Source organism: Pomacea canaliculata, linkage group LG1, assembly GCF_003073045.1.
Source record: "Pomacea canaliculata isolate SZHN2017 linkage group LG1, ASM307304v1, whole genome shotgun sequence".
Lineage (NCBI taxonomy): Eukaryota > Metazoa > Mollusca > Gastropoda > Architaenioglossa > Ampullariidae > Pomacea > Pomacea canaliculata.
This window is the reverse complement of record NC_037590.1, coordinates 1-540,915: the sequence shown is the minus strand read 5'-3', so window position 1 is coordinate 540,915 and position 540,915 is coordinate 1. Positions and strand designations below refer to the sequence as shown.

General features: G+C 40.5%; 11 protein-coding genes and 1 long non-coding RNA gene across 26 annotated transcripts; 7 read left to right on the top strand and 5 right to left on the bottom strand.

Annotated features, from left to right (window-relative positions):
• Nucleotides 1-24,643: 24,643 nt before the first annotated feature.
• On the top strand, nucleotides 24,644-45,075 carry LOC112558047 (cadherin-99C-like). The gene is made up of 14 exons (XM_025228235.1): nucleotides 24,644-24,882; nucleotides 26,700-26,813; nucleotides 30,065-30,142; nucleotides 30,336-30,529; nucleotides 33,224-33,301; nucleotides 34,545-34,637; nucleotides 37,408-37,515; nucleotides 37,815-37,955; nucleotides 38,363-38,533; nucleotides 39,365-39,485; nucleotides 42,429-42,564; nucleotides 43,813-44,019; nucleotides 44,329-44,463; nucleotides 44,917-45,075. Exons 2-12 carry the CDS (start codon nucleotides 26,732-26,734, stop codon nucleotides 43,856-43,858), a joined length of 1,248 nt encoding a protein of 415 aa, XP_025084020.1. The 5' UTR covers nucleotides 24,644-24,882; nucleotides 26,700-26,731; the 3' UTR covers nucleotides 43,859-44,019; nucleotides 44,329-44,463; nucleotides 44,917-45,075.
• An 8,751-nt stretch (nucleotides 45,076-53,826) lies between these two features.
• Nucleotides 53,827-85,748, top strand: LOC112558036 (protocadherin Fat 4-like). Its single transcript, XM_025228225.1, has 35 exons — nucleotides 53,827-54,003; nucleotides 54,518-54,653; nucleotides 55,616-55,795; nucleotides 56,135-56,275; nucleotides 56,813-57,007; nucleotides 57,380-57,514; nucleotides 58,010-58,195; nucleotides 60,063-60,221; nucleotides 60,904-61,095; nucleotides 61,970-62,098; nucleotides 63,055-63,255; nucleotides 63,650-63,790; nucleotides 65,416-65,610; nucleotides 67,575-67,703; nucleotides 67,908-68,111; nucleotides 69,190-69,324; nucleotides 70,028-70,222; nucleotides 70,597-70,722; nucleotides 71,071-71,256; nucleotides 72,732-72,869; nucleotides 73,146-73,337; nucleotides 73,534-73,662; nucleotides 74,731-74,916; nucleotides 75,478-75,609; nucleotides 76,053-76,232; nucleotides 76,830-76,958; nucleotides 77,414-77,599; nucleotides 80,598-80,720; nucleotides 81,195-81,404; nucleotides 82,491-82,625; nucleotides 83,158-83,343; nucleotides 83,577-83,705; nucleotides 84,026-84,218; nucleotides 85,084-85,217; nucleotides 85,566-85,748. The coding sequence occupies exons 1-33, from the start codon at nucleotides 53,954-53,956 to the stop codon at nucleotides 84,200-84,202; spliced, it is 5,247 nt and encodes a 1,748-aa protein (XP_025084010.1). The 5' UTR covers nucleotides 53,827-53,953; the 3' UTR covers nucleotides 84,203-84,218; nucleotides 85,084-85,217; nucleotides 85,566-85,748.
• Nucleotides 84,736-228,718, top strand: LOC112576226 (protocadherin Fat 4-like). Its single transcript, XM_025258526.1, has 127 exons — nucleotides 84,736-84,774; nucleotides 85,098-85,217; nucleotides 85,566-85,754; nucleotides 86,711-86,827; nucleotides 88,199-88,372; nucleotides 89,137-89,265; nucleotides 89,882-90,067; nucleotides 91,272-91,394; nucleotides 92,207-92,395; nucleotides 92,846-92,968; nucleotides 93,691-93,876; nucleotides 95,893-96,021; nucleotides 96,342-96,533; nucleotides 99,548-99,691; nucleotides 100,056-100,136; nucleotides 100,865-101,017; nucleotides 101,582-101,767; nucleotides 102,012-102,146; nucleotides 102,870-103,052; nucleotides 103,443-103,577; nucleotides 106,991-107,179; nucleotides 108,179-108,313; nucleotides 108,996-109,175; nucleotides 110,440-110,583; nucleotides 110,954-111,142; nucleotides 111,520-111,660; nucleotides 112,184-112,372; nucleotides 112,571-112,705; nucleotides 113,052-113,237; nucleotides 113,654-113,782; nucleotides 114,004-114,192; nucleotides 115,402-115,533; nucleotides 116,495-116,677; nucleotides 118,354-118,485; nucleotides 119,230-119,418; nucleotides 120,590-120,727; nucleotides 121,255-121,440; nucleotides 121,888-122,034; nucleotides 122,680-122,865; nucleotides 123,739-123,876; nucleotides 125,651-125,830; nucleotides 126,587-126,709; nucleotides 127,483-127,677; nucleotides 128,103-128,225; nucleotides 136,695-136,886; nucleotides 138,211-138,360; nucleotides 138,887-139,072; nucleotides 139,859-139,978; nucleotides 140,585-140,770; nucleotides 141,182-141,310; nucleotides 141,954-142,136; nucleotides 142,352-142,480; nucleotides 142,967-143,155; nucleotides 144,462-144,584; nucleotides 145,493-145,669; nucleotides 146,372-146,500; nucleotides 146,983-147,168; nucleotides 148,205-148,327; nucleotides 148,788-148,973; nucleotides 150,027-150,146; nucleotides 150,839-151,027; nucleotides 151,260-151,388; nucleotides 153,024-153,212; nucleotides 153,329-153,472; nucleotides 154,435-154,623; nucleotides 155,413-155,529; nucleotides 158,531-158,713; nucleotides 159,538-159,666; nucleotides 160,245-160,430; nucleotides 160,868-160,996; nucleotides 161,436-161,621; nucleotides 162,282-162,413; nucleotides 162,884-163,075; nucleotides 163,982-164,116; nucleotides 164,315-164,497; nucleotides 165,833-165,964; nucleotides 166,438-166,623; nucleotides 166,902-167,021; nucleotides 167,533-167,715; nucleotides 168,031-168,153; nucleotides 171,995-172,180; nucleotides 172,923-173,042; nucleotides 173,460-173,642; nucleotides 173,892-174,008; nucleotides 174,197-174,391; nucleotides 177,156-177,284; nucleotides 177,403-177,582; nucleotides 179,668-179,802; nucleotides 182,006-182,188; nucleotides 182,896-183,018; nucleotides 183,395-183,577; nucleotides 184,664-184,786; nucleotides 185,513-185,695; nucleotides 185,893-186,021; nucleotides 187,592-187,768; nucleotides 188,065-188,193; nucleotides 188,694-188,879; nucleotides 195,243-195,380; nucleotides 195,900-196,082; nucleotides 196,518-196,829; nucleotides 197,293-197,418; nucleotides 197,974-198,159; nucleotides 199,069-199,206; nucleotides 202,079-202,264; nucleotides 202,596-202,724; nucleotides 203,141-203,329; nucleotides 204,966-205,094; nucleotides 205,337-205,516; nucleotides 206,000-206,146; nucleotides 206,679-206,861; nucleotides 207,385-207,504; nucleotides 208,017-208,205; nucleotides 208,803-208,958; nucleotides 209,228-209,431; nucleotides 210,842-210,979; nucleotides 211,836-211,957; nucleotides 212,282-212,391; nucleotides 212,988-213,158; nucleotides 214,303-214,481; nucleotides 215,609-215,812; nucleotides 217,038-217,129; nucleotides 217,399-217,497; nucleotides 219,486-219,563; nucleotides 225,245-225,478; nucleotides 225,764-225,863; nucleotides 227,474-227,619; nucleotides 228,050-228,718. The coding sequence occupies exons 1-127, from the start codon at nucleotides 84,736-84,738 to the stop codon at nucleotides 228,120-228,122; spliced, it is 19,737 nt and encodes a 6,578-aa protein (XP_025114311.1). The 3' UTR covers nucleotides 228,123-228,718.
• A 3,949-nt stretch (nucleotides 228,719-232,667) lies between these two features.
• On the bottom strand, nucleotides 232,668-254,879 carry LOC112566358. Of its 6 annotated transcripts, none has more exons than XM_025242517.1 (13): nucleotides 254,722-254,879; nucleotides 254,410-254,544; nucleotides 253,611-253,695; nucleotides 250,413-250,524; nucleotides 248,346-248,557; nucleotides 247,988-248,027; nucleotides 243,505-244,805; nucleotides 242,243-242,339; nucleotides 241,373-241,433; nucleotides 239,363-239,444; nucleotides 238,022-238,069; nucleotides 234,919-234,980; nucleotides 232,668-233,384 (listed from the first exon to the last, which is right to left on the bottom strand). In XM_025242517.1, exons 2-13 carry the CDS (start codon nucleotides 254,463-254,465, stop codon nucleotides 233,264-233,266), a joined length of 2,277 nt encoding a protein of 758 aa, XP_025098302.1. In that variant the 5' UTR covers nucleotides 254,466-254,544; nucleotides 254,722-254,879; the 3' UTR covers nucleotides 232,668-233,263. The 6 variants fall into 6 exon arrangements, 4 of the variants coding, with proteins under 4 accessions (XP_025098302.1, XP_025098324.1, XP_025098309.1 ...); XM_025242539.1 differs by having other exon boundaries at nucleotides 253,611-253,692; XM_025242524.1 differs by having other exon boundaries at nucleotides 254,410-254,507.
• A 20,268-nt stretch (nucleotides 254,880-275,147) lies between these two features.
• Nucleotides 275,148-329,340, top strand: LOC112560186 (protein bicaudal C homolog 1-like). Of its 2 annotated transcripts, XM_025231830.1 has the most exons (21): nucleotides 275,148-275,376; nucleotides 276,252-276,298; nucleotides 281,236-281,305; nucleotides 287,899-287,978; nucleotides 294,274-294,435; nucleotides 295,071-295,124; nucleotides 295,643-295,876; nucleotides 301,717-301,929; nucleotides 303,508-303,565; nucleotides 304,906-304,979; nucleotides 306,091-306,256; nucleotides 309,685-309,819; nucleotides 312,381-312,521; nucleotides 313,341-313,430; nucleotides 321,240-321,405; nucleotides 321,669-321,826; nucleotides 323,350-323,513; nucleotides 323,896-324,013; nucleotides 324,281-324,399; nucleotides 325,279-325,378; nucleotides 325,825-329,340. In XM_025231830.1, the coding sequence occupies exons 1-21, from the start codon at nucleotides 275,190-275,192 to the stop codon at nucleotides 325,980-325,982; spliced, it is 2,694 nt and encodes an 897-aa protein (XP_025087615.1). In that variant the 5' UTR covers nucleotides 275,148-275,189; the 3' UTR covers nucleotides 325,983-329,340. The 2 variants fall into 2 exon arrangements, with proteins under 2 accessions (XP_025087615.1, XP_025087624.1); XM_025231839.1 differs by lacking the exons at nucleotides 275,148-275,376; nucleotides 276,252-276,298; nucleotides 281,236-281,305 and adding an exon at nucleotides 284,680-285,023.
• A 1,872-nt stretch (nucleotides 329,341-331,212) lies between these two features.
• LOC112560179 (mitotic checkpoint serine/threonine-protein kinase BUB1-like) lies at nucleotides 331,213-372,261 on the bottom strand. The gene is made up of 23 exons (XM_025231817.1): nucleotides 371,972-372,261; nucleotides 370,725-370,784; nucleotides 366,833-366,977; nucleotides 362,732-362,928; nucleotides 359,447-359,601; nucleotides 358,115-358,308; nucleotides 357,225-357,313; nucleotides 356,383-356,591; nucleotides 355,356-355,464; nucleotides 354,866-355,193; nucleotides 352,265-352,382; nucleotides 349,531-349,633; nucleotides 349,057-349,171; nucleotides 348,145-348,341; nucleotides 346,181-346,318; nucleotides 345,088-345,491; nucleotides 344,282-344,415; nucleotides 343,542-343,628; nucleotides 339,294-339,383; nucleotides 338,478-338,638; nucleotides 335,409-335,598; nucleotides 334,594-334,700; nucleotides 331,213-332,721 (listed from the first exon to the last, which is right to left on the bottom strand). Exons 1-23 carry the CDS (start codon nucleotides 372,103-372,105, stop codon nucleotides 332,535-332,537), a joined length of 3,651 nt encoding a protein of 1,216 aa, XP_025087602.1. The 5' UTR covers nucleotides 372,106-372,261; the 3' UTR covers nucleotides 331,213-332,534.
• On the top strand, nucleotides 339,419-340,741 carry LOC112560200. Its single transcript, XR_003098492.1, has 2 exons — nucleotides 339,419-340,631; nucleotides 340,702-340,741. It is a non-coding gene; the product is annotated as an uncharacterized LOC112560200 (long non-coding RNA).
• A 4,583-nt stretch (nucleotides 372,262-376,844) lies between the features above and the next one.
• On the bottom strand, nucleotides 376,845-388,816 carry LOC112562711 (glucose-induced degradation protein 4 homolog). Of its 2 annotated transcripts, none has more exons than XM_025236140.1 (5): nucleotides 388,559-388,816; nucleotides 384,071-384,238; nucleotides 380,778-380,879; nucleotides 380,060-380,190; nucleotides 376,845-378,120 (listed from the first exon to the last, which is right to left on the bottom strand). In XM_025236140.1, exons 1-5 carry the CDS (start codon nucleotides 388,709-388,711, stop codon nucleotides 378,057-378,059), a joined length of 618 nt encoding a protein of 205 aa, XP_025091925.1. In that variant the 5' UTR covers nucleotides 388,712-388,816; the 3' UTR covers nucleotides 376,845-378,056. The 2 variants fall into 2 exon arrangements, with proteins under 2 accessions (XP_025091925.1, XP_025091934.1); XM_025236149.1 differs by having other exon boundaries at nucleotides 388,565-388,815.
• An 18-nt stretch (nucleotides 388,817-388,834) lies between these two features.
• LOC112562702 (ATP synthase mitochondrial F1 complex assembly factor 2-like) lies at nucleotides 388,835-405,710 on the top strand. Its single transcript, XM_025236128.1, has 8 exons — nucleotides 388,835-388,992; nucleotides 389,579-389,623; nucleotides 390,670-390,815; nucleotides 391,643-391,740; nucleotides 395,135-395,215; nucleotides 396,119-396,231; nucleotides 398,710-398,825; nucleotides 405,514-405,710. Exons 1-8 carry the CDS (start codon nucleotides 388,863-388,865, stop codon nucleotides 405,655-405,657), a joined length of 873 nt encoding a protein of 290 aa, XP_025091913.1. The 5' UTR covers nucleotides 388,835-388,862; the 3' UTR covers nucleotides 405,658-405,710.
• Nucleotides 405,711-407,117: 1,407 nt separating this feature from the next.
• LOC112562673 (dynein regulatory complex subunit 3-like) lies at nucleotides 407,118-431,321 on the bottom strand. 7 transcript variants are annotated; one of them, XM_025236083.1, is made up of 12 exons: nucleotides 431,216-431,307; nucleotides 431,012-431,104; nucleotides 428,574-428,760; nucleotides 423,808-423,924; nucleotides 422,380-422,546; nucleotides 416,838-416,984; nucleotides 415,480-415,599; nucleotides 413,493-413,605; nucleotides 412,431-412,605; nucleotides 411,371-411,502; nucleotides 408,956-409,150; nucleotides 407,118-408,016 (listed from the first exon to the last, which is right to left on the bottom strand). In XM_025236083.1, exons 3-12 carry the CDS (start codon nucleotides 428,731-428,733, stop codon nucleotides 407,765-407,767), a joined length of 1,578 nt encoding a protein of 525 aa, XP_025091868.1. In that variant the 5' UTR covers nucleotides 428,734-428,760; nucleotides 431,012-431,104; nucleotides 431,216-431,307; the 3' UTR covers nucleotides 407,118-407,764. The 7 variants fall into 7 exon arrangements, with proteins under 7 accessions (XP_025091868.1, XP_025091861.1, XP_025091884.1 ...); XM_025236076.1 differs by lacking the exon at nucleotides 431,012-431,104 and having other exon boundaries at nucleotides 431,216-431,321; XM_025236099.1 differs by lacking the exons at nucleotides 428,574-428,760; nucleotides 431,012-431,104; nucleotides 431,216-431,307 and adding exons at nucleotides 424,922-424,955; nucleotides 425,243-425,793.
• Nucleotides 431,322-431,462: 141 nt separating this feature from the next.
• Nucleotides 431,463-479,441, top strand: LOC112558085 (TOM1-like protein 2). Of its 2 annotated transcripts, XM_025228283.1 has the most exons (16): nucleotides 431,463-431,538; nucleotides 433,397-433,481; nucleotides 434,263-434,347; nucleotides 438,344-438,490; nucleotides 440,508-440,642; nucleotides 445,834-445,878; nucleotides 449,176-449,412; nucleotides 450,993-451,071; nucleotides 451,887-452,029; nucleotides 457,742-457,771; nucleotides 467,087-467,177; nucleotides 468,069-468,186; nucleotides 468,629-468,719; nucleotides 469,123-469,185; nucleotides 471,893-471,942; nucleotides 473,759-479,441. In XM_025228283.1, exons 1-15 carry the CDS (start codon nucleotides 431,481-431,483, stop codon nucleotides 471,923-471,925), a joined length of 1,440 nt encoding a protein of 479 aa, XP_025084068.1. In that variant the 5' UTR covers nucleotides 431,463-431,480; the 3' UTR covers nucleotides 471,926-471,942; nucleotides 473,759-479,441. The 2 variants fall into 2 exon arrangements, with proteins under 2 accessions (XP_025084068.1, XP_025084075.1); XM_025228290.1 differs by lacking the exon at nucleotides 457,742-457,771.
• Nucleotides 479,442-484,419: 4,978 nt separating this feature from the next.
• Nucleotides 484,420-524,763, bottom strand: LOC112565332. The gene is made up of 30 exons (XM_025240740.1): nucleotides 524,614-524,763; nucleotides 523,848-523,944; nucleotides 521,999-522,077; nucleotides 521,050-521,183; nucleotides 520,428-520,511; nucleotides 519,918-519,982; nucleotides 519,534-519,668; nucleotides 519,063-519,250; nucleotides 518,096-518,275; nucleotides 516,894-517,100; nucleotides 515,398-515,595; nucleotides 514,991-515,106; nucleotides 513,510-513,648; nucleotides 513,049-513,103; nucleotides 506,834-506,904; nucleotides 506,433-506,524; nucleotides 504,335-504,494; nucleotides 501,662-501,769; nucleotides 500,988-501,141; nucleotides 500,465-500,643; nucleotides 498,205-498,289; nucleotides 495,170-495,310; nucleotides 494,448-494,677; nucleotides 493,581-493,719; nucleotides 493,059-493,309; nucleotides 490,974-491,247; nucleotides 489,230-489,345; nucleotides 487,272-487,436; nucleotides 486,594-486,764; nucleotides 484,420-485,565 (listed from the first exon to the last, which is right to left on the bottom strand). The coding sequence occupies exons 2-30, from the start codon at nucleotides 523,914-523,916 to the stop codon at nucleotides 485,438-485,440; spliced, it is 4,113 nt and encodes a 1,370-aa protein (XP_025096525.1). The 5' UTR covers nucleotides 523,917-523,944; nucleotides 524,614-524,763; the 3' UTR covers nucleotides 484,420-485,437.
• Between the last annotated feature and the right edge of the window lie 16,152 nt (nucleotides 524,764-540,915).

Below are 540,915 nucleotides of genomic sequence, written 5' to 3'. Positions count from 1 at the left end.
GTGGTCCGCGCACTATTTTTAACATAAAGGTAACAGGTCCGATGTTCGATAATACGTTGAGAACACTATGTTTAAGACGGGATGGGGTTGAAGTGGGGTTGGGCAGCCTCTCAGCGGCATGTGACGTGAGTTGAGGTGTCACTTGCAAACTTGGAGCGCAGCATGTGTAGTGGTTTCCTCTGATGAGATCAGTGACATACTTCTTGTTCTTTGTCTACTTAGTAAGATTGAATTCTGTCACATCGTAACGGATTTATTGATGTATAATCACAAGACTGCGAATGACGAATCCTCTACATTGACTGACCCGTGGAGTCACGAAATGTGTTTGCGACATCTTTTCTCCCTTTGTGTTTTGTGTGATTTTGAGATGTGTTAGTTTTATTGAATTACTGGTTTGTCTTTTTACGTCGTTTTGATGAAGTCCAGAAGATGTCAGATGAAGCACAGCAGTGTAGACAGTCGCATGTCGCCATTCACTGAGATGCTGTTCACAGGTAGTAAGCTCTCAACTGGCGGGGACGTCTAATCCATCACAAACATAACAACACAAGCAAAAGCAGTGCCAGCAAATGCCTGGTTAGAGACAAACACAGGTTGGATAGTAGTAGGCCAAGTGTTGTAGGGACAAAAAGGAGAGGTGGGTAGGAGTGAGCCATCACAGAGCTGTGATTTTCCTGAATGGGGAAGCCAGGAACTCGATCCTCAAACTAAGGCGATGTAATTCGTGCCACTGGCGTCATTCGCGGTACTGTGTTAGTAAGCTGATAGGTGTGGTGGACTGTATGCAGGTGAGCATAGAGCTCCGGCTGTAAGAGTATGAGAAACTAGTCTTGCAAGCGGTAACACCCAGGGTGGAGGGAGACCACTTGGGCTAGTCGGATGTGTTACGGAAAGAACGAGGGTAGCCGTGTCATGGGGGACAAAAGAAGAAAGAATCGATTGATTACTGGCGACAAGGCGATGGATAATTGTGTGCTTGTGTCCACAAGCACTGCATCTGGAGATCGATGGTGTAGAAGATCCGCAGCTGCCAGGTATGATGGTCCAGATGACAGATGCTGACCGGCCACAGTCCGCTGGCTGAGCGCCAACGGTCCACTGGCTGATGACACAGTCAGCTGGCGTGACGGCCAAAGTCACTGGCATACGGCTCAGTGACATCGGCTGACGCGGCTGTTGTGTGAACGGCGCCACTGTTCAGTGCTAACACAGTGTTTGTTTTGCAAGATATGCAGTTGGTAGGATTCTGCATAATAATAATTATTATTATTTATTGAATAATAGGTATTCTTTTTATTATGTGACAATCAGGGGGAAGGGAGTTGTAGACATTAGAAGGGCGAGCAAATATACAATCGCATATCAGTTGCATCACCAATTAAAATATCTGAGGCAACACGGCTGTCCTGAGAAGAGGGAGAGCTTGGTAGCCAGTGGAGACCAATTAGCACGCTGACGATGCTTCAGTAGTTAGATTGAAACTGTAGCCAAGTGGAACCACACCTGACTGTCTATGAGAATAGGGTACCGGAGGTCGTCGAATGCCATGTTTGCTTTCGTTCAGTTGGACTATCTGGTGACAGAACTCAAGATGTGGAGATCATTTCAGCGTGTTTGTATGGTTACCTCGGCGTGTCGATCAGCTGTGCAAGGGTAAAGTCATCTACAGCCAGTTGACGTGCAGTGTATGGTCACTAATATTGGGGAAAGTCGTCACATCTCCTGTCCACCATCCCGATGGCGAGCGTCTGTCTTGGTCGTGCGAGCGCGAGAGCATTTGTAGCATATCGTCCTACAGACAGGCTGAGTCGTCACTGGAGGAGGTTGCAAGAGGTCAGATTGTGTTAGCGCGATCTACACTAGCACTGTTAGGCAAGTGGTCATTATTCGTGTAGCTGTTTGCGCCATGACACCTATGCGAACTGGTGAGAGACATGTCAGAGTAGTTGTTGTCAATGATGGTAGTGGTCGTCATCAACGACCAGAGCGCTTTGTGAGACATGTTAAGGATGGTCCGTAGTCCATGCCTCATACACAGGACTTCGTGTGTCAACTTGTAGTATGGGCGTCGTGACGTTTATGCTGTGAATTCTACACAGGGTCGTGGTGCAAGCTGGTCAGATTTGGCGGTTAGGTTAGGCGGTATCGAACATTCAGAGGTGCTTTGTGGCAAATGATGGTAATTCGACTGTATATACATTCGCGATGACACGAGGAGTTCGATGACCGGTGCGACATTAGGGATGTTGTGTTCCTGTGGTTGCTCGCCATCAAACAACGGAAGAGGCTACTTGTGCCGTCAGATGTGGATTGGTCATGTTAGCCGCGTATACCAGGCACTTAGTTCGGACATGTAGATTGTCTACGTGAGGCATCAAGAAGGTGTGTCCACATGTAGATGTGTCTCACTGTTGCCGAGATTCAACACAGAGGCTCGTGTCGCAACATGAGATGGTCGTGTACTGTAGGCGCCGATAACATCAGGCACTTGTGAACAGTGTCAGTGTTGTGTCACTGTTATCGGACTATCAACACTAGCGTTGTAGCACAGATTAGATGTCGTGTACTAGTAGCCATCTTCAAACGAGTATTGTGCAACATGTAGATGTGTCTCGACTGTTTGCCACCTCAACATCAGGCAGCTTGTCGAACATTTCAGTGTGAGGGAAACTCTTGGGACATGTACTGTCATTGTATTGTCGGGACTGTCGTACCAATTCAACTTTGTGTGGTGTGTCAGTGGCGATGAGAACGTTGCGACACTTTGGAGAAGAAAATCAACAATAAAGAAGCAGTGGTTGAGTTCTTCACACAATGAGATAAGTCCGATTTAAAATAATGAAGAGAATTTCAGTGAAGATTGTTCACGAATAGGGGTGTATGTGCATGAGAAGGACTGCAAAATGTGTTGTCAGAGGTTGTGAGTGTGTTGTGCTCGCCTGGCCATTGTCATTTGGTTAATAAGCATTTTTGTCGTTTGATGACAAACGATGAAGTTGTGAACGACAAAAGTTAAAGACACTGAGTGGGTACCTGAATCGAGAGTCGTCAGCGGAGATGAATTGATCTCGTCCTCCGTAAAGATGTATCAAGATTGTGTGAGCAAAGAATTACTACCACATCACAATCTCACGCAGCACCGACACATACGACCGACTGTGGCGCTCATTCTACAGCGAGGGCTTCAAGAGCGCGCCGACTAGGTGTAGAGGACCATCTCCGAACGGCACAACCACGACAACAGCGCTGGGTAGGAGAGGGGAGAGGAGGGTGGCGAGACGACGCACAACGCCAGGCACGCGGCTTATAACGGTGTCGACAGAGGTGTACCGATCGCAGCGCCCTCCGGCCCATATTCCCTGCACGACAGCGCCTCTGATCGCCTACATTTTTGCAGCGTAGGCCTCTGCGCGTACCGCCTCCTGCAGGTCTGTGAGACTGGGCAAGGCCGCCGCGCGGCGGATCCGCCCGCCTCCTGCTCTGACCGCCGCCCTTGCAGCGAGTATTTATAACTAAGCATACAGTATGTGGTAAAACGAGTTAATTATAATTAAGTCCGGCCCTCTAAAAAACGACCATTGACTTCATGCGGCCCTTGGCAAATATGCCACCATGGTCTAGCGCCCTCGTACAGGCATCCCTCTACAGCGCTCAACGTCGTCTACGAGCCAGCCGAAAAGAGGGAGGTGTCCGAACCATGTCCGACAGTCACCTACACAAGGAAGGAGCATACGGAACAGGGACTACTCTGAGTGGATTCAATGTTGTCTTATGGCCAATAGGCGGGATATTCTGTTGACGAAGGTGTGGATCGCGTTCAATTATGGATGGAACACTTTAATTATGACACTGAATGACAAACTCAACGGTGATAGACAAATGTGCCACTTCATGCGTCCGTATACACAAAGACAAAAGACAACAATAATCTTGCCGATGACAGTGGCGGCTGGCTGCACTGCTTCAGCGCGCGTCTTAACGGGCTGACGAAGCATGGAGTACGGGTTGGGAAGGAAGTGTATTAACAATGGTATTCGCGGAGCATATACGAGGGAAAGGTCAGATAGTCGGGTATAAGTTATGCATGTTTCGGAAGATGTTAAGAGTTGATGTAGTCAACAATATGGTTGCTCATTGGTGAAGGTGGTCGGCAAAATAGATCGTTGATCGCACTCGGTTGTAGGGTGGCGTGAGATGTAGGTGATTCATAGTGTGACGAATAGAAAATGGTTGATACGTTTGAAAATTCTGCTGGAGTCATTGGCTGCTGAGGTGAATGTGTAAGGTGGACATCGTTCATTAGACTACTCAAAAAGGGACTGGACTTTCACTCGAGGTCAGAAATGTACCTTCACTTCTTGACATGCAGCTGATGTACTTTCACTCTGATGATCAGGGTGTACGCTGTCATTTCATCGACCTTCAGGAGCCTTCCGTATTTCTTCTGAGTCAGTACTTGTCACTCACTCTGAACAGAGTGTACTTCATTGACTCAACGTGTACTTCCCTGTACTCAGAGCGTCATTTCAACTGACCTAGCAGCTGTATTCTCTGACTCAGACAGGCTGTATTCACTCGACATCAGCAGCTGGTCATTTCACTCTGACCTAAACTGCTGTCACTTCACTCTTGATCAGAATCTGTCACTGTTCATCGAACTCAGCGATTATGTCAACTTCACTCGACCTCGAGCATCTTACTTTCATCGACTATCCAGAGGCGCGTTACTGTCAATCTGATCAAACGCTGTGCTTTAATCCTCTTGACCGATTAGCTGTCACTTCATTCTGAAAAGCAGAGAGGCGTGTAATTCACTCTGATTCAGCGTCGTGCGATGTCACTCTGCTCAACGTGTTCGACTTTTACTCTGACGTCAGGCAGTTGTGCACGGTCAAAGCTCTTGACTCAGAGCTGTCTTTCACTCGTGACGGTCAAGCTGATCAATTTAACTCTGAGGCGTACAACGGGCGCTCTGTTCACTCTGATCAGCAGCTGTCATTATCTGATTACTACCGTTCAGGTCACGTTGACCTAGTCGGCTGCCTTTCACTCTGATCTCGAGAGCTGTCACTTCACTCGAAGTAACGCTGTAATATAGACTCTGATCAACGCGTGTACTTTCACCTTACCTCAGCAGTGCATTTCACTCTGATTTACATCTTCACTGTCACTTAGTTCAGAGTCGATCTTCCAGCTGATCTGTCAAGTTCACTCGAACTGGTTGTACCAGCAGAGTGTTTTCAACCCTCTTATTGTTTGATCCTAGCTAAACGTTGGTAGGAGACAAACAAGTGTTTTTGAGCAACGACAAGTTGTAGTGTAGGAAGTCCGAACACATCAGCTGTTTCTCCTGAGTGGGAAACAAGGACAATCGATCTCATACTAAGGCGAGTGTAATTGTGCGCACTGCGGTTCTTGCGTACATGAGTTAGGCAAGCTGAAGGTGTGAGACTGTATGCAAGTGAACGAGCCTGGCTGTAAGGTTGATAAATGTCTTGGCCCGGTCCACCTCTAAGTGAGGCGAGGACGCGCAACATGCTGGCCTCGCACGGGTAAAATTGTTGTCATCATACATCAAACATACAACACGGGTGCTATGTTGTCATCATGGCAGACACATAACACAGGACGATGGGTTGTTACATACTCAACATACAAACGATGTCGGTTGTTATCATATAATCAACGACTACCAACATGGGGTCGTTATCATACTTATCACTATAGTATAATTCACTATAAGTATGGTGCAATATTGTAAATCAAAGGTGTGGTGGAGAATTTATTATACAATTAAATGTGGACCTTGGTATTATCTCAATCAGTATTGGATGTGTTTGTTGTCATAGTGAATATGTTTATTTACAACACCTCTGTGGGTCATGTTTACAATAAAATGTCTGTGGGGTTTTTACTATACAAACACTCCGCTGTGGTGTATGTTAGTACAAACGCTGTTGGTCATGTTTACTGTAAATACCTCTGGGTCATTTATATATAACAAAGCTGTGGTATGTTTACTATACAACACTCTGTGGGTATGTGTACTGTACAACACTCTGGGTCATGTTTTACGTTACAAACGATCTGTGGGTCATTGTTAACTATAGCTAAATCTGTGGTGAGTTAACTATAGCAACACTCTGTGGGTATGTATTTTTATTTTTTTTTTTTTTTTTTTTTTTTTTTTTTTTTTTTTTTTTTTTTATTTTACAAAACTACGTGGGTCATGTATTTTACAACACTGCTGTGGTCATGTTAGTTTACAAAACACGGCTGTGGGTCGATTGTTTATGTAGCAAACACTTCTGTGGGTCATGTTATTTACAAACTCTGTGGGTATCTTATATACAACAATCTGTTGGGTATGTTTACTAAACCTCTGTGTCATGTTATGCTGTACAAACATCTGGTGTGGGTCTTTTATTACAAACACTTGTGGTCATGTTTTATGTAGAAACACTGTCTGTGGTCAGGTTTTGATTTACGCAATAAAAAATAAAGATAAAATATAAATAAAATTGTGGGTAATTTAATGTAAAAGAAGGCGTGGATATGTTATTACAACATCTGTAGGTCCATGGTCTTAACTATGCAATAACACGCTGTGGTCTTTAGATAAAGAACACTGTGGGCATTTTTTACACCTCTGTGTCTGTTTATTTCACACATAACTGTGAAAATATCTCCAATAACAAAACTCTTGTGGGTCAAGTTATTTACAAACACATGTGGGCTCATGTTTACTATACAACATAATGTGGTCATGTTTTACTGACAAACAAATGTGGGATTTTTATTATAGCAAACACTCCGGGTCATGTTTACTCGTACAAACAATCTGTGGGTATGTTTTTACTATATTAAATCCTGTAGAAAAGATCATCAAACAGTGTCTGCATTCTTATACGAAAGATGTGGAGCAATAGTTTACTAATAAAATAAATGATAGAATAAGTAATAAAAAACTGGTGGTCATGTTACTGTAAACATCTGTTTTTTTTTTGGGTCATGTTTATGCTACTAAATATGTCTGTGGTCTTTTAATTTACAATTCTGTGTTCATCAGTTATTCTAAACACTTCGTGGTCATGTTATATTACAAACTCTGATGGTCATGTTATTTAAAAAACATAGTTGGGTCGAGTTTACTAAAAATACCTATGATGGGTCAACCGTTTAATTACAAAAATGACTTCTGATGGTGAAACTGTTTACTATAAGACATATGTGGTAATGTTTAGTAAAATCGTGGGTATGTTATACAACAGTCATGTGGGATCATGTTATAGAAATATAGAGAGATTACTCCTACAATAATGTGGGATGTTTACTGTACAAACATCTGTGGGTCAATGTTTACTTTACCAACACATCTGCTTGGGTATGTTTACTCTGTGGGTTTCATATATACAAACTAGGGTATGTTATGTGGTCATGTATAAAACATACTGTGATCATGTTTAAACACTCTTTCATGAAAAACGTGGTAATGTATTACTAGAAAACTCGTGGTCATCGTTAATTTACACAGGACACTGTGGGTCATGTTATATTACAAACACTAATGTGGTCATATTGTTTACTATAACAAACACTCTGTGGTCATGTTTATTTACAAACATCGTGGGTCATGTTAATTTAAATACAACTATTGTGGTCATGTCTGTACACAAACACTCTGAGGGGGGGGGGGGTGGGTCATGTTTTGATTTATCAAACACCTGTGGTCATGATTACTATACAAACCACTCTGAGTGTGGTCTTTTTTTACATAAAACATCTCTAGTGGGTCATGAGTTTACTATACAAACATTGTGGGCCATGTTTAATGTCAAAATATGTGGGTCATGTTTATTTACAAACACTCTGTGTCATGTTACTATGAACAAAACACTCTGTGCCGGTCATGTCTTATTTACAAATACACATAGTGGGTCATGTTTACTTATACAAACACTCTGGGGTCATGTTTATCGTACAAACACTATGTGGGTCCCATGTTTATTTACAAACACTCTGTGGGTCATGTTTACTATACAAAACACTCTGTGGGTCAATGTTTATTTTAGCTCTGTGGTCATGTTTACTAATAAACACCAAATAATAAATATATTACATGTTTTTTACAAAACACTGTGGGTCATGTTTATCTATATACCACCTGTGGACCGATTTATTTAAAACACCTGTGGGCATGTTTACAAAAAAACATCTGTGGTTGTTTAATGTACACACCATGCGTTATTTAACAAATCTGTGGGTCAATGTTTAAACAAAACTCTGTGGGAGGATTTACAACAATCGGTTGTATGTTATTACAAACTCTGGCATGTTTGTTAAAAAACTGTGGGTCATGTTTACTATACAAACACTCTGTGGGTATTTTAGGTACACATCTGTGTCATTTACTGTACAAACACTCTGTGGTATGTACGTATAACAAATCATTGTTGTGTTAATTGTACAAACACTCTGTGGTCATGTTATGGTGCTAACCTCTTTATTTTCTGTACAAACACTCTGTGGGTCATGTTTATTGTACAGTTCAATGCCGCAGCCTGCAATGAAGGTGTTGTGGACCGACGATTAGTGTAGTTTTAGTTTACGATGTGTTTTGTATATTTTGTTGGACTGCAGTTTATATTAAAGTAAGTGCCACGACTTCTGTATAGTAAGTGGTGTATTTATAGGGACCCTAACCCACCCACACACCTGGCACACTGTTACATGTGTCATTCTAACCCTTGGCACACTGTACATGTGTCACATTCTACTAACATTCGGCACACTGTACAGGTGTCACATTCTACCCTGCAACACGTTACAGTATCTCATTCTACCTGGCCCACTGTACAGGTATCACATTCTACGCTGGCCACTGTACAGGTATCACATTCTAACCTGGCACACTGTACAGTGTCACATTCTACCTGGCACACTGTACAAGGTGTCATATCTATCCTGGCACACTGCTACACTTATCACATCTACCCTGCACACTGTACAGGTATCACATTCTCCCTGGCACTCTGTACACTTATCACATTCTCCCTGGCACACTGTACAGGTGTCACATTCTACCTTGGCACACTGTACAGGTGTCATATTCTACCCTGGCACACCTGTACAGTATCACATTCAAAACTACTGGCAACACTGTCAGGTTCACATTCTACCCTGGCACACTGTACAGGTATCACATTCTACCTGGCACACTGTACAAGGTGTCAATATACATAAGTCTACCCTGCCACACACTGTACAGTGTCATATTCTTCAGAACTGGCACATGAGCGCGTCTGTACAGGTATCACATTCTACCTGCACATCACACTGTACGTGACTTATCACATTCTAACCTGGCGCACTGTACAAGTGTCATTCAGCCTTATACCTGGCACACTGTACAGGTGTCATATTCTACCCTGGCAACTGTACAGGTTATCAATGAGTCTATAGTCCCTGGCACACTGTACAGGTGTGTCACAGCTTCTATTCTGGCAACACTGTGGTCACCCTGTACGAGGTATCACATTCTCAACCCTGGCAACACTGTACAGGTTACATTACGGATCACACTGTTCAGGTTGACAACCCTGGCACACTAGTACAGAAAGCATATCACTCACATCTACCCTGGCACATGCTGTACACGTGTCACATTCTCCCTGGCACACTGTACAGGTGTCACATTTCTACCCTGGCACACTGTACAGGTATCACATTCTACTGCACACTGTACAGGTATCACATATCTATTACAAGTTACAAAGGTTGAGAACTGGCTGAGGTCCACCGAGGATAAGATTGAGAGAGAACCAATGGTGTGTGAAGACCGTTGACTGTGTAGGCAGGAGAGGTCAGAGAGGTAATATAGAGGGGCTGCACTTCTGGTAGCATCCGGTTCCAAGGGACGCAACGCCTCCATACTTTCCTTAACGTAAGGACAGAAGATGGAGTGCAGCCTGTCATATTACCCTCGCTGATGCTACCGTACAGTGCAGCCTGTCTATATCTACCTCGCTGATGCTACCAACTTCAGTGCAGCCTGTCTATATACTCTCACTGATGCTGAGTGGCAGCCTGTCTATATACCTACCCTCGCTGATGCTACAGCAGTGCGCCTGTCTATATCTACCCTCGCTGATGCTACCACAGTGCAGCTGTCTATATCTACCTCTCTCTGATGCTACCCACAGTGCAGCCTGTCTATATCTACTCTCACTGAATGCTACCACAGTGCAGCCTGTCTATCTTCCGTCTCTCACTGATGCTACCACAGTGCAGCCTTTCTATATCTACTCTCACTGATGCTACCACAGTGCAGCCTGTCTATATTACTCTCATGATGCTACCACAGTGCAGCCATGTCTATATTTACCTCTCTGGCAGGCTATGCGACATGCATGACTTTTTCGAAGAAGTGAGTCTTGTTCAACCTGTTGAGCAACTAATCACACTGACACTCAGTCCGGAACAGAAAGGAGGAAAACAAAAACAAAGAAACCCTAGCGCGACACCTTTAGTGGACATGGGCCAGCGTGTGCTTCCCTCTAACCCCGGGCTGGCGGTGGTGCAGCTGCACGCGCTGTCGGTTGGCTCTGTCGCGAGCAGACTGCTCCCCTTCCCCCCACCCCCACTCGTCTGCGCCTACGTGGCGGTGTGGGGCGAGTTACTCCCCTTTCCCCATCCCCCAACAAAAAGTAACTCGACTGGATCCTCATGGGTAAGAAAGATAAGGTGGTGAAGGAGGAATTAGTGCTTTACACAGAGCCAGCAAATAAGGCTATATCGTGGCAACTAAGACTATGTAGCTATGTCACGGCAACCAGTAACTAAGGCTATATCATGGCAAATAAGGCTATGTAGGCTATGTCACGGCAACCAGTAAGTAAGGCTAGATCGTGGCAACTAAGGCTATGTCACGGCAACCAGTAGCTAAGGCTATATCGTGCTAATTGCTCAGCAAGCCAGCCTGTAAATAACGTGCAGAGAAAGAACAGCGTACCCGAGAGGAGAGCTGAACCCAGGCCAGCCAACCTCACTTTAGTGGTGACAGGCGCCGACCGTTGCACACGGACTTCACTGACACAGACATAAGCCCTGTCATTGCACAGACAGAAGGCCTTCTTCACTGACACCAGACAGTGACTTTCCATCGTCCTCCAACCAGGTGCAACTGTCGGAAGCCGTTGTGACATCTTTGTCCGCATCAACAGTCTCGAGAGTCCTACTTGGAGCTCGCCATCGTCCAGGTCGCCTCTTTGGTCAAAATGTGTTTCCTCCATCATCAACACACACATTTCCACTGTCCGCTGATGCAGTGATGAAGCTGGCGTTACTCCTTCTGTCATCTTGCCTGACTGTAACTATTGTGAACTATTGTAACGTACAGTAACTATTGTGAATGACTGTACTATTGCTAACTACTTGTAACGACTGTAATATTGTAACTATTGTGATGCTGTTTACCTAAACTATACTCTTTGCTGGCCTTCGTCAGGCTAACCTCTTACGAAAGCATTTGACATCTTTGCAGCTATGGAAACTTGTGTTTGAGAACAACAGCGACTTCAACACTGCTTCAACATATCTACTGACATTCTAAACCCCTCAATATTATTTTATGTTCAGATCTGCTCATGTTTCCTTTTGTTTATTTTATTTTTTTTATTTATTTTTTTTTTGTCTTAAGCGTAGACAGGGACCAACAACACCTTCTTCTCAACAGTCACTTACAGTCTGCAGGAGCATCTTCTTCAGTAAGATTTATTTTCTGTCACACAACCTTCTACAGGTACAGAATGGTTTTCTTCTTTGCAATGTACAGAGGAAATCATCTGTGCGTGTTATGGGGGAGTTGTGTGAGTGAGATATTGATATGTGGGGGGAGTTGTTGAGTTGCGAGTATGGGGCAGTTGTGTGAGTGAGGATGTGATGGTGGTAGTGGGGGCAGTTTGTGTGAGTGAGGATATGTGGTGAGTATGTGGTCGGCAGATGTGTGAGTATGGTGATGGTGAGTATTGTGGGGGCAGTTTGTGAGTGAGGATATGATATGTAGTGGGGGCAGTTGTGTGAGTGACAGGATATGATTGGTGATGGGGCGGTGCGGGCAGTTGTTGTGTGATGTGAGGGGAGTATATGGGTGTAGTGGGCAAGGTGCAGTTGTGTGAAGTGAGGATATATGGTGAGTAGTGGGTGGCAAGTTGTGTGAGTGAGGATGTGATGGTGGAGTAGTGCGGTGGTAGTGAAGGTGGGAGGTAGCTGGAGCCGTAGGATGATGGTGAGGTAAGTGGGTGGTAGTTGATGTGAGTGAGGAGTAGATTTAAACATGGTGTACAGAGTAGAATAGAGTGCGCGTGAGCAGTTTGTGTGAGTGAGGATAGTTGTGTAGTGGGGGAACGACAAGTGAGTGAGGATGTGATGGTGAAGGAGTAGGGGGCTGGTAATTTTGTTGTGTGAGGCAGTAGGGACGCTGAAATGAGGTAGTAAGGGGTTGGAGTTGTGTGAGTGAGGATATGATGGTAGTATGGGTGGCAGTTGTGTGAGGAGGATGTGATGACAGGGTGAGTAGTGGGGATATCTATACTGACAACGATTTGTGAGTGAGGATAGATGGTGAAGTAGTGGGGGAGTTGTGTGAGTGAGGATTATTGAAGGGTGAGTAGTGGGGGCAGTTGTGTGAGTGAGGATATGTGTGAGTTAGTCATTGGGAGGCAGTTGTGTGAGTGAGGATAGATGGTGAGTAGTGGGCTAGTTGTGTGCAGTGAGGTTGTTGGGGCAGAGGATAATACTGGTGAGTCCGTCACCTGGGGTGGCAGTTGTGTGAGTGAGGATATGATGGTGAGTAGTGGAAAGCAGTTGTGTGAGTGAGGATGGAATGGTGAGGCCAGTTGTGTAGGAGGGATATATGGTGAGTATGGGGCAGTTGAATTCGTGAGTGATGGATCCAGAGGATCAGCGTTCCATAGAGGGATGCAGTTGTGTGTGAGTCACTGATGGCGTAGAGGGGTAGTTTATGTGAGTGAGGACTGTGATGGTGAGTAGTGGGGTAGACAGTTGAGCCTCAGTTGTATGTACGTGTATGTGGCTGACTGATCAGCAACATACGGTGTAATTTCAAAGAAGTAAACCTGTCACCCGCACACAGAGCACAGAGCATGTGTGTAATATTGTACATATTATTTGACACTTTTGTCAGGTTTTCAGATTTTTCAAGCATGGGGGAGATAACCAGCAATGTCAGTAGCTCATTATGAAGGACTCGTCCATGTTTCAATGGTGTTGGCAAGAGATGGAGGGGCTGTTGCTAACGTGGCTGTTCGTCAGGTCACATAATTGAAGTCTCTGACAGTCCGCCACCTTCAGAAACTCCTACACCTTGCTCAGTGTCGTGAGCGATGCAGGGCAGCTGGTGCGGCGTTGTGTGGGCTGGCAGTAGTATGGGAATGTAGATTAAACATGTTACCACGATGACCATTATTTCTGTTGGAGTAATTTGGGCACAACACAACAGAGCTATGAGACTACGAGGTGTAGCTACAATGTGCAGCAACGTGCTTTCATATGTTCAGCTCAGCTTCACCTGGTGTGAACTCTGCCAGCAGCGACTGGTTGCTACATGTCAGTTCAGTAGTGTAGTGCCTTATATTATTTGTAGTCTGTTTTTCATAACAACCTTTTAAAAATACTGATAGGACCACAACAAGCAGGCAGGGACTCCTTGCATATCATAATAGTAATTATTATTGTATTTCAGTAAATAATTATTGGTGACAGGCGTACACCTGGCACGATCTACATTTCATTAGTAACATACACAACAAACGGTAACCAGTGCATTTGAGCCTTTGAAGTCTTTGTTTCTGTTTTTTTCTATGCTTTCCTATTCTTTTCACTTTGTCTTCAAGGCTTGTATGGTGTATGAGCATCAAGGTGTTCTAAGAATTAGAAAGTGGAATGACAAAAATAAACAAATATATTTACAGCTCTGTATTGTTTTGACTATTACATAACTTAAATCATAATATTATGTTAAATCAACAGTGACATTGTGTGCCATAGGGTGGGTGAGGAATGCACATGTGGGTAGGCATTTACATCATCAACACATCGTGTCCAGCTGTGATTCCACACATCGTGTCTAGCTGTGATCACACATCGTGTCCAGCTGTGTCCACATCGTGTCCAGCTGTGATCACACATCGTGTCAGCTGTAATCCTCAATTGTGTCCAGCTGTGATCCACCTCGTGTTCCAGCTGTAATCCTAACATTGTGTCCAGCTGTGATCCACACATGTGTCCAGCTGTGATCCTCACATTGTGTCTAGTCTGTGAGGTCAATCGTGTCCAGCTGTGATCCACACATCGGTCTAGCTGTAATCCTCACATGTGTCAGCTGTGATCAACACATCGTGTCCAGCTGTAATCCTCACATTGTGTCGAGTTGTAACCAAACTTGGAGGGAGGACTGTCGGTAACAAAACATTATCAAGAAAGTCAGTACCATGCCGCCAAAAATCAAAAGAAAAAAATGCAGGAGACTAACTGAAACTTGTTTTTTCAAAACCCCCCCACAGTTGACGCGTTATGCAGGTCAGCAGCAGCGCTTTTCCCCGCAAAGTTGGAAACTCCATAATAAGATTGTTCCTGCAGGATCTCGCACTCTAAGCTTGTTTAGTAGGCAGCCCCATAGTACACCACAGTATACACCAATATCACACACTCAGAACCATAGTCGACTATAGTATCACACAAACATATAGTACACTAACTCACACCCTAGTATCACAACCATAGTATCACAAACATCACAAAAGAGAAGAAGAGTATACACTACACTAATATCACACTACAGTACACCATCAGTATGCAACAAGTGTCGTTCATGCACCACACATAGTATCACACACCACAAAATCCACCATAGTATCAACTACAGTATCAACCACAGTATTGCACCACAGTGTCGTATCATGAACACCAATCACACATAGTTCACACAAATCAACACCATAGTATCAACTAATATACAGCCATCGACCAGTACAATTAATATATCATAGTATCACAATAAGTATCAACCACAGTATTGCACCACATGGTTTCATCAGGCATCACATCATAGTATCACACACCTTCGGACGCGACTCACGTCGTTTTTCAATGCTTCTAGCATTGATTGTCTTCGTTTCTCACCATCTCTCCCTCCCACACACCCTCTTTTGATTTTGTAGTTTGCAGCCCCGTTTACTGTTTGTGTTGTGGCGCTTATGTTCAGCTCACTGTTAAACAGGCAAGGTTGCTCTATAAGTGATTATGTTGTTGTGTTTTTTGTTGTTGTTGTTGTTGTTGTTTATATTATATTATTATACCCGCGCCCTTCATACACGTAGCCGCTCACGCACTCATTGCTGACAGACAAACGAGACAAGGTTACAGAGAACAAAATGAAAATGTCTAAACAAGTGTATAGCACCTTGTGATAACAACCGCCTTTCAAAGAGACACCACCACACTACAGTTACAACTCACTGCATCCCCCGACCTGTGCTACTTTTTAAAGTTTGCTGCTATGGACAATAGAGCACATTATACACATAGGTTATCTTTTAAATTAGTTTACATAACAATGAGTGAAACGCGCGCGAAGTCGGGTTTGGAACTCGATATGCGCTACACAATAGATTTTTTTCTGAGGTTTAAGACAGGGACTAGACAAACAAATATAAAAAATAATTCGTATCAGGTGAATCACAATGATAAGGCAAATTTGAAAGAAGTGAACCCAGGCCTGACGAGAGGGGAGGGGGGACAGGGGGGTCTGGTGTACCCGGGCCCGCGGCTGTCAAGGGGGCCCGGCCTTGGTCAGTGGATTTTTGTTTTCTTCTTTTCCTTTTCTTTTTCTTTTAAAGAAAGGTCTAAGGACAGAACACCCAATTAAGCATTACACATGCAGAAGTTGAGTTTCAGGTCTGTAGAATACAATTTCGGGGAAAATAATTTACGATTACAAGTACAAGGGGCCCGGAGAGGTCGTCTGTCCCGGGGCCCGGGCTGGCTCTCGGTGGCCCTGAGTGAACCTCCATTAGGACGTCTGCTTCTCGTCGGCTGCCCCCGAGCCTCGATGTCTGGGACGACAGACCGTCTAGGGAGGATGTGCACATGCGGACAAGGACAAATGTAATGATCACTCTGTAGATTACCTGAACAATCAAACATAAGGATAATGTATATTATTTCTCGCTGCATCATCTGCACAATAAAACATAAGCAAGGGGTTCATTATCGCTCTGTACATCATCTGCACAATAAAACATAAGAACAATTAGGTTCATTATCGCTCTGTACATCATCTGCACAATAAAACATAAGAACAATTAGGTTCATTATCGCTCTGTACATCATCTGCACAATAAAACATAAGCAAGGGGTTCATTATCGCTCTGTACATCATGTGCACAATCACACAAGCTGCGGACGACAATTTAAGTGGGTGTGATGACCAGGCTAAACTGGCGGTCAAGTGTAGCCTGGTAAGACCTGACGAAGACTAAACGAGTGTTAACGAGACGAGATGCAAACAGTTTATAAAAGTCTGTCACCTACACAATAACACAAGCTGTGGACGACAGTCACACCCGTGGCGATCACGTTTTACTGAGTGTAGAGACTTGACGATGAAATGAGTTTTGTCTGTCTGGTCTCTACAGCACCAGCAAAAGCTGATCACCACAGGCAGGACACCTGTCGTCCACAGCTTGTGTTATGGTGTCGGTGACATCCACAGCGGTCATCATCTTTGTCATTGTGCACATCACCACACCCTGCTGAAACAGTCAGGCCCTCCCAGAAACGGGTACACATTTCACACCATCTGCCCCATTCTCACATCTAGCAGTTGACACAGGTACACATTTCACACCAAGTAAAGTGAATACAACTCACGGTGCTTGACACACACTCGCACACACAACCATGCACGTGAACAAACACACAGGGTAAAGGTTTTCCAGACAGAACACTTACAGAGCAACGTTGAACATGAGTGTCAAATATACTGGACAGTGTGAGGTGAGGAATCCAAGTCCAGTCAATGGGAGATCAAACGTTCATTAAGCCTGATCTTTGTGAGTTCAAACGTTCATACAGCCCGGTGTCGGTACATCAAACGTTCATACAGCCCGGTGTCGGTACATCAAACGTTCATACAGCCCGGTGTCGGTACATCAAACGCTCATAAAGCTCGGTGTCGGTACATCAAACGTTCATCGGTACATCAAGCGTTCATTTCTACATCAAACGCTCATTAGCAGATCAAGTGTTGAGTATAATATTACCCTAAGATCAAGCGTTCAGAAGTCAGCCACAGTTAGGTCAGCCATTTGCTAGGCGAGTTCACGTAGATGAGAGGTCAAGTGATCGTGGTCTATGTGTGCTGACGTCAGGCCTGACGAGAGGGGGGGACAGGGGTCTGGTGTACCCGGGCCCGCTGCTGTCAAGGGGGCCCAGCCTTGGTCAGTGGAATTTTTTTTCTTCTTCTCCTTTTCTTTTTCTTTTAAAGAAAGGTCTAAGGACAGAACACCCAAGCAGTGAAGTGTAGATACTGAGATTCGAATTGTAAACATACATTATATACTGGGAAAATAATTTACGATTACAAGTACAAGGGGCCCGGAGAGGTCGTCTGTCCCGGGGCCCGGGCTGGCTCTCGGCGGCCCTGGCTGACGTCACCTGACACTAGCAGCAGTGAGCCGCCTACTCCGCCGAGGACTTCTGTCAGGTCCTTCTACCCTCCATCTAGCCACTCATAGACTTCAAAGAGTTTCGTAAGCAAAAATTAAACGCCCTACCCAGGTCGGCCAGGTGTGTCCAGCATTCCAAGACCCCCTACCTCACCCCAACGTGTGCACGCCAGGTGAGAACGAGGTACAGACGAAACAGGTAGGACCGGTTGGTCGTGTTGCTTGGGTCACGTGACCTCCCCGCCGTATTCTGAGTGGGTTTGACAACGCACCCCGCACTCTTTGCATGTTATTTCTCCTCGCACACCAGCCTCAGTTGGGTGTTGGTGTACCTTACGTGGACACACGGTCCACCCGGTGTGCACGTCACCAGGGTGTGGAGACAAACCGTCGTGCACTTTGATGTCAGCTGAGGTCACAAGAGGTCACGGGCTCTGTGGGACGGAAGCCAAGAGCGTGTTAGCCTACCACTGAGTCTAGTTGCGGGTGGAATGCAGTTTCTACATGTCCGCCTACACACCCCAAGCTGCCTCTACAGGTGTTTGATCAACGATCGCTAACGTCACGCCGCTCGTCTTATGACTTCATCTATATCTTCATCTTCGTCTTCATCTTCATCTGATTCATCATTTATATTGAAAGCTACACGGCTTCACGAGCAGCGATTCCTCTACAGTCCTATAGTTATATCACTTTATCATATCACTTCATTGTTCTCTACAGTCCTGTAGAGTGTAGAGTCATATTACTTCACTGTTCTCTACAGTCCTGTATAGTAATATCACTTTATATCACTTTATCATGTCACTTCACTGTTCTCTACAGTCCTGTAGAGTCATAGCACTTTACTCTACAGTCTTGTACAGTGAGGTCACTTAATTTACTGTTCTCTACAGTCCTGTAGAGTCACATCGCTTTACTCTACAGTCTTGTACAGTTATGTTACTTTCCTTACCAGCGATCTTCTCCCCTGGTGTAGACGGCGTGAGTGCTGCTAACCCTGACCTACCTGAGGGTCAAGCTTCTATCACCTTTCTAACTAAAGTCCGTCAAGTTGAAAGGTTGAGGCTGCTGAGCCTACGTACATGTTCTGTATAGGGATAAGCTCGCGAGCCCTGCTATTTCTATTTCTGTGTAGTTCACACACGATCACTAGGTGACGTTTATAGATCATAGGTGACGTTTATAGATCACTAGGTGACGTTTATAGGTGACGTTTTTAACGGTCAGCTTCCTGTATTCGGTCATCGCACCTTTTGTAGTGGAGGCGCCTCTTGGCTTGACAGAACATTGGGTAGACAGGCGCTGTATCCTCCATCACACACACACAGAGACACACACAGGCGGCTATATCCTCCATCACAGGCACACACACAGGCACACACTCAGGCGACCGTATCCTCCATCCTACACACAGACATACTCACAGAGACAAACAGACACACAGACACACACACACACACACACACACACACACACACACACACACACACACACACACACACACATACACACACATACACAGACATACACAGGCACACATACACACACATTGCCGCTGTTGTTGTCGCGATCCTGATGTGGACATCTGGTGTGGAGCTGCCGTCCTTAGAGAGGGTGGCTCCCAAGTACTGGAAGCTGCTGACATCTTGGAGTCTGTACCCCGGTCACAGAGATCTGTGCTGTGTCACTGCCATTGACCTCACTTTGCTCTTGTCAGTGCTGCTCTCCATTCCACATGCGTGGGACTGTCTGTCGTCTGTTGGTGAGATTGTATAGTTGTTTGTTGTCAGTACTAGTCTCCATTCCACATGTGTGGGACTGTCTGTCAGTCTGTTGGTGAGATTGTATAGTTGTTTGTTGTCAGTGCTGGTCTCCATTCCACATGCGTGGGACTGTCTGTCAGTCTGTTGGTGAGATTGTATAGTTGTTTGTTGTCAGTGCTGGTCTCCATTCCACATGCGTGGGACTGTCTGTCGTCTGCAAACTGGTTTTCCACCGATGGAAATGAAAGTGTGATGGTCACCGAGCGTTTCACACATCATGTTTTTCAAGATGTTAAACAGCACCGGGGATAGGTGCGCCCTTGGCGGAGCCTGCTGTAGTCCAGTGGTAAGGTCCTAGATGGTCATCCACCACTACTGTGTTCCTTGAACTGTTACGAAGTAAGGTCTTTGAAAAATTTAGTTCATCGGTTGAGGACAGCAGTCCTTTCTGGGGCCATTGCTGTCTTCGATGACTGAAGCCTTGAGTTGACCTGTCTTGGTGAGGGTCCTTGGTGGTTTGTATGCTGTCTTACTGGACCTCTCCCCACCAATTCTCTAGGTCCCGGCATTGGCTCTCGATCCAATTCTCCCTAGGTGTCTTCATTCCTTTCTTAATGGCACAGTTCACTTCTTTGTATGGGATAGCTGCTTCAGGTTTGCTTTTTCTTTCTCGCAAGGCTCTCATGAGGTCTCTGGGGTCTAGAATGTCCTTCGTAACCCAGGGCTTCTTTTTTCTTCTTTTGACACTCTGGAACTTCCTGTGTTGTTGACAGTGACACCACTTTGATGATTCCAGCGAGGGTTTCTACATCACAGTCCACCAAGTTGACTCCACAATAACATCAGTTGCGGCCCTGACAAGTTTATTAACTCAAAAATTAGTTGACTGTTTGGAAAACCGTAGTTTCGCCACAGCTTATGAACAGTTGTACATCATGTACACTTCCAGGCTGTCTGGCATGGTTTAGTCACCGCAATACATCCAGACGACCCACAGGTCCGCGTGGCCAGTGTCCATGACAAAGTTCATTACTGCTCTGTGTATCGTCTGCACAATAAAACAAGCTGTTGACAACAATTCACATGTATGTGGCGAGCAGATTGCGCCGGCAGTGAAGAGACTGGACAAATGCTTGTTATTGAGACGAGAGGCAAGCAGATCAAAGAAATAGAATAATAAACAATGTCTTTATGCGCATGCGCAGACCCTGCCAGGACGGTCAGTCCCTGCCAGACACAGGCAAGGGACAAGAAGTACAACTGTCTGTCCTTCATGTACTCGTCCTGTGTCCTGTCTATCCCGCCATGGACCTTCCTTGCGTACGTGTTCCTCAAATGTGCCTTATGATGATGAATACTTCATATAAATGCATGTCGCTATGAGAAAACATCTAGATTTACTGAATTTTGAGTTCCACTTGCGGGTGCATGCCTTGGCTGGACCACACCCAATGACTCCGTGGGTAGAACGTTGCCCACCCTTGCTCTGTGGAATCAGGTACCCTGCAGTCCCGACAGCTGAGTCGCCTGGCAATGACAAGGACAGTTCTTTATTAACGAGAAGTTAAATAAGCAACAAAATGCCTTTTTTCCATTTAGTCCTCGCCATTCACGGGGGAAAAATAAACTAAGTAATTGAAGTAATTAAGTACTATAGAATAATTATTAGTAAACATAAGGTAAGATAACAAAGGAGAGAGAAAGGTTGATATGTACAAAAGTGGTGGTTAAGAAAATCAAACATTTACAAGGGTCCTGGAGTTGGGAGGTATCTCTAGGGGCCTCATTTAATGTGCCTAAAAGTATTTTTGTAAATGGCATTAAAAGCAGTTCAGGGAGTTCAGCTGCTTAAGATGGAGAGGGAGGCTGTTCCGTAGCACGCTCCCTGAGTATTTCAAACGATTTAATAAGGTCTAGTCTAGGGTCTAGTCTAGGGATGGCAATATTCAGTTTTGGAGAGGTTCTAGAGATATTGGAGAAAAATAGTAGAGAGAGAGAGTCTGGGCGATAGTTTGCCCGTCAGTATTTTGAACATGAAAATGCATTTGTTCAATTTATTCTGTCTTTTAGAGAAAGGACGCCCAGAGAAGGGAAGTCACGTGGGTCTGGTGGTGGTGGTGGTGGTGGTGGTGTGTATATATATATTGTGGTGTCGTCTGCAAACATTTCACATGATTGGGATATGTGGAGAGGAAGATCATTTACGTAAAAGGAGAAAAGAATAGGTCCTAATACTGAGCCTTGAGGGACACCAAATTTAACTTCAAGAAGATCAGACAGTTGGTTGTTTACAGCGACTCTCTGAGTTCAATTATCGAGGAAGGAAGTAAGGAGTTTAGTGCTGCCGGTACTTAGTTCATATAATTGTAGTTTTCTGATAAGCAGATTGTGATCTATAACATCAAAGGCTTTGGCAAAGTCAACAAATAAGGCGGCATAGAAAAGATTGTCATTAGTACTATTTAGCCATTGTTCCACCATAGATGTAAGTGCGGTACACGGACTTTTCGCTGACGGACGTTTCGCCGCCGGACGTTTCGGAGCCGGACGTTTTGCCGACCGGACGTTTCGCCGCCGGACGTTTCGGAGTCGGACCTTTTGCCGACCGGCGTTTCGCCGCCGGACGTTTCGGCGCGGGGCACTTCATTTCGGCATTTCACGCGGGACCTTTAGCCGAAGTCAAGTGTGTGACGCCCCTTAGCTCACACATTTCTCTCGCCATTGTATCAATGTATCAGTGAACTCTCTCTCACTATCCTTCCTCATGTGAACCGTTAGCTCACACATTTCTCTCGCCATTGTATCAATGTTTTTTCTCAAAGCTCTGTTGCGCATAATCTGTGACAATCAAAGTGAACTGTCTGTGAAGTCTGTGTAAAATTTGTTTGAAATAAAGAATTATTGTGTAATCTAGTACAGTGGAACCTCGGTTAACGAACTTAATCCGTTCTGGAAAGCTGTTCGTTATCCGAAATGTTCGTTATCCGAAACAATTTTTTCCATAAGAAATAAAGGAAATAGATTTAATTGGTTCCCAGCCCCTGTTGACTCGCTAATATTTGAAAGTTACAGGCTATATAGGTATTTGTTTTAATGAGAACAGTTAGAATGCAATATAAATGGAGTTAAATAAACATAAAAACATTAACGATAGCATTTAAACATCAGAAAACTCGCCGTTTTGACGGCGTGGGTGGATTGAGGTGTGGGGAGGAAGGGATGGAATTACTGCTTGGATTCCCCCTCCATGAGCACAGTTGACATTGTAAAATCTGGGGAGACTTCCCTTTTCTGTAGCTTTGAGGTTAAAGGACAAATCTTGTCCAGTGTCTGTTGCTTCTGCCTTTTTGTAAAACACTTCGGTAATACGACATCACATTTCCGACAGACGCATGCCGCCTTCATACTTTGAAATCATTTCCTTTTTCAATTCATTTGTTGGCCGCTTCCTTGTCATTACCTCACTACTATTAATTGCTCTTAATCTTCTTTGGAGCCATTATTGAGGATTGTCTTATTAAAATAAAGCACAAAAATCACTAAATAAGAAGGATGCGCACAGACAAGGAACGACCGATCGTAACTGTGTCTCGAGCGCGAATGATGACATGCTGGTCGGTCACGTGTGGTTCACGTGGCTGTTCGTTATCCGAAATTTTATTCGCTATCCGAGACACATTTTTTACGAAATGTTTGTTCGTTAACCGAAATATTCGCTATCCGAGGCGTTCGCTAACCGAGGTTCCACTGTAGTTACTTTCATTCTTTGAGAAGTAAGTAAGCTCTCTCTCTCTCTCTGACATAATGCGGCGAAACATCCGGCGGCGAAACGCCGGTCGGCAAAACGTCCGACTCCGAAACGTCCAGCGGCGAAACGTCTGGTCGGCAAAACGTCCGGCTCCGAAACGTCCGGCGGTGAAACGTCCGTCGGCAAAACGTCCGCACACGGTAAGTGCAGTGTGACAAGAGTGACGAGGCCTAAAGCCGGATTAGTTTGTATGGAGGAGTTCATACCTTGCTCTTGTAGATGCTTGTGGATGTGTTTTTCTAACAGTTTTGATGTAGGTGATAGATTGGGTGATACTTTGTAGGGTCACTTGGGTCACCTGATTTATGTATTGGATTACTTTTGTTTAATGTGCATTGGAAGGTAAGATTTATCAATACAGAGGTTATACAGGTAGGTCAGGCTTTCAGTAATGGCCGGTGCTGATAGCTTTAGGATTTTACTGTCAATACTGTCTGGTCCTTTGGTGTTAGTATCTTTAAGTTTGGTAAGTGCTTGATATACTTCCAATATACTCACTGTGGGACTGGAGAGAGCGGTATCAACTTGTTTTGACTTACAGAAGCTTTGTAGTTTTTCTAGCTTGTTTTTTTATGACTTGTCGTTCGAGACTGTTTTAGTAACAATACCTGTAAAATGTGCGTTCAGTGTGTTAGGTGGTATTGTAATTACGGGACCGGTTTGTCTCCAGTTGTTGGTTAATTGGTTGATGACTTTCCAGATCAGTTTAGTGTTTGGTTTTTTTTTTTTAATTCAGCTTCTTGGCCCCTCTTTTTAAGTGTGTCTCTTACATTAATCGTGGTCTGGAGCTGAGGGTCAAACCAAGCGGGTTTAATGTTGTGTTTAACATGTTTGGTCCGCGGCGGTACATATGCTTTATGCTTATTGTATGTTATTAGAAATTGGTCGTGCCAGTGACTGCGTCCTCTGGGTCTGTAATGTCGTACATTTTATTTAGGGGAGAGTTGTATACACCAGCTAGAAATTTACATTCAATAACATTTTTAAAGGAATTTTTAGGTGACTGGTTTGTGTGAGCTTCTGGGACTGCCTTTAGTTTGACTTGTGACAGAAACGAGCACACACACACACTGCTGTAAGATACAGAATCCATATGCATCTCAACATACAGCGCGTGCTGCACAGCACCTACCCTATACCCGCATCCAGCACGTGAAGAGGGTACATGTCAAGTGGAGGGGAGAGTTATAAATAGTACCACACGACTGGCAATGGCAGCGGAAATTCCCGATGTACGCTGTCGACCTTTGCTCCACAGACGACGACGTCTCATTGGCTGCTATATTTAGTCCTGTAAGGCGTTCTTTTCGAAGATGGCGAGTGCTGGTAAACCGGTTCGACGACTAGAGTCCCTGTTAGGACAGTGGCACACAGTCCAAAATAGAAACGAGGAATGGTATTCTATTGTAAAACGAGGCGAGATATACCAGAAGGAATATCAAGAGCAGGCACATGCAAGGTGTGGTGGCAAGGGAACGGGTAGCGTAGTGGCTGCTCCACGGGATCACATCAGTCTACCAAGTCTCACAACAAAATTAGTCTTGCTGTCCAAACTAAGGTGAGTGGTGTGTTTTACACGATTACCTGCGGTCACTCAGTCTGCATTTTCACTGCTGCATGCGAAGAATTGCACACGGGAAATCACGATGACAACGCCCGAAACAGTGCGCGCGGCTAGAAATTCCGTAGAAAGTCTAGAAATTACTGAGTTAAGTACACAGAAATTTTGAGACAAATGTATTACACAGGCCATTTTGATATATTGTAATGTCTGCAAAGACCCCTTAGCAGCGAAACTAATTTTTAAATCGGGTTATGAATGTGATTAATGTCACATGGTAATTATTCAATTAGGACAGAAGACAAAAACCCAACCCATATTAAAACTGCAAGTTTTTTTTTTCACTTTGGAGGTGGGTAGATGAGTTGCTTGAACATAAAGCAAGAGCAGGTGCTAAAAACTTATCATCAGGGTAGGGTCAGTGTAGTGATTAGTCAGGACATCATACCAATCAAAATTTTTTGCCATGTCACTTTTAAAATGTTAACCATTTAACAAAAATAAATGAAATGTAAATAAGATGATTTTGTATAATAACTGGAGGAAGGTAATTCACAACAGTAATCTTGCAGTAGCAGGCTATATTGTGCCATCACTGATTAAGCATTACATACATGCATGCATTTCTTGACTGCGGCGAAAACAGCTGGATAGATACAGTAGCTGACTAATCTTACTCTTGAATGGTGATGAGCTAGTTCTGCATGGATTGGCCAGACCATTATTTCACACTGGGTAACCTGTTCTTCTTCTGTCCACTTCAGTTTTGGCACATCCCCACTCCCTACCCTCCTTGAGGATAGTTTAAGACAGAATAATGTTCTACATCACATGACCAAATGACACACATTTGCATATGGCTTCACTGTTGCAAGAAGGGATTCCTGGTGTATTAAGACTGTGTGCTCCCAACAAAGTCATTGTTTCACACTCCCAGCATAATATTCACAAGATTGAGAGAAGACCCCACATGCACCTGGTCTCAAATGCCTATCAGCAAGAAGAGTCCTTGTCTGGTATCCTTACAGCTGGATGGGAAATACAAAGTACTTATACCAGCGGTTCTCAACCTTTTACTTGTCATGCCCCACTGATGAACAAAGGTACCTTCACGCGCCTCCCTTAGCCAGCAATGTAAGCTAATTTCACTAAAACCGGTATAAGAAACTTTTAAAATATGACCACCTTCGCGCCCCCCTTGTAAGCACATCGCGCCCCCTCAGGTGGGAGGGGGGGGGCGCACTCCACCGTTTGAGAACCGCGGACTTATACCATCTGCAGCTGGTAGCAATCCTGATGGTATTTGCCAAAACCTGGAGATTGCTGCTGTTGTTTTAGCAATTCTGATCATGTCTGTCCTGCAGCTGCCTTTTTAGGAAAGTTTTAGCTCCAAGTACTTAATCTATTCCCCACTTTGTATTCCGTTTATGAAAATCTTTGCTTTAGGTGCTATATCGTTCCCATGGGTGTTAACTATCACTTTGCTCTTGTCAGTGTTGGTCTCCATTCATTATGCATTCTCACCATTGTCAGTTTATTTTTTTCAATTTGTTGAATTGTGCAGATATGAAAAGAGGAAAGTATGGAAAATGTTTGTATTTTTTTTTATTAATATTATCTCACACATATGTGCATTTCTGTCGCTTCCCTGGGCAGCCAGAACCATTGGTGTGCTGCTATTGTACTACTAAAGATTTAAGGGATAAATATGTATGTGGCATGTCTTATATATTTTAACTCTATGTTGTAAGTAGAAGTGTGTCATTGTGTGTGTTTTGGGATCAGAAGATTCAGACATTCTCTTGGATTTGCAGGAGTAAGAAGCTACTAACTGACAGCCATTAGGATGGGCTGGTCCCCACCACACCAGGGGCCATTGATCGCACTGTTGCTGCTAGCAGCAGTTCTTCCCCTTGTTCTGGCAGCAGGTAACTGATGTTCTGTATGTCATGTTTGTGCTTGCTGAGAGCGTGGTGAGTTCTGTACATCAGGTTTGTCTTCACTCAGTCTCACCATTTGTATTGTGCGTCATGTTTGTACTTGCAATAAATAGCACATAAACTGCGTATGCGATCTTTATACTTGCTTAGTAGCATAAGTAGGATATGAGATGTGTAGGTAATTATTGGCATGCACATAAGTCACTGAGCACAGCTTTGGCACGATGGTTGGACTAATTCAATTGTCATCAGAAACAATGCTATGCAACAAAAAAGTTTCTGGAACTCATTTTTTTTATATTTCAAGTTGGATTACATTGTTATTTCTGTTCTTTTCAGAACAAGGTTTATTTCCACTTTATATTCTGGTAAAATCGATTTCAATTATTTTGTTGCACAAAAATGTCTTAATCATCATGCTTTTTTACTTTAGGCAGAGAGCACATCTCTTAGCAAGGCCACATTTGAAACTTTTAAATTTATAGCATAATATCATCATGGTTCTTGATATTTCTAGACATCAGTCATTTTCTCAGATGGCCGAATAGTTCTTACCCATCCTTTGGTGTTTAGCATCTCGTATCTGTATCATCTGTATCTGACCAGACTGGCTGCAGCATTTGCCATGCTGTTATAGTCAGTCATGGTCACCTATAGCTGTGGGGTATTATCAATGCTATAGAAGTAGCTGTGGACCTGACTCATGTTTTTTTTTTTTTTTGAGCTCCTACCAAGGAACTAATCACTTGGAATGCGTAGTGTCTGCCATTTAATAGTTTGAAAGAATCGGTCATCCAGAAACGTCCAGTGCTCGTTAATGGTAAAGTAGTCGTGTTCCGAGACATCTCACGTTTGATCACTCGTCAAAAGTTATTGCAGCTTGGATAGGATGTGTTGCCACCATACTTACCTGGCCTTGCACCGTCTGAGTCCTACTTGTTTTTCTCTCTTCTTGTGAGGTATAACGATCAATTCAGATGAGATTCTAAATCAACTCCATGTTCAGTTTTTCGCCAACAAAAGGCAGGTCCTCCTATAGACAAGGAATTATATGAAGCCTACTGAAAGATGGCAAAAATTATTGAACAAAATATGTCATTGATTGATCTTTGTTCTTTATATAAATAAGTGCCTTTAGTAAAACAGAAAAATACACCATGACTTTTCTGACAATGCAACAGCGTCAAGTCGGTGATGAATGATTCATAATATTGTGTTGGTCATTGCCAAAAAATATTCTGCATGTAGTGACTGCAAACAATATTGTGTTTATTGTAACTCCCATGGTAATATCTGTATTAATAGCTAACAGTACTGTCTTTGTGGTAATTGCCTATCACCCCTGCTTTAACTGAAAAAGACTACTTGAGTTTTTGATAGATTTAGTTTATTAGAAATTTTCTAATAAAAAAATACTATGCTAAAACATGCAAGAAAGTTCAACTTATATGACTATTTCTCATGTCAGTGTCATGTGGTAACTTTAAAAAGGACGCTCAGATTTAAGGTCATGTGTAGCTTGTCAAGCCAGAGACTACTTATGTAACGAAATGGGGTATATGTACCACCTTAGAGAGTTGTTATGTGGGTAAGACAACTTTAACTACAACAAGCCAAGTGCCACCAGCTGGCCAGCAGAGGTTTTAATGACAACCAGTCTCCATGGGTATGACTGACGGGTAGACCGAGGGTAACACCCGAGAATTTTCTCACACTTGACTGGCAGGACCAACTAGTATGACGCAATGGAGGATTAGTCACCTGTCCAGCTACCACCTGTAGGTGGAGGCAAAGGGTTGATGGGGCTGGGGGTAGTCTTCCTCTTGTCCGTGCTGGCTACTTCTTGATTAGATGAAAGATGCTAGGTGAGAGGTTGACCAATGGCATCCCTTGTTGCATCTGTGCAAATGTACAGCGTTAAGTAGGGAAAGGAGAACATTGCAGTCACTTCTCGGCGATGTCAATGTAGACGGAGCACCTGGTCAACAGTGGAAAGGTCTTCAGTTTTCTCCAACGCCACCTTCAACTTTTCTTTGAGACCGAGAGGGCAAAACTTGGGAGAAAGGATGCATAAGTCAGAAAACCCTGAGCAAGGGAGCGAGTCAGTGACAACGGACTGTCAGGACTGCCTGCTGTTACCAGGGAATCAAAGGACAGCATGACCAGCGCTTGCACTACCTGTGAGAGGTAGACGTTCGTCACCAAGGTTGGCAGAAGGAGTCGTCGTTCTCAAAAGAGAAGATCGCTGCACTCCAAAGCACCAAGCTCGGAAGTTATGCAACATCAGGTTCGTTCAGTGGCTGTATGTGGCATTGCTCATTCCGATGCATATCACAGTGTTCTGTATAACAGTGTGGTTGGGTGAGCAAACAGTTGCCAAACAAGCCACACGTATTTCCCAGGACCTGGACAGTTCTTGAATCTGTATCAATTGGAGTGCAGTCGTCACTCTTTGATGTGGTTGGCAGACCAAGAGTGGAAGTGACGATGGACACTCGGACAGGCACTTGGAGGAGAGTCATCAGTGTATCATGACTGTCGACTGGAGACATGCTTCTTACCTTACTACAAGCGTGGACTCGCAGTGTGTAGGGAGGCAGAAGAGTTTGGCAGTATGAGAACAACAGTAGCAACTGTCAGAGCTAAGTTGGTGTGCATAAAGTGACTTTAAAGGAAATTGAAGCACTGTAACATCGGAAGAATTAATGCCACGTATAGTACTTGGGGCACCTCTAGGATGAGTCAAGTTGTTGCATGTATGTATTTGCATAATTTTTGTGTTAAATAAATCGTTATTATTACATTTTAAGTCATACATCGTTAAGTCCTTTGTTCGGTGAAGAGCAGTGGTGGGGGCTCATGAGCTGCCTAGAGAAAACTGCAAGCGACACGTGTGAGTATTGAACATATTGTTCACCCCAAGATTATGTTGATGTGGTAGTAAGAGTTAAATCCAAACCATCACCCACGGGCCCAATTCCTCGAGACAAGTGTTCGCGTTTGACGTAAAATGAAGGAACATCGCAACAGTAAGTCTTAATGTCATGTTCATCATGTCATTTAATTTGGAATATAATTCCTGGCAGGCAAGGTATAGCTATTGCAATGATGATTCAAGCAATTGAACTTCTTTATTAGCACATATATTACTACTAAGCCATCTATAGAAAATTCTAAGACTTATCTACGGGCAGAGGTCTGTTTGCTTAACTTTGGATAATTGTGATATCTGTGAACAGGTCTATGTGGTGAAACAAACCTGCCAGTAAGCATTCCTGAGTACCCCTTCATCAGCTACACTGATCGTCCCAAAATCTGTGAGTGACTCTGTATAAGACATCTTTTACTTTGCATGTTTATAAGATAAAAAAAATTGTGCTTGCATACTTAACCCAAATTAAGTAGTCATTAACACAGTCATAACTTGAAAACGCCACAGGAATAGTTTGATTCTCAAAAAGCAATGTTTTCCGATGTGATTTATACTTGCTTTAATGTGCTGTGTTTCAGCTAACACTGAGCAGTCCAATTACAGAGCTCTCCTTGTCCCAACTGACAGAAGTGACCTCATACTGACTGTTGGCTATGACACAAATAACCCTGGAGACATCCCCCCAAATGTGACCGATGTGACCTACTATCCAGCATTTGGCAGCAACCCAGCTGGCTGGTACCTGTCCATGCTTGTTGGTCTTGATCGTGATGTAAGTCTCTTTGACAGAATATTTATTATATAGGTATAGTTGATTCTCTATATTTGCAGTTTTGATTGTTTGTGGGTTTGCCGTTAATAAATAGATGAACTTTAGGGATGTTTCATGGTCTACTGTGGAAAATTGCAGGTGACATGCATAGAACATACATGACAAGAACCCTTCATGCATTCATTCATCATTTAATTGTTGCTGGTCATTGCGGGGAGTACATGGATAGACAAAGCAGCTGAAAAAATATTTCTTCACGTTTGTAGCCAGTTTTTTCTCTGGTGACCACATTGTCAACCACCCTTCAAGGACAGTCTTCGACAAAGTGTCATACTGGGTCACATGGAGAAACCAAGTCAGTCAGTCCTCGGACGTGTATAGGTGGATTACTGTCTTTCTGCCGAGACTAACTGTTAGCCTCTGTGAAGTTCTCTGCTGTTAGTCTCGGCGACCTTAAAGCATGAATGTGATTAAACTGGAAGCTTTGTATACACCAGCCTTGTTCTAGTAGTTAAGTGGAAAAACTCGTCTGCAAGCAGTCCAGTAATACAAGTTCGTGGTCAGTCAGTCTCTTGACCGGCACCTGTGGTTGTGGGGGATGACATGGATAGATGTGGCAGCTGACAGGCCACCATCTTGTCTATTGTGGGCGATAGTCAGCAGGTCCTGTACACGACAACCAGTCTGGTCTTTGACCTTTGTAAGTCAGTTCTTCCTCTGACCACCGCAGGGTCCACTAACCTCCAAGGTGCTTAAAGCAGTGGTTCTCAAACTGTGGTCAGTGGACCACTTGTGGGGCGCACCCAGGTCAGGTGGTCCACGTCTGACAGTCATCATATGTCAGCAAAGTGGTGTTTAAATTGCCAGATACGCTAATTAGTCCAGTGTTGATTTCACACGAGTTTTAAATTCATTGAAGCCCGACTAAGCTGTTTATACTAAATACTCTGTACAAATATCTGGAGAAACTCAGAGCTCATACCAGGCTTCTCTTCACTGATTTTTCTTCTGCTTTTAACACCGTGCAACCTCACTTGTTGGCGGAAAATCTAGTTTCAGACTTCCATCTGTCTCACCAACTAACTCTTTGGATCCTGGACTTTTTAACGAACAGGCAACAGAGAGTTTCTGTTAACGGTCTTCTCTCAGATCCTGTTGTCACCTGTACATGTTACCCTCAAGGCTGCTGCTTGTCTCCACTACTGTTCATACTGTATACTAACAGTTGTAGAAGCACTACGGATAGGAGCTTTCTTGTAAAATTTGCTGATGACACTGCTTTGCTGTCTCTTTTGTATGATAGTGAACATGTTCACAGTGGCGCTCTTCCTGACTTTGTTTGCTGATGTGACGAACGCTTTCTTGTTTTGAATGCCTCAAAGACTAAGAAAATGATTTTCGAATTTCAGATGAATAGGCCTGAGGCAGTCATCAGTATTATCTATAATGATTCCATCAAGGTAGTCGACTCTTATAAATATCTAGGTACTATCTTTGATAACAAGCTTAAATGGGACCTCAACACTGACATGATCCTCTGTTAGAGCCAACAACATCTGTACCTCCTACGGAAACTCAGATCTTTCTCTGTCAGCTCTGTCATCCTCACTCGGTTCTATCAGTCTTTCATTGAAAGTCTCGTCGCTTTTTCTTTCATCTCTTGTTTCCACAGCCTTTCCCTAGGGAACAAGAACAGTCTTGTCTCCCTTGTTAATGTCTGTTCCAAGATCACGGGAACCAGGCAGAGGGACTTGGCAGCCTTTTGTCATCAGCAAATCCTCAGGAAGGCATCGCTCATCCTCTCTGTTTCTGACCATGTGTTTTCATATGAGTTTTCACTCTTGCAGTCTGGCTGTAGGTAAGCGATGCATGAATGCAGAACCAGTCGTCACCGCAGCTCATTCATTCCACGTGCCATTCACTTGATAAACTCTAGTGGCTGTGATCTTGTATTATCCTGAAGTGGCCTGGGGTTACCAACTGTATCTGCTGTTGTTGGGAATATATGTGTGTGTGGGAGAGAGAATGTGCATGTGAGAGAGACTATTTCAACATGTATATCTATATTATCTCTTATATGTCATGTATATGTATATGCTATTGCTAGTAGGAGCACTATCTTGAATTGCCCCTGGGGATTATTAAGGTTGTATTGTATTGTACAATGCTCAACCTTTGAAGGTGCACAGTAAGCTCAAGTGTTTTAGTCATCCACAAGGGTTTCATGTATTTGTGCTGTAAAGTTCATTTTCACATGATGCAACACACATTACCATACAGGCATACATATCTGCATACATCTATTGATACATATACTGGTTGATGTAAGTTACCTCATCTGAATTTGTCAGTGGATGCAATGGATGTAATTTATACATTCTACTAGATAATGCTATTATAAGGTATGTAGAGCTACAATAGATGTAATTTATACACCCTTTGACATAATTCTGTTATTATTATACAATCTATTAGATAATGCTGCTAGAAGATATATGTAGAGCTACCATGGAAGCATTTCTTAAAGTATATTACCGATCTAATTTTAATCTAGGTAAAATGTTTGCTTATTGGATAACTTATCTGTTACTGTTACTCTTGGGTGTTTTAGTACCTTATTTTGTCTCTAGTACACAGGAGTTGGACCCGGTTTTGTATATTGTGGAGTAATAAGCCAATATATTATCTTTGAAGGGAACCCCTTCACCTGATGATGATCGCAACACACTGCAGTTTCAGCTGAAATGTGAGGATCCAAATGATGATAAAGCGGTCTGTATATCACTAGCATCATTTTGTGTTGTTTACTGTTGCTAGCAAGTGATGGCAAAAGAAGAGAAACAGATAATGCAGAAAGTTTCTAATGTATATGGAACCAAACTAAAGGTTAAGTGTTGTGCTAGAGCTATTGCATTTTGGATTTTTCATTATTAAAAACATAGGACACCATAAGAACTGTAGGAAACTAATAAACATTCTTTGGCACATCCAGCCAGCACTAACGGAGTACAACTACACCGTCAAGTTAAAAAGAAAAAAATTAAGTCCTAAATTGTTTCACATAGCCTTCAAGCTTCTATCCTGCATCTTTAGGCCTGGCCAACATGTCTCCAGTCGAAGTGACGTTTACTATATTCCTCCTACGTTCATTGTATGTAGGAGGAATATTAGGATTTTTAATTTAAGAAAATTTCTAACACTCTTGTAATCTTTTATTTTCACTCATTAAAGTCCTTAGAAGATAATTCACTTGGCTTGTGAATGGGAATTGAGTCTGACCCCTATGTGACTTTCTGTGCACTGAAATTTTTTTTTTTTTCCTCCTTTTTTTTTCCTGGGATAGGCTGTGATTTTAATGAATCTGTCAATTTCACAGAAAGACATGGTCTACAGAAAGCCAGAAAAGTGAAACTACATTGTGGCTAAGATGATATGAATTTGAAGTAACATTTAGATTCTGAATGATCTTGAACAAAGGATTTTGTTAAGAAAAGAAATCAGCGATCCATAAGTAGTGTGAAATAACTAAATGTGCTGCTGACGAAAACAAAGCATTTTGTACTACCAAAGTATGATGAGGACTAATTAAGTAGAGGCAACATAAAAGAAAACCTTAAAATGAGTAGGTAATGTGTACAGCATCTTAGGATTGTGGAAAATAAAAAACATCTATAGGAACTACACAAAATGCATAGAACTTGACACGTATGCAGTAATGTAGAGATTAGTTTGTTGTACATTATTTGCAGTGTTCCGAAGTGCACTTTCTCATATAAACAAATGTGCCATGAACTTTGAACATTATAAATTATAAATAAAATGTAAATGTTAATCAATTTTCTATTATAAATATGAAAAATCATATATTTGACATAAACTAATCATAATATTCTCTTATATGGTTTCTTGAAGACATAATGTTGTTGACTGTTTATTTGTAGACCATAAGAATAAAATGGAAGAAGACTGTAAATTTATGACTGATAACATGTATTGTTCTTTTATTTCTTTACAGTTAAGCTACCATGTTCTCCAGATTCAGCTTGAAGATAGAAATGACAACCCCCCGACTTTCCAGAATATTCCCTATTCCATTACCATCAGTGAGGTTTGTAGCATGTTCTGTTTGACTCTAGTGTAAAGTCAAGGGCTGGTTCATGGTGTCAAAAAGAGATAATGTAGCAGATCTGGTCGCATACTGATTCAAATTCATGAGTCCAGATCACATTTTATTTAAGCAGCAGGTTCACAAAACAGCGTGCAAGGATGTGGGTCTGAATCCAGGCAGTCTCCAAGATCGCTGAAAGATTATATAGTTTAAGTTGTTGACAGAACATTGTAATCATTCATTCATTCCTTGACTGGTATCTTTCATTTGGGAAGAGGACAAGGATAGACGTAGATGCTCACACGTCTTGCCACTTATGCCTGATTGGGACATTAGTCTTTGAAGTTTGTAGCTAGTTCTTCTTGCCACTGCAGCGTTGTGATGACAATACAACTGGTGGGAAGATGTGGGACTACACAGTCCAAGGGGGAAGCAGATACTCTCTGATGATGGCTCACCTTATACCAGCTTCCTTCCTTCACACACCCACTCATCTGCCTCGTACATTGGCAGGCTCTTGCGCAGGTGCTTGCCCCCACTTGTGTGTGCAAACCAACAACTGACAACACAGTTACAGAGTGATGCCAGTGACCATTGTCCATGTACTTTACTGTTTCTTTGCTTATTGACCGAGAGGAACAGCAGTACACTTTGTTTCTTGTACAAACCAGACTGCAAGTGCCAGCAAGTAGTGGTCTAGCATTCTGAAAGAATGGGCTACCTTCCTTCTGACCTGCTACTTACAGCTGTTAAACCACTAACGGACCATTGCCTAAACCACTCGGGAACTATTGTCTCTTCTGGAGTATCAGAGAAGGTGCTAATGCTAACCTACTCTAAGCTATATATCTGCCTGGCCTAGGTAATCATGGGACTCCCACAAACAATGGTACCACCAAACCTGGTACCAATTGTCACTACAAAGATGCTATCAAGATTTTACTTGGTTAAATTTGTGCATTGTGCAATACTTCTAAATCTAACAGGGCGGCCAGTGGTAAGAGCACACAGGTGGCCACAGTGTATTAGAAACAAAACCTAAGATCTGACGATCTCCTCATCATAAAACACCCCAACCCCTTGCACCAAGGAGATCAAGATCAAGATAACGGTGGAAACACTCATAGCACCCAATCTCTCACCATCTGGAGTGATGTCTTTATGCATAGTCAAGCACTCACTTTCCTTTTCCCCTCTCTCCTTCTCTCTTGATTAACCTACCATCACCTGTCTGCAAGCTTGGTTCTGACCACCTAGGCTTGTTACAGGCACCAACCACCTTTCACAGTACCTTGAAGGATCATCTTTGACAAGAGTATCATGCCGGGTCATATAGCCAAACCAGACCAGGTTACGTCGCTTGATTGTTGAAAATAGAGGTTTCTGGTGTCCTACAAGTGTGGCAACCATGCTTCATACAAAGTCAGTGATTTTATGTTCTCTGTATGAGATCTGAAGCAGCCTAGTGAACGAGAACAATGAGGAAGAAAAAAAGGATTCCCATTCGTATGTACATTCAACCCTGCTGTACATTCATTTATCCCCAGCTGTAGGGCATTCCGGTGGTGCAACTGTTAGCACCTGTCACCAATACACTGAGGGTTGGCTGTCCTGGATTCAGCTCTCATCTGGGGCATGCTGTTCTTTCTCTGCATGTGGCATCTGTTTATAGGGCTGACTGCCTTGCTGTGATATAGTCTTAGTTGCTGGCTTGGCATAAAACATCAATTCCCCTCCTCCACAGCTGTATTTATAGATTAAACTCAACTGAACATAATGTACCCCACAGCTGTAGCTGTCACACAGAGTTTTTGGGGTGTGAGAGGAAATCCTTTTCTACATCAATCATTCGTCAACCTCCATGATAATGACAACCTGCACCAGGAAGTAGCTGAACAAACGGAATGGACACGGAAAGGAGATGATGGCTGTGCAGGATAGCAAGATTGGAGATTGTTCCAACAAAATATTCACAACATTTGTGGCAACACAAAGATGAGGACAATAGTTGAGAACTACAAAGAACACTTGATAGCCTAAGGGGTGCATCATTATAGGCCTCTGTAACAATAGATAATATCAGTACCACCTGACCAGAGTCCCATAACATCATTATGACAAGGTCCTGATGTTCCCAACAGACTAGAAAAGTTGTCCGACAAAAGCTGCTCTTCCAAATACACTGTTTAACATCTTCCAGAAAAAAGAGTCAAGGTAGACACGCCAGAAGGCATACATCTCCATAAAGTATTGGACGCAGGGTAATCACAATGGCAGCATGATAATCACCATACTTTCAGTTTGTGAATGACTTTGTCATGAGATTGAACAGGATACACAAAGATTATTACTTCAATGGGTTCACAAATGGTCCTGCTGTATTGATCACTTATGTGTGAGTCACATAAGAGTTCTAATCTACACTTTCGTAAATCAGCATATCACTGGCTGCCCATTGCTGTGTACAGGGCTGGCTGCCTTGCTGTGGTATTGCCTTAGTTGCTTGCTGGCTTGGTGTAAAACATCGATTTCCCCTTGCCCATTACTGTAAACCTTTACAAGCAACAGGCAAAGATAAAATGTCGAATTTGTTTTGTATATAGTATGAATTTGTTACACTGACTCCATGGATACCTGGAACAGTTGATTTCATTCAATATATTTTGTTAATTTACATCGATGTGGGATATGTTTCTCTTACAAAGAAGTCTGAATTTGTTTAAAAAATATTTCTGTTCACTGACCTCTGACCCATTATTATATTTTCTAGCTGACTCCAGTGGGTGTGACTGTGTTCAGCACCATCTCAACTGTTGATTCAGACAAGGGAAACAATCGCCTTGTTCGGTATCAGATTAATACAGCTGCCAACTCTCTGGTGAGTTCCCTTGCATGTGAGACCTCATTCATGATAGTATTCATCCTGCTCATCTTTATCATCATACTCTCAGTCTTGTTATTTGGTTCCTTTCTGTTTTCTGTACTGTTTTATTCATCCTTATTACTGTTGTTTATTCATTCTTAGATCATGTGTTATTTGTTTGTTTTCCTGTTCCTTGTATGCTGTCCATGTCTCGTTCTTGTTTTTACTTGCTAAGAGCATGCTCCTTAGGAGTGTGAGTATGCACTTTACAAATTTGGCATTTTTATTATTATTTTCTGGTATCTTTTTAATAGTTCAGTGGTACAGAGATATTCACACTAGCATCAGCAGACAGTCCCTTTGTAGTTCTCAAAAATCCCCTGGACTATGAGGCCATGGTTGCCAGGGTGACAAATCCTGCAGACGCTGTCTACAGACTGAACATAACAGCTACAGTAAGTTATTTACAGAGCAAATTTTATCATCTATGGAATAGAAGAGGTTTTTTTAAATTAAAGTTAAAAAGTTTCAAACCTTACTAGCTTGTTGCTTGATTACATGATGTGGAAAAAAAACCCAACATAATTATAATTAGCTGCCTTCAAAATGCATTCATCATACTTTTGAACAAGTAAAACCAATACTTTTATAATGGAGCAATTTGATTCCAGGTACAAGCTGTACTTATCTTCAAGGAGAAAAACAGTGTCTCCTTTAGGTGTTATCAGCAAAGTATTTTCTTAAAAAATAAAAGTAAAGAAAACGAGGATATGGACAGCAATGTCTTCCTTTTTCAACAAAATTCCACAATTTATAAGAAATCCCAGAAAATATAGGTTTGAAAAGCTTTACTTTGCACTAGGACAAGCCAAACAACCCAGTTGAAGCCCTATCATCTTGGACACTGCTGACACTCAACATTACAGATGGGGATGACCTAGGGCCACAGTTTGTGTACCCATCTTGCTTCACCTTCTCCAACAAGTCTTGCATCCGCGCCAAGTATGATGCTACTATCCAGTCAGGACTAACTGTAAGTTTTGGCTTATGCACCAAATCAGTTCCTTTTCATTTGTGTGTGTATGCACGTGAACATGCACTTGAATAGGAAGAAACTGGCCTGGTACAGGTGTGAATGTATATAAATAGGAGTTGTTCAGAGTTTTGAGAGAAATGAAATAACATCTCAAATGCAGCAGGCTTAATACCTGAAACGTTAAAGATATGAACATCAGTGTAGGGTGGTAGAACAGACTGAGTATCTTTCACAGTATATTATTTAGATCAAAGAGATCAAGCAGGAAAGAACCACAACATTTGAATAATTCCAATAAAAACATTCCAATAAAAGATGCCTGCCATTTCAAGATTCTGACTTCCTGGCTCACAGCTGTTGGATAAAGATAAAAATGTGCAATTCCTTTTTTGGCCATCATAGACTAGCTGTTGAACCATGGACGTGTAGAAGTGGATTGCTGTCATGTCTGCCAAAACCAGCGCTTAGCCTCTTGCAAAGTTCTCCGCTGTTAGTCTCGGCGAGCCTAATACAAAGAATGTGACTAAACCGGAAACTTTGTAGTCTCATGCCTCGTTTTAGTAGTTAACTGGAAAAAATTGTCTGCCAGCAGTCCAGTAATACAAGTTTGTGGTTGAACATTTAAGGTGTTATCTGTCTGATGGCCTTGTACCCACGTTGTACCCACAAAATATTCTATTGTTCCTTAACCATAACACTCTCATCTGTGCTTTTGAAAACTTTGTAACAATCATTTTGATTTTTTTTTTTAAATCTGAAGGACTGCAATTAGTCTATGGCACTGGTGGAGAAACTTTGATAAAGTCACAGAACTTTTCTTATTTGTAGGGTCTCATCCAGAATATCCTTCCTGTACCAAGATATATCAACAATCCCACACAGAATGTAGTCATCAAGGCACGTGATGGTGATGCTCTTAACGCAGCCATCCAGTGTTACATCACTGACAGTAAGTGTTATCTTTTTTAATGTACATATTTGGAGTAAATGACATTACTGGTATCAAATGTGATGTTACGTAGTGCTTAAGGGTCTAACGCATGAAGCAAGGCAAAGGCTGTGCAAAAAGTGCCATGTCGCTTGTAACCAACATGTCAGTCCCTGATGGCTATGTAGGGGTGGGCTAGTTGTACAAGAACACAAGATCAAACACAGTAGATTTTATTCAGAGTTTCACTCGGCAGCTGGCCTGCCGTCTCTCCACTCTCACTTCCAAATCAGCTCAAGGCCGGCTATTACGCACACAGCCGTTGTGAGAAAGGGACAGTCCTGGGAGCCCTTTGATGCCTACCCTTGACAAAGAAAGACATAACTCAATACACTGCTTGAGTGCTACACACTAATGAAAAACTATTGCAATAGGAAGTGGGTATCACGGTATTTTCTCTGTTCGTAAACTTCATCAACAGAGAAAATTTAGAAGTACCCAGTGGTACTGCTGCTGGGTATTAGGGGTATTTCTGATATTTGGGACTGTCACAGCCACACAGTCTGACATGCTAGCTCTTTCACAACAAAAACACAACAGATTCTGTCAAGGCTTTCCTACCCAGGACAATAAACTAATATTCAACAAATAATATGGCTTTTCAAATTCTTAAAATCACTGTGGCATAGTAACGCATTCATAAATATGGTCACAAACATCAGTCTCAACACTGGCCACAATCTTAATAACTTGTTAACTGTTCATGAATTAAAGAGTAAAGCCTCAGGATAATTTCAGTCCGTCAACACAGATTACCTCACCTCCTTTGTATTCTATGCTTCTGCTCTTTTGTTATGAAAAGTTTATGGTTTGGGACTTCATAAAAAGTTTTAAACTCTGTTTTATTCAACTTTTTATTCAACTTTTATTTTCTTTTGTAGACCAGAAGTTTTGATCAGGTTACAGGTACTCTTTTGTCAAGTCTGTCAGTAGCCCAGACTGAAAAACTAACCTGTGCTAGAAGTACATTGCTGTCCCCAAAGCAACTCTCAGCTCACACCAGACTCATTATGATGGCAATGGTAGATTACCCACAAAATGTACATTATACTAGTTCTATTTGGTGCTAGGGTTGGCTCATTAGACAAAATCAATGATTATAACTATCTGTCTATCTAACTCCTCTTCGTGCATCAGGTTGCACATAAGGCCTCAACCAGAGTCCGCCACTGATGTCGATCGGCTGAAACCCGCTCCAGGTGACCCCATGTCCAGCCCTTTCCTTTCATCTCCCTTTCCACTGTTCTTCTCCAAGTTTCCTTTGGGCGGCCTCGTTTTCTTTGGCCGTCTGGAGTCCATGGCAGGGTGACTGTGGAGAGGTCTGCTGTCTGCTGGCGGAGCACATGTCCAATCCATCGCCAACGCCTTTGTTGAACCTGCGTGGTGATGGACTCGGTTTCAGGTCTTCGGTGGAGTTCTTCGTTGGTGATGGTGTTCGGCCAAAAGATGTTAAGTGTGCGCCTGAAGCATCTGTTTAGCTTGTTACTGATGGTTTTGGTCATCTTCCATGATTCTGCTCCGTAAAGGAGGGTGCTGATCACAGTTGACTGGAAGATTCTCAGCTTGATCTTCTGGCTGATGTGTTTTGCCTTCCATGTGCTCCTGAGTGAGGCGAAGGCCTGGCTGGCTTTCGCAAGTTGGGCTCGAATCTCCACCTCCGCATCCCCGGTGTTTGACATTTTGGACCCAAGATAGGTGAAACTGTCAACTTCCTCAATCTCTTCTCCATTTAGTTTGATGCTGTCTTGGACTCTGGCGTTCACTTTCATACTTTTCGTTTTCTTTGTGCTGACCTTCAAGCCAAGGTTTCCAGCTGATTCTGAGAAGGCATTTGTTTTTTCCTGCATGTCTTGGTGGCGGTGCGACAACAGGGCAATGTCGTCAGCAAAGTCCAAGTCTTCCAGCGTTGTTGTTGCTGTCATAGTCATGGTCCATATGATCCCTCTCCTCTCATTGTCGGTGGAAGTCTTCATGATCCAGTCCATGGCCAGGATGAAGTGGAGCGGTGACAGAAGCAGCCCGGCTTCACCCCAGTTCTGACGTTGAAGGGATCTGTGAGCTCCGTGTCACAGACAACCTGGGATTTTAAATCGCTGTACAGCATTGCAACGACCTGAACAAGTTTTGCAGGGACTCCATAATGCCTCAGGATCTTCCATAAGGACTCTCGGTGAATGCTGTCAAAAGCCTTCTCCAGGTCGATGAAATTGATGTACAGTGATGTGTTCCATTCGTTGCTCTGCTCCAGAATCAGTCGCAGAATGAAGATGTGTTCGGAGCAGGATCGCCCAGGGCGAAATCCTGCTTGCTGTGGTCGGAGGTCTTTCTCAAGAGTTGCCGTCAGTCTTGACAAAACAATCTTGCTGAAGACCTTGCTGGTGAGGGAGAGTAGTGTTATGCCCCTCCAATTATTGCAGTCTCCAAGATCTCCTTTCTTTGGTAACTTGAAGATGAGCCCTGTCTTCCATGCATCAGGGAGCTGTCCTGATTCCCAATCTTGCCTGAAGATTTCAGTCAGCATGGGAGCTGTCACATTCACATCTGCTTTCAGCATCTCTGCTGTTATTCCATCTGCCCCTGGTGCTTTGCCGCTCTTCATTGCCTTGCTTGCTGCTGTCACTTCTTCCAGATTATAACTATTAAGTGACTGATATTCTGATCAGTCGCTTACCTAGAGTACATTATATATCCTTGCAAATGCAGCATCCTGTCATGTGAGATAGTGTGCTGTGGTGAACAACTGACTTGGCTGAAACTGCCTGTTGATAGTAATTGTTTGCTGGGAAGATTGGGAACTTTCTATCTTGTTAATTACTAGTGTTCTGTTTGTAACATTTTTCTGCACACCTTGTATGACAGTAACTTTAAGGTAGCTATAGCATTATTTTCTCTTTTTTGTGACAGCAAATCCCCCTGGGTATCAGAACAATTTTAGGGTTACTACTTCTCAGCTGGGCTCCACCAATGAGTATCAATGTAACATTGAGGTGATATCACCCTTCCAGCATTCTGTTGTTCCCTCCTGGAAGTTTTATTGGTGGTAAGTGTTTTAGCAAGATATTTTAAAGGTGTGCAAGATTCTTTTTAAGCAATCATTTAGGTTCGTTACAAGATTATGATTCTCTAAATTTGAATAAATGATGTAAATTGCATTAATTATTTAAGAATTATGCATCTATTGATTGTTAATAGAGTCTGAAGAATGTTTCTTTAATTTTGTATCTAATTTTGCCCAGTCACTGCCTGCATTTTGTCAGTCTGCTTAGTGAAGCTGATTCTTGGATTTCTTACAAGTAAATGAGAAAGATACATTATGCAAATAGATTTAGTCTACTTTAAAGGGAAAAAGTCATCCTAAAATTTGCATGAATCATGTTTGCATCATTTGAAGTAATCAGGATATCCACATTAATTTTCATTTTAAGTTTAAATGGCACAATTACACAAAATTCTTAGCAGTGCCAAAACAGGGCAAAATTTGCTGTCGAGGATGAGTAAAGACAGTGTTTGACAAAATCTGGCACAAAGGTCTGTGGCATGCTGCTAGAATTTCCAGCACCAAAGAGGGTGTGATTTGCGATACTGTGAAAGAGCTCAACCATTGCAGTGCTGCTCAACATCATAAAAGAACAAGCATATATCAGATGGAGACCAAGAAAGTCATGGTCAATACCAATGATGGCAAAACAGTGGCTGAGAAAATTGCACCAAATTTCCTACCTGGAACATGAAACCAACTAATATTTTGGGAGATCCTTTAGGGAGGTCAGCTCATCAGTGGACATAAGGAAAACTTGCTGGTTAACATTTAGGAATGGACTGATCCTCACGGACTGGACCTGCATGTCTTCACTCAGCAAAGGTCTGTAGTGACCTTGTCAGTTGCTGCACCCATCCAGCTGTCAGCCCTAGTAATCAGCATGAGCAGACCAGCACAGGCCAACAACCAAGGGACCAAATCAGAAAACTAGTATTTTGCACTCTAGTAAGCCTATAAAGATTTCTAGCTATGAGGCAGTTATTCCACCAGTAGAAGCTGAAATGGAAGAGATAGTATTATGAGATATGTCTTGAGGTAGAAGCATTGATCGAGATTTGTGCTACTGCCAGAACATTCAGCTTTAAAGGTGTAGGGACTTCTCCAAACAATTTTTTTTATGTTTTAAGCATCGTAAGTAATATAACACTGAATGTTTGCCTGAGGGAGGATATTAGTTTGCTTGTTGAAAAGTTATGTGCTATTATTTAAGGCAAGGAATTTTTTATACTGCATTTTGGTGTATCTCAGGCAGAGGAACAGACATACAATCGTTACATCAATGTGGCTTACATAACCCTGACAGTGGCACCAAGCAACCTGTACAGCCCAGAGCTGTCAACAAACTCCGGTGCCTTTGTAGGGTATATCTTGGAGAATTCAGTCAACATGACACAGGTGAAAACAACTCCAACCCTAGGAATTCCACTGCGTTTTGTTGTCAGTGACCGTGATTTGGTGAGTTGATTTATGGATCTGTCATTTATGTTTTTCATTAAAACATTCTTGTTGCTGGATTCTATGAAGTTTCCTGTAACCCTTAAATTTTTGTAACTGTGCTGTGATCTACAGTACCTTACAGCTGACTTGCCAGTCTTTGACTTTATTATCTTTGTAGTTTATACTGTGATCTTGAGCATCTTGCTATTGCCAGTCTGAAACACTCTCTTCTTTACAATATCACCCTGGACCTTAAATAAAGTACCTTGCAGATATATAGCCAGTGCAGAACTAATGACGGGACGGCAAATTTCCAACTCTTTTCAGCTTTCCAGTGATCCAGTTACACGTTATGACATTGTGTTCAGCCCAGCCCAGCAGTTTGGGGTTGATGATAACTATAATGTGGTGCTTCAGGAGCCCCCTTTAGACTATGAGTCCAGAAATGTGTACAACTATATTGTAAGTATGTTTGTGTGTGCTTGTACAACTATACTGTAAGTATGCTGTGTGTGCATTTGTACAACTATATTGTATAGTGCTTGTGTCTCTGCATATGTACAACTATACTGTAAGTATGCTTTTTTATTATGTAAAGGTCCACAGACTGATCTTAGCTAACCCGTTGAACAACACTCAGTAAGCATAACAATGTTCGATGTATGTCGCTTCATAAAAACTATTAAGAAATCAGTTTCTGTCAAATGCATATGTGCTATAAATATAAAGTATCAGATTACTATGTGCTAACAGTGGATGTTCATTTAAAAAGCAGAACTTCATTACTTTTATAACCATGATGCTGATTAAATGGAATTGAATTCCAGTCTGAGGGATCAGTCTGTATTTTTAGGGTGTACGGCTTGTGGTGCCCTTATCTCATGCATAGTTATAATGTGTCACAACTTCTTGCAGGTAACAGTGCGTGAAACAGACACAACTGAGCGAAGATCAAGCACTGTTACCTTGACAGTCAGTGTTCTGGATGTGAATGACAATGACCCCACTGTTCCCTCCAGTTTACTAAATGTGACAGTACGAGAGGGCGACTACAGCAGTGGAGGCCAAGTTCTGACACAAGTGAGTTTTGTATCAACCACATTACACAGGAAGTATTCTTACTGCTGAAGACTTGGTCTGTTTCACATTCCACCAACTTAAGGCTGTTCCGTCATGTTTTGTGTTAGCTAGGTACCTGATGTGGGCATGTTTTGTGTTAGTTTGTATCTGATGTGGCCATATCATTGGCTACATAGATGGCTTGTGTTACCATCATTAGGAAAAAGCTGTTTATATTGCATCATGCTGGTATTTGTCATTTGTCACAGGCGTTTGTCTGTTGTACCAAGGCATTACTTGAAAACTGCACTGCACTTACATCAGTCCGAAATAGTAGCATAATATTATCAATAGTGAGGGGATGAAACAGATACAAGCAGCAGTTACCTTCTTCAGGAGCATTTGACCTCATGCTGTTCTGTCATTGTAAGCACATTCAGTTAGTTAATTGGAGTTTTATACCATGTCAGAAACTAAGGTTATCTCACCACGAGTAAACAAGTTCAGATTTTATATGATAGTAATAAAGTACATAGATCAAGTCATCTGTAAATTGCTATAGGATCTATATAGTAATGAAGCAGAGAGAATAGACCACACTATATTGACTGTGTGCAAAAAACATGGAGAGACAGTGGAGGCTAGCCATTGACTGGACAATAGAATGCTATAGATGAAACCCAAACGGCTGCAGACAAGCAAATAGCACAGAGCAACGATGATGACTCGTGTTAAATAACTGATATGAAACTTGCAGTCAGTCATTTTCTCTTGAAGTCAAAAATGTTGTAATTGAAGTCCCACTGAAACTGAGGATGCAGGTCCCAACAGGTCAAAGTAGAAAATGGCAGATACTGAGAGCTAGCGCCCCCGCAAGCTGGTACTGCAGAGACATCACTCTTTCTAGATAATGTAGACTCAATAGTTGATGCAGTGGGTAAGATGGTTAAGGTTCTTGACTAAAGTTATAACTGAATTTGCCAGAGTGTGGTGTATGGGAAAAATGGAACAGCTCCCAAAAGAGACAACTCTAAGGCAATCTATCCACATTTGGCTGGTTTATTTTAGTTCTAGGACTTGTGGGGGCACAGTTTGTTTCTAATGATTAGGTAAAGTTCTTAAGGTGAGCATCTACAAACATTACCATGCACAGAAAGAGGTGTAGTTAAGGCCTCAGTCAATGAGATAGCTGGAAATATTTATTAAGTACACCTACAAGCACAATCCCCATGTGCAGAAAGAAGTGTGATAGAGGCCTCAGACAAGGGAAGAACTGGGAATATTTGTAAAGACAGCATATCACAAAATCACAATATAACCTATCTCTGTGAATGGTTATGTTTGTATGTGTACATCTCAAAAACAGAATAGGGATGAATCATTCAAATTTGGGGAAATATCTTGCACGAGTTTTACAAATATTAATTGTGAGTGTGTGTGTTTCACTCTGTGTGTGTTTTTCGTAATTGTATAGGTGTGGGATGTGACTGTTTTAAACAGAAGTAGACAATAAAGATGTATTAGAAAAGTAAATTGCCTCTCTCTGGCTCCCACAGTTCTCGTCACTGGTTAGTTAATGATATTTGTATTTTCAGCTTCAAGGCAACGACCTGGAAGATGGGACCAATCTGGTGTATACCATACTTACTGCACAGAACCTAACAGCAGTATAACTAAGTTCCGCTTTCAAGCGGACGCTCTCATCCTGCAGGCTAGAGTGGTGATGGGTGAAATGTACAGTCTTGTCACCCGTGTCAGTGATCGTGGCAACCCTTCACGCAGGTAATTGTTTCAGACAAATTTCTTGGTACACAGTGTTTTCTTGTCTTCATAGATGCTGATGCTATATGTTTGTATCTCATCTTATCATTTTCATAGTTCTCTGGTAATAAAATAATCTGGTATTAATTTTTTTTTCACTTTCTCCATTTTGTGTTGGGCTAACTTTGCTGAGCTTAGAAACTGTATAATACTGTAGGTATACCAGTCTGTGGCTTGTTATGACAGCCACTGACCTAGACTTTGTGCAAATGCTGCTGGTAATCTTTTGCACAAAATGGCACTCTTCAATGACTGGTGCATTTTTGGTGGCATTCTTTGATACTGGGTAACAGGTGATAGAGGTCTTCAGTTCTGTGTAATAAGTGACATCAATCTTTGCAGCACACTGGTCACAGTGCTGGTGAGTGTCACTCCCAGTGGTAACCAGCCCCCACAGTTCTCCTCTACCAACTATACTATCTATGTCAGTGAAGGAGTACCCATGTTCAGCAGTCTGTGGTCCATTCCAGTGAGTAGCTGCTAGAATGATAAATACATTCCAGTGAGTAGATGCTAGAAGGGTTATGACATTCCAGTGAATAGCTGCTAGAAGGATAATTTCAATTATTATTCACTATTGGGTAATGATATTCCAGTGAGTAGCCACTGTAATAGCAGCTACATTCCGGCAAGTAGCTATTATAAGTGTAACTGCATTCCAATGTGTAACTATTTTGAGGGTAATGACCACAGTGGCTGCTATAAGGGTAATGACATTTAAGTCAGCAGCCTCTAGGAGGATAAGCTAGCATCAGAAGTAGATAAAAGTTTACATATAGCCATGTTGAACCAGATGGTGTATATGTAGATTATGCTGTGTATTCCTGTATGTGCATCCACGCAAATGTGTGCATGGTAAGAATGGGTGAGTGGGTGGTTGGGTGAGTGTGTGAGCAGGAAGTTTATTTTATGGTTTCCCTAAATGTTATGTAAAGTATTTTGAGCCTGCCCTTGCTTTAGGAAAAACGTGCTCCATAGATGAATAAAATTTCTTTATTTTCCGTATTATATAAACTGTTTATTGGATAAACTGTTCACTTTGAGTTTATTTGTTGAAATATAGGACTATAATGAAGACTATAATGCCCTGTAAGTGGAATACACAATGGATGTTGAGCCTGTACATAATCTGTAATATTCTGTAATATTACAGATCAGAGATCCAGAAAATGATCCACTGACCATAAATATCACAACTTTTTCAAATGTTTTTGACACCCAAAGGTGAGTAGCTGTGCTGTGTCATGGTGTATTTATACAAAAATGAGCACGAAGCTGTCAGCACTAACTGCTTTGCTGTGTCATGGTGTATTTATGTTAATAGCCACACATGATTTCTGGCGATATCTTGGCGCTGGTGTCAAGCTGATAGGAAAAAAAGGTTGTAGTTGGTATCTGCTTATTTTCGGTCAGTCTGCTTTTATCCTCTCGACTTTGAGTCTTACAATTCACTTGGCCATTTACCTAGGCTAAAGTATCAAAAGACTGCATAATCATCCAAGTAAAGATGCAAGGGGTTTAATAGCAGGCTTGGAAGGTTATATTTTCAAAACAAAAGTTGGAAGTGTTGTTCAGTATGACAACGGTAAACAGCTAGCACAAAGAAAAACTGGTTACGAGTAATAGCACTGTACAAACTAAATTAAGTACAGAAGCTGCCAAAATTTTACTTTTATTACTCATAAAAATAACTATTAGTTCTGATAATTTTCAACTTAAAGTTGTTACTGCAATAACCTTTCCCAACAGCTAATGCCTCACATTATCAGTCCCCCAGACATTACATGTTATTTTAATACACTATCCTAAACAGTCTACAGAATAAACATTGGATATGACTAAGGTTTCAGTTAAATAAGTTTAATTATTACAAGTTAAATGACCCTCTTATTTAAATAAAAACTCAAAATAATTTAGTTCTTGTATTTTATATTACCCACCAGCTATGTATAAACAGTTCTAATTACAGAAGTTGTCCTGTCTCCTTGAAAATTAACTGATGCTGTCATGTTTTACAAAAGTTATATTCCATTTCTTGAAAGCAGCTTTTGTATTTAGTATTTACTACTCATTGTTAATAACCATAATGTAACAACTATTCTTGCCACAGGGATGCTTTCAACTCACCATACTTGAGGAATTTGGTACAGCTAGACCGTGAGACTACACCTCAGTATGTGCTCATGATGCAGGCTATTGACAGTTCGGTAAGGATCACTCTAGTACATGCAGTGTATGTATTTATAGATGTGCATTTATGCATTTATGCATTTATAGATGTGCAATTCAGTCATCATTTATTGGGTATGGAGAACACTAAAAGAGGGTGTCCCTTACCCAGAACTATTCTGACGTTTAGATTCTGATGTAGCCTAAAGTGACTAAACTTGTGTTTGAGGCTCATTGCACTCTGTCATGAGCATTGCTGTGACAACTTGGTCAGTCATCGACATGTAAATAACAATAAAATTAGATATTTAGATACAACACAGCATCTTTGTAATTTTTAGATAATGTATGTGAAATCCCCAGATAAATGTCCAGCAAAAATAGCAGGTGTTATTTTAAGCATATGTAGCAGAAGAGAGAGAAATATTCCTTTGTTGGGAACTCCTGTGAGTAATCAAGTACAGCAAAAATACGGTCCCCCTCAGTGACCTACATAGTTATACTTGTACTCACATGAATATAAGAAGTCATTTAGAACACAGAAAGCCCTGTTTCAGTTTATGCACAGCAGTAGATTAAAATAAGCCTTAGAAAGTAAAGCTAGCAAAAGATCTTTCCTTGTCGAACAGGCCATGTGTGAAATAATTTCCCCCAAAAGCCCTGTGGGAGATACAAAGTCTTATAAGTCAAGATGTTGACTGTTTCAGCGCAACACCGCCACAGCATTAGTGACTGTCTACATCACTGATATCAATGATCAGGCGCCCATGTTTAGCAGCCCATCCTACAATTTTAGCATTGTGGAAAACTCTCCTCAAGGCACAGCAGTCGGCAGAGTGACGGTAAGTTTGTAAAACAGCGAGACATTCTTGGATTGAAGGGATAATGGCTCTTTCTAAATGGTACTGAAAGATATTGTACATGAAATGCTTTTTTACTTATATGTGCCTCTTCTATATTTTACACTTTGTACTTAATTTACAGTTTATTGTATTCAGGATTTATTTAATATAACACAGATTGTGTTAGGGCATCTGTCAAGCGTTTTGATGGTTAGCACAATAAAGACATGCCGCTCATTTATAATGAAACTGGACTGATCTGCTTGACATGGCTAAACTGGTGGCTGGAGAGTCGGTTAGTCAGAACCAATCTTTCCTTTCCTTTGTTTGAGGGAAGAGGGCAGAAGTTCCCATTAAATTCTAGCTCTTAGTTATCTGGTTCCTTTATATTGTGGTTTTGTTTTTTTTTACCTCTACAACACTCCTGACCAGTCATACCTATTTTCTCAGGCTGTAGACAGGAACCAGCCAAACGTTACCTTGAGTGTTGAGCATTCATATGTATTTGTTAACATATTTTCTCAGGCTGTTGACGGAGACCAGCCAAATACTCCCTTTTCAACAGTCACCTACAGCCTGCAGGACCCAACCTTCTCAGAGTAAGAGCTGGTATTTTTGGCAAGACTATGAAAAATATAAAACAGAAATGCTTGTGTGGATAGGTGGAAGATTGACTGGGCAAGTTGATGTTTCCATGTACAAATGCATGTCCACACACATGCACAATATATGTGCGTATGTGTGCATGCATGTGAATGTATGGTGTGTGTGTGTGCATGCATATGTGTGTGTGCACACATGCATGCAGGCACTTATTTCCTTTTAGAAATCAAGCTTAGATATGACCTGGCATATCAAGCACAAACTTCTGAGTGTGTGAAGAATGTATAGAGTAATGTATAAAAAAAAATGAAGCTCATGTACTCCTTTAACCAAACACTTCCTTTTTTTCAGCTTTCAGATTTCTTCAAGTACGGGGGAGATAACCAGCCGTGGCAATATGGACTATGAAAGGACTCCGTCCTATGTTTTCAATGTGTGGGCAAGAGATGGTGGTGTTAATCCCCATCTGGCTGTGGTACAGGTCACCATTAATGTTATCGATGTCAACGACAATGCACCCATCTTTCAACCCAACTCTTACACTTTCAGTGTTGAAGAGCAGCGAAGTCCACGGGATGTGGGCACAGTGAAGGTGGGCATTCTGGTCACTTTTGCTTTGTGAAGGCAAACATCCATGGATACTCACTGCAAGACATATAACATGCTTTAGGGATGCATGCACATCACAAAAGACATAATGTGCTGATGCATTCATATACACAAACACCTCAAATCTTGTATGCATTCCCTTATTCCTGCACATTTACATCAATAAACATGCACTTTTTGTGCATAATGCATGCTCACTTGTACACATACATAAACATCCATTTTCATGCATGGCTTTCTAAACCAAAAACAGATTATAAAACATGTTACTATGTTGGGCAAATAGGCACATATCATTAACCATAAAGACTACCATAACTATTCAAATGTGACATAAAACGTTTACCATGAAGACCATCATTCATGCTGGAATATTTTTCATACGTTGCAGGCTACAGATCTAGATGCTGGCAGCGTGCAATATCAGTTTGTTCAACCAAGCGACACCAAGTTTACAATTGACAGTACTTCTGGGCTTATTCGCACAACTCAACCACTCGACTATAATGTTCAGCAGCAGTATATTTTATATGTCACAACTTCAGATGGTGTAATTACCACCAATCCAGTGGCCACTTGCACAGTCACAGTCATTGTCCAAGTACGTAAACTGTTTAACTTAATTACATTTTAGTTATTTTAGCTGACTGTAATTGTGAGTGTATTTGAGATCTATATATGTTATATCAATATATAGCATTATATGCTGCTTCTCTATTGCAGAAAACATTTGAGTTATGTTCTCTAGAGTATCAATGATGAACAGGATCCATTGTTCTGAGGCATGCAACAGTCACACATATTTATGCATGTCTTTATGTGTGTGTGAGCATTATCATTAATTTTGACAAAATATCTCCGAGATTCTACTTTGCTTGATATGAATAGAATTAGTTTATATTTAGGATGTTTATGGTTGGTACAAATTGTGTTGGTACAGATCCTTATGCTTAGATTTTACTTTGCATGATATGAATAGAATTAATTTATATTTAGGATGTTTGTGGTTGCTACATATTGTGTTGGTGGTTCTTACACTGCCCAGTATACTGCAACTTTCAGTTCAACCTGATGTTTAATGATATATGATTATATGAATTGTCACTCTGGTTCTTTTTAATTCCTCATGTTTTTCACTCTGTCTGAATCCATGCAGTGCGTTGTGGTTGACTTGGGCTCGTACAGTAGAGGATAGGATAATTGTAGTTTTTGAGTTTAGATCTACATACTGTCTTGGGTGTTACTCTGTTTACTTTGAATCCTGTATGATATTGTCAGTTTTGACTTATTTTTGCTCTGAACAGAACATTGTTTTGACTTATCTGTGCAGGATATTAACAACTATTCCCCTGAAATCAGGGACATGACCAAAACATATATAATTTTGGAGAATGCAGGGCCAGGGACAAACATCCTTACGATCAATGCCACTGATGCAGATCCACCGGTTTGTACTAATTTATGAGGTTGATGAACCCTATTTGTCGAAATGTCATACTAGAGTTGTATTTATATCTTTGGTTAGAGTTATCCATCTACTATATGACTGTGTACATACATTCTTAACTTGGGTTAATGTTTTGGCTTTTGTGAGGTCTTAGTTGTTGAAACAAATCTTTTCACTGAGCCCAACTTTCTAGAGTTCAGAAACAGAATCGCTGAATATGTTACCTCAGGTGAATCTATAACTTTTTCTCCATTAACACTTACTAGATTTTACAATAATAGTAAAAGGTATATAACTTTTACATAATTCAGTTTGATTACTTGGACTGAAGACAGCTTGGCTTATTAGGTGGACAGGCAGCTCGTTGTAATTATGTTTGTAAGTAGGCATCTAAATAGTCTGTATGCACTTTGTTTAAAAGGGATTAAAACAGTTCTATTAACTGGGTGTAAAGGTAATGTTAAATGCAAAGGCCATAATCAAATTGTATAATTATTTTTCATTGTCTGGTGTAATGCAGAACACTCGCAACAGCCACATTACCTACTCCATTTCAACTGCAGCGCCTTCTACTTGCCTACCGTTTTACTTTGTTAATGGTAACACTGGTGCCCTCCTAGTAGCAGGAGCACTGAAGCAGGCCCCTGATGTTTGCTCTGTGAGTGTCATCATTGCTCTCTCCCACTTTCTTTGGAAGTTGTTATTGCTGCTTGTGTGTGTATATATATATACGTATTTCATAGATAGCAGTAAACACACACAGAAAATGTATGCATTTCATAATAGAAGTACACAGGTATCTCATAAAGCAGTACACATCTCTCAATTATCTGCCATTTATACATACATGCATGCATTTAATAAATAGCAGTACACACATCTTCATGTCTTCCTTTTATACTCAAATATTCTTTACACATGGCCTTAACAAACCCAAAACCAGTCTTTCACAAGTTTTGCTGTATATTCATCTATGTATTTCCTTATCATATAGAGACATCTGCAGTATGCTGCTGAGATCTATTTACATATAAAAAAATGATCAGGAATGTAGAAGTACTGAAAAAATATTTAAACTTTTAAAATTTTCTACAAACTTCATTGCTTGATGGTACATTAAAGATTTCCTTAACTATAATACCATTTGCTAAGCACACATGTCTTATTAACAACAGCTAAGACCTAGCAGCTATACTGATTCCTATACTTCTCCCAAACATGAATACTTAAAGCAGAAACTTTATTCAGGTTTGTCTATTTTATCTTCAGTTGACATTGAAAGCCATGGATGATGGTGTTGTTGATGGACCACGTTCCTCAAGTGTAACCGTTAACGTGACCATCGTCCGTAACATTGCACCAGCCTTTGCCTCAAACTTGACCCTTCCACAGATTAAGGCTGATGATCAAAACTTCAGATACACTGTTGCTGCCACAGATCCCAACACACAGGTATATGTGATATCTTCCTCATGTTGTAGTGATAAAACTTGTAAATACTTAAAGCCATAAGATTTATACCTCACTGTCAAGATGTGATCCGGTAAGATGACTTCACTGTGACTCTGTCCTGACCATGAGTGTGCATGACGTGTGTGTGTAATTTACTTTGTGTATGACTGAGTGTCTGTTGTAGAAGTGAGCAGGTCTGTTATATGCAAATATGGGTGTATGTTTGTTGATGATTTAGTCTGGGTATGATTTATGTAAATGCTATGAGAAAATCTTCGGAAAGGTGTTATATAAATCATTATTATTATTGCATTAAATGTGTACATTTCACAAGAAGAGAGCTGTTGAGACCTTATGTCAGCATGTGCCTGTGTGGAGTAGGAGTAAGGGTGTTTTTGGCTAGATCTGTTTTGTTAATCTAGATGTGTCCTTTAAACATAATGGAGTTTATAAAACAGATGGTGTTTTTTAGAGTAAAGCTCTGAGGCCACTAAAACCAATGTTTCTTTTTCAGAAAGAGTTCCAGATTAGTAACTATTTACTCATTGGGGATTCAGAGGCTAAAAAGTTCTTCACAATGTCTAACACCGGGAACCATTACCATTCTTCAGTCCCTGTTGAGTGACAACAAGTACCAAACCAGTTACACTGTGAGTTGGGTTGTTACTTTCTTCTGACTGGACCATAACAAACTGGCATAGCACAAATTCCTGAAAAGGAATATCATTGCACACATGTTTTTTTATTAGGGAATAAAAACTGAAGCAATAGACATACAAATAAAAAAAGCAAACAAGAAGCTACAGAGTGTTGAATTTATTCATTCTGAACAATGATAATTCTTAAGCAAGTATTACATGACAAAATATTAATTTATTTTCATTTGGAAACAAGCGACCAAAACAGAAAACCAAAAGGCTAATTCTAAATTCTAAAGTTCAGTTTCATATTTTAGGGTGTCTTTTGCTCCCATATTATGGTGTCTGCTACTCTCATATAAATTTAATCAGGCTGGTTAAATAGGCCTCATGAATTTGACTGTATTAAGTCAGCCACATGGCAAGCAATTCGCTTATCATCCTGTACAGTACTGAATCAGTGACAAGGCAAGATACATGCTTGCCACGTGCACAGTACTGAAGTGGTGACACAGCAGGAGACATTCTTGTTGTCATGTACAGTGCCAGCTACTCTTTAATTTACTGAAGCTACCTCTGCTTATTTGCTTCTTCAGGGAGAGTCAAAGATAAGTGGCTGCAGTTATGTGATATTTCTGTTGTATACCTCTGTTAATTCAGAGGTAAGAAATATGTTTGCTTTAGTTGAGTACACTGGCCTGTGATGGTGAGCATGAGATGACTAAATTATGATGACTGCACAGGTTCTAGACTGACTACATAGCTGTGATAATGTGCAGGCTGGGTACACAGCTGTGATAATGTAGTGACTACACAGCTGTGTGTAGACTGACAGCACAGCTGTAATATGTGCAGACTACACGACTGTGATACTATAGACATTCTACTGATTCTGCGCATGCTCTAGGCTAGCTGATTATACTTGTATATAGTTGTGATGCTGGCCACTAGATCATGACCTGCTTGCGTTCCAGCTGGAGGTGCAAGTGGAAGATGGTGGGGGACTGACTGCACGACAGACTGTCATCATTCCAGTCGATCGTAACCTCAATGTGCCACGCTTCACTGGGCAGCTGAACTTTGTTGTCAATATATCAGAGACTAGCCAACTTCTTGACACCATAGTCAATGTCACTGGTACAGATGGTGACCAGGTAACATTTTCTATCAAAAGCCATGCTTGATTTGATCTGCATTTACTTTCACGGAAAACTTTCTGAACTATCTAAAATCAGGCTTAATTTGGTCTGTATTATTTTTGTGGAGCTTAAAACTGGTTCCAAATCATTAAAAGACAGTGCTTGGGACATAATATTATGGTCAGGACTCATATTGCTACCCTGTATTCTAGCAGTGGCAGTTCAGCTTGCGTTTTTCACATTTTAGAATAATCATGGTGTCGTACTCTTCTGTGATTACCACTTGTATGCTAGATATGGGGCAACACCAGCATAAACACTTGAGGATTAAGACTAGCTTTATACATTTTACAGAGCATATGGGGTCAGCTAAGTTACCGTATCATAGACGATGGCTCAGGCACAACAAGCTACTTTGATGTTCGAACCTCAGGAACTAATGGAGAGGTCTACCTGAAGCGGTCATTGGCAAAGTCTGGCCGAAACCAATATGTGGTGAGTACAGAGACTTCAGTCCTGGCAGGGCATTAACTAAGCTATCTTGGATATATTAATCACATTTGTCACTGAGCCAGCTATTATGTTTCTTTGTAACATTATAAGGTAGTTCACGATGCAAAGCTAGTATGTTAACGCTGTAGACAGTGAAAATGTGTAGGGAACATCCTGAGAATGTTCATGTGCAGGTCACATAAATTTCTCAGATGTTATATGCCAAATGCTTTTGGTAATTAAGAGATTAATTAAGGCAGTACATCACATCCTAATTTCATAGCAATGGTGGAAGTCTGTTTTGTAAACCTACTGTGATGATGATGAGCTGGGAAGAGGTCATAAAGTATGAAAACAGAAGGTTAGGCATCATGCCAGCAGGATTATAAACTGTGAAAACTGAAGGCTAGGCATCACACCAACGGGGTTGAAGTATGGGTGAGCTGTACTTACTCACAGGAGATGCCATGTTAAAATATTTTTCCTGTCTCATTTGCAAAACATATTAAAATCTATTCTATATTCCTCATTCTGTTTTAGTTTGTGATTGAGCTACGTGATCTTGGAATACCAACAAGTCTGCTTGCTACAGACAGAGTTTACATCACTGTCAATGCGATTCGCAACAACCAGCCCCCACTGTTTTTTGGTGATGTTTACAATGTCACCATCAGTGAAAGAGAATCAGTGGGATATTCGGTGGTGCGAGTGTTTGCTAATGACAGTGATCCATCAGTGAGTGTTTTGTTTCTGTTAGCTGATCCTTTTATCCTTTTTATCTATGTTCAGATGGAGGACACTTTTTATAATGACTTAGTTTCTGTTGTAGTAGGTGTTGTTTATGTTCTTGGAGTATTTGAATGTGTGCTGGTGTTTATACTTTATCTGTGTGTGTTCACACCAGTTTCTAAATCGCAGATTTCTACTGTTTTTATTCTAATTTTGCATAGACCATGGCTTCCATAGGTACACATTATAATTGATGTAGATAATAACTAAAATTGTAGTTGTTTTGGGATCATTTTCTGATGGTTTTTATTATCATCAGTCACTTTTCTGGTTATGGATATGGACATTATGTATCAATTGTTTTCCTGTCCTTCACAGCCCTTTAACAGTATCACATATTCCATATTGCCTGACCGCTACACACTCAGCCACAACTTCTTTGCTGTGGATAATATTAATGGACAGATCACTGTCGCTGCAAACCTGCAGTCCACTCCTACTGATCTTTTCCTGGTTGGTTGTCAGTCTTTGTATTACTATCATATTTGAATATGAGAGCTAAAAATTGTTAACAGGTTGACTAGACTAAATTGCCCATTGGGACAAATAAAGTTGGCTGTTATTGTTATTGTTATTGTTAGACTATGACCTTACAATATTGCTGATAAATAAAAAAGAATCAGTTTCTGAAAAAGTTTTTATTGTACTGTATATAAATACTAAGACATGTCATTAATTTCACAGTCAGAGAAGCAGTTCTTGCTATGCTAGGTTCTCCTTTGTTATTGGCTAGTAAATACAAGAACAGCCAAGAGAAAACTGTGTAATTTACTTTGTATCAAATTACTGATTGTGGTTTACTTATGTGTCAAATTACCATGTGTGATTGTGATTTACTTGTGTAAAATTACTGTTTGTGATTGTATGGTTGACTTGTGTGTTAGATTACTTTATGTGATTGACTTAGGTGTCAGATGTCTGTGTGATTATGATTAACTTGTGTGTCAGATTACTGTGCAAGCAGCAGACAGTGGATCACCTCAGCGTGTTGCATATGCTCTTGTGTACTGCTATGTGCTACGTAATTTTGAGACCCCTGTCTGGCCTCAGCCAAGCTATAGTGTCACCATTCCTGAAATTCAAGCTATTGGAACTTCATTTCTCACAGTTACAGCAAATGACAGAGATAGCCAGGTGAGTAGAAAGGTCTTTCATTGTAATAGTGGTGAGGGATAATGTTGCAATGGTGATGGATACCTAGTTTATATGTCAGTGGCTAGGGATTGTTAATTTGTAGTGGTGATGGATATTGCAACAGGGACTATAGGGGTAAGGATAGTTTTTTGTTGTGGTGATGGATATTCATGTTGTTATTGTGGTGGTAGGCATAGTGGATATTCAGGTGTCAACAGTGACTAGGGAATAATGATAGTTCTTTTGTTTTGGTATTGGAGATGGATACTCTTGTTGTGGTGGTGGATATCCATGTGGTGGATACTAGTATTGGTGTGGATACAGTACTGTTTCTAGCTATGAACATGGATGTTACATATTACTTGTTTTCCTGTCCTTCACAGCCCTTTAACACTATCACGTATTCCATATTGCCTGACTGCTACGCACTTAGTAAGAACTTCTTTGCCATGGATACCAACATTGCTGGACAGACCAATGTTGCTACAAACCTGTAGTCCACTCCCACTGATACCAGTGTTGTGATTGATACCAATCTTGTGGTGGATACCAGTGTTGCTGTGGTTGATGCCCATGCTGTTGTGGATACAGTATTGTTATGGTTGATACTCAGATGGTTTATGGTAGTTGATACCCATGTTGCTGTGGTGGATACTTATGTGGTGGCTCAGGATTATGTTGTAGTGGTGATAGATATCCAGGCTGCAATAGTGGCTAGGGGTTAAGGATAGCTATTTTGCTGTTATGGTGGTGGTGGTGGTGGTGAATGCCTAGGTGAATGACCCTTGTTGTTATAGTGGTAGATATCCAAGTTGTTGTAGTTGGCTGGCCATATTATAATCAAACTGCTGTTGCTCATCAAGAATATCAAGATGGTCCAAAATCTGAGGTAGCCAGGATATCGTCAGTGTTCAAATGGATTGTCAAGCTCCATTCCAATAAAGGATAGTCAGTTACAGATCCAGAATGGCTGTGTAAACATGATAGCCTTTGTTTTGAGTAAGGCTGTCACCTGTATCAGATCACCAACATCATACATCAACATAGCAGGAATAGCCAGGCTGTTTTAGTTGTAGACACAATGAAAGAGTGATATTCAACAGCTATTCAATTCAATTCAATTCAATTCAATACAACTTTATTCATCCACAAGGGCAATTAGAGGTATGATGACACGCCAGCACACTAGAGGGAAGAATGATGTGAGAGATGAAATATGTTCTATAACATCATTCTTGGACAATCAGATCAGAACTAATCATCGATCAATAGGCTATTAATGTTCACTGATCAAGAATCAGTAGTTTGTTGTTTGTACCTGGTCAGAGATCACTAGTTGTTTAGATCTGGTCAGAGAAGACTAGTTTGGTGCTTATATCTGATCACACAGTCCATTAAGTCTATTTTTTTTAGATTATGCAAAATATTCTATCTAGAAAGGAGATCATTGTCACCTGGCTAGGGTTACTCAGCATCTTTGGGTAGTTATTAAGTTATTAATTTTTTTTTGTTATGCATTTTGGATTTCTTATTGTTTATTTATTCATGACAGTGTTCAGTTTAAAATCTGATGAATTCTGAGCTCTGCTTTTATACTCAGTTTTGTTGAAAGTTTACAAGTCCTTTTCTGTCAACAAAAGGTCCACTATGCTCACATCGTACTTCTTGTTCGCTAAATTTATACTGATTACATATGTCTGTATTGTGGAAACTGACAAAGTAACAAAATCTGTATTATAATTCTTGTCCTCTTCTTTACCTGATTATGAGTGTTTGTCCTGAAGTTGAAATAGATACTAAGATATTCCCAACATTTGTCTTGAAATTGAAAAGAGATGACAGAATATTCCCTGTGCTTTGTCTTCAGCCCCCCAACAACAGGGTGACTTGCTATCTGACAGGTGATACAGCTGCGCAGACATACTTTGATGTGGTAACAGTGAGCAATAACAATGGTGTCAATACCTGTCAATTGCGAGTACGTGTACCACTTGTGTATGATTCCAACAGACCAGCCAGCTATAATGTGAGTATGATATCAACAAGTCATAGAACAATAACCACAGATAGAGTCATAAATTCAGATCTCATCTCCAGTTCATGGATTGGTTTTTTTTTCTGATTGTAGCACATCTGGCCTCCTTGCTTTAATATAACTTTAGTTTGCTAAAGTTGCTAAAGCTTTAGTTGTAAAGCCAGTCAGATTGTCTCATTCGAATTATGCATAAAAAGTCTGAGTTGCTTTGGTATTTGGATGTATTACATAAGAATGGCTGTGTATGAGATGTAGTTTTCTACAGATCTCTTATAAGAATAGTTGTGCATAAGATTTAGTTTTCCACTGATCTTACATAGCAATAGTTGTGTATGAGTTGTAGTTTTCTGCAGATCTTACATAAGAATGGTTGTTTATAGGATGTCATTTCCTTCAGATTTTTTTTATAAGAATAGTTGTGTTTAAGATGTAGTTTTCAGTAGATCTTATATGAGAATGGTTACGTTTGGGACCCTGTTTCCAGCAGATGTTACAAATAAATGGTTATGTGAGACCTAGTTTCTCAATGCTAGTGCTAACCATGAGTATATTAAAACATTATTTAAAGGCTAATGACCATCATTTGGTGTTATTTAGGATGAGGTATGAACTGATAGAATCATGGCAGTTGCATTGTATATATGAAGAACGATCACTATGCTTATGTCTGTAGGTTCGAGTTAAGGCAGTGGATGGTGGATATTCTCAGAGAGAGTCTGTGGAACTGCCTGTGCAAGTTTTTATTAGCCGCAATCAGTATCCACCTGTATTTGTTGGAGACCCTTATGAGGTCCTAGTTCACATGCCAGTCAGTGCAGGACAGGTGCTGACCACAGTCACGGCTAGAGATGAAGATACTGTATATGTGAGTGTTTGACTGCCATTAAGACCAAATCTGTCAACACTTTAGACATTGTCATCTTTTGTTAGCACAATAAGCATGGCTTTCTGGTGGATAATGAAATAGAATTTTCTTGTACATCTGAAGAAACTAGGTGTATCCTATTGCATTTCCAAAAAAGTTTATTCACTGTGTACGATCATTGCGGTGTCTAGTCCTGTAGACAGTGAATTCCAATGATCATACACCACACACCATGCAAAAATGAACACATATAAATTATAATGATGAAAAAAACTTTTGTGACTAAACTGATGACAAAAATCACTAGCCACCTTCGTGTATGTGCTCATGGCATAATTGTTTTTTAACAGAAAGGTACATCTGGAAAAATTAACATCTTTTAATCCAATCAAGTTTGCTGTTTCTGTGTTAAGGAGTATAGCTCCATTCAAAAATGGTTCACCTAGTAAAATGATCAGATTTCATCCCTTTTGTTGACAGTTTTGGTGTAAAATGATTGACTATCATTCATGTGCTGGTGTAGACAGACTATGGTTGCTAAAGATGCTGAACATACTTATCCTCCATTTTCTGAATGAGTTAAAATTAGATAGTAGACAGTTCATGTATGATATTTTATGGTACATATTAATTTATAACAGTCTGTAGTTTCATGTTTTTTTTAAAAACCCAGTATATTTCTACTTCATTTCTATTCAGGTTTATTTCCTTCTACACTTCTACAATTTTATTCTGCAGGGAAAACATGCAATGTAACTATAGAATTATGTAACTAAGATGTATTCTCTTTAACTATAAAATTGTAAAATATTTGGCATAGTGGTTATGATATCTCATTGAAATTTTCACTTTATATAAATTACCTGTTTCACAGCCATTTGGAACCATCACCTACAGCCTGATTGCACCTTCAAACACTCCACAGCTATTTGCAGTAAACTCTACTGGGCATATAACTTTGGTATCTGCTGCCTCCCTTAGCGGCGCACAGGAAGAGTACATTGTAAGTTGTTTTGAATTGGTTTATGAGATACATAAGTAGACTTGAACTCTGCATCAGGCTGTTTTTTCAGCAAACAGTCTCACTAGAGATGCTAGAGAGAACAAAGAGAAAATCATAACACAATTGTAGATAAAGGTCTGTTGTGTTTACCAATACTAAGATACAAAGAATGCAGCCAATTTCTGATGTTTTTATATGTAGATAGGTACAAAGTGTGTACCCAGTATGGTAGATATTAGTGATAAATAAATATGGAGGAAATAAATATCTGTAAAGTAAATGGTGTCTCTTAGAGACAGAACTCTCAAAATGAGTCTTACTAATGACAATGACAATTCTTTATTAACAAGAGGTAAAATAAGTGAGAAAATGTTTTTTTTCCATTTAACCCTTGTATTTTACGGGAAAGAATAAACTAAACTAAGTAATTGAAGTAATTAAGTATTTAAGTACTATGATAATAATTAGTAGTAAACATAAGGTAAGGTAACAATTAAAGGAGAGAGGAAGGTGAGTATGTACAAAAGTGGTGGTTAAGGTCAGTGACTCGCCTGTACAGCACAACAGGCTGTGATGGGAGAACATAAGGTCTTTACCTTTACCATCTTTTTTTTTAGTTTTCTGTTAAATTTTTTTTTTATTAAAAGATTTTGTGGGGTAAATGTTCCGGCATTTGCTTATGTTTACAAATTTGTATTGCAGAAACTGTGAATGTTTGTAGATTTCTATGTAGAAGCTCATGATGTTTCCAGATCATGGAAGCTTGTGATGTTTACAGACTTACTTAGTTAAAGCTCATGATTGCATTTTTTTAAATATATTTTATATTGATAGATTTGTATAGTAAAATTTCATGTTTGTATAATTGTATCATTACAAAAATCATTTGCAGATTTGTATAGAGAAGCTTCTAAATGCTTACACACTTGATTAGTAAAAACTTTTGATATTTGCAGACTTACGTTCAAGCTGCTGACGGTGGTATTCCAAGTCTGACAGACATTGCATTAGTGAGGGTCATCGTTGACCGCAACCAGAATGCACCGACCTTTTCTTCCACCAGCACTGTCATCCCCATTACTGAGGACAGCAGTCCTGGCAACATCATTGGAAACTGCATAGCCACAGATGCTGATTCATTCGTAGCAAACTCTTTGGTGAATGCTCTTGTTTGATGTCAGTTGTATCTCTTGGGAAATCCACACAGGGCTGCTTTTACCTTTCTCACTGTTTCCTTCACTTCTCTGCTGTGCTGATTTAAGATCTAAAAGTATTTAAAATTAGAAATGTGCTCTGCAACTTGGCCTTAAAGATTTAAGGATAGGTTGTTATTCTGAAGTAATCTCTATGCAGGTATTAAAAAGTAATGCGACAATGATCTCAGTTAACCTACTAGTGTTTCTATTGCTTTAGTGTCCTTAGTGATGTTTGTAATACTGGTGTACCTTTGATGATCCTGTGGTCTATTGAAGAATTCAGTACTTAGTACATGCTTGAGCAATTGTGAGCTCAGTCTGGTCCATTTATTCACTCCATCCTGTCACTTCACAGCCTGAGAACTACAAGATCACATACACATCCAGCGCCACCTCTAATGCCCTGGCCTATTTTGGCGTTGATCCGACGAACAGCAACATTTTCATCAGGAGGGACCTTGTTGGTGATCAGTCTCCTAGCAATGGTCAATACATTGTAAGTTTTTTTTTAAAACTCCAAAGCTTGTTTATGTCTTTTTATAGGTAAATATTATGTTACACAACTATAATATCCGTCATGACTAATTATGCATATGTTGTCATGGCTAATTATGCATAATTCAACAAATTTCTGTTTGAGTAGGCGATGCCAATGTTCCTTTTGTAACTTCAACACGTAACTTAGGTTAAATAATGTCTGCTTACATGTCTCTCGATGAATATGTTTCTCAAATCTGTCGTTATGCATACCATAGCTCTTCAGGATCAGCTAGCTCCATTTGTCATACTCTGTCCATCTTAACCACCAAAATTCTCATCTGCTCATTTGTCCTGTCTAAACTAGAATACTGCAACTCTCTTCATGCTGGCTGTCCACAGTACCTGACTGATAAACTTCAGAAAGTCCAGAACTCAGCTGCTCATCTCGTTTTCCAAACTCACAAATCTGAATGTGTTGCATCACTTCTTCACTGTCTTCATTGGCTACCAGTTAAAGCTACAGTAGACTACAATCTATCAACTCTATTCTATGGATTCTTTGAAGCCTCTTCCCCCACTACTTTACTGAAATCTTGTCTGTCCACACTCCTGCCCAAAGCCTCATCAGACTCGCCCATTCTGTCCTCCCTCCTGTGTCTGTACGCAGAGGCGGCGTTCGGAATACGCGGGGCCTGGGGCCGACCATCCGCGCGGGGCCTGGGTAATGGAGTACGTGTATCAACATCCCTATTGATGTGATGCCGGAAGCACTGATTTATATACAGTTAGATAGGTTGGATTAATTTCACGAAATAACCCATGAATTAGTGTTTTAATTGTTCGTAACCTTTCCCACCGTTTGTGACAGTAGCGGTTTTTTCTTAAAGTGAAATAATATGGTGACGACAACTGAATAAACTGCTTGTTATTATTGTCGGGTTTAACGTGAAGACATGGGTTCCATAATTTTCTTAATAAGAACTTAGAAGTGTTTTCTGAACGTCAATTTTTTTGTCACAACTTGTTTAACACAGCCAGCAATAAATCATAAAGATGACCTCGGGGCTGAAGCGCAGGGCCCCTTCGAGAGCGGGGCCTGGGGCAGCCGCCCCATTTGCCACCCCCTAACGCTGCCGCTGTCTATACATACCTCACTGTCTACTGTCTGTTATCTTGTATCTCATCTATATGTTGTTCAGTGTGTTTATACGTACCTCACTGTCCACTGGCTGTTATCTTTCATTTATCATTATTGGTCTGCACAGAGAACACGATCTAGCTTGGTCGTTATTCAATGCAGTTTAAGTTCACATTATTATTCTGGATTTCTCTTGTGGGTAATTAAGATGTAAGCAAGAGGGTGAAAGCTAGCTCAGGTTGCCTTCAGATGTGTTTGTTAGGGTTAAGATTAGGTAGAGGCTGGTCATTCACTTTAAGATTAAGGAGAGGGCTGGTCAGTCAGGTTAAGGTTAAGTAGAGGTCAGGTTAGCTGGTCAGTATATTTATGTCTGTGTGTGCTTCCATTTGTATTTGTGTATAATTATGCAGTCAGCCTGTTCATAACATGTGTGGAGGAGGGGAAAAGAGAAGTGAATGCAGAAGGTTGCTATGGTAAAGTCTATTTGGTTGGGTTATTTGCAGTTGGTGCTAACAGCAGTTGACAGTGCTCAATATCCCAGATCAGCACCAAACTCCTGCACAGTGACAATCAATGTTGAGCGAAACCGCTATCCTCCAGTGTGGCAGAACTTGCCCTATGACTTCACCGTCACTCGTCAGGCTCTAGCTGGCAGCACTGTGTCTAACAAGATTCTAGCCACAGATGCTGACGCTCCTGTAAGTACATCAGGCACCTTTCCAATCCCATCATGTCACAGTTTACTCTACACTACATGCAGATAGTGTAAGAAACATGCATATTTTTTCACATAATTAGACAAAGATTTGCCAGTGGGCATTACATTAACATTATACATATTCAGAACTAAATTTTTGATTTTCTCTTTTCTTTTATCTCAATGAAAGCTGCATAAACAACCAATAAGCATCTGTTCCGTTTGAAAGGGGTACACTAACAACAGTCATTTCAGTAACATATAAAATCAAGCAGTTCTACTTCAAATAATGGGTCACAAATCCTGTGTACAAGGATGTATATTAAACTCTGAGATCCTGTCAAAAATGTTACAAGCTCTAAAGGAGGCTTTCTTTTTTTGTACCAATTAGCATGGCATCAAGCATCTACATAGCAAACTTTCACACTAGCAAAGCCCAATCAAAATATTGGATTATATTGGCATTGTTTGATCATTTTATCAAACATCATGAGTAATGCCCAATCAGTATATGATAAGCCTAGTATTGTCTGATAGTCTGAATCTTAGCAGTTAAACATTCATGGACAGATTATAAGCTTTCTTTGGTTGAGAATTGAGACAGTGGTCTATGGATAAGAGAGGTAATCCACTAGATGCTGGATGCCTTTCACACCACTCCTATACAAAGTTTGTAATGCAGATGCTGTTAAACCACCTCTTTCTTTTAACTGTCTGAAACTTATCCGGTGTCTGTCATTTAAAACCTCACCCTGGAAATGCTGTTTTTCATCTTCAGCATGCTGACCTCTATGTGATTTATGCCAAGGAGTCCAAACTATTATCTCTCCATACCTGCTTCATAGGCTGCCAGCCCCTCCTTGCCTCTTCTTTTTCTTTAGATTTGTCTTGACCTTATAACATTTAAAAAATGTGATACCATTTTTATCCAACACCTGCAGAAAATTCTTTCTGAGTATCCTGGATTCTGTTTTATCTTGAGGTACAGCTTCAAGGTTCCAAATGGTGGAAGTGTTGCTGCATAAACTATGGCTCCATCATCTACGGCTCTGCTTAAATCCTATCAAAATTGTGTACCCTATTCAACATCATATGAACAGCAGCAGTTCCATTCTGCCAGCTGCAACAGGCATCATCAGCCCAACTTGCAGATGGTTGCTATATCTTCTCCACAGAATGTGCCTTTTCTTCATTCCAAGAAGGACATTCTCTTCATTTGGGCCCCTGGCCATGCTGGCATCTGAGACAATGTTTGAGTGAACCAGGCCATCAAGGCCGGTCGCCAGTTTCCTGGTCAATTGCAGTCACTGGTGTCATCTGACTGTCACTTTATCCTCACTGCCTGTGTTAAGGTCTATGGATACTGGGCCAGAATAAGTTGCATGCCACCCTTCTCTGACTTTTTGACCAGCTACCCTTCCTTGTCTTTGTTACAAGCCACCTGCAAGAAGTTCTGTCCTTCAGGAACTTTTTTTTTAAGACTTAAACTCTACCATTAGATTTAAGATATTTATTTCATTCACAGCATTTGAACTGATAATAACCTTTCTGGAGGTCACAACACATTTTTAACACCAACCTTTCCTTCATTTGTTTTTCCTTTTGTCTCGGTTTGTATTGTTTATTTGATAGGTTTTATTGCTATACCATTATGGCTTGTTAAATAAAAATGTCTCTCTCTCTCACCATGATAATAGCCTTAGTTGCTGGCACAGCATAAAGCATAAAGAAACAAACATTTAACTTAAAATTTTTGAAAGATGAAAAAAATAGCACCAACAGTGACAGTAACAGCAACAGCATTACAGAATAAAATACTGAATAAGAAGATAGTAAGGGCATAAGAGGAAACAAGACTATTCTGATATAAATATGTGTGTGTGTTAACATGCCCACATGAGTGGGCATAATTCTTAGACTTGTATTACATGCTTAAAAATTCTGTTTATGATTATTTTTTAAAAGGGACAGTATGGCCAAGTCCGTTACCGCCTTGTAGAGCAGGGTGTGCCTGGCCTTTTTGCCATCAATGAGTCTACAGGTCTTCTGGTGCTAAATACCAGTATCAGCACTCAGTCAAATAACATCTTCTATGTAAGCAATCAAAACATTTGAGTGTATATGTCAGTATGTTTGTGTATTTTGTGTACATCAATTTCTTTTGTCTAAATTTATCTAAACGCATGCAAATGTGCTGACCAAACTTCACATTCTGTCTGCATGTTTGAGAATGTGTGTGTATGTGTGCATGTGGATGTGTGACCCTCCAAAAAGATTTCAAAGCCAGTTTTTTCACAGCTGGTGGTGGAAGCCTACAACATGGGCAACCGACCTCAGAGGATCTATGAGCGAATAATAGTACGAGTTGATCAGAACCTGTTTGCTCCCACAATCGACTTTCCTGGAGTATCGGTTGGGTACAAGGATACTGTGGAAATTTTAGAGACAAGGCCTGTCAACAGTGCCTTTTACAAAGTCAGTGCCAGCGATGCTGATGGAAGTGTAAGTTGCTGGTTTGCTTCTCTTTTGTGGTTCTCTTCTCACCTGTAGAGTCCTTAGCTATGAGCTGATGTTAAAATATAATTTGTATGTTATCTTCTATGTCCATCTTTGTATATTATCTATCTTTTTATGTTGTCATTATCTCACTACTGATGCAGCTAAAACTCTAATCTGTGCCTTTATGCTGTCGAGGATGGACTATTGTAATTTTCTTTTAGCTGGAATTCCCAATTATCTTCTTGACAGACTTCAAAGGATCCAGAATAAAGCAGCTTACATCATCTGCAGACCATCTTAATACAAACTTATATCACCCATCATATGCTCTCTTCACTGGCTGCCAGTCGTGGACCATATAGCCTACAAACTTTCCACTTTGACTTATTCTGCTGTTTCTGGCACTGGTCCTGAATACCTCGCTGAATTCACTCCAATCTATACACCCACATGACTTCATTCATCTTCTGACATCAAGTTTCTTCAAGTACCACTAAGACAAAGACATGTGGACAGAAGACTTTCTCCTACTAATCCCCATCAACTTGCAACAGATTACCTGTCAGCCTTCAACACAAATCTTTTCAGAACAATGAATTCACTGTGACCCTGTCCTGTCCATGAGTTTGCATAACATTGTCTATAATTTACTTGTGTATGAGAGGGTGTATGTTAAAGAAGTGGGTGTGTCTGTTATATGCGAATATGGGTGCATGGTTGTTCTATATGTTATTTATGTTAAGCATTCTGAGCAAATCTTTGGAAGAGTGCTATATAAATGCTCATTATTATTATTATTATTTTTGTGTGTTATCTATCTTTGTATGTTATGTCAGGGAGGTCTGGTTGCGTAACGGTTAGCACTTGTCACCAGTACAGTGAAGGCTGGCTGTCCTGTGTTCAGCTCTCATCTCGGGCATGCTGTTCTTTCTTCATGCAGCATCTGTTTTCAGTTCCGTGATATAGCCTTTATTACTAGCTCTAAAACACCAATTCCTCCCCACCTCTGTATGTTATCTATCTTTGTAAAAGTATTAAGATGTTCACTTGTATTCTACTGACCAGTTATTTCATTTTCCAGGGGCCGTATGGAACAGTCTACTACTACTTGGTCAGTGGACAACCAGTCATTGAGAAGTTTTTTCAAGTGAATGACCAAACTGGAGATGTGTCTCTTCGCTCCACTGTTGTTGATGAGCCTGAATTGTTGTATCAGGTATGGATTTTGTTTTCTTTTTGATTGGGTAGGGGGGTTGGGGGGAATTTCATTTAAAGAACAAATGGACAATCCTGTTAATTTGTATAACTTATGTGTAGTGGGCTGGATGTCATTTGGGAAGTTCTTGAGCAAATGACATAAGGTGTGACATCAAGATAAGGTGACGACAAATGTGACGACAGACGTCAAAGAAATTGGAAAGAGGGCAGACGACAGCGGATCGGGGAAGGAAGACGGACATGCGACACAGCCATGGCCATTGTTTCTAGCCCATGCATTAAAAGGGTTGTGCTCCTGCTGACGGTTCTTGCCTTTTTGGTTTGAGTATTGGGTTGTTGTCGTCAGTCCACAACCACCCCCTCCACATGGATACATCATATGTAACCGTATATAGTTTGGTCTTGATATCTGTGTAACCTTTGCAACCATATATAGTTTGGCCCTGATGTCTGTGCAACATTTGTGGCTATTTATAATTTGGTCCTGATGTATATATATATATCTCATGTGTAACCATATATAGTTTGATCTTGATGTCTGCATAACCTGTGTGACCGTATGTGGTTTGGCCCTGATGTCTGTGTAACCTATGTAACCATACATAGTCATGTGTAGTTTGGTCCTAGTGCATGTGTGACCTGCGCAACTATATATAATTTGGAAAGATGTTTCTGCTCACAAAGATGTGTCATTTGTGCAGGTGTTGATCTCTGCTCGTGACCGGGATTCTGTGCCAAAGTCATCTACAGCCACAGCTACCTTGTCTGTCAGTGTGTATCGGAACACATATGCTCCTCAGTTTCAGAATGTAGCCTCTTATGCCACTGTCATCAACGAGGACATCAGTGTGCCCTCTGTTGTTACAAGGGTGACAGCAACGGATGCAGACAAGCCAGTATGTATGGGCTTTTGTGTCATGTGTGAATATGTGTTGTTTTCATGGCTAAAAGACAGCTAGTCACACTAGCCACGTAAACAATATAAGCCTGTGCTATTTTGATTGCAAAAAGACACCAAAGGAGTCACACCAGTCCTGTAAACTATGTAAGCATATACTGTTTTGATTGCAAAATGACAGCGAGAGTAACACCAGTAATATTTCTCACAATCATGATGTAATATATTTATGTCTAGTGTTTTCTTTACAGGACAACAACTCCTTCCTGCCTAGTTCATTCTTAGTCTTTTGTCTTGCCAGCAGTAGTTTAAAGATTCTGATAACTTTGCACATCACATCCCCTTCTCACACAGTGATTTTGTTTTGTACAGAACACTTATGAACAGGTGTCTTTCAAGCTGATAGGAGACACATTTTTTAACCTATTCCGAATCAACAATGCTGGAGAGGTGACATTGTACAACTCGCTCCGTGGCATAACACAGGACTACTTTCTTGTAAGTTGTTTTGTTAAAAACATAGCGTATGATGAGATGACAGTGCATTGTTGACCACTCGAAAGCATTATAATATCAGCAAAGTTGTTACGTATGATATTTTTAGCTACTTAATTTTAAATCATTGTTGTGGACTAAGTATATTTTAGGTGATACATATAGCAAGTTAAAAAAATATGTCTTTGGTTAAACGGTGTACTAATTTGATCTGGTTTCTTGTAAGTTATTTTAAATACAGTTTCACTTCAGTTAATTGGAAATCTTTATTTTTGACTTAGATATTGCAAGTGTCTTATTCCCTTGACCACAATGTCCTGATGTGATGAGGAGAATAATTGTCTTTTGCAGCTTCAAGTTCAAGCTTTTGACAATGGCTCTCCTCCTCTCATCAATGAGACAATTTTTCGCATCACTGTGAACAGAAACCTTAAAACTCCACAGTGGAATGATACAAACTATGAAGTGAACATTTCATCAACTCAGGCAGTTGACAGTGTCCTCCTGAATCTAAGAGCTTATGATTCTGATACAACGGTAAATGAGATGTCTATAATATACTCTCGTGTTTACAGCAATTTGTTGCTTTTGTGAATGTATTGTACAATACATGACAACATATGACCTTCTGTGAAGGATTTTCATGTTTAAAGCTAAATGAGAGTGATGCTATGACTTGAAGCACTGCACTTAACATCACCCCCCACATCTTTTATGCTATAGGAACCAAAAAAGTACAATGAAAGGTACAATAATAGAGACAACCAAAGTTACAAGTATAGAAACAGCCAAAGGTACAATCACAGAGACAACCAAAGGTACAATTACAGCAATTACTGAAACAACCAAAGGTACAATTACAGAAACAACCAAAGGTACAATTACAGAAACAACCAAAGGTACAATTTTACTCACTCTTACTCACATTGCTTTTTGTTACTGCTTCTTCATCATTCTAAAGATGAAATTTATACATAGTAAAGACCGGGGTGAAGCAGGGCTGCATTCTATCGCCGTTCCTCTTCATCCTGGCCATGGACTGGATCATGAAGACTTCCACCGACAGTGAGAGGAGAGGGATCAGATGGACCATGACTATGACAGCAACAACAACGCTGGAAGACTTGGACTTTGCTGATGACATTGCCCTACTGTCACACCGCCACCAAGACATGCATGAAAAAACAAAGGCCTTCTCAGAAACAGCTGGAAACCTTGGCTTGAAGGTCAGCACAAAGAAATCGAAAAGTATGAGAGTGAACGCCAGAGTCCAAGACGGCATCAAACTAAATGGAGAAGAGATTGAGGAAGTTGACAGTTTCACCTATCTTGGGTCCAAAATGTCAAACACTGGGGATGCGGAGGTGGAGATTCGAGCCCGACTGGCGAAAGCCAGCCAGGCCTTCGCCTCACTCAGGAGCACATGGAAGGCAAAAAACATCAGCCAGAAGATCAAACTGAGAATCTTCAAGTCAAATGTGATCAGCACCCTCCTTTACGGATCAGAATCCTGGAAGATGACCAAAACCATCAGTAACAAGCTTGACGTCTTCCAAAACAGATGCCTCAGGCGCATACTTAACATCTTTTGGCCAAATACCATCAGCAACGAAGAACTCCACCGAAGAACTGAAACGAGTCCATCACCACGCAGGTTCAACGAAGGCGTTGGCGATGGATTGGACATGTGCTCCGCCAGCAGACAGCAGACCTTTCCAGAGTCGCCCTACGATGGACTCCAGACGGCCGAAGAAAACGAGGCCGCCCAAAGGAAACTTGGAGAAGAACAGTGGAAAGGGAGATGAAAGGAAAGGGCTGGACATGGGGTCACCTAGAGCGGGTTTCAGCCGATCGACATCGGTGGCGGACTCTGGTTGAGGCCTTATGTGCAACCTGATGCACGAAGAGAAATAGATAGATAGATAGAAAGACCTTGAGCAGTACCACAAAATTACTGTTGCGTCACAATAATAAATGCTGTACAAAACTTCAAATATTGTGTTTGTTTACAGGCACCTTACAATCAGATTGAGTTCTTCCCCATCAATAGTAGTGACCCAGCCTTCAGTTGGTTCCAGTTCAGTGCCACAGGTGCTCTTTCTGTTCGTGTTCCTCTCTACACTGACATCAATAAAACTTCGCGGTTCCAGGTAAGGTCCTTATGAGCTTAAATTCAGGTATGTTCGTATCTTCAGCTTCAATCATTATGTAAACATTTAGATACATTGACATCTGCAAAAGCCATTAGCTTTTATAGGTGTAGACCTTTTAGCATGTGTGCTTAGTAGGTTTGTATTAAAATGAAGTATTTTTATGTTTAAAAAAAAATGGGAAAGAACCCCATTTTTATATAAAAGGTAACTGAGGTACTTTAACATTAACCTCCCAGTGATGAGGAGATGTAGCACCATTTCTTTGTGTTGCAGTGGCGTATGGGAGTTAGAGATAAGGGCACCCCACCTCAGGTACAGACTCAGCAAGCAACAGTGACTGTTAATGTCTTCCATAATCAAAGAACCCCTCAGTTCTCCAATTGTCCCACCACCATTGCAATGAAAGAGGATGTACCAACTGGACAGTCTGTGTATTTTATTACAGTTACAGATCAGGACACACCGGTAGGTATTCAGTACTCAAATGCAAGCATTTATCACATTAGTCACTGTCAAAAAAGTTTAGGAATATAAATACTGCAGCAATCTTGAAAGAAAATCTTTCAGAATAAATTTAGGAACATATAACTTTGTACACAGAGTGAATTGTAACTGTTTTTGAACTGCTAGCTTTACATCACTATATGCTGACCACTTTCAGCCATTTAACCAAGTTGACTTACAACTTATTGGAGATGGTGGTGCAGTGGGCCTCTTCCAGCTGAGAGAGTCACCTAGCCGACTTGTGCTTACTGGCAGCTTGGCAGCAGATAGTACTGAACTTTACAGAGTAAGTTTCTGCTCAGCAGGTAATACATATTTTCAGTGTGTGCATCACTGTACAGCTGTTTGAACAAGATCAAAAACACCAACAAAAATCTAAATTTAAGAAATAAATATAATAGTAGAAAAATAAACAAAATAATTAACTTAATTCATCATGCATTAAAACACATTAACTGTAAGTCCCCTCCTTTTCATGATAAAAGTCTATGATTAAAGTTTTACTTAGTAGCAATTAAGTTTACTTTTCAGGTCCATAACATAGAAACCCAATGCTAACAGACTTTTCCTAGTTGAAGTTCAGGTAGATCAGTTAGACAACAATTAACACAGATAAAGGAATTAAGACAACAAAATAAAAACCTGGACAGAAAATTACATTTTTTTTAATCTACCAATAATTTAAATTAATTATATTAGTAATTTAATATTCTCTAATTAATATTACAATCAAAACTTACATAGAAGAAAGATTTATTTTAAAATTCAAAACTGAGGTACACTCACATCAACAGGTTTCACATCTATAATTTACACTTTTCTAAGTCTAGTCAGGACATTGCAAATAGCACTGGAGAAAACTGAAAGGTTTCTTTCTTCCCCTTCTCACCCCACCCCCCCAGGTCCCTCATCTTTGTCAAGGACACAGGACAGGCAGTAAAAAGCCCTCTTTTTTCATCAGTCCTAATTTTCACCATTGAGTGGAGCCTCTCAGTAATATCCACACTCACATCCAGGCACTCCACACAAATCACTTGCCATTCACCCACGTTTTCTGTTCTCATTCAAACAAAATAAACAGCAGGTTTGTGACAGTGTGTGTGAGTGATCATGCACTATATAAATCACATTTATTTTTATTATAATACAAGTAGATTTATTTTTATTATATCAAACAGGCAACATATATAATATACAGTAATTAAAAAATTTCATAGTTTGTAAGTAGTTGCCACCACCATCATCATCAATCATCATTCATCAATCATCATCATCAATCATCATCATGATGAAACCAGACTAACCCCTGACTTCAATGTTCAAGCTGACATGTTTGCCACTTCTAAATTTTCAGCTGCGTATAATGGCGCAAGATAAAGGAGTACCACCACTGACATCGACTTGCGTTGTTACTGTGACTGTAGACCACAACTTACAGTCACCAGCCTTCCAATCTCAGGTCTACAGGGCAGCTGTGTCAGAGTGTGCTCCCTTTGGGCTGTCTGTTCTCTCAGTCCGAGCTACTGATGGTGACAAATTTGTAAGGTTCTTTTATCGCAGCCAATACAAAAGTATTTTCCAAAATTAGTACATATAATTTTTATCATCGTAATTAAATAAATATTTTTTTGGTTCACTTTTATGGAATAAAATATATCCTTGGTTTCTACTAGGTGATATATCTATATAAGTAAACCTGATTAAATTTTCATTCCAAGTGCCTCAGGTCTATTGATATGTAATATATATAAGCTAGAGTTAGCTTGTATATAAATTATGTCTCAAATGTAATAAGGTAAATTTTCTGGTTTATTATGTAATTATATGAATAAATAAATATTTTTACTAGATCCAAGGTGTTATTACACGGTCATACAGCTTCTCTTTACTGACACCCACTTGTATGAGTTCTGTTGCACACTCTGTAATGTACCAGTCTGGCTGGTTCTTCAGAATCCCTACAATCAAGTAATATAAATTGTGGCAGTTGGTTTTTCAGAGTGTCTGCAGTCAAGTGACATACACTGTACCAGTCTGGCTTGTTTTTCAAAGTCCCTACTATCAAGTGACATACACTGTGGCAATCTGGTTGGTTTTTCAGAGTCCCTACAATCAAGTGACATTCACTGTGGCAAACCAGTACTTTGCTGTGGAGACTCAAAGTGATGGTAGTGGTCTGATTTATCTGAAGGGAGACTTGCGTACAGACCCACAGAATCCAAGCGAGTACAGGGTATGTGTATGCAGGACAACAAATGTGTTCATTTCTCAAGCTTCAAGTTAAGGTCTCATCTGCTTACCACATAATTTCCAAGTATGCGAGCTCTCATAAATTACATTTGACACATTATGTTTGTAAGTTAGTGCAGAAAGAGAAAATTGAAACTAAATAAACCATTAAAGGAAGTAAGGATTGGTAATGTAATCTGCTATAGTTATGAACAGCAAGATCACAGTGTTAAACAGAATGTAGACTGCTAGGAACAGAAAGATGATCACAATAATAACATATAATCTGTTCAGAATAGCAAGATGGTATCAGTGTTAAACAACTTATTGTCTGTCACGAATAGCAGATCACAGTGTTAAACAACACACATCCTAACTATGAACTGTTGTCAACTTGCCTGCATCATAAGTTGCCGAGACTGGAAGTTATTGACTGTATGTATGCAGGTGCTAGTAGTTGCTACTGATGGTGGCAGAAGAACAGATAACACCACAGTCACAATCAGTGTTTCACGCAACATGGTGAACCCCACATTTGTTGATGTCACCAACAGCAACTACAACATCACCATTGACAACGATGTTTCTATCAGTACTCCTGTGTATAATGCACAGGCTACAGACTCAGTAAGAACAACTTCTTTTTCACTGTCCTGTTCATTCTCATGCTTGCCAAAAGATGTGTAGTGCTTCTAAATTCAGCATTTCTCTTTTTATGAAGTAGTATTTTACTTATTTCATATTATTCAATTTTTCCTTTCTCTTTCCTGTTATGAGAGGAGCACTAGACTGGGAAACAAAGGCTTTTAAAGGGAGTCAAGTAATACTGTAGTCACAGACTGATCACGCTGGGACATAGACTTTCAGAGGGAGATAAATAACACTGTACAATGACAGACTGATCATACTGAGACAAATCAGCCTTATAAAGGGAAGCAAATAACACTGTATAATGACAGGTTGATTCCACTGGGACATATCAGCCTTTTAGAGGGAGGCAAATAATACTGTACATGCAGAGGCAACTAGAAGCTGGTCATGAGATGGTGGGGGGAAGGGGATATCTCCTTGAGAGCAGTGTAATCCAGTACAGTCAGAGGCTAATCAGTATGGGGGGAGAGGGGATATATGAGCCTGTTAGGGACAACCAAGTAATCCTGACACTTTCCTAATACCTAATGCTATGAAATATGCTTAACTTTTATTACCGGAAATATTCTACAGGGCAACTTCTCTAAACTGACATTTACATTGCTTGGAGACACAACAGCTTTGCAAAACTTTGTCATGGACCCATCTACTGGGGTAATCTCACCATCACGCTCTCTGCTGGCGCAAGAAGGCAACTACCTGGTAAGTGAATTGTTGGGGAGGGAATTCATGGTGGAATGCAACCTTATATTTTCTGGAAGATTAATAAGTGGGGTACCATAGAAGAAAACCATCGCATGCATCTCAGGACTACACTTTTGAACACTCTTAAGTCTTTCAATTGTTCATAACCTCTAGTCACAGGCTCACATTTAGCTTGAAAAGGGACTTTCAGTTATAGCACCCACATAGAGTAAGCATTATATTGTGTTAATAATAGTTGTTTCTAGAGTCTAATACATTATTACAGTGAATTTTCTGTTTGCTTTTTTCACTTATAATGTTACTGTAACATCCATTGCAATGTGTATACTGCTGTCGCCCAGCTGGTAAGGCACGGTCCTGTTGTAGCTAGGCATACTCCCTGTCAAATATAGCATCAGTATGGCCATACTTCTATCATTACAACAGTTGTACTTTATCAATCATTACAACAGCTGGAAATGCAAGTGTGTGATGATGGCTGTCCCAACAAATGTGCCATCAAACTGTTGACTGTCAACGTCAATCGCAACCGTTTTTCTCCCGTGTTTGCTTCAAATTCCTATGCAGCTGTCATATCTGAGGAAGCTTCATTTGGTACTTCCATTCTTTCTGTTACGGCCTCTGATGCTGATGTTGTGGTAAGTAGTGCATTACGTACATGTTATCAATGATTCTGGTCAGAATTTTCCAGCATGAACTATATGTAAGACATAAGCTTGAATAAAACAGTAAATTGCTTTAGAGATGAAAAAAGTGATGTTCTATGCTACGTGGTGATTGTACTGACACATGGTTTTTTTAAGGAATAAAGAGAGAAGTATTTTGGCATACTCCAAAGTACAGGAAGCTTCATATTTATTTTCCAGACACAGCTTAAAAATATAATTGCCAGCTTATTTTTAATCACCTAATTTGCCTCACATATTTTATATGATATTAGAAAATCTCAATTTTATCTATAATGCATTAAATAAAAATAACCCACTTGTTCTTAGTCTGACCTAGTGCTGGTAGCTTGTCCGCTACCATAATTTGTGTATAGATGTGTCGAAGATGTTTATAAGACAGCACACGGAAACACTTAGTGCTGTTATTAAACTCTCAAGATGTTCAGTCAGGACTATTGACAATTTTAATACACAGTACTAGGAGACATAGGTAATTTGAGTTATGAAGATGTACAGATCCTGTATGACACAGTACTAGGAGACAGGTAATTTGGATTATAAAGATGTACAGATCCTGTATGACACTGTACTAAGAATGTCTGAGTTATGAAATGTAACAGATCCTGTATGACACTGTACAGGAGATATGGATAGTCTGAGTATGAAGATGTACAGATCCTGTATGACACTGTACTAGGAGATATGGATAGTTTGAGTTATGAAGATGTACAGATCCTGTATGACACTGTACTAGGAGATATGGATAGTCTGAGTTATGAAGATGTACAGATCCTGTATGACACTGTACTAGGAGATATGGATAGTCTGAGTTATGATGATGTACAGATCCTGTATGACACAGTACTAGGAGACATAGGTAATTTGAATTATAAAGATGTACAGATCCTGTATGACACAGTACTAGGAGATATGGATAGTCTGAGTTATGAAGATGTACAGATCCTGTATGACACTGTACTAGGAGATATGGATAGTCTGAGTATGAAGATGTACACGATGCCTGTATGAACTGTACTAGGAGATATGGATAGTCTGAGTTACTGATGATGTACAGATCCTGTATGACACAGTACTAGGAGACATAGGTAATTTGAATTATAAAGATGTACAGATCCTGTATGACACAGTACTAGGAGATATGGATAGTCTGAGTTATGAAGATGTACAGATCCTGTATGACACTGTACTAGGAGATATGGATAGTCTGAGTTATGAAGATGTACAGTCCTGTATGACACTGTACTAGGGATATGGATAGTCTGAGTTATGATGATGTAAAGATCCTGTATGCCACAGTACTAGGAGACATAGGTAATTTGAATTATAAAGATGTACAGATCCTGTATGACACAGTACTAGGAGATATGGATAGTCTGAGTTATGAAGATGTACAGATCTGTATGACACTGTACTAGGAGATATGGATGTCTGAGTTTATGAAGATGTACAGATCCTGTGAATGCACTGGTACTAGGAGATATGATTAGTCTGAGTTGTGAAGATGTACAGATCCTGTATGACACTGTACTAGGAGATATGGATAGTCTGAGTTGATGTACAGATCCTGTATGACACAGTATAGGAGACATAGTAATTTGATTATAAAGATGTACAGATCTGTATGCACTGTACTGACGATATGGATAGTCTGAGTTTTAGATGTACAGATCCTGTGACACTGTACTAGGAGCTATGGATAGTTTGAATATGAAGATGTACAGATCCTGTATGACTGTACTAGGAGATATGGATAGTTTTGAGTTATGAAGATGTACAGATCCTGTATGACACTGTACTAGGAGATATGGAAGTCTGAGTTTTGAAGATGTACAGATCCTGTATGACACTGTACTAGGAGATATGGATAGTTTGAGTTATGAAGATGTACAGATCCTGTATGACACTGTACTAGGAGACATCAATAATTTGAATTTATGAAGCTATACAAATCCTGTAAGACACTGTATTAGAAGACATGGATAATTTGAGTAATGAAGAGGCACAAATCCTGTAAGGGACTATACTAGGTGGATAATTTGAATTGTAAAGAAATACAGATCCTGTAAGACAGTGTACTAGAAGACATGGATAATTTGAGTTATGAAGATTTCCAAATCCTGTAAGCTAGAGTTCATTTGGGGTAAAGATCCTTTCTATGTATGTTATCCACAAGGCAATGCCATGAAACACTTAGTACTGTCACCTGTCCCTCTTAGTTATTATGATGTATGTGGTTTGTTTTTGTCAAGTTCTGTGAACCTGCCTTAATGGTGGTAAAAGATGCTATAGAAGCTAGCATTATTATTAATATGCTTTCTAGATGCTTAGGCTGGCCCTATTTTGTTTGAGAAATGCCTATATTTTAAGTTCATGCTAAATTTTGTCTTTTGGGGAAAGCAGACAGTTGAGGGGCTAGATCACTGTTGTTTGGGGCCAGAGACATGCAAACTTGCTGGGTCAGTAAAAGTGTGGCACAGATTCTTTCCTCATTTGACATCACAGTTGAGTGGCATACATTCAGGGAGTGGCTACATGAACCCTTGGAGAGTTGAAGAAGGAAAGGCATCAATAGAGAGAAGACACCCTCACAAAAGCTGACCCACATATAAGAGTGGTCTTTGATACCTCACTAGCAATGACTGAATGGCAACTCTAAAATAAGAGTGGTCTTTGACACCTCACTCACAATGACTGAAAGCTAACCTTAAGATTTCCACACAACCTCAGGGGTCAGTGCTTTACTATATATGTTAATGTAACACAAAGGGAACATGGGCTCCTACAGGATTATATTGATTCTTGTCATATGTTAAGTCATGTAGTTAAGTCCCATGGAACACAGCATTTTATCTCTTGAAAGCCTTAGAGTGCAGCATTTTAACCTTTAGAAAACTGTCAGAAAATAAGAGACTGTATACATCAGTGTATAAATTGTTATTGTTGACAGGCTATCTACAAAAAGGTGTCGTATGAACTTGTGGCACCTAACAATCTTTTTGATCTGAATTCTGTCACTGGTGCCATCACTGTCAAAGCTGACCTGACAAAGGCGACTCTCAACACCCAGTCTGTAAGTTCACTCAAGCAGCACATTTTTGCACGAATTTGTATTACTGGACTGCTTGCCGATGATTTTTTTCCAGTTAACTTCTAAAACAAAGCTGGTGTGTACAAAGACTCCGGCTTAGTCACATTGTATGCTTTGAGGAAAAGTGATATTCTTCTTGTTTTGTACTATTTAAAGAACAACTTTTATCCTTTTTTTGCGTATTTTAGGAAGTGTCAAAAATTGAACATTTTAGAGGTAAGCTATTATCAAGGTTAGCATGTAGTTTAGCATGTATGCTTCACAAGTGTGTCCCCAGTTTCCAGCAAATGTTTGTGTATGAAAGAGAGAGAGAAACAATGAGAATTCTTTATTAACAAGAGGTAAAATAAGCAAGAGAAAAAAGATAGGGAGAAAGAATCTGTTTGTAGATAATCACAGGGGTCAGATGTTGATGCACATATATAAAAGTCCCTATTAATTGAAATGTATTTTCAGTTTGATGTTTCTGCCATTGATGGTGGGGGACGACGCAGCACTGTCAATGCTCAGGTAGTGATTACCATCATCCGCAACAACTACGACCCTGTGTTCTCGGCCAGTAGCTGCAGCGCTAGTCTTGATCCTGGCACAAACACTGGCACACCAGTTGTGACAGTCTCTGCTTCCGACAGTGACCCTGATGTTCTTGGGAATACTAATGTGCCTGTAAGTTTCTTCCTGTTGCCTCACCTTACTGCTTAATCTTAATTTTTTTTTCTATCCATAAGCTATTCACTGCACACAGGGCACACATACAAACACACACACGCATACATGCACATGCACACACATACAAGGGATTCAGTCATAGGCTCTGGTTATAGTTATTGAATGGGTGTGCTCTCTCACAGTTAAAAACTTTTTTCAGTAATTGCTATAGCATTTGATTACAGGGGAACAGAATGTATCAAGGCTGAAAAGTCTTTATAAAAAAATTTTATCACATAAATTACAGCTACCACCTTAACTTGTAAAGAATGACATGTCATTTTCATAGCAGCACAATAAATCATACGACATGTACCAAAGTAATCTTTTAACTGAGCACACTTCCTGAATATCGCTGCCCACTAGGACTAATATAGTTTGTCATTGTAACATAGAGGGCATTTCATTACTGTTCATAGCAGTATCTACCATTTGTCACCATAAATACCAACAAACTATAGGACATGATACAGCACCCTATATATAAAGTCACACACCAGAAGTACTAACAAACTATAGGACATGACACAGCTCCCTATATACAACGTCGCACACCAGAAGTACTAACAAACTGTAGGGCATGATACAGCACCCTATATACAAAGTCACACACTAGAAGTACTAACAAACTGTAGGACATGACACAGCTCCCTATATACAACGTCACACACTAGAAGTACTAACAAACTGTAGGACATGACACAGCTCCCTATATACAACGTCGCACACCAGAAGTACTAACAAACTATAGGACATAATACAGCACTCTATATACAACGTCACACACCAGAAGTACTAACAAACTGTAGGACATGATACAGCTCCCTATATACAACGTCGCACACCAGAAGTACTAACAAACTGTAGGACATGATACAGCTCCCTATATACAACGTCGCACACCAGAAATCTAACAAACTAGGACATAATACAGCACTCTATATACAACGTCACACACCAGAAGTACTAACAAACTGTAGGACATGATACAGCTCCCTATATTCATACACCTATACTCTCATTCTTTGTTGTTGTTTTTTTCAGAGCTACTTTGGTTCAGCCAGTTTGAGCTACAGTCTGATAGGAGATGATGGCAACCAGAATAAATTTGCCATTGGCAGTAATGGTCAGATAACTCTTCAAATCAGTATTGCAAATGACAGTACTGAAACCTACAGGGTATGCAATGTTATTTTTTTCTCTTTCCTGCCAGCTATGTGTCTTAAGTTCAGACTGTGTAAGGCAAGGCTTCACTGATACAGATTATGTTTTTACTTGTAAATATGTTTAACTCCTTTTTTATCACCAAGTTTCACAGATTTATACACACTATTTTAATTTAATCTCTGCGGAGATATATTTCTATAACTAGGGATATGGGTGGGTAATGCATGTCAGGGAATGTGTTCTAGAGTGTCCTCTTGAGTTAATGTGTTCTAGAGTGAATATGTTCTTGAGTGTATGTGTTGTAGAGTGAGTGAGGATCTCTTCAAGGTGTGTATATGAATAATTATGTTGATGAGAGTGGTTCTGTTGTATGTGTATGGATAAAGTAAGGTTGTGTATGCATTCTTGGGCGAGTATAGGTCTCTTCTGGTTCGTGTTAAGAGATGGTGCCAACTACTGCAGGTCTTGTATGCATGCTTGAGAGTCTATTCTTGGTGCATATTTAAGTTAGAGATGGTGCCAACAACTTGAGGGTCTGTTCTAGGTTCGTGTTCAAGTTAGAGATGGTGCCAAGAACTACAGGTCCAACATCAAGGTATGCTCCATCAGTGTGACTCGTAATCAGAACAGCCCACAAGTCTTGGTGGCAGCACCTAGTACCACCATACTTGAAATCGTCAACACTGGCACTATTGTGCAAAATATAAGTTACACAGATGCTGACACTTCTGTAAGTAACATTTACTGCATTTCCTCTTTTTCCTATTATATTAAAGTCATAAAACATAAGTAAGATTGATGCAGATGTAATTTGTGTGATTGTTTTTTTCCATTATGATGTTAAGTGCATGAAAAGGGTGCCTGTTTTTTATTATTAAGTGTGCTAACTTTTTTTGTATGTGTGCTAATATTTTCATCCAAAAGACTAATAAGGATTGCTTATTATTTCATCTGTATACACAGAGTCCTAACAACCAGGTGACCTTCACACTGACAGGCCAGCCAGAGTGCATCAGCTATTTTGGCATTTTATCTAATGGTGGACTGTATGTTCGGCAAGATTTGGTACCAGATACACGCACTCAGTACATTGTGAGTAGATCTGCCAAGACTTTTTAAGACTTTTAAAGCTCATTTCATCTGAGACACCATTGTTTTTTAAAAACCAAATTTCAGTTTTTGTTAATACATTTTTTTAATATACTACACATTGTTATCTACTGGTTAAATATTTACCTTCATTCAACTGTAATACCAGCAGAGACAAATATACATAAACTAGTCAGTATTTGATGTTCAACCCATTATCTACACGTTACACATTTACCTGCACTTTTGTTAACTTTAATAACACTCAGACCAATGTAACAAAAGGCTTTATTTTTTTCATTGATGGGAAAATTCTTTTGCAGTGTAATATAATGGCCACTGATCTTGGATCTCCAGCAAGGAATTCTTCAAACACAGGAACTGTTACCATCAGCGTTGTTCGCAATCGAGCTCCTTCATTTGACAGATCATCATACACTGGCCAGATTAACAGAGATGCTACTGATGGTGCTGTCATTACATCATTTAACTGTCACTGATCCTGACACAAACATCGTAAGCTGTCCTCTGTTGTTAACACATAGCAATAGATTATAATCTTATTATGGCGACTGCTTGTTGGTTGCCTGCAGCAGTTGTTACTTTCACCACCTAACAGAGTACACGCCTGGAAAACTTTACACAAAGTCCTCAGCTGAGCTGCTGGCAGTGCTGCAATGTGTTTTACTCTCTCAAACTCTCTGATTAGTCTTTGTCTCTCTGACTTGTTTAACTGGCTGCATATCTTCCTTTTCTATAATCACTGGGAGGGTTCATGTGCCATGGGTCACAGCACATTGAGCGAATGCTCAAATCCCAAGATGAATTTTCTAGAATGGGTTTGCTTGCAACCTGCATTGTTCTGTATGGAGATATACTTGTAACCTGAGGCGCGACTGTACATCAATGTCAACAATACATTCTGTATGTCTTTATGTGGGAGAGGCTAGCTTAGAGGCCAGCTGATGGCTTATTGGTTGGCAGCACAGGTCAGTAGCACTGATTGATGTGCAAGTTAATGTTGTTTAGAGAAATGGAGCAGGCCGCAGGAGAAAGTGTTGTTGATAGGGATGTATGTTATGTGAGGACATACAGAAACATTACTGGCAGAAATATTATTGACTGTGATGCGTGTACAACAGATCATAGAAAGCATCAACAGAAATATTTAAAATGCAAGAGGTAGTGTTAACAATGATGTATGTATTATGCAACAGACATTCAGAAAATAATATGGAGCATGAACACACTAGGAGCATTATAGAGAGGATAACAGTGAACATACATCATCAAAAGGCATCTGGAGAGAAATTAATCATTGTAATTTTCATTCCTTCAAAAGATAGTTGCATACTGATGTTTTTTTTCTTGTGTTTGCCAGAATCCATTTGAAAGGTGTCTGTGTCAATCATTGCTGGAAATGAAAAGAACTTTTTCACAATTGGTGCTGATAGAACTACTGTCCAACTTCAGCATGCTGCAGATCTTGCTGCAGACAGTGGCACTTCCTACCCTGTAAGGATAAATCAGACTTGATTTACTAAGACGAACAAATCTGATTTTACTAAAATAATGAGACTGATAAATCTGGTTTCATAAATTGTAATTATTATGTTACCTATTCTAGTCAACATATTTCCCTTCTTTATTCTGTTGACATCTTAAAGTTGTCTCCTTGACTGCGTTGGCATGTGACAGTGACTAGTAGAAATCATTTTACCCACCAAATCTTCTGCATTTAAAATGTTACTAGCCTCTACTGATGACATTTCTGGAGGTCTGAAACATCTCTAGAGGTATTACCATCATTTCTTTTTCCTTTCTGATGGCGTTAACATGGAGTCTTGCTGTTACTATGTGCAGCTCATTCTGCAAGTAAAAGATGAAGGCCGCTCATCTAAAACAGGCACAGCAGCAGTCAGTGTTATAGTTGTACGCAATCTGTACAGCCCAGTCTGCAGCACTGCAAATCCAGATATTGTCATCAACTTTGACACATCACCAGGGAAAGACATTGGGTTTTTCAATGCCACAGATCAAGATCCAAATCAGGTATGTTTGCTGTGGGGGTTGGGAGCAAACAAATCTTAGCAGAGGAAGGGGGTAAAGGTTTCACTAAGAAAAATGGGATGCATCACTATCAGTGGACTCCTTTCATATTATTTATTAACACCTTGAACATGAAGTCTCAAGGTAAAACACAATTGTTTGTTTTTTGGTGTTTTATGCCATACCAGCAAAAGGTAAAACACAAATTTCGTAAAGTGTTCTTTACTGCATTTGCTATAATTTCATATGCCCCAGAAAATGGCTTGAAAACTCAGAATTTGGGGGTTGAAAGCCCATACTTTTTTTTCTCTACTTTTTCCTCTTTCTCCCAATATGGTGGGTCTTGATGTTTTAGAGGATGCAGGTGAATGTGTTAATGTATTGTAAATTTTTTGCCTGTGCACACCTTTTAGCAAATACTTTGCTGTCAATATAAATTGTTATACTGTATGTCATCAGATTTTCTTACTTTCCTTTTCTCCCTTTAGCTGGAAGATGTATATTGAGGTTGTAATTATTTTGGTTTTTTGTTAATAAATTTTTGTATATGTGTAAATGCAACCACATTTGAATTTATTTTTCTGTGAATGAAAAGTGTGATAATGATTGGACACATATTAGTGAATAAATGCATATAATACATTAAAGGTAAATAAAGGAACATGGTAAATAAATAAAATAGGATGAGTAGCAACACTAGGATTATTTTTTGTGGAGAGATATAAGCTATTTAAGTCTTTGTTTAAAATCATAATTCTTCTGATGTTGAATGTTAACATTGAAACACACGGGAGATGAGACAGAGTAGCACACAAACAATTGCAGTTATCACTGGACTTTGATCAGGTGCTGAAATTTACAGAAATATATTTATATTGTCTCTACCTATCAGAATCTGTGTATAAGTCGATCCATTGGTCTTAATGATTTATGGTGCTCTTATTGGCCTTGTTTTACAGACAGTACACTATGTGTTGACTGGAACCTCACAAGCAATGGAATATTGCTCTGTCGACTCAGCAGGAGTTATCAGACTGAAGAAAGCCATTGCTCCAAAGAGTGGACTCACCTTCCAGGTTTGACTACATATTCTTATCTTCATACTTAAGTGTCCAGTACGAGGGAATTTTACGCTTCTTAATGAAAGTAATAAATATGCAGATAGCTGCAACTGTCACGAGAGAAATTTATAGATACTATTTTGCCAGGTTATACATGAAAAACAATTGACAAAAACATATTATATAAGAGGGAGAGTTAATACTTTATAAATTTGCAACAATATGATACATAAATCATTGCCTGCACTAACCCCCTACAAACCCTTGCCCACCCAAACACTCTCTCTCCCATGCCACTCACTCCCCAACACACACACAGCCAGCCTACACACATAAACATGGGCTACAACCCTCTTTAACCTTGTCATTGACTGGGTAACGCGCCATACAACGGAAGATGAACCAAGGGGCATACGATGGACACTCTTCACGAACTTAGAAGACCTAGACTTTGCCGACGACCTGGCCCTGCTGTCATGCACCCACCGGCACATGCAAGAGAAGACGACTCGCCTGCACACTTTTGCGCAGCAGGTCGGACTGCACATCAGCCGGACAAAGACAGAAGTGATGACCCTGAACACCACCAATCCAACACCGATCAGCATAGAGGGAGAAGACCTGCCGATGGTTGAAAGCTTCACCTACTTGGGCAGCGTGGTCACGCAAGATGGAGGAGCAGGCCGTGACATCCAGAGCAGACTGAGCAAAGGCAGGGGCATCTTTTGTAGCCTACGAACATCTGGAAGTCGACACAGTACAGCATCAATACCAAGCTGAGACTTTACCAGAGTCTGGTCATGTCACTCTACTGTATGGCTCGGAGTGCTGGCGAATGACTGACAGCGACCTCAACAAACTGTCAGTCTTCCACACCAAAGCCTGCGAAGAATCCTGGGCATCTTCTGGCCAAGGACAATCTCCAACGAAGAACTACTTGCCAGTGTGGGCAGGAGAGTATGGCCACCATCCTGTTGAAGAAGCGATGGCGCTGGATTGGTCACATCCTCGAGGCGGGAGCAACTCATCATAAAAACTGCCTTACACTGGACGCCAGAAGGAAAACGCAAGCGAGGTCGGCCAAGATCACCTGGCGCCGAACTGTGAGGCAGACATGAAGACCCTAAACCTCAGCTGGGGTACTGTGGGGAGTCTAGCCCAGGACAGGCAAAAGTGGAGGACCTTTGTCACTGCCCTACGTGCCGACCGGCATAACGGGCAATAATAATAAATAATAACAACCCTAGCATGGTATGAAAGTGCTGTTGGTAATTACGAGCTTTGTACTGATTATTTCAATGATTTATTCACTTTTTATCACCTGACCCACTTTATATGGTACAGAAAGCATCTATATGGAGTAACCTGACAAACTTTTTACTTCAGATCATTGTCACTGCTGTTGATGATGGCTTCCCCAGCAAATCCACATCTTGCTCCAAGAGAATTGCTATCAACTATGACTCTGCAGACCTGATTTTCACCGTGGCTGGTATGACAGTAACATTCAGTGAAAACAACCAACCTGCTCCTGTCACAGATGTAGACACACAACCAAACGTGAGTCTCACTCCATTTTATTTTTCTGAAAATAACAGGGACTTGTTTCTGTATCCCTATATGGCTGTATGTTCTGTACAGTATCATGTGACTTGCACCATCTGTAAAGCTAGCCATAGTCCTTCACATTTTAAGTCATTTGTAAAATTATCTACTGCAGCACATCATTGGAGTAAATAATGAAATTTTTCTAGTAGCTGCAGCCACTCTTCATTAAAACAAGTAACACCATCAGTAAAGCTAGCCCAGGTGTCAGTCACATCATACACAGAATGGCAACGTTCTATACACTCCTCATCATTTATTAAAATTGCCCATTTCACAGACTATGTACTTCACACACCTATTGTCCTGATTAGTTAAAGTATCATCTATCATTGAAAGTATCATCCATCGATCATCTTTGAGGGTTTTACTGCTGTGTAATTTCATCCTCATCATTGCCCATCTTCCGGCTCCTTTGTCTACTGCACTAGTTCTTGCATCAAGTGCAGAGTCCATACTATTAAATGAGTATGATTCTACACTATATCATTGCATATTTATTATTATTAAAAACACAATCTATATGTCATGAGATGACTCTAAGGATAGTTACCTTTGTTTCTGATATGAGGTCACACAATGTATCTGCCATGAAAATCCCTTGTGGTGGCTGCTTGTGTACCTGATATGACATAAGCTTTTGTCTGACATGGCATGGCCTATATGATAGGGAAAAATAAAGGTCAGCAATTATTTGGCATGATTTTGATGTTGTTTAGGACAATGTGGCATTCACTCTGACTGGCCAGCCCAGTGATCAAGATTGGTTCAGTATTAATAGCAGCTCAGGACAGATATATGTGGCAAAGGACGTGCGACAAGATCCTCTGAAGAGAACACAGTATCTAGTGAGTAACTGTGCCAAAATATGGATTTGTATAGAAATCTTTAAAAACACCACATTGACTATATGTCCTTGTGCTAACATTCAAATAGCTGTAATCTGTCTTCATGTGTGAAAAAGCACGTCTTCTGAAATTAGGTCATTGCCACTGTTCCGCATTTGTTCCTGTTTTGTAACCAGCATGTTTTCTGGATGAGCTTACAGAATAAACTTTTTGAAGCACACCCTATTATAAGTTGTTAAAAGCAATATAAGCTTTGAAGCAAATGCTGTTATCATTCCCTCTGCTTTTTCTTTGCCCTGTCTCTTAGCTGTTAGGTTAGTATTAGTTACATTATTTTACTTGCTATATTTTGTGGAATAATTAAAACAATAATGTCCACTTAAATTTTTCGTATCTAAATTTTGGAATGCTTACAAAAAATTAGAATAATCATTAATTATATGGCTCAACAAATGAAGTATTTCATTTGCAAAGCATTACCTTGACATCTACCACTGTGTTTCTGTCATAATCCCTGTTGCACTGAGTGTCTGTTAAGAGTCATTGTACAAGGGATATCAGATATCTGTATCCTTCGACTGTAAGCCTACTCCTAAACTGCATAGCTTTTCTGCAGCTTGTTGTGCAAGCTGTTCGTCAAATGGAAGTCACACGGCAGTCTGCAAGTGCAACAGTCACGGTCAATGTCAATCGCAACCTAAACGCTCCAGTCTTCATGGGAAACTATGAAAGGACATTGGATGAGAATTCTCTGTTGGGTACCAGTGTGGTGCAGCTGATGGCTAATGACAGTGATGTTAATGTGAGTTCTTTGTTTTTGTTTACCTCTTGTAATTTGCTTCTGTTTCTGATCTGTGGTTTTGAGAACAGTACAAGGGTGTGTGTGTGTATACGCGCGCGCTTTATGCTCATCCTTCTGTCTTTGCTGTCCTGCGCCAACAATATATTCCTGTTGTTATATAACGTTTGTGCCTTCCTCTATCAGCATGGTCCTGTTGTTTTATTGATTTATAATGTTGTCAGTCTCTCTCCCATCAGTTTTGAAAGCAAACACTGAACTACAGTTCAGTATAGTGAATGCATGATGTATGTCACAACTGCATGGTCTGACATATTTATGTCATAACTGCACGTGTGACATGCATGCCCTTTCACGCCACCCAAACACAAACAAATGATTTTGTCAGGGATTTCCCACCCATCACAGCACACAAGTGAAACAAATCATAGTCATACAGCAGCTTTACATTCTCATAGTCACTGTGGCATAGTGGCATATACATAAAGCCCAAAATATCAATCTCAATACAGGGAACAATCTGTTCATGAATAGTCAAGCCTCAAGGCAATGTCTGTTAACTCAGGTAACCTCATGACATTTTATGTTTATGTCACAATTACAAGGTATGACATACATGCTCTTTGGCTAGTTAAAGACTATTTTAGAGGATGGTGTGCTCGCTGCTACCGCCATTTTTCCATCTGCCGGCAAGGGAAGCGGTCGACACAGACCATCACGATTTTCACACTAGAACCCTAGTCAAGGAAACATAGACCCACTGGCTTGTGAGAAATCTTGGGAAAGATAGAAGCTAAGGGAGTAAAACCCTACAGAAAATCCTGACGCTAACACAGCATCAGCAGGCAAAAACTTTCCAAAAGCACCAGCCAGGGTCCAGTGCCTACGTGTTTGACCTTTCTGACCTCTGGCTGTGATTCACTTGGAGAAGAGTTGGGCGCTACCAACTGTATAAAGTTTAATGTTAGGACCATGGATATATGCGGCATAACTTTAGTACACCATTAACATCATTGCCAGCTGTCAACGCCAAACAGTGCGAGAGAGAGAATGAGTGACAGTTCGGGTACTGGGATGTTGAAAGTTACATTTCTCGTGCTAAAGTAGTTTTTACAAAATCGGAATATGTGGGGAGGTGTAAACAAATTACTTTGACTGTGGTTTTTACTTTGTTTATACCTCATTGCTTGTATATTTGTCACAACAGGACAAAATCACATATCGCTATGTGTCTCCTGATAATTTCACGGACTATTTTTACCTTGGACCATCCAGTGGTCTCATTTCCCTGCGAAAAGCACTCACTTCTATTGGTGTTGATCGTACCACCGTAAGTTGAGAGATTTTGTTTTCGTTTTTGGTGACTGGGGCTGAGGGCAATAAAGTTTACTTCTTTTTCACATCTTGAACTGTAGTCAGCTTATGGCCACAGTTAGATGTTAGCTTGTGGCCATGGTTAGAAAGGTAGCTTGTGGCCATGGTTAGGATGTTAGCTTATGGCCATAGTTAGGATGTTAGTTTATGGCCATCGTTAGGATGTTAGTTTGTGGCCATGGTTAGGGTTAGCTTGTAGCCGTAGTTAGAATGTTAGCTTGTAGCTATGGTTAGGGTTAGCTTGTGGCTGTAGTTAGAATGTTAGCTTGTGGCCAATGGGAAAACCAAGGGAAGCTTGATGTCTCTATAGTTATCAAGCAAGTGTCCAGACCCCACCAGGGGAAACATGTACCTCACAGATTCATTTATGAAGTGATGGCAAAGATGCCCTGGGGGTAAAAAGTAACAGATATACCTTGGGGATGGAGGAAGGAAGAAGAGTCCCACAAGTGAGACAGTTTTGATGGGGAAAGGCAGGCAAGGAAAATATAGCATGATATCAATGAATGAAGCCTGTCCTCTGTGGCTTAAAGAGAAGTATATTTAAGGGGCAAGTAATTAGTTTCATAATTTAGTATTAAGATGGGATTGTTTTAGGAAAGAATATATTGATTTCATGGTTGAAAGTTGTTGAAAGAAGGTTTTTAGAGATGGGGCAGCCAATCCGTATAATGGTTGTTTTGTAAACAAGATCAAGAGAAATTAATGTTTTCAGATAATGCATCTTATCTTTGCTATTAAAATGCCATTATATTTGTGCTTGTTTAGTTTGTGGTGGCAGCTGATGATAATGCAGCTGTCAACCCAAAGTCAGCAAGTGCCACTGTGATTATCAACATCACTCGGGACAAGCAGCCTCCAAATTTTGTAGCAGATCCCTATGTGACAACAGTGACCTATGACATTCCTGTTGGGACATCTATCTATCAGGCTACAGCTACTGATCCTGACCTGATTGTAAGTACACATGCAGACAAAGGTAATGGGAAAGTCTCTTTTATTCCCAGTCAAATCTCAGGAACCACTGCTTCAGTAAACTTTGGCATCACTAAATAAGGATTTGCTAATATAAGTACATCTACCTACTGTTGAATATGTGTAGCCATGCATGTCGCTGAAATATGCAGCTTGTATCTATATAGAGTTTATATTTACACTTGCATTACATTTAGCCTGTGTTCTGTTACTGTCAGTAGACCAAGTTGTACATGTGAATGGCCAGCTGTAAAGTGAAAATTGTGGATTGGAGGGTGTTTAAACATAATGCATGCCACTAAACTGCACTTTTATTTTTATAGACTTCAAGTTTGTTTTCGTATTTTCCTATGAAAACTGCTGACACAAAATTGAAATGTCCCAAATGTCCCAGAAAACTGATTTGCTGACATACGCATGTTTTTGTGCCAGGGCCCACTGGTCTTTGAAACTGGCTGTGGCTACCAGGCTGCACCATTTTACTTCAACATCCATTCTAATGGAACCGTGTTCCTCCAGAACCCTCTCATCTCAGACTCGGCCATCTCCTATGTGGTATGTGCTTCATTCTTACTCCTCTGAGCCTGCGAATGTTGCTTGCTGATGACTTACAACTGACTCATACCGCACATATACATGAATAAGACACTGATCATGTATCAAGTTCCCTGAACTTTGTCTCACTTCTGACAAAAATTGCATTACTAAATTTCTGAAAGCAAAATTTATACTGTTTTTTCCCCACCATGCAAGAAAATTGAAAACTCCTGTATGGAGAAAAATAATGAAAAGCTTGGCTACTTTGGGATAAAACTTCATTGCTTTTTCAATTAACAGTTGCAAAAAGCGAAAACACGAATAAATATGTATGATTAAATGATTCTTGCTTGTAATTCATTCCTCGCCCTCACACACTTTCTCATTCACCCATGCCTGCATGTGCACATGCACACACAAACTTGTTGATAGTGTAATGAAAATGTACACAATGATCATATTGTGCCTGCCTAAACGTTTAAGTCTAAAAAAACTGTTCTTTTATAGAACTTGTATGTAGAAATGTTTTAAATTTTGACTGATAAATTCTAGTTTACTTAACATAGTTATCGATTAGAAATGTAAAGTTTGCTGATCAGAAAAATATTTACTCTCACACAACAATGAAATTACTATTAACTTGTTAATTGAGAAATATTTTTCTAATAGAAAAGAAAGTTACTCATGGGGTTGTTATAGACATGCTCATGTAATAATAATGATTTGTTGTTGATTTTCAGCTGTGCTTGTCAGTGTATGATCGTGCACGCCCAAACAGCCGTGATTTCACCAACATTACCATCAGTGTGGACCGCAACCCTAATGCATGCAAATTTACCACACTGAATTACAATGCAACTTTTCTTGAGACTGAGCTGAGTGGTGCATCAGTCTTTACAGCACAGGCTGCTGATGCTGACCTAAGGGTATTGATAATTTATTTTTGTCTGAGAATCATTTGTGTATGTCAACTGGAATTTATTGATATACCTAAGCCTGTGTCAAGGAAGAAGTAAATAGTAACCATCATCATTATCATCATCATTACCAACATCGTTACCATCATCACCATCGCTGTCATTGTTACCAACATGATCATACTTCTATAAACTAGAGTTTAGTTAGTTTATTCCTTGTTACTCCTCAAGGAGCATAGGGCCGCAACAACACCTCACCAGCAGACCCTGTTTCGGGCAGCCCCCTTCAGTTGGGCCAGTGTGGTTCCAATGTCATTTGCCTCTCCTTCTACTGTTATTGTCCAGGTCTGCTTTGGTCTCCCAACTCTCCTCTTCCCCTGAGAGTTCCAGTCAAGTGCCTGCCTGGCAATGGTGTCAGCTGGTTGTGTCAGGGCGTGTCCTATCCAGCCCCATTTGTGCTTTGGGATGTCTTGGCTAGTGGCATTCTGGTTGGTTCTTTTCCGCAGGCTGCTGTTGGAGATCTTTTCAGGCCATCTTATTCCCAGAATATGGCATAGGCATCGGTTGATAAAGGTTGAGCTTGTTGTTGATGGTGTTTGTCACTCTCCAGGTTCCAGAACCCTACAGTACGACTGCCTTCACATTGGTGTTGAAGATGCTGTCTTACTTCGGAAGGACAATGCTCGGGAGTTCCAGATGGGGTGTAGGCTTTTGAAAGCATGCCTGGTCTTGTTGATGCGGATTTTGATGTCATCGTCTGCTCCACCGTCCTTGTTGACAATGCTCCCCAGATAAGTGAAGCGGTCTGTTTCCAGGATGTTCTATCCTTGAAGTTGGATTGGGAGTTACTGATTCTCATCACTTCGGTCTTCTTTCTGTTGACCTTTAAGCCCTCTGTTAGCTTATTCAGTTTGGTTTGTGCATGCTGCTGCTGATGAGATAGGAGGCTAATGTCATCTGCAAAGTCCAGGTCCTCTAGCTGTTTGGTGAAGGTCCACTGGATACCAGTGTTGTTGTCTTGGGTTGTCTTGCGCATAATCCACTCTATGACCATCAGGAAGATTGTTGGTGATAATATTCAACCCTGTCTTACGCCGGTCTTCATTACAAAAGGTTTAGTGAGTTTGCCATTGTGAATAACTTGGCAGGACGAATCTTTGTGTAACAGGGTTAGATGCGGTTCTCTTCCCCAATCTTTCCACAACAACAAAACACAACACTCTCGTGGGTTCTGGATCATTTTACTCCAACGCCAGTCAATGGTTCTGGCAATGGCGAAACTCTACACTAGCACTCTCGGTGGAATCTGCTCCCACCTCTCCGCTGTCTCCTCACGAACTGACCACTGCCCTCTTCACCCGACCTTCACGCTCCACCTCCCACAAACACACCCGCAAACCTTCATCCTGTCACTAGTCGACTCCCTCCCGCTCTCCTTCGATCACGGGATTGTCAGTGATTACCCCCCATCGCCAGCCTGTACCTTCCCTGTGTGTGTGTATGTGCGTGCTATGCTCCATCCTACTTACATGCTGTGTCCCATACTACCATATTTATTCAATCCCTAAATAATGTTTATGAGCTTAGGTGGAATGCCACAGTGGATCATCAGCCTCCAGATGACATCCCTGTCTACACTGTTGAATGCCTTCTCAAAGTCCACAAAAGCTATATAGAGGCTGTAAACTAGAGTATTAGTAAAATTAATTTGCCATGACAATCTTGTAAGAGAGACTTTCAGCTATATATAACATGTTTGAGAAAATGTTTTCATGGGAATATTTTTCTATTTGTTGAGAATCATGTAGAATGATATAAGCTTGGGCAGCATTAATTACATAAGCAATTTTTGAAGACTTAATTGTTTTGAACTAAGATTGTTATCTGTAATAACTGTCCTTAAAATATATAGAGTAGATCTTGTTTTTCCTAGTGTCACTCCAAAGAACAGAAGATTATATTAAGCGAGAAGATTCAGAATAAAATGTCTGTTGAAGTTTGTGACTCATGTTCTTTTTTCTGCAGCAAACACTGCGCTACAGTATTGTGAGTGCCAATCCTCCAGGTTGTGATGTTTACTTCTATCTGAATGAATACACAGGCTCAGTCATGCCTGCACGATCTCTTCTAAATTCTGGCTTTGACATTTGCAGGGTGAGTAAGAGGCTTTGAACTACAATGAAACTTGTCTTGCTTTCAGAATAATGTTGCTTGTAGAGCTGTGTTATTTTAAAACACCCTGTCACCAGTGACTACACAAACATTACCCCAATTCACCCATATTTATCTTGAAGTGATTTTTTTTTTTTGAAGTGCTGTTCTTATACATTGTTTAAAAATGTGCAACTCTTTGTTTTATGCTGAGGCAGTAAGATATTTCATGTTTCACCAATTGATGATCTAAATATGCTTACTAGCTCAAAAGATATCTTTCCACCAGTAATCTTTGTTCATATAAATGGACTTTTCTGCAGCTGACATTTTCGGCAATGGATAGTGGCACCCCACCTAAGAGCTGTACCAACCAGGCTATTGGCACCATCAACATAGTCCGCAATAAGTTTCCTCCTGTTATTCAGCCGTCACAATATGCCACATACATTAATGAGGCTCTTGCTGATGGAAGTTTGGTCTTTGACCTCAATGCTACAGATCAAGATAGCACTGTAAGTGTGATGCTATAAAATTTAATTATCTTCTGTTTGCTTTTGCACATCCAGATTGTTTAAGAGTAATTCACTGGATTTTTACTTAAAGAAATGATTACATTGGTTTTGAAGTCTACAATTTTTTTTAAAAATTAGCTTGTTTCTGAAATTTATCTTATTTTTGTATTGAGTTTTTGTGAATTCTATTTGATGACTGAGCTTGTTTTCTGATTCCTCTTTGCGTTTTCTTTCTTTGTCTTTTATTAATCATCCTTCATTAATTCATCCTTCATATGTTGTCCATGTCTCGTTCTTGTCTCAAGCACTGAGAGCTTACTCTTTACGAGCTTGAGTAATTCACTTTATGAATCATGTCTCACTTGATATTACTGACAGTATTTGTGATTTCAGAGATATTTCATACAATATCTCTCTAGCATATTAAGGTTATTATAAAGGGAGTGTATTTAAAAATCAGCATTCATAGGCAGACAGATATCACACCTTTTTCTTGCAGCGGCCAGCTTAATAGAAAGCTACCAGTCAGCAGCCAGATATCTTCCTCTGTTAATATAAAGCTACCCAGCAGCCAGAATACTTTTTCTTATCAAGCATTTAGTTGTTGATTGCTTTGTGGTGTCTCAAGTTCAGATCTTTCAAGCTGCGCTAATACGTTCTTGGAGAATCAAATCGAGAGCCAATGCCAGGACATAGAGAATGGGAGAAAAGGACCTACCAACTTCTAAAGACCCTCACTAAGACACAGCAGCATAAAACCTCAGTCATAAAAGACAGCAGTGGCCACCTTGTCACAGAAAGCAATGCTGTCACAAACCTGCTGTTATTTTTTTTTTAGCCAGGAAGGGGACAGGAAACGTAGCTGGGGGGAGGAGGGAAAGACAATGATTTGTGATTTGTCGGCATGCCGCGCCTTTTGATCAACTAGTGTTGATAGACTGGTTTTGTAGAGAAGAAAGGAAAGAGTACTGGGTGTTTGGAATCTCTGGCTGTGACTGAGCTTTTTTCCTTGGCGGGAGCGGGGAAAGTGGAGTCTCCTTGGTGTTCTCGGTGTGTCCTGAGCCGACAAGTTGTTGTAACAAGTCCTGAACAGATTTGATGTTGTAGTCCTGACTGGCCTGTGTACAAATCCTGACCAGATTTGTATCGAGGGAATTAGTGTAACATTGAAGCTGTTGAGGTTTTCTCTTTTATTCATCATTATCCGCCTGGGGTTCGTCAACTAAAGCTGGATTACCACTACCTTCAGGAAGGGTGTCGGTACCTGTAGAGACTATCACGCTATTTCAACTGGAGACTTTGTGGGGAACTCCATCATCAGAAAGAACATTGAATATTTTGAGACAGTGGAAGAAACTGTGCTTAGATTGTGGGTTAAGAAATTAGATTTGCTTTGTGTTTTCTTTTTTCTTCAAATTATATTGTTTTATTTAAAATTGAAATTGTTGTTGTTTTTCTTTATCTTCTTCATCTGAAAGGCACTGTAGAGTGCAGGTGACAAATGTTGTACTCAACCGATGGACTGAGTACTGCAAGGACTTGTACAACTTCCAGCTGAAGACCGATGCCAGCATCCTCTGAAACAACCAGCAGACCTACTAGTCCTACGTGAAGAGATTGAAAAAGAGCTGTACATAGTCTGAAGGGAGGAAGGTTGCTAGGTAAGCTAGGGAAGAAACAGCAAAGGTCCTGACTGTTCTGTGCTAAAGAGTCTGGGAATGTAAGGAATGGCCTAAGGAATGGACGCAGTCACTAATCATATCCCTTCCAAAAAAAAGATAACAGCAAACAGTGCCAGAACTACAGAACTTCATTGACTTTAAAAGGGCATTTGAGAGAGTCTGGCACAAGGGCCTATGGCATGTGATGTGAAAACTCTACATCGAAGAAAGCCTCCTTCAAGTCAATGAAGTGTTGTACAATAGCTCAGCGAGTACAATACTGCTGAACAACCAAATAGGAGATTACTTTTGAATCAAAGTAGGCGTACATCAAGAATGCCCCCTATCACTGGTAGCATCTTTTTGCTGGAATATCTCCATAACCATCATACTTCCATCTCAATTAGTGGAAGACCAATCTCTACCTTTGCAGACGACAAAGACCTGTTAGCATGCACTAACAAAGAACAGCAAGACCTCACCATTAGACTGACAGACAGTTCAAATGCATATGAAATTGAGACCAACACTGAAAAGAGCAAAGTTATGGTCAATGGCTGAGATCTCTATGAACGGGGATACAGCTCCAAGAGGTCAGCAGCTTCAAGTACTTGGGATCCACCCTCTCCAAGGATGGCAGCTCCACTCCAGATATTCACATCAGGATCGTAACAGCAACAGCAACAGCAATGGGTAGACTAGATAGGATCTGGCATAGCCATAAGATAAGGTTCACTACCAAGTACAAGCTGTACAAATCCCTGGTAGTGTCCATCCTGCTCTACAGATGTGACGTGGACTCTGCTCGCCGACAAGGAAAGGAGAATCCAGGCTTTTGAGAACAAGTGTCTAAGGAGGCTGCTCCAGATCTCATACAAAAAACATAAAACCAATGACTTTGTAGGAAACAAGATGGCTACACTCATAGGACACCAGGAAGCTCTACTTTCAACAGTCAAGTGACGTAAGCTGGTCTTCTTTGGTCACATGACCCGGCACGACACATTGTGGCCAACACCGTGGTGGTCAAAGGAAGAACTGATTTACGAAGGTCAAAACCAGACTGGTTGTCCTGTACAGGACCTGGTGACTATCACCCACAAAAGGCAAGATTTTGGCCCTGTCAGCTGCCATGTTTGTCAACATGCTCCCCCTAGTGGTAGGTGGCGGTCAAGTGACGACTGACTAAATATACTCTTCATGTGCTGATTGTTCACAGTTCATATTGCCATACCTTTTTTTTGCTGTTACTTTTTTCAGGCAGCACTTCTGGTCTGTGATTTGCATCTTCAGACTTTGTAACTGATCTCTTTACTGGTAACAACTTGTCTGCTGTCTCATTGTCTTTTGCAGGATCCCAGTAGCCCTTTTGCAAGCATCACTTATAGCTTGATAGGTGATGACAACATTGGATCCTACTTCCAAGTGGAATCTAGTACTGGCATCATTCGCAAAACTCAGAGTCTCACTGGCCCTGATAGTAAGGATGTGTACATTGTGAGTACTGTTATAACATCTTATATATCATTATGTCATAGATTATGTTTCATCATGCATGTAGAAACATTCCTTCAGTTCTGCATAAGTGTTAATGTTTATTTATGCACAATCTGTCATGTCCTTTCTTTTAGGAAAAAATTCAAACATCTTTGCAGCTTGTTTTTTCAGTCTTGCTTAGCATAGATGTTATTAGAGAAGTCTCCAATAGCTTGGATATTATCACCAATATTGACAAACTGCTTTGCCAATATCCAGGCGAGAGTAGCTGCCCAGGATAGTGGTACACCACCCAAGTCAGCAGTTGCAACAGTGACAATCAACATTCCTGCGCAATCTAAATGCCCCGAAATATAATGTCCAGTCGATTGAGCGGACAGTGTATGAAGATGATCCTGTCAGCACCATCATTGCCACTGTCACTGCTACAGATGCAGATCGAGCAGTAAGCTTCTTAGCCATAGATACCGATGTACTAAATCATGTCTGCTCAAAATGTCATGGCACAAAACAACTATTTACTTACAATCATGTGTAAAGCACCACTCTCATGCAGTATAAGGAGGCTGCTGTGTTTTTGTCAAGTGACATTAAATTCATCCAGTGAGAAAGTCAACTTTCAGTCTCATAAGTGAATTCATCAGAATGCTGTCATGCTGGATTTGAAGGCTATGTTGTAAATTTTCAAACAGAAACACAGTGCTGAAAGTTAAATGAACTGCAGAATATTGATGTAAAGGAGGATAAGGTTACTACAATTTCAGTGTGGTAACTGTGTGCATTCTTATGGTAGTTGTTGTGTTGTTGTGAAAAACGTTGCCAGGCCAGCAATCTCTGTGATTAAAAAAAATATAATAATACCATTATAAAACTGAATAAACCTCATGTGTCATTGTGTTTTAGACAGTATTGTAAGTAAACAATTAAACGAGTCCTTAGTAATCCAAAAGTTAAATAGGATATGATTCATGTCAGTATCTATCATTTAAGCTCGTTGATAGCTTACTTGCCTTTCACTTTAATGTCACCTGATCCTCAAATATTTCTAGTGCTGTGAGCCCCATAATCCCACAGGCAAGAGGGAAAACCTTGCATGATTAAACATTGTAGCTTTCTGTCATACTAACTGGCAAGTCTCAAAGAGAGAAAACAGTAAAAACATGTTTATTTCAGGGTCCGCAGAGCACGCTGTCTTTCCTCCTTTCTGGACAGTCTAGTTACTTCCGCCTGCAGCCAGCAGTTTATATACAGCAAGGTGTCTACAGTGTTGCCCTGACATACAATCAGCCTCTTTATGTGGATCCAAATCGTACAAGCCCCTACAGGGTCAGTCCTTATTTTGACATATTGTAGCTGGTGATGTAGATATTTTACTGTTGTAGGACCTTTGGTTACTGTAGGTCACTTGTCTGGACAGTATCCATACCTCATTACATAACATGGCATGTAAATTACAGCTAGGGTCTTTTTGAAACCTGCTATCCCAAAGAACATATGTTGTCAGTATGTACTATGCAGGCTATTTACTATAGTAATAATACTTAAATAGCACATTTTACTGTTTGGCAGGGAGTGTGGCATGCATGAACATAAGAGCAACATTAGGGGTTTATATACTACAAATGTAAACTTGCAGATTGAAAACTATCTAAAGTTCTAAACAATACAGTACAGTGAGGAAATGAGTTTGATGTCATGATTACAATGCAATGATTGCTGTATATCTTTTATATCATGATTAATAAATAAAGTGATAAAGTGATGACATTTCAGTGATTGCAGTACGGTACAGTCATTACAGTACAGCGATAATAGTGTAAGTCCTCCTTTCTGCAGTCATTTTAGCTGCTTCATCAGCTTTATCTTATCATTTCTAAATGTTGCCTGCAGTTCAACTTAACAGTGCAAGATGCAGGCAGTTCCCAGCTCAGCTCCTCAATCCCAGTCACCATCTATGTCATCCGCAACCTACAGGACCCTGTGTTTTCACAGACATTGTACACAGCATCCTTATCATATCTTGCCAAAGTTGGTGACATCTTAACTACAGTGACCGCAACTGATGCTGATACTGATGTGAGAACTTTAACAATTTCCGATTGTAATGTTTCTTTCAGACAATGTGAAAATTTTAGTCACAAAAAAGCTGATGCCACGATAAGCACAATCTCTCTCTTCATCACACTTTTTCTTCAACACAAAGGTTAGGACCCACCTACCTACTGCCTAGGGAACTTTTGACTTCTGGCTGTTTTTAAAGTAAAGGAAGTAAATCTTTGTTGTTGTTTGTCCAAAGGTTAAAGTTCTTTGACTGTTGCAGAGAAAGTACAACACCAGCAGCTTGCGCTACAGCATCATTCAGCGTTCTGCAACTCCATACTTTACCATTAACGAGATAACTGGACAGATCACCTTGGCACAGCAAGTTACAAATGATACTGCTACGTCCTACACGGTATTTCACATTTTCTTTCATTCATTGCAGCAGTAGGACATTGAGTTGAAGGGGTTTATTAGTACTTTGTGGGAACTCAAATCTCAGGACCCACAAATTCTTTGGAATTGAAAATACATTTTGGTCAGTATTGTGTTACCCATCTAAGTTTTGGCATTTCTGCTACTTGTCTGTAATCTTTGATGTTTGAACTGTTAGTTGTGCTCTCTTGTCTGTACTGTTGTTAAGACTGATAGGAAAATGAGATCAGTAAATGTTCCACAACCATCTCTCATTTATTCAGTACTAATTCAGAACCATGTAAATGCAGAAACAGCTGGATGTCTCTCTTCTCAGTGTTCGTTAATATTTTACAGTTTCATCAAATATGTATGATAATAGAACATATCTGCTCAACACAACCAGGAAACTCGGACCTCTAGAGTGTTGAATTCTATACATGTGAAAGACTGCCAGTTATTGCTTGTTGCTCACTATAACGTATTTATGAGAATATCTGTGGGATTTTTTTTAAGGAGTTGTGTTTGTTCAGTTCACTTTTCAAAATAATGTTTTAGTGATATTGACATTAGGGATGCTAACGGTTATAGTGATGCATCGATATAGCAATACTGAGTGCTGTATGCATTCCAGTGATTGAGTGCCACTACTGAAAAATGATGGCAATATACCAAGCTCATGCATTTTTAACACATGCAATTTTTTATCATATCTCTTTAACAGATCACTGTGCAAGCAAAAGATGGGGGCACACCATCTCGCGAAGCTTTTGCCTTGGTTTACTTTGGTGTCGAGCGCAACTTGAACACTCCTCGTATCCTGATTGTTAACAGTACTGTGACAGTCTTAGAGACTGACCCAGCCCAAGTCTTGTACCAGTTCACTGCTGTTGATGATGACTTGCAGGTTAGTGTACATGTGCATGTGTTTCATGTGAGACTTGCAACTCTGCAGTTGCTTTCAAACAAGATCGAAAACACTAATAAAAATATGAATTTAAAAGCTAAAAAATAAATCTGAAAAATATTCAACAACCCAAATTATTAACCTTTTCACAGACATATATTGAGACACATTAAGCTGTCCCCCTCACACACCCAGGCACATCACTTGCAGAATCCCAGCTTTTCCCTTTTCTTTCCATCCAAATGACTTAAAAAAAAATTAGCAGGTTTGTGACTATGCATATGTGTGTGTGTGAGAGTGTTTATAGATAGTGCATACAATGAAGCATAAAATCTTTAATGCAAAATTATCAGATAGTGCCACCTAGACTACACCTTGTTTTTTGCTCAGAGTCCCTACAAGTCAGTGGTGTTCAGCATGGTCAACACAGATAATGTCACCAGGCAGTATTTTGATGTCTACAGCAATGGCGCTGTCTTCACACGTCAGCAGCTGTCATCTCTGCCATCTCCAAATACCTTTGGGGTAAGACTTTAGCAGATTTCACACTTCCAGATACAAAACACACAGCAGCTGTGATCTATACCATCGCCAAATACTTTTGTGATAAGACCTTAGTAGTAGATTTCTCACCACACTGCATTTGTGAAACAATAATTCTTTCTTTTCCCAATGTACAAACACTAGATGTAAGTGTCTTTTTTGTTATTGTTGTTTTATGCTAGTCTTCCTTCTCAGACAAGTTGATGATGATGATGATGTAGTTTTGTAGCGCGCTAGTATCCGCATCACAAAGATGCGCTCAATGCGCGGTGATCCCAGCAGCCACCAAACTGCAGGTCAAATGAAAACTTCAAAAAAGTTTAAACAAGTGAGTCTTAAGATTTTTCTTGAAAGATCCAATACTATCAGACTCCTTGATCAAGAGGGGAAGCGAGTTCCACAAAAGCGGGGCTACATTGGAGAAGGATCTGAAACCCGCAGTCTTCTTGTTAGCATTCCCTGACTGAACACTCGGTCGTTCAAGTCTGAAGTGTGCTGCTGAACGAAGGTTCCACTGGGGTTGGTAACGGCGAATGAGTTCTTGGAGATAGACAGGCACAAGGTCGTGAAGACAGCCATATGTTAAGGTTAACAATTTGTGCTCAATTCACTTCTCCACAGGAAGCCAATGAAGGTCACGGAGTACAGGAGTAATATGGTCAGTTGTTTTATTTCCTGCAACTATCCTCGCAGCCGTATTCTGCACTCGCTGTAGCCTCGACAACTCGCTCTTTGAAATCCCCCAGAGGCAGCTGTTGGCATAGTCAAATGTAGAACCGATGAGGGACACAGCAACTGCATTTGCAGTCTTCTTATTAAGACTGGGTCGGAGTCGTCCAAGTGTGCGGATATGGAAATAACATGCCTTGACTACAGAACTGACATGATCAGACATAGTTAGAAGATTGTCGACATAGAGTCCAAGGTTCCGTACGGAGCTGGAGAGGGGGATTCTAGCTTGACCCACTTGGATGGAGTCTAGAGAGACTTTGCTAAGGCTAAGCTTGGAACCACATAGCATCGCCTCTGTCTTCTCATCATTAAGCTTGAGTTTATTCCTCAGCATCCATGACTTGACCTCTAAGCAACAATCTTCTACAGCACAAACTGCCTCACGCACCGACTCACTGTCAGTACTAAATGAAAATTAGAGTTCAGTGTCATCTGCAAACATCTTACGGTTCACATTATGCTTCTCAATGAGAGGACCAAGCTGAGATGTGTAAATAGAAAATAGAACCGGGCCCAAAACAGAGCCCTGCGGGACACCGCACAGCAATGGAACTGTCACTGAAGAAGCTTGATTGACCATCACCCTTTGTGTGCGATCACTGAGGTAGGAATGGAACCACTGCAAGGCGGAACCACCAATGCCCACCTCCATCTGGAGACGAGTCAGAAGAGTGGTGTGATCAATGACATCGAAGGCCGCACTCAGATCAAGGAGGACCACAAGAGTCACTTTCCCTGCATCCGCACTGCACAGAAGATCGTTCATACGACGCAGAAGGGCTGTCTCACAGCTGTGCTTGGGTCTGTACGCCGACTGGAATTTATCCAATAAGCTGTAGCGGTCCAGGTGGAATGTCAACTGCTGAGCAACGACACGCTCCACAAGTTTCGAAACAAAAGGCAAATTCGACACAGGTCTATAGTTTTTACACAAGCTAGGGTCCAAGTTGTGCTTCTTTAAGGGTTCCCAGTCACTTAATCCCCAGACACTTCATCCCCGACACTTCATCCCCGACACTTCATCCCCTAGACTTTTAATCCCCAGACACTTCATCCCCAGACACTTAATCCCTAAACTAAATCCTTAACTATAAAAATTATGAAGTCAGCGAAAAATTTAATTGAAATTCAAATTCAAATCATGCTTTTAACTTCAACGTCATTTGAACATCAACAACATTAGTTAAAGTTCATATAAGCTAGTAAATTTAATGTTCTTCAACAATATGATATGAAAATTGTTCTTGAGTGTTGGGGATGAAGTGTCGGGGATTAAGTGTCTGGGGATGAAGTGTCTGGGGATTAAAAGTCTAGGGGATGAAGTGTCGGGGATGAAGTGTCGGGGATGAAGTGTCTGGGGATTAAGTGACTGGACACCTCTTTAAGATAGGCTTGATCACAGCTGTTTTAAATTGTCTGGGTACAGAGGCAGAGAAAAGGCTAGCATTGACTATGCGAACTATTACAGGAAGTAGAATGTCAAGGTGCTGGAGAAGAACACTAGTGGGGATAGGATCATCCACAGACGTGGTTGGGCGACAGGAGTTAAGGAAGTTAAGGAGCATTACGTGGAAATTTCCAGAACTTTCACTGTCTAATGCAAGAACCATTTAGTGACGGAAGCTGACATAAAGTCCTAACTTCTCAATCAGCAGCTTGTTGACTTTATCAAGACTAAAGCTGACTATGCTCTCTGGCTACTAGAACAGCAGCTACATTGACCTGCTTTACATGAGCTGAAAAACAGGATCTTGTCCTCATGCTATCACTACTTTCTCTGCATGTGGCATCTGTTTACCAGGCTGGCTGCCTTGCCATGATATAACCTTAGTTGTTGGCTCAGCATAAAATGCCAAAATTCTACCCCACCTCCCTCGGACTATTACTACAAATGCAAGCTTTGACAGTTCATACATGCTCTACAAACTTTGTCAGCTGATGGTCTTACACATTTGTTCTACAAACTTCCGCTACTGTTCATGCATTCCTGTACAAAGCTTCATTCTAGGAACTATTCAGCTGTCTTGTTACGACAGTTAAGTGACATGCAGAAGACCAGAAGCATGTCACTAACAGAGGCATTGTCAGATAGACTGTTCCAGCTTATACTGTTGTGCTTCTTAAAGTACCAACAGAGACATTGTCTCACTGTCTCAAAGCACTGAATACAGAAAATATTTAATCACATTTACAGAGATATTGTATCATCACAGTACCTAACCCTAGTACCATAGACAGGTGTGACATCCAAAGAGTAGTGAGAGAGACCAGTAGAGATTATGGCAGACAAAGATATGGTAATATCGGAGGATAAGAGTTTCAGTCATCAAAGGTTAGGCATTGTCCTGACAAGTTTGGCCCTGTTAATCTCTCTATTCCTGGTTTACAGATGTTGTGTTGTCTGTTATTTTCACATTGTGTTTACAGTGTGAACTATTTTTCTGCTGTGGCTGTAGTGTATACAGTGTGAACTATTTTCCTGCTGTGGCTGTAGTGTATACAGTGTGAACTATTGTCCTGTTGTGTCTGTAGTGTGTTTCCATAATGTGTTTACAGTATGTTCTATTTTCCTGTTGTGTGTCTGTAATATATACAGTGTGTGATATTTTCCTGTTGTTCTATATAGTGTTTACAGTGTGCTTTTTTTCATGCTGTGTCTACAGATTGAAGTTTTATCGTGTGACCTAGGGCCAAAGCCTCTCTGTAGCAACCAACATGGTTTGCTGACAGTTAATGTCATACGTAACCATCCACCTTTTTTTGTGGACCTGCCATATGACCGTGATCTGAACACTGGATTTAGTCCAGGCCAAACAGTGATGGATGTCAATGCTCAAGATCCTGACAGCTCAGTGAGTCTCCTTTTGCAGAACCTTCCTGTGATATGCAACAAAATTTGTGTTTGACTTGTTAAAGGACAACACGAAAGCAACATTTTTTCTTCATGATCGGGTTATGTTCATTTAAAAAAAATAATTCCCACAATGTGAGTATATAAATATGCTTAATTTTAAAGATATAAATCTTCAAGGATTAGCATTCTCACCTGCCACTAGAAAGCAGAAGACTGCTCTCTTACACTGAAGAGTTCCATTGTGTCTAAGTAGTATTTGTAACAGTGAGTATGGCTCAGTTCAGGAAATCTGTGCATGTATTTGAGTCAAACATTGTCAGGTTGTCATGTTCATGGTCTTTTTTCTTTTACCAAGGATTGTATCTTTCCTTTCCTGTCTTTAAATTCAGTTCATGCAGATGATGCTATTTTTAGAAATACTACCCTTTCAAAACTTCCTGTTTTCTAGACAAATCCGGGTGTCATTAAAAAAACATTAAGATAATATTTCTCCTTCCTCTTTGTCATAGAATACCACTGGAATATGTGTTTGTAATACTTTATATGCTATTTCTAGCGATTTTTGCTGAGCGCTTGTGTTGAACTTTAAGAAGTATGATGGCAAAACTAGTTACCCTTATTGTGGGACCTACAAACTAAGACCAAAAAAAGTGCATATTTAATTTATTTTGTTAAATAATTATGCTATTTACATTTTGTATGGTAACCGACAATGTCATATTGCTTGCATGACTTATCTCTTGGCTGAGAGTAACGGATTGGATAGTTTACTCTGATGTTTGTGAGGGCCATATTATTTGTGTAAACTGAGGTGACTGAGAATGAGATTTGACAGTTATTCAAAGAATGCTGACAGGCACGTAATTTGACGTACTGTCTGGTTTTATGTGGACTATAAATGGTAATACATAGTATGCATAGTTTTGATGGTGAATATTAATGCTCACTGGTTTACTCTGATTTTTGTGTCTGTTAGTATCTGGTCATTTTTGTGCAGACCATTGTCTACGGACAATTGATCTATTCTATAATTGGGGATGATGGGAACGAAAAGGCCTTCACCATCAACCCAAGCACTGGTGTTGTGACTGTGAATAATTCTGCATCAGCAGTCACAGGTGAATCATTCCAGGTGAGATTTATGCACACCTCATAAAAAATTTCAAATGACTTTATGGATCAGCTTCAGAGAAGTTAAAAATCTATGAAAAAAATCTCTTGAACTTTGTGTGCCTATGATAGAAAAAAATATTACATAATAAATGTGTATGCAGTCATGCCTCCATTTCCACTGAGCCACCATGGTCCCAGTTATTTACTCCTAATTGCAGCACCCAAAAATTGGAAAATTGAAGAATCAGCTTAAGTTTCAAATCACACCAATTGAGAGCATGGTGATGTCTAGCAGGCCAAATGTGACCAGACCGTGATTATTTTCCCATCGTCTCCATATCCACAATTCTCTACACAACTTAATGCCTCCATTCTGCCATTTGCATGAGTTGCCAATATATAGAGCTTTTTTTTTTTTCTATCTGCAGCTTTTTGTAACATATTACCTTTGAATAAGCGGGCAGGACTGTGCATACAATATACACTTATCGAGAGAGAGAGATTACCATAGACTTCATATAGAGGCTTTATACATATATACAAAGACTATATGTGTATGTATATATCAGAGAGGCTACCATAGACTATGTATAGAAAGTTTATAAATCTATACATATACATACACTGCATCTATTGTGGTTTGGTTAGAGGTAAGGGTTTCATAAAATGTATCCTGCTGAATTTATTGCAAACATTTTCAGCTGCGCATACAAGTGTGTGACAGAGGCCAGCTGTGTGCTACGACTGTTGCTAAGATCACAGTGCGCACAAACCAGCAAGCACCAGTCATTTCACCAAACAGCTACTCCAGAGAAATCCTTGAGACCTTCCCACTGGGTGATACCATCTTTGATGTTAATGCCACAGATGGTGACCTGACAGTGAGAAGACAAATTTTTATTTGATCACCTCATACAAATTGTTTGAGTCATCTGAAGTAAAGAAGTGTACTAATTGTGAGGCCATTAACTTTAATTAAAAATGTTACTGGAAGTTGCTGAAGACAATACTTCAGCTACCATCATACTAGTAAAGAATATACAGTGGTACCTCGACATACGAGTTTAATTCGTTCCGTAACCTTGCTCGTATGTCAAATTGCTCGTATCTCAAAGCAATTTTCCCCATTGAAATTCATTGAAATGCCATTAATCCGTTCCAGCTCCCAAAACACCACCTCAGTTGTTTTTGTTAAGTGTTTTTGAATAAGAAAAAGTGTATTTACAAGAAGAAACATTTATTTATGAATAACAAATACATATTGTATAAAAACATATTAAATTCTTCATTTGTGGAAGTGTGTGGGATCTGCTTCAGCAAATCACCGTAAATCGCTCGTGACTTCTCACACATGATGCTTTGTGTTAAGGTTCCTCCTTGAAGCTGCTTCTCTGTCACCCACACAGTCAATAGTTTCTCCATCTTTTCATGGAGAGAAGTCCGGAGCTTAGAAATTATTGTAACGCCCCTAGCTGGCGTTGTACCCTTTATCAACTCCTGTTTAAGCTCAGAACATATCATTGATGTGCTACACCCGTACATCCTCGCCAAGTCAATTACTCGCACACCTTGCTCGTGTTTTTCTACGATTTCGCGCTTTAATTCAATAGACATCATCTTCTTCGGACCCATGGTTACAAAAATAAATGTGATAACGTTTTGTAAATGTACAAAAAGCAAAAAAACGCGAACCCAACTTATCAAAAATGCTTCGAAAACGAGGGAAACAAGCACACAGACTGAGGTTTAGTCTGAGGTGGGAGAAACTGTTAGACGCTGCACACGACCCAACATCCACCCTGCATGTTGGGGTCGTGTGCAGCGGTGTAGTGTGCGATTCCTTGTATCTCAAATCTTGCTCTTATCTCGAAGCAAAATATCGCTCGCTCGGCGGCTCGTATCTCAAAACACTCGTATGTCAGGGCACTCGTATGTCAAGGTACCACTGTAGTATACATTTCATTATAGTGTTGATGACAGGTTTTGACATTGTAGCTGTTTTCGAAAGAGTCTGCTTTATCAAAAATGCTACTGACATTTTAAAATTTTGACCTTCCCAAATATTTTGCTTTTATTTTCTAATCACCAAACATTTATGATTTTCATTGTGCCTGGATCTTAGTGTTTGTTCTACATTTGTTTCAGCCCCCAAACAACCAGTTCTCATTTTCACTGCAGCCAAGTGTCAGCAGTAGCTATTTAGGCTGCTTCTCCATCAACAGTGATTCTGGTGTCATCTACGCCATTCGTCCTCTCTACAGACCCCCTTGTAATGAGAGTCAGTACAGGGTAAGTAGGTTTCCCCTTGACTAGCAGCTCTTTGCAGACCCCTATCCTCTAACAAGAGTCAGTACAGGTAAGTAGACTTCCTTTTGGGTCTGGGTCACTTTTGCCATTCGTCTTCTTTATAGACTCCCCACCTTCTCATTCCTCTTGACCTTTGTTAAATCCAGCACCAAACATTATACACTATTTTGCACCCCAGTCCACTGAAAAGTTAGCAACATAATTTTATGCACCTTCAGAAATGTTTAACTTATGCCAATGTAAGTTTTGTCTTCTATGTATAACCTTTATTGTCAGTTCTTTAGGTTTTAACCTGCTGACAGAAATGTTTTATTAGTTGATAGAAGTCAGATAAAGTATGTTTTGGTTACAGTTTCAAGTTGTGGCAACTGACAAAGGTCGGACACCACTTCTAAGTCTTCCAGCCAGTGTTAGCATTGATGTAATAAAAAACCAGAATCCCCCAGTGTTTGTGAATAAACCGTACAACAGAACTGTAAATGAAAACACTCCAGTAGGAAACACCATTATTCGTATAAGTGCAGTGGATGTGGACACAAGGGTAAGAATACCTTTGCTATTTGAAGAAAAACTGTCTTGTTTTCCCTGTGAAGCATTGTCTAGCCTTGACTTATCAGTTCCTGTGGAGTATGTAATGCGTGTTGTGTAAATTAAAATGTCTTGCACTATTTATGTGGTTTGAGCTACGACTTATGTTACAACTGTGTCAAAGTTAAACATAACTAGTGCTATTTTTAGGCTTGCATCTGGAGTTATCAGCAGCTGTATTTTAGTTTGGTATATATCACTTGATTTTTGTCATTTTGGCATTGTCTTGTGTCTTGAATGTCGTAAAATGTTTATCTTTGAAAAATATTCTTTAACACGGATAACATGTACTATCTCATGGAACAAGCTTGCTTACTGCAAACTTTGCAGGCGCCATACAACACACTTTCTTTTGCGAAACTGGGAGATGCTGCAGCTTCGTCATATTTCAACATCATTCAAGCTGACAACAACAACATTGACATTGTTCTTGCCCAGAGCCTCATCAACTCTGGCCGAGATGTTTACACGGTTGGTAGAGATGGCAGCTAGTATTTTTTCGTAATGCAGCATTTGAATATATATATTGTTGAGAATAATATTTGAACACTGAACTTTCTATTAAAGACTTTCGGATGCTGTGAAACGCTGTAGTTCTTTTAGCATTGTGGGTTAATTATTTAATTGTTCTAGGTTCCCAAGTGTAGTTGACAGTTATACAGAAATGTGCAGATGATGATATTACGGTAAAGGATCATAACCAGTTTACAGAAACTCTTCAACTCCCCTGTATTTTGAAATTGTCTGTGTACCTGTGTGCAGATAATGATAATGCTGTAAAGGATCATAACCAGCAAGTTTGCACTAAAAAGTGACCTGTATTTTGACACTGTATACCTGTATTTGACCCTTGCCTTGCCTAGATTTCAGGAAGTTACAGCAGGTTATATCACTTAATGTCCTTTTCTTCAGTGCTGGATTGTTTCAATAATTCAAATGATACTGATGACTGCACTTTTATCTGTACTTGTATGTGTTTCGTGACACCTAACAGCTGGAGCTGTATGTTGCTGATGGTGGCCTGCCCCCACTGTTTGACACATGTATAGTGACCTTCACTGCTGTGCGAAATCTGAGCCCCCCTTCATTTAGTCCTCTTCAGTATAACTTTGAGGTGGATGAGGACCAAGTGTTGGGGATATCTGTGGGAAGACTCACTGCTTCTGATCCTGATGCACCAAAGGTAAGAAAGGAATAAATTGTACAGTTATCGTGTGTGTGTTTAAATGTAAAACATCTATAGGAACTAGACTATCACAACATTAGGAAACATCAGTGCTGCAGTTGGGCAGGGAGACATGGAACAATAGGACAGGCTGTTTTCAACAATGATGAGACCCATTATGATACTTAATGGCTTCTTCCAATATTTTCATTACAGCCTGGAAGTGGAGACATTGTGTACTCTCTTCAAGGTGGCCTTACTCAAGACAGTTACTTTGATGTTTTGAGCAATGGCAACGTTGTGGTGGTCAGGGACTTGACACAGGACCCAGTGAAGCGAAACTCTTACACAGTCAGTTTGACTTATTTTTATACATCTCCTTCATCAGGTTTCCTCTTTTCAGATATTTACCTTTGGTTATCAGTTACTTGGTTTGTTAAAGTTTATGTTGATCAATGATAATATTTTTCAGTTGGATATTTAAATAATATGCATATAATATATTTGTTTAAGAGTCAGTCAGAAGGTAAGCATGAGCATTGGTGTAAATGCAAAATGTCATCAAGGTTTAGATTACAAGGGAATTGTGGGATATGTAGGTCTTGCACCTTCTGTCATTGGAGTTAAAAGGGAATATAAATACATATAAAGATATGTAGGGTCTTGAAGCATCATTTATTAGCTCTGTTTGTTTCAGTTCCTTGCAACAGTTAGAGACTTGGGTAGCCCATCTCTGGCAGGCACCAACACAGCTACTGTGACAGTGACTACCAACCGCAACAACAATTGCCCGACCTTCACCAACCTTCCAGCGGAAGTCACTACTAATGCAACCGATACAGGTGTCATATTCACTGCACAGTCTCGGGATGCTGATGTATGGGTAAGTGTGTGTGTGTATGTTTATGTAAGATATGAGCCATATGCCAACAGAAGTGAACCACCTGAATTTATGATCACTGTTCTTTGAGGCCAGCTGGACTGCTCTATCATAATACTTTCAAAGGGTTGCTGTTAATGTTGAGCCTGACCCTTAAAACGCCATAATGAATAAGCATTGAATTGAATAACCACATGGACATGAACAGCCTCAGAAACCCAGCTCTTCAGCACAGCTGGAGATGTAAGCATGCATCAAAGTTTATTCAGGGAAGACAACTGGCTGCCCTTTATCTGTTCCACGCAACAACTTTGACCTAGGAAGTGATAGCTGGATTTCTCAAAACACCTTAAGCTTTTAAGATTACACCATCAATGAATTAGCTTCTGTGATGAACATTTTTACTTATCTTCTTTCAGCCTAAATTCAATCGAACATACTACAGTCTTTATGGAGATGGCGCCTTCCAGACTTTCTTCATTGATCGAGATACAGGTGCAATCACAGTGAATAATGGCATTCGTCAACAAACAGATCTTGTATACAAGGTATGTCACCACCTGCTAAAAAATTTGCACACAAAGCATACAACATTCAGGATTTTTTCTTACATTGCATGTCAATCTGTCAGATATTTGTCTGATGCTCATTACTTTTAAAAAAAACCCTGAATTTTACTTGTGGAGACAAATATTGTCCCATCCATTTATGTCAGTTTATATATATGGTTGCTCAAGGCAAAAAATGATTGTCATAAATGTTTGTGCAGTTACAAGTCCAGGTGAATGATGGTTTCTGCATCAGCCCTTCACAAGGCACTCTGACCATTAAAGTTCGGCGTAACATGTATGTGCCACGCTGGCCTGCCAGTGGGCCCAATATCACTGTGACAGTGTTGGAGACATGGGACATTCAGCAGAGTATTGTTACACTCACAGCTACTGATGATGACACTGGGGTAGGTGCTAGGATAATTTTTGTTGCATTGTCTGTGATGCATGACCCAATGGATAGCCTATATAACTCTTACCTTTGTACTTTGATACATGTTAGATTTATACTATGCTCAACATATGTATCATAAATTATTTCTTGGTCTGAGAAATTGTAAGATTATCAGAACTGTCTGACACTTGGGTGACCTATCAGAACTGTCTGTGACTTGGGTGACATAATATTATCAGAACTGACACCTGAGCCATATAATATGATCAGACACCATGGCTATGTCTTGGCATTTAGGAGTTTTGAGAAGTGGTTAGTAGATTATGAAAAAGCCAGTCCATTCCATCATGTTTGCTAGCCAGTTCTTTCTCTGTCCACTTCAGCGTCAACTCCTTTCCAAGGTGCTGTGAAGGATGGTCATAGACAAATTGTCAGACCAGATCCCATGGCTGAACCAGACAAACTTGTGCCACTTTACAGTCCAGAGAAGAGGTTCCTGGTGCCCTATAAGGGTGGCAACTGTGCTCCTTATAAACTCATTGGTTTACACTCCCTGTACAAGATATGAAGCACCCTCCTCAGGCTCTTCGTCTTGAAAGCCTGCATTCTTCTCTGTATCACCAGGAGTAGGTCACTTTCACATATGTACAGCAGGATGGGAGCGGGAGGGACCTGACTTGTTAGTAAACCTCATGGTATTACTTTGCTAAAACCTCTCCAGTTAGGCCATTGCTGCTGTTGCAATCCTGATGTCTGCTGTGCAGCTGAAATTGTTGGGAAAGGTTGCTCTAAAGTACTTAAAGCTGTTCATCTCAACCTGTGCTCCATTCACAGGGATCTGTGTTTTGTGGTTTCTGCTGGAGTTAACCAGGACTGTGCTCTTATCAGTGCTGGTCTTCATTCTTTATGCATTTTTTGTTGGTTGGTAAGGTCTTGCAGCTTGCTGTTGGTGCCTTCCATGAATTCTATGTTACCTGCAACGCATGGATTACATACATATTGGCCTCCCACTGACAGAAAAGGATCTGTGATAGTCCTGAACGGTTTCTTGTATAAGGTTCTTGAGAAAGATGTTGAACAATACAGATGATAGGGACACCTTTTATGAAGGTACGCTGTTGTGGGAAAATCCCCATTTTGGTTATCCATCTATAATATTAATCCCTTAATAATAGTCATCAGATAATGATGATGTTTCTGATATGTGTGTATGTTTGTGCAGGTTGGTTCACAGTTAACATACCACTTGGACAACTCTACAGACCAGAAGATATCTACCTTGTTCTTCATCATGCCATCAGGACCAGTCTTCCTGCGAAGATCCTTGGTGGGAGTGCCTGGTGACATTTTTCAGGTTAGTGTCTATATAGCAAGCAGTTGCCATGAGCAACATCATTCTTTGTTATGGTTGTCTAAGGTTTTGCCCTTTCCTTCTTCACTTCTCAGCTGTCACCCCACTACCTGTGATGTTGCCTTTTCGAATTACATTATGTTTGGTTATTAAGTTAGGGTTAGGGTTCTCTGTGCCTTGTTCATTTCACAGCTGTCAGCCTCATCATCTGTGACATTGCCATCTCCAACAATTACATTATATTTGGGGAAGCAGATAGCCTAATGGTTAATGTCCAATTCATGCATGGGCTGAGTATTTACAAGTCATTGTCTGCACTGAAAATGATGACAGCTACAAGATGGAAACAACTGGCTGCCAAGAAGAGTGCCAAGTCTTTTATACCAGCTGCAATAGCACTCTTGAACAAAGCAAACAAATATATCTAGGATGCGTGTGTATGCAAGCATATGTGTGTGTGCTTAAGTGCCTATGATTATCATTGCTGGGGGAAGTAAAGTGTGAGTGTAATTAACTGCATGGGTGTGGAAGATGTGACCGTAGTTTGAATAGCTTATAAGGGTTACCAACAAAAAGAAAATTTCTATCTCTGTTGAATCCAATTGTTAGACCTTTACAAAAGATCATATGTGTAATGTCAGCTTACACCATAGCTGTCATTTTCATTTTATCAACAGCACCTGCTTTTCAGCTATGTGTACCGTGTCTGGCTGAATCAGATGATGAAAATCTAAAACTTTTGCCTTTCTTCTTTTCTTGACAACACCGGAAACCAAGTGAGGCATGGAATGGGGACAATCTAATGTCGCTCAACAACTCAACAATGATGTATTGAATTCTGCTGATTTTGCATTTAGTTGAGTAGTCAATGCCTTTGTGGCAAAAACGCTAGTAACTGTCATTTCTACTGTCCGTGTAGACCATAACTGTCCTTCCTGTCTGCACTGACTGATGTCTGTTGCAGATGACAGTAAGGGCAGTTGACGATGGAGGACTGCAGAGCCAGCCTGGTACACTAACTGTTATTGTTCAACGAAATAATTTCACCCCAGAAATCCTCAACCTTCCAAACAACATAACTATTCATCAGAATTTGAGTAATACCCAAGAAATTACTCGGTGCACTGCACGTGATAATGACACAGTGGTAAGTGTTTAAGTTACTATAATACATTTTCACTTTTCATTTCTTTGTTTTGGATACTTTTTTGTTTAGAATGTAGCAGAAGCTTGTTTAGAGCAGCGTGTACTGCAGACAGTGCTTGTTTCCTCCACCCTGCACTCCCTTCCACCTTGTCACTTGGTCACGCAAGCGGCGCAGCGCCAGACGGATGACAACAGCGGGTGACATACACCCAAACTGTCCAGTATAAATAAACAAAAGTCAGTGCCTGTCAAAAGCCTGTTTGCCTTAAGGTGGCTGGTCCTGCTTGGAAAAGCAGTAAAACTTGGGTTCTGAGCAAGTGGAGTACCATTCTACCACAAGGTGCTATATGGTTCGCTGGACAGTGGCTAGTGTCACTCATCCTCCACCCTCTAAGTACAGCTTTAGTTCTGTCCACCCTGGGTATGAGAGAAGTACCATTTTGCCGCAAGGTGCTTTAGTCCCGCTGGACACGGCTCACATCACTCAACTCCCTCTTTTCCGCCCCAGGGAGCTAGGTGATCGGTTTTAGTAGACTAGGTAGGTTAGAATAGTTAAGTAGTTGTATGTGTAAATTGTGTAAATAAATCTGTCTTTGAACTTATTTACTGGTGTGAGCATGTCATTCGGAGCAGATGCTAGTGTGTTGTACGTGTGTCCTCGTCATGTGAAAAAATGAAGTATATCACTAGCGTGAGAGAGATTTGTGTTGTCCGTGTAGTTGCGACACAGCAGCAGAGAACACCAAAGAAGATCCGTGGGGCTGACGCACCGAAAAAAGAAACTTTAGTCTGGGAAAGAAAAGCAGGTCTTTTGTGGCTGAGGTCGGCTGAGTGCGGGTGTGTAGTGGACGAAGAAAATAAAAAAAAGAAGACAACGCGAGGTAAAGAGTAGACAACGCACCCGACAAATGAGAGCTAGAATTTTAGTGGAAAATTGATTTAGTGGAAAATTCTATTTGTGAACTTTCGTCCTCTTCCCTGAAACACCAAAGAGGACCGGACTGACTTGGCGCTAGGAGCCGCGGTGTTGGCCTTTAGCGAGGGTCAGTCCGACTACAATAACTATACTGTACAAAAGCGTTTTTTTTTTCTGACCTCTCTTCTCTTGGAGATTTACCTGTATAGCATACTGGATAGCAAGAAGATTGAGTTCCTTCAAACTGCAGTGCTCAATAAGTGTTTTGTGTGTGAGCATGTGTTTGATTCTATAATGAAAGCCTGATTTTCTGTTCTTTCATATTGTTCCAGTTTTAATTGCACTTTATTACGCATTAAATTTAGTTGAATTAATTCCAGGTCTTTGCATCTTTCCAAGATCGCAGTTTGAAATTATTTTTTAATCACTTTTGGTCCAGTTTGAGCCCATATAGTGTTGAGAAAACAGTTAAAGAGACAATTTCTGTAAAACATGAGCACATTTTCTGTTCAGACAGCAAGATCAGCATTTATGTCACATGTGATGACTGCAGTTGGGAAAAAATATTTCACTTCAGCACATTTTGAATATTTCATTGCATTTTGCAAAGGCTATTTGACTACAATAGGGAACGTGTCATGCGATTAGTGTGTAATTTAGTGTTTATTGTTGTTAGAGCTATATGACCTGTTTATAGTGCTTGTTAAGCTAGATGACCCATTTATTGTGCTTGTTAATGGTTCACCAAATTTTTCTCTCAGGTTAACTTCAAAACTGTGAACTTTGGCATTGTTGGTGAAGGTCTAGCTACTGCAGCCTTGAAAATTGAAACTTCAACCTGTTCTCTTACCTTGAGAAACACTTTGGGAGCTGATACCCCAGCATTTTTCATTGTAAGTTGCTGCTTGTTTATCTCTCTCAGACTCTCACAACAATGGTTAAATGGTGTCTGTATACCAAGTCTTTGAAAATGTTTTGCAATATTTTTTATGTGCCGAATTTTTTAAAATGTTTTGTTCTATTGTATCAGTGTGCCTAGTGATAGTATATCTCTCTCGCATCAATGGTTTAATGCTACCTTGTGCCTAGTCTTTGAAAATGTTCTGCCATATTGAATGATATTTTATGTCTTTATGCACCATCATGATATCATACGTATGTATGGCATCAGTCAAACTTATTTTATGGCTTCAAGTAAACTATTTCAGTCCTTTATCACTTTAAGTAGTCACTGTGAGTTTGACGGCATCTTAACATGTGAACTTGACAACTGCTTGATCTGTGCAATATCTTGACATTTGAACTTGACACAGAGTAGCAGGAGAGGGTGGCAGGGTATGGGTTATTAATTGTAGGGGAGGGAAAACTTGCTATACATTGATAAATTAAAGTGGGTAACACAGTAGTTCTTTCCTAAGGCAAAATGCAGTCATTTAATCTTATTTAGATAACAATGGCTTTTGATGTCTGTCATGACTGAGGCAATATAGGCGAGCAGAAAGAGAAAGATTGTGTGTGTGTGGTTTTTCTGTTACACATTTCTAACAAAAAAAGAGCTTTATCTATCATATCATATGTGTGTAATAAAATTTGTACAGCTTTCTGTTTTAAATCTAGACTGACAATAAATGTTACAGGTAAAGATTTTAGCCTATGACTTGGCTGGGGATGCAACAAGGTCCAGTACTGGCACTTTGACTATCTTCGTTAACAGTAACCTCAACAGACCTGAATTCGACCTAATGAACTATGATAAGGTCATTCTGGAGACGCAACCTGTGGGTGTGCCTTTTGATACAGTTAAGGCACATGATGCTGATACAGTGGTGAGCTTCATTTAACAATGTTTTAATCTTATTTGTAGTTCAGCTAATATAGTTTCCTAGATAATTGTCATTTATGGCAACGCTTAATACATAGGTGCTGAGGGTCTTTTGCTTATGTCTATGGCAACATCCACAGCATTTAGCTGTTTTCTTCGTGCCGTGCACAAACCAAAGAAAGTGGTCAAGTTTATGTGCACAGACATCCATACATCTGTGGTACATGTGCAACTTAGCCTCAGGCTGTGAGCTGTAAGCGTCTTTTATGAACTCCACCATTTCAGCTTCATTGACATGGATGAAGAGTAATTTGAATCAAAGAGAAGTTCTCTTTCACAGCTGCCTGCTCTTGCTGAAGTAATAATTTTAGATAGTGAAGCAACAAAGCAAAACGATGAAAGTAATGCATGGATGCCAAGGTCTGGCACAATCTGCCTGTGTCTGGCTCTTCCACATTTGACTGAAGGCTGGTGGAGAGAATGTTTGTCAGCGGCTATTACCATCAACACCTTTCTTCCAAGGGGAGGGGAACTGGATCAGAGGGGTGGAGTAGTTTGAAAGAATAAAATTTGTTTTCACTCTTTCGCACAGTAACTAATGCATTAAAACAACAATAATTAGCCAAGTTTTTTGTGTTGGCACAAATATTTTATATACTTAAATAATATACAGACAGACTCTTCTTTGTGCGAGGAAAATTATGTTTCCCGCTTCATTTGTATGCGTATGATAATAAAATTGTAATGAACTATCTGATTTATTTATTATAATAATACATATTTAGTCGATGATGTGGCAAGCACATCATGGGGAAATTTAAAGGCAGTAAACAAAATATCACTGTGTGCATTCCTGTTTCTGAAAGGATTTCTTGCTGTAATAAAAATATTTATTGTGCGACAGTTTGTTGAAATTTATAACATATCTTGCAACAGTTCTTATTTTCTACTGATAATGTAGGTTTTCTCTGCCAACTGTTCTTATGCAATCAATGCCTGATGCAACATGCATCTTTTAGGCTGCTTTCCTCCAAGCCTGGCAAAGCAGTTTGAGCTTACACACTGGTTTTTTTTGTCACTATGATGCTTTTGTTTTCATTGACTAAATAATTGATCAAATATCATCATTACACTCATTTAATATTATTAATGGACCATAATTGTTTGTTTGACAGGCTCCCTTTGGTGACATTTCCTATACAGCAGTGGGAGACAATGACACCCTCACTTACTTTGGCATTACAAGCAATGGTGGACTGGTTGCTCTGCGCTCACAGTGGGAGTACCCAGATCGCCAAAAGACCATCTTTTCGGTGGGTTTATCCTGCAGTTTTTATAATGACTCAAAGATATGTTCTTGTGACTTATTTTCAAACCCTCTGTGGTATTTGAGAATCTCTGTGTTTTTGCAAGAACATTTGTGAAAATGTAGAGTAACTTGATGCTTGCATTTTTTTAGAATTACTTTGAGAGTGAAAGATATTTAGGATGGTCCTTTCATTTTGTTCTTATTTTATTTTAAACTTTGTTTTTAGTCATGCTGGTTATTACATGAATTTTTTTAATGCCACTGATGAATAGCAGAAGTTATTTGTGATGTCTCATATCATATAGTCTTTATGAAACCATATATTTATGATGAACTAACCTTTTTCTGTCACTAACAGAATAGAATCATAACAATACACATTTATGATAAAGCTAAGTATTCTGTCCACAACAGTATGGAATGATAATAATTGAAACATAATAATGGGCATGTCTGCTGGAACTTTTTCAGTCACTGACATAATCAAGTCATAGCGATGGACATTTATGATAACCTTGCTCTGTCTGACAGTATCGAATAATAATGAGGGATGGCGGTGGCCTACAGAGCACAAGCACTGCCTCGGTGTCAGTAACTGTCATTCGCAACACAGGTCCCATCTTTACCAACACTGCTACCTATGCGACAACAGTTCAGGAAACTACACCTAATGGCACAACTGTCTTCCGCCCAAGCGTCCGTGAAACTGACACTGTCGTGAGTGCTGTTGTACTTATAAAAGAGAAAGAAAACTTCACAAATTGTCCAACATGCTTTTTTGTCCCTGTAACTAGAACAAGTAACAATAGTCACCGTTTTGCTTCCTTAGTTGAGGCGTGTAAAAACATCAGCCATAGTTGTCTTGCCATGTAATAATGATATTATTACACAGTTTAGATGAAAAATTATTTTTTTTGTTGGTAGCTTATTTGTACCCAAAAAAGAGAAAGCAGTAAAAAGAAGACCTGTCTGTATGTTGCATTTGCCGTTGGTTATTGTCTTACATAAAAAAAAAATTAGTTATGTAGTTAAATTGTTTTTGAAACAAATTGTTTTTGAAACATAAGTAGCTGTATTATCTACATAAGATTTTATAAAAATTTTAGCACCTAGTGTTCTTCATCATTCATAGCACAACTGTTAATCTGATGTCTCTGTTCACAGGCACCTTTCAACACTCTGCAATGCCAGCTGATAGGAGACGGAGCTACTTCTGCATTTTTTTCTGTTGTGTCAAGCTCATCCAGTCCATGTGACATCGTTCTACATTCAAGCTTAGCTTTGGCCCAAGACACAGGCACCAGATACATTGTACATCACATGCTGTTTTTAGTGTACATTCATCAGTATCATTCACTGTTGGCAATTTTGACTTACTTTCACAATGATCTTTATGTCAGGGCATGATAACGTATTAATGTCCAGAATGTTTGTAAATCTGTATGGATGATGCTACAGATGCTGGGGGTCAAAATCTCTTTCTTTTTTCTGTCAAATTACACATTCTATGTCTGTATTTATGCCTTTTGTCTGTCTCATTACACATTCTATGTCTGCTTTTCTGTCTTTTCTCTGTCTCAGTACACATTCTGTCTGCATTTCTGTCTTTTTCATCTGTCTTTTACACATTCCACAAATCTCTGTCTCACATTCTGTGTGTTGAGGAAGGATAAGGTGAAATGGAAAGTTAGTGAAAAGTAGCAGGAGAGAACATGAAAGACATCAGTAACACATTATAGAAATCAATAACAACATACAACCGGAGAGAACATGATAGACACCAGGAACAATATGAAATGTGCATCCATTATCAGGAGTGTATGCCCTGATTCTTGGCAGTACATTCATGTAGATACCATTACTTATCCATGATAGCTTTCATAAGTGCCATATATATATATATGATGCTAGGTTGGTTGGTGTGATTGGAATGTAAAGACTTACTGATTTGTGCAGGCACGTGTCTTTGTCCGTGATGGAGGCACTCCTCCTCTGTCAGACACAGCAACTGTTGTGATCACTGTTCCACGCAACAACTTTGACCCAGATTTCATCAGTCGTGACCAAACAGTTCGAATTCCATACAACCAGGTGGCTGGTACAGTTGTTGCTAATGTCACTGCCACAGATAATGATGGCACGGTGAGTGAAATCCTGGTAAAACAGCAAGAAAATAACTGATGACACTAAGGCATCAAGCAACTGTTATAAAAATAATTCAATACGAAATACACCTAAGAGCAGACCTGGGCAAACGCCGGCCCGCGGGCCGGATCCGGCCCGCCTCCTGTCTCTGACCGGCCCGCCCGCTGGCCCGCCCACCAGTAAATATACTATATATACAGTATTGGGTAAAACTGAGTTAACTATATTAGTCCGGCCCTCTAGAACCATCCCATTTTCTCATCCGGCCCTCTAGAACCATCCCAGTTTCTCATCCGGCCCCTTGGGAAAATTAATTGCCCACCCCTGCCTAAGAGGATAGTACACATCAAAATCAACAGAAAAACATTATTAATAATTGTCATTTTCTTTACAAAAGTTTATAAAAATGACTCTAAATTCAAACTGTAAAATTTATTCAATTTCCTGTCAGTTGCACCAAATGCCAAAAGTTGCAATTATGGGATGATGGGTAAAGTTTTGGAGGGTCTGATATGGATGTGGCTATAACATGAAAAATGTTTAATTTTTGTCAGAATGAATGACTTAGAGCTGCAGCACAGCAGTGGATGAAAATCTGTATGATAACTATAAAGCTTAAAACTCATTTTTTCAAAGCCCACTTTTACAGTAGTGACTATATTGAAAAAGAAATGAAAAATCACTTCTAATACAAACAGGTTTGGAGGTTTTCGTTAAATATGTCCCTACGCACAGTAAGGTACACAGCAAATTTCTGTGATAGCATTTGTGTGGAAATTCCAAAGGGACATGGAACTTATTTTTCAGTAAATGCTGGACTTGTTTTACAAAGCAACCTAAAGTATATGATAACAATTACAAATGTTGCAGGGACCAGAAGCAACCTTAACATATGCTATGATTAGTGGCAACACAAACAATAACCGAGAATACTTCAAGGTCTATCCTGACAATGGCCAGGTGATTTTAGTTGACAACACAAACCTGGCAAGCATCGACCGCTTTGTGGTGAGTATTCAATAAATACATTATTCTGACTTGAGGTGTTCTGTGCTGTTATTTTATTGGAATATCTTGAATATTACAGTTGTGATGTCTTTTTTCCAAGCAGGAGAAAAATACTAATCATTCCATAATAAATACATTAATTGACTATTCACAATCATTCTCTTTCTCCACGTGCAAAGAAAACCAAAAAGTTCATGAATATCATCAAAATCAACTGTACAGGTTTAGTTTACTGTACTTTTATAGTAGGATGGAAGACAGCATGCACCCAAGGAGGGTGGAGGGCAGTCGCTGGCCGGGTGACGGTGTCAATTACCAGGCGACTGGGGTCTCTGGCCGGGTGACAGCCCCAGCGCAGCACGCTCCCAAGGAGGGTGGAGGGGTGGCAGGGTCACTCAGGGTCACTGACCGGGCGACGGGGTCGCTCGTGAGGAGGGGAGAGCGGAGTGAGCGGTCGGGCAGTGTGGTCGGGAGACTTATCCGTGGTGGAAGCATATTTCACTGCTAGCTTACTTAGGTATTGGTAGGCCAACCTTGTTACACTTTCTCTTCAGGAGTGTCTGCTATGATGTTTATCATGACAATGATGTTTATCATTGTATCACTGCCTGATCCATATCAACACATACTCAGCCCATCTTTGTACACATACTATACACCTATATCGGTAAACTGAAACATGTCACACACACACACAAGCATGGAAAAATTCCCAGCAATGTTACCACCATGTTATCACAAAAGTGTAATCTTTCAGCTGGAGTATCTTGTGGGGAAGAGAGTAATTGCTCAAGACAAGATGTTGCCCTATTGGATAAGCACTTGACATTTCTGCTGATGCCACAGAGGTCATTAATTTATCTGAGAATCATTGTTTGAGCATGCATTGCTAAAGTCAGCGTGAGTGTTTGACTTCCTACTAGTCAGGCGCTGTATATGTTGCTAAAGTCAGCGTGAACGTTTCACTTTCTACTTAAGAGCAGCAATATCTAATCAAGTTTGGTCAAGTTAAGTGTGAAGGTTACAGGAGACAAGTGATTTTAGGCTGAACATTAGGCATACTAATCTGCATGCTAAGTCCAGACTTGTCAGCCAGTACATTGTCAATACAATTTCTAAAGCAATATGACTTTGGGACACAGTGTAGTAGTAATACATTAGTTACTGTTAGCTGTAAAACACACTATAGAAATTGTGACAATGTAGATATCATGCTATCAGTTGTAATAATAGTAATAATGGGAACTTATAACACACAGCATCACGACCAAGATAGATCACACTCTATGCTCAGAACACACTACAGGAATGGTGACAATAATGATGTAGATACCATGCTTTCAGCTGTAAAACACAGGAGGGGAGGGGATTGGTGTTTTACGCCGTGTCAGCAGCCGAGGCTATATTACGGCAAGGCAGCCAGCCCTGTAAACAGATGCCAGGTGCAGAGAAAGAACAGCTTGCCCGAGACGAGAAATGAACTCTGGGCAGCCAACCTTCACTGTGTTGGTGACAGGCGCTAACCGCTTCTAGCTGTAAAACACAGAGATAGTATTTGGAAGGTAGTGACATTATAGTGTAGGCCCCTCCTATCAGTTGCAGAAAAAGACATTACATGTACAGGAAGATAAGAGGCAGAAATAAAGCAATAAATGCTTGACAACAGTCTTGTAAATATGATATGCAGCACTGAGATGATGCTTGTATAAATTATAACCTATGGACTACGTTTTCAGCAATAAACAGTTTAAAGCATGTTTCAAACTCTCCTCAGATGTACATCCGAGTTAGTGATGATGGACAGCCACAGCGTTCAAGTACAGGAACTGTCACTGTCATTGTTGATAAGGATCCTGACCAACTGCGCTGTAACCAGGAGCCTTTTAGCTTCTCAGTGCCAGAGACCAGCAGTGTCAACTTCAATCTTGGAACAGTCATTGCAGGGCCTGGCACGGTAAGCAGTAAGATCTAAGTCAAAAATAGAGTTAGTTTCTGCTTTTTCTATGTAATCTCCAATTGCAAGGCTACAGCAGACATTTTCTAAAAACTGCAAAAGTATTCTTAGGACAACAGTATCTGCCTATGACAGGAAAGGAGGTTTCTTCAACTCAGACACTGGTTTGTTTGTTTTTTTGTAGTGGATGTTCATTAAAACTGAATTTAGTTATCTTGCAGTTTTGTGTGGATTTCTGCACAAACATAGCCTTCATAATAGTACTTAAGCTTCCTTGGCTTCTGGACAAGTAGAGTCATTCAAATGATTCATGTTTTAAAAAAAAACATGAAACAGCCCAACAAATTCATCCTGGGCTGTTGTAGAGCATTGTTAGAAGCTTTTATTATTTTGAGTTGTCTGTTTAAATGTTTTAACTTGGTGTTTAACTTGTAATGTTTATATTATCATATTTTAATGGGTCAGTGTTCAGACCCATTTTATTATTATTATAAAAGTTATTAAACTCTGCAGTTTCTAGTTTAACTATAGATAGAAAGGATGGTTGTAAAAAGATGGCCCCATTACATGGTTTTGCCTAACATCAGATACAGTTTGAATACATAACAGTGTGTAGGGCATGTGGGTGAGAGGAGGTTGAAGTAAGACCTAACTGCCAAGTGGTGAATTTTCAGTGAGTTTAGTGGGTAATGGATGATTTCTTCAGTAACATTGCAATCAATATTTTATTTGCTTGTTGACTCCTGTGTGAAACAGAATGTGGTGTACATGATGATACCATCGCCACCAGGCAGCAACTACTTTAATGTCAGCAGCACTGGTGGTGTTTACATCTCCAGCTCCCTTACCAGAGAGCCAGCAAGTCTGACAAGCTACACGGTACAGTAGCTTTTTTTTATTTGTTGGTGTAACCATTTTATTGAACTCTATAACTTAATAATATCATTTACAGTTAGTCCCCTACTTACAAACCTTCAAGTTATGAACTTTTGTACATACAAAGTAAGTATGTCCTAAGTTGTCCTAAAGCTCAAAAGTAGTTCCTAAGGATTGTCTTCAAGTTTCAAGTTAGTGTGTAAGGATTCTTTGCATGTCTGCTGAGTGGCAGCAGCAGGAGGGAGTGTGGGTGGGCATGTCCTAAAACATATTTCTCTCTCACTGTACCCACACAGTCTGCACTGTTTGAGACAGTGGAGGAGTACATAGACAAAACTTGACTGACTACAGCTGAAGTCTGAGGCAGCTCAGCTTCTAAGTTGGTGGAGATGTGGGAAGAACAAAGAAATCTAAGATGATGAAGATGTGAGAGGAACAGAGAAAGAGATCTAAGATGTGTAAAGACCAAAGAAAGAAATCTTAAGATGGTGAAGATGTGGGAAGAACAAAAAAACAGATTTAAGATTGTGTAAAGCACAAAAAAGAGATGTAAGATGATGATGGGAAGAACAAAGAAATTAAAGATGATGAAGGTGTGTGAAAAACAAAGAAATCTAAGATGGTAAAGGTGTGTGAAGAACAAAGAGATTTTGTGGGTATTTTAAATTATGACTTTGAAAGTCTCTTTTTGAACTTTGAAACTCAAATTGATTTTGATAATTTCTTACATTGTGTCTTCTTGAGCAGGTATCAGTAAGTAATTTATTTTTGTGCAGATATTGGTGCGAGCCACTAGGTCAGCTGTTGCTGTAACATCTGTCACCTGTACACTCAACATCCAGGTGTATAGAAATGCCAACTCACCAGTGTTCCAGTTACCACCCAACCTTAACGACTACAGATATACTATTCCAGACTCCACCAGTATTGGATCTGTTGTGGGAACCATCTCAGCCTCAGATGCTGATGGGGTAAGAAGAAATATAAATTATTCCAATAGTCAAAGTGAATTTTATTTATTTTAAAAGGTTTTTTAATACAGGTTACCTGTCTCCTATATACAATGTAACATATCCAAATATAACATTCCAAGAACAGTGCTGAAAGACTAATGCCTATTTTTTCACAACAGTCCACTGAATCATCATCCACTATGACAATGAATAACCATGGCATCAAAAGTGATGCACTCAATCAAATCAAATCTCTTCCACTTATCTTTTAATAGTTATATTTTAGATACACTGTCCATTCATTTACAGTGTGCATGCAGGCTGCATTGTAAGAAGATTTATGTAGTATTTGCAGTTAACAGTTAATTGTCATGTATATTGTAGTTTGTATTTAGTTAATGGTAATGGGAGTGCACCATTTGACTAGAGTCTGGACTTTACAGGATACCGTGTCCTACTCCATCAACAGCAGTAACCCAGTGACGTCTGCTTTCTACCTCCATCCAATATTAGGCAGCATAACACTTACTCATTCTCTCATTGGTGTCAACATCAGCAGTTATTCGGTGAGTCTGGATTCTTGTGGATTGTTAGGCAGGGGAATGTTTAGAACATGTTATATTATTTAAATCATTGATTATCAATGCTGAATTATAATTCTCAGAGTCACATCATAAGTGGAACAGACAGCCTAGTGCTTAGAGCAACGGTGTCACAAGCTTATGGTCATGGGAGATCCTTGACCTTTTTGTATGATCGTATCATCTCAGTCCAAGTCATATAATCAATGTCACTGCATGATCATCAAAATGACAGTCTGTTAGTCACATTTACAATACCCAAAATCATGAAGGTTCTGGATTTTTTGAGTAACATCAGAATTCTTTATTTTAATACTAATAAAACAGTGTGAGCTTATATAGTGTGGTATCCCAGCCAAAGCCAGGCTCTCCACGCATTAGTTTAGTTAGTTTATTTCTTGTTGCTCCTCTGAGGAGCATAGGGCCGCACTCCACGCATTACAAACACAGAAAAACAAGACAGACAAAATTCTTGTGGCTCCCTAAAGTTAGCGGGAATGCCAGGTTGTTATTCTTCTGGATGACATTCATAGATCAAGATGTCAGTGAGACAGATGTACAGTCATTGGCAGAGAGGGCGTAAGGAATACGCGGGGCCTGGGGCCGACAATCCGCGCGGGGCCGGGGTAATGGAGTACGTGTATCAATATCGATCCCTATTGATATGATGCTAGAAGCACTGATTTATATACAGTTAGATAGGCGAATTTGATCTTGAAGAAATTGGATTTTAAAGAGCCCCTCTCAGCATTTTTCCATCTAACGCAGAATATATTTTAAGTTGACAAACTCATAAAGCTGAACCGCGGGGCCCCTTCGATAGCGGGGCCTGGGGCGGCCGCCCCATTTGCCACCCCCTAACGCCGCCTCTGGTCATTGGACTGGAGCAGAATAGATCAGTAATCAAACAAGTAGATCAAATCATCAGGAAAATATCCAGATGATCATGTAACCAATACGTCAATGGCTACGTAGGGTTGGACTAAGTTGAACAGGAAAACACAAGATGGTTTCTCACGTTGAAATTTCTTTATTCAACTCTTTTCTCGGTTGCTGGCCTGCCTCCTCTCTCTCTCTCAAATCTCAACAACAGCATGCCAACCACTGTCCGCCCCGCTACTTATTTCCCTACCCTCGGAACATTCTAGAATGTCGATCCCTCCATCCCCTGCCCCCCCTCGCCCTGTCTGGTCATTGTTTCCACCCAAGTTCTCAGGCGGGTGTAACAATAGACCAGTGGCCGGGGGGTGGGCAGTTCAAGGTCGGCTACCCTGAACTCAACCAGCGTGGGAAAGGGCCAGTGGTCGCGGGTGGACAAGGTTGGCTACCTACGGACGCAGCCAGCGTGGGAAATAGGACAGCGTCACTCGACGCTGACCTTACAACAACAATTACATACTCAGTACACTTCTAGAGTGCTACACTTACCCGGGGAAAGAAAAAAAATGTTTCCTTTCAATTTACATTTGAAAAAACGGAAACATCAACCCGAACATAAAACAAGATTTCCCCGTGAACAAATCTCTACAGTCAAACTGCAGCACATAGACCTAATTACCATAGCATAACAAGTATTACACATCCATGTACATCAATTCAATACAACAAAATATCAGAATTCCCCTAAAGGTGTCTGTCAAAATACAGCTACTGAAGAAAAAAGGTTCGACCGATCACACATCAGTTTCAATTACAGGTAAGCTAAGCCACCTCTCCAATACTTCCATTACATCGTTTATGGCCAACCATACAGACTGCATCACCTGGTGGGGAGCTTTCTGACTAGAAGCTAAAAGACTTGCCATCTCTTGTCGGACACCATGCAACTTCGCCCTGTCCGACTGATTACCACTTGCACATCGGTGCATAAGATTTAATCTGTTCACCGGTCGGCGGATTCTGTCAGAGCGGCGTAGAGGTTGCTGCTCTTCACTGTCGCTCTCTGCTATCTCCTCTCTTTCATCTTCCTCTTCACTGTCGCTCTCTGCTATCTCCTCTGTTTCATCTTCCTGCTCTACTTCCTCCTCCCGGTTTTCTGCAAGTACCGCGGCTGGAATAAACTCTGGTGCCTCTGGCCTCAACTCTAGGCCCACTTCGATGTCTGGAAATTGCATCGGTTCGTCCTCCTCACCATTCCCACAGTCGGGGGGTGTGGCTGCTACCTCTTCTGCGCGCTGTCTGGGGGTTGTTGTTTCTGGTGGTTCTTTCCTGGGCCAAAGGTGGTGCCCAGCCTAATGCACCCACTGGGAGTAATAGATTGCGATGGAGTGTCCGTTTTGGTCCAGAGCCGTCCTCTCGTTGAACTACATACACCGGTATATTGTTCATTTTGTCCATCACGATAAAAACTCCTTCCTCCCAGCGGTCATCCACTTTGGATGTAATTCGTGGCCCCATCTTCTTTACCAGGACTCTGTCTCCCACTTCTAAGGTAGCTGCCAAAGCTCCTGCATCATACCTTATCTTGTTCTTAAGAGAGGCCTTTTCCATTTGCTCTGTGGCCATTCTGTATGCACTACGGAGGCTCTCTTTCAGGTCCTGCACATACTGCCTGCAACTCTTCCCTTGTCGCTTCCCTATGTCCAGGCCAAATGCCAGGTCGACTGGCAGTCTTGGATGTCGTCCGTAGAACAGGTAGGAGGGTGAGAATCCCGTGCTGCTGTGTATGCACGAGTTGTAGGCATGCACCACAGACTTCAGGTGTTTCCTCCAGTCTTTCTTCTGTTCAGTCTCTAGAGTTCGCAGCATACCGATCAGCGTTCTATTCCACCTTTCCACAGGGTTTCCGCAGGGGTGATATGGCGTGGTCCTGCATTTCTGGATTCCGGCCAGGCTACACAGTTCTTGGATGAGTTTTGACTCAAAATCCCGACCTTGATCAGACAGAATTCTGCCGGGGAATCCATAAGTCATGAAGAACTCGTTCCACAGAGCCCTGGCTGTCGTTCTTGCTGTTTGGTCTTTCGTCAGTATTGCTTGCGCGAACTTCGTAAAATGGTCCATAATGACCAGTATGTTCTGCTTTTCCCTTTGACCTCAATGGTGAGAAAATCTATGGTCAGCAGTTCCAGTGGGTGTGATGTCACGATGGTTGACATGGGTGCTTTCTGCGCGTGCGTCCCACTGCGAACGCACCGTTCGCAGCTCTGGATTTTCCTCTTGAGATCAGCCGCCATGAACGGCCAGAAGAAACGCATTCGTGCGTGTCGTATGGCATCGTCAAAGTGGGTGTGGTAGAGCTCATCGTGCACACCTCTCATCGCCTCCTGTCGCATGGAGCGGGGTACCACCAGCTGCACCCGGGTTGATGTGGCGTCAGACACACGCCGGTAGAGCACACCATGTTCTAGCATCAGGCTCTTCCTCTCCCTGGCGTATATCCTGGTCTCTGGCGCCGTCACTGTCAGGTCGGTTCCTTCTTTGAGCGCTTGGCAGACAGCGGCTATGTGGGGGTCTTGCTGCTGTAACCTCCGCCAGTCGTCGACTGTCAGGGTGGTGAAGTCTGGCTCCCCGCCCTCCGGCTCTAAGATGCCGTCTGGAATCATGTTTGGGTCCCTTACGACAGCTTCGACGGCTGGGGTGAAGTTGTCAGTGACGTCATTGTCACGTGACATGGGCGTGGTGTGCCGGGCTGTCTGCTGGATGGAGTGTACTGGCCTTCCTGCACTTTTGGCTGTCAGTATGCTCACAACTGCACTTCGATTTACAACTTGTGGGGTATCGTCTTGAAATTTCCTCGCTTTCTCCAGTAGGAACCCAACTTTCTCTAAGGTGTCCCTGTATTCTTCATCTGCTTCTGGCGGGTCCTGCGGTCGCCTTGACAACCCGTCCGCATCGGTGTGTGTCGAGCCCTGCTTGTACACGAGGTCGAAGTCGTACAGTGACAGGGATGACAATCATCTGTGGCTAACTGCGTCTAACTTTGCATTCTTCAGCACATGGCAAAGCGGGTTGTTGTCAGTAACCACGGTGACGCGGGAGCCCAAGATGTAGTCGTGAAACTTCTCTGTCATGGCCCATTTCAGAGCGAGAAATTCTCGCTTGTGTGCGGGGTAGTTCACTTCTGTCTTGTTGAGCCCTCTGCTGGCGTATGCGATTACCTTGAGTTCGCCCTGTTGATGTTGGTACAGCACGGCCCCCAGGCCAGTGCCACTGGCATCACAATGCAGGATGAAGGGCTGGGAGTGGTCAGCAATGCCAAGACCAGTGCCACTGGCATCACAGTGCAGGATGAAGGGCTGGGACTGGTCAGCGATGCCCAGCATCGGCTCTGCAGTCAGTGCTTTGATCAGGGACTCAAACGCACTTTGTTCTCGCTCTCCCCACAGGTGAGATATATCTGACGACAGATTGAGTGCACCCGCCTTCTTAGCTGTTTTTTTAAGCTTATGTGGTACATATCCAACAGTAAGGTCGTTCAGAGGCTTGGCAATTTGCGCGAACTGGGGAACCCAGCGCCTATAAAACCCTGCAAACCCTAGGAACGCTTTAACATCTCGCACTGTTTTGGGGACAGGCCAACTGGTCAGAGCCTCGATCTTTTCAGGGTCTGGCCTAATACCTTCTGCGGAGATGAGGTATCCTAGGTGTCTGACCTCAGTGGTGGCAAAAATACATTTATCGGGGTCAAGTTTCAGCTTAAAACTACGCATCCTCTCCAAAGCTCTAATTGTTCTATCTTCTAGTTGCTGGAGATTAGTGCCATGTACCAAAATGTCATCGAGAAAAATAATCAGCTCTGCCAAGTTCATATCACTCAAACAACAGTCCATCAACCGTTGAAATGTCATGGGGGCGTTGACAAGGCCGAATGGCAACCTCTGGAATTCGTACAGTCCGAACGGGGTGGTAAATGCAGAAATCTTCTTCGCCCGCTCGGACAGAGGCACCTGGTAATAGGCCTTCGACAAATCTAGGCTAGTAAAAACCTTAGCCCCACTCAACGTTAAAAACAGTTGCTCAATTTTTGGTAACGAATAACTGTCCCTCACTGTCCGCGCATTCACCCTCCTGTAGTCTACACACATGCGCAGTGCCCCATTCTTCTTTCTCACTAGCACAATGGGTGAAGCGAAGGAACTGGTCGACGGCTTGATGATGCGAGCATCCAGCAACTGCTGCACATGTTGTCTGACCTCCTCCAGGTCCTGTGGCGGTATAGGCCTCGGTCTTTCTCTAATCGACGGACCTGGAGTCAGTTCAATGTCATGCACAACATCTGTCATGTTCAAGTCAAACTCTTTTTCATTAAACACATCACTAAATGTTAACAACTTCTTTATAAATCTGTCTTTCCATGTTTGGTCGACGTTTGCACCAAAACGGAATCTCTCCGATAGTTCAGGAACACTGTTCTTTTCTTCTTCGACGTGGTTGGCATGACAGTGCGTCCTGCCAGCGTCTTGTAAGTCGCAGTTCAAGTCTTGTAACACACTGGGGAGTGAATATTCACTCTGTATGGTGAACAGGTCCGCTATCACACTTTTCCTTCTGATAATGACTGGTGAATCGGTGGTGTTTAACAACGTCACCCTAATCCGGGGAAGAGTGTTTGTTGACACCTTGCCACTCAACACGCACACCCCGTCCGGTAACGCCTCCACTGTCGGCTCCTGGATCAGCACAGCGTCCTTGTTGATGATTGCACCATGCCGCACAATCCCTCGGACATCGGTCACCGAGCGGGGTGGCAGTGTCGTGTCCGGTGTCAACAGTCGTACCGGGCACAGACGTCCATTTGGTGCACTAGTCGCCTCCCTGTAGGCGTGAGCGATCATGCCACACAGCGGTAGTCTTGTGGTGAAGTTCCGCCCCGCCATACGTTCGCACTGTCGGGCGTATGCTCTCAGGATGTTGGTGCCGGCTATCACTGGCACTCGTGACGAATACTCCGTGTCTGGACAGACAAGTAGTAAGGTGTCTACTTTACTGTCCACACCAACGACGTCTTTAGGCAACCACACCGACACACGCACAACACCAATATAGGGCACAGAATGACCGCCTGCTCCTATCACTTGCAGTGTAGAATCCAGGTTTTCCAGCTGTCGATGTCGCATATTTCTGCGAAAAAAGGACTCCGACACAATAGACACCTGCGAGCCGCTGTCTATCAAACAGCGTGACGTCACGCCGTCGATGCGGATGGGTGATTCGCAGCTCGGTCCCACCAACGCCTCGAGGTTTGTTTGGTCTGCGCCGGGTGAGTGTAATTCCGCGAGCACCACTCGACTGGTCAGCGTCACATGTCGTCTGGAAGAGGAGTTTCTCACTGCCACCTGCACTCTCGACCCTGTGACACTGGCTGACACTACCGTGATATTTTCCGGTAACCATTCTTGTGAACGCGCAGTGATTGTAACAGGTGCGTTCAGAGTGTTTGTCAGGGTACCACACAGCTCCACAGTTTGCTGCGGAGGAATATCCAGCACTGCACTGTTTAACCGAACTGGCCGTAGTTCTAAAAGGCCCTGTTCGATGGTGTTGGCGGCGGTTGAAAGGAGATGATGATGCTTTCTCACCTTCTCGGCTGGGGTCTCACGGTCGCCTTCTTGGACCAGCACTCGCCCCTCTGTGGTGGTCCCTTTCAGTTCGGGGAGGCCCTGTTTCTTCCGCCACTTGCTTTCCTGTCTCCGCCGCTCTCTCTCTCTCTGCACCACCAGCGCTGCATTCACCGGATTGTTGCACTCACGATAAAAATGTCCCTCTTCCCCGCACTTGAAACAGTACTTGCTTCTTCTCACCTTACGGACTGGTCTGTCCTGTTGTACATGGGTGACACGCACCTCTGTACGGGCTTTGGTGCATCTCTCACCCTTCTCACTTGATGAATCACATTTTGAGATCAAACTCTCAATCTGCCGCACATGGCAGTATAACTCTGGGAAGGTGGGTCTACCTTCCCCAGGAATCCCAAATTTATTTCGAATGTCCATGGCGACCATCGGTTCGGAGATTCCCTTGGAGAATATATAATACAGCCTGCGGTTGCATTCCTCCTCCGTCAGGCCACCTAATGTTTTTAGCACCGACATCTTCGTGGAGAGTTGCAGAAGGAATTGTGACAGGCACTGCTCTCGGGTCGGTCTCATCTGACACAATTCGATATAGATGTCGTCTGCAGATTGTAGCTCCCCGAACAGCGCCTGCAAGTCTGCAACCAATTCGCTGACGGTGCCATACTGTTTGTCTTTGGTGTGGAGATGTGCCGCTCCTTTCAGACTTCGTCTCAGGAACGCGAACTTCTCCTCGATCAGTGCATCGTCTTGTATTTCGAGCGCCTGCACTTTCCACTGCTCGAAGGTGACCTCTTGGGGCGATGTAGGCGGAAGCCCAGTAAATGTTTTTAATTCTGGGAGAGGAACGGGCGGTAGTAATTGCACATGTATTGCCTTTGTCACTTCGTTCCTAGCACTTTCAGACCGGAGCTCTTCTAGCTGGCAGCGAAGTTCTTCGATGATGCTGTCTTTATCTGCTGCTCCGGTGCTGTTTGTGCTGCAGTCAGCCATGGTGTTCTGCCGAGGAATTAAAGTTGCTCCTGTACAACTAGCCCCACATTGGGCGCCAGAAATGTAACCAATACGTCAATGGCTACGTAGGGTTGGACTAAGTTGAACAGGAAAACACAAGATGGTTTCTCACGTTGAAATTTCTTTATTCAACTCTTTTCTCGGTTGCTGGCCTGCCTCCTCTCTCTCTCTCAAATCTCAACAACAGCATGCCAACCACTGTCCGCCCGCTACTTATTTCCTACCCTCGGAACATTCTAGAATGTCGATCCCTCCATCCCCTGCCCCCCCTCGCCCTGTCTGGTCATTGTTTCCACCCAAGTTCTCAGGCGGGTGTAACAATAGACCAGTGGCCGGGGGGTGGGCAGTTCAAGGTCGGCTACCCTGAACTCAACCAGCGTGGGAAAGGGCAGTGGTCGCGGGTGGACAAGGTTGGCTACCTACGGACGCAGCCAGCGTGGGAAATAGGACAGCGTCACTCGACGCTGACCTTACAACAACAATTACATACTCAGTACACTTCTAGAGTGCTACAATCACAAAGCAGAAATTGCAGTACAATGTTGAAACATATGACTCTTTGGCACTGATGTAAAGTCTATCTCAGGGACGACTTATAATAATGAAGAAATTGCGATTTTCAACTGTAGGGGATTTTCTGGTACAGAAATTTTTGGATGTTGCTAGATTTTATAGCATTCAAGTCGAATTGTAGCTATCAGCGATGTAAGATTTATTTTAATCTTGCCATCAGTAAGAATCAGTGATCTAGTTCAGATAGCACAGGTATTTATTTTCTCCATAAAGAAAGCAGTAATTGTGTGAGCATAAACAGCAGACATTTGTTTACTTGACCACTTAAGTTTTCAGCCAGGAAAAGATATTTGCAGATTTTGCTAAGTGTACTCCTAACATAATAATCTTTTGCTGTTGTCTTGATGTGCAGCTGATAGTACGAGCTAGTGACCAGCGAAGGCCAGATGAGAGAACAGCTCAGGCTACAGTTTACATCACCATTCTGCATGACCTGTACGATCCCCAGTTTTCTCAAGATATGTATACCTTTACAAATATCCGTGAAGACGCTGGGAGCAATGCAGTCATTGGTACTGTCACTGCCTCAGATTCTGACCTCAAGGTTAGTAAGATCCTAAGCATTAGCTCTTATTTTTACTCTCGGATCAGTAGAATAAAATGGTAATATACAGATGGAAGTTGTATCTCATTTGTTTTTTTAAATTTACTTCTGAGAAGAGGTTTCTATACTATTTCTTGTTTTAAGCTTATGAATTGTGAGTTTTTCACTAAATAGAGCAAGCATTTTTTTTTTTACATAAATTGTGCAAAGACATTAATTATTAGTAGCCTCTCAACAAACTTTGGTAATTGTCAGTCATACTGTTAAATGACTGAGGAGAGGGCAGTGAATGTGTCATTTGGGTGACCAGGTTTGAACCAACATAATAAACACTAGATCAGCATTAAAGCACTAAATCAAAATTATGTTTCTAGTCGTGTTTGGACGTTTTGCCGCCGGACGTTTCGGAGTCGGACGTTTTGCCGACCGGATGTTTAGCCAACAGACTTTTCGCCGCATTATGTCAGAGAGAGAGAGAGCTTACTTACTTCTCAAAGAATGAAAGTAACTACTAGATTACACAATAATTCTTTATTTCAAACAAATTTTACACAGACTTCACAGACAGTTCACTTTGATTGTCACAGATTATGAGCAACAGCTTTGAGAAAAAACATTGATACAATGGCGAGAGAAATGTGTGAGCTAACGGTTCACATGAGGAGGGATAGTGAGAGAGAGTTCACTGATACATTGATACAATGGCGAGAGAAATGTGTGAGCTAAGGGGCGTCACACACTTGACTTCGGCTAAAGGTCCCGCGTGAAATGCCGAAATGAAGTGCCCCGCGCCGAAACCTCCGTCGACGAAACATACGTTGGCTAAACGTCCGGTCGGCAAAACGTCCGGCTGCGAAAAGTCCGTGTACCGTTTCTACTAACTGTCTGTCATATTTATTTGCTTCTAGGACTTGCAATGGTGTTTATAGACTGATCTAACAGACACTGAAGTGATTTGAACAAAGAGGGACCAGATATTTAAACAACAAACTTTTAAAACTTTTCATTTGTCATGTGTTAGAACATTCTTTTTACATTTTGTCATATGCATATGTTACAATGATATTTATAAACATTTCATATGATGTCCAGTATTTCTAATCAATGATCTGCTTAAATGATTGTCTATGTCATTATCGCACATAAACTGTAAATTGGTTCACACTGTATTTACCACCAGCTGAAACCCCGACTTGGCAGGGATTTTACACAGCTGATGGGTTTCTTCCTTGAACAATATAGAACAGCAGTTTACACGGAACAGCAACGCCTGATGTTCTTTGAATCTTTTTTTGATCAAAATATATCACAAATTGATTGGCAGGGCCAGCTTGTCTTCGAGATTGTGGGAAGGAGCACAGGACCAGCCTTCTTTCAGCTTGCTAATCCAGTGGCTAATGGGAACAGTGCCACTTTAGGGGTGCTTGTGAAGGATGCCTCTTACCTGCGTAGAGACCAATCTGGAAATTATACGGTGAGACAGAGTTCCATGCTGACACATTAGAGTTCCATGATGAGATAATAAAGGTACACAGTCAGATATTAAATGTCAACAGTCAAACATTAGATTGAAGCACCTTGGCTAGATACTACCTTAAAGTTCCACAGTAAAATTTAAATTTATATAGTGACTTACTAGCTTAAAGTTGCACAGTGAAACATTACATTAAATATTAGCTTTAAACTTAACAACATTACATTAAAGTGCCATTATTAAGATATTAGCTTTAAACTCAACAGTGAGATATACATTAAAACACTATGTTGAGACATTGAAAGCTTTATGGTGAGACATTATAAGAGCTCCATAAAAAAGACATTAGCACTCCACAGTGAGATTAAAGACACAAAGTAAGAATTAGGTTAATGCTAAGGCTAGACTTTAAAGTTCAAAGGTCAGACATAACTTCAGTACATTTTCAGTCAGTTTTAACAAATGTTTTTGTCACTTCACCTGCCAGAGCAGCTCTGCATCATGAAGACTGCTGGTGTATTTGCAGCTGGACCTGACTGTGTATGATTCTGCTTATCCTGATCGCAAAGACACCTGCACTGTTGTCATTTCTATGCTGCGCAACTTGAATGCACCAAGCTTCAACAGCACCAATTACAACGTACAGATCTCTGAATTGACTGCAGCAGGCTCAGTCATCTTTACAGGAATTGCAGCAACAGATGCTGACGGAGTAATGTCTTTTCCTTCCCCAGACTGTTCACATTATGCTGTTGGGACATGCTTTTTGCTTTTCTGAGCTGGTCCCATATTTCCCTTCTCCACCTCATTGTACTTTGTTCCATAATGTTACATAATTTAGTGTCAAGAGCATTCATCACTTCTTTATACATCATTTGTTCTTGTCTTCCAAGCTCTTCACATTCTAATCAAGCCATCCAACACTCCATTGTACCTTCGACTTTACTCCTTCACTTCTGTATCAGCACTGCTTCTTTCCTATGTTCCTACATTTCCTACATCAGTTCCTACATTTCCTACATCGTGTGCAGTAGCACTCACAACATTCTCCTTGCATCACTCTTCTTTTCCTTGTGTGTGTGTTTTATTAATGACCATAATAGGCATTTAGAACTAAATACAGTTCAGCAAGAGCAAAAAAAAGTGCTCCATTAAAATCTCTTCTTTTAAGACTTACAAGGACAACTGAATCAACTTGATCACTAGGAAGAGGCTAGGAACATATTTTTCTAATAAAAGTAAAAAAATCTCTGGTTTTCCTCTAAAAGTCAAAATATGTCTTTGGTTTTGCAAATATTCACTAGATGGTGATGTAAATGTCATCCCCTACCCACCTTGCTGTTCAGCCTCCAGACACTCCCCCTTCTCCATGGTAAAGACTGTTATGGAAAACTGTATTACAGAGAATATCTTCATGATCCTAATGATATGGGTTAGGACTATTGGGGAACAATGGGTTATAGATAACATTTTCATGATCCTAATGACTTGTTTTCAGGACTCACTGCTTTTCTCGATTTTGCCAAGCATAAGATCTGACTACTACTATATCAACCCCTTCTCTGGTCATGTCAGTCTTATCCACTCACTTCTGGGAACCAACTATACCTCTGACTTGGTAAGAGATATAGCTGCTTGCAAAGAAACTCTAAAGAAAAAAAAAATGAGTGAATGCTTTGATTTCACTAGGCCACACAATATTGTCAGGCCACGTGGTAACCTTTTCATAGCATTACTATTGCTATTCAAGACCTTGATAACTTTTACTGACACACATATGACTCACACTTAGTTAGAAAATGTGTTTGTAAATGTAAATAGTTTTATGAATGTGAATAACTTTTTAAAATGTATTTTGTACTAAATTATGTGGAAAGGGAAAACAAACATGAAAAATGGGGGAAGACTCAGGCAAAAGCAGGTCATGAAGAACAAAAATTTACAAAAGTTTTTTTTTTTTTTGCATTATTAACAAATGATAAGAATGCAATGATTAATTGTTGTTTAAAATAAAACTATCAAATTTACATAGTATGTGCACTAAAACTTGCCTCCCATTATGAAACAATATGAAATAAGAACTGATCATCTATGTTCACAGACTTTGATTACATGTACAGTACACCTGTATAAGGGTGAAGATTAGTGAGAGAAACATGGGCTATAATTTATTATGCACATGTGTATACACAGGCTGAGAGTTTTGAAATGTCAAAATGTACAGTTGAACATTGAAGTGCGTGACCAGCGGCTTGTCGGTGAGAAGAGGAGTTCTGCCACGCTGACAGTTCAGATTATCAGAGTTTTCCCACCTGTCTTCACCAACCTGCCAGCAGCACAGACAGTCACACGAAGCGCACCTGCAGGCTCTCTTATTTATACTGTATCTACCACCAGCCAAAACCCTCAGGTAGGCAGGTATTTTACACAGCTGATGGGTTTCTTCCTGGCACAATGTAGAACACCAGTTTACACTAGACAAACATGCCTGCTGTTCTTTGAATTGGTTCCTTGAGTTTACACTCTCTTGACCAACAGTTACACAATGTTGACACATTTACTTTATTTTAACAACCATTTGAATGCTATCTGAGCAAGTATTTATCACCTTTATAACCTTTTGTTATAGCCAACCAGAGCTTGGGTATCCTGCCACACTAATATCTGACTCAAGATTTTGTTTGTCATGTATGCAGAAAAGCAGCATATCCCATGCATTTTTGTAGGTTTTTTTCCCATGTGTCATACCTTGTTCACAAGAACCACTGATGTTTATGTCTTTGACTGCCTGATCCTCATTTTAATAAATGGTGTCATTCAGGGAGTCATAAACTATCAACTAGTGGGCATCTATCCATCTCTGCTGTACTTCACTATCAATCGCAGCACTGGGGAGGTGCGCTTGAACTCATCTCTCCTCCCTGACCCACTTTGCCTACAAAGTTATGAGGTAAAAATGGTAGTTCTGCTACTTTCTCACAGTTACAAGTGTTGATGTAAGCTTAATTGTCTAAGTTATAAGGATATCATGCTGTATACTTACTGATGTACTGGTGCTGAGAACGTTTGTCTGTTGCATTGCGGAATAATGATCTATAGCTTAGAATAAGGTGCTTTTGCTCAAAATTGTGAGATGAGCTTAATTCTTCTGAGACAAACTTCTAGAGTTTAATCGACGAGCCACTCTTGCTTCGTGCTTAGTTACGGGTTGAGTGGTTTCTTGGTGTTTTGTGTTTTTAACTAATTTTACTCACTCTTGCAATATAGCACTACCACACAGCAGAGCAGCGGTTAATATAAACAATAATCAATACACTGCAGCCTTATATGCAGACTTTGTAAAAGCCTTTGCTCATTACAAAATTTAAACTTTACAAGCGTAGTAACTGCTCCATCCATTTCCTCAAATCCTTTTTTTCAAAAAAGAGCAGAGAGAGTTGCAGTTAAAGACTTCAGTGTAGGATCCCATTAAAGTGAAATTTGGTGTTCCACAAGGCTCAATCTTAGGTCGTCTTCTGTTCTCTGTCTACATTAGGGATCTTCACCATCATATCTCCCAATCATGTGAAATCCCAATATATTTTCTGTTGCAGCTGGAAATCATTGCATTCAACACAAACAATCCAGACTTGCAGGCCACATCGACCCTTACTGTCAGGGTCGATCGCAACCCTAGTCCTCCCATATGCAATCCAAACTCCATTGATAAAGTTCTTGCGTTAGATGCAAACGTTGGTGATATTGTTGGTACAGTATCTGCTACTGACCCAGAAGGTGTAAGTACCACTGTCAGTTTTTCTAGTTTTTTTCATCTGTAAAATCTATAAATGACTTTGATGAGGTTGTTTCCATAACTTGTTTATTTATATGATGTGTTTCTGATTTTAGAGTAATAGGACAATTTAAAAAGCATGCATCATTGCTTATATTTATGTATTATTTTTCATGCATATCTATGTATAGAGATACTTGATCTTTCATCTGTTTTTAGAATCAGCCACGCTACAGATTCCTGACCGCTGACCAAGAGGACTTGCGACACTTCCTGGTCACCCCAGACACTGGCAACATCATTCTGCTCCAGCCCTTATCCACCCTTGGCCAGAGTACCGTCTTCACGGTCTGTTCAGGCAGCACACACATTCTTTAAATCTCCTAAGATCTGTAGTCTTTCAAGAATTCAATTTTCTTAGGTTAGTCTTACACTGAGTTAAAGATAAGACTCTCCACAACTGATTTTTATTTCAGCTTCTTGAAATTGGATTGTTTTTGTCTGAAACTAGATTATCTTTATTTAAACTTTCTCTATTTTGATGTGTATAGTCAAATTCCATCAAGACTATGTTTCCCTAGTCTGTGCTTAAAATCTTTCAGGCTTGTTCCCAGCCTAAATCTGCACAAGCTATGCTACTATTGTATTAAGACCTTACCAATTATAACACTCTCTTAGTCACAACCCAAATATTTTTCAGGGATGCATTTCACTATATAAATGTCATCCCTATTAGGACTACCTCCTCAAGGTAGTGTATAGGCTGTGCTGACTGGCTGATTGTTACATCAAGTGGGTGACCAAATATTGACTTTGTTCACTTTCATGGTGTAGTTTACAGTTGAAGCCAGTGATCAGGCCTGCATATCACCAAAGAATTGCACAACAACTGTGCGCTTCACCCTTGGTACAGACCAGCCTCCAGTGTTTTCGCAGACATCCTATTACTGGAGCATCAATGAAAGCGCCTTCCAACAGGCTTCTGTCTACAATCTGGTCACAGCCAGGGACCCTGACTTACAGGTTAGTATAATAGTGTTGAAATGGTTTAGTTACGCTGCTTAGCACAGCACACTACCCAAGACAGTCCTTCAGGAATGTGTGGAAGGAGGACATAGATGGGGTAAACAGAAGAAAGAGTGGCTGACAAACATTAAAGAGTGGACTTTCTGCCAGATGGCAGACCTACTGACATATGGGTGCAGATTTTGTTGTACTATCTAGGAGTGCAGCCGCTGTTGAAGTATACTCAATACACAGTGAATATGAGTGCAGACACTGTTGCATTACAAAGTCCAACTGCATTGTCAGAATAGATTTCAATTGCCTTCTTCCATAAACACCTGAAAACACCACATTCTTGCATCTTCTTGTTGGTAAGAGCCACCTCCTACTGTTGTGTAACAGCTGCATCTTGCTAGTGAATGGAATCATCTGTAAACTGCAACATTGACATAATCAAGGCAAAGCCTTAAATACACCACAAAAACACCACATGACTTCTTCATTGGTTTAGAAATGTTTTAATGCTGCTAGGCTAATGTTTCAACTTCAAGGAGAGAACATCCTAGAAACAGACCGCTTCACATATCTGGGGAGCATCGTCAGCAAGGATGGTGGAGCGGACGACGACATCAGAAGCCGCATAAACAAGGCCAGGCATGCTTTCAACAGTCTGCGCCCCATCTGGAACTCCCGAGCATTATCCCTTCGCAGCAAGACCCGCATATTTAACACCAATGTGAAGGCAGTCCTACTGTATGGCTCTGAAACTTGGAGAGTGACAAACACCATCAACAACAAGCTCCAGACCTTTACCAACCGATGCCTTCGCCATATTTTGAGAATAAGATGGCCTGAGAGGATCTCCAACAGCAGCCTGTGGGAAAGAACTAACCAGAATGCCACTAGTCAAGACATCAAAAAGCGCAAGTGGGGCTGGATAGGACACACCCTGCGCAAACCAGCTGACACCATTGCCAGGCAGGCACTTGACTGGAACCCGCAGGGGAAGAGGAAAGTTGGGAGGCCAAAACAGACTTGGAGAAGATCAGTAGAGAGCGAGGCAAAGGCTGCCGGAACCACATGGGCCCAACTGAGGGGGCTGCCCAAAGCCGGGTTCGCTGGCGAGGTGTTGTTGCGGCCCTATGCTCCTCGAGGAGTAACAAGGAATGATGATGATGATGATGATGATAAGGCTAATGTTTAATGTGAAACTTTACATCTTTAATAGGTTGAAATGAAAGTCATCAGTTTTGTAAGTAAAGGAAAAGTAAACCATTACTGCCAACTGCTGCTTTTTGCTAAATTCTTACTATTTGGTTTTCAGGGCCGAGTGTTTTATGAAATGACTGGTAATCTGCAGGCGCCAAGCTACTTCGCAGTTAACAATGCAACTGGCGTGATCTCTATCATTCGCAACCTTACTGATGATGTTGCAGAGACCTACCAAGTCAGTGTGTGTGCATGCATGCATGTGTGTGTATATATATACATATATGTACATGTGTGCGTGTGTGATGAGACAAGGAGAGCAGGATGACCTTTCTCATTTCGTAAAGGGTCTGTTTCTTTCTTGTGCTGTACCAGATGACTACATTGAGATCATCCTACTAGCTACCTCTAAGTCAGGGTTATGGTTTACATAATGACAGATCAGGATTTACATAATGACAGATCAGGGTTTATACAATGACAGATCAGGGTTAGGGTTTACATAATGAAAGTTAGGGTTTATACAATGACAGGTCAAGGTTAGGCTTTACATAAAGACAGGTCGGGGTTAGAGTTTACCTAGTGACAAGTCCATGTTCTTATTATGCATCTAGTACTATAGTTTGGTACTGCAGGTTGTGATGTAGACCAACTTTGTTTTAGAAGAATTTTAAAGCAGTCTTTAGCAGTGTGATCACACCTTGGTACTGCAGATTAGGACACGGCAACTTAATGAAGATTGATTAAACCATAAACATAATAATTGTATAATTTAGGTAGTGCAGAATTCCACTGATATAAGAGCATGTGCTTAGTGCTTCACACAAACAATAAATCAGTATGTAGTACGTCAAGGAATGGAAAGATGAACAGTGATGATGAAGTACAAGAAGACAGTGATGACACAAAAGTAACAGTAACAACAAAGTGTTCATTAAACAATAATCATCAGGACAGACTAGGAAATATCGGAAAGACAGTGAAGACACAGAGGTAACAGTAATCGGCAAAACAGAGTAGTGTAGAAAAGATCAAGAGAGTGTGTTAGTAGCAGGAAGGGAAGTGTATTTAAGAGGAGAACTGTTTTTAAGAATAGTTCTCACAGAGGATATGTCTGTAACAATACAATCACACTTTGTACTGCAGATTGGCATTGTTGCCTATGATAGCCTGAGACCAGCCAGGCATGCAAGTGCGACTGTCACAGTTTCAGTCCTGCGAAATCCTAATACTCCACGTGTGGATGGCGGACTGGTCACAGTTGAAGAGCAGACTCCTCTTTCTAGTGTCATCTTTAACATGAGTGCATCAGATGCTGATGGTGTACGTACTAATGCTTCTTCTTGTTATCAAAGTGATTGAAGCTGATAATTGATGATTTTGAGATAAAAGCAAATAATGGTTAATGCTCTTGTCAAATGACGTAGAAGCTAGAAATAAACATTTATCTTTTTCAACATTTATTCTTTAATAGAAAGTTGATTTCAAGGGAAAAAATTCTATAGAGAACTGGTTGTGCCTTTAAAGCACCATTTTCCCTTTTAAGAAAGGTGTATCGCCACTGCAGTGAGAGGCCCTGGGTTCAGATCTTGTCTTGGAGCAATGTATGTGATATATGTTTGGGGGTGGTCATCAGGATTTTTGTCTGGGTACTCTGGTTTCCTCTGCCTTTCCCATCATAGTGTGAAATCACCTGTAGTTTGAAGCACTTTCCTACCAAACCAACGAACCCTTTTAAAGTTAAATGTTCTTGAGAAAAAAGTTAACAAATTGAAGACTCACTTGCAGTTAATGAATTCTGTTCTGACATTGGTGTATTCAGGTTGTGTTAAGATTGCTGTTGTACATGTGTTTGTGGCGACCATCATCACATCAAATTCCTCGTGTTCTATCACTTGGTCAATACAGGAATTCATATTCTCTTATTCTTATGTGTGCATGCATGCATGTACATGTGTGTGTGTGTGAATGTGTTAATTTCATAAGATGAATGCTTAATGACATAAGAATGTTTTCCATCTGCAGGATACCATCCGCTATGATCTTCTGAATTCAGATGCAGGCCTGAAGTATTTTTGGATTACTCCTGATACAGGACACATACGTGTCTTGAGTTCTCTTACTCAGGATCCCGATCAACCAGATAGCTACCAGGTGCTTAGATGATGGCTCATAATTTTTGATTGAGTTAAACTCTCTTAACTGCCATTGTGTTGGGGCTACAAACCTGTAGGTCTGCACACATATTTATATATGGGTATACTTTCTTGTGCATGTACAGACTTTATACTGCCTTGCACATGTACAGACTTGCATACTGTTTCACACATGCACAGACTCCTATGCTGTCTCACACATGCACAGACTCCTATGCTGTCTCACACATGCACAGACTCCTATACTGCCTCGCACATGTACAGACTTGTATACTGTTTCACACATGCACAGACTCATATGCTGTCTCACTCATGTACAGGCTTGTATACAGTCTCAGACATGTGCGTGAAGCCTATATTCACACATATCTCACGTACACATGCTATTTCATGTGATTGAAAGAAGGAAGATCACTTTGAAAAGCCCAAGTCATGTCTTTTATTATTTTGCTGAGCTTTGCATCATGTGTCTCTGTGCAGCTGCTTGTTCGAGCTCGTGATCAGAGAGTTCCAGAGAAGAGTGCAACAGCGACAGTGACTGTCAGAATCCTACGAAACAACTTGCATCCATTCTTTGAGAGGATTCCATACAGCGTTGCCATCCCTGAGACTACAACAGTTGGAAGTTTTGTTTACTCTGTGCAAGCCAGAGATCTGGATCTTAGGGTAGGTTACCTTGGTTTCTATGTAAATGATTGTTTCTGGAATTATTTTCTTAGCAGTATTTTACTTTTAGGTCCTATTCTTAATAATACTATAATTGTATGGCACAGTTTTGTTAATCATGCTATCTCATTACACTTTCTTATGCTAAAACTGACATCACATCTAATGATGACTAAACACCATTTAAAAACATAATGTTAGGTATTATGATATAAAAACATTAAGAATATAACCTAGTAAGAGCACCATAATCAAAAACATCTCACTTATATCAGCCATAGCATATAGCATACCAACCATGCACACACTTTATTGGCGTAATAAGGTTTAAAAGGAAATCTCGATCAAAGCTCTTCCAAAAAAGATGAGTTTTCAGGGTGGAGCAAAAGAACTAAGTGGTCGGGATATTCAGGAGATGTATACTGGAGATGCATGCAGCAAAAGAGAAGGAACACTCCCCAGAGAAGTTAGCATTCATGTGTGCAACAGCCAGACTTGAATTATTTGCAGAATATCAGAATGCTCTTGCCAAGATGTACTGATGAACCAAGTCTAATAAATATGAAGGACAGTTTGGTAAACAGCACCCTATAATGAAAATGCAAGCTTGTACGTCATTTGAATTTGAAAGATTAAGCTTGCAACATTATTTTGCTATTTCTAAAGATGGGACAATTTTGGGGACAGAATTTTAAAGCAAATCATTACAATAATCAAAACTGAAGAGAACGAAGGTTAAAACAATTAAGTATCCATGAAGCCTGTTCCACCAGGAAATGATCAGTCAGGTGTCAATAGCCGTATTTTCTGGAACATAGACAGAAGCATGATACTAACAAGGAAAGATTGGACCAGTATAATCTCATACTTGCCATCACTGAACTTTAGCTTGTTGAATGTCAACCAAGACTTCTGAATACACCATGAATTCTTCTACCTTACTAACCTAAGGTCCACTTTGTAGTCGTGATAAATTCTTGCTCTTCAATTAGTAACTCTCTACCCTTTTCATGATTCAAACTTTAATCTCTTGCAGGGACATATTGTTTATGAGGAAGTTGGGGACAATGCAGCAGTGTATTTCTTTCATGTGAACACCATTACTGGAAACATTTCCTTGGCACATCCTCTGACTACAGACACAGCAATCTCTTTTACAGTAAGTTTAGATTGTCGGAGAGCGCATGTTTAAAAACTAGCATTCAGAATAGGAATGCTGTGTGTAAGAAAAAGCAATCAGAATAGGAGTGTTGTGTAAGAATCCATGGATGTAAACTATGGTCATTATGTTGGTTGTAGAAGGAATCCATAGATGTAATATGAGTGCTGTAAGAATCCATGGATGTAAACCATGGTCATTATGAAATGCGAGTCCATGTTAGTGGATTCTCTCCTTTGTTTAAAACAAATGGCTTTCATAGTGAAATCATACAGATAGACCGGACTACCATCTGGACTACATATTTTTAAAACAGTGGAAACAGCTCTCTTGTTTTGTGTTTATACCTGGTGGAACCGTGAAAAGCTGTGTTTAACACTGTATAGCAGTAATAATCAGAATAACATTAGGGTACAGTGTGTACTGATGAAAGACCGATGTATATTTTACCTGATTACAGCTACGAGTGCAGGCATACGACTCTCAGTATCCCAACGACAGGGCTGAGGCAATAGTTGACATCACCATTCTGAGGAATGAATATCCACCAGAGTTCTACCCATCTCCTATCTATAAGACCGTTGAGGAGACTCTGCCTATAGGCAGCCTTGTCACTATTGTTAATGCTACTGATAAAAACCCACAGGTAAACAAATTTATTAAGCTCACTTTCTTCGTCTACATTTCGTATTATTAAAAGTTTCTCTTTCCCTTCCTCCATTCCTTTTAATCTTTCCTACCATCTGCCCACTCTTACTTGCTTCTTGTCTTGCAGTCTCAGCACAAGTGACTAAGTGTGGCCATCTTTTCTTGGCAGAGTAGCAGAATCAACTGTGTAAATTTTGTCCTTATAAATAATTTGACAGTGTGTAACTGAGTGTATGAATAATTTGACTGTGTAACAGTGTATAAATTATTTGACAAAGTAAGAAAGCCTGTTATATACACAAACATGCAATCATGCATATGCTCTGTGATGTGAACCAATGTACAAGTACTGAATGACTGGAAAACAAATTTTGTTTTTGGGGGGGAGACGGGGACACTGGCAGTTCAGGGACAGGAATCATCAGATTAGGTGGTTCAGTTTGAAGATATTTTGATCTGCTGTTTGCCTCACCAGTACTGTACACTGAAATGAATAGATTTATTGTGATCCTCCAGTTGTTGTGTTGGCCTTACATGCCACACTAAAATATTATTCCCACTTCCCTGTTAAGTGCCATACTGAAATATATTCTCCCCATCCCCTGCTAAGTGCCATACTAAAATATCCCCACTCCCCTGCTAAGTGCTACAATGAAATATTAACCCCACTTCCCTGTTAAGTGCCATACTTAAATAGTCTCTCCACTCCTCTGTTAAGTGCCGCACTTAAATATTATCCCCTTAATTTCCCCTGTTTCAAAAAGATTCTGAGGTCTGTATTCTTGCAAAGATTTAAACTAGCTACAGATGCTTTAATGCAGCCATGAATGTTGTATGATGTTTCAGTAAATTGTTTTATGCAAGTACAATAAGGAAATCTATAGCCTTATTTTTAAATTCTTTTCTATTTTCTTTATTTGCTCTTGTTGATTTAATGCGTTCAGTTTAAGTGTTCAGTCTTAAATGAAGATTCTGCTCTAAATACATTTTACAGTCAGCTTTACAGTGACTAGATTTATCATCGAATCATGTATTTAACTCTTTCTTGTAGGACATAGTGAGGTACTCTGCTGTGCAAAATACTGATGCTCTGGCTCTCTTCTCTGTGGATTCTGCTGGTGCCATCCGTGTTCAGTCAAGCCTCTATGGCCTCCCAAAGGATCAATACCAGGTACATTTTTAGGAAATTTCAGATATCAGCTTGCTCCTTGCAATTCTTTCACATTTTATTTGATTCTGACATTTAATTATCTAAAAACATTCAAAGCATAATATCACAAAAGCCGATTTTGTGTAGATCTTCAGGTAAAGATTGATTAGTTTATGGAGGCTGAGAAATTATTTCCTGTCCATGTCTTTTCCGTGCTTCATTTTCTTCTTAATGTATTTTATTCTGTTTTTACACCTCTATCCCTTGAGATTTTATTGTAATATGTTTGTAGCTTTATTGTGAGATAAACAATTGTTTATTTTTAGTTTGCCATGCAGCAAATAATTTAAACTACCTTCACAGATTTTTTTATATTCATCTGTAGACACTAGTAAATAGAGGGGCAGTATTTTGTAATGTTCCAGAATAACAACTGTACTCCCAAAACTGTTATAGTTACTGGTAAATAATCATGTTAAAGTGACTTGAAATTACTGTATATATGTATGTATAGATATATTTTTTTATTGATGAGTAATATGTTCTGTTTGAGTCATCATTTCTGTTAAGTAACTGGTTTGTTCTGACAGTAATTACACCAGTCTTCTGGTGAGATTACTTTGTATATATAAATATACTGGAGAGTAATATGTTCAGTAATCATTGTGTACTGCCTGTCTACGAAGTAATGGTTTATTCGGATTGTTTTTTAGCTGGTAGTTATTGGAACAGACAGTGGAGTCCAACCCAAGACAGGAAGTGTAAATGTCTTTATCACCGTTAACCGTTACCCTGGTGCCCCATCCATTCTACCAAATCCTTGTCAAGCACAGATCACTGAGAACATTCCTGTTGGTGCTCCTCTGCCATTCACATTCAGCAGCAGTGATTCTAAGACTGCAGTAAGTACTACATTGCAGAGGGTTAGCAGTGATATTATTAGGACTGCAGGATGTACTATTTTGTTAAACAGATCGATCAGATCGATCATGGTTGTAACATGAAGACATGTATAAGAACAATACTATATGTCATGAACTAAGTACGTTAATTTATAGTTGAAATATTTACAGCTTTTTCTTAAACATTAAAACTTTCCATTTTCTTGACCAAGAAATATTCTGATGATTCTAGGGTGTGGTACGTTATCGGATATCTGGAGACTATCCAGCGCAATCCATCTTTGCTGTCAATAACGTAACAGGGGCTGTAACAACTTTACTTAATCTACGCACCCAGACCCTAGGTGATACAAGATATTATGTAAGTAAAGTTTGTAACCAAATCTTGGCAACATAAATGTTTAAATTACATTTGCCTTCTAAATATTCATGATATTTATGTCACATGGCACACTATCTTCATACAATAAAAGAGTTAAACATGGTGTGCATTATAGTCATCAAAGATCAGAGAGTAATCCTCTTTCTCCATCTGTAATACATGAGACCTCTAGCAGTAATAAATAATTGATGATAGTAACACTGTAGTAATAATGATGTAGTAATAACACTATCTGCTAAGTATTCCTGTCACCAGAACAGCATTTGGCCACAGAATTTGTAGTTACTATGCAGCGAAACAATGAAACTCTCTCCCTTTCCAGTCCGCCACCTACCCACTATTGAATCCTTTAAATGTGCACTGAAAACGCACCTCTTCCTTAAACATCACTCCTAACAACAATGCTAGTTCTTTTTCACACCCTTCATCCCTTTTCTTCTTATTGCTACTTCCTTGCTTGTCTTCCTTTGCAAAATCACAATACTCTCAGTGCTTGTTATTTGCATTTTCTGTATTTGTTTTTATTCATCATCAGCGCTGTTGTTTCTTCTTTCATAATTCATATGTTGTTTGTTTTCCTGTCCCTTATGTGTTGTCCATGTGCTAAGAGCATGCTCCTTAGGAGTGTGAGCATGCGCTTTACAGATTTTTGTATTTATTATCATCAATATCAGTACATGCCTGTAACATGGTGTGCATAACAGTCATCAAGATCAGAGAGTGATCCTTTGTCTTCACCTGTAATGCATGAGACTCCACACAGTTCCAAGCATATATCTCTAGTGTGCTGCATATTGAGACAAATCTCCTATTTTAATTAGTTTATCTGAAAATAACTGCACATCAGCATGAATATACTGACATGCACACACTCTTACATGTATTCTTATATTCCTGTATTCCTTAGCATTACAAAGGTTAAATAAAGGAAAGATGATGAAATCTCAAGACCATTTTACGTGTTCGTTCTTCATAAATATTCATAATGATGTAAATATTTATTGACAAGCCAAGAATGCAACTGCATGTCAAAGTAGTTTAATTACCGATAGGGTAATGTAATTTGAGGAGGGTTTTGGTATTATATCTAGTGCAGGAAAAAAAATATACACATAAGAAAAAACATATCTGTTCCACAAGCATTACTCCATATACAAATCATCATAGTTGTCAATAGTTTTGATTATAGCCTATTGACTAGTCCGCCTGCTCATCTTCCTCTGCTGATTTATCACAAACACTCTTACTGTTTGCTCCTTGATTTCCTTTTGTGTCTTTTATATTTGTCTTTTCTTATTTGTCTGCATAGTTGTTTCTCCTTCCATCCTTCATATTCTGTCAATATCTCCTACTCATCTTAAGAGCTGAGAGAATGCTCCTTCGAAAGTGTGACTATGTTCTATATAAATCACACATTTATTATTATTGCATAGTGAATACAATTTAAAGGAACAGTCATAAAGGTTCACATACAGGGGAGAGAAGCATTTCCATTATCTCATTCATTTGAAGTAAGATTTATATCCAGCAGTACATGTTCATAAATATGTCATGAGTAGTTATCCATCCTGTTGCCTTATTGCATGACTTTGTTTCATCTGGTCTCATTTCCAGCTTCGAGTCATTGCCTATGACACACTGAGACCTGACCAGCGACAAAGTTCTGTCCTTTGCACTATTGAGGTCCTTCGCAATCCAAACCAGCCTGTCTGGCATTCTGGGCCATACGTCATAACCATTTCCGAAAATCAGCCTTACATCAGCAGCATACTCAACATCAGTGCTACAGATGCAGATGCAGATGTGAGCATTTCTCTAAGTTCATTTTATTAAGTCAGTGAAGAATGCAGTGGAATGTTGAAGTACCGGAGAAGTAGAATTTGTGGATCAGATATTCACATTTAGGATTTTTGTTTCAGGATGTTGTCTCCTATAGAATTGTGGATGAACAATACCAGCGAGACCTGAGTGCTGGACCATCTCAGTACTTTTTGATTGACACTAGCACTGGAAATCTACAGCTTGCAAGATCTGTTAAAACCAACAACATCAACACATTTGTGGTTTGTGTGACTTCTGTCATCTTTTTATCTTTTGCAGTTATCTTCTTTGCAAAGATGTTTTGTTCACCTGTGACTTCAGTTTTCCTTCAGAACAAGCAGTGTAGCAATGAGCATATTTTTGGTTCTGTCGGACGACAATATCCAAGCAGTGTTTAGCAGATTTTGCAAGTGCCTTGCACAAACTAAAAAGCCATGGAATTGCTTTTATACCTTTTGTTGATAACTGCTATTGAAATGAGAGAGAAATTTGAGTTAAACATTCAGACTGGGCAGAGTCCAGTGTGAAAATTGTACAATCTTGCTGAAATAACAACTTGACTTCATCTTGCTGAAGTAACAATTTGACCAACAAAAGGCAAGGAAAGGAATGAAAGAGCGACCTGAGCAGCTCAGCGCTTGAAAGAGCCCAGCAACTCTGCCGGTGTCTCTTTCTTTCACTTTTTGACAGTGTGCTGATGGAGAGAACATCTGTCAGCTACTGCTGTCATCTACTTCCTTCCAAATGCAGGAAGTGGGACAGGAGACAGCAGTTTATTTAACAAGATACCATCATTGAAAGGATTGTTTAAGGGTGTAACATAGACAAAAATCTTGTTGATGGAGTTTTTGTCTGATATTTTGTTGTGGACTCACTGAAGTTTTATGCAGAACCCAGCAAGCAGTTAGGAAGATCATTCATTTTTAGTTTATTCAGTTGTTTTTTGTTTTGTCTTTTGGTTTTTTATGGGAGGGGGTATTGGTATTACTAGGAGAAAAGAGATTGATCTTAACTTCACTCTCCTCCCAACTGTGTGCAGGTCTTGCAAACATTAAGGTTCTCTGGGTTTTGAAACATAGTGGGATGTGCATTTGTGTTCATTTAAACAAAGTGTGATGTGTATATTCTGTGTGCATTTCAATACATACATGTGAATTTAATATGCAGTTTGATACAATGTTTAATGTGTATATTTTGTGTGCAGCTGTTGGTGGAAGCATGTGACAGTGGTCGTCCTCAGAAGTGTGTGAACACAACTGTTACTGTCAATATCAACAGAATCATACCTCGACCAGTCTGTGCTTCATCCAACTTTGCCAACACCATCAACGAAAATGCCAAGTCAGGCTCAACGGTGCTGCAGATTAATGCCCAAACTACAGGCACTTCTTCTGTAGGTTCTTTGAATTCTGTATGCTTGTTGGCACAGCTGCTGCTTTTGTTATAAACTGATATGTTGTGGACATTACTGTGTAAAATACTTGTGAATTTTAACACAATCATTAAGCTGTTCTTTTCAGTAGATGATGGTGCAGTTCGTGATTTTTTTTAAACATAGTATTAGTATTAGTTGTATTTTGTGCATATTTTAACCCCTTTTGATGTGTCAAATTCAGTTTCCAACACTTCGTTGTTTCTTTCAACTTCAGGAGACATCTGTTGTAGGAGATAAACTAGTGTTTGCTGCATGCACTATTATTATAGTTGCAACGGGTCACTCACAACAACAAAAAATGTTCCGATCAGAAAAATATGATTTAAGCTGATATCGTCCTAGTTTTTGTGGAAAATCTCCCGAATGATTTTGCTTTCTTCCACATATAGTGTCTGAGAAACTTGATTTAATTTTAAATCAGAAATGAATTGTCTCATTTTGTAAAACCTCATTTTTAACTCTGTTGGAAAACCTCAAATGAAGTGTCAATCCTTCATATGCATTTTCTGTGAAGTTTAGGAAAATAGTGCATGTATCATGCTTGGAAAGTTGATGACGTTTAGTTCAGAAAGCAGGTCTCTCAGTGAATACAGTTGTGAGTAAACCCTTGTTTATGTCTTTTGAAATCTAGAGCAATATGAATATGGTAGGAGTAATTCTGAGCTATTTCATGACATTATATGTGCATACATGGGTTCACACATGTGTCTGCATGTATTGTGCATGTGTATTTTAAACTTTCTGCAGGTGGGTCTGCAATATGAGCTCATCTACCCCAATGCTATTGCCCTCAACATTGACAAGAATACTGGCAACATAACCTTGGCTGAAGATATAAAAGATGATGCTGAGACCTTGATCACAGTGAGTTGGTGTTGACCACTTTCCCTTGTGTCCATTGTTAGTGAATGTCACGATCACATTCTGTTGGCTGCTTCTTCGTGTCTTCATTTTGGGACCACAGTTTAGCAGAATTGTTTACTGCTATATGTTTTCACTCCAAATTCAAGTGGACTTCTTTTCTTCTGGATGTTTTTACACTAAAGTCTAGTTGATTTATTCAGTACTATATGACACTTAGTTTAGTCCTTGTTACTCCTCGAGGAGCATAGGGCCGCAACAACACCTCGCCAGCAGACCTGGAACAGGGCAGGCCTATTGTTCTTTTCCAAGTTTACTTCGGTCTCCCAACTCTCCTCTTCCCCTGAGGCTTCCAGTCAAGTGCCTGCCTGGCAATGGTGTCAGCTGGTTTGCACAGGGTGTGTCCTACCCAGCCCTATTGGCGCTTTTTGATGTCTTGGCTAATGGCATTCTGGTTGGTTCTTTTCCACAGGCTGCTGTTGGAGATCTTTTCAGACCATCTTATTCCCAGAATAGTGTAGGCATCAGTTTGTGAAGGTCTGGAGCTTGCTGTTGATGGTGTTTGTATATGACAGTAATAGCTACCAAAGTTGTATTTGGAATGCTGGAGAATTTGGAATGTTAAATCACACTTATTTTTCAGTCTTTTGCCACAGGCCTAAGTTTAGTCTTTTGTCAGATGCCAGTTAAGAATATTCTTAACCAGAAATATTATTGAATACATGTTAGTTTAGAAATTTGTTTATATGCCATTAATGTACATTAGAAAGATTGCTTTTTGCTGATTTTACTTTGCATTTAATTTAGTACAGCCATACTTTCTAGCATTGAGACTTATTTCAAATTTTAATCTTGCACATCACTTGGTTTTGTGGATGTGGGATTTTTGTTATTGGCAGACAGCAAAAGGCTTTTGTAAATTGTCATTATTCCAATATTATTACAAGGACTGGATCTCTGCAGGGCTGTTGTCTATCACCTCTGTTGCATATTGTGTACACAGACAGTTGCATAAGTACTGAGGAGAATAGCTATATTGTTACAACAAACACTGGATCCTGCAGAGCTTGCAGACATACTGAAGAATATAGCAATATTGTTAAATGTTCAGATGATGCCACATCGTTAACCTTGTTGCATGGGCATAATCAAGATCATGGCAGTGCATTACCAAATTTTGTACACTAGTGTGATGATAACTTTTTTGGAATTAACTGTAGATAAGAATATACTTCGGAAAAATTAAAGGTGGGCCTGTTGTTTCCAGTGTGATACACAATAAGCCTATTGAGACTGCTGACATCTTCAAGTAGCTAGGCACTATTTATCAGCTTCAGTGGGATGTAACACGGAACTTTTTGTTAAATTTGGCCAGAAAAGAGTAAATCTTCCTTGCAAGCTGATCAGTTTTTCAGTCATTAACATTAAGCTATTTTTACAAGTCATTCATTGGCAGTCTGTCTATCTTTTTGCTTTTTGCTGGTTCTGCAGTCCGCCTATCCATGATAAGAACAGTCTGAACAGCGTTGTCAATATGTGTTCTCAGATAATTGGTGTCAGGCAGAGGGATTTAGCTTCCATTTGTGATCAGCTTGTCAGAAATGCTTCCTACACCTAGTTTGTACCAGAACATATGCTAGCAGGAGACTGTCTTGTTAAGCTCACAAAAATTGTACACTATGCCTGTATGCAGAAGTAATAGGCATTTGAAATCATTTGTTCCCTCATCAGTCCAACTGCTCAACCAAAGAGCAAAATTAATAGACAAAATTGTTACTTGTGTGTGCATGTGTGTGTCACCCGCACTCTACAGTGCCTTTCAGACGAGGAACATAAGTAAATCAAAACACAGACAACAATTTAAATTTTAAAAATATAATATAATTTAAAATCCATAAAAAGGAAACACAACACAAAACAATTCCTAATATCCCAACCCCACAGTCTTGAACACTTTCCTGGTCACAACACATCTAATGTTCCTGCTGAAAATAAGCTCCTCCCAAAGTCTCAACTTAAACAACACAAAAAATCTACACTTGAAGGCAGCACACAGTTTCCACTTGACACTGACACAAGTATCCTCTAGCAGTCAAGCGTGACACAAAGTTCCACTGGAGGATTCCCGGCGCATATGAAGAATAGAAACAGAAGAGAAAAACACAAACACAGAAACACACAGAAACACAGAAACCTGGAGAAATAAAACAAAAACAATTCTTTAAACAAATGCAAATTCAAGCCTATTCATAAAACATACACAAATATATCACACTCATCAGAACTCTCCTCATTCTTCAACATTATACACAGGCTCACCAAAAACCATCAAAAATACTCATTCACCGAAACATCAACAAAGATGCACACTCATCTCAACAGGTTCAGTGGTACATAAAGTAAAGATACAAATCTGTCAGGATTTGTCCAGTCCAGTCAAGTCCTTCAAGACTTGTTTACAAATAGAAAACCTCCTCCGCTCTGGACACAACACCAAGGAGACCTTTCTTCTCCCGTCAAGGAATAAAACCCCAATCACACACACACATCCGAAACACTACCACACTCTTTCCATTGTTCTTCCAACAAGCGACCTATCAACACCAAACTTAATTAAACACAGATCAGCGTGCCACGCCTCGGGCTGTTGATTGCTGTCTTTACCACCTCACCCAGCCAATTACTTCTCTCTATCCCCTTCCTAACTAAATAAAAAAAAACATTTAAACAAAATACACAGCAGGTTTGTGACAGTGTGTGTGCATGCATGGGAGTGTGGTGATGTAGATGTGTCTTAAGAATGGTCCTGAGGCTTTTTCTAAAAAGTTTCCTTTGATGCACAACCCAAGTATAATTTCTTTCTGGGATTAATATAAATTTTGTCATTATCATTGTCATTTTTATTAGCCAAATAGTCACATATTTAGTCTTTTATGGTAAGTTCTCAGCACACATAAGTAACAATGGCATGTAATGTATATCTTTGCTTTCTATCTGACCACAGGTGCAAGTCAGGGTATATGACCCCAACACACCTGAAGGTGCAGTCATTTGTACCGGCACTATCTTTATCCAGCGTAACCTCAACAGTCCTGTGTTTACAGAAGACATTTATAGAGTGACCATCTCAGAGTACCACCCTCTGCTGGAGCCAGTACTGAACCTGACGGCTGTTGATGCTGATGGGGTTAGAATGACTCTTGCAAATATGAATTTCAGCAGAGCCAGGAATATTAATAGTATTCGCAGATTATTATTATTTTTTATTTTTTGCATTCAACAGGCACCTGGGGCTAGTTGCACAACATTTTTCTTAAATTGAAAACTGTTGTAATAAAAGATATTTAGAAACTTTTTTTAAAAATAGCTCCTATGCCCTTTAGATGCATTGCACAAGCACACAGCAAAATGTGCTGATAGGAATGAAAGTCTGACTAAAGCAGTTTTATCATATTTAAAACAATGTTGGTTAAAAAAATTTTGGAAATATTGTGTGCAATGTTTCAAGAAAACTGATTATTTAGATTTTAAGCTTTTAAAATTAGATATGTATCATGTAGCTGTCCCCAGGTCACAAGAACATCATTCACACCTATTTCTTTAGATTAACCTAGCATCCTTAAAGCTCCAAGTTTTTAGCCATGCTGCATCTGTCTGTAGAGCAAGTCCCATACTGAGGATCCTCTGTTATGTGCCATGCTACATCTATGTCAATGATTCCTATATTGAGAGTGGAGGAGGCTGTCCTTAGCTGTTTTAGGCAAATGGGTTTTGAATGCTGGCACCTATAAGTGACGTGATTATATGTGGGATGTTGGTGTATTGATCAGTGTAGTGGGTAGAAGTGTACAATGGTGGAGTTGGTGCTTTTCTATACAAATTAATTATATTGTTATTAACTCTGTAAGCTTCATGGCTGCTCACAGGGACAAATAAAGTTTGTATTGTAAGAATCTTCTATGATGTAACACCTGAGAGAGATCACAAACTCATACTGTATGCCTCCTCCAGGACCAGATTGTGTACTCTCTTGTAACATCAAACCAGCCAGATATTGACCCCATCTTCTATCTACATCCATTGTCTGGACGTCTCTACCTTCGCAGCTCTCTGAATGGATCTGCCATCACTCTTTACAACGTAAATATTTTTTGCCACCTTTTGCATGTGCCAGTATGCATATGTGCATGTGTCATAAATGTAGGGAGAATGAGAGAAGGGAGTGTATTTTACCCCCTACTCACGAATTAAAGCTAGATCATAGCCAAATAGCTAGCCATGTAAACATGGTGCCACATGCAGAGAAAGAACAATGTCCAAGACAAGATCTGAACCAAGGACACCCAATCCTCACTCAGTTGGGGATAAGTTCTTAACTTTTGAACCACCAGACCACTTTGTGCATGCATAATGGAAATGAAAGTACAATAATACAAGCTAGCAAGTAGCATACAGGTACCTGAATTTAGGATTTAGACGAGAGTGAAACTATTCAGCAAAGACCTGCACCTACAAATATCTAGCATCAGGCAACATGGTATAGATCACCAACCCACCAGCAGCTACCACCAACTAAGACATTCACCTACCACAAATGGAACAAATATCTAGCATCAAGCAACCGGCAAAAGAGTATGGATCACCAACCCGCCAAAAGCTACCACCAACTAAGGCTTCACTCTATAGCTACATTAGTGATATATGTTCTGTTTGCACAGATGACTGTATTTGCAACTGATCAGCGACCAGGAACCTCAAGGAATGATTCTGCTCTAGTCTATGTCACTGTTGACTTGGATGAGTACCCCATCTTCCAGCCGGCCTCTTACTCCCAGACTCTTCCAGAATCCCAGACAGTTGGTAGTTCAGTCCAAAAGGTCTTTGCTGTTGACAATGACCTTAAGGTGTGTATGTCTTTGTCAACTGTTTTAAACTCATGTTCCCTGCCCCTGTCATGAATGACCATCCTGAAGTCTCTTTAAATAACAGTCATGAATAATTCTCATGCTGAAGTCAGTGTGAACTAGTTCTGTTTTAAGATCATGTTCCATTCTTGAATGATCTTCATGCTAAAGATTTTGAAGGCAGTTGTAGACTGTTTTTGTTGTTTATTTATTTTTATTTTTTTGTGTGTGTGCTGTAAACAGAGACTGTACATCTGCATGTACAAGAATGTCCATGTGTAATGTGTATCCCTAGGCGTTTCGGATATCCATGCACATGCATCAACAAAGACAAAAATACATCCTTGCATTAACATAAGCATACACATACAGGTAGCATGATCAAATCACAAACATGTCACTCATTGATTTCTGTTGTGGTTGTCTACTGCCAACAGGGGAGAATTACTTACACTGCTCAAGGATACTACCCTGCTGATGCATTTTTTACCGTCAATGAGACATCAGGTGTCATCACCTTAACCAAAAGTCTGACCAGGGATCCCGATCTGCTACAGAGTTACAGAGTAAGATATTTCAGGCAAAAGGTTCCCTTCTTCTGTGTAGCATCCCAAATTCAACATCTGTGCAGTACTCTTTATTATTTTATTATTACTACTACATGTATTGTTGTAGCAGTAGCCTACTTTCTAGTATTTTGAGGTCATCACTACATTTTGGTATTTAGCCACTCACCATTCAGCACTCACACAGTTTACAGTCCAATAGGCTCAATACTTCTGTAAAAAAGGTCTTCTTATCTTTCTGCCCCATAGCTATTAAGATGCAACCATTAATATAGTATTGAATGTAAGGTTTATTAGTCGCATGCAAGAATAAAATCAAGTACAAAGGCCAAACCTGATTCCAACATCCACTGACAAAAATGATTGGAAGAGAGAACATTTAGTTTCTTCAGCATGCAACACATTTTAAATATTTCAGTCAACTTTCTTTGTCTGACAGTTACAAGTGATGGCCTGGGATTCTGTATACCCTTATCGACGAGCAGCTACCAGTGTTTTATTCACCATTCCACGCAATCCGAATTCTCCTGTCTTCTCCTCTGGTGGCAGCTATGTTGTCAGTGTGAATGAGGGCGTGGCACTGGGCTATGTTGTCACCAGAATTCAGGCCACTGACAATGATGGTGTAAGTCCCCAGTGCTTCTTGATGTCTGTTTCACAATCTGCTGCAGATGATGATAGCATTTGTCATCATCATCATTGTTATATGTCACCCATGTATATGTCGTCATCATATTCATCATCATCACTGCCTGCATCACCAGGAGGAGTCAAGAAATGAAAGACAAGAGACACAGGATGAGAGATAGGGGACAAGAAATAAGACACAAAGAGACACTTTCACAAAAATGTGTAGTATTTTTCTGAGCTGAACTTCTGTTACTTGATACTGGAAGACCGTTACCTGAAACCATAGACATAATTATTTCTCTGGACTGCCAGTGGTCTGTTGAGACCAACTCCTAGCCTTTCACAAAGTTGTAGGTTCTCAGGTCTCAGCAAACCATTTCAAAACTTAGTATCCAGAACAATGATAAAGTTCTTGATGTCAACAGTATTAACAGTATCAGGAGTATACTTGCAATAGGTTTCTTGCTTAGTTTTTATTTCTTTCTTTTTTGGCAAAAGTTGCCGAAGTTGGATAATTGGCCTTATTCTAGAAGTTAACATGAAAAATGTGTCTGCAAGCAGCTAATAGATAAACATCTCTGCTGATACTGTTGTCATTAAATGTCATGGTGACTGTTTGACTGTTTGTTTTAAGGCTGTTATCTGTATGCTGCAGGACACCGTAAGATTTAGAATTGTCACAGATCAGGACAATGGAGCAGGTTTGTTTTTCCTGGATTCACAGACTGGAAATTTCAGCGTGCGCAGTCCACTAACTGGCAGACCAGTGGGCCAGAATCAGTACAGGGTGTGTAAGCTTTTTCTTTCTCCATAACTTGTAAATGACTAGTATATCAGCCAGACTTTTTTTTAAAAAAAGCTGGGTCTCTTAATATGACAAATATTGTCAACACAAAATTTTGTTTTTCTGTGACATTATCAGAATGTTTTTGTTTTGTCAGATCATTATCCGCAGAAACTGTATAATTAGTGGCTTTGTGGAAAATCATCCTGAGCATATCTATATGCTTATGTGTTTGTAAAGTTAGATGTGCAAATACATTTTTGTGTTATTGTAGTTTTACATGTGTATCATAACAAATAATATTAACAAGGCCTTGTAAGGGAATAGTTGTCTAGTAGTTACAATCCTAAGTCATATCTAAGAGAGATTGCAGGATTAAAAACATTTAGTAGACCGATCCAAACTGTGTTAGAGTTTTCCTGGTGTTACTTGTGATCCCTGATTCATATTATTTATTTCCTCTTTTTCTGTAGTTCACTGTAGAGGCATCAGATGGACGTGGCAACACTGCTAATGCTCAGTTGACTGTGAATATCATTTCTTCTACGCTGGATCAGCCTCCCAGATTTAGTGGGACGTACAATACACCCATCACAATTTACCAGCCTGTGTCATCAGCTGTACAGACTGTGGCATGTACAGACCCTGACATCCCTGCAGCACAGGTATTCAGTCTCCCCAGTTACAGTATGAATATGTATAGGTCACCTTCCATCAATGCAAAAGCTGTTAAACCTTCATTTACTCATCAGCGCAAAGTGCTTTTAAATTCTATCATTGAAACTCTCTGGTGTGACTTTTGTCTTGTTACCCCAGAACTGTATCTATATAACCATATTACAATGGATTAAACAAGGTCTTTACAAAAGAAGTTTATTTACTTACTCAACTCTTTCAAAACCAATTTCCAATAAAATCAAACAAGGTTAAAAAAAAATGTTATTTAACCTTGCTGGGAAGACACAGCTCCACTTCCCCACAGCTCATCTGGGCAGCTGTGGTGTTTCAGAGGGAAGTAAAGAGCTGGCTGGTGTTAGGTATTTACACACTCTCACTACTCCATCTAAAACCTTTTATATGTAGATATTAAAAGATGATGTGCAAACTTTAACAGTTGCTTGCTTACCACGAGGCCAACCTGTTCACAATGTGCTGAAGCAGCCACACAACTTTTGCAACAAAGCATGAATGCTGTGTCACCTCACCAGGACATGCTATATCATTTCATCCTGACAGGATTAATTGAGAATGTCTTGTCAGTCACATTAAATATAAAAAGACCAGTGCCTATGAAGCTGACTAAATAAAATCACAAGCCTCGAGATCCTGGAACAGTGAAATAGGCACCAGATTATTGTCCTAGACTTTGTGACACACATGATCAATGGTTGAGACTACCTGGGTCCCAGAATAATGCAGTACTGTATTTTCTACAGACTAAAGTTGATTTCAGCATTAGTTTGAAAAAGAGTTGTAACAAAACATTTTGGATTAACTTTGACCTGTATGGCAGAGACCAGTTAAGTAAGTGATCCAGAACAAGTTATAAGCTAAATGTGTTTTTGTCACAGGTGCCTGCTCGAATCCGCTACAGACTTAAGGACTATGCGCCAGACAGCAGATTTTTCAGTCTCAACAGTGATACTGGAGTGATTTCCCTTCAACAATCTTTAATAAATGACACCGCCTACACACAAACATACACAGTAAGTTAGTTTTATGATTTTTAAAAATATTATAGATGGCACATAGATAATGTTGGTATGCTTTGAGAGAACTTTTTAAAATTTTTTTGACATCTTGTTATAAAATGGAGAATATGAGGATAAAACATAGGATTCTTTTGCTGAATTTTGATATTAAATGATGGGAAAGGCTCAAGAGACTACATTCCTCTTGTGCAGCTTGTTATTGAGTGCTATGACATCCAAAACCCAGGCCTGACTGCAGAGACAGTGGTTGCTATACCTGTCAACCGCAACCCCAACTGTCCAGTCTTCAGGGGTGCCCCCTACAGAATTAGCATCAGTGAAGATTTTGCTGTCAATGCCTACATTCTGCCTGTCAATGCCACTGATGCTGATGGAGTAAGTAGGGAGTTTTCTGTCAAGTATATGAGGTCACTGTTGTCCTGGTGGAACTGTGGCTAAACATTTGATGACTGGTAGCATCTGACACATCTATCATGTAATTTTTCTGGATGTGTTTACAGCTGACTTAGCAGTTGGCTCACCAGTGGGAGGGAAACACAGTTGTAATACAAGAGGACATCAATGTTACTCTGTATTATATCTGTCAAATTTAACCATGTTGACATTAAAGGATGGTGGAGTGCAAAATTTTGTTTCTGATGGTTATGTAAAGCTTACTGCAAGATACTGTTTCCCCAAATCTCCTCCTGTTATCGAGATTACATTGTTCAAAGAAGTGCATCAACCTGCCCTTGGCAGTGGTGATGTTTCTGCCTCAACTCTACTGTCCCTGTCTGCTGCATTCAACTCTATCAACCATTCTCTGCTTTTTCATAGAGTCCACACCCTCTATGGAATTTCTGGACCTGCACTTCCATGGTTCACCTCATGTCTCAATGATGGGACCCAGACTGTGTTCTTCGATGGTCTGACATCTTGCTCTGCTCCACTTTCTTGTGGGTTTCCCCAAGGCTCAGTACTTTTCCCCATCCAGTTTATTTTGTACACAAAACCACTTTCATCATGCATTCTGTGTCACCATGTTTCTCATCAATCATATGCTGATGACATGCAACTGTACTGCTCCACTCCGCCTGCTTAGTCTCACTCTGCTATTAGCACTATAGAAACCTGTAACATGGACATCAAAGAAACCTGGAATTCACTCAGATTTGGGGAATTAATGTCTTGAACTGAGCTTTACCTGAATCATTAGCAAAAAATCTGCACTCTGCTAGTCCTTTAACCCTCTTGGCGCAACATGCAAGTATTACAAAGACTGGCTAATAGCTAAAAACTGTGAAGACAACAGTGGGTGAAGTTTGTTTTAACAAGTTTGTTTTTTGCTGCTCTCAGGTAAACATTAGACCAAGAAATGTAGACATTTTTGGGGAAGGTAAAAACTTGAACTTTGCAATAAAAGTAATGAAAGCTGCTTTCCCCATGCTTCCCCAGTAAAGCTACATTTGTGCTCATCGTGCTCCAAGTTTTAATGACGGATTACTCCACATTGTTTACAGTTGTCAACTATATGAATGGGGACAGATTATAGATAGTATGAGGGAAGCATTTGCTGTATTTATAAGAATACACTGAATACAAATACATATGTGTGATCTTGTAGGGTAAATACGTATGATGTGTTGTCCTTGCTATGTTTGTAACACTATGCTGAACATTTAACATATATATATATACTTGCTGACAATATACACTCCACCTGTTCTCCAGGATGTTATCAGTTACTCCATTGATCAAAGTAATGCCAACGGGGTTGCAGCTGCCAACTATTTCTTCGTCAGTTCATCCACAGGTGACATCTATGTCCGCAAGGAGCTGCAGTCAGCATCCTCCCAATATGATGTATGTCATATTGTGTCTCTTCTTTTGTTTGTTTGCTTTTGTGTTTGTGTGGTGTTTGAGTGTGCATGTGTATGTGTTGTGTTTGAGTGTGCATGTGTGTCCGTGCATGTGTGTTTGAGAGAGTGTGTGTGTTGTTTGCTGGTGCATACATTGTGTGTGTTGTTTAGGTATGTATTGTCGTTATATGTTGTTTGAGTGTGCATATATGTGTGTGTGTGTTGTTTGAGAAAGAGTGTGTATATGCTTTGTTTGAGCATTTGTGTGTGTGTTGTTTATGAGAGAGTGTGTATGCATGTGTTTTGTTTAAGTGTGCATACATTTTGTGTGTGTTTGTTTCATTTGAGTGAGTGAGTGTTGTTTGAGTGTGTGTGTTGTTTGAGAGTGTGTGTGTGTGAGAGAGAGTTAGTGAGATAGTCTCAATGCCAGATATTGACATTAATCTTTGATGAATGATGCGTCTTAATGTGTTGCAGTTCACTGTCATTGCCTTTGATGACCGTATCCCAAGATGCCGTGCTTCGGCACAAGTCACTGTTATCATTGATGAAGATGTAGCTCCTCCATACTGTCAGTCAAACCAACAGACTACCATCCCAGATACCACACCTGTCAACCTGACTCAGGTCTATCGCTTCCAAGCCACTGACAATAATTTGCGGGTTAGTCTATATTTCATTGCTCCTTTGGTTTGTGATGGGAAATTCTTAGCAGGTTTACAGTTTAAGGCTTGTCATTCTGGCTGGAAGCTTCCTCTGCTTACCCAGTAGCAGTGGGTATACATGACTGTAGATATGACAATATGTGTGATTGTATACATGACTGAACATGGAAAAGCAAGCAGAAAGGGTTGGGCTCCTTTTAGTTAAAAATGGCTGTTCCTACTCCCACTTAATTTAAGACTTGTTAGTTGTAATCATAATGTTGATTGTTTCTTCAGGGAACTCTCCAGTTCATTGATGTGAGAGACAGTCTTGCAAAAGCCTATTTCTATGTCCGCCCTGATGGGGACGTTCGTGTGCTACAGCCTCTCACGTCTACAGCAATAAGTAGATTTGAGGTCAGTAAAATACTTTCAGCATCTTTATTAAATCTTACTTATATGAAAGATGATTGTTGTCTTATATAGATTTTTTTGTACAAGTGATAACAAAGTACCTATTTGTATTCATCAACTTTGTTATGAAATAGTAGAAAAGGGAGAACCTAGTTCTTACTTAATATAGTAAAACCTTGTACTTGTTGTCAAATTCTACAGAGAATATATCAGATTATTTTGTCATATAGTGGCCTAATTTTAGTTAAATATTTTAAATCCTATATATAATGTCTAAAAAAAAAATCTACAGTAGTTACAAGTAGAGATAGACTCTCAGGAATCAATATCAATTATTTATGTATTCATCAAGACTTAAACACTTGGAAAAGAAAAGACTGAGGAGAAACATCAGAAGTCTGAATGGCAGTACAAGAATCCTTGGTGCTGCTTCTATTTACCTTCCTTGTGGGCCTGTCTTGATTTGCCTTTAACCCTGACTGCCTCCATCATTTCCTGATTTCCTTATTTGCAGCTGGAGGCACCTGTAGTTGACACCTATTTCCCTAAGAACTTTGGATCTTGCAAGCTGACTATAGTGGTTCAGCACAACATCGGAAGACCTACCTTTGGGAGCTCAAGCTACTCCGCCACTGTTCCTGAGTATGAGCCGCCTGGAGCTATGATTCTTGACCTTAATGCAACTGATGCTGACAATGTAAGTGGCCTTGTCTGCCAGGAGAAAAGAACTGACTTAAACTCATCATTCTTTTATCTTTTATTTAAATGAAAATGATCATAAGTGATTCTGCTTTGTCTGGTGGCATGAACTTTTAAGAACTTCCTTGTCCTCTTGTTGTTGTGCTTTAGTGTTTGTCATTGTAAGATATACCATTCAATTGTTGAATACTTTTTTATTACATTTTATTTATTCTTTATTACATTTTCATTATTCTTAAACTTCCGACATTTTGTACTTTGTTTTAAATGTTTTAAAGGATCGTGAAAAAATTAATTTGAATATCTGTTTCAGGATTCTTTCAACTGCCATATATCTGGGGATGCTGAAGATCAGCAGTATTTTACCATTGATAGCCAGGAATGCAAAATTTTTCTGATCCAGTCACTTAGCCACACTCAGACACGGCAATTCATGGTGAGTGCAGACAGGCCTGTGTGTCTGATCTTGTTGCTGGTCTAAAGTTTTCAGCTTTTCTATCACCAGTTTATATCCCACTTACTGATCCATTTCTCACTGTTCTCCATACATGCATCTCCTTCTGTACAGTGGTGCCTTGGCACTTGAACTGATTCATTCTTTAACATTTTGGTTTTCGACCAATATTTTAGAGAGAATTCGGCTTCATTGCTTGACCACTTGCTGAGCACTTGTCTGTCATGCTTAAAACCTGCATGAGATGCCACTCATACTGATGACATTTCAGTGTTTTAAAAAAAAAAAGGGAAAATATCACCTTGCTTGTTGATTTCAAGCAGTAAAGACTTGTTCTGGAGCTGTGTTCATGATCATCATCCAACGAATCTCAGAGGCAGTGGACACACAACTTAGAGAAGAACAGGCTGGTTTTCGTAGAAGAAGAGGATACACCGACCAGATATTCGCACTACGCAACATCATTGAACAGTGCACAGAGTGGCAGAGGCAGCTCTATATTAACTTCGTAGATTTCCAGAAGGCTTTTGACAGCATCCATAGAGAGAGTCTTTGGCGCATCCTGAGAGCATACGGAATACCAATGGAAATTGTACTGCTGATCAAAAGCTTCTATGCGAACTTTTCATGCTGTGTTGGAAACAGTGACATCTACTTTGAGGTCGGGACCGGAGTGAGACAGGGCTGCGTGATGTCTTCCCTGCTCTTTAACCTTGTCATTGACTGGGTAACGCGCCATACAACGGAAGATGAACCAAGGGGCATACGATGGAGACTCTCCACGAACTTAGAAGACCTAGACTTTGCCGACGACCTGGCCCTGCTGTCACACACCCACCGGCACATGAAGGAGAAGACGACTAGCCTGCACACTTTTGCGCAGCAGGTCGGACTGCACATCAGCCGGACAAAGACAGAAGTGATGACCCTGAACACCACCAATCCAACACCGATCAGCATAGAGGGAGAAGACCTGCCGATGGTTGAAAGCTTCACCTACTTGAGCAGCATGGTCACGCAAGATGGAGGAGCAGGCCGTGACATCCAGAGCAGACTGAGCAAAGGCAGGGGCATCTTTTGTAGCCTACGCAACATCTGGAAGTCGACACAGTACAGCATCAATACCAAGCTGAGACTTTACCAGAGTCTGGTCATGTCCACTCTACTGTATGGCTCGGAGTGCTGGCGAATGACTGACAGCGACCTCAACAAACTGTCAGTCTTCCACACCAAAAGCCTGCGAAGAATCCTGGGCATCTTCTGGCCAAGGACAATCTCCAACGAAAAACTACTTGCCCAGTGTGGGCAGGAGAGTATGGCCACCATCCTGTTGAAGAAGCGATGGCGCTGGATTGGTCACGTCCTCCGAGGCGGGAGCAACTCCATCATAAAAACTGCCTTACACTGGACGCCAGAAGGAAAACGCAAGCGAGGTCGGCCCAAGATCACCTGGCGCCGAACTGTGGAGGCAGACATGAAGACCCTAAACCTCAGCTGGGGTACTGTGTGGAGTCTAGCCCAGGACAGGCAAAAGTGGAGGACCTTTGTCGCTGCCCTACGTGCCGACCGGCATAACGGGCAATAATCTAATCTAATCTGTGTTCATGATCTCATGGGGGGTTTTCTGTTTGTTTTTGTTCTTTTTTAAATGTGAGTGTGTGTATACATATGTATACCATAAGTGATCATGGGTCCCAAGAAAAAGTGCATGAGAGAGGACAACAGTAATAACAACAATTAATAGAATAAAGAATTACTAATTAGCCGTTCAGTAAGTTAACAATCTCAATAATATGTATTAAAACACTGGCCCGATGCTCCACTGGGGGCGAATAGGAACAAGAAGAATATTAAAACATAAAGAGGCCATTTAAGTAGCTGATGTACTGAAGAAGTAAAAGGGTAACAAATATGAAATTGAGATTTTAGCTTGAAATTTATAATTTTGTAATAATTAAATTGAATTTTTCTTTAAATATATTTCAAACAAACTCATGTTTTTTTTACATATGCTGTACTTTAATGTAACACACACACACAAAGTGCCTACACAAAAGTCAGACACACATACTGACAGGAGAAGAAGGTTGATTGATTTATTTATTGAAGAGGCCTTCAGCCCATTTGAAGGGGAATCCAAACAGCACACAGTACAATATAAAACAATGCACTAAAACATACATCCTAAGCTACACAACCTGTATGATGAATTAAATAGTCAGCTATTAGATTTCGTACTTCAAATGCTTCATAGATATCATTTGCGATATTATTAACTATGTACTTGGCAGTATTTGTTTGTAGCAATGATAAACAAAAAGCAGATTAATGTTGGTCATACTTTTTAGGTACAAATTTCTTTCTCAATATGCTCTATCTTGGACATACGAACATAGCATGCAATTCCGACTCTACAACACCTGGACAAAAGGAACATAACAGGATATTAGCATTGTCGATTGAGTTGTTCACAAAACGCAAACATTGTGGCTACAGACATGAAACGCTGAGTCGAAAATGTATTAAGGCATTACAGATTCCTGTGTTAGACATCGTTCAGATATGTACATAAAGAGAAAGCCAATTTAAATGCTCTATAAAATGAAAAATGATCTGCAATTGAAATTTGTATAATACTTCCATGCCAATCTTGATACTAATTATCAGTAAGCCTTCATTTGAACTCTCTCAAGAACACTTTCACGTCTTCCACGCCCTGATTTTCCCACACATACCCAAAACCATATTTATACAGTAAAAAGAAGACATCAGACACCCACGTTCTCTTGTTTTGAAGATGCGTGTTCAGCAACATATGGTACACTTTGTATGGGATTCGGTTAGCAGGCATTTGAAGGACCTGAAGCCAGTAGTGAATACACTGAGTATGCACATTTATACTAATAGGGTATCTCCTCGTTTCATCATAATACCATATCATTAAGTGTGTGAGAATTGACACTTAAAAAATGCTTCAATGCAAACTAATGAACTCTTTCAATAATGTTTAAATCCATCCCCATACCTCAGCCCCGTATGTTAATATAGGTAATATTTGTGCATCTAATAGTTTAACAAAAACTAGTGGTGAACGCACACCATGTATCCACAACATACGTAGAATGCCAATGACACCTTTTTTGGTACAGCATGCAATATCAAGAGCATGAGAAAAAGATAAATGTGTTGAAAAAAAATCACTCTAGATATTTGTTCATATTTACAACTTTTACATGCTCCCTTCCTATGTGCCATTTCTCCCCAGGAGAGGAAGGTATGAAAGAAAAAAAGAAAAAGGCACCAGTTACTTAAAGTATTCCCAGAAAACATGGGTTTTAAGGCCAGATTTAATGCATCAAAAGTGGTATGTGTGCAAAGTGATGGTGGCAAAGTATTCAGCAGCTGAATGTCTCGTGTCTGATATGTGGCAAAGAGCTGAGATGCTCTGACAATGGTAGCAGAATGACTGGGCTGATAAGTTGCAAAGAACCCAGACAGATATTTTAACAATGGTAACAGAGTGAGGCCACCTTGTTGTCAATGCTGACATGGACAGGCAACTAGTGAAGCTCACAAAAAAGTGGTGTCACGTGATTGCATTTGCACTTATGAAAGACAATGTAGGCAGCATGCTTTTGGGTGCACTGAAAGTTGTCAAGCAGGATGTTCAAACATTCAGCAAACAGGGAGTTGGAGTAGTCTAAGCAGTAGTGCACAAATGCTGACATGAGTTTCTTGGTGGTTAAGAAAAGTTTTATTTGGCAAATTCTACAAAGCCTTAGGAAAAGTGAATTAAAGACTCCATTTATGTGTCTGTCTGCAGTTCAATGTTCTTGCTGTTGACAATCGACTGGGAGTTTCCAACACTGGGCAGACATCAGTCACTATCAATGTTACACCTGATCAACCACCAATTTTCCAGAATCTGCCAAACCAGGTTCAGCGAGATGAGGAGGACAAAGCTGGTATATTTATCTTCCAGATCAGTGCCAGAGATCCAGACTTGAGGGTGAGCAAGCTGTATATTTCATATTTGATAATTAACTCTGTGTATACCACAACTTGGAGTCAGCTAGCTATGAGCAGCATCAGTGCTGTCCATCAATAAATTGAATATGATAACTGAGACATCAATGAGCTAACTATAAGATAGATGGATGAACAGTCTGGTGACAGATCAGCAATGACATTGGTCCTAACTAAAAGAAAGTACATTGTGTTTATCAAGTGAAGAATGAGTTTTTTCGCTGAAGCCTAATATAATAATAATAATAAAGTTTATTTATATATCACTTTATCCCCCCACTATCAAAGGTAATAAAAATAAAAAACAGAGAAATAATAATAATGGAAGGCTGGTCTCAAAAGCAAGTATAACAATATTTTAATACTGTATAACAATGTATTAATCTGTCCGGGCATATGTATTTCTCTCCTCTTGCAGAAGAACCTGGTAGCATTTAGCCACACAGTTAAGCAAGCCGACATTTTGATGAATGTTTTAAGTTTACTCTCATTCTCCTCCTGTTGGCATTCCATGGCTCCATAGTACAGTAAATCAGTTTAGATGTTAGAACTATTCGAGAATAAATCTAATAAAAACTACTTTTTGTTGCGATACACCTCAAAATATATAATCCATTTTAGTTGGAAGCACTTGTAAGCCATCAGTTTATGTTCTCTGGTTTGATTAATAGACTGTTGCTTGGCAGCACTGGTAAGATATTTTATTGTTTTTTTATGTTTGGCAGGGTAAACTGGTCTTCAGTGCAGTGGGACTTGATGCTGCACCAAGCATGTTTAGTGTCAATGCCTCAGGATACGTCACTGTGCGGAGTGATCTCAGCCTTGACTACACTACACTTTACAGAGTAATGATGTTGCGAAGTTTTACAAAACTTGCAATGTTATGGTTCTAGGGGGCTAGTGAAAAAAAATGGCAGTAGAAGAAGAGCATTTTGATTTTCAAGAACTAAGATAAACAGCTTCAGATCTTATTGTAAACAACAGATATACACAATTTTCTGCAGGATGATAAACGATATTTTTACTAATGTTTGTAGCAAGAGTTATTGCTAATTTTGGTCTGTTAATGATTGGTATCATAGTATTAAACTAGATGGATGAAATGCTCATTAATGGCTGGTAATCATGCAGCTAAAAGAAGCCAGCAGTTAGCAAGGTGACTGGTTGGCGATTGTGTAGAGTAATAGGAAGCTAGCATGAAGACTGACTGGGGATCATGCAAAATAATAATAAGCTAATATGAAGGCTCGTATGTGTTGCAGCTGGTCGTCACAGTGTATGATGATGCTATCCCTGAAGTTCGGGCAACTAGTACTTTGACTGTCAGTGTTGCCCGCAACCAGTTCCCTCCTCGTTTCACACAAAATCCATATACGGCAACCATCAACAGCCTCACGCAAGTGGGCAGTGTAGTGGCTACAGTTGTTGCCACAGATGGTGATAATGTACGTTTCTGACTTTTGTGGCTGAAGAGTCAGTCAATGAGAGTGGGTGAATGTGTGCTTGTGTGGATAATGTAGGAAGTGTATTTTGTGGTCTGACACTGTAGGATATGTGTTTTGTGGTCTGGATATTGTAGGATGTGTGTTTCAGGATCAGGTGACCTACATAATAACCAATGTGTACAGTAGGGGTGTGGATTGTATGCTTCTTCTGTGTAGAGTGGGACGTAAGGTCTGTGGTGTGTGTTTCAGGATCCAGTAACCTACAGAATTACTGGTGGCAACTCTTCTGACTTCATGATAAATTCCATTAACGGTCAAATCTATCTTATCCGGGCAATTGAAAGCTCTGCTTCTAGCACTTTAACAGTAAGTGTTTATACCTGATATATATATATGCATGTGTACAGAAGTACTGTGGAAGACAGTGCAAGAGTAAGGGTTTCTAAAATCAAAGAATATTTGTCACATTTCAACTTGAAAGATTGTTTGGTATGTATACATCATGTCTGACTTCCTCATGTGTCTTTACACCTGTGTGTGTGTGATTTCCCCAGTTACAAGTGCAAGCCACTGATCGGCCAGTACAAGGTTTGAATGACACAACAACTGTAAACTTTCAAGTCAGCATGGCCAACACCAACCCTGTCTTTCTCAACAATCCCCCTTACACAGTGCCTCAGATTGCTGAAACAGTTCCTGTTGGAACTGTCGTTTTCAGTGGTGTCTCAGCCAGAGATGCTGATCTTCAGGTAAGGGAAATATTTCTTCTTAGTACTTTATGAGATGACATGACTTTGTGGAGATCACCCTCTAGCTACCACAGATCCAGCTGTCCAAACCTGTTCCAGTCAGCGGAATGTGGGCAGAGAACCCACAGCCTCATTCATTCAAGTCTGCCCAGTTTGGAATCGCGAGAGAAGGCGGTTTCCCCACTGTGACAGGATGACGCTTTCCCCCGTGTCACTGCTGCACGGCCTGGTAAGTATACACCAGTTGAGATAGTTTCCTGGCAGCAGCAGCGGAGCCTCATCTTCGACACTGGTAAGATTCCCAGTATGTCAGGGGGCCTCGAGAGCCTCTCAGCCCTGCCCACAGGTCAGGTGAGTGGCCCAGCCTTCAACCGGAGCCTGGTCTTACAGCACAGCCTCATCTTTGAGCCTGCTGAGACTCCCTGCCACGTCTATGAGCCTGAAGAGCCACCCAGCCTCATTGTCGAACCTTGATGGACACCTACATGCGTCAGTGAGACTGGCCTGTCATCCAGCTTTGCCTGCGAGCTGGTGGACTGTGGGACCTCGTCTTTGGGACTGGTCTTATTTCCTGACTTGCCAATGGGACTGGGCTTACTTGAGGGACAACAGATTGGACTAGATGTCATTCTACCAGCTTCATCTCCTCTAAGACAGTGGTTCTCAAAGTATTTCGGACCACGGACCACTTTACTTAATAAAAAACATGGCGGACCACCAAGGCCTAAAATCCCTCTGTACTATGAATTTCAAATTTAAATTGCCGCATTTGTTTTATTACAATTCAAAACTAAATGTCCTTTTGTGACAGTAGTATAGTAATAAGATGACATAAAACTAAGTATACCTCGTTCTTTGTAATTAAAATGTTAATGCAAGGAATGCATCACTTTAAAAATAACTTTGCTGACACATGACGACTGTCAGCCGCGGACCACCTGGCTTATGCCCAGGGACCACTAGTGGTCCGCGGACCACACTTTGAGAACCACTGCTCTAAGACACCCCAACATTCCCATGTTCAAGTTGGTTGACAATGCGGAACCACGGGTCCCAGTGGGAAACTTTTCAGACCTCAGATCCTTGGGTCTATGCAGTGATCAGCGAAGAATTGAGACTCTTTCTTAAACATATCCCCGTGCACGCGATCACCAGTTTGAACACCAGTGCCGGGAACAGTGTCTCTGTGAAGCAAAATTGCATTACTGCTCCAAAAGTGTGCTATTCAGGAAGGGAGCGGACGGACATGCTATATCTTCCTGGTCACTAAGCCAGGAGACCCTTTACATCTCAGCAGGCTCAACACTTCGCCACCCGCCTTGTCTCTCTTGGTAACCGCCAGGCCAGTTAGCGGAGGCTGTTGTAGCAGATTCGCATCCAGCATAGACGCAACAGTCATCTATTGCACAGCATGAGGTGCCTGTCAGCGGCTCACTTTCCATAGTTTGTGATGAGGCCTGTGGAACCGTGCCTGACATCTTGGGTTTTTACCCAGATCATGGAAGCAGTTATTCACCTGAGCTGCATGAAGGCTCAGGCTGCAGTCTCCGCTTATCTGGACCTTTCCTTATACACAGTCAAGGCAGTCAGAGGGTGAAGTCCGACCTGGTTGTCCTTATGACCTGACTGACAGAATTGGGGCGGTTCATTCACTCACTGCATCCTCACCACTTCTTGCAGTGGTGCTGGTTTCCAGCCTTCTTGAGCTTGGCAACATGGAGCCCTTCTAGGTCTCCTTCAAGTAACATGGAATACCTGTTGTTTCCTGGTGATAGCCTTCCTGCTTGAGTTTTCATGCAATCAGTCAGGTCAGATCCTGAGCATTCATTAAGGCTGTTTATGTAATGCTGTTCACAGCGGCCTCTCTTCTGCTTCACAACCTACTGCCCAGCTGGATTTGGGATGTGTTAGTTCGTTGTTTCATCTAGCATATCACCTGTTAGTCTCCACAGAGTGATGTCATCTGGTACAGTATGAAGTAGAAATACCATTTTTAGTGGTGAAAATTCTTTCTTCGAGTACTTACCAGATGACATGACAGCTAGGTCCCTCCCGCCTCCCTGCAGTAGGTTCCAGACTCAGTCCAGACAAAAAATTGGAGTTGAGTGCTCATTAGCATGGCAGGTTAGCATGGGAGGGGGGTTGAACTGATTTGATGTCCTACTGTTCTTTGGTCATTCGACCAAAGCAGGTTTGGACAGCTGGATTTGAGGTAGCTAGAGGGTGATCTCCACATAGTCATGTCATCTGGTAAGTACTTGAAGAAAGAATTTTACCACTAAAAATGGTATTTTCATTTAGGGTCAAGGTATGGCAGTTGGTATATACATGAATTCAGAAAAGTATTTGCCTCTTAAAAGTTGTCTTAGTTGATGTAAGGATTTTAGTCATCATCCATTAAGAGGATTCAAATATTCTTGTTTGGATGTATCTTCTCTTTTCATATTATTACATTATCACAGTACCGCATTTTACTGACTGCTAGATGGTTTGTATATTGGTGAATACTTTGAAAGCTGGCTTTGTATCTACATACCTTTGGCTTTTTTTTCACCTTTTTAACCTTTATTGTCATATTTTTGCATTTATTTTCTAAGAATATCATGCCCGAACACTTGTTTTCTATTTATTTTTGTGCAGAGTAACATAAGTTGTTTTCTGTATATCTGTGTTCAGGGTAACATAACCTGTAATCTTTATGTGTGTAGGGTAATATAACCTGTTATCGTCATGGAAGGTAACAAAACTGTCTGTCTTTATGCAGGGTAACATAACCTGTGATGTGAGTGGCAAGTACCCTGCTGACTATTTCTTCACCATTGACCCCAACACCTGTGTCATCAGAATTGCTCATGACCTCCGAACTGATCAGCAGTCAAATTCCAACTATGTGGTATGTGTTGTAGAAATGTTTACAACTGAACTTCTGTCTACAAAGGACTACTGTTTTATAAGCTTTTTATGTCTTTCCACATGGCTTTACTAAGATACCTGACATCTTTTGTCTTCAGATGAACATTTTTGCGTACGACAGCATGTTTCCAACACAGCGAGTCACAACCACAGTAACTTTGAATGTGTTACACAATCCTCATGCCCCTGTTGTGAGCGGAACCTACCAAAAGAACATCACAGAAGACTGGCCTTTTGGTGATCCCATCTTCAACCTTACAGGCACTGATGCAGATGGAGTAAGCATAATTAGCCTCCTTTTGCTAACAGTTGTTAACATCTCACATATGAACTGGCGTTTGACATGTGTGGGTTAACTATTTCAAGATGGATCTACACAGTAAAGCCAGAACACAGCATGTATTTAATTCAGTGCAATTTAATTACAATTTAATTATTTTAAATAATGTTGTTTTCTTTTAGCTTGTTAATGGCATAAGAAAACTCTTTGGTTGTGGTGCTAGTCCCATCTGTGAAAGATATTTCACTTTAAAATTCTGGGCAGACCATTTAGATTACTCAAGCATTTTAAATCAAATCAAATCAAATCAAGGAGACCCAAGACAGAAATTTTTCTTTTGCTCACAAGGGCAAGCATACATACTCATACAGACATTTAATGCAATAGTTCTAAACTTATACCTATTTCTTAACCTTCCTTTCACATTAGTTTTCCAGATCACATTAGGAGTAAAGCAGACAATTTTTCACTCTTTGCCTGTGCTATCCTTATTTAAATGTATTCTATGTGGTTGCATTTATATGCTTCATTCAGGGGCTATATCTACATAACTGGTTTATATATGGTAAACAAGGGCCATATGGCTACACAGACAAATAATTTAATTGTAATCTTACAAAACTTTATAATTTAAAACAGTAGCTTTCAAAAAATTGAATCTTTATATGTGCATGAATGTTTTAATCATTTTCTTAAGTAAGTTAATGTGGAAGACTCAGAAAAAAGAGATTGGAAAAGTTTGCATCACAAATTGCATGCAATAGTCATTCTTCATCTCACCTCAACCAAAGTAAGGATACCCTGAGTCTAACATTCTGCACCATATGATTGTTGGGTGTCTTCTTTTTTTGCTTGTTTGTGGGTTCCAGTCTCAGGCATGACTTGTTCAGTGATGCTCTGTGTAATGTAAGCCACAATCCATCTTCTTGTGATGGTCTCGATTATGTGCTCTTTCCTTGCTTGGTCCCAGAGTTCTTGGCTTCAGATTCTCTCTGTCAATCTAATCTGCAGAATCTGATGAAGACAGGTATTGTGGTTCAGGTTGTCAGAGTGTCTTCAGATCTTGATCTTATACAGAGGTAGGGACGTGACATTTGCGTTGAGCAACCTGTTTGGTTTGTCTGTTGAGACTCTTGCAACTCCAAACTGGTTGCAGCACTTCAAATGCCTGGATTATTCTGCACTTGACATCTTCGTCTGTCTCTCCCATCTTGCTGAGTGCTGATTAAACAGGTAAAATAGTCACCATCCTTCTTAGGCTTATTGTTCATGATGACTGGGGCGACCTGGATGTTGTTGGCTTGCACACTCTATCTTTGTGCATGTCAGTGCCTTCCATTTTTGTACTGATCCTGTGATTGTAGATGTCGCAGCAATGTACTTCATCATTATACATTAGAACAACACAAGAAATAGGGGTTAATGAAACGGATATATTTGTGACAGTTTCTACATGATGTCCATAACATACTCTCTTACAACTAGTCCTTGGAATATTCACTTATGTAACTCCATAGCTGGCTATGCACTTTTGTTTACTGTCACTGTGTGAGTGTCACTGCATGTCATTTTCTTTTGTTTTTACTGTCACCTTGATGCTGATGTCACTATGTCACAGGCTTTCATTGTTGTACAGTCATGATAAACCAGATGTCACCATCAACGGCTTCCATTGTTGGGCTGTCACTGTGATATTGAAGTCACTACACGTCAGTGGCTTCTATTGTTGTGCTGTCACTTTGCTGCTGTTGCTACTGCATTTCCTTGATTGCCGTTGTTATATGATCTTTACCCATAGCTGTGCTGTCACTATGCTGCTGATATTACTGCATCTCATTGGCTGCCTTCATTGTACCGTCACTGAAATAGCAATGTCACTGCATATCATTGGCTGCCACTGTCATATGATCATTAATCATGGTTGTGCTGTCACTATGCCGCTGCTGTTACTGCATATCACTGACTGCTGTTGTGAGATGATCACTACCCATTATTGTACTGTCACTGTAATACCAATGTCACTTCACATTATTGATCTTCACTGTGGCACTGTCATGATTACTACATTTCGTTGATTTTGCAGGACACCCTGAGGTACACGCTGCTGAAAGATGACAGTGCCAGTAGAGACGGTCTCAATATCTTCTACATTCAACCGGACACAGGCCTTCTGTACCTCTGGCGCCCACTCACCAGTGCTCTGTCACAAAATTATCCTGTGTGTAGCAGACACCTTAGTTTTTGAATCTTTTATTAAAAATGAGTAATCATAATTTTGTGTTGATAACATGCATATTTCATGATGTTCTCAAAGGAGACATTTAGTAACAGCTGGTAGGCACTTGCTTCATGTTTCATGAAATGTGCTGTCATAACTTTAAATGGGAATTAGAGTGATAATGCTAGCAGACACAAGAGAGAACAACTATCATGGCAAGCAATACAGTAAAACCTCATTTTTCTTTGGAGGTTCTTTCTTATTACAACTCCCTAAGTTACAGCCCACATTTTTTTGATGATATATTTTGCAATGTAAACGTCATCTCTATTACAAATACCTCCACAGGCTGATTTATGACTTACAGTTTTAGTTCTATTACGACTTTTTTTTATAGATGTTACGTGATGAAGAAAATAAGTACATTTTAAAATAGGTTGCTTGTGGTTGACTGTATACCCTGTATTGCATTTTTCTGTAGAAAGCACATAAGATAAGAACATTTTTAAAGAGGCTGCTTGTTCATTGGGCCACTGATCATTGTAACTCAAACCATATCACTCCAGTTATATGTACCACCCATCTAAGTTGAATTGCTATATTATCCCACACCAAAAGTTGAATCAATCCAGGCCATAAAGTCGAATCTTTCTTGGATCACTGGAGTAGCTTTAACATCAGATATTACCAACAGAGTCATGAGAAATAAGCCCTCATCTTACTAAGCAAAAATGGCTGCTTGGTAGTGCACATTTAAAGAACAAATCACATACCAGTGCATAGTGTGATTTTTGTTTTCCTCGAGTCAATGGGGCAGGGTTAAACCCTTTGTTTTCATTGTTCTTTGGAGGTTGTTATTAAATGTTTATGTAGGCATTCAGTTAATATGAAGCAGGCATCACTGCTCTGGTATTCATTTAGTGGGATTGGGTTGATTTAACTTTAACTTTTGGTATTGGGAGGATGTATTCTTATGTGGGACATGGTCATGGTGGGGTCAGTTCAACTCAGGTGAGGGGTCAATATAGCCAAAGTGAAAAGTGAAATGGTTTTTGGTCGAAATAACCAGCTCCCTTTCATTGTTTTCTTTTTACTAGTTCACATCAATCAACTGTGTTTCATTAATGCCCTTTTTCCAAAAGTCAATTTTCTGCACAAATTAAACTCATGTTACCGACTGTTTATGCTTTATTGCAGTGTTTTCCAGAAATCATGTTCAAAAATACAATAGTGCATTTTAAGAGCCTGTAAATCTTTAACATAGCACAGTAGTGGCAAAATAAGCACAACCAAGTAAAAAAAACCACAAAAAAGCATTATGATATTGGTTTGAGAACTGTATTTCAGCTTTTAAATAAACTTAGATGGCGCTTGATGCCATGGTTCCTGCAATGAAAGCAGACTGCTTGATCTCCCTACTACAATCCCTCTCAGTTACGGCCTGATTTGGGGGGCTTTTTATCTCGTCTTAATAGGGAGATTTTTACTGTAGATGATATACACCTCAGACACGAGAAGACCACTGTCACAGCATATACATCTCACCACAAGTTAGCCTTGACTTGCATGTTAGCATGTGATGAGGTCTTGTGCTGGACTGATACCATGACTTAGAAACAGACTTTGAACAATGGGTTACATCTGGAGCCACATAGGAAGAAGATCAGAGATGATCGGAGAGCTCTTGTTGGTGGCCTGTGCCTCAGAAAGTTGCAGCAGGCAAAAGAAGAAGATAATGTGAATGAGGCATCATAGATGTAATGGGGGTAAACCCAGGCTCACCTGCAGCCATCTGGGTCATAAACCTGAACAGCTATACACTTGACTACATTCTTGTGGAAAAAACTTTGTCAGCCATATATTATGATGATTATTATTATTACAACTAACCCTACATGACCTATAGGCCCCTAAAGAAATGCTAGCAAATATTTTGTGCAAGGTCCTCCGGATAGTGGCATTGTCTTCTCATGAAATGATGTATCTCTAGATAGTGGCATCGTCTTATGGCATGATCTGTTTTGATTTTGTCTACAGGGGACTATTATTTAAATGCAATGTTATGAGCAGCATAAAAAATTGGATATATTTGACAGTCTTATTGATTCTGATTGGAACTTGAGAAAATAATTTTGAGTGTTTTTGCAGTTCTTGCCCATCGTTTTGTGAAAACTTCAATAGCAATTTTTCCTTTTTTGAACAGTTGACAGTGCGTGTGTCTGACTCAGGCCAACCATCCAAGTACGTTGATGTTCCAGTGACAATCCAGATCTCAAAAGCTGCAGCACCAACATTCTCACCCTCATCAGCTTCCATAACAGTGGAGGAAAACCGCAATGTCAATGCTTCTGTTTATAATGTAACTGCCTCCAAGACACCACTGACTGTGAGTTGTTTGTAATGTAACTGTTTGCATACCAGTTCATCATCAGTAGTTTATGACCATTTTTAAGTCAAAGTTACTGAAGGTTTTGTAATTCTCTCACACCTTATCTAGTGATCCGACCTTACACATCAGTGTGCATCATGTTGAGACAAGTTAATGTTGATGAGAGTGCTTCATTAGCTGCGTCAACAGATCAATAAACAGTGTACATTGTTTTAGAAATTTTTATTCCTATGTTTGTTTTTTAACTGTATAACTTTATGTAATTATGTGTTGAGGTTTCATATTACACAATTGGAAAAAATTCTTTTAGAAAAACAGTTTGGGTTTTATGGAAAGAAGGTATGAGAGAATCTATAGTTGTGTGCATTTAGTGAGTTACTATACCAGGAGCAGTTTTTAAAAAAATGAATGATGCATTAAATTAAACTAATTTTTCACTAGTTGTTGTGTCCTAAACCATCACATCAGATTGCCAGAATGTTCAGATTTGAATAGACTGAAGAGCCCATGAAATAAGCTGTTACAGCTAAGAAAGGGTTTTGATCAATTAATTTTGCTAGTTTTTTTTTTAATTACTGTGAAAGTAGTACCAATATTTTCACATTCATGTCTGTCATAACCCTTAGACAAAGATGTAGTTTAAGTTTATTTGTCAGTCATGTCAGATTTAGGATTCTTATTTGGACAACTGATCGTTCGTACAGGGAACCATGAAGTATAAGCTGAGTGGAGATGAAGCAGCCCCATACTATTTCCAAGTGAATGAAAATACAGGGGCCATAACTTTGCGAACCAGTCTGCGCCAGGGACGGGAGATGACGTACAGGGTTGGTGAATTGTTGCACTTTGTGTATGTCTGATTTTACTAGGAAGAGCATAATGAAAGTAGAAGTAAATTAATGATTTGTAACCGCAGTTTTAAATCATATCTGTTGGATAAATTTAGAGACTGAGAAAGAAAAAGGGACAGAAGCTTACTTTTCAATATGTCATTTGCATTTCTCTTTGCTAATGTTATCATTAATCATCTGGTAGAGGAATGACCCTGGTATTCATTCTCTAGATATTTTGCACAAAAATGATATCACTGGCATGGAAATACTGCTGCTGTTTGTTTTGGCACTTGACTTGCTCCAGAATGATTGTGCTGCTGGCACTTTTTGCACTTTGGGCACTTAGTTTACACACTTCTCTGCTGCACAGCTGCTGGTGGATGCTTATGACAGTGGATCCCCAAACAAAGTCGCCCAGTTCCTTTTGACAGTGAATGTGATCCGAAACCAGAATTCTCCCCAGTTTGTTGCTGGCCCTTACACAGGCATTGTTAACTCTGACACTCCACGTGGATCTGTCATCGTCAATGTTACAGCCTTAGATGGGGATAAGGTAAATATGTTTATAATCAACTTAGACATTTATTATGCTATGTATGTATAACCACAGGACTGCATGTGGAGTACATGTAGATGAGAGAGATGGAGGGAGAGAACTTGTCTTTGTGTTTAAACATGCATCTTCACTTTCAGCCTTCAAGCCCAAGTCTTTGTGTGGTTATTCTGCTATATTAAACTTGGACCTTCCTCACGTCTTTGTATGATCATTCTGCTTTGATGTACTAAATACACAGCTTCCCCTACATGTCTGTGTGTGGTCATTTTGCTTCACCATTTTCTATTTCATCTTTCCCACATGTCTTTGATGTAACCACATATGTGGTATTTTGCTGGCAACTTTTCTAGACAGCTATTGTAACCATAGATCTGTTAAAATATTTTCATAGAAAGAGTGTTCAAAATGGTTCTAATGGGCCTCAATTTCCGTTGGTATCTTTCTTATGCTCTGGTGACACACAAGTCATCAGCAAGTCCCAAAATTTTATTTGAAGAGAAAGAACAAAATGGTGGCTCAGGAAAATACTACAAAATACACCTGGCACATACCGGTACACATAGCTGTGCAAATGAAGGCTGAAATGATCATTGCCTTTATCTGCCTAACTGCTTCCCTTTCCGCATCAAAGAAAGCTTGGGCAGAAGCAGAAGAGACATGCACTCATCAGGCAAAATAAAATCTTGTAATAATATCTCAATAATTCTAAGTTGAAAAATAGAAATATGTCAATACCCCAGAAATTTTGCGAGTATTACATGACCTAAACAATTGCAGTATGAATGTTATTAATTGTCCAAGAAATTATGAAAATAATAATAATAAAAGTCTTGTATATCGTCTTATCTCTACTCTAAGGGCAAGCTTAAGGTGCTTCACAAAAATAAGTAAATGTTTACAGCACAGTCTGCAGAACATGCAGCCATGTGGGAAACCAAGTATAACATCAAGGTACTTAGAAGAATAACAAGCTACCACTGTTGGTGTGGTAGCACCTGCAGATAGCATATGAACTAAGTGTGAGGCATCTTAAGTTTGTGTTAAGTGTAGCTCATGTGCATCAACATGGCTTTACTGTTGCAGGATCTGCTAGTGTACTCTCTGACTGGCAGCCAAGAATGTCAAAGGGAGTTCATTATTGACTCCCTGACAGGAAAGCTCATGTACATGGGCAGCCAGACTTCCACTACACAGTCTCAGTACACAGTACGTTGGTCTCTATTTTGCCTGTGCTGGAAATATGGGGTTAGAGTACATGATACGGTGCTTTCTGACTATATTTTGGGCAGCTGTGCATAAAATATGAATGGATACTTCTAGCTGGCTAAGGTGAGGGGTAGGGAAAGAGTTTGGCTGTAAACTGAAGACAATCATTGGTCAAGATTACTAATAGCAATAGTTCAGTGTTGTGTGTCTTTTTGTATGTATGATTGTCTTTACACAAATGCATGCATGTGTAATTACATGATGAAGCTAATCCACGAGTGCCACATGATTGTTCTTACTCTGCTAATGATACATGGAATTAGGAAAGTGCTTTACAGATGAGCGCTGATGAAATAGATTTCTCTGTCATGACAAGTGAGAGGATGAGAAGAAGCAGCCTCTTTATTACATGATGTCATTGCACTGAAATACCAGTTTTATTTTGCCTTCATATATGTGTCATTCACATTTTTATACACTTCAGAGGTGGACATCGCACATAAATATCTCATCCTCATCTGTTTAACACAGTGTTATTGCTGTGAAAGGCCAGTTTCATTCACCTACATGTAGGTGTTTGGCACATTGTCAGACACTTTAGAAGAGGACATCATGCTTATATGGCTTCATTGTGGTAGAAGTTGACAGTAATTTTGATATTATTTTTGTGGGGCTACCAAGAAGTTTGCATGTATTGTAGGTAAACGTGGTGTTGTCTTTGTTCAGTGTACCATCAGTGTGACAGACAATGGGTATCCTACGCCAAAGACTGCCACCACCACTGCTGTTATCACTGTGTCTCGAGAAAATGCACCCAGCTTCATTGACCCACCTCCTGTCACAGTCAATGAGAAAGACCTTGTCAACACCACAGTGACAACAGTTTATGCTACCAAGCCTAATGTCAAGGTCACTCCAGTAACTTGTCAGAATTCAGTTGCATGTCCTGGAAGGGAGACTAAACTAAGCTAAAATAAAAACTTATCTTCTAGTGCAGCTGTAAATAGAAACTGCTTAATTACTCTGAGGGCACACCTTGGTGTGAATTAGTTATTATTTGGAAACGACTGGCAGTGTTGACACTTTTATCTTACTGATGTGTGCAGGGTCAGATCAAATATGCAGTTACAGGAGACTACCCTGCCCAGACCTTCTTCTCAGTAGATCCTGACACAGGTAGAGTGTCCATCATCAGAAACCTGACAGAGGACAGCCTTCAAACAGGAATCTACACAGTAAGGAACATTGACACGATAATTAGCTAGACAGCTACAAACTTTCAACAAGCAGCGGAGTTTGTGTTGGTTAACAAGAAAGTTATAATACATAGAGTCTGTGAAGTCTGAGTTTTAGATCTTGACAGAACCATGTATCACCTATTGATGAGATAACAGTAAAATATATATGTACCTGGCAATAGAAGAATTTTTATGAAAATGTTACTGAGTTAACCGTGCAACATGACTGAGATAAGAATATTATGTACTAAGTGTACAAATGTAATCAAGTTAACCATTTTACATGTCTGAGCTAGCAACACTGTGCACTAAGTATAAAAATGAAATCAAGTTAACCATGCTACATGTCTGAGCTCACAGTATTATCTACTAGGAATAAAAATGTAACTGAGTTAACAGTGTAGCATGTCTGAGCTAATATTATATTGTAACCAACACCTCAGTCCCTGGTGACTACATAGGGATGGGCTAGTCACACAAGAATGCAACAAAGATGGAATTTACTGTATAACTGTAGATTTTATTTAGAGCACTCGGCAGCTGTCGAATGTTACAGAAACCATCCTCCACACTTTCCCACAGTCCATGCATGCGAGTGATTGTGTGTACATGCATGATTGTCTGAAAGGTGCATATAGAACCCCCATCATGTACTGTTTGGTCATGACCTTCCCAAGTAAGTCAGACAACTTTGAATGCAACAATAGGTCCAGGAGGCAAGTGCCGGGACAGTCAAGGCTGGCTATTATGTACGCAGCAGGTGTGAGAAAGGGACAGTCCTGGGAATCAGTCGACCACTACCCTCTACAAAAATAAATAACCTAGTGCACTATTTGAGTGCTATGTATATTAGATAACCTGCATAAGATGCCAGACAATGAGAGCAACATCACTCCTACAACATAACTGTAAAACATAAACAGACACAGTTCCAAAATTCCAAGAACTTTTTAAAATTAAGTTTCTCAACTTATAACCAAAATTCATAGGAATTAACACCAAAGCGATATTTTAAGACTTTTGTTAAGAGTTTAAGATTTTTTTTATTCATTCTGATTCATACCATAACTAGAAGGTAAGAGAGATAACTGTATAAATGCATATTGTATAAGTGGGAAAGATTGTTGAAGAACAGTTCAGAGCTTACCACCTGAGTAATACATGTTATTTTGAGTGTGAGTAGGCTGGTTTGTGGTGCTTAGAGTAATTCTTGATATAATTCTTGAGTGCAAATAAGATGATCGTTATTTTTGTCAGTAGTATACTTATTAGATGTCAGGAAGCCAAATGATTCTCAAACTGTTAATTCATACCAAAGATTAACAGAAGTCCTGCTACATCCTGAATTCTAAGCAAATTCGATAGCATTGCAGTTATTTATGCACAAATATAATTTACTTTTTAAAATGAAAATTGTCAAAGGAGATGTCCATAGACTGATGATCTTGCTGCTCTGCACCATGAGGCTTCGAGTATTTCAGTCTTTGTGAGAGGACAGAAAGCCACATATATTCACTGATGTCTAACAAAACTCTCATGCTTTTGACTTGACACTTGGTTTGTGCAGCTGAGGATTGAGGCTTGTGACACAGCATTTCCAAGCATATGTGGTCAGACAGTGCAGACAATCAACGTTGTTCGCAATGTGGCACCACCAGCTTTTGCTCCAGCAACCTTGCAGGTCCCAGAAACAACTGACCCCACCACCTGGTCCTTTGTTATCAATGCGAGTGATCCAGATAGTGTAAGAGCTTATAAACATCTTGTTGAATAAGTGATGAAAGAACTGCTGTGTGTGCAGCAAACATTATATTCACAGTCATGTATGTGTGAATGCACTCACATACAACTCTGTGTGTGTGTGTGTGTGCAGTAAAAATTGTTTTGCTTAATTGACTTTCTGTGGGGGCGGGGGCAATTTTAGTTTCATATGTGTGTTTGGCTGTATGACTGGCTGAATAATATACTGTGAAGTGTGCAGAAAACATTGTCTTGTCTGAATGGCTGGTATTTAAGAAAAAAGGAAATTGTTGTGTGCAGCAAAAGCTGTCTTGCTCCATCACTGGCAACAGCAAGGCTCAGGAATACTTCAAGATTGACCCCAACACCTGCGTGGTCACTCTCAGAAAGAATTTGACTCTTGATCCAGATAAGACACCCCAATATCTGGTCAGTAATTTGAAAGAGCAGTGTTCAGTGTGCTGTGTAAAACTGAAGAGCAGTTATAAGATTGGGATGTAAACAGAATTTGCTACACTCATTTTGTTCTGCTTGAGTTTAATACTTCTTTCATAAATAAATATAAATAAATAATTTTGTAATTTACCTTGGTTGTTCAAATTAGTGATTATTCACTACGTGGTCCTAATTTTTCAGACGAATTTTCTGGTTTAGCTTTTTTATTTTGATAGTTTTTACTATGTACAAGGGCTGAACGATGAAGACTATAGAAGCCCAGTGGTATATCCTTTAGGTTATGAAGATGCTTGAGAGAACTATACATTAACGTGTTTTTAATATGTTTCAAACATTTTTAACCTGATCAGTTATCAGTTTGAATCACATCCTTTCACTGTACAAACTGAGAAAAACAGAACAGCACTATATCTACTGTCCTCAGTGTGTGTGTTTCTCACTGAGCTGTATACCTTGTTCTTTGTGATGTTTAGATTCAGGTAGCAGTGACAGATAATGGACAGCCCCCCAAGACCAGCTCTGGTACACTGACTGTAAATGTACCCCGTGATCTGTACAAACCTGTTATGTCAAATCTTCCTAGCTCCATTAATCTCAACGAGAAAGTTGCAGCTGGAACTGGGGTGTACACTGTCAGTGTTAGGGATGGAGACCTCCAGGTAAAATCATTTTGTGTGTGTATGTGTGTGTGAGAGAGTGTGTGTGTGTATAATGTGTCTTTAGCCAATGTGAGATGATCAGTGGATGGTGCATGATCTTCTATGACAGAATGAAAGGATTTCACTTGTAGCAAAAAGATTTACACAAAAAAATATTAAGACATACATGTATGTGTTGTGCTATGTGTGTGTTGTGACAGTGACAATGGCGGGCACATGGTCCCCTGTTGCTCCACTTGTGTGAGCGCCCCTTTATGAATGTGTGTTAGTAGGTGTTGGTTTGTGCTCCTGCACATGTGTGTGAAGCACTTGGAGTCCTGGCTGGTGCTGGAGAAGGCAGGGCCGCCGAGAGCCAGCCCGGGCCCCGGGACAGACGACCTCTCCGGGCCCCTTGTACTTGTAATCGTAAATTATTTTCCCAGTATATAATGTATGTTTACAATTCGAATCTCAATATCTACACTTCATTCAGTGTCACGACCGGTAGTCGGACATTGCGCATTCTTTACGAAGAACGACAAGAGATCACTTCAGATTGAGACGTTCTGTTATTTATTATACACCAAAAAGAAAAAAATACTAAAAAAAAAAATTGTAATACAAGAATTTCCAGCAGGTCAAATTAAACCATACAGCACAAGTTCACTGTTATCCGTTCTAAATCAGAAAGTATACATCCTAGGTTGGTTCAACATCGACACTACGGCAGCGCGCAGGCTGCTACAACAGTTCTCATACATATGTCCGTTTCAATCCACATCTAACGATACATCTCTCCGAGCACTTTTCTAGCCACCAGCAATGTCCGTGTGCTCTGTAATGTTCATCAAACACATACACACAGTCCGTGTAAACCGTCTTATTCTCCCTCTAACGTTGACGGTGGAGATAAACAATGGGGGGTACGACCTTCCCCTCTCTCTCTCTGGAGGTAAACCCAAAAGACAAAAGTCTTACTTTGCTTTGTCGGCATCAGCGAACAATCAAATCGTCAGTGTCCTCAACACTCCACTGCACGACTTTTTAAAGACGACAGCGACGGCCCTCCATGAGGTCGGTGTGTCGTCGTCGTTGTCAAGTACGAGAGTGGAGCCCACTTGCTCAACACTCCCCAGCTGTGATGAGATGCTGCCCGCCTATAGTCGTCGACTCGGGTTGTTCTTCTCTGGAACTTCTCAGCTCGGCGATGTCCACCGCTCCCAGTAGCAGATTCGGCGAGGAACCTTCAGCAGCGGTTCTACTGAAGTTGCGATCCCCAAAACACAGCAACAGCAGCGGCTCCGTAGCAAACACGGTACAGCAAGTCCGTCATCAATCCACTCCACTCACAATTAACACAATTAACAGCCGCCGCTGTATCAATCAGCTTCTCGATCGCTGGATGGCTCTCTCCCCCCCTCAACTCGCTGCTCGATACTTCCTCTTGTTACTCGTTTCTCCCTCCCCCCCCCCCCGACCGACGCTACGGTCCGCCTTAAATCTTCACCCCCAGTCCCCTAGACCAGGTGTCGCATTCTTTCAGCCGCACGTGAGGTCCGAAACTCACGTGGGGTTCACGACCTCTATATCCGTCAGCTAATTACGCCGTTGACTGTCCATCGCAGAGGGGCACACACACACAGGGCTGGCTACGCCACCCCGCTCCCCCCTCCATTTCCTTTCACCAAACTCAGGCGCAATTGCCACAAAAAAACAAACAAAGGAGGCACGGACTGATCCGTGACATTCAGTAACGAAATATAGACTGCAAACAGTAGGACAAGTGCACTAGGATCTACATCACTACTTGAACATAAAGTTGTTTACATGCGAGTGGTTAGTAAATGAGGACAAATGATGTTAAAGGATCAGACTTGTAGCACCCCGCTCCACAGACCCCCCCCCCTTAGTAAGGACTGTTACGTCAGCAGCGATGTCAACACCTCGACAGATTAGAACAACGGCTAGAGGTATCACATCGCCTTTTGTTCTAAGTGCTGCACTTTTGTACTAAGCTCACTGACGTGCAAGGAAATGTTCTCTATGTATATGTAAGTGATTTATACGTCTACATGTAAAGAGGAAGAACCGAAGAAGTAAATGCCTAAACAAGTCTTCATCGAGTGTCGTTAATAACCTCATTAAAAAAAAAAGTGTTTGCTGCGACGAACAGCAGAACACATCAGTTATCATTTTTATCAACTTACATAACAAACACGCAGCACCTATCGAAAGTCCCTTCCTATATTATTCCTTTAGCAAAACCGCACGCGCGCGCGCACACACACACACAATAACTACACACACGCATGCTGTTACACGTAAACAAATATCTGAACTGAACTGTCGCCTTCAGACTCTTTAAAGCAGAAATTTTGAATTCATCCAACTTTTTACGAAGCATAAACTCGGTCGACTTCAACCGCCATCAGTCACTAGCCGTTAAAATACCTGCTCAGTTTTAGAAGACAAAGCAACTGTTTTAAAGACTAGTTAGCTAGTAAGTGTTAATACTTTTAATATTTAAGGAGATTACAAGGTTTTGTAAAAATGACAGAAAAATAGAAATGTTTAGCATATTTTAGCTGAATCGTAATAATTCATAGAACAAAGTTATACAGTACTAATATTCTCATTTTACCTGCTGACTAAAAACTTTATGAGCTTTTCTCACAAACTTCATTATTGTCAGTCAGTTTGAGACGCTAGTCACTCTTATTGACACTGATGTTCCTGCCTTGTCAAATGCTATTTGCCAATAAACTCGATTATTATACTGCATGGTAGTGTGGACATCGCAGTTAGTGGGGATGGAACATAGCATGCACACAGGGAGGGTGGAGGCTGGCAATGTGGGGGTCGGGTGGTCGCTGGCCGGGTGACAGCCACGTGACAGAGGGAGAGCTGGAGGGAGTCTGTTACGACTGTAGCGGTAACTTGGCTCGTTTAAAGTCCTCTGAAAATCTGCGGTGTCACACTTTCCTGTACAAAGTCACTTCAGTCATCCGTTGAACAGAGGAATAGAACACGTATACAGCGGCTCACACTGTAATATTTCTCAGTATAATTTCAATGTTCAACAACTCAACGTTATAACCACATAATCAGCGGACTGCCACACAGGCTACTTACATTCTCTTACTTCCAACTCACACAGAGTACTACTAAAAACTCAGAAAAAATCGAATAACGACCACCTAGGTCTACCCCAGCTTTTTTTATAGATCCCTTCTAAAATGCTAAAAATACAAAATAAAAAAATATTTAAAAAAAATATAAAAAATTAAGACGCAGTACGCCCTGACCTTGACATCGCCACTTCCGTCAAACTAAGAATACTCAATTTCGTAACAGAGTCGACTAGCGACAGGATGCAGGTGCGCGGATGTGGTTGGGAGGGGTGGAGGATTAAGAGGCGAGGGGGAGAATGAGAGGAGACAGCTAGCGCCAGCCGACGATTCTTGAGAACATAGGACTGACAAGTAACTTGAGCAAATAAAGCCGTTTGTACGAACCCTCGCTACTATGCCACTTTTGCTCGGTCCCGGTAGGTGACATAGTAGCGAGATTTGACTGTATACAGCATCATATATGACAGCTTCCTTGAAGACAACTAGCGCACAATAAGAAAGATTCCGAGGTGGCTTGGGGGACGGATGGTGGGTAGATAGTATCTCCTTTTTACGGGGGCTTTGTCGGCAAAGAGCAAAAGAAGGTCGGAGGACGATGTGTTATTACAGGGCGATGATGGTACATCGCCGGAGGTCGTGCGATCGTCCCACACCTTTAGTTACAGTAGTCAGAGTCCTCCCCTTTCCGGTGACATAACTCTCCTCCCTACCTCTATCCGGGCCATCCACCCACCGTGCGAACACTGTCTCTACACTTAAATTACCTTTCTCATGCTAGCCTCCTCTTTATCATCATCCTCCAGCTCCAAACTTCCCGCGACACCACCGTGATCAATTTATAAGCCTCATATTTGCGGGACAGCAGTTTTTAAAATGTTTTGCAATACAGTGGAACCTCGGTTAGCGAACGCCTCGGATAGCGAATATTTCGGTTAACGAACAAAAATTTCGTTGAAAGTTTGTCTCGGATAGCGAACAAAATTTCGGATAACGAACAGCCACGTGAACCACACGTGACCGACCAGCAGGCATGTCATCATTCGCGCTCGAGACACAGTTACGATCAGTCGTTCCTTATCTATGCGCATCCTTCTTATTTAGTGATTGTTGTGCTTTATTTTAATAAGATAATCCTCAATAATGGCTCCAAAGAAGACTAAGAGCAATCAATAGTAGTGAGGTAATGACAAGGAAGCGGCCAACAAATGAATTGAAACAGGAAATGATTTCAAAGTATGAAGGTGGCATGCGTCTGTCGGATATGTGATGTCGTATTACTAAAGAGTTTTATATATAAAAAAAAAAAAAACGCAGAAGGGATGATGATGATGATGATGTAGTTTTATAGCGCGCTAGTATCCGCATCACAAAGATGCGCTCAATGCGCGGTGATCCCAGCAGCCACCAAACTGCAGGTTAAATGAAAACTTCAAAAAAGTTTAAACAAGTGAGTCTTCAGATTTTTCTTGAAAGATCCAATACTATCAGACTCCTTGGTCGAGAGGGGAAGCGAGTTCCACAAAAGCGGGGCTACATTGGAGAAGGATCTGAAACCCGCAGTCTTCTTGTTAGCATTCCCTGACTGAACACTCGGTCGTTCAAGTCTAAAGTGTGCTGCTGAACGAAGGTTCCGCTGGGGTTGGTAACAGCGAATGAGTTCTTGCAGATAGGCAGGCGCAAGGTCGTGAAGACAGCCATAGGTTAAGGTTAACAATTTATGCTCAATTCGCTTCTCCACAGGAAGCCAATGTAGGTCACGAAGTACAGGAGTAATATGGTCAGTTGTTTTCTTTCCTGGCCACTATCCTCGCAGCCGTATTTTGCACTCGCTGTAGCCTCGACAACTCGCTCTTTGAAATCCCCCAGAGGCAGCTGTTGGCATAGTCTAATGTAGAACCGATGAGGGACACAGCAACTGCATTTGCAGTCTTCTTATTAAGACTGGGTCGGAGTCGTCCAAGAGTGCGGATATGGAAATAACATGCAGGGACAGACACTGGACAAGTTTTTTTTCCTTTAACCTCAAAGCTACAGAAAAAGGAAGTTACCCCCGATTTTATAATGTCACGTGTTCATGGAGGGGGAATCAAAGCAGTAATTCCACCCCTTCCTCCCCACACCTTCTTCCAACCACGCCGTCAAAATGGCGAGTTTTCTGATGTTTAAATGCTTTCGTTAATGTTTTTATGTTTATTTAACTCCATTTATATTGCATTATAACTGTTGTCATTAAAACAAATACCTATATATATATACAGCCTGTAACTTTCAAATATTAGCGAGTCAACAGGGGCTGGGAACCAATTAAATGTATTTCCTTTATTTCTTATGGAAAAAATTGTTTCGGATAACGAACATTTCGGATAACGAACAACTCCCCAGAACGGATTAAGTTCGTTAACCGAGGTTCCACTGTAATGTGTTCTATTTTGCTGGCTGCGATAGTATTACAGGATAAAATAGTCTCATTGTATCAAGGATCTACTATGTAGACTAATGTAGTTGTTTGTTTGGTGATGGAGATACGGTTAAAAAAAGTCTCAGTGTTGCTTAGTAACTACGAAAAAAAGCAGCCTTGATGTCTCTCGCTTACAGGCTGCAGCGCCAGGGGCGGGCCCCCACCATGTTGGTTCACAGAGTGCACACATCAGTAACATACCTGCCTGAACTCCACTGTTAATTCCGATTTGCTTGCAGGGCCCGCCCCCTCCTCCACACCACCCTTCCCCGTAGTGGCACCTGTAACCAGCAATCTCATGGCACCAACGTTCTTCAGGGCGGTTGACACGCGATAAAATCTTTAGTGTCCAGCGGTCGTCACCTTTTGGCTTGTCCAGCGAGAATATGATATCCGCTGACTACACTTCTCACGACAGGCCCCAGTACCCCGAAATTGTATTCTACAGACTTGAAACTCAACTTCTGCATGTGTAATGCTTGGGTGTTCTGTCCTTAGACCTTTCTTTAAAAGAAAAAGAAAAGGAGAAGAAGAAAAAAAAAATCCACTGACCAAGGCCGGGCCCCCTTGACAGCCGCGGGCCCGGGTACACCAGACCCCCCTGTCCCCCCCTCTCGTCAGGCCTGGGAGAAGGAAGATAATGGACACTGGGTATATCTCAAAGGATTTGACAGATATTTTTTTAAACATAAGGCTTATCTAAAAGGATGTAGCAGAGTTAGGGACCTTGATACATTTCTGTGCTCTGGCTTATATGCTGCTTGGTTTAAGAGCTGTGTATTTATTCCTCTTTAGGGGCAGCTTCAGTGTGAGATGAGGGGAGACTATCCGTCACCACTTTTCTTTGAAGTACGCCAAGCAAATCAATCAACTTGTCAGATAAATGTTATTCGGTCACCGTCACTAGATCCTGATGGCCGGACACTGTACACTGTAAGTTTTATAAAATTTTGTACCATCATTTTCAATTATTTCATGCTTTGTTATCATCTTGAATGTGTTCATGCTAATCTGTGTAAATTTATAAATTTGTCTATAAGTGTATTTGTGACAGCACTTGAAAGCCATTACTTTATGAGTTGATGCAAGATGCTGAAAACAAGTGTTTTCATAAACATTGGAAAGCTATCTTTTATAAGACAAAATATATTTTAATCATGTGATCAGAAGTTTTATGGTATTATATGCATATAGCAATATTAAATCCAAAGCTAGAAAGATTAGCAGTAGACTACCGGTACAAAAAAGGTACATTGCTTTGGGACGCTACCATCAAAAGAGGTGGAGGTGTTAAACTGACAGCAAGCTTAAAGATAATTTGACTTACGAAATGGACAAGTTATAAGATTTACAATTTAATGAAGGCAAAAATATGTTGTAGTTTTTTTTTCTCTCTAGGATGGGAATTTATGGTAAATAATGCAGAAAATAAGTAGCAACTTTTTTCTGCAGGTGCGTATTAGAGCTTGTGACACTGCCTGGCCTAACAACTGTGCTGAGGATACTTTGACCATCACTGTGCCGCGCAATGCCAATAGCCCTGTGTTCACTTCCCGCAATATCGTTTATACCATATCTGATGCCTTCCCATCAGGCAACATTGTGGGCAATCTTACTGCTACAGATGCTGATGGAGTGAGTTGCTGTCCTTTGTGCCTGTATGAGTGTAAAGAATGTAGGAGACAAAGATAGTTATTTGCCCATTTATGAGCTGCTATTCGATCAGTTTCATAATATGATAGAGATAAGTTGTATCAGTATGCTTGGGGAGGGGAAGTTGTGTGTGTGTTTGCATCTGCATGTGCACACTTGTGAATTTGTTCTGCATATATATGAAGATTTTATTTTGCTGTTTTTTTTATTTTTAATCTGTGCATGTTCATCAAAATGTCAGATTGCAGACTTATTAATTATCATTGTGTTTAACTGCAAACAAGCTTATTAATCATTGTCATTAATTGCTAGCAGACTTCTAGCCCTCTAGCATCTAGTTATTGAAGAGCTTTTACATAACCTCTGTGTAGAAGTGCCTCGCTCCCTTAAATCTCATGCAAACTCTATTTGTGCCAGGATTCCCTGCGCTGTTTCCCATTGAGCATGGACTCTAATGTGTCGCGCTCCTTCTATGTAACCTCCAGCTGCTCTGTTTACTTGGTGCGAGAGTTACAACCCACTGACAACCTCTTTACCTTTGTGGTTCGAGTCACTGATGACCGGATCCCTAATGCCAAGACTGATGATGCTCAGGTCACAGTCAGAGTGACACATGTCAAAGCATTCCCCGTCTTCCAGAACCTTCCCTTTAAAATTGAACTTCTGCTTTCGCGACCAGTCACTATGGTACCAGTTCTGCAAGTTCGTGCTACAGACCAAAACCTTCAGGTAGGCCTTAGCATGTGGGAGATGCTGAAAATGAGAAAGAGAGAGAAAGAAACATAGAAAAAAATTTTTTTTTTTTACTTTTGGGTATTAAATAATAAATTAAGCATTGTAGTCCTGTGATGCAGAAAATGAATAATATCTTGTACAGATTTGTATAATTCAGAACCTTGATTGTAAGAATGATGTATTTCATAAGGGTCGTGGTCATTTTAATACTTCAGTACAGAAAGTTAATACATATACACAAACTACACACATGTTAAGTAATGTAGATGTGTGTGTGTTGTTTGCTTGCAATACAGAAGACAGTGATTGCAAGACTAAAACTTGGCATTGGCCTGACACCTAACAGAAATTAATCATGGCAGGTAATAAGCAATGTATTTTCATGTAAGAATTTATTTGTGAGTGGACTATTAGTGTTGAAAGTATTGATTAATCCTAGTGTGATTGATGTCTGCAGGGTGTAATGACTTATGAACTCACTCCCCTGGGTGGTTCAGGCTCTTATTTCAATTTGACCTCATCTGGCGACCTTTTGCTCACCGAATCCTTGACTACAGATCCCAGCAAACCCAACACTTATGTGGTCAGTGGATTTACTAGTGCCATTCTTCTGTACTTGAAAGTGATGCTTGTTGGTTGCTACAAAAGCTACAGTCAGCTAATGAATACTAATTTTATGTGATACCCACACCTGGGAGGTTAATATTGTTCAACCCTAGTACATTTCTTGCGTCATTTGATTAGTCTTTACGTCTTTATTTTTCTGTTCCTTCTCTTTCATTCATAATTGCGCAAAGTCAAGCACCAAACTTCCAATATGTTGAAATGTTCCTCTGCATTGTCATTGTATTAGCAAATAAATCTGAGCTCAGCAGGTTGACCAAAGCTCTGATGTCCAAAACACTCATCCCTAAGCCATTGATTTCCTGTGACCTTCATGCACAACTTTTCCAAATTTGAAAATGCTTAGTTTGTTTGCGTTGTTAAGGGCCTTTACAACATTTGATAGCCTGCCATGTGGCTGGTCACACACAGAGTCACTAACATTAACCAAATGTGACCAAATAAAAGAATAGCATGCTTGGAGAAAAGCCGACAGGTTGTTACCTTATGTGCTGCTATGTCTTTTGTTTTCCAGATGATTGTAAAAGCCTATGATTCTGCCGTCCCATCTGAAGTGGTCTCAGCACCTATTGAGGTCACAATTCGTCGTAACAATGTTGCACCCCGTTTTGGACTTCCATCATACCCTGCAAGCATTTATGATTTCTATGATCCCGGCACCTTTGTTGGAGCAGTTTTTGCCAGCGATGATGACCTACAGGTAAATTTTTGTTTGCTGATTTTTTTTTAACACTTTGAGTTTGGGGCTAGACCTTTGATGCTGATAACTGGGTATACATGAATTTGAAGTGTTTATTTGTAAATCATAAATTAATTATGACAAGAAGATAAATCAAACTTATAATTAAAGTTCAAAGTTAAGAAAGAAACCATTCCTACCTTATTCTTTCACTTTCTTGTAATTTCAAAGGAAATTTGGCACATCAAACCCTCTTTCCTTAAGAAAAAAATTTGATACATGTTTATGCACAATTTATGATCACTGTGATGTCTAACTCTGTATTTAGTGGATTTTAATGGTCATACACATCAACTTTAGTGTCCAAAATAGGCTCAAAAATGGTGAAGAATTGTGAGCCATCCTTATGTGTGCACTTGTGTCACCAAAATTTTTTTTAAAGTGCTGCTACTAGATCAAAGAGCAAAAGGAGAAGGATCTGCCAGTTGATGTGTTATTGTGCTGCAACTTTGGTACACGGCTGGCAGTCGTCCCCCTTCAGTTTTCACTTCCTTTTTTACGGTTGTCTAGTTTTCTCCCCTTCCTGGCCTCTCACAAACATCCTCCAGTGATATTATCTTTCCTCCCATCCTTAAATGTCCCTAACAGCTACATTGGTACACTAAGTGCCCACCCCTCCCCCCATCCACCAACCACATGTATTAGTTGGATTTCAAGTAGGACAGGCATGTCTAAATGTTAGTCTATGTCTGCATGCTACTGCAACGCCACAGAATGTTAGTGGTGGTTAAGTGGCAGATGTTAAAGGAGATTGTGCCTCTCCATTTTGCTGCTCAGTAGCTAAAAATATGCTGACTATAAGTAACGAAAATGATAGGGTGATTTAATATTACTTGTTATTGGGATTATTTACTTTTACTTTTTTTCTAGGAACCAGAAAATAAAGTCATTTACAGTCTGTCTGATGCACGTAACCCTCAGAACTACTTCTCCATTAACCCCTACACTGGCAATGTTACCATCAGTAGACGGGTGTCAGAAGATCCAGCAAAGCCAAGCACCTATACAGTAAGTCCTCAGAAAGCTGTATCAGTATGTTGTCTGTTTATTCACTGAAGTATTTAAAGGTGTTTTGACAGGAACATAGACGTAAACTCCTGTACTGTAAGTCTTCAGATAGCTGTATCAATATGCTGTTTATTTATTCACTGAAGTATTTAGAGGTGTTTTGACAGGTATGGAGGCACGTCCTACAGTTTATGCAGTCTGTGACACCTTAGCCCATACCCTAAATACTCACAAGAAAATTGAGGATGCAACTTGGCACTTTCCAGATGATTTGGTCCATAATCTAGTCGATTTCATCTTGATGCCTAGATGCTTCAAATCCAACATCAGCAAGACTAAGACCTGGATATACCCAGGCGCTGACATAGGCAGCAACCATGACCTTATCCTAACAAAATTTAAAAAGCTCAAACATCCCTTACATTTGCTTTGATGTGGAAAATATGCAAGACCCAAATGTTGTTTTAATGCTAAATTTGAAGGTAAATCTGTTGGACTGAACATGGTGGACTGTGATGTAGACACTCTTACTGGAAACATCAAAGAGGTGCAACTGTCTACAGCCCAAAAAGTGCTAGGACAACAAATGAAGAAGAAACAAACCCTGGGTCACGATCTCTGGGACTAAAAGAGGGAATAGAAGAAAGAAAGGAAAAGCAACCATGAAAATAGCTTCCAAGTACAAAATAATTAATTGTGCTATCAGAAAAGGGATGAAAGCAGCTAGGCCGAATGGGTTTGAGGGCAGTGCCAAGGAAAGTGGCACAGGGTGACAGCAGAAAGCCTATCAGTTACTAAAGACCCTTACCAAGGCAGTTCAGTGCAAGACTTCAGTCGTCAAAATAAGCTGCCTTCTCACAGAAAGCACTACTGTACTCAACCAAGGGACTGAATATCACCAAGATCCATACAAGTTCCTACAGGAAAAGGATGAAACAATCTAAATGGAGGTTAAGTTACCTGGTGTTGACAGCATCGCAGATGAGCTACTCAAGCACGAAGTGTAAGAAGCTACAAAGACTCTCACTTTTCTCAGCCAAAGAGTCTGGAAACACAGATGTAGCACTCTAGTAGTGTACTGAGTTATGTCTTTGGTTGTAGAGGGTAGGCTTCGAATGGCGCCCAGGATTGTCCCTTTCTTATGCCGGCTGCGCGCGTAATAGCTGGCCTTGAGCTACCCACCCGCAGCTACTGGCAACTGGACCTATTGTTACACCAGAAGTTACGCAGTTGCCTGAGCCACTTGGGAAAACAATGACCAGACAGGGTCCACTGGCACCACGGGGGCACTGGGAAAGGTTGTGACGAAACCGTGGGAAAAGGGGGTGGATGGTTCTGGAATGTTTGATGGGGATAGAATAAGTAGTGTAGCTTTACAGTTGAGGGAGGCTTTTTGGTTTGGAAGTGAGAGTGGAGAGATGGCAGGCCAGCCGCCGAGTGAAACTCTGAATAAAATCTACAGTTGTGTTGTAATTACCATCTTTGTTGTATTCTTGTACAACTAGCCCACCCCTACATAGCTAGCAGGGACTGACATGTTGGTTACACAGAGAACAAAAGTAACTAGAAAGGAAATGGCAAGCTGCTAAAACTAGAGAACCATAGGTCTAATCAGCCATGCAAGCAAAGTCATACTGACAGTAATCCAGAATGTTCTGGCACCACCACTGAGAAATTGCTAGCAGAATAACATGCTGGCTTTAGACCAGGTAGGAGCACAGTTGAACAGATCTTTAACTATCACGTCCTGATAGAGAAACATCTTTAGCATTAGAAGGATCACAACTTATCAACTTTAGAAAGGTTTTTGACAAGAGCCTGGCATTAGGGGCTATTGTATGGGAGACCAAACTTCAACATCAAGGAAGTTCTTATCCAAGCTATCAAAATGGTTCACACTAAGTAATCACCAAGTGCAGTACTGCTGTATAAACAAATGGGAACTTTCTTTCATGCGACATTAGACGTCCACAGTTTGCCCCCTACTGCCTGTGCTGTTCAACATCTTTTTTAAGAGCATCATATGTGGAACCCTTGCCCACACCCCATGACCATCATACTTTTATTTCCATCAGTGGAAAGCCAATTTCCAACCTAAGCTTTGCAAATAAAGTCCCTCTTATAGCAGACATATGTCATCAGTCGGAATGCATATAGAATAGAGACCAGCACTGACAAGAACAAAGTCAAGGTCACTGGCAACAGATGAACTAAATGAACAGAGTCCGGCTCAAAGAGGTCAACAGCTTAAAGTACTTGGGAGCCAAAGCTGGATGTTCCACCAGAGATATTTGCATCACGATCGTGAGAGCATTAGTGGCAATGGCTGTGCTGGACAGATGTAACATCATGTTTACTATGAAGTACAATCTATACAAGTCCTGTCTGCTGCCAGTCCTGCTTTTCAGATGTGAAATGTGAAACCAGTGACTTTGTACAAAGCATGGTCACTGCACTCATAGAATACCACAACTCATAGAATACCACATGCCAGGCGGCATGAGCTGGTCTGATTTGGCCATGTTGCCCAGCATGACACTCTGTTGAAGACTGTTCTTGAAAGATACTTTGGATTGAGATCAATGCAGTAATGACCAGAGGAAGTATTTAACTGGCTTACAAACATGGAGTGAACTGGTATCCCATGCAGGACACACTGACCATCAGTCAAGACAGGCCTGAGTAGTGGGCCTTTCAGCTGCCGCATCAGTCCATTTGCTTTCCCACATTGACTGGTACCAGTCAAGGGACAAATGAATGACTAATGTACAAATCAAATGGCCTGCTTTTATTGTATTCCAAGATGCATGTTGAGTTATAATTCGTCATCTTGGTGAAATTATTCAAAAACAAATTTTTGATCTATGTATAGCTCTACATCACAGCTGCAGACATGAGTGCCAGTCCTTTGACATCAACTGCAACAATGGTAATCAGTGTAACCCGCAACCAACCACCCTATTTTGTTGGGAGCCAGACTTACAACTCGGCTGTTCCAGACAAAGCTGAGATTGGTACAACCGTCATCACTGTGTCTGCCAGAGACAACGATGACTCTGTGAGGCTTTTACTTTTCTTCTGAAATCATACTCCCTCTTTCTCTATATGCACGTCTTTTATTTACAATTTTTAAAATTCTTATTGTCATTGTGTGCTGTTGACCCAGTCATTTCACACATACAGTGTTACTTCATGATGGTGAGAACAATGAGATGGAGCGTCTTCGCTAGAATGCTATAAACCTATTATAAGAAGTTGATTTGACTACTCAGCTATCTGATTCAAAACATTGAGTAGGCTCAAAAGTAAAATTTCAGATATTATGTAGAAGTTACACAGGATTAGATGACTGGCATTTAGGTCTTGGGTTTGATATTGTGTTTTTGCAGAGCACAGTTAATGGGCAGATTTCCTACAGTATCCTTGACGACGGTGCTCGTAAGTTGTTCAGCATCGATGACAGTGGAAATATTTTCACTGTGCGCACTGTCAATGATATCACACAGGCCACATGGAATGTGAGTAGTCTTTTAATATGTATATCATACAAACTCTTCTTTACTGTCATGCCACATCATCTTGATACATTTAGAATACATTTAGAATCTTCAGTCATCTATACAGTCTCATATACTTGAGACTCATGATAGTCATTACCAGCAGGTTTAGAAGTTTTTTACATGATTGTCATCTGGACAACGGTACTAATCTACTAATGACAATCATTTCCAGCAGGTTTGAAATGAACTTTTGTACAAAGTTGTTGAATGAGTACTTTAATACTCATGACAATCATTTTAGCATTTCTTCCCTAGTTGTCTTATTGGGTGCTGAGGAGGTGTGCACATCATGCGCATGTGCATTTGCATGTGTTGTTCATATTACTTAGATGTAGTCTTCCTGTAGTGCAAGTAAACCCAAACTGTTTGTGCAGTTTACTGTGGAGGCCAGAGACCATGGTATTCCTCCGCTTAGAGCCACTGTTCCAGTGACCCTCACCATCACACCAGCTCAGGCAGTTCGCTTTGTACCAGCGCGCATTGAACTGACTCTTCCTGAGAACCAGACTGTTGGCTCATCAGTCACAAAGATGTCTGCAGAGGATCCACTCAGTCCACAGAATGTGAGTGAAGCCATCTGGAGTAATATTGTGAATAATGTCACAGTGAGTAATGTCATGAATAAGGTCTTGAGTAATGTCACAATGAGTAATGGGAGCAACGTAGTGGTGAGCAATGTCCCAGTAAGTATTGTTATGAACAATGTAGTAGTATTGTCATCATGAGTGTCACAGACATACATAGATGTAATACATAAACTGTGTCTTCATATGCTTTTCATTCAACAAATGTAAAGACCTGCCAGTGGGCTTCCCTCTTTAAATGCTTAGGCCCCAAAAATTGCCAATTAATTTGAAAACAACTAAAAAGAAGAAACATAACTAATTTGTAATACTTTAAATTTGCTTATATGTAGATAAACCTGCAATATTTAGCTGAGAAAGGTGCAGGTAGAAATGCAAATATCACAGAGTTATCTCTCTTACAAGTGCCACACACAGCTCAACTGCCTCTCAGGCACTGAAGGCTGACTATGGAAGTGGAGGTTTGTAACACACAGCAATTAGCAGTGCCATCAAACATAATTAAATCCTTCTATTAGACCATTGTTCAATGTTCCTATTGTCCCCACTAGCATCAAAATGAAGAGTGTTTCAGGACCACAAAATTTCTACTTGATCGCGAAACAACTAAAGCTTTAGGTCTGCCTTGACTTTCTGTTACATGACTTCTAGGATCAAGAGTCTTGCTTCTCCAGTAATGGAGCAGATAGACTAATCCAGGGCTAGAAGGAATCCACACACCTATATTCACTGAAGAATGGAATTATTTTATCCCCTCCACCACACACAAGAGAGAGCACACTTGAGATTTCTTGCTTGAGGACAAGACAATACTGTTCACTAGAAGTAAATTGCAAGCTGAAGAAATCCTAGTTCCTCCCAAGGCCAGGAGGAACTACTCTGGCCAAGCACAACCAAAGTCCTCTCCACAGACATCATCCTCCTGCTTTACAACCAAGCACCTCTCCACAACACTCACCCTCTAGCTTCCCTTGGCTATGCAGTCTCACAATTCCTGTGGGGGAAAAATGTGTTGCACACCAGGTTTTTATCTCCTGGCCTGATTCCTGCAAACACTTATTCAAATGTATAAATGCCTTTATAAATAAAGGATTTTTCAGAAGATGACCTGTGCATCAAAACCAAAGAATTTAATATGGCACAAAATTTGTTGGACAATTCTTATTCAGATAAAACATTCAAAATGTTTATAAAATCTATGATAAAGTTACCTCATAGTAATTAAACAAATGAATTAGTTATAGTTATCTTGACCAGGCTAGGAATTTGCTGTTTACCATCTCTGTTGTACACACTGAGTGTTCAAGTCCAGCCACCTGGATGATTTGTTTGGAAATGAGTGAGCTCTGTTAGCTTTCTATTCACATAGTACACACTGCCACACACACATTCACAAACTCTCTAGTTTCTGACAATGAGCAATGTCAGGAGCATTGTTGTAGTGAGCTATGGTATCATGAGCCATGTCATGAGCAGTGTCACTAAGAGTATTGGGTGCTGTGAACATCGTCATTGTGACTAATACACCTGTTGAAACTGCAGCTACAACTGTGACAATGCATTAAATGGGTTTTTACAAGTTATAACTGCATTCGCACTGTGTTACATTTTTCAGCCGCAACTGGGCTATGAGATAGTAGGCGATGGACTGGCTACCAGTTTCTTCAGGATTGACAATACCTCTGGTAGCATTTTCCTGACCAAAGCATTCACTGAAGACAATAGTATGTCCTCTGCATATGTGGTGAGTATATTGTCTACACACTCAGTATATCAGCCACTTGTGTAGCACTTAACAAGTGCTAATTTAGGTGTAGTGTAAGTGTACATCACTCACTGAAGACGCTAGTATGTTCTCTGAGTATGTAGTGAGTACACCGGACACTCTGAAAGTGATGTGTTACCCTGATGTTTTCTGCCATATCAGATTACAATTGTATTAAAATAGCTGCTGATAAAGCAGATGATTATATGTGTATTTTACAGATACGTGTGGCATGCTACCGGCGGTCTGACCCCAACACTAAAGTGTATGGTTTTGTTAATGTTAATGTCATCCGCAACCCCACAGCACCTGCCTTTATTGGAAGCTTTATCTTCAACATCACAGAAACTCAGATGTTGGGTGAAGTATTTGGCACTGCATCAGCTACTGACCCAGACCCTGTAAGTGTCTTTTCTTTTCTTTCTGTTAGCTTTCATCACAAATACAGCTCCCCAGACCAGCACCATAACTGCCTGACACCTAAACCACAACCACCACAAACCAACACTACTAAAACTGATGCCTAAACCATAACCACCACAAACCCTAACCTACTACTAATCGTGACACATAAATATACGATGCATGTTTTACTTGATTTATGTTGTTATTGTTAATTTGTTTTGAATGATTTTGTTTTTACTCAGATGTGTTTATTTTGTTTTCTGATGCACTTTGACATTTTATTATCGTAATCTGCATTCATATCTGATGTATCTGTTGATTTACAGTTCTGTGTAGCTGACTGAGGCTGGACATGTAACATCTAGCTACTTGACTGGTCATACGTTTGTTCAGTGTTAAGCATATGACTACTGTCTTGCCATGGCATCACACAAGATCATGTTGTTATTATGTTAACATTATTATGCTCATGTTAACAGGGGGAGGCTGGACGTGTAACCTACTCCCTTGTAGCTGCCGGAAGTCAGCCAGCCAGTGGACCACAGTTTTTCTACATTGATCCAACCAGTGGCCAGCTAAGTGTCAAGCAGTCCCTCCTTAATGAGCGAAGTGTTGTCTTGTACAGAGTAAGTCCCATTTCTATTCCTATAATGCTTGAAATAAAAGTCATTGCAGCTATTATTACAATCACTATCTAATTTATCTGGACTATGTTCTGATCTTTTTAGAGAATAGTAAAACTTGAAGGCATCAAAAGGAGGTTGACATACCTGCATGTACGTTGGTCACATTGTGTGCAGTTGTGTCCCATCACTGCCCCATCTTTGTGTTTTGTTTCTTCATTGGATGGTGACTTGATCTTCCCGTACAGTGCACTGAGTTTGTCTTTTTGACAGGGAAGCATGCTATACGCACACTCGTTACTGTAAAATGCTTTTGAGTCCTGCTGCTGTATAAATGTGAGGATGATGATGATGATGGATGATGATGATTGATGATGATGATTGATTGATGGTGATGATGATGGGATGATGATGATTGATGGATGATGATGATGGATTGATTGTATGGATGGATGGATGGATGGATGATGATGATTGATGAGGATGGAGATGATTGATTGATTGATTGATTGTTCAATCATTTCAATGTCCACAGCTAGAGATTCAAGCAAAAGACAACGGAGTTCCTGCTAGAATAGGACAAGTATATGCCACTGTCAACGTGAGACGAAATCCTAGTATTCCCATGTTTGATAACAGCTCTTACACCCAAACCATTCCAGAAGACTTTGCTGTGGCTAGAAGTATCCTGAGAGTGAGGGCTACAGACAGAGATGGGGTAAGCAATAGGCAGAGATGGGTAGAGTAATAGACAGATGGGGTAAGCAACAGGCAGAGATGGACAGAGAAAAAGAGATGGGTAGAATAATATACAGAGATGGGTAGAACAACAGACAGATGTGTAGAGCAACAAAGATGGGTAGAGTAATAGGCAAAGATGGATAGAGCAACAGACAAAGATGGATAAAGTAACAGATAGATATGGTAGAGTAACATGTAGCATTGAGAGTACTATTCTCATGATGCCGTACATGTGCAGAAGTTAGCATCGGGAGTTTCTGCAACACATCTTGATCTGCTTTAGCCTCTTCTTTTGTAGAAACATTTAAAGTGATTTTTGGCGAAGGATTTTAGTTAAGACTGGTGAGTAAGAAGCTATCCCTTTAGACTGTGTGTATGTGTGGAATGAAACATGGATCTCTCTGTCATGGAATGAGACATGCATCTGTGTCATGTTGTGGAATGAGATATGCATCTCTGTGTAATGTCATGTGGTAAAAGTTTATTTGTCTGTTTAACAGGACCCTGTCTCTTACTCTATTGTGAACGATGTCAATGATGCCCAGTATTTCAACATTGGTTCGGATGGTGTCATATCACTGAAGCTGCCAATTTTAAGTTATGTCAATCCATACTATGTGGTGAGTGTTAAGAGTTAGAGCTACAGTTATACAGTGAGTTCTAGTGACATGTTACACAATGCGAAGTGTGTTTTCTGTGTTCAATTTCCTATTATGTAGACTGTGAAGCGAGTCTTGTAAGTTTTCAGTTATATCAGGTGGGACAAGAAAACAAGTCCTACTAGTTTTACTGTTGTGTCAAAAATGAAGCTAATGCAGAGAAAGAAATGAGATTGTCTAAATGCATGCTGTTTGAGATGAGCTAGTACAAGCTGGTTTATTGAATTTCTTAAATCATTTCGGTCTAAAACCAACACTAGATCATGAATTAATTTTTCTGTACTTTGGTTACTATTACATCAAGTCTTGTTGGCTAAGGTTAACATGCAGGTAAACTGTTTTCTTGGTTTTGAAGGTGCTGTGTGCTGTAAGGTATCCCAGATGTTAGGGTAATGCTCTTTGTGCTTCAACTTGTCTATAATGCTGTCTGTTCCTGTGCATTTAGCTGATGCAGACTATTTCTTGCTTTCCAGTTCCGAGTGGAGGCCTCTGATAATCGCCAGCCTCCAGGAACGTCCCAGGCTTTGGTGACAGTGAACATCCTGCGCAATCAATATGCACCTATCTTCTCCAAAGCTCAAGACAACCTGACCATCTCTGAGTATGAGCTGGTCAGCAAGTTCATCTACCGTGTGTCAGCCACTGATGGTGACAGCTCAAGTGTGAGTTTGTATCTCACTAAATGCTTGGCTTTGGGCTTTTTTCAAAAGACTGTGATCCTTTCCTGGCTGTGCATGGTGGAGATTTCAGGCACACATGATTGTGTCTTTCGTCACATATTAAAAGATGTCAATGCTGGGTTAAGTGACTGATATGAAGAAAGCTTTTAAAGCACTTTATTAATCTGTGAACACTTTTTACACACGCTTCCGACATCAGCAAGGTGTTCACCATACTCCACATAAATGATGCATTATTTACACTACAGGCATAAACAAGGTGTGCATCATAGTAGACACTACTAAAGACAATTCTGGATATTTGCCATGTATGAACACTAATGCAAGTCAGTAGCAATGACATGCATAAGAAATGGTTGTATAGTGACATAGATATATATACACTTGTATATCTTGATGGTGATAAGCTGTCTAGATGTCATACGACTCAAGATGCCTCAGGTTTCTGTATATCTTTATGTGAATATTGTAAACCTTTATGTGACTGTGCTGTACAACTGTATACTACAATACTGTATAACTGTATATGATGGTACTGTATGTTCACTTCGTAATGTACATCCAACTGTCTGCTTACAGAGTCCAAGTGGTCAGCTGGAGTACTCAATTGAGAGTGTCACAAACTTGCAGCCAAAGGGCATTTTTGACACAGACTTTTTTGTCATCAGCCGCACAACAGGCGACATTTATCTTGCGCGTGACCTTCGAACTGACAGAGCTCCTGATGCCCTCCTGGTGAGATGATGAAGACACCTGTTGGCTGAAATCTCTAGTAAAAGTCTTGTCCCTTCTGCCCCTATCTCCATCTGACCTGTTGAGATCATAAACGTGGTTATCCCTTCTTCATTTTATGCTGATGAAAAACTGTTGTCACATTGAATTATATGAAGTAATCTTGACCAGCAGCGTAATTGGAGAATTAGCAAGATTGCCAGAGTTTGCCTTTCTGGGGACTTAGTGAAATGTTAGTACTATCAAGTGCTGACCTCCCTCTCTTGTTGCAGCTGAAGGTCAAAGCACAAGACAAGTCAGCAACACCACAGTCTAGTACAGCAGAGATCCGCATCAACATCAAGCGAAATGAGTATGCTCCAGAGTTTGTGCAAAAGTCCTATAGCATTACTGATGACAAAGGTGTCTTACCAGGTGTCACCCTGCTGACTGTCTCTGCTGTTGACAAGGACATAAACAATCCCCTCAATGCACAAGTGAGCAGCTGTCATTTTCAAATAGTTTTCGGTCTTTGTTTGTCGATAGTGATGTATGTTTGAACATTTTTATATTGCAAAGTAATGGCTATAAACTTAGAAAGATGCGTAACTATCAAATTTCAACAGATTCGTGTAAGGTAGTTTCCTGTTATTAAGTGCAATTATCAACACCCACACAGCTTGCCTATAATTATATAATACTATAACACTATAATATAATATTAGCAGCTGATAGCTAGCATCACACTGTGTGTGTGTGTGCATGTTCATGCATACTTGTCTATGTGTCTGTATGTTGTGCACAATGAGTAGCTTATGGTGCAATATATTATTATTGTTGTTGTTATTGTTATTATTATGTTCACATAGAGCTTCAATCATCAGTCACCTAGGTACTCATTCAGTGGTGCTTACTAGACAGCAGTCACCTAGTCACTGGTACAGTGGTACTAGCACTACACAGCAGTCACCTAGCCACTCATACAGTGGTGCTAGCACTACACAGCAGTCACCTAGCCACTCATACAGTGGTGCTAGCACTACACAGCAGTCACCTAGTCACTCATACAGTGGTGCTAACTAGACAGCAGTCACCTAGCTACTCATACAGTGGTGCTAGCACTACACAGCAGTCACCTAGCCACTCATACAGTGGTGCTAGCACTACACAGCAGTCACCTAGCCACTCATACAGTGGTGCTAGCACTACACAGCAGTCACCTAGCCACTCATACAGTGGTGCTAACTAGACAGCAGTCACCTAGTCACTCATACAGTGGTGCTAGCACTACACAGCAGTCACCTAGCCACTCATACAGTGGTGCTAACTAGACAGCAGTCACCTAGTCACTCATACAGTGGTGCTAGCACTACACAGCAGTCACCTAGCCACTCATACAGTGGTGGCTAGCACTACACAGCAGTCACCTAGCCACTCATACAGTGGTGCTAGCACTACACAGCAGTCACCTAGCCACTCATACAGTGGTGCTAGCACTACACAGCAGTCACCTAGCCACTCATACAGTGGTGCTAGCACTACACAGCAGTCACCTAGCCACTCATACAGTGGTGCTAACTAGACAGCAGTCACCTAGTCACTCATACAGTGGTGCTAGCACTACACAGCAGTCACCTAGCCACTCATACAGTGGTGGTAGCACTACACAGCAGTCACCTAGCCACTCATACAGTGGTGCTAGCACTACACAGCAGTCACCTAGCCACTCATACAGTGGTGCTAGCACTACACAGCAGTCACCAACAATAAACACTACTCAGAGTGCCAGTGACCAGCACTAGATACTTCTGTTACCAAAGGAGAATTTAAATTGAAAGCTATTCAAGCATGTGACTGTCATGACCAGGAAGTATTCCTGTACGTGAACGTGAAACCTGTGTTTACAGACCCCTAATGCCCAGTTCACCTATTCTTTGGTTGACCCTGAATCAAGTGGTGCCATATATTTCCAAGTGGATAGCCAAGGCAACATCTACAAGCGCTCCAATAACTTCGGCTCTCAGTCTGGCACCGTTTCATTCCAGGTAGGAAGTTACCTTCAGTCTATGCAGGCATGTAGATCACTTGTCAGCATATTAGCTAATATTATTGACTTTAACAGGTAGTAACATTGGTTTATGTTATGGGATCATTGAAATCATTGCATTCTTTCTATTATTAGTGTAAGTTGTCTTTGGAAAACCATGCTATAAGCTTTCCTTTATAATGTGAATGATGACCATTTTGTAGTTTTACATAATGCAGGAGATGATTGTCAGACTGACATATATTATCTTCCTGCAATGACACAATGACAGTACCCTGTGAGAGGTGTTACTGCTGTCATTACTTTGTCACAAAATGTGCATTAAGTCTTATTAATCAGGGCTTCTGCTAAGGCTAAATTCTTTGGGGTCCCAGGGACCCCTTCTTGAGATTTTTAAGGAGTCCCTGTTCTTTGCCCAGATTTGAAGGGGACCCCAATGACGAAAATTGAAGGGGTCCTCCGAACTTTTAATGCGTACTGTACGCAATTTTTTGCGTAAGCAGAAGCCCTGTTAATCTATCAGCAGAATTAGTTTTATTAAACTTAATTAGCTATATTAATACATGTTAGCATAATTGATCGTATGATTGTTATGGATAGTTCCTGTTTTATTATGATATTCAATTTTTGAAACAAGTTATCAGCACATTATAGTTTAAAATCATTGGTGCTTGTATAATACCTGTATTTTAACTTAACATTTTTTACGTGATTGTTTGATATGCAGAAATTGACTGGTTTCATTTCCTCGTTTGTATATATTAAAGTCTATCCTCAAACATTGAAACAATGTGTCTGTGGATGTTAAACAGTTTTAAAGGTTCTCATGAATATGCTTTCTCACCTACTTGCAGTTCACTGTCCGAGCAACAGATAACAGCTGGAAACCAAAGTCAGACACTGCTAATGTCACTGTTGTGATCACCATTCAGTCCCTCACTGAGGGTACTCTTGGCTTTGACAGACCAGATTATGTGTAAGTGTTTCACATGTCATTAGCTCTTTTTGCCAGTATTTATTAGCAATTTGATGTAACCAGTCATTATCGCCATGATAAATTTATTTACAGACATTAATGAAAGTGCTTGTTATATCATTTTGGCCGCCTCTTGCAGCAAAAGTAAAGGCATTCTGTGAGACTGCTTGAAATCAGCAAAAAAGCAAAATAAAACACTTAGTGCTCTTGTTTTTCCCTACTTTCTTCTGTGCACCACTGCATCATCATAAAATTGATAGCTTGATGGTCATAATCCAGATTAAAAATCATTCTTCCTAACACAAGAATGTTTGGCTGTTGCAGATTTTCATTTCCAGAAAATGGTAATCGTTCTGAAAAGATGGACCTGTATGTTCAGAACCAAGGGGACAGACCTGTGCAGTGCAGGATCACTTCAAACTCTCCTTCTGCCTGTAAGTGCATGTCAAGACACTACTGGGCTAGCCATGTATAAAAAGCAGTCCACTTTAGTTACAATATTTTAAGAATATTTATTTTTATTATTTGTTGACAGATAAACTCTAGTATATTTGTCAAAGGAATGCTCAGTAGCTGTGTTTGGAGAAAAGCGCTATGTACTTGTCTGTCACTGGAAGGGTTAGTTTTGCCAGAAGTGTATTGTTGAGTTTTCTAGTACTACTCTGTCGGTCTGATTTTGTTTTCTAGGGTTAATGATTCTTTTAATTTCTTCAAACATTTTTGTATTTTATTTTGACTGGGTCTTCCATTAAGACCATACTATGCCTACAAGCAGTCTGTTGAGGTTAAGCTATACTGCTAGCAAAAGTCAAGTTCCTCTGATGACAGAATATTTTATACGGCTCTTCTGTGTCCTTGAGAGGGATTTTAATATTAGAGTATATACACATATACACAATAGATTAAGTGACAGTGTACAAGATTGCTCATTGGTGTACAACCTGAGGCTGGTACCATCTTTTTCTATTTATAACACAGGTGCATGCTCTTATTTTTCATTTATGGTTGTTGTATGTAATTCTATTTTCAGCTTTTTTTACCATTGGGTACCCTTCTGGGAAAAAGAACTGTTATGTGCAGCCACTTTTCAACCTGGATCGTGAGCAGAACTCATCATATACTCTTACTGTGGAAGTCGTTTTTGAGCGCACAAAACGTCAGGCATCTACAAGCAACACTAATGCCACAAAGTACATTTTTAGTAAGTTTATTTCTCTGTTGCAATCAGTATCTTGAAGATTGGAGGGAGCTTCTTCTTCCTTTCTTCACTTTCTTTTACTCTTATGCCCCTCCTCTTTCTTTTTTCCTCTGAACCCCCAGATCCTCTCCTTTTCCTTTCTAATAATTTTTAAAGCACCATATCCCAGCCCTATGAGCAAGGTCTTGGCGCTTTAAAATGATACAAATTATAAACAACAATAATCATGATAAGGAGAAATTTAAGAATTCAACCTAGACAACAGGAAAGAAAAGAGAATAACACATGAAAATGGCAATAATAATAATAAAAGCGTAGTGCTATCTCAATAGCTGAACCAGTACAGTACTCCATTATCCAACAAGTCTATGAAATTAACATAAATGCATAAATTATGGAAAATAAGAAGTCTTGGAGACAGAAGAAAATGGTGGACCAGATTTGTCTGAGTGGCCTGGCGATACATTTCACGGTCAAAGATTTAGAGTTTTTCTGCAATTGTGTGTCATAAGAGAAGCCATTAGACAAACCAGATCAAGAATGATAAGGATAAACCTCCACAGGTCACGCAAGCTGTAGACAGTTTTGCTGTCATCAAGAAGTTTGGCCACATTGCACATTTCATCTCACTGTTGACATGCACAAACAAAATACTGGACTGAGAGGAAAACGGCGTCATGGAAAGAAGGACTGTTAGTCAACAGATCAACTGAAGCCATAGAAGTAAAACAAAATGTTACAATTGAGAAACACAGTCCAGCACATCACTAGGATCAAACAAAAAACTCCAAAATCAAAATTAGCTTAGAAAAATAGCAAAATCCATCAAAATCTGCAGAGCTAGACCCTTCAAGTAGGTACAATTTTCTGTGCGTTCTCTCTCTCCTCTTTCTTTCCCTCTGTAACCCTAACCCCCTCATTTCCCTTTCTGTACATTCTCTCTCTCCTCTTCCTTCCCTCACCTTCTCTCTCTCCCCACAACCTCTTTCAATGTTTCTCACATTCTCTTATTTTCACTTCCACATTATTTCAGTTTCTGACACTCTAATGCTTGAGACTGACCAGATTCATCCATTTTTTTTACAGTCCATCATTATGGGGGCTGAAGTAAAATGTGTTGACAGTATTGCTGATGTTTCTGTGGCAGATGTGTGGCCCCAGACTACAGTACATATCAGTGTCCTTGACGTCAATGACAATACCCCGGAGTGGGTGTACCCTCTGTATCCCAAGAACACCACGACTCCTCCTACTGGGACGTTAAATACATTTTATGCATCTGTGCCAGTGACAGCCAAGCCTAACACTCCAGTTATCCAAGTCTTGGTGAGTGAGTGGGCGTCACACACTGAGTACTCTTCACTTTCATATTTTAAAAAACATCATGAGTAAATAATTACGTTTTTGCTTCACAAAAAGTCCTTGTGCTTCCTCCTGGGAAATCAAAACAAGCTGCCAAGCAATACTGTGCAGTATTGTCTGTGTGCCCGACTCTCTGTCTCTCAAGATGCTGTAAGTTTGCAGGTTCATTTGTCTTTCTCTGTTGTTATCTGCCTAATGCTGAAAGTGGCAGAACTTGTTTTTGGGTTTTGTTTGTCTTTTTGCATTAACAAATAGTAAATATTTTTAACATTCTGCTGATTATTTTATTGTTTTTTGTATCTGTAGTCTGACAATGGGTTTTGCCCTGTACAACAGATACTTGCACTCCAACAAGTTCTCTTTCCTCCACATGGGTTTCCAAGTGATGACAGTCTTGCTAAAGATGCAGTATTGCTAACGATGCAGTCTCAGTTTCCCCTGCTGTCACTGTTACCATGTTTTAACACCTTTCACTTTTGTAAAATGTTGGTAATATAGAGATATATATATATAAACATTTGTTATTGCATTGTATCAAGTGTCATGTTTCCATACTACCAACAAACAGAAGTCTCATGGCATACAGTTTTCTACAGAATTGCTCACATTGTGATGAGAATTTGCATTGATCATGGTGCATTGATTGCTGTTTATTGATCTTGGTGCATTGATTATTGTTTATCACTGCATTTCCTTGCTACCAGGTTGCACTTTAATGTTAGGTATAGGACTGCTTGATTACTCTGTATCAAACCTCTATCTGCTGTGATTATAGGTTGTGTTACTGATTACTGTGTATCGGACTCACCTTACTGGACATTTTAGATGACTTTGTAAATGATAGATTCTAATAATGCTCCTGATAATATAGATTCCTTTAACATTACTCTTGATTTTTATGAACCATTTGAAGTACTGATAGTTATAGTGATCATAGGAAAGATTTATTGTTTTGATAACTAGATATTAATAGCCACTTGTTTGTTTGTAGTTCTGATGTCAGATCTGACAGAATCTTAGGGTCTCAATATGTGTTGTGTGAGATGCGTGTGTGTGCACATGCATTCACAGACTGTGACATATATTTGCAGGCCACAGACAAAGATCTAGCTGAAAATGGGACAGTTGAGTATGTGCTGGTTGGCAAAGACAAATTTGAAATCGATCTCAATGATGGTAAAGTCTACACCACAGAGGACTTCACCTTGAATATGAATGCTGCAAGATCCTACGAGCTGTCTCTTGAAGCTCGTGACCGGGGAACACCTGTTCGCTATGCTCTTTCAACACTGTGTGTAAGTTTCACATCATCCTTTACCGAGTTGGTGATGATGTCAGGCTATTTGTCCAAATCACCAGTCATATGCTGCAATTTGTTTGGGCCTTGCTGACTAGCTTGTATCAAAAGAGGATATGCGTAGTATTGCCTTCCTTTGACTAATCCTCATATATGATATAAAAAATATAAATGGAATTTTGTCCCAGCTGTGCTAGTGCTGATTTTTCAATGGACACTTGACTGTAAAGAACTATGTTGCTGTGATACTCAAGTGACTTAACAGTAGATGTCGATATGCCACATAATCTAGAAGGTGAGTCTGACATCAAGGGTGTTGAACACCCAAAGCAAGAGAAGATTATAAACGGCCACTGACAGGAAGGCTACTAAGAATGTGGACATTCATAACACAAGCATAGGACTGGAGTGTTGTCCTACAGCGTGGACATGCTAGTGTGGGTAAAGATGTCTGTCAATTCAATAAGACATCCTAATATAGATAAGAACCTCTGTCTAGTTGGTTGAACGTCCAAATATAGATAAGACCATCTGTCAAGTCAGTTGAACCTGCTTCAGACCAAGTGTTTAAGCAAACTTTTCTTCATTTGCCTTGTTTGCAAGATCCTGCTCCTTCAAGCTCTGTTCAGTGTTGTTGCATGTCTGTATGTCTGTGGTTATTTTTTAATCTGTGTAGACATGCTGTCTTCATATTAAATCTATGCTTGTATATATTTTGCTTTTTTAATTGATGTGAGCGTGCTTTAAAATGAAGAAAAACATGATGTACAAATCCACTGATTATTATACTAACATAAAGACGGCCATCTGTCAAGTCAGCCAGATGTCGTTATGTAGATAAGGACACTTTTTAAGTCAGACACCCTCCCCTGTGCTAGAGCAGGACTGAACATGTCTGGCTTCGAGGGAGTTAAAGTGTGTTATTGTATATACTCTCATACAGAACAAGCTATTGATGGGTTAAGCTCTTGTCACCAATACAGCAAGGTTCAGCTGTTCTAACTTCAAACTTTATCTTGTGTCATCTACTCCCTCTCCCTACTTGCAGCAGTTGTTTACTAGGCTATTTGCTTGATCACAATGTAGCCTGAGATACTGACTTAGCTTTAAACACCAATCCCCTCTCTCTCTCCTCAAACATATACATATTCCTTCTCTCCATCTGTTTCTCTCTCACTCACTCACACATTCCATCTAATGGTATAAATCTTTACCTCTCCCAGGTGGTGGTTAGTGATGAATTCAACCGCTTTGTGATGCCAATCAACATACTGAGTCGACAACAAGCACTGCAGCTTGAGGAAATAATCCGAAGGTAGGACACAATGATGTATGCTACAAAGCTGTCATGAACCAATCAGTTACACGACAAGCTACAGAACCTATGTTACATGATACACTAGAGCCTGTACCATGATATGCTACAAATGAATCCTTTACTTCTTTCCCTATCTCACCTTTCCTTTCATGTAGATTGATGGGACTGTGGATAGTATAAGGCAATAAATTTAAGTATAATTTCATAACTCAGGGCTAAACAAGTAAACATAAGCTCTTGAAGTTAAATGTTGTGAATTGTTATAGATCACTGCAGAGGGAAACTGGTAACGTCATTCTGATTGAGAGCATGGAGGGCAAACGAATTCAGCAAACTTCAGGAGAAGTGGTTGCCCAGCAAGAATCGTGAGTTACCTTTTGTGCAAGATGTGATATTTGCTGCTCTATGTATTGAGTTAGATGAGATAATGGATGGTCAGTGCTTTATATGGTTAACCTATGTCTCTTATTAATTAGTAGAGCTCGTGACAAAAATGTTATGGAGATTTTTATTTACATACTTTCAACTTACTGTCCTTGTCTCCCCATTGAATTTTGTAATCAAATTTTCACCCACTTCCTATTGTCCTAAAAGTCTGAAATTTTCACCAGTTACTCATTTCCAGTGACAATACAATATTCAATAATTTACAGCAGTCCACAGATAATAAAATAATTTTGTCTTAAATGTTAACTGTGTATGAGAACTTATAGGCCAAATTAGGGGAGATAGGTAACTGCTGCTCTAGGAATAGTTAACTATAGTTATCTCCTCTAATTCAATCTAAGAGAAGGGAATTAAGTCACAAAGTAAAAACCCAAAAATTAATAACAAAATTCAAACATGTGTAGCACTCTAGTAGTGTACCAAGTTATGTCTTTGTTGTAGAGCGTAGGGGTAGAACAGCTCCCAGGACTGTCCGTTGTATACTGAGTTATGTCTTTGTTGTAGAGGTAGGGGTCGAACAGCTCCCAGCACTGTCCCTTTCTCGTAGGGGGAAAAAGAGGGTATGGTTTCTGGAATGTTCGACAAGGATAGTATAAGTAGTGTAGCTGGAAGCGAGAGTGGAGAGATGGGGGGCCGGCTGCCGAGTGAAACTCTGAATAAAATCTACTGTTATGCGACAATTACATCTTTATTGTGTTCTTGTACAACTAGCCCACCCCTACGTTGCCATCAGGGACTGACATGTTGGTTACACATGCAATAGTTTCTTCCCTTGGATAATTGCATTTGTTAAAAATAAAGGCAAACAAAAAATCCCCATAAAACTAAAGATGCAACCATTTAGAGATGTAAAATAACCCTGGCATGCAGAAACTTGCATGCTCTCCGAGAACTGGTCCGATTAGAAAATACTGGGTGCAAAAGTATTGTGCAAATGGTTTCTTTCAACGTTTTTGTGTGCCACGTGCTTTTTGTATGTGAGAACTTATAGGCCAGTTTCAAACAAAAAAGTTCAAGAATAAAATAAGTAAAAAAAAAATTATACAACCAAACTACATGCACCAAAAAGGGTAAAATATTTTTTTCCTTAGGTTTTGGGATTTTTTGTACTTTAACACTTAACATATAAATCTGTGAGGGTAACTCTCTCAAGCTATTAAAACTCTGATCATCACAAATGGCAAATTGCAAAATTATCGATTCATTGATAAGGTTATTAATAAAAGAAAGTTAATAATAAAATATTTCTTAGTGTGCCCCTCACACTTTTATATATTAAAATATATTTATTAAAGAAAATCTTGAGATCTGAGGAAAACATTTTTACCCTTTTCAGTGCATTTCATATAAAAGTGTATTTCTAAAACTATTTTTTTACTTATTTTATTTTGTTAATCTTACACTTTTGTACACATTCCTATTACATCAGGAGAACTATTTATTCTATTTTATACTGTGTCAGTTTCATCCTATATTTTACAATTTTTGTTGTTTGTAACTGATTGCTTCTGCACTGTTTGTGTCATAATTTGCATATATTTGAAGTGCAGCAGGTGCATGCATTATTTGTGCACTTTGCTCAAGCATGTTCTTTGCATCCATTAATTTAGTATACATGTTATGGCCTCTTTGTTTATATGCTTTGGTGTGACTGTGGTTTTATGTATTCAAGCATGCTTTTATCATGGATGCCATAGTTTTTACCGATATTTTTAAAATAGTTCTAAATATAACACTTGCTCTGTTGAGTGCCTGTCAGGATGTAGTTTTGTTTCCAGTCCAGGACAAATGATCAGGATATAATCTGAGACACAATGAAGAACACATTACTTATTGTCTGTTACACACTCGACAATGTATATATATATATCTCGATAAGATAGTGCATATTTTCTGTCGCACGCAGGACTGATGTGGTGTTTGTAGCCCTTGTTCCTGGTAAATGTGAACTTCTCAATTCATCGTCACCAGAGGCCCAAGAAAGGTAGGTACACTACAATACATGTCATAGGTTACATTATGATGCTGCTGTGCACCACACACTATATCCATGTCATAGGTTACATTATGATGCTGCTGTGCACCACACACTATATCCATGTCATAGGTTGCATTATGATGCTGCTGTGTACTACACACTACACCCATGTCATAGGTTACATTATGATGCTGCTGTGTACTACATACTACACACCACACCCATGTCATAGGTTACATTATGATGCTGCTGTGTACTACACACTACACCCATGTCATAGGTTACATTATGATGCTGCTGTGTACTACACACTACACCCATGTCATAGGTTACATTATGATGCTGCTGTGTACTACACACTACACCCATGTCATAGGTTACATTATGATGCTGCTGTGTACTACATACTACACACCACACCCATGTCATAGGTTACATTATGATGCTGCTGTGTACTACATACTACACACCACACCCATGTCATAGGTTACATTACAGTGGCGTAGGAAGATGTTCGGCGTTGGGGGGGCAAACTCCCTGCTGACAGTGAACGGCGTTCTCACTCGCACATTACGTAAAAAAGATGGGGGGGGGTACTGCACGCACGCACGTACACAGTGGTAGCATCACAACATCCTGCTTTATTGTTAAAAGGCTAAGCAGCATTAAATAAGAAAAAACAAATTAAAGAATGACTCCCCGGCTAACGCATTCACAAGAAATGTGATAAACGTTATAATCATATAAATCATATTAATCAAGGTTGGCAAGTCAGTGTGCCAAAAAAACTGCGTCTTCGGTGATTTCTATTAATGAACTCCATTGCAATCTCGTCCAGATTAAGCAGATCAACCCTCTCTTTAAATACACGCATAATGACACAGTTATTCAAGCGCGTTTGTGTCATGGAACTTCTCAGGTATGTTTTTGTTTGTTTTAAGGCAGAAAAACTGCGTGGAAAAACAAAGGTAAAGATTAATTAAGCCTACTCACCCAATGGCTCGTGACACGCTTTGTTCTATCTCACAACAAACGCGGGGAAAATACGCTGGTTGCTGGAACCCTCTTCTAGACACCACGCCAGTTCCAGCGACAGTCCACACAGCACGTGGCAAACTCCCGACTACTCCCAGAGACGGGCACAGGTCTCTCCACCACCGCAAAAACTCCTCTTCCGCCCCGCCGTCCTCCCAGTCCTGTGTGGCAGGTTTCTATAGGCTTCGAGAAACCTCCAGAACCTTTCCCTACCCACAGGGACCAGCGAGATAATACACGTTACAAAGAGACACAGCCCTATACCTGAACTTGGTGTCCGCACACCCTGGGAAAATAGCCCCATCCACCCCAAAGAGAATCTAAGAGACCAGAGAGGAAGGGACGCAAGGCTACCCTATAATTAAGGGCCATAAACTGGCCAGACCACCGTGGCCAGGGGACGAAACTAGGGTGGGAATGGCCGGGCCACCCCTTCCTCGCTCCGCTACCCGACGGTGCTGAGCCAGCGATGCGACACGTTCTATGGCCATCTACCAAAACACGGACACATATATACAAACCAAACAGTATAACACAGATAACTTATGTTGAGTACCAGCCACAGTCGTTGATGATAAAAGAGTGAGTGCCCTTGTGTAGTTTTAGAAATGTTACTTATGCACTTCCCCCTGAGTCGTAGATAGCAATAATACCAGTCTCTCTGTCTGTAAAGAAAACTACCAATATAGGGACTCACAGTCTTTGCCTACTTAGGTGAAGTCAAAGCCGTCAATTCGCACTAAACCGTTGGTGTCTAGTAAGATGGAAGTCCTCGTGCTTCGCTAGTTTTCACAAAAGTTAAGGGTTCCTGTCTGATTGGCAAGACTGGGGTATTGGTATGCAACTAATTTGTTACTGGCTTTCTGTGTTCCCGAGGCCAGTGCGGCCCCTTCGGTTGTAAGCGATAGCAGATAATTTTAGGGTGACAGCGAGTGGGTGGGGATGTTTTATGTTGGTCAAACGAAAACCGCAAGAAAAGGCGTCGCATTATGGGGAGGGGAGGGAGACGACACTCGATGTACCGATGTACTGTCCGCCTGCTTTCTTCGCTCAGGCTTCAACACAGCCTGCAATTAGCATGGCAAACAATACCAACGGACTGTCCCCGATCTGATCGTCAGAGGTGTTAGAGCCTCCACTTGCCTCAGGGCCCGCTTTTGTGACGGTGATGACCGTCTCCTCTCTACGTTCCCCTACCTTTCTCCAGTTCTTTGCTCTTTGTGAGAATTACGTCTCAAATATTGGGGGAGGGGGGGCAAAAGGATATTCCTGCCCCCCCCTGTATTTTCCTTGGGGGGGGCGGCTGACCCCGCTGCCTCCCTGGTTCCTACGCCACTGCATTATGATGCTGCTGTGCACTACATACTACACACCACACCCATGTCATAGGTTACATTATGATGCTGCTGTGTACTACACCACACCCATGTCATAGGTTACATTATGATGCTGCTGTGCACTACATACTATACCCATGTCATAGGTTACATTATGATGCTGCTGTGCGCTACACACTACACCCATGTCATAGGTTACATTATGATGCTGCTGTGTACTACACACTACATACTACACACCACACCCATGTCACAATGACTGTGGCTACACACTACACCCATGTCATAGGTTACATTATGATGCTGCTGTGTAACACACCACACCCATGTCGTAGGTTACATTATGATGTCATAGGTTACATTATGATGCTGCTGTGTACTACATACTACACCCATGTCATAGGTTACATTATGATACTGCTGTGTACTACATACTACACACCACACCCATGTCATAGGTTACATTATGATGATGCTGTGTACTACATACTACACACTACACCCATGTCATAGGTTACATTATGATGCTGCTGTGTACTACACACTACACCCATGTCATAGGTTACACTATGATGCTGCTGTGTACTACACACTACACCCATGTCATAGGTTACATTATGATGCTGCTGTGTACTACACACTACACCCATGTCGTAGGTTACATTATGATGTCATAGGTTACATAGGTTACATTATGATGCTGCTGTGCGCTACACACTACACACTACACCCATGTCATAGGTTACATTATGATGTCATAGGTTACATAGGTTACATTATGATGCTGCTGTGCGCTACACACTACACACTACACCCATGTCATAGTTACATTATGATGTCATAGGTTACATAGGTTACATTATGATGCTGCTGTGCGCTACACACTACACACTACACCCATGTCATAGGTTACATTATGATGTCATAGGTTACATAGGTTACATTATGATGCTGCTGTGCGCTACACACTACACACTACACCCATGTCATAGGTTACATTATGATGTCATAGGTTACATAGGTTACATTATGATGCTGCTGTGCGCTACACACTACACCCATGTCATAGGTTACATTATGATGTCATAGGTTACATAGGTTACATTATGATGCTGCTGTGCGCTACACACTACACACTACACCCATGTCATAGGTTACATTATGATGTCATAGGTTACATAGGTTACATTATGATGCTGCTGTGCGCTACACACTACACACTACATCCATGTCATAGGTTACATTATGATGCTGCTGTGTACTACACACTATATACTACACACCACACCCATGTCATAGGTTACATTATGATGCTACATACTACACATGTCTTAGGTTACATTATGATGGTGCTGTGCACCACACACTACATACTACACACATGTCATAGGTTACATTATGATGGTGCTGTGCACCACACACTACATACTACACACATGTCATAGGTTACATTATGATGCTGCTGTGCACCACACACTACATACTAAACCCATGTCATAGGTTACATTATGATGCTGCTATGTACTACATACTACACACATTTCTTAGGTTACATTATGATGCTGCTGTGCACTACATACTACACCCATGTCATAGGTTACATTAAGATGCTGCTGTGTACTACACACTACATACTACACACTACACACATGTCATAGGTTACATTATGATGATGCTGTGCTCTACAGGCTGTGTTGCTACTGTGTGTATGATGCACTTTGTCACAACCATATATACCAGCCAGGTGCTTTCATGAATATCAAAGAGACTGAGATCGATGATTAGTCTATATATATACACCAGCCAAGTGTTTTCTTCAAAGAAACTAAGACCAATGACTGGTATGCAAGGGGAAGTGTTTTCGCCCATCATCTGCACAAGACAGAACAAGGAAGGCAGACATGAGGTGTACATTTGTGAAGGTGGTGGTAGGGAGTTGAGCTGAGAGTAAACAGGGTTACCTCCCTCTAACCCCCACCCCCACAATCAACAGAGGAGGGGGAACTTAGGTGAAGAATGTTTCTATGTTAGAGCCGCCAGCAGGGCTGGCAACAAACAGCGGGCAGGTGCAAGGCTGGTAGTGGGCTACCTGGCTGCTGGGCTCAGCCTGTTTGTTCACCCACCTTTGCTGCCTTTCTCACATTCTTACACTCTGCCTGCCTTTTCCCTAGCAATGTGTGCTGGTGGCTACTGTGCATCTTTTCTTGTGTGCTAAAGAGAGAGATGAACAGAGAGTGACTTGAATACCTGTAACTAACTGTGGGATGTTACATGAGTCGACAGAGCTTGAAACTGTGAACCAAGATAGTGTGTCAGTCATCAACTGCAAGGTTAGACAGCTCACCTCTGTGTGCATATGTGTATATGAGTGTGTGTGTGTGTGAGAGAGAGAGAAAAAGAAAGTAAAAGAAAAATAGAAAGCTGATGTATAACATTGATATCAGCTGCTCACAAGTATCAACAAATCTTGATCAAATGTCAACTTTAGGGCGAGGCTTCAGATGTTTATGCTAAGGCTTTTTTGTTATCTTCACACTGCTAGGATGGGATTTCAAATCATACAGTCAAGATTTTCACCAGTTCACTGATTGTGGATTCTCCTATCTGAGGCTGGACTACAGTTTCAAATGAAACCAGATTTCAGATGTTGACTGTGAGCACTTCTTTGTGCACAGTCTTTGTGTTGATTTTGTATGTTAGAAAAACAGACCATCAGATGTTCACTGCTGAGAGAAACTAACATGTCACTAGGACCAGCTATGACACAGTTGGTGGAGACTTGATTTTGTGTTATCTGTGAAATGATCTTTTGAACATTGTTTTGGTGTCAGTATAGTTATCTGCTACAAACAGTCACAGCTGTGACACACCTGGTGAGACTGGATGTCACAAGGACTTTCAACAAATATGCTTGAGTTATTATGCGACAGGGTTAGGTGTCAAAATCGTGTACACATTTAAATATCCTGTATATACATGTACAATGGTATTACTCCTCAAGGCAGATTGGATTCATGTCCAATATTTAGCATTTAAGGAATCGTTGTCTCTGTTCTTGTACAGTTTTACTAATGTCTTCACACTATGCTAGTGTGATCATGGTTATATGCTTGTACAGTTGTAATGTTTTTACATTGTGCTAGTGTGATTGTGGTTATGTTTGTACACTGTAGTTATTAGTGTTATATAGTGTAACATCTTTATGTTGCTGTAATGTGATTTTGCTGTAACACTTAAAGGTAAAGCTGCTATGAAGTGGCCTAAAGCCTTGTGAGGAGCAGGAACTGAAATGTTTGTTTATAATATGCTTTGCAGCATCTTGTCAGAAGCTGTGTCAACCCGCATTGGCACAGTATTAGGCAGTGTCATACAACGGCAAGTTGATCCCATCCGTTTGCCCTACCCGGCAGCTGTGATTTACCGCAACATGAAATACAAGTCCTACATCTGGTGGATGGATGATCCATGGGCAGCCCTGGTGGCCTTGGCAGCCATCATCATCCTTCTGTGCATTGTGGGTATCATCGTTATCATCTTCACCCACTCAAGGTAGGAAGCCTACACATGCCTGACTTTATATCTTCTGTTCCAGTTGCTTTTGTCATCTCAAGTACTGTTAGACTAAACATTGTGCAATAATGTGCAAGTATTAATATCTACAAATATTTCAGATGTGCCTTATCTGGACATGATAGGCATTCTTTAAGCAGATATCAGATAAGATAATGTGTCCTGAATTGAAATATTCTTTGATGCGACTGTATAACATCATACCTACATACAAATGATGTGAGAGAAAGCCTGAAGCAATCATGCCTGACATTTGTTCTGCAGGTATATGAAGTTTATCAGTCAATATCGAGCATATCAGAGTTCATATGAGAACCCTGATTTTGTGGAACCACCTAGCTTCCTTCGGGAATATGAGACTCAGGTAAATAATTTACTTAATGAGAGGTTGGACTAATCATTTACTAAACAAGAGTTTGGACTGAAATGAGAGGTTGAACTAACCAGTTACTAAATGAGAGTTTAGATTAAAATGTGGGGTTGGATTAATCATTTAGTAATGAATGAGTGGAATGTGCAGCCCTTAGATACCTTGTTACTGTGGTGATGCGCAAAGGAAAAATGAGTTGATTATCTTATAATAACTATCATTTTCATTAAATCTTCATAAATAGCATCAGTTTTCGCTTTATGTCAGTAATTTGTTTATAAATCTGTGTGGCCACATATACACACATACCCATTCATCCTTTATCTTATGAACTCACTATTTATAAGCTTTCATTACAGTGGACTTAATACCCAAGGTCTATGGACGGATTCCTCATGTTAAAAAAACAATCTGATTTGCAATCAGAACTTAGCAAGTCAAATCTATCAAATAAGAACTAGAATATCTAAAACTTAACATCAGAGCCAGAACATCTGAACTTGATGTCAGAGCTAGTACGTCTGAAAGTGATGAAGGAGCTAGTACATCTGAACTTGATGTCAGAGCTAGTACATCTGAAAGTGATGGAGGAGCTAGTACATCTGAAAGTGATGAAGGAGCTAGTGTGTCTGAAGCAAGCAAAGTGGGTAGCAGCAGTCATGCTGTGCTAGCAGAAACTGTCCATCAGTGCAGTTGTCTTCATTCATGCCCACTCTATGTTCCTGTTTCATCTTGAACAGTTGTGCAATAAAGTTTTGATAGCAGTGCAGTCTCTAATTATAATAGACAAGAAAGTAAATAAAACAGAGGAAAGAGTACCTAAGTATCGCTGGAAAAGGTGGAGGCCATAGCTACTTATAAGACAGGATAGTATGCATTGTTCATCTTCTGCACATCAAAGATAACTGCACATACAAGTTTTAGTGTAGCAGACAAAACCAAAACAATCCAAATCTGTTGCTGGAGTTGGCAAAATGAAATGTATTCACAAAGCACTACATCTCATTTCTAAAACACTGTTAGGTATTAAACGTTATAAACAGTGAAATGAAATGCAAAGTACTGCACCCTTTGTCTTATAAAACAAAGCATAACATCACATTTCTGAAGCGATGTTAAGTATTACATATAAGCATTAAAGGATTTGGATGCCTTGAACTGATATAGTTTAACAAGTGTTCTAGGTTGCTTAGTGTTTTTGAAAGGGTTGTCTTTTCCTTTTTATTCGCTGTTCATAAATCAGTTTGTAAGAAAATGTGTGTGTGTGTCAGTGCTAGTGTGTGTGTGTGCATGCACGCATGTGTTATGAACTGTCACAGTTGACTGCTTCTACAGCCTTTTCATCTTTGACACCATTTTAGTGTACTTTATTATAGTGTACATTATGGAGGTTATGCATGGGTTGATGTATAGACGTGGACATGAGTAAAGCATAAGGAGAAGTTGGCTTTGTTTGTTTCCCTTGTTTTTCAATATCCTGTTTTGAATGTTTCAAGCACAGTATTGTGATAGACAAATACTCTATGTATACTGTCATCATAATCATCATCAGATATCTTTTTTTAAGAGAAATCCTTATCTGCTTTTATGCTTGTGATGTGTAGAGTCTGAACATGTACGTACCACCTGATGAGGCCATTCAGAGTTATGGTGAAGTGGGCTTGCATCTCCATGGTGATGGCCTAGTGGATGTCCAGCACACATCTCATGATCCTGGGGTGGTGGCTGCTGTCAACCCAGTGTACCAAACGTAAGCAGTTAGCTGGCAGTCAGCCCTGTGTATCAGTGTACTACAGATAAGATGATGATAATAAAGCACCCAATCATGCTACAACACACACACACAAAATATGGCAGAAGAATAAGAAAATATTTCAGAGACATTTTGCAAGAAGATAGAGAAGGTTATGGCAAGTGTCATTTTATTTGAATTACATGTGACGGCTAGCTGTCCACCATATGTAGAGGAGGTAAGCTCCTGGCCAGCTGTCATGACTGATAGGACTTGAGACAGATTCTGACTGTGGGGAGGCCACATTACTGATATGTGACTGGATGCGGCCTCTTAATTATACTCTATAACCCTTTACCACAAAACTGTTATTATTATTAGTCACCCATGACATGATTTCTGGTGACCCATTGTCTGATTTCTGACCTGCTTCAATTTTCTGTTACAGTGATCAAGGGGCGCAGACTCTAGTACCACCGGCCAGGGCAGGTTATTCTGCTGAGAGCACAACTATGTTGTGATCTGCCCTTGATCCCATGCCTTGCCATGTGCCAGAATGCCATCAGTTGCTTCTCTCCTCTTCATCATATTATCCTTAAGCCCTTACCTGCCTCTTCTCTTCTCAGTGCTTACCAATCTGTGGGTATGGAACTATTTTTGCCTCGCTGAGTGTGAAATGCCAGTGTGCCAAGAACTTTTTTAGTGTCAGCATACATGGCCTGCAGGCTTGCTCTTCGCTGTCAAGATTACGGTCTGCTCCATGGACCCACAGTGTAAAGCTCCTATGATCTGTCTGTACTCTGGAGGAGACACTGTTTTTGAAATAACATTTTCCTTCAATTTTCTAGAAAATGTAGAAGGTGCTATTTTCTTGTTTACCTATTTGGAGAAAGAAGCTTTAATCTGTGCAAAAATATTTTGACATTTATTCTGATAGTTTATGTCCTTTGAAAATCTCTATATCCCTTTTCCTCAGCCGGACTCCTCTGTTTTCTGTAAGAATAGTTGAAATGTCTCGTGTATTTCTAGCATGTGCTTGACTGACAAAACTTTTCAGACTTCTTAAAATTTTATATGTGACCAATTTTGTGAGCAAAATAAAGAGTCTATTTCTGTATATATATCTTCATTTATTTTCTTGTCATAGAAACAAAACTTGAATAGAAGCTTGTCATAGAAACTGCTTGATTGACAATGTTTCAGTTTTTATGGTTGCATTTTCACAGCTGAAATTATTAGAAGATAGTTGATGCTTAAAGTCAGACTGAAAGGCTGGATACCATGAGACACTTAAGGTGATGTGGATTAAGTTACAACAATAATGTCTGCACCCAAAAGATGCACATGCCATCGGGCTCAATACCTATATCAGACTCCAAAACATATTTTACCACCTTTAGCTGAGATTGGTCTACCAGTCATAGAACTGCTGGGTGTATATGCTGTGATTAGTCTATCTGCAATTAAATTTCTGGCTCTACATGCAAACATGGTGTTTTGGTTGCCAGCATCTTACCTGAACACGGAGTGATCAGAGCCATCATCAACTGTACACCAATATCCAGCAGGCTGATCTACTTGCATGTTTCTGACTATCATGCACAAAGACAATGAAGTGGAGGAATTTTGCCAACATCTAAAGGTTATAAAGGCTGCACTGAGAAAGGACATCTTCATTGTATTCAATGACTGGAATGCCAAGGTCAGCCCAGACGCCTACCAGCAATGCCAAAGAATGGTGGAGAAATTTGAATTTGGCAAAACCCAGCGACTGGGGCCTCAGACTCATAGAGTTTGCTTCAAACATGAACACTTTGAAATGGAGATCAACACTGATGAGCAAATTCATGATTACCACCAACAACAGCAAAGCACAGATCTATGAAGTCTCAACACAGTCTTCCATAGTGAGTACAGGCGGTACAAGTCTCAACACAGTCTTCCATAGTGAGTACGGGTGGTACAAGTCTCAACACAGTCTTCCATAGTGAGTACGGGTGGTACAAGTCTCAACACAGTCTTCCATAGCGAGTACAGCGGTACAAGTCTCAACACAGTCTTCCATAGTGAGTACAGCGGTACAAGTCTCAACACAGTCTACCATAGGGAGTACAGGTGGTACAAGTCTCAACACAGTCTTCCATAGCGAGTACGGGTGGTACAAGTCTCAACACAGTCTTCCATAGGGAGTACAGGTGGTACAAGTCTCAACATAATCTCCTATAGCGGAGTATACAGGTGGTACAAGTCTCAATAGTCTTCCATAGCGAGTACAGCTGGTACAAGTTTCAACACAGTCTTCCATAGGGAGTACAGGTGGTACGAGTCTCAACATAATCTGCTATAGGGAGTACAGGTGGTACAAGTCTCAACACAGTCTTCCATAGGGAGCACAGGTGGTACGAGTCTCGACATAGCCATCATTCTGCTGAACGGATGCGAGTTGTGGACTCTTTGCTTTCTGATAAAAAAAAAAAATCCAGATATTCAAGACTAAGTGCCTGATAAAACTTATCAGAATGGAAGACAAACCCAAAGACAGACTGGAATGTCGTCACTGCCACAGACATCTATAATCAGGTCAGTCACCACCACAGACATCTATAATCTGAAGTCAGTGACCACCATATACGTATAATCAGGTCAGTCACCACCACAGACATCTATAATCTTGTCCATATCTGTGGTGGTCACAGAGATGGACAGCACATGCGCCATGGAGACATCAGATAGCAGAGCGTGTCTCCACTGTCTGTCTATTTTATATGACCCCCCCCTGTAGTATCAGTCAAGGGATGATGATGATCGCCACAACTAGACTATAGGGTTATGTGATAGGCAGCTGTATAGAAATTACCAACATTCAACTCAATCTTGACTGAATAGTTGGTACATTATTGTACGCATACTTCACGAGACATGAAGTACAAACACAAAATGAAAAGCTCGTTTATCTTGCTTGCAAGCACACATAAACGTACCAAACTGCTAGCAAACACATCACAGTGCAGCTGTTGTTCAGTCAGATGCTGAGAAGCAATTTTGTATGATTTGCAAGCATCGCTGAGTTTACTCAGAAACAGAAAGAAAAACTGAGGAAAGAAGAAAGGTGGGCTGCAGGATGACTGCTAACTTTATTGAGGGCTCTTCAGCGAAAGTTATCGAACACATTGTGTACAAGTGTACCCTAAAATGGGATTTTACAATTAAAGAGCAGGCACAACAAATATTTCATCATCAGTGTTGTAGTCCTAGAAGTCTCACATGGGAAAAGTTAAATGCATCCACGTTATAGGCACTGTATCTACGTGTTATAGGTACTGTATCCACATGTTATAGGTACTGTATCAGTCTGTCATGACCATCTACAAGCCTTTCCCCACCCATTTCCACCTTCAAACACTGTACATGTACACATAGTTTGAACATTGTGATGGCAGTTCACGTCACGTAAGCAATTGCTTGCATGCCTGGCGCCCAGTTTTCACAGTAAACTGGCTGGTCTCTAGCTGTGTAAACAGACCACTGGTCTCTAGCTGTGTAAACAGGCCACTGGTCTCTAGCTGTGTAAACACGCCACTGGTCTCTAGCTGTGTAAACAGACCACTGGTCTCTAGCTGTGTAAACACCCCACTGGTCTCTAGCTGTGTAAACACGCCACTGTGTAAACACGCCACTGTGTAAACACGCCACTGGTCTCTAGCTGTGTAAACACGCCACTGGTCTCTAGCTGTGTAAACAGGTCACTGGTCTCTAGCTGTGTAAACACGCCACTGGTCTCTAGCTGTGTAAAAAGGCCACTGGTCTCTAGCTGTGTAAACACACCACTGGTCTCTAGCTGTGTAAACAGGTCACTCCTACTGACACATTGAGAGAACCTACTGACAGTATACACAGCCTACTGACTCATGAAGAGAACCTATTAACAGTGTACACAGACAGCCTACTGACACATAGAGAAAACATACTGACAGTGTATACAGAGAGCCTACTGACAGTGTATACAGCCTACTGACACATGAAGACAGCCTACTGACACACAGCGAGAGCCTACTGTCAGTGTGCACAGATCCTGCTGACACACGGAGAGAACCTACCAATGGTGGGGCTAAAGAGTGGAATTTCACCTGTTCGCCTCTAACAGCGAGGTCAACACAAGAATATTGAAGAGACCGTGGGTACATAGTTCCTGTCACGTGTGCTAAGCTCCTGAAGACAATGGTGGCACAGTGTGACGATGTTGTAATGAAGGTGAGCTAAAGCTGGGAGACAGTTAAAGAAATTAAGTTTTTAGTGAGTTCACCTTCTGCATTCTCTATTGAATGTGCCATATCAGAATTTAGAAACTTTTATGGCACTATTCTAGTGAAGTGATGACAGTCAGGTGCCGACTGTAGCACGATTTATACTATGGAGCTATTGTACTGCTTAGTGGCTTATACTATGGAACCATCGTACTGCTTGTGGTGACTTGTACTATGGAACCACTGAGGCTGCATTATCATGAACTAAAGAACCATACATATAACACCACTCCCCCTCTAATACCAACACGATGCTACCCTTACTCTAAACACTAACGCACCCATGAAATTTCTTATAATGACAAGTTGCTGAAGACAGGAATGGTGAAAGCAAGGTCAAGTTTATATAGCAATAAAAATGACCATCAAGACTTTGCACAGACTATCCCAGCCACCATCATCTGTCAAGACTAGACCAGGTGATCGTTTCCCATTTCAAGACAAGGCACAACAGACTACAGTAAACACCACAACCTATACTGGAAGCTACATCGGGTGTCATCCCCAATATGTTCCTGTGGGGAGCAAACCAGGGAGCATATATGACAGGAGACAGAGCTTCTCTAGGAACTGAAGGTTGGAAGCTGTCGCCACTGCCTCTAAACAAGCTGCACACAACTGTGGACATTCTGCTGATGACTGCCAGCTTCAGTTTGAGAGATGGCCTCCCTGCAAGTTTAACCAAGACAAATGATAGCAACAATATAACGACAGGCTCGCACGTGTGCAGACACACTAACAAATTCTATTATATGAACAGGGTGTAGCCAATCAGAAATGTTTATTGAGGCAAAACATTTTTCTAATTTACAAAATACATCACATAAAGAACTTCGTGTAACAAAAGACACACAAACAAGAGTTTTTATTCATCTAACACTGCACATAAAGAAGAGCTTTATTCATTGCTCTGTCTCAATGCAAAGGCAGCTTTAACACACACAAGGTACAGGTAATGTTTACACAAGTAAAAAAATCTAGTCTTACATTTCTTTCAGCTCTGTCAGTATGAGAATGGCATTTTGCAATTAGTGTATTTATTTGGGGAGAAGCTTAAGAAATTCTGTTGCATCTCAAACACTAAGAGAACCGTTCATGATACTGAGAACATCTCATTGGTAGTGAAGGTGGAGCTATTGACTATAGAGGAGAGAAATGAACGCCTGTAAATATGAGATGTCTGCATACATTTAAACACAGCATACTAGCATAAAAACATCACTGTTTTATATGAAGCCCCAAGACAACCACACATGATGATGAGAGCATCTCACTGGTAGTGAAGGTGGAGCTAGGAACTATAGAGGAAAGAGATGCAACCAGTTGTAATTGCCCTTGCAGATGAATAATGTAAAATCTCATTCAGACAGGCCAAAGCACTTGAGGCGGAAATGCTGGAAGTCCTTCAACCAGCTTTCAATCTGTATGGCATCAGCATCCAAGCCATCAGTCTGTAATGTCTGCAGTTCTTTGAGTAATCTGTTAGCAATGCACACATGCATGCATTCAGACACACAGAGAGTTGTTGCAGTAACATGGGAAGCTATAAATAAGTGGTAATTGGTAGCTATACTTAAGTGTAATGGTAACTGGAAGCTATAAATGAGTATACTGGTAATTGGTAGCTATACAGTGGTACCTCGACATACGAGTGCCCTGACATACGAGTGTTTTGAAATACGAGCCGCCGAGCGAGCGATATTTTGCTTCGAGATAAGAGCAAGATTTGAGATACGAGGAATCGCATACTACACCTCTGCACACGACCCCAACATGCGGGGCGGATGTTGGGGTCGTGTGCAGCGTCTAACAGTTTCTCCCACCTCAGACTAGACCTCAGTCTGTGTGCTTGTTTCCCTCGTTTTCGAAGCATTTTTGATAAGTTGGGTTCGCGTTTTTTGCTTTTTGTACATTTACAAAACATTATCCCATTTATTTTTGTAACCATGGGTCCGAAGGAGATGATATCTATTGAATTAAAGCGCGAAATCGTAGAAAAACATGAGCAAGGTGTGCGAGTAATTGACTTGGCGAGGATGTACGGGTGTAACACATCAATGATATGTTCTGAGCTTAAACAGGAGTTGATAAAGGGTACAATGCCAGCTAGGGGCGCTACAATAATTTCTAAGCTCCGGACTTCTCTCCATGAAAAGATGGAGAAACTATTGATTGTGTGGGTGACAGAGAAGCAACTTCAAGGAGGAACCTTAACACAAAGCATCATGTGTGAGAAGGCACGAGCGATTTACAGTGATTTGCTGAAGCAGATCCCACACACTTCCACAAACGAAGAATTTAATGTTTTTAGAATATGTATTTGTTATTTCATAAATAAATGTTTCTTCTTGTAAATACATTTTTTCTTATTCAAAAACACTTAACTAAAACAACTGAGGTGCTGTTTTGGGAGCTGGAACGGATTAATGAATTTCAATGAATTTCAATGGGGAAAATTGCTTTGAGATACGAGCAATTTGACATACGAGCAAGGTTACGGAACGAATTAAACTCGTATGTCGAGGTACCACTGTACTTGAAAAGCATTGTAATCTCTGGAGGTCCCTGTTCCAAACTAAACAGATAAACAAAAACAAAAAACTTTTTAAAATATCATTTAAAGTCTTACCCCCCAAAAATATCAGGAAAAAATTTCTGAGGTAGCTAATTGTTGGAGTTAGCAATCCCCTCCTCCTTCTTACCCTTCCAACTAACCCTAACTCAGATGTACATAAATGCCATTTAACACATCTGTTAAATTGGAATAATACAAAGGAAAGCATAATCCATTTAGATCAATCAAAACGCTACCAGGATAACTAGCAACTTATGAAAGAGATCTGAATGAAAGTTGGAAGAAAGTGTTTGTGTATGCACATGCATGTGTGTAGGATATACACAGAATTAACAACTATTTTCTGCTAGTGACATAGCCAACCCATGCAAGCTGGTTCATTAGCAATGCAGCCGCTCAAGCAAGTCTCCTAAACATTTCAAGATGCCTTGCACTTACTGAAACTTCAACTGATGAGACTCTCTTGAGGTCTGGCTAAGGCCCTTCACCTGTGCTTTCAGCTGTTGAAAAGAAAATGTAAATGCAGTCCTCTACATTGTCACTTCACAGAAAAATTCTTAAAGCAGAATACAATTTAGTAAAACCATGTTGAAGAGACAAAATGAAAATCCCAAAGAAAGACACAAATTTTCAAAAATAAAATGATGTCCAATATGGAAGTAGAATAACACTTTATTTGAAAGATGTCCTGTGAGAGTACATGCCACTGTGGAAATGCAGTCATATTACACAATAACTGAACTATTAGACTATGCGTGAACTATGTATTAGCTGAACTATGCATTAGACTGTAGATGAACTATGTATTAGACTGTAGCTGAACTATGTATTACAGTTTAAACTGTAGCTGAACTATGTATTAGACTGTAGCTGAACTATGTATTACAGTTTAGACTATAGCTGAACTATGTATTAGTCTGTAGCTGAACTATGTATTAGAGTTTAGACTGTAGCTGAATTATGTATTAGACTGTAGCTGAACTATGTATTAGAGTTTAGACTATAGCTGAACTATGTATTAGACTGTAGCTGAACTATGTATTACAGTTTAGACTGTAGCTGAACTATGTATTACAGTTTAGACTATAGCTGAACTATGTATTGGACTGTAGCTGAACTATGTATTAGAGTTTAGACTATAGCTGAACTATGTATTGGACTGTAGCTGAACTATGTATTAGAGTTTAGACTATAGCTGAACTATGTATAGACTGTTGCTGAACTATGTATTACAGTTTAGACTGTAGCTGAACTATGAGTTTAGACTGTGGCTGAACTATGCATTAGACTGTAGCTGAACTATGTATTAGAGTTTAGACTGTAGCTGAACTATGTATTAGACTGTAGCTGAACTATGTATTAGAGTTTAGACTGTAGCTGAACTATGTATTAGTCTGTAGCTGAACTATGCATTAGAGTTTAGACTGTAGCTGAATTATGTATTAGACTGTAGCTGAACTATGTATTAGAGTTTAGACTGTAGCTGAACTATGCATTAGATTGTAGCTGAACTATGTAGCTGAACTATGTATTAGAGTTTAGACTGTAGCTGAACTATGTATTAGACTGTAGCTGAACTATGTATTACAGTTTAGACTATAGCTGAACTATGTATTAGAGTTTAGACTGTAGCTGAACTATGTATTAGAGTTTAGACTGTAGCTGAACTATGCATTAGATTGTAGCTGAACTATGCATTAGACCAGTGGTTCTCAAAGTGTGGTCCGCAGGCATAAGTCAGGTGGTCCGCGGTTGACAGTTGTCATATGTCAGCAAAGTGATGTTTAAAGTGATGCATTCCTCGCATTAACATTTTAATTACAAAGAACGAGGTATAAGTAGTTTTATGTCAACTTATAACTATATTACTTTTACAAAAGGACATTAAGTTTTGAATTAAAATGAAACAAATGCGGCAATTTAAATTTGAAATTCATAGTACAGAGGGATTTTAGGCCTTGGTGGTCCGCCATATTTTTTACGTAGGCCTTGGTGGTCCGCCATAGCATTTACTTAAGTAAAGTGGTCCGCGGTCCGAAAAACTTTGAGAACCACTCCATTAGACTGTAGCTGAACTATTAGACAGTACTTGAACTACAGAAATGCTATTATTATTTAAATAATGCTATGCCATGAAAATATGGGTACATCCATTTGAAATAGTAAAATGCTCACTTTAAAGCTGAATTTTTTTTTTTTTTTTTTAGAAATGTTAACCAAAGGAGCATATTTTTAATTATAATATTTTTAAATGGAGTCACAAATATTTTTATACAAGAGGAATATTTTCCTTACAACAATGAGCAACATTTCTGTCATTTCTGGCAATTTGGTTTTTTATGAGACTGGAAATCTGCTATAAAGAGTATGGGGTAAGAATCAGATTTATCTCCTCCACACTGTGAACACTTTTGCACTTTTTTTCCCGATAAAACTCCATTCACTTCTCTTGAAAATTAAGCAGTGTTTCCACAGCTACCTCCTTACATAACCTAAGACTCTTTGACTCTTACCTTTGCTGTAGTTGATCTTTATATAAATTTGAATGCTTGCTTGTAATAGGCGCAGTGTTCAATCTAACCAATTCTCTACTTGCTCTTATAACGTGCATTAGATTTTTGTGAAATTTAAGTTGCAAAAGAGTAAGTGACCATGAAAAATTAAAAAAGGAGGGACGAATGTTTGAATGCTTACAAGAGGAAGAAACGTAGAAAAGTCAAACACATTGGCAGTAAGGTTGCTGTGCAGTGAACGTGTCCAACATGAGTGAACTGAAGGTGATCACAATCAACTTTCAACTGAATCTATGCAAGGGAGCAGTTCCTACCAGATTTGAGGTATATACAAGATACAGGTCATGCATATGCTGAGGCCAGTTTTCGACTCATTCAATGTTCAGAACTGGTAGTTCATGATGAGAAAACCTACTGTAGGTCTTGGAATAAAATAAAGGGTAAATGTGATCATTCAGCTTCATTTTCTCAGCTATTATGGCTTGTTATCGGAAGTTCTCTTATGTTCTTAAGTGATGTTTCTACAAAATGACAAAAGCATTTTTAATAATTCTTTTTCTGCTCATATCCTAGGGCCATAATCTTCTAGCCACAATGGAAATAAATTTATGATAAACACACAAGTTTTGAAAAAGCAATTATATACTCAATAGTAAACTAAGGCAGCTGTTTATAGCCGGTTTCCATAAGTCACAATACTGTTAGAGAAGAAATTTGTCTTTAAAACAGATTAAGACTCAAAGTCTATTATACCATGCCACAGAAAATAGGAAAAGAGATTTCACTCCTGCAGTATGCCTAAAAAGTAACTTTATGTGTGAAAGTGTATTTTCATATAGGGATCAGTTTTTGTAAGAGGAAACATGCCAAGCCTACATCTGACCATGTAAACTAGTCATGTTCACATCTCTCTCATGTAGCTGGCATCTAACAAAATATGCTATTTACATTCTTGTAAACGTCTGACAAGATCTGCTGTTCTGGAATTGTTAACATCTGACAAGAAATTATTTTTGAGACTCTCTCACCTTGTTAACGTGTACCTTCAACTGCTGAGTCTCTTTCTGCTGTAATATCTGCAACAGAAAGTCAAATAATCACACTCAGTGTATAATAATAAAGTGCATTGCTCCACTTTAGACCAGGTTTTGAAAAAGGTATTTTCTCAACCTATTCTACTCTTTCTCTCTCTCTCTCTCTCACACACACACACATTGGCATTCATTGGGTGGATTCTAGGAGGGAAGAAAAAGTTAGTCTTACCAGCATACGAATATCTTGGAATCTTGTTTCCAACAAAGCTAAGTTTTTGTGTTGCATGTCAGGATTTGGGAGGTAGAAGGAATAAAGCTCTTATACCAAGTATGCAAAATCTTAGAACCTACCCTAAGGTCTTGAAGTGTTTTAAAAACTATCTGATGCACAAGTACAACCAGTGCTGTAGTATGGTGCAGAACCCTGGGGCCTAGACAACGAATCAGAGTATGGAGAAGCAGTTCATCTCTTTGCCCTTAAAAAGCTCTTATGTGTACAAAGGTGCACCCCGAATAATTAAGTGTATGGTGAACTGCATGGTTACCCAATAATAGTGAATTCAGTTATTAGATGTATTAGCTCTTGGTTAAAAATGACGTGAATGAACAATGATAGACTGCCCCATAAAGTATATGACGTTGCATGATTTAGGCAGTAGGGGGAAATGAACTGGGCATCTACTATTGAAATGAAACTTTTTTCCCCTTGGATTTGGTTTTGTTTGGATAAATCAAGGTGTTGAAAATACAAATATTTTTATTAAAGAGTTGAAAGAAAAATAAATTGTGAGATGGCAGGATTGGGATAGCCATATTAACAGTAGTGACAGATTCTCCTACTCCTTTACATGGCATGCTGAACAGCATTAAAACTTATATGTCAATAAATTTAGACCTTCATTGCAGAGTATTATGGCAACATTTAGAAAGGTCATTTCAAGTACTGCTTCTCATTATTTCTGACATAAACAACACACCGCACAGAACTTACTGTGCCCCTCATGTAAAGTAACTGAAAAAGCTGAAGTACATTCTATGAAGCTTACCTGCACCTTACAGTTAGATATTTACATAGGAGATTTTATACTCTGCCAAATTCATCTTAATTTGGTGTATTGTTAATATCAACAGACAGAAGTACTTTGTTGTAAGAATGCGTAATTGCTGGCTTGAATGTATTGAAAGATCCATCTGTGCATGTTACGTCTTCCAAAAGCCATTCGTTCAACCTTGGAGCCCACGTGCCCAGGTATGTTCACTCAACTACAACATATAAATAAATTAAATTCTTATGCATGAGGAAAAGGTTGGAGGGAAAACAGGAAACAACTTTACCATCTGTTGCATTTGTCCTCTGACAAAATTAAATGCCTTGTGAATTGTTCTCTCTGCTAACGGGTACATCAGGTCACTGCTGCTGAAACAAAAGTGGTCAACATCTACTTTTCTTCTAGCTCTCTGGTGTTGGCGACAAAGCATTTGCTATAAATATCCGCAATAAATACAATCAGGGCAAACAGTTGGGAGTAAATAGCAAGTTGGACTGACATAAACGACAGTGAGGTTCTGAAGTGTTTTTGCTAAACATTCTGGATTGTAAATCAGGCATACTTACTAAAATCAGGCAGATCTCTGGCAGTACAATGATTTGTTGAGTGACATCATTGAAACTATTTGGCACCTACATTCACATTCTGTCTCTTAGGTGAGGTCATCAAAATGCTGGCATTGGGAAAATACTGGATCTAGAAACCAAGCCAAACAATTTCGAACCCAACTACTACAATAACAAAGAGGTGAGGGAAGTAGAGAAGACTTTGACAGAGCATGACTTTTTGTCAATGTGTTCCTGGTGTGTCTTGAACCAGTATCAGTTTGTTTTCTTTTCTCAAAGAGAAATAAGACACCTTCCAAGAACAACTTTGTTTTAGATATGATGAAGTAAATAATTAATTTTAAACCCACTATTTTAAGTGGAAACAATTTAGAACAGTAGTATATATGATTTAAGGCCAACTTATCATTTCACAGTGTTATCAAAGACCTTAGATTTGAAGACAAGTTTCTGCTGGCAATTCCATAAAGCGTGTGCAAGGAAAGACACCATGCAGTGCTGGTAGCAATGCTACTTAAACCAAAAAGTGTGCACACTATCAGGACTGGTACCTGTGTGTGACCCAGAGTACTTTGTTGACTTCTCAGAGGATTGTGGAAGGCAATGCATGGAGGTGTGCACACTATCTGGATTGATAGGCTGCCATCAAAAAAGAGCTGACCCTGAGATAAGTAGGGTACCTGACACTTCCCTGCCAAACAACCATGGTCACAGGACTACCTTTTAAACACGTAAACTGAGCTCAGCTCAGTCCCATTATTCCCTCATGAACAGAGAAAAAAAACTGGTGGTGATTCTTGCACAGCAATTAACTCCAAAAATGCTTATAAAGAACACTGCAGAGGTAGATCATCTTCCAAATATCCTATGAGGAGGAAAAGTAATATTGGTTTTACTGATTCTTAATGAAATAATTTTTTTCCATGCCCTTGTCTGTGCACTTGGAGGCCTGATCTCAGGAACTGGGTGGTTTCCAGCATTGCCACAAGCCTATACTGCTTATGCTATAATGGGATTAGTTCAGGCCATATCTCGCTGTGCAGAAGCTTTTGGAGTCCTGAAGGATGTGTTCTGAAATCTCTTTTGAATCTCTGCAGAGGCAAACGAGGAATAGATGATGGAGTTATATGTTCATGTGGTGGTTAGTGTTTAGACCTGCTCCACCTCCCCTGTCACTACAGCTGATCCATCAATGTATGCACTCATATCCAAGCTTCTTGGTATCTGTCATCCAGCACGGCCAATGTAAGTGCTTCCTTCCTTACATCATTACTCCTTTTTTCATTAGGAGGGCAACTGTTACATATATAGAAGTAGCTTCTGTTCTTACTTTCCATGGGGAGATCAGAAAGGTTAGGCTGGGTCTTGAAGTGTAATTTTTTGTCAATGAAAAGTATAGAAATACAGCGATTCTTCCAGATAGGATGTGTACTTGCAGCCTTGAACTACTAATAATTTGTCTATGCCCATTTTGCTACCCAGAGAATTCCCCCAGCTTGCACAAGTATACTCTGAGAGAAAATGTCACCATGTTATAGCATATTGCAGATGTAACTCACAATCCCAACTCAATTTGTCCTCATGCCCCTAGGAGCCCCTTAGGAGACTTTAATCATTTTACTGATAATTACACCAACATCCACTAACACAAATTTTACTGATATTTATACCAGTATCCACTCGCACTCATGGAGTTTTCCCCCAAAGGACAACTACATGTGTATACTTACATGACCTGTGCCTCTGTTTCTGCCAACATGTTTGTTATGCTATCCCCTTGGATTTTATGCACTGAAAATTATTGGTCCATCAGTTAAAATGAAGGCAATAATACATCTTTATTATCTACTTCTGTCCACAACCAAAAACAAAAGAGGTGGGGTGGGAAGAAACTGAAGAAAACTTAAATAGAAAAGTCAATAGTAACCTATGATGGAAACAAAGTAGGCCAAAGAACAGTTATAGTCATTTTATCAACACACACACAGACGTGCGTTAGGGGAGGTCTGAAAGTTTGCAGAATTTTTATTTCATTTTTTTCTCGGAATCTGAGTGACTTTTCTCTGTTCGACTGATATGTTGAAAGCTGAAGTACATTAATAAAATGATTCTTGCACCCCTACAGGAGAACAGAGAGATGAAGTAGTCAGGCTGTTGGTGTGAATTGGTGTGAAATGTGTCTTTTTCTTTGGAATAGACCAAAAAACTATAATGCTTTGCCACTTCTGACATACTTTGAAAATACAGATAAAAAAGATAAAAGACTCTCAATAAACGATTGTTTAAAAACAGTCTAAGATTGCTTTACTGACTGAAAAACTATTTAGCTTACACAGACGGTCCATTCTTTGCTGGCCACATTTAACAATATGTTCAGTATCTATAGTCCATTTGCGATGGCAAACAAAATCAGCGTCTGGGTACCTGAATAAATAATAGTTTCAACAGTATGACATTCCATGGAAAACCATGGACATCGGCCAATTTGTACACAAGTACAGATGTAGGCCTGTACACATACACATGCACACACACACACTCTTACACACTTTAAGTGTGTACACTGTAAGTGCTACACACACCCACACTATAAATGCTACCTTTTGCCAGTTGCTGTCTCTGAACCCACTGTTGGGCCTTATTTGACCTGGTTAATTTGTCACTTGCATTCAGCTCAGGGTCAGTGTGTTCTCCAAACTGCAGACAGCACAGAAATGGCCACATTATTGCCAATTGTTTTGTTTTTGTTTTTTATTGTGTCATTTGCTCATATTTGTTTTTTTTACCGTGTAACTAGAACTTATTTTGTAACTAGAACTTTTTGTATATAGTACCAAGCACATTTCCTATGTTTAAAATACCCATTGGGATTAATAAAGTTGGTCGCTGTCATTGTCAATGTTGAGCTAGGAGCTTTTCCCCTACAGTTTGCTGGATATAGCCCTTATCTCACCCTCACACCTCCCACAACTTTTCTATTACTTCCCCTTACTGACCACTAGCTGTTATAACATGGTATCCTGGCCAAAGCCAGACTCTCTGCGCATTGCAAACACATCAAGACACCACAAACAAAATTCCTGTGGCTCTCTCTATGGTTAATGCAAATGCCAGATCATTCTTCAACCGGATGGCATTCATAGACCAAAATGTCAGTGAGACTGATCTACAGATCAGAATGGTCATTGGACTAGAGCAGAATAGATCAAGAAACGTATATTAAATGGTCAGGAGAATTTCCACATGATCACAAAGCAGAAATTGCAGTAAAATGTTAAAGAACCCAACTGTTTGGCACTGATGGAAAGTCTGTTGTAGGAACAACATGTAAAAATGAAGAAACTGTGATGGCATTAGCCAGAGAAGACTAATGGCGATGAGAGTTGGTATCAGAAGAGGGAAAACAAAAAGTCACAGGTGAAGAAAAAAGTCCAACACAATGCTGATGATGTCATAAAAAATTACAGGTCAGTACAATAAGAAAAAAGCACCTTAAATCCACACAGAAAACAAAAATGTGGAGAGCAGTCCCCCTTCAAGCCTGTTAGGAGAAGGGGCACCACTCTTGCCACCTTACAAAGACATCAACAACTGATGCTGTCCTGTTGACTACTGTAGACCAAACTACATATATTACACTACATTTACAAAGACATCAACAACTGATCCATGATAAATGGCTGCTTGATCATAAAGAAATAGATGTGTGGAAAGAGGAATAAACTCCTTGCCATGGATGTGACAATAGTAGATACATGACCATCTTGTCATCATAAAATGTTTCTATGGACATGACAATGTAGATACATTGTTTCATAAAATGTTTCTAGCTATGGATGTGACAATAATATAGACACCTTACCGTCTCATCATCATAAACTGAAGACCATGTTGTGTCCGACTGCAGCATATATCTGTTTGTGCTGCGGGGCACTTTCTGTAGGTTTGAACATGATGCACTGTTCTCATGCTGCATAGACTTGCTGTGATCATTATGAACATTTTTTTGTCTGGTTGAAGACAGAACATCATCATCACTCATGATGCTATGTTTTCGTTTTCTCCTCCCAAGGGAGGATGACTGAGACTTAGAAGCTGAAGAAATAGATGTCAAAGTCTTTTCCTGCCTTGTTGCCTTCTGGCTTCTCCTATTGCTGATGTTTAGCCTGGCTTGTTTTTCCTTCTGATGACTAGCAGCAGACACTTGCCTTTTCTTCCTGTCAGCCAGGATGGTCATACTACTTTTTGCCATCGCTGATCTCATGTGTGATGCCTGATGACTTGTCCTCCCGCTGATTTTAAGAAAGCCACCTTCTGGTTTCTCTGCATCATCAGCAGATCTCCCTTCAAGGAATATGTCTGTCTTTTCAGTCACAGATGCCAGTTGTTTCTTCCCTTTGGAAACAAATTTATTATCTTTGCATGGTGTGCTGTGTGCTTTGGGGATGGCCACTCTCTTGTGTCTTTTACCTTGTCCTCTTCTCCCAGCATGGCCAACATCCCCTGCCAAAGATCCAGGAGCAATACGAACTCTGACCCTGCCAGTCCCAGAAGGCGACTCATCTCTCCACACACAATCTGACTTGTCTGTGGCCATAGAGATGTGACTATTAGAGTCTTCCTTATCATCTGTCTCAGTGTTATCATCTTCACCAGTTGACTTTCCTGTCAAAGACAGTCTTCTGGATGATCTACTAATTGAATCGAAAGGCTGTGCTGCTGATCTTGTTTTTTTGGAAGTGTTTAGTCTCTCTGTGTGATCTGGGCTCTGGCTGGTTACGCTGGCAGCCACAGCTGGTGCAGATGTGTCGAGCTTAGTGATGCTGGCAACTTTTTTACCAAATGCTACAGTAGATGTGGAAGAAGTATACTTGGCAGTTGATCCTTCAGCAGGTGGGGGTCTTCTCATAGAAGTCCTCTTGTCAACAGACTTCTCAGTGTCTGAATTACTGATAGGGCTATACATCTCCTCAGCAGATGGATCAGCAGTTGTGGAAGTTTGACATCTTGAACTAGCAGCCTTGTCATCAAATGCACTCTTCCCAGTAGTCACCTTCTGCACTGAAGACTTGCCTGATTGCCTGAGAGAACGGTGGTGTTTAGCTGCATGCTCGCTGTCCATAAGATGGACCTCCTCATCAATGTTACTGTCTGGCTGAGACCCTAAAACACATCACTGGTTATTAAAAATCAGTTAGTTGTGAGTTAGTGTGATGCTACTGTGCATGCACATGTAAGGAAGTGCTACTAACAATCTCTACATTCCACATCTTAAGTAAACCTGTTGAAGCACACTACTAGCAGCTGATCTATATATCTCTAGTCTGTACCCTACTATCGGTTACTGTCAACCTCAAATATTTAAAAGTTAAAAAGAGTATCAAATTTATCTATAAACGTGTGTGAAACTGGTTCTGCTTTTGTAAATTCTCCTTAGAAAATCAGAATGCTCCAGCGTGCACAAATCATTTGAAAAACTGTGATTCCTTTCCACACCAGTTTTTTTTTTTTTGTCTGCTCGCTGGGTTGCCTGCAGAATGCTTATTTGAATAACCAATGCAGCCTCATTCTCATTGTCAAATAGGAGACTTAACCATCTAGTATAAAGAGCCATCAAATATAAACTATGACCACTCAGCATCTAACATCAAGACATAAACTAAGACTGCTTAGTGTCTAACATCAAGACACATAAACTACAAAGTATGACCACTGCGTCTAAGTCAAGTCTTCTTGTTCCTAATCAACCCCAGTGGAGCATAGGGCCGCAACTACACCACGCCATCGACCCGGTTCTGGGCGTCCCTTTCTTGTTGGGACCATGTCATGCCAACTGCCTCTGCCTCATTGTGGACTGATCTCCTCCATGTCTGCCTGGGTCTCCCAACCCTGCGCCTTTCTGTGGACTGATCTCCTCCACGTATGTCTGGGTCTCCCAACCCTGCGCCTCCCCTGTGGGTTCCAGTCCAGAGCTTGTTAAATTGTAGGCCAGCTTTCGCAAGGTGTGACCGATCCAGCCCCACTTCCACATCTTGATGTCTTGGCTGGCAGGTTTTTGGTTGGTCCTCTCCCACAGGTCTGTACTGGAGATTTTCTAGGGCCATCTGATGTTGAGGATGTGGAGCAGACATCTGTTGACCAATGTCTGAATCTTGTTGGTGATGGTGTTTGTCACACGCCATATCTCAGATCCATATACAGGTAGTCCTCGACTTACGACGTTGATCCATTCTTATGCAGGGTCGTAAACCGCATTTCGACGTAAGTCGGATCATACGTTCATTCAGTATTGTACGATAATAACAGTACAGTACTGCAAACACTTAGCTTATTCAAACACCTATCCTAACACAGCAACCTACATAATTATCAATAAATATAAGTCACTCTATGACTTCCGTCGCACGTGGAATGAGGCGCACGTACAGTTCGACTTACGATGCTAAACCTCGTAAGTCAGAATGAGCGTCGTAACCACGAAACGACGTAACTGGAGACTGTCGTAACCCGAGGACTACCTGTACTGACTTTACATTTGTATGAGAAGATACGGATCTTGGTGTGTAGAGATAAAGCCTGGCCTGACCAATGTCAAGTCTACCCAATGATTATTCCGTATGTAATGTAAAGAGAAATTACCATTTTTATAATAAAATTCCGTTTTTTGTACTTACCAGATGACATAACTATGGAGTTATCTTGACTAGCTACCTCAATTCCATTTGTTCACACCCAATTGGTCAGGCCTGACCAATGAACAGGGAGATAAAATCAGCCAACTCCCACTCCCCCCTTCCTGCCCTTGCCAGCCAGTGAACTCTTCTTCTCCAGTCTTTTGTCTGGCTGAAAGAAGCCCACAACAGGTAAGTACTCAAAGGAAGGAATTTTACCGTCAAAAATGGTATTTCTTCTTTGTACTATCATGATTATATGGAGAATAGCAAAAAAGTGGGGAGGGGGTATAATAATAATTTTACCATGTTAAGAATTCTAACCTACCTCAATTCCAGCCGGTGGCATAGCACAAGGTCCCACCAAACTGAGTTATTGAGGAACGGAGGCAGGGCAGGCTGGCCAAGCTATGCTGCGCCTCAGACAGTGCCTACTGTGTCCAGAAAAACAGAATAGTGTTCCAGGTCTCTCAAGCAGAACCTAGAAAACGTGGAATATGAATGCCAGCCTACTGCCTTAATAATGTCTTACAGGGCTACATTATGTGAGAATGCACGGCTAGTTGCCACAGCTGGAACCTCATGTGCCCTTCCCTGAACCAAGGAATCTGCTCTGGGAACAATGTAAGCTGGACGAATGACAGATTTAAGCAGTTGCAAAGTAAGTGCCGTAATATCTACCCTACCTTCCATCGAGGAAGAAAAATGATATATGCCCTTCCCGTAGATAGCCATTCTTTTAAGAAAAATGCGCAAGGCATGCACTGGGTCCTCTAGCCTGAGTGATAGGGACCTGCCCATGGCAGAAGAAGCAAGATGACCTCCTGAGGACCCAACAAGGGCAACCTACTCTTAGCCAAAAATACCAGGTACGTGAGCAGTGTTACTGAACCATCCACCCTAACTGTGTGCATGAAGGGTCTGTAAACAAGGCAAGAATCTCCAACACTCAAGCCAATGCTATCAAAACACAGGTCCTCCAAGTCCTTGTAATATAGCTCTGAACAAGGGCTGAAACATTTAGGAATTCAGAGGGTGGGTGCCAATTCTTTCAAATTGAAGAGCGAAAGGAGAACCTGCTACAGGAACTGGTGAAACCTCAGAGGGCTCCAACCCTTGCAAGGTGAGCCAACTGACAAAAATTCGCCACTTAACTTCTTAAAAGGCTACCTTCTAGAGCAGTGAATCGTACTGCTATTTCACCAGCAGCCCCCAACACTCCCACAACAGGCATGGGTCAGGACCCCTGCTGGATGAACCCACGACCTACAGGTGGAATTGACTCGCAGTCTTGCTCTGTGTAACTCTACATTTCCCCTTTGGCAAGATCCACCCTGATTTTCAATGGTAAAATTCCTTTCCTCGAGTACTTCCCAGATGATATGACCTTCTAGTTCCCTTCAACCTCGCCACTGTGGGATTCTTTCAGCTAGATGAAAAACTGGAGGAGAGCTCGCTGGTTGGCAAAGGAGGGATGAAGGGGTGAGTTGGTTGATTTTGTGCTCTCTGTTCACTGGTCAGGCCTGACCAAGCAAGAGTGGACAGCTGTAATTGAGGTAGATAGTCAGGATAACTCCATATAGTCATGTCATCTGGTAAGTGCAAAGAAGAAACTATACACACTTAATAATGACCAGTCATGACAATCAATACATATCCAGAGAAAACACTTACCAGCATGAAGCATGTCTGAGGTGAAGTGAAACTTCGTCAACTAAAACAGGCAAATAATCAGAATGAACTTGGATCTGAATAAGTTAACTGATCAATGTGATGTCATTGGCAAAATCTCATGCAGCATGCAATCATACACAACCATGGCATCTTAGTGTGCCTGTATGTCCATGTAAATGAGTTCAGTTCTTGTTAGGTTTTATAGAAAACAACAAGAATGAAACTTTATAAAGAGTAAACAGTGAGTTTGTAGCTTATTTTCAGCTTGAATAAAGGTTCACTGTAACCTGCAAATGTACACATCACTCAAATGCATGGATGGGTTATTACAAAAATCCCTGCTAGCTACAAACATTACCTGGTGGGTTTTGAGGGGGTACTGCAGGCGGCTAAGAAAGCCTAATGATGCCTGGTGAGAGCGCTGGCTGCGTCGAGGTGTAGACACACCATCTGCCTCTGCTCTGGTTTGTGGTGTGGACACACTACCTGCGTCTGTTCTGCGTCGTGGTGTGGACGCATTACTTGCATCTCCATTGCTGTCTGCTTTGTTACTTTCTTTGTCATATTCAACTGTTTTTAAAATAAGAATGGAACAAATAAAACCAAGAAAGAAAGGTTTTGCTTTTGAACATGAGCATCTGCCAATAAACTATTATAACTTTCTTGAACACCATAGACAAGTGTGTCTACTAAGGTTATGATTAGCAATGTGTTCAATTTCTAGCATGTTCATGTACAAGGTTAGCATCTGTTTAATCTCTGTCATACTCATGTACAAGTATGTCTGCCAAAAGTGTCATAATCAACAACTTCCTTTGATAACACGCTGCAGCCTACACAGACTGCTTACACTATCGCGTATGAGCAACATTCACCAAATCTAAATTGTTATAATGACAACCATAAACAACTTTTTCTTCACATCTCATTTAAACACACCGAGAAAACTTAAGCCCATCAAGATTGCATTTTACCGATTTCTCATCTGCTTTTAATACCATCTAACCTTATCCCCTAGCCAGAAGACTGACAAACTCTCCCTCAGCAATCAGCTCATGGTGTCATTGTTCATTCACTTTTTTAACTAGCAGCAGAATTTGTTCGATGGCACTTTTTTTTAGATTGTCAAAATGCACTTGGGTGTGCCTCAAGATGGTGTCTGCTTATTTTTTCTTACATACAAAGAGCTTTTACAGTAAACATGGAGGACAATATTGCCACTGCACTGCTCTCTTTCTTCTTTGCAGATCAGTAGACACCTGTGTGCTACAGCTTTGGGTGAATTTATAGACTGGTGTCAGACCAATGAGGTTGACTTCCACAGAAATTTTCCAGCAAGTGCCAAGAAAGTCATTCGGCATAAGGTTGCATAGATTTTTGACACATTTAAGTTTTGGGCACCACCTGTCACCTTGAACAGGAAACTTTGCTAAAGTCATGTTTAACACCAAGGCAAATTAGAATGTCAGTCATCATCAGACAAATAAATATAAAAAAAATGTGAGCTTTCATTGTCTTTCATGTAATAATATTTTTAAGATAGTACTTACTTTCACATAATTTCCTTTACATTGATCCTAATTTGTTAAGGCATGTGTAGTATACACTTGCCAGTGGTCAAAATAGATATTCTGAGGAAGTCAATCAGATGCCTTTGCTGATACCTATAAATATCAGGATGTTTGTTGAAAAGATTAGTGTTGTGTTATCAATTACTATCACTTAACTTTAGTTACTGGTGCACCAGATCCTGTCTAGCCTAGCTGTTGTCACTATTGCAATCCTGATGCAGATGTCTGCTGTAGAGCTGCAGTCTTTGAAAAGGGTGGTTCCCAAGTACTTAAAGTTGTTTACTTTGTAACACCCTGGTAGCTGTTACCAGACTAAATCGCTAGGTAGAACGTTGTGGGGTGAAGGTTCTTGGCACACCAGCGGGACAGAACGAGTTATTTTGTAGACTATTGCCTTGGCAGATATATATATATACTGATAAGAGTATAAAACTCTCTAAATGGGTAACATTGGCTGCAGTAAGGCAGGGAGGCAAGCAACAACAGAATGTACCCCTCTCAAGGTTATGCAGCCGGGCACCACACACACGCAGTCACTTGTTCTGTTTCTGTTAACTGTTGCTTATCTTTTGTCCTTCTATAGGTTAGGGGCACCACACACACACACACACAGTCACTTGCTCTACTTCTGTTAACTGTACCTTATCTTTTGTACTTGTCAGTGCTGCTCTCCATTCCAAATACATTTTAACTGTCAACTGCCATAATGATAGATTTTTAAAAAAGGCAAAAGAAAAATGAGCATTTTTCTCTTTTATTAAAGTTTGAAGAAAGAAAATTGTGCTCGCAAGTGGTATGAATATTTACATACAGATTTAACGATGTAAAAAAACACACACACACACACAGAGTACCTCCACATGAAATGATGACAGGAACTGGACTTTGTTGAACAATGTCTGTGATGGACACTCCATGCTCACTTAGGTTGACAGGAGAACTTATAACAACACCTCTGCTGCCAACCTTTGAGAAGAATAAGGCAGCCATTCAGTAACTTCTTCACAAGTTTATTACAAACTGTTATACTATTAAATTTTCAAATGTGCGCTCACAAAACACGATCCGGATCATATTTCCTTAAGTTGAAATTTCATTTTATTATCCATTCAGTCACAACCCTTCAAAACTGCATTACCAGAATTGAATAATATTTTTTTATTGAGATCACATTGCACTAATACAGCATTCATATATAGGAAAACTTTCTCACACACATCAGCTAGATGTAGGAAGAGAAAGCAGATGTATTATTTTTTGCTGAACGAACTTAGTCAGTCATGGCTGCATCACTCTACAGCAAGTTTCAGCGTCCAGTCATGAGTGATGATAAAGTGCCGCAGCTGTCTCTCCTCAGTTATGTCATGTCACTGATCAGATCTCCAGCATGTCTGTTGTCTTGTCTCCCTCATTCTGCTGTCATTGATCAACTCTCCAGCATGTCTGCTGCCCTGTCACTGATAAGCTCTCAAGCAAGTCTGTTGTCTCATCTCAGCTCTGCCCTTATATACCCCTTGCAGGGCTAAACTTTATTCGATGCTCCTATAGGGCCCCTCTAATTAGAACCAAGAACTTTCACCACCAAGCACACTTTTTATGATTCCCCTGTGGGACTGCTCCATTTAGAACTAAGAACCCTAACAGTTCTCACCAAGCACAATTTTTGTGATGCTTCTATCAGCCTCCACCCTCTCACACATATGATCTCTATCCTATTAATTACATAAAAGTAGTAGACAGAGATGTAAAGCAAGCTGAGGCATCAGGTCATATTACAGTAGTGTAGGTTGTCTTCTATAAATATAATATCAGCTAACATTATGGAGGTATAGGCTGCCTACTAAAATTGTTGAAAAAAAAAAAGCTTAAGTATTTAGGGAAATCATGTTTCTCAGATATAAATACACTACTAAAAGGAAATCTATTATCTTTCTCAGATATATATTACACATAAGGAAAGTATTATCTTTTATCTTTTCCAAATCAAAGTAAAGTTGGGTGACATTTGAGCAGTGCTTCAATCTCTGCTTCAAATTCAAGCTTGTTAAGATAAGGCTCTACTTGCTGCCTATGTCACCGCCTGGATATATATCCTTGTCTCAGCCTTGTTGATGCTAAATTTAGATAGCAGCCTGAAAACAGCATCCTATAAATTTTGTATTATTTTGTACAGGCACCACTGTAAATTTGTATTATTGGCTGTTTTCTGAAATTTTTTAAAAGACTTTATTCATTGTCAGTTTCACATGTTTGGTGTACTATTGTTCAATAAATTTCAGTGTTAAAACTTCTGTACTAAAGAATACTTAACAGATTTCTCCCCTCTCTTTTCTTAAAAGACTATAAGGTCTTAATTCCTCAGAATAATTGTATAAGAGTTCTATTCTAAGCTTTTGCTAGTATTCTTTAACAGCTTTTAATACCTCCTCAGGGCTTCTGCATACGCAAAAAATTGCGTACAGTACGCATTAAAAGTTCGGAGGACCCCTTCAATTTTCGTCAATGGGGTCCCCTTCAAATTTGGGCGATTATTTTCAGGCTGAGGACAGGCCACAACCGTCTCAATCACCACCTATATACCAAGCTCCGGATCGGCCAGACAGACCAGTGCCCATGCCAGACAGGCAGTCAGACAACAACTCATCTACTACAAGAATGCCCCATGCACGAAGACTCAGGCACCGCATTTGGACTGATGAGACGCCAGTATCGAGGAAGCTACACGGCAGCCTGGTGGACCTGCGGCGCACAGCATCATTTGTGCAGGAGGCAGGCGTGTCCATTTGAGTGATCGACGAAGAAGAAGAAGAAATTTGGGCGAAGAACAGGACCCCTTAAAAATCTGAAGAAGGGGTCCCTGGGACCCCAAAGAATTTAGCCTTAACAGAAGCCCTGCCTCCTTCATGTAACAGAAAATCACAGCACATCCCAGGGAACCTTTATCTGAATTTGTTACAAGCCAAATATCTTTCTTTAGCACACTGATGTCTAATATATAAAATACTATTGTCAATCCATTTTCTGATATGTCTAATATGTTTATGTTCAAAGTGATAGGGTTGTAGTGGAGAGGTTCAGCTGCAACTTCCGTAAAGCTTACAGAAAAGCTTCAAATGTTTTAAAACATCAGCACAGAAAATGTTATTTATAGAATGTGCTAGCAGATCATAAAATTTACACCCATATTTCTTCAAGTGCTGTAGCATGGGATAAAAGTTTTGTAGATTATTTAGTCCTTCCTTTTAAAGTCATTATTCTTTTACTCAGAGGTAATTTTACTGATGATAAGCTTTAACACCATTTTCATGCCTTCCACTTTGCAAGATTGAGGTGGGGGGGGAATTGGTGTTTTACGCCGTGCCAGCAACTGAGGCTATATTACGGCAAGCAGCCAGCCCTGTAAACAGATGCCACGTGCAGAGAAAAAACAGCGTGCCCGAGACGAGAAATGAACTCTGGGCAGCCAACCTTCACTGTATTGGTGACAGGCGCTAACCGTTGCGCCACCGGATCGCTCTATTTGCAAGATTGGCAAATTATTTTTAGAGCATTCCACTCAAAAAAAAGCAGTAAAACAGATTCTTTAAATCAATCAGAAAAAGCTCTTCAGAATCTGTTAAATTCATAAACACATAGGTTAGCTTTGGTAAGGCTATTCTCTTAATTAGTGTTATTTTTCCAACAGGTCATATTTCTTCTTGGCCAAGCATTTACTAAAACTCCTAATGCTTCTATCTTTCGTGGAGAATTTAGATTTGTTATATCTTCTACAGCTGTTGAGAAAGTGATTTCTTAGACTTTGAAAGCATTTGGTTCCAAAAACATGGTAAGTACCATTAGTAAAAGGTGAAAGTAAAGGGTACCATAGCTTAGATGCTCTAACAGAAGTGAACTGTAAGTGATTCACTATGTTTAAGGCATGCCATGTAGAAGGCAGAGCCCAAGCATCTTTTAATATCCCTGATAAATCTGGTCATATTAAAGTCGAAAGACCAAAAAGAAACAAAACTCGAAACACAAAAGTAATTAACAACTAATTGAAAAGGTCATACCTGTTCAACAACTTGGGTTTTTGCAGTCCCTTGAGACTCAATGTTACGAACAAACTTAAATGGTCGTTGGGTGGTAGTTCTCCTACTGCAAATAATAATGACGATCGCAACATATCGAAAAAATACCTAATTAATGACCAAATTAACGCAACAAATAATAATTCCTGCTACTGACTGCTGAACACAGACAGTAAGTACACTGTATGCTATGCTATAGAAACTTGGGGCACTTGGGAAACGTGCAGCAATTTATTTTTCAACCATGCCTCTATGTTCAATCTATATTCAAACAAAATTGGATTTCTCTATATTTTTTTTTTCTTTAATTTTTGGATACAGACATATCAACTTCAGTCAGTAGTGCCCAACACATACTATGATACCCTTACTCAGTTTCAGGAGTAACAATAAAACAATTTTAAACATATACATTGTTGTCACCATTCACAAAATAAAAAAGTATCTACTCCAGCCCCAGCCTTCCAACCTGCCAAAAAACAGCAAAAACTATCTCTATAACATGGTTATTTTATGGGTGTGGCTGTGTCCTTTTCTCTTTCTGTGGCTGTCATTTTCTGTGTGTATGGTGTTTGTGTGTGTGTGTGTGCGGTTGTGCGTTCCTGCTTTTTTTGTGGTTGGTTCTGTTTGTGCGGGCAAGAGTGTGCCCAAACAAAGTGTGAGATCGTTCAGTGAGAATGAACCCCTGAGTAGTGCAGTGGACGGTAGACAAGTTCATTCCAAAATAACATACATCGTTCTGAATGCCTAAAATGATCTAGCTGAATTCTGATAATCTCACCTGAATCTTTTCTTATAAACTGGCGATGCAAAGTCGGAATGCTGCTTCTCCTTCATGACAGTTCTTCTTTAATGTCCACCTCGTCAAGCCGGGCGCACCTAAACCGATGTAGACGTGAATCTTGAGCAGTTATGTCTGAGAAAATATAAAGAAAACTTTGTAGTAAACCATAGTCGAATCTGTCTACACGTCTGTTAAATTTGTAAACATTTCTAAAACAGATTCTAGCTCAACTGTTTACTGTCACCACGGACTTATATGACAATTAAAGTTGGTGCGTTCCCGAAGTCTACGGATGTATCACACACTTACAGATAGGTGTAGGGATGTATCAAAGACAAAAAGGCCGTGCTATCCCGGAGTCTAGGGACGCACCACACACTCAAGTCTAGGGACGCACCACACACTCAAGTCTAGGGACGCACCACAGGCACCAGGCGCTCTTTTTTGTGTTTTTTTTTAATAGCGGCTTCCGTAAAGGGACACTACTCCAGTAGTGCAACAGTGCAGCTGACAAAGGACGACTAGTTCTGTGACCTGTAATAGCGCTTGGACTAAGTAGCAGAAATTTTAAAAAAGCACAACAAAAAAGAAGGCAATAAAAACAGAGAGAAATTATATGTACAAACATGGATATATTGACAGGGTTTTTTTGGTTGTTGTTGTTGACAAGAGGACTGGCTACATGTGGTACATGTTTTCTTTGCCGGCGCGAGCATAGATGATTAAGCTGGGTAGAAAGCCTCTGTAGGTAATTGAAGGGTTTGGAAAAGGTATTGTAGGTCCTTTGAACCTGTACAAACTGCAGTCCCTTCTTTGGAGACCCGGGGGATGGTTAATTGTTCCAAAGAACACTGGCAGAATATTTCATTCTCGTCTTGAGTAAGTCAGTTCTCGGTGTGGGAATATATGAGCTTAATTTAAGAGACCCTCTTATTACATTGGTAAAAAATATAGTAGAAAGTCTTAGGAGCATTTTGCCTGTAAGTATTTTAAAGATGAATATACTTTTGTTGAATTTTAGTCTGGTTGGTAGGAGTAGAACCCACAGAGACAGGAAATCATGAGGCTGTATTTTTGGTTTGAGAACACGTATTTGAGAGCCATTTTTTGCACTCTGTCGAGAGGTCTTATCGAAGCACCACTATAGCCAAGTCCCTTAGGGTGGAAGGGTACTCAATGGTTGACTGAATATATGCTGTGTACAACAGTTCCCGAGAGTGAGGATTTAAGAAGTGTTTAATTCTCGATAGGAGAAAGGTTTTCTGCGCTATAGTTTTGCTTATGGCTAGGATATGTTAGGACCAAGACAAATTGTCAATAGCAACACCTAGAATTTTACGGCTTTAGACTTCTGGTACTTGTTGGGTCCTTAGATGGATTTTAGGAAATGGGGCGGTGAGGTTCTGTCTCTTCTGTCGTGTTGTTATTAGCTTAACTTCTGTTTTGAGTTTTTTCCTGTTTTGCCATGTGATTGAATTCTGTCCAGGACTGAGGCTTATCAACTCTCTGTTGTAAGAGAGCCTCCAATAGCTCAGTCGTCTGCTAACATTTCGCATGATTAGGAGATATGTCGTTTATGTCAACCGAGAACAGAGGAGGACCTAAGATTGAGCCTTAATTGTGGGATGCCAATTTTCACTTCAATGGGATCCGACTTTTGGTTTTTCATTTTGAGAGAAAGGATTTAAGGAACTGGGTGGAGCAGTTGCTCAGTTTGTAAAGTTCTCATTTTTTTATGAGCAGGTCATGATCATTGATGTCAAAAGCTTTGGCAAATTCTACAAAGAGAGCTGCAGCATAATGATTGTTATTTGTCTTGTATAGCCACTGTTCAGCTAGAGCTGTTAGTGCTGTGTGGCAAGTGTTTCGGTCTAAATCCTGATTGACTGATATGGAGAAGTTTTAAGCTTTATTAGGTGAGTTTGGAGCTGGGTTTGCATCAGTGCATGTGTTTTTCCAAGGGTTTGGAGCGTGATGAAAGAATTGAGATTGGTTGATAGTAGGATTTTCTGCATCACCTCAGTGGCGTAGGAACCAGGGGGCAGCGGGGGCAGCCCCCCCCAAGGAAAATACAGGGGGGGGGGGGCAGGAATATCCTTTTGCCCCCCCAATATTTGAGACGTAATTCCTCACAAAGAGCAAAGAACTGGAGAAAGGTAGGGGAACGTAGAGAGCAGACGGTCATCACCGTCACAAAAGCGGGCCCTGAGGCAAGTGGAGGCCCTAACACCTCTGACGATCAGATCGGGGACAGTCCGTTGGTATTGTTTGCCATGCTAATTGCAGGCTGTGTTGAAGCCTGAGCGAAACAAAGCAGCCGGACAGTACATCGGTACATCGAGTGTCGTCTCCCTCCCCCCCCCCCCCCATAATGCGACGCCTTTTCTTTTGGCGGTTTTCGTTTGACCAACATAAAACATCCCCCACCCACTCGCTGTCACCCTAAAATTATCTGCTATCGGTTGCAACCAAAGGGGCCATCGGGAACACAGAAAGCCAGTAACGAATTAGTTGCATACCAATACCCCAGTCTTGCCAATCAGACAGGAACCCTTACACTTTGTGAAAAGCTAGCGAAGCACGAGGACTTCCATCTTACTAGACACCAACGGTTTAGTGCGAATTGACGGCTTTGACTTCACCTAAGTCAGGCAAAGACTCCGAGTCCCTATATTGGTAGTTTTCTTTAGAGACAGAGAGACTGGTATTATTGCTATCTACGACTCAGGGGGAAGTGCATAAGTAACATTTCTAAAACTACACAAGGGCACTCACTCTTTTATCATCAACGACTGTGGCTGGTACTCAACATAAGCTATCTGTGTTATACTGTTTGGTTTGTATATATGTGTCCGTGTTTCGGTAGATGGCCATAGAACGTGTCGCATCGCTGGCTCAGCACCGTCGGGTAGAGGAGCGAGGAAGGGGTGGCCCGGCCATTCCCACCCTAGTTTCGTCCCCTGGCCACGGTGGTCTGGCCAGTTTATGGCCCTTAATTACACGGTAGCCTTGCGTCCCTTCCTCTTTGGTCTCTTTGGTTCTCTTTGGGGTGGATGGGGCTACAGTCAAATCTCCCTACTATGCCACCTACCGGGACCGAGCAAAAGTGGCATAGTAGCGAGAGTGGCATAGTAGAGAGGGTTCGTAAAAAAGGCTGCATTTGTTCAAGTTACCCGTCAGTCCAAAGCAGGGGTGGGCAATTAATTTTCCCAAGGGGCCGCATGAGAAATTGGGATGGTTTTAGAGGGCCGGACTAATATAGTTAACTCAGTTTTACCTAATACTGTATGTATAGTATATATACTGGCGGGCGGGCCGGTCAGAGACAGGAGGCCTTTGCCCAGGTCTGGTCCAAAGCTCTCAAGAATCGTCGGCTTCGCTAGCTGTCTCCTCTCATTCTCCCCCTCACCTCTTCATCCTCCACCCCTTCCAACCACATCCGCGCACCTGCATCCTGTCGCTAGTCGACCCCCTCACACCTTCCCTCTGTCACGTGGCTGTCACCAGGCCAGCGACCACCCCCCCCCCACATTACCAGCCTCCACCCTCCCTGTGTGCGTGCTATGTTCCATCCCACCTAACTGTAATGTCCCACACTACCATACAGTATAGTAATCGAGCACTGCGCGGAATTTCACAACTTGTGTCTTTTAACAGTCACAAAAAAAAGTGGCATAGTAGCGAGAGTAGGGGTGGCATAGTAAATTTTTTTTTACATTGAATTTATAGTCGGGACCGAGCAAAAGTGGCATAATACCGAGAGTGGCATAGTAGAGGGGTGGCATAGTAGAGAGATTTGACTGTATATTCCCACGGTGTTCGGACACCGAGTTCAGGTATAGGGCTGTGCCTCTTTGTAACGTGTCTTTCGCGAGTTGATGCGTCACTATATCCCCGGTTTTGTTGTTAACAGTAAGGCGATGTCGCAGCAAGGTAGAAAAATAAAATCCCGGTCCAGCTCAAACCATAAGGCTGTGGAATTCCAGTCCCAGAGAACGATTAGATCATTTTTCTCTGCTTCGTCACACGATGACGGTAAGTCACATGAAATAATTAAAGAGAGAGAGAGAACTCAGATTCCTCTTGTACATTATGATTTTTTTGTGTTACCTAAGTAATAATTTGAAAAAATTTATAAAATCACACCAACTTATTTTGTTAACCTTTTTCTAATTATTTCAGCTGCCAGTCTGTATCTGATTATCAAACTTTTTTAAAAAGAAGGTGAAAGGACCCAGTTCAATTTAATTTTTTTTTTATCTAAAATATCGTAGAAGCGGGCACTTGTAGAGGTTTACTGTTAGATATACTGAAGAACCAACATGTTGAATAGTTTTGATGATGTCCTGCTGTTTTTCTTCCGACAGAAAACATCACGAAACAGAAACATTGCAGTGTATTGCTACATTCAAGCAATGTCTGTAAGACACAATAACAAACACGTTAATGCTTTGTACAAAGCCAGGATCGTGTGTTTTCACGAGCAAACCTTCGATGTCGCAGTTGAAGATGTGAAATATTTTCACGGGTGAGTCCCGTGCTGTGTCCTGGTGACCGTTAGCACGGACACCTCGTGTCGCGTAGTCACTGGGTCAGTGGAACTTATTCTCTCCCTTGTCTTGCTTGTGTCTTGCCGTCCACACAAAGTCCTCGACATTATGGGATAGCAATTGTCATGAACTGTGGAGGACCGGCCATCTTGTCACTTATTTCTTGTTGGTGTTCTTTGTAGGGTACTGTTGTCCGTTTTCGATGTCCTCCATTGACTGGGCAGGCAACTCTGACCACGCGTACAATGATGTTTGGAGGGGAGAGGATCGGGTAGGTGTTGCCGTCTGTCACTCCGATCTTGTTCACTCCATTGAGTATGACGTGTGTGTTCCTGGCAGTTGGAGGTACCTAGGGGGACAGTAGCAGGGTGTTCGTGGTCCGTCGTGCACTAGTCATCTTCGTTAACAGCAGCCTCGTTGTCGATGACGTCACCGGTTCTGGGGCGTGTGCGTCTCGGTTCAGCGGATTTGTTCATTGTTGTAAACGGCGAACTTGACTTTTTCACGAACTTTAGACACGTTAGTTGGTAACGGCTGTATAGCCTGGTGGTTAGAGACGAGGTCTGAAGACTGAAAGGTGGTGTGTTCAAATCTGACAGTGACAAATAAAAAGAGTGAGTGGAGTGGAGTGGAGTGAGTGAGTGAGTGAGTGGAGTGAGTGAGTGAGTGACGCCGAACATGTTCCTACGCCACTGCACCTGATTTATGAATAGGGAAGACTTTAGCCTGTTTTAGAGGGATGGTAAGTGGGATTCAGCAATACAGAGGCTCTGCTCGCAAATGTATGCAAAGGGAGAGTTAAGTTCATCGGGAGAAATTCTAATTGTGGACTCATTTTTTTTTGGGGGGGAGGGGGAAGTGTTATTTGATAGGGTATTAATGGCTTTCCAGGTGCTTTTGGTATAACTTTTGGATTCTACGAGTTTACTGAAGTACATTTTCTTGTTAGTTCTCTTCATTCCTGTGACTAAGTTTCTTTGCCTTTTGAAATCTTTCATTGCCATTTTCTTTAGTGAATCTCTAACATTAATGGCGTTTTGGATTACAATTCAGTACTGACATATCTCAACAAGTCACCGTATGGCAAATATCTCTCTTCTTACTTGACATTTGTCCATTCAATACTGACATAGGTCACCAAATGACAGATGTCTCTCTTCTTACTTGACATTTGTCCATTCAATACTGACATAGGTCACCAAATGACAGATGTCTCTCTTCTTACTTGACATTTGTCCATTCAATACTGACATAGGTCACCAAATGACAGATGTCTCTCTTCTTACTTGACATTCGTCCATTCCATACTGAGATAGCAGGTCACCATATGACAAATATCTCTCTTCTTACTAAATTCGTCCATTCAGTACTGACCTATCTCAACAGGTCACCATATGAAAAATGTCTCTCTTCTTACTTGACATACGTCCATTCAGTGCTGACATGCCTCAACGGTCGGTGATCGAGTGGCTGTAGCGAGTGTGGAAGGGGTGAGTGGACCGTAAGCTATTCGTTGTCTCTGGGAGACGACATGCTTCCGCTGGTCTTCCTCATCCTTGAAAAGTTAGGTAGCAACCCACTTTATGCTCAAGTCACTCACTTCTTTGGAACTTGAACCTTGTTTGTCATCTTCCAGTTTTCACAAGTGAGCAGTCTTGTGGAAAGTCTCACCATCTATAGGAAGTTCAGTAAACCTGAGGTACACGTTTTCCTTGGACTAACTTGCAATGTGATTTCTTGACTATGAAACATTCGTTTATTTTGTGACAATTACTTTTGGAAGATTACTGCTACGAGCAAGCAGTAAATAAAAACTAATCATCTTGAGCAACCTATTTTCGTTGTTCTTCTCAATAATCTCATCAGATGTGATTTTTTTAATACGTTCCAGGCTTCAGATTCAACACTCTTTCCCGAGTTTGAAAGGCAAACCACTACACCAACACTATCTTTTAAAAACATCTTTTCTGAGGACCTAAAGCCTTCACACAGTCAAAAGTACATTTCTGTATCTGGCACAGCCGAAACATTCTTTTGCTGTTTCTCGGCATAAAATACTTTTACAGCCAGTTAACAAGAAAAAAAAACCCTTTGCATAAAGCGAGGAGGCCGCAGAAAGGCCAGAGCTGCTATTTCTGTCCCGACCCATCACTGGAAGTAGATGCTAGGGAAATAAAGTCTGAGGTCCTTGCGATGAGTTTGATTTTACCTGCAGCCTCCACTTTGTTCACCTGTTTCAGGCGCACGTGTTTGAAACGAAGGAAAGCTACTCGAATGACACACACATCGCCCACCATTTTCCCAGGAAGGTGAAAGAGGGAGGGAGAAGTTGGAAAGGGGTGTGGGCAGTAGTGGAGAAAGGGAAGGCGGTGTTAATCAAGGAGCAACAAGGAAAGAAAGTATATTTTGGATAAGACTTGAAATTTGGTAAGCGAAGGAAGGAGGATGGGGGCAGGAGGATAGAATAAGAGAAGGTTAAGACGACGCCAAGAAACGCGAAGTCGGGTGGGGTCACAGGAGACAGAGAAGGGTAAAAGGTTAGAGAAGAAAACGAGTGGGACGACAGGAGAAAGAAGTGAAGCTAGCGAGGGAAACAGAAAAGAAGACGGCAAAAGAGAGCTTTTAAGACAAGGCCGCAGTTCCTAACCCTAACCCCTAGGTGCCAGCTAACCGATGTCGTATGAGGTGTGACCACGAACTTGTATTACCCGTCCATGGTGTGACCGTTTCCTAGCCACTGGTGGTCACGGCAACACAATTCAGCCAACAGACGGCGCTTGCTTGATGTCTGTCTTCTGTGTAGGCTGTCTTGTCCTTTGACTACGATGGAGAAATGCATGTATATCTGTGTCTGTGGCTACAAAGTGAATCTTGTGGAGAGGAAAGTTGTGGGCGCATGGAGGTATGACATTTTTATCATTTTATCGCGATTACTCGCCACTTGGCGTTAATTTTTATTCAGAATGAGAGGATGCTTTACTTGTGCACTGAGGACAGTTGCTGCAGACACGTGACGGCCTCGCGATGGACTCCATGGCCTGACACGCCTCCACGAGGGTCAATGTTGTCAATTTGGAATCGTCGTCTTCTGGATCCCAAACACATTCCAAAGAACAGAAAGACCGCTGCTGGGGGCTGCCGTTGTTGACGCTGGTGTGCACAAGCAGGTACTGAGGTGCCACCTGTAGGGGAGGGACAGTCCTTGTAAGTAACGGACGTATGCTCACTGCCAGTGTTCCTTGCAGAGGCCAGCCCCCGGATCTCCACAGAACGGACATCAGTCTGCACAGGTTCAAAGTGGGTCTCATACAACACCTGCAACACCTATAACACCTACAACACTTTTTCCAAACCCTTTGTGACCTACAGAGGCTCTGTACCCAGCTTAATCATCTATGCTCGCACCGGCAAAGCAAACATGTGCCACATGTAGCCAGTCCTCTAGCCAACAACAACAACAACAACAACAACAACAGAAAAACTGTCAATTCAGATACACGTATCCGTATTTGAACATATCATAATTCCTATGTTTTATTGCCTTGCTTTTAATTAATGTAGTGGTGTTTTTTAATTTCAACTACTTGGACTACCTTGGACTACAAGGGTTAGATGTGAAAAAGCATAACTCTTATTTCTGCTACCCTCGTAAATAAAGATGAGTCATTTGTCATTTGTCAAGAAGCTTGAGCCTCTGTCGTCTCTGTCCAACCCACATCCCCACCCCAACAACTGTAGCTAATCTTTCAGAATTACTCAAATTCAGCAATGTGGCAAAAATAATTAAACAAATTTAAGATGACAACAAAGTTAGTACCGAACCTTGCTGGGAAGTCACAGCTCCCAGTGTAACTCGTATGGGCATGTGTCGCTGACGTGACGAGCCGGGTGGCGTCGGGTATCTATACATACCCGGTATTCCTTCTATACATGTATGAAATGTGCGGGAATGTATTCTAACTGCACTCAGATGTGAAGTGTTTGGGAATGTGCAATATGAAATGTGAGGGAATGTGAAGTGACGTGGGAATGTGCAATATGAAATGTGCGGGAATGTGAAGTGACGAAATGTGGAGTCGTACACGTGATAGAAACTCTTTTATGGCTACCCGCGACAGTCTTCTGTTTCCCACTGGGCCATTGTCACTGGGTCCGATAAAGAAATCTGATTTCCCGGGTGGTCGCCTGGGAGCTGGTCACAATACACCGACTGTCGCACCACATCCCCTTCCTCTCACCCTCCCTGTGAGGAGATGAATGCACGGTGCCATCGTCCTGTCTCCTAGGACCAAAACTTCCTGCGACATCCGGTGTTTGGAGTTGTCTGCCCTGTGCTAGGCGGGGCCATCGTCCTCACCCCACATCTCGTTTTCTTCATGAAGCAGTGATGCTGTCCAGTTGGCGTTGTTGTCAAGGCTATGTATGTTTGTCAGCCTGTCCTTTGTCATTGTCAAGTAAGGGAAGATGGAAGGCTGCAAAAAGGCGCAGGCGAAGACGGTGGACAAAGAAATGGTTTGTAGCAATTAGTGCCAGAGAATGTCGTCTGCTTTGATGGCGATGAAATATCAAACCCTCAACTCTTGTAAACTCTTAACCAGATCGACCACCTAATGATCAACGGCTCCTGGAGACGTTCCCTGCTCAACGTCAGGGTGAGAAGAGGAGGAGATGTTGGAAGTGACCATCACCTTGTTGTAGCAAACATAAAAATGAAACTGCGAAGTACAGGACGCAAGTCAGCAGCACACAGACGCTTTGATGTGGAAAGATTGCAGGACCCCAAGCTGAAAAATGCCTTCACTCTTCAAGTGAAAAACAGGTTTCAGGCACTTGCAGACATGACAGACAATTGCGAGGCAGACGCAGAAAGCATAAACCAGAGATGGGACCTTGTGAGAACAGTGTACCAGAAAAGCAGCGAGACTAGTCTTGGACTGAGAGGAACTAAGAAGAAGGAATGGATAACACCAGAGACGTGGAAGGCGATAGAGGAAAGACGAGACCTTAAAAAGAAGGTGGCTAGCACCAGATCTGAAAGACTGCAAGAGAAGTTCAAAGTACAGTACAGAGAGATGAACCGGAAAGTGAAGCGCTCGGCGAGATCAGACAAGCGTGCCTACTTGAACAACCTAGCAAGTGAGGACGAAGAAGCAGCAAGAAAAGGAGAACAAGGAAAGCTGTACAAGATCACCAAGACGATTAGCGGCAAATTCCACAGCACCAACAATGCCCCAGTCAAGGACAAGGGAGGGAAGCTGCTAACGACAGAGAGAGAGAACAAGAAGCACGCTGGGCTGAACACTTCAGAGAGATCCTGAACAGACCACCACCTTCCGAAGAAGCCGACATACAAGAAGCCATTGAGGACCTAGACGTTAACATCGCCCCACCAGAGAAGCAGGAAATCATCACAGCAATTAAGTCCTAGAAGAACAGAAAAGGGCACCAGGCCAGGACAATCTGAATGCTGAATTATTCAAGGCAGACCCAGAACTGGCAGCCAATATCCTGCAACCCTATTTACCGCAATATGGGAAGGGGAAGCAAGTCCCAGATGACTGGACCAGAGGAGTGATCGTCAAATCCCAAAGAAAGGATCCCTTAGCGACTGCAACAACTGGCGAGGAATAACTCTCCTGTCCATCCCGAGCAAGATCATGACAAAGATCATCATCCAACGAATCTCAGAGGCAGTGGACACACAACTTAGAGAAGAACAGGCTGGTTTTCGCAGAAGAAGAGGATGCACCGACCAGATATTCGCACTACGCAACATCATTGAACAGTGCACAGAGTGGCAGAGGCAGCTCTATATTAACTTCGTAGATTTCCAGAAGGCTTTTGACAGCATCCATAGAGAGAGCCTTTGGCGCATCCTGAGAGCATACGGAATACCAATGGAAATTGTACTGCTGATCAAAAGCTTCTATGCGAACTTTTCATGCTGTGTTGGAAACAGTGACATCTACTTTGAGGTCGGACCGGAGTGAGACAGGCTGCGTGATGTCTTCCCTGCTCTTTAACCTTGTCATTGACTGGGTAACGCGCCATACAACGGAAGATGAACCAAGGGGCATACGATGGACACTCTCCACGAACTTAGAAGACCTAGACTTTGCCGACGACCCGGCCCTGCTGTCACACACCCACCGGCACATGCAGGAGAAGACGACTCGCCTGCACACTTTTGCGCAGCAGGTCGGACTGCACATCAGCCGGACAAAGACAGAAGTGATGACCCTGAACACACCAATACAACACCGATCAGCATAGAGGGAGAAGACCTGCCGATGGTTGAAAGCTTCACCTACTTGGGCAGCGTGTCACGCAAGATGGAGGAGCAGGCCGTGACATCCAGAGCAGACTGAGCAAAGGCAGGGCATCTTTTGTAGCCTACGCAACATCTGGAAGTCGACACAGTACAGCATCAATACCAAGCTGAGACTTTACCAGAGTCTGGTCATGTCCACTCTACTGTATGGCTCGGAGTGCTGGCGAATGACTGACAGCGACCTCAACAAACTGTCAGTCTTCCACACCAAAAGCCTGCGAAGAATCCTGGGCATCTTCTGGCAAAGGACAATCTCCAACGAAGAACTACTTGCCCAGTGCGGGCAGGAGAGTATGGCCACCATCCTGTTGAAGAAGCGATGGCGCTGGATTGGTCACGTCCTCCGAGGCGGGAGCAACTCCATCATAAAAACTGGACGCCAGAAGGAAAACGCAAGCGAGGTCGGCCCAAGATCACCTGGCGCCGAACTGTGGAGGCAGACACGAAGACCCTAAACCTCAGCTGGGGTACTGTGGGGAGTCTAGCCCAGGACAGGCAAAAGTGGAGGACCTTTGTCGCTGCCCTACGTGCCGACCGGCATAACGGGCAATAATCTAATCTAATCTAATCAACTCTTGTAGTTTTAAGCGTCTGAGTTTGGACTGTAGCCGGACCGATGCGCTTTCCTCCCTCAGGCTGAGACTGCGCCCCCTAGCGCCAATCAGTCCGGTCCTCTTTGATGTTCCACAGAAGAGGATGGAAGTTGCCAAGGAGAATTTTCTTCTAGCTCTCGTTCGTCGGGTGCGTTGTCTGATTGACCAATCGCTCTGTGAAAAGTGTTCTAAGGTGCTAGACACTAACCTACTAAGGTCTTCAACTGCCTTGAAAAGTTTATTTTTTGATGTGTTTTCACCAATGATTCTGACAGCTTTCTTTGTTTTCCTGTTTCCTACTCTCGAATCTCTCGTCAAACGTCTCAAATTCGCCAGCCACGTCTACGGTTCCAAATGCGTGAATGGATGAGGGGTGATTGAGCTGAACCTGTCCCCTCAAGTCCTTGGATGGAAGTCCACTTAGGAACATGTCAACAAGTATGATTTCCTGAGCTTCTGATGGCATGTTGGGGTACGTGTTAGCAGCAAGACCATTCAACACCAAACCACACTCTGTGACACTTTCCCTTTCCTCTTGAACTCAACGCGCTCTAGACGACAGATGAAATACAAATGTATTTTGCGGGTAACCCTAACATCTACCTTGATGAATCAACTGCCACTGACTTCATGGCGTGCACACTACACAAATACACGCACACATCCAGCTTGGGTATGAGGGTTTGTGTGCATGCTGCTGATCTGTGTGCATGTACGTGTCTGTGTCTGTAAATGGCCGCTGGTGCGTGTGTCTGTGTAATATCGACATATTATGGCCGCTGGTGCTTGTGTCTGTGCAATATATAGACAGACATATATTATGGACTCTGGTGCTTGTGTCTGTGTAATATATAGACAGACATATATTATGGACTCTGGTGCTTGTGTCTGTGTAATATATAGACAGACATATATATTATGGACTCTGGTGCTTGTGTCTGTGTAATATATAGACAGACATATATTATGGACTCTGGTGCCTGTGTCTGTGTAATATATAGACAGACATATATTATGGACTCTGGTGCTTGTGTCTGTGTAATATATAGACAGACATATATTATGGACTCTGGTGCCTGTGTCTGTGTAATATATAGACAGACATATATTATGGACTCTGGTGCTTGTGTCTGTGTAATATATAGACAGACATATATTATGGACTCTGGTGCTTGTGTCTGTGTAATATATAGGCAGACATATATATTATGGACTCTGGTGCTTGTGTCTGTGTAATAGACATGTGTCCGTGTGTCATGCTACTCTGTGTATCTGTGTATGGTCACGCTGGTCTGTCTGTGTGTGGGTCTGTGTATCTGTGTACGGTCATGCTGGTCTGTTTGTGTGTGGGTCTGTGTATCTGTGTACGGTCATGCTGGTCTGTTTGTGTGTGGGTCTGTGTATCTGTGTACGGTCACGCTGGTCTGTCTGTGTGCGGGTCTGTGTATCTGTGTACGGTCACGCTGGTCTATGTGTATGTCGATCTGTGTGTCAGTCTGTGGCGATGTACGTCTGTGGCCTCACAGACACACACTTTCTCGTCCTTGCCCGCTGCGAGGAGCCTCAACCACTGCGTGCGCCGCTCCTGCCGACCTCACGTGACTCAGCAGCAGCATCAGCAGCAGCAAGTTCTGCCTCCTCACCTTACCTCCCCCCCATCTTCCTGCCCCCACCCACAGAGCCGTGCGAGCGTTTGGCCTGTTTATTGGGAATGATGCACGGGGCTAGTGGCAGGCATGCCGTGCCTACACGTGTCAGCGTGTTGTCATCTACAGACTGTGCACACACAATGTTACACGTGTCAGCGTGTTGTCATCTACAGACTGTGCACACACAATGTTACACGTGTCAGCATGTTGTCATCTACAGACTGTGCACACACAATGTTACACGTGTCAGCGTGTTGTCATCTACAGACTGTGCACACAATGCTACACGTGTCAGCGTGTTGTCATCTACAGACTGTGCACACAATGCTACACGTGTCAGCGTGTTGTCATCTACAGACTGTGCACACACAATGTTACACGTGTCAGCGTGTTGTCATCTACAGACTGTGCACACAATGTTACACGTGTCAGCATGTTGTCATCTACAGACTGTGCACACAATGTTACACGTGTCAGCGTGTTGTCATCTACAGACTGTGCACACACAATGTTACACGTGTCAGCGTGTTGTCATCTACAGACTGTGCACACACAATGTTACACGTGTCAGCATGTTGTCATCTACAGACTGTTCACACACAAATATTACACGTGTCAGCGTGCTGTCATCTACAGACTGCACACACACAATGTTACACGTGTCAGCGTGTTGTCATCTACAGACTGTGCACACAATGTTACACGTGTCAGCATGTTGTCATCTACAGACTGTGCACACAATGTTACACGTGTCAGCGTGTTGTCATCTACAGACTGTGCACACACAATGTTACACGTGTCAGCGTGTTGTCATCTACAGACTGTGCACACACAATGTTACACGTGTCAGCATGTTGTCATCTACAGACTGTTCACACACAAATATTACACGTGTCAGCGTGCTGTCATCTACAGACTGCACACACAATGTTACACGTGTCAGCATGTTGTCATCTACAGACTGTGCACACACAATGTTACACGTGTCAGCGTGTTGTCATCTACAGACTGTTCACACACAAATATTACACGTGTCAGCGTGTTGTCATCTACAGACTGTGCACACACAAATATTACACGTGCCTCCAAGATTTGCGACAACACGTTGATGTCTGTAAACTCAAGATGATTGTAGCCAAGTCCACAGTGTCTGCCGTGCACGGCGGTGAGGTGTGAGTACTGCCCACGTGATCCCCTCTGGCGTCATGGCGGGGCAACTGGCTGTGCTGCAGTCTGCTGCTAGTAGATAGGGGTGGGTCACGTGGGTGTGTGGTATGCCAGTAGTATGCAGCTCTGTGTGTGTGGCTAGATGTTATCCCACTAGTATGCAGCTCTGTGTGAGTTATGCCAATATCTTTCCCTTTCTGTTCTCGAGATACGTGCGGACGTGCCTCACATGCACAGAAGGACACGTCACGACTGTACATGGGTGTGTGGAGGCTGTGAGGGAGAGCTCGGACCATCTGTTCATTAGATGTATATGATGTGTACTTAGGACGGACTGTCTAGCCCCCCCTCCACGGATATTGCTTTATGTTACTTTATGCTTTCCAATTACGGTCCCAAGGAAAAGGGAGCATCTGCCACCCTGGACACCCCCTTCATAACTCGGGAAACAAAATGCTTGACTTTGATTTGGTTGGTTGGTTTAAAGAGCTTCCATCTTGAAGTGATTTCGCACTATTTGGATAGCGGGAGGTTGGGGAAAACCTCCGACGACCAGCTTTGCGGACAGGTGCCACATACCTGAGTTTGATTTACTACAGACTTACAGACTTATAGACCCTCGCTCATGAATGGTGTCCCAGGGATGGTAAGCCTCGCTTCTCGTGTTTCCCACTGCGACTACTAAACAAACCCGAGTAAACAAGTATTTTCGAAATACAGGGTTTAGTCCATGAAATATTAAGTCCATTTCATCTGCGCTGTTCTTTGAACAACCTACGTCTCACCTGAGTTTCCCACAGACCTCGTCTGTCCAGGATGCAACTTGCCGGCAAGCTGCAGCTTTCTTTCTCTTTTTACTCATCTGTAGCAAAAATTATTCTTCGGAAAATGCTTCTAGTCTGGATGGAGAAGTGGCCTGACCATTGCCTCAGATGACATTTCACGCCTCACCGGACAGAAATATCATCTTCACACCACCTCAGATAAACATATCACCCTCACGCCACCTCAGACAGACAAATCCCCTCACGCCACCTCAGACATATCACCTTCACACCTCAGACAGACATATCACCTTCACACCTCAGACAGACAAATCACCCTCACGCCACCTCAGACAGACATATCACCTTCACACCTCAGACAGACATATCACCTTCACACCTCAGACAGACATATCACCTTCACACCTCAGACAGACATATCACCTTCACACCTTAGACAGACATATCACCCTCACGCCACATCGTCTATCATAAACATAACCATCTTCATGATTTAACCTTCGGATGCCACTGGCGGCCACCCTTGGCGCACCTGTATACGGTGCAGCTGCACGCCACACGGATGAGCGGACCCCTAACGTCGACAACAACAACAGCATCAACAACAACAAACCTGCGTAAACATTATGATCAAGCCTGAGGTCTACGTGGTTTGGAAGTAGAAACGGTGAACTAGAAACGGTCAAAGCGTTGTAGCCATTGTTGTGTCAGTAACAGCTCGTGACGACTTGACCTGCTTCTACAGATGGGTGAGAGGAGGAGAGCGAGAGACAGCTGAGAGTTGGAGTAGATGACTTCACGCTCGTGGTTACACGTGGACAATCATGCTACATCCACAGGTAGCTGTCAGGCTGCCGGAGACTACACACATCGTGCACGTGCTACAGACACTACAGACATCTACAGACATCTTGCACGGCGCTACAGACACTACAGACATCTACAGACATCTTGCACGGCGCTACAGACACTACACACATATATACAAATATCTTACACGGTGCTACACACATCTACAGACATCTTGCACTGCGCTACAGACACTACACACATCTACAGACATCTTGCACTGCGCTACAGACACTACACACATATACAGACATCTTGCACTGCGCTACAGACACTATACACATATACAAATAACTTACACTGCGCTACAGACACTACACACATATACAAATATCTTACACAGTGCTACACACATCTACAGACATCTTGCACTGCGCTACAGACACTACACACATATACAAATATCTTACACAGTGCTACACACATCGACAGACATCTTGCACTGCGCTACAGACACTACACACATATACAGACATCTTGCACTGCGCTACAGACACTACACACATATACAAATATCTTACACAGTGCTACACACATCTACAGACATCTTGCACGGCGCTACACACATATACAGACATCTTCCACTGCGCTACAGACACTACACACATATACAGACATCTTGCACTGCGCTACAGACACTACACACATATACAAATATCTTACACAGTGCTACACACATCTACAGACATCTTGCACGGCGCTACACACATATACAGACATCTTCCACTGCGCTACAGACACTACACACATATACAGACATCTTGCACTGCGCTACAGACACTACACACATATACAGACATCTTGCACTGCGCTACAGACACTACACACATCTACAGACATCTTGCACTGCGCTACAGACACTACACACATATACAGACATCTTGCACTGCGCTACAGACACTACACACATATACAGACATCTTACACTGCGCTACAGACACTACACACATATACAAATATCTTACACGGCGCTACACACATCTACAGACATCTTGCACTGCGCTACAGACACTATACTCACATCTACAGACATCTTGCACTGCGCTACAGACACTACACAATCTACAGCAGGGGTGGGCAACATACTGCCCGCGGGCCGGATCCGGCCCGCGACGGGATTTTGATTGGCCCGCAGACTGTTTCTGGTCGTACATGATAATGTGGCCCGCGGCCACATTCTGCCGCAATCTCCCACTACATGTACTAATTACTTGCTCACTGCGTCGAATAATAGTGACTGTTGGTTATTTTTTGGTTCTTTGTTTTCTTTGTTTTTTGATTCTTTGTTTTCAGTTAGAATTAGATTTAGAAGTCGGCAAGAAAGCAGTATGTTTGTTGTGCAGTGAAAGTGTTGCCGTGATGACAGAGTACAGCGTTAGCCGCCATGATGCGACGACACATGCAGGCTATGGCAGTACTTTATCAGCAGCCGAACGGCAAACAAGAGCAACAGAACTGGACAGAAAACTTGTAAAGCAGCAGAATGTATTCGTAAAAACCAAAGTAGCCCAGAAAGCTGCTACTCATGCCAGCTTTGTGGTCGCATACAACATTGCCAAGCACAGCAAATCGTTCAGTGATGGTGAATTTGTCAGAATATCACAACACACTTTCCAACACTGGAGACTATGTCAGCCCAGATGATGTCAACTGAGAAATACACCAATATAATATCTACACTAGACAATGAATTTTCTCGTCGTTTTGCGGATTTCCAGAAACTTGCTGCTGAGTTTGATATCTTGTCATCCCCGTTTACAACTGACTTTGAAAAGGTGTCGGATGCTCTACAGCTGGAATTGATTGACCTGCAGTGTGACTCTACCCTGAAAGAGAAATTCCAATCTGAAAACATTGACAAATTGTATGCCTCACTGAATGAGTCCAAGTTTGCCAACCTGAGAAAGATGGCCATGAAACTACTTGTTCTGTTCGGGTGTACATACATTTGTGAGCAAACATTTTCGACCATGAACAAACAAGACAAATCTGCATTCCAATCTGATGTTCACGTGCAGTCGTTACTGAGGATTTCTATGTCCGACATGCAGCCCGAGTTCAAGCAACTTGTTGACAACTTTGATCGACCGCAGCTGTCTCATTGACTTCAGCAGGTATTGAAGTACATTACGTTAACATCATTAAATACTGTTTTCGGTCTCTATGCTTTAAAATTAAAGTTTACGAGTTTACATTAAACACGATTTATTCCTTGCATATGTAGATAAATACGCGATTAGGGTATTGATCCAGTAATCTGGCCCGCCAAGGACTTCATTTCCCCTTATCCGGCCCGCCGACCGGAAAAGTTGCCCACCCCTGATCTACAGACTTCTTTGCACGGCACTGCAGACTCTATACACATCTACAGACATCGAGCACGGCATTAGACACTACACAAACTAAAGACATCTTTGCACGGCACTTCATACACTACACACATCTACAGGCATCTTACACCGCTATACACGCATCTACAGCCTACACACAGCGCTACAGACGCTACACACATCTACATACATCCTGCATTTCCATAGAACGGCGCCACAGACACTACAAGAGCTTACAATACGTACTGCGCAACACACACGTGAGATGACAACACACATCTACACACCTCTACACACATCTACCACACCTCTATACACATCTACAGACAGCTACACATGCTGAAGGCCACAGCCTCGTTGTGAGATGACATCTACACACATCTACAGACAGCTACACATGCTGAAGGCCACAGCCTCATTGTGAGATGACAACACACATCTACACGCCTCTACACACATGTACAGACACATCTGCACACCTCTACACGCCTCTACACATATCTACCACACATCTACAGACAGCTACACAGGCTGAAGGCCCCAGCCTCGTTGTGAGATGACAACACACCTCTACACACATCTACACACCTCTACACACATCTACACTCGCCTCTACACACCTCTACACACATCTACAGACAGCTACACAGGCTGAAGGCCACAGCCTCGTTGTGAGATGACAACACACCTCTACACACATCTACACACCTCTACACACATCTACACTCGCCTCTACACACATCTACCACACATCTACAGACAGCTACACAGGCTGAAGGCCATAGCCTCGTTGTGAGATGACAACACACATCTACACACCTCTACAGACCTCTACACACATCTACACACGCCTCTACACACCTCTACACACATCTACAGACAGCTACGCAAGCTGAAGGCCACAGCCTCGTTGTGAGATGACAACACACCTCTACACACCTCTACAGACCTCTACACACATCTACACACGCCTCTACACACATCTACAGACAGCTACGCAAGCTGAAGGCCACAGCCTCGTTGTGAGATGACAACACACCTCTACACACATATACACACCTCTACAGACCTGTACACACATCTACACACGCCTCTACACACATCTACAGACATCTACAGACAGCTACGCAAGCTGAAGCCACAGCCTCGTTGTGAGATGACAACACACCTCTACACACATATACACACCTCTACAGACCTGTACACACATCTACACACGCCTCTACACATATCTACAGACAGCTACGCAAGCTGAAGGCCACAGCCTCGTTGTGAGATGACAACACACCTCTACACACATCTACACACCTCTACACACATCTACACTCGCCTCTACACACCTCTACACACATCTACAGACAGCTACACAGGCTGAAGGCCACAGCCTCGTTGTGAGATGACAACACACCTCTACACACATCTACACACCTCTACACACATCTACACTCGCCTCTACACACATCTACCACACATCTACAGACAGCTACACAGGCTGAAGGCCATAGCCTCGTTGTGAGATGACAACACACTCTACACACCTCTACAGACCTCTACACACATCTACACACGCCTCTACACACCTCTACACACATCTACAGACAGCTACGCAAGCTGAAGGCCACAGCCTCGTTGTGAGATGACAACACACCTCTACACACCTCTACAGACCTCTACACACATCTACACACGCCTCTACACACATCTACAGACAGCTACGCAAGCTGAAGGCCACAGCCTCGTTGTGAGATGACAACACACCTCTACACACATATACACACCTCTACAGACCTGTACACACATCTACACACGCCTCTACACACATCTACAGACATCTACAGACAGCTACGCAAGCTGAAGGCCACAGCCTCGTTGTGAGATGACAACACACCTCTACACACATATACACACCTCTACAGACCTGTACACACATCTACACACGCCTCTACACACATCTACAGACAGCTACGCAAGCTGAAGGCCACAGCCTCGTTGTGAGATGACAACACACCTCTACACACATATACACACCTCTACAGACCTGTGCACACATCTACACATGCCTCTACACACATCTACAGACATCTACAGACAGCTACGCAAGCTGAAGGCCACAGCCTCGTTGTGAGATGACAACACACCTCTACACACATCTACACACCTCTACAGACCTCTACACACATCTACACACGCCTCTACACACATCTACAGACAGCTACGCAAGCTGAAGGCCACAGCCTCGTTGTGAGATGACAACACACCTCTACACACATCTACACACCTCTACAGACCTCTACACACATCTACACACGCCTCTACACACCTCTACACACATCTACAGACAGCTACGCAAGCTGAAGGCCACAGCCTCGTTGTGAGATGACAACACACCTCTACACACATCTACACACCTCTACAGACCTCTACACACATCTACACACGCCTCTACACGCCTCTACACACATCTACAGACAGCTACGCAAGCTGAAGGCCACAGCCTCGTTGTGAGATGACAACAAGAATGCTATGGCGGCGGGCTCTGGCGTGCGAGCTCCAACGATGAGAGAAACGCTATACAAAAGTGAAAATGGAGTGGATGACTTTGACACGGCTTCTCAGGAAAGTAGAGACGAAAGTGTGGAAAGAGAGCCGGGGTTTGTGGAAGACCGATTTCGGGTAGACCGCAAGAAGTTAGAGCAAATGCTACAACTGGGTAAGCATGGCCGAGCTTGTGCTAGTCTCACTGCTTTATGTCACCCACCGACAGCCAGGTGGTTTGCTTTGGCTTTCTGCAGCTTTTTTGTCGCTTTCAAGCAACATCGTCAGAGTCGAGATTCCCAAATAATATAATATGTCATGTTTTAAGATGAAACTTCTCTCCTTGCTAGTAGAGCAAATATTTTTCTCAATAGCGTCAACTTTTCAATCAAGTTTCAACACTACATTACAAAATAAACCCTTTATTTTTCCACTTTTTTTCGATTCGAGTTACGCCTTATCTCTATTGATTCGTGCATTTGGTACTTTATCAAATTAAAAGTAGGTGCAACAAACGCTACGTGTTTGCATCCATGGTGCTGCTTCTAGTACAAAGTTAGGCGCTGTCTGCCCATCCCATCTGATGATTTCGCTAACTTCCACTCCAGGAACAAGTGAGAGATGGGATGACAGTGGGCTGTTACAGACATTGGAAGCGTGCTGTTAGCCATCGTCAGTCGTCATCACATGGTTTCAGTTGCAATAAAGACCAAGTGCTAGTGAAATACTCTGCCTCTTGTAAATAATAAATGATAAAAGTGGTTACTATGCCCATGCTGGTGGTCCACTATCTTAATTGTAACTAGTCATAATGCTAGAGGTGCTTTGCAAAAATGGATTTTATAGGGAGCTTGCAGCAGTTGCAATATATGTCATTAACACACCAACAACTTGCTAAACAATTGGATGTGAAGCTGTTGACAAAACATTGGAATGTTGGTTCACTTCTTAGTGTTACTCCTATCCATCAGTTTATACAATCAGTTTTATATGGTTTAGAAATGTTATTGAAGAGTTCCCATGATTCTTATTGACTCTTTTTTGTTTCAGTGCCTGGAGATGCACACGAAGAAAATGCTGAAGATTTTTTTCAAAGGGTAAGTAGTACCCTTGTGACAAAATTGTAAAAATTATTGAAAAACTGTATAATAATTGAGGCTCTAAAAACTTAATTATTCTTGACTCAAGATAGAAGTTTGCAGGTCAAAGGATTGCTTGAGCTTGTACAGAAAATTTTGCTTGTTCACCAAGCAGTAAATGGTTTAAGCAGTGAAGGTCTTAGGCAGTTGAAGGCATAAGCAGTAAATAGTTTAAAGTGTGTGAGTTTCAGACAGTTGAAGGAGAGCGTTGGAGGTCACAATGAACCACTTATAGTTCACTGCAGCTATAGCCACTACTTTTATATGATAATGTGATGAGTGAGTCACATCATAGTTTAAGTAAACTAGTGGCAAAAAGTTCCAGATAAAAAATAATTCAGAAATTAACTGCAATAAGTGTGACTGATTCCATTTTAACATACTTGGATTTCATCATTTGACAGTAAAGTGTGAGAAGAATTTCATTTGTGAACTGATTCTATTCCAAGATGTGGACAATCAAAAAACACTACCTTCTGAATCAGTCATAGGAAATGTCAGTGGACTTTGACACAGTTGAAAACATGAGGATGTCATTTGCTGCCATACATTCAGTGCATTTTTTTACATAGACTTAAACAAGTGTCACTATCATCATTTGAGGTATGGTCTGCCATTCCTACTGCAATAACTTAAACAGCTGGGCCTTCTTTGCTGCCTGTGGGTACCTGAAAGCACTGGTGCAAGCAATTGAGGATGGTCTGCTGGCTGATGTTGACATGTGGCCATCCTCGGATCTGTTCTCAGAAGTTCAGTAGTGATGGTTCTGTTGCTTGGCATTCTGTCATTTGGGGGCGACCAGAAAAAGGGCATTACTCAGTTCTGCCTGTCATCTGAGATCACTTCAGAGCACTGAATGACAGAATGGCTTCCCACAGCCAATAGGACACTTCTTTGCCAGATGTGCCATTTTGGAGCCCTCCCAGAGCCTGGTTGCAAGCCACAGATGATGCTTTGCATTATTCATAATGCACATTTTGTGCAGTAGAAAGTCTGCCTCACCAGTGCAGTTCTATTATCTCTTCATTTTCTATGATTTTCATTGTTTTTTAAACTAATGTGAGATGCTGTCAGACAAACAGATAGAAGAAAACAAGTATGGGTGATTCAAGTACAGAGTGCAGTTGCGCTTTACAGTTTCCTTGAAGTGCTTTGTTACAGGGTAGTTGTGATTGTCATTTACTTGATTACACTTGGAGACCAGCTTTTGAGATGAAGTTGGCAATCATTTGCAAGGTATCCACAGGCCAGTACAGCTTGAGATCGAGGGATACTGATGTAGGCCAGATATTTGCTCTCTGTTCTGGGAAGAGTCTAGATCAGGGGTACCCAACCTACAGCCTGCGGGCCACATCTGGCCTGCTCATTTTAACCAGACACAACATAATTTCATTTTTAACATCATGATTGTGTCAATACTGCTGTGTTCTGGCCTGTGAGATTTTCTATCATGTCCAGTGCAGCCCTCAGGTGAGAAAAGGTTAGGCACCACTGGTCTAGATTCTGTGAGATGTGCTCTGTGGTTTGTTCTCTGTCCCCATTAGAGCACATCCGGGATGACACAAGATATAAGTTCTGGTATAGGTGAGCCAGTTGTGCACTGTCCTGAGGTTGAAAATGATTACGTGGTCAGATCTGGACAGATAATAGTAGCTGTCTGGCATTCAGGTGAGGTCTTTGCTGAACTATATTAGTGGATCTTAGGCTGACCTTGTATTCATCACTGGTTTTAACTGATATTCTGTACCTCACACAAGTCCAATTTTGTCAGATAACAGATTATGTCATTGATAAATTTAACTTCACAACATTTGAAACAAAAGGCATTATATTTTTTAAAATTAAGCTTTCCAGTCATAGTATTCATCAGACAATAGCAGCATCACCATATAATGTAGCAGAATAATGACAATTCACAACATCAGCAGCACATTATACTGTAGCAAACGATGACAAAACACTTCATCGGCACCATATGATATAGCAAAGTAATGACAGTTCACAATATCGTCGGCACCATATGATGTAGCAAAGTATTCACAATTCACCAAATCATCAAAAAATGTAGTAAAGGGTAATAACAATACAAAAATACAAGCATTTGAAAACTGTATTTTTAAGTTAGCTTTTAAAGAAGTTGGATATTTCATAAAGGGAAGGAGCTGTCAGTCTTTATACTTCAGCTGAGATGACTTCTGAACATGTTGTCCACAGCATACAGCATTTTTTAAGCATATTTAAGTTCTCAACAAATGTTTTTCGCTTTTTGTTTTTAAGTTTGAGACCTTAATGCCGTAAATGGAATCTTCAGAGTGATGTTTACTAAGACTTTGATGTTCTGCTAACTGAGAAGGCAGAGCTGTGTGGAAGATTGACTAGTACAGGGGGCTGAGGCTCTTGGAAAAATGTGGGAGGAGAAGGAAGAAAAGCAGGTATTCCAAAAATGCAAAAGGTGGGGTGGTCAAGGTGTTGGGAAGAACAGGACACAAAACATTTCTTTCAAATTGCTCTGGTCAACAATGAAATTATTACTGACTGAAAAAGGTAGTATCTTGCTGTGCTGAACACAAATATGATAAAGAAAATTTGTTATTGGCTTTGTTTTGAAGATATTTGATATTAGTTCATTTTCTATGTTTCACCCTGTAAATTTATCCAGTAGGACTGTAAAACCATCCTAAATAAGCCTAGAATGATGTCATATTGCATCACATTGCATAATACCGGCATGTACACAGGTCATCGAGGCTTTATTGGTCATTTTCTGATGTAATGCAGTCCTACTGCCAGGCGGCTGCTGAAGTAAGCTGATGTCACAGTGTACCATATATAGCCCAGTCATAAAGGTTGAGCATTTAAAATATTTCAGACTTCATGGGATACAGTTTAAGCTACTGTTGCATAAAATTGCTATTATTTTAGCCATTTAGTTACAATACAGACCACTAATGCCTCCGAAGTGCATTAATATTGTGAACACTGTTTGCTATATTTGTGGGGAAGTGACATTTGGCAACCAGAACAAAAGTATCACATCTCAAGTGAAAAAGACATATCATCTTTTCTTTGGATGCAAGATTACCGAGCATGACAAGCCTTGGGCCCCACATGTATGCTGTGCTACATGTAACACATCTTTCAAAGTGGTTGAATGGCAAAAAGACCATCAATGCTGTTTGCAGTCCCCATGGTGTGGAGAGAGCCTAGCAACCACACAAATGAGTCTTACTTCTGCTTGGTTCCTCCTCTTTCCGGTGGGATGACAAAGCAGAAGAAGTCGAGAATAGTCTACTCCAGCATTCCGTCTATATTGAGACAAGTTCTACAAGGTGAGGGACTCCCTATTCCAGAATCTCCAGCAGAATATTCTCTTGATTCAGCTGATGAGGAAGCGGGTAAGCCCACCTGTTCTTTTGGTCAGTCAGCATGCAGTGATCAAGATTTTCACTGTAGTACATCATCAGCCCCACACAGAATAACACAGGAAGAACTAAATGACCTGGTTCGTGATTTGGACTTGTTCAAGATCGAGGCAGGATTGCTCGGTTTAAGACTCCAACAACAGAATCATCTAGAAGAAGACATCACAGTTTAAAAATTATTTGAGTGAACGTGTGCCAAGATTTATAAAAAAAAGTTTAGAAATGTAGTTGTGTTTTTATTGATACTGGCTTGAAATCTCAGGAAAAATGAATTTGTTTCTGACCAAATATTAGGGACCTTGCATTCCCTAAGGTAGCTTGTTGGGATTTTTCTTTAATGAGGGCCAAACAACTTTCAGAAGCTGAATAAATATTAATATTGAGAAAATAACAGAGCCCACAAATTAGAATACAAAACTATTCTTACTACAAATGTGACAATATGACAATTTAGTTTTTTGTTTTTTTTTAAAGGTATTTTGCTGATTTTCAAAATATTGTGAATGTTTTCTTAATAAAAAAAACTCCTTTCACTCTAGCAGATGTTTGCAAAATTTTCTTTATTCCTTGTATATCACAGCAAGAAGATTTGACCAGAATATACCAAAACAAAAAAGTCAATTGAAGTTAGTAGCAATTGCCTCTGGTGTCATTAGGGGCTGTGGTATAAGCAATGCTCTTTACGAGTGTATATGGGGTTAGTTTTTAGAGATTGTCTCCCCTGCTTCAGCCTAGATGTTTTGTGAAAAGGACTTCAATTGTGGACACTCGTTGATTGAAAAATTTCAGTCGTTCATGTCAAAAATCGCCATTAAATTCTAAGAAAATTTTTAATATTTTCTAATGACAGCATCTAATTATATAAAAAACAGTTTTGTATTACTGCTATTTGCTTAGTTTTATATATTTGATACATCAGTGTATTTTTAATATATTTTGTATAAATACAGAGTAAATTATTCGAGTATTATTTTTTTATTTGCTGTTGAGTGGTGAAAATTATAATTATTTAAATTTTTTTGCTTTAGTGGTTTTGTGTTACTTTAGTATATTCAGAGATCCATTGTGTTTGCTATACTGCCATAGTGCGCAGTTTCAAAAATAAATTAAATAACAAAAAAGCGCAAGAAAGAGGAGAACTGTTCATTCAAAATAGAAGTTGTCTTTATGTGATAGTTCCACCTATCTTAATCTTGCTCTTTTTAGCCAAAATAAGAATTCACTTTGTTTATTTCTGTTGTACTTATTTAGATAGTTCTTTCTGCAAGTCATGTTGAGATGCATGACATACCAGCCAATATTTATAAATAGTACGAAAGCTCATTGCTGCGTATGCTTAGGCAGCTTATGGGTCTTAAATGTATCAGATATTCTAACTTATTTTTATGTGACCAGTCTGCAACTACTCAGTATGTCTATGACAATTTGTCTCAATACAAAGAATCATGCAGGTGGGTCTGCTTTCTTTCCTAGGTAATGGAAGAGACCAGTACTCAAATCACGTGGCCGTCCAAGCTGAAGATAGGGGCTAAATCCAAGAAAGGTAGGAGAGATGATTTGTAAACATAGCTACTTTGTGTGAACATGCATGCCTGTTTGAGTCTTTGCATGTTTGTTCATGCTTAGAGACTGTTTTGTTCGTGACTTTTACGTCTATTTTTATCTTCACTACCCTTTGACTTGCCCATATTTCATCACCTTCTGTCTTATCTACTAGATCCCCATATTTCTTTAAATCAGGTACCTTGGAGGTGAAGTAGATCTTAGGATCCCCACAACCATGCACTTTTCAATTGCCAAAAGTTTGGGTATAGAGCAGATGCCTGTCATTCAGTAGTGCATTGTGTAAAACGCAGTAAAACAGACCATTTTCTCTAGAAGGAGGAAGCAGTAATTTGGTGCATGAGAGCAGAACAAGACATCCTACCTGGAGTCTCATCTTTGTGTCCTGAGATACCCACACAAACGACTGGTATTTTCTCTTTCTATGTAATCATCACTTGACAACCCTCTTTGTCTGTCTCTTGTCAAACTGACATCACATGAGTGTCATCAGACATCCTCCAACATATTCACACACTCATGCACCCACCCCCATCTCTGGAACAGAAGACCAGAGAGAAAGCATTACTGCCCAGCCAATCCCAGCTCATACATCATCCAGAGCCTTAGCACATGCACTGACATGCACTTTACCTACATCAAAATCTAACCCAGAGAAACACATCAACACCCAGGTACCCACAAAGTACACTGCACATCATATATCTCTCTCCCACATACCACCAAATTCCAGGCCTCGTGGGTATAAAACTAAAACTTCCAAAGCTCAACTACACCCATTTTACCCCCAGGTCAAATTTTTTTCCAACACTTTATTGGGTCAGACAGGTTCCATAGTGGTTACTCTTCAGGAGACTTTTTATGAGATGCTGATGTTTTTTTCCTGCAAAGGCATTAATGTTCTTCAAAAAGGCTCTTTGATAGGTAGTGATACACATGCAGGAGGCATAGCACTTTTAATTCACTCTAAACCACCTTTCAGCCCTATCTCACCCACTGTCCCTCTACATGTTGTGGCAGCCAGAATCTCTATAGGACAAACTTTCATAGTTTGCAGTACATGTATATACTTTCATAGTCTGCAGTACAAGTATATACTTTTCTCCCTCCACTCCAATTCTTTGGCAGGACTCGAATAATCTTTGTTATCGTCCCTTATTTCTTCTCTTAGGGGATTCTAATGGACATAACCTCTCTGGGGTGGGGATGTTGGTGATAACCATGGTGAACTTTCAATGGTATAATTTATATGTAATGAACAATGGTAGGTAAACTTTTTTCCACGCCATAGTGACTTTACATATGGAATGGAAGCCAGCACTGTAAAGAACAAAGTTACGATAATTGGCAACGACAAAGCAGAGATCTGTATGAACGGGGTACAGTTCAAAGAGTTAAGGAGCTTCAAGTATGTGGGAGCCAACCTCTCCAGGGATGGCAGCTCCATGTCAGATATCCGCATCAGGATCACAACATTGGCAAAGGCCAGGCTGGACAGGATCTAGCAGCCATGACATCAGGTTAATACAAAGTACAGTCTGTACAAATCCCTTGTAGTACAGATCATGCTCTACAGATGTGACACATGGACTCTGCTCGTCAAAACAGAAAGGAGAATCCAGGCAGTTGAGAACAAGTGCCTGAAGAGCCTGCTCACTATCACCCAGAATGGGCAAGAGTGGCGAGCCCTGTCAGCTGCATGTCTATCCATGTGCTCCCCTGAACAACAGGTACCAGTCAAGGGATGACTGACCTTTTCACCAACAGGACCATATCTCAATTCCAGGAGGGATGAATTTGGACAGAGACATACAATAAATAACTTGATCCTTTGCACCAACATGTCCATTCCCAAGTCCTGGAGGAATTTCCACTAAGTGTCCTCTTGAAGGTGCCAATGACATCACCTTAGACTTTAAATAGTCCTATAGTTCATTTTTACTTACACTGCCTTAAAACAGAAACATCAGAAACTTCAGCACTTCAGAGATGTATATTGAGGCCAGTAGCTTGGTAATTACTATATATGCTCAGGGAATTACTATATATGCTCAAAAAGTAAACAGCTAAAAAAGATGAATGTGAGACCAGTGGCCTGATCATTATGTTTTGCAAAAGCTGCTCTATTTGGCTTTTTAAGTAATCCTGATCTCATGCTTTGAAGCTATTTTATGTTACTTTATTGTCTTTATTGGAGAGGGGAGAGAGAAAGTGTGTGTAGATTCTGTGACTTTATAGTCTTCATTCGAAAGGGGAGAGAGAAAGAGATTATATGTGTGTGTGTTGATTCCATGCTACTTTATTGGAGGGGAAAAGAAAGTGTGTGCGTGATTTCTATGTTACTTTATTGTCTTTATTGGAGGGGGAGAGAGAAAATGTGTGTAGGTTCTGTGTTACTTTATTGTCTTTATTGGAGAAGAAAGAGAAAGAGTGTGTGTATTGCCTTTATTGGAGGGGAGAGAAAGTGTGTAGATTCTGTTACTTTATTGTCTTTATCGGAGGGAGGAGAGATAAAGTGTGTGTATGTGTTATATCTTATTTTATTGAAGGGGGAGAGAGAAAGAGTGTGTGTGTGTGTTGATTTTACTTTATTGGAGGGAGGAGAGAGAAAGAGTGTGTGTATGTGTTGTCTTTATTGAAGGGGAGACAGAAAGTATGTGTGTGTAGATTCTATGTTACTTTGTTGTCTTTATTGAAAGGGGAGAGAGAAAGTGTGTGTGTGTGTGTAGCATCTATGTTACTTTATTGTCTTTACTGGAGGGAAAAGAGAGAAAGTTTGTGTGTACCTCTATGTTACTTTATTGTCTTTACTGGAGGGAAAAGAGAGAAAGTGTGTGTGTGTGTGTAGATTCTATGTTACTTTATTGTCTTTATTGAAGAGGGAGAGAGAAAGTATGTGTGTGTAGATTCTGTTACTTTATTGTCTTTACTGGAGGGAAAAGAGAGAAAGTTTTTGTGTGTGTAGATTGTGTACAGACTATGCTGCTCAGGAAACATATATAATGTGCTGGTAATGTCACTAGGTGTTATTTTGATGAAAGTAAAAAGTCAGAAGTGATTGCTTGGCCACAAACTTTTCTGTAGGCATTTGAACAAAGAAAGGGGTATGAAGGCGATTGTTAATGTTTGATAAATAAGTTTAGCATGTCTAGTTGTGGCTGCCTGCGATACAAAATAAACTGCTTGGCATACAGGGACACTGCATGTGGAGCAGTAAGGCGTGGCGGTGAGCATTCAGGGGATTTCCATTCTGCAGAGTTGTTAAAACAGGCCTGTAGGAGAAATGATCGATATGGGGTGGGCCAGGAGGTTATTTAGAGTGGGAGTGTTAAGTCGGATTTAGAACCAGAAGTTTAAATGACCTGGTAAAATAAGTTACTGAAAAAATACCCAGCATGCAGGTGGAACACACTAAGGCACAGGTTGGTGAGAAAATACCCAACAGCATACAGGTGTTCAACATTGAGTGAAAATACAGACAGGTGGTGCATAGTGAAGCACAAGTGAGAGAGAAAATACACAACACTCGATAAGTGTTTTGTCGTGAGGCACAAGTCAGTGAGGTGGGGGTGCATAGTAAGGCTCAACTCAGTGAGAGAGAAAATACCCAACAGCAGACAGGTGGTGCATAATGAGTGAAAAATACATCAGCCAGTCAGGTGTAAGACATTAAATAGATTTCTGAGCCTTGATCATGGGTGAGTAGATTTCTTATCAGTGATTTCTTGACCCAGTCCTACTATTTGCCTGATATTACTTTTGTTTTTGTGGTCAAAGTCTAGAATTGTGGTCCTTCCAGAATGGCAAGTGTTCCTAATGGCTTTGCAGAGTAGATGGCGACTCTAGTCTAGCCTGATTCATGTCTTTGCTGTATTTGCAATACTAGTCAAGACTGCATTTCTGCTACAGTTTTTTTTGGTATTGGTAGTGCAAGCAGCCTTACCAAGAGTAGTTAACACTTTTGGTTTTAACCAGTGTCCGCCAGCAATGTTTATTACAAGGTACAGCATGAGGGACATTGCTTGTGCATAGTGAATAGAATTTGGTCACGTTAGTCAGTCTGTGAGCTGAGAATGCATGGTGAGAATTTCACCATTACCAAGGCTGCTCAGTGATAAAATGGTTGTCATAAAGGTTTCAGGGTGAGAATCTGGCCATCACTAAGGCTACTCAGGGTTCAAAAGCGACATGTTGGTAACTGGTGGGTTGTTCACATTTATCCTGACATTATTTTATCAAGTTCTGTTATTAGGTACAAAATAACATGCTGTTTACATACACTTTCTTGTACAGCAGAGCAGAGATTTGACTGTGCTTGGATTTTTTTCCAGCAAAATTCAGACATTTCTTTAGCTCTGTCAATATTGAAATGAATGCACATTACAGTATACTGATATTCATAACCAGTATGATTTGTGGTACACTTTTTCCACTAACTTTGTATTTTTGACATAATACAAAGACGCCCACCCTGCAGGCTGTATAAGAAGGGTATTGTTCAAAGTTTTAACCCTTAAAATACACTATACAATCCTTAAAAGCCAAAAGTTCCAATAAATATTGCTATTTTATTAATCACCTTTCCACATACTGATTAAATAGGCATCAGTTTAGGAGAATGCTGCACATGTCTGGGTAACTTGATACGTCTCGCTATATATCTGTGTCAGGTCAGTGTGCATGTGTGTACACGCTTATATGTAAATGCAAGTTGGTGTGTGTGAGAAAGAGAGAAAGTCTATGCATCATGTTGTGGTTACAGATGAGGCAAGTTGGTGTTTGAGTGAACTTCTGTACACAATGCTACTGTGTGCATGTGTGTGTTACATGTTACTCTGTGTGCGTGAGTGAACATATGCACACAGTGCCACTATATGTGAACATGTGTACACAGTGCTAATCTGTGCGAAAGTGAACATATGTACATAGTGCCAACACATGTGAATGTATACACAGTGCTACCGCGTGTGGACATACACTGTGCTACTGAGTGTGAGTGAATGCATGTACACAATGCTAATCTGTTTGTGAGTGAACATATTACAGAGGGCTACTATGTGTGTGAATACGTTAGTGCTACTCTGTGTGAACATGTGTACACAGGGCTACTGTGTGAGAGTGAACATATGGACACAATGCCACTCTGTTGGTGAGAGAGAGAACAGACATACACAGTGCTACTGTATGTGTAAGAGAGAAAGAGTGAGAGTGAACATGTACAACTGCAAGTGTGTGTGAGAGAGAACATATGCACATGGTGCTACTTTGTGTGTGTGAGAGAGAGAACATATGTACATGGTGCTACTTTGTGTGTGAGTGTGAGAGAGAGAACATATATATATATACATTGCCACTTATACATTGTTTGTGTATGTGTAGTGTTTTGTGTTCTACTGGCAGACTCAACTCACTGTTGTGGGTAAGAAATAGAGGTCTAGTCAGCTGTCATGATATGTCTAACACTGGTTTGCTTAACTTGAACATTGTAGGGAAGATCTTGTACAGGTTGCTTTTCATGGCTTACTGACTGAATAAATCGATAAATGAATGAATAATTATTGAAATGTCAGTTATTGAGAATGCTCCTTTTGCTAACTATTGCCTGTCAGCCAGAGACTGCGATAGATGAATGAATAGTGGGAGTTGTTGAAATGTCAATGAGAATGCTCCTAACAAAGACTAGTTTCTAGCTATTGTCTATTAGCCAGAAATACTGGACTAGACAATGAATGAATTTCTTGGCATTATTGAAATGTCAGTGAGAATATACCCACTGCTAGCTGTTGTATATTATTAGCCAGAAATACTGGACTAGACAATGAATGAATTTCTTGGCATTATTGAAATGTCAATGAGAATATACCCACTGCTAGCTGTTGTATATTATTGGCCAGAGAGACTGCAGTGTACTTATGTTAGGCTTAGTGCAGAACAGTGGAAGTCTCTTAGCCATGTCACATTCTGTGATTCTGGATCAATCTCCTTTTCTGTTTACAAACAGTAACCTATTGCTACAAGCATACTAACATCTTGTGTAAGTTGCCTGTAGTCATATAGTCATGTCCATGTTGGTCTTCCATTCCCAGCAGTTGTATTCTACTGTAAACAGTTACCTATGGTGTTAGGAGGTACATAATTTAGTGCAAAGAATAGGTTACTGGTACTAGCAGCTATTAACTCTTCTACAGTTTGACATTCAGCTGTAAACAGTTTGTCAAATATTTTTGTGTTTGTTTTTAGTACAGGGGTATTAGTTATTTCTGTTGTCATGTACATACCCAGCTGTTTAAAGCAGATCACCACACATGGGCAAGCATGTCTCCATAGACATAGACATGTGTCTTAGGTGATGAAGTCTCGATGTCATTGTACTTTCATCTGTATGCATGTTAGCTTGATATCTATCTATGATGATGACAGACCTCTATCTGCTTTTACTTATGTGCATGTCACCAGATAATATACGTTCCTCCTCATTGTGCTGATATGTACATGCTTCCGTACATCTGAGATATATTGTCTCCTCATCAAGCACCCATCTCATATTTTCATGTGTTGTGTATGTGTTGCCAGATCCCCACATCAAGGTGGTGGGTTTTCCTGAAGATGTGAAAGCAGCCCGCTCCAAAATTATGAGCATCTTAGACACAAAGGTAGGTAGACATCTAGGGACAATTATAACCTTGTCTCTGTCTTAGCTAGATTAAACTTACATCTTGACTGGCGCTGGCCCGCGACATATAATTGTGCCGCAATTCTGCCGCAATCTCCACTACTAATTACTTGCTTACACTTTGTTTTATGTTTTCTTTGTTTTTTTGATTCTTGTTTTTCAGTTAGAATTAGGTTAGAATTTTCAAATAAAATTTGTACCATGGATTTTGCCAAAGAAATGTAAAGTTGACAGCGAGTGTCGCGCATTTAACAAAGATTGGATTGTCTAAGTACTTGTTCACAGAAGTCGGCAAGAAAGCAGTATGCAATGAAACCGTGATGGAAGAGTACAATGATAGCCGCCATTATGCACGACACATGGGCAGGCCTAAAAGAGCAGAAAATGTATTCGTAAAACAAAGTAGCCAGAAAGCTGCTATTCATGCCAGCTTTGTGGTCGCATACAACATTGCCAAGCACAGCAAATCGTTCAGTGATGTGAATTTGTCAAAAAGTTCATGCTCCATTGTAGCTGATCAAGTCTGTCACAAACAAAGAAAGAAGTTTGAAGAAGTCAGTTTGTCGAGAAGAACTGTGGTTCGCCGCATGAACAATTGGTGAAGACCTGACATCAAACTGAAAAGGCGTGTACTTCATTTCAGCTGTTTTCCTTGGCATTGAGAAGCACTGACATCGATGACACTGTACAGTTGTTCATCTTTGTACAAGGCCTTTCAGAAAACTTTGAAATCACAGAAGAATTGCTGTCAATGGAATCAATGAAAGACACTACTACCGGGGAAGATATTTTTGAATGTGTGGAAAATGCCATGCATACAATGCAATTACCATGGCAGACAATGGCCAGTACACATGTAGTACTACGGATGGTTGTCCATCTTTGACAGGAAAGAAAGTTGGTCTGCTGAAGAGATTGGATGACCGTGTTGCAGAGGTCGCTTGCACCAGGGAGCTGATATTTGTACATTGAATTTCTACATTACACCAGGAAGCGCTATGTAAAAGTGTGCTTGACATGAAGCATGTTGTGGATCCAGTTGTGAAAATTGTTAATTTCATCACAGGTTTATCACACTTCTGGAAGATTGCGGCTCGGATCACAGTGATGTTTTGTATCATACTGCTGTTTGGGGAAAGTTCTGAGACGTGTCTGGGGCCTGAAAATGGGATACAGAATATCCTCAACTCAGAGAATATACCCTGAAAGAGAAATTCATCTGAAGCATTGAAATTTTATCACTGAATGAGTGTTTGCCAACTGAGAAAGATTGGCCATGAAACTACTTGGTCTGTTCTACATACATTTGCGAGCAAACATTTCGACCATGAACATTAACAAGAGAAATCTGCGTTCCGATGCTCACGTGCAGTCTTTTTTCAACATCTGCAGCCAGAGTTCAAGCAACTTGTTGACAACTGTGATCTACCGCATCTCATCAGCAACTATTGAATAAATACTGTTTTCTCTCTATGCTTTAAAATTAAAGTTTACAAGTTTACATTAAACACGATTTATTCCTTGCATATGTAGATAAATTACGCGATTAAGGTATTGATCCAGTAATCTGGCCCGGCGAAACCCCTGATCTAGGGACAACTTACTGTTATAACTTTGTCTCTGTCTTAGCTAAATTAAAGTCAAATCCATAGATCCAAATAAGTCGTGGATTGTCCCATATGACTAGACATCATACTTATCCTCATAGTACATAGGTGTTACATAAGGCTTCATTTTTGTCTACCAGTTGCATGCTTAGTGCATTTAGTTGTTCTGTTTCTGGTCTTTGAGTTTCTCTCTCTCTTGATCTTCACCATATTTCTTTTTGTGGACCATTTTGCCATCAGCTGTACAATAAAGGGTTATTTTGTTGGGTGCACCTAGTTTCATTCTGCACTCATGGTCTCACCGTCTCTGTCTTATATCTGCCATATTTGTAGAGCTGGCATTCATGAAAATTTCTTTGTTAGTGATTATGCGTGGCAAGAATATCTTCAAGATTTTTCCCTGATTTTGGGTTTGAGAGGTATCTAGTTTCTGGTAGATTTTTGCTGATATCTTTCAGCATTCATTCCCATAGGAAGACCCAAAGGGTAGATTCTTAATTTTGTGTTTGTCTTGAGCACTTTGAATTTTTGCATTTTACTTAAGTTCTATTTTGATGCAGTCTTGCTTAAAGTTGATCTTTTCCCTAGCACCCCTGTGTTGGCTGGATAGTATGAATAATCTGAGTCTTCCAATGCTAATGTACTTGTTCAGGGGATTCCTTTTCTTTTATTGTTTGTTATATGAGCTAGTCCATGGCAAGTGTGATTAAGAGTGGCAAGCAAATGCATCTCTGTTGATACTAACTGTAATGTTGAAGTTACACGTGATTTTCCATAATGACTCTTGTTCATGTTTATGCTGTCAAATGCTTTCTCAAAGTCTACAAACAAGGCATAGAAAGCGCTTTTTTATTCTGTGCTTCGTTCTGCCTTGTGAATATTTAACCCTTTTAAGCACAGCATAAAAATATAATTACATAATAAAACAATGGCATATTTCTTAAGATATCAAAGATGTCAGAAGGTGATGGTTATTTTATACTTTTGCTGCTCTCAGGTAAAACATTAGACCAAGAAACCTATGCATTTTTGGAAAGGAGAAAACTTGAACTTTGTAATAAAAGTAATGAAAATTCCTAACTTTCACTCTGGTGACAGCAATAATCCAAGAAAATTAAAGTTTACTATTCTTGGGTAATCTCATATTTTCTGGCAGATATTGCAGAGCAGCTTCTACCTCCAGCTTTAGCATTTCAGGACAATTTTGTTGTTGTTGGATGGCTTCCTTTACTTCTGTCATGGAGATGTGGCCCAGTCTTGACTCTAGATCTTCGCTGCTGGTATATTAGCTAGCACTGAAGGACTTGGTTGGCTGATCAGCTGCTCAAAGTGCTCCTTCTATATCTCTGCTTATTTTCTTCTGTGACTGTTCCTGTCTTGAGTTTCTAAAGGTGGATCTTGACTGCCATTTCTGTTTCCTGTTAACCTCTTTGTGATGTTATAAACCACACTTATGTCTTGTCTTCCTGCAACTTTTTCTGCTTCTATAGTTAGGCTTTCTGCAAACTTTCTTCTATTTCTTCTAGCACTCATCTTTACTTTGTCTTTCTGGGAATATTTTTTCACCGACTTCATTTTGGGCATTGAGACTGTGTTAAGCAACTAGCATTTTCTTTGTTTCCTCTGCTCAATTATTTTTCATGTTTCCATGTAGATCCAGCTCTCTTTTACTGTTTTTCTGTAGCCTATTTTCCCTTTGGCTGCTTCTTTTGTTGGTTAAAGTTGGTGTTTGTCATTTGGGTGTCATCTGCTGGAACAATGAACTTTTTATTTCAATACCCTAAAAATTTCATGGATGTCTTTGTTCTCCCATCTTTAGTTTTCTGAGTTCTAGAGCAAGTTATGGTCATAACCTATGTCTGCCACCCTCCCCGTTTTAACTCTGACATGTGTTATATGCCATTAATAATAATGTAGTGAAGCTGATTCTGTCTTTCCATGGTAACTTCCATGCCACCTTATGTTCTTTGGTTGAAGAAATACTCCTCATTACAGGGTCATTTTTTCACAAAAATCACACAGCCTCCTGCCATTGTCTGCAATATCCCCTGTACCTTCCTTTGCCATGGTTCTTTCTCTTCGTTCATGCCATCTACGTAAACATTGAAATCTCCCTGTACTATTATTACATCATGGCTAAGAATGTTTGCTGCTGTAAGCTGTTGTAGATGTCTTCTTTTTCTGCTTGCTTTGTCTCTTCCATAGGTGTATAGCTAGTCAGGATGGAAAGCTTGATGAATCTGGAGTTGTAGTATGATGCAGGTGTTCGCTTATTGGCTTCCATTCTAATAGAGAGTCCTTGTGTTGTTTGGGAATAATCATTTCAACCACTTCTCTGTGTTGGTTGTCATTCTTTCTAGACCACAAGATGGTGTCATGATTTGGAAGAATTTTTCCTTTGAACGTCCAGGATGCTTCTGTAATTCCAAGATCAAACTGGTATAGATGCAGTTCTTGGATGGCCTGTGCTAACTTCCTGTTTGGTTTTGTGTTCTCAAATTCCAACCAACAGTAATGAGTTATTTTGGTAAGTGCAGGTCAGCTGTCAGGTTGGTAATGTCCATCAGGCTCTGGCCCCCAGTTACCTGGTCTGCCTCTCCACTGCCACCATTTGTCGGATTGTGTCTAGTCACCATTTGCATGATAGTATCTTTTTACAGGAATTAATTATTAGTCCATTGCCCAACCCCATAGATCTGGTAGACTTGTGGACCACCCTTTACCTGGTCTCTACCCTTCAACCTATCCCACTTAGCTGACCCTGCCAGGAGCTAGTCCTCCTCTAAGCATAACTCTACGGACATGCAAACCCTCCTGATCACAACAAGGTGGTTGTCCAACAGGGAGCTGGTCACACATGGCAAGACCCTATTTCATCACATTATAGGCAAATGCTGTCAAGTCACAACATGTTTTGTACACCTTTATCAATGGCATAGCTATATCATAATAAATTCTACATTGTCAGTTTTTTTCTGCATTGTGAAATGTGTGGTATGCATTTTTTTAGAAACTTTCTTGCTGCAGATGTAGTGGCTGCTTGTGTGGTTTTCATATGAAGTCTAAAAATGTAATTTGTGTAGGAATGCTTTTATTTTTTATTGTAAACTGTCTGCTGAATGCATATGTCATTTTGTAATGTCACCAGATGACACTGCTGATTTTATTATGAATTCAGATCTGAACTATAAATCCTGAGCATGGCAACTAGGTAAATGTTTCCTCTTCTTTTCACAATTTTGACTCATAGCAAAATCCAAACTCATCACAACTCCAGTGTTTAAAATGAATAGACATATCTTGATGGGAGAAAAAAACGGGCAGTGAGGTGCCGATACGGTGGGACTTTTGTATGAAGGTAGTAGCTTACTGCAGGAAATTTTTGCTTCAACAGAGGTCTCTGCACAGATGTTAAATAAGGTTTTTGCTTTCTTGGAATCTTCCAAGTATATTCACTGCATAAACTGTGAAGCAGAGGTGAGGCTGGCAAGAACTAAAAATAATTGGATGAACTGGGTCTATTTTAAAAGAAGCAAATGTCAGGTATTAATGAATGTCTTGCACTTATCGGCCACAGAGGTTGGGAGGGTGTACCCAGCACTTAGCCTGTAGAGTTGGTGCCGCCACCAGCCACACGCCAGTAGAGCAGATACAAAGCCTGTAAAATGAATTTGTTTGCAAACCTGTCTGTGGGTGTCTGCCAACAATGCAGCACTGCAGCACCCTTCAGCACTTTAAGCTGCTAACTTGAAGTCTTGGCTAGAGATGTGCACATTAACACTTGTACCAGCCAGGCTTCTAGTAGTGATTCTTGTACTTGAGCTCAGTGGACAACCATCAGAATGGCCGCTTTGATTAACAAGTGAGGGTAGATAGTATATTATGTAGGAAGTAGAATGTATAGTGTAGTGTACTACAGGAAAGCAAGCATATAGTTGCCACTAGTTCATCGTGGTGTTTCTTTCATTTCACAGCACACTGGACTGTCCTTTGTCCCTGTCTGTAGCGCTACTTGGCACAGGCTCAAAGTAAACTTTCACAATCTCTCTTTTCCTGGGCCTTGCTGCCTGCTATCAGCTGTGTGTCTGGTGGAGTGGGTAGGGTGGTGAGAGAAGGGTGTGGGGGCAGGGTGTTAAGCTTCTCTGTCTTTGCTGCCTGTGGCAGAAAGGAATGAGAGAGATAAGGTCTTTTGAGTGTGAAGAGCCCTGCAGACACATGAAAACTGGGTGGTGGCAAGTGTGTCTTATCATAGTCATATAACTGAGTACAGAGCTGGTATCTACCAGCTATAAGATCCACTATTTGTCTGTCTGATTACAGTTAACATGATACAGTACATTCAAGCAATTATTCTCAGTTTGACAGCAGTTTTCTCAGATAACTTCTCAGTTACTGGTCTCCACCATTCATGGCAATCACTGAATGTAAAATCCCTTTTATTAAAAAATTCCCACATTTAATAATTTGGAAGTTACTGCATGAAAAATCAAGTGTATGTTCTCTGGCCATAAAATATTAACATTGATTATTAAATTTATTAAACAAATACAGCATTACATTAAGGATCAGGCTGTATAGTTCTATGCTTATTTCTAAATACAAGGAACTATGCAGCAGTCAGTAACAGCCACACGTAAGAGTGCTTTCCCCTACAAATATTGTTTTCAGAGCAACAGAGTGACCTTAAAGATGGATGTCTCACACACTGAGCACTCCCATGTGATTGGCAAGGGAGGCAATAACATCAAGAAGGTAATGCTAGACACAGGCTGTCACATCCACTTTCCAGATTCCAATAGAGGAATCAATGTGCAAGAAAAGAGCAACCAGGTCAGTGCTATTATCTTTTCTTGTTGGTGCATTACAGTTAGGGTTAACCCTGGACAAACATGATATTCAGCTAAAAGTTCCTTACTAGCTAATAGCAGTGTCACACCCATGGATAGGTCACTAATATATTGTGTATTTTTAAGGGGTGGAGGAGATTTTGGGTGTTACCTTCAATTCTTTAACTTCACAGATCATTGAAGGCTACAGCCAGTTGGATAGTTTTTTAGGAGGTATTAATAAGATATTGCCGAAACAGTGACACTTTTTCAAAGTACATGTGAAATTTTGAGAGTTTTGTATACTGTGTATCCAGTCTTTTTGAAGATAATTTTGTTCTCAGATTAGCCTTTAAATTGTCTTACTGGTCTGTTACTAGTTGCAGTGTGTGTAGTATCATATTACTGCAGTATGATTCGTAGCTTGCTTGCTACACAACACTTTGGAGATTTCTGTCTCAGAGTAGCATTTGGTTGTAGTATTGTGTGTATTGTGTGCTGGCCAGCAGTATGATCTGTATTTTTTGTGTAGGTGTCTCTTGTTGACCAGCCTGCAGGTGTTGTAGTATATGTATATGTGTGCAAGTGTCTATTGCTGGCCAGCCTGCAGATGTTGTAGTATCTGTATATTTTGTGTAGGTGTCTATTGCTGGCCAGCCTGCAGGTGTTGAAGCAGCTAGAGCTCAGATCAGGGTAAGATGGTCTTTGCCTGTTGGTCTTACATTTTACTTTCTGTCAAGATATCAGCAATATATCTTGTGTCAAGGTTAGAGTATTAGTTATGCAGATTTTTAATAGTAATTCTCAAGCAACCAGAAGCTACATTAATCTGGCGTGTATCAATCCCTCTGTGTACTGGTTAATGGAGCCTACTGCATATATGCATGTATGTTAATGTACTCAGCTACATGAAGCTCGCATATGAGCACATAATTTTACTTGCCTTTGAGGATTTCTAAAGTTATATAGCTTTATATTAGTAGTTTAATCATAGATATTGAAAATCTCCAAATCTTTGGGAGTTTTTTATGGACAGTCAGTACATACATTTCACCTATAAATAATGACATAAATAGATCTTAAATGTCATCTTTTCAGGATCTGCTACCTATAAACAATGACATCAATAGGTCTTATAACAGTTGTTATGTGCCAGCTATAACAGTGACATCAATAGGTCTTATAATAGTTGTGAAATGTCATCTTTGCAGGATCTGCTACCACTGGTTTTGATGTTTGAGTTGCCAGTGACCGGACTGTTACAAGCCTTACCTGATGTCACCTCTCCTTGTATACAGCAACTGCAGCAGATGTACAATGTCACTATCACATTCAAGCAACGGCCCAGGATGTATGTGACTACAGTAGTGGTTCGAGGCTCAGTGATTCATGCCAAAGCCGTCAAAGAGGCTGCAGGCCGAATTATGGAACAGTTTACTGGCAGCGTAAGTTGTCATTGCTTATATCCCCATCAGTATGCCATATCATGTCAACATTCATAATATTTCATTCAGGAACCATATCTTTTCATGTCAGCAACTTTGTCATCTTATATTAACAACAGAATTCTTAAATGTATTTGTAATTTTGATAATTAGCTCAGAATAAATGTGATAAATAGCATTCATGAGTGAAAGTGATCCAGTGAACTAGGTGTTGTGTTGTATTCTTCCACAATTGATGATTGCTGATCCTTCAGCTTTGGATTGATTTTTCTTGTTGAACAGTTTTGGTTGTTTAGTTGAGTTTGTTTACTGAGTTGAGCATCAGTAATCTTCATTTTCTTCCTCAGCAAGGGAGAAAATTTTAATTGTTCAAAACAAGTGTAGTTATGCCATTTGTATTTCACCCCCTGGGTATGATTATTCTGATCCCTGGTATGATGGGTACAGTGCAGAATCCCAGCATGGGATGATGATGCTTGTACAGGTATAGTGCAGTAGTATATTTGGGTTGTTCTGTCTTAGCTAATCTTCACCAGTCTGTTAGCAGTATGTTTGGTTATGTTATTCTGTCTCGGCTCCCATTACTTCATTTTTTTCTCCGCTGATCTTCACCAGGTCACCTGTTTTCTCTCTTACCCTCTGTTTTTATTTTGCACTTAGATTGTGATGTTCACTGTGCTGACATGTGTGTGTGTTCATGCCAGATTGTGATGTTCACTGTGCATGTATGTTTGTGTTTTCCAGATTGTGATGTTCAATATGCATGGGATTTGCTTGATTGTGATACCCTTTTCAGTCATATGACATTTTCCTCTAGTACAGGGGTGTCAGACAATTACCCAGGGGGCCAAATCTCACATCACACACAAGGTGGCGGGCCGAAGGTTATTATTTAAGTCCGATAACTTTTTATTGAACACTAAAAAAATGAACTTTTTGCTATTAATTTTGTGTAAACAAAATCCTACATTAAAACAAAATTAAAGTAATAACAAACCAAGGCTTAGCAGTTTTTCTTCTTAATTTATTTTGTCAGAAGTGGACGTTTGACATCTTTTCTTGGCAGCAAGTTCGTTTATGTTTGGGGTAAGTTTCTGTGTTGTGGAGATTCTCAGGATGGACTGCAAGTGTGCGTCAGTTAGACGACTCCTGTGTGATGTTTTGTTGATCTTCATCACAGAGAAAAGTCTCGCACACAGATATGTGCTGCCAAACATGCTCACGATTCGAGCCGCATGTAGACGAAGCTAGGGCATCGTTTGTGGGTGGGAATGGGTGAACAGTGCAGGCCCCCATGGTCGTACTTTGCCTTCAGTGACTCACTACATTGCAGTACTATGAGTTCCATCCTCAAATGCACAGGTGCAGTGTCCACGTCGATGGCAAATGGGTTGTGAAATAGGTGGAAGCTGTTCTTCTGCACCTCAAAGTCACTGAAACGGCGTTTGAACTCAGCACGAAGTGAGTTCAGCTTGTCAGCAAAATGTGCATGTGGGAACACTTGGCGCTGACTTCGTCCATCACTGTTTTGCAGCAAGGAAAGTGAAACAAGTTGCATTGGTTCATTTGTGTTTCCCATAAGAACTACTTCACTTGAAATGCCTTCACTGCATCGTGCAGGTCAGTGATCAAGTGGCCCCGTCCCTGGAGCTGCAGGTTGAAGGCGTTGAGATGAGTGGTTGTCACACAGAAATGCTAATTTACATTTCCACTTTTCATCCTGCAAGACTGTGGAGTCTTTTCCTGCTGTCCATGAACTGACAGATTTCCCCAATCAGCTGAAAAACTCAAGTGAGAACTTTACCCCGACTTGTCCACCTCACGTCTGTGTGATACGGCCTGTCGCCCCACTGTGAATGTTTCCTGCACAAAGGACTGAAACAGGCGGGGATTGAACCCTTTGGCTCTGATGAAGTTGACGGTTTGTGTTACAGTGCTCATTACTTGCTCCATGTTGAGGACTTTAGCACACAACGATTCTTGGTGTATTATGAAGTGATATGATATCAACTCGCCACTACAATTTTCTTGGCTATATGACCGCATCCTTGCAACTAGTCCACTCTTTGGGCCGCACATCGCCGGCACTCCATCTGTTGTAAGTGCGACAAGTTTGTCCCAGGGCAGGTTCATGTCAGTCCTACTTTGACATACGTGTTCAAAAATGTCCTTTCCTGTCATTGTCCCATGCATGGACTTCATGTCTAACATTTCCTCTGTGATATTTAAACTGGAGTCGACTCCACGGATGAAGATGGTGAGTTGTGCGGTGTCTGTCGTGTCAGTGCTTTCACTGCAAGAGAGTAAATGTATGCAACGAAGTCTTTGCTCTTTTCGATCAGCTGTGTTTTCACATCAGTGGCCATCTCACAAATCCTATTAGCAACCGTGTTTCTGCTGAGGCTTACATTTGCAAACATTTGCTTTTTGTTTGGACACAAGACTTCACATACTTTCATCATGCAACTCTTCACAAACTCTCCCTCACTGAATGGCCGGGCTGACAGCGATCTCCTGTGCCACAATAAAACTTGCTCTCACAGCAGCTTCATTTTGTGATGTTGCTATAGTGAACAATGTCTGCTGTCATCTCAGATTCCTCTTAAGTTATAATTAGGCAAAAAAGACACAAATCATCAATACACAATCAGCAATTATTTCAACACCGTGGCTTGCTGTTTATACTCGGATACTTATCTCTCTGGCGGCAGTCATTCCCTCTTGACGACGCAGGAACTGGACAGTCAGTATTCCACAGTTGGCACTTATCATCCACAGTCCACGTGTATAATTCACAGTTGACACGTATCATGCACAGTTTGCATATATAATTCCAGATGGTAGATATATATAAGTCCTTGGAGAAGCTACACTCCCACCAACTTGATCTCCACAAGTTTGCTTCTCACAACTTAACGTCTCATCGAGACGACTTCTGCTCGCCAGCACCCATATTCAGAAAAGGATGAGTTTGTATTAGTCTTTTGCTGAGCTGCCTCATCATACACGTGGGTTTTCCCTAGTCACCCTTTGATCTCGGACCGATTCAGGGAAGTTAACAGGTACTAAAAATCTTCGACCCGCGGCCTGTGTTGAGGGCAGGGTGTCCCGTGTCAAAGGTCAGATTTATGGGCCCCACCTTGACCATCCCTTCAGGTCAGTAACAGGAGCGGTGGTAACTTGACCAGTGCCCTGTTGGTGGTCTGTTCAAACTTCACTAAACTCATCCCATCTCTTGCTGTCCTCGAGGGGAACCTTTCTGTTGTTTGTCTTCTACTTGTCGCAGGGCCATTAACATTGATTTACTAAAATTCTTTCGCGGGCCAGATAAAATTCCTGGCGGGCCGGATGTGGCCCGCAGGCCGGGTGTTTGACACCCCTGCTCTAGTACCTACTCTCCTTTGTATCTTATAAAGTGCATTGAGCTTGTCTCCATGTAGGGAAATGTGCTATATAAATCCCATTATTATTATTGTTGTTAGTCCAAAATATCTGAGGGATTTTTCTTCAGTATCTATTTTGAAAGGTCTCTCAAGTTTCAGGATTTGAGTTCTCTAGTTTTTGCTCAATTTTTCCTGATATCTTCCAGCATTCACTCCCATAGAGAACAACAGGATGATATTGTTTTTGTATGTTCTTAATTGTATATTTTTCCTTAGACTTTTGAATTTCCAGATTTCTGTCGCATGTCAAAGGCTTGATTTGATGGGTTAGGGTTTTTCATGTTCTTTTCAGAATTCTCCATCTTATGCTACAAGACCACCTGATCTGCTTCAAAACTTTCATAGAAGATGCATTTGTTTGCAAAGAGCGTTATTAAGGATGTTTTTTTTTATTTGGAGAAAGCCTGCAACACTACCTGGAAGCAAGGTATTCTGTTAGACCTTAATGCCCTTGGCTTCTGGGGTTGTTTGGTACTCTTTATTGAAAACATTCTTTCATGTTGCCTCTTACAAGTTTGTGTCAGTCCATACCATTCATGTGGCTCTTCTTTGTCACAACAAGGACCATTGCCTTCATTTGTGCTCCCTGGCCATGCTGGCATCGGAGACCATGTTTGACTGAGCTACATGTCAAGGCTGCTTGCCAATCTCCTGGTTGGCGGCAGTCACACAGGTGTCATCCATCTGTAAGCCTGTCAGAGTTAGGGTTAGTGCCTAACCCTTCATTTGTGCCCTCTGGTCATGCTGGCATCCCAGGCAATATGTTGAGTGAACCAGGCCATTAGGGCTGCTTGCCAGTCTCCAGGTCAGTGCTCTCCTCAAACTGTAACTCTTCTCATAGTCAGATGTTCAGTCCCTGTGGCAACACCACTGGAACACTCTAGGACAAAATAAGTTACATTAAATCCTTTTCTATCTTTCTGACTGCCCATTTGGAGGAAATAGTACTTAGTAGACTTAGGACACCTATGCCGCACATTCCCACCTTTTACTTTTAATTGTAATAAGGTGAACCCCCAACAGTTTGTCCTTGGTTGTCAGGACATTTTACTATTTTACATGTTTTGATTACTTTTCCCAGCATCCAGACTGTCAGAAGTTTTTTACAGCGAGCTGTAAGATGGTAGAAGGTGGTAAAACTCTACCATCAGATTCAAGGTTTTAATTTAACTGACATACTTTGTTTTATTACTGTATCTCTTGGGGATCTTGCTTTTTTATTTCTTTTTCAATAGACTATGACTCTTTCACTGTGATGGTAGCCTTAGTTGCTTGCATGATGTAAAAGGCAATAGGACAGACAATTTTTTTGTTCAGCTGCCTCATTGTTTTCCTTGTTTGTGTCCACTGCTGGCAGCTGTTTCTTTATTTTTGAAAATGATAAAACCCTACCATCAGATTTCATGTTTCAGTTTAATCCACAACTTCTGGCTTGATCGTGTCTTTTTTGGAGGCCTTAGTACTTTTATTACAATATTATCTGAAGTCTTGTTTTTCACAGTTTTAAAAAAGAAACTCTCTAGCCCCAATATGGCTTTTATTACTAGCACAGCATAAAGACAGAAACAACTAACCATCTCTTTATAGGAATAAATTACCAATCAGTTGTCCTGACACCTGTGACTTGAAGCACCAGTGGATCACACTTTATCTGGTCTCTATCCCTTGATATTATATTGTAGTCATTTCACAAATTTGTGCACATTAACCTCTTAAATTCTTCTTGATGGGTATTTTATGTTTATGTTTTTGTACTTATTCTGGTGGTTATGTCAACAACGGTGGTGGAGCGGACTATGATATCAAAAGCCACATCAACAAAACCAAGCATACTTTCAACAGCCTACACCCCATCTGGAACTCCCGAGCACTATCCTTCCACAGTAAGGCCCGCATCTTCAAAACCAGTGTGAAGGCAGTCCTACTGTATGGTTCTGAAACCTGGAGAGTGACAAACACCATTAACAACAAGCTCCAGACCTTTACCAACCGACTGGAACCCTCAGGGGAAGAGGAGAGTTGGGAGACCAAAGCAAACTTGGAAAAGGACAGTAGAGAGCGAGGCAAAAGACATTAGAACCACCTGGGCCCAACTGAAGGGGGCTGCCCAAAACTGGGTCCGCTGGCTAGGTGTTGTTGCAGCCCTATGCTCCTCAAAGAAGCAACAAGGAATAAACTAACTAAACTGGTGGTTATGTCTTTAATTATTTTCTGACCACCTCAGTGAACAGGAGTGGACTAAATTACTTAAACCTATTGTTTTGGATTTGTATTTTATCTCTCTTAAGAGTGAAGCATCATGGTTATTATTATGCTGGTTATTAATGCAAAGAGTTCTCCATCCTGTCTACACACCTGATGTCTGTGTACCTGTATATTCTGTATTTTTCACTGTAGGCCAACCATCCTGTCAGCATGCAGCTAGAGATTGCACCGCAACACCATATGTTTATCATAGGACGAGGAGGAATCAACATCAAGCAGATTATGCAGCGTACTAACTCCTCTATACTATTTCCTGATCCCAGTACGGCCACCCCGCAGCGCCGAGGGACCGTATACATCACTGGTTCTATTGAGAGTGTGTCGCTGGCTCGGCAACAGCTGATTGTGAGTTTTACTTTCACTTAGAATTTCATGTCCCACTGTTTGCACTCCTTCACCTTTAGTTCTCTTGGGTCAACATATATCTTCAGTGGTTTTAGGTCTAGCCAACTTTAGCTATATATATCAGTGCATGCTTTCTTATGTTTTATGTGAACTTGCTGTATATTAAGCCTTCTAGAAGATCCTTTCAAACAGAATTTTCCTTGACATAGAAAACAAACAGGAAAATATCAAGAAGAATCGAAGATCAAACTTCCAGAGGGGTATCACTAGATAATGGAGTTCCTCAGGGAAGTGTCCCCAATCCCTTACTGTTTAATGATTGCAGACCTCCCAAAAAAGTGTAAGTAAAAGTCAAGTAATTTTCAGATGAAACATCCCCTAGCTAAAGTAGAAATATGTAAAACAAATAACCCTAATAGGCCTAAAATCATATGAATAGATAAGATACAGGAGAATCTGTATGAAATAGCATTAGGGTTTAAAATATAATGGCTTTCAACTCTCAGTCACTAAAACCCAGGCAATAATATTATTTTTAAAAAACCAAACCAGAAAACAGAATACCCAAAATTAATACTAAACCAGACAACCCTTAACTATAGCTCAAAGATACAATTCTTAGGTGTAATCTTCTCAGAAAAAATAAGCTAGAGCTCATATGTAGACAAAATAACTAAATCTGCAGGGAAAAAGGAATAGCCTTATTAGAGTAGTTACTGGAAATAACTGGGGAACAAATCCAAAGTCTCTTCTTAACCTCCATCAGGCCTGTGTGATGTCTAAGCTATTATATGCATCTCCACTGCTACTCCACCCGATCAAACCAGATAGCTAAACTCCAGTCAGTACAGGCCAGGACACTAAAAGTAGTATTAGGAGTAGCCTCATACACACCAAACCTGTCAATGCTGGCAGAAACAGGACAAACCAATACAATCGCTAATCAAGGAAAGAACAGTTAACTAACACTACAAGACACAGTGTCTCCCACTAGACACAGTCCGACAGATTCATACAACCCAACAGACAGAGCAGGCGGCCTCATTCCACATCCTCCTATACAGCAACCCACCCAACACATTGAAAACACAAAGGGTGCAAAAACAAACATAACAATCCCTTTTCCATCCAACAACATGCGAACACACCCTGGACACTTCCACAACCACTGATACACTTTGACCTCACAAATAATAACAAGGAAGAACACCAAAACAATGAATTATGACTGTCTATACGAATTATGATTGACAAAAGGCCCTGTGGATGATATGTGTGGCAGGCATGGCATTGTTGCTTGTTAGCATTGTGATATGCAGATTTTGATGATTGATTAGTTTTAACATCCTGTGGGTTGGTTCTTAATTGCCCTTTGCATCAAATAAAGTTATAAATCACGGTTATCTAGAGTCTATCTCTTCACTTGATGAAAAGCTGACTAGCAGAGACTAACATGCACCTGTCAGTTTCCCCTTAGCCTTTCACTCGTGAGAATATTTTGTTGGGTAAACTTTGTTAAATGCTTTGCAGGAAAAGATGTTGAAGACATGTAATGCCGTGATGAATTTTCGTTTTCAGGGTTGTCTTCCTTTGGTGTTGATGTTTGATGTTAAGGAGGATGTGGAACTGGATCAAGGTATTATGTAAAACATGACTAAAGTTCCATTAATCTTAACTTAAAATCTATAAAATAACTTTTCCCGTATTAGTTGTTCCTCAAAAATGTACTGTTTGGTAAATTCAGAGTGATATGGAATTTTTAAAAAGTATTTCCTTGCCATTAGCCAGGTGTTGCCTACACCACAGTTTTACTGAATTTTCTGTATTTCACCAACTGAATCTTCATTTTCTTTATTTTCACCATCTGAATGTGAAGACAGAAGACTTACTGATGCAGTTATTTGTTTTGCTTTCAATCTCATCAGGAGGATCTGTGTGTGTCTAAGAGGTCATAAGCTTCTTTTGCTTGGAGCTCCTAGCATACAGTCCTGCATGATTCCATATTTGCTATGAAAGAAGGGTTGTGACTGGAAATTTCAGAAACTTCCTGTAAAAGTCACTCCCATTAGGAGATAACAATGTTTAGAAATGGTTCAGCTAGTAATTATTTGTGTGACATTTTATGTTATTGGTAATTGTATTAAAAAAACAAAATAGCATGTAGTACACATAAATGCATACTGTGCAGACATTGAGTTTAGGCCATATTCTAATTCTTCATGCAGTCATGATCGATTTTGCTTACAGGGTATCATTTTCACATGAAGATGCATAATATGCATTTGTATTTTTAAAGCAAGTGTTAATGACATGAGATCCAGAAAATGAATCAATAGCTACTCTAGTTGAATCATTTCCAAACATGGCTATATCCCTTATCCACTAAGGTAGTGGCTGACAAGAAATTTCTAAAACTGGCATCAAGCAAGACTAATGCAATGGGCTATACAGCTAAAGAGGCCTTTGAGCTTCCAGGGATGCTTGATGAAATAGAAAATGAAGAAGACTATCATTTCACAAAGTAGCAACCCTCAGTACTTTCCAGGCTGCCCTAAAGATCCACCTCTTTGACCCTATCATTTCACAAAGTCTGCAACTATTGGTAGTCTTTAGCTTTTCTCACTGTGATTGCCTTCCCTCTCCATTCCACACCTCTTGATTTGGGTTAGGGTTAGGGTTAGGCTTCACACTACTCCTAACCCTAATCAAGAGATGTGAAAGGAGAGGTTAGTGTTAGTGTGAAGCCTAACCCCAACCCCAACCCTTCAACCCTTTCTCACCATGAGTGCCCTCCCTTTCCACTTTGGACCTCTTAATTCAGAAACTTGAAGCTGTGTATCTTTTTCTGTGCAACCTTTTGTTCAAGTACATAATTTGTATTATTCTTTATTTGTGCATGATTCTGCTTATTTTAGATTAGTTTTTGATGGAAAGATTTGAGATGACCTGGTCACCTATTTTTGCTTCTAATTGCAGGTCACATATCTCAACTGATGGAGCAACTAGATGTATACATAAGTGTTAAACCCAAACCCAAGCAACCAAGCAAAGTAAGCAGATTCCCACTCTCGTACAAAAATTTCTCAGGGTTCATATAGAGTTTTGAAAGTTTGTAAAAGTTTTGGAAAAATAAGAAATTTTGTTTTCCAGACCTGGAATCATAGGAATAGCAAAGTAGGGGGGTAAAAGGGTGTTTTACACTGAGTAAACAACTACGCTATATCATGGCAAGGCAGTCAGCTCTGTAAACAGATGCCGCTTGCAGAGAAAAAAACAGTGTGCCCAAGACGAGATCTGAACCCAGGACAGCCAGTCCTCACGGTACTGGTATATCACGGCACGGGTGGCTTAACAACACACGCCAGGCAAATGCTCATTCTTTCAACACACAGCAAAACGATTGCCTGAGACTGCCCAAATCATGTTCATTTTGTTGTCAAGGGGCTACAGACTACGACACAAATACTCCTTTGTAAACAACTCACCTTAATACAGTGTTCTAAAGGCGATGAGCTAACGATAGATGCAGTGTTTACATCCGGGGCACTCCCTTGATCAGTCACAACATAGATCTTACAATCCAAGTATGATGATTTGACACTCCTCACACTCTCTTCTGTTTAGCAACAAAGTTCCAGTTCTGTTATCTAACTTACACCGCTCTAGCAATCGTTGAGTACGTTACTCACAGTTCGTCATCCCACTATCTTAGGGTTGTCGCCCTCCACATCTCCAGCCAACTAGAATCCAATAACACAAATACTCATGTGAAGGCTGTGCACACTGGCCATGTCAGTGAGGCGGTTTCCGGGGTCGCAGCGGAGTTCTGCCCTCTAAGCAAGGGTGTTCCCTGTTTCCCCCTGTGTTCCTCCTTCCCTAGGAGGTGCATCTTTTTTTGCATTACCAGTGGGTGTCAAGGTTAAAGTTGGGAAAATATGAAAAAGGATTAGGAAAAAACCTGGAATTTTGATTGTTCCACCTGTACATGCCCTGATTTCTATGCACTGTGACACTTGGGTCATAGTATGTGCATAGTGTTGTTTGTTAAACCTGTGAATAATGCTTACTGTTGCGAGGAACTGCTTGTGTGGGTGTGTGTGCATATACTTATTAAAAAAGTGTACTCCATATGTCTGTTGAAGTCTTACTTTGTCATTTCAGTCTGTGATTGTAAAGAGTATTGAGAGGAATGCCTCCAACATGTACCTGGCCAGACTTTTGCTATTAGGACTGCGCCCAGAAGGATCAAGCAGTGGTACAGTGAAAACAGTTTCTAATGGAATCTTTGCATCTCAAAGCTCATCTGGTCTTGGACTATCTACTCTAGGTAAGGTCTAAGGAGTGGTCTATGGCATGCCATTTTTCCTGCATGTATTGAGGGTAATGGGGGTAGAAATCTAAGACTTTACCTGGGAGTAAAGAGAAATTTGGAGAACTGAATACATTTTATTCAACATTGTCATCCCTCTACTGTATACTTTTATAACAACATTTCTCCAAATTATTGTAGCCCATGCATAAAGTTAACATAAAGTCAGGGTGGTCTGCAGACCAGGCCTCTGTGATCCTTACGTCTGTTCAGTTTTCGCACTTCTCAAGAAAAAAAACTCCTTATGGTTGGCTGCAAATGAGGCCCAACTGGAAGCATTTTTTGTTCTCAGAAAGTGTCCCTCTAATGCTGTGATGATGGAGTGGGCAAGGTGGTTAGCAAACTCATTCATACTTTGAATGGTACCAGCCATCGGTTGAGGGGGAGCACATGGATAGGTGCAGCAGCTGACAAGGCCCTCTAGGTCTGTCTAGGTGGAGGATGACCAGTCCAGTTCTTCATGTTCATAAGCCAGCTCTGGCCACTGCAGCATCGACCTTCCCATGCACCTTGAAGAACAGTCTTCAACAGACTGTTGTGCTGAGTCACATGGCTGAACCAGACCAGTTTATGCCACTTGACTGCAATAAAGGGTTTCTGGTGTCTTACAAGTGATTTCATACAAAGTCATTGGTTTTATGTTCTCTGTATGAGATCTGGAGCAGGCTCCTCAGGCATTTGTTCTCGAAGTCCTGGATTGTAGTAAACCTGATGTTACTGGTGCACCAGACCTTGTCCAACCCAGCCTATGACTCCAGTCATAGCTACCATATTGTCCCAACACCAAAAGTCAAATTCATTCAGACTCAAAAGATGAATCAGTCAGTCCAATGACAGGTGTACAACGTCAGATATCGACAGAGCTATGCCTTGTTCAAACAAGTTCAGCTACCATCATACTAAAGAAAAATGGCTGCTTTGCAATAGACATTTGGAGAACAAATTTCACAGCGGGGCGTAATGTGATTTCCTTTTACATCAGTACCTTTTTTATGGCTTTGTCATCATTATTCTTCAGTTTGGAGGTGTAAGGCTAGACACATCTCCTTCAATTTGATGAAAATTGTAATTTTTAGCCGTTTTGAGATTATGGCATATTTTGAATGTTCAGCATGTCTTCTATCCACTCTCCAGGTGTTTTTTTTTTTTATAAAACCATCTAGAAATATGTATATTTTGTCACTAAAGACAGTGAATGATTTCATATTTGTTTTTGCTGAGTGCAGAATTAGAATAGATAATGTTTGGACCATAACAACACACTCAGCCTTTTGAGAAACTAGGTCTCATCTTGAACCATCAGAGCTTTCAACCACCTTTCTGCCAGGCCAAGGCCGACAGAAGGTTCCCACGCTATGATTCCTGCTGTTTTCTAGACAAGACAAAGGGTCAGAAATTTTTTAAAATGTAAACACACTTTGCATATACCCAGTCAGAATTCACTAATGCAGACCTTGACCGAATCATAGGTCACATGAATAAGCTTCGGAAGTTTTCGAGTGCACCCGTATAACAATGGATTTTTTTGTCAAGCATGGATATTGCATCAGAAGCAGCCAATATTGTCTATAAAAGGTCTGTATATTTGGGTCTGTATGAAAATACTATTTGATGGCGATTCCATTCCATGCAAGTCAAACCCTGGTTATCAACAAGAAAAAGAGAAAATAGTCGGTCTCATGTACACGCATCTCTGGCCACAGTCCTAAACACAAGCTGTCTAACGGAAAAAGGTTGGGTATGGGATGGGTTGTCTTACTCAAACTAAATGTAACAAACAGAATGTGTAGAGACTCGCAATTATTTATAATATTCCATACAAATAAAATGAAAACTGCTATCTAGTCAAGTTTGTGGCCATTCAGTATCTAAAGAGCTCATATTGTCAACTCTCTAAAAGGCCAGACAGCTGGTGCTTTTCCCAGAAGTCTTTGACAGAAAATAAGGAACCACCTAGCCACAAAAATCATACATCTTTAATCTAAGTGACTACACTCAATAAGGTATTCTAGAGTTCATGAATAGGTTTTACTCCCCCTAAGACTTCTTTCCTGAGAGTTCAGGTCTGTGTGCAGTTTGTGTCTTTAATGAAGAAGCTTTCAAACTAATTTTCTTAATGAAAGAATTATATGTTGATGTTCATCCCATCACTCTGCAACTGCTGGCTAAGAAAGATGAACACAGAGTGTTTGCTACTAATGCTGCTATTTCAGTAGATGCTCACAGAAATTGGAAGCGCTGTGTGAGGCAGCATCACTAAATGTTAGATATGAAGAGATGAGAGATGACAAAAGCTATGAAGCTAGTGGACACTAAATCTCTATATATCTGTTTGGGCGCCATTTTGGATCATTTCCATGGCAACCAAATAGCGTGAAATGTGCAGTAAAAGCATTTTTTGAACTTTCATTCATGGCAAAATATTGATATAACAAAATCAGCTATATCATGTAAAATGTAAATTTTTGGTGGAGACGTGTCAGGCCTTAAATGTATCTTTAGACTTTCAGTTAAAATCTCACAATAAAATGTAAATGCGATATTCTCTCTAATCAAATTTTTAAGGAAGCATTTATTATCATTATTCTTTAGTTTTGAGCTCCTTATTAAATGTATAGGCTTATTACTAAATGTTTGGTTCATATGAAACGAATGTTACTGCTTGGGCATTCATTTAGCCTGAGCCTGGTCCATTTGATTTTCAGTGTTGGGATGATGTGGTCTTACATGGGAAAATTTAGTCATGGCGGAGTCAATCTGACTCAGGTGGGAGGTTAATATAGCCAAGGAGACATGGTTTTCGGTTGAAATGACTGCCCCTACCCCTCCTGATTATTGTCTCTCCTAGCACACACTAGTCAATTATACTTCATTAATGATCCTTTGCAGAAGTCGCATGTCTATCATATCTATAAAAATAAAGTTGTTGCGACCAGCTGATGGTGCATTATTGTGACGTTTTGCAGAAATCATGTTAAAAAATATAAATAGTGCATTTTAAGAGAACACCTTTGTCTGTTTATATACATATATACTGATCGATTGTTTTTACTTGGAGAGTTCCCGTATAAATCTATAGTCCAGCCTAATGCAAGCAGAACAAGTATGACCAAGTGAAAACAGCAAAATAGCATTATGATATGGTTTTTAAGAGCATTATTTCAACATTTAAATAAACGAATTTATAGGTGTTTGAAGTCATGGTTTGTGGAATGAAAACAGTCTGGTTGATCTCCCTACTGTGACCTCTCTAAGTTACGACTCTATTTTGGTGGATTTAATAGCAGGTCTTAATAGGGAGATTTTACTGTATTATCAAAGTAAAATGTCATTGTAAAGATTCATTTAAGATAATTTTCACTCTGGGATGGTTTGCAAAACTGTAGGGTTCCTTGGTCAGAGTCTGCTGAGTGTCAACACAGCCAGTTCCCTTTTGCTGGTGCCAGGTCGTCACAGTCCTGCTCTGGGAAGCCCACAGGCATGTACAAGTCCAAATCCCAACCAGTGGCTCCAGAATCCAGGTGACATTAGAATGAAGTTAATCCTTAGACACTAATTACTCCTAGAACTATTGTCTGTCTAGTATCTAGTGTACTGCGTGACCTACATTGGCTTCCTGTGGAGAAGAGAATTGAGCACAAATTGTTAACCTTAACATATGGCTGTCTTCACAACCTTGCGCCGGTCTATCTGCAAGAACTCATTCGCTGTTACCAACCTCAGCGGAACCTTCGTTCAGCAGCCCACTTCAGACTTGAACGACCGAGTGTTCAGTCAGGGAATACTAACAAGAAGACTGCGGGTTTCAGATCCTTCTCCAATGTAGCCCCGCTTCTGTGGAACTCGCTTCCCCTCTCGACCAAGGAGTCTGTTAGTCTTGCATCTTTCAAGAAAAATCTTAAGACTCACTTGATTAAACTTATTTGAAGTTATCATTTGACCTGCAGTTTGGTGGCTGCTGGGATCACCGCGCATTGAGCGCATCTTTGTGATGCGGATACTAGCGCGTTATAAAACTACATCATCATCATCATCATCTAGCAGAAGCCTTTTCTACCTGGTTGCTGATAAATCAGCTATTGGTGTAGGTACAGCCTCCTTGCTGGTGAATTAATATTTGCTGTTTTAAAGTTTCCTTATTGATAAAGAATAGTTTAGGAATCCAGTTATCTGCAAAATTAAGATTTTTTTTCAATTAGACTTCTGCCCTTCTTGCCCTTTGCCCAGAAAAGAACAGAAAGACAACTGTAGTACTGACCCCTTCCCACAACCTGAAAAAGAAATATCTGCACAGTGAAAGTTCAGGACATTTTCAAATGTTGTGAAATGTCAAGTAACCTTGCTGAAACTGGAACGTTACACTTTGTCTTGTTTATGTTGGGTACCTGTAGAGATTATTAATTCACCACATTTTTGAGTGGCCATTGGGATTCTATATTTTGTCACAGATTTGTGGAAGAGCCTGACAATACTTGTCATGTGGTTAGTTTGCTCAGCTTGAAGCAGGATATCACAGACATGAAGTTCACTTGAGCCATTGTCTAGAAAATTCTCTCTGTCCACCCATCAATAAAGGAATACCTGATTTGTCAGGGAAACTCCAAGTAGTGCAAGGAAGGAGAGTGAGTTCTAGCTTAGAGGACGCAGATTGATGAGTAATTAGAAAACTGGCATCTGGGACTGATTGCACACTCAGGTTCAATACAAGGATAGTGCAGCAATTGTCCTTCAGTTGACCTAGCTGCCCCTGAGTTCTAGCAGTAAACATCCTTTATTTGACTAAGCTGTTGACTTAGATATCCCTGTTTTAGTTTAGTCCTTATTACTCCTCAAGTAGCATAGGGACGCAACACCACCTCGCCAGAGGACCCGCTTTGGGGCAGCCCCTTTCAGTTGAGCCCATGTGGTTCCGACGTCCTTTGCCTCGCTTTCTACTGTTCTTTTCTAAGTCTGCTTTGGTCTCCCAACTCTCCTCTTCCCCTGAGGGTTCCAGTCAAGTGCCTGCTTGGCAGTGATGTCAGGTGGTTTGCGCAGGGTGGATATCCCTGAGTCCTTGCATAAAGAGTCCTTCAGTTGATTTGGTGTTATCTATTCCCGAGTCCTGGCAGCAGACGTCCTTCAGCTGACTTAGCTGTTGAATGGGTACCTGAGTTCTGGGAGCAAAGGAGAGGAGATGGGTACTACCTTCACACAGAAAGCTGGCCCCAAGTGCCTTCTTTACAGAGACTGACAGCTTCACCTACCTTGGTAGCATAGTCAGCAAGGTGGAGATGATAACGTAAAAAGTTGAACAAATAAAGCCAGGCCTGCATTCTACATCATACAACCTATCTGGAACTCCAAGGCATTATCTCTACACGCCAAGATCCACATCTTCAACGCAAATGTAAAGTCAGTCCTTCTATATGGATCTGAGACATGTCGTGTGACAAACACCATCAACAAGATTCAGACATTCGTCAACAGATGTCTGCGACACATCCTCAACATCAGATGGCCCGAGAAGATCTCTAATACAGACCTGTGGGAGAGGACCAACCAAAAACCTGCCAGGCAAGATATCAAGAAGCGGAAGTGGGGCTGGATCAGTCACATCCTGCAAAAGCTGGCTGACAATTTAACGAGACAAAGTCTGGGCTGAAACCCACAGGGGAGGCGCAGGGCTGGGAGACCCAGACAGACATGGAGAAGATCAGTCCACAGCAAGGCAGTGGCAGCTGGCATGACATTTTCTCAACTGGGAAGGAATGCCCAGAACCAGGTCTGATGGCACGGTGTAGTTGTGGCCTTATTCTCCACTGGGGGCATAAAGGAATAGTAAGAAGAATAAGTGCCTTCTTTAAAACTTCTTTCCCCAAGGACCAGAAGGTTAAAAGACTACTCTCTCCCATAACCTGTTCCCTTGACATGCAGATAATTCTATAACTCCAAAACTTTAGTTTTTAAAGTGTTGCTTATTTGATCAATGGCTTTGTGTCTTCATTTTTTCTAATAGATATACTTAGATCACTCCATAATGTGTCACAGGTTTGTTTTACTTTAGGATGCATAGTTATAGATTATGCTGGAAACTGTGTCACAGGTTTCTTTGCTCCAGTGATGGTCATGGGACCAGCCTCTTCATGTTCTCTCCAAACATTCGACTCGGTGCCTCCATGCAACGGTTTTCAGAAAGACTTTTGTGTCAGTTCTCTTGTGCAGGTGCCTACTGTACATAGCAAAGGTAGTCTTGATGTTTATGTTATAGAAATATATCATGGACAAACATCCTGTTTTAGCAATGTATCATGGACAATCATTGTGCTGGGTATTCATTTCTCAGGGTGCTTTGTATTTGTTTAATTATCTGGTAGTGAGGATACCATTGGCAAGAGTTTTGATTTTGAAGTTTTAGGAAATTTCTGACCAATGGAAAACACCATGCAGGGAATGGCTAGTTGTCTTTGCACAAACACATCATTTAACTAATGTGGGGTTTATCAACATCAGTGTAGATTTTATCTTATGACTGTTGTACTAATGCCTATGAAGATTATTGATGATGACAGTGATGTCTCATTAGTCTCATTAATTTATACACCCATCATTCTTCTGAGTCACCCACATATACCCTGGACTTACCTGGACTTCCATTGCACTGCATTTGCTCCTTACTTACCTTCCTTAGGTCAAACTACTCTTTCCTGCCATAAGCTAAAAGTTCATCCTTTAAGAAAGTGCTTTAAAATTCTTTTTAAAATATTTAAACATTGTGGGTCACTGTGTCATTAATTGTTCTACATGTACAAGCAAACAGTTGTCATAAGAAAAAGTATCATTAAAGATTATAGATTTTAGATGTTGACCTCTTCAGAGGGAGTGAAGCCTCTCCCTGGCCATACTCGGTTTTTATTCAGGTTGAATTGTGTCAAAAGTCAGCCTATACTATTTGTTACTTTGTGTCTGAGGTCAGTCTATACTCCAGGGTTTGTTACTTAAGGTCTGAGATGAATATCACATCTATCCTGGGATCAATATCACATGTACCCTGCTTGTGACATAGGTCCCAGCAGTAAAACCAGTGAGGTGACAAGTGCAGGTCCCAGCCCATGTTCCAGCCCTACACCTATTGGCCATAGGCACCAAGCAACAGGTAAGATTTGTTATCACACAAATGTTATCACACGGGCTGGCTACAACTACAAGACAGTAGTAAATGTGTTGTGAAAATTTCATACAATTTTTTGACAAAATAAAATATGTTGTAGAGATTTGTTTTTTGATTTAGAGAAGACATAGGAAAAGGACTTGAGCATCTCTCAGGGCAGATTCTTTCTCCTACTGTCACCAACATTAAAATTGCCTCCTCCATTATCAAGCCAGTATCTTTGGGTCTGAATGCCTCTTGTCAAACCTTTTTGCCCTCGGACTCCAAGGACAGTCTCTTGCAGATTTCTTCTTTGCATAAATGAAGTTCAGAAGTGGCAAAGTAGTTTCAAATTCATGCAAGTTTGCTAGTATTTACTTTTGTGAACAGAGCAGCAAGTTTGCAGACCCCTCTATCTGTGTCAGCAGCATGGCACTTAAAGTTGTACAGGAAATCAAATTTCTGTGGAGCAGCTTTGACTGTAAACTATTATTTCTTCTTATTGCTTAAATGCTTTAGCTATGTTATCTTGGGATGATAGAACACAGTGCCTTTATATCGTACTCTAGGCTGGTCCACGCTTGATTAATGGTTCCATTATCTGTGGCTCAGCTTGAGATTCCTGCTTCAGATTTCTCGATACCATCATGGTGATTTTGCTTCTGCATGAGAATTTTTTGCACTACTCTAACAAAAGTTGCATTCAGATGCCGATGACCCCCAACCGCTTTCTCTTTGCTGTCTGAAACTCACGTTTTTAATCGCTATTTGATTTGGTTTGACCTGTCGTTCTTAGCTAATGGCTATTGAGCATTAGCTTTTGTGAAGATGACAGTGGGTGAAGTTTGTTTTTTTATTATTGCTGCTCTGAGGAAACATTAGACCAACAAAGCTATACATTTTTAGATAGGAGAAAACTTAAACTTTGCAATAAAAGTAAGGAAAATCGCCTTCTCTGTGCTTCCTTACAAAGCCACGATCATGGTTCATCGTGCTAAGAGGGTTAATTTTTCCGGCATTGTGAACCATGTTGTGATTGAATTTTTTGATTGAAGTACCAAGCAGGTTGCTACATGTTGTGAAGTTTAGATTTTGGATCTTTGCACGTCAGTGATAAGATACATTTCATGTCATCCTGTATCTTACTCCGTGCTTGTTTCTGGTCTGCTGTTGTGTTCCCTTCATCAATGCCATGATTGTGCTGTTGTCAATCGTGTTGCCCTAAAAGCCCTTAAACCTTTTATTGGGCTAAATTTGCAAAGGTCACTTCACAGGAAAGGCCGATGCTGGTAGGAATGAAGATCTGTCACTGCTTGCCACATGTGGGAGACAGCCAACTTTCTCTGCTGAGTGTGAAAGTGATGAGGACTGTGAGTTTTACTCACGTGTCTTACCTGTCAGCAACCTCACGCCTTCCACCAGCTACATACTTTTCTTGGTACCTCGATACTGTGGCTATAACCATGGCAATTTAGTCAGATCTGTTGTTTGAGACATCAACAGCCCCAGAAGATATCCCCATGAGCCCTTTCATCAACTGTCTGGCCCAGAGACTGTTTCTGCTGGAATCGATGCTAGTATTGTGCAAGCAATGCAGCAACCTGTTATTTTGCAGGCTTTTCTTACATTTGGGACATTGTGGGACTGGCAGAGGTCAGATGGACAAGATTTGGGGAAACACTAGGGACGACGGCCACAAACTCTGGTACAGTGGAGAGGACGCCAGACATGAGTACAGTGTGGGTGTCCTTGTGCATAGCAAGGTGGCCAGATCCGTCATCAGCTGCACACCCATCTAGCATCCCCATACATGTCTCAGCTACACCCCACAATGTCACCATTGTCCAAGTATATGCTCCAACTTCCACTCACGGAGTTTTACCAACAACTAGACGAGGTTGTGAAGGCAGTTCCAAAAAAAAGGACATCCTTGTTGTACTCGGTGACTGAAACACCAAGGTCAGCCCAGCAATGGGCAGGAACAGTGGGTGAATTTGGCCTTGGTGAAACTAATGACAGGGGCATCAGACTCCTGGATTTTGGCAGAGCCAGATACTTTAGCCCACACCATACACCATCACAAGAAATCAAGGACAGCCATGTGACACTCACCAGACAGATTAACTCATAATCAAATCAACTATATCCTGCTGCTGAGACGCTTCAAATCCAGCATCAAGAAGGTCAAGACAAAGACGTGCACAAGCACTGACATGGATAGCGGCCATGACCTTGCTCTAACGAACTTGAAGCAGAAGCTGAAAGTGAAGTGACTCTCAAACACACTCCCAAATTCGCTTTGATTTGGAGAAGACCCAAATGTTGCAGACGTCTTCAAGGCCACAGTAGGAGGAAAATTTGGTGCGCTGAACCTGGTGGACTGTGATGTAGACACCCTCGCTGGAAACACCAAAGAGGTGATAATGTCAACAGCCCAGAAGGTTCTAGGGTGACATAGGAATAAGAATCACCCATGGGTTACAAATGATATCCTAGATCTCTGTGACCAAAGGAAGACCTTGAAGAAAAAGAAAAGTAAACCTGAAACAACTACCAAGTACAAAGAAGTGAACTATGCCATCAAGAAAGGGATGAATGCAGCTAGGTTGAACTGGAGCGAGAGTCATTGCCGGGACATAGGATGGAATGGCACGAGGTAACGGCAAAAAGGACCTACCTACTTCTAAAGACCATCACTAAGACAAATCAACACAAAACCTCAGTCATCAAAGATAGCAATGGCCACCTTCTCACAGAAAGCAATGCTGTACTTAACCGATGGACTGAATGCTGCAAAGACCCATAAAACTTCCAGCTGAACCGATGCCAACATCCTCCAAAACAACCAGACTACAGACAGTGAACCTGCAGACTTACTAGTCCTGTGGGAAGAGCTAAACATAGTCTGAAGGGAGGAAAGTCGCCAGGCGGTGATAATGTGCCAGTTGAGCTGCTCAAGCAGGTTGGGGAAGAAACTACAAAGGCCCTCGATGTCCTGTGCCAAAGAGTCTGGGAATGCTAGGAATGGCCTGAAGAATAGAAGCAGTCACTAATCATACCCCTCCCCAAAAGAAAGAAACAGAAAACAGTGCCAGAACTACCAAAATATAAGTCTTATCAGCCACCCAAGCAAAGTCATGTTGAAGGTCATACAGAATCACATCAGAACCATCGCAGAGGAGCTGCTAACAGAAGAACAGGCTGGATTCAGACCACATAGAAGTACTGTTGAGCAGATCTTCAAGTGTCACATTCTTGTAGAAAAGCATCTTCAGCATCAGAGGAACCTCCACCACAACTTCATTGACTTTAAAAATGCATTTGTCAGAGTCTGGCATGAGGGGCTATGGGATATGATACGAAAATTCTACATCAAAGAAGGCCTCGTTCAAGTCATCCAAGCACTATACAATAGCTCAGCGAGTACAGTACTGCTGAACAACCAAATAGCAGCTTACTTTACACCACAATAATCAAGGATGTGCCCTATCATGGGTGCTGTTCAATATCTTCTTGTAGAACATCAAGCTTGAAGCTCTCCATGGCAATCATACTTCCATCTCATTGGTGAAAGGCTGATCTGCAACCTTCACTTTGCAGATGATAGAGATCTGTTAGCAGGCACTAACAAAATATTACAAGACCTCACCGACAGACTGACAGACAGTTCAAATGCATGTGGAATGGAGACCAACACTGACAAGAGCAAAGTTATGGTCAATGGCATCAGCAAAGAAGAGATCTACTATCTATGTGAGCTCGGTACAGCTTGAAGAGGTTAGCAGCTTCAAGTACTTGGGAGCCACCCTGTCCAAGGACGACAGCTCCACGCCAGATATCCACATCAGGATTGCAACAGCAACCGCTGCAATGGCTAGACTGGACAGGATCTGGCATAGCCATAAGATAAGGTTCACTACTAAAGTACAAGCTGTACAAACACCTGGTAGTGCCGATCCTGTTAGTACTGCTGTTTATTCTTTTATGGTCCATATGTTATTTGTTTGTTTTCCTGTCCCTCGTATGCTGTCCATGTTTCATACTTGTTCTTAGGCGATAAGAGCATGCTCCTTAGTGCGCTTTACAACTTTTGCATTTATTATTAGTAGTAATAATGAGGGGTTTTTGACGCGTGCTGGTGAAAGCCCTCGGGAAGCCAGCTCGCCGACCCATCTTCTCACGGCCAAGGCAAAAACCAGGATAGGGACCTGGAATATCCGAACCCTAAACGAGAGAGGAAAAGCAGCTCAGATAGCACAGGAGATGAAGAACTATAACATCAAGCTCCTCGGCCTGAATGAGACAAGGTGGAATGGGAACGGTCAGACCAGACTTTCGTCATGGGAGACTGTTCTCTATTCCAGACATGACGACCCTGACCATGACCACACACAAGGAGTTGCAGTATGATGACACCAGAGGCTGCAAGAAGCACTAGTAGCATGGGAACCAGTCTCCCCACGACTCATGTCAGCCAGGTTTAACTCCAAAGGGAGAAAGATCAGATCATCCAGTGCTATGCACCTACTAACGCAGCTAAAGAGGAGGAAAAAGAAGACTTTTACAATTCCCTACAAGCACTGGTTGATTGTACTCCAAAACGAGACCTGAAGATCATAATGGGCGACATGAATGCCAAAGTTGGAAATGACAACAAAGACAAAGAACACGTAATGGGTAAGCACGGTGTGGGCAACTGCAACGAAAATGGAGAGCTGCTCACAGACTTCTGCCTGTTCAACGACCGTGTAATTGGATGCACAGTTTTTCCACTTAAAACCATCCACAAGACCACCTGGACTTCGCCAGATGGACATACAGAAAACCAGATCGATCACATCACCATTAATCGCCAGTTTAGAAGGAGCCTGCTGGATGTCAGAGTAAAGCGAGGTGCAGATGTAGCCACAGACCACCACTTGCTTGTGGCAACCATGAAGATAAAGCTGAAGTCTTTCCACGACACATCAGACAGACCGCACCACAAATTCAATGTGCAGTTTCTTAGAGACCGTAAAAAGCAAAATGAGTTCAACTGCGAAGTTAAAAACAGATTTGCGACACTGGAAGGACTCCTGGAAGAAACAGTGGCTAACCACTGGACAGATTACAAGAGACCTGGAAGAATGCCTGCACACACGTTCTGGGAAAAAAAGGAAAACAGCACAAGGAATGGCTGACTTTAGGGACCTGGCAAAAGATAGAGAAAAGGAAAGAGCTGAAGCAGAAGATCAACCAATGTCAAGACCAGCAGGAAAAAGGATGAGCTCAGAGCAAAATACTGGGAGATAAACAAGGAAGTGAAGAAGAGCACAAGGGACGACAAGAGACAGTTCGCACACAGGATGGCAGAAGAGGCAGAACAAGCAGTTTTGAGAAATAGCACAAAGAGACTATACGAAATTACAAGAATTCTGTCAGGAAGGAAAAACGCCAATGCGTGCAGACCAATAAAGAATAAGAATGGCAGCGTCATCACCGGGGATGCAGAACAAAGATCAATCATGATGGTGGAACATTTTGATGAAATACTTAACCGATCACCACCAACAAACACTTTGGACATTCCCCCAACTGCAGAACAGCTCCAAGTAGATACCAACCCGCCAACCAAGACAGAAATCATCGAAGCCATCAAGTCCTTGAATTCTGGCAGGGCGGCAGGCCCAGATGGCATTCCTGCAGAAGCACTCAAGGCAGACCCAACAGCCGCAGCAGAGATGCTACATCCCCTGCAGCAGAAAATTTGGGAACAGGAGCAAGTTCCAGCAGACCGGAAGCTTGGCTACCTAGTAAAGTTACCCAAAAAAGGTGACCTGACACAGTGCAGCAATTGGCGAGGGATTACGCTGTTGTCCATTCCAAGCAAGCTGTTGACCAAAATCATCCTGGAGAGACTGAAAACTGCCCTAGATAGGAGACTTAGGCAGGAACAGGCAGGCTTTCGACAGGGAAAATCATGTACCGACCAAATCGATACTCTGCGAATTATTATCGAACAGTCCATCGAATGGCAGTCACCACTATACATAACCTTTGTAGATTTTGAGAAGGCCTTTGACTCCGTAGACAGGGAAACCATCTGGAAACTGATGCGGCACTACGGATTTCCACCAAAGTTCATTGCCATCATCCAGCAGTTGTATGAGAACTCGACATGCCGGGTGATACACAAGGGAAAGCTGACTGACCCCTTCGCAGTGAGGACTGGAGTGAGGCAAGGTTGTCTGCTCTCACCGACAATCTTCCTGATCGTCATAGACTGGATCATGAGAAGAACAACCTCTAACAGCGACACGGGCGTTCAGTGGACCTTCGCCAGGCAGCTTGAGGATCTTGACTTTGCGGATGACATCAGCCTGCTGTCCCACAAGCAACAACACGCACAAAACTCACTCGGCTCGCAGAAGAAGCAGCGATGACTGGCCTGACCATCAACATCAAGAAGACGGAGGTAATGCAGGTCAACACAAAGCAAGAAGCCCCACTCCACCTACATGGAGAATGTATTACAGAGTCTGACCGCTTCACCTACCTTGGCAGCATAGTCAACAGCAAAGACGGAGGTACAGATGAAGATGTCAGGAGCCGAATAAACAAAGCCAGGCTTGCATTCCACACCCTGCGACCTATCTGGAACTCCAAGGCTTTGTCTCTACACACCAAGATCCGCATCTATAATACCAATGTAAAGTCAGTCCTTCTATATGGGTCTGAGACATGGCGGGTGACAAATGCCATCACCAACAAGATACAGACATTCATCAATAAATGTCTGCGCCGCATCTTTAACATCCGATGGCCTGAGAAGATCTCCAATGCGGACCTGTGGGAGAGAGCCAACCAAAACCCTGCCAGCCAAGACATCCAGAAGCGGAAGTGGGGCTGGATTTTTTTTTTTTTAGGCCCTTCGCCCCTCCTGGGGCATAGGCCATTGACTACAGTCTTAACTGTTGTCGATGTTTTGGTAGCAAGGATTTGTTTTACGGGGTGGGGTGCTGGCCCCACGCCCAACCCTCCTCCTTTTTCAGCCGGGCTTGGGACCGTCCTTGGCAGAGAGCGGCCAGCCCTGTAAACAGATGCCACGAGCAGAGAAAGAACAGCATGCCTGAGACGAGAAATGAACTCAGGGCAGCAAACCTTCACTGTATTGGTGACAGGCTCTAACAGCGCTAATCGTTATGCCACCGGGCCGCCGGGGCTGGATTGGCCACACTCTACGAAAGCCAGCCGACAATTTAACGCGACAGGCTCTGGGCTGGAACCCACAGGGGAGGCGCAAGGTTGGGAGACCCAGACAGACGTGGAGGAGATCAGTCAGGACATGGTCCCAACTGGAAAGGGACGCCCAGGACCAGGTCCGATGGCGGGTGTGGTTGCGGCCCTATGCTCCACTGGGGGCGTATAGGAAAGAAGAAGAAGAAGTAATACATTATGGTTGTGTTGAAAGTACACAGCAGGGTACATGATGACAGTGTTTAGAGAATATTTAATTGTTGAGAAACTCTCTCTTTTAGTTACACCAGTCCTCTTCTTTAGTAAACTTTACATGCACAGAATTGTGAACTAAAGACATCAATTTCACAAAGAAGACACATGCTGCAGACAACTGGTGCAGACAACTCTCTCATGCAGACTACTGTTCTTACACACCATTCTTTCTCAGCAGGACACTTGATGCCATTCTCACCTTTATGTCCTGTGTTTAAGGCCACTGACTGCCCTACCCCCTTTGTGTGCTGTTCACTCTTCGCATTTAGAAACTGGCGCAGCATTGTGGTCAGTGACACCAATTATCTGTTGTTGTTTTTTCAGTTGACCTTAGTGCACTTCAGTCTGTGGGGACAATAGATGATGTCATCACTCGTGACACATCAAGTCTCAGCAGTAGCGGTCACACGCTGGATTTGCTGGGTCTTAGCAAAACCACTTCAGTTCAACAGCAATCTTCTCTCTTCACTGGCCTGCCATCCAGACTACAGTAAGTATAATGTGTGCATGATACAGTTGTCTTGCCTGTGATGGCACCTGATCAGAAGTGCCTGATTGGATGGAACTTTGAATGTTAAAAATGTTTTGAAATGTTGTAATGATATTCTTAACACCACATGTTATATGTTAAAAATGTATTTACTTTTGTTCATTTTAATGCAGAAAATGAAATTGTCAGTTGCTACTTGTGTTTAGCAAAAGTAAATATCTAGTATCTATCGTTCATATAGACAGGACTTTGTTTTTGGTCAGAAATGGAGAAAAATCCTCTGAGTCATCAGGAACAGACTCTGACACTTTGGACAAGTTAGGACAGGGAAGAGAACACAAAAACTCCTCATCCTCCCTTTTCAACTCCCCACTGCCCTTCCCATTTGACTACGAACAGAAAAAACTGCTGGCCATGAAAGGTGAGCTAAAGTCACCTGACCTTGTGAGTGGGTAGCAGTAAGATAATGGAAACTTCTGGCGAGGAAAGACTGAGCTGACAGTCTGTGTTGGTAGGTACGAGTATGATACTAGAAAGGGGGCATTGCTTACATTGGTGGGTATGAGTATGGTACTAGTGAGCTGACAGCTTACATTGGTGAGTACAAGTATTATACTAGTGAGCTGACAGCTTATGTCAAAAAAGACCTGAAAAAGAACTCATGCTTCTAAAAGGGGGCATAAAAAGAATTAAGCACGTTGGGAAATCACACTCATCAACGCCTTCAAGTTCCTCAGATTTTTAAGAGGTTTAGTTTGCGATTAACAGAAGACATATTTTTAATTCCATGCCATGCTACCCTGATGCTGCCACTGTTGAACTGCTCATAGCTTTAAGTATCCCAGTAAACCAGCAATGATTTCAGTCATCAAGAATAAACGGGAACACAATGGAGTTGCAGTACCATTCATTTACATAAAGACATGCCTCTGGATATCCTTGTGATAGAATATCTGTCCGTGTGAATGGACCTAACCAAACCTGCTGACATATAAATCACTTTTGGCCTCACTCAGCCAAGTCTCTGTGAAAGCAAGAAGACCTGTTTCTTTGAACTCCCGCAGACCTGGAGCTCATCGACTTTATTCATACTTTGTTCTGGATGGACTGAACATTAGAAAGCAGAACAGGCGATAGTGGTGGAGATGTATGCCTGTCACTAAGGTTGAATTTCCTCAGGCAGCACTGAACACCTCTCCTCTCTTTGGCTATCTCTTCAGATGGACAGCCTTGGAGAGTAACTGAAGACAGGGAGAGCACAAGAAGTATTCACGACTGTACAACATAGTGGAGGCCCGTCATCTTGTTAGCCAGTTGCATTCAAAGACCAGGAAAAAACACGAGCAGCACAAACAAACACACTGTATGATGTTTACAGTTCTACTGTGGTAGGGAACCCTAACAAATACTATGAACTAAACTGAGCAGTTGATACCAAAAAAAAAATGCGTAAAAAGCTAAACTGCTAGCGAGCTGCTCCAAGTCACCCTTGTGGTGAGCGTCCTTGATTTTGACGTAATATAACCTTAGTTGTTGGCTCAGTTTGCAACACCAATCTTACCCCTCCCCTTGGCTGCTTTGCTGTGATATAGCCTTAGTTGATGACTTGGCATTAAAAAAAAAACCAATTTTACCTCTCCACCCATGTTTACATCATTTACCATTAGTAGAGGTCTTTACTGTTCCTTGTGTCAGGTCTACATCAAACACAATATTTTGCTTGTGCATTCACTCGACGGCTTTCTTACTATTTCTTTTTGATAACAGAACAGCCATATTGGTTAAATACATTAGAACCATGCCGCAGCATGAGCTGTTTCTACTGTAACATAGTGTTTTAGATGCTGTGACTGTTTTATGCTAGTATGTCCAAAATTATTTTCAGATGACTGGATTAAATGCGTTACAAGATTTCTTTTAAGTCTGTCTTTGTCTTATCGCCAGCCATGCAGAAAAAGCCTGAAGGGGAATCCAGAATCCCAACAGATATATGGGCAGGCTTGGGCTTCTCCAAGTCCATGCCAGAGTCGGCCATTCGTGAAAAACTTGGTCAGATGGGCATCAGTGCCAGATACCCTGATGCCAGCATGACACCCGAAGAATACCAGGTATGCTGTTTGTTTTTGTTTGAAAGTCCCTATTCCTACATTCTCTTAACAATAAACTGTTACATTTACTTCTTAGGCTCATTGGCTGATCTCATTGACAGAAAATTTTTAAAAAAATTATTTGTGTGTAGATATATTTATATATTTATTTACATTTATATATTTATTTACATGTTTCAGATTGTAAGATAATATTTTTTTGACTTTTAATAAGTCACATTTTTTTCCTTTTAGCATTACTTTACAGTATCTTTGTAATATTTATTTTGTACTGTGTGTGTGGGTGTGTGCAACCATGTTTAAGGTCCTAAATAAAAATAAAAGGTATCATCTTCAAGGTGGTTCATTAATGGGTTGTGTTGCTTATATCTTTTTTCCCCAGACACAGCAGGAACTAGATTTAAGCATAGACAGAGACCCATGGAAAGACAGCAAACCATGTGGACATACTCCCCCACTTAACCGTGCACCTGGCGAGTTTCCCAGTCCAAGAAAAAAATGTAAGTGTTTTGATGCTTTTTATTCCTGCTTGTGTGATTTTTACCATGTGACTTGGAGTAACACTCATTTGGTAAGATTTACACTGTCATTTCTTGGATTTATTCATTGCATGCTTCTGTTTGTTTGGGTAATCTTTGCACTGTCTCGTAATGTATTTATGTTACCCTCGTCTATCCTTTCCAATGGTAACAGGATTGGCAACCTCATTGAGAAAGAACTTGCAGTTGACAGATCATTTTATGCATGTGTGTTTTGGGGTTTGGCAGATGAATATGGACGAAGCCCTTGCATACCAGCTGAGAACAGTATTGGAAAGACTGACCTTGTGGAGGTTTTCAGTGACTTAGGTCTGGGAAAGTACACAGACCTTTTCCAGCAGCAAGAGGTATGGGTTCTATAAGTAGACAGAAGCAGAATGTTTGAACACACTCACCTACACATGTTTACACACACACACACGCGCAAAATATCTGACTTCAACTAGACAGAGTGCTTACACACACTCACACATTAACCCTGTGTGCATGACTTAAAGAAATAACTGACGAGAACAGTGCAGTTATCACTAAAATAACAATACCTAGAGTAGTCATTGAAAGCACAAAAAGCTGTTCTAAAAAATTGTTGATTTGCATGACTTAATTATGTCCAATGATTACAAGTGTCACCTTAATATTATGATATTTATGTTTGTAGAGAAAAGTGATTACTAGTGGCATCTAATTTTTATCATCAACCTATAGCTTACAGACACATCAGCAGTAAATAGATAAACAAGGGAAGTAGATAAAGTCGATTTGACATTTAAATGTAGCCGTACTTTGCCTTGCTCAATAAAAAAAAGTCCTCACCACTATTGTTTGATGTCACCACGATTGTGCGGTGGTTCACCACTAAGATGGCATAAACATGATCTGAATACCTGTACATGTAGAGAGAACTACCTGTCTATTTGCAGACTTAAAAGCAAATTTCAGTTGACTCAGCTGAGCACACTACAATTATGTCCCAATAAGAGATAACCCTCTTCCGTTCTTATATTGCAAAGTTATAAACATCACAATGCATAAAAAGAGGTCTAAGCAGTGAGATAGCACAAATGACAGATGCTTACGTGTCAAAGGTACAGCCGTTAATGTAATCTCTATGGCTACACTTCCAACATATTTGTATTTATATAATCCTGATTCTGTAAGATGAAGTCCAACTTTGATTTACTTCTAGCATATTTATAAAACTGGTTAAATAACTTTATTTTCCTTAGATCGACCTGGCTACATTTTTAACCTTGACAGACCAGGATCTTAGGGAACTGGGAATTTCCACTTTTGGTGCTCGACGTAAAATGTTGTTGGCCATTGCTGGTCAGTCTGGATATCTTTGGTCATCATTGACTAATATGTGTGTACTTGAGAAGCTGTGGGAATGTTTAGCTGTTTTATTTATTAGTACATTAAAGTGTCTAGCTGTTCCCTGAAGTTTTGTTTGTCCTTTTGTAGTCCCAAATGACATTATCTCTCTGTCTTGTGCACAGTAAGTCACAATAGCTAATGTTGTATATATTACTGTAGTATTGGGTAGTGTATATGACATTGACAGGGTTAGTGGTAGAAAAGATCGATATACATGTCACTTAATAGATGGTGTACTTATTGATGCATAATGTATAAAAAGTGTGATATATGTGTTTTAGCAAGATACATCATTTTATTATAACAGATTCTGATAGCTGATGTGTTTATTATAACAGATAACTGACAGCTGATGTGTTTTATTAGCACAGATAACAATGACAAAGGTATGATTACAGATATGAACAAGCAACGGACTCTGCAGCAAGCTCAACCCAGTCTCTCTACCCCTACTTCCAGCACCAATACCAGCAACAACCCGTTTCAGGCAAACGGCGCCACTTCAATAATGAACCCCCGCCGCCCAGATCTTGCCAGCCTCAGTGGTCGCTGGTGACAACAACGACGACGAATTTTTTTTAAAAAGGATTTCATTTTCTTTTGACAAAAATCTTGGAACTACTTGCATGTGGACCTACTGTAACTGCAGTATCTGTGTACTGTGTGAAAATTGTGAGTGTTGCAGTATGCTCTGGATAGCTTTATGAATGACTGGAACTGAATGAATTCACAGTCACTGTTTTGTGGGTTCTGTACTTGCATGCGGACCTACTGTATCTGAAATATCTATGTACTGTGTGAGAATATGCTCTGGATGGCTTTTTGATTGACTGGAACTGAACGATTTCATGGCTGCTGTTGTGGGTTTCTGTACTTACTTTACTGTGCCATCGTCTCTAACCCTTTTTTGCTGCTGCAGAGACTGGCATTAACAAAAGGGGAAGAATTTTGTTTTGGGACTTGTATTTATGAAGCATGTTAACCCAGTGCTTTAATCTCTCTCTTTGAGACTAAGAGACACCATACAGAATGAAACTGAAAATCACAGTTGATGTGATGTGGTGTTCATTTTTCTCCAGTGATTCTCCAGTTGTCAGTCGTCTTGTCTCCAAATGAAAAGCAAATTTTGTTCAAGTATTTGCTCAAAAATTAGCCTTGAGTCCCAGTCTCTCAGCCAGCAAAATGTAAAGCAGTTTCTTGCTACTTTTTTGTTTTCTTTTATTTCTTCATGTTATGCTATTGGACATTTGCAATCCAATCCTTTTAGGAGAATTCCTGCAATGTCATTATTTCTCAGTAGCTTGTGTATCGGGAGTTAGTTTTTCTGTCGGAATAACTGTCAATGCAATTTATGCTGTGGGTAAGCAAATGAGGCCCATGAGTATAAACCCAACAGATGTTTGTACAGGACAGTCATTATCTAAAGAAAGCAGTTTGGAAATGTTTTTGATGTACAGGCTATTTTAGGACAAGTGTTTGAGAAAACTAGAAAATGCATTTGACAGCTAAACAAGGTTTTCACATTTTTACTTAGTTGGGACAATGTGGCATATTTGATCAAAGCTGCCATTCTGTTTTTGTGAGGGAGATTTATAGACAAACTTTTGTAGTTGGCTTGGCATGCAGTAAAACCTGCCATGTGCAGACCCTCTGACCAGCAAGCACCTCCTATACTAGGATGCTGTTGGTCCATGTAGATCATCTCTGATTGGCAGAAAATGTGAAACATGGATGACAACAGAAATTTTAGGGACATAGTTTGTCTCGATAACTGACAACTTTTCTTTTAGCAGTGAGACCTATTTTCAAGTAGTCAGTGCAGTAGGTTAGTTGGTGTAACATGGGGTACATATATTTTCACTCCTCATACAAGAATTTCTTGCGTATAGTTGCAGCAGTTTTGCGGCCCTATGCTCCACTGGGGGTGATTAGGAACAAGCAGATTTGCAGCAGTTTCCTGTTTTGTTTTGTTTTTTTAAGCAGAGAGGGATCATTTAATTAAGAGAAAAAAGTTCTTGGGAGTCTGCTGCTGAAAATAAAAAAATGTTTAACATAGCATGTCAAAATTAATAAGCAGTTAGACTGATCGTATAAAATCATGATAAAACAATGGATTATGGCAGCAGACCACTGATAGTGATATGGACAGATTCAGCCAAAAATTATTCCATAATAAAGATGGAAAGCAAGGTTGCTGCAACTTCCTAGACTCAAAGAAAATAAGATTTTTGATGTTATTTTTTATTTTGCACTCACACTGAAGGACACCTTTGGAGTAGCAAGATAAAAGAATTTGTCATCTGACACAAGAAACTGATATGATTGCACTTTTCTCCCACTCTTCCAAACCAAATCTTAGATTGTCCTATGTTTGCAGAGATCAGAGACCATGCCTTTGTTTCTTAAGATTTTCCTGTCATGGCTCACCAACTTTTACACGTTGCCCATTTCATCCAAGATAGTTGCTTCCATGTACTTAGTTCGTGGTAATATATATGTGAAAGCACTTGATAACCTGCTAACTTTTGTCCTTTTATTGTATTTGGCATCAAGGTGCTATAACACACTCACGTCTTATTTTAAGAGTCTGTGCTGTCTTTCATTTGGAATACAGAATCCCCCAACAAGAGGACAGCTGTCATGTAAGGACTGTGTTGAGCTGACGTAAGGCTCACTTCACATTGCAGGTTTTACTGTACATGAAACAGGGGAGCAAACCTCAGTTGTTTGTAAGAAAGTTAAGAGGTTTCTAGGTTGTCTTACAAGGACAGAGGTTTTATCTGACGTTGGAATATGTGTATCGACACTATGCATGTTGTAAGATTTACATCCATAAAGAGCTTATGCACATCTAGTTGAGATAGATCAATATCCAACACTTTTTAAGCAGATAAGATCTCTGGAAATGGGAGGAGTTAGAGTGTGTGTGCATGTGTGAAGATTTAGGGGGGATCTCCACAGTTAAGGAGAATTTAGGAGAGATTTATTTTGTTGAGTTTTTCAAAGCATTAATCTTTCATCATGGTAGGTGACTCAGCAGAACTGGTCTTTCCAGCATGATGTGAATTTTGATTCATGATATGGTGCTAGTTTTGACCACCACAGGTCAACCTGGCTCGAGCCATCCATTGACATACCTGTATCTGTCTCTTGACATACTTGTATTTGTTTTTTTGATTTACCTGCATCCGTCCATTTGCACCATTTAGCCGTCCATTATTCTTAATCATGTATTTTATAAATGTTTTACAAATCTGGTCCGTCCACCAAACAAAGTTGCCTGCATAAGGCTTGTGGCAATGCTGATGTATCATTTTAATATACATGGCTTTTTTCCATCTAGCATCAGTGACAGCTTATTTCTTTGTAAAAGTTCTTGTGGCTGACTTCAACTTGTGTGTGATGAATCTCCTTGTTGCTGACATCTTCACTGTTTGTAGGGTGTAACCTTTAACAATACTGCCATAGTTGTTTGCACCACTGAAGGTTATAAATCCCTGCATAACTTTACAGCGCATAATATTGATACTTAGCATCATTGCACCAAGATCGATAATTAACATTGCTTCATGCCTTCCATAATGTAATGTGTAACTCAACATTGAACATCATTACCTGAATGAAATAAATGACTTCATCGATGAGTTAACATGTCTTGAAGGCATCACTAGGGCTACACAGCACTCATTTGAAACATACATGCCCTACAATTTGGAAGTCCACAGTAACAGCAGAAAAGTATGAATGCAACAATTAAAAACTGTAAATAAACATGAAACAAAGAATTGGGCAAATGGGTTCTTGCCTATTATAAAAATATAAATTATGAAAAAAATGTCTTTATCCCCAAATTGCCTTCAGAGTTGACACATTATAAAGGAAGTGAGGTGCAAAAATAAAGTTAAAAAAAAAAACTTGTTAAAAACTTTTTTTTAAATGTTCTAAGGGTAAATGGTGTTTTTCCCTTAGATCTTGGGATTTTCTTTCATACACGTAGCTTAAAATATAAAAGTGTATGGGGTCGTGGAGAGTTCCAAGATCACCCTCACAATTATTTTGTAAGCATCCTTTTATTTGCTTTGCAGTTTCACCTATTTGTGTTCTCTCACCAAAAGGTCGAGAGTCGTCCCAGCGGCTATCTAGCGTACAGCTATTTGGCTGACTGAGGCGCCTTATTCTATTTCTGCAGGACATGAAACTTTAACAGCAAATATACACAGACACAGTTCAGCATGCCAGAGTTCAGCAGTTTTGTGTGTGTGGTACTTTATGACTTGATTCCCTTCTTATAGGCCAAATTAGGGGAGATGAACATTGTTTACCAGTCCTGGAGCAGCAGTTACTTATCTCCCCTAATTCAGCCTGTCAGTTCTCATACAAATAAAATAATTTTCACTACTTGTGGACTGCTGGAAATCATTTAATATTGCTCTGTCACTAGAAAGGAGTAACTTGTGAAAATTTCATACCTCTATGACAATATTAATAAGAAGTGGGTGAAAATTGATTACAATATTCCACCAAACTCAGAAAGCAAGTTAAAAGATTGTCAAGATAGCAAAAGCCAATGCTTTTAAATATAACACTTTATGTTGTAAACTTTGAGAGAAGATGCCTGATCCTGTGCAGTTCAAGAAAGGTGGAGTCAAAAATTACTCTGAGATTCCTAACAGATTAGAAAAGAGTAATGATAGATCCAGAGGAAGTGATGTGGACAGAGGCAGATGCTGAAGTAAATGCTCAGAGGCTATCAGGATAACTTCAGTTTTCTTTTCCCTTCATGAGCTTTAATTTGTTGTCAACATCCAGTATTTGACAGAATAAGGAGTTGGCTGAGTGCAGATGAACAGTATGAAATTGGTAAGCTAGATGTTAAGAGCTGAGTGGCAGGGTGCATGTTGTACTGCAGGCCAAAATGGTGGGTCACAAGACCAAGTGGCTGGACACATGAAGTAAACAGGAGACCAAGGGACTGAATCCTGGGACATCATACTGCACAGCAGCAGGTTTTGATGTGAAGCCATGGCCACCAACAGACGGGGTGTGAGCGTACACAGCACTAATACACATGCGATGTCCACACACGTTCTTTCAACAAGAGACAACAACCTGTCAATGGGCTTCTCTTTTGCTTGCTATTAACGCCCATGTGATTCTGCCTGTTTTGTTTCTTCTTTCAAAACTGACCTTCCTGACCTCAGATCACAAGATGCCAAAAACAAAACAAAAAACACACTGGTCGCAATACACAATATAACAAATTTTCTCCAGTTTAACCAAACAAGGAGTAAACGAATTCAGAAAACACAGTTGACAGTGAGGGATTTGTATCCGTTAACCAGTTATCACAAATCAGTTTGTGTTGGAAAACCGCACTACTCTTGTGCACACCTGCAATTACTCCAAACTCACGCTGGCACCTGTTCTACTCAGTACTGGGACATGCTCAGCCACTAATACACGTTACTCCTAGATCTGAAGAATTTTGCTGGGGTAGGAGAGAGAAACACAATCTCCTCGTCGTACGCGGTCTGGGGAGAGCGCTACGGTCGTCCCAGCCAACGACGCCAGTCACACCAATCCGTCACTCTCACGACGCCAAACGCCCCTGGGATGGGTCCGCAAGAAAGGGAATACACTCGGGCTCGCCACCAAATCTGGATACTCCACAGTAGTTCGTTCCACAACAGTTCCTGTAAACTTATTTCTTTATTTTGTAACCAACACGTCCGTCCCTGATGCTGTGTAGGTGTGAGCCGGTCGTACAAGAACACAAGATGGAATAGCCGCATAACAGGTTTTATTCAGAGTTTCATTCGGCGGCTGGTCTGCCATCTCTCCACTCACTTCCAAACTCAAGCAGCTTCTCTCAAGTGTAAAGCTACACTACTTAGCCTATCCTTGTCGAACATTCCAGAACCATTCTCCCTTTCGCCCCCATGGTCTCGTCACGACTTTTCCCTGCTCACGTGGCGCCAGTGGTCATCCCCACCCCGCCGTCTGTTCTCCCCAAGTGGCTCAACCATCTGTGGCTAACGGCGTCTAACTTTGCATTCTTCAGCACATGGCAAAGCGGGTTGTTGTCGCTAACTACGGTGATGCGGGAGCCTTAGATGTAGTCATGAAATTTCTCCGTCGAGGCCCATGTAAGAGCGAGAAATTCTCGCTTGTGCGCGGGGTAGTTCACTGTTTTGGGGACAGGCCAACTGGTCAGAGCCTCGATCTTTTCAGGGTCTGGCCTAATGCCTTCTGCGGAGATGAGGTATCCTAGGTGTCTAATCTCTGTGGTGGCAAAAATACATTTATCGGGGTCAAGTTTCAGTTGAAAACTACGCAACCTCTCCAGAGCTCTAATTGTTCTATCTTCTAGCTGCTGGAGGTTAGTGGCATGTACTAAAATTTATTGAGCGTTTCAATGACGTCTATTGATCTATTTGAATGAGCCTATCGATGTTCAGTGCTACTTTAGTATGAACACTTCTTTTTGTGTACACTACTATTTTTCAAGTTTATCTTGTGTGTGCCATGTTGCAAAGTACATGCATGAATAAGACTAGCAATGTGCATCACAGGTCAAGATGATAACAGGGTGAGCCTGCACACAAAACACAAACTTGATTGTTGTCCTTCAGTCATTTTATACATTTATCTTTACTACTGTAATCAGCACACAAAACACAAGTATACAAACTTGATGTGTTGTCTTCCAGTCTCCAATCATTTTATACATGTATCATCTTTACTACTGGGTTTCATGCAGAAATATGTAAAATTCTCCTGTCTTATTCATGAGAGGTATGATGGAGGTGTCAATGAAGTACCTTCAATCCATGGTCAGGTACATGTGAAATGATATCTCCTTCACCACTAATTCAACACAGATTTGTGTGCTGCTCTCGACATGTGCAGGGAGAATGTATGGGAAGATGCATGCATGTTCATCCCTAAAACTGAATAAGACAAATTAAAGAGGTTACATCTCACAAATCTGATAAAGTCATAACATTTTCATTGTTGTTTCCAATCAAGTACTCTGATTACTGAGTGTCATAGGACAGCTCAGCACCCACCACTCTCTTTCAAGTCATAATAATCAGCCACAACAGCCCTAGAGACTGTCTGCCTGGCACACAGCAGTAACGCGGGCCATTAAAGGTCGAAAGTCACAAAGAAGATTGTCCACAAAGTGCTGCTGGAACTGGTGGCTGAGTGCCAGAAGATCTGGCTGGTGGTCACAATCTGGAATGTTGAGCAGCTGGTAAAACAGCTTCTTCCACAAGTCAACCTTCCATTTCCTGCAACATAGCATAAATGATAAAATAATAGCTCAAGTCTAAGACTGCAGCAAAATTGCACTTGTTTGAGTTTTATGCCATGCCAGCAACTATGGCTACATCACAGCGAGAGAAGGTAATAATAGGTTAAAAGGGTGGAAAACAAGACCCTTTGGTGTTACAATAACACCTTTAACAATAAAAACCAACATAAGGAAAAGGGATAAAGTAAAAGGGTAGGTAATATGTTAAAATGGACCTGTGGCCCAAAAAGGCGCCATTAAGCCAGAACCTTAAACCAGAATCTGACACAACATAAAAACATTAACAAGGAATAAAAGAGCCACCTGTAAAAAAATTGCTGGCAGGTACTCTGGACATCAGGACAAGTAGTTAAAGAATGTACAACAGTAAAATCCCTGGTACCAAGGACAATGACAATGCTTTATTTACAAGAGGTAAAATAAGCAAGAAAATACTTTTTTCCATTTAGCCCTCGCCCTTTACAGGGAAGAAAATTAACTACGTAAATGAAGTAATTAAGAATTATAGAATAGTTTGTTGTAAACATAAAGGAAGGTGGGTATGTACAAAAAGGACAAACTGATAAAGATTCACCTGGGAAAAGGTGGAACTGTGGGGCATATGTTACATCCTAAGTCTACTAAGTACTACCTCCTCCTGCTGTCCAGAATGACATAGAGGTGGGGGGTCAGAAAGACAGGAAAGGATGGCCTGCAACTTATTCAGGCCCAGTGTCCCAGTGACAATGACCATTACCAAAGAGACTGAGCATAGGCTGAGAAGATAACACCAGTGACTGGAATTGACCAGGAGACTGGCAAGCAGCCTTAGAACATTGCCTGAGATACCAGCATGACAAGGGGCCCAAAAGAAGACAACGTACTTGTTGTGACAAAAAGAGCTGCATGAATTGTATGGAGCGGGACCATAAGAGGGTGATCAAAATGACTGGAAAGAAGAGATTGGAGAGCAGATGGTGAGCATGAAATGATTTAGAAGTTTTGTTCCAAGATAGCAAGATGAAGTTTCACAGAAAAGATACAGCGACCAACTGTTAGTTGGGATGAAGATCCCTGTTGTGGCTGGGATGAAACTGCTGCCACAGCTACAGGTGTACCCATTTGAAACTTTGGAGCCATCTGCAAAGATAGAATAGAATGCAGGATAGTTGGAAAAGAGTTTCCTGCAAGTGTTGAAGAAAAATGAGGTCACTGGTGTCATCTGTTGTAAATGTTGTACAAGGTGTGTCTGAAAAGTAACAATGGTGTCACAAACAATTTATTTCAATTCCAAATAACAAACATGGTTTTCCATTCAAAGCAATCCCACTTGAGTTTACTGTTTACAGTACCTATATCCCTTCATCCATGGCTTTATACGTTCTACTCTTGTACTTCATTTTTATGTTGTTCAGCGTGCCTATATGTATTTCGCTTTCCACTGTTATCTTTCACTTTTCATTACTGGTCAGCGCAGAGAGTGCGATCTATCTTGATTGTGATGCTGCACATTACAAATAAACATTATTATAATTAATGCGCCTGTACATCCTTCTCTGCCATGCTCCTGTGCACTGCTTGAAGGATTCTTCTCGGATGCCCATCAGCTCCATCGTTCTGGCCCTCTTAATGGCCTCCATGTCTTCAAAATGGGTTCCCTTTATAATCCCCTCAAGGAAAAGAAAAACATTACAAGGCGCATGGTCAGGTAAATAGGGAGGTTGTTCCAGTAAGGAAATGTTCTTCTTGGCCAGGAAATGATGGATGCTCAGGGCACTGTGAGCAACTGCATAGTTGTAGTACAAAAATACCTGCAGGTGTCTGGGACTAAGGCAAAGTGTTTCCCAATTGGCTGCCATTGTTAACTTACCGCTGGAAGCTGCTAGTGATGTACCAGTGGCCCTGAGAGGAGTAAACCTTCATGTACTGTCCAAAAATTAACACATGCAGTGAGCCCACAAGCCCAAACATGTCTGTCTGCAAACACAAAAGTATAAATATTTTGGTTAACAATATGACTTCAGAAGCTATGAAACAGAATTCTAAATCAATAAGCAGGAATCCATCTCATGCGAAGAAAACTAAAACAACAGCAGAGCTGGCTACCCAGAAAGCAGGATTTAACTCAGTTCTGATATTTAGCCAACTAGAAGCTGAAAAGTTGTCTTTGCACAAAAAAGCAAGTTGTGAGAGATGGTGGTGTTTTTTAAATACACAACAGTGAAAGGAAGCAGCCTAGTAACACATAATAAATGTAAGGGTACAGAAGGTCTGATCTTTTCGTTTGTTTGATGAATCAACACTGACAGCATGAATGATTAATGATACAGAACTAAGTCAACATCTATATAGTTACCAATACTACTACTTTTGGTGACAATACTGACAGCCTTATTATGATACAGCCCTTTGTCAATTACCATATATTGTTACCACTAATACTATTTCTGGTGACAAGATCTTGTGCACCACACACACATGCTGTATTTAAGATTTAAATTATTGTAATTCTATGATTGGGACAAGGTTCTAGGTGTTTAATACCATGTCTACTAATGAAAACGATACAATGAGATCTTGCCTATGCACATGTTAAATACTTGTGACATGGTTGTATGTTTGATGAATTTGGTGGAAGTTTCTTTGTGACAGACATGTCATGCAGAGCATCTTGCACTGGCATACCTGAAATGTCCATGGTCGGTCGGTCATCATCTCGATACACTGGAAGCCTGAAGTCTTTACTTTGGCCAGGAAAGTGGTGCCAGGAGGGTAAAGGGACATGTCAATAGCTTGTCCAAAATCTACAAGCCGCAGCACCTGAGTCTGATGACCAAACACTTTGTCTATATCACTTCCCTTATTTACCTGGGGACTGAAAATAAAAATAACAAACTCAGTTTTTTTCAAACATAAGAGATCAACTATGGCAAAGTAAACATTTATGAATGTACAGTGGATACACACAGCGAAACATACTGTTCTGGCTATAAACAATCTGTAAAATTCCTTCTACAGACTTACTGTCTTTTAGGGGATTATTAAATTATATATATTTTACATTGAAGTAATGGAAACAAGCTGTAGGAGGTAAGCGACACATTGTATGTCTACTTTCATGTGATTGTGGTTTATGAAGATTGTTAATATATTGCGATCATTTTCATGGAATAATGTTTCAGTTTACTTTATTTCTTGCTGCTCCCTCGAGGAGCATAGGGTCACAACAACTCCTAGCCAGTGGACCCGGTATAGGGCAGCCCCTTCAGTTGGGTCCAGGTGGTTTCTATGTCATTTGCCTCGCTCTCTACTGTTCTTTTCCAAGTCTGCTTTGGTCTCCCAACTCTCCTCTTACCCTGAGGGTTCCTGCCTGGCAATGGTGTCAGCTGGTTTGCGCAGGGTGTGTCCTGTCCAGCCACATTGCACTTTTTGATGTCCTGGCTAGTGGCCTTCTGGTTGGTTCTTTACCACAGGCTGCTGTTGGAGATCTTTACAGGCCATCTTATTCCAGAATATGGTGTACGCATTGGTTGGTAAAGGTCTGGAGCTTGTTGATGATGGTATTTGTCACTCTCCAGGTTTCAGAACCATACAGTAGGACTGCTTTCACATTGAGCATTATCCTTCTCACTTTGTCATCAACCATCAAAAATGACAAGCAACTATATTGCTCAACCTTTCTTACTATGACTTGACTGCCATCAGCACCAGAGACCTGTATTCTTGACATCAAAAAGTGGATGAAACCAAGCAATGCTAAAACAGCTCTCCTATGTATGCAGAGGAAATCGTGATCCTTGAGTATCAGCCAACATAAAACCATCAAAGTAGATGTGAACTCCATGACTGTGATATCACTTCTACCTGTGCTCTTGCTCTCTCAAAGCTTCAGCCCATCTGCCAACCTGTGAAAGTACATTTCACCTGCATGTCTCTACTTCAAGCACAAAACCATGGCTCAGTGACCCACTTCCAACTAATGTGCTCTGATATAATTTCTTTGCAGGCTCCTGCCCTGTCTATTCTGCTAGAAATTTCTAGTATCTTTTCCTGTCAACAAGTCTTGCAATTTTAGCTACCCTGTAGTGCAGACCTGGGCAAGGGGCGGCCTGCGGGCCAGATCCGGCCCGCCTCCTATCTCTGACTGGCCCGCCCGCTGGCGAAGGGATAGTATATATACTATATATACAGTATTGGGTAAAACTTAATTATAGCTATATTAGTCCGGCCCTCTAAAACCATCCCAATTTCTCATGCGGCCCCTTGGTAAAATTAACTGCCCACCCCTGCTGTAGTGGAACTAGCCCTATTTACATGTCATTTAACAATCATTGAAACATTCAACCATAATCTAAAATGCATATTGTCCATGAGTACTACTCTTAAAAACAGTCTAAGTACAGCTGGCTGATTCAGTAATCCTCTTAGGTCTCAAACATTTATTTTTGTCTTGCGTCTGTATGTTACTCTAACTCATTTAGTGTTTCAGTGACTGCAGAATTTTTGTCTCTGGTTGTCTCTTTGATTATTATTTACATACTTTGTCTCAAGCAAAAGTACATGCCATATATAGGCATGATGCTGCGCTGTGTAAATCTATTATTGTTACTGCTACTTGCCCTCTGGGATAGAGTTGTATCTTACACATAACCAGAACAAGAAATGCTAGTCTTTTCAACTAGTCTATACTTAAACCAGGGCTTCTGCTTATGCAAAAAATTGCGTACAGTACGCATTAAAAGTTCAGAGGACCCCTTCAATTTTTGTCAATGGGGTCCCAGGGGACCCCTTCAAATTTGGGCGAAGATACAAAATTGGGTAAGGTGTAGTGTCTGACATCGTAGCCCAATCTATTGTTGTCGTCTGCTACATGGTGAGAGTAACTTCCCTTGCACTGAGTTTTTTTTTTTCCCTTACCGGGAAGAGTTCCATTAACAAATTTCCAAGATGTCGTTGACAGCGTGGTTAAAATCATCGTCTCAGAAACAGAAAGAAAGTGAGCACACCAAGTACAGTGAGCATAAGCTCATTACAGATGCTTGCACAGACTTCATGGCACAGAAATCTCGCCGTTTCTGACTAGACATTACAGTGCTTTGTGTGCCTGAAAGGCAGTTGAACAAAGGATGTTGATTTGTTGATTTTTTTCACATTGTAAAGGGACCCTTAGAGTTAGCCTGGGACCCCTTAGAAATCTTTAGAAGGGGTCCCTGGGACCCCAAAGAATTTAGCCTTAGCAGAAGCCCTGACTTTAACTACAATAAATACAATTTATTGGAATAGTTATCAAGTTATCAATGGTTTTGCTTTCAGTCAAGTTCATTTTCAAGTGCATTTGTTACAGAGGTTATGTAATGTTTTACCGCACATCATAGTAACTTATATAGCAGAATTCCAGATTTTGATATGATCAAACATTTTCTCTCAGATCTAACTCAAGTTTAAATAAACAAAATGTGTGATCAAGTACGATTAATTTTATATATCTAAAGTGAAACCATGCCATAGTTAATATGATCAAGTACTATTAACGTTGCTGTAGTTTTTAAGTTCAGTGTGCTCTGTAACATGAATAATGTCTTTGCCTGTCACTTTTTGATTATCTTCCCAAAAGAAAAACAACAAATTTTCTTTGACACTGCACCAGTAATAAATTTCAAGAGATGTTTTGCAAATGGCTTGTGGGAGAAAAAGACGTTAATTTTACTGTGCTATGCAAGTACACAGAAGACAAAATAAGAAAACATTTCTTACAGTTGTAGAAGAAGAATATTGTCAGGCTTGATGTCTCCATGGATAATGTTACAGCGGTGGAGCCCATGCACAATGTTTAACAGCTGCACTGCCAAAAATGCAGCTAGTGGTTCAAGGTCAGCCAACAGCTTTTTGTCTTGTTTCAGCGAGTTGGCAAGTGTCTGCTCAACAGGTAAAAATGACATGACCAATCCCAATATAACCAGCACAAGCTTACAACTTACTACAGAGTCCTGGGGTTGTAGTTATGAGAGTAAGTCGTTTCCCCAGGACAAAATGGGAACTCAAGGAAAAGAATCTTAGTTTCAAAATTATAAAGTGGTTTTCAGATCTCTCAGACACTGCTTTGTGTTTCTTTATCCTATGGCACCTTTGCCTTCAGTTTATAACTACAGCTGCAGGGGTAACACAACTTCTGTGGGGTCTAAGCACTGCTTAATAATTCTGGAAAGAAGATGCTTTTCTTTGAGTTCCCAATGTTGCCCCAGGCAACGACTTGTCGCTTCATGACTACTACCCCAGGACACCAGATCAAACAGCAATTCATCACAAAGTTGACAGATCAGAACTAAAGTTGTTTTGCTTAGGACAGATTTATGCTTGACAGATATAGCGATCTTTAGGTACAGCAACATCTCGTGCTAGTAATTAACACTCACTACTAGTAACAATGAAACTTTATTGTTAGTAATCTGTTGTGACACTAGTCACAGACCTTTTACCACCTATTCCTGCATGCACCAACAATGTATAGGTCAAGACAATAGAAAAACTGGGGCTCAAGGAAAGTGAAACAACAGAGATATGACCACTAACCAGCAAAGAGCCGAGGGGACATAGTTCGCTCACAAGACAACTTCCATCGTCATAGAAGTAGCCATGGGTTATCTCCTGCAGTGAAGGTCGCTAAAACGATAATAATATCCATTATCACAGCATTTCAACCAGCAGTCAATTTTAACTAGGGCTTACTCAGACTAAAATAAATCTTATAATATATATGTGTATTTTTTCAGAATCAACATTATATGACCTGTAACACTTTGAAATGACAAAATCTTAGAAATAAAAACAATGCCATATCTGACCGACAAGAGTAAATCAGTTTCATGCATGACAAGTTGATAAGCTATGATATAGGTACCTGTACGTGTTATATACTTGTCATACATGCTTGTACATGCTATGCAGTCAACTCTCAGTTAACCAGCATCCATAGAGATTGGTAGATGTCAGATGGTTTCTTCTGAGTTACTAATAAAATGAGACCTAATACTATGCTACACCATGAACTCTGTACTAACTTCATATTAATATTTCAATACATAATTAAAAGCAAATTAAGACAAAAACAACTTCATGTAACAGATTTATTATAAAAACAATTTTAATTAAAACAGGATTCAATAAACTTTTCAATTTAATGAACTTTACTAACACAGCTTTTTCAACTCAATGTCACTTCAAAAAAATCCCCACAATTCCAGGGATGGACCAGCTTAGACACCCAACCAGAGAAAGGCTGAGAATTACCATCAAGGTGAGCCATTGGGAGCAATACCCAGGCTGTTGGCAGTGAGGAATAAAAATTTAACAATGGTAGTATAATTACACTGTCTTGTCAAGTTGGAGAGAGAGGAAACAAAGAAGCTGAGTAAGCTTTGGGCATGTGCTAATAAGAATGGCTTTGGTTTTATTGTCATTAAGTTGAGGTTTGTTATAATTCAGTTTCTGATGTCCTTGTAGGAGGTGGATGTTTGAATCAACAGCATCTGTATGTTGCCAGGTGTGTCACTGTCTGAAGATGAGAATCAAATAGGTAGAGCTGGTGCTTGAGGTGATGGAAAGAAAATGATAGCTGACAAAATAACAAAAAACAAAAGAAAAAAGAGGCGTAAAGAGTGAAAAGAAATGGCCAAGTGGACCCTTGAACACTGAAGGGTCAAACTGAAAGTCACTGATGAGAACAGTCTGTAAAGAACCAAAAGAGAATCTTGTCATTGATAATGACGGAGTCTGTAAAGGGTGGAATGGTCAATGTTATCAAAAAACAGTTGAACCATCCAGGAGAGTGAGTAGGGCGATTAAAGTAGCTGGACAGATTCTGACGAAGCCCTAACATCAGGTTTACTACAAAGTACAATCTATTACAAAGTCTTTTAGTTTCTGTGTTATGTAAGGTTTGAACTTAAATAGGTTGTTAATAAAAAGTGTTGAAAAACAGTCCTTTGTAAAGGTTTGAATTAAAAAAAAAAAAAAAAAAACAGGTTGGAAATTGGACAAAAATGTTTATGTTGATTGGGTGGAGAAAACAGAAGGTAGATCTTTATGATTGTATTTAGTTACCAACTGTCTTTCTGAAACAACCGTCACACACTAGTCCCTGTCAGACTAAAACATGACATGCTACCATAGTCATAGAGCTATCTTTCTCACAAAAGTAAATGTCACAGACCTAAACTTGACATGTGTCACGGACCAGTCTATTAGGAACAGGAGGTTGTTGCCCCTGTCTTTTGTTTTCTTAAAGATTATTGCCCTTACCTTACATATATGAGTGTGTTGGTTGCGTCGCGGTTTCACGTCAGAACCCGACGTCATTTTATGACGTAATTTTAGTTTGGAGGAGAGTGAAAATTATTTGGAAGAGAGGAGACGGCTGTGAGCAGGGAAGAGAGGCGGACGTAAAGTGTGTGTGGTGTTCGCTTCGGATATTGTGTGTGTGTCGATCCCTGCGGGTTTATCTGTGGTGCCAGCTTTGGATCATGTGTTGATCCCCAAGCATATATTTGTGGTGCCAGCCCTGGATCATGTGTTGATCCCCAGGAATATATTTGTGGTGCCAGCTTTGGGTCATGTGTTGACTCCAGCAACTATATTCTGAGTCGTCTGTTAGGTGTCTGCTGAGTCAGCACCTATTATTAGTAAGCTGCGGAACGTGTATGTGATTACCTCTGAACGTTTGTGTGTGTGTGGATATTAGTCAAGTGTGGGCAGGACTGCACCACTGTTGGACAAGGGACAGAGAGGATTTTACGCAGACGCTACAATTGAGGATGTGAGTAACTAAGACTCTAATGAATTATTCAGAAACATACAACAGTTCGTAGTATGTTGAAATAGACATGTGTATGTCGTCTTGGTGACATGAAGAGAACTATTGGAGCAGCCTGTGCGCTGTAGTATTTCCGGAATTGAAAGATATTTGACGTATATCTTATAATTTAGAAGCGAACTGAAAGACTCAGACATTTCTATATCTTTAGTTAATGTTGATTGTTATAAAGTTTTTGTTGCCTACGACAAATCTAAGTGTTTTGTGAGTGAAAGAAAGAACACGCAAGGGGACGCGTGCGTGTTGTGAGAGAAAGTGAGATTCAAAAAGAGCGTCTCTGACAACATGCGATAAGCTGTTTTAAATAAAAAGGGGATGGAGCTATTTTTTAGACACAACTAAAAGTAAATGGTTTGAAACCCAAACAATTCAAAATGTCAGTATGTATAACTTAAACCCAAATAGCCATTTCACCTGCTTGCTTTAATGAAAATATGAATTAGCACTCAGAAGGAAATGATGCTGGCATACTAGATATATATTATCAGACCATTCTACAAACTCATAACATTCATGTGGAGTTGTGAGTCATTTAATTCAGTAGTTGCTGCCCTTGACAGCAATTCCTACTTAATGGGGGATACAGTCAAATCTCGCTACTATGCCACCTACCGGGACGAGCAAAAGTGGCATAGTAGCGAGAATGGCATAGTAGCGAGGGTTCATAAAAACAGCTTTATTTGTTCAAGTTACCCGTCAGTTTAAAGCTCTAAAGAATCGGCGGCTGGCGCACGTTCTATCGGCGGATCTCATACATCTCATTGTCTAGTCCAGTGGTTCTCAAAGTATATCAGACCGTGGACCACTTTACTTAAGTAATAATTATGGCGGGCCACCAAGGCCTAAAAATAACTCTGTACTATGAATTTCAAATTTAAATTGCCGCATTTGTTTCATTACAATTCAAAACTAAATGTCCTTCTCCACTGGTCTAGTTGATCGCACGCTTGCATTACACCAGGCTTCCCGCTTCTCTGTTGTAAGAACTTCCGGACGGTGCTCCAAGCTAGCTGGGCTTCCTCAAATGGAACAATTTCCTCCTCGATCTCGTCCTCTTCGCTTTCCTCACTGCACAGCATCTCCTCCGCAATCTCCTCCATCGTGAAAGACCCGCCAGATGCGACGCCCTCGCGGAATTTCACAACTCGTGCCTTTACAATAGTGGCATAGTAGCGAGAGTAGGAGGTGGCATAGTAAATTTATTTTACATTGAATTTATAGTCGGGACCGAGCAATAGTGGCATAATACTGACAGTGGCATAGTAGCGGGGTGGCATAGTAGCGAGATTCGACTGTATTTACTCTAGTCAACTTTTAAGTTATAAATAACCACGACAGCCATTGGTTACATACTTCTGGAAAAAATAAATTTCTATGAATAGCATTTATTCTTATTTTAATTGAGACTTAGCTTTCCACTTAATGCAATTTCAGGTGGCAGGAGCGGAAGAAATGTAGTGATCTTAGGGTTGCATAAAATCCCAGTGTAGGTATCAAATAAACACTATTGGGATTTTTACACAATAAAAAACACTCACAGAAGTAAAAGTAGTCTCCTAAAGATTTATGTGTTTTGAAATATCACTATACCACATCCTACTGGAACCTCCTGGGTCCAAAACCGGGTCTGCTGGCGAGGTGTTGTTGCGACCCTATGCTCCTCAGGGGAGCAACAAGGAATAAACTAACATCCTACTGTTCTTAAAGGAAGTGGACTAGTCTTTGAAAACTACTAAACAATCTTGCTTAAATACCTTCTTATATATGGTTAAAGTTTGCTGTGGAAAACTATTTAGCAAGTTAGTCTGCACTTACATCTCTTATACTATATATAGCAACCAATCTGGAAAAAAAAACATGAAAAATCGGACAAACATTTAAAGACATTGTATGTTAGCATACAGAAGGAGCCTGTGCAGGTCATGTATTGGCTAGTATAACTGACTCACAATGTCCATGGGGATTTGGAGTTTGGACAACTGCTCATGGACGACAGAACAGATGTAAAATTCCCAAGGTGCAGCAGGTTTCTGGACCTATCAACAGACAGAATGAGGTAAGGCAAGTTATTTAGCAGCAGCAGTCATCAGCACTGACAAACACCTCTACAACCCAGGTCAGGTTACTGGGTCACAAATAGTACTCAGGTTACAAAATGTAGGTCAGGTTACTAAGTGACAACCACCGCTAAAACTAGATCCGGTCACTGAGTCACAAACTGTATTCAAATTTAAGTTACAGAGTCAAACTGCACTCAAATGTAGGTCGGGTTACTAAGTGACAACCACGGCTACTAGATCCGGTCACTGAGTTACAAACTGCACTCTAATGTAGGTCGGGTTACTAAGTCACCAACTGTATTCAACCGTAGCATTAACACAGCATTAAGTCACTGACAAGTTCCATTATTGGTGTACAAGAGATGATTCACTTTGTACTAGCACACAGCAATAGGTTTCTGACAAGTTCCGCTATTGGAACTTTGCACTATTCACTTTGCACCAAGTAGTGTTGCCACCACTGTGTTCAATCAAATGAAGATTAGGGCAGCTCAGAAGCATGAGTTTAAGAGTATAGTAGACACAAAAATACATACAATCTTATCTTGGTAACACAAGAGAGATCAATTACCAAAGGCTTCTTGCTGCCAAAAAACAAAACAAAAAAAAAAAAAACCACATGCTTTTACCTTTATAACACAGGATGGGGAATCCATCTCATCATCAGACAGATCATCAAAATTGTTTCCAAAATTTGTAGCACGATATACTTTAGCAAAGCCCCCTTCCCCAATCAAGCCAGCTAGTTGGTAGGTGTCTTCTCCTGTCAACAGAAATAGTGAAGACACAAGACTGAAAGACTGCTAGCTTGTGTTATCAGATTTTATTAACAGATTGGCTGCGATGTTGACATTGATACCCAAAAGCATTTAAAAAAAATAATTCACAAAAAATAAATCTGACAAGAGGACAAATCAAAATTATAATTCAAGTGTAAAGTAAGCAGAAGCATACTTTTTTAAAAGAAAGGTACATTCAGAAAAATTCAAATCTCCAATATCTTCTTGTCACTGTGGACATAATGCCATTCAAAAATGGTTCAGTTATTTAAAGGATCAGACTTCTGCCCTTTTTGTATACATACAAATTATTATTGAAGTAGAGGTGAAGTAATATGAAATAATTAAAAATGGAGTAAAATTATTGAATATGATACATATGCTTAGGTAGGCTGCTACGTATTGCATATATTTATCATCACTGTGAATAGATTACTACCAAAATATTGCAGCATTACTTCCTAACAACAGCATCAGAAATATCCTTAAGTTATATTAATAAGTAAAAATATGAACATTATCCATCCCTTGCTTTATTAACTCATAAATTACAAACATTATTAGTACTCAAATCTGAAGTAGATGCGAATGCAGACCTGCTATAATAGATATGTCCTGAACTAACCCTAACTGTGAAGTTTGCATTTGGTATTTACCCAGATTGATGAAATGGCAGTTGCTGAAATTAGGGACATGTTGATGGCATGCTATGTAGTTAGCTCTACAGCTGATCGGAGGCTGTACAGAGCTGAGCAGTGTCCTTGTGGTGGCCTCATCAAATGGATTATGTGTGTCCAGACAGACAGATGTCGACAGAAGTGCTTCTGCTTTCTCATACTGCTCTAATGGAATGTAAGCAGTAGTATCAATGATGTGCTGTTCAGTGCTCTCCTCATTGAGATAATCACGTGAAGTCATAGAAAGGAAATCTCCTTGGTTGTCATGTCCTGCCGAGGTCTTAGCTAAAGTAGAAAAAAAGGTGCGAGAACCCCCAAGGGAGCTAGCTGCATGGGACTTGGACTCCTCAGTGCTTCCCTCAGTGCTTCCTTCTGTTATGGGACTGGCAAGAAACGACAACCAATGTTTTGTAATGCTAGGACTGGAAAGGCACAAGCTAATCAACAATATCAACTGACATGACAATAGGGCTTACTATATGGTGACTCTGGCACTAACCCTGACAGAGGTACTTGAATTAACATTTTAGGATGCAATTAACACCCCCCCTGTAGTACTGGTTCTCAAAACTGAAGAACAATCAATTGAGCTACATGCCTGACGCATGCAACATTTGTAGTGGCACTGGGGTCTATTGCACTTTATATACATAGCCAACATTTGTAATGGCACTAGGATTCATTACACTATAATATATGCACCCAACATGCAACCATTAGTAGAGGTTCTGGGATGACGTTCAGTGCAATCTAGGGCACTAAAGTAATAACACTGGCAACGTACTGTACTAGAGTTTTACCAGTTTTCCGTGAAACCCATAACTCCCAAGATTAGGTAAAAAACATGCATTTGACTAATAAAAACTAGCACTGATAGGAAATCAGAATTATGACATTGCTAGGAAAGAAAAGACAATTTTGTAACGATAGTAGCCTTGTTAAACCATTGATAAGACACATAAATTATTTTCTGACTATTTCATTAGCTGCTAGGTGCACACAATGCTGTATTTCTCACACTAAACAGACTTAAGCTTTTTATATTATTTCTGTGCTGCTTATAATTATTTACCTCAGATGATTGTTGCCTGCTGTGGTGCGATGACCCAGAAATGTTTGCTGCTGGTGAGGGTCAGGACATTGGGAAACTGATTGTTGCTCTTCTGTGTGGCATTTTCCCTTCCACATCTCACCGTTCTCTTTTCCTGGACTTGTCACATATGCATGCATACATATCAGCTACAATCATATCTATCCAGATGTACATGGCACTGGCATGTGCACACATACACACCATATAAAAGTTTCTTTACATTTTACAGGAAAGTGATTTCCCTTTGCCTAAATAGCTAGAGGGATTAGCTCTCCGTTGCTTTTCATCTTTTCCTGTTAATCTGTGTTCAAGCTTTTTGTACGATATTGATCTGTTCATCTATAACGCTATTTCATATAATCCCGGATTAAATTTTGTGTCTGCGCCACTTTTCTTCTTTTCTACACCATTTGATTTCTACTGCTACGACAGCCCCATCTTGTCACAACTTACATTTTAGATCTGTGCATCAGCAGTCTCAACTTCAGGCTGATTCCTTTTATACAATTGCTCTAGAACGTTTTGACGGTGAGCTGTCACAGCAAGCTTCGTGCACAGTAAACGCTTGTCTGATAGGCTAACACTGTGCATCTTTCTGAAACTAGTTTATGACCATTAGCTAAGAGTTGTCGTTATGGAATCATATTTCTGTTTGCAAAAGTTAAGCCACTCCACCAAAGAATGACAGTTGAGTTTCCATAAAAACGTACTCTCAACTACTTTACTGATGGCGTTATTTAACTACGTGGAAATGCAATTATCTGATTGTTTTTGAACCTTCATAGCTTCTTGTGGTCTTTGAGAATTATCCACAGTGTGGATCACATAATGCCCAACTCTCCATCCACATATTTTCTTTTGCTTATCAACTGCAGCAAATATCTCAGCTAACCTTTCTAAAGCGATACTGCTTGTTTGAACATATTTCATTTTTGTCCTTCATTTGAACAATGAAATCCTGGTGAGTTTTTAAAATCTATTCTCAGCATATGCATAGTACTCATGAAACTTTAATGCTTCTCAAAAATTAAGTGTGTTTATTGTAACCAGAATAGCACACTGAAAAGATCTGCATACAGTTACAATAATTTTTAGAAAACATACAGGAGCAAGGAAAACAAAATAAAAAAAATTCAAAAATATAACACATTCCAATGTACACTACAAAGACCTGAAAACCTTTTAGAATCTTGTTAAAACTATTTTTAATCAGATTTAAATTTGTTTATTTACACAGGTTTTGTTGCTCCTCACAAATGGAAACAAATGAATGGAAAAAAAAAAAGCAGCTGTTAATTGCTCCCTGCAAAATTTAATTGCTCATTTAAGAAAAAAAAAAAAGGTCAGCATGCTCACTAGTCTTTCTTTTATTCTGCATGTCTGTATGAAAGCATTGGCAAGACCCAAATAAAGAGTCACTGGTCATTTTGCCTTAGTCATATGGCCTCATAGCTTGTCAATTTGTCCCAGCTATGTCCATTTTGTTCCAAGACCGAAGTGTCAAATCGTCCCACACCCAAAAGAGGAATTGATCACCAAGTAGCTATTACCAAAAGAGCCACATGCTGTTCGAACAATATAAATACACAAGCTCAGCTGCCTATCTTAAACAGAGCTATGCGAATAAGTTGAGCTACCATTTTACTAAGCAAAATAGGCCGGTTGGCAATCACACAAAGAGAGAGTGTCTTACAATGCAAATAAACATGATTTTTCTCTTTAAACGATCTTTTAAATTAAAAATCTTGTCATAATTTTATTGCGAACTTGTATTTTGACTTTATTTGCCTATTACTTGGGACGATTTGACATTTCAGTCTAAGGTCAAAATGGTCTTACCTGGGGTGAAATGGATATAGCCGGGACGAACTGACTTAAGCCTTGAGGCAAAATGGTCTTGGGCCAAAATGACTGGCCTCCTAATTCCTCCAAACCACACTTACTCAATAGACTTGCTGGAGTCAAGTGAAAAAGTAGGAAGGCCATGGCTGTTATTAGTGGATGGACCAAATGGAGTAGACGCTAAACGAGCAGCAGCACTAAAGCTATCTTGGGAGCCAACAGGTGCCAGGGTTAAGGTCAGGTTATTGTACAGCTCTGTCCCTTCCTGCATGAAATCTTCTGTGTTAAACTGACCACCCTGCAAAAACCATATTCAACCAGAATATTAGACACAAACATTTGCATTATTAATGATGAAGACATAGAACAAAATATTGTGTAAAGCAAACCATTCATATCAAAGCATAAATAACAATAATGCTGATTTCTACAGCACCTTTCCCCACCATTAAGGTGGGCTTCAAGCATTTAAGGAAAAAAAAAAGAAAAACCCACACAAATATTATAACTGCTAGGCTAACAAGAAAGAGTTGGGGCATGTGCACTATGTTGCCATAAGGATGTCAACCCCACTGACCTTTTAGCCATGGTGCATTAAAAATAGGTCTCTTCCATGAGCACTACCATAGTCCACTTACTGCTAACCTGTTCTCTTCTTTTATCTCTCTTGATTAGTCTGTCTAGCCAATATCCTTTTGTTGATTATATTTTAGCTTTTCATTGTTCTGTCTTCACTGTCTTTTGTTCTTTGTCCTTCTCTTCTATGTATGACTAGCTTTATGTCAAGAGCTGAGTGCACACTTCTATTTAAGCATGATTGTGCGCTCTGTAAAAGACTGAACATTTATTATTACTAGTCTTTAGTACACAACACATTCAGCACACCTCCATGAGGAAAATGCTTGCTATACTTTTATTATTACTCCAAACCAATAACTTACTTTACTTCCCCACACCTTGGAATTTAGTCTAAGTACCATATTTATAGGAAACAGTGACATTCACAGGCTTACCCGAATCAAGCTAGATGAAGTAGACATTGGTTTTTCCGGAAGGGCTTTTCTTACATTAGCCAGATTTAGAGAAGGACCATCTTTCTTTATCTGGCTAAAAACTAATCCTGGAAGTCTGGAACAAAAATGCAGCATCTCTGGACACTATAGCAGGTAAAGAATACTTTACTTCTCTCTTGTAACATATCTAGCCCAGAATGATCCTCTCCTGCATGTCCCTTTGTCTGCTAGAAATATCTTACCTCTCCTGACAAACGTAGCCAATGGTGACCCACTTCTATAATTCTTAAAATGCTACATAAACCTTCAATATTTATTTTTTTTTCACATTGTTCCCAAACTAACCCTAAACTCTGGATAAAGCCTCTTGTTTGCCACTAGCATTTGAAGCATATACATTAACCATTCCAAGGACTGATCATCAACTACAGCTGTAATGAAGAATCCACTGCTTGTCCACATGCCAATACTCACCTGTTCTCCTGGTCGCAAAATATTGGGATGGATGAAGTGGAAGGATTCTGCTTAGTTTCATCGTAGATTTCCACAGGAACAGGTGGCACAGGTGCTGTTGCTTCTAAAAGCCAATGAAACAAATAAACAGTGTTCTAGTGAACTGAACAAACAGTGTGCTAGTTAAGGGGTTGGTTAGTTGGCTGTTTGGTTTATGCTATGCCAGCAACTAAGGCTATATCATGGCGACAAAAAAGTAATCTTAACTTTAAAAGTCTAGGGACATGTCCCTCAGAGCAACATAAACATAACATTCTTTAAACGATCAACGCAAGAAGTAAATAATATATAAAAGAGTGGGCAAAGTGTAAAAAGGAGTGGTGAAGCCCAAAAAGGCCACCAACAAACCCAAAAACCATGAGACAGTCATCAGGACATAAAATTCCTTAAATCTGATGGTACAGTCCTATCCTCCTTAAAAATATACAGACTGCTGCCAATGGGATGGACCTGAACAAAGAATACAAAGAATTTTCTATAAAAAAACTGCTGGCGGATAATCTGGAGCTCAGGACAATCATAACGTACCACACTAAAACTTCCCCTACACCATGGACAAACAGGTGGTGGTTCACCTCGTAAGATGTGACCTTGCATGGCATAGGTGTGTCCTAACTTTAGTCTAGCAAGGACCACCTCCTCCTGCCTCACATGATGGCATGAAGGTAGGCAGCTGGAAAGACAGGAAAGAGTGGCATGTAATTTATTTTGGCCCCAAGTGTCCCAGTGGCGTTGCCATAGGGACTGAATGTAGGCCAAGAAAATAGGTTTACAGACTGATGATACCAACAAGTGTAATTTGCCTGGAGACTGACATGCAGCCTTGGCAGCCTGGTCTGCTCGAACATTGCCTGAGATACCAGCATGGCTAGAAACCCAAATAAAAACAATGTCCTTATTATGATGAATGAGTGCTGCATGAATTGTATGAAACTGGACCACGAGAGGGTGGTCAAAATCATTGGAAAGACGAGCTAGAAGTGCACAAAGAGAGTCTGAAATAATCAAAAAGCTGTGCTCCGAAGAGCGGTGAACATGTTGCAAGGCAAGTAAGATGGCATGTAGTTCCGCAGTGAAAACAGAACAGCCATCCGCCAGTCGGACTGAAGCAGCCCATTGAGGTTGGCAGGACGGAGCTGCTGCCACAGCGACCCGGCCACCACTTGGGCCCCTTCAACATTCTCTCTCACACAACCTTTCGCTTCATCCTCACTGTCCAAAGATTCTTCTTCTCTGATGCGTTTTCCTAGTTTTGGTTTTTTAATGTCATGATATAAAGGAATTTGGTTCGTTCCTTATGTTCCTTATGCTCCCCACCCACCACGAAGTCCAACAAAGGGATGCGATTGAGCGGTACCACTTAGAGCATTTCCAGCAGGGTTGCACCAGGGATACACAAAGAATATACTCTGGCCTTCGCTGTTTATAATATCTACATCCCTTCATCCATTGCTTTACCTTCTTCTGTTGTACCTCATCTTTATGTTGTTCAGTGTCTATACATACCTCACTGTCCACTGGTTGTTATCTTTCATTTATCATTGATCTGCACAGAGAGTGCGATCTATCTTGGTCATGATCTGTGCATTATGAGTACCATTATTATTATTACTAAATGTATTCTTGGTAGGAAGAACGCAGAATCACATAAGAATGTACATTGTGAGTAAGCTTAGAGACAAATTCATTCATAAGAGCTCAGAGGGAGGAGAACAGCTTTTAGGAGGTGAAACTAAGCATACACTGAACACAAAGGATGTATATTCTTCAGTCTCAGTTCATCTCCACTAAATAAATGTACTCTTTACCAGATAGCCGGAAAGCATTTCAAATCTACTCTTTTGCTACTATACGAGATAGAATTTATGAGAAAAAAATTTTTTTCCTTAACAACACTTAACAAATTCTTGGTGTGTAGAAACAATGCTTTGGAGTTCCAGATAGGTCACAGGATGAAAGCCTGGCTTCTATATGGATCTGAGACATGGCGTGTGACAAACACCATCACCAACAAGATTCAGACATTGGTCAACAGATCTCTGTGCCACACCCTCAACATCAGATGGCCTGAGAAGATCTCCAGCACAGACCTGTGGGAGAGGACCAACCAAAAACCTGCCAGCGAAGACATCAGGAAACGCAAGTGGGGCTGGATTGGTCACACCTTGCAAAAACCAGCCGACAATTTAATGAGACAAACGCTGGGCTGGAACCTACAAGGGAGGTCCAGGGTTGGGAGATCCAGACAGACATGGAGGAGATCGGTCCACAACAAGACAGAGGCAGCCGACATGGACCCAACTGGGAAGGGACGGCCAGAAGTGGGTCCGATGGCAGTTGAGGCCACTGGGGGTGAAAATGAATCAGAAGAATACTTAACAAATACTGTTTGCATGTGATGACATGGGATAGCTGTTATTTTGCTGCATGCTAGAATAGCTGTCCCCCTAGAATTTAGAGTGATGTCCCTTTGCCTAACTGGCTGGAGGAGGCAGAGCTCTGTTGTATTTTGTCTTCTCTAATGTTTTCCTTGTGTCAGAGTTGTGATTTTGGTTGTTTGTCCACACGGCAGGATAAGGCACCATACAAGCAAACGTTTATTATTAGAATTCTGACCTTCATATCTGTGCTGTGCTAGCAAAAGATGACATCACTTGTCATAATGCAAACTGATGATAAGTGGCTTTCAACTCACCAGTAATGTCCTCTTGTGTCCATACCATTTTCTCACAGTCCAGTGTAGCATTATACATGCCCTGTACCATTTGCAGTGCCTCCCTTGTGTTGATGGTAGGCGAGACTGAGTGCAAGCTCTGCCAAAACAGGAATGTACCATCATACACAAACATGCATGTACCATCACCAGCCACACACACACACAATGTGTTAGCTTAACCACTTGTGACAATATCACATAACAAGACAGGTAATAAATCTTGCTACATTATTAACTGATGTTACAATTCAGTAAATCTGTAGCTGGTCTGTGAATTACTTGGTGTCACTGTAGATGAGTGCATGAAAGCTAACCTATAGCTAATCTGGGTGTGATCTAATACCATTGTAATAACTAAAGAGTACATTTTCTGAATGAAGACAAATTAAATGCACTATGCATGAAAGACTACAAATGTAAAATTGCAGATGAAAAACTGAGATGTACGCAGAAGAGTTTGCTTGGTTTTAATATTAAGTGACTTTTATATTAAGTTTATAGAAAGACTTTAAAAAGAACAAAGGCAAACAGTTAAAAAAAACTGAGGGGGGCGGAGAAAAATAATGATTCCAAATGGTGGGGCCAGAGAAAGAGAAAGATGCCTGCTATATTTCTCTCATCTGGTGCATGAAAGACTGGGAGGAAGGCAATACAAGCAGACAGAAGAGATGGACTTGGGTGGTGTGGCATCAGCAGTGTCAGTCAGTTGTCTCTTGACCGGTGTAGCAAGATAGGACCTCTTACCAAGAATCGAACTCCCAGCGAGGTACGCAGACGATGGATTTTCTACTGTTGCTGAATGGATTAGCAGACATTTTCGTGGTATTTTTTTTATCAAAACTAAAAATAAAATGTGAGTTGTATGTGTTTAGCTTTTTCATGCTATTTTTATTTAACTTTGACTTGTAGTTACTCTTTAGCAGACGATCAAACACCCACTGGCGCAGTGATATCAAAGGAAAATAGTCCACTATAAACATCTCTTTGCAAGCTGTAATAATTTGAACCTTAAAGTTTTATATGTTTCTCAACTGTTAAATTTAATTGTGTAGTATGCACAGACCACTGAGAGTTCGGCTCTGTCCTTACAACAAGACGCATACCTCGCTGGGAGTTCAGTTCTGGGTAGGAGATCCTATCTTGCTACACCGGCACCTGTCGTTAGGGGGTGTGTGTGTGTGAGAGAGAGAGCACATGGATAGAAGCAGCAGCTGACAACAGCAGCTAACCGTTGCGCCACCGGACCGCTGCGGTTAGGGTTAGGGTTAGCCAGTTCTTTCTCTAGCCACCATGGCATCCATTACTCTCCAAGGTGCCTAAAAGGATAGTCTTCCACAATGTATTGTGCTGGGTCACATGGTCAAAGACCATCTTACGTCACCCGACTGTTGAAAGTAGAGGCTCCTGGTGTCCTGTAAGTGTGGCCATCTTGTTTCGTACAAAGTCGTTGATTTTATGTTCTCTGCATGAGTTCCAGAGCAGCTTCCTCTGGCACTTGTTTTCCAATGACTGGAATCTCCCTTTCATCTCGGCAAGCAGAGTCCACGTGTCACATACGTCGAGCAGGATCAGCACTATCAGGGATTTGTACAGCTTGTACTTGGCAGTGAACCTTATCTTATGGCTATGCCAAATCCTATCTAGTCTAGCCATTGCAGCTGCTGCTGTTGCAATCCTGATGTGGATATCTGACGTGGAAATGACATCCTTGGAGAGGGTGACTCCCAAGTACTTGAAGCTGCTTACCTCTTTGAGCTGTATTGGGCTCACATAGAAGATCTCCCCTTTGCTGCTGCCATTGACCATAACTTTGCTCTTTTCAGTGCTGGTCTCCATTCAATATGCATTTGAACTGTCAGTCTGTCGGTGAGGCTTGCAGTTCTTTGTTGGTAACTACTATCAGATCTATCAAGCATGAAGTTCTCCAAAAAGAGATTAAAAAGCACCGGGCATAGGAGACATCCTTGACATACACCTACTGTGGTTCGAAAGTAATCTCCTATTTGGTTGTTCAGCAGTACTGTACTCGTTGAGCTATTGTACAGCGCTTCAATGACTTAAATGAGGCCTTCTTCGATGTTGAATTTTTACATCAGGTCATAACCCCTCATGCCAGACTCTCTCAAATGCATTTTTAAAGTCAATGAAGTTGTGGTAGAGGTTCCTCTGATGCTGAAGATGCTTTTCTATGAAAATGTAACAGTTGAAGATCTGCTCAACAGTGCTTCTATGTGGTCTGAATCCAGTCTGTTCTTCTGCTAGCAGCTACTCTGCAGTGTTGATGTGGTTTTGTATGTCCTTCAGCATAACTTTGCTTGGGTGGATGATAGGGCTTATGGTTCTTTAGTTCAGGGAGTGTTTTAGGGCTCCACTTTTCACATGCCATGACCTATACACAGTGGACCATGTTCACTGCCTGTATGGCCTCTAGGTTATGGGACCCTGTCTTTACCTTTTAGGAACAATAAAACATGGTGGGTGAGTGAGGTTAGTCATTTGGAGAGTGCTTATTATAGAGAAAAATACTCACATATATCTACATAAATGTGTGTACTGAGACAAACGCAGACAACCACTCACATGCTTAGAAGTGTTGTTCTCAGGAGTGCGTCCATCAGAATGAGATTGATGGAGGCTAAATTGTGTCCCACTGCCACATGACCTTTCCAAGTTATCTGAAGCCAGCATGTCATGAATGGGAGTTAGCTGCGTACTAGCATGTCCTGATGGTGCTCCTACCTGCACCGTAGAAGAGATCTGTGATAATCTCAAAGACTGTCTATTTCTTGTTGGCATCAGACTCGAAGACAGAAAGTCCATGGTGTTGAAGGAACTGCTACTGCTTGAATGGAAGGCATTATCTTGTGCAGATAATTGGAGCTGCATACAGTGAGTTGCTGTAGGCTGTCTGTGAACAATCAGATTTAGTTAGAAGAATATGGTGCAATGTTTGTTTCTTGACAATATGGTTATATGTATTGATGCATTATTTTCTTTACTGTGTGCACAAGCCTATATATACACATTATGGCTGTTATGAACACCCTTACTGTTTGTAATTTTTCTTTACCTTTGGTTCAAAAGCAATGCTTCCTCTTTCATCCTTTCCATGTCTTTGCACATCTGATCCCTCATCAAACGCATCTCTGCCAATTGCTTTTCCATCAGATCACGTTCCTCTAAGAGGGAGAGAGAAATAAAAAGAAGCTACAGATCATCAATTCCCCAACAAACTTCCTGATTGGTGGCATATACCATTTATTAATGCCTCAAGCATAAAGTTGCAAGGAGAAACATGAATTTCAATTAGTTAAATAAAGACAACTTTAAGTGAATTAATAAAGCATTTAAAATGACCCACGCAGTTCATTGCTATAGCTAGCCGAAAGTGAGCGATTATATAGTCATGCCTCAGGATACAAGTGTCTTCAAATGAAGACAGAAGCAAGTATCATCAGATAAGTTCTTAGGTAAAGCTACCTAAAAGACAGTCAAGTGATCCAAACCACAACCTGGTCCCAGTGGGGTAAAATTCCCAAGAAGAGATTGTTTGTGCTTTACACGTGTTCCATGAAGAGAAAGCCCTCCTGAATCAGAGGGGGATTCTCCTTCCCCCACAGTAACCCCTTCCCACCGTCTCCCTCAAGATGGCCTCCACTCTTCATAAAGTACAGTATATTATTTATCATTGCTATTTGTTAGAAAAATTAATTCTGCATAAAATTATCATGTTAATCAAATTTAATATTCATATTTTTAGGGTGTGGAATGGATTAATTAGATTTTGATTATTTTAAATAGGGAAAACAGGGCTTCTGCTAAGGCTAAATTCTTTGGGGTCCCAGGGACCCCTTCTTCAGATTTTTAAGGGGTCCCTGTTCTTCGCCTGAATTTGAATAGGACCCCATTGACGAAAACTGAAGGGGTCCTCCGAACTTTTAATGCGTACAGTACGCAATTTTTTGCGTAAGCAGAAGCCCTGGGGAAATTAGTTTTGATGCACATTTTTAACAATACAAGCTATGTCATGGAAAGAATTAAATTTGTAACCCGAGGTGCAACTGTAGATACTTTTTCAGCAAAGCATGCAAAATTACCTTGAAGCTTTTTCTGACGCCGACGCTCCATCACTCTCAAAGCACGGATTTCCTCAAAGGAAAACTCCTGAGTCCCACAGTAAATCTTGTCTTTACAATAAGCAGGTCGTTCTACATTACTAGACTCACTCTTACAAATGGGATCCAACAAATGCACTGGCTTTTCAACTTTGCGTGAACTGAGAGCATAAGTGTCAAGTACTGGAGCTCTGAAAGTAGAAACAAGACTTTTGCAAGCTATGCTGCACTTTTATGTGTGGTTAGCTTTCTTATATAAGTGTTGGTTATGTAATCAGTATCTGAAATACTGTATGGAAATGGCAAATTTAGTATTTTTGGATCCTGCTCAACACAAAATGTAGTTAGCATTCTTGAAATGCTGAAAGAGATAATAAACTTGATGCTGTGTAGTACTAGTAGCCTGGCTAGCATTCTAGAATGCTGTTAATAATCAGGTGGGATTCTGTGAAACTGACCATAAACTGGGTTATCTAAACATTTACTGACACAGGAGAATATTATTTGGAGAGTATAAAGGTTGGTTGTCTCAGTTTTCTGCTAGGCCAGCAACTATGGCTATATCACAGCAAGAGAATGGAAAAGATCCCCAGGTGATATAATAACAATACCTCTGACAATAAAAGCCAACATTTATATAAAAAAAATAATATAAAAGGGTAGGTTATATGTTAAAATGGGTGTTGTGGCCTATTAAGCCAGAACCTTAAACCAGAATATAAAAAAAAACATAAAAACCTTAATCCTGATAAGTAAACCCCTACCATCTTTAAAAATGAAAAATTTAGCTGCCAATGGGATGGAGCTGAACAAGAAAATGTTACCTTGGAGGCTGCACCATCTCTTGATCCTCGTGCACCTTAAAAGTCAGAGGTGCTGGAGTGCAACTAATGACACCCTTTTTCTGATGCACCTATTGCCAAAACATGTAAAAACCTGCATGCTGACATAGACTGGACAGGATAAATAAACATGTATGTGCAAGTTGAAAATGGAAAACTGTTCATACATATGTAAACAAAAACCTACTTCCTGTTATCACTTTTTACATATTCATAATACTTAAGAAACCTACTTCCAGTCATAGAATTCTTTTAAATATTTGCAGCATAGCTCTAACTCAGGGATGCCCAACCTACGGCCCGGGGCCATATCTGGCACGCGAAACTTCTGCCCACAGTGCAGGAAATCGGAATGTTAGTAATAAAAAAAAAGACCTACAAAAACGAAAAAAAGGGAAGAAGTATTTATCCCTACGTAGGGCGTCTTTCAATCTTTTTTTCGATGGACGAACATTTCGATTCAGTGCTCCGACTTGGTGTCTCTACGATGCAGCCGGACATTCAGAAGTTGGTTTTGGGTAAATAACTTCAAATATCCCACTAATTACTACATAATTAATGGTAAGTACAACTTGTTTCTAATAAAAATGGTATCTGCTCTATTTTTTTTCTTTTTTTTGTATTTTTGCGGTGAAGCGGCCCGTGACACACGTGTCAGAAATGGATATGGCCCCCAGGCCGAAAAAGGTTGGGCATTACTGCTCTAAGTGGATCATTATGCTTCATCATTCTCAATACCTCCAGATACATTAATAAAAATGGGCTCCAAATCAATTCATAGGTTATACTTAAGTGATGTGATACAGGCAGGAATGTGAGCACAATAACAAAGAAGTGTGTGAGAGAGGCAAGAGCACAAAAACTTCACGTACTCTGGCTTTAGTCCAAATGTCAGGAACAAGATCATTCTCACGGTTGGTTTGTTCTCGACATGGCACTGTCTTCCATTCCCCAGTCTGAAGCAGGCTGGGAGCTTGATTTTCATCCTGAAATACTTGCACTGTCCGTTGCACCTGAGTACTGGACTGTGAGGCACTTTGTAGCCCTACTTGACTTCTGGTAGCACCTGTGGAGACAGGTCCAAGCATTTGAAATAATGTTTAATTCCAAACTTGTTCTCTAATTCTTTAGATGTTAAAAATTCTTTAAAAAGATGTTAACATACCAGGCCTTGAATAATAACCGAAAAATTTGTACAGCGCATACTCACACTTCTAAGATGCTTGCTCTTAGTGCTTAAAAACAAGAACGAGACCTGGGCAACATATGAGGGACAGAAGAACAAAACTTATGAACTACAGAAGAATAAACAACGGTACCAATGATGAATAAAAAAACCAAATACAGAAAAAGCAAAGAGGAACCAAGTAACAAGGACTGAAAGTATCATAATTCTGCAAAAGGAAGGCAAGCAGGAAAGTAGCAATAAGCTGAAAAGGTGAGGAAGGGTGTGAAAATGAACTAGCATTGTGGGAAGTGGTGTTATTATCAACCGGTGAATGCGATTGTCATCACGCAAGCTTTGGTTTGTTCAAGTTCTAAGCTGTGCAAGACTCTAAGGCTATATCAAAGCGAGAGGTTATAAAGGTGAAAAACAAGACTACCAGGTTATACAAGAACACCACTAACAATATAAACAACATAAATTGTTTGTTGTTGCTTAAGATTTATGCTGTGCCAGCAACTAAGGCTGTGTGATGCAACCACATTGTAGATTTGCTTTCATATTATCTTTATATAACCTTACTACTACTGGAAAGTTCAACATTTGGTGGCAGACACAGATTACACATACAACTGATATGACCAAACCAGTGTAATTTTAAAAATAATTTCTCAATGCTGGGCACCAGGGACTGTAGTTAGGAAGAGAGTAAGTTGTTTCTCCAGGGCAATATGGGAAACTCAAAGACAAGAGTCTTGTTTCAGATAAAGTGTAAAGTGGCATCTACACCCTGTGAATACTATTTCATATTTTTTTCCCCTAAAACATCTTTGCTACTGCTGTATTACTATGGCTCCAGGAGTAAAACACTACATGCAGGGTTTGGATACTGCTTTATAACTTTGTAACAAGATGCTCTTCCTTGAGTTTCCCATGTTGCCTGAAGGCAAAGACTTCCCCTTGCTTCATACCTACAGCCCCTGAACTCCCAAGGACTTCAAAGTTGAACACTTTGTACATTGTGTAAACCTTCACATACTCATTCTGATTGCGCCTGTCCTCATAGTTCCAACACGGTTTTTCCTGTCAGCTTTCAGCTGCCCCAGCACGATTCGTTGTTCTTCCATGTCACCTTCCTCAGTCTCTGCAAGGCTCTCACGTGACATGCCTCTAATCATACGGATCTGAAACTCTCTAGAATTCAGACTTCCTTACAAAATAAATTTGACACTTCTCTTTCTTTGTGATAATTACTTGTTAAGAACCAACCAAACTGATAGTAGCTTATAAAAATAAGCAAATAACCCTGATTGAATAAGCATACCTCATTTGCAAGACATGGATATTTTCACTTGTACTCTGGAAGAGTTCAAAACCATGATACTACATGGGACACACATCAGCAATGCCAATGGGAAAGATGAAGCCTTATATTGAGCAACGACCTAACAGTTGTGCCTCCTGATGGGTCTCCCCTCATGAACAAATCAGATTACGAGCAAACATTTCTCGGAAAATTCGCCTCAGCTTTCAAACATCTGCTTGTGTTACAAGCCCTGCTATGGTTGTGCCACGTGCTTCTGGCCATACATCCTGCTCTCATTGTGCATTATTTGGTCGCAACAGAAGCAACACTGCATTCATTTGTGATTTTTAGTAGCTTGTATGAAGAAATTTTGTAACCCATGATGTCACACAAGATGGTTGCCAAGGATAGTGCTGCTAATAGGAAGAGGGATCAATTTCCAAAGAATTGAAGATTTTAGGAAACCAAGAGCGTGGTTTACATGTGGCAGATCATGCCGAGTTATACTGCTGTTCATCATCAATAACCTGTAGTTACCATGACTGCCAAGCAGTGTCCAAAAATTCCAAATGTTGAGAAGCTGTTGTTGGTGCTGATCAACGAGATGAAGATTCTGTGTCTGAAGGTATTACGTGCACAAAGGCAAAGGTGCTGTATGCTTGTCAGGAAAACACCAGGCATGTCATCTGAAGATGAGGAGACATTTAAGGCAAGCCAGAGATGGTTAAAGAAATTTAAAAAGAGAACCAGCATACACAATGTAGTGTGGCATGGGGAGGCTACGAGCTCTGATACAGTTGCTGCAAAGAAATTTGTGTCTGAGTTCCAGGAACCTATTACTAATGAGGGATTTACATCCCTGCTAATTTTTAATAGTGAGGAGACAGCCCATTTTTTGAAAAAAGAAAAGGTTCAAGAGGACCTATATCACATCAGAAAAGAAATCTTTTGCCTGACCACAAGCCAATGAAGGATAGGCTTACCTTCATGCTGTGTGCTATTGAAAGTGGAGATTACAAGATCAAGCCATTGCTCTCCTACCACTTAAAGAATCCATGAGTTTTCAAAATGTGTAAGGTTCAGAAAAAGCAAACTAAATGGGATGTGGAGGGCCAATAACAAAGCCTGGGTCACACGGCTAATTTTCACGGAGTTTTTGCCGCCTCAATGAAGAATTATCTTCAAGAGATAAAGTTGTCACTCAGACCTTTTGCTTGTGTTAAACAGTACTCCTGCATATACTCCAGGGCTTGAAGATGATTTGTTGGAGTTTCTTCCTCCAAACATAACTTCAGTCCTCCAACCCATGGACCAGCAACTCATTGCCAACTTTAAGAAGCTGTACAGCATATATGAAGGCGTTGTTTCAGACATGTGCGGACGTTTTGCCGCCGGACGTTTCGGAGTCGGACATTTTGCCGACCGGACGTTTCGCCGCATTATGTCAGAAAGAGAGAGCTTACTTACTTCTCAAAGAATGAAAGTAACTACTAGATTACACAATAATTCTTTATTTCAAACAAATTTTACACACAGATTTCACAGACAGTTCACTTTGATTGTCACAGATTATGCGCAACAGCTTTGAGAAAAAATATTGATACAATGGCGAGAGAAATGTGTGAGCTAACGGTTCACATGAGGAGGGGGGGAGGGGGATTGGTGTTTTACGCCATGTCAGCAACTAAGGCTATATTACGGCAAGCAGCCAGCCCTGTAAACAGATGCCACGTGCAGAGAAAGAACAGCGTGCCCGAGACGAGAAATGAACTCTGGGCAGCCAACCTTCACTGTATTGGTGACAGGCGCTAACCGTTGCGCCACAGCACATCTCACATGAGGAGGGATAGTGAGAGAGAGTTCACTGATACATTGATACAATGGCGAGAGAAATGTGTGAGCTAAGGGGCTTGACTTCGGCTAAAGGTCCCATGTGAAATGCCGAAATGAAGTGCCCCGCGCCGAAACGTCCGGCTCCGAAACGGCCGTGTACCCTTTCAGAGGTGCTATGAAGTGATTGAAAATACAAGCATGACCCTCAGAGAATTCTGGAAGGATCACTTCAATATATAAACTTACTGATAAGGCCTGGGAAGGAGTCACAGTGAGGACCCTGAATTCTGCATGGGAAAAACTGTTGCCTGAGAATGTCCCTGACTGAGACTTTGAAGGTTTCTGCCCAGAAGCTGTGGACCTCACAGTGCAGCTAGTTGGTGAAATGGTATCTCTGGGGCAAATTTGGGGTCTTGGAAGTGGTTCATGCTGAAGCTGAAAAGAACTTACTTCTGATGAACTTCTGCAACTTCATAAGGAGTAGAAAAGGGTGGGAGAAAAGTGTTTGTCAGTGGAGGAGATAGGGGAGGATGCCCTCTTCTCTAGTGAGATTAAAGAAGTGTTGATGATGTAGGAAAAAGTGCAAAAATCAGTGTCAGCAAGGCATAAACTTATTAAGGAGTATGCAATGTCTCATTTTAGGGGCTAAAATGAAAACAAAAGAAAATGTTATGAGATGTATTCTTGGTAAAGCTACCTAGAAGACAGCCAAGTGCTCCTGAACTATAAACTGGTCCCAATGGGGTAAAATTCTCAAGAGAGCCCTCCTGAATCAGAGTTGGATCCACCTTCCCCACAGTACCCCTCTTCTCCTCCCCACCATCTCCCTCAAGCCAGCCAGTGGGTAGCATTTTAAATGGTGGTGTAGAGTGTGAGAAGGGTCTATGATGATGCTGACAGCATTTACTCACAGGATTGGAGTATAGATCCTATATTATAACAGTCTAAAAGCCAATGATGCTGATAATCTTGACCACCCTCATCAAAGAAGTTTTATTTCTGATGAAGAGAATGCCAAACTACAGACTAATTGAAAAGGAGGCATCACACTAGCTCGTATGAGTCCTTACTGATGCACTCTGTGTGGCATATTAATTTTACAAATACTAATTTAAAATGCATGTTTTTATGGGAAATCACACAGGCATACTTTTTCCTCATTCTGATATCACTTCAAATACTCACTGGTGCTTGTGCTTCAGAAGATCAATAGGCTGAGCCTCTCGTTTGATGCCTTCGAGATAAATCTGGTCTGCTTTGCTAGCATGGCCAAGGCGTTCTAGAAAGCCTGCCCATTCTTCATACAGAGCCGCCAGTGCACATCCAATATTTTGATCAAACATAAAGGCATAGATTTGCAGTGGGTCATCCATGAGACTGGCCTAGTGTTGACACAAATATATTTTACTTTATTGTATTATTGTTGTGGTTTATTCCACATGTGGGAACAATTATATTTTCCAGCAAGTCATCATTTGTAACTAATATTCATCAATACCATTATTACTACCATTATTACTCTACTAAATTACCTTTATTAAGATTAAAAACATCAAAAAAAGCTCATCATTGCCAGAAGTTGTAAATGGTTTAGTGTTGACATAAAATAAAGGTAACTAGCCAAAAAATAAAATCTCTAGTTTATTAACTATATCTCTTGAATGTAGTTGACACGTGACATTTGCTTCCTGATGCAACAGCAGCTAGTAGGCTGCAGAAATTATGCCAGATGCAAAACATTAAATTTAACTTTAATTTCTGATAAATCAGGAAAAGCACAAATTTCAAAAAACAAAACTGATTTGCAATTCATAAGCAGAACATTCCTAATACTATGAGTATGGCTTCCCAAAATGTAGTCTTGTGGCCCATCTTAACTTTATAATTATTAGCTTTAGGAGATTCAAATTTAACAGACCTCTTTATTTTCAGAGCACATAAGAGAACAAGCTCTACTTCTCTTTCAGATAGTGCAGTGGATACCCAATTCAAGTTTGCATTGATTATAAACCTATAAACCTAATTCTGTAATCACTGTACCATTTTTTGCACTATTTAACTCTTCGCTCTTGACACACCTACTAGAAGTGTGCACTGATTAAAAACTGTCACGGTCAGGACTTGTAGAGGGGGAATGTGGGTAGAACTGCCCCTATTTTCCTCCAGCATGAAAAGGGTGGAAATCATGAGTCTCGAATTTTTCGTGCGGATCACGAGTTTCAGATTTCTCATGCCTCATGTGAGGTGCGGGCTGAGCTCATCTTTAGTCCAGGTGGACAGGTATGGGTATTTAAGCCCGACCGTTAACAGCTAGAGGGTTGTTGCTGGTTGTTGTGATGCTGCTGCTACTGTTGCCGCCGCTGATTGCTGAGACCCAGACCTGTTGTTTGGAGCTTGATTGCTGCTTGTGTGTAGAAGCGAAGTGCTTACTGTCTGGGTGCGGAAGTGTAGCATCTGTTCGAAGCTGAGGGCTTGTGCAAGGGCACAGGACCATCAGAGTAAGGCTGAGCGGGGAGCCAGGCTCTTTGAAACCGAGACTGAGGCGTGATTCAAGACAGCTGACGGGATGTAAGGCAGGCAACAGGAAACCAGCAACCCAGTGTTGAGCAAAGGGGCTCTATCGTCTACTTAACAACAGCCACGAAGACGCATTGTGGAACGGCCACCCACTTACCCACTCAGGGGAGGGACCTTGGCAACTCTGACGAATGCAGGTTTCATCTACTCATTCTAATTTAGGCGAGGACACAGGTACGGAGGACCTACACCTGCAGGGCAGCTGTGTAGCACACGTGGAATAAATAATAAGACTTTATCTTAGCAGTGAGGTAGAAATGGGGGAAGGGGCGGTCTGGTCCCAATCCATTTTTGGTATGCTCCAGTCTGAAGTGGATTAATGTTTAGCTTCTTTAGTCCTGGAGCTAGGTCAATTGCTACAATTACTGCGTTGTCATTTGCATGTGGTGTAACTACCTATGTCTTTAGTATAGCCCATGTTGGTATCGTATGCCGGGCTATGTGACTTTTATAAAAGACAGTGGTTTAATTATTTCATTTTTTGTACCGAACTTTGGTACCATATAAGTTTGCTTTAAAGTAGTGTATATGCCTGCTATCAGAATGTGCACCACTCTTTTGTGGTTCATTTGACTTTGTATTTAGCCATTTTGTGTGCATTGCTTTTTTTTTTTTTTTGTTTCCGAATAATTGTTTGTGTTACCAAGGACACCTCAAACTGAAGTGATCTTGAATTATTTATTTTTTTTTGGAAAGAATGTGCATGTCCACCCTGAGTGTGTGGCACAGACCTAACCCTGTTTAATCACTGTAGCATTTTTGTGAACTATTTATCTTAGCTCTTCACTATTGCCACCCTTCCTAAGTTAAATTAGAAAACTTTCAAAGCAACAAAAACTGTCGGTGAAATTTCTAATGTCAACAGCATACTTACCATTACTTTCTTGGTTAGTTACTTTTTTATTTCTGTTTGGCATTAATTGTTGACCTCCACTCCCCATAGCTTTGAGACAATAAATTGATAACACAACAGACCATAAAGCTTAAGATTTCTGTATCTCCAGCCCATTATCTTCTTCTTTGTGTCAATAGTGAAATCAGAAGCACATTCGTTAAGGCTTTGTTCTACAAATTAACCACGAAAATCCATCTGCCAGCAGTCCAGTCTACACAGGGTCCTTGATTTAAACATGGAGATCATTTTCCTACATGACTGCTAACTGCAACTTTTGATAATTAAAGGCTAACCTCAATTTCTTAATTGAATTTGCTTATAGCTTTTTTTTCCCCAGGAAGGTAAGTATATTGGATCAAAATAAAAAAGTAGGCTATCATGCCAAATGTGATTCCATGGTGACAGATCTTGCCAAAAATCTAATTACAATACACCGAGCCAGCAACTAAGGCTTTATCATGGCAAGGCAGTCAGCCCTGTAAACAAAAATTCATAGAGTGCTTTCCAAAGACATCTTCAGAGTGCTTCCAAAATAGGCGAAACAAGTTGTGATCCTATATAACCTTATGTGCAAAAAAGCATAAGTCAGGGACACGGGTTGGTGAAAGAACGAGGTGGAATCTTAACATTTGGTCAGAGATTTTGTTATTCAAAGAAGTTTTTCTGTTGTAACAAAGAGTAGACGTGAATTAACATTGTCATTGAGTGTATTCATTGAGCTGTAAGGATTTCAGTAATCACTTGGGAGCAAAGTAAGATGGGAACAGAGAGGATTATAGAAGTCGTAATGTTGCCCTCGTCAATCTGAAGTGTCTGCATAGCCAGCAACAGCTGTTAAGGCTTACTGGAATCGTGACATCACTTTCATTAGTCTACAGTGCCAGCTGCAGTGGATCACTGAGTGGGTAGAATTGGAGGTACAAACAAGGGAGAGAATTCAAGGGGATGTAGATGTATGTCAGAGTGTGTGGTTGGTCATGGACTTTGCTTGAACGAAAGTATGATTTTTTGACATTCTGTTTGCACTGGAACACTGGTCTGGGACGTTGTTACCAGTTGCGGTTCCCCACTTGAGAGACTATACATTTTGGGAGTTTGAACTTATGCATAATGGACAATTAACTTTAGTATGTAGTGGTTTTATGAAGGGTGAGAGTTACTTATGTAATGGATGTGTTATGTCTGGACTGTTGTTATTTACTAGCTGTTACTGGTATGTTCTTAGAGTAGCATTTTCTCGCCACCCATTACAGATAATCAGATCTCCGACCATAGAAAATGTGACGCCCATGAACAGGTCTTTGTGATTTGTTGTGAGAAAGAACACTGTTTGCTGGTGTGTATTGTCTGCATTGAGTCATAACCCTAACCCATACACAGAGTAAATATAGGCACATTATGCAAGAACTCCAGATATGGAGGTGAAATCACTGAATTTGAACAATGTCTTAAAAACCTACCCAAGTGGTGACCACATTATTAACAGGGGAGATATCACTATTTATTTTGTAAATCATTTGTAAATGTTTGTTTGCTCTGGCTTATGCATAAAGAAAAAAAGGAAAAGAAAAGAAGCAAAAGAAAAGATTACAAGCTAATCCACAATTGTTTTAGAGGACCACAATGGGAAGCCCAAGAACAGATGTTTTATTGTTTGTAGGACGAAAGAACACATATAAAAGACCAGGTGTTTGTGTTGTATGGTGGTCCAGCTTGCTTCTCTGTGAAAACTTGCACATATATAATAATTACTGCATACATCTTTCATTCATGTGATAGTCTGTGAAGTATCTTTTGATCATTCATCAACTTACAAACTTTATCCAAATTCGGATGAATCTGGGGTCATTTTTGTAGCCTTCATTATCCTTAAAACGTTTTAGGCACCGCTCCAGGAGATCTGTCAAATTGCCATCTTTACCTCCACGTGGAAAGTTCTGTTCTGTCCACTTGATATAGCTATATCAATAAAATACATAAATAAAATATAGCAAAACTTGTGATCTGAAATGTCTACATTTATAAAATCTAATATAAATCCTATATATTAAGAAACCCCAAAACATTATCACCACACTTATCATGTCCATTAGAGCCGATTGGCCATGGCAGCACCTGACAATATGCTCAACTTTTGCCTTGGTTGGCTCTATGCCCTTCTGTGGGTGTCAAAGGTCTGCAGGTGACAAAATGACATTTCTACAACATGAGCAAGAGTTGTGTCTGCCTGCCTGAGGCAACGAGTTTTGCTCAAGGTCATGTCAGGTTGCATGAGCTAATTAGAAAAGTAGTTGTTTAATATGCTTTTAAAAAAATGGTCTAGAACACAAAACGGGCACAAGATATATTTACGAATTAACTGCATTTTGTACTTCTGTACACCAGGAGGTCACCTAGTCAGATTATATGAAAGGAAGATGGAAATTTACTTTGCCAAAATGGAGTTGCATTTTTGCTTGAATGATTAATGTTTCACCATAGGAACTTAAAATGATTCTTGAGATTTTTTGTCATGGCAGTAATGTTGACAGTTTAAGCAGCAGAAGAGAGAAGCTAATCCCATGGCCTTCTTAATATTAAGCCTGAAGGCCTGGCACTGTCCCTGCCTGGTAGGAAGATGGGATGGCACGGTGTCAAGATATCTGTCTGCTGACAAGACAAAGCCTAAGAAAATGCATGAGCTAATGGTTCTCACACCAAAAAGACATAGTCAACATCACTCTGCCTTCCTTGGGATGGTTGTTAGCCAAGATCCACAGCTGAAAAGTGGCATACCCTCAGTTGTGAAGGCGATGGGCCTTTGGTTCTTTTTTGGGACACATCAAGCCTGTCTTCTGACTTCATCAGAGAAGACTTTCACCCAAGTGATTTCTTGTCAGCACCACTCCCTCATCACATATAGTCTTTCACCTGATGCAGAATGCCAGGATGTGGCATCTGGATCAAGCAGTGAGAGTTGGGTTTTGGCCTAAGGCCAATGTGCTCAGCCATACTTTATAGATGCCAGCATGTCCAGCCATACTTTATAGAAGCAGGTCTCATCAAAGGCTCTTCCACTATCCCTTCATCCTTTACATCAGGGACGGGCAACATACCGCCCGTGACGGGATTTTGACTGGCCCGCAGACTGTTTCTGGTCGTACATGATAATGTGGCCCACGGCCACATTCTGCCGCAATCTCCAACTACTAATTACTTGCTTACTGCGTCGAATAATAGTGATTGTTAGTTATTTTTTGGTTCTTTGTTTTTTGATTCTTTGTTTTCTTTATTTTTTGATTCTTTGTTTTCAGTTAGAATTAGATTTAGAATTTTCAATAAAATTTTTGTACCATGCATTTTGCAAAGAAATGTAAAGTTGACAGCGAGTGTCGCGCATTTGAAAAAGATTGGATGCCTAGGTACTTTTTCACAGAAGTCGGCAAGAACGCAGTATGTTTGTTGTGCAGTGAAAGTGTTGCTGTGTTGAAAGAGTACAACGTTAGCTGCCATGATGCAACAAAACATGCAGCCTATGGCAGTACTTTATCAGCAGCGGAATGGCAAACAAGAGCAACAGAACTGGACAGAAAACTTGTAAAGCAGCAGAATGTATTCGTAAAAACCAAAGTAGCCCAGAAAGCTGCTTCTCATGCCAGCTTTGTGGTCGCATACAACACTGCTAAGCACAGCAAATCGTTAAGTGATTGTGAATTTGTCAACAAGTGCATACTCCATGTAGCTGATCAAGTATGTCCACAACAAAGAAAGAAGTTTGAAGAAGTCAGTTTGTCAAGAAGAACTGTGGTTCGCCGCATTGAAGCAATTGGTGAAGACCGGACATCACAACTGAAAAGGCTTGTACCTTCATTTCAGCTGTTTTCCTTGGCATTGAAAGCACTGACATTGATGACACTGCACAGTTGCTCATCTTTGTACGAGGCATTTCAGAAAACTTTGAAATCACAGAAGAATTGCTGTCAATGGAATCAATGAAAGACACTACTACCGGGGAAGATATTTTTGAATGTGTGGAAAATGCCATGCATACAATGCAATTACCATGGCAGAAAATGGCCAGTAGTACTACGGATGGTTGTCCATCTTTGACAGGAAAGAAAGTTGGTCTACTGAAGAGATTGGGTGACCGTGTTGCAGAGGTCGATTGCACCAGGGAGCTGATATTTCTACATTGAATAACACACCAGGAAGCGTTATGTAAAAGTGCGCTTGACATGAAGCATGTTGTGGATCCAGTTGTGAAAACTGTTAATTTCATCAGGGTGAGAGGTCTAAATCACAGACAGTTTATCACACTTCTGGAAGATTGCGGCTCGGATCACAGTGATATTTTGTATTATACCGCTGTACGCTGGTTGAGTTTGGGGAAAGTTCTGAGACGTGTCTGGGGCCTGAAAACGGAAATTTTACTGTTTTTGGAGATCAAAGGGAAAGATACAGAATATCCTCAACTCAGAGAATCCAAATGGCTATCAGATCTGGCGTTTGCAGTTCATCTCTTTGAACACATGAATAAATTGAACACCAGACTTCAAGGGAAGGGCACTTTTGCTCACGAAATGTACTCAACAGTGAAGGCATTCAGGATGAAGCTAAAACTGTTTTCTCGCCAGCTCAGTCAGAATATCACAACACACTTTCCAACACTCGAAACTATGGCACCCCAGATGATGTCAACTGAGAACTACACCAATATGATATCTACACTAGACAATGAATTTGCTCATCGTTTTGCGGACTTCCAGAAACTTGCTGCTGGAATTGATTGATCTGCAGTGTGACTCTACCCTGAAAGAGAAATTCCAATCTGAAAGCATTGACAAATTTTATGATACACTGAATGAGTCCAAGTTTGCCAACCTGAGAAAGATGGCCATGAAACCACTTGTTCTGTTTGGGTCTATATACATTTGTGAGCAAACATTTACGACCATGAACATTAACAAGACAAGTCTGCGTTCCAATCTAACTGATGTTCATGTGCAGTCTTTACTGGGGATGTCTACATCTGACATGCAGCCAGCATTCAAGCAACTTGTTGACAACTTTGATCGACCGCAGCTGTCTCATTGACTTCAGCAGGTATTGAAGTACATTACGTTAACATCATTAAATAACTGTTTTCGGTCTCTATGCTTTAAAATTAAAGTTTACAAGTTTACATTAAACACGATTTATCCCTTGCATAGGTAGATAAATAAGCGATTAAGGTATTGATCCAGTAATCTGGCCCACCAAGGACTTCATTTCCCCATATTCGGCCCCGCCGACCAGAGAAGTTGCCCACCCCTGCTATACATGGTGGACCAACACTAACATCTTTAATCTCTAATTTATATCTAGGGTCTGAAAGAGGCAGGCCAATCAGTCTTAGGGTCCACCCACACTCAGGAAAAATAGTACTCTGCTCTAGGGAATTTAAAAATGTTGTAATTATAAGAAAGTGATCACTGCCGCATAGATCATTATGCACAGTTCAGTTGAAATCAAGAATTAATGCAGGACCGATGACTGACAAATCTACATCTCATGCTGTGCTGCTGTATGGCCAGCAAAGGGTGTTCAAACCATCGCTTTCCATTAACCATTAATCACTCCCAACACAAGAAGCAGGGTCCAAAGGGACTTTGGTTTAAGTTTGAAAGTTTTAAATGTTGCCGTATATAAAATTAATAATTTTATGATCAAAAATGACAAGTTTCTTACCTATCCCAAACATCCAAAGGATCATCACCCTGATACAGACGTAGCTGCTTTTCAAAGGCACTGCATAAAAAAGGCAATTTTCTGAATCAATCAGTAAAAGAAAAATGTCACATCAGTGATCTCATACAATACGTAATTAACATCTTGATATGCAGAAGTAACGGGATTGAAATTATTTGTACATGCTGCACTTCAGATTGACTGTTAGTTGTATGAGTAATAGGTGCCAGATGTAGGTGTCTCTTAAGAATGGTCTAGATCAGGGGTGGGGACAGTCCAGACTGCAAAATCTGGCTATGCCAAGGCAACCACAAGAAGGATTCAAAATTCAATAAATCTTGTTTTTTGACAGCAACATAAATTTATAAGTGAATTAAAATAACAAATAACATATGAAGTGAATTATAATAATAACAACAAATTAAAGGACAAGCAAGGAATTACAGGATAGACAGGACATATGAATACATGACAGGACTGACATGCATGCTTCAAATTACCTGCCTGTATCGCAGTGAGGACAATTATTGTTAGGCATGCTGGGAGTGCATATGTTACAACAGTGTAAACATACTGTGGCAAAACCGTGACTTGACCAAAGTATAACAGGTTAACTTTCAAGCTGATAATTTTGTATGACTTGTGAATGACATTATAAATATCCAAACAGCCATAGCAGAAAAACAAGTTTCCCACTTATTTTGTAACTGTCACTTGTTCTGCCCCTTTTCTAAGGTAACTTTTGTAACTGAACACACTTCCCAAGTTACAATTGCTCCCTAGGATTACTAAAGTTGGTCATTGGTCATGTGCAGTTGCCATCAGGTTACAAATATGTTCCTAAAACAAGGAAGCCTTTAAGGAGATATGAGTATAAGGTGAGAGGAGATTCTCTTGAAAAGGCTATGATAGAAATGGGAATATGCACTGTGAGGCAGCCAAGTTTCTCAAATTTAGCATAAAATTTAAGAGAGCATACTTTTAGTAACTTTGTGGCCTATCATTAGAATAATCTGAGATCTGAACTCGAACGTTTAGGTAGTTATTTTAATTAAAAATTACTACTATTTATATTGCTACTACTAATAATAAATAATGTTACTATCGCTAGTGAATAATTACAAATACTGGAAAATTTCTCCGGTAAATCACCAATGAACAGCGTTAACGTAAATAAAATAAATATGTATATGCTCTAAATAAAAATGGTCCAACCCTTAATTCTACGAATGTTATCATCTACTCACTCTCTACTTTGTTTGATATGGAGCGAGTCAGTAGGGGTATGCTGCAATGCACATGTCAATGAGGAAACTTGTCGCCCTTGTCGAAGAGGTTGAACATTTTCTTTACTAAGTTCCCACTCACTTGATCCATCCATTGCGGAGATATTAATATAAGCTGCAATTTATTTTTTTAAATGACGAAACATCTAAGCTTTGCCCGACTTAGCGTTGCTGAACACACACCACAGATATGTAACCACAGAGCGTCTGTAACGTTCACCAGTTTGAAAGGAGCGCTCTGAGCATGCGCACACGTGACTTAGGGTGGGAGCAAACCACTGCCGCTGTCGGTCCCGTGGGTTAGTGTCGCAGCTCTCAGTCGATTCAACAACCGAGTACAGAAGTTACTATTAGTATAATGACACATTCGTTGCTCGTTGTATGTAGACAAAAAGGAAACATATTGAGTCCATTCGGCCACAGCCATCAGTCGATTTGACAACCGAGTTCAGAAGTTACTTTTAGTATGACACATTCGTTGCTCGTTGTATGTAGACAAAAAGGAAACATCTTTATTCAAATCAGTCTCGTTATATGCGTCGGACAGCCGTCATTGCTATAAAACGAACCGTAAAGGCTGTTAGATTTGGCGCAATGGATACCTATGTATGAGCGAGGAAAAAACCCCAACACATTCCTTGCTTAGTTTAATCCTGCCCAATCAAGTATTCACACTTCACAGCTTTGCTCTGATCATTTTCAACAAGGGGATGCGACCGAGCAATACCACCTAGGTCCTAGGGTGTTTCCAGAAGGGTCCCACTAGTCCATCAGAGAGTATGAACGTCCAGTCCATTCTTTTTCTTGCTCACATCCACGCAATTTTTTACGTTTTTGAAGATTGTTGAAGTCTGCTATTGGATTTAAGGTTTTAATTCAATTCATAGCCTTCATTAATGCACAGGTAAACCAGACCAACCAATCATTAATAATGGCTTTTTCAAATGCCACAACTTTTTTTTTTAGCTTCTCCTATTTTTATAATTTGCATATTTTTTCAATTTATATTACTTTATAGTTCTATTACTATATCATCTGGAAATAAAATTTGTCAATATTTCCAAAAATGTCTCTCACCATGATAGATATTCTGGAGTGCAATTCGCTTGATATGAAACCGCAAAGCAAAGCCATGACCCGTCCATATCCGCCAGACTTGTGCATTCATGTTTGAGACAGCTGCATTCATTTGCACAGTAACATTCTGAAGTTGTACGGCCGAAACGACAGGACAACCTCAGTCTGTTGGTCCTGCATTCAGGTACACAGAATTGGTGTTGATGGGAGTTGGAAAAATTCTCCTGACAGGACACACATGTCATCACATAGGATTTCAAACACTTTCAGAAGTCTCTGCCTGTTTTAAAGAGTCTGAAGAAAAGTGTGGGCTGTCTCGGTGACTTTGGGAGCAGGTGGATACAACACGATGTAAGCTGCTCTTATTCTTCACTGATCAATTGTTGTAAAAAAAGATGAGAAGGACCGCACACTTTCTGTGTGGGATCTATAAAAGAGCTGAAGAAATCGCTGGAAGAAAGAGACCCATTTCCAGAGAAGAAACAAGCACTGTTCAGCCTTCTTTACAGAAGAATCCCAGTGAAGACTCCTATTGAAGATGGTTCCCAGAGTCTTACATTAAGTTCTAAGAAATTGTCATAGCACCGGGCAGTAAACTCATCCAAAGCTACACCTTGGGTATCTACTGGCCCACTGAGAGAGAGCAGTGCAGTGTCATCTGAGAATCTGACAAGTTGTTGACCCTCAAGGTTACTGCGACAACTGTTAATATACAGAATAAACAGAAGTGGAGATAACATGCAGCCTTCGAATGAGCTGTTGCACTTTGTGATGAAGTCAGGAAAAGTGCCATTGACAAGGACTGGGTGCTGCCTGTCAACCAAATAGTGAATGATCCATGACACTAGCTGATGGTCAAGGGAAAACTCGTTGAGAAGTCTTCCAGCTCAGATGTGAGGTTGGATGGTGTTGAAGGCTGATGAGAAGTCAGCAAATGACAGTCATGCATGGGCTTGTGGATTCTCTAGGTCAGACCTGGGCAAAGGCCGACCCGCGGGCCGGATCCGGCCTGCCTCCTGTCTCTGACCGGCCTACCCGCCCGCTGGCTGCCCACCAGTATATATACTATATTTACAGTATTGGATAAAACTGAGTTAACTATAGTAGTCCGGCCCTCTAAAACCATCCCAATTTCTCATGCGGCCCCTTGGGAAAATTAATTGCCCACCCCTGCTCAAGGTGTTTGACCGAAGTTTGGAGGATAAACAGTTTAGCATAATCAACACTTCATTTGGACTGGTATACAAATTACAAGGGGTCAAGACATTTGTTAGTAGCTTTTACAATCAGTGCTTTGATGATTGTCTCCAATACTTTCATGACCAACGATGTTAAGGCCACTGGTCTAAAGTCATTGAGATGCTGAGCTGAAGCTTTCTTCAGAACTGGGACAATGGTACATAATTTCCAAGTAGCAGGGATTGAGAGTGAATCCATAGAGCACTGAAATGAGTGTTGGAAAATGCCTCCAACTTGGTGCATGCAGAAACCTAATGTTCTGCCACAAATTCCACCTGAATCTGAAGCCTTGTGAATTTTTACTCACTGAAATAGGTCCACAACTTGTTTTTGAAGAATCTCAATCCTCTGGACAGAATGAAAAAAATGGAGCCCATCTTTATTTTCATGGAGATATTTTGAAATGAGCAAAGAAAGCATTAAGAGCATTAGGTAGGGCCATACTGTCAGCACCTCAGATGGAGATTTGGTTTTAGAGCCTTTAAGCTGATCTTCAACATTGGCTGTTCTCTAGTCCCTGCCAAGCTGCTCAGATGTTACCTGTACCAAACGGAGATTTTTTTTAGTCTTATATTTCACCCTGGTCTGATGGATCGCATTGCAGACCTCTCTATGTACCAGTTTCTTGTCATGTATAGAACTTGTGAACTACACAGATTTCTTTTTATTCTTTTAAGCTCTCGGTCACCCAAGGTTTGTTTGGGTAAAGAAAAGTTTACATGGAATGGTGAAATTTACATAGATGATATATGAGGAGATGGTGTTAACCTAATCATCGGGATTAGTACATGCATCTAAAAAGACATCCCAGTTGGTACAATCAAAACAGCCTTGTAACCTCGCAACAAAATCTGCAGTCATTCCATGGAAGGGGTCAAGTGTGGTCTGACCTTGGATAGTGGGACATGACACATTGGTTGTAGGTCGTAATGTCTAGCCTTCATAGCTGTTATGAGGTGAAACACAACCAACCAACCTTCATTTTTCCAAGCTGTACCAAACCTTGTGCCTTTGTTGGTTGATCTTACCCCAAATCCAGGCCAACGCCACAGAGCAATGCACTATAGGTATCTTTTTACCAAATGGCAAAGTTCTCCCATCATGATTTTTTTTTTAATGTGTCAGTGTTCTATGCTCCAGTAGATGTTCTCTCAAGTTAGACATTGCTTGGGCACTAGTAACATACTACTGTTTCTACCCTGTAGCTCATCAGAGGGGCATATGATCATTTTAGCCTGGACCTGGACTATCCAACATGTTTCCATTGTCTATCCCCGTCCCCTCTCTTTGAGCTTAGTGGTGCTTTTATCTTCTTTCTTCAGCCCCCAGCATATCTTCCCCTTTTTCTTAGGACTACCTTTGAAGCTTGGTCACAAAAACACATCTCTTTCAGACATACCTTACCTCAGCATCTAACTTACCTCAGTCCTGATTTTGTCTGTGTCCATGCAGTATCATGTGCAGCACCTATGATATTGCTTATCTTTAATAGTATTCTTTTCTGGGTTTACTTGTAGTTCATCTCCACATGAAGAAATGTACGTGCTTGATTAAATAAGTTATTAAATATGCTTGATTAAATTCTATTTTCAACTATTATTAAATTACCAGGAAAGCAGAAGAGAAAGAAGCTGGCCAGTTTTGTCAGCCAGGCAGAGAGAAGCTGGGTATGACCCCAAGGCACATGAAACTTGGCCCATGGTGAAGGGCTTGGCAAGATGTTTAGTTTGGAGGTTGGTGTGTGGAAAGTTCACTTTGACTAAAGAAAGTCAACAATAGGTGGGAGCAAGGAAGATAACCAACCTAATTTCAAAGGACAACAGTACAAAAGTCCTGATGTAAAATGTCAAAGCCCTTAAAATAGGTGGAATGTAAAAGGAAAGTTTTCTTCATGAGAAACAGGGTCCACAAGATAACAAGAGTTGTAACCCTATCTTGCAGAGCCAAGATGCATGGTACAGACCAAGGCAGTGCAGATAGTTAAGAAGCAAAGTGAAGCAGTGCTGACCTGGACGTATTCGTTGCCATGCCTACCTTCGATGAGAATCTTCAGAGTTGATTCTCTTCCATATCAGTCTTCAAAAAGTATGAAAGCATGCATGTTTGATTGTGTGCATGTCTGCTGCCAGTACATGATCGTCAGAGCAAAGGCACGGCACGGCACGCCCGAATCCAGCAACTTGTACTCGTCTAAAAGGAGCGTGGCCTGGCTTCGAGCTCATGTAACAGCAGTATCTTGGTATCCTCTTTGCTTCCACTGTCCAGTGTCAAGTTTGAAGCTGAAGCAGGGAGTTATTACTGTAGATGTGTTGATCGTAATGAGATTTATAATTTTGAAATAATGGTGCATATGTTTGGAAGCATTTAAAAGTATTTAGAAAATCAAGTGCCTCCATCTGTGAATGTGTATTATTCATACTTCCTTTTTACAAGTCAAGCAAACTTTCCACATCATTAAGCTGTTTTGGCATTTGTACAAAAAGTTCTAAAGTATCAAAATAAAACACAAACACTTAGCAACCTGATTTTTTTTTTTCTATTGCATTTAAACTGTCTTTACAATAACAAAGTCTTTACAAAACTATTACAGCAACAGTACTGTTTCAGTTCAAGATATAGTACTCCACATTCATCTACTCCAAGTGTCACATTCCCCTCCACTTTATTATGCAAAACTGTTTCACAGCTGACATCATTCACTTTATTTGTATAAAATCTGTACAGACTATATGCAGAAAAAATTAAATGTGCAAGAACTGAAAAAGGAGTAAATACTAATGAAAATATTTTAAACATTGCCACCAGGACTTCAAGGGGAAAGTGCATTGCTTATGTTGCACAAATTCTTATAACTGTTAAAAAAAGTTCTGTATTGAATCTGTGGCAATATTTTGATTTATAATCAGGATGTCATCCAGCAGAACAGCAACCCTGGCATTCCATTAATTTTAAAGAAATAGACACAGGATTTGTCTCTTGGTTTTTTCCTTGTATTTGTAAAGAGCAATGAGCCTGGCATTGACCGTAGTACCATGCTACAAAAACTGTTATCAGTGGTTAAAAAAAGGATTGAAAGCACTCCTAACCTCTTGGACTGATAGAGTAGATCACTAGAAAAGTGGAAGCAAGATATAAATACAAGGACATTTTTATGCATATTTTAAAAATTAATATTAGGCATACTGCAATGCAACGATTCAACCTGCAATTAGTCTACACCTGAATACTTGTGTTTATGTGTTATAATGGTACAGAAGTCAGCATTTTATACTGCATGTTTTGTAAACATGTAAATATACAAAATTTACTCACGCAAAAGTAGGGGTGGGTATGTCAACATTGCAAATCATACAGGAAAATTATGAAAAAAGTTAAAAAGGAACTATGATAGTTTATAGAATTGGTGGGGAGAGGCTATGTCAAATGTAGTCTGCCCTTAAATCTGTTTCAGTATACTCACAAAAAAATGCATCACTATACCATCAAAGTCAGCATTTCTCTGCAAAGGAGACCTCCAATAAGGCAATCAGCTACAGGATCCAGGGACTAGCTTCATCATTTTATTACCAAGTGTGCGCTAGAAGTAGACAAGTTTGGATGGAGGAGGGGATCAACAGGTTTTCTCATTCAATAAATATGTAGTACTTTAATATGAATACACTGCAGATAATTTTCTGTGGAGGCAATTTAATGGAAAATGGACTTTTGTCATGCAATGGGAGCCAGAAGATTATCGAAACTCGTAGACAGGTATGCTTCGATCAGGAACATGAGTCAAGTTGAGGGACTGGTACCTGCCACAATCAAATATAGCACATAAGGATGTAAACAGACTATGATTAGCTTTACAAATAGTTAAACTTATACGTCAATCACTTGACAATTGAATTTATAATAATAATAAACATGTAATTCAAACAGTTCATGAAGGAGCATGCACTCACAACTTGAGACTTGGATGTCTTGTGAATAATGTAAGGATGAAACGACAGTACTGACAGATAATAAAAGACAAGAATAGACAATATAAACAGCAAGGACTGAAAGCAAGTTGCATGAATCTGCAGAGTGAGATGAGTAGGTGAACTAATCAACAGACAAGATAAAATAGAAAAAAAGGGTTATAAGGGTTAGCATTGTGTGCACTATTGTAATAGTGCTCATGGAAGTGATATGTTTTTAGTGCACATTTTAAGGATTTGATGGTGGGTGGGTGGCAGATATAAAAGAAGAGAGAGTTCCACTGTTTTACTGTCCAGTGACTAAAAATTCTATGACTGTGTGGTGGTGTTCGGGTGATAGGGATAGTTAGCATATGGTCGTCAGATGAAGAAATGAGTTGTCTAGCTGTTGTGTAGGGGAAGAAAAGTTTAGAGAGGCAATCAGAGCAGGAGCCTACAAAGAAATTAGAACACAGCACAGATAGTCTGTACTCTCCGCCATCTAATTAGTGCACTTTCCTGATAGCATTCTTCTAGGTGTTCTTGGATGCCATAGTTTTAACACTGGGAGTTCCTCCTGCTCCTCACTCACCAAGGAAATCAATAAGGGTATGCGGCCCAGTGCTACCACAAGCATATGTGGCCAAGTGCCACAAGCACATGTAGCCCAGCACTACCACAAGGATATTTCCAGAAGTGCTGCATCAGAGCTTCAGGAGGAATATACCATGACCTAAGATAGACCACAGCTGACACTGGTATTTGCCACAACCTCCAGTCTAAAAGTCTGGGCCAAACAAATGTGCTATGATGGGCTGCAAATCATCAAGAACATCAGCTTCCAAAATCCCATCCTCCTTAGACACGTGTCATCTTGCATGGCAAATGCACAGGGCTTACCAAAGGAGAAGGCATTATAGAATTAGTTGGAGTTTTACGCCATGTCAGCAAAGGATGACAAGTGAAAGACTGATAGAAACAAACAGACAACTATAGCAGGACAAAACATGAAAGGATGTGGAGAGTTGATCAGAAAAGAATATAGATCAAAGGGTTAATTAGCAAAACAAATATATATATATACACAGGTAGTCCTCGACTTACGACGTTGATCCGTTCTTACGTGGCATCGTAAACCGAATTTCGACGTAAGTCGGATCATACGTTCATGCAGTACTGTACCATAATAACAGTACAGTACTGCAAACACTTAGCCTATCCAAACACCTATCCTAACACAGTACCCTACATAATTACCAATAAACATAATTACAGCAAAATATTGTGCAGTACAGTATGCTTTGTTATCACTGTCGCTTTCATAGGAGCAGATCCTGTCACATGTTCAAGGATGCGATCTTTATCCTTGATAATTGTAGCGACAGTCGAACGACTAAGTCCTAATGACCTGCCAATTTCTGTTGCTGTTTCCCTCTTCTCAGATTGCCTTATGACTTCCGCCGCACGTGGAATGAGGCGCACGTACAGTTTGACTTACGACGCTAAGTCTCGTAAGTCGGAATGAGCGTCGTATAAAGCGTCGTAACCACGAAATGATGTAACTCAAGACCGTCGTAACCTGAGGACTACCTGTATAGGGGCAGGGCTTCTGTTTACGCAAAAAATTGCGTACAGTACGCACTAAAAGTTCGGAGGACCCCTTCAATTTTCGTCAATGGGGTCCCCTTCAAATTTGGGCGAAGAACAGGGACCCCTTCAAAATCTGAAGAAGGGGTCCCTGGGACCCCAAAGAATTTAGCCTTAGCAGAAGCCCTGTAGGGGTAATCATTACCATTCAGAACTCCTGTGGTAGTAGTAGCCTTCAATGGAAGCTGTGGATTTTTGGAAGCATATATAGTAGAAACCTGCAAAAGATGCTCCACTGATGTCTTTGATGGTGTGGTCAGGCACCAAAAAATGCTCCTGCAAAATAGTCCTACTCTGAAGTTTCAAATTTGTGTGCACCTACACTAGTACATGTTTACTTCCTGGCTGTATGTCTTAAAAAGAGATATGAAGCAAGGTTCTCTCTCTCAAAACTTTATTTTTATTTTAAATAAATAATTAAATATTTATTATTTATCATGTCCATGGTTTTCAGTCAATTACCAAACTTAGAAATAGGTATTTTCTGAGTGACCTGCTTCTGGACAGATTTTTTGTCTCAGCAAATCTCACACAAGACTGTTCTTTTCCATCTAGTGAGCATTCAGTAAGCACAAATAATGTGTAATAATAAAAAGTAAAGAAGTCAAAAGAGCCAAAGTTTAAAATCAAACAATTTAATCAGTACTTACAACTTTGTGAGAAATGAATGTAATCAACTGCAGGATATGTGTCCAAAATTTAACTAAGGCTTCTACTAAATCTAGATTTCTTTTGAACAGTAAACTAAGCACATAAAGAAAACAAGAAAGTTACACTATTTCAAAAAAAAGCTTCATGTTGGTGATGTAAAGAAAGACAGCATTCAAACCTGATATATGAAAATATCTTTTAGATCAACCTACCTTCCATCTCATGAAGACATAGTCTGTATCATTGAGCTCATCATAGTCAAAGCTGTCTGAATTGAAGGTTTTGGCAAACTGATAAAATGAGAGAAACTTGCCCTGCAAATGACCAGTTTTATACTTAAATAAACATTAAGATCATTTAGAATTGAGATAAACTCAAACTAAAAGCACCATCAATGATGGTCAAACATTTTCTTTTTAGGTAAGTAAAAAATGTACAGTGTCTATGGCACCAAAGAGAGAAAGCCTGACAGGTTTATGGAGCAGCCAAAAGCAATCCCCTATAAGCCAAGCCAAGCACTTCAAGGCTCCATAGTCTGCTGTGGTCAGACACAGGACGGACAGTACACTGCCTGGGGCTGTCATACACTGGACATTGTTATACGTTTCATGGGCCATCATACAAAGTAAGGTGCCTGTGCAGCAGTAGTATTTGTTTTCTTGTCTATTATTAGAGAGCATACTTGCCAATAAAGGTATTCAGCCAGTTTCCATGGCTTAACAAAACCGACCAACTTTTTATATGTGTCCAACCTCACAAGTACAAACTGTCCATGCTATATCTCAATTTCTTCGCAGGCTTCTGCCCTATTTCTCTGAACTTCTCTTCCTTGACATCCCAGCCAGAAAACTATGCTCTTCGTCTGATGACCATCTCCTACCTATATCTGTCACCAGAACACCATATGGTCAACTATAGCAGGGGATACATATACGGTGTGACAGATAGATACCATGCTAGTACACAGAACTGGTTTTATCCAAATAGTCTAATGTAACTAACAGTGAAACCTATCAGCCCACTCTTGTGGATATCCTTAAATATGCTCGAGAAGAAGAAATCCATCTTCACTTATTTGTTCACCAAATCACATCAAGGAGGACGAAACCAACACCACCTTTGCATCATCAGTCAGGAATCTGGGATTCATTGTCACTGCAGACATGACTCTTGATAAACAAGTTACAGCAATCTGTCAGTCTGTCTATTATGATAAACAAGTTACAGCTGTCAGTCTACCTATTATGAGTTATGTAAGATCAGTGCCATCCATCACACTCTCGCTACCAACAGTCTTGTCTGTGCTTTTGTTTTTTCTCAGCTTTATTGCTGGAACTCATTGTTTGGCAGCTACCCTGCATACCTTCTTCACAAACTCCCAGAAAGTTCGTAACTCCACTGCATGTCTAGTGCTTAGAGCTAGTAACGGGACCATGTCACTCCTCTGCACTGGCTACCCATCCGTTCTCACATTCAGTACTAACTGTCTGTGCTGTTTTAATTTCTTTGCTGACTCCTGCCCTATTTCTTTGAACGTTCTTGCCAGACAACTTTGCTCATTGTCTGATGACCGTCTCCTAACTATTCCTATCACCAGAGCAACACCATATGGTCACCAGGTTTTTAGTTTCTGTGCAGTGAAACAATGAAACACTCTCCCTTTCCATATCCTCCACCTACCCACCACTGAATCCTTAAAATATGAGCTGAAAACGCACCTCTTCCTTAAACATTACTCCTAACACAGTCCTTACAATGAAAGTGCTTTTTCACCCCCCTTTTCCACTTATTTCCCTGTCTTCCTCAGCAGAATCACGATACTCTCTGTTCTTGTTACTTGGTTCCTCTTTGGCAAGGGGCGGCCCATATTAGTCCGACCCTCTAAAACTATCCAAATTTCTCATGCGGCCCCTTGGAAAAATTAATTGCCCACCCCTGCTCTTTGGGCTTTCTATTTGTCTTTTATTAGTCATTACCACTGCTGTTTATCCTTACGTCCTTTGCATGCTATCCATGTCTTGTTTTTGTCTCAAGTGCCAAGAGCAAACTCCTTACGAGTGTATGCGCTAAACAAATCTTGCATTTATTATTATTTTATTTTATTTCTGGGTCCATTCAACCCAGGTCACTGGTACATATAAATGTAGCGATATGGTTTAAGTCATAGGAATTCAATGAACAAGCAGTCTCATTCAAAATATATATTCCTCTTCTTCTGATTCTTTTTCACCCCCAGTGGAGCACAGGACCACAAGGCGTCCCTTTCCAGTTGGGACCATGTCATAAGGTGACCAGACGTCCCGCATTAGGCGGGACAGTCCCACTTTTGACCTCGTGTCCCGCCTGCTCATCGGGCAGGACGCCCAATGTCCCACTTTCTGGCTTTCTGGCAAGTCCATCAAATGTCCCGGTTGTCTTTAAAAATCACTTTTTTCGGCGTTCTTTGACAGTGACGACACCATCATCGGCACGTGTCCCGCTTTCGCCCCCGAAACGTCTGGTCACCTTACCATGTCATGACAGCTGCCTCCACCTCACTGTTGACCAATCTCCTCCATGTCTGTCTGGGTCTCCTAACCTTGTGTCGTCCCTGTGGGTTCCAGCCCAGCACTTGTCTCATTAAATTGTTGGCCGGCTTTCGCAAGGTGTGACCAATCCAGCCTCACTTCCCCTTCTTGATGTCTTGGCTGGAAGGTTTTTGGTTGGTTCTCACCCACAGGTTTGTACTGGAGATCTTCTCAGGCCATCTGATGTTGAGGGGTGACTTTGCGTTTGCATTGAAGATACAGATCTTGGTGTGTAGAGATAAAGCCTTGGAGTTCCAGATAGGTCGCAGAATGTGGAATGCCAAAATATATATACTTTATGTGATTTTTGCAGATCAAATGGTTGACCAGATAGTCTATTTTGATGTCCTTAATTTTTTAAGACGTGACCTCTGCGCAACGCAAAAATAAAAAGTCATAACAAAGAACAAACTGTCAATAATAAGTCATGGGGGGGGGGGAGGGAGTCTTTGCAGAGATATTTGTTTAGAAAATGTCCATGAAAATTTTTTGGGTCGTAGCTAAGAGGGGATCTTAATTAGGAAGTCTTAATTTGGAGATTTTATTGCATAAACACATCTTATGACCAAGATTTTCTAAGGCAGTCCCTAGGGAATACTCCATGAAAGAAACAGAAACAAGCTAAACACTCAAGACCTGACTGGCCTAACCCACCTCCCAGGAAAACTCAGGACAATGAGATACGTTCACTTTTATGGCTTGCAAGAAAAAACGGGTAATATGGAAACTCTGCTAACACCATGCACGGACATCAGCAGACCTCATTACTGTTCTCTGAAGTACTTATGTAAATAGAAACATATATATATATACACACACATATATACACTAATGTACAGGTATACAATAACAAAAACTATGTGTGTACATGCATGAATGTGTATGCATGCACACACACACACAAAATGTGTTTGCACAATGAATAAAAACTGGTGTACCCAATGCTTTCTATCAACATCTTCATCAGCATCCCACTTGCGAGTCAGAAATGGATGTTTCTTGCTGATAATCTCCCCATCAAAAAATGTGGTGAGAGTTGGGTATTCTTCTGTAAGACCCTTGATGCGCAAGTAGCCACACAGATAGGCATTTTCATAGTCCACATGCTGTAACAGAAACAACAATACAAAGAGCAATGTACAATCAACAGCTCTAAATGACTCATGACTAACTTTACTAATCCCAAAGGGCAATTATAACTTGGGATGTGTGCTCAATTAAGAAAATTATGAAAAAAAGAAAAGAAACCCAGAACACATGCTAGTTATGAAATAGGCTCTGTGCATTGTGGTATGGATAGAATAATAGCACATTCAGTCAGGGCTGATAATGCTGCAGCCCCTCATAATCAGATTTTCTTTAGGGAGGAGTATCTGCAGCATTTTACACAAAAATTAATTATCGTGACTGTGTGCAGACATTTACTAGCAGCACTAAAAATGTTTTGATGATATCATGATTAATTGTACATTCAGAGCAATTACAGATCACAGTTAGGAGTTGTAAGTATATAAATGCAGGTAAGCATAAAGTTACAGGTTTAAAAACAATTTTCTTTATACATATTGGTATTTAATAAAAGTTCTTTTAAAACTGTGATTCAACAAGAAAAATATCTTAATGCTTCATTTGGCAGAACCTTGTCTTTTGGTACAATGGATTCAGAACTCTACTTATTCTGAAAACAAATGATTCATTGGAACCTTCATGTATCATGTTCTAACATTAAATTTAAAAAGTTGATATATTTATCTTAATCTTGTATGGCACTGATTCTTAAAATAGCAGTCTATTATTAATAAAATCAAGACAGCCGATATCGATGAAAAATAAATGCTTGGAGTACATCTCATAGTTTTAATTTGATTTTAAAGGGAAAATGTATACTGTACTGATATAAATATTACTGCATACTCAATGTGCACAATGTGCTAATTTCTTAACAAAGTATTTGAACCTTACGACTGACAAAATGTAAACTCTGGTGTTTTAGTGTAATGAGATAAATTACACACACATTTCATTAATTTTCAAAAGCCCCCCTGGAAAATCTAGGATTTCTCCCATATACTTTCAATTACAAAAACCAATGCCATTATCAGCACAGATAAAGGCCGTGAGTAAGATTCTGGGAGGTTTGCAGACCAAAGTTTAGTTTCTACAACATACAAGGCTAATTGCCCAAGACATTAAATATAAAAGATCTAAGTAACCAATAAGGTTAAACATTAATTACATAATAACAATACAGATGATACATAGTTCTCACCTCAGCCTAAACTTGATGGTATATATTAGTATGTAGGTATATGTGTATTTAAAGTCATGTTCAAAATAAAATATATGCAGAATACATCCAGTTTCTTTGCAACTGCCTGCATGCAAAAATAATCAGATGCTTTATGTTATATATTATGTAGTCACAGATATTGGTATTAGATATTAGATGGGACAAAGGGGTGTACCCAGCACTGCAGGGGTAATTTGTCCCATGCATTCCCATGTGTGATTTTATTGTTCAGTTTAAATTGATCACTTTATTGAAGAATGCTCCTTCAGTAACTGACATGCACAGCATCTGTGGAACTAAATAGTGAAAGGTTTGTACTCTTGCCCTTGCTGTACTATGTCCCTTTACAAATAACAATAATAATGAAGATTTATATAGCATGTTTCCAAAAAACTTTTGCTCAGAGCATTTTTGATCACCAGCTCAAATTTAAATACCGAACACATTGTTAAACGTGGCAAGCAAAGAATGCACCTTCTGCATAAGCTAAGTAGTTTTTCAGTTAGTCAAGAAATCTTGGGCCTTTCTCCCAATTGTTTATTGAGGTCTTTTATCTTTTTCATTTGTATGCTGGTTTCACAATCTCTCTGTCCATGACAGGAATAGTCTGAACAGTATTGTTCACATCTGTTCTAAGATAATTGGAATCAAACAGAGGGATTTAGCTTCTTTCTGTGACCAACAAATAGTAAGGAAAGCTTCATGCATTTTATCAATGCCTGAACATGTACTATTGAGAGAATTTGTATTATTAAGCTCAGTTAAACATTATGCCATGCCTATACGTAAAAGCAATAGGCACCTGCAATCATTTGTGCCATCGGCAGTCCATTTGCTCAGCCTCAGATGAATGTCAGTGGTGTGTGTGTGTGATGTTGTAGGTGCACACATGAATATCCTTGATGTATGTTGTTTATTTGGTTTATATACACACGATTGTTACTAGCCCATAACTTTTTTCTTTTCATTTGCTCATATTTTCACTATTGACATCTTTAAATAATGCACCTTGCAACGAACTTTATTTCTAACTTTTACTTTTGTGACTAGAGCACCTTCCCATGTATTAATTGCCAACTTGGTCCATTAAAGTTGGTCATTGTCATTTACACAAATCATATATAGACTAGATCATAAAGAATCATGCACCCATATTTGCATATAACAGACATACTCCTACTACAGATGCTACACATACACAAACTAAATATAGACACGTCATGCATGCTGAGGGTCAGGACAAGGTCACAGGGAAGTTGTTCTGAAAAGTGGTGTCTTAAGTTTGGACTTAAAGGTGGTAAGAGAATCAGAGTGTCGAAAGTTGAAGGGTAATCCATTTCAAGCTGATGGAGTTTGGTAAGAAAAAGACCTCTGTCATACACCTTTGTCTTAGTGGGACTTGCAGAAGATTGGTGTCAGATGAGCGAAGAGGTCGAGCAGGCATATAGATGGGAGTTCGGAGAGATACCGAAGACTGGTGCCAGAAACAGCAGAGTGAAAGTGGAAAGTTTGTAGGCTCCTAAATTGTTGACACCTCATGTTCCACAATAGGGACATGCAATTTTGAGTAAAAAGGGTGGATAAAATTATGTAACCACAGGATTAATTACCTTTTCCAGTCACATCGACAAATGTTTCATCTGAATGTGTGATTACATATTTTAAGTTATCATGTGAACCAGAATGTCTAATCTGATCAAGACTGGCATCTCATAATAAGAAACAGTACAGAGACTTCTCTTAGGCCATGATCTTTGACTAGTCTTATGGACGAGCTGAACTTTGAACTGTCAACTAAAGATTATTAACACAAAGACATTGTGCTCATTTGAAGAAGATACCATGGTGTTGGGTGTAATAAAGGAAATGCCAAATAAGGAGAAAGCGGTGAGCATTGCATTACCAAATTTCTTATATGCTTGTCCCAAAAAATTTTCCGAAAGCTAGTTCACTATTTTGTTGAAAAAAATTTAGTAAAGATAAAGTAGAATTTGCCTTGACTCAAAATAGTCTGACCTACTTTCACTGACATTTCAGTTTTGTTGAATGTGTACCTCTAGAATAATAAACTCCCACAATTAAAGTAATATTGCATAAAATAAAGCAGTACTTGCAAATGAATTGTAGGATAAAGTGATGCCATAAAGGTGACTTATTATTTTTAATAATAACTAGCTATCAAAGGCAGGAAAAAAACAAATTCAGATTATTTGAGACAGCAGGGTTTAGTAAGTTGTTGCACTTGGACAGCAAATGGTCTACACACTATAACTGAAGTGTCCTTTTTGGTTTTATGATTGTACATATGTTGTGTGTATATATATGTACTGTGTATAACCTGCATGTTGTCCATCACAAATACTTGGAGATAAAACTACAGAACTTTATCCTGCATGTGTGCCTGTGTTTACTAGTATATGCCTTAATAACTATAAGTATACTTTATAAATCCACTTTAATTATTGTGTTATGGTGCTGGCCGATTAAATCTGCTGGTGTTCTTTTATAACCCACATATGATTTTGTCAACTGGGATTCTGTGTGTGCGTGCTTGTGCATGCACAAATGAGGCTTAATGTGTGTATGTACTTGCAAAACTGGATGTAGTGCTGGAATGACCATGCCTCTGGAGATGACAAGATACTAAACAGCCAAACAACTGAAGACTTCTGTCACCATGTGACGACATTTTAGCTTCATGCTGACGTTTCATCTGAAGCGACAATGAGCGTTAGCTTTAGATAACACATCCTACCCTAAACAATGTATTCGATCTCACGCTGATATTTATGCCCTCCTCCTTAAAAAAAATACTAGACATCCGAGTTATTGGTTTGCACTCAGTGCTTTCAGTTAACTATTAACCTAACAGCGCAAACTGTGCAGATTCTGACTTTGGTCTTTGATCTGTGAACGCTGCACCCATACACTTTCTTATTGTAAAAATAAACTTTCTTTGGTGAACCAAGATGTATGATACTGCTCTATCTTAATTTAAACTGATGTGTATACATGTTTCTTCTAAATACTAATAACACGGGGGCGGGGGGAGGCAAGGTGTTTATTTCATTTTGCTTGTGATTTATTATTGTTGTTGATATAAAAGCTAACATATTTGATATCAACACTAACAGACCTTTACCTGTAACACGACCTCTACATCGTAACAGTTTCCTTTACTCTTTTGGTGACCGCTGAATCTGGAACCATTGTAAAGTAACGTCGTAGCGACTCCTGGCAACTTTGAGTTGGCGGGAGGAGGAGGATCAAGTTTGTTTAATCCAGGCATGGCTGTGACATGACTTTTTGCTACATTAAACGTTGACCCAAGTCTTCGTGGCTTTGGGCACTCAAACTGCCGTCACCTCAAGTTACACGCCTTGTGATTGGCTGAGGCTGACTTCCGGCTGTGTGCACCAACCAACCAACCATTGGCGCTCATGGCGGCGTTTGTGTATCGTCGGGTCGCCAGACTCAGGTTTCTCGCCAGTCAAGTGAATTTATCCCTAAATATATTATCATGCGCTCACACGCAAAATGTCTTTCGAAGACACTACATGAATATGAGAGGTTAGAAATGTGTCTTCTCTATCCCGCTTTTTCTTTGGTTTGCTAAATAGAAGCCCAATAGCCCGTCGAATACCGTCACCGACGATGATAGCAATAATAAAAACGTGATGAGTTATGTCTTATGGTCTGCATTCACTTTTGCTACTTTGTAGTTAGGAAACCTGGTATTTTGCAGTCGTTTGTTCTGTTTTTCAATGACCGAGTAAAGTCCATCAGTTTTGGTCTTTTAAACTTTGTTAAGAACGAGTTTGAGTCATGGTTTATGTCCTTGACTTAAATATTAATCATCTTGCATTGTGGCTCAACCCATTATTACAAAGGTAGAAATTTTTGTTTGCGTGTTTACACGAATTTTATGTATGTTGCATCTTGAATTATCTGGAGCAGGTTTTTGTGATTTAATCATTATGCAGGTTTGTCTTCATTACAAAATTGAGCAGCCCCTAAAACTGAAGCAAACAGTTCTATCATCAGATTTCTTTTGTCATAATTACTCAGTCAATCAGAGGATATGTTAAAATTTCTTTTAAAAGAGAAAGGGTTTTTGTGGTTTTTCTACTGAATGATTTGTAATATTGTTTTGCAGAAGTGAAAAGATTTTACAAGAATGCCACCATAGCAACAGCAGATGGTATGAAGTTTGGTTTTTAAACTAACAGTACAGATATGGTTCTGATAAAAGAACTAACACCATCACTACACACATACCTAATCATTTACATAGTCTTCTGTCATTTTCTCCCCAGCATTATTCTTTCTACATTTTCTTGTCTGCACCAGCAGTTTATCTGCAACCCTAAGTATTTAAAAGGTAAAGGTCAGGTGTCCAGTTAACCAGTGGCTGTAAGGGTAGTGACATGGTCCACCATATCTAATGGTCTGTCTAAAAGGGAATGGCATGGGGAACGTGGAACTTAACCCTTTCCTGTTTCCACCTTTACTTTCCTTGATATAAGTAGATATCAGTTTCTGCTAGGCAGTGTTTAGATGAGTCCAAGTAGACTTTACTTTCCTTGCTATAGAAAGGTATCCATTTTTGTTAGGCAGCGATTGGGTGAATCCAGGTAGATACTGGCTCATGACCCATCCCTGCAGCTTGCAAAAACCTTTCAAATTTGTATTCTTTTTGTTTTGATACCCTGTACATTGAAAAATGAATCACTCTGACGTAATTGATTATTGATGAGGAAATCATGACTTCATAAATAAATTGACCACTTGTCATCAAGTAATGTGCATGAAGTAATGTTTTAACAATTGAGTTTTTAATCTTAAGAATTTGTTTAAAATATCAGCCTTAGTCACACAGTTAATAATATTAGAATCCTTGCAGCTACTAGATACTTAACAAACATTATTCTGGTAAAACCACAAGACATTATTTGCTTGTTTGTCTAAAATTTATTTGCACATATTAGAATGTTTTTCATTAGGTATAAACTGCAGCAGAATAACTTCAGGCTAAAACTAACCATGACATGTACACTTAGCCTTTTTAAATATATTTAAATTTTATAGATTCTTATATACAAAACAAAGTTGAATATATTCACACATGCCTGTGTAACCGTAAATATTGTGCTATATCTCAGTATTAGAATTGCATATACTATCTGCATAGATTTAATTCCACTTGATAATTTTATATAACTTAAAAAGGTACACAATCATTTTCAGGGTGGTATGAAGTGAACCTGGACAAGCGTAAACTACGGACTCCTACAGGAAACCTGTTCCATGTCCCAAATGAGGCCCTAGCTCTTGCTGTTTCAACTGAGTGGAACTCCCAGGGGACACTGGTCAAGAGGCATTCTATGCATTTGGTAAGCACGCTTTTCCCCATTTGGTAACCACCCTGTTCCCCTTTACCACCTCCCCATCAAACGTCTTTAAGTTCTTGTCTTCCTGTGATGAGTCAAAAGTGTTGCTGGGTATTTGAAGTCTGAAGCTTTCCATAAGCAGTCACCTTTCACAACATCAGTTTCTTTGGGTTTTTTCCCAATCACTCATGCATGTCAACTTGTTATCAAGTTTATGAACAGTTTGACCAGCCTATATAAAATCTGCTCATTGCTTCATCTCTTGACTGGTACTAATCATTGGGGGAAACAGAAATGGCAGCTGACAAGGCCCATAACTCATGCCTTTTTGGGGGAAGCTAGTTCTTCCTATAACTACCGTGGCATCGATTGCTCTCCAAAGTACCATAAAAGACAAGTCATCAACATGTGTCAAGTTGAGTGAAGTGGCCAGACCCAGATCAGTTTACACAGCTTGACTGTTGCAAGTAGGGGTTCCTGGTGTCCTACAAGAGTGTGTGTTTGGTATAAAGGCATTGGTCTTATGTTTTCTGTACAAGTAGTGGTGGCTGGTGTCCTATAATTGTGGCAACCATGCTTGGTACAAAGTCATTGGTCTTTTGTTCTATGTACAAGATCAGAAGAAGCCTTCTCAGACACTTATTCTAAAAATTTTTTAAATCTGGTGGTTTTGATCCACGATAATTTCAGTGCCCATAATCAGAACATATTACACTTTTTTCCGTTGCCTCCACCCCCTCCTGTAACAACATATTTCTGTCTTCAAATTGAGCTTTTATTCATGTCAAGTGATGAAGCTCTGATTGTAATTAGTACAACTTGTATTGCAGACAACACTATGTAACATTGCTATTGACAACCCCCTGAAGAAAACACGCCAAGAGTTGATTGAGTCAATCGTTCGTGTCTTGGAAACTGATACCCTTTGGTGAGAACAAATTAGAACTTGATCTGATACATATCTGATAGAGTTAATTGTTTGTATATTGAAAACTGATACTTTTTATGTAATATCTGTGCAATCTGTCTGTTCTATCCATTATTGCTTATAAGACTGGGCTTTCACTTTTTTTTTTCTTTTTTGTTTTCTGGCATGACACACACTTTAACTCATGACAGCCACCATAGTTAAAGACCTGGAGCATAGCATGCTCTGAAGACTTTATTTGTTACTCTTGCACTAATTAATACTTCAGGCTCAAAATAGGAAAGTGACAAATGGCTTTCGAGAAATTTAATAAAAATGTCACGGCTTACCATTTTAGAAGCTGTCATGGCTGAAGTATAGGACAGTCATTTTTGTGCGTTCAGTGGGCAAAGTGTTAGATGAAATAAGAAGAATATGAAGGTGTCTGAGTAAAGTTTAAGACTTTAATACCCAAGTTGCTTGCTTTACAACATCACATGAGTTAATGAAGGTCTCATGTTCCACGGCTGCGCGGTCTCAGTAACAAGTGTTTCATTATATAACACTCACTCAGTTTTCATTGTATGTAAGGCACAAGTCCAGAACAAAATATGTCTTTGACTGACACAAAGAATTCTTAAAAATGAAGAAAACATGTTGATTAGGTATATATGAACATATGCACATGTGTGTGCACACTCACCGTTTACAGGGCTGGCTGCCTTGCCGCGATATAGCCTTAGTTGCTGGCACGGCATAAAACACCAATTTCCCCTCTCCCTCACCCTTTAAATAAAATAATGCTAAAAATACAAAATAATCTTAGGAATTGTTGGGCTTACTATTGTAGATGATAAGGGCTGGTTTGAAGGAAACTTTTTTATTCGTTTCTACTTGCAAGCGGCACTTTTTATAGTTGTCCAGAAAGTAGACGCTGAAATCTGGGTATTAGAGGAAGTGTAGGTGGTGGGGTCATGTACCTGGCTTCTTTTTTTTCCTTGTGCATGGAAATAGAGGTCAGGTGTTGGTAGCTGTTTCATACTGATTAGCTCGCTTGCCTTTTTGACAACTCTAACCAGCCTTCTTTGTCTTTGAAGAGGATAGTGTGGCTGCACCAGGTGGCAATGTTAAAAGTAAGAATACTTCAAAGTAAAACTACTTTAAAAAAAAAACCTGTATACAGCTTTCAGCATTACAGAGCTGATGCTGAAACTGTAGAGTTTCCTCAAAAGGTACAGTCAGCCTTGGCTTTGTCTTAGACAAGCTCTCTGGACTCTCCCCTCTCAATCTTTCACCCTATGTCTTATCATAGCATAATAGAAGCTCCTCTACCAGTCTTGCTTCCTGACTGCTGACTAACTGCATTCTGTATCTTTACTTTGTCCTTTCTGTCACCTGGGTGAGTAAACATGCCAAATGCAGGTGATACATAAGAACTTTAAGAAAGACTGTCACCACACTACCTTTGTGCATGTGTACTTCCAAAGTTTACCAGGACTCGGTGCAAGATGCACAAAAATTTAAAACCCGCCCACAGCTCTGTGTGTTAGGGTTATTTTTATAAGAGAGAGAACCATTTATCAAATTTTAAAGGTGGTCAGCTATACATGAGACAAGGGGATGCAATGCATGTATGCTGTAACGAACAGATACCATGCAAGTACACAGAACTGGTTTTATCCAAATAGTCTAATGTAACTAACAGGGAAACCTATCAGCCCACCCTTGTGGGTATCTTTAAGTATGCTCGAGAAGAAGAAATCCATCTTCACTCGTTTGTCCACCAAATCACATCAAGGAGGACGAAACCAACATCACCTTTGCTTGATCAGTCAGGAATCTGGGATTCATTGTCACTGCAGACATGACTCTCTATAAACAAGTTACAGCTGTCTGTCACTCTACCTATTATGATAGACAAGTTATAGCTGTCTCTATTATGATAAGCAAGTGACAGCTGTCTGTCAGTCTGCCACCCCCCATGGGCCCGGCCTCTCTTGCCGGGGGTGAACACCCAGTCTCTCTCTGGTTTGGTGACAAAGCTGGCCCACCTCTTTTTCTTATGCTTTTCGTTTTCTACCTTACCTGGCCCTTTCATCTATATTCTTCTAATCAAACATCTCCCTGTCATACTAGATTTTTTGTTTCTTTCCTTACTACTGGAGCAGAATGATAATCTTTATAATGGCGGGTGAAATCTGAATAAGGCAGATGCCTTTAAGACCCTCTGCTCCACCTGCCTCTTCCGTGATTCTAGTTTGAATTTCAAGGTATGAGACCTTGGCAATGATCCCACGTTGCATCCTGCAAAGCTTTTTACCTCAATTTTAAATGAAATCACTTCAGAGATGATTCATGCACAAAGGCATCGAAATAGCCATCCACGTGTCCCCTGGTTGACAAAAGAGTGTAGGGAGTCCCAGCAGGCTCAGAATCATTTGTCAGGGATGGGTTTGTCGGCAAACAACAAGTTTTAGGGGTGGGTTTTTTTTTTTTTGTTGTTTTTTTTTTTTAAAAGGCGTACGACACCACCTGGAAGCAAGGTACAGTGATACCTCGGTTCTCGAACGCCTTGACTTTCGACCAAATCGGTATTCGACCAGGAAATTCGAGAAAATTTTGTCTTGGAATTCGAACAAATATTTGGAACTCGAACATCCGAACGTCCGAGATGAGCCGAGTTGAGTCGAATGGCGTTCATTTCGGCCCAGCGCACCTTGCTTGCGTCATCAGTGACAATAACCATCCCCCTTCCCTCCTCCCTCCACATTCATTCCCTCCTGCCATAAAGTTTGGTACAGGTACAGTAAATTAAACACAATTTACTGTACTGTACAGTACATTTTTGTGGTTTTTTTTTTTTTTTTTTTTTTGTTTTTTTGTTTTAATAAATACACTTTTATTTCTTATTTCTTGTTGAGACTCATGTTTTTCTACATATTATATACAAATTAGGCCAGTAAATAGGCATTTTCTGGGGCTTGGAACGAATTAATCCAGTTTCCATTATTTCCTTTGGGTTTCATTGCTTCGGTTCTCGAACAATTTGGTTCTCGACCGTCCTCCTGGAACGAATTATGTTCGAGAACCGAGGTATCACTGTATTTCTTTAGACCTTCAATCCCTTGGCTTCCAGGGTTGTATGCCACTCTTCATAAAGAATTTTCTTTCACACCACCTCTTTCAAATTCAAGTAGGGTCTATCCTGTCTGATCCTCAGGAACAGGAAAGGGATGTCCCTCGGGGCAGCTTTCTTTCTCCAACTCTTTTCAACATTAAAATAGATTCAGTCTTAAAATCTGTCTGTCCAGGTTTGGAGGCCTCATTATATGTAGATGACTTTGCACTCTGCATTGTTTTATGTCCATTGTAACAGTGTCAGTTGCCACTTCCATGTCAATATTCTCTTTGGTAGCTACAGAATGGAAGAACCTACAGAGCTACGGCACTTACAGCTGCAGATGTGGGAACCAGTACTGGAATGGGCACGTAGCAGGTGATTTGAAACTTGAGAGAAAACTTGTTTTTTTACTTCAAATTCTGCTAATGCCGGTGCTGAGGAATACATTTTAGGTCTATATTTTAGATCAAGGACGTTGCCTCATGGGGGCTTTGTCTATAGCTGAGTAGCAGAGAAAACATGAGTGAGTGCACTGTCTGTAGCTGAGTAACAGAGAAAACATGAGTGAGTGCACTGTCTATAGCTGAGTAACAGAAAACATGAGTGAGTGCACTGTCTATAGCTGAGTAACAGAGAAAACATGAGTGAGTGCACTGTCTATAGCTGAGTAACAGAGAAAACATGAGTGAGTGCACTGTCTATAGCTGAGTAACAGAAAACATGAGTGAGTGCACTGTCTATAGCTGAGTAACAGAGAAAACATGAGTGAGTGCACTGTCTATAGCTGAGTAACAGAAAACATGAGTGAGTGCACTGTCTATAGCTGAGTAACAGAGAAAACATGAGTGAGTGCACTGTCTATAGCTGAGTAACAGAGAAAACATGAGTGAGTGCACTGTCTATAGCTGAGTAACAGAAAACATGAGTGAGTGCACTGTCTATAGCTGAGTAACAGAAAACATGAGTGCACTATCTACAGCTGAGTAATAAGAAAAACAAATATGGAGAGAATGCAGCTCCTAAACCAGTCAGTAAGAGTTGCATATAATACACAAATGATAGCAAGAATTGGATGTGAGACACAGGTCACAGTATGGGTTGGGTGTGAGACACAGGTCATGGTAAGAGTTGCATGTGAGACACAGATGACAAGAAGATGGTGTGTGGGTGGATGGGAAAGTTGCTATTAATGTAACAGTTTAGGACATTCTGATCTGATGTCCTGTAATTAGAATTCTAGTACAATAATAATGTTTAACAAGTTATTGTCATGTCTAGGTATGGTATACAGATTGAGTCCACATACAACATTTCACCTCCAGCTGTATCCAGACAATCTACTACTATAATTGGCCAACACCTCAACACCTACAGTGACTGGGCATTGTTTGGTAAATATGATCAGTAAATATTTCAGGTAGTGCTGGATACAACATGAAGTGTGAATACATTTATGTCAATGGTTGAATGACAACTGAATACCAGGATGTTGCAGCAGAAAAAAATGTGTGCTAATGGTAGACAGCAATATAATAGGTGGCATAGACAGAATATCTGAAATAAAACTCATGAGATCCACAAAGCAAATCGGGAACATTTTCTGTGGGTTCCTTCTGATATAGAAATTAAAAAAAGAGAAGAAAAACCAGATAAACTCTCTAGGTTTGCTATAGAAGCCTTACTTAAACATTGTGAACCTCAACATTTCTCTTTGTGTAACAGGAAAAAAATGTAGCCATTAAACCATCACTGAAAACACTGTGGCAAGAAAGGAAAAAAAATGAAAACAAAGGAACTAGGAATAAATAGACCAGCAACTTCCCCATGCTCTGCTTTTTTACAAGTAGATCTACTCATTACAAATAGAACAAGACTAAATGGAGCATGTCATTCTATGCACACACAGCTGTGGAGAAAATCCAAGGACCTCACACCTGTTAGAATGAGATTAAATGGAGCACGTCATTCTGTGTACACAAAGCTGTGGAGACAGATCAACACCCTGCACCTGCTTTTAGAGTTTAATGAAGATTGCTTCGAAAGAAGAGAACTCAAAATGTCTTAAATATAAACTTAAATTACAACTAAATATCTCTCTTAACCCATGTAAAGAACTATGGCACATTGTACTACTGTAAAAATGGTGGCATGTGATCCAAATTCTAGTATTTAATAATAGAAGTATCTGCACATTGACGTAATAAAGCTAATAACCACTTAAACTAGAGATGATATTGTTACAAATTTCATAAATTTTCATTTGACATTAGCTAAAGCATTTTCATTAGCTGTATTTAAAAAAATTTATGAGAAACAAGGTTGGGCATGGGATGAATATAGTTTGCTATGCATATTTCAGCAACAATCTATTTCATAATAAACACAAACATTGCACACCTAGCAATTAGTCCACATTAAAATCAGATGTCGAACCCATAACTGGAGTACAGGTCAAATGCAAGCATACTTTTCAAAACAGCTCATAAAATTTGTTAGATCGCTAGGTTTGTTTCATGTTTTAATAGTTAACCTCATGAGTGTAATGGACTGCCACGTGTGGGTCCTGCGCGCAAGGATTAATTTCCACTCGTATGCACCCGTCCAGCATGCGTCCCCACGCTCACTCCAAAACACTCCTCACAATACAGAACTTCAATATGAATAAAGGATATAATCAAAGAAAAGGCGCACACATACATATATCTACATAAAAGAATGGCTACAAGTATATCTTAGAACTTATCTCTCTGGTGTTTCTTCTTGTTAGTTTTCTCATGATAATAATTCCACTGCTCACTGTTCACAAGTCACTAGTTAAGGTTCACTGTTCACACGTTAGAGTTCACAAATCGCTGGTTCAATGTTCATCAATACACCCCGTCAATCCACGCTGGGGTACTTCCAGTTTACTATCAGTTCTCTAAACCTTCATTATACGCCTTTAAGTCCCTTGGACACTTTTACGTCTTCTATAATCCAGGAGATGGACTCTCAGCGGCCGCTCACCAGCTCGCTGCCCGGAGAAGTGACGTTCTCTGCCCCTCCCCAGAGTTCGTTGGTTTCTTGGTTCCGATGGGCGTAACTTCCTCCCGGTGGCCTTGGAGGTGTAGAAAGGCTCTGAACGCAGGTGTAAGGGGCGTTGCTCGCCTCAGGCGGTACCCGGCCTTCAGCTGGACAAAGAGGGGTTGGGCTGTTACTCGGTGGTCTCCCCCTGGCCATACATCACTTGTGGCCGCTTGCGTCGATTGTTGTCATTATCGCCGACTGGCCACTGGTGTTCAATAGGGCGGCCAGACATTTGGCGCGCCAGTCGGGCCGATATGCCGCCAGCTTGACCAGTTCGCTGCTTTGACATTCCAAACAACCTTACCCCCCCGCCCGACTAACATATCAAGGGGGGGGGAATTGGTGTTTTACGCCGTGTCAGCAGCTAAGGCTTTATTACGGCCAGCAGCCAGCCTTGTAAACAGATACCACGTGCAGAGAAAGAACAGCGTGCCCGAGACGAGAAATGAACTCAGGGCAGCCAACCTTCACTGTATTGGTGACTAACATATCAAACTATACTAAATATACAAAATAGCTCAAAAGTAGAAAACATATTTTCTACAATGAGCACCTTCAAAATCTTGAGGAAAATGAATAGCAGTTGATTTTAGTACAATTGTGCTAAACAAATTACTGAGATACTGTTTCATCACTTTGACAAGGTTCCAGCTTGCTGTGAAGACCATGAAATTCTGTTTGAATTGCTGTAAGAGAGCACTAGCAAGTTGTGGAGTGCAATAAATCAGATGTTTGAATTGTTATAAGAGGGCATCAGTAGACTGTGGAGTGCATTAAATCGGATGTTTAAATTGCTATTACAGGATACCAGTATGCTGTAGAGGCTTTGAAATCTGTGCTACTGGTGCTAGGAGTGATGGACAGACATCTGACAGTAGAGCAGGTTGTGGAGCTGGCAACTTTAGAACAGATCTTCCAGGTAACTCACTGTACTGAATATTTGGCTATACAACAGCTGACATCTATAAGAGGGCATCAGCTAGTCATTCTTTTCCACCTCAGATACTATAAAACCTGCCATATACAGACCCTCTGACCAGTGGAACCTCTTGTTTGGACACTTATGGTCTACTCAGATTGGTCTTCCACATTAAACAGAGTTTTAGGGACAAAATTCATCCTTTATTTGTCATGAGCAAATAGCTTTTGAGCAATGAGCTATTTTCAAACTGTCAGACAGTACAATACAATTGGTTTACGTAGGTTGACATAGCCTGGGGGTATATATTTTAGTCAGTTCTTGTAACATGAGAATTTGTTGCAAGTGTCTACTTACAGTAACTTCCTGTTATCCAAAGAAAAATCATTTTATTAAAGAAAGCAAAGTCTTTCTACTGCAAATCAAAAAACTTGTAACATTTCAAAAGTGTGTCTAAGGCTGTTTTTTTTTTTTAAAAACATTACCAATTTTTATCCTTTGCCCCCAGATAGCTGCTCCCATGCCTCCTGCAGCATGTGGCAAGAGTGTGTGCAAGCACTTGAATGTTTTTTTTGCTCTGCTTTTTCTACTGTTTTCAAACCATAGTCAAACCTGCAGCATGGGGCAAGATATTTGTGGGAGTATGAATGGTTTTTTAGCCTAGTTTTTCTCCCATCTGTTTTCAAACTACAGTCAAAGAGAGTTGCCAGGAATAAGATAATAATAAATAAAAACTTCCTTAGTCTTAGATGCTACATTTTTTAAGATGGTTCATCTGCAACATTTTTGTAAAGGCACACTGATGCTTTTGCAATTGGATTTTTTTAAAGTGGCTTTTACAACTCTCATAACCATCTAATTTTGAGTCTGTGCTGTTCCTGATTTGGAAAATTTATGACCCTCCGATAAAAGGACACCTGTCATGAAGGGTGTAATATCACAGATTTAACTGTAGTTTTGGAACATTTCCATCCATCTTAAAACCCAGTTAGGAGTTAGTTTTAGTTATTGCAGCATTTATGCAGGTCCTTGCTTCAGTCTCATAATTGTCATATTTTGAAAGAGATATCACTGACCTGGCCCCTTATGCATGTAAACCGGAGAAGGGGTTTAAAAGGGGAATAGCAGCAAAAGATTTGTATGCATGGGAGCCTGGAGAAGCTCTCCGGTCTGGTGGATCGCGTTTAAAGTTATCGGTGCTTTCAGGGCTGAGTAACTCACTACTTGCAAGGAAATATGGTAGCTTTTATTGTGTTCAGTGGCAACAATGTCGATTGTTGAGACAAAATCTTGTGCTTGGTCACAGATTGCACCTGTTTGAAATGTTAGATGACTTAAATTTGTATTGCAAAATTCATTTAAGATGAGAGAACATTCTAGCGCTGACCGCTCAAGTGTCATGCGAGATTGCTGTCACCAATCAGCAAGGTACACAAACATCTTTACTGCAAGTGCTCATCACTCTACAATATTGTGCCACATCAAGCTTTCAAGAAGTTTTGGAGAATTTACTAATAAATCAACTGTTAGTCGTACTGCGGCAAGAGTCACCAATGAGTATATGTGTGGAGGTTATATATAAGCAGATATGAGGCTGTGTGTGTGGGAGGGGTTATACATGTGTACATAAGCAGATGTGTGTGAGGGGGGGGGATTATATAATATATATGCAGATATGAGTAGGTGTGTTGGGGGAATTATATATATGTAGATATGAGTAGGTGTGTTGGGGGAAGGTAATTGTATATGTGTGTGCTTGGGGCTTATATATACAGTGATACCTCGGTTCTCGAACGCCTTGACTTTCGACCAAATCGGTATTCGACCAGGAAATTCGAGAAAATTTTGTCTTGGAATCCGAACAAATATTTGGAACTCGAACATCTGAACGTCCCAGATGAGCCGAGTTGAGCCGAATTCGGCCCAGCGCGCCTTGCTTGCGTCATCAGTGTTAGTGCAGAGAGAGAGAGAGTCACGTTTTTGTGGAGAGAGTCATGAAATGTGTGCAAAATGGGCAGAAATCGCAAATTTTGTTGAACAACATCACCCTGATAAAGTGGTAGCAAATAGAGCAGTTAACATTTTTAATGACAATGTTATGTCCACTTTCCGCAAAATTTTTGCAAAGGAGAAAAAAACAGCAAACAATTGACAAATTCTTCCGTAAAGAAATCAGACAAGCAACTGCAGAGCAAGATTCTGATTCTCCTCAGCAAAAGATACAGAGAACAGAAACACCCGAAGAGAAGTTACCCTCTTTTTATGAAGAGGACTCCCCTTCAAAACAATAACATCCTCTTCCCTCCTCCCTCCACATTCATTCCCTCCTGCCATAAAGTTTGGTACAGGTACAGTAAATGAAACACAATTTACTGTACTGTACAGTACATTTTATTTTTTGTTTTTTTTTTAATAAATACACTTTTATTTCTTATTTCTTGTTGAGACTCATGTTTTCTACAATTATATACAAATTAGACCAGTAAATAGGCATTTCTGGGGCTTGGAACGAATTAATCCAGTTTCCATTATTTCCTATGGGTTTCATTGCTTCGGTTCTCGAACAATTTGGTTCTCGACCGTCCTCCCGGAACGAATTATGTTCGAGAACCGAGGTATCACTGTATATAGATATGAGTAGGTGTGTAAGGGGAATTATATATATGCAGATATGAGTAAGAATGTATATGTATGTGTATGCATTTGTGTTTAGATAAGAATGACAGAGGCCCAGAAACATCTCCAAAACTTTTTGCTTGTTTACATGTGTTTACATACTTTGATTTATTTGATTACATATGTAGTAATGCGATTTGCATTAAAGGGCTAGAAGAAGGAAAGAATGAGTGAGGCAAAAAATTAGCTTTTAATGCAGCGGTTCTCAACCTTTTACATGTGGCGACCCCCCTGACGAACACCGGTACGTCCGCGACCCCCTTAGCCAGCTACGTCGGTGGAAGAGCGGGGGGGGGGGAGCCTTAGCTAACCTCGAACGCCGCGTCGAGGAAATCAACAACGGAAGAACAAAGTTGGTATCTGCAAGAAGTATAACTGTTAATGAAATTTTACTAAAGCAAATTCTGTGGTGCTAATAAATATTATTTTATTAGACACTCACTTTGATTAATGAGAAGGTTGAGCCTGCTTGCTGTTGCATAGAGAAGCGAACCTGTGTGCGATGTTCGTACCCACTGCTATTCGCAGCTCAGCCTCTGCGTCCACACGATTTCTGTATTTCGACTTCAGTGCTGCCAATGCTGAAAATCCTTGCTCACACATATATGAAGTTGAAAATGGCAGCAGAACTTTCATTGCTTTCTCAGAAAGGAGAGGATATTCACCGTTGATGCTAATCCAGAATGTTGGCACTGGTGTTGTGTGGAAGACCATTTTCAGGGATTGGTCACTCGAAAGGTCGATGAGCTGCTCTTCTTCTGTGGACAGCACGCTTGTGCTAGGATCAGCCAGAAATGGATTACGAATCCAATCGTATTTAGTCACATCAATTTCAGCGAAATAATGCTGAAACCTTTCTTGCAGTCAGCTTAGATGGGCAATAATTACATTCTTCACCGTATCAAGATTCAAGTTAAAGTCAGCCTTGCACTTACACAAGCACGGAAACATATCAAAAATATTTTCTTGGAGTATCTTTTGCGTCCACAACGAAATGTTTCGGACGAAAGCATTCATCTTGTCAGTTTGTAATATGGTGGTGTCCTTCTCTTGTCTGGTCATGGCCTTCTGTCAGGGACCTATAGAGTACTAGGACTGAGCACGTGCGAATGAAAGGGTGTGAATGATGGACGTTTCCTGAATGCGTGCCTTTTAGATGTTTTAAAAAAAAGAGAGGTGTGACTGGAGAGGGAGAAGGGAGTCAGCGATGAGAGATTGGGAAAGAGAGAGGGCAAAAGGTGAGAGGAGGGAGATTGGAGGCTTAATTGTTGAGAGGGGGATTGTTTTGAGTTTTGGAAGTGAGAAGTCACTGCATGTCGAGACAGTGTACTTGAATAGGGAGAAGAGATTTGGAGTTTGATCGCCCTCACCACTCGGTTACACAATGTAAACTAATTTCACTAATACCAGTATAAGAAACTTTTTAAAAAAATGACCACCTTCGCGACCCCCTTGTAGGCACGTCGCGACCCCCCAGGGGGTCGCGCCCCACAGGTTGAGAACCGCTGTTTTAATGTATTAACTGTTACAAACTGATCAGTGAATGTGTGTGTTTGTGAGTGAGGGAGATTGCATATAACAGTGATGCCCAGCCTTTTTCGGCCTGCGGGCCATATCCATTTCGGACAGCCGCAAAAATACAAAAAGGAAAAAAAAATAGAGCAGATACCATTTTTTATTAGAAACAAGTTGTATTTACCATTAATTATGTAGTAATTAGTAGTAATTAGTGGGATATTTGAAGTTGTTTTACCCGAAACCAACTTCTGAATGTCCGGCTGCATCGTGGAGACACCAAGTCGGAGCACTGAATCGAAATGTTCGTCCATCGAAAAAAAGATTAAGAGACGCCCCTACGTGGGGATAAATACTTCTTCCTTTTTATTTCGTTTTTTTAAGGTCTTCTTTTATTACTAACATGCCGATTTCCTGCACTGTGGGCAGAAGTTTCGCGGGCCGGATGGCACCGCGTCGCGGGCTGGATATGGCCCGCGGGCCGTAGGTTGTGCATCCCTGGCACATAAGATATACAGTAATGCGTGTGAATATTTATTTTGAATATCTCAATACCCTTGAAAGGGTGGGAAAAAAAACCAAAGATTCTTGAATCATAAGCTTCAGAAACTGATGACACTCTGAATTAAGTGCATGGATGAAGATGTAACGTTAAGGGATGAACCAAGTCATGCTAGATTACACAAAATATTTCTTCAAGAATTCTTAAAGAGTAAGTAAAAGGTTATAAAATCAAATGCCCACAAATACAAGCACTGGTTAAAGATGCCAAATCCTGCGCTTGTCTGTCCATGAAAGGAACAGTTTGAACACTTTTACCCATGTTAGCTATAAGATCATTGGTGTCAAGCAGAGGAATTAGGGTTTTTGTTTTAATTAGTAACTTGTCAGGAAATTGGCATTTACTCAATATCTGAACATGTCGCTGCAGGAGATTTTATTTTAGTAAATTCAGGCAAACCGTATGCTATGCCAAAAGTGCAGAGACAAGAAATATACACACACACAAAATCATTTCAACTGCTGAATAGTAAGTGAAAGGTGTGTGTGCAAAGGGTATGGTACAAGATGTAGGAAACTAGTTTTTTTGTTTTGTTTTGTTTTTGTTTTTTAAATCAAGCCATGCATTCTTTTACGATTTACCTCTTTGTTCTGTAAGTGAGCACTTGCTTTGTAACTTAGCAGACTTATAATTAACCTCTGGCATTAATAATGCTTGTCATTTGTCAATGACAGTATATTTTGTGTGTTCAAATCACCATGTTCAGTGAATGTATAAAGCACTTTTCAACATTTCAACATATACTACAATGTCGTCCTCTCTAAATGCCACTCTGTGTGGTTAGCATGTGTGTAGACACTTTGTAAATGCGATGAACTCCACCATCAGGAGGAGCTAGATGTGTGTGTACAAAATAGTCACTTTCAGTTGTTAAATAATGCATCATCTGGGTTATCAGTGTAATGATGTAACGAATTTAATACAACCTTTGACTGAACACAGGCTGTATTTGTAAATATTTACATTTCAAGGCTCTTCATTTGCCTTGGCACTCAGGGCACTTCCATGTGCCAACCCTAGGCATTTACCTTTTGCATGATGACTGCCCATAAAATCTCTCTAGGTTGTGACTGTGATTACCAAATAGAACACGGTGCTTGAGGCAGATCTCCACAAGCAATGTTGAAACGCTGAAGTTAGCATTGCCCACATGTTTATTTATTGACCATTTTAAACTTTTGCACATGTAATATAGCCACAAGATACAACTCGCTTTGGTAGTCGACATCGCAAACCCGTCTACTCTCTGACAAATCTTTTCGCCAGCTCCTTGTTTATTTCCTTATTTTCTTTGTCTCCGCTAGCAACCACGCAAACACACCAAGGTGAGATCGCTGCCTCACACTCACAGTTACTTGACTACAATAGGGCTAAATACCTAACATTGAGACAATGACTTGCTAATTAAGTAGGTGACACCTCAGAGACGACAGCTGGATGTAAGGAAAGAACGAGGTGACGATAGGAAGTAGTTAGCCTTCCTTTACCTTCACCGACATGCCATCGGGTTTTCGCCGCTTCTAAAAATAGCAGCGGGTGTCCCCGCTGTCAGGCGCGGAAAGCTAATGGAGGTCGACTACAGCTCCGTGCACGAGTCAAGATCTCCACTAGCGTTCCGCGAGTAGCAGGTAAACGGAGTTGTCCTCGTTTGATTTACATGCATACGGGGCCTGACCTCTGTCATCTGTGTTTTTTTTAAAGGATAAATATAATGTCAGAATCTAAGTCTTGCAGGTGTGTAGTAAAATGGAAAATCCATAGATTTATGAATTTGTAGACTTCTCAGTTTCCAGAGAGCTTGTAGAAATGTATGTGTGTATGTTTGTATTGTTGTGCAGTGTACTAGATAAGGAAGTGTTGAATGGTACTGTGACATTGACTGATATGAACTGTATGTGTAAATATTACATGTATATATATATTATTTTTGTGCAGTGTACTAGATGGGGCAGTGTGGAATGGTACCATGACATTGACCGATATGAACTCCAGAGTCGAGTTGCTGCAGCTGTCCTCTTTGTGCACTGGTGCAGCGAAAGTACAACGATTTGGCAAAAAGCTTCGTTACAGTCGATATAGTTTTTTTGTTATTACTATGTGTACATCTGCTGTATTAAACTCATAAAAATTTATGCTGGTCAAACTTATCTTTGCATGGTGCGTATGCATTGGCTTTGCATTCCCTGTAGAAGATTTAGAGCAGTCTTCTCAAGCACTTGGTCTTGAAGGCCTGTATTCTTGTCTCCCTATCAGCCAGGTTCTGTGCCCCCGGGGGCCTGGCTTCTCATGCCAGCCTCTCTTTGGCTGGATGACTAAGCAGGTCTCTTATGCTTTTCCTCCCTTACCTGACCCTTTTGTCTATATTCTTTTTCTAAACATCTCCTTGTCATACTACAGTTCTATCTTTCCTATCTTCTGTCTTCGCTGGTCTTTCTCCTGCCTTCCGTCCTCGTGGGACCGGCTTCTTGTGCCGGGGGTGAACACCCAGCCTCTCTCTGGCTGGGTCACTAAGCTGACCCACCCCTATTTTCTGATGCTTTTTTTCGGTGTACAAGGGTGGGTGACAGGAAATGGCTTCAAATTTTTTCCCTCAAAATCAGACATGTTTCCAAACCCATCTATTTCTATCAATGGCACGGTACTCAAAGTGGTCCAGGAAGTAAAATTTCTTTGGGTCATCTTTTCTTCTACATATCAAATCTCTATGCCTTTCATATAAGAAAGCCCTTGACATTCTCCCAGTAGTTGGCCATTTCAGCTGGAGGATGGACCGCACAGTCCTGCTTCATCTATATCAGTGGTACCCAACCTTTTCTCACCCAAGGGCTGTACTGGACATGATATAAAATCTTGGGAGCCAGAACATGGCGGTTTTGCCAGAATCATGATGTTAAAAATGAAATTATGTTGTGTCTGGTTAAAACGGGTAATCCAGAGGAGGCACCTTAACATGCTGGATGTGGCCCGTGGGCTGTAGGTTGGGCAGCCCTGGCTATGGATCTATCAACTATGGCTCTGCTTGAGAGTCCTACCTAAGGACATTGTTTTCATTTGGGCCCCTGGCATTCCTGGCAATGTCTGAGTGGACCAGGCCGCCAAGATCGCATGCCAGTCTCCTGTCAATTGCAATCACTAGTGTCATCTGACTAAGCCTATCTCCACGGGCTATGTTCAGTACCTGTGGCAATGCCACCTATCTTCGTGCCACCCTGTGCAACAGGAGGAAGTAGTCCTCAGCAGACTTTGATTAGGACACACCTTTAACAAGGTGAACCCCCCACAGGCTCTCCTTGGTGTCGGGGAATTTTTATAATTATGCATGTGTTAATAAACTGTCTTGGTCTCCAGAATATCTGCCAGAAATTTTTTCAGCAGATTTTTTGTTTTACCTGTTTAGATCTGTCTCACTGCTATTTTTTCACTTTTAAAGAGGATAGGGTTTTACTACAAGATTTAAGGGTTTTAAAAAAAGATATCCAGTTAGGGTTTGGTTTGTGGTTCTGGTTTTGTTGGTGGCTTTTTGAGTCACAACAGTTATCCATCATTTCAAAATTTTATTTCTTGAGTTGGCTTTTGTGGTAGGGGATATATAAGCAACTCACCTGCAGCTTACATATCTTAACTTTAGGTATGTAAAATGATATATCCTTAGCTGCTGGCATGGCATAAAACACACAAACAAATCCTTACATCTGCTGGTGTAATCTATTCAAGAATTCATCAGAATTAGCATAGCACATACTTATATCAATATCAAATATTTGTAATAGAAATATCTAGTATATTTATAAATAGCATCAAATACTAATAATAGGAAGATTAGAAAGTACATATATGCATATGTAAAATAGCAGTTGTAATAATAACATAGTAATAGGCTTTGCAAAGCACATTTCACTGTGAGCACCAACGCGGTGTGTTCCACACAAGAATGCGCATGAACTGATGGTCAACCACACAGTCACAATCAGCAAACGGATTACGTCATGAGAACACCGCGTGCATGAAGAAGTGAGGGATGAAGTATCTGTGCCTGTATGGGTGGGGGAAAGGAAAAATAACCTTTTTAAATTTTTGCATGCCTGTGTTCAGTAATGGCTCTTCTACTACACATAATTTTAGGTCTAGCGCAAGCTAGACCAATGTCCCCACAGATAATCCGCACAAAGTTCCCTAAATGATCTATTCAATATCCTTGACCTCCTGTCAGCTCCAGGTTGTCGATTTCTTCTCTCAGATGATCGATCAAGTGGTTAATCTCTGTTACACGCTGCCTATTTCTCTGTATTTCCTGCTCTTCATGGATTGTCTCAATCATGTGTTTCAGCCAATTGTTGATATGTGTCACTATGTCATCCTCTTTATTATCAATCTTTAAGAGATGAACATCATGTGATGATGACACTGCATTTGTGATTGTGTCTCTGTCAACAAATAGCTGCAAATGAAAAACAATATCTTTGGCACTATGACTGATATATATTCTATTTGTTGCACATTCCTTCTATTTTTCAATTTAAATGCAACATCTTAATTCTTCATTAACATGCATCTGAACAGTATATAAAAATATATCAATAGGAATTTTATACAAATAATATTGTGTCATGTGATAACTAGTAGAGGTTCGCCGGAGTTCATGACAATTGCCTTGTTATTTTAAGTATACAATCATACATTTGTTAACTTTTCCCCACTATCTGTATGCTCAACACAATCATCACAGAACTGGAGGCAAGAAATGTAATTTAACTTCTTACACCTCATTTCTCAAGCAGCGATATGTTCATCCATTGTTTATCCATTGTTTTATAGCCAACAATCAAAAATCACTCTAATCATCAAGTGGGACATTGCCCCTCCTGGAGGTGGAACCACTCAGTAGAGGATATCATGCTTCAGGTATGGCAAAAGAAACTAGTAGGCAGGCCTGACGAGGGTGAGGATGCACCCAGACCCGTGGCTGTGGAAGGCGAGCCTGGCCTTGGTCAGTAATATTTTTTCATGTTCTTTTTCTTTTAAAGAAAAGTGAAACAGAAAAGACATCTCAAGGAAAAAAAATAAAGCTAGACTTTAAAGAATGAAATAAAGTGTAGGCTTTACTACTGGAGTTACATCACACATGCATTAGAGCGAAGAACATAAACTTTGTCTTTAATCTGTCGGGGTTTTTCCTCTTCAATGGTGACATTTTCCTATAGAAGGGTTTGATCTTTCTACATTTTTCCTCATTTACTAACCACTTGCACCTGCACAGCCCTCAAATGTTCATTTATTATTTACATTTCTGTCATCTTGTCAACAGAGAATGACTACTCTAAATTTGCTCTTGACTGTTTTGCAACCTGCTGAGAGCTACTTCCTGCATGCTTCTTACCATCTTGAGGTCATCAGGGATCTCCTCATCCAATTCGTTCTTGAGTACTTTCTCCAGAGTGACTGTGGCAATTTCCATCATCTTTTCATGGTGTGCATTCTCAGCATCACGAGCCTGAACCATGTAGCCCTGGAGATTTTCAATGAATGTGGACACAAGATCTTGCATGTTGCGATCAAAGTTCTGGATCACCTCCTATCAGTAGAGTGAAAACTTAGTGAAATGTATGTTGAATGCCAGGAAAGAAATGAAGGGTTGTTTTATCACAATATTACACATTTAACTCTTTCTCAAAATATGATTCTGCCCCTGACTTTAAATAAATCAAAAGACAAATGTAAAATATTCCAGACAAATGCCAAACATTAAACTGAAAACCTATTTTTGTATTGGCAGTAACGGCTGGGACAATATAACAATAGAGTTTGATAAGGCAGTACCCTCTCACCTACATTGTTCCAATAGCTTGGATTCTTCAATATCCTTGAAAGAATCATATCAGATGCACTAGAGGAACATAACACAATCACTTCATACAGCAGTTAAGAGTTAGTGGAAAAAAAAAACAGTCGCCCCAGACACAGTGGACTGATTAAAAATACAGCAAATAGGTCTTTATGTAGAATCCATTGTCACTACTCCTTAACTTTCACTTATTTCTGCCAGCTCTTCTCCTTTTCTTATCTACCTCCTTTTTCTCTTTTCTCTCTTACCCGCCCCTTCGTAGATTTACTTTTATATCATCCTTTTCATTGATGACAACACACATCCATGACATCCCGAACAGTGTTCTCTAGACTAAAACATATCTGAAACTATCACCACCACACAAGTACCAAGTCTGGCCTCAAGATGAACTTTTTCCAGAAACCCTTCATATAGCTAGGGGTTTCTCTTTTCATATTAGCTGCCATGAACACAGAGGATTGCAGTGTAAATACTTTTGCTGGAAGAGGTGCTAAATGGCACTGGAAGGGTTAGGGTTAGACCCATGCAGAGATTATAGGGACTTTCAAGGCTCAAGTTGGAGGTGAATTTGCTTGCCTGAACACAGTGGGCTGCAATGTAAATTACCCTTGCTGGAAGAGAAAGCAGCCCTGAAGCCTTTACAATGAGAGAAAAGAAAACCTGAAGTAGCAACTGCAGCTAAATGCACAATCCTGGACAGCAAGTTTAGGAAGCCGATGAAAGCAGCTAAGGAAACAAAGATCGAGAAGCAAGGTACCAGCACAGAGAAGAGAATGGCTTAAAGCAACAGCAATAGAGCCTACCAGCTGTAACGTCATCACAAGATCATCATGAGACAACTTGATATTTATATATGAATGCTTTATTCCATTGCTCTCAAAGTCAACTCGCAAACCTATCTGATTTCTGACTAATCCTTTCCCCAGCCCCATGCTTATTTCCTTATCTTCTTTGCCTCCCTTGCCACTAGCAACTACGCATTCCTGCCAAGACTAGAGGTCACTTAAGATTCTCCCAAACATGGGCCAAGATAAACCTTAAAGAAAGCAATGCTAAACCGATGGACTGAATACTGCAAAGACCTGTACAGCTTCCAACTGAGAACAGATGCTAAGTCCTAAGAACGCAGATGACAATCAGCAAGACTGCAGACCTACCAGTCCTACGAATAAGAAAAGGTAAAGAGAGCTGTACACAGTCTAAAGATAGAGAAGTCATCTTGCACTGCTGCTAGCAGAGAACAGGTCAGATTCTGAGCTGGCAGGAGCTCAGTACTTTTCAGCAACCAAGTGGGTTAGCTCTTTTCCTGTGTGCCAGGGTTTCCCTTTATCTCCAGTTCTGTTCAACATCTACCTGGAGAAAATAATGCAGGATACATTCTACAACCTTTACTTCTCTGTGTAGATTTTGGGGGAGGCATCTTGATCAGAAGTAGCTTCCACTCTGCTGACAATATCTGTCTGAAGGCAGACAGTAATGGCAAGTTACAGACCCTCACTGACAAACTCGCCACCAGTGCCAGCGCATGCAGGATGGAGATCAGCATGGACAAATGCAACACCAGTGGATCAAGCAAGGCAGAGATCCAAATGAATGGAGTACAGTCCTTTAAGTATCTGGGCGCCACCATTTCCAAGGACGGTAGCTGCATGGAACATGTACATCAGGATCATAGTGACAGCAGTGATGGTCAGGCTCAACAAAATTTGGGATAGCAGAAGTGTCTGTTTATGCACCAAATTCAGGCTTTAGAAATCTTCTGTTGTGCTGTGCCCATTATGCTGTATGGCTCTGAGACTTGGAACCTGCTCACAGAGCTTGATCCAAGCTTTCAAAATGAAGTGCTTCAGGTGACTCTTTTGCCTCTTCTACAGAGAGGATCTGCAAATCGGGAATAGGTGCAGGAATTACGTAAACAATAAAGGAAATTAAATAAGCATGCACTACCTCCAGTTGATCAACAAGCTGTAGCTCAAGGCCCATAAGTTTGTCCCAGAGTTCTGTGATGCAGGTATTGTATTCTTGGACTCTGTCTGCCAGTTGCTTGGGGTCGCTTATGCTGCTCATTTCTGTAAACATCTAAAGAGACGAAAAATATGGAAATGTGTCCAATAAAGAATCAAGCAAATAAGAGGCCTCCATGTATCAAATGAAAGATATCCTACATTGCAAAATTATTTCAAAATATCAGTGTGTCCTTTGACCTCAATTTAGGATATTGGTTCAATGAACATAAAGCACAAACCTGAGAGTTCCCCTAACCCCTGTACTATCAAGCCCATTAAGTTTTAAACCTAAGACTAATCAAGTACAAAACTTCAAAATGCCAGTATTTCTCTTCAGTTGCAGTAGTTCAGAGCATCACAATTTAATTAAAATGTGTTGTAGAAAAGTAATATGTACTGTTGTCACAAGTGGCCTTGCTGAGGCTTAGACAACATAATATAAGAATAAGCATAATGCATGGAATAACTCTTGGATGGAATATGTTTACAGACAAGACAAACAAATGCCCTCATACATCTCTGCACTTCCACTCTCCCATCATTCATACATGGATATAATCAAGCCTGACGAGAGGGGGGGACAGGGGGGTCTGGTGTACCCGGGCCCGCGTCTGTCAAGGGGGCCCGGCCTTGGTCAGTGGATTTTTTTTTCTTCTTCTCCTTTTCTTTTTCTTTTAAAGAAAGGTCTAAGGACAGAGCACCCAAGCATTACACATGCAGAAGTTGAGTTTGAGTGTAGATATTGAGATTCGAATTATAAACATACATTATATACTGGGAAAATAATTTACGATTACAAGTACAAGGGGCCCGGAGAGGTCTGTCCCGGGGCCCGGGCTGGCTCTCGGCGGCCCTGGATATAATTCATATAAAGCCAGATGCATACTGACATATGCATACTTGCAGATACAAGGACATGCAGGCATGGGTATGTGTGTGCACATGCAAACACACGCATACACACAAAGGCAGACACACAAACATGAACACACTATAATAACCTGCTTTTTATCAGCCATAAACTCCTGTACTGCTCTCATGCCCATCTCCTTGTTTTCTGTCTTGGCCTCCTCTACACATTCCCAGAACTGCTCCACTTCTGCCTCCCGCTTCTGGTGCTCCTGAAGGCCATATTCAAACATCTGCTGGCAGATGGCTGTAAACTTCTCACGATAGGTACGACCAGTTAAGGGTTTATCCATAAAAAAACTGCACAGCAGCCTTACATCTCAAGAAAATCCTGAGGCCCATACTCAAACATCTGTTGGCAGATGGTTGTGAAATTCTCATGATAGGTACCACCAGTTAAGGATTTATCTATAAACAAAAACTGTATTGTTAATTGGAAACAAATATCCACCCTAACCGTCTAAATATTCATATATACTTCTCTTGTAGTCCCAGACTCCATCCTAAACCAACAATATATATATATCTCTTGCAGTCTCAGGCTCCACCCTACCCTAATCTAACATGCATATTTCTCTTGCAGACTCCATCATAAACCATCATATATACCTCTCTTGCAGTCTCAGGCTCCCTACCCTAATGCAACATGCATATTTCTCTTGCAGTCTCAGGCTCCATCTTAAGCCCTCATATATATCTCTCTTGCTTTCTCAGACTCCATCCTAAAGCATATATATACCTCTCTTGCAGTCTCATTGTCATTGTCAGCCTCCACCCTACCCTAAGCTAGCACATATACATCTCTTGCAGTTTAAGACTCCGCCTTTGCATCACCTCTTGCTAAACCCTACTGCACTTATTTTATTCCATCAGAATGTTAGGCTGGTCCCTCATGTTAGTTGTTTAGCTAATAAGGAAAATCTCTGTATAACTTTTGTTAAAATAAGTAAAATTATGTTTTAAGCTTAGATGTCATATTTCTTTTTTTGTTTTTGCAAAAGAAAAGTTTCCCATTGTTATTATTGTGAAATGCAGATTGCCAGGATTGAATATTCGGCGGCTAGTTTGATATTTAATTTTGTGATCATAATCAGTTCTTATTAGCACACATGTAAGTGCACACATATGCTCAAGACACAATTTTTAAAGGATATACAACCAGCAGTTCATCAACTCCTGGCATGTCTTCTAGCTTCTGACCCTCAGCATCCTCAGCATACATGCTTTGAAACAGACTAGGTCCATTCAAGTTTTCCACATAGGCTTTCTGCAATAAAAAGACTAACTAGCACACTCACAAACTTTCATGATTTTAAAGCCACCACAGATTTATTTTAAAATGTGAATATTGTGCCTACTCTGGAAGTATATTTTATTTAGAATAGTCAAAGTTCAAACCTTAATTGACATTTATAGACTTTCTTTCGATAAAATAAAAATCACCTAGTGCATTTGCCTCTTTGGCAGTAATCATCCTAAGAAACAAGGACAGCACAGTTTACAGACAGATGGAATTTATGTGGTTCTCCAGGAAGAGTGTTGCAGAATAAAGCGTAAAGCGTAAAGTTCCATATGGTAAGATACAGTGATGTCCTAACTGGCTGGCGGGGACAAGCTCTCTGCCATTTTGTTTTGTCCATGGATCTGTGTCGAGTTTTAGTGTTTGACCGATCTGTAATGTTTGTTGCGCCGTTCTCATCTATTCTGGATTGTTCCTCACTGGTTGTGCTGCGTCCTTTCTTCCCATCAATATTTTCATCCACAAACAGCTTCTGCGTCCTGTTTTTTGCTTTCATCATCTTTAGGGTTTTGACATAACAGGATTAGAAACCTTTTTATTAACCCTGTAAACCATGCTGCTTTTCACTTTTTGATTGAAGGACCATGCGATTTGCTACTTGTGAAGTTTACATCTTCGATCTCTGCGTCTCAACCATGTCGTCTGGTACAAGATAGTCTCATGTTTACTCCTTCACAATCACAACAAACACAAGCCATCACCATGCCAGCCCACGCTGCCTGGTTGAATTGCTTCAGGGGTGGAGAACCACAGTGTTTCCACTGTTTGCTTTGAATCTTTGATTCAGGTTCGAAGTGATGAATCCAGGTTTCATCTTGAGTTACTAATCTGCAGTGGAAATTGTCATGACGACAATGTCTTTGGAAATAACCTGATGTTGGTGGATATCATTGTGTACTACATCACATTGGTACACCAGCTACACCACTGCCAGCTGTACACACCAATCAGTGTACTACGTCATGTTGGTGCACCATTCACACCATTGCCAGCCGTCAACACCAATCAGTGTACTATGTCCCGCTAGTAGACCATTCATCAGCCGTCAACACCAATCAGAGTGACAGTTTGGGTTATTTGGACGCTAAAAGTTACATTTCTCGTGACAAAGTAACAGTTGTTCAGAACCACTAGAAATGCAGACTGTCAGCGTCAGAATAATCCCAACTGTCGCTCATTCTCTCTCTGTGATTGGTGTTGATTGCAATGTTGTGAATGGTGCACCAGTGTGATGTGGTACACTGTTAGCGTGATGTAGTACACTGTTAGCACTAGGTGATCGCAGGTGTAAATCGTAATGGATAATCAATTAACGGTTGGGTTTTGGAGGCTGAAATTTACAGGTTAGTTTTAAATCGCCTTCATGAACTGATATCCGGAAAAAACGCAAACTGTTCAGGTTGGTCTTTAAGATCAAGATATTCCAATTATAAACTACTTCCAGTTGGATTGTTACACAACTATTTCAGGTTCAACTAGCATCAACTGTGCTTCCAAAGTCAGAAGGTTGAATTTAATGGATGAAAGTGGGTTGTGAACTCTGAGAAATAAGTTTATTCTATCTAAAAAACTAAACTGAGTCACTTAAAGACATATTTCTGTCCTCAGCTTAGCCTTAAAATTTGAAGATTCAGTTTATTAACTTAGCATAATTCATAAAATATGAATTAAAAATAAAATCTTATATACTGGTGCAAAATAAACCTAAATGACATGAGACAAGTTATAATTAAGTTACATGAAACCAAGAAGAAAATTAAACTTTACCATAAGCATCTATAAACTTAAATGACATGAGACAAGCTACAATTAAGTTACACAACACCAAGAAGAAACTTTACCCTATGCAGCTGAAGTTCCAGTGCCTGACGATCATCTTCTGCCTGCCTAGACTGTGCTTTCTTCTCATTATCTAACATCTCCTCTATCTGTATCTGGTGATGCTCATATGCTGCAGCTTTCTGCAAACATGCAATATGCACATGTCGTTTCACGCTTCAAACCACACCAAAATTGGTAACCATACCCATGCAAGCACAGATGTTTATGCAGACATTCCCCATTTGCCACAAAGTGACTGTTCCTGTTTGCTAGATACAAGCCTCAATTGTCACCCTTCTCTCCCGCTCTCCATGGAACCTTTTATTTCCACATATATAATTACTTGCTAGCCCCATGCCCAACCCTCCTTCGTCCGGGCTTGAGACCGGCAGGTTATCCGGGGGGGTTTCCAGGCGGAGTTATTAATGTTTAAGTAGTTCTAATTCATTGTCAGGCCTAAGATGCTGAGCATATAGTAAGAATATTACTTTAGGTGTATATCATGTGTATATATTTGCATGTGTGCTGATGTGTGTTACACTAGATACAGCCACAGATGTATATATTTGTGCTTTACTAAAAGGTGTATATTTATAGGAGTTTAAATGAATTAGGGCATCAGCTAGATTACAATGTGGTGCATTTATTACATGCATTTGGAACTGGAAAGCCAACTGTGCTAGTCAACACATCTATGTAAATATGTTTTTAGGTTTTTATGTTCACCACCTTCAGTCATTGGCCATGGCCTACACTAAATAAAGGTAAATTCTCCATGGAGTCTGACTTGCCATAAGGTCACAGTTCCTGCCCAGCAGAGTGGTATCTCTCCCCAAGGGCATGGTTCAGGTGAAGTGACTAGCTCTAACCAAGAACAGAAGTGAAAGCTTGCCGCAAGGTGTTTTGTCCTGCTAGCTCCTACCATCTCTTGCCCATGGTGCAATAATAGATGCAATAATTAAATTACTACAGGTGTCCAGGTGCTGCAAAGTGCTCCACTCTAGTATTTATGTTTAAGGTTAGATTAGGCACAAGGTATATTTTAGTTTAAAAATTTCCTTGGGAACTTTCATACTCTTCCCTTAAACAACATCGAGGAACAGACTGATTGCTACAAGGGCCTTAAGAACTGCAACTAACCAATGATCCGATCAAAGTGTTGAGTTCATGGTGTAAAGAAGATCAGTCAACATACAGCAGTACAGTTACAGTATCAGTTGCACAAGTTATTCTTTAAAAGTATTTTTAAAAGCCAACAAAAAAACAAAAATGAAAAAGAAAATCCAGCAGCCAATCCTCAAGTTTAGCTGTGTTAAGCATTTGCACACATGCATGCACGTTTGGACTATCATAGGACAATTGCAAGACTTGTGCTTACTGTTTGTTCATCCAGAAGATGGTAGTCTAGGTATTCTATATGTGGTAGAAAGGCAGCAACATACTGCCTGTAACCCTCCAAGTCACAGAAAGGGTTATGGTGCAAGTTCAGTGTCTTTAGCTTTTTGAACCTCCTCAGGTATGCAATCTGCAACAGTCACAAAATGCACATAAATTATCCCATATATCAAACACTTTATGTGTAATTATGTATGGAAATAGTCAAAGAAAACCCTCTGCTTCTGATGACTGGTGAGAAACTGCTATAGCTGACAAAGCATTTTACTGGTGCCAACAATTAGCTTTTCCTTGCAAAATCATTAAAAGGCAACTTATCACTGCTCTTGACAGCAAGGCAAGAACTGTAGGTATTCCAAACTAAAATTTCACAAACTGACTATTTGAATGCTACGGTATTCAAGTTTTTCTTTAAGATTGCTAGATTAGTTTATTCCTTGTTGCTCCTTTGAGGAGCATAGGGCCGCAACAACACCTTGCCAAACGGACCCAGTTTTGGGGAGCCCCGATTTCTAGATTAATCAGAAGCAAAGTTATGGATTTTTGAAAAACTAATTTTCATTACAATTTTGGAATAATCTGACAGTTCACCAAGTTTCAATGCCTGTAACTAAGCATCTCAAGTGCTTACAGGGTTTAACATTCCACATGACCCCAACCATGCACCCAGTATTCAGAAAACATGCCATGCGAACTTCGAAAAAAGAAAATATTTATTTTTGCAATTTTCTTATGCATTTATGTGTAAATACTTATTTCATAAAACATGTCACAAATATAAACAGTAACATCCCTTCGAGTAAACCTATAACCATAGTTTTGATTTCTATAAAGATGACAATGAGAGCTACAGAACTGTCATTTTCTTTGCTGTTGACTGTATTTTTTCATGTATTAATGAAAATACTGCAGTTCACCTCATTTCAAGCGAGTTTTTTTTTCTTGTGGAGACTACACATTAACAGGTGAACCAATATCTTAAGCGGTTAAGGTTAAACATCAAACAAGAGAAGATAGAATGTTCATGCCAGCAAGATGATTTTAAGTAAATAAATTAAATACCAAAAAGTAGTGCCTGGTAGCATAAAACTGTTATTTGTATCATGTAAGTTCACTGGCAGATGACAACTTCATACAAAGACAGCAGAAACAGATGATTTAAGTAAACAAATTAACTATTGTAGAATACTGTTTAGTAGCATATAATGTTAACTCAATAAAGACAAACTACAAATTTGAAGATGACCATTTACTATCAAGATGCATAACCTAACATTTTGAAGGCATGGTTTTGGGGGGATTATTACATAGTACTTGTGGTTTAAAGTGTACATCCAAAGTACAGAGCATTTTTGTAACCATACTGTAATGCAGTTTTTTATGACATTTTTGCCCAAGTCACCAAGACTGTGACTGCAAGGTTGACTTCATTCCATAATACATAATTTGCTTCACATTTTTAAAATATTTTTGTGGCTGGATAAAAGTGTTTAGCTGCATTGAATAAACTGAAGTGATGATCGATCACCCTTTTACAGGTACACGGACTTTTCGCCGACGGACGTTTTGCCGACCGGACGTTTCGCCGCCGGACGTTTCGGAGCCGGACGTTTTGCCGACCGGCGTTTCGCCGCTGGACGTTTCGGCGCGGGGCACTTCATTTCGGCATTTCACACGAGACCTTTAGCCGAAGTCAAGTGTGGGACGCCCCTTAGCTCACACATTTCTCTCGCCATTGTATCAATGTATCAGTGAACTCTCTCTCACTATCCCTCCTCATGTGAACCGTTAGCTCACACATTTCTCTCGCCATTGTATCAATGTTTTTTCTCAAAGCTGTTGCTCATAATCTGTGACAATCAAAGTGAACTGTCTGTGAAGTCTGTGTGTAAAATTTGTTTGAAATAAAGAATTATTGTGTAATCTAGTAGTTACTTTCATTCTTTGAGAAGTAAGTAAGCTCTCTCTCTCTCTGACATAATGCGGCGAAAAGTCTGTTGGCTAAACATCCGGTCGGCAAAACGTCCGACTCCGAAACGTCCGGCGGCGAAACGTCCGGTCGGCAAAACGTCCGGCTCCGAAACGTCCGCACACGCTTTTACATATGACAACATTTGTTCATATTGTCAAAAGTACTCAATGTTCCCAGCAGAAGCTAGTGGCGCTAGGAATACGCGGGGACTGGGGCGGCCATCCGCGCGGTGCCGGGGTAATGGAGTACGTGTATCAACATCCCTATTGATATGATGCCGGAAGCACTGATTTATATACAGTTAGATAGGCTGGATCAATTTCGCGAAATAACACACGAATTTAGTGTTTTAATTGTTCGTAACCTTCCCCACCGTTTGTGACAGTAGCGTTTTTTTCTTAAAGCGAAATAATATGGTGACGATAACTTAATAAACTGCTTGTTACTATTGTCGGGTTTAACGTGAAGACATGGGTTCAATAATTTGCTTAATTAGAACTTAGAAATGTTTTCTGCACGTCAATTTATTTGTCACATCTTGTTTAACACAACGCAATGAGCATTCTTCGGAATGGATACCTGCGCATTACAAATTGACTTATTATTATTATTATGAAACACAGCCAGCAATAAGTCATAAAGATGACCTCGGGGCTGAAGCGCAGGGCCCCTTTGAGAGCGGGGCCTGGGGCGGCCGCCCCATTTGCCACCCCCAAACGCCGCCGCTGGTTCCCAGTATTCTCCTGATGTCACTATCCTTATTCGCTGGAGTCGATGTTGTTAATACAGTCATTGCCCTTTACAGCTGGAATGCAGGGAGTCCTACTGTTCTTGATTCTACATTTTGTTACTTTTTTGTTAACTTGTTCTGCATCTTTGTTACTATTTTGTGATCTTGTCCAATGGAGTGGGTCCACCTTTTGCTGAGATATTGCACTCTATAAATTCCCACTTACTATTATTAATATGTTTGGTGTATGTTTCAAGTATTTTTTGAATGTAGATGGCAGCTTAATACTATTAGAACGGGCATTTCATGTTGTTCTGTCCAAAGTACTTTGTACAGAAAGCTAATACAGTATATAATGACTGTAAAAAAGTTTAATCATTTTGTTGATGAAAGAATGTTCATATGTCCCAGCTGAGTAATCTAGTTACACCCATCTGTGACATAATAGTATTCTGCAGAAAACCGCCCAGTTGAGACTATAAAGAAATAGAAACAAAAGCAACAAAATCAACTGTTGGCATAAATGGAAGTAAACAAACCCCAACAAATTTTTAACCAAAATAGAAAAATTATCAGAGACTTTACCTAGAATGGCATAGCAAAAGCTGGTGGAAGTACTGAAAATCATAGGAGAAATTGGAATCAGCAGAGCAAACAAGAAGTTTTGTAAAGGGGAAAGAAATTTCATAATCAAAAGTTCTAAGCAAGAAAATAAAACTATGAATATACGCTAAGGAACTAACTATTATGAGATTACACGGAAAATCAAGGATAAACCATCCAAAACAGGTGTTATAAGAAAATTGTGAGAACATTAATGACAAAAAGTATCGATTAACAATCTCCCAAGGTGACAAATTTGTCTGCTGTAAAAAAATACCATGGAAATAGCTGCAACATGTCTGAAAAATACTCCCAGCCAAAATCTCACTAATTACCTTAAATCTATTTTAGAAAGACTGTAAGCATTCATCAACTGAAAATTATACAACTATATTTTACTTGTTAGTCGTACTGTATTATATTCCCTTGTGTTAATAATTGAAATAGATATATTACGTAAAATATGATTACAAAAATGTAGTTTTAAATTTTGCACTTGGACAACATTCTTTTTCCCTAAAATACCTTATCATAGTGTTGAAATCAGCTATAACACTTTTATTTACTTAAAATAAAAAAGTTAGCAGATGAAGTCTGCTTTATATTTACTTATTAAACATTTCTATCACCAAACAAGATTAGAATTAAATCATAAAGAGCTATATTTTTTTATAAATGCTACTCATCAGCACAAATAAAATCATGATTAGTGTCAGGCAGACACCACATTTAGGCAATAAAACAGCCCTGTTGTACCTGTATTTTATAGAAATGCACCTGGTATATAGACATCTGCCATAACATGGAAATATACATTGGAAATGTTCTGCTTGTACTTATTCAATGCAATGTTTGAGAGACAGATACTGCAATAATGAAGCACACAAAAGTGCTGACGTGAATTAATGTCAGCATCAGTGCTACAGTAGCATATCATAAATTGACAAATTCCTCTGTTGGCACACATGCCTAATAATATATTCTAGGAAGCAATGTTGTGGCCACTGCCACTATGTCTATCTTCACAAACCATCAAAGATGATGAACAGAAGGAAAAGAAATGTAAACCACTAGAGGCCAACGCAAAGAAGTCCATTTTCATTCCTTCCTGTAGTCATTCTGAAACATCTACTCCACTTTGTGCTGTCCTTTTTTTTATGTTCAGTAGCTGGTCTCCATTTATTCTGTCAATCATATTGTCTAAAAATTCATTTCTTTTCAATCTATTACCCACCCTCCAGTGTCCAGAATAATCTGACTGACACTAATGCTTGAGGACATGCTGCTGGACTTTTATTAACAACATCATTATGCCCAGCATAATCTGATTGACACTAATGATTGAGGACTATCATTACATTTGATACCGCTCAGGGCGGGGAAGCCCCCAGAAAAGAAGAATAATCTGTTTTCATTGTGTTGCCACAAATGTGCATGTCAGACCATGCATTGTGATAGAGACATGATAAACAATTCTAGTGGTCCTCTAAAACCAGAGACTTTTTGTGGTCTGGGACAATTTTTGACAGTTTTTAGCTTCTTGGGGTCCACGGCTGTCCCATCTTTGGACACATCTTGCTGGCTACTGTCAAAACTGAGCAAGTCCTTATGTTACTGATGAATCTCACAAACAGTGCATATATGTTGAAAGTTCATGCCTTTTCTCACCTAAAGGGATTTGATAGTAAACACTATTGCAGTCAAGCTTTGTGAATATGGTCATTCCTGAGAGTTGAGCCAGCTCACCAACAGATGGCACAAGTCAGTCCTGAATATGAACCAACTTGTTTTGCTTGCTGACATCCATGCAGACTTATTATTTGGTTGCATTTTGGAACCACCACTACTGAAGTGCATGAGGCTGTTTGACAATGTGGATCACTCTTTTTCAGTCAAGATGACCCAGCTGATGTTGGCCTCAAAGCCAGCGGTACATGTATTGGAGGCGATATGGTATATGGAATAGTTGAATCCTTCAGACAGATTTTATAGGGGTGCTACAGCTTTCCAAAACTACTAAAGTGAATAGGAAATTATTCCCTGCAGCACTTCCCTTGATCCTCATAAACACTTTTGACTTTCTCGATTATCTTTAACTTTGGTGATGACCATAACACATCAAGCAATCTGAAACTTTCATAACTGATACATTATCCAGAGCACAATCAGCAAGAATGTAGCAAGAACTAAACAAACATTAGACATGATCAACTGACATACATTCTCCAGTTCCTTGAGATCATTGTTGCCAATGGAAAAGACCTGAAGGTCGGTGAGGGTGTCCATGTTTTCCACATGAGAAATCCGATTGTTATACAGCGTTAGGTCTTGCAGTTTTACCAGAGTGTCAAGGCCTTCAATTACCTCAATGTTGTTGAAGGAAAGATCTGGAAATCACAGAAAATCATTTCTATCGACTGCATGTCAATCCCTATGAAGTTTGCATAGTTCTTACAGATGTTTTGAATGCTCCCAACTCTCAGTCTAGTACAAATTTCCAACAAATTTAATTTCTAAACACTTCCCAATGTATTTCTCATATTATATATTTCTTCTTTGACTGAAATCGGTAGATTGGGATCACATGGTCAAAATATTACTTCCAATTCACAGAATTTTAGCCATGAGGTAACAACATTTATGTACCATATGACATTTTGGGGATGTTGCTGAATCATCAAAATTACAGCCTCTTCCAGCAAAATAACTCTATGTAAACTGGAAGGCATATGTTATCCACACAAATATGTGAATTTCCGTTGTGATATTGAAAATAAAAGTTATAAACAGTGAGTGAGTGTTAGAAATATGTTAGAAATATATTTGTTTACTCTGTAAAGCGGCTCACGTCAGTCAGCCCCATTTTTCCCAACCCCACCGAGTTACAGGTGCTAGGTCTAAGTAGGCAATGATATTGACAATTCTTTATCTACGAGAGGTAAAGTAAGCAAAAAAGGCTTTTTTCAGTTAGCTCTCGCACTTTATATGGAAAAGAACAAACTATATACGTAATTAAAGAAATTAAGTTCTGAAAGAATAGTAGTAATCATAAGGTAAGAAATCAAACGAGATTGGAAGGTGAAAATATGAAACAGATATTTTCAAGGATCCCTGCTACAAAATAAATGGTGCCATGACTTTTCTGTTGAATGTGATCAGTCTGGCTACATCATAACTAAAAAACTGTATGGCTTCTGCCCCAAAGCATGTGACATGTATGAAATTAATAATTAATGAAAACTACTCGATGAAAATACCTTTGTCCAACACCCAGTTGTTTACCAACGCATCTAATCAGAATCTATCAAGCTATCTAGTGTTTTCCACAACCAGTCCAGTATAAGCTTTCCCAGTGACCAGTCAAAAAGCAGATTTTCACTAGAGGGGTAACTCAAGCAAGTTTGTTTTGTGTTTTCAAAGAATATGGAATGGCGAAAAATGAGCACAGTACTCTTGTGTTTCAACACTCTTGCTCTTGATTTGGACATATTAATAAGACAGCTATGGATGAAATGAAATAAATGTACATCCACAAGAAAGAGAATCTTTTTCATTTGATAAATCTTACGAATGGCCAACAACCTTCTTTGGTGTGAAATAACATGTTATTGTGGCTACAATCATAAACACCAATCAAGATACTCATACCAAGCCACACAAGGTTGATCAGCATGCTGATGCCTTCAATTTTCTCAATGATGTTGTTATCCAACTGGAGTTTGGTCAGAGATGAAAATTCCCAAAGGCCATCAATCTTCAGAATATCTGTCTTAAAAAAATCACTCAGTTAATAATAAGATAGTATACATAAGTCTTACTGTATCTGTTTTATAAATTCGCTTATTCTTCTTGATAAACCTGCTAGCAGAAGATTTTTAAACTACTTATTTTTTTCTTTGCAGCAGCGCATTTGCTTAAGAGGGAGACAGGGGTGGGTTAAGGTTAACCTAGCAGTATTATTACCCTGAGAGGGAGAACAGGAAGGGGTTAGATCGTTAGGGTTAACCCTTCAGTATTATTACCCTGAGAGGGAAAAAGGGTGGGTTAAGGTTAACCCTGCAGCATCATATTCCTATGAGGGAGAACAGGGTGAGTTAGGATAAACCCTTCAATATTATTACTTTGAGAGGGAGAACAGGGTGGATTAGTGTTAACCCTGCAGTATTATTACCCTGAGAGGAGAACAGGGTGAAAATAGCCAACTTTTTGCCTGCTGTTTCTGACATGTTGATGCAAACAAGAAAGCAACAAACAGAAGTTACCAAATAAGGGATTTATTGATTAGATGTTACTTTCACAATAGAGACAAATCTGACAGGAATGTCTTCTGTTGACAGCTACCATCAAACTGACTAGTATAAGAAAAAAAAGATAACAAAAAAGAGAAAGAAAATAAGTTTCCTTAAGCACTAAATGATCCATACCTCTATTAATCATGTTTTATGCTGCGTCTTTTCATGATTCCTACAGGCTTAGCTGAGCCCCCAAGCATCAAATTACTGTACTAGGAAAATCATAAGTGTCGCGTAACGCAGTCGGGCGTCGCAAGACTTGCTCTCCCACAGACACTCACTCACAATCACACAGACTTCCACGCACCCGACGCGAGCAACGAAGCCAATCACTCCCCAAGTTTATTGGCGGTCCCAAAGTACGACTCGCCAAACTTAAAAGAAAAAGGAAAAGAAAACAAACATTACATCAAAAAATACAAAGCAAATGGAGGAGAGCCCCTCCAATGATGAGAAAGCATTACATGTACCTAACATACACAAACATTTAGATACGCTCCCCAGCAGGCCCGTTCTTAGCCCCCGCGGGGCCCGAGGCAAAGGGCATGTGCGGGGCCCTCACGCCACGATCACACGGTTTTAGTTGGGATCTAAAGTCACTTTTGTCCTCAGGGATATCTCGTCTTTTATCATTGACAGCACGCTGCATACACATTACAACATAAGCCTACGATTAATTTATTTGTAACGTTCGTCAATAGGTTACAATCAAAAGCGCGGGGCCCCTTGAAGCGCGGGGCCCTAGGCAGATGCCTCGTCCGCCTGCCCCTAAGCACGGCCCTGCTCCCCAGACAAACTACTGGTGTCAGCGTTGTCCGGCGCCACACTGAGTGTTTATACTGTGTAACCGGACTGACCGGCACCTATCGCTAACACCCTGGCGCCAAATCAGTCCGTTCCTCTTTTGTCGGTCCATGGAAGAGGACGGGAGTTCCCTAGGAGAATTTTCCTGTCTACGAAAATTCTGGCTGTCTTTAGTCGGGTGCGTCGCCTAGTTCTTATGTGCCTCGCGTTGTGTTCTTTTTTTTCCTTCTATACCTATTTCTGCACGCACCCGAGCTACAGCCGACCTAGGAGCCCACAAAAGACCTGCTTTACCTACTAACTGCACGTAAAGTGTCTTTTCAGTCGGTGCGTCAGTTCCGCCGGACCTTCTCGTGTGTTCTCTTCTGCTGTGTCACGACTACATACACAGGGACAGTACACACACTAGCACTCGCTGATACTACACGCTCACACAAGTGCTAAAGTTTAAGACATAGATTTATTTACAGAATATATACATCTACCAACAAAACAACTGCCAAACTTAACCCTTATCCTAACCCTACCTAGCCAAACCTACCGCCTAACTCTGTGGGGTGGGATGCTGAGTGATGCGAGCCGCTATTTCCAGCGGACCACAGCGCCTTGCGGCACCGAGGTACTTCTCGTTAACTCAACTTCCTGGGGTGGGGACGAGAGAAAAGAGACTGAGAGTCGCGAGCCGCTATTACCAGCGGACCAGGGCGCCTTGCGGTACTAAGGTACTTCTCGCTATCTCAGTCTCAGGGTTCTCGGGGCGTCTCTATCTCTCTCCGATTGTCTGTCCGAGCGCTGCCTTACACCCGCTTTTTTTATACAGGGCAGCTTGGGCACTACGTCACCCGCAGTTGCTGCCCTGTCTCGCGCTGCGTGCCGCTCGCGCGACCACGCGTGGGGTGGAAGGGGATGTGGGGTGGAGGGACTAGACACTGTCAGCGGTACGCTGACCGAAACTAGCGCTCCCGCTACAACTGTAACAACAAAGCTTATCGATCAGTCTTCCAGGCCACTGCCTGATGCAATGCGATGCTGACGTCACCACGTCCAGTAACTACGTCACACCCTCGCCTATTGCCCTGCCACCTGGCGACTACACAATCCGTCCTCACGACTTGAATTTCGACGCCTAGTCGACGGTCCCAAGACAATTCCACACAGGTTTGGCCGCTCTCTGGTGGTCGACAGTACTCTGTCCTCAATTCGATAACTGACGGCAGTCTGTCCACACTTCGACAATTAATGTCACCACGGCTACCTTCTGAGCCTGGACAAAGCCATGCACATGAACAACACACTCTTCGGCCATACACATATCACAAAGCTGGCCCCTCAGCGTGTCGACTTGTAACATTTCGTTAACAGCGTCGTCTGCTACGACAGACGCAGAACCGTATCTACACAAAGCAAGCTCCCAAATACAATCTTGGTTGCTAAGTCTTCCCCCACCCCACATACATCTATACAGAAATCTCGCAGCCACAGTCGCTCGCGCCCCCTGCATATCTGCGCACTGGTCAGCTAGTTATTGGCCCGCAGATAGGAGACAGGAACAGTTCTAATTACTCACCCAATTCGGTTCGTGATGCGTTGATTCTGCCACACGCTGAAAACGGCGGAGAAAGTGGAACTGCTGCCAGGACACGTCCCATCCCAGGGGAAAGCACACAGCCGTGTCCTGAGCACCACAGCTTCACACAGAAGGCACGGGAGACGCTGTGCTCACCAGGTCCCATCCCAGGGGAAAGCACAGCCGTGTCCTGGATACACCGACGTCTCCCCGCGCCGCAGCTCTTCTCTATCGTCACGATCCGATTCCGGGCTTTCAATATAGCGTATCTTTTATTCCTAAACGATGAAGCAACTTCGGAAGCCTTCGGAACTTCGGAAACCTTCGGAAGCGTGACGTCAGCGACCTTGCACACTTCCCTTCTAAGCCAACCTCCGCTTCACTCTTTGAAAGCTATGAAACTTGTTCTGGGGACTAATTCTACAACTTTTAAATACTGTGAAGAGTGACATAAAGTGAATTGTGACAGGCAAAATAGCTCAAGGCCTTAAACTGATGACAGGTCAAAGTAAAATCACTGAGGGCCCATCCAACACAAGCGAGACGATGTTTCTACAAGTACGTTAGATTGCAAAGCTTAGTGTGCTTCGCCTCTGTAGTCTAGTGGTTAGGTGTCAGGCCTGATGTTTGAAAGTAGGTGTGTTCGAAACTTGGTGTGGCGATCGTTTTCATTTTGCTTTGGAATGTTTTTCGTTCTCTAATATGATCAATTTTCTATCAAGCCTTTCATTAAAACCTGTTGATTGCCCAGAGAAGTCATGTAATCTAGCTGCGTATAGTCTTAAAAGTGATATAATGTTCTCAAATGTTCTTTACTCAATTTTGTTGAAGATTCAACAGCATTAAATAACTGCTGATGAACCACTATGGTATTCCGCCTAAATTTATAAATAAATAAATTTTACTTTCATAAGTTTTAGATTCAGAAATATAAGTATCACATCAAACGAAAAACATTCCAAAGCAAAATAAAAACGATCGCCACCCCAAGTTTCGAACACACCTACTTTCAAACATCAGGCCTGACACCTAACCACTAGACTACAGAGGCGAAGCACACTAAGCTTTGTAATCTAATGTACTTGTAGAAACATCGTCTCGCTTGTGTTCGATGGGCCCTCATTGAGTTTACCTTGACCTGTCATCAGTTTAAGGCCTTGAGCTATTTTGCCTGTCACAATTCACTTTATGCCACTCTTCACAGTATTTAAAAGTTGTAGAATTAGTCCCCAGAACAAGTTTCATAGCTTTCAAAGAGTGAAGCGGAGGTTGGCTTAGAAGGGAAGTGTGCAAGGTCGCTGACGTCACGCTTCCGAAGGTTTCCGAAGTTCCGAAGGCTTCCGAAGTTGCTTCATCGTTTAGGAATAAAAGATACGCGGCCCGCCCGACAGACCCTGTTGATTACGTCCCCTATATTATGATGTCCCTTGAGGTGAGTCTATTACCTTCTGCTCCGTCACAGTTGACAGACGCGCCACGTGTTGGCCCCTCCCCTGGCCAGATTAAAAGGGCTGGCTACACCCATACCTTGACCACATAAGGAGCAAGCGACACGCGACACTAAGCATGAAAACTTACAGGCGAAGATCTAAATTTCATCATAACATTATCATGATACTTTCTAAATTTAAAAGGGCCGTATTTCAAGAAATCAGAAGTAAACATGTGAGCATCTTAAAGGGCTTTTAAAGGTGATTCTATTTGTAATTAAAATAAAGCCTTCACTTGAAAATCTATCAGAGTCTGCTTACTTTTGAAGTCAAGGCGCAGAGCTAGAACATCTCTGAAATCAATCCCTTCTGTCTTTGCAATTTTTCCTGCCTCTTCTTTTGGTCCTTGTTCCTCAACAGCATGCGTCAACATTTCTTCATCAATAACAGAAGGCTCAACAGTATCATAAAGGCGACTCATTTTGCCAGTCTCTCTCTAATCTTCTCTCTGATAGGTATTAATAGAAAGAAGAAAATACAAATAAAACAGAGTAGATATTTATGTAAATATACATTTTTGTTGAGAGGGAGAGTACACATGAAAGTGTGTTTGCATATGTGAAAGTGAACCACAAAAACAATATAATTCCAGTCACAACAGCTTCAACTACAAGTAAACATGAACTTTTAAATAACTTTTTTTTTTGTACAATAAATTTAATCTGATTTGATAAATAACATATTCCTTTTTAAGAAAAGTGTTTCCTCACATCTATGCATGTGACACTCACACATGCTTACAAAGATGTCCAGTGATATTTTAATTAGATATACCGTAGTGTATTGTAGCCAGACTGATCCACTTTACATGACTGTCTAATCACTGTGACCAGACCATTAGTTAACTGCAGCTCCTAAGAACCCTACCACCAATTGGTCCATTTCTCTTTGTTGCTCCAGGGAAGAAAATGGAAGCTCACAAGTAGAATTTTCCTCTAAAACTCTGACTCTTACTCAGTGTGTTACCATCTACTACACTACACATTTAGCTGTCCATGGAATCTATAAACGACCTTGCTTTTTCCAAAAATGTGTTCCATATAGTTTGTCATTCAAATCTGGATTGGATTACTTTTCTGACAAATTATGTCTTTTCTATGTTCCAGAATTGCTTTAGTTCTAGATCTTAATGTGCACAGGATGACACCATCTCATTCACTAACTGGATAAATGTTTATTTCTTTTCTAATGTGAGTATGAATGTACAACATGCAAGCATTCAAACAGACTGACACACTCACACAGGAGTATAAATTTAAAATGGATTTACTTACAATATTTCCACACAGGTACCTTCTCTGTCCTACTCATGTTTAATATCTACCCTGCTAATACCTAGCACCTAATCCTCACATAACCTTTATTTTGAGAGTCCAGCACTTTGCAACACCTGAACACCTGTACAAACCTAATTTCAAGATTCCATCACTTTGTAGCACGTGCACAAATGGTAGTAAATTAACTAATTACAAGTATCTATACCTAGGGGTTGTAAGTAACTTAAGCTTCCACCCAATGAGACCAAAGCACCATCTGGCAAAATGGCACTTTTTCCATACAATGTATGGTCAAAGCTTATTACCATATGGTAACCAAAGTCACCAAACCCATTCATAGGGACACTACTCTGCCAAGCAGAGCCTGTCACCTTTCAACAGATCAGACCAAGGATGTGTATAGGTGGATTGCTGTCTGTCTGCCAAGACCAACGCCTAGCCTCTTGCGAAGTGATCTGCTATTAGTATCGGCGAGCCTAAACAAAGAATATGAATAAACCGAGAGCTTTGTTGTCTAATGCCTCATTTTAGTGGTTAATCTGAAATGTGAATAAATCAGAAGCTTTTTCGTCTAATGCCTCGTTTTACCAGTTAACTGGAAAAAGTTGTCTGCCAGCAGTCCAGTAATACAAGTTTGTGATCAGACTCTGTGAAGAGTGTGGGGATGGGGGTTAATGAGGGTAGTAGATGGGGAAATTGTGGCAACTGAAGCTTTTACTACTTTACCATGCAGGACTGGTAAACTTGTGGCGACTGAAGCTGTTTTCATTCTACCACGCAGAACTGGTCATCTTTGGAGACTGAAGCCTTTACTACTCTACCTTGAGGGACTGGTCATCTTTGGCAACTGAAGCTTTTACTACTCTAGGAACATTCACCTTGCTATCATCCAATAAAGAGGTTATATCCTCAATAACTTCTAATTTCTGTGTCACACAAGATTTTTTGTTATCCTCGACATTCGATTATCTAGAAAATGACCATACTCTCCAAAATTGTACACATGATACCTATTTAACTTACTGGTTTATAATTACTATAGGATCAGACTTCAAACCTTTCTTGAGCAAAGCTGTTACCTCAGCTGTCTTTTAATCATATAATATCTATAATCTGTGGGTTTTTTTTAAACAACTCAAAATGGTCCCGTTCATTCACACTAGTTTTATTTTCTTTTTATTATGAATTATGCGGATGCATTACATTACATTCCTTGGGTATGCACTATGAAGCACTTTTCATATAGCACCAGGCTTCATTGACATTCATTTTTTCCCCAGACCAATCATGCTTTCTAATAATGTAACTTAATTTATCATAATTATCTTTACTTAAAACTATACACATAATTACTTTGTTGATTATATACCATTGAAAAATTACCACGTGATCATTTTTCCCTCCAGGGTAAAGATGACTCACTTGTGAAATTAATTTATCCTCAATAAGCGTGGCAGTCTTCCCTAATCTTCTTCTAACAAGAAGTTTCTCCATCTTTTGTACGAAGAACGCATCCTGCAAATGCAATTAGTCTTTTCACTGCTGCTTATAATAAGCGGCATGCAAAAGAACACAAATCTCTTGTTGATCTGAAAAAGATAGAATAGAATGATAGTGCTAACAAACCTGAAAGTTAATATTGTGAAAAGCCAGTTTGCAATCCGCAACAACTTGTTTTTTCTTGTACCATGCTACACGAGCACTTTAGTTGTCGCAAGATGGCGTATGTTACTATAGCAACATCTATTTTCTACAAACTGTTTTTAATTTATTAATTGAAGTATATAAATATAACTTTTATGTTCAATTTCAAAAGTTGGCACTGTATATCAAAATTAATAATGATTTTTTGAAAATGACATCATGTGATGAAGTTAAAAAAAAATCAAAGATGGCAGCGTTGTTTGGGCACGGAAATCCACTGTCCACCCCAGTAGGCCAGCTCATTGGTGTGTGATTATTGACACTTGAGATAACTTAGTACTCAGTTGTGTGTCCTATTATTGTCTTACGCTTCATTTCGATGCATTGAATTTTAAAATTGCTGGAATACCTTTTTTTGCATGTAATGAAAGTTATCGTCAGTGTGCTGACCGTATGAACACTCGGACAACTGCTTTTCTAACACTTCTACAGTCAATAGCAATTTTTTTGCGCTTTATTTTGGCTAGTCTAATCAGCTTTATTTTAAACATCTGAACGAAAAGGTACAAAAAACTACAGAGGAAGGATAGTTTATTTTTAAGAGGTAAGTCCTGATTGTAGTAGAACTACTTCTAAATACGAAGGGGCCAGTCATTTCGCCCGAAGACCATATCGCCCCACCACTTGTCAAATCGTCTTAACCACAATATCGTCCTTAGTAAGACCACATCGTTCCAACACCAAAAACCAAGTCATCCCAGGCGATACAGGTTATGTGGTAGTAGTATTAAACTAATTAAAGTAGTAGTAAATGCATGACCCAGTGATACTAAATAGAACCCTAACTCAGATGAGAAAGATAAAAAATGATAAACTTTAATATTACAATTTTTACACTAAAGCAGGGTGTCACATCATGACAGATTTCTGAGGAAATGAAAATTATGTAAAATGTGGTAGATTTTACAAAACTTTGGCATAGAATACTTTACAGAAACTGATTTAGGAATATGTTTAAAATTATTTATTTGAATACTTCATTTTTTCCCCCCCGCATTTATTTTTATCTCAACTTCTTAATCTCACAGTTTGTGTCATCCTCTCTTACTCAACAGGTGTGTTTTCTAAAGTCAGTGATGTAGTGTTCAATTTACAAGTATTCTGAATGAATTCACCCGCACTACTGTTTTGACATAAACTTTTGACATCTGAATAATAGATACAGATATCATTTGGGCTTTACATTTATTCATTTGAATGCTCACCATTGATCTTTTGCTTGGACATTACATTTATTTTAATACTCACTATTCATCTTTGCCTTCCTTGGCAGATCCAATGAGCCTGTGTGAGCCAGAAAACTGTCATACTTTTGCCTAACTCAGATAACCTGTGTTCCTTCCAGTAAATTGTTGTACTTTTGCCAAACTCAGATAACCACTGGTACAGATTTATTTTATTTTTGGACTAAATTGTATTTATTAAAAATACTATATACTGCACTGTCAAACATGCTTCATGGTAATTACTGATCAGTGCTTCTTACTTTGATAAATATTGTAGTGATTCAAATTGTTCAGGGACATCCATTATCTCCATGGTGGTCTGGGTGTACCACTTGTCATCAATACAATGATGATCAGGTGATCTGGGTTCAGATCTTATTTCCAGGGTTTACGCTTGTCATCAATAAAGTGATGTGCGCATGTCTGTTCTATGTGAATATATGTGCATGGCTGTTGGCTATTCAGTTTACTTCTGCATATATCATTTCTGTAAAGCCTTTTGCTTGGAAAAGTGCTATATAAATGTTCATTATCATCATTATCATTAGCATTATTTATACTTGCTAATGGTATGTTTTTCTAGTCATGTAAAATGCAGAATGAAAAAAGCAGAACATATAGAAAAATATGGTGCAGATGGAATTAAATGTTTAAAATATATTGACTTTATCAGAAGATACATCCTTCATAATGTGCGTCTATAATTTCTGAAGAAAAGGAAAATTTGCAGATAGAATGATACACCAAGCTGGGTTCAGGAGAGTGGGAAAAGAGATTTTTTTCAAGATATTGTGATAACAAAATTGGTCTTATTTTACTATAATCTTTTTCTTAGAACAATTTTCTAAATTTCAGAATTTCTGTTTGATATTTACAGAGCGAGCCACAGACGCCGCCCAGGCATCTGAAAACTGGGCACTTTTTATGGAAGTATGTGACTACATCAATGAAACAGATGATGGGTAGGCGAGCATGCTCACGTGTGCACAAACTGCACGCATCCTTTTTCATGCATTCATAGATACCAACATTCATGGGCTGAAATGTCTGAATCTTGAAAATAAAATAAAAGTTTACTGTACTCCTCTTTTTGTTTAAATTTTTTTTATTTTTGTGTAATTTCTTAATGAGCATCTGTATTTTAATGTTTATTTTACCTTATATAAGATATGGGACCTGGAACTTAAAAATAAAAGCTATGCAATGCAAAATTTAAGCTATTTTCAGAGAGTACATGAGAAAGGAAGGGAATAAGTAAGAGTGGTTGCCAACAGCACCTCATTGTTAATCTTCCCTTGACTGGAAATGGTGGGCAACACCAGTACCATTTGATCTGTTCTAGTCCACTGTGTTGATCATTGTCATCTTTAATGTGTAATATATTATCATTTTTAATCTCTCATTCACTGCAAATGGTGGGCAGCCTTGGTGCTGTATGATCTGTTTTAGTACTTTAAGTTGATCATTGACAACACAATATTATTAACGCTTGCAGGCTCACATTGCCCCACACCGTCCGTGTCCCTGTATGCTGCTGTCTATATTGCATAATTTACTTCTACTGTTGTTATATTGTTATGCACTAAAAGATGCTTCCAGAAATAATATTAAAGGAAAATAATTTTGATTCTTGATGTTTAGTTTCATTTAAAACAAGAATAATAAATTTTCATTAATCAATTTGTCATGATAAAAAAAAAAAGATACCATATCCTGGTTATCAGTGTACATTTTTTTTTTCAGACCAAAGGATGCAGTCAGAGCATTCAAAAAACGCCTTTCACAGAATGTTGGAAAAAACTTTACGGCTGTTATGTATACTCTGATAGTAAGTGAGATCTAACCTATGGACTACTTATGCCATTATCTGGTAAATTATCCGTGCGTTTTGGACTTTAATGCTAACTTAACTGATTTGGTATAAATAGTAGAAAGTGGGGTAGGGGAGGGAAAGATTTTGCAAAGTTAGAAGGGTTATGGTTAACCCTGAATCTGCTATAGGTTGAAGGTTTAAGGTTAACCTTGGCTCACTCTGCTATAGGTAGAAGGATTAAGGTTTACCCTAACTCACTCTTTGCTAAAGGTAGAAGGGTTAGGGCAGCGGTTCTCAACCTTTTACATGTGACGACCCCCCTGACGAACACCGGTACGTCCGCGACCCCCTTAGCCAGGGGGGGGGGAGCCTTAGCTAACCTCCAACGCCGCGTCGAGGAAATCAACAACGGAAGAACAAAGTTCGTATCTGCAAGAAGTATAACTGTTAATGAAATTTTACTAAAGCAAATTCTGTGGTGCTAATAAATATTATTTTATTGGACACTCACTTTGATTAATGAGAAGGTTGAGCCTGCTTGCTGTTGCATAGAGAAGCGAACCTGTGTGCGATGTTCGTACCCACTGCTATTCGCAGCTCAGCCTCTGCGTCCACACGATTTCTGTATTGAGACTTCAGTGCTGCCAATGCTGAAAATCCTTGCTCACACATATATGAAGTTGAAAATGGCAGAAGAACTTTCATTGTTTTCTCAGAAAGCACCGTTGACGCTAATCCATAATTTTGGCACTGGTGTTGTGTGGAAGACCATTTTCAGGGATTGGTCACTCGAAAGGTCGATGAGCTGCTCTTCTTCTGTGGACAACCCGCTTGTGTTGGGATCAGCCAGAAATGGATTACGAATCCAATCGTATTTGGTCACATCAATTTCAGCGAAATAATGCTGAAACCTTTCTTGCAGTCCGCTTAGATGGGCAATAATTACCTTCTTCACCTGATCAAGATTCAAGTTAACGTCAGCCTTGCACTTACACAAGCACGGAAACATATCAAAAATATTTTCTTGGCGTATCTTTTGCGTCCAAAACGAAATTTTTCGGACGAAAGCATTCATCTTGTCAGTTGTTTGTAATATGGTGGTGTCCTTCCCTTGTCTGGTCATGGCCTTCTGTCAGGGACCTATAGAGTACTAGGACTGAGCACGTGCGAATGAAAGGGTGTGAATGATGGACGTTTCCTGAATGCGTGCCTTTTAGATGTTTTAAAAAAAAAAGAGAGGTGTGACTGGAGAGGGAGAGGGGAGTCAGCGATGAGAGATTGGGGGAGAGAGAGGGCAAAAGGCGAGAGGAGGGAGATTGGAGGCTTAATTGTTGAGAGGGGGATTGTGTTTTGAGTTTTGGAAGTGAGAAGTCACTGCATGCCGAGACAGTGTACTTAAATAGGGAGAAGAGATTTGGAGTTTGAGCCCCCGCACCACTCGGTTACACAATGTAAACTAATTTCACTAATACCAGTATAAGAAACTTTTTTAAAAAAATGACCACCTTCGCGACCCCCTTGTAGGCACGTCGCGACCCCCCAGGGGGTCGCGCCCCACAGGTTGAGAACCGCTGGGTTAGGGTTAGGGTTAGATATGACCAACCCAAAACATTTTCATAGAAGTATTTCACTTTTTAAACATCATTTCTATTACATCTACCTTCCCAATGCGACATACAACTGGCGCTTTGTGCTGTTACAACATTTTTTGTTGTTGCAGAACTTGTGTACCTAATTTAAATTAGAGTACTTCAGCCCACTAAAAACCCTTGTTATGACTGTACAAAAATATCATAAAATAAGAACATTTGAAACTAAAGGTGTTTGAAGTCATAGTTCATGGAATGAAAGCAGATTGGTTGATTTCCCTACTTAGACCCTTTGCAGTAATGATCTGATTTTGGTGGATTTAATAGGGAGGTTTTACTATAATTTAAAAGATGCAAAATCTTAAGGAAACTTATGCTTGGGGAGTCTGAAAACATCATTTTCCCATTCAATTTGAAACAGCAGCAACAAAAAAATTGACAATTTGAAGTTATTAACAAATTGAGTCCTGGTATTGACCTTTGATTCTGATGCCTAGAGATGGGAAATTTGCAGTTTTTTCCCAGAAATCATTAAGTAATTAACTAAACATGAATAGAAGATAAACCAAAATTATAAATAAAGTTTCAGGTTAAGAGAAAGAAACCTTAACCCATTCCATTGTGAAATTTCACTTTTTTGTCAATCCAAAGATACTCAAGTGTATCAAATTGTATTTACAAAAAGAGAATTTTTATATGGGCTTATGAACAATTGATCATCACTGCAATGTTAAGTCTGATATTCAGTGGAATTTAATGGTTATACACTGTAGAAATAAAATAAACATAACTTATGATAACAAAAGAACAACTTTAATGAAACAAAAAGTGCTAGCAAACTTATGTGTGGACTTGTGTTGCCATCATTTTTTAAAAGAAAGGTAGAGCCAAAAAAGTTCATTTCTTCAAACTAATATTTTCCTATTCCTAATAGGTGTTGAAGGGTCTCGATGAATTAGTATAGTCCTTTGTAGACCAAACCGATTGCAAAAAGCATTGTAACATTTTTTTTAGCACTTTCTAATGCCTCAAACTCTTTGTGGACAAAAAATTGTCTGATGAACCCGATGTATTAATCCACTTTCTGGCCATTATTTGCTTACTGAGACACAGCATAGACACTGCCAGTTGTGATGTTGCACATCATTAGTGAAGGGGAGTGTGATTTTGCAGGACTTGCTGACTATATGAGCAAATTGGCAACTTTGAAATTAGATAATAAACTGTTGTGTTTCAGGCACTGGCATTTACAGAATATATTTATAGTACAGAGGGTCTTATGTTCATGAGATGCAATGCAAGGTCACAAACCCTTTTGAAAAAGGTTAAAAACGATGCCATCTACTTGTATAATTTACCAATATGTCTTGGTATACAATAGAAACTCTGACACCTTTACTGATGCAAGGCTACCTAGGCCATCAACAATTCAGTTTTAAATGGTGCTTTTTCTGATACAAGCCCACACTCACTTATCCCCTACACAGTACTGTCTCATGTGTTATAGTTCTCTGGGTTCTTTTAAGAAAAATTAACTAGTTTTCAGCTTCATTTCCGAAATGTCTGACACTAAGGGCTTTATATGTAAAGATAAACCCAACATAAATACAATGAAACTAATGGCTTTATATGTAAAGAGAAACCCAAATAACTATTGACTATTTTCTTTTTTTGTGACAAACATTTTTAGGTGATTTAAGTTGTATTTTGTGCCATTTCTGTTGTTTTGAATAGCATGTAGGCAAACCATGTTTGCAACAGTAGGTCTACTTGATCTTGAATTTTTTTTTTTGCTGTGACAAAATAATGTCAGGACATCATTCAGTTCAAGATGTGGCAGGTTCCATTTTCATTACAAATATGATGCTTTATTTTAAAACACTCTTTTGTAAAATATCGTCAACAAACCACATCATTGTTGCTAGGCATCAAGAGTTATCCCTTTTCTGTCACTTTTCATCTTATGTTCAGTGCCCACTGCAGACAAAATTTTTGATTTTTCATTAACTTTTGAAAGCCATACCATTAGACATTAAGTTCACAAAAATTACTAGATGCACATTCTAGTGGCATTTCCTTTATTTCAGCAGCACAAAGTGTGATATTTTCTTTTGTCATCAACCACTTCATATAAGTTTGAGATTCTCGAAGACGCCAAACAGCAGACAAAAATTTTGCGCAAAACAGTTTGCATGTTATTATTATGTAAGCGTATTTACTTGGAAGGAGGACAAATTTCAAAAAAAAAAAAATTTGATTACAACAGATGGTCACATTTTTAAGGCATAACAGTACTACAGTATTTTAGGTACTTTCTAAAGTGAGTCTATGTAGTTGTAAGCATACAAAAAATTTCTCTTTAACATTTTCATTTTGTTTGTAAGTAAAATGAATTGAAATGTTCTGCCCTTTTTGACTGCAGTGTCTGGAGACTGCTGTGAAGAATTGTGAGCGGCGCTTTCATTGCTTTGTTGCTACCAAAGATTTTCTGCAAGAATTAGTCAAAATTATTGGCCCTAAATATGACCCCCCACAGGCTGTACAAGAAAAGGTGCTGCAAATGATTCAGGTATGGAGACAGTTTTTTTAAAAAATGAAAATGTATCAACATCATAAAAAAATAACAATAATGCTGCTCAGCCTTATTGAGTTGCGTTTAAGGACAAGTTTCTGGAATTAACCACCAACTGCAACTATTTTTTATCTTTTGTCATGCTGCTGCTAGTTCATAGAACAAAATACATGAAAAAAAAACCCCATTCTTCTGGGTCAGTATTTCCCCATCCTCATCTTGTATAACTTTTAAATAAAAGCATTATGTGGAGATTTTATATCATTGTCAACGACGTGTATTAGCATCTATTTAAATATGACAAAGAGTGTGGAGTGGTGTCCCTTCGTCTAACTGGCTTGAGTGATTGTCATGACGCCGCCGGTGCCTATAGTTTCTCGCTCTCTCCAACTCACCAGCGGGTCGGACAATTGCGCGTTCTTTCGTTCCAATTGAAGAATGACTCGCCTGTACGAGTCTGTCTGTTTATTGAACAAAATTACCAACCAAAAACAAATAGATCCTAACTATAAAAGAAAAACGGTCTCTAACACCACAGTTTATCCTTCAATCTCCACTTCTACAAAGTACAACGAACACCTCACACGCTATAATCTCACTGTCTTGGCACATACGTTCACGTCTCCCTTTCCGCTCTCTACTTTCTTCTTCTTCCACTCGCTATCCTTCTTCCTCTTCTATCTACTCTCTAACGTCCTTCTTCTTCTAAAAATGTCCTCTCACGTCCTTCTGCTTCCATATCCCTTCTCAACGAACCTCTCTCTTACCTCACTATTTCTTTTTGACGTCACTATACGTCATTTTTCACGTTCTATTTAGAGAACGTCCATCATTCGCACGCTTTCATCTACACACGCGCCCAGTCCTAGCACTCTGACTAGATCCATGACATTGATGCAGCTCTCCACAATTATTTTGATTTTGTATTTTTGATGACTGTGTTTGTAGTGCCCATTGTAGAGGCCAGTGCTGTATTTCTTTGAGTGATTGTTGTGCAGGACTGTTTTACCTTTATTGTCTTCTATGACTTTCAAATTTCCCATCGAGTGCCAGCCTTTTTTTACCTGGCACCATGATGGTTTTTTTCTGTTTTTTCCCAAGTCATCCTTACTATTGACCTTGCATACTTTGAAGATCATGCTGTCCTCTGCTTTAAAACGTTTGTGTTGTCTTTCTCTGCTTTGTAAATGCATCGACACCAGTAGTCTTCTGTTGATTTCATTCATCTCTGTTGGCCCAGATATCTCTTGATCTATTCTGTGTTCCCCACAGACTACACAATGACTTTCTGAGCTGTAACTCACAATCGTGGTCTACATAGAGGATTTAATGTAGCAGAGCAACGATCCAAGACTGGTACTAACTTGAACAACAGCACAGTTGGATTTTAGTCTTTTCTTCGTGTTTTTATTTTTTTCGTTGTTTGTTTGCTGACATATATTGGAATGTGTCCGTATGTGTGGTATGTATATTTATTAGCCTTTGTCTTGTAAAACACATTAAGCCTTCTGCTAAATTGGAAAATGCTCTGTATAAATTCCCTTTATTATTATTCAATATAAATCATACAGCTTTAAGTATTGTCTGAGTATAATTGGTTTTTGCAGTTTTATTGTAGTAAATATATGGGGACTAAAAGCAGTTCCACAGGAAAAATTCAGGGTGAGGAAAAGTTGCCTCCCTTAAAGGCTTTGTGTTTGTTGCATACATGAAGGGTAACCCTGGACATCCCTTTGTGGATGAGTTGAAGAGGGTTACCAAAATGAAATGCAACATTATTAGTGACCTATGCTTCATGTGAGTTCTCCCCTCAGCAGGCTTAGCCCTAAATTTCTGGTGGTAAACCCACAGACCTCATTAACAGCTTTTAGAGTTTTATTTGTTGTAATTAAATTTCAGAAGGTGCCAAAATTACACAGGCATAATTTAATGATGTTTAGTGTGTTTTGTTTAAAGGACATCTTCATGTTTGTAAACAGCAGTTTGGTTTGGTTCTATGATTTCTATCAACCAGACTTGGGCTGATGCATTCCGTGGGGTTCCAGAACTGAAAGAAGTTGACAAGACATACCAGGAGCTGAAATCAAAAGGCATTGAATTTCCTATGACAGACCTAGACAACATGGCTCCAATTCATACACCTGCCAGGGTAAGCCTTTTGTGTTGCAGCCACTGTTGCTTATGACTTGCTGTGGTTTTGTTGATGCTGATGATGCTGATCAGCAAAAGGATACATGCTTTCAAGATTTAATGATGGTTATAACATGAACCTGCTCCAAGACAAATATAGAAGTATTAATAGCAAAGCAAAAGCATCAGTAAAGTTAACTATAAAGTTATATAGCACTATATCTTGGCCATATGGACAAGCTCATGGCATTTTACAAAGAATGTTATAAGCTTACCACAGTCAACATTAAGACACGAACTGGCCAACACTGGATTTCTGAAGTTGGTGGCGCATCATGAAATAAGGAAGATTGCTGTATTAGCACATACTTAACAGACATACCTATAAGGCAAAACTTTAACTTTCATTTCTCCACCACCAAATATATCTAATCAGCAGAATGCTAACAGACTGGTGCCATTGATACCACAACTAATCAAACCAAATCTTTGGCACATGCATAGAATGAGTTTTTACACTTTTGTGTGTGTGGAAGGGCTGTTGTACACAGTAAAATAGTGAGCTAAACCAGTTGTCAAACAAAGAGCACTCATGATGAGAGTGCGAAGACATCTGATTTGGAGCCGAACAATGCACTGAAAAGAATACACTTTTGGAAAAAGCAGGGTCTTTTGTGGATTCCAAGGTTGACTAAGTGTGAGTGTGTAGTAGATGGAAGGGAAAAAAATGAATATAACATGAGGTATATTAGACTAGATAGCACATGTGACCAGTAAGAGAATTGCAGGGAAAAATTATCCTAGGGAACTTCTGTCCTCTTCTCTGGAAAAACAAAGAAGAACCGACTGCTTGGCACTAGGGCTTGATGGTTCGGCCAGTGTGTAGTTAGCGGTGTAGCAAGTGAATCAGCCCGGCTACTTGTGGGAAGATAAAGTTGGTGGTTTATTGCACTTCAGGAAAATTTGAGCGCATAAGAATTTATTGGCATTCCTTGGAAAGTCGGGGAAAATTGTGTCTATGTCACCTGCACTCTACAGCGCCTTTCAGACGAGACAATTAATAAAATCGAAACACAGACAACAGTTTAAACTTTAGAAATATAATATAATTTAAAAATCAAAATAAAAGAAGAAAACAAAAAAATAAATAAACACAATACAAAACGATTCCTAATTTCCCAACCCCACAATTCGTACACACGTTTCTTCCAACAGTTTCAAAAGTATTCAATCCTCTCGTCCAGTTTCTCTCAAAGTCTCCACTTGAAACGGCACAATGTTTTCACTTCTAACATGTACTATATATCCACGTGAAAAAGTACACAAAGTTTCCACTTCGTCTTGTAGTTATATCCAAAAGAAAATCCAAAAGTAAACCTCAACAGTAAATCCAAAGGTAAAATCCACAGGAAAACTTCACAAGAAAACTTTAACAGGTTCAATGTTAACAAAACACAAACAAGTCTGGTACTTCAAGTCGGTTCAGGACTTATACACACAATCCCAAGTCTGGTCAGGACTTGTACACAGGTCTACAACACCAAGTCCGTCAAGACTGGTTACCAAAGCAATAGCCGTCCGCTCCGGACGCACTGACAACACCAAGAAGACTGTCCCTTCTTCCCGCTCCCGTCAAGGAAAAACCCCAATCAAACCACACACATCCAACACACTATCACACTCTTTCCTTTGTTCAAAGTAACCACCAAACAACCTATCAACAGAACTTAATTACACAAAGACCAGCCGGCCATCCCCGTATGGCGCGGCACACCTCAGACTGTTGACACTAACAGCCTCAGTGATAGCTGTCTTTACCACCTCACCCGAACAATTACTTTTACTAATTAAAAAAAAAACATTTTATAAAATACATCTCAGCAGGTTTGTGACAAATAGCCCCCCACCAAAACCAACCTACGGCTTGGTTAAACTTCTACGGAGCAAACCTGCTCAGGTAATCAGCCCACATTATCCTTTCCAGTAATAACTGGTACAACAAATGCCAACAGTTACAGTCACAAAGCCCACCTCCCTTCTCTCTCATGTTTACTCTGACTGTCTTAGGGCTGTCGACTTCTCTCCTCTCAGAGTTGGTCGTTTTAAAAGGTTTTATGACACGTAAACCTCGTACATCTCTCCTAGCTTGTGCGTGAGTCACAACTGCAACAGGCGGTGGCGGCACTGGTGGTAATGGAGGATGAACCGACACTGGCACTTTGGTTCCATCTCTCCGCTCGATGTGGTTGCCTATGATGACAGGCACCACCAGATTGGCGAGTACCACAGCTATTGCTTCACCACAATAGAATGGACTTTGTAATCGCACTAAAGCAGTCGGACATGAGCGAACCTCATTCTTGCAAGCCATGGTTATATTGCGGTGTGTAGGTAGCAAATCAGTTGGAGCTACCAAACCTGCATCCACTACCAACACATCAGCTCCTGTGTCACGTAAAGCTTTCACTGTCTTCTCCCCGACAGTAGCCAGACAATAAGGATCGTATGACCCTGTCTCTGATTGTGCTGGCTGGTCGGCGCACCTAACAACAGTCACCTTCGAACTATTTCCAGGAACAAAACTTTGTTTTCGGTTTTTACAGTCTTTCTTTATGTGTCCTGGTTTCCCACAATTAAAACAAGTGATTTCCTGCGATCCAGCTTGTTCTGTCGACTCATTTCTATCCTTTTGCCCATAGTCTGTTCGACCTGGCACTCCTGGTGAACGTTTGGCAGCTCTACGTGCATCAGCGTAGCGCTCCGCCAGCATCGCTAATTCCTTCACAGTCTTTGGAGAGCATTGGCGGAGATAGATGGCCATCTCTCCTCCTATAACCTCTAACATCTGCTCTTGCAAAACTAGATCGAGCAAGTCTTCATACTTTGTCTCTTTTCCAGACAAGCTAAGCCATCTTTCTACATAGCGGGTTAGTCTGGTGGCAAATTGAGGAAATGTTTCTCTGTCGAGTCTTCGTTCATTTCTAAACTGACACCTGTAGGACTCTGGAGTCAGCTGAAATGCTTCTCTCAGTGCTACTTTCACAGCCTCGTACTCTCGTCTCTCAGTGTCTGTGAGTGACAGGTACACCTCCGCTGCTCGGCCTCTCAATTGACCCCCAAGCATCACCCCCCAGCTATTTACATCCCAGCTCTGTAGCTGAGCTACACACTCAAAGCGTCCTAAGAAAGTATCTAAGTCTTCCACAGCTTCATCAAACACAGGAAGCTTCACACTGTAAGTACTGATACATGGGTTAGATGGGGTTGAGCCCACTCCATTCTCTAGCTCTCGGTCATGAGTTTCTTTTTCTCTTTCCTGTTCTAATTCAAACCTTCTTTCTTTCAATTTCAGTTCTAGTTGTCTTTCTTCTTCTTCTAACCTCAGTTTCCTTTCTCTCCCTTCTTCTTCTAGCTGAAGTTCTCTTTCCCTTTCTCGTTTTCTTTCATTCCTCTCTTCTTCTTCCAGCTGAAGTTTTCTTTCTCTCTCTTGTTCCTCCAACTGAAGTTTCCGTTCTCTTTCTCTTTTTCTTTCCTTTCTCTCTTCTTCTTCTAGCTGAATTTTCCTATTTCTCTCTTCTTCTTCTAGCTGAATTTTCCTATTTCTCTCTTCTTCTTCTAGCTGAATTTTCCTATTTCTCTCTTCCTCTTCTTTTCTTCTCTCCCTCTCTTCCTGACGACGATCTCTCAACTCCGCCGCTATGAACCTGACCAACTTATCCCCTGTCAGACCAAGTTCTGTGGCGAGTAACTTAGCTTCAGACGTCCATCTCTGAAGTTTACCGAGATGCCCCTCTATTTCCACAGACATTTTTTCTTGGAAAGGCATTCCCTTCATCTCTTCTGAAGTAGGATCAGTTTCCTTAACCCCCTTTGGATCAAATCCAGTAGCCATGACACCAATAAAATACCACACCCAATATTTAAACAGTTTAAAACAACACTACGTTCCAATACAATGAAAAAAATTTCTAACCTCGTCTGAAACGACAATATATTGCCTATAAAATCCCGGACGAGCCCCCATTAATTTGTCACCTGCACTCTACAGCGCCTTTCAGACGAGACAATTAATAAAATCGAAACACAGACAACAGTTTAAACTTTAGAAATATAATATAATTTAAAAATCAAAATAAAAGAAGAAAACAAAAAATAAATAAACACAATACAAAACGATTCCTAATTTCCCAACCCCACAATTCGTACACACGTTTCTTCCAACAGTTTCAAAAGTATTCAATCCTCTCGTCCAGTTTCTCTCAAAGTCTCCACTTGAAACGGCACAATGTTTTCACTTCTAACATGTACTATATATCCACGTGAAAAAGTACACAAAGTTTCCACTTCGTCTTGTAGTTATATCCAAAAGAAAATCCAAAAGTAAACCTCAACAGTAAATCCAAAGGTAAAATCCACAGGAAAACTTCACAAGAAAACTTTAACAGGTTCAATGTTAACAAAACACAAACAAGTCTGGTACTTCAAGTCGGTTCAGGACTTATACACACAATCCCAAGTCTGGTCAGGACTTGTACACAGGTCTACAACACCAAGTCCGTCAAGACTGGTTACCAAAGCAATAGCCGTCTGCTCCGGACGCACTGACAACACCAAGAAGACTGTCCCTTCTTCCCGCTCCCGTCAAGGAAAAACCCCAATCAAACCACACACATCCAACACACTATCACACTCTTTCCTTTGTTCAAAGTAACCACCAAACAACCTATCAACAGAACTTAATTACACAAAGACCAGCCGGCCATCCCCGTATGGCGCGGCACGCCTCAGACTGTTGACACTAACAGCCTCAGTGATAGCTGTCTTTACCACCTCACCCGAACAATTACTTTTACTAATTAAAAAAAAAACATTTTATAAAATACATCTCAGCAGGTTTGTGACAGTCTAGGTTCAGAGCTTGTCTCTGGCACTTGTCTTTTTTTTTTTTTTTTATCTGGAAGTTAGCTCTGAAGGGTAAGGAAGTTGCTGTGTTGGTATGTGTGTGTTACTTTATGAAGATTCCTCTCGAGGGTCAGGAAGTTGAGCCTGAAGTCCTTCCTTGCAGCTGTATAGGCCCTACATACAACTGTTAGCTGTAGTAACTGTATAGTCTGTATATACAACTGTCATTTTGTCATGAGAATTAACTGTCACTAATCAAAGTGTACTTGTGTGTTTACCTGATGTGTTTTGTATGTCATCTGTTACAGAGTGTACCTTTGAGCACACCAGAGAAACAGCGAGGCAATCATAATGTGAGCAAGCTTTTGCTTTAAATCTGTTGTGGATATGGTTCCCAGTCACTTAATCCCCAGACACTTCATCCCCGACACTTCATCCCCGACACTTCATCCCCTAGACTTTTAATCCCCAGACACTTCATCCCCAGACACTTAATCCCTAAACTAAATCCTTAACTATAAAAATTATGAAGTCAGCGAAAAATTTAATTGAAATTCAAATTCAAATTCAAATCATGCTATTAACTTCAACGTCATTTGAACATCTACAACATTAGTTAAAGTTCATATAAGCTAGTAAATTTAATGTTCTTCAACAATATGATATGAAAATTGTTCTTGAGTGTCGGGGATGAAGTGTCGGGGATGAAATGTCTGGGGATGAAATGTCTGGGGATTAAAAGTCTAGGGGATGAAGTGTCGGGGATGAAGTGTCTGGGGATTAAGTGACTGGACACCTGTGGATATAGATCACAATTTCTGGCGACCTTTGCTTTTCCGCCACTTGAGGTTTCCCATCATAACTGCTGTATGCCCTAAACCAGTGATGCCCAACCTTTTTCGGCCTGCGGGCCATACACATTTCCGAGATGCGCGTCATGGGCCGCTTCACCGCAAAAATAAAAAAAAGAAAAAAATAGAGCAGATACCATTTTTATTAGAAACAAGTTGTACTTACCATTAATTATGTAGTAATTAGTGGGATATTTGAAGTTGTTTACCCGAAACCAACCTCTGAATGTCTGGCTGCATCGTAGAGACACCAAGTCGGAGCACTGAATCGAAATGTTCGTCTATCGAAAAAAAAGATTGAGAGGCCCCCCTACGTAGGGATAAATACTTCTTCTTCCCTTTCTTTCGTTTTTTTATGTCTTTTTTTTATTACTAACATGTGATTTCTTACACTGTGGGCAGAAGTTTCGCGGGCCGGATAGCACCGCGTCGTGGGCTGGATATGGCCCGCGGGCCGTAGGTTGGGCATCCCTGCCCTAAACTATATAAAGTACTGATTACCATAAGCTCTTCTGCACCACTGTAAACACAATCAACTTAGATCTTTGGATAATTTTTGTAAGATAATTGCAATACAGTTGACTCTTGTATTCAGTTACATTTTGCACTTTGTGTATAGTAGTATTGACTGGTTTCTTTTGTGGTCATTTATATGTACACTTTTGCTTTTTATTTATTTTATTATGCTCCTTTTGCATCCTGTCTATCAGTAAATGTGTGTGAATTGTGCATCAATCTCTTTCCTTGTACCATGCTTAAGGTGGGGATTATTGTGGGATGAATTTTGTTGAGTACTGCAGCAGGAATATCCTCCCCTCTGGACAGTCAGAACTCTGAGTGATCATTTAGCCTACAGTTTGCCCAGTCTCATGGGTGAACATTATTCTCACACATTCTGGTATATTTTTAAACCTTACATCTGCTGACATTCTTTACACATTCAATCTCTAGCTCAAATTTGGAGGTTAATTTGGTAGAAGCTTTTTCACTTGATTAACAAAACTCTCGCTGTCTTTGAAAGCATAGACACATAGAAAGATTTGCCAACGTTGATGGACCAGTGAGATATGTTGTGCATTGCTCTTAGAAAATTTATGATGAAAAGAAGAAAGAAACTGTGCAGACTAAATAAAGCATATTTTTCCAACATCTTTATGACTCCTCATAATGAGGACTCTGGTGATTACCATTTGGGCCTGCTGCCTTGTCAGAATTCAAGGACTTGATGGCTTTGATGATTTCTGCCTTGGTTGGTGGGTTGGTGTTTACTTGGAGCTGTTCGACGGCTGGGGCAGCATCCAAAGTGGTTGGTTGGTGGTGGTGGCTGGTTCAGTATTTCTTCAAAATATTCCTCCCAGCGAGATCTTTTTTCTGCATCCCCGGTAATGATGCTGCCATTCTTATTCTTTATTGGCCTGTAAATGTAAAGTCAGTCCTTCTGTATGGATCTGAGACATGGCATGTGACAAACACTATCACCAACAATATTCAGAATTGGTCAACAGATGTCTGTGCCACATCCTCAACATCAGATGGCCTAAGAAGATTTCCAATACAGACCTGTGGGAGAGAACCAACCAAAAACCTGGCAGCCAAGACATCAAGAAGCGGAAGTGGGGCTGGATTGATCACACCTTGCGAAAGTCGGCTGACTTTAACAAGACAAGCTCTGGGCTGGAACCCACAGGGGAGATACAGGGCTGGGAGACCCAGACAGACATGGAGGAGACTGGTCCACATTGAGGTGGAGGGAGCTGGCATGACATGGTCCCAACTGGAAAGGGACGCCCAGAACTGGGTCCAATGGTGTGGTGTAGTTGTAGCCCTATGGTCCACTGAGGGTGATTAGGAACAAGAAGATGGTGACATAAGGTCAAGGATGTACCCTATCACCGGTGCTGTTTAATATTTTCTTGGAGAACATCATGCTCGAAACTCTCCATGACAATCATACTTCCATGTCAATTGGTGGAAGACCGATCTGCAACCTATGCTTTGCAGACAACATTGACCTGTTAGGAGCCACTGACAAAGAATTGCAAGACCTCACCAACAGACAGACAGACAGACAATTCAAATGCATATGGAATGGAGACCAGCACTGAAAAGAGCAAAGTTATGGTCAGTGGCAGCAACAAAGCAGAGATCTCTAAAAACGGGGTATAGCTTGTAGAGGTTAGCAGCTTCAAGTACTTGGGAGCCACCCTCTCCAAGGACGGCAGCTCCACGCCAGATATTCACATCAGGATCATGACAGCAACAGCGGCAGACTAGGCTAGACTAGACAGATCTGGCATAGCCATAAGATAAGGTTCATTACCAAGTACATGCTGTACAAATATCTGGTGGTACTGATCCTGCTGTACGGATGTGACATGTAGACTGCTCACTGAGACAGAAAGGAGAATCTAGGCATTCGAAAAGTGCCTGAGGAGGCTGCTCTGGATCTCATACAAAGAACAGAGAACTAAAGACTTTGTACGAAACAAGATAGCCACACTTTTAGGACACCAGGAAGCTTTACTTTCAACAGTAAGGCGACATCATCCAGTACAGGAACTGCTATCGCCCACAATAGGCAAATGTGGTTGGCATCTGCCAGCTGCCACATCTATCGATGTGATCTCCCCCAACAATAGGTCAAGGGACGACTGACTGACTTAAGGTCTTTTAGAGCCTGGCACTGATTCTCTTGTTAAATTACACTACTTGTATGTACTGAGGTATAATAGCAAAATTTTCATTATTACCCATATTTTTACCTTTTATCCTTCATTTTCTGTTTCCTGTATACATTAGTCTTCACCACATGGCTATCAGCTTTCACCAACACAAACAGGAAGGACTGCAGTGCCACCTGCAAGCACTGAGGTTGTGCCTGCTGTTGCAAACCAGCCAGTCAGCCTTACTCCAGAACAAAAGACAAAACTGAGTCGTGAACTGGGTGTTGTCTCGGGCAACGTGCGGGTAATGAGTGAGATGCTGACAGAATTATCCCCAATGAATGTGGATCCTTCAGACCTTGAATTGTTGCTGGTCTGTTTTACATTTATCTTTATTATTTGTAAAGATGTATAATTGTCATGAGCATATTACACGTGATTAAAAATCACGTAAATATTGTCTTAACTTTTTTTAATCACATCATTCTTAGAAGCATTTTCCAGTCTAGAGAAATGTTAAAAGCATGTAAGAGGGCTCCAAATTATGTAGAGAAAATTAGCTAAGGGTTTTGTGAACAAACGATTTAGAATCAGAGTGCTGATAATGTAAAGATGTTTTGGTTGGAGGTTTTTATCACTTTGACATTTTTTGTTGTTGATCGCTATCTTATTGACAGCTTTATGGATGTTACTTATATTAAAACATTTTCTTGTCATCAGCAAGCAAAATTATAAACATATCAATGCATGTGCAGTAATGTATTTTTTAATATATAAATATTAGTATACTCAGTATGTTTATATGGAGGTCAGGGTTCAGATGCTAGAAAACCCAGTATATTTATAATGATAATATGTTTATTTGTATAGTACTTTTCCCCACCATTAAAGGCAGGCTTAGAGCGCTATACTGAAAAGAAAAACACAAATATAATAAGAATGGATTCTGGTCTCAAAAACAGTAAAATCACTGTATATTTGTGACCTTCACCTGTCATAGTCTTTAGCTGATAGGCACAGGCAACACTGTTGAACTGCTTGATGATCACTGATGATGACGATGATGACTTATTGGTGTTAGTGGCCGTGACCTGGGTTTGTGACAGTGATGGGAAGGTGCTGTCGTAAGGCTGACTTTCTGGTGGAGAATCCGACAGTTGAGATTTGGAACAAGCACAATGTTTTGTTTCTGATTTTCTGACATAACTTTTGTCACTCTCTACCAGCTACTAGTTTTAAGAAAGATGTAAGTACAGTAGCAGGTCAAAGGCCTCAAAAACAAGTTGGCCTTTTTCAGCATCAGATTAGTGTGGGCAGCACATTTCACTGACCTTCCTGGAGATACATGATGTCTGTCGTTGCAGACTGGTCTGTACTTCACGCGAAACTTGCTATGATAGTTTGACATTCTGAAGCAGTTGGAGGAAGGCAATCAAACTTTGAAACTGACTGCCGATACGCAGATCTCAAATCTAAGTAATAGCAAGATGGCGCAGATGTGACAGCAGAAATTAATAAAATGGCACAGGAAAAGATAAAAAGTACCACAGACACAGAAATCCATCCAAGAACTTAGCAAATATTATAACATGTACAGATGAACATTAGACACAAACTTCATGCAGATCAATGAACAAATCTGAAAAGTGTGAGAGAGGAGACACCCTCAAGCCAGTTAGGCAAAGGGACATCACTCTCCACCTCTTATTATGTTTGTGTGGAGGTCAGGGTTAGTTGTAAATGCTAGAACACCCAATATGTTTATATAGAGGTCTAACCCTCACCAAAACAAAAAAGTTGTAACAAAGGATATGAAAATTCCAGCAATTTTAGCTGGGATGAAAGGATTACTTGCATTTTATGGGTGGAAAACTGTGTTAGACATGTAGGTGGATGTCAGATATTCTTACCAGATTTGATAGATAGCTAAGCTGTTCTGTCTGGCATTACCAGGAGCTAAATAGAACATGCAGACAGATGCAGCAGAGAATTCTGGTGTTGTTGGAAGAGGTGGCCAATGAAGAATGCACAAGTGAGTAACAAGTCATCATGAGTCCATATGTAAATATTGCAATGTGACAACTGTTTTGGAATTATTGGTCTGGGCTCAGTATGTTTTTAAGTGAATACCTCCACTACCCCTAAAGAGATCCTTTATCATGTCCTCTTTGTTTAGATCCATTCCACCACCAGCTGTTTTTCACTTTTGAAAGCTGTACTTTGAAGGTTAATGTTTTAGATTGGTTGAGAGCCTTGTTTTTGACGGATCCTCTTCATAGGTCACGAGAAGTCTTTCAACAATAACTTTTCATTCTGTATCTTCTATGATATACATATTTTTGTTTTTTTATATAGTTATTTATTTTATTGATATATCATTAGTTTGTGTTTTTTACTTTTGTTTAACTGAATTTAACAAACATTACTATTTCTCTTCTTAATGTAGCTTCTGTTGCTGACAGGGCATTGAATATCAACAACCTATCTTCTATTAAAGTTTTTCTGAAAATTAGGTTAATGCATGGAGCAGTTGTCTCTGCATGTAACCATGCATGTGACCTTTGGCCACTCCATATTGCTGCAATTAAAGTCAGAATTATGCAGTAAATCACCAGTGTCCTTTGTGTTAATGCCAATGTTTCAAGAGTATGCTTAATAATTTCCTGGGGACTTCATCTTGCTGTTACAAATAAACTTTTAATAGCAGATGGTCTACAGTTTTTCAAATTAATTCCTGAGATAAGTAAGGAAAATTGAATTAAGCTTGAAGGTTTTCCTAAGAACAAATGATAATCTTGATCAGCTATTACTCAAATGAATTATCTGCATTTGCCTTCTATTTTCCAGATGAACTTCTGCGAGTGAATGATGACTTGAACAATGTGTTTCTGAGATATGAACGGTTTGAGCGCTACAGATCAGGACAAGGTGCTTCAGAAGCAGCTGAACCATCTCCAGGCCAGGATCAACTACCACCATCTTATGATCAGGTTAGTGTAACTGAAGTTGACCGACTCTATTAAGACCATGTGACCTGATATTTTAGGAAACTAGGAATTTTTGCCTGGATTAGATAAGGCCTGGATGAGCTTGTGAAAAATTAGATTTTTTTATTGTAAACATCTGTTTCCCAGGTAGATGAAATAAGACTTTATTTATCCTGGAGGGATAGCAGAAGTTAATACAGTAAAACCTCTTTATTAAGACCTTCCCAGTTATGACCCCCTCTTACAACCCAAACAATCTTCACAGTTGTATTTAGCTATATAAACATCCTTCCCAACCTGATTTACAACAGTTTGAGCTCTATTAAAAATTTTTGCGTAAGTTGCAAGTTAGAAAAAAAAAAATTAAGTGCATTTTATAATAGACTGTTTCTGGCTAACTGTGGGACCCCGGGGTATGCTTGCCTAGCGAGCATTGTAAGAATAGGGTCCCTGCCATCCAGCCAGGCATGTCGTAAGAGGCGACTAAGGTGGACACCTCACCTAGAGGTAAATAGGTTGTGGTAGGGCTAACAACCCCACCATCTAAAAAAAAAGCATGTTACCGAAACTGAAACCAGAGAATTAGTCACAGATGGCGAAGGTAATGAAGCACACCAGGCGACTGGACTTATGACGGACGACAGCCAAACCCGAGAGGGAGCTGGCGCCCCGACAGCGGATTTACTCAAGCCGAGGCAAAAGTTGAGGGTGGGGTGCTGGAACGTCCAGACCTTGTACCAGACTGGCAGGATGCACCAACTAGTCTAGGAGTTTGACAACTACAACTTGGACATCCTGGGAGTCAGTGAGGTCAGATGGACTGGCACGGGAAAGAGGAGACTATCGTCAGGACATACCATCTCTTGTTCTCAGGAAGATCAGATGGTCAGCACTCTGAAGGAGTGGCACTACTCCTCAACAAGAAAACTGAAAAGGCACTGCTGGAATGGAAACCTTATGGACCCAGGCTTTTGAGAGCAAGATTCCATTCAAAGTACACCAAGCTGACAGTGCTAGCTTGCTATGCACCAACAAATGACTCCGAGGCAGAAGACAAGGATGCTTTTTATGATCAGCTCCAGGCAGCCTCGGAGAGCGTTCGAGCCCACGATATGTTGCTCATCATCGGCGACCTCAATGCCAAGGTGGGAAGTGACAACACCTGCAGGGAGCATGTCATGGGCAAGCATGGAATTGGAACCATCAATAACAATGGAGAGAGACTGGCAGACTTTTGTGAAGAAAACAACCTACTGATTGGAGGCACACTCTTCCCAACACAAAGACATCCACAAGGCAACATGGACATCACCAGATGGGAGCACAAAGAACCAGATAGACCATGTCATCATCAACCGAAGATGGAGGAGCTCACTTCAAGATATAAGAGCTTACAGAGGAGCAGACGTTTCCAGTGACCACACTCTTGTGATAGTCGCAATTTCTCTGAAGCTACGACGATCGCGAGGAAAACAGGCACGTCAGCAGAGAGTGGACTCTGGCAAACTAAAAAACCCAGCCACCGAAAGGGCCTTTGCTATGGAAGTAAAGAACAGGTTCCAGGCACTAGGAGACCAACAAGAGATGACCTTAGACGACTTCAATCGAGTCTTACAGGAAACAGGAGAGAAAATACTGGGCTTCCAACGGAAAAAGAAAGAACAGTGGATCAGAGAAGAGATATAGAAGAAGATAGACGAGAGAAAGCCAAACAAAAAATCAACAGCACTAGATCTGAACGCCTGAAGGAACAACACAGACAAAGATATATAAAACTAAACAAAGAGGTAAAGAGGATGACAAAATCCGACAAAAGATATTACATAGAGAAACTGGCAGATGAAGCAGAAAAAGCAGCTAGCAAAAATGAATTGAAGACACTGTACAAGATAAACAAACAGCTAAACAACGGGTTTAAGAACAGTGATGTGCCAGTGAAAGACATGAACGGTAATGTCATCGAGGGAGAGGCAGGAAAACTACAGCGCTGGAGGGAGCATTTTGAGTCCGTTCTGAACAGACCAGATCCCCCTCAGCTTGCAGACATCCAGCCAGCAGCTATAGACCTCGACATCTGCACAGACCCGCCAAGCCTGGAAGAAGTGACAGAAGCAATCAAGACAATGAAGAGTGGCAAAGCACCAGGGGCAGATGGAATAACAGCAGAGATGTTGAAAGCAGATATGAATGTGACAGCTCCTATGCTGACTGAAATCTTCAGGCAAGTTTGGGAATCAGGGCAGCTCCCTGATGCGTGGAAGACAGGGCTCATCTTCAAGTTACCCAAGAAAGGAGATCTTGGAGACTGCAATAATTGGAGGGGCATAACACTTCTTTCCCTCACCAGCAAGGTCTTTAGCAAGATTGTTCTGTCAAGACTGACGGCAACCCTTGAGAAAGACCTCCGACCACAGCAAGCAGGATTTCGCCCTGGGCGATCCTGCTCTGAACACATCTTCATTCTGCGTCAAATTCTGGAGCAGAGCAACGAATGGAACACATCACTGTACATCAATTTCATCGACCTGGAGAAGGCTTTTGACAGCATCCACCGCAAGTCCTTATGGCAGATCTTGAGGCATTATGGAGTCCCTGCAAAACTTGTTCAGGTTGTTGCAATGCTGTACAGCGATTTCAAATCCCAGGTTGTCTGTGACATGGAGCTCACAGACCCCTTTAACGTCAGTACCGGGGTGAAGCAGGGCTGCATTCTGTCGCCGTTCCTCTTCATCCTGGCCATGGACTGGATCATGAAGACTTCCACCGACAGTGAGAGGAGAGGGATCAGATGGACCATGACTATGACAACAACAACAACGCTGGAAGACTTGGACTTTGCTGACGACATTGCCCTGCTGTCACACCGCCACCAAGACATGCAGGAAAAAACAAATGCCTTCTCAGAAACAGCTGGAAACCTTGGCTTGAAGGTCAGCACAAAGAAAACGAAAAGTATGAGAGTGAACGCCAGAGTCCAAGACAGCAAGGTGGAGTAGAGATTGAGGAAGTTGACAGTTTTACCTATCTTGGGTCCAAAATGTCAAACACCGGGGGATTCGGAGGTGGAGATTCAAGCCCGACTGGTGAAAGCCAGCCAGGACTTCGCCTCACTCAGGAGCACATGGAAGGCAAAAAAACATCAGTAAGAAGATCAAGCTGAGAATCTTCAAGTCAAATGTGATCAGCACCCTCCTTTACGGATCAGAATCATGGAAGATGACCAAAACCATCAGTAACAAGCTTGACGTCTTCCAAAACAGATGCCTCAGGCGCATACTTAACATCTTTTGGCCAAACACCATCACCAATGAAGAACTCCACCAAGTCCATCACCACGCAGTTTCAACGAGGGCGTTGGCGATGGATCAGACATGTGCTCCGCCAGCAGACAGCAGACCTCTCCAGAGTCTCCCTACGATGGACTCCAGACGGCCGAAGAAAACGAGGCCACCCAAAGGAAACTTGGAGAAGAACAGTGGAAAGGGAGATGAAAGGAAAGGGCTGGACATGGGGTCACCTGGAGAGGGTTTCAGCCAATCGACATCGGTGGCGGACTCTGGTTGAGGCCTTATGTGCAACCTGATGCACGAAGAGGAATAGATAGATAGGCTAACTGTTTATCCTTTATTATTTTCTGTTGTCATATTTTTTTTAACAAGTGCACAACACTTGATTGTGCTTCATTACTATCTTTTGTGGTAGTAGATGTAGATCTACAAATTTATGATTTCTCTGACCTAGAGTTAGTTTCCATATAAATGTTAAAGCACAACAATAATGGAATTGATAAGCATTACTGATGTTTATGGTCGTGTCTGTTTGATAAATCTTGAAGTGAGGCAGTTAACCCTACTTGTGTATTCAAACTGTTTGGGATGACTATAGAATCTAGCATTTCTTTTTACCTTCTTTCTGATTTTAGACTGTTTTGTTTTATTGTTGATTGGATTCTCTTGGTGACTAGCATTGTACAAGGTAATTCTCTTTGTGTAGTTGAGCGTTAAGCTCCCGGCTGCATATCTTTACTAGTGACCTATTAGGGCAGTATTGCAGTGACCTGTACAGGCATGTAGGGCTTGATCTATAAATGGATTGTGGCAAGGCCACAGACCATGAGGTTAGTAGTGTTTACATGCATGTAGTGGGCAGGAGAGAAAAAGGATTGTAAAATGAGACAATGGCAGGGCAACAGAACAGCTTAGTATGAACGGGGTTCCATTGTTAATGACTTTGGCAACCCTGCCGTGTGAGAGAAGGATTAGCAGCACATTTGAGGGACTTGTAACACCAGCACTACATACATATGTGTGTGTTGGGGGTAGGTGGAGTTGGGCTTGTGGAGCAGTGGCACATTAGGGGACTTGTAACACCTGCACTTCATATATATACATGTGTGTTTTGGGGGGGGTAGCGGGGAGTTGGGCTTGTGGAGCAGTGGCACATTAGGGGACTTGTAACACCTGCACTACATATATATATATGTGTGTGTCTTGGGGACACTGAGCAGAACAGGCATCTCAGGAGCGCATTCAGCAGTTGTAATGAGAGAAGTGTTTCATAAACCATGAGGCTGTTGGGTGAAGATGCCAACACTGTCTCTTTGGTGGTTCTTCACTTCTGCTGTAAAAGCAGTCCCACTGCCTTCTGGGAAACGCTGACGTTGCTGTAGGCACTTTTTATGTCAGGATACGACACATGATGATCAGTTCGACAATCCAAAATTTTTTGCAGCAGGTGGTCAGCTTCATTTTAGTGGTTTTTTGTTTGTTTGTTGTTGTTGTTGTTTTTTTTTTCTTTCAGTTGTCAGATTTTAAAATGTGTTTGTGTTCTTGTAATTCTGGCTGGAGTGTTATCAGTCTCAAATAACCTGCAGGAAAAGTGAGACTAAACCCGGCTTTGACCCAGAGTCATCTATCTAGCAATGTAGATCTGTGTGGAACACTTTGGAATATAACCAAAGGTTGCTTTAGAGGAGCCTGGTGGGCTAAAGGTGCAATGGTGAAGCACTTGTTGTCCATTATAGCCAGATTGCATCTCCTTGGTTCTGATCTCTTTATTCCAGCTACTTTGCCATGATGTAGCTGGGTGTAAAGTACAAAACCCATTTTTCTGGAAGTGGCAGTACATTAAATATGTGTAAATGAAATTTCTAATGAAATAAAAGCAATCCAGATTTGGCATCTTTAGTTACTAAGCTAAATAAATAGCTGTAAAAGTTCAAAAAAATTGCATGTTTGGTTCTGCTGCTAGACTCTATAGCATTGAGTGAAAAGGAAGGAAGTATATACCTACTGGATCATAGCTTAATTTTGGCATCACTATTATTTATATTTCCTTTTGTATCATGAAGAACTTTTTATCTCTGCAAAGTACACATAGACACAGTTTTAACTTTGACTCAAAATTCCCACATTTTAAAATGCTAGAAGCCCATTTTTGGTAATGTGTTTAAAATATCCAGCAGTATTTCAGAGTAAAATAATATGAAATATATTTTGCTTCTATTGTGACTTTTGGATGTATGTTAATTGTGATTAGGTGTAAAAATCCAGGTTCAAATACAACTGTTTAGCATGCATTGTTTGAATAATAAACTTTTATTTTCCTCCAATTTGGTGCAAAGTTTTCCTTCCTAAGTTTTGTAGTAAAATATAAAAAAAAGAAAGTCTAATTTTATTCTTCTCTACCTTTAATATGTGCATATTGTTTTGCTAGATTTTCACCCCCAAAAATGAGGATAATAGGGTAAGAGCTGATATCTTTTTGTCTTTTTCCTTACCCCAGGAATATTGCATTTACCCTGCTGCTGCTTTATGCCAAAATTTACACACACACAAAAATCATACCTGTTGTTTACATTGCAGTTAGTAATACCTATTAAAAAGTGTTGTCTTCGTTTGTTCTTTTGCATTACAGTAGATTATAAATTGGGTTGCTTGCTTTGTGATACCTACGCCGATGAAATGTACATCTGACTTGTACTTTCTGATGTATAAGCTGACTGATGGTATGTCTCTGGATCATTATACTTTTCCCTCCATGTACACAATGCACAATATTGGGTCGAACTAAATGTAACACCAAAGATTACAAGGAATTCCTAAGCCTGTACCAGTTTTTCCCTCATGTGTTTGCTGTGTGCTTATGTATGTACACTTCTTCGATAAGCTTGATCACATTTTACCCTCTATGTCACCTAATTAGTTTGACATACGCTGTTGGCTTTTGTCATGTTACTGTTTTGCTGCAGTATACTCTAGTAGTCTGTACTTTGTATTACACTTTAGGGCATTAGCAGCACTGTTGCTTTTTGTTTTGGAGCTAGGTGAATATATCATTATTAAGATATTTGTTGACCACTTCATGATTACTTTCAGATAGAAGTGTTCATAGATATAAGTACAGAAACACTGGTATGAGGGACAAGTATCACAAACACCTCTCTTAGGGACAAATACCAGAAACAGCAGTATTAGGGATACAAGTACAGAAACACTGGTACGAGGGACAAGTATCACAAACACCTCTCTTTGGGACAAATACCAGAAACAGCAGTATTAGGGATACAAGTACAGAAACACTGGTATGAGGGACAAGTATCACAAACACCTCTCTTAGGGACAAATACCAGAAACAGCAGTATTAGGGATACAAGTACAGAAACACTGGTACGAGGGACAAGTATCACAAACACCTCTCTTTGGACAAATACCAGAAACAGCAGTATTAGGGATACAAGTCTGGTACGGGACAAGTTTACAGTCAAATCTCCCTACTATGTATGCGGTATTATGCCAGACTATAATTCAATGTAAAAAAAAATTTACTATGCCACCCAGACTCTCCCTACTATGCCACTTTTTTTGTGATAAAAGACACATGGTAGTGTGGGACATGGCTGATGGAACATAGCACGCACACAGGGAGGGTGGAGGCTGGCAAAGGTCGACTAGCGACAGGATGCAGGTGCGCTGAGAGGAGACAGCTAGCGAAGCCGACGATTCTTGAGAGCTTTGGACCAGACCTGGGCAAAGGCCTCCTGTCTCTGACGGCCGCCCGCCAGTATATATACTATACATACAGTATTAGGTAAAACTGAGGTAACTATATTAGTCCGGCCCTCAAAACCATCCCAATTTCTCATGTGGCCCCTTGGGAAAATTAATTGCCCACCCCTGCTTTGGACTGACGGGTAACTTGAACAAATGCAGCCTTTTTTAGGCCACTGACTGTACCAGAAACAGCAGTATTAGGGATACAAGTACAGAAACACTGGTACGAGGGACAAGTATCACAAACACCTCTCTTAGGGACAAATACCAGAAACAGCAGTATTAGGGATACAAGTACAGAAACACTGGTACGAGGGACAAGTATCACAAACACCTCTCTTTGGGACAAATACCAGAAACAGCAGTATTAGGGATACAAGTACAGAAACACTGGTACGAGGGACAAGTATCACAAACACCTCTCTTTGGGACAAATACCAGAAACAGCAGTATTAGGGATACAAGTACAGAAACACTGGTACGAGGGACAAGTATCACAAACACCTCTCTTAGGGACAAATACCAGAAACAGCAGCATTAGGGGCAAATACAGAAACACCAGTATTAGTACAAGTACAAGTACAGGAACACTGGTATTAGGAACTAGTATCAGAAATTCAATTCAATTCAATTCAATTTAACTTTATTATCTCACGCGGAGAAATTACAAGACGTGGTAAAACAACTGGCTTATAATAAAAACTTATAATAAAAACTTAATAACAACTAAATTCCACTCAAACTATCATCTCACACAAATGCCGGTATTAGTGATAAGTACCAGAAAAAGCAGAATTAGGTACAAGTACCAGAATCATTATCCAGGTACAAATACAGCTGGAATTACAGATACAATCCCAGATATGCCTGATGGACATTTGAGATAAACTCAAACTTGAAATGTTAATCCAAATTCCAAGAAACACCACTGCTCATGGTCAGTAAATGAGACTGAAATGACTGACCTATAGTGTAGAAAAAGAATTAGTTGCAGTAATGACAATATTTTGGTGTTAAAAACTTGAAACAAGAATTCTTTGCTCCTTCATTCTTTCAAGCAGCACAACACAGTTAGGAGTAACTATTTTGTAATAAAGATGACATTTACATAGAGAAATATGTCCATGAAATGGGTCATAACTCAGAGGCAGTCATAATCTGGAAGCTCTTAATAAAGAGGTTTTACTGTAGTTTCAACTTCCCCAGAAAATAGATTCAGCACATGTAGATATTGTTCAAGACATCAGTTGTCCATACAGCTGCCCGTACTGATACCGCAACTGCAGTGTAACCTAAACAGTGTATGACCGTCATCCAAAGCACTTCTGGTTATCATAATTTCCATGTAGTTTTGTTTCTTTATGGCCACTAGTTATAAATCATGTTTCTGGATTGATATGACAGCCTAAATCAAAGCATCAACCATTGGCCAATTTGGATAAACTTAGTATTATTGTACATGTACTTAGTTTTAAGATTTATCTGCTACATAAAATTCTTAAGTAAGTAAAAGTGACAATCACATTTTTTGGTTTTTAATATGATTACATTTTTTTAATATTCTCAAGATTTCTCAGCATATTATCAATGTTTTCCTGATGTCACTAACCTTATTTCCTTACATTTGCTCTGAATGCAGCGAGTCTTCACATTGTTGTTCACCCCACATCTTTGTCACTGTTTGGTGGATCTTGTTCAGCACAATAAGCTTTGTCTATTGGCTGAGATACTGCGCTATCCAAATTAACATGATTATTATTATTAAAAGGAAAGATCACTTTGAAGTAATGCTGCAGTTAGTCCGGACAATTGAATGTTCATGCAGCAAATAGGACAGATCTGTTTAGTATCACCTTGCTCAGTGGGTATGAGGTTTGACTTTTTCTACTCTTAGTTCGTTTTTGTACTCTTATTTTCCGTTCAAATGATCTCTCACAGGTCAAAATGCTCATTGTCAGTAGGACACCATTAAATCGTAACTAAATTGTTCTTATTCTTAGGCGATAAGAGCATGCTCCTTAGGATTGTGAGTATATGCTTTACAAATTTTGTAATTATTATTATTAAAAACTATTTTCAGGGTCAGTGTGACAAAAGTATCTTTTGCCAGTTATTCTTTGTGTGCAACAGTACATCAGTAGCAGACCCAGCTGCTGTTTATCTTCTTTTTAGCCTATTTGCATACAGCACGGACATTTTAGCCTATTTGCAGAACTGACATTTCATGACCAATTGTTAGCTGTATTCCCATCTAACCTTAAGGACACCACTCTTTCCTTGTCTTTTCAGGAGCAACATTTACCCCCAAATATTCATCTTGCCCATCTTTGACACTACACCCACTAGTTACCATTACTATTTGTAGTACTGAATGTATATATAATACTGAGTGTATAAGGCATGTTTAGGCTGGTTCATCGGTTGGACAGAGGTGTGTGGCATTTAGGTGTACTCATTCATACATGCACATATTATTTGATACTAATTATTATTTGTCAGTTGCCGTGAGCTGCTCCTGATAATAAATATTTTGTAATTTGATGTTATATCTCATTCATGCTAAAGCTATTGAAACTGATCCATGTAGTCTGATTATTCAGATTATTGAAGGCTGAGGTTCTGATGCAAATATTCCTTTTCTCATGGCTTCCCTTGATAGCTTGGGGCAAACTTGCTCTCTTGTCACCTGCAACAGGTGTTATCGAGACAAATGCTTTTCACTGCTGTGTTTAGTTGTGACAAACATGCTGTCTCTTATGTGTATGGTAGAAAGACAAACATGCTGTCTCTTATGTGTATGGTAGAGACAAACATGCTGTCTCTTTTTCACTGCTGTTTGGTCAAGCCAAACATGCTGTTTCTTCTTCTGTGTTTTGTGGAGGTAAACATCAGGTCTCTTTTCACATGCTGAGTGGATCCATTTTGCACTCACAGGCACACACCACATATTGAATTTTTAATAAGAGTTGTTCCCCAGAGGTTGTTGTCTCTGAGGAAAGTCAGATAGGTAGATTAATAATAAGTCATTTATATAGCACATGCTCACAGTTATGAAGGAGCATACTTTCAGCACCTGAGACAAGAATGAGACCTGGACAGTATATGAAAGATGAAAGGATAGACAAGAGTACTACTAATAAAAGACAGCCATGTAGAAGATACAAAGAGGAATAGGGTAACAGTAAGGATTTAGAGTTTGGTGAATCTGCTAATGAAGCAATGTTGGCGGACTACTCAATGGACGAAATAAGTTTAAAGAAAAGTTAGATGATGGACTAGTATTATGTAGACTGTTGTTAGTAGTAATGGTTATAGAAGAGATTTGTTTTTAGTGCACATTCAGAAGATTCAATGGTAGGTACTGTTTCCTCACAGTAACTAAAAATCCTGTGACCATCTGTTGATCTGGTGACAGATATAGCATAGGTCATCAGATAAAGAGGGGAGTCATCTGGCTGGGATGTAGAGGGAGGAAAGTTACAAGAAATGATCAAGGCAGGAGCCTGCAAAGAAATTGAACAGACCACAGTTTGTGCTGAATGTGAGAAAGGATGGAATAGCCAGTGTAAAAAATTAAAGAGACAAGTGACATGATCCCATTTCCTAGCTCTAAGCACCATAGGTGCAGTCTAGATTGTGGCTGTTCCTTTGCTAACTTCAGGCTGTCTATGTGGTCATTCAGACAAGCTGTGATGGGATGTCATTTTGATGCTTTCTGGGCCTGTGTGATTGCTCTTTATTAACAAGGTTGGGGTAGCTCACTTTGGGCATACTTTAATAATAATTATACAGTCAAATCTCGCTACCATGCCACCTACCGGGACCGAGCAAAAGTGGCATAATAGCGAGAGTGGCATAGTACCGAGGGTTCGTAAAAACGGCTTTATTTGCTCAAGTTACCCGTCAGTCCAAAGCTCTCAAGAATCGTCGGCTGGCGCTAGCTGTCTCCTCTCATTTCTCCCCCTCACCTCTTCATCCTCCAACCCTCCCAACCATATCCAACCACCTGCATCCTGTCGCTAGTCGACCCCCTCCCGCTCTCCCTCTGTCACGTGACTGTCACCCGGCCAGCGACCTACCCCCATTGCCAGCCTCCACCCTCCCTGTGTGCGTGCTATGTTCCATCCACCTAACTGCAATGTCCCACACTACCATAGAGTATAATAATCGAGCACTGTGCGGAATTTCACAACTTGTGCCTTTTAACAATCACAAAAAAAGTGGCATAGTAGCGAGAGTCGGTGGTGGCATAGTAAATTTTTTTTACATTGAATTTATAGTCGGGACCGAGCAAAAGTGGCATAATACCGGGAGTGGCATAGTAGCGAGATTTGACTGTATTATGAACTTATAACACACAGCATCATGACCAAGATAGATTGCACTCTCTGCACAGACCAATAATGATAAATGAAAGATAACAGCCAGTGGACAGTGAGGTACGTATAGACACACTAAACAACATAAAGATGTACAAGAGTAGAAGGTAAAGCAGTGGATGAAGGGATGTAGATACTATAAACAGTGTAAAATGTAGTTGTTACATGATGGTTAGCATGACAGACAGTATTGCCAGGCAGTTAAGAATAGTAATTCAGGGTTAGTACTTTGTGAACCGATATGTTTTCAGAGAGTGTTTGAATGTAGCCTTGGAGTCATATCTTTGATCGGTCTGTAAGCCACTCACACACTGACCTGTACTTCTTGTAATCTTTGTGATATGGTAGACCACCATCTTGGTGTAGCTATACAGTAAAATGCTTAATATTAGCATAAAGCATCATACATTCTTCTTACCTCTGTGGGTACAGTTTTTTCTCATTCTGCGCTTCAGCTATTGGACAGAGTTCTGAGTTTAATACAAAATAGAATTATTTAACTCATGCAAAGAATTCAGCAAATGTAAATTTTGCTCACTTAGGTCATGAGACAGCTGCTCATGTTAACTCTGCTGACATCAAGACCAGCTATGTATAAACACATTCATGCACACTGTAGCCTTTGACTTACATCACCAGTATCAGTTTTCCTTTCAGTGAAAATCCTGTCACCTCAGCTGTTTTGTTTCTGCTCAAGAATCTGATATTAGTGCTGCAAGTTACAAAGCCTTGTACACTAGGTTCTAACAATGATAAACTACGTTACCAATAAGTATAGATTCATTAAAATATCCTTTCTTAAGTGAAACCAGTTTAAGTTGATGAGAGGATAATTCTCTTAGACCATTTGTGCACTGAAGCAGGACCAGATTTTGCATTGTCTTTGTATGATTTGTATGGAAATGTTGGCAGAAACACTATTCTTGACATTCCTTTAGTTTCTTGATGCTTTTAATTGGAAGTCTGCTAGTACTCATGTGTTTGGGTGTAAGGTAATGAGTTGTTATATTTTATGTACTGATCTTAGTATGTGTTGTTATTTGTAAAATCCTGTAAGTCAAGTTGGAAGGGTGCTCTATAAACAACCTTCATTATTATTATCAGCATTATCTACAAAATGTTCTTTATATCTTAGCATACTACAATATGTAAGTGTATAGTTATCAACCTGAAACTGGAACTATGTTCTGTCTGTAAATACCATCAGTAATGGTAAACTACACCTGTGGCATCAGGTAGCATTGACCCTCCCCCTACACCTACCCTAACTCCCTTGGCCTCCCAACCATCCCTTCCATTCTTCACTCCAGATTCTCCCCCAGCCCCCACAGTACAAAATGACCTTCAGGTGGAAGCCCTTTTCTTTCCAGAAACAACAATAAAGCTCATCATTTGTACGCCTATATTGAGCAGGCTAGTGGAGGAAGTTTATCTACAGCTAGACAAGGTTATAAAGGCAGTACATCATCATTGTACTCAGAAAAATTGGCTACGTTTGTGATGGCCACCATGTCTGACTGAAAGGCAGATCACATGCCAAAGAACAGGATGAACTGAGAATGCATTATGCAGAATAGGTTAATCAGTGTAACGAAGTTTAATGTTTTGGTGAAAGTAACTGATATATAAAAGAACAGCAGCAATCTGTACAATTCTACAATCTGTACAATTCTACAATTAAAAAAAAAAGATGCAACAGATGTTGAGATGTTGTCCATGACCATTGGGAATTTAATGGTGCCGAAGATAATTGTTATATCCATTGACATGGGAATTAGAGCATTTTCTGGTCTGTTATCTGAACGTGTTCTCCTAGTCAGGCCCTTCTCACATGGACGGCATTATGTTTAGAAAAATTAGGAAACATGAAATATTTGTAGCATATCTTACTATCAAATACTTAAGTTTCCAGATAATTTAGAGAAGCTAGTGCCCGATTATGGCTTTTTGGCAGTGCAAGATATTAAATAAATGCCTGACTATCACTCTTTGGATGTACAAAATGTAAGGTGATCAGATGTCCTGATTTAGGTGGGACAGTCTCTCCTTTGACCACATGTCCCACCTGCTCAAAACTTTCCCGGTGGAATGCCTATTGTTCCGTTTTCATCTAAAAAGTTGATCAATATCCCGCTTGTATTTAGAAATCTGATTACTGTACGTAGATTTGCATCCATGCCTTTAGTTTTGGCTTTTGCCTGTCGCCGTTTTAATTAATTAAAAATTAATAAATTGATTAATATTTTCAAATTTGTCTCCTAGTTTACTGTCTATCGGCACTTTTTGTATATGACACCATGATTAGTATGCCTCCCACTTTTCCTCCCAAAACGTCTGGTCACCTTAACAAAATACTGAATAGCTGCCTGACTATGGCTTGCTGTATGGAATATAATAATAAAGTTTTATAGCGCAAAATTTCAAACCTGTGGTCAAGCTTGTGATGCTATACAAAGAATAAGAACAAGAATCATGAATATTATGGATCAGTTCTTAAAAAAAGTTTTGTGCAAGTGACAAGGGATGAAAGTGCTTTTTTTTAAAGCATTGCAGACTATATATCCATATCTGATAAGAATAATTGTTGTGAATATTGTGAATCATTCTTTAAAAAAGGGAATTCTGCACTGGTGACAAGTGGTGAGACTGCGATATGTTTGAGCACATACCTTTTTAAAAATATGAGCAAAGCATTGCAAATAATATGCAAATTATATATGCACATATATCTCCATACTCAGACCTGCTCACCCTTGACAGGCATGAGTGGTGAACCTTGTCAGTTTCCACATCTATTCATGTGCTCCCCCTGACTGGTGCCCAGGGACAAATATATTTTTTAAAGCTGTTCATAGGGTGGTATATAGTATTTGATATCTGTGCATTTCTGCAAAACTGATTATAGTTAGCAGGATATAGTGATAGATCCAAAAAAGACAAATACACAGAGAGCTAGCCTCATCAAGCCATTGAGAGAAAGGTACATCATTCTTTTACTTTGACAGTGATACTTGCTGTACAGAGACCTGAACATAGATACTTAACATACAATGAAAATTACATTCAGATAGACCAGAAGTACTAGAACATGTTCTGCGGAGGTAGGTGCCAGTAATCCTAAATGCTTCAGGTCTCCTTTTAGGCAATATGCATGCTGAAGATGATATGTCTCACATTCAGTATCAGATCAGAATTTATATTGAGCAGGTGATGTGTCTCACATTTAGTATCCGATCAGAAGCTATAGTGAGAAGCTGATATGTCTCACATTTAGTATCAAATCAGAAGTTGTATTGAGAAGCTGATTTGTCTCGCATTTAGTATCATATACAAAGATGATTCAAGGCATTCAGATAAGGAATAACATTCATAGTTAAATTGGAAAAAAAATTTTAGAAATGTTTACAGTATATATATATAAAGGTTAATTAGTTTACATGTGTAAACTGGGAGTAGTGAATAAAAATTGGTGTGTTTATAAGTTGATGCTGGTAATATTTTGTGTGCACATTTTTTTCTGCAGCATAAATTATGTTGGACATTTTATGCTATACATTTCTACCAAACTGGTTATTACTACTGAGAGGAGCAAATAAAATATGACCTCTCGCTGTCTTTGCCATTTGCAGTTGCCTGGCCAGAGTAACCCTAGTGTTGGCAATCTCATTGATTTTGAAGAGGAGGGTCAGCTTGCTGTTACTACAAAAATGGCTCCACTTAGTAAGTGTATGTGCTTAGATGTATATGTTTGCACTTTGTGCCATTTTGATTTTCTAAATAAAAATAAAGTATACATGATGCATGTGAGGATCAATGGTTTGTGTTCTGAGCACTTTCTATAAATAGATGTGATACGAATGACTTCATATTTGTTAATATTTATAATCATGTCATAAACTGTTCATAGCATGAAATGAAGAAACGTGGATTTCCGTTAAATTTCAGAATTTCAACACTTTTTATTTGAGATGAAAAAAACATTTGATTTCATGTTACTTTAATGATATGGTGTATTAAAATACTTTGTCTTGTATTTGCACTATTTTGTAATAATATAATATGTATTACTTCAATCATGCAGCATCACAACCCAGATAGGTCGCACTCTCTGCACTGACCATTAATGATATGTAATACGTCATCTTAGTTAGTACACTCAAAACAGCCTTGTAACACTATACACAGTCCAGCTCTTGGTAGAATTCACTGTTCTATGCACCCATATAAACACAGGGTTTTAAACTGGTACAAGATATACATTCAGATGATATGACCCACCTAGACTGGGCAGGGGTAGAGGTCTATAAGCATGTGGTACTATTTTAGAAATTATGATAATTCACAGAAGAACGGACTTAAAATGTGCTTATCAACAGGGGATGATTATAATTGATGAGCACTGATGATTAAGCAGGTAAGGTGGTCCTAACGTAATTTGTTCTGCCTGGTTAACTGATTGGATTTTTTTCCTTTTTCTTTATTTCGGAGGAAAAAATTTATTGAATAAGACGCACATGGCTTGTGTGACCTGGATGCTTGCTGAAGGGCCAAACATATATATCTTAAGGAAACTCAAAGAGAGTTAAGAAACTTTCTTCGTGACTGTTGCAGATACTTGCAGCAATGCTTCTGTTGCCACTTCTTCAGCACCTGCAGCTGCAGCTGATGAGGATTTTGACATGTTTGCTCAGTCACGTCAGTCTTTTGAGCAGAACAAGCAAACTTCTGGGTCAGTTGATTAAAATCTTGTGATGAGGTGGAGGTGACTGGCAGTTAAAACATCTTGATGCATGAAAGAAAACAATTTAGCAACCAATAGTTGTTACATTTTTTTAGGTTTGAACGGAATGCATTTTGAAAACCACCCGAAATTAGGGTATTTCAGTTATTGCCAAACAAGCATGAGATATGTGTGCGTGCTGTTTTGTACTGTAGAGCATTGGTACATGCAAACATGACAACTTTCAAGAAATTTTGTTGATTTTGGCAAAGATGCCACCACATTTAAGTAGTGTACTCTGACAACAAAAGAGCATGCAGAACATTCCGTACTGTGCAGGAAAAAACCTAGCTGGGGTGTAAAAATTTTGCAGGTTTATCTTTCATATTTGAAGTAGTCAATTTTTGGTACTTTTCCATCTAAAAATCATGTTTGAAGTGTTCTATTTTAGGAAAACAGCATATGGCAACCAGCAGGAAGACCAGTTTGCTGCTGGGCTGGGCATAGCTGTTAACGTCAAGGCTCAGCCAGATGTTCTGCAGGTATGCCATTAATGGATGTCTTTCTTGCTGTCTTTCAACTTCTCATCAACAACAGTACTGGCAACCTTGACAGTTAAGTTAATGAACTTGTATTTTGTCACCCTTGACTAGGTGATGGGAGTCACTGATCTTTTTTAAAGTCACTTGTGGCTCTTCACTCCTGATATTATGCACTGGGATTAGAAAAAAACAATTACACTCTTTAGTCCTTTAGGTTACACTGTGTTGACTTCTGCTTATTTGTTAGTGCCTATCACTCTGGCAGCTCACAAGATCGATCATTGACAGTAATTTCCTCATGCCAGTATTTGTCATGATGTGACTTGTATATGGCAAAGTTCCTGTTTTTCACCTAACAAAGAATAGCAGAAAGAATAAATACAAGATGTTGGATGTGTTTCAGCTGCAAGAGAAGGATAGTGATTATGATGAAATGGAACAATGGCTTGCAACCAACAAACCTCAGGTGATTTATGCTTCCTAAATTTCCAGAGATTTGCCTATTTTGAAGATGTACAATAAATTCAAAATATGACTTTTTCCTTGCCATATTTAGTGAGATATCTGCGGAGGCTCCATGACTTTCAGATTAATACATTTTAGAGGGGCAAGATGATTTGAGGTTTATTTGTTCACACTAGCAATGGTATTTGTATGGAGATTAAGAGGCTGCAAAGTGGAGAGTTGAGCTATTGTCAAGCTCTTACTGTTTTTGAATGCCGCTATAGTTATTAGCCTACAGGACCTGCAACTTGGGCTGCACCAGTCTGGTGTCAGATGCTCTAAAACAGATATAAAGCTCCTGATCGTGGTTTGTTTATGCTGATTAGTTGACGGCACAACACAGCAAAGTAATCCAGTCTTATTAACATGTGCCACATACAGGGGAAAGTTATATGTGTGCTGGAGCTAAGAGGGTGTATGACAGCACAGTAGTTCAGCCTTGTTTACTCATGCCACATACAGGGGAAAATTCTTGTACCACCTTTAAGTCTAAACTTAAGATGCGTCTTTTCAGAACAGTGACTTCACTGTGACCCTGTCCTGACCATGAGCGTGCACAACGTGTCTGTAATTTACTTTGTGTATGAGTGAGTGTCTGTTGCAGAAGTGAGCATGTCTGTTATATGGGTGCAAGGTTGTTGGTGATTTGGTCTGTATATTATTTATGTAAAGCCCTCTGAGCAAATCATTGGACAAGTGCTGTATAATTCCTCATTATTATTTATTATGTGTGTGCTGGAGATAAGAGAGTGTATCACAGCAAGGAAGTCCAGCCTTGTATACATTACAGCTTTGTTATTAAACTAGACTACAGCAATGCCAATACAAACACTGAGAAGAGAAAGTCATGATGGCAGCAGCAAAACAGAGTCCAACTTGAGGAAGTACTAGGCAGTCACCCTTTCCAAATATGGCATCTGCAGGACAGACATCTTCATCAGATTGCGAGTGGGTCTATTTAGCCTTACTTACTTTGCACAACACTGTGCAAGACTGTGAGTGGATCAAGGGCACTCACACACTGGGGTGACGGTGGGGATCATGTGCTTGCTTATTTTCTTAATTTAAGGTTTTTAGTTTACAGTTTCATTCCGTCTGACGTGTAGCGGTAAACGTGATTACACTGGTCAACACTGAAATTATCATGGACTTAAAAAAGGTCCTACTCTGTAGTATCTTGGTGTGCTGAACACAATTATGACCATGAAAATTTTTATTGGCACTCATTTTGAAGATATTAGTTCATTTTTTTCTGTTTCACCCAAGCTAGATTTATGTTGTGGCACAATCCCTGTGGCATACAAAGCCAAAGCTGTGCCATCTTTTGGGGTTTCTTAGCACCATAGTGTGGTGAGCCCATGTGACTTGGCACAATGCTGTGTAAAATCTGGTGGTTGACACAGAGGCCTAAAGAGAAAGAAAATCAGAGGAACAACAAAAACATGCTTGCAGCTGCTTGAGACAGGGTAAAGAGGTGAATCTTGTCAGCCACTGCATCTGTCCAGCTGTAAATGACCAGAACTGGCATTGCCGTATAACAGTTTGGCCGCTGGTACCAGAAAGTGGATAAATGAATGGATGAATAAAGACAAACTTTAAAAAGCCAGTGGAATAAATTGTAGATAAAAGCATGCAAGTAATCAAAGAACCCACAAGTATCAGGATGCTTGTCATCTTGTTCAGTTCTTAGATGTGGTGCCTTTGTACCATCAACTAGTCATCTACCTTCTACCATTGCATATTGCAGGTTACATGTTTAAGCATGAAAGAATTTTGAAGTCCAATTTTGTTGCTATATTTAAAAACAAATTATCAGGCCCTTAATCCTTATAGTTTAGACTGAAGTAACTATATATTTAAAATTTCCTTGCAGTGGAGGGCGGTCCAGTGGTTTGATGATTAGTGACAATACAGTGAAGGTTGGCTGTCCTTGGTTCAACTCTCATCTCGGGCATGCTGTTCTTTCTCTGCATGTGGCATCTGTTACAGGGCTGGCTGCCTTGCTGTCATATAGCCTTCGTTGCTGGCTTGGCATAGAACACCAATACCCCCCTCAATGTAGCTTTGCAACACCATTCTCCTCTTGTGCAGCAAAGCTTGCAAGGTGACTTCATCCATAAGAGGAGTATAGGTTGTAAGCAGTATAGCACACAACATTGACGAAAAGATACTTTCGGTAACCACTGCAGCTACCTCAGTCATATTGAGCAAGCAGAGAAAGAGAAAAAGAAACAACTGCGGTTGAGGGAGTGAGGGTTTGGTTAAGTATTCACGAGTGTATTCAATATATATATATGGGTATATTGTTCTCCCACAGTGAGTTTAACATGAAACATTCTGCCTTGGACCTCTCTCTCATTTTTACCTTATAATTTGGAGGTAAAAGGGACCCTACTGTGTTGGAGAATTTTTATTGGCTACAGCCATGCAGTATAGTTCACGCCTTCCAGAAAATAGAACCATGTCCTATCCATCCAAGCCTTGCCTCAAGGTCCCTTATGAGCCATGCACAAAGCTTGGAGGAAGCAAACCCCGCAAAGTGTGGCACATTGCAACGTGAGAACTTTAGGATATTGGTTTTACCTCATAAAGATAGCTATCACAAGTATCTTGTGCAGCATTCATTGTGTTTAACTGCTTTTGTTGAAAAGAGCTGCTTGCTGTTGTAGGGAGGAGCTGCAGCAAGTGGCAGTAAGCCCTGAAGGTCTGACAAGCTCAGGTGAGAAAAGTGTGCCGTGTACTAATTGTTAGTGTCCATTCCAATTCCAAATGTTGCAAGTAAAAATCTCAATAACAGCCAGGGGAAACATCTTGATAAAAGACTAGTTTGAATTTCTGATTGAAGGAGCTGGGGCCAAAAGTGGAATATTAAATTGATAGTACTGCAAAAAGGTTCATGTGAAAAAAACATTTCTCTGACCCAGGTAGATTCATATGTAAGCATTTATACACAAGTTTCAAAGGGAAGGCTTCCGCAAAGCAAAATATAAGTAGGTACTGGCATACAAAATTAATTTTTTTGTTAAATGAGTAGTTTTTTTTTTTCACATGAAAGTGCAAGAAAATATAAGAAAAACAAACAGAAACTGAGTCACTATCTTTATTAGTTTTAAAGATATTGCTATTTGTAAGTGATTTGTATCACTGCTATAACTATTTATTTTGGACCGTGTTTGAAGCTCTCATATGTAGCATTGTGAAATCTTAGCCAAGCTAAATACACCTAATACCTTTTTTTTTCCAAAGTAACCATTACATAGAACAGTACATATTTTTTCTACAAACTTGCAAGGTCTCTTGAGTGAAATATGCAGCTTGAAATATTACAAAATCATCAATTTTTCAGGTGGAAAAATGAAACATTTTACGGGTACTGAACTTAAAACAGTTGTAATTTCTTATCTACTGGACAGAGTGGGTTCAAATCTGAAACACTGATCGAAAACAGGTGTATCTGTTAATTTTTACCTCATTTATGTTAATTACTTTTACATATAATGGTTAAAAATGAAGAGTATTTAATATTTGCTCGGACACTCGTCTTCTTAGTCAACTCAAACTTTTGCTTGTTGGTGATGAGAGGAGTAACACACATAAGCGCAGTTCCAGGTAGAAAAATAAGTGAATATCCCCAAAATTTGTGTGGGTACCCCCTCCCCCTCCCCCTTTTGATTAAAGTGAATGCTATTTTTTCTTTCATTTTTTTTACCCAAAAATACAATTTTGGAAAAATTTAAGTGTACAAAACCAAAAAAATTCCCACAACTCAGGTCCCACATTAGGACATAAAAAAACTTTAAACTTCATATTTAATATTGTAATTTTGATATTTTTGGTGAAAGTAATGTCGCTCTATTCTCCATGTACGACCACTGTCGGATGCTGGAGAGATAGATAAACCCCATACAAATACAAATATATTTTCTACTTTGTCTTTATCTTGCTTTGAAGGCCAAGTGAGTTGAGACATGTAAACCTCTTGATGAAATTTAGTGGTGGTAGAAAGAAACAAAGATCTTCACACCTCTCATAGTTGAAATCACTCTGCAGTCAGACATCTTCATCAGCCTAGTGTTTATTCGCAGTTTCTTCATCAGACGTGTTTGTACACAGTTTCTTCATTTAAAAAACAAATTCTCCTTGAATTGAGTCCTTTAAGTGTGCAATAAAAACGTGTCATTTTATTGAGCACTACTTCTAAACAGTCCGTTACTAATCTCTTTTTCCTCACTGTTCCCGGCCATTTATATCTCTTGGTTAGCCTGTCCTGCTTATATACCTTTGTTGAATACTTTTTCATGGTTACTGTTACCTGTGTTTGTTTACTGTCTTTTTTACTTCATCATTATTGTGCATTTTTTTTCTTTATGTCCTAGTTTTTGTGCTGAACAAATTCTCCTTTATGAGCATGATTCTGCACTATATAAATGTCACATTTTTTATTATTTTTCCTTAAAGGGAGGTGATGGAATTAACTGAAGAAGCTGTGTGCAAAATTTATGAATCATTGAAGCATTGTTCTTGTTTTTACTCAGAGTTTGACAAGTTTCTGATGGAGAGGGCATCTGCAGCTGACATGCTTCCATCTATTCCAGCACAGGCAGGCCAGCAAGCAGCAGCCAGCAGAAATGCACGACAATTGAAAAAGGAGGAAGAAGAAAACTCTCTGTTTGCGTTATGAGTAGAAGCTTGACTTGCTTATGACTTGTCTCTACTGGAAGCAAGCATTATGATTAGAGGCTTCACTTGTCTGTATTTTGGCTGGTTATGTCTCTGTTGAAAGCATGCATTGTGTTTGAGAGTCTCTCTCTCTTTTTCCTTTTTGACTGAGGATCTGTTCAGACATCTCACATATGCAGGGCTGTTTGCCCTACAAATCATGAACTGTGTCTGAGATTTTGTTGTCCTAATTTGTGTTATCTCTGCCAAAAAAAAAAAAAAAAGCTTTGAAACATTTCCAAACAACTGAATGAATGGCTGATCATGATTTGGAGTAGTGGAAAAATGGATTGTGACAGCCTCAAGTCTTTCTGATTTCTGTCCACTGCACTCAGCAGCTAGCTTCCTACTTGGCCTCAGCTGTTCTCTTTGGCATGAAGACTGTGTTATTTAGTACGATAACCTCCACATCATTGTCCGTTCTGATAGAGTTGTGAAGAAAATTAAGGAGTGAAAGTTTGGGTAAAGGTCAATATTTTGGGGACATCTATGACAAAACTCTGTGTGACAACTGGTTCAAACAGAATCTAGCGGCTAATAAATGCTGGAGACAATAGAATACCAATTTAGAAAAGAAACACCCACTAGAATGAGAGGCCTTCCAGCTACAAATAGTCTTCATCAAATAGCCACATCAAATCATAGATAATCAAACTTATTATTGGAATTTACCGTGAAATATTCTATCATTTAAATTTTTCTTATTTTTATGTTATTCTATGCATTAGTGCGAAAAGACAAGTTTTTTTTGATAAGGCTAAGTTCTTTAACTTTAAGCAGGAGTGTTTGTCCAAGGAAATAACATAGTGAGCAAAGTGACTTGTAAATTAAAGACCCACTGACCTTGGAGGAGGGGTGCAGCAAAGTTGGTTGAAGTGGTGGTGAAAAGTTGAGTGTTAGAATGGCAGGGATAAAGCCCTATAGGAAATGATTATTAGATCCTTTTCCTATTGCCTCAAACACATTGACAGAGGATGTAGTTTGACCTCAGATAGACATTCCAACAACAGATCATCTATACTTTAAACGTGTTAGGTAAAAAGCCTAGTGTTTTGTACAAGACATAGTCCACAAGACTGGTAATAAATCAACTACATACATTTTGACTAAATGCCTTTCAGAGCAGGAGTAAAGGGTACATGTCTGGCTGCTCCATCACCATGGTCTAAGCCATCTCCTCTCATTTGTATGAATACATGCGTGCATGTGCATTGGCAGCTGCATTCACTAGAGTGGGTTTTTAAAATAAAAAAATACAAGATTTCTTTTGGACATAAATGTTTTTTATGACATTCTTGTAAGTCTAGATGACAGAGCTCTAGAAATGTCGCAACATTTATGTACACAGCCAGACGGTTCTTTGACTTAGATTTAAGAAAGTATTCTACCTACCTAGGCCCTGTCTAGATTTGTTGTTGCAAATCAACATCTTTTAAAAATTAATAAGATATTTAGCTCTTAAAAGTATCAAAACATTGCAATCATAACCTTTCAAGAAGTCGTTCAAACTCTGTTGCTACAGATCTACGATATGCTCAAGTCCAGTGCTTACTGAGCACATGGACCAAAACTAAAATTCTCTTGCAAACACAAAGTCATTATAGGTATGCAACAAACTAGAGGAATTTTCTAATGAAAGTTGACATCCAAATGATATGCCACAAACTAGAGGAATTTCCTGATGGTATCTTTAAGAAGATGACATCCAAATGTACGCAGGAATCCTTGCATCTTCTCAGAGGGTTGATGTAATTACACAAAAGGTTAGGGTTAATAATGGTATAGCCTCTGGGGGTTGACATCTTCATAGCAAGTGAAGCAAACATACCCAGAGTGATGCTTGAAAACATCCATTTGTATCAAAAGTCAAGGATTTACACCACTTTCAGTTTTTGACTTCCTCACATGTAACCCAACTGGAGGTCTCAAGAAAACTGTGGAACTGTATGCCTTTTCACAAATTTCTCGTGCTAATATGACCCAACCAGGCTGGAAACAAAGCATGCTAATTTGTCACACCCAGGCATATTGCACTTAGCTCTCACTTTATAAACAAAAACGACAAGTGACTATAAACGTGCATGAAGACTGTGGGATACCTATAGGTCTTACTATTTTCCTACACCACCATCTTGCCACAACAAGTATTTCATGACATAGGTATTAAATGGTATTTGGGTAGGGTTTGGAAATATAAAAGTAAGCCCTTATGTGGTGTTGTGTGGTCAGTGAATTTGTTTAGAAAAATACATTGTTTAAAAGCAATTGCACCGTCTTGTGGCCTCGGTAATGAGAGGAGCTCTTGTGGTTCCTGGCTTGATGATAATTATATAAGGACAAGAACCTTCAAAGGCAAATTTATGTTGCTGTATGAATTAGAATTGCTTTTTTAAAGATATTTGGGGTTGCAGATTGTCATTTCCCACCACGTAATATGCACTAATTATTTAGGTGGTTTTTTTCGCTCCTCTACCTCGCGATTTTCATTGTGCTCGTGAGTATGTGTTTTCTCCCTTTTTGAGTTTAGTTTCCCAAATCTATCATGAAAGGATATTGGCTTTGTTGCTGGTGTGATGTTGATCAGCAGCACCCACAGGGGTTTGTTAAAGTGCATATTAAAAAGAATGCAGTGATTAGTAAAGTGACTGCTAATGCAGTCACTATAGAGCTATAAAGTTCCCTATGGCTATAGTTTCAGTGAAACATTGTTTAGGGCACAGTATGTGGGTAGTGGGGCTCAACCCTCTCCTAATGTTAAAATCTACTGGATATCCATCTCTGCATGGCAGTTACTGGGTAACCTACATGTTGTGAACCAGTGACCTCCACGGAGGATCATACCAACCACCTTCCCATCAGAGCTTTATACATAGAGCAGCTAATGCAAGGGTCTAGTGTTTAGTAAATCGTTTTCTCGAGCAGTTCATGGTAAAGCTATAGACATTGAAACTAAAGCCAGGATATGGTGTTTAGTAAATTGTTTGCATGGGCAGTTTATTATAGAGCTTTAAACAGAGCAGCTAGTGTTTAGTAAACTGTTGGCTTGAGCAGTTCATTATAAGAGTTTTAGACATTTAACTAAAGCAGGGAAAGCAGATAGTCAAGAGGTTAGAGGACTAGTGTCCAAGTCTAAAAGTTCACATGGATTCGGTACTTATGTGGTGGGGTGAACTTCCCCCAGACAACCAAGCTGTCTGGAATGGGTACCAGACTCTATAGCAGGGTGGGCAATTAATTTTCCCAAGGGGCTGCATGAGAAATTGGGATGGTTTTAGAGGGCCGGACTAATATAGTTAACTCAGTTTTACCCAATACTGTATATATAGTATATATACTGATGGGCGGGCCGGATCCGGACCGTGGGCCGCCCCTTGCCCAGGTCTGCTCTATAGAATGTTGGAAAAGGAAAAGCAATGAATGGGAGAGAAGATGTGCACTGCCCTCAGAAAAAAATCCTGTGTTCTCTAACATCTCACTCTAAATGATTTTTTTTAATGGGGAATCTATGCTTTTTAATTAAAAAAATTGAAATTAAGAATATGACCTGAGGAAGTGCATGGAGTGGAGCTAGTTGTCATGGAGAAATTGGAGTGCTGCTTGATTCCCCTCTCAGACCCCAGCCTCTTGAATTCCTTGCTCTTATTGCTTGGCACACTGGACTGGTTGTCCTGTACAGGACCTTCTCACTATTGCCAAAATAGGGAATAGTGGTGGGCCCCCTATCAGCTGCCACCTGTGTTGCCTCACTAACGACAGGTGCTGGTCAAGGGACTACATAGTTGTCCCGGCTGGCCTTGAGTCCTATCTATTTTTTTTAGCTGTCTTATTCTTCCTGCACCCCTTTGTTTTGAAGATGGCAAACTCTGCTCATGTACTTGTTTCTCATGCTTTTTTTTTTTTAATGCACTGAGCTCACTGCCAAAGCAGGGAAATGTGTCATGCTAGTGCTTTTATCATTAAGAATATTGACAAGAAGTACATGTATGCAAAGACTGCTTGATTGTGTGATCCTTTTCTTAGTAGCACTTTTGTATGATGCAGACATCTGTAAACCATCTCACTTCAATATTTCCAAAAAAAATGCATGTACTTTGGCATGTTTAACATTTTAGGTTTGTCTTCCTCTTTAAAACACAAATGAGAGAGACTGTATATATATATATGGAGAAGTACCTTGGCTATTTGCTTACATTTTGCTCATGATAAAGCTATGTTGAAAACTTATACATATGTTGACTGTGTATGCAGTGTATACTGGAATGCATGGGAGTGTAGGATGCAGAATAACTGTATTATGATATTGTCTAATCACCCAACTGATGTACACATTTGCATGTGATGTGTATAGTGGATCATGTGACTTATTGGGTGCTAAGGGCTGTACATGATGAATGGCTGTTACTTTTTAATCCGTTTCAGATCTATACTTATTTGACTTGTATACAGTATCATTTGTATTGTAGATAATATCATGTGATATACTGCACATTGGTGACATTAATTATTAGTCTGTACACAGTGTTTTACATTAATACCTTTTGGTTTCCATACTGGTGCTCCTTGTTTGGTATCTGCTTTTTCTCCTTCAGCATTGAAATAAATGCCCTGTACAGTCAAGTACTATGGTTAGACCACATACAAGACACAAGTGAGTGCACTTAACAATACCTTTCATGCTTTGCGTTTGAATCGCTCACAGGTCATGTGTTTACAAAGAGAAATTGATAAGTTAGGAGAAGTAGGCAAGCCATTAATGCTAGATATCATTTTGGCAAAATAAACAACCAGGAGGATTTATCTCAGATTAAACAGGAGCATTAAAGACTACATGTTTGAGAAAAGTGTATGCGCTAGAATAATGTCAATGTATGAACTTGAAGGACTGTTAGTTAAATTTATCAAAGATGCAGGCACACTTGAAAGGAGATGAATGGTAGTCAAGCTTGTGAACCTACAGGCCTGCTGAGCTAACAGCAGTATGCTATAGCCAGGAGGATTGGTTGCAGCATGATGCAAGAAGAAGATAATAGGAAAAAGGATTGGCAGGTTGATGGATTTCACCAGAGAATGTGTTCAGAGCTTGAAAGGGGATTTTGGGGATGGAAGGGTCTTGCTTTTGTATGAAGGATGTTTTGAGATGGGGATTTAGATTTTTTAAAGAAAGCAAAATGACAGTAACTGGTTCCTTGGTCACAGTGTTGAGGGTTATTTCTTTGCTTTGGATTTGCTTTTTCTCCACAAGTTTTATAATAGAGTTGTGGAGAGACTGATTTCTGTATTGAAGAGAAAGACTTTTTTGTTAGGAACTTAACTCTGTTAACTCTGGAGATAGTTTATTAGATCTTGCTGTTGGCATCTTTTTAATGACAGGTAACATGAATCATACCTGTGACCATTTGTCAATATTTCTGATAAATACTTTAGGATGGTAATAAGTTATTAAGTGGATTGTGAATATGAAATGTTAATGGAATAAATTGTCTTCACCTTAAAACTGCATTTTTTTGGGCAATCCCTTATGTAGTTCCTTAGGACAGTGATGCCCAACCTTTTTCGGCCTGGGGGCCATATACATTTCCGACATGCGTGTCACGGGCCGCTTCACCGCAAAAATAAAAAAAAAAAAATAGAGCAGATACCATTTTTACTAGAAACAAGTTGTACTTACTATTAATTATGTAGTAATTAGTGGGATATTTGAAGTTGTTTACCCGAAACCAACTTCTGAATGTCCGGCTGCATCGTAGAGACACCAAGTCGGAGCACTGAATCGAAATGTTCGTCCATCGAAAAAAAGATTGAGAGACGCCCTACGTAGGGATAAATACTTCTTCTTCCCTTTTTTTCGTTTTTTTTTTTTAGATCTTTTTTGATTACTAACATTCCGATTTCATGTACTGTGGGCAGAAGTTTCGCGGGCCGGATGTGGCCCGCGGGCCGTAGGTTGGACATCCCTGCCTTAGGACAAATGACTGGTAACTCGGAAGGAACCATAAAGCGGATGTTGACATTGATATTCCAGTGGGGTTTTATGTACCGATCAAAGTCGCCACCCCTCAGGGCCACCAGCAACCTCTTCTGGTCACAGTGAAGCTGAACTAGATTCCTGGCTTCTAGTATCGGACGCCCGCATATAAATACCCATATTCAAACTGGAAAAAAAAATTTTTTTGGCTGCCGACTGAAAATGTCTCACCTCAGCAAGTTGTCAAGGGAATAGTCAATTTTTATAATAAACCTGGTCAGAATTTGACGACGAGAACCGACCCGGGTCAAGTGAACGTAGCTCACTGTAAGAAGTAGCCAGGTCAAGGGGTAGGCTACTTTTGAGCAAAACAAAAACAGCAGGAAAAATGTTTTGTGGCCTCATGAACAGCCCTACTGTTGACAGTTGATACTAGTGGCGCCTGGGAATGGCGCTGTTACCTCCCTTTCCCTTTGACCTCATGGCTAGGACAAAAAAAAAAAAAGAATATGGTTGTGACCACTTACATCCTCCACAGCTAGAGATGTGTAGAGACGACCATCAGCCAGCTTGAGAACCACCTGTCATACATCAAGATGCCAAGCGATCTGAAGTCAGAAGGGAAGGAGCTGCTGAAGTAGGGTGTTAAAAAAAAAGCCAGCCCAACAAAGAGCGTTCTTGCTTTGTACAAAGACTGGAAACTCAACGACTTACCCAAAGACTGGATGGTCATTGTCTTACTCTCCCCCTCACACTAAACAGCACAAAGACTGGATGGTCATTGTCTTACTCTCCCCCTCACACTAAACAGCACAAAGACTGGATGGTCATTGTCTTACTCTCCCCTCACACTAAACAGCACAAAGACTGGATGGTCATTGTCTTACTCTCCCCCTCACACTAAACAGCACAAAGACTGGATGGTCATTGTCATACTCTCCCCTCGCACTAAACAGCATCAAGACTGGATGGTCATTGCCATACTCTCCCCCTCACACTAAACAGCACCAAGACCACACAACCCTAGCCTATCTCGCAACACGTGAAGTCACGTTAATCACACTGACCTCAATACCACCAGCCAGGAAATGCAAGCCAAGAACAGGCTTACTATGTGGTGGCAGCACAGTTGATCACATCTGCAATCGTCGCACAAAACACATCAGCGTCATCTCTTCCACAACTTCATCAACTTTAAAAACACATTTGAGAAAAACGTGGCATTTGAGGCTTCCCTAGTCACTGAAGCGTTGTACAAGATTCTGCATCCAGGTGAGACATCGCCTTTCACACAACGGCGGGTGTCAGGTCAGGTCAGGTCAGTCCCTTGCCGGTCCGGGCGTAGGGGGGACCGGCCGGCAGCAGCAACAGACAGAATTTTCCATTCGGTCCTTTCTTGGGCATATGAGAGCAGGTCTGGCATTTCGCGTTCGGTCCATTCTTTGATGTTGGTGACCCAGCTTTTCCTCGGACGGCTACGACGACGGCTCCCTTCAAGGGTTCCTTGTAGGATTCGTCTTGGACAGGGTGTTGTGGCGGTGACGTTGACCGCAACCAGGCGAGCCTTGCGCCGTTTCACTGCTGCCAGAAAGGGGTTCATGTGGGCCCACGAGAGAGGTTACGGTGCTCCGTACGTATGCGTTGGCTCTTGTGTTCGCGGTACGAGATGCGGAGCAGCCTTCTCAGGCACTTGTTCAAAGGCCTGGAGTTTCTTCTCCGTTGTGGCGAAGCAGCGTCCAAGTCCTCGCAGCCGTAGAGAAGATTGACACTACGAGGATTGTACAGCCTGTGCTTGGTACTGAAGCTGATTGAGTTGCTTCGCCAGATTCCTATCCAGCCTGGACATTGACCGATGTTGCCTTACCAATCCTGATACGGATCTCTGCTGTACAGCAACCATCTCTAGTCAGGGTGGCACCTAGGTACTTGATGCTGTTGACCTCTTCCAGCTTTTGGCCGTTCATGACGATGTTGCTGCTGCTGTCGTTGGTGGTATTGATCATCACTTTGCTTTTTTCTGAGCTTATTTCCATGTCATAGGCCCCTGCTCTTCTTGAGAGTTTGTCTGTCAGATCCTGAAGTTCGCTGTTGCTGCCTGCCATGAGGTCAATGTCATCTGCAAAGCGGAGGTTGCACAGGGGTCTGCCACCAATGGAGATTGAGGTATGATGGTCGTGGAGGGTTTCTTGCATGATTTTCTCAAGGAAGATGTTAAAAAGGATGGGAGAGAGTAGGCATCCGATCGTCATCCCGAAGAACTCGGCTAGTTGTTTGTTGAGTAGCACCGCGCTGCAGGCGTTCTTGTAGAGTGCTGCTATCATCTGGATCAGTCTCTCTTCTATTTTGAATAATCTCATAACTTGCCAGAGTCCATCGTGCCAGACACGATCAAAAGCTTTTTTGAAATCGATGAAGCTGTGGTATAGTTCGCGTTGATGCTCCAGGTGTTTTTAACGGCGGGTGTCCTCAAATCAAATCAAACTTTATTGTCTGTCGAGGAAACCCAAGACAGAAATTTTTCTTTTGCTCACAAACACATATTATGACGGGCCGTATCGTCGCCCCTATCCTCAATATCTTGCTGGCGACCATCGTGCACAGAGCCACGACCATTTCAACTTCCTGTCCATCGGTGGGAGGCTCACATGTAAACAGTTTGTAGACAATATCTGATGGCAGGCAGCAAGAAGGGGACTTAAGTAAACAAGGAGACAGTTGTCACGTGACCTCAGAATTAGAGGTGAGAAACTCCTCACTGAGATCAGCGAAGGATGAGGAAAGATGCACTGCGTAAGAAATGTCATACACACATGCACACCCACCATCTGCACGCACTGCGGGATGGCAAGTCTATAGGCTTGCGAGACGGATAGGACTACACAAGAGAGGTGAAAGGTCGCTGGATTTCCACCAACCGACAGGCCAGCAAAGTACGGGACGTACAACACGAACCGCAAAACAGTCGCCGACACGCGACACGTATACAGTCCCTAAACACTTCAATATACATCTCCCTATACACGTCCAAATACAGACCACTATACAGGTCCATATACTCATCTCTACACACCCTATACACGTCCATATATTAGCCCCTATACATGTCCCTATACAGGTCACTATACATCTCCCTACACACGTCACTGCACACATACATATACTAGCCCCTATACAGGTCACTATACATCTCCCTACTCACGTCACTGCACACATACATATATTAGCCCCTATACACGTTCCTACACACGTCACTGCACACATACATATACTAGCCCCTATACACGTTCCTACACACGTCACTGCACATACATATACTAGCCCCTATACACCTCCCTACACACGTCCCTACACACGTTTCTACCTCAACACGTGGATTCAGCTGCGCCAGTCGCATGACCGTGGTGTACTCTCGGGGACGGCCCCAACCTCCCCCCTCGCCGATGTCGTATTCTCGGAATTGGCTATTAATAGATAGTCCAGAGAGAGGACCTCGACCCTACATCAGGGTAGAAAGACACAGAAGGCGGGAAGACGATGTATTGGGAGTCAGAGGTTGAGCAGTATAAACTAAAGACTTTGCATAATACATGTTTGGAGAGCGACACTGCTGATAGTGTTTTGCCGGCCAGCTATGTGGCTGTATTGGTTGACATGTTTATTTTATATTATTGCCTGCCCTCGCCGTGTTTTTGCTAAAGGACTGGCCATAGCTCGCGGGGAAATAAGTGTTGTGTTGTCTCGTAAAGACCAGTCTGTTCCGCCTCATCGGTTGTGGAATGGCTTTGTTTAGCTCGTGTGAAGCTCTGGTCTTGCCAGCTTCTGAGCTTTGTGCTAGAATGGTAATATTTTTCTCCGGGATCGTTAGTTCATCATTCGAGCACGTCCGCCACATTTGCCTGCTTTGGGTGATGGTGAGCAGATCCTGTACAGGACGACCAGTCCACTCCTTCGCATTCGTAAGCCAGTTGGCCACCCTTGAACCTCGAAAGACAAATCTTGAAGAGGATGTCATGCCGGGTCACGTGGCTAAAGCAGACAAGCTCACGCCCACCATGATATGCTTCGTACAGTCAGTGGTTTGAACGTTCTCTGGCACTTGCTCTCGAATTTCCTGTCTCTAAGTAAGCAGGGTCCACGGTTCACATCCGTGAAGCAGATGTAAGGCTAACCCAGATCTCTCAGGAAATGTAAGCTCAATTTTTTCGGATATTGCTAGTAATGGCATATGTTGGTCGGTATTCAAAAAGCTGAACGCACTTTTCTAATGCTAATTATAATTTTTTCTGAGAACAACATAAACCCGACGAGTGTGTAGGACTTCATTAGTTTGTTGACAATTAGTTTGTACATTTACATGAAACGTTAATTGTTTATCAGGTGATGCTGGGGGCTTTATATGTTTGTTTGAACCACCGAGCCCTCGCTTACACCTTTTCTGATACGATGGTCAAAATTCATTAACCCTGTGATCTTTAATGCCATGTTTTTCTTTTGTTGTTGTTATTTTTGTTGTTGTTGTTGTTGTTAGAGGCATTGACGCCCTTCCCCACCACCACCTAAGGCTTTTGAATACTAAATTTATAGCTGGTATATTTTTGGCGTTCAAGATCTGCAACCCTTTTTTTGAAACCTCATATTTTATTGATATACTGTTGTTCTCACTGGGCTCGTAGTACTCTGGTTGTTTACTTGACATCTATATGGAGGAGAAATAAACTAGAGAGAAAATAAAACACTTGCTGTCAGATACTGACTACAGGAAGCATTCCGTGCGCTGGGACATCATCTCTGTGGCGTTGGTCAGCAAATATTTTTGGTTTCCACAACACAGAATATTCATTCCTCCTGCTTCCCACCCAGAGGGGTGCGTTTGTCACTGGATGTTTTTGGGTTCTATGACACATACAGGGAACATTCATTTCTTGATCTCCCTGTCCAGGGGGATGTGGCTGAGCGGTACTACAGGGGACATTTTCAGTAGGGACCGCAATAGGGCTACAAGATGAATTTACTCTGGTTTAGAGAGACGAAGAAGCTGACACAGACGCTAACTCAAAGCATATTATATCGTACCAGAAGATTACTCTTACTTATTTCTGTATACATGGTTAGTTCATATTGCATAATCTTCCGTTCTCAACTTCCCTGTGTTAACTGCGCCAAGGGCATACAGTGTTGAGAGTTTGTGAAAGTATAACTTTTTCTGGTTAAAGATATCTATCTATATATACATACAATGAACATTTACATTCCTAAGGCAGCACTTCTTCACAAAGTGAATCATCGATTTGCAATTTATTTATTGAGCATAATATTTTATTAAAAAGTGACTATAATAATTTTGTTTCAAAAGTTACTATCATCATTGTTTTTAAACAGCTATTAGAGTTTTGTATAAGTCTTCTTACCATTATCTTTACAAAATATTACATATTAACTTTCATCAAAAAAATCTCTGATTGGTTCCAATAAAATGTCCTCATGATCTATCATGGAAGTGTCACAAAATATTGCATCTGTCAATCAAGTTTTATGAATGGCGTTGAATTGTTTCCTCAATCCACGACAGTAGCTCCAATGTGTCGGTATACACCCCGGGTGAACGTGGATTCCCACATCCAAAGCCCCATGATGTCACACCTACTATGGTATACACTCCTGTAAGCAGATAGCTTGCATGGCTTGCAACTAGTATATACACACACACAGACACACAGACAGCACTTTAACACTAACCCCAGCTATAACTAAGGACAGTCACACACAACACATGTAGCACTAACCCAGCTATAACTAAGGACAGTCACACACAACACATGTAGCACTAACTCCAGCTATAACTAAGGACAGTCACACACAACACATGTAGCACTAACTCCAGCTATAACTAAGGACAGTCACACACAACACACGTAGCACTAACCCCAACCATAACCCAAGTAATACATCTACACAACACATTTAGCACTCTTCCTAAACTCCTGTAACCGTCACAAAAACTGGATGTCACACTTATATTTCCAGAATCATGAACTTCTATAAGGCATCCCAATAATATCTCATTCTTTCTTCCCCGGGGGCAAGGGCTTGTCATTAGTCAGGTGGGGTGTAGTTTCACTGCTGCAAGAATTTTTCATATTTTCTTTGCTTCAGGCAGACAGCTATAAATACTTCAAAGCAGACGATATGTTTTTGACAAGTGACCTGACCATTTATGTCACAGACGACCTGACCATTTATTATTCAAACGACCCTTGCTACTATTTATGTCACAGACGACCCTTGCTACTATTTATGTCACAAACGACCCTTGCTACTATTTATGTCACAAACGACCCTTGCTACTATTTATGTCACAGACGACCCTTGCTACTATTTATGTCACAGACGACCCTTGCTACTATTTATGTCACAAACGACCTTACCATTTATGTCACAGACGACCCTTGCTACTATTTATGTCACAAACGACTTGCTATTTATCTCAGACGACGCTTGCTACTATTTATGTCACAAACGATCCTTGTACTATTTGTCACGACCTTGCTACTATTTATGTCACAAACGACCCTTGCTACTATTTATGTCACAAACGATCCTTGCTACTATTTATGTCACAGACGACCCTTGCTACTATTTATGTCACAAACGACCCTTGCTACTATTTATGTCACAGACGACCTTACCATTTATGTCACAGACGAGGGGACCTCCACTGTCTCCCTGACATGTGTCAATGCCTCCCTCTATGTACCCAGCACAAAGCATGCGGCGGGTTAGTTCCCCCTTGTACAAATAGCTGCAGAGGTTGTGAGACAAAACTGGAACGGCTGCTGCACGTAGGATATTGGTATTTCCTGTATTGAACGCAGATATGTATCATTTTATTTAACATCACAAGCTTAGCTCTTGGCATCACTCAAACGCTACTTGAAAGTGATATAAAATGAGTGAACTGGCTACATCATATATGACTACACAGGACATTGTAAAGCTGAGGATATATTACTCAATAATGCAAAATAGCTTGTACTCCAAATTTTTAATGTTCAATCTCGCAGAAAAAGCTGTTTAAACATTGCTAATAAGTTGTCAAATAAATTTAAAACATCACTGATGTAACGTTCAGGCAGAAGCTGTTACAGCAAGTGTTTAACACCCTAGTATTTGACTCAAACTTAATGAATGCAGCAAACACTATTTTATAGTTGTCATGCTGGACATGTAGCTACAGGTAGCACTCAGAAGCTCTATGGTGACAGTACTCACGAAAGGGCAGTACTTGGCAGTTCTTGTTTCCCGTATCCTGCAAAATACAGCTCGTTGTGGAAATATTGCTAGTGCCAAGAGCAGGAAGTACTCACCAGCTCCTGTTTCTCCCCAGCCAGAAATGTAGCATTTTGTTCTGGACGTGTAGCTAGTGTCAAGGGAGGGCAGACATGCGGCTTGCACATAGTTATTGTATGCAATGCTTTCACCAACCACAGATTTTACTTTCAACAGTGCAATGTCATAATCGTGAGTTTCATCTGAAAGATCAATGCCATCTGATAAGCAATGTCATCAAAATAATACAAATTATAAATACAATTATAAACACGATAAAAATAACTAGAACAAAAGCAGATTTGTGTTTCACAAAAATGGAAGATCTGTTGAAAATAAATGAAGCGTATAACCTCTAACAGAACATTCACAAAACTTTATTTTCCTCTGAGTCAAACGTTCTTTAGTAATAAGACTTGGTAATAAGCTCTTTAATAATTAACTCCTTTTGATGACTTGTCAGTTCCCACAAAGTACGCACTTCAGGCATAGCTAGGATGGAGAGACTCAGGCATGAGTTGATGTGTCGCCATAAAACCCTCCACGATCACCGCACTTCCATTTTACTCAGGGAAAGGCCGAGCTGCAACCTACGACATAGGTCTGTTAGCAGGCTTTAACAAAGAACTCCAAGATCTTACCGACACAGTTCGGACGCATATGGAATGGAGACCAGCACTAAAAAGAGCAAAGTTGTGGTCATTGACAATGACAAAGCAGTAGCCACCCTCTCCTAGGACGTCAGCTCCACGCCAGATATCCACATTAGGATCGCAACAGCGGCAGTGGCTAAGCTGGACAGGGTCTGGCAAAGCCATACCATCAGGACTTAGTACAATGCACACTCTGTGCAAGTCCTAGTACCAATCCTGCTTTACCGATGGTAAGCATAGGCTCTGCATTAATCAAGCGATGTCAGCTGCTGGCCTTGTCACCCGGCATGACACCTCGCCGAAGGTTGTCCTTCATGGTACCCAAGAGGGATGCCACAATGGAAAAAGGCCAGAGAGAAAAAAAACTGGCTTATGAAAGTCAGAATGGACTGGTCGTCTTGTGTAGGACCTACTCCCTATCGCCCAAAACAGGCGTGAGTGGTGGGCCTTGTCAGCTGCCTCGTTTATCCGTGTTATTGCCCCCTCATACACACAACGGGCACCAGTCAAGGGACGAATGACTAATGTGTGGTCTTGCAGGATCAATGTTTAGTCTATTCCTTGTTACTCCTCGAGGAGGGGTGGTGCACGAAACAGCAACACCTTGCCAGCGGACCTTGTATAGGGCAGCCCCCTTCAGTTGGGCCAGGTAGTTCCGATGTCCTTTGCCTCGCTCTCTCCTGTTCTTTTCCAAGTCTGCTTCGGTGCATGATCCATGTATGACCGTTTAATCAGGGTTAATGTAAGGCCGCTTCCGACATAGTGCAGTTTGTTACTCACTACAACACAGGCCTGAGAATGCAAAGAATGGCCTAAAATTGATGTATTCACCATTTATACCCCTTTCAAAGGAAGGAAACAGTAAACCCTGTCAAACTTACAGGACCAGATCGCCTAATAGGCCATCCAAGCAAAGCCATGTTGAAAGTTATCCAGAATCGCATCGCACTGAAGAACTGATAAAAGAACAAGTTGGCTTCAGACTAGAAGAGCACAGGTGAACCGATTGTCAAAACCGTTGCTCAAGATAGGCCTTGTGTCTGTCAGGTTGGTTCTCGTCAACTGGTACCGGTCGATGATTGAATGAGTAGCCCTACACGATTAATATGTAGCCATTTGCAGTATATTAATTCTTCGACGAAGGCATGCATTTATCTCTATAATATATAAATGTGTGGCAGTTAATGTGTAACCATATCAAAGACACTGCGTGAGATGTCCCAAACAGTTTGACCCGATGAACGCAGTAACTAAAGGATTAAGGACCCAGAATAATGAAAAGCAACTGGACCCAGAGGACAGCACACATAGGCACACACAAGAAGCATCCCAAAACTGCTTACAATCATAGCTTGGATGCGAAATTAGTTCTTCTACTTCCAGTGTTTGTTCTCCTGGGTCACTGACCTTGTGGCTGTAGTCACCAACCTTTAACATTACCTGAGACTTTCCAAGGCTCCTGCACAGCCAAAACACACATTACTGTCAATTACAAACATAAGTGTGCAATAACAACAATAAGAAAAATGAAAAATTTGTAAAGAACCTACTCACATTCCTAAGGAGCAAGCTCTTAGCGCTTAAGAACAAGAACGAAACATGGACAGCATACGAGGAACAGCAAAACAAACAAATAACATATGAGCTATACAAGAATAAACAACTGTACTAAACGAAGAATAATATCAAATACAGAAAACACAAAGAGGAACCAAACAACAAGAACAAGAGCTGAGAGTAACATGATATTGCAAAAGGAATGGTGTGACAAGAACTAGCATTATGGGAAAGTTGTTAGGAGAATGTTTACACAAGAGGTGTGTTTACAGTGCACGTGTAAGGGATTCAACAGTAGGTAGGTGGCGGGTATGGAAATGGAAAGAGTTCCATTGTTTGGCTGCACAATAACTAAACATCCTGTGTCCATATGTTGTTGTGTGTGGTGACAGGAAGAGTAAGGAGACGATCATCAGACGAGGAGCGGAGCTGCCTGGTAGGGACGTAAGAGAAGAGCAGTTCAGAAAAATAATCAGGGCAGGTGAATGTCAGCTCATATAACTTATATTTATTCCAAGTATTGGATCCAGTTTGAAGTAAGATGAGTAAAGATCAAATTTGAGCTTCATGACTTTAGACCGGTTCAGTACACATAAAAATGAGTCTATCGGCATGGCAAATTCCACCTATCGTATACGCAGAGAAACTGATAGTACTGCTATGACAAGCTAGACCTGTCCTCTCTTTCTGGAGATGTAATTAAGCATTGAGAGTAAGGGAATGTGACCAAGCATTGACAGGAAGGAAAGGTGATCCAGCATTGACAATAAGGAGGGGGGGGGAATTGGTGTTTTACGCCGTGTCAGCAACTAAGGCTATATTACGGCAAGCAGCCAGCCCTGTAAACAGATGCCACGTGAGAAAGATCAGCGTGCCCGAGACGAGAAATGAACTCAGGGCAGCCAACCTTTACTGTATTGGTGACAGGCGCTAACAGCGCTAACCGTTGCGCCACCGGACCGCTTGACAATAAGGAGAGGGGATCCAGCATTGACAATAAGGAGAGAGAGGGGATCAAGCATTGACAATAAAGAGAGAGAGGGGATCAAGCATTGACAATAAAGAGAGAGAGGGGATCCAGCATTGACAATAAAGAGAGAGAGGGGATCCAGCATTGACAATAAAGAGAGAGAGGGGATCCAGCATTGACAATAAAGAGAGAGAGGGGATCCAGCATTGACAATGAGAGGTGATCCATGTTGCAGTCAGATGATGTCACTGAAGCAACATCGTCTCGGTCGAACGATTGTCATGATTGACTGACTAAAATGGCTCCAACAGATTATGTTTGGATACAGCACAACGTCTTCAAACACTTTAGTACAGAAAAGGGAGATTGGGCTCACAAGTGGTGTGACGATAACATGATTAGACAAAGGTGCAGGGGTGGTGGCTTTGGTTGTGAAAAATAGAAAATGTGTGCGTGTGTGTGTGTGTGTGAGAGAGAGAGGAGTGTGTGAGTGAGTGACGCTGTGGAGAAAAGAGCCAACAGTAGAGCTTGACTTTGTGTTCTATAGTTGATAGACTTACAGAAAGCAGTGGGCTGCAGAAAGAACCCAATGCCTGTTGATGATAGTGCCTCCACACCAATGGCCTGTTGTTTTGTAGCCATTTTCATCAATGCTATAGACCTTCTGAACTCCGACCTGCCACGGGTACATGCCATAGCGAGCTATAGAGCCCCCGACAATCTTTTCATATCGATGTTCCTTCAGCTGGCGAATGGCTGACGTGTTCAAGCCAGCCCTCTCTTGTCCCCGGTGGTGAAAGTTGTCCAGTGGCCGTCTTCCACACTGTATTCTGTCTGTTCACATAAATGTTCATACTCACATATTTATGTCGTTGACCAGAGGTTATATTCCGTGTGTCCACCCTGAAGCGATCGTCTTATGCACAATGGTCTGTGTGTTCCCCCACCCCCACTCTAAATACAGGTTTCAACCTTATTTCTGTACATTAGCGGTGGGCAAAGCTTTGTTGGGTCGGTCTCGAAGTAAAGTCTGAAATTGTTTACAAGCCTTTCAAAATCTGGCCATGTTTCCGATATAACGGTTTGCAGTACTGCGGCCCAATGCGTGTCCCTCATCCGCGAATGCTGCCTCATGGTCGAAGAAGTCTGTTGCACACAAACATGGATGTAAACATCTACTTCATTCCTTTGGAAAACTCTTCCAAGTTCTGAAATGTCCTTACTTAGCGATTTGAAGAACTGGACATCGTTTTGGGGATTAGGGTTAACCCTAAGCCTAACCCGAAGCCTTCAGCACTGTGTGGAACTGTAAGTCGGTCAGCTCAAGTTGCAGACTGGCACACTTTAACTGTCAAAGTAAAACGATTTGACAATATTTTAAACTTACTTCCCACTTCTCTGAAATACAGAAACGTTATTCTCCTGGATAAGCAGATATTCTCTAACTCCTTTTTGTTCTTCATTTTTCTTTCCGGAACACACGATTCCCACCCCATCAAGCACGCGTTTCTTGATGAACTCGCTGTACACGAACACCCTCTTTTGATCAGCAATACTATATGCAACACTAAAACTCATTTTTGTTGTCACCTTCTGGTGTTTGCTGTTTGGTGAAAATGACTTTCTGCTCTTTTAGCTGTTCGGCCAGCTGGCGTGACTATTTCGCCCTTTCTTCTTTTGGAGAGTTCACAGCAATACCCTGAATGTTTGCTGTTTAAATTCCACCCGATCTTGCTCTTCTTTGTGATGCTTTCCCGGCAAATTTAGCACAAAACATTGTCCACAACATTCGTGAAAAAATACCCTCTTGTCTTCTTGAACTTGAATTTTTGACACTCCTCCATATTCTCTTTTTCCTGTCAGCCTTCTGGTTGAGCTGCTACGGTACTAACTTACTGCACGAAAACTACAACCTTTTGCACAAGCAGTGACTGAACCACTGAACCACTGAGCCACTGAACTTACGACTAGGATCGGACTGTTTGCAGGAGAAACACGAAAAAGCCAAGCCCGCAGCGTGTCCAGCTTCTACCGATGACACATCTGTGTCCCTGCACTATCACAACACCGGTAAGCAGTAAACGGTGTCAGACGATGACCAACGGGTCGTACTTTGCCCACCCGTTCTACAGGGTGTGTTTGAAGGTGCGTCTTGAAAACGGGAAAGGGATATTCGTCTCAATTTGAGGAAATTTGGATCCTCCTATTTATTTGAGAAAAAAAACTATTTCTTGTGCAGGTGGATGTAAACCACCACCAACCCTAACCACCACCACCACCACCACCACCACCACCACCACCACCACCCCCCACCCCCCACCCACCAACCCAACCAACCAACCCAACCAACCAACCAACCCACCCACCCAACCAACCCACCCACCCACCCAACCACACCACCACCACCAACCACCCACCCACCACCAACCCAACCCAACCACCCCCACCCCACCCCACCAACCAACACCACCAACACCACACCACCACCCACCACCACCCAACCCAACCCACCCACCCAACCAACCCACCCAACCACCCACCACCACACACCACCACCACCACCACCACCACCAATAATGAATCACTAATGCTCATACATATGAAATGTAATTACGCCTTGTTGGACAATTAGTACTCGCTCATACCGGATGTATCAGTCGGAGTTGTTGTCTCCTGTCGCTGGGTTACTTCAGGACTCTGACTATACCCGCTTGTATCTGTTTGGCAGATAACCCCAGCATCTTCGTGGTGTAGACAGTTGTGGTTGCCCAGACCAAGATGGCTGCACTCCATCAGACTCATCTCTGTTCCCATACAGTCGACTTCGTCTAGAAGGATGGGGGACATGGTCGATCCTTCTCCGTACACACCCCCTCCTACCGCTTTGCCCCCATCTCTGACAAAATCAACCAATGAACTAGTTGACCTACAGTTGACATACATTACAAACTAACAATCTATGTTAAAGTTGCAAATTTAAATATTATTTGGCTACATGTGCAGTGTAGAATGAAGTAAATAATATTAATTAGTCATATGTACAGACACTACACACTGCTCTGCTCGTACTGTATAACAACTATGTACATAGTACATATACATAGCATTACACTCCAACAGCCATTCAAACGGTAGTATCTAACTACTTATTCGCTATGTTCTCTCACACGTAGCCAGCCATCCTGCACACTACTGCAGCATCTTTGTTGTCCCAGGAATCATCACACACGGTGCCTCGGTAAGCACCTATCTCAAGTTCCACACGGCCCTGACTAGGTGTGGCTCCATCCACCAGATGCACGCGCACTGCAAAGTAGACTGCATGTATTTATTCGCACAACACACACTCGCTTGAAAGCCCACCCAGCAGACACGGGTACGTGGCTAATCTCAATAAGTACCTTTACTTCCTGTCATAAACAAGACTGCATTTCTTGTTGTATCAACGAAGCCATTAGCTTGTTTGTCCACACAGGACTTGAGGCTTCTTCGTGTGGAGAGAGGAAGACTGGATGGCAGAGACAGAGCTGCGTTTTCACTGCAATGCTGTGTCACAGCTCCATGAGACATTGGAAAATACAAATTTGTTTTACGCCTATGCAGATGCATAAAGTCTTAAAGGAGATGCCGTTGACTAGTATGATGCCCTGCATGTCTCTGTGATGCCAACATGTAAGTACTCTGTATATCTAATATAGTCGCCTTGCTAGTATTTCTGACAGTGATGCTAACATGTAAGTACTCTGTATATCTAATATAGTCGCCTTGCTAGTATTTCTGACAGTGATGCTAACATGTAAGTACTCTGTATATCTAATATAGTCGCCTTGTTATTATTTCTGACAGTGATGCCAACATGTAAGTACTCTGTATATCTAATATAGTCGCCTTGCTAGTATTTCTGACAGTGATGCTAACATGTAAGTACTCTGTATATCTAATACAGTCGCCTTGCTAGTATTTCTGACAGTGATGCTAACATGTAAGTACTCTAATATATCCCACTTTTTAATATTTCTGACAGTGATACTGACCTGCTTCGGGAGTAGTTGTAGGAGTAGTTGTTGTTGACGTAGAAGATGTAGTGGAAGTTAGGTAACACCTTACACCAACATCTTCAGAGTGGCTGCAGTCGTTGATTGTCCAGTCGCTGTGGTGACATGCGGTCAGTGAGCTTTCTGTGCCGCTGCAGTTGACTTCGTCCAACCATATGACCCCATCACCGGCTCCAAATTCATTGCTCAAGACCACTTCTCCTCCGTGTCTGTTCAATACAACCGATTTTACTCCAAGGTTTAGCTCAGGGGTAGGCAAAGTACAACTTGCCGAAATCTTTAGACCGGCCGTTTGGCCAGAATGTGTACTTGTCTATCGGCTTCCCGCCTTCTGTATCTGTCTACCCAGACAGGGTCAAGGTCCTCTGTCTCTAGACTATTAATAGTAATTTGTCTAGGATCCGACACGAGGCAGCGTCACTAGATGAGACCACAGATGGCAAAACTCATGAAGCTAGTGGACACTGAACCTCCATATAACTAACTGAACCTAGAACTGTGTAGCTGCACTGTGTTAACAGTAGTCTATTCTGTATCAGTGGGACTAATGTTATTAGCAACAACAGGCTGCACTGTATGTGTATAACAGTGGGCGAGGTTTACCGGAAACAACAGGTTGCACTGTATGTGTATAACAACGGGCGAGGTTTACCGGAAACAACAGGCTGCACTGTTTGTGTATAACAACGGGCGAGGTTTACCTGAATCCCAGCATCCTGCAGACAACATCGGCCTGTGCCGTTGCCCACCGGTCGTCACACACGGTGCCCCGCAGACCGTTTCGAATGATTTCAACTCGTCCTTCGTTTTTCCTTGTTCCATTCACTAATTCCACCCGCGCTCTGTATGCGTAAAAAATGTAACACGATGACATAAGCAGGTGAAATACATACACAGGTACCGCATGCTACATACCGACATCAGCAGCCTGACAACATGCACTCACCACGACCAGCTTGTGTGGTGGTGTCACTGGTGTGTACACGTCAGCAGACGGCTGACCTCTCAACACATTTGACAGACGAGTTGTGCGCCATACAATGTTTACTCAGAAGTTGATGTGTCTGAGCCTGTACACGTGTACAATCCACGTCAGCCATTTTAAACGAAATGTGACTTTGACTGGACAGCACTTGCCAAGCGCATGCGCTGGACTAAGTTAGTGTTTCGCCTTTTCCGGTTTCGCTTTTCACAGGTGCGTCACAGAGCAGTGGGTTGCGTCATCCAGTCTCGTGACTTCCACGTGACTGCCCTGGGATCGTACTGCAGTTGTAAAGGCGTGAAGCTTACAGTAAACAAATAATAAAACAACACGGAATTTCCAATCGTCAATCGTTATAAGGACACAGAAACTTGGGAGACACATGGAGAGAGAAGCTAGTAGAGAGCAAGACACACAGAGAGAAAGAAGCTAGCAGAGAGCGAGACACTTGGAGAGAGCAAGACAGAAACTGGAGAGAGAGAAGCTAGGAGCAAGACAGAGAGAGAGAAGCTAGGAGTAAAACAGAGATAGAGAGAAGCTAGGAGTAAAACAGAGAGAGAGAGAAGCTAGGAGTAAAACAGAGAAAAGCTAGGAGAGAGCAGGACAGCTGGAGATGGTGCGGCCCCATCCTTCTCCATGTCCACCCATCTGTCCCCTCTGGAAACACAAGCTTGCGAGCAAATCCGCAACTGGACTACAGCTGCCTTGTACGCAATTCTCTACACACGCACAACACAGTGTTCACACTTCACAGTCTTGATTCTCTACACACGCACAACACAGTGTTCACACTTCACAGTCTTGATTCTCTACACACGCACAACACAGTGTTCACACTTCACAGTCTTGATTCTCTACACACGCACAACACAGTGTTCACACTTCACAGTCAGGATTCTCTACACACACACAGCACAGTGTTCACACTTCACAGTCAGGATTCTCTACACACGCACAACACAGTGTTCACACTTCACAGTCAGGATTCTCTACACACGCACAACACAGTGTTCACACTTCACAGTCTTGATTCTCTACACACCACACACACAACAGTGTTCACACTTCACAGTCTGGATTCATAATTTCTTCAAAGACACACTTCACAGTGCTGTCTCTGACACACACACACAACTGCTGTACGTGATTCTCTACAACAGTGCTGTAGACTGTCTATAACACTGCTGTAAGACTGTCCTATAACAGTGCTGTACGTGTCCTATAACAGTGCTGTAAGACTGTCCTATAACACTGCTGTACTGTCCTATAACAGTGCTGAAGACTGTCCTATAACAGTGCTGTAAGACTGTCCTATAACACTGCTGTAAGACTGTCCTATAACAGTGCTGTATGACTGTCCTATAACAGTGCTGTAAGACTGTCCTATAACAGTGCTGTAAGACTGTCCTATAACACTGCTGTAAGACTGTCCTATAACAGTGCTGTAAGACTGTCCTATAACAGTGCTGTAAGACTGTCCTATAACACTGCTGTAAGACTGTCCTATAACACTGCTGTAAGACTGTCCTATAACACTGCTGTAAGACTGTCCTATAACAGTGCTGTAAGACTGTCCTATAACACTGCTGTAAGACTGTCCTATAACACTGCTGTAAGACTGTCCTATAACAGTGCTGTAAGACTGTCCTATAACAGTGCTGTAAGACTGTCCTATAACACTGCTGTAAGACTGTCCTATAACAGTGCTGTAAGACTGTCCTATAACACTGCTGTAAGACTGTCCTATAACACTGCTGTAAGACTGTCCTATAACAGTGCTGTAAGACTGTCCTATAACACTGCTGTAAGACTGTCCTATAACAGTGCTGTAAGACTGTCCTATAACACTGCTGTAAGACTGTCCTATAACAGTGCTGTAAGACTGTCCTATAACAGTGCTGTAAGACTGTCCTATAACACTGCTGTAAGACTGTCCTATAACAGTGCTGTAAGACTGTCCTATACACTGCTGTAAGACTGTCCTATAACATGCTGTAAGACTGTCCTATAACAGTGCTGTAAGACTGTCCTATAACAGTGCTGTAAGACTGTCCTATAACACTGCTGTAAGACTGTCCTATAACACTGCTGTAAGACTGTCCTATAACATTGCTGTAGACTGTCTATAACAGTGCTGTAAGACTGTCCTATAACACTGCTGTAAGACTGTCCTATAACAGTGCTGTAAGACTGTCCTATAAACAGTGCTGTAAGACTGTCCTATAACAGTGCTGTAAGACTGTCCTATAACAGTGCTGTAAGACTGTCCTATAACAGTGCTGTAAGACTGTCCTTATATACACTGCTGTAAGACTGTCCTATAACAACTGTCCTATAACAGTGCTGTAAGACTGTCCTATAACAGTCCTATACTGCTGTAAGACTGTCCTATAACAGTGCTGTAAGACTGTCCTATATAACAGTGCTGTAAGACTGTCCTATAAACAGTGCTGTAAGACTGTCCTATAACAGTGCTGTACGTGTCCTATAACACTGCTGTAAGACTGTCCTATAACAGTGCTGTAAGACTGTCCTATAACAGTGCTGTAAGACTGTCCCCTAATGCTACTCTGTTGTAGCTGGGCGGAAAGCTATTGGAAGAGATGTGATGCAGCGAGGGTTTACTAACGAGCGTATGAATACGATCATCAAACGCTTGCTGTTGGTGGATGAAGACAATAAATGACAACAAGACTACCCACCGCAGTTCGCCTCATCGGATTTGTCTTGACAGTTGGCAGACCCGTCGCAGACTTGATGTGCATCAATGCATTTGACAGCTTTGTAGTTGAGACTGCATGTGAACTGGACTTATCTGACAGGCTGCCATCAAAAACAACTGTTCACATCACAACAAAACACAGATTTGTACACAGTCACTTGTAAGTCCGTTTGAACGTCGCGTGCAAGGTGTTCTCTGGGAAGATAGTGCTGGGTCCACACATCGTTTTGTGTCATCTGTTCTAAAACTATAATTTAAGGCTACTGTACGAAGTCTCATCGATAAGGACTGTGTGTGTGTGAATAATGAGTGTGTCCGTGTGTATAATGAGTGTGTCGGTGTGTATAATGACTGTGTCCGTGTGTGTAATGACTGTGTCCGTGTGTATAATGACTGTGTCAGTGTGTGTAATGACTGTGTCAGTGTGTATAGTGACTGTGTCGGTGTGTATAGTGACTGTGTCGGTGTGTATAGTGACTGTGTCAGTGTGTATAGTGACTGTGTCAGTGTGTATAGTGACTGTGTCCGTGTGTATAGTGACTGTGTCCGTGTGTGTAATGACTGTGTCCAGTGTGTATAGTGACTGTGTCAGTGTGTATAGTGACTGTGTCCGTGTGTGTAATGACTGTGTCAGTGTGTATAGTGACTGTGTCGGTGTGTATAGTGACTGTGTCCGTGTGTATAGTGACTGTGTCCGTGTGTATAGTGACTGTGTCAGTGTGTGTAGTGACTGTGTCGGTGTGTAGTGACTGTGTCCGTGTGTATAGTGACTGTGTCGGTGTGTGTAATGACTGTGTCAGTGTGTGTAGTGACTGTGTCAGTGTGTGTAGTGACTGTGTCAGTGTGTGTAATGACTGTGTCCGTGTGTATATGGTGTGTTGTACTGTGTAACCGTGTGTGTAGTGACTGTGTCAGTGTGTGTAATGACTGTGTCAGTGTGTGTAGTGACTGTTGTCAGTGTGTGTATAGACTGTGTCAGTGTGTGTAATGACTGTGTCCGTGTATATAATGACTGTGTCCGTGTGTGTAATGACTATCCGTGTGTACAATGAGTGTAACCGTGTGTATAATGACTGTGTCCGTGTGTGTAATGACTATCCGTGTGTACAATGAGTGTAACCGTGTGTATAATGACTGTGTCCGTGTGCATAATGACTATCCGTGTCTGTAAAGGCTATAACCGTGTGGATAATGACTGTGTCCGTGTGTACAATGAGTGTATCCGTGTCTGCAAAGAAATTAGACATAACTATTTGTGAAAATCTTTAGTAAGCGTTTTGCGGCCATTGTGAAAAACATCAATTTTTTGGAGTCAGGAGAAAAAGAAATTTAGAATATTTATCCTATCTAGATATTCGTAGAAGGAGAACATTTTAAGGAATCTTTTGACGGAAAAACTACAAGAAGCTTGGACGCACTGCGAGTAAGGGTGTACTTCACCAACAGGTGACACGTGCAGGGAAAAATTAGCGTGCTCTGGACGAGATATGAACACAGGACAGCCAATCCTCATTGTATTAAGTGGCAGGCGCTTAGTGCTGCGTCACCAGACCGCCACAGCTAGATGACATGAGCAATGATTGTAAGGTGGGGTATTATCTGACAGTATCACACACACACACACACATTGTATTCTGTTGGATGACATGAGCAATGATTGTAAGGTGGGGTATTATCTGACAGTATCACACACACACACACATTGTATTCTGTTAGATGACATGAGCAATGATTGTAAGGTGGGTATTATCTGACAGTATCACACACACACACATGGCAGGCGCTTAGTCTGCGTTAGATGACATGAGCAATGATTGTAAGGTGGGTATTATCTGACAGTATCACACACACACATTGTATTCTGTTAGATGACATGAGCAATGATTGTAAGGTGGGTATTATCTGACAGTATCACACACACACACACATTGTATTCTGTTAGATGACATGAGCAATGATTGTAAGGTGGGTATTATCTGACAGTATCACACACACACACACATTGTATTCTGTTAGATGACATGAGCAATGATTGTAAGTTGGTATTCTCTGACAGTATCACACACACACATTGTATTCTGTTGGATGACATGAGCAATGATTGTAAGGTGAGTATTATCTGACAGTATCACACACATACATATTGTATTCTGTTAGATGACATGAGCAATGATTGTAAGGTGAGTATTCTCTGACAGTATCACACACACACACATTGTATTCTGTTAGATGACATGAGCAATGATTGTACAGTTGGGGTATTCAGGGAAATTCCACACGTGCCGTATTTACCTTTGGTGGCGAGGCATTCTACACCTGCTACCTCAAACGAGTGACAGTCGTGTTGTTTCCAAGGAGACGAAGGGCAGTCTTGTAAGGAAGTCTCCGTGCCAGAGCAGTCAACATTGTCTAAGAGTATGTTACCCTCTCCTGGTCCAAACTGTGACAGCACTGAGGCCCTGACTGCTCGCCTGTCTCACGCAGACGCACATATAGGTTCAGTTGAACATTCACATACATACATGCACACACATAATTTACATGCACACACACATATCCATGTGCCTTAGCACCAACACACGAATTTATGTAATACATGAAAGTATGTAGATAATTTTTCAAAGTATTCGTCCATTGACGAACATTAGTGTTTGCATCGTTGTTGTACAAGAGCGAGTTTACTGCTATCATCAGGTGAAAGAATTTACTGCACAGGTTTACTGAGTTTTGTTGGTATTTCCAGGTGTTGGAACTGCTGTGTCAGTCAGTGGAAGTTGTTATGCATGGCTGTAAACATCTGTAGACTAAGCCTCACGAGTATCCCAGCATTCTGCAGACAACGTGAGCATCTCGAATGTCCCAGTGGTCATCGCAAACTGTGCCCCATTCATTTAAGTAATGCACCTCCACTCGTCCTGAATGTTCCTCCCCATCAGCCAACCGCACAACCATTGGAGGAGGGGTCGCATCTGGTGGTAGAGGTAAAACCATGGTAACGGCATTCCCGTTCTACTTGCCATGTCAACCACATAAAGTATAGTGATGTGTTTTCTCAAGGCAAAAACACTCAGTTTAGTTTATCTGAAAGAGCAGGTTTGATGTTTCTTCAGCATTAGACTTGGGACATCTTAAGCTGTAAGCAAGTGCAATCCACAATGCTTTCATCACCCTATGATCTACAATGCCTACACAAAGTGTAGTGCTAAAATGATAGTAGACACCTACAATGTGCTTACAATGCATTGATCAGTATCCACTTTGTGTTACATTTACAGGGCTTTATGTCACCGCTCTAGAGCTCACCACACTTTATGACAAACATCGACAAATAATCTAATAGCACTTCATCTTAGGGAGGACGATTGGTCTACCTCACGCCTAGTACCGGAAGTCCATCATACTTTATATTCAAGGTCGACTCACAAGAGGTCCCGAAGACAAGGTTGTAAGTCGCCATGCTTTCCGGTCAGGGTCAATACTCTCACTCACCACACTGCTCTTCATCGGACTTGTCCCCACAGTCGTCGTTTCCGTCGCAGACACGGCTGTTGTGTACACACCGGACATTTCCACACCTGTAGCCACCAACACAGCTTGCTGCAACACATTACAACCACAAACACAGTCAGCAACCCTGTCGCCAACACAGCTTCCTGCAACAGTACCATGAAGACCACAGTTGCGGCTCACTGTAAATGAACAGGATGGCCACACCTGAGGTGCTCTTAGTGTGTCATGTGATCACTAGTGTAAGGCTCTAGTGTTGGTGCTCACTTCTGCTCCCTCCACGAGTCGAGCGAACGCGCTAGTAAACAGACTGTCAGAAGGTGGAATGGGTGACTGTGGGGATGAGTTAGTAGTTGACATGGCGTTGCGACGGCGACACAGTAGTCGGCCTTTGGCGGTTCGGGACCGTCGGAGGAACAAAAGACCAAGAAATCCCACCAAAGTTTATCTCCCCTGGAGTCAGTAGGTCTGTGAACCGCAACCGCTTACGTCACGACAGACATGGCGCAGGGTCAGGTCGGAATGTGGGACGGTAGATGGCGCTACAGGAGGTCGCCCAGAGAAGGAGAGAGCAGCCGTCAGAATACGCCCGTTCATTATAAAGCCGCGGTCCACCTAGAGCAGGACGACAGCGCTACTTGTTGTTGCCACCCGCTGGACACACATTCACAGGTAGTGAATAGGAAGCCAGACGGGAGGGCGCCGCAGTCGCAGACCGCGTTACTACTGAGGAGGGGGAGAGAAGGGGGAGAGAAGGGGGAGAGAAGGGGGTGCAGTGTGGGCAGTGGTCAGTCAAAGTGACCAACATTCTATCATGTGTCAGCTACGTAGTGATTGGATGTAACTAGGTAGCTGTCATCTGCACTCTACAGTGCCTTTCAGACGAGGAAGATAACTAAATAAAAACAACTACAACAACTTAAATTTTTAAATAAATATAATTTGAAGTAAAACAAAACACAAAACAAATGCAAATTTCCCAACACACAGTCCGACCACTTCCACTGTCACAAAACATCTAATGTTCCTTCCGACAGTGCAGTTCCCCACAAAGACAGTTACTTCTCCTCGCTCCCGTCAAAGAAAAACTCAGTCACACCACAAAAATTCAAAACACTTCAACACTCTTTCCTTTGTTCTTCCAACAAAAACAACCTATCAACACCAATTGATTAAAAAGACCGACCGGCCATCCCATCATGGCGTGCCGCGACACTCAGACTGTTGACACTGACAGCCGCATTAATTGCTGTCTTTTGCACCTCCTCCTTCCAGCTAATTCTCCTGTCCCCTTCCAGGCTAAAAAATAATTTTAAGAAATAGCACAGCAGGTTTGTGACAGTAGCAGAATGGTTGGAAGTAAGTGTGTAGGATGCTTGACTGAGAGAGGACGATTCTCGCAGATGAGGATTAAGCATTGGGACCGGCGAAGAATCGTCTTGGCACTGGGCTCTCGAGGAGGAAGGTTGAAACAGCGATCTGTTCAAGGCTGTTCAGATTCTCCGCTATCAGGTGTGAAAGGTAATTATCACAGAGTGCTCAACATCTTCATCACCAATAGCTGTTTGGTCGCAAACAGTAGAGGCTGAGGCTGGTAGATAAGCGTTGGTCCTAGGTAGGCGCTGTCAAGCTCGAGACAGGAATCTTGCCTAGAGGACGAGCGAGACACGTGGTTGACACAGGGCGGTGCCAGAGTCTCAGCGCTCGTGAAGGAAGCCGCTACGCTCGACGGAGGACATCAACGGTTTCTCGGACGTCAGCGACATGGGAGGGCCGTCACGTGACAGGAGACTTTGTGTGACGAGATAAGTGGCGAGTGTGTGTTACACGAGTGTAGTGTGCTGTGTGTAGCAGCTAAGGTAGTTTAGTGGCTCACAATATCTGGACTAGGCATAGGAAAGTAACGGGACACCTACAGAGCGGCCATATTTGAGATTGTATCATCTTGTAAATGGATTTGTAAATCTCTCGATCATTAATAACTTTCTTCAGCACACTAAATTGCCTTGTGCTGGCTATAGGGGATGCGCAATGGGGGCTCAAGAATCAAGAAAAGTGTAATTATTAATTTAGTGTACGTGTGCGCGTACGGTAAATGTCGGCTTGAGTTGCTAGAGGTGTCGAGTGTGATCAGCCATCTTCGCGTGTTCATTCACCGGAGTTCACGACAGCGTACATTATAACTTTGGTAATTAAAATAATAGTAATAATACAGTATGTGCACACTAACTCTGGTAATAATAATACAGAGTATACTATAACTCTCTTTATAATAACTAACAATATTAAATAGTACACTCTGTCTCCTGTGTGTGATTCCTACAAACCTCCAAAATATGTGACTACTCTTCTGTATAGATAAAATTCTCATCTCTGTCACGAAATCTTCCAGAGCATGATCACATTTATGAACGACATTCAATCTCCTACAGCCATCCTTCATAGCACTGGAAATGTTCAGTGAGCAAATACCCAGAATCCAGGAAAAGACGAATCAACCTTCAATGGACAAAGGTGGGGATGGGAGTCTCAGAGAATATGTTACTTACCAGTCATTGACAACAGACTATAGTAGTTGTCTTGTTTGTCTTGACAACATCCTATAATATTTATCGTGTTTGGATGGTATCAGGTGTCAGAGAGAATGTTACTCACCAGTCATTGATAACAGACTGTAGTAGTTGTCGTGTTTGGATGGTATCAGGAGTCTTGTTGTGATGTTACGCTCGTCCAGCAGTTGGCAGCGACGCTGTACTTTATTGTAAATGTAGGATGTGCAGATGACATAAGACTTCTTCGCACACAGCGAGGCACACTGAAAATAAGAAGTAAATGATTAGTGATTTTGATTACCTTTCCTGCATTATCAAGGTCCATAAGCTTCTGCTCAAAGAACTGATGTAGATATAGCCGACGACTCGCAACCACTCTGACAGGAATTGAACATTAGGCGCAAGGACAGAAGTGGTAAGTAGAAAGTTATTAGAATTGGAATAACACTTTGTCTTGCTGCAATCCAGGTCTACAATGAACTCCTGCACAAGACACACCCGTGGATGCAGATGGCCACACTGCTTGGTATGGCTATACTGGCCCATTGGATTCTAGGTAGACTTATAAACTCTATTACTCGTCTCCTTCTCCTATATTGAGTGACAATATCAATGCATACAGATGTGTAATATGTGTGAAAGAGACCATAAGAACAACTAGAACTGAAGGTAGATATTTATGCTCAGGGTTACAATCTGTGTTAATGTTTATATTCAGTGATAGTCTTACATTGCCATCGGCAGAGAGCAATATACTGAAAATGATGATAAAGATGTGTTGTAATATTTGTATTTTGGTCGGGCGCCGACACGGGATGTAGAGATGTGCGAATGTCAGGGATCTTGCTGATGAGGTCACTAAAGACCTGGGGTATGTGTGAAGTGGGGTTAACTGTCTTAACCAGTCTTAAACAACCACGAAACACTTCTGTCTATATTTTTTTTCCTGGTGTTTTATATATTTGTTCACTTTACTTTTTCTTCTTTTGTTTTTTCTGCGCAATGAGCATTCTTCTGAATGGATACCTGCGCATTACAATCATCATCATCATCATCATCATCATCATCATCATCATCATCTGTAGGCAGCTCTTTCTACTTCTAGTCATTGTAGTTTGCTAGAAGACGTGCAATCAGTTATCTAGACCTTGGCCCCTGGATACACCTGTCACAGTGCTGCAGAGCTGTGTTTGGTAAGTGTAGTCTTGAGCCTCAAAGTGTTTCACCCTAATCCTATGTATGGTACTCCTTCCAATGTCGCAGCAGACTGGACCGTTATCTTAGAGAATTTTACGAAGAATAATGTTCAGTTGATCAATCATAATAAGTGGTGCAGTTCACACAATGGACCATTATCATCAAAGGTTTTATGAAGAAAAACGTTCAGCTGATCAACTGATGGTAGGTAGTGCAGTTTGCAGAGCAATTATGTTCATTATGTATATTTGTCAATAGTTCATAGTGCCTCACCGACAGGAAAATATAAAGCAAAGATAAATTGAGAGAAAAGATAAAACAAGGAAAATGAACCAGAAGCTAACACAATTTATCATGGGGGCAAAAGTTCGTTTCTCACCACTACTTCACTGTCTTTTGTCAAAGATAGCAGCGGTGACGTCACACAAGTACTCGTCTACAAAGCTTATAGCAAACATTACAACACCAGTCCCAGACTGCAAGGTGTGCACCCTACAGACCCACACAGTGTGTCAGGTGTCATGGGAGAGACCTCTGAGACATTTCCCGCTTACTGTACAGAGCAAGCTGGTCTACAACATGATGTACATGTATAAAAATAATATTGATTGTTATACAATGAGTGGTGTTCTTGTGGGTACATTGTTATTTCAATGTTTAGCGACTCAGTATATTTTTTAAAATATTGATGGTTTACCCGTTGTAATGAACCAATGGAGGTGTTAATAAACGATCAAAGTCAAAGTCAATTACATTCAATTAACGGACATTTAGAGGGATTACTTATTCAGGTTTAGGGTACGGAATGGGTGAAGCAGACGATGCGATGTCACACGATTTCTGTAACTCTCCCTACTCCCCATCCCACTCGGTGTAGGCTTTTTCTCCAATGGCAGCGATGAGAGCTAGACTGTATTTGATAGTAAAGACACTCTCTGCAAAGTCCCACCGTTGTACATGTCCCCAGTTTCATAGGTACATTGTTGTAAATGCAGTAAACTCACCATTTCCAAAGGTATATTAAGGTAGGTTATGTTAGTCAGAGACCCTAAGGGTATCTGGCCCTCGTGCTCTTCAAACAGATTGCTTTTGTATTCTGAAAAGTGAAAACATCGTATTGTTGGCATTTTAGTGTGAACTTTCAACATACAGTATATCTATATATTAGCACTTAATAGCTCATACGTTGAGACCTGTGAACCCTGCAGTACTTAATATCTCGATTTTCAACTGTAATTTTAATACTGTATCTGTGAAACATGTCTAACTGTTAGACCATTGACCATTGCCCCCTGGCTGAGTTGATCGCTTAGGAGCAGTGTTCATCAAATCTTTGCAGGTCTAAGACTGTGTTTCTATTGTGCAACAATACCAACACTTTAACATGAGATGATTTTATGCTCACCACAGTCCACTTCGTCTTCACCTCCATCGCAATCATTCTCACCATCACAGTGCAAATGTTCAGCAATACATCTAAATGAGCAGACACAGTGGTTACATATATATATATAAATACATGTTACATGCAAATTCACAATTGCTACACATGTTACATGTTCAGCACAATGATCCAAATATATGCGTACATAACATGTTACATGCATATGGACAATGCAATGATCCAAATCTGAGCCAATACCTCAAAGTTTCGAACTTCACTGTTCTCAGAAACGTAAAGAAACCACACACACACACGCACGCACGCGCAGAAAACACACACAGGGGGAGGCTTGTGTATGCTTGTAAGTAAGAAATGGGCCACGAACTACGCAGCACGGGAACAGACTAGTACCACCCAGTATAAGAGACTGACAGTGTCCTGCAGGCCACACTAATCACCTCGTGAATTCGGCCAAATCACTGGTAACCTAATCCAGTGGTTCTTAACCTTTTTTGGAGGTACCGAACCCCCCCAGTTTCAAATGCACATTCACCGAACCCTTCTTTAGTGATAAATCAAATAATATTTTTTCCAAATTCAAGACATAGATATATATTTTTTTTACTGGTACACAAAACGAACCGTGCATGAACATCACCTTGATCAAAGAACTAAGCCAACACAGTGCATGAACTCACAGCAAATTACACACCTGCAAATCAGTGTGACTTCTGCTGTTGTTTTTGACAGACTAGTTCAGATATGTGTGGCTTCACCTTGGCAAGTGCTACTCTCGTGTCCTTTTCACAGCAAAGTCTGTTCCTTTTTTTTGTTTTTATGTCCAGCATCATCGAAAAGGGATTGTTCACAGAAATATGTTGAAACAAATGGCATAAAAAATTCCAGGGCTTTCTTAGCAACAATTGGGTACCTTTCCAACTGTCGACACCAAAACGTCGAGTGTTGTTGTTCTGAATAGTTGCTGTTGAACCTGGCTCTGCTGAATTTCAATGATTTCGTCGAGGTATTCATAATTGACATCTGCTGTCTCAACAGCAAACGTGAGCGGCTGTCTCACCCATGCTGGATATGACTCTCTTGGCAATTGCTTGCTTCAGTTCCATGGATACAGAAATGTCTCCGATTCCAGACACATCTTCGATCTTACTTACACAGTCGTCCAGAAGGGGAAAGTTTGCGAAGCTATTGTTCTCTGTTCATCGTTTCCATAACAGTAGTTTTTTTTTTTATATAAAAAAAGGCCTTTAGGTTTTCTTCTGCTTCCAAGATGTTTACTCCACCACCATGCATCTGCTGATTGAGAGGATTTAGAGTGTCACGGACAGGTGACATGAGGAATGGAAGTAAGGAAGGATGCACGGAATTGTGGTGATCGTGTATTGTGTCGGCAAAGCGGGTTGCACGGGCCGGTTGACTGTGAGTTGGTAGTTTGCGAGAGAATGATCTAGAAGGGTTAGAGTAAAATATTTATAGCGAGCAGTCGCCAACCTACGGGTTTTTTTTTTTTAAAAAGAGAGACACTAGAGGTGCCTAGTCACTCTATGTGGAGGAAAGACGGGGCTGCACTACCCAGCTAGACAGCCATCTTCAAGGTAGCGGAGACGAGAACTGAGAGGAAACTTCTACGTCAGCTACATCACCGTCGACCCTAGAGCCGGCGTTGGAATTTTGGATGCCCGTCCCCCAGAGGAGGCACCTGACTTGGAGCTATACAGAGAGAGTTCAACGTGGAGCCACGAGTGTCGTCACTGTTCCCCCAGGGGAGGTGTCCAGCTCCCGTCGACGTATCCGAACACTGACCCGAGAGTCCGTGCTCAGCCAAGTGGACAGACCCGCGTCCCGTTGGTGTGGTGCCATCAGAGACTCACGAGAGGGTGCAACTTCCCGTCCTTTCACGGCGGCTTCAGTTAACGATTCCAAAGGGAGGCTTTATCCCCTTACGCATCTCCTGCATGTCTTCAATTCTTGTGTGAGACAAAAAGAACCTGTCGTCACTGTGGTCTAATTTCGAGGGACATGAAATCCAAGACTGTCATCACGATTTAACCCTGGGCACTGTGGCTGTCACAAGGACCGTGAGTAGAGACCGTTGGTTAATGGCGGCTGCAGCTGTTTGACTTTTAGTGGGAAGATTTGACAATTTTTTTCTTTCTATACGGGTAGGGATAGAATGTGGAGTGGTGAGTGTATTTGGGGAGTCAGAGTTCCTTATAGTGTGTTTAAGTAATTGGATAATAGCTTTATTAAATTTGACAGGCCTGTGTGAAGGCGGATTTAGTTTTGTCTTTGTCAAAAGAATGCGTGAATGTCACAACTGAATGAGTGAGTGCGTGTTGAGGTGAACGAGATCAGTTTGCGTGTGACATAGAGCTGCGAATATATCAGCCATGTACGCTAAAATGAGAATGAACTCAGGATTTTTGAAGCAATCTGCATGACAATGTTGGTGATCTTGCAAAAACAGGGCTAATTCCACACGCGTGGCAAAAACACTATTCAGCTCCTGTCCCCGGGATAACCACTGAACATTAGAGTGGTACAGGAGTACCTGGAATTCAGAGTCCATTTCTTTACACAGCTCACTGAAGATGCGGTGCCTCAGAACACTATTTTGCACATACTTCACACATTGCACTACAGTTTTTAATACTTCTGCCATTGTTGGAGGCAAGGTTTTTGATACCAACGCATGCCTGTGCAGAATACAATGCGTGACAACGATGTGTGGTGCATCGGCTTTTACTGGCCACCAACACCAGACTTTCTTCCCAGCATGACTGGAGCTCCGTCCGTACAAACTGCAGAAACCATCCCATGAAAGATTGTTGTCTCTGAGGAAGTCATCCACAAGCTTCTTCACATCGGCTGCCTTAGCAGTTGTTGTAAGAGGCTTACAAAATAAAAACTCTTCTTTGATCATGTTGTCTTTCACATAGCGCAGGACAACAGCAAGCTGGGCTTAGGTTACAAACGTCTGTACCACGTGGTCTCGTCCAGTTGAAGGCTGAATGTTGCCGGACTTGAAATTACATCTGCAACTACTTGAGCCAAGATGTCTTTACTCATGCACTCTATCCTGTCACTGATGGTGTCATTTGAAAGAGGAATTTGGGATAATTTACCTTCGGCCGCTGTTGCGAGTATCAGATTCGCCATCTTTAACGCTTCTGGTCTTATGAGAGTTTCACCGATGGTGTGCGGCTTGCCCTGCTTTGCCATCAGGTAAGCAACTTCGTACGATGCGGTGAGGATCGGTTTGTTCACGGGTACAAATCCAAGAGCAGGCAGAGTGGCCCTTTCATCGAAGCTGGCTCTTTTCACCTTGAATTAAGCAACTTTGTGTTCTTGTATTCCCCATCTCCATGCAGCTTCAAGAAGTGTTCCTTCAGTTTTGCCGGTGCGAGACTCGAGTTGCTCAACTTGCCATTGCAAATCATGCAGACAGGACGCTGACACCCATCATGCTCCGTAATACATGTGAATCCATGTTGTACATATTCGTCCGACCACTTTCTTTTTTTGCTCCACATAGTATGGATTAAAATACTAAGAAAGAAACCACACGACGTACGACTACGACAGTCACACGTGGTGACTACTGAGCACACTAACTTCCCCACAGCACTGATTGGTCAATTAATGTAACGTGATCATCTGCAGCAAATGATGGCCGAGCGGGGCGTGTCATCACGAATTTCTATAATCAGTCGGGTGTGTCTTGACCTCCGTGGCGGAGGCTCCGCCGAACCTCCGAGACCGACTCACTGAATCCTTAGGGTTCGATGGAACCCAGGTTAAGAACCACTGACCTAATCACTAACCTATGTACCCGGCCCAGACTTCATCCTCGCAGCTGAGCACATTGCGGACACATACAATCGAGCGGCCATTTGATGTCTTGTATCTTCAGGCAGTCAGAAAGATGGCGTATAACACTACCTCACACACCTTCTCCATCCCAACTTTCAGCTGTCGCCTGCGGGCTTTGAATCCCATTGAAAAGTTTCATCTGTTTGCTCTAAAACGATTTCCACGAGTCTCGGTACAAACGCCCAGCAGATTAGTTTATGTTGAGATGTTGAGATACCATTATACATGAATATATTTGTAAAACTATTAAGTATTGGTTACTATTGTATGTATGTCTGAAAGTAGATTGCATAACAAAGTGTACAATATGTTGTAACATCTCCATAATTAAACCAAGTGACTCGAGTCTCTTCTGAGTGCTTTCTGTTATTGCCTTCTGGTTTTGAACATGTCTGGCAGAACCAAGGAGTTGGAAACCTCTACAGCTTTCTTCTAGATTTTAAAAAGAGGCTTGAGGTTTGTTATCTACAAAATTGGCGAGAGGAAATTATCTCCAAAGAGCATCATAAACTGTGTCGATCCTTTAAATCTTCTTTCTCAGTGTATATTTACAGTATATAACTTATCGAATGTTGGTATTCGAAGCACTCTGACTACATTTAGATTAGTCGTTTCACCCATAAAATCGCATGGGCTAAGACCTGCAGTTTTCAGAGCAAAATAATGGGAGATAAACAGAGAAGTAAAAAACAGTGCAAGAGATGACAAGAGACAGTTCACACACAGGATGGCAGAAGAGGCAGAACAAGCAGCTGGGCAAAATAAGACAAAGAGACTATATGAGATTACAAGAATTCTGTCAGGAAGAATAAACACCAATGCGTGCAGACCAATAAAGAATAACAATGGCAGCATCATTACCAGGGATCCAGAACAAATATCTCGTTGGAAGGAACATTTTGATGAATACTTAACCGACCACCACCAACAACCACTTTGGACATTGCCCCAGCCGCCAAACAGCTCCAAGTAAACACAAACCCACAACCAAGGCAGAAATCATCGAAGCCATCAAGTCCTTGAATTCTGGCAAAGGCGGCAGGCCCAGATGGCATTCCTGCAGAAGCACTCAAGGCAGACCCAACAGCCGTAGCGGAGATGCTACTACCCCTGCAGCAGAAATTTGGGAACAGGAGCAGGTTCCAGCAGACCGGAAGCTTGGCTACCTAGTAAAGTTACCCAAAAAAGGTGACCTGACACAGTGCAGCAATTGGCGGGGATTACGCTGTTGTCCATTTCTAGCAAGGAACTGACCAGAATCATCCTGGAGAAGCTGAAGAATTCCCTAGACAAGAGACTGAGGCAAGAATAGGCAGGCTTTCGGCAGGGAAAATCATGCACCCACCAAATCGCTACTCTACGAAATATTATCGAACAGTTCATCGAATGGCAGTCGCCACTCTACATAACTCTACATAACTTTTGTGGATTTTGAGAAGACCTTTGACTCCTTAGACAGGGAAACTATCTGGAAACTGATGCAGCACTACGGATTTCCACCAAAGTTCATTGCCGTCATCCAGCAGTTGTATGAGAACTCGACATGTCGGGTGATACACAAGGGAAAACTGTCTGACCCCTTCGCAGTGAGGACTGGAGTGAGGCAAGGTTGTCTGCTCTCACCCACAATCTTCCTGATCGTCATAGACTGGATCATGAGAAGAACAACCTCTAACAGCAACACGGGCGTTCAGTGGACCTTCGCCAGGCAGCTTGAGGATCTTGACTTTGCAGATGACATCAGCCTGGTGTCCCACAAACAACAACACGCACAGACAAAGCTCACTCGGCTCGCAGCAGAGGCAGCAATGACTGGCCTGACCATCAACATCAAGAAGACTGAGGTAATGCAGGTCAACACAAAGCAAGAAGCCACACTCCAACTACATGGGGAATGTATTACAGAGTCTGACCACTTCACCTACCTTGGCAGCATAGTCAACAGCAAAGACGGAGGTACAGATGAAGATGTCAGAAGAAAAACAAACAAAGCCAAGCTTGCATTCCACACCCTACGGTTCTGAATGAAAGCCGTGGGCTAGAGCGATCCTCAAAAGACGACATGAATGAACATCCAAAAGCCTACAATCATCTGATCATCAATAGAATTACGAGTTTTTTGATAGTCATTTTTCTGATAAGTAAACATCACAGAAGAAAAAAGCTCTTCACTTGCTCTGAGTAATCGTTCCATATACGCATGCTCACTGCCTGTATCTGAAGTCAAAATGACATTCAAGAAAACAAGTTTCTGTATTTGCCGAAGAAGTATATATCACTTACACATACTGACTGCGTCTGCAAACAAGTTTCTGTAGTTCTAAGAAGAAATATTTATCACTTACGCGTAATCGCTGCTGCAGAAGAACTCACCAGAAGGACAATCTGGAGCTAAAGAAACTGGAAAATTAATATAAAATGCCACGTGTTTTACCTAACAAGTGAACACTATGTGCCATGTTTTACAGGAAAAACCAGTCTTGGCAATAGCCATCGTGTGTTTTGTATATTTTTATAGATATACTTACTCCTTTTTAATTTTATTTGTTTTCTTAAGGTATACCGAATTATACTGGAAAGCGTCAGACATCAGACACCAGACATCGAACTGCAGATACATGTGTTACTAAAGGCTTAGGAGAATGCTTAGAATCACATCCGATTAGTTCTTGTAGCCTTTCAGATCATGCAAGATGTCGTCCATATCTATAGAAACCCTAACCCTAACCCTTTAATAAGTAGCATCACAGTAGTTCCATTCTAAGTGAACAGATCAGGATTTTTAAAAACTGCAGTTCAAGCTTACGTGATGTCGTTGTAGCTGGTTCTGGTGTTGTTTCAGAGCACTGTGGAACAGGGCAGTATCCAAACTTGCCGAGAGCAACCCAACACCAAGGTTTTTTATCGTTGTCAGGATTACGACAGTAGTTGTGGTCTCCAAGACCCTACACATGCGACACATATGTACAAACTTACAGACATCAAGCAAATAAAACATGGCTTCTAACCGCCATCAGAATTTTTCCTTTGGCGTGAATCTGTGTCCTAAGGTTTTCACGTCCATACATCCGACCATTGTGTCTTCACAACAGAACCTAGCCACTACCTTTATTGCAGTGACATGTCGGCAATTGTTATGTCAGACTCTGCTGTCAGTGACATGTCGGCAATTGTTATGTCAGACTCTGCTGTCAGTGACATGTCGGCAATTGTTATGTCAGACTCTGCTGTCGGTGACATGTCAGCAATTGTTATGTCAGACTCTGCTGTCAGTGACATGTCGGCAATTGTTATGTCAGACTCTGCTGTCAGTGACATGTCGGCAATTGTTATGTCAGACTCTGCTGTCGGTGACATGTCAGCAATTGTTATGTCAGACTCTGCTGTCAGTGACATGTCGCAATTGTTATGTCAGACTCTGCTTCGGTGACATGTCAGCAATTGTTATGTCAGACTCTCTGTCGGTGACATGTCAGCAATTGTTATGTCAGACTCTGCTGTCAGTGACATGTCAGCAATTGTTATGTCAGACTCTGCTGTCAGTGACATGTCAGCAATTGTTATGTCAGACTCTGCTGTCAGTGACATGTCGGCAAGTTTTATGTCAGACTCTGCTGTCAGTGACATGTCGGCAAGTTTTATGTCAGACTCTGCTGAAGTGGCATGTCTTCCATATCCATCGGTTCCCTTGCTTTTGCAAGTTGTACCCTAACCCTAACCCTCTTTTCCTGCAGGGCCTGCTGGATCCTAGAGGGTTGGATCACTAAAGAAAGGGGGAATGCCTGTTCTATGGCCCTAGCAATAACATTTTTCTACTTCTTATAGTAATATAATATATTAATTAATGTTATTATATTATTTAATTATTAGTATACTTATAAATTAATATGATGTGCTTGCATGCCTATATGCATCATCATCATCATCATCATCATCATCATCATCAATCATCAATCATCAATCATCATCAATCATCAGCATCATCATCAATCCATCATCATCATCATCACATCAAGTAATGAAACAGATTAGCAAGTCGTTTGCTAAAAGAAAGAACAAGAAATGACAAGAAAAGAAATAAACGATTGAATAGTTGGCTGAAGGTAAAGAAACAAGAAATTACGATTCAGAGAATTATGGTCAGTGAGCCAGGAAGCTAGAATACTTTGTGTAGCAAATTAAAGAACAGTGAGAGATCAATGTAGTGAGCTTGGTGAAAGTGTAGGAGACTGTTTCAAATAATAACACTGATAGCAGGGAGACAAAGGGTCTGGCAGCCCACCTTACCTTGCCTGGGTGTGTGAGTGCGTTGGCTGTAGTGGCAGACCAGGGTATGCAGACTGTATTGAGCTCAGTGTGATTGTGAACACCCCTATAATTCTCGCCCTTGCCTGTGTAGCACTCTGTTATGTTATACACATAAAAGTAATATATTGTATTCAAAATATTATTTGGTGTGAACACTAAACATTACGATCCTAACACATACTATAAGGTATGGACATATTAAGATAAGGGTTCAAGGGATCGTAAAAAAAAACCCCAAGAGACACGCGCATATGTTACAAACAGCAAAGTGTAAAACAGAATAATGAGGGTGCTTGTAACAAGAAGGGCAAACATTTCTTACATCCATGTTGGAACAGCAAGTGCAAACAAGCAGCTGAAAGCAAAGAACTGGTTTTTTTTAACACCTTCTGCTTGGCTTTGTGCAGGACGTTCACAGATAAAGTCGATGGTTGCTTCACGCAGGTGACAAAGAACCGCCTTCCAGAAGAAGTAATCAACACTGACTTCTGTGCCATTAGGAAGTGTGTATACATCTGTCAACGCTAGGCAGGTGTGACTTTTCTTTGCTGAGGGCTCTCTGCCATAGGCTGACGGCGACCAGCCTGAAAACAGATATTGAAACATGCACTGGAAGATGGTGACGAGCCTCCACAGGTATGCTGAAACATATCTGTAGCAAGCAATGAAGATACACCTGTTGACAGGACTGAAACATATCTGTAGCAGGCAATGAAGATACACCTGTTGACAGGACTGAAACATATCTGTAGCAGGCAATCAGCTGTGTAATATAATCTGTTGACAGGACTGAAACATATCTGTAGCAAGCAATGAAGATACACCTGTTGACAGGACTGAAACATATCTGCAGCAGGCAATGAACTTATAAGAGACACCTGTTGGCAGGGTGAAAACATATTTGCTGTCTGTACCTCAGCTTTTCACATGTGTGACCACAGGCAGTCTACTGACTCAGGCGGGTAAGCAGAGAGTTTTATCTACCTGCTGAATAAATTACATATTTATACCCGCAGTACTGACAGCAGACTTGCCCGACGATTGCACAGTTAAAAAGTTCCTGCAATGGAAACTCTCATATCTAAAATGTTTTTTCTCCTAAACTGAAAGTAGGGTTGACCATTGTTTATCACGAGGGCTTCAGTAAATAATGATTTTTGCTTGTGTCTTGTGTGCGTACTCGGGGAACCTTGCGTTCTTCTCGGTGTTATATTAATTCCTGTCCAGACAGGTTGGGAAGTCCTAACCCTGAATTATTAGAAGAGAGTTAGTCTGTTCACTTTAAAACTTTTTGAGGGTAGTCCTTGTCAGTTTCGTTTTCGTCTTTCGTCTTCTGCTGGCCTCTGGTTGAATGTAAATTAAATGGGAACTATTTAATTAGTAATATCGTCAATTTAAAACTGAGTATTTTAATCTTGTAATGACTTTTTGTCTAGATTATTCTTTCTTTTCTATGTGTGTTCTTCACATATGGCGTCTTCACATATGGATCTTGGGGCAGCGACCGGGAAAAGACTCATGTGTCTGTGTTCTTTTCATGTTGGACCTCCGAGCTTGGTGGCGGAGACTTCAGAGGACTTGCAACAAAAGGGACCTCCCAACGATAGACGTTCATCTTCAAGGAATGATTATTATTTTAGGGGTTCTTAATGTGCGGCTGTAAATAAATACGCTAAGGATGGCTATCGAATTTGCCATTGCCCCAGAGGTACACAATTTTTTCATTGTTTTATTTTGCGCTTGAGATCATTTTAGCTTCTGTACTACACAGACAATGAAGCACTGTTACAGCTAACCCTGACCACTCATCTGAGAAATGTTGGACTCTTTTGGACAATGTCTATGAGATGGTTTAATGAATTTACTACTAACAAAAACATACCTGGGAACCATAGGGACACTCCCATCGGTATTTTGGCAAGTCGCACTCGCTGTCTGGCTGGACGAGAGTTGACGGGGCGTTTGCGGACGTTGTTTGTTCTTCCTCTGACCTTTGAGTTGACGACTCTCACCCGAGGCTTTGGCAATATTGTTTGGTGCCACTGCCAGCCACCATCGCTCTTCCTCCCGCTCGTGTACCATAAGTTTTCTTCAATCAATCAACCAATCAATCACTGAGTCAATCACAAAATACCATGGCAACACTCATCTCTCGATAGTCATTGGATTGGAACATTGAGCAAGTTGCGGCTGATAATGAAAATAAATTTACAAAATAAATAATTCTAGATAATTGATAGGTAAAGAGATACCATGTTTCCCGTTCCGAATTACTTTTACAGCAAGTTCATTTCTAAAAAGGGAGAATAACATAAGGGCTACACAATCACCCTTAGAACAGTTGAAGCAATCACTTAGCATTGAGCCACATCTTATTCTTATTTAACATTCTCATACATTGCTTTAATAGCTCTCAATAATTTACCCTTTACTCCACATTTTAACAGACTAGCCTGCAACAAATTCCTACTAATTGAATCCTTTGTCTGATGAGCATCTCTCAACAGTTCAGAATATATACTACGCACTATGTTTTGCATGTTGACAGATGTAACTGTCCTTTACATGTGTTACCCTGTGTCTCAAAGAAAATATTGAGTCAGCGTAGACCGGGAAGAAAGTTTCACATGGTTCCCAGAGCCATATGAAGACATCTTATAGCTTATGAGGAGAAATGTTAGAACTGGACGCGAAAATATGTTATAAAAACTAAGTTTATTCTTTCCTCCAAACTTTGAATACTTCGCTGCTACCCTTTCTTTACTGACACCAGGTAGTGCTGGGGACAAGACACAGTTTGCTGTCATTTTATTGACGCTGGGTTAGGGTTAGGGTTAGGTTTGCGCTGGCAACCGGAGCAATGTTGTCCTCTGCTCATAAAGGTGTTGGGCCCAACGCTGACAGCAAGTAAACAGGTGTACATCAGGTTCAGGTGAGACTCACGCCTACCTTTAGCTTCTGTTAGGCTCTAACAGGCGTACTCACACACAAGATCTGAACAGGGACATGTCAAAAGCAAATTAACGATTCATGCACAAGGAGATGCAGTACTATCAGCTTAATCAAGATAGAGATTCGGCTTACTTGAACGAATGGCAGTTAGAGAGATGACGTTAGACAGGAAGTGGTTCTCCAGCTCCGTCTCCACCGCCACCAAGCTGGCACCCAGCGACAAGCAGGAACTGGCGGCGGCGTTGAGGCTGTTGGAGTTAGTCAAGAAGCGATAACAACTATCCGGACCGGCAATCCATCCCTTGGGGCAACCTTCATAAAATTTGGAAAGTGCAAAAAGTGTAGGGAGGCCGGTATGTCGCAAAGTACGCCTAGCAGATGTAGCATATACAGATAATGCCAGAGAATATTTGTCAATATTGCTGTTTGTACAGATAATGCCAGAGAACAAAGAACAAAGTACACCTAGCAGATATAACATGTTTGTCAGCGCACAAACAGCAGTTGGCGCAGTCTTCGTAGCGTATGCGCATTCTGTAAACAGTTCTCCTCGATTCAAAAATGCAGTAAAGAGCAAAAAGTGATGAAGATGAGATGTAGAGATAAAGAAGAATGAGAAAAAAAAAAAGAGAAATAATTTCCTAAAACAACTAAGAAGGAACATAACTTTACTGTTTCCTTGTCGGGGTTACATAATGGAAGATGTGATAGGGTTTGAAATTGGAGCTGCTATGTAAAGGACTTAGGGTTAGCTCATTCCTCCCTCTGTGGAGCCATGTGTCTCTGTATATTACATCCTGTTACATTAGGTTAATGTTGTTACCTATTCTAATATTTAATTTTACTGCTACTAAAAATTTAATACATGTACATATTTTATTATAATTATCATAATTAGTAGGATGCTTTGTAGGTAGGCGTTTAGTTAAAGTACAGTTTGCTTATCACCGAGTTCTGTACGGTTAAAAGGCAAAGTAGAAACTTTTAGGTGCAGGCGAAGGTTATTTGAACAATCAGATCATTCGGTTGAAGCTAGGTTAGTGCCACAGAACTAAGGGGATGAGTGGATGGTGGCATTCAGTGTCCACAAATATTTGACCTGGACTGGACTTGCAGACAACAGAAGCAGCCTCATCCACAGTACAGTCATGGCGGTCGGCGTAGTCGCAGAGGTGAAGGCTGCGCTCATGCCCCGAGCACTCAACATCATCCATGATGATGTCAGCATTGGTCCATCGGCCAGGTAGCAGTCCGTAAAAGGCCTCGGAGGGTGCCGCCATAGCTCCACTGCAACATAGCCATAAGGTCAGGGTTACCTGTGTGTTATTAATACGTAGTAATAACCCTAACCCTAACCCTAACCCTAACCCTAACCCTGTGTGTTATTAATACGTAGTAATAACCCTAACCCTAACCCTAACCCTAACCCTAACCCTAACCCTAACCCACAGCAAGTAATAAATAGAGACACTGCCCTACTGCAAACACGCCACATCACTTAATACATGGAGACTTACTGCTTAAAGCCCAACTGTCGACACACCACAACAGATAATACACGGAGACTTACTGCTTAAAGCCCAACTGTCGACACGCCACAGCAGCATCCTTCATGTCCCATCCGTCATCACACACCAGCCCCCATCCACCGCCTCTGTAGACCTCCACCACACCCGCATCGTAAAAGCCACTGGCAGCTCGCAGCCTGTAGCAGGGTAAAATTTTCAGTCCAGTCGCCATCAGTCTTATTGCTCCATATATTTCTTTTGTCATTCGGAGTTGTTAGTGTTAACGGGTTATTGATTCGGGTGGCTGGGTTGGTGGGTGTGTTTGACACAGAGAGAGGCTGACACAGAACAAAGGAAGGCCGAAAGGATGATAAAGCCTATGATCTTAGCTGTATACTTTCCTCACTGTACTGTATGTACAGGAGGATAAAGTCTGTGATATTAACCTTATACTTTCCCCGCTGTAAGGTATGTAGATCTTTGCTTCTTGCTTTTCTTTACTATCTATCACCTGGAAAAAGAAATAGTATTTGTACTGCAGTAGATTAACGCAGCTTCCTTCAATCTTTACTATATAAAAGTTTTTTTTTACCTACATCTCTATAAAGATAGTGTCTCTTATTGCAGTCGACATCAAACCTCTGTTCAATTTCTGATTTGCAGGCATTTTCTAAGCCTCACTATCAACTAGCACAAGTACTAAAATTATTTCTCATGAGAAAAGTGCAGGTTTCGTATTTTTCCTTCAGTCCGTTGGAAAGATTCTGTAACTAACATCAGCTGTATAAAAAATATATTCATAGAAAAAAAGACCGTTGCGACCTAAACTGTCCGGGAGACTAAAATAATTGGGTTGCAGTCATGAAGATAATATTGTCATCTACAAATGTTTGGTTTGTGATGTAAGGACAGGACATCCTGCTTGAAGCAGCCCTTACATCACAAGACCTCAGTACCTCACTGTCGTAGCGTTGAGTCATGTCGGTGGAGAATAAGTCTCGCCAGGGAACATGGAAGTTTCTCGGCCTTTGAGTATGCACCTGGCGGTTACAGACATTAAAGTTACAAACAAGCAGGCAGCCAACCACATACTTATGATCACAGAGTTGTTTGGAGAGTTCTATCACAGAAATCGGAGAAGTATGCTAACGGTAAATCAAATTCTAAGATTCCTGGGTATTGTAAGGAATTTTAAGATGCCTAATGGCGCAAAACTTTCCTTCCTTTCATTCTTTTAAGACAAATATAAAATGTACGTCGAGCTAAGGACTTATCTATATACGAAAAACGTTTTGGCACTGAAGTTGAAAGTCAATGATAACAGCTATCTTTAATTCTTATAAACAATGCCTTATAAATACAGCAAATATTGTTTACTTCATTGCACAATGCAGAAAAGACTGCTTCATCTAGGTTTAAAAGGTTTATTTGAAGTCAATGTTTCTACAAAAGTACATTCTTCAATAAAAAATTCCTCCTAGTTATCAATTTAAACAATCAGTAATTAATGAAAAGCTTACAAAAAGTCAGCTAAAACGACTTTCCAAGCAGGGTTAGGGTTGCACTACTACACGTTACCTTCCAGCTACCGCGGGCCCCTGTAGGTGCGGATGTAGAACTGCGCAGCGCAGCAAGGTGACCACCATCCCCCCGAGCTCGTCTGCCTCCCATACTAGGCCTCTCCCTGCCATACTTTTGGCCTGCAGCATTGACTGTCGACTTAAGACTATATAATATATATGCATATAGTAAGATTCTATAAGTGACAACACACACATACACACACCGCCATCTACGTGGCGCGTAACCTCGAATGTAGAATTAACTAGATAATCGAACCTGCGAGCGCGCACACACACACGTAACAAAACAAATTAGTGTGTAACGTGTGTGTGTGTGTGACGTGTGTGTGACGTGTGTGTGACGTGTGTGTGTGACGTGTGTGTGACGTGTATGTGACGTGTGACGTGTGTGACGTGTGTGACGTGTGTGTGACATGTGTGACGTGTGTGACGTGTTGACGTGTGTGTGACGTGCGCGTGTGTGTGACGTGCGCGTGTGTGTGACGTGCGTGTGTGTGTGACGTGTGTGTGTGTGACGTGTGTGTGTGACGTGTGTGTGTGACGTGTGTGTGTGACGTGTGTGTGACGTGTATGTGATGTGTATGTGTGACGTGTGTGTGACGTGTGACGTGTGTGTGACGTGTGTGTGACGTGCGTGTGTGTGACGTGCGTGTGTGTGACGTGTGTGACGTATGACGTGTGATGTGTGTGAGTGTGTGTGACGTGTGTGTGTGACGTGTGTGATCGTGTGTGTGTGACGTGTGTGTGTGTGACGTGTGTGTGTGTAGGTGTGTGTGTGTGTGTGTGTTGTGTATGTGTGTGTAGGTGTGTGTAGGTGTGTGTGTGTGTGTGTGTGTAGTGTGTGTGTAGGTGTGTGTGTGTGTAGGTGTGTGTGTGTAGGTGTGTGTGTAGGTGTGTGTGTGTATGTGTGTGTGTAGGTGTGTGTAGGTGTGTGTGTGTTTTACCTTGAGCTTTTTCCTGGCCTTCGTTCTTTTCGCCAACGGACAGACCTCCATTTCCCTGTCTAGGTGTGTACCCTTTTACCTGGTGGGTAATGTTGGTATTCAAGTGATTTATTTATATATACATGTATATACAATAAATTTTAGGTTATATCTAAGACTAAAGCAGCAAAGACAACTATTTTTAGACGTGTGCCCAAACACAGCAAGGAAGTGATCGAGGTAGACTGATGTAGGCAGTCACTTAGTTCATACGTTGCCACTAATGTCACTGCAGGTCTCTGTGACATATGAGGTTGCTGTACGTGGCTGTGGTGTATATCCAATAAGATGCTCAGCTTTGAGGTGGGGTGGGGTGGGGAGGATAACTCCATTCTGACAGTGAAGAACCTTCACATTCTTGTCCCCTCAGTCTCTTTTTTGAGGGAGAGCTGCCCCCTACCTCACCACCTCTTAGTTATTTTGTTAAGGTTTGAATCTTATTAGGGTTAGGGTTAGGGTTAGGGTTAGGTTTAGGATTTAGGGTTAGGGTTAGGGTTGTTAGGGTTAGGGTTAGGGTTAGGGTTAGGGTTAGGGTTAGGGTTAGGGTTAGGGTTAGGTTTAGGGTTAGGGTTGTCTAGAGAAGGTAAATTTTTAGTATGGGTTAGGGTTAGGCTTAGGGTTAGTCATGTCTAGAGAAGTTAAATTTTTATTTTGACTTTGTATTCGTTAGGTTTAGGGTTAGTGTTAGTCTTGTCTAGAGAGGGTTAGGGTTAGGGTTAGGGTTTGGCTTGTCTAGAGAAGGTAAATTTTTAGTATGGGTTAGGGTTGGGCTTAGGGTTATGCTTGTCTAGAGAAGGTAAATTTTTATTATGACTTTTTATTAGTTTTCATAGATCAATTGGTTAAGCTTAGTGTTTGGTTGAAGAGGAATTAATTTCAAAATGTTTGTACTGTTGCATGTCAGTGATGAGCCGTCTAGTTGTACTTCGCATTACTGAGTGTTTTGTTAAATGTCTTGTGGACATCACACGGTAATAAAGCTATCTCTTGGCCAAACATGGATGCTTGGTGCTGCTTCCTGCTTGCCGTGTGACAAATTCTATGCTTCATGACCCACACAGGTTGCAGGTGAATGTCACAAGTCAAGCTGCATACTCTGATAGCACAGGTTATGCGTTTTATGAAATGACAAGCTTCAAGTAACATAGAGCTATGTAAGATTTGTAGACGCTTTATGATATAAGAAGTCTTCAAGCAACTTTCAAAACTGTATATAAGATGTGTAGACGCTTTATGATATATGGCACGCTTTACAGAGGTAAAAGGAGGTCGGTGCCTCAATTATCTATAATATATCGTGCCATTTCGTCTGCTGATAGCAAAGAATCTCCTGGATCCCTTATATTGGCATCCTTATATTGAATGTTTTAAACTGTGGAACTGCACAACAAAATTCGACACAGCAGAAGCTGTTCTGCAAGGTACCACAAGATGTGACAAAGCAGAAGCTAACAAGTGAAAATATGCATCAACGCACGCACCCACCCCCGTATCCCCCAACAAACACAAAAATTGATTCATCCCTCCAACCTTTGCGGTCAAATCCTTTGACTTTATCCACTTTGCTAGAGCAGCTTCAGTAAAGGCTGTTACCAGTGTAATGGGAGATTTACATTTTTCTTGCAGAATGTAAAAAGGACGTGCATGTGAAGCCCAGAGGTTGTCTCTCACGATCTTCGTGTGCCCACGCTTTATCGATGTCGATCACAGTTTGAGATTTAATCAGACCTTATAATAAAGCTTTACAAAAGGTTCAGTATAACTTGAGCTCCAAAGAATACCGACAGAAAGCTATTGCAAAAGTACTCACCTTCGTAGTCGCTGGAGCCTGAAGACAGGCTGTGATGGACGAAAAGAGGAGGATTGTTTGGAGTTTCATGGTGAAGCAATCCAGTGAGACCACTCGTCTAGGGAAAGAATCAAGGTGTTATCAGTCATCAGTGCATCGGGTTTGAATCAGCCAGATGAAAGTTTCATTGTGTACTTTAGGGGTTCATAAACGAACGGTAAAAATAATCATAAAAATAAGCTCTTGTAACCCCCATAGCTGTTACAGTTACTTTACCCATGAGTGTACCATAAGTGTAGTAAGTACAGCTACGTCTGTTTGCTTTACCCAGAAGTGCGCTACGCACAGCTACGCTCGTTTTGTCTCACCATGAAAGTTCCAGGAACAGCGATGCGAAACAAAACAAATGCACGAGTCGTCAAAAGTGAGCCAAACTATAAAATTAATATTTAAGTGAGGGTAAATGCATACATAAGACTTTTTGCTGCGCGAACGTCGGAATATTATCATTATTTTATTCGTCAAAAATGAAAGTTACTCCTGTCACTTATTGAATTCGGCTCATGTTGAAAAGCTAGCAAGAGCTCGCTACTTTCTGACCCTCGACACCTGAAATGCGCGCAAAAACATGAGGTCGCCACTCACAAGTAATTTTGAATAGAATAATGCAATGTCCGAGTCGAGCTCTCTAGTGTTCTCTCTAATCAACGAGAGAATATAAAACACCGATTTTATATTTTAAAAAGTGTTGACTTCAGATATACATAGACGTGTGGTATTTACATACTGATTTCCAGTAATCCTTTCATGCCCTCCGTTGACGTCTACTGTAACTGTAGACCGAAATGAAGTGTGATATTAAGGCTGGTTAAAACTTAGTCAACGACTGCACGCTGCAGCAAGTGTGAACAAGGGTCTGATTATTTTGACCGGAGACCAGAGGTTGGCTGAAGCCGGAAATACGTACTCCGAAGAAGAATCGCTCAGTTGTATACACATCCTCAGGATGTTTGATGACCTTTAACCCAAATAATTTTACTTAGCTTGAGCATGTGTAACAGATCTCCGAAAAATGGTGCTCAGTGTCACGGACGTGTGTACCGCGAGAGGAAAAATGAAAGTAGATAATGCAAATAGGTCGTAGTTATCTCATATTATGATTAAAATTTAAAATTAGTCTTAAAATTTTAACACGAAATTTTATAATTTAATCCCAAGAAAGGAGAAATAAAAGTGAATGGGAAGAGACACTGTGGACTCCCCGTGAAACTTATCTGCTGTGTGCTGTAATTAATCTGGCGCCTGGGAGATTGACTGGCTACTTTGTTGATTTTACCTTTTCAAACTCATAAGAAGCGACTGTGTGGATTGTACGTCCACTGTGGTTAGGATTAGGGTTAGGGGTTAAAGTTAGGGGTTAAGGTTAGGGTTAGGGGTAGGGGTTAGGGTTAGGGTTAGGGTTAGGGTTAGGGTTAGGGTTAGGGTTAAGGTTAGGGTTAGGGTTAGGGGTTAGGGGTTAAGGTTAGGGTTAGGGTTAGAGGTTAAGCTTAGGGGTTAGGGTTAGTTAACCCAAACTCATAAGAAGCGACTGTGTGGATTGTACGTCAGGGTTAGGGTTAGGGTTAGGGTTAGGGTTAGGGGTTAAGGTTAGGGTTAGGTTAGGGTTAGAGGTTATGGTTAGGGGTTAGGGTTAGGGTTAGAGTTAGGGTTAACCGAAACTCATAAGAAGCGACTGTGTGGATTGTACGTCAGGGTTAGGGTTAGGGTTAGGGTTAGGGTTAGGGTTAGGGTTAGGGTTAGGGTTAAGGTTAGGGTTAGGGTTAGGGTTAGGGGTAGGGGTTAGGGTTAGGGTGAGGGTTAGGGTTAGGGTTAGGGTTAGGGTTAGGGTTAGGGTTAAGGTTAGGGTTAGGGTTAGAGGTTAAGGTTAGGGTTAGGGTTAGGGTTAGGGTTAACCCAAACTCATAAGAAGCGACTGTGTGGATTGTACGTCCACTGTGGTTAGGATTAGGGTTAGGGGTTAAGGTTAGGGTTAGGGTTAGGGTTAAGGTTAGGGGTTAGGGGCTAGGGTTAGGGGTTAGTGTTAAGGTGAGGGTTAGGGTTAGGGTTTGGGTTAGGGTTAGGGTTAGGGGTTAAGGTTAGGGTTAGGGTTAGAGGTTTAGGTTAAGGGTTAGGGTTAGGGTTAGGGGTTAAGGTTAGGGTTAGGGTTAGAGGTTAAGGTTATGGGTTAGGGTTGTTATGTTGTAAGCCTCTTACAGGGTTAGGGTTAGGGTATAGGGTTAGGGTTAGTGTTAGGGTTTAGTGTTTAGGGTTTAGGGTTTAGGGTTTAGGGTTAGGGTTAGGGTTAGGGTTTTTTATTTGTAAGCCTCTTACAACAACTGCTAAGTCAGCCGATGTGAAGAAGGGTTAGGGTTAGGGTTAGGGTTAGGGGTTAGGGTTAGGGTTAGGGTTATGGGTTAAGGGTAGGGTTAGGGTTAGGGTTAGGGGTAAGGGTTAGGGTTAGGGTTAGAGGTTAAGGTTAGGGGTTAGGGTTTTTATGTTGTAAGCCTCTTACAGGTTTAGGGTTAGGGTTAGGGTTAGGGTTTAGGGTTAGGGTTAGAGTTTTTTATTTGTAAGCCTCCTACAACAACTGCTAGGGTAGCCGATATGAAGAAGCAGGGTTAGGGTTAGGGTTAGGGTTAGGGTTAGGAAAAAAATGATGAAAAATGGAATAAAAATGAAGAAAATGGAAACATATGAGGAAAAGTAGGGGACAATGATGAAAAAAGGAGGGAAAATGTTGGAAAAAATGATTAAAAATGGAAGAAAAAAGGATGGGTTAGGGTTAGGGTTAGGGTTAGGGAAGGAAAATGGAAGGAAAAAAGGATGAAAATGGGGAAAAAATGATTAAAAAATGGGGAAGAAATGATGAAAAATGTGGAAAAAATATGATGAAAAATAGGGGAGAATGATGAAAAACTTCCTTTTTTTCCCCTTCTTCCCTTTTCTTCCACTTCCTTTGTCGCCTTCTTCTGTTTTCTTCAACTTCCTTTGTCGCCTTCTTCTGTTTTCTTCAACTTCCTTCTTCGCCTTCTTCCCTTTTCTTCAACTTCCTTTTTTGCATTCTTACCTTTTCTTCTACTTCCTTTTTCGCCTCCTTCACTTTTCTTTGAAAAATGGAAGGAAAAAAGGATGGAAATGAGGAAAAAATGATTAAAAAATGGGGAAGAAATGTTTAAAAATGGGGAAAAAATGATGAAAAAGGGAATAAAAAAATGACGAAAATGGGGAAAAAGGTGCAAAAAATGAGTAAAAATGGTAGAAAAAAATGAAGAAAATGGGGAAAAATGATGAAAAATGAATAAAAAATGATGAAAATGGAATAAAATGATGAAAAATAGGGGAGAATGATGAAAAAGGAAGGAAAATGTTGGCAAAAATGACTCAAAAATGAAAGAAAAAAGGTTGGAAACAAGAAAAAAGATGAAAAATGCGAAAAAATGATGAAAAATAAGGGAGAATGATGAAAACGGAGGAAAAATGGTGGAAAAAATGATGAAAAACTAAAGAAAAAAGGATGGAAATGGGGAAAAAAGGATGAATATTGGAGGACAAATAATGAAAAATGGGAAGTGAATGATAAAAATTGGGGAAAAACTGATGAAAAATGGGAAAAATGATGACAAATAGGGGAGAATGGTGGAAAAAATGACGAAAAATGGTGGAAAAAATGACGAAAAATGGAATAAAAAATGATGAAAGAGGAATTAAAAAATGATTAAAAATAGGGGTGAATGGTGGAAAAGCAGGAAAAATGGTTAAAAATGATTAAAAATGGAAGATAAAAGTGATGAAAATGGGGAAAAAAATGATGAAAAATGGGGAACAAATATGATGAAAAATAGGGGAGAATGATGAAAAACTTCCTTCTTCGCCTTCTTCCCTGTTCTTCAACTTCCTTTTTCGCCATCTTTACTTTTCTTCTGCTTCCGTTTTCGCCTTCTTCCATTTTCTTCTACTACCTTTTTTGCGTCTACCCCTTTCTTCAACTTCCTTTTTCGCCATCTTCCCTGTTCTTTTACTTCCTTTTTCTCCTTCTTCCCTGTTCTTCTACTTATATTTTCGCCTTCTTCCCTGTTCTTCAACTTCTTTTTCGCCTTCTTCACTTTTCTTCTGCTTCCTTTTCGCCTTCTTCTGTTTTCTTCGACTTCCTAGTTCGCCTTCTTCCCTGTTCTTCTACTTCCTTTTTGGCCTTCTTCCCCTTTCTTGTACTCGTTTTTTGCCATCTTCCCTTTTCTTTTACTTCAAATTCCCAAATTGTCAAATTCTTAAATTCTTAAATTCTTAAATTGTCAAATTACCAAATTCTAATATTCTTAAATTGTCAAATTCTTAAATTCTCAAATTCCCATATTCCCATATTCTCAAATTCTTTAATTCCCAAACTCTTAAGTTCTTAAATTGTTGAATTCCAAAATTCCCATATTCTCAAATTCTTTCATTCATAAATTCTCAAATTTTTGGAAAAAATGATCCAAATTCCGAAATTCTCAAATTCCCAAATTCTCAAATTCTCAAATTCTCAAATTGTTAAATTGTCAAATTCACAAATTCTCATATTCTTAAATTGTCAAATTCTTAAATTGTCAAATTCTTAAATTGTCAAATTCTTAAATTCTTAAATTCTCAATTTGACAAATTCTTAAATTGTCAAATTCCCAAATTCTCATATTCTTAAATTGTCGAATTCCCAAATTATCACATTCTTACATTGTCAAATTCTTAAATTTTTTAATTCTCAAATTCTAAAATTCTTAAATTGTCTAATTCTGAAATTCTCCTATTCTTAAATTGTCAAATTCCCAAATTCTCAAATTCTTAAATTGTCAAGTTCTTAAATTCTCAAATTCTTAAATTCTCTAATTGTCAAATTCCCAAATTCTCAAATTCTTAAATTGTCAAATTCCCAAATTCTCATATTCTTAAATTGTCAAATTCTCAAATTATCATATTCTTAGATTGTCAAATTCTTAAATTCTTAAATTCGCAAATTCTTAAATTCTTAAATTCTCAAATTCCCAAATTCCGAAATTTTCATACTTCCTTCTTCCCTGTTCTTCTTATTTTTTTGCCTTCTGTTTTCTTCAACTTTCTTTGTCGCCTTCTTCTGTTTTCTTCAACTTCTTTCTTCGCCTACTTCCCTGTTCTTCAAATTCCTTTTTCGCCTTCCTCACTTTTCTTCTGCTTCCTTTTTCGCCTTCTTCCCTGTTCTTCTACTTATTTTTTCGCCTTCTTCCCTGTTCTTAAAATTCCTTTTTCGCCTTCTGTTTTCTTCAACTTCCTTCTTTGCCTTTCTCCCTGTTCTTTAACTTCCTTTACTTCTGCTTCCTTTTTCGCCTTCTTCCCTTTTCTTCTATTTCCTTTTTTGCCTTCTTCCCTTTTCTACTACTTCCTTTTTCGCCTTCTTCTGTTTTCTTCAAATTCCTTCTTCGCCTTCTTCCTTGTTCTTCAACTTCCTTTTTCGCCTTCTTCCCTTTTCTTCTGTTTCCTTTTTCCCCTTCTTCTGTTTTCTTCTACTTCCTTTTTTGCCTTCTTCCCTGTTTTACTACTCCCTTTTTCGACTTCTTCCCTTTTCTTCAACTTCCTTTTTATCCTTCTTCCCTTTTCTTCTACTTCCTTTTTCGCCTTCTTCCCTTTTCTTCGAAAAATGGAAGGAAAAAAGGATGGAAATGGGGGAAAATGATTAAAAAATGGAGAAAAAATGATGAAAAAGGGAATTAAAAAAATTATGAAAAATAGGGTGAATGATGAAAAAGGAGGAAAATGGTGGAAGATATGATGAAAAACGGAATCAAAAATGATGAAATGGGGAAAAATGGTGAAAAAAATAAGTAAAAATGGAAGAAAAAAGAAAAAAATGGGGAAAAAATGATAAAAAGTAGGGGAGAATGATGAAAAAAGGAGGAAAAATGTTGAAAAAATGATTAAAATATGGAAGAAAAAAGGATGGAAATGGGTAAAAAATGATGAAAACGGGAAAATATGATGAAAAGTAGAGGAGAATAATGAAAAGAGGAGGTAAAATGCTGGAAAAAATGATTACAAATGGAGGAAAAAAGGATGGAAATTGGTAAAAAATGATGAAAAAGGAATAAAAAAATAATGAAAAATAGGGGTGAATGATTTTGCCGTCTTCCCCTTTCTTCAACTTCCTTTTTCGCCATCTTCCCCGTTCTTTTACTTCCTTTTTCTCCTTCTTCCCTGTTCTTCTACTTTTTTTTTCGCCTTCTTTCCTGTTCTTAAACTTCCTTTTTCGCCTTCTTCACTTTTCCTCTACTTCTTTTCGCCTTCTTCCCTTTTCTTCTACTTCCTTTTTCGCCATCTTCCCTGTTCTTTTACTTCCTTTTTCTCATTCTTCCCCTTCCTTATTCTTTCTACTTCGCCTTCTTACCTGTTTTACTACTTCCATTTTCGCCTTATTCCCTTTTCTTCAACTTCCTTTTTTGCCTTCTTCCCTTTTCTTCTACTTCCTTTTTCGCCTTCTTCTGTTTACTTTAACTTCCTAGTTCGCCTTCTTCCCTGTTCTTCTACTTTCTTTTTCGCCTTCTTCCCTTTACTTCAACTTCCTTTTTTGCCTTCTTCCCTTTTCTTCTACTTCCTTTTTCGCCTTCTTCTGTTTTCTTCAACTTCCTTCTTCGCCTTCTTCCCTGTTCTTCAACTTCCTTTTTCGCCTTCTTCACTTTTCTTCTGCTTCCTTTTTCGCCTTCTTCCCTGTTATTCTACTTCCTAGTTCGCCTTCCCTGTTCTTTTACTTACTTTTTCTCATTCTTCCCCTTTCTTCTTCTTTCTACTTGGCCTTCTTACCTGTTTTACTACTTCCTTTTTCGCCTTCTTCCTTGTTCTTCAACTTCCTTTTTCGCCTTCTTCCATTTTCTTCTGTTTCCTTTTTCGCCTTCTATCCTTTTCTTCTACTTCCTTTTTCGCCTTCTTCCCTGTTTTACTACTTCCTTTTTCGAATTCTTCCCTTTTCTTCAACTTCCATTTTCGCCTTCTTCCCTATTCTTCGAAAAATGGAAGGAAAAAAAGGGATGGAAATGGGGAAAAAATGATTAAAAAATGGGGAAGAAATGTTTAAAAATGGAGAAAAAAATGATAAAAAAGGGAATAAAAATGAAGAAAAATAGGGTGAATGATGAAAAAGGAGGAAAAATGGTGGAAGATATGATGAAAAACGGAATACAAAATGATGAAAATGGGGAAAAATGATGAAAAATGAATAAACAATGATGAAAATGGAATAAAATGATGAAAAATAGGGGAGAATGATGAAAAAGGAAGGAAAATGTTTGCGAAAATGAGTCAAAAATGAAAAAAAATAGGATGGAAACAAGAAAAAAGATGAAAAATTCGAAAAAATGATGAAAATTAGGGGAGAATGATGAAAAAGGAGAAAAAATGGTGGAAAAAATGATGAAAAATGGAATAAAAAATGATGAAAATGGAAAAATATGATGAAAAGTAGGGGAGAATGATGTAAAAAGGAGGGAAAATGGTGGAAAAAATGATTAAAAATGGAAGAAAAAAGGATGGAAATGGGTAAAAAATGATGCAAAATGCCTAAAAAAGTGATGAAAAATAGGGGTGAATGATGGAAAAGGAAGGAAAATGTTGGCAAAAATGATTCAAAAATGAAAAAAAATAGGATGAAAACAAGAAAAAAGATGAAAAATTCGAGAAACTGATTAAAATTAGGGGAGAATGATGTAAAACGCCTTCTTCTCATTTCTTCTACTTCCTTTGTCGCCATCTTCTGTTTTCTTCAACTTCCTTCTTCGCCTTCTTCCCTGTTCTTCAACTTCCTTTTTCGCATTCTTCCCTTTTCTTCTACTTCCTTTTTTGCCGTCTTCCCCTTTCTTCAACTTTCTTTTTCGCCATCTTCCCTGTTTTTTTACTTCCTTTTTCTCCTTCTTCCCTTTTCTTCTACTCCTTTTTCGCCATCTTCCCTGTTCTTTTACTTCCTTTTTCTCATTCTTCCTAATTCTTCTTCTTTCTACTTCGCCTTCTTCCCTGTTTTACTACTTCCATTTTCGCCTTCTTCCCTTTTCTTCAACTTCCTTTTTTGCCTTCTTCCCTTTTCTTCTACTTCCTTTTTCGCCTTCTTTTTTTTTCTTTAACTTCCTAGTTCGCCTTCTTCCCTGTTCTTCTACTTCCTTTTTCGCCTTCTTCCCTTTACTTCAACTTCCTTTTTCGCCTTCTTCACTTTTCTTCTGCTTCCTTTTTCGCCTTCTTCTCTTTTCTTCTACTCCTTTTTTTGTCTTCTTCCCTTTTCTTCAACTTCCTTTTTTGCCTTCTTCCCTTTTCTTCTACTTCCTTTTTCGCCTTCTTCTGTTTTCTTCAACTTCCTTCTTCGCCTTCTTAGCCCTGTTCTTCAACTTCTTTTTCGCCCTTCTTCACTGTTCTTCTGCTTCTTTTCTCCTTCTTCCCTGTTCTTCCTACTTATATTTTCGCCTTCTTCCCTGTGCTTAAACTTCCTTTTTCGTCTTCTTCACTTTTCCTCTGCTTCCTTTTTCGCCTTCTTCCCTGTTCTTCTACTTCCTTTTTCGCCTTCTTCCCTGTTCTTCTACTTCCTTTTTTGCCTTCTTCCCTTTTCTTCTACTTCCTTTTTTGCCTTCTTCACTTTTCTACTACTTCCTTTTTCGCCTTCCCTATTCTTCGAAAAATGGAAGGAAAAAGGATGGGAATGGGGAAAAAATGATTAAAAAATGGGGAAGAAATGATTAAAAATGGAGAAAAAATGATGAAAAAAGGAATAAAAAAATGATGAAAAATAGGGTGAATGATAAAAAGGAGGAAAAATGGTGGAAGATATGATGAAAAACGGAATCAAAAATGATAAAAATGGGGAAAAATGGTGGAAAAAATGAGTAAAAATGGAAGAAAAAAAGAAGAAAATGGGAAAAAATGATGAAAAATGAATAACAAATGATGGAAATGGAAAAAAAGGATGAAAAATAGGGGAGAATGAAGAAAAGAGGAGGAAAAAGTTGGAAAAAAATGATTAAAAATGGAAGAAAAAGGATGGAAATGGTACAAAATGATGAAAATGGGAAAATATGATGAAAAGTAGAGGAGAATGATGAAAAAAGGAGAAAAAATGTAGGAAAAAAATGATTAAAAACGGAGGAAAAAAGGATGGAAATTGGTAAGAAATGATTAAAAAGGAATAAAAAAATAATGAAAAATAGGGGTGAATGATGGAAAAGGAGAAAAATGGTGAAAAAAATGATTAAAAATGGAAGATAAAAATGATGAAAATGGGCAAAAAAATAGTGAAAATGGGGAAACAATATGATGAAAAATAGGGGAGAATGATGAAAAACTTTCTTTTTTTCCTTCTTCAGTTTTCTTCTACTTCCTTTGTCACCTTCTTCTGTTTTCTTCAACTTCCTTTGTCGCCTACTTCTGTTTTCTTCAACTTCCTTCTTCGCCTTCTTCCCTGTTCTTCAACTTCCTTTTTCAACTTCCTTTTTTGCCGTCTTCCCCTTTCTTCAACTTCCTTTTTCGCCATCTTCCCTGTTCTTTTACTTCCTTTTTCGCCTTCTTCCCTGTTCTTTAACTTCCTTTTTCGCCTTCTTCACTTTTCTTCTGCTTCCGTTTTCGCCTTCTTCTGTTTTCTTCAACTTCCTTCTTTGCCTTCTTCCCTGTTCTTCAACTTCCTTTTTCGCATTCTTCCCTTTTCTTTTACTTCCTTCTCCGCCTTTTTTCTGTTTTCTTCAACTTCCTTCTTTGCCTTCTTCCCTGTTCTTCAACTTCCTTTTTCGCATTCTTCCCTTTTCTTCTACTTCCTTTTTTGCCGTCTTCCCCTTTCTTCAACTTTCTTTTTCGCCATCTTCCCTGTTTTTTTACTTCCTTTTTCTCCTTCTTCCCTTTTCTTCTACTTCCTTTTTCGCCATCTTCCCTGTTCTTTTACTTCCTTTTTCTCATTCTTCCTAATTCTTCTTCTTTCTACTTCGCCTTCTTCCCTGTTTTACTACTTCCATTTCCGCCTTCTTCCCTTTTCTTCAACTTCCTTTTTTGCCTTCTTCCCTTTTCTTCTACTTCCTTTTTCGCCTTCTTTTGTTTTCTTTAACTTCCTAGTTCGCCTTCTTCCCTGTTCTTCTACTTCCTTTTTCGCCTTCTTCCCTTTACTTCAACTTCCTTTTTCGCCTTCTTCACTTTTCTTCTGCTTCCTTTTTCGCCTTCTTCTCTTTCTTCTACTCCTTTTTTTGTCTTCTTCCCTTTTCTTCAACTTCCTTTTTTGCCTTCTTCCCTTTTCTTCTACTTCCTTTTTCGCCTTCTTCTGTTTTCTTCAACTTCCTTCTTCGCCTTCTTCCCTGTTCTTCAACTTCCTTTTTCGCCTTCTTCACTGTTCTTCTGCTTCCTTTTTCTCCTTCTTCCCTGTTCTTCTACTTATATTTTCGCATTCTTCCCTGTGCTTGAACTTCCTTTTTCGTCTTCTTCACTTTTCCTCTGCTTCCTTTTTCGCCTTCTTCCCTGTTCTTCTACTTCCTAGTTCGCCTTCTTCCCTGTTCTTCTACTTCCTTTTTTGCCTTCTTCCCTTTTCTTCTACTTCCTTTTTTGCCTTCTTCCCTTTTCTACTACTTCCTTTTTCGCCTTCTTCCCTATTCTTCGAAAAATGGAAGGAAAAAAGGATGGAAATGGGGAAAAAATGATTAAAAAATGGGGAAGAAATGATTAAAAATGGAGAAAAAATGATAAAAAAGGGAATAAAAAAAATGAAGAAAAATAGGGTGAATGATGAAAAAGGAGGAAAAATGGTGGAAGATATGATGAAAAACGGAATCAAAAATGATAAAAATGGGGAAAAATGGTGGAAAAAATGAGTAAAAATGAAGAAAAAAAAGAAGAAAATGGGGAAAAAATGATGAAAAAAGAATAACAAATGATGGAAATGGAAAAAAGGATGAAAAATAGGAAAGAATGAAGAAAAGAGGAGGAAAAAGTTGGAAAAAATGATTAAAAATGGAAGAAAAAAGGATGGAAATGGGTACAAAATGATGAAAATGGGAAAATATGATGAAAAGTAGAGGAGAATGATGAAAAACTTTCTTTTTTTCCTTCTTCAGTTTTCTTCTACTTCCTTTGTCACCTTCTTCTGTTTTCTTCAACTTCCTTTGTCGCCTACTTCTGTTTTCTTCAACTTCCTTCTTCGCCTTCTTCCCTGTTCTTCAACTTCCTTTTTCAACTTCCTTTTTTGCCGTCTTCCCCTTTCTTCAACTTCCTTTTTCGCTATCTTCCCTGTTCTTTTACTTCCTTTTTCGCCTTCTTCCCTGTTCTTCAACTTCCTTTTTCGCCTTCTTCACTTTTCTTCTGCTTCCGTTTTCGCCTTCTTCTGTTTTCTTCAACTTCCTTTTTTGTCTTCTTCCCTTTTCTTTTACTTCCTTTTTCTCCTTCTTCCCTTTTCTTCTACTTCCTTTTTCAACTTCCTTTTTTGCCTTCTTCCCCTTTCTTCAACTTCCTTTTTTGCTTTCTTCCCTTTTCTTCTACTTCCTTTTTCGCCTTCTTCTGTTTTCTTCAACTTCCTTCTTCGCCTTCTTCCCTGTTCTTCAACTTCCTATTTCGCCTTCTTCACTGTTCTTCTGCTTCCTTTTTCTCCTTCTTCCCTGTTCTTCTACTTATATTTTCGCCTTCTTCCCTGTGCTTAAACTTCCTTTTTCGTCTTCTTCACTTTTCCTCTGCTTCCTTTTTCTCATTCTTCCCTGTTCTTCTACTTCCTTTTTCGCCTTCTTCCCTGTTCTTCTACTTCCTTTTTTGCCTTCTTCCCTTTTCTTCTACTTCCTTTTTTGCCTTCTTCCCTTTTCTTCTACTTCCTTTTTTGCCTTCTTCCCTTTTCTACTACTTCCTTTTTCGCCTTCTTCCCTATTCTTCGAAAAATGGAAGGAAAAAAAGGATGGAAATGGGGAAAAAATGATTAAAAAATGGGGAAGAAATGATTAAAAATGGAGAAAAAATGATAAAAAAGGGAATAAAAAAATGAAGAAAAATAGGGTGAATGATGAAAAAGGAGGAAAAATGGTGGAAGATATGATGAAAAACGGAATCAAAAATGATAAAAATGGGGAAAAATGGGGGAAAAAATGAGTAAAAATGGAAGAAAAAAAAGAAGAAAATGGGGAAAAAATGATGAAAAATGAATAACAAATGATGGAAATGGAAAAAAAGGATGAAAAATAGGGGAGAATGAAGAAAAGAGGAGGAAAAAGTTGGAAAAAATGATTAAAAATGGAAGAAAAAAAGGATGGAAATGGGTACAAAATGATGAAAATGGGAAAATATGATGAAAAGTAGAGGAGAATGATGAAAAAAGGAGAAAAAATGTAGGAAAAAAATGATTAAAAATGGAGGAAAAAAGGATGGAAATTGGTAAGAAATGATTAAAAAGGAATAAAAAAATAATGAAAAATAGGGGTGAATGATGGAAAAGGAGAAAAATGGTGAAAAAAATGATTAAAAATGGAAGATAAAAATGATGAAAATGGGCAAAAAAATAGTGAAAATGGGGAAACAATATGATGAAAAATAGGGGAGAATGATGAAAAACTTTCTTTTTTTCCTTCTTCAGTTTTTTTCTACTTTCTTTGTCACCTTCTTCTGTTTTCTTCAACTTCCTTTGTCGCCTACTTCTGTTTTCTTCAACTTCCTTTTTCGCCTTCTTCCCTGTTCTTCAACTTCCTTTTTCAACTTCCTTTTTTGCCGTCTTCCCCTTTCTTCAACTTCCTTTTTCGCCATCTTCCCTGTTCTTTTACTTCCTTTTTCGCCTTCTTCCCTGTTCTTCAACTTCCTTTTTCGCCTTCTTCACTTTTCTTCTGCTACCGTTTTCGCCTTCTTCACTTTTCTTCAACTTCCTTTTTTGCCTTCTTCCCTTTTCCTTTACTTCCTTCTCCGCCTTTTTTCTGTTTTCTTCAACTTCCTTCTTTGCCTTCTTCCCATTTCTTCAACTTCCTTTTTCGCATTCTTCCCTTTTCTTCTACTTCCTTTTTTGCGGTCTTCCCCTTTCTTCAACTTTCTTTTTCGCCATCTTCCCTATTTTTTTACTTCCTTTTTCTCCTTCTTCCTAATTCTTCTACTTCCTTTTTCTCATTCTTCCTAATTCTTCTTCTTTCTACTTCGCCTTCTTCCCTGTTTTACTACTTCCATTTTCGCCTTCTTCCCTTTTCTTCAACTTCCTTTTTTGCTTTCTTCCCTTTTCTTCTACTTCCTTTTTCGCCTTCTTTTGTTTTCTTTAACTTCCTAGTTCGCCTTCTTCCCTGTTCTTCTACTTCCTTTTTCGCCTTCTTCCCTTTACTTCAACTTCCCTTTTCGCCTTCTTCACTTTTCTTCTGCTTCCTTTTTCGCCTTCTTCTCTTTTCTTCTACTCCTTTTTTTGTCTTCTTCCTTTTCTTTTCAACTTCCTTTTAGCCATCTTCCTGTTCTTTACTTTCCTTTTTCGCTCTTCCCTGTTCTTCAACTCCTTTTTCGCCTTCTTCCCTGTTCTTCAACTTCCTTTTTCGCCTTCTTCACTGTTCTTCTGCTTCCTTTTTCTCCTTCTTCCCTGTTCTTCTACTTATATTTTCGCATTCTTCCCTGTGCTTGAACTTCCTTTTTCGTCTTCTTCACTTTTCCTCTGCTTCCTTTTTCGCCTTCTTCCCTGTTCTTCTACTTCCTAGTTCGCCTTCTTCCCTGTTCTTCTACTTCCTTTTTTGCCTTCTTCCTTTCTTCTACTTCCTTTTTTGCCTTCTTCTTTTCTACTACTTCCTTTTTCGCCCTTCTTCCCTATTCTTCGAAAAATGGAAGGAAAAAAGGATGGAAATGGGGAAAATGATTAAAAAATGGGAAGAAATGATTAAAAATGGAGAAAAATGATAAAAAAGGGAATAAAAAAAATGAAGAAAAATAGGGTGAATGATGAAAAAGGAGGAAAAATGGTGGAAGATATGATGAAAAACGGAATCAAAAATGATAAAAATGGGGAAAATGGTGGAAAAAATGAGTAAAAAAAATGAAGAAAAAAAGAAGAAAATGGGGAAAAAAATTCCAATGAAAAAGAATAACAATGATGGAATGGAAGAAAAAGTTGAAAATATGGAAAGAATGAAGAAAAGAGGAGAAAACGTTGGAAAAAATGATTAAAAATGAAGAAAAAAGATGGAATGGTACAAAAGATGAAAATGAAAATCATGATGAAAAGGTTAGAAAATGAGAAAACTTTCTTTTTTTTCCTCTTCAGTGTTCTTCATCTTGTCACCTTCATTCTGATTCTTTCTCACTCTTTGTCGCAATACTTCTGATTTCTTCAATTCCTTCTTCGCCTTCTTCCCTGTTCTTCTAACTTCCTTGTTCAACTTCCCTTTCGCCGTTCCTTTCTTCAACTCCTTTGCTATCTTCCCTTTTTTTACTATCCTTTTTCCCTTCTTTCCCGTTTTCAAGATTCCTTTTTTCGAGCCTCATTCACTTTTCTTCTGCTTCCTTTCGCCTTCTTGCTGTTTTCATTCAACTTCCTTTTTGCTCTTCCCTTTCTTTTATCCTTTTCCATCCTTCTCCCTTTTTTCTCTTCCCTATCTTTCTCAAGCTCCTTTTTTGCCTCTTCCCTTCTTCAACTTCCTTTTTTGCTTTCCCTTCTTCTACTTTCCTTTTTTGCCTTTCTTCTTTTTCTTCAACTTCCTTTGCCGTCTTCCTGTCTCAACTTCCTATTCGGCTCCTCACTGTTCTCTTGCACTTCCTCTTTCTCCTCTTCCGCTGATTTTGATCCTACTTAATATTTCAGCCTTCTTCCCTTCGTGCTTAAAATTCGTTCGTACATTCCTCACTTTTCCTCTGCATTCCTATTGTCTCATCATTCCCGTGTTCTTCTACTTCTTTTTCGCTTCTTCCCTGTTCTTCTACTTCTTTTTTGCCTTCTTCCCTTTCTTCTACTTCCTTTTTTGCCTTCTTTCCCTTATTCTGCTACTTTCCTTTTGCCTTCTTCTTTTCTACTACTTCCTTTTCGCCTTCTCCCTATTCTTCGAAAAATGAAGGAAAAAAAAGGATGAAATGGAAAAAATGAATTAAAAAATGGGAAGACAATGATTAAAAATGTGAAAAAATGATAAAAAAAGGAATAAAAAAATGAAGAAAAAAATAGGTGTGAATGATGAAAGAAGGAGGAAAAAATGGTTGGAAGATATGATGAAAAACGGAATCAAAATGAATAATGGGGAAAAGATGGGTGGAAAAAATGAGTAAAAATGGAAGAAAAAAAGGAAAATGGGGGAAAAATGATGAAAAATGAATAACAAATGATGGAAACGGAAAAAAAAGGATGAAAAATAGGAGAATGAAGAAAAGAAGGATGAAAAGTTTGGAAAAAATGATGGAAAAAATGCAGAAAAAAAGGATGAAGATGGGTACAAAAATGATGAAAAATTGGAAAATTGATGAAACAGAACGAGAATGTTAAAAAAGGAGAAAAAACTGTAGGAAAAAAAATGAATGAAAAATGGAGAAAAAAATGGAATTGGTTAGAATGATTCAAAAAGAATAAAAAAAAGTAAGAAAAAATAGGGGTGATGATGAGGAAAAGGAGAAAAATGGTTGAAAAATGATTAAAAATGGAAGATAAAAATTATGAAAATGGGCAAAAAATAAGTGAAAATGGGGACATATGATGAAAAATAGGTTGAGAATGATGAAAAACTTTCTTTTTTACCTTCTCAGTTTTTTCTACTTTCTTTTCAACCTCTTTGTTTTTAACTTCTTTGTAGTATTCTGTTTCTTCAATTCTTCGCCTTCTTCCCGTGTTCTTTCAATTCCTTTTGCAGACCTTCCTGTTTTTGCCGTCTTCCCTTTCTTCAAACTTCCTTTGCCATTCTTCCTGTTCTTACCCTTTTCGCCTTCTTTCACCTGTCTTCAAACTTCTTGTTCGCTTTCTTGACTTTATTTCTGCTACCGTTTTCGCCTTCTCACTTTTCGTTCAACTTCTTTTCCTTCTTCCTTTTTCACAACTTTACTCTCTCGCCTTTTTTCTGGTTTTCTTCAACTTCCCTTTTTCTTTCCCTTTTTTTGCCGTCTTTCCTTTCTTCAACTTTTTTTTCCCATCATCCCATTTTACTTCCTTAATTTCTCCTCTTCCTAATTCTTCTTACTTCCTTTTTCTCATTTTCCTAATTCTTTCTTTCTACCCCTTCTTCCCTGTTTTACTACTTCCATTTCGCCTTTTCCCTTTTCTAAATCGTCTTTTTTGCTTCTCCCTTTTTCTACTTCTTTTCCGCCCTCTTTTGTTTTCTTATTCTAGTTCGCCTTCTTCCCTGTTCTTCTACTCCTTTTTCGCCTTCTTCCTTACTTCAACTTCCCTTTTCGCTTCTTCACTTTTTTCTTGCTTCTTTTTTCGCCTTCTTCTCTTTTCTTCTAACTTCCTTTTTTTGTCTTCTCCCTTTCTCTCAATCCTTTTAAGCCATCTTCCTGTTCTTTTATTACTTCCTTTTTCGCTCTTCTGTTCGTCACTTCACTTTTTCGCCTTCTTCACTTCTTCTGCTTCCGTTTCGCCTTCTTTCGTTTCTTTCTACTCCCCATTTGTCATTTCTCTGTTTCTTCAACTTCCTTTTCGCCTACTTCTTTCTTCAATTCCTTCTATTGCCTTCTTCCCGTTCTTAACGCCTTTTTCGCATTCTTCCTGTTCTTTACTTCCTTTTTCTCATTTCCATAATTCTCTTCTTTCTACTCGCCTCTTCCCTGTTTTACTACTTTTCCATTTCGCCTCTTCTTTCTCAAGCTTCCTTTTTGCTTTTCCCTTTCTATCTACTCCTTTTCGCCTTCTTTGTTTCTTTAACTTCCTAGTTGCCGCTTACCCGTTCTTCTACTTCCTTTTCGCCTTCTTCCCTATACAACTTCCTTTTCGCCTCTTGCACTTTTTCTGCTGCCTTTTCGCTTTTCTCTTTTTTCTACTCTTTTTTCTCTTCCCTTTTCTTCTACTTCTTTTCGCCTCTATTGTTTTCTCAGCTTCCTTGTCGCCTTTTCCTGTTCTTCAACTTCCTTTTCAATCCCTTTTGCCGTCTCCCCTTTTCTCACTTGCCTGTTTTCGCCATCTTCCCTGTTCTTT

Excerpts from the sequence above, each read along its gene's own strand:
- LOC112558047 (XM_025228235.1), top strand. The coding sequence starts at position 26,732 with ATGGGCTGGTCCCCACCACACCAGGGGCCATTGATCGCACTGTTGCTG. Across the intron at positions 33,302-34,544 it reads ATCCAAATGATGATAAAGCG|TTAAGCTACCATGTTCTCCA; the intron begins GTCTGTATATCA and ends ATTTCTTTACAG. Across the intron at positions 38,534-39,364 it reads CTATCCAGTCAGGACTAACT|GGTCTCATCCAGAATATCCT; the intron begins GTAAGTTTTGGC and ends TCTTATTTGTAG.
- LOC112576226 (XM_025258526.1), top strand. The coding sequence starts at position 84,736 with ATGGAGCAGGCCGCAGGAGAAAGTGTTGTTGATAGGGAT. Across the intron at positions 153,473-154,434 it reads ACAACATCAACACATTTGTG|CTGTTGGTGGAAGCATGTGA; the intron begins GTTTGTGTGACT and ends TTTTGTGTGCAG. Across the intron at positions 209,432-210,841 it reads ACAATCCCCTCAATGCACAA|ACCCCTAATGCCCAGTTCAC; the intron begins GTGAGCAGCTGT and ends CTGTGTTTACAG.
- LOC112562702 (XM_025236128.1), top strand. The coding sequence starts at position 388,863 with ATGGCGGCGTTTGTGTATCGTCGGGTCGCCAGACTCAGGTTTCTCGCC. Across the intron at positions 390,816-391,642 it reads AGAGGCATTCTATGCATTTG|ACAACACTATGTAACATTGC; the intron begins GTAAGCACGCTT and ends CTTGTATTGCAG. Across the intron at positions 396,232-398,709 it reads CAGTGACTGGGCATTGTTTG|GATACCAGTATGCTGTAGAG; the intron begins GTAAATATGATC and ends TTGCTATTACAG.
- LOC112565332 (XM_025240740.1), bottom strand. The coding sequence starts at position 523,916 with ATGAAACTCCAAACAATCCTCCTCTTTTCGTCCATCACAGCCTGTCTT. Across the intron at positions 513,104-513,509 it reads ACCAGCTACAACGACATCAC|TTTCTTTAGCTCCAGATTGT; the intron begins GTAAGCTTGAAC and ends TTAATTTTCCAG. Across the intron at positions 504,495-506,432 it reads TTAATATACCTTTGGAAATG|TGTGCCTCGCTGTGTGCGAA; the intron begins GTGAGTTTACTG and ends TCTTATTTTCAG.
- LOC112566358 (XM_025242517.1), bottom strand. The coding sequence starts at position 254,465 with ATGAAGGAGAAGCAGCATTCCGACTTTGCATCGCCAGTTTATAAGAAA. Across the intron at positions 234,981-238,021 it reads TGAAGGTACACGTTAACAAG|CTGAAAGCACAGGTGAAGGG; the intron begins GTGAGAGAGTCT and ends TCTTTTCAACAG. Across the intron at positions 233,385-234,918 it reads TCTCATCAGTTGAAGTTTCA|ATTACTCAAAGAACTGCAGA; the intron begins GTAAGTGCAAGG and ends CATTGCTAACAG.
- LOC112562673 (XM_025236066.1), bottom strand. The coding sequence starts at position 426,988 with ATGGGACCTGGTGAGCACAGCGTCTCCCGTGCCTTCTGTGTGAAGCTG. Across the intron at positions 409,151-411,370 it reads AGCTTGTTGATCAACTGGAG|GAGGTGATCCAGAACTTTGA; the intron begins GTAGTGCATGCT and ends CTCTACTGATAG. Across the intron at positions 408,017-408,955 it reads TCCCTGATGACCTCAAGATG|CTATTTGTTGACAGAGACAC; the intron begins GTAAGAAGCATG and ends TTTCATTTGCAG.
- LOC112562711 (XM_025236140.1), bottom strand. The coding sequence starts at position 388,711 with ATGCCTGGATTAAACAAACTTGATCCTCCTCCTCCCGCCAACTCAAAG. Across the intron at positions 380,191-380,777 it reads ATGTCTTCATGAGATGGAAG|GAGCATTTTTTGGTGCCTGA; the intron begins GTAGGTTGATCT and ends ACTATTTTGCAG. Across the intron at positions 378,121-380,059 it reads TACCACAGGAGTTCTGAATG|GTACCAGTCCCTCAACTTGA; the intron begins GTAATGATTACC and ends TGATTGTGGCAG.
- LOC112558036 (XM_025228225.1), top strand. The coding sequence starts at position 53,954 with ATGATCAAAACTTCAGATACACTGTTGCTGCCACAGATCCCAACACAC. Across the intron at positions 75,610-76,052 it reads AGAATCCAAGCGAGTACAGG|GTGCTAGTAGTTGCTACTGA; the intron begins GTATGTGTATGC and ends GTATGTATGCAG. Across the intron at positions 82,626-83,157 it reads ACAGTACTGAAACCTACAGG|GTTCGTGTTCAAGTTAGAGA; the intron begins GTATGCAATGTT and ends GGTCTGTTCTAG.
- LOC112560186 (XM_025231830.1), top strand. The coding sequence starts at position 275,190 with ATGGCGGCGGGCTCTGGCGTGCGAGCTCCAACGATGAGAGAAACGCTA. Across the intron at positions 306,257-309,684 it reads TCTTGGACTATCTACTCTAG|GGTTCCTTGGTCAGAGTCTG; the intron begins GTAAGGTCTAAG and ends GCAAAACTGTAG. Across the intron at positions 325,379-325,824 it reads AATGTTGTTGGCCATTGCTG|ATATGAACAAGCAACGGACT; the intron begins GTCAGTCTGGAT and ends GTATGATTACAG.
- LOC112560179 (XM_025231817.1), bottom strand. The coding sequence starts at position 372,105 with ATGGATGGATCAAGTGAGTGGGAACTTAGTAAAGAAAATGTTCAACCT. Across the intron at positions 358,309-359,446 it reads GACAGGCGCAATCAGAATGA|GTGCTACCAGAAGTCAAGTA; the intron begins GTATGTGAAGGT and ends CTGTCTCCACAG. Across the intron at positions 334,701-335,408 it reads ACCGACCATGGACATTTCAG|ACAGACATGTTTGGGCTTGT; the intron begins GTATGCCAGTGC and ends TTGTGTTTGCAG.
- LOC112558085 (XM_025228283.1), top strand. The coding sequence starts at position 431,481 with ATGGCAGCGTTGTTTGGGCACGGAAATCCACTGTCCACCCCAGTAGGC. Across the intron at positions 431,539-433,396 it reads CCCAGTAGGCCAGCTCATTG|AGCGAGCCACAGACGCCGCC; the intron begins GTGTGTGATTAT and ends TGATATTTACAG. Across the intron at positions 457,772-467,086 it reads CCAAAAATGAGGATAATAGG|TTGCCTGGCCAGAGTAACCC; the intron begins GTAAGAGCTGAT and ends TGCCATTTGCAG.